We start from the raw sequence: 437,134 nt of genomic DNA on the forward strand, positions 1-437,134 counted from the left end.
ATATAACCTCTGCTCTTTTTTGCCAAAGCAGAACAAGGGACAGTGCTTAAACAATTCTCTCTTAAATGCAGCTCTGTTTTAGGATATGCAGGTGTTTCCATATTTTCCCCCAGGACAGTATCACCCCTGAGAGATAGGATAATGTTAATCAAAAGCTCTACAGAGCCTCCACCACCAGAAACGCTTATGAAAAATACTACTGAGAAGAAAATTTCAAGAGCACTTTAATATACAGAACGAGTGGCATAGATGTATGGGGCTTTCTTTAAAGAGACAGCCTTTATTTGAAGTACTTTGTTTTGTAGTTCTTATAAAGTAAACATTACAATACTTTTTTCCACAAATATATTAAAACTGTTTAAACTCAAAAGGCAATTCCACTGGCTGATGGATATTTTTAAAGCAAAAAAAAAATCTGACAGAAACAGGCAGCTCAATGAAAACTAGATTTTAAACATTCTGTTTTGTCATTCCATCTCCTTTACAAAACAAAAAATAAACAAACAAACAAGACATTTTTCACCCAGACTTCCTTTACAGCAATAAGGCAACTCCAGAAGAACTGAATGAGCTCCTTGGAGATTACAGATACTGTAACCAGCTGCTCCGCATGCTTTAGAACACTCAAAGGTACAACTATCCATTAATCACAATCACATTTGTGCATTAAAATATAAAACTTAAATTACAGATTTCAAAAATATTACTAATAGACTTCCCTATCATAAAATGTTTTACATTTACAGTACTTGAACTATTTCAGTTCTGGGTTGATGAGGTTTAAGCAATTTACGACTGCGAGAGTTAGACTCTGGAGTGCCCAAACAGCACAACCCAACCAGGGGCAGCAAGAGTCGGTAGAGTCATAGTGCAAATCAAAATAAGGAGTGCAGAGTTGCACTAGTTCTTTATGTTTCTAAAATATAAATGAACAAGACAAGCTCTTATATTGTACATGCAATAAATTATAGTTAGCGTATGACAATGGGGCTGGGGAGTTCTACCATTTTAGCAGGTGTACCAGAGCTGAAGCCTGTGAAAGATAGGACTTGGTAAACAAAACATTTCAAAGCTCTGTTGTCATAGCACTTGAACTGTGCTTTCATGCTTTGTACTTCTGCTTCCCCGTCTCACTGATCACGCAGATATGCTGAAACAAAATAAAATAAAAAGCTCCTGTTAGAAAAGTAATGCAAGAGACTGAAGTTTTACATCCACATTCAATAATGGGCTTCTGATAAAAATAAAAGCATGCACGTTTCAGTACGAAAGAATCTTGTGGTACTGTTCATGCAGAACAACTTATGTCTTTTTTTGTCTAAAATTTAATCTCAACATTTCCTTTTTTGTCTAAAATTTTATCTCAACATTTCCTTCTTTCTCCTCCCCCTAACTGCCCCCAGTGTGTGTTGGATCTGGTGAGACCCAGAGGAAGAATTAATGACTTAGGATAAAAAGTGAAGAGAGGGTCTCTCTTCTCTAAATCTCACTTAACTAAGCAAATGCACTTCTTTGTTGTAGACTTCTGGTAAGATAAGAAAACTTCACATTATGTCAAAGTTGACATGAGATTTGTAGCCTCCATTTGGCATGCAGCAAAGTAATTTCTAGTTTCAGAAGAGCTCCAGGGTCTGCTCTCATCACTGCTTCATCAATGGAACAGATCTGCACATGAGATATGATTTACAGAGGAGGGAGAGTGATGCAAGGAGCCTTCCCTTCCTTCCTCCTCCCTGGTTTTAAAATGGGCAAAAACATATGGGAAAAATTACTTACGTTCAAATCTCGAAAGTATTCATTGTAATCTAGGGCGTATCCCACAACAAATTTGTCTGGCACTTCAAAGCCAACAACTGAAAAAGACCATAAGTCACCAGTATGTTAGAAAAGAACTTCCTAGAGTTCACTAGACCTTTTCAAAGAGGCAATCTGGAATCGTATAGACATGTAAGCATCCTAACTCATTTTATTTCTTCCACTCAAGTACCCTCAGATTAATATTGGAACTATTTTAAAATTTTAACTTAGTTAATTTATCAACTAAAACAAAATTAAATAGATGTATTTACTGGTTCCCATGCAGCAGCATGGTGCTAGCACGCAGTCTGCTAGAAATGAATTGAAGCATTCCAGTCCTCAGACAGGACATTATTATCAGAACATAAAACTCCTTGAAAATTTCCTGCAACTTTGTCAATACCTACACAAAAAAAGCCAATAATTCTCAGCACTTCCTAGATGCTTGACATGGCAGTGCAGCAGCGGCGGAACTGGTGTGCAGAGCACAAGTCACCCTCACAGTATCATTCAAAAGGCACCACCTCTGGGAGTTGGACCTGCGCCTCCAGTAGGGCTGCAGGGAAGGTACCCAAAGGCAGAAGGAGTTGAGTCACCAGCTCCTTCAAAACTATAGATGTGCAAGGGCTGCGAGAGTAAGCACAGAACAAAGGGAATATCAGAACCACAGTTACTGCAAGGAAACCAATCCCTCGCTTTTGAGTAACTGCCTTGAGGGACTCTATTCTTGCAGCTTGCAGGCAATGACCTGATAGGTAGGAATATACCAGGACTGCCAAAGCACAACTTAGACACTGATTCCATGGTACAGAGAACAGTGAGGAATAAAGAGCACTCTGTTCTTTACGGAATCACTTGCAGGTTTCAGAAAGAGGTGGGGGTTTTGTGTTTGTTTTTTTCCCTCTCAGAGAAGTTGCCTAAGGAGAGGACATCAGCTATTTCACAGATTGCCTCAACAGCTCTAGCAGGACGGTTTGCACACGCTCCAGAAGTATCAGTGCAATTTGTCCACATACACTAGAAAGTGACCAAAATATATTAAATTATAAATAAAAATATAAATATAAATTAAAATACAAAATTTCCAAATGGCTTTCTCCCCTCATGCTAAAATGAAAGGCTCCTGAGCACAGGATAGCTGTGTGGTTTTTCACTCCCTGGCTACAATGAGGGTCTGTAAGGAAACAGGGACAGAAGTTGTACAATTCAAAGAACAGGCTGTGTACACTTCTGGAAAAATTAACGCAATGTTGGGCATCTACTTGGGCATCTACTTGGCTTCGCAATAAATCACAGGCCAGGCCATTAGTACTCTATCTCTTCTTTCAGAGCTCATGTGTCCTGCACTGAACAGGCTGTCTCCGAGGACAGATGGCAAAACAAGTCCTCTGCTGCAAGATGCTCAAAAGGCAGACCATTAACCCAGCTAAGCCTCTAATAAGATCTCAGGAATGAGGGACATCCTTGACAGAGGAAACACCTCAATTAAGCTTTAAGGCATTGAAAAAACTTCAGTTCCAGAATATTGTACAGTGCTGGGAAGGAGGAGTAGGAAGATGCGATTCTGCTGCAAAATTGCCTCCACTTCCACAGTGAAAGCACATGGTCCAAATTAACAGGAACGTGGCCTCTGGAACAGGATTAAAACACACAGCTCTTCCCAAGGCAGAAGGAGCTGGCACTCTGGTATCACTGTCTGCTGAGGAGGCTATTCCTTTCTTTTGGTCTTGGGACAGACAGGAGAAAACAGGAAGGGAGTAATTCAGAAGCCTAGACATAACTGGTTTTGTGCTGGTTCAGGCATCTTAGCATTGTAAACTTTTATCAGACCCCCTATCCTGGGGACATGCAAATGTCATAGGGTGGGTAGGCTTAGGCACCCCAACCACTCCCCGAAGCATCAAAGGTGAACCCAGCAGATTCTGCTGACTAAAGCATTTGACTACATGCAAGCTGAGACAATTTGCACAGGTGTAACCTGGACCAAAATATAGTAAAATGTTACAAAAAGTCAAGATCAAAAAGGATCACACCAAATCTAGATTAACTCTGTCAAAATACATTCCAAATATTTAAAGTCCCTAAATAAAAGCAAAATTTATCAAGAATCATCAGTCAAAACTTATTTGGAACATCCTTGGACTTTGACCAAAGGGTACACAATACATTGACATACTTTTAAAAATTAATAACAGTTGTCAAAAAGTCACTTACAGTCTGGCCGATATCCCACGCTTCGAGGAGTTCTCTTCACCAACAAACTGTCAAATAAAACCAACATAAAACTGAAACATGGAAGAGCACTGGGTACAAATGTCCAAGACTGTTTTGATGACAGACAAGCCGAATTTGGCCTGAACGCGCATAACTGAAAGCATAACTGCATGTATTTTAAACTATTATTTTATTTGCAGGTGATCATAATGACAAAAATCAAACCTTGCTCGAATCATGGATGGTTCATAGACTAAAGGATAACCAAGAGATCTGCAAGAAAGAAGCTGGGAGATACTGATCTGGACAGATTTTCAACGTGAAAAGCAACTTAGTGGGGTTTCACGTTCATATGTGTCAGGAATTTCAGGTGCATTTTAGCTTTTAGGTAAAGAGGTGACAGTTTGGGATACGTCTAGCCAGACCAACTGAGCTCTTTCCAAGAGCACTAGTATTATGAACCAAAAGTTCAGTTGCTTAATTGAAACCTCAAATACACTTGCATAACATGTCCTCAACTGTTTTTCACTGGCAGTACTAGTTACGCCCTTAAAGAAAACGTAACTGGTTCTGATGATCAGGCAATATAAACCAGCTCCAGTTTTCCAGAATTAATAGTCAGAGGCGTAAAAATCATTGAAGTACAGAGCTGGGGGTACTGTGGTAGAGAAATGTCTTGCTAGTTTGATTCATTCATTATCCAGTTGAGCGCTTCTACCTTTAGCCTGACATGTGTCTGTCTTGGCCTTAGAGAGACTTCGGAAGGAAAAGAAAAGGTGGTCAATGACAGAATGTAAAGAGAGGTCAGCGTAACTCTGTGCATTAAGGACAAACCTCCTTTCGCCCTGGGTCAGCCCTGAAGGCAGGGCTTTGTTTGTCAGTCACAGTTTCAATTTTAGACAGTAACTGAACCTTCCAGTTGTGAGACTTCACTGTTGAGAAATGGTGCATGATTTGATCAAAGAAATCAAAAAATCATACTAGCATGGACTCACATCTCCCTGCTACAACTGCCTGATTGTCAAAGAGAAAGAGAAGAAAGAGAAGACAGGCAAGTGAAGCGAGAAAAAAAGTTACGCTTAAGACTATGCACAATGGTAGTCACGTTTATCCGCTCAGGTCTTTGGCAGACCCAAATTAGTGCAACACGTTTAAATGACAGGAAACTGGCCTTTGCTCACACTAGATTATATTCACAGTGCACACTGCTAGGACACTGTTCAGTGACAAATACTCAAAATGTGGCACACTTAATCCAGCCAGAGAGAAATCCTCAACAACTTCACCTTCAGCCTTCATTCACCTCCAGATTATCAGCAAGAAGCGCTGTTCTCTCACGTCTAACAACAGCTTTGACATTGTTATGGCAACACAACTGATTAGATATTACACACAGCTCAGCTTTATCTCTAATCCCCAGCAGTCATTACGCTTTTATTGTAAAACACACAACCACAGCAGAGCAGCGCAAAAGATGCAATTTAAACAGAAATCAGAAGAATGTTGATATTAGTTAATAATACAATATTATCCTCAACATTTCTTGTTAGTTCTAAGTTATCTAATTATAAAATGTTTTGAAACTAATTGATTAAAGATGTAACTAAGTTGAAAAGCCTGGAAGAGCATATGGCTGGGTGACTCTCGCAGAATGACCTCTAAGGCTCAGCTCCAATACATGCACTACACAAACAATAATGTTGGTGTGCAAACTAATTTAATTTTACAATTAAAGGCAGTAAACTAAAAGAAAGGTCTCCATTGCACAGGTAGACCACCACTGCAGGATACTGAAGTTGCAGATACCACAAGCAGGAACATGTTTGGATTATAACAAACATATATTATACCCAAGTCACACTTTTTTCCCCCCCATCTCTAGTGAAAGCCTACATTTATGAACTAAATTTGTGTTGAAAATACCTCCACCAACTGAACTTTTTTAGGCCTAAAAGATTTAAATTCTTCCATATACTCCTAAACCCAAGTTGGACTTCAGTGCTAAAACCTCATGAACATTACCATAACACGATAAGGCAAGACAGGTATCAGGCATGCACAAGCTATCCTGTTCTGAAGCACTGAAATTCTTCCAGCAATAAGACTGGGAAGAACAGTGTCTCACCAGTCTTAATGAATGTATGGTCTCATAATGAGCAAAAAGTGCTTTTGGAGTTTAAACAAATGCCAAATCCCAACAATTCCAAAAGATTGCTTCACGTAAGACTCCTATGACTCCTGCAGAGATGTTCACTCCCATTTATTTTCCATGGAAATATATTCTCTATTTTCTTCCTCTCATCGTGTACCATTTTTAAGACGAAATACAGCACAAATAATCATCATTAAAAATTTACCTGGCTACTTTCACCATCTTTGGGTTATACTGCTTAAGTAGAGACAGCAACGTTTTCATTGTTTTACCAGTATCAATTATATCCTGAAAATAAAAGTCTCATGTAAGAATATCAAACAAGTCAGAGCAGCATTTTCAAGTTTCTACCACAGAAATTGCTCATGAGTAATAGCATGAAAATATGCCAAAAATACTGTTCGTAATCAAATATAGGTGACATGTAAAACCATGTACTTAAGCAACTCTGATACACATTAACAATAGTTATTAATTGTAGTGGATAACTATGACTGTTACTGAACTACGACCTTCTTGGCTCCTTCTGGAGATTTTATGGCTTGTGCTCCTCGCAGCTATAAGACAATGTTTAATTTGAATATGATGAGAGTAACACTAGTCTTGCTGTTGAGCTGTTACAGAGACAGAAGTTAACAGCAGAAAGAAAAGTAGGAAGGGAAAATAGAGCAACTCATTATTGCAATTAGAGGGGTGTAATTTGCATTACAGATCCAAGAAACAGGCAAAGAAATCGCACTGGGGATATCTGTGCAGTTCTAAAGTGCACACTCAAACACCCTACAACGAATTTTCACACACCACTTTAATCCTATCCACTGCACATACAAGCAGAAAAAAAAAATCTGGCTTAAAACTGAAGCATCAAAAATGGACTCCTCATTTGAACTGAAATAATCACACGATCTTAGAGGGACAGGCCTTACCCTGGCCTGAAATCAAGTCTATTTGAAGTAAAGGAGGTAGATAACACAGAAGCATCAATGTCGTGGTTTCAGCTTATTTTCCCACAATTCCCAATCAAAATAAAAATTCAATCAAAAACCTCAGAGCACCTGTCAGCAATACCTTCTTCAACACTTAATGCTTCTAATCATGATTATAAACTCCAGTTAAAGACATACAAATATATAGATAGAAATAAAAGCTGGTAAATAAAGAGAAGCAGCTACTTCTATACTCTAAAATAAAACCAGAACTGATGACTAGTATTGTGTGATTATCTGTTTCTTGGATGTCAATCTCCATTTCATTCAGAAGGTTTTGCACGTTAAAGGCATGCTGTATAGAAAATCCGGTGCTCTGGTACACCAGATATTAAACCTACAACAAATGTGCATTTTATATCTTGACAGTTAAAACTGTGATCGGTAAAAGGGTTTGTATTTGACAGGGTTTAACAGAACTCATTGGACAGATGATTCACTGAACAAATGAGAGAGTAACCCAGTTAGCTGCATGGGACTTTAAAAACACACAATCATCTGAAATGGAGCAGATAGATAATTAAACGCACCTGTCTACCTGAAGCAAAATATACTTCAAAAGACACCACTGGTGCCACAGATGACCGCTGCATACACACTGTTTTGGTAGGAGTTTCGAAACTGAATGTGCTTCCTGTGGGATAATGTAACCTCCTCATATTAAAAAAACACCATACATAAAACCAACTTCTGTTAAAACTCTTTCACCAGTGACATATTAGAACGAAACAATACTTACCTCCACAATCAAAACATTCTGGTGGGAAGAAAAAGAAAAAAGAAAAATCCATTAATACCTAGAGAATATGACATTTCTTATAGGTATTAATGTCTAATTAATATTCATTGCAGTTAAATATTTGCTCCACAACGTTTACACATGTAACAGTCAATTCTATGCAGTTAACGTTTCTGATGCTCTACTAACAATTAGCTGGCAATGAGATTCTCCTTAACATCTCATGCTGAGTACAAAGTGGTCTTTAAATTATTCAGACCTGGAGAATTCTAGATCCATGCAAAAGAGATCAAACCAGAGTCTACACAATTCACATTCTTCTAAAGCACACTACAGAGACACATACAATTCTGTCCTACCTACATCCTTTATACTGAACAGTGACATACATGCCTTAAAGATCACATGTGTGTGGAGAAGGGCGAAGTAATGCTTTCTGACAGAGCAGGAGGCACCGATACTTTCACCCCAGACATCTGGATCAATGATCTCCACATAGTGACTGGAGAAAAGCAAACTCCCAGTTCACATTCTCTCATTTCCTTCTCTTGTCACTGCCTCTAGCAGAAAGCTCCATTCCTAACGTGGGTGCATGTTACATGTCTTGACAGTACAAATTCCCATCACTACTTCAGTGAAACATCAACACGGTGAATAAATAATGCCGCTGTCAAAAAAAATAATTTGAAAAACAAATCTCATAAACTTTGCTGATACTGAAGGCAGTGAACAGGGCTTTTTTTGTTAAGCTCAGACTAAACTGATGGCTTTGGTGTGGTTTATCCACTCTCCTAGTATACAGTAAAATGAAACTCTTCTGTTTTCATTTCTTTTAACTTTACAACCTAAACACTAAAAAAGCAGCCTTAAAACCATGCAGGTATGCATGTTCTTTAGGGGTTTTGTTTGTTTGATATATAGAGTCATACCTTTCCAGTCAAGGTTGAAAGGTCGTCTCCACCAATGACTTTTATATCTCCAGTTGATTGATCATTCTAAAAAAAAAAGAGGAGGGTGAGCATTAGTGCTACCAGGACTCAAATCATGTTTTCTCCCAGTATCACAACTGCCAAGTACCTCACCAGTAAATGCTAATGCTTTCAGAGCACCAACAGCGTCTCTCTATTAACTAAGAAAATAAAAGCAAACAAATTCACAGATGGTATTTCAGATTAAAGATGGTTTGATAAGAGATCCGCATAATCGCAGGCGCCGTCTCTCATCTGTGACCATTATATATACATATGTATCTAGAGAGATATGATTTGCTATGCATTCCAGACAGATATGGAAAGAAGACAAAAAGCACTTGGGTTTCCAAGCCGCATGCTGCTATATAGCTGGTAATTGACATTTTAAACTTTAATTCTTTAGAAAGCCTTAATCCTCAAATAAGAATAAGCAACTGTAACAACTGTAATAGCAAATAAGGCGCAGATTCATCATTAGAAAAAAAAGCTACAAAAACAGCCAGAAAAGCTTATGTTTGCCTAATTTACAACAAATACTGGCAACAAATCAAATTACTTCATATAGCAATTGAACAGCCACATTGGTACACCAGGACTACAACACAGCATTTTGCATCAGTAAAACTAAACTTTGATACAAACGTAAATGAGATGCTTTATAAGCAAGTTCAAAACAGCTGCCTGGAGTGGCCTAGAGATCTTTGCAGTTTATTTACAGTCATTCAACTCACTGTTCATATTAGATACAATATGCTTATTACTGTACTACTTACAGATGACAACACTGCCCTAAAATTTAATCATTTCAGTCGAAGGTTAATACTGCCTATTAAACTTTATTCTTGCAGCTTCTTATCACGTATCCTCCTTTTAGAAAAAAAAAAAGATATTATTTTGCTGCACCTTGAAGCCCAAGTGTGTTGCGTGGTTGTGCAGCACAACAGCAGTTCCTTCCCCAAACCCAGGAATGGCAGATGCCAAAAAGGAGAGCAAAATGGAACAGAGATGCAGCCATGCACAGCAGCCAGTGCCTACAGCCACAGGAAGACCAATATTTGTGCTATGTGAATTGTAGGCAAAAATCAAAGCTGTTAACACAAAAACGGGGAAACAAATTATTTAGGAGAGGTACAAACAAAGTACACAATGAATAACACCAGGACGATAGTAAAGAGAAAACATTAAAATTCTTTGGACAGAGGCATCAGTGGTCTAGTATAAAGAAGTGCTGAAAGCCCTAGGCATGTAAAAGCAGATAAGACTAACAGATATTTTCCCTTTAAGATTCCTATGACACGACATTAAAAAAAAAAAATTATTAGAATTGGTATCTTTTTAATTTTTACCCCATGTGCTTTAAAGAAAACATTAGCTTGAGTTACACAACTCTGAAATTACACTGAAGTGCCATGTTTCATTACTACTGGAACATTCATTTTTGATAAAGAGTCAACTGCTTCAGTGCTTCCATAACAGTGCAAACAATAACTAAACCAAACGGCATCAATGTCACTGTGCTGAAAAAGTAAAGATGTCCAAAACGATGGCTGCTTGATCCACTGGATACACATACTGCTACTGAATGCCTGAGATACCAGCTAGTTCAACCACAAAAATGTGATTCAGTTAAACACTGCACTCATAAAGCTAAAGGACATTTCCTTTGTTCATCCTGCCTTCAAATTATCTTAAAATGATGGCTTCTTTAAACTTTTCCTTGTTTATGTTACAGGATTCTCTCTTATCTATTCCTACACTAATAGGGATTTCATCCTCCTTCCATGGAAGAATGTAAAAAAAAAATCATCATTCCTTACAAAACAATGATGGAGGAAGAGGTTACTGGTATTTGTTCCCTTAAAATTACATGCACAAACAACAGACTGGTACTCCTTGGTATATGTGTAACATCAGGCTCCTGATGATCTGTCTGCCTACAAAGCAACACACCACACTCAATCAAGAGCACCACAAACTGCAGGTTACTGTAAACCCTTGGATTGTGTATATTAAGCCTGACGAGCAGCAGAAAACAATGTAACCTAGAGAAACCCTCCTGCTCCTTCCCACCAAAACCCATATATATTGCTACACTTTTTAACACAAAACATAAATCTCCATTGGCATAAAACCCCACATTCCTATGCGGGTATTGAGTCCCTGAGCAATTAAAGGATAAAAAACAGCTAATGAGTTTCCAACACTGGTTGTAACCAGATTTCCATTGGAAAGAACTTTGTTTAATAATTAAGCAACACTTTAATTATCTTCAGGAGCATTATTTCTGATTTCAGTACTGGTAAGACTTTAATGCTCTGTGGTTTAACACATAAAGAGTTTTACTGTTGAGTTCTGTTCTCACTGCCTTCCAGCTCTCACTGCTGGAAAACAATAATGCTTTACAATACTGTAACGCCTGACCTAAGTAACTCCAAGATCACCTTTTAAAAAGGCATTTTAAGGTCCTTTTATTATCTGCTATAAGGCTTAGTTATCACACATTTTGCACAACACTGCTGTGACCAGCCTAACCAGAGTTCACTGTGTGCTCCATTGAAAATCCCTCTTTTCCTGAGTGACACTGCAACACTCGTCTTCTGGCGGCCCTTCATGACTGCATGAGCAACGTTTGCTCATTTACAAGTTTAAATGCAGGAGATTGGTGAAGAGCCATGCTTCTTTTAGCACAAACAAAACAAAATATTCGTCAAGAATACCAAGATCTGGGTCTGTTCATAAACACTATCTTTCCATTTCTTAACAGCTTGCCAGATCATTAAAATTCATCTGAAAGGACTCAGAAAGCTGGAGTTACGAGCAAAGTTTAATCAAGGCTTGATCATGTCAGTATTCTTGGAGAATTATTTTTGGGTGCAGAACAGTATGAACTCTGCATTGCAACACAAAAAAACCCCATAAATTGTAAATATTAAATGATCAGTTTGAAATAAGAATAGAACCTCAATTACATCAATTTCAGAACCATTACACAAGTTCAGCGGCTTTGTTTATGCAACCAGGGTATTTTTAACATCTTTTATCCAGTCAGTAAAGGCTGGCAGCACGATCTACTCATCGCATCCAAAGACAGAGACAAGAGAGCGAGCTCCACTTCCAACTGTCCGTTACAGTTGGTAGTGGTTTTCACACCACTAACAATGCAGATCTTTCCATCTAGTAAAGCACAGATAAAAACTACAAAGCAGATTTAGCATCTTGACGTCATTAATGATGGAAGATCTAGTCAATTTGAGACAGACTTGTTCAGGCTAGGACAATCTTATCCAGCCTATCGAGTTAGGCGATCTAAATGACAGAAGCCTGGATATTAATAACCACCTAAGCAATTCCACAGAAATGAACTGCTCGTAAATACTGTAGTGGAGGCATCAAGTCACAGGAACTCCTCACTCATCTAGAGCAAGAAAACATTCTTTTATAGACTTGGCTGACAAAAGTAAAAACTCTGAAGCCGACACCTCAAGGAAAACATTCTGCTTAGACAGCTTTCTGTCTAAATTTCTCTGCTTTACTCTTCATCTACTTGTTTTTACCACAAAAACAGGCTTTTAATTCTCATAAAACTTATTTTGCTGCTCACTCCCCTATTAATATCAAGGCACTGTAGTTTTTCAGGGTAATAAACAAAAGCAGCTGTAGCACAGAAATGAACCAAAGTATTTGCAAAGAACCAAAGTATAAGCAAAGAAAACGTTTATAATAAGGCAGTCTTGCTTTTTAGCAGAGGGCTTTTTTCCAGGTGTTTCAAACCATTTCTCCAATAGTTTTTTCCAAGTTAGTCAGAAAGCAGAGAGAGTAAGAGGGTGTAGTCTTTATACTGGTTTCTGAACAAGTCAAGTAAGTTAATGGAATTGTTCCCTGAAGAAAGCAGAACACATACAATTTCCTCACCCCCAAAAAAGTGCGAGTCATTGTTTCCTATCCTTTAACATGTTCTCCTGTAATAGAGACACTCAGCTTTTCCTTGTGGCTTTTTCTAGCAGAATAAATGGGTGCACGGTGGCTTAGTTATGCAGACCAGCTACAGGAGGCTGAATTTTCTGGAGGGTGAGCAGAATGAACGGGTGTCCAGCAGCTCTGGCCTGACGATTTATACATGGTGTGCAAGCACATGTAGTGCCTTGTGAGACACAACCACAGGCTGGCAAGAACTCTCCTGCCCAGCCTTGCTTTCTCGATAAAGAGTATAGCTAAATTACTGCCTCGCGTTCAGCAAAGATGATCATGGTTTCCAGGTAACCCCTGGATGGCCAGCTGGCCACACGCCTCGGGCAGCCAGGGCTGCTCATTCTACAAGCAGACTTGACCAAAGTTCCACACAGTTCTGGATGAAAATCAGCAACAATCATCAATCTATGAAGTTCTTTGACAGTCCAAACTAAGTCTACAGTAACTCCATATCTGGTTTCACAGTTTAATGAAATGAAGAATGAAGTAGAGTTTCCAATTTTGTGATCTTTTTTTCTACTGGAATAGGCACTCGTCTACAACTGCAACTTGAATGCAAACTTGCTGAGACAGAACTAACAGCATAACATTATGAAACAATTTATTCAAACACCCTAAGCTGAAACAAAAAAAAATTAATTTATTTCCATGCTACAGATAGTCTCAGGGAACAAATCATAAATATCTAAAACACTAGGCTGTCAGTTAAGGCAGGAAGCACACAGTACTAATCTACACCGGCTTCTTCCTTTGACCTGCATAACATGACCTTGTTTTCTTCTATAAAACTTAACAAGTTACAGAATGTTCAGTTTCCCTGCGAAGTTAAACCCTGTGTTCAAAATGAAAATAAATTATTTTGCAAAAATACTAATTGTGTTCATTGCTTGATCAAGCCAAACAAAAGATGAGGCAGGGAACTTGGGCGTAACTGTTTTTACAGCTTTGAAGCGTTCCTGTCCAATGAATGATGTCCAAGCCACAGAACCTCCCAGAATTATTTTTTTGTAACTATAGTTGCAGGAGAATCCTCTGTATTATTCTAGAGCCACAGCTTTAGAGATGGGGTAGCAGGGAAAAAGGAAACTGTTAAACAAGTAAAGGACATGGAAAGGGTCTCTCTGCTCTGCATGAGGACTCTACTGGGCTGCAGAAATAAAGGTCTAAAAGAAAACATTATATAGTAAGGTAGAGAAAAGTAAATCAGCTTGTGACTCTTAATTCCCTTAATTATTTGCTAAACATTAACACATTCTGGCAGCAACAATATCGAACTACCTCTGTTAATAATTTGAAGTTAGTCAAATTTATGTAAAAATTGCAGTGTTGCAGAGATACTTACACAATAACTCTTCAACCTAATGAAGTCCACAGTCATGGGGATCGATTTGTCACTGTTTCTGTTCAGCGCTTTGATGTAGTCTAATAAATCAGCAAAAAATTTATAGCCACCCTTGAGTACACAGAGTGCTACGATGTGGTGTCCTCCCATGCCCTTCATGATTTCTCGTGCCAGCCTCTCCGTCCTATATGAAACCAAGGAAGAGTTATCAGTGACAACACACTTCATTTGCTCACTACAGCCACAGCATTTCACATCGCTAACACGTACTTCAAACCTGGAAACATGTTTTGCTCAGAAATATTTGCCTACCACTTCTGTCACTTTTACAGGTTATTGGTCAACAAAGTTCTGCTTTTCAAGGTTAATCTAACAACAGCACTGCCAAACACCTCTGTTTTCAAACATCACACTCAGCCAAAGCAATTCTTACCACCCTAAAGCTGTTTCACTGTCAGATATGCGATATGAATGTGTATTTTCTCCTTCCAGAGAGAGGGTCAGCCTCCATGCAAGCAGTAATGTAAGACAACACAACCAAAAAGGCAGTAGCCCTCACTGAGGCGCAAGAACATTCTCAAACTGGAATCTACAGAGCTTACATTTCTTTGCCAAGCTAGAATGCCAGAAATTTGTCCTAACTGCAAAATACAATACCAACAATGAACAGCAAGAGAACACTGCACCATTTTTCTGCAATCATTGCTCCTAAATTTATCTTGTAATTTGTTTTAGAAAGCATGGCATCTATTTATTGTGTGCCAGCTGACAGCAGGTTTCTCAGAGAGAGCCTACCATTATAAACTTGACGTCAATTACTTAATGACATGTACTTTGTCCAATTTTTCCTCTATATGGACTTTCAGTGAAAAGTTTCCACAATACTTTAAAAAAAAATTATAGGAATGTTTAGATTTCAAACAGCACCATGCAAAATCTAGATGCAGTCCCATTCATAAGATCTCCATGAAAATTCACCCAGCAACACTCTTAAATGGTTGAGTGTCTCCAGCAACTTCTTCACCAAGCTGCTGATCCAAGGGCCGGAGCACCTCTGCTATGAGGCCAGGCTGCGAGAGTCAGGGTTGTTCAGTTGTTGAAGGTTCTGGGGAGACCTTAGAGCAGCTTCCAGTACCTGAAGAGTCTACAGCAAAGCTAACGAGGGACTTTTTCCAAAAAACAAAAAGTGATAGGATGAGGGGGAATGGCTTTAAATTGGAAGGGGGAAGATTTAGATTAGACATTAGGAAGAATTTCTTCCCGATGAGGGTGGTGAGGCGCTGGCACAGATTGCCCAGGGAAGCTGTGGCTGCCCCCTCTCTGGAAGTGTTCAAGCCAGGTTGGGAATTAGCAGCTATCAAATACAGTCTAAAGCAAAAATGCCTTACAGGCTTGTGCACCCATTTCTGATCACCCAGGAGAAAACTTGAACAACACATCACAGATTTCAGCAACCACAGAAGTGACAGATTGGTATTTACAGACTAATGTCTTCCCCAGAAGGTAAGAGAAAGTTGGATACTATTCATCTGTCACACAACCATGAGAAAGTCTAAGATGATGTGATTAATAATTTACTTTTATTAATATCCCAAGAAAATTCAAGAGGCTATAATTGTTTTCAGACTGAACTGGCAGAACAAATAATGTCGCCTAATTAGTCTTTAAGAAGGTAAAACATCAAAGAAACTCCGGAAAGAAAGCTGTGGATTGTTCGGTATCACAAAATTTTGCTTAAGAATTACAACAGATTTCCCAAGAACAGCATATCAGCAAATGCACAACTCTTAGAAGCCAAACAAGAAAGAGTTAATTAGCACTTGTACTTCTTAGTCTCCAATTAAATGTAATCTATTTAGACAGCCACCAGACAGCAAAACTATCACTGGAAGATTGTTTATTCCAGCATCATGGAATCAGCTGGAGCAGTGTACTGACTGAAGTCAAACCAACCTGTCCATGATGAGCCCATGAGGAATATAGACTTTTTCCAAATCATCTGCATAATGTTTAGGTATGCAAAACAAGTCCAGGTCATAACCTTGTTCATCGTCGCCAATCTGAAAAGGAAAAGGTGAGATTTCTACAAAGGCTTATAGAAAGTCTGTGGTGAGAAACTGCAAGTCCTTCTCTTTATTCAGTAAACTGTCAACCCCAGGACACTCATCAGGATCACTTTACCTTCCCTGTTTGCAAAAACATCAGTCCCACTGAACACAGCATGAAGTGTAATCTAGCAGAACCTACAGTTCACAGGAATTGCTTGAAACACCATATGAGCTGTTGTGCAGTACAATGTGGGGAACAAACTGAGTCCTAAAACAACGTTCTCCTACATTGGAGAGTGGAAAAACAGAACTACTACACCTCAATTTATCTTTCTATTTCATTAAAAAAAAAAATAATCAAGGAGCTTTTGAATACCTTTGATTTTCCTAGTGTAATGCAAAACCTGCACTTGCAAATAAGCAAGCAGAGGTTGGATATGGACATTTTCCAAATCTCCACAACACCAAATCACAACAAAACACATGAGACAGCTTTCAGGACAAGACAAGACAGCTATATGTGCATGACACGCTATGTTGCTGTGAAACAAGCCTTTTCAGACCACTGCCTGCAAACCATGGGGGTTTGGGACCTTTCAGAAAGCCCTACTTCAGCAACCTGTTCCGCACAGGCAAATTCCCTGTACGAAACAGGCTGCAATATTAGCAAGTGTATATTAATTAGCACAAGAGATTAGCACATGCATATGATTGTACCAAACACTGCTGAGGTTCAGGGCATATCGTGGCACCAGCATCAAAAATGGCTTTCCCTGAGTCTTAACCCAGCTGCAACGCGAACACGACACTGTTTTTTTCATTTCATCACTTTCTGGTTATGCAGCTGAATACTACGTGTAAAATGAAGTTAAGAATTTCCGAGAGTAAACCAAAGCTCATTACTGACAGTTCACCAGGGCAGGCGTTTTAAGTATCCATTTTGGCTACCGCTGTCCTCACAGAACACAATCCTATTGCGGTGCTCACGGAACCACTTACCTGGCCTCTCAACAGCCACCTGTTTACATCGCTTTTTTTGTTGTGTAACCCCTAACGAGTACCTTGCATGGAGAATTCCAAGAGTATTTCACCCTCCCATCCAAAACAGACCCTGCATGCGCTACCCACGCATACGGGTGGGATGGTATTTGAAGAGCAGGATGGTATTTGAGGCAGTAAGGCAGATCCCTCACAAACCACACGGGATTTCCCTGTGGTTCAGGCCCATCATTATCCCCAGCGCTGCCTCCTAAACCTTTCTTCCTGCATCTGGTAGGAAACAGGCCCTTCCTACAGATTTTGCCAGAATGTTTTTTGGACCGTGGGTACTTTCAGCGCCAACCTGGGCCGGTGCAGCTCTCGGCCACGAGGCACCACGTGTTCCGTGAAAAATAACAGAATGCAAGAAGCCAAGCAGATGCAGCAATGATGCCAAAGTGCATCCCCCCCCTCACCCCCCCAATGCACCCAGGGCACCCCACTGCCTCCCAGCGTGCCCCCAAAAGCCACAGGAATGGGAAGGTGTGTGGGAGCAGGGCTCACTGGGGCTGGGAGCCGCTTCCCCATTAATCCCAAGGTGGCACCCCTGGGGGTCACCCCCTCGAGCCTCCTGGGGCCACCACTTGCCGGGGGTCACCTCCTCAAGCACTTCCGAGATTCACTCCCCCAGGATTCCCCCTTCCCAGGGTTCACTTCACTAAGCACCCCCTGGGATTCATCCCTTGGGGTGCAACCCCCCCGAGTTCATTTGCTTCAGCCCCCAAGTTGCCCTGAGGTTCACCCCTCCCTGCCAGGGTCCCTTATCTCCCCACGTTCACCTCCCTGAGCACCCCCGAGATTCACCCCTCCTCGAACCCTCTGGGGTTCCAACCCCCCAAACCCCTGGGATTCACCCCCGACCCGCCTCCCCCGGGGTTCTCCCCTCCCTGAGCCCCCACGCTGCCCCGAGGTTCACTCCCCCGCCCCCAGGGACCCCGCCTTCCCCTCAGGGTCCCCCTCTGCGAACCCCCCCGGGTCCACCTCTCCGAGCCTCCCCCTCTCTGACCCTCCTCGGGATTCACCCCGGCCTCCCCCGGGGCTCCCCCCTCCCCGAGTCCCCACGCTGTTCACCACCCTCGCGGTCCCCCCTCTCCGACGCTCCCCTCCAGGCTTCACCCCTCATTACCCCCCCAAGCTCTCCCCCACCCCGTGCGGACCCCGTCCCCGATCTACCCCCTGGGGCTCCCCCCTCCGAGCTCCCGGGATTCACCCCCCGTACCCCCTCCCTTGGCCGGGCAGCGCGGGGCGCCCCTCAAGGTGACTCCCTGGGCGGCGGCGGCTCCTCCCGCGCTGCCCCATCGCGTGGTCCCCGCGGCGGCCGCACTCACCACGATGCAGGGGCTGGGGGTCGCCATGGAGCGCGGCGGGCGGCGAGGAGGAACGCGGCGGCGGCGGCGGGCGGGCGGGCGGCGGGCAGGCACCGCGCCCCGCACGGCCCCGGCGCCGCCTTCCCTGTGCTGCCCGCCCCCAACATGGCCGCCGCAGCACCGCATCCGCGCTGCCCGCCCCCGACATGGCCGCAGCGGCACCGCCCCTATGTTGCCCGCCCCCGACATGGCCGCCGCGGCGCCTTCCCTGTGCTGCCCGCCCCCAAGATGGCCGCCGCGACACCGCCCCCTTCCCCCCCCAACATGTCCACCGCTCTTCTCCACGTGCTGCTCGCCCCCAACATGGCCGCCGTGCGCGCTCCCAACATAGTTGCTGCGCCTGCAGCGGCTCCTTCTCTCCTCCTTCGCCCACAGAAACCTTGGGCTGGGTTGCCTAGGGAAGCTGTAGCTGCCCCAGCCCTGGAGGTGTTCAAGGGCAGGATGGATGGGCCTTGGGCAGCCTGATCCAGTGGGATATCCCTGCCCATGGCAGGGGGGTTGGAACTGGATGGGCTTTAAGGTCCCTTTCAACCCAAACCATTCTGTGATTCCATGATCCAGCATTATTAGTGTTGGCTCAGAGAGCGTGATGGAGTCAGTTTAAGCATTCCTTTGTACGAAACTACCAATTTAAGCGAATTTTCACTGAGCAGCTAGCGAATGTGGCATTATTGCAGCTGGGTGTTCAGCTACAGTTTGGGCGGGTGAACTCTGGAGTGGGAGGAAAGAGCCGTTATCAAACTGCCTAGAGTAGCAGAACAAAATACGCCCGGCAGCTAATATCAGGAGCATGTCATAGCTGGCCTGTTTCCAGAAAGCTGGGAAAAACAGCAGCTGCCCTGTCAAGTTCTGGGAGAGCCTGACTTTATTGGGCAGTGGGCAGTGCCGGTCGAGAGACCACGCAAGCACAGCAGTGTTTCAGGCTCTGCTTTTAGTTTATTTACTGAAGACATTTCTCATTAATGAGGGATATCCATGTCTGCCATTAAAAGCAGCATCCAACGGCACCTTTCTGAATGCCTGTAGAAGTTGTTGGCTTGACTTCCCAGTGGACAAAAGCATTAGTCCTGTTTTGCCCTTCTGGGTGAGCAGTTTCTTTGTTCTTCCTGCCAACCAGCACATTTCTAGATTCAGAGCATTCCTGGTCACACTGGCACCCCGTTACAGAGGGGAGAACAGATTTACAAAAGCAGAAATATTTGCTTGTATTGCAGGAAGTCGGTTAGATGAAATCAGCAGCAGATTTAGTAGATGACCAGTTTTGTTCTTGCTGGTGTGAGGGCCGCTGAGCTTTGCGGGACAGGACAGGGTGAAAGGAGGGGGTTCAGAGGTATCTGAGAGCTGCACATTTTCTGGCTGGATGGTGCATAAGGTGGTAGAGCCAATGTTCTGAATTCCCTGGTATGCACAGCTTTTTAGAAGGCAAAATAATTTAATATTTTGTCTCTGAGTAGAATCTGGATTCCTTAATTATTTTATCCTCTGTGGCAGTCAGGCATATCTAAGTGCTCAGGCCCAGTGAAGCATGGCTCGTGCGTGTAAGTTTATTAACAGACTTATAAAAACCTTGCTTGGTAACCACATGCCCCCGATGGCCGGATACCTGGAGATAATAATTGAGTAGTCGTCATTTGGAAACACTTGAAACAGTGTGCTCTGAGTCAGATCTTCAGGTCACCGCCCATGCTCCGGTTCCCCTCATCCCCCCATTTGTTCCTCCCAGCTTTGCCATTGCTGTTGGGTGACTCACAGCGAACCAGCAAACTTTATCTGCTGGTTTGGTTTTCTTTTTTCACAAGACAAGCCTCCTAAAAAAAGCAAAGAGCATGATGATTTTTCTGCAGATTAACAACTGAGACAGCAGGACTCTTGTGTGACCAGAAATTAGTCTTTTTCCCATTAGTTTAGGATGGGAAAAAATAGCGAGGTCAAGGAGTATTAAGCTGGTCCTGATATGAGCACCAACATCTTTAATCAAGAGGAAAATCAAGAAGGAATACCTCATTAGATGGTATCTAGAGCATACACTTAAATATGAATTTAGCATCCAAGCATCCCAGCTTCATCATAGCTACAGAGAAATCCCTTCACTCTGACTAGAAGCTTAAATAGCCTAAAATTATTTTTCCAGCCTAACATTTCAAATGGGAGAGAAAGCCAGAAGTACCAAAACATTTTAGAAGAGACACAGCCACCCTTCCTAAGAAATAGAGAAAAGAAGTTGTTTATTGCAAAATACCTTTTTAAATAGTGTTATTCCTGTTCTCTCTCTTGTTGACTTTTGCAGATATTAGTCATCCAGGTGATTCCCAGTGGTGGCAGTCTCCATGGATCTTGGAAAGTGGTGTCTATCTACCTACTTGTTTCAAAGACTTCCTGGATGATGACAGTTTACCAGGATTTCTATCCCTACCTAGCTAAGAAATGACAATTTACATATCAAAATGAAAATAACCAAAACCTCTGACCCTATGCGCTCCTCGCGCTCTCAGTAGCTTCCTTTTTCATGTACATCTTGGCCTCTGCTGACCTTCATTGGAAAATCACTTTCACATTCAGGGCAGGGGGTTGGAGAAATTACAAACGTTTTGCACTCTATTCAGTAGTTCAAGGAATGGTCACAGTCACAGGAACGACACAATTACTACAAAACACTCGGGCTGGCTTATCTCAAAATGTCATCCATCCTCAGAAACACCAACCTGGCTGGGTGCAGACAACGCTGCACTTTGAGCTGGTATTTATGGGATTTACCAACTTTCATTTGCAAACATCTATTAAGAATCATCCCAGCGGCTTTGGTTCAGCAGGACCAGACACACAACAGTGGCTGTCACAACAGAGCGCTCGGCTGGTGCTTGGCACGACGCTAAAGACACAGCAAAGTCCTGCCTGTCAGGCTTTACTGAGTACCCGTGTGCTGCCGAGGTTCAGCTTGCCTAAGGGCCTGCAGAAATTTAAACAAAGCTTATTTTAGAATGCGAGAAAACAAGCAAAGGCAGATGTCACCAAAGCAGAGCAGCTTGGCGTAGGCTCTGCTGCCAGACCCAAAGCACAACCCTATGCCTTGGGGTGCTCTGCCCTTGGAGACACCCTAGATTTTGAGTAGCCTGAGCCTCGCTGTCTACACCAAGCCCACAGGTTGCCCACGTTCCTCCAACAGCTTTGAGGTCTGGGTGGCTCCTCCTCTTTCCAGTCTCCAGGGAACTTGCTCCCTGGGCACGGGAGAGCTGTGAGAAGCGGTTTTGGATGGGAAGGAAGGCACACCTGCAATCTAGAGACCCACCCAAAGGGCTCTGGTTTTGTTTGAACCTGTCCTGAGACAAAGGTTGAACCCTGAGCAAAGTAACTGCAAGGAAAGCGTGTCTTTTTCATTCAAAATAGCTGTTTTTCAAGCCCCACTTGACTCACTGAGCAACACGGCCTGATGGAGTTGGTGACTTTTCGTGCAGCAAAACTAGGAGTTTGTTTACACATGACGATAGCTCCGCAGCATTTACTGCAAGTCATTGCTGCTGCGGCACGAGGGGAACCACCAGTGCTTTTTTACATTGTTAAGTAGCACTGAAAACCGCAGGCGCGAGGACACTGTGAAGCCCAGACTGAGCTCGTTCTACTCCTGCCACCCACCTCCTTTGACTGCACACAACGCTCTACTTACGCTGAAGCAGTCACCTGAGGTCCCCAGCAATCCTTGCAAAAGCAAGCAGAATGAAAATCAGAGCCAAGATCAGTTATGAAAACCAGATTCTTTGCTTCACTGTGCAGCAAGCATTAGTGACAGGTACAATTTCTCCATGCCAGGAACAAGGAAAACTCTTACGCTCCTCTCATTCAGCAGCGCTTGCATCAACGAGATACCTGGGTGACCTAGAAGCTTCTATGGGACTCATTTCAGTGCAAACCCCACCAGAATCAACATGACTGATGGCAGCTGCCTTACTCTGCTGGCTTACTCAAAATTAAATGGTCTCCAGGAGCACAGGGGTGGACACATTGCGACGTGCACACGCAGCAAATTCCTAGGACTACACAGGTGTCCAAGTATGGGAAGTGCTCTTGTAAAGCTGAGCAGCTTCTTTTAGAAAACAGCTCAGTGAACACATCCTCCCGTTTTTCAGTCAATGTTCAGATGGAAGTGTGCTAGCAAGAAACCAGGGGAATCCTGCAGCAGGACTTCAGCCCAGGCGATCTGCGCTGGAAGCTCGTTTGTTGCGTACCTTCACCTTAAGTCAGAGGTAAGGCTGGACAACTCCAAGTATAGGTGGTTCGTGCTGGCAGGAGGTCTTCCCACTAGGGAACGGGGAGTGAAGGGGAGATGTGGGGTTCCCCCCTTGCTCGGGTGCTTTGTGAGGAATCACGTGGTCTGGATATCAGAAAAAAATTCCTCACAGAAAGAGTCATTAGGCACTGGAACAGACTGCCCAGGGAGGTGGTCGAGTCACCTTCTCTGGTGGAAGGAACGGGTTGATGAAGTGCTTGGGGACATGGTTTAGGGAGTGTTAGGAATGGTTGGACTCGATGATCTAGTGGGTCCTTTCCAACCTGGTGATTCTATGATTCTATGAACGAGTGCTTTAATCTGCGTTCAGCAGGCAGCCAAGTGCAGGACCTGCCTGCAAGCCCCAGGAAGCATTTCTAAAGAGCTGTAGAAGACACCTAGCTGTGTTGCGTGTCTCAGAGGTGTCTGCACAGCTACACACAGGATTGTTTAAAAAATAAACAAATCTGGAACCTGTTGATACCAGCATAGACAAAAGAACCAACAGGCTGTTGCAGGACAGAAACTCGAGAGAAGGCACGAGGAGATGGCAAGGCTGTGTCAGCAACAGGGGAGAAAAATGAGAAAGACCAGGAGACAACAAGCTGATCCGATAGCTCGCTGGTAGAAGGCTGTATTTGCCGAGGGTCGCAGATCCAGCTGGAACCGTCCCAATGCAGGCCAGGCATCAGGTGGCAGAGCTCACATGCCGAGGGCCTTGCCTCCCATGCAGAGCGTGGCAGCCGTTCAAGGATCTCAGAAATCTTCTCTGGGCAGATTACAAGGGAAGCAGAGACAAAGCACACGCGAGGCTGGGAGGGAACTGCTCTTCGGGACTCCCTCTGCCTTTGCAAGACCTTTTGAATTGTATGGTATGAGCTGGCAAAATCATCATTCGGATCCTCAAATATTAAACGCTGTTCCAGGAGTAACACTAGATCCTGAATCTGGATTTGGGCTAAGGGTGCAAGACAGAATGGGATGCCTGGTGAGGACAGAGTCAGATAGTTCAGTGGAAGAGTGCTTTTAGAACTCAGTTTACATTTAAAAGGGGAAATAAATGAATTCGTAAGATATTTATAGGGAAATAAAAGAATTTATAGGTAAACAACCAGGCAGCAGGGAGCTGGAATTCCTGCGTACTATCTATTACCCACCCAGAATCCTGCTTGACCCAGTGGAACGCTCCTACAGAAATCTCTCATCTGAAAACCTCATTAAACACAGATGTAAAGGGGAAAACTGTTCTCAAATGGACTGCCAGGTCCCACAGCAAGGAGAGAAAACCAGGACCTCCTCTGAACCCTATCTCCAGACAGCTAGAAAGCCGAAGGTCCCAGAAAAAGAAATAAGCTTGATGCTTTTTGAATCTCCCTGGCTCCAGACACTAACCCTATTTAGCAAACTGTTTGCTGGGTTAATCGTAGAACAGAGCACCTGGACCTATAATTGCAGAAACGTAGATAGCATAAAGTGCTCAACAGAGGTGACAATAGAAGAATTTAACTTCAAATAATATTTTCTGTGCCAAACCTCTGCTCTCAATTTTATCTATTAACTGCAATCCACTTCTCAAATTGTAAATCTGCTGTATCTGATGGGCTAATACGAGTTTTGCACAGCGATAGCATCAAGAGTTTTTAAATTCAGCAAGGCTTATCTCAGTCTCAGGTTGCTTGGTTTCCTCAGAGTCTGGAAAAGTTTTCCAAAACTCAGTTCCCTTCTGGTGTAAATATTGTTCAGCAGCATCAGAAAGGCTTTCCACGTGGAAGTGAGACCAACTAGGGCTCTGTCTCTCGGAACCCCTGCCAAGCGCATCTTAGATTACTAATTTACAGACTGGTGTGGTCCTGCTCTTGAAGAGAGTTGAAAAAGAATACAAAGTACAATGGCACTGATCTTCTGTTTACCTGCCACACAAATCAGATAATTGGATAAAGAGGAGTCAAATAAAAGCTGAGTATTTGACAATGGAAAATCAACAGGGGAAAAAACAGCTATGCAAAATTACTATGTTTTCACTGATTCCTATGTAACGGCTGAAAATGATCCAGAGATTTCATTAGTATCTTGGAAAATATTCTTGCTACAAATGAGAAATCACAATAAAGGAAAATGGGAATCCTGTTATGGATTGTTATCCTAAACAATCAACAACCATTGAAACAAAGAAGTTTGATGCTTAAATTACAACATCAGTCTTCACAGTCAATACGTATTCAGAATGTGACATGTCTTATTTTAGGGCAAGATGTTGGCACTAATAAGTAGGTAAAACTCACTAGAAAATATGGCAAAACCAAATTAACTCTCAGGCTTCAAGGCCTGAATGAATCAGTTCTGTCATTCAGCCCCACTGCCTGTAGTCTTGTTTCTTTTTTATTCTTTTTGAACTAGTCTCATTTAAGGAACCGACTTTCCAGTTTCATACAATCACATTAAGATTTGAGGATGTTCAGTTAACAGGAATTTGAAGAGTTTAAAAACCTTTCGCAGCCCAGCTACTGCTGTTCTTACCTTGCAGGAAAGCACTTTTTGGACATGTCACCGAAGTATTTCAGTTTTAGATTAAAGGCCACCTCTCTGCTTTGAACTTCACAGACTTCAGGGATTGCCTGTGCCAGTCCTAACCACAGTTTACATTAAAAAAAATTGAACTTAGATCCCCCAAGTAAGCTACGTGCACTCTGGGAGAAGCTAAAGTTGATACAGCAGGGAGCAGTAAGATTGTAAGTGTTGCTGACTGCGTTCAAGCAACTTCTTGTTTTGGAGAGGTATCTAGGCTTAAAACTCTAAGGCAGCTGCATGGCTGCATGCCAGAAGGAAGTTCACAGTGAAGCTGTTTGCGCAGCATCAGCCTATTTTTAGTACATGGTTAGGGCGTGAGTTTCTTCCGCTGCCTGCCCCAGACCCTGTAACACCCTCCACTGGCAGGCAGAACTTCACGGCAGTCTTTGCACAGGAATATGGAATGTTTTTGGCCAGCAGTGTGAAATGGGGTATTGCACGTGTGCCAACCAACCTGCACGTCTATCCAGGGAACAAAGACCAGGGTGGCAGAAGTCCTGGTTGTTCGCTTCTCAGCTGGATTGTTGGTTTAAGAAAAATAAAAGCAGAGAAGTTGGTCTAAACAAAGTAAGTGACCATCTCTGACAAAAAAAATACAGATGAAGGTTTAGGATTTCTGCCACCATAACTCCATAAAGATTAGGCAAGGGATAAGTCACTCCAAACTCTGCACACGCAACTAGGAAGCATTGAGGAGTTGGGTGCAGTGAGCCCACGTGTATGCTCTCATAAAGTACTGCTGTCACTTCGCTTGTCCTTATACAACAGAAATGGACATCGAATGCGTGGGACACAGTCACTTAAAAATTTTGAGTGCTGAAGTACTCCCACAAATTTGCAATGGAAGAGCAGAGTGCCTTACGCTCGGTGGTGTCGGAAAGCGTGCACTATGCAGACGGGGGCTGCTCCGCCAGAGCATCCCAGTCCCCCCACAGATGGCGTTACTACCATGAGTGCTATTTTAAAAGAAAAGACGAGAAAAGAAGTGCATGGCTGTGAGCCTTGAGGTTGAGCTCAGCTCTGCCAGGGCAGTGTTCTGCTCCACGACCATTCCAACTCCCTTGCAGAAGGCAATGTAAGGACTCAAAGCTGGGCGGCACTCCAGTTAGCTTTATCCTCAGCCTACATTAGTACCAGTCCTGTAAAATACCCACTAACTTTTCCTTTAAAGTCTCAAATTCCAGCCGTTCTACCATCTTTCTATGAACAGTATTCCAGAGCTTAATGCTTCCTGGTCTCACGGCCAACTTCCTATCCTGATGTCTGAGCTAAAGACCTTCTGCCGCAATGTAATCAGTTTTTCTTGTCCTACGTGCAGCAGTGAGGGAGTGTTTATTTCATTTTTATTTGCAGCTACCTCTAACTGATTTGAAAACATGCTTTTCCCATTGAAACAAGCCCGGTCTTCCCCCCTGTCATCCCTCTCATAGCTTTTCTCTGGTTATCTCCAGCTGCTGCAAGTTTTCCATGAAGTGCGGTGCCCACAGCTGGACACCATGTTCCATGAAAGGCATTCTACTACCACATAAGGAAGAAGGGCCATGTCATGGCTTTCACAGACTACAGTCTTGTTCATACATTCCACAACATTTCTTTCTTTTTCAGGAACAGGATGCTGTTGAATCATGTTCAGCTGGTGACCAGCTCTAACCCCAAGAGAACTCTTCTGTACAACTGCTACCCTAGCAGCTTGTCCTGTCCCATCCTGTATTCGTTCAGCTGATCGTTGCTTCTGCTGATGGGTAGAAATATGCATTTGTCAAATCCATTGCTGGATTCACTGAATCACATTCTAACTCTTTTGAATCTATCAAGTTCATTTTGAATTGCAGTTGTCTTCTGCTCGTCCAGTAGTGAGCTCAAGCCTGGTGCTCCCTACAATTTAAGCAGCATATGCTATCCAAATTGTTATTCAAAATACCAAATAACATAAAATCAGAGCAGAACTGTAGAGAATCGCACTCGATATATCCTTGCAGTCTGATTGGGAATGATTAATAATTATTGAGTAGGGTTTTCCAAGCAGGTTTTTATAAACTCACTTCTAAATTGGTGTCAGACCACATTCCCCTACTAAAAGTCATTTCAAGTAAAGGTGTGCCCACTGCCTGTCCTCTGTTCAAGCAGCTTGTTACGCTGGTGTTGAAAGAACATTACTCTGACACAATTTGGTTTTTTTCATCCTTTCAGAATTCACTGGTAACTTCCCTTTTTCATTAATTTCCCAGTTTAAACTATTGACCCCAAGTGTTGAACGGAAGGGAGCAGAGAGCCAAGCTGAGCCTTCACAGAGTTCACAGCACCCACCTTTGTCTTTAATGCTTGGAATTAATTTACCATATGGGGTATCTGATCTAGGCACGAGAAAGAGTTGTTTTGCCTGTGCTGCAAATCTCTTACATACAGCAGAATAAGTAGAGCTTGTCTGAGTGCGGACATGAGAGACCTGGAAGTATTGACTGCTCTGCCCTAATGTCACACAACACAAGGAAAATGAGTGTCCTTTGCTCCTGTGTCTAAGGGTCCCTCCTCCATTGTTCCAAGATTTCAGTGACAGCTATTCCAGTAAAAAGTCACACCCACGGAACAGAGAAGACTCTTTAACAATATCCCATCCTTCCTTCAAAGATCCCAGCTGACTGAATTAAAACACAAAAACCATACAGCAAATAAACATGCATCCACTAATTACATCCATGGCATCAAAAGCCACGTGGTGAAACTGCTCCAAATATTGGCTTTGATAAAAAAATCTTTACTCTCTCCAGGGATCCTTTGCAGGGATGGATGTGGAATGACAGTATCAATAATTGCACTTCATTAACAATACCCGATCATGTGGCAACTCCTATTTACTGATGATGCACAGCTTTTTCCTGACATCTAAGTCCGTGCTGACTAGGGAGAGGATTGCACAGGCCATAGTAAATACCTACTGTGCTCACTAAACCGACTCCTATTTAAGGTGATGACATAAGAGCACACTGTTGTTCTTCTGAAAACAAAAATCTTCACACGCCTCCTCCTATAGAACCTTCCCATCAGTTTTTTTGATACTTTAAAAAGCACTGAAGGGCAGTGCTGTCTTGCTCCAGGCAGTTACGTACTTAGACAAACCCAGCATTTTCCAAGCAATCTTTTGTTAACCTCTTACAGTACAAACATAGGGTTCTGAAGCACATCCTGGATGTAGCTGCTCTTCTGCAGCATTACGCTCTGCATTCCCTTAGTATCTTTACTCAAAATTAATTCGCTCTTGAAAAAGAAAAAAAAACCAAACCAACAAAAGTACTTGAAAGGTGAGAACAAGAGCCTTCTGTCAGTCCGTCATGTCACGTCATGTTACTAACCGGTGGTGAATGCCAAGCAGCTTGCCCACTGCACAGAGTGAAGGATACACAAATATGCGGAGTTACCACTGAGTGCACTCTCGCTTCTCTCCTGGTGAAGTGTTCACATGCCTGTAACCTCAACAGAAAATACTGCATTTATGGATTAAACAACGGCTTTAAGGTTACACTTTCAGAAAAAGGACAGATATGCAAATATGAAATTCATAACTCATTTATTGAATATATATATGCAAGGATACCAATAAAAAGAAACTAATACTGCAAACTACAACTTTGGAAGTAAAGCCAATATAACAGGAACAAAATATATATAACATTGTAGATAGGAATGCATTTACCCTCTTTCATACATTCCTTGCCTTTACACCTAATGTAAATGTATGCTAGAGCAAAAGCTGCAAACGTTAGCCTATCCTGAGTGCTTTTTGACAAGCAACAGTTCTCCAGGATCCTTTCAGGGTTGAGATGTCACTGCTGACTAATGGATGTGCATACATATGCATCTACAGAAACAGCTTCAATGAGTATATAAATCAAGAGCTGGCTGCGATCTGCTTTTAATCTCCATCACTGATACAGTGGAATCTGTTTCTGGTGACAGGGAAGAAGAGTTACTATTTGCTATAATGTACTTTCAGTTCTCTTAAGATTAATTTTATCTAATGAGGATTAATTTTCTTGTCAACCTGATTGAGCATATTAATATTTTTGGAATGCACCGACTATCACCTGTGAGATAAGTCTGGTATTTCAAACAGATTATCACCACTTCATCTTTCACTCTGGTTTAGCATGAAGTTATTTTTCATATAGGCAGCATTAAGAAGCAAACTCGCTTCCTTTATATCACATTTTAGGGCCACATTCAGTGTAATCATATCCTTCTAGATCAGCACAGCTCTTTGTGCCTGAAGATCAGACTTCGTGGAGTGTAAGTGATAGACTTATTGCTACCTTCCAGGAGTTAAGCTGGTGTAACTCCTACTAGAGCCTTATCACAGAACCTCCTGTGGATCAACACCTGCTGAAGGAGTAGGTCTTTTGATCACCTAATCTGTTTCATCCTAGCTAGCTGCACTGATGCTGGTATTGAACGGGCCTTTCACCCTTCCTTGAAATGGAGTGATAGCACAGCTTACTGCTATAGTGTTTGATCACACCTTGAGACTCTGGCATGATACCAGCTGTATCCTCAAGTTATTTGAACAATATCCTCCTGATGCCTGTCCTTCCTTGGTACAGTCCTTTCTTGGTATAGCACAATCGCAGATCTGTTAATACAGAGATACAGTGAGTTGGGGAGATCTGTTAATATAGAGATACAGTAAGCTGGGGAGAAAGCTCCCTTCTCAGGAGGGTTCCAGGCATCTTAAACAGCACACACACTGCTCTTGGGAGCAAAAGAAATGCCCAAAGGCCAAAAAAAGTAATAACTCCCCCCCAACAATGTCGTAAGACAAGATTTGTTAAATTCATGAGTTTTCCCGACTGTGAGATGAAAGCAGAAGATGCCTATTTAAAAAAAAACCAAACAAACCCTCAGTAACAAAAAGACTGCATTAATTTAACTAGCTAATTTAAACATACCTATTTCAACTATAGAGCAATTCCATTACTTCTAACATTTCTGGGAAGGCAGTAGATGCTCCAGAATAATCTTCAATATATGCTTGCAAAGATTACATTGCTTTACCCCCCCAAAAAATTCAGACAGACTGTCTGAAATTCCGAGCTAAAATACACATAAAAAGACAGTAATGGCAGTATTTTGTTTTTAAAAAATGATGTAAATGTTGTATACTATCATACATTGTCATGCTTTTAAAAACTACAATTAAGGACATAAGAGATGTACAGTAAATACACTGCTGAGGTACATTTCTTCTAAATATTAACACCACGACAGAATTACTCCCCAGCAGGTGATGCTACTTGGGAACATATAAATACAATTTTTACATTGTAAGGCACTTGTACCCAGCATACATGAGTTGGAGTCAGTTATGACAAATTTGAGGCTTGTAAGAAAAAAGATTTTTGCTTTTGACTTTGTTTCCATGAATTCTGAATTAAGGTCAGTTTAGTCAGGCCATCTCAGCACAAAATGGTAACAGGTAAACCAGCCACTTGCTTTTCTGCTACCAGAAGGTAAAGTGCTGTTTTGGTTCTTTGAGGCATGGAACGGGGTAATTATTGGACAAGTGAATTATTGGACTGAACATTACACTAAGCAGCTGACACACAGTGAATTAGAGCTTAGTCTCGAATACAATCAGTATGCTGGCAGGTCTACCCCATGCAACCTTAGTAAAAATACAGTAGCTGCAAACAAAGTGCCTTTTTTCCATGGGAGGGCCATGTTTGAGGCACAAATCGAGAAGTTTAACATTGAAAGATATTATTTTGCATCCTAAAACTGTTCCGAGTGGCTGAAAAATGTTCATATTCTAGGAGAAACAAAATCTTGATAGACAATTTCAATAATCGATCTGTCATTGCAATTCAAGTCACGCTTTTAATTTTGAAAGTTACAAATACAAAATAAAAATGATCAATGGCATCATGTTTAGAGCAGTAACTGAATATTTTCTGTACACAGCAGTATTTTTTTCCGAAACTGCGTTATTCTCCAGGAAAGCAAACAGAATCGATTGAATTCTAACAGGTAAAATGTTAGAAACTCCAATACACAGTAATTGAGTCCCTTGAGACATTAAGGGAATGCATAAGAAGACAAATGACACATGTTAAATCTTTTAAAAATACAAGTAAAAAATGCTACAGAAACTCATGTTACAAATGAACTGTTTTTGCAATACCAATCACAGAACTGTAGCAGTTTATATTCAAATCAGTGTATTTTGCTTGTTTACTTCCTTCAAATCCAAAAGTATTGTTGGGAGTTCAGAGTGAAACAAGTCAAAACCCTAAACAAACAATAAGGTGATGCGATAGCAAATGACCAACATGTGGACTAGATTCAGCTTTTTGGTTTTATTTAAGTAAGTCTGAGAATGTGCTTTAACAGACCAATTGAAGAAGCCAGTAGCCATTAGAAATGACAAGGTGTTTTGAAAGCAGTCAGAGGACTGATCTGTTAGGTTTGGTATAGCGTAGATCTGATTATTCCCTATAAGAACATCAACTCTAGCAAGTAGAATTCCATGACGTGATTGTTGACTTGACAGAAAGAGAAAAAATAATCACTAAAACAATAAGGATGATAAGCAATGTTTCTCATATAGTGGTCATAAAATTAAAAAATAAATACCAATCTAGAAGAAAAAAAGCTGTTTCCTCATTCTTACAGAATACGGGACCTTTACGCATATTCTGGACAAAACATGAAGTGTTCCACACAACATGGAACACTTGAGGTATGGACGTCAGATATGGTGGCTAAATTCCATAGCGAGTTAAGAGTTGTAACTCTCTGAAGTAAAAGAGACTGGGCTGCAGAGTCCAAACGTTTGTATAGCAAGGTTTTAATCACACTTAGTGAAGTGTTCTTTGTAATTCAGGGACACAGGGAGAGGTGAGTAGTTGGGGAAAGAATGAACTACAGCCCTTTGGCATGAGTTCTAAAGCTCACAGCTCAGAACCAACAGCTGCTCAAGTAAATCTCCCGCTAACAATGCTGGGCGGAATGAGCAATCACAACAGGAACAACCTGAAATGTTCAAGCGTGCTTCGGTGTACACTGAGTCCTTTTTTACTGTGTGCTTTGCAAGCAAAAACAGAGAGCGGCTTTCCCACGTATAGCTCTTTAACTTGTGTATGAAGAAAATGCAAAATTCACAAAGTACCAGCTTGTTGCCACCAAGAACTTGTCCATGTTGTTAATTCAACTAGCTAAGACCTTCCCTCGTTGCGTGAATCCACTAAACAACTTACACATTCCAAATCTTAAGGTTTTTATTCAGTCCAGAAATATAGATCTTACTTCATTTCAATGTCTGCCTTAACTTTTGACACTGTACATATTACATATCATTTATATAGTGTTTCATTTTTTCCAGACACTGCAGACTACAAACTACATAATATTGACATGTAAAACTCTGCCACTTACTGAAGGCTCACACACATGAACGTTTCAGGCAGTTCAATGAAATTTCTAACAGAATCGGGTAGTAAAAAGTTACTGACCCTTTTCTGATCTTAGAAAACAATTTAAAAGAATTAGTAGTTATGATGTCTTAGCCATTCCCAGTTCTATAACTCTGTCCCTTGAACCTGTTTAAAAAATGATGAAAACAATAGTAAATTTAAAATCATACAGAAAAGCATTTAACAGCTCTGACATTACATCTATATTTAGTGATAGAAACAAGGGTCTCCCTTCTTACACTGTTACAAAGTCAGCTGGATTTAAAAAAACAACAAATCCTCCCCATTTTTCTACAGTATGCCAATAAAAAGTACTTATCTGCATACACTAGATTTAAATACTTCACTGCAATAAACTACATTAAATGTATATTGCGTTTCAGTCTCAGTAACAGATCTGTCAGGAGTAACTTCCATACCTAGTTTCCATTGAGCTGCTGCTGAGGAATGTCATTATGGTCAGTGCCTGATTTGCCACGGCTTTTGCTTTCTCTTTCTTCGTCCTCTTCATCTCTTTCATCATTTCCACTATGGTTTTTACAATAGAGTCTAGCACAACAAAAGGAACAGTGAGGACTTTTGCTGAAAATATCTGTCAAAACCACACTTCCCTCTCAATTAGTTTTGAGATGCACCACAAGTCAATCGTTAAATTTCTTAGCTCAACGATGGTTTTCAGTCAAGCATCAGTTAAACCGATAAAGAACACAAGGTTGAAGGCTAGCCCACACAACTCTGATCAAGTCTAGTTTCCAAGAACTAACACTGCGCTGCTCAGAGAATGCCCTCTGGTGGCACAACACCCCTGGCAACTCAACTGCAGCCCAGTCCCTAATGCCAGCAGTTCAGAAAGCGAGCAAGGAAAAGTTACAGCACCCAAAAAACCAAAACCAGCCCCAGAACATATCAATATTAATAAATCGCGACAAGTTATCCATGATGTCCTCAATATAAATTACGAATTAATTGAGGAGGAAAAAAGTCAATTTTCTCATTTCTCATATTACAACACTACAGAAATTTTAAGTTAGCAGCGTAACTGAAATATTTTGCAAAGTCAACAATTACTTAAAAATACCATTTTAAATTAATTAATATCCTCTTTGTTAATAAGATACTTGACTAGCCAAGTTAGGCAGGAAAAGTGCCATGAAGTATCTTCACTTTCATTACAGATTCAAGAATTACATAGGTTCTTACTTATAAATTCCTCGTGACATATTCTCAATGTATTTAGCTTTGTCTTCTACTCCACAGTGGTAATGGTATGTTTTTATGCAGGCTTTAATTTCACACCCGATAGTAGCACCAGGCTGGCTGCAGAGTGTGCATTTCTGTGCAAGGGAAAGAAGAGAATGGCACTGTTCAGCTTTTCAGTCTCTCACCTCTTAGTATTCAGTTTAGTGTTTCTCATATTTAAGGATACCATTTTGGAACACGGTAATTTCTCTGGCAGATCATTCTTCCATTGAAAAGTTAATCAGATTTTGTAAAATAGAAACTATATAATACTAACCTATTAAAATATGAACACTAGGAATTAACTGTTCATCTCATTGAAAACTGCTACGCGATTGAGTGTATTATTGCATTTCCAAGATTGCTTTATTGCTGCTGAAGATAGTATGTTTGGATATGAAGAATCTTAATGATTTTTTCAAGCAACAACACTTAGTTTTTTTGCTTTCTTCCACCTTCAATTTCTTACCAATTTAACAATATCCTGAATTTTAACAAAATATAACATGGCATTTTACTAACATCTCCATCTCTGAGGCCTTAATATGTTTTCACATTAAAACAATTGGAAACACATAAGTGCAAGAACTTCACTTCTACAAAGTGTATTTGTAGTTTTACACAGTGTGCTTTTAGCAACACAGGATCCAAAGCTGTCACTCTCTTACAGTTACAGGGAGGCTAATAATAATTTACTATGTCAGATCCCTAAATGCCACTAATTTTGAGGGTGATTCCTATCTGGCTCCCTGTCCCAAAAGTAATAAAACATTTAAATGTTGTGTTTGTAAACAGATGGAAAGGACTGTTTCACAAAAGAAAGGATGCAGAGCTGTATACACATGATTTGAATCACTAACATGCTCATTACATCCTACAGACACGTACCATTCTTTTTCCTCTCTTGATTTCTTGAAGTACAGTTTTGATATCAAAATCACCAAACTCTGCCCTTGAAGTTGTTGTTAGCTGGACAGTGCCAGAAGAGAACAACTGTAAAACAAGTAAGTCAAAATAAATTCAGGTCACCAATGCAATTAGAAATCTTTTTATGTGCAGGAATAACAGAGTACTGCACATCCCCTTCTATGATCTCAGACAGCATGCGCTTTACCAACAAACTAGGAAAAAAACATGCTGAGTAATTAGAATGACGAGAATTCCTTCTCATACCCACCTGACTGCTTTAATTACATTTGTTGCCTTGGAGAAATGGATTTCAAGAGACAAAGGAGCAGACAAGAAATAATGACATGATGAAAACACAAAGTAATAGGTGAGCAATATTATCAATTACAGCACTGAACCCTTCAGGAATATTCCATTTCCTCCCCTGTGACACATATATAGCTCAGCTTCATGGCACAGCTGATGTCAACGTACCTGACAAGGCCCGAGGGATGACACTGGAGCACAGTAAGTACCACCCTTGCTATCATCATCCTGGCATATTCAGTTTAAACTGACTTAAACCTGAAGCTCGGGTACACAAAGTAGCAAAGAATACTCCAAGACTCAAGGCTGCTGGCACACATCAGCTCTTAGTGAGGCGAGGTACAGGAAGACAATTAATACTGCAGAGATTGTCTGGGCTATTCATTCATTCCAAGGTGCAACAGTAACTCCGGCAGTCTGTTACTCAGAGCCCTACCTCATTGGTAGAATGAGTCATATGAAAGAGCACAATCTGCTCATGTGCATTGAAATCAGCAGATGCTTTTCAGGCTGACAGTTGTATAAGTGTGTTTATCTAAAGGAGAAGGTTTTCTACAGCTCCCGTATCTGCTCTACTCAACACACAGCCTGAACCCACTGCTCAGAAAATTAACGAAGTCCATGGACCCTTCCCGGAATGCCTGTAGAGTAAAGGTATTTTATTTTTGGAGCAGATTCTTATAGTTAAAACTGTTTTCTGTTTTTCTTTTTAAATATTGTGTATGTATTTAGAACCTAAGGGAGCATTTTTAATAAGCTAATGAGTCTCCCTGAGCTAATTCCATCTCTTCGCACGTAGCCAACTTTCATCCATATTGCCCGCAGTGAAAATAAATGAATTGCTCACTTCGCAACACTTCAGTGCTTAAAGAGATCATCAGCACACAGACAATACTCACACACAACTACATGTGATGGTACTGTACTAACATTTAAAATAGCAATTCAGGCAAAATTCACATCATGGACTGGTTAACAACAATACTGTTACTCACCATGCACTTATAGTGTGCTGCAGCCTTTTTGGCATTAAATATATGAAGCTTTCCTCTAGCTTCATTTTCTTCTTCACCTGCATGACAGAATCCACATTTAGGTTTTGTATCACTGGGGCTGCTTCTGTGGGGAGACCTGTCTCTCTGAAAGAAAAACATTTTACTAAAATATACTGCTGGGTTACAAATAAGGTTGTAATTTTTCAAAGCCTGTGGCCACCAGCTGGAGGCTCAGACAAATGCAAATTTTAATAAAAATTATATTTGCAGAGAAGAAATATGCAATTCTGTCTTCTAAGAAGGTTAGCATATTTACTGCTTACATAGGAACTGCTTTCTATTTCATCTGTGCCATGTGAGGATGTAGATCTAGTGTCTTCTGATTGCCCTTTTAAATTTGTTTTTCTTGGCTTTCCCTTACGACCCCTCCTTTTTCCTTTGGGAGGTGAAGGATCCAACTCGTGTTCATTGATACTTTCTTCTAAATCTGCTTTAGAAGTCAGAAAACATCATCAAATAACATTCTCAAAAAAATTTCCGCAAAACAAACCGAACAACAACAAAATAACAGACAAGAAAAAACATAACCTGTATTTTCTGCATTTTGGTCAGAAATCAAATAGCACCTTTTTCCATTTACTACAAACACGCATCTGCAGATGCTGAAAGCATTATTTATTTCTTTATACATATCACACTGCTTTGCATCTTTATAACATCATATATGAAGAAAATTAGCATTTCTTACAACTTCTGCGTTCAGACACAAAACATGTCCTCAGATACACACATTCACCTCCACTGGAAATAACTAATTTAAACTATGCTGAAACCAGAAAATGTTTTCAACCATGAAATAAGCTTTTAATTTATTTTTTAAGATACAGAACTCCAGTGTAAATTGCCCTTGATATTATGCTAGCGTTTCTATATAACTTATTAATTTATGCCTTTTGACCTAAGGAAAAAAAAAATCGCCCAATTTGGCTGCAAAATCACCCAATTTGGCTTTAACACTAAAATGTGTTTTGCCTCCATGAAACAAACCTAAATATATTTTACATCTACAGGTAAAAGAAGCCACCAGTTTACAGAAAATCATCCACACTGACAATATCCCAGATAAAGTATTTATAGACCATTAAGAATATAAGAACATACATTTTCAATACAGACATACTGAAGAGGTCTGACAAGCTCCTCTGAAGATGGCAGCTCAACTGCTGAAGGCTACAGAGAACTGTAGTCCAGTATTCTAGCAGACCGTCCTTTTGATTACTCAAAGATCTACAGTTAATAAAGATCAATTCTGTAAACTTAAGATTGCTTCCAATATGATCTAGTCAGGTTGTATCCGACAGAGAACAGCCAGCTCTCTTCAGTCTCTGCCACCTTTCCTGATCATCAGGTGCTCACAGGAGCATCTTTTGGTTTTTTATCTTTTAGTACAGAACACCCACCCCTGCTCCATAACACCCAAGGATGTTTCAGCAGACTTCTTTAGAGAAACAAGCACACACACACACACACCACTGAAGAACATGCTTCTCAAAATCCAAACCACAATCACCAACATCAGCCTCCAAAAAGAAAAAAATTCCAAAGAGAAGAACTGGAACATCTACTTCACACATTAATGGGCCACTGAATTGTTGTGGTATTATTATTGTATTATTATTATTGCATTACTAGGGCACTTATCACCATTACATCCTGGACTCATCACCTAGAAGACGGGATATCTTATTTTGAGACTAAATGCTGCTCCGCCAGAACTCGTCTCTATTTTCAGGTGAAAATCAAATCACATTTCTATCTAATGATTAGCAGTGACTCAACTGCACACAAGTCTGAAGTCAAAGACTTCAATATATTCCACAGCCAATAACTTGGAGTAGGAGATAACCCAGATTATTAGATAACTGACCTCCCAGCCTGAGGCCGTGCACACTGACTGACTATGAAGCTCAGCTCAGTCTACTGCCTCTGTTACCAATCCCTGAGAGCACTAAAACTTCTTGCACATTTATTAATGACGGAAAGAAAACCAATTCAAATGCACCACAATGAGTTATACTGAAATTGAGTTTCCTAGAAGCTTTACTCTGTTGTATGGTCAGAAAGAGGAAAAATATTGAGAGTAAATTAATACAAAACTGCAAGTTATTTTGGCTTAAATTGACAGATTACATAACTAGATACAGATATTCCCAAGCTGCTATTAAAATGCATCAGTCTATCTACCACAACACTTCCATGTTTTAATATATAACTATTATTTTCTAACTAGATAAAAGCACCACTTTAATCTGAAAAAATGAAATAAAATACCTAAGACAATACTTTTTATATTTGCTTCCCTGAATTTCCCATCTAACCTTATTTTTCATTTATCATTACTTGCTGAATTATGCAATAATCCCCAACCAAGACTATGCAATTTAGATATCATATCCCTCAGACTGCATATAGCTAATTTTACTACAACCTGAAAACCTCTTTAACAGAAAAGATTTATTTTATCTTGTCTCTCAACATATACATGAACTATCCCCAAGTATCACACAAATACACGAATCTTTGTCTCTACTTTTACATCTACAGAAATCTAGGGGGAAAAAAAAGTTTTAAACCAATGTGACTATTAAATTGTTGACCCTTTAAATAACATCACTAAGAAATTATAAGCACTACTTCCAAAATCATTCCATGGATTTCCCTACTTGATGAAGCTAAATGCAATCCACCCACCAAGATTCCTTATTTTTCCACGGCTCCTTATAAATTCTCTCAACTGTAATGCTTTCCATCTCTAACTCCAGCCTTATTTTCTAAATGCCGTTAAAGCATATCCTGAACTCTCCACACTTTTAAAACTGGAAGCAAATCAGAATTGCTAAAAAACAAGCACACGTTATGAAAATCAGCAAGAAATGTCACAGCCTCCTTAAAGAGTAAGTTCTTAAGTGCTATTTTTCAGTCTAAAATTATTAGAATATTTAAGATCTGAAAAGTAAAAATACTGTATTTTTAAAAGGTTGTTTCAGCATAAGAAAAAAAGTACCAAGGCTGCACAGCTTTCTTCAAAGGAAAATACATTTTCTGTGCTCAAAACTAGTACTTCCCCAGAAGTTCAGTGTTCAGATGAAATCCAGATGCTATATGGCCCCTTCACTAAAATAAAATTCCTTGCAGATTTACGTCTCCTGCTACAAGTGATGTAGACCTACAGATTAACATCAGCGACATGTAAGGATCTGCTCTACCACATCAATCTGCAAAACTGACACCTCATAGTTTCCTAATAGTTCCTCATTTTTACAGCACTATGAACTAACGTAACAGTACAGGAAAAAAGAGATTGTAACCAGCTTTAAAAATACACCTGCCTTGGACGGTCTTCACTGTTTAATACACAGTTTGGTTGGTGCCCTATCCCTCCCCTCAAGCCCACTGCCAGCTTACCCTGTTTCCCTGGCATCTGATGGTTGGTTGTTTCCAACTTCTCATGTCAGCTTGAACTAAGGAAAACACAAAAAGTTGTTCAACTCCTCCCTGGCCAGATGACGTTTTATCATGGATATCACCCATACTCCGAATCCCCTGAGATTCCCTAGTCTTCAACTGCCCCCCATCCCAGATCCCATTACTGCATTGATTTTTAAAATCATCACAATATTCTCAATGTAGCTTTATCTAAAGTCTTCCAAGGAGGTATCTTACGAGCTTTCGTCAAAGTCCTTAGATGCTATATCTGAAAAAAACAAGCTCAATACGCAACACAGTCTGAGAAGGAGGGGTAGGGGTTAGAAATCAAGAGGAAACATTCCACGTTTTCAAAAGCACCTAAGAACACGATACTGTAAATTCAGATGAGTGGAGAGACGAGCGGCAGCAAGCCCAAAATTTGCATTTTAGAAATCCATGAGCAGTACAAAGTACCACAAAAAGAAGACTAACAAAATGCTGTGTTACATAAACTGTTAACAGGGAGACTCGGCTTCACAGAGAAAGCTAAAAATTCTCCTTTGATCATGACTAGGAAGAAAAAGGATCAAGATGTTTTGCTGTTTAAAATAAGGCTTGGCAGAGAAGAGGCTGAGATATCACAGATCTATTCTGTATTGCATCTGCTTGAAATATACAGGGAATCACCCTTTTTCGAAAGCTAGGTTAAAGTGAAGTAAGAAAAGAATTAAGTGACTTAAAGGCTGTGAAAGAACAAATAAAAAGGGGATGCATACAACAAAGGCTAACACTGCTCTCTACATTACCTCAAACAATAGACTAAGTGAGCCAGAAGCAAAGGGGCCAAGTCTGTGTGAACCAGATAAACAAAACTGACTGGCAAAATGTAATTGCAAGTAGGACTCAATGTAAAAAGAAGCCAAAATGTAGGATGTAGAAGTGGCTCAGGCATGGTGTTATGAAAATCTGAAATCACACATATGTACTTGAAGTTTTACCGTGCCTTTGGGGTAAAAGAGAACCTAAAAATTACAAAGACCAAAATCAACCTTTCCAGATTTTTAGAAGAAAAACAGAATATAAAGGAGAAATAAAATTGTTAGCATCTTAAAGGAAGTTGTCCTTAAAATACAGCTTAAAACCTGGAAAATCTTATTGTCCCAGTAGTCAATAATAAAAATGTGAAGTATCTATAAGCATTAACAGGAACCAGAGATTTGCATAAAAACCCTTGCTAGCAAAAAGTTGGGTAAACTGATCATGAAATAGCAGTATCAGCAAGTGATGTGAAATCAACAATCAAAATGCTGAGCACAAGCAACAAAAAATAAAACTTTTCTTTTTTTTTTTTAATGGGAAAAGACTAAGTTCCACAAAACAGATCTAAACTGGATAAAGTAAGAGAGGAAAAAAAAAAATCAAATTGCTTCTTAGGTCTCATCACTAGTATGTCCTCCGAAAGTACCAGATAGCTCAAGGAACTGACTCCTCTTGTCCAAAAGCCATCTCTCATGGAACAGTATCTATGTTATGAAGCACTTAAGACTATTTAATCAAGTACACTTAACATGGAAAATTAGTAGAATAGTCTCCTATAACCATACAATCTAAATGCTTTTTCAAGCAAACAATCATGGGCAAAGACTGAAGACAGATAATACACTCCTCTTCTCTTATCTGCATAATCAGAAAGCTTACAAAGGTGTTAAGCTCGTGCTAGCTGACCAAGCACAATTTGTAACTGTCTTGCCTAGAAAGGAAGAATTTTAGTGTAAACAGCACAGCACTGGTCCTTGGGTAGGACAAACCACTCACCACACTACTTTTACAGGTTTTCCTTTTCCATTAGCTGTTTGGTTTTCCATAAGACAACACCACTGTGATGCTTCCCCCAAACACCTCATTAGTCTAGAATGGACTGCAGAGGAGATTGCAAACCTACTGCCACGACCTGCTGGCTTTGTCCTAACACTAGGTAGACACTTAATGCCACTTTCAGCACAGCATTCTCCGTAAGACAGACAGCAAGAAGGCTGAGCTAGTGGAGCTGAGGAAGTATTCGTTACCGTACACCAGCAGAACTGAAGTAACACTGAACCACGATGTTACAGAAACTTTCATACCTGACTGCATTAGAGCAAGCTCATGCCCCGAGCAGCGTTACAGAAAATGCAACTATGAACAAACACCAATTAAAGAATCCATAGGTGAATCAGGATGTTACCTAACTATAATGCCAAAATGTTTTGGATGTTTTTCCTGCCAGGCTCTGGCTTAAATAGTGCTTTGAAAAAGTACTCGGTTTGAAATAGATTGCAGCATCTCTAAATAGGTCTCAAAGAGAAATATTATCCCGACTCAACATACTGAGCAGTACAACAAGCAGAGATTTCACATCTGATCTGCAGAATAAGATGAAAGGAATGCTGAGACAGAGAATGTCTTTATTTCCATTGTGGAAACAATTCCCTGAGGCTTTGAGTGCAGCTACGATAGGAATTATGGACACTTTATTTTCTAACCCCAGTTTCTAAGCATCTGTTTTAAACATTAACAAAATACTAACATGGTTGTCTTCATTATTCTTTGGTTTACTACTATGTAACAGAAAAATGAAATCACATTTTTATCTTTGTTTATATTAAACTATTCCTGATCCTCTGAATTGTTTTAAACTCAACACAGGGGCCAGGGCAGCTCCACCCGAAGGGAACTGAAAGGTACCAGATTTTAAATGTTTCAACACATATTTCCAATACATTGGGACAAAATTCCAACAACCAGTTGAAAAATCTTTAGCTCATCAATGCTCCACTCTTCAAAAAGAATAAATGCAAAATAAATAAATCACACTGAACAGCAATAGTTAGCTATGACAGCCTGACAGCACTGGTACCAGCTCATACAACCCATCAGACACTGAAATCTTACGACAGTTTGCGTAAACTATGAATTAAATTATTACTTGAAGTTCAGGTCAGATTATTTTGTTAGATTTGTAACCAGCAATACAAAAATCTCGACATAAAACTTTCAGTAACTTGGTCTGCTCCTCGGAGCAGGTGTCTTCAAATCTGTTGACCCCACAGGCACGAGCTACTGCAAAGTGTCCAAGTGTCTCATTTTCACTGTCCTTCTTCCAACTAGTGGGAACACAGCCCAAATGAATCACTCTGAAGTATATGTACCCACAGGAAATACATAAGAAATTCTCCTGTGTCACCTGAAGGCTAGGTCATATGGATAAATTAGACAAGCGCAACAATCTGCTGAAATAGATAATAAATTTAAGAGCACAATACTTTTGCCGCCATTCTTCATATTTTTATATTCAAAGAAAGCAGAAGATAGTTCAGCAACTTCTGTCAATTAAAGGGAAATGAACTCCCATTGCTCATTAATTATGTCTTGATGAGTAGGGAGATAGTCTGATGAATTCTCACTCCACTTGAACTTCACGACATCAATAAATAACATCTAAGAGGAATGTTTTATTAGGCTTTAACTGGGTAACTAATTCCAACATAGGTCCACTTTTCCCTGCAGCCTCCAGAAATGTTCTTTGGCTGTTATTAAATGGTTAACAGATACTTTTTTAAAATTAGAATTTCTAGCAAAAGGTACGTTAACCAGATAGACTGGCACAAATACATCTCCTATGGCATCTATTTTCTAAGGAAAATAAGGAAAACTCTATTACATAGAAGTATTGCCTACAGAAAACAAACTGTTCTGGACTTCAAATGCTCCTAAACACTTCCAACAAACACTAAAAAAAGTGGCATAATAAAAATATTTGGACTGCAACAATTACATCTGGATACAGAGAACAAAGGATAAAACCCCAGATGTTCTACACTGACCAAGAAGAAAAAAAACAGCATCCCAGGGCAGGAGCAATAAGTTTCCACTGAAAAGGACTGATAATCACAGTGCCTCTGTGCACCTATGTTGAGTGACATAACCGCAGATGAGCTTTAACTATTCTGTTATGAAAACACTGCTGAGAGCAAGGATTCATAAAAATGAAACAAAAACAAGAGAAAAAAAAGCAGCTATGTTAGTATTATATTCTTTGCTAGTCTATTTATTCTTCTCTGCAAGTCTTTTCTGGTTTCACACACCACCACTCTTTCATATTTAAATTCCACTTTGATATTCACATTTCCCTCAAGAAATAAATCAACAAAATACATACACAAAGCTTCAGCTCACCATCCAGCATTTTCCAGTTGCCATTTCTCTGAACAAACTTCAGCATTTAAATATTTAGAAACAATCCCTCCAAAGTCCCTTCTTAAACTCCGAAAGCCACCCTGCATCTTTTAAAGCTAATTAAGTTTTCAATGTACCAAAATACCAGTGCTCCACAAGGCTATAAGTCATTTCCATGAGACAGATGCACTACGTATTTTTACTTTCTTTGATGTAAATGTCTGTCACAAAAGAACCCCAGCTTCTGGCATTATCAAATCCAGAACGATAAGTGATAATATTCTATGGGCATAGCTCCCTAACCGTGTGGGCTAATAAGAGAATGTATTCTCTTGGAAAGAGCACCGGGAAAAATTTCAGTTGAATATTAAACAAAAATTGCGACCTATAACTACAAATATTTCTAGAAGTGTAAAGCATAACAGAATTAAATATTTTAAACAAAAACTGAGTGCAAGGTTAAATGCTGAATGAGATACTATTGGGTTCTTTGGCCTCAGTGTTTCTGAGTCACATTGTTTATTCCTCCTTCTCATACCCTCAACTTGAGAGTCTCTTCAGATGAATTTAATGCGTTAATAAATTGCCATCATCAGCATTTACGAAAAAAGCCACCACACCTCCGCAGTGATGTTCCCATGTCTTCTCAGGCAAATATATATGCGTATGAAATTTAGAAGCCTTTGCTGTTAGAGAATGGCATTGTATGATTTGAGATAATGGTTTCTGAAATCAAAGAAGAGCACAAGCTCAGATCCTGCAAGGAATTCCAAGCAGAAGTCGTACGTTGGCATGGGGCTCCAGACAGAACTGGAGGCATTTTTCAGTAGATGTCAAACATGGACACATTTGTGAGTATATGTATAAAAGATGATATTTAAATATCATCAATAGTTTAATCTCTCTCCGGACTCAAATGTCTTCAATATTCTGTTTCTGCCAACAAGCAAATCAAACCCCAAAATGAAGAAACAGTGCCAAACTATAGGATAACATGGCCCTGTCTCTTTGGAGAAATAATAGAGCATGTATACTGCTCTTCTTGTTTAAATCTAGTAACAGCAAAATCGAAGAGCATTTTATACAAAGCACAACAATAATTATTTAAACGGACTGAAAAAAAATCTGTTTTCATTTGGGATTGTCTATTGTCGTTAATATCTTTCTAAGCACTGAACCAACAACCAAAATTTACCATCAGTATATCTAGTACCCACAGCATAAAAGTAGTATATTGCCTTAGAAATACATTTGGCAGAAAGAGACTGAATTACCTTATGAAACATGACCTCCACTAAGTAGAGTCACATATTCCTCATTAGTTAAATCTCATGGCATTTCAGTTGAATGTAATGCACAACATAAACTAATAACTGTTCTCTTACCAAACTCAGACACAGCAGGAAAAGGGAAAAAAACTGCATAAATATACACCAGCACAACTAGTCTGGAGTTTTAACAGACCACTCAATTTATTTATGTTTGTGGCGTATCACCCCTCACACATTTCACTACTCTCCTCTGCAAAGATGCCCAGCATTTACAAATATATCCATACAGCTTTTTTTTGTTTATCCAAATTATTGAGAAATATATCTAGAAGTGACCTGATCACAAACCTTTTTATTTACTATTGCGTCCTTCTATTTAATAGTTAAAAAAAAAAAGAATACTTAGGAACATTAGCAATAGCAAAAATCAGCTATTACCTGACAAAGTATTGCAGATGTTAATAGTGTGAATATTTACTAACAACAAATATAAGCCAACTCCTTCCCAGAAGGGAACACATTACTTCAAACCAAACTTTATGTTGACAGAACATAAAATCTTTCCAACATCCTAAAATTTGTCTTAGGTTTTATTCCACCTCAACCAATAACTTTTCTCTAAAAGACAGAGATCAGGTGGGCTTCCAAAGTAATTGTTTCTTGAAAAACTGTAGTTCTAATTTTCACTGAAAACATTTATAATCTCCAAAAATATTAAATTTAACCAAAGTATCTTTCTACAATGGGAAAAATTTATATTGAATAATTTTACCTTCAGAGTTATGCGTAGTTTTCTTGTGTTTTCGACATAAAATCCTATAAACAAAGTAGTTGAAAACTGTCAAGTCAGTCATGATTCACAGATTATTTACTCAACTTTTAAACTTAAACGCCAGTACATTTTTCTCCCACTTGTAAGACTCACTGATAAACAAATCTTGCAGTGAAAATATGCTTTTCTAGCACATCACTATTTGGAATTCCACAAGCATCATTAGAATTTTTTTGCAACAGTTTTGTTTAGATTGTTTTGCTTTATTGTTTTCTTTTTAAAAAGCAAAGAATGTGAAATATAAATAAAAAATAAACATAGCAAATAAGTAATAGTTACATGTAAATGCCTTGTGAGGGTTTCTCTCTTATCTGAGCTTTATCATGCAAAGCACAGTAGTAGTGATATGTCTTATGACACGTTTTCACATCGCAGCCAATGGTTGCTCCAGGACAATGGCACAAAGAGCACATCTATAAAGAAAAAGAAAGCACAATTTGTGTTACTGGTGGCTTAGTATTTTTGAGTTTAAAAACGATAGTTAATTTTCCTGGTGACAAAATGAATGGAGTTATGCACTTGTCATTACTCCTCCTGCTCTCAGGAATTTACCATTATTTATTTTAAAATAAAGGAGATATTTGTTGCAAATGCGCAACAATACAATAACCATCATATGTCGATTATCAATTCAATAAAGAAAATATGTAATTTACTTTTGCAGAATATCACATTTGATGGAAGCGACACAGCCGTTCACCTAAATTCTGCGCTGCAAAGGACAATTCATTTATACCAACCATTTCAGACAAGTTAAAATCATAAGTTGTACCTGTTTAATTCTGAATTATATTAAGAGGGTATGAGGGAAAAAAAAGAAGACACCTATTTGTCAATGCTTCTGGCAGTTAGATATACTGATGAGCTGCAAATATACCTTAGACTCAGCAGCTAACCTTACCTTTTTTCTACACAGTTATTTCCTTAAGCTGTTTCCTAAGCACTGAATTTAGTGAAATATTTAATAATAAAGAATAAATTTAATAAAATTAATCTATTTCAATTAGACTAAACTTCTTTATACTTATAGTGTAGAATATGTTAAATGGGAACCTGTTGCTTTACTCTTCTTCCCCCAAAATTAAGTCTTCTCATAATTAGATTCGTCATTGCTTAGTACACACCAGCTATCAGGCTTCTAAATTGTTCACTGCCTTTCTCACCCTGTGTTAAGAAAGGAAGTAATTGACATTACAACAATATTTTTCTCTATGTTATTTTCTGCTGACTTAATATTGCCCCCAAATATCATAACTTTCCACTAACCTCTCCTCACAAGGCAACCAGAGCTTTTTATTTGTATCTTGCATGTTGCCCACACTCCTGAAAGACTAATTCCAAACCATAAGTGTGCAATGTAGGGCACTCCTTAGGTACATCTTTGTGGAATACACTTTCTGCCCATCACACTATCTCAGCTGAATTCTTGTTCATCTCAAATATGCCAAACTAACACTATAACTACAAGTTATGTATCACCATCCTGTTTTTCAATTTTAACACAGTTAACTGAACAGTAAAAATGTCAAAGCCTTGGATCATCTCCATTTACTCCTCTGCAGGCTCTGAAATGGTATGGTTACATACTGTTCCCTAGTTATCTAATTTGTATGGGTATTTCATCTCATAAATTTGTTATACGTTATGGTCTGATATACGATAATGGCTGATCAAAGCTCTTTATAAAAGCCTAGGCTGAAATGCTCTCTATCCAATCCATTTTAGTCAGAAGTTTAGCATTTTTAGAGCCAAAAATGACTAAAAGAAAATTCTTTATGAACACACTGATGTAGCTGTATGAACAAAACAGGCCACAGGAATTTTTGACTTATAGGTCTGTTTCCTGACACTAATAAAACATGTAGTCCAATGGCACAAGTCCAACTGTCAACAGATTAATTAATTCCCAAGTTATATCGGTACACGTGTAGCGTGCCAAGCTGCAAAATAGGTAAGCTCTTTAAAGAAAAAAAAAAATCCTTCCATGCACAGCTAACAGAGAGTAATAATGACATTGGGGCCTTTTAGTCCCAAAGGTTTAGACTTCACAAGTTTTTATGTCTGGCCTATTATTATTTGAACCTACAAACTTTTCTCACACTTTTATTTCAAATATATTCCCACCAGAAAGGCTCCGCATGCCAGTCGATATCTCTTCAAGTAATGCACAGGCCTCCGTTTTCAGTGTGTACCTGGTCAGAAGCAGCACCTCCTGAAGGAAAGCATCTGCGTAAAATCTGTCCGCAGACAAATTTAGCTCAAGCTATCAATATAATTACTTAACCCAGTGCACCATGCCGAGATATTTTTGCTCAATACGTGCCCACATAAAAGAACAGGCGAGAGCAGAGAGCTGGCCTCAGAGGAGGCATTTGGGCCAACTATAACCACAGAGCTTTAAGCTTCCTATACGAGTCAACAGAGAAAGGCAGATGCCTCCAGAGCTGTAGTTTTCTGACTGCTACAAACAGAAATAAAGCACCTAAGTTAAGATCTAAAATTATCTTGTAAATTCTCACCAAACAGGAAACATCTCAGGACTGTGAATCTAACAGGTTAACCAGAGCCAGGTTTTCCATAAAAAGCTGAACCAGGTGCCTGATGCGCACAGCTTGTGAGCTCCAAGAACACATCCAGCTGTTGTGTCAGTGAAGGAACGCAGACATTCCACCACTTAAAGAGACCCAGGAATCAAAAAGTCTCCCAATGATCTGTAGTTCCATCCACTACTGTGTTCTTCGGAAATCCCTAATCAGGACATGAACGACTTGTGAATAGATATTTCTTTGTGCTTCAGCTAATTAGAGCAAATAAAGTTCCCTGCATTGGAAAAAGGTTCAAATGCAACTGGTTGAGAGACTACTCTCAGTAGCCCAAGAACTGGTAAATACATAAGAGTGCTTTAAATAACTAAGCTGGAAATTTTTCATGTGAGGAGTGAATTGATCATTTGTTAAAAGTATTCTGAGAAACCTTCAGTCATTTCCCAAGTGGAAAGCTATTAGTTGTACAAAAAAAAAGCCAGAAATCAAGAATTAGCTTCTTGGGAATTAAAAAAAAAAAAGTCATTGCCGCTCAATTCTGATTAACTTGGTAGAACTGTAACCACCATGGTACCCACGTACCTCAAGATGCCTATATTCACAGAATTGTCTATTAAATAAACATAAAAGCAAGGAACAAAAGTACCTTTGGTAGTTAAAAACAGATTTCGGCAGCAAAACCAAATCCTGGCAAAAAAAATACTAACACACCTTTGCCAGGTCCCTAGAATGTGGGTTTCATTTGAAATCTAAGAGAAAATATTAACTAGAAATTACTGGATTAGAATAATAAATTCTGGAAATGCTACTGTTAATAGACAGCCCATCAAGAGGAAAACCAGGCACATTCTGTAAATGAGTTTTCAAATTTGCTTGCAAAAAACTGCATAACTGCTACAACCGTCCACATTTGCCAATGAGAAAAGAGTCTAAAAGTAATAATTCTCGTTTGTTATTTTTTTTAATAATTCCATGATTAAGTTATAAGTCTTAAAGCAATACGTTTACATAACAGAAGAACTTGGCTGAAATAGACTATTTTTTATCCGCTCCTAAAGGCTATCCAAGGGTTGGTTAACTGACATTTAAATTTCACTTCAATATAAGCATAATCATATATACTGAGGGTTTTTTCCTTCCAAGTTTGAGACCAGTTTTACTTCAAACACTTCTTCTCTAAGTTGTCTGATACCTTAGAGCTCACACAAAAGGAGCACTTTAACACAAATAATACAAAGAAATAATCTAGCAAACAGCTTCACCATAAACTTCATATAAGGTAAGAAAATATTGTCCTCTATTTTCAACAGCCAGAATTAGAGACTTACCAATTTAGTGCCCCTCTTTATTTCTTTCTGAATATCTTCAATAGAGAATCCACCAAGACTCTCATTATCAGTGTGTGAAGACACCAGTGCAGAGGAGAACAGCTAAAATTATAAAAACAAAACTTATTTTTTATGTTTTAAGGGTGTAAGGGATATAAAGCATTTACATATATGAAACCCACAAAAAATTCAAATTAGAGCAATTAAACATTTGCGCCAATACCACAGCTGGTTGCATTTTTCATTTGTTTGTAGTCTTTTACTATTTCACTGCATTCCATTCCCTTTTCCTATGGGTTACTTACCATACATTTGTGATGTGCTGCCACCTTCTGGTTTTCTGACATCAATAATTGTCCACATTCATTATCTTTATTAGATCTACAAAACCCACACTTCCTTTGTCTTGAAGAGACTTTTTTCTGTCCAACTGAGCTTGTCATGATTTTAAATGACCTTAGAATGCCACTTCAATCCTCTCAATGCTACAGGAAAAAAAAAAGGTGCAAGCAGCATGTTAACATCAGTTTTAACCGACAGTTTTATTAATAAAATATTGGTTGCTTGAAAATCCTCTGTCCCTTTTTACCCTCTCCTTTATGCATCCAAATAAACATGCACCCAACAGGGTCCGTATTTTGCCAACTTTGTATGAAATTGTACTGGCAAGCAGAATTAGTTCTTTAGGCAACAGTGTTTGAACATTAACACAAAACTTTGGATAGTGATATAAAACTTACAGGGCAAAAAAAGAAATAAGTGGGAAATAGAACCAGTACAGCAATCATTAGGGGGATAAGTTCCTGGAATTCTTTCATCCTATTCTTATATTATTTGTGACAGCAAAGGAATTTGTAGGAAACGCACTACTTGTGCATGCAATAAAATACACAGCACTGAACTTCTTTAAAAACAGAAGTAAAGGCGCCCCGCAAGAGTCCAGCAGAGCATCCAGAACAGGTTTTGAGTGTAAAAGCTCACAAAGCAGCAGGGCAGATGAGCAGCCACCCTTAGATGAGGGCAGAGAAGATAAAACATTACCATTTTCAGTACTGCACAGATACAGAGCGGTTGTCAAACAGCACCAGGAACTAAATTTTAGAAGGATCCATGATTAATGTGCTGCCACAGAAACCTCTGAGACACAGTTAATCTAGCAGTACAGTACTAGTTTTTCAGTTAAGCGCACGAGAGCTGCTATTCTCATCTAAGTAGAGTAACTCAAACTCAACCCAAATCACAAACTTTTCGTGTGTTACAAGCAACGTATTTTAAAACGTAACACTGAGGTCCCAATGCCCTCATCAGGCAGACACTGCAAGTTCAGAAGTGAAAACACCTACCAAGTGTACATGCTTCCTGGCCCACTGTTGAGCAGCCTGTGTTCATTTGCTTCTACATCTCTCAAGAAATAAAATACTGTCCCCCTTCATACCAAAATGCTCGCATCTTTTCACGTTGGAGACTGAAGCTTTACTGTCAGAACTGACCACAACTACAATAAAAGCATCCTCCTCAACCTCCCTCTACGTCACACTCATCTGAACAAGAAAAGCCACCACACAGTTTGTTACTTCTGTTGGAATTAATATAAACTAGCCATAAAACCAACAGAGCTGCAATGCACCTGGACTGCGCTTACAGCAGCGATCTGCACAAAAAGGCATGACTGTGACATTTGCATGGGCAAACCTGCCTGCATTCGCGCCCTGTCAGCCTCCCATAATACTAGCATCACTCACTATATTTCTGATCGACAGCAGAGGAAAGTCATTAAGTTTCAGTTAACGTGTCCTACTGCTGAAAGGCAACCCTTTTGGATTCTTGATCTCCTGTTCCAACAGATTTTCTCAGACTGAGTTTTCACTGTTTGTCTTGCAATGCTTCCTACAAAACTCCTGCATGAACAGTGTCTGCCCTATACCGATTGCTTTTGCTTTATCAACAGCTTCATTCGCTTTCTTTTGTAACTGGAGGGCAGTTCACTGGCTGGTGACGCATATTCATAAGAAGAATGCATAGATTTCAGATCTTGCTGATTTGCACAAAAAAATGTGCTAATCTGGATAAACCAGTCACACCCTTTTGTAGTGGCAATCGAGAGTCCTTAAATGTTAAACACAAAAGAATTACTATACTGTATTCTTCTAAAGAAAAATCAAAACAAGAGCATTCTGTAATCCCTTCTGAGTAGAAAGAAGGAATCAATTTTGAAGGAAAGATATCAAGGCTTTAAATTTTAAAAAAATAATTATTTGAACTTTAAAAGAAATTTGGGAGTAGGAAAAAGACCGACAAAAAACAAGTAGAAAATCATATCACAAAAACTTCTTGTTTTCAGGTCGCATTCAGTAGCTCGATATAAATCACACAGTGATGGCTTACAAGTATATTAACAAAATATTTTTAAATGCAAGAAGTTTGGCTTTAATATAAATAATTTGATATATATACATTCATTTGGGTCTACTCATTTCATTCTACATCCAGACTATATTATTGCTACATTGACAGCAACAAAAATAGTTCTTCAAAGGAAGGCATGGATTTCCTTCAACACACACGTACAGGTTCTACTGTCTTAGGGGAATAAGAACTACTACTATAAAAACTAGCTATCCTTCAATTTAACAAGCAAATTCATATTCTAGAAAATGCAAATAATTTACAGAACACATAAAAATTGATTAAGTGGCTCTCATCATCTTTAATTTATTAGAATAGTAACTTTCAAAAAACACGATCATAAAAAATCTTCTCACAGCTGGGTGCAGTCAACTGCTCTCAGCTCTGTGCCTCCAGCGCACCAACAGGCACGAGAAGACACATCATTACAGCAATATCAGAGCCTGACATAACCTTGCTTTTGCCTAATTACATTTTTAAGACTTACACAGAAGTTAAAAATAACACCAATATTTACCTGATGATGGATGGATGTTGATGTTTTAACATAAAAAAAAAATTAAATTAGCAACGATTATGTTTCGGAATACTTCCGTAATTATAAATAATTTAACACTTGAAAAACTACTCAAAACAGACCAAAAAAGCATCTGTGTACGCCAAAAAGGAAACCCACATTCTTTTCACCATCAGATTACATTACTCTGAAAACATTTAACAAGAATATCTGTGAGTTTTCTCTGCAGTCCTGCGTACTTTGCACTCGTGTTTCCTGTATCACTAGGCATTAACACTCTTTATAAAGACAGCAAAAAAACCCAACATCTCAGCTTGAGAAATATTTCAGAAGCGTTTCAGCTGGAGACCTCTCCCTAAATTCTGCTTGCTTTCTCATAAATGTGAGAAAACACGGCCTTGGGATCACTTTCCTTTGTGCCAAAATGCAATTCTTGTCCTGTCCATTTAAATATATCTATTTTCTGAAAAAGATGAGCCAAGTTAGTTAGCTTATACCACAGACTGAGAAATCGGAATGAAACACTCAAAATTCTGTTTTCACTTCTCGAGCTAAATCACCAAAACCAACTAATCCAGCCTGCCAAGTTATCAAGCTACATTTCATTAGAAGAAAAAGAACGCAACTTAAGAACAGCTCAGTATTTCCATTTTGTCTATTTAAAAAGCTAACAAATGGACAAGACTTACAAAACAGTATTTAAATAGACTGCTGACAGAAACCTCGCTTGTCAGCTTGGTCAGAGAAAATCTTAGAGAGTGGCTGACAGGAAGCTGTGGGATCACTGCCCAGGAGGGCTCACACCACCCCTACCAAAAAGGAACACAACTACTACAAAACTCAGACTATTACACACAGGTACGTTTTCCAAAGCCTTGGTCTTAAAAAAAAAAAAAAAAAAAAGAAGAGTCGCATCTACGCCTAAAAATCACAAAAGATGAAACTCATTTGGTGATTTTTCACTCAAAAACTGTTGCTGATTTTCATTCATGTTTCTCAATATCCACCAAGGTGTTCAATGCAGCGCTTCCCCTAAACACCACCTTTATCATATCATTAAAGCAGCCAGTTCTACAGACTCACACGGCTCGCATATTGCTTTACCGAGTTGCTCTACACAACAGGCTTTCAAATGTAAAAGAACAGTGTGAGTTCCACAACTTCCAGGCAAAGAAGAGCGCTCTCGCTGTGCGAGACATCGTTCAGCACTGAAGACAGAGTGTAACCTGGATTCTAATTCCTATTTATTGCTGGAATATGTTTCAAGAGCTACTGACTGTTTATAGGAGCAAAGGCCCTACTTGCACTCCCAACAAAAGGCCATGACTTATACTGTACCCTCTCAGGCAACATTTGTTTTGCTGCATACCCTTTATGATTACAAAGTTATAGAGAAGATCGTTTAGGATTTAAATTTATATGCCCAGAGCACTTCAGATACCTCAGCAAAACCTACAAGAGCAGTACACAACCTCTGTGACATTTTGTTAAATGTTCTGCAGTGGTGTGGACTCTCAGGAAAAGCTACAAAAATATTTGTGTTGCATTTTTCAAGATGCTCACTAGAGATGCCAGATTCCCTGCTCAGGAAACCTGCAGGTGCTTTCTAGTTCCCAGGGTCAACCACCCATTCCAGTGTGCATCATTCTGAAAAAGCGGGCAAGACTGGGGAGAAGGGAGGGATTCTTTCTGTGTCTGTAGCTGAGAACCGAAAGTCAACAGTCCTATGGAAATCTTTATCCAAGAGTGATGCTCCCGCAGCCACCAGAAGAAGAGGGAGAGGAACTTATCCATGGAACTTCCTTCAAAAAAAAGAAACCAAAGTGGGGCAAGGCTGGGGAAAGGCCCGGCCCTGGCAACTCTGAACAATAACAGCGGAGCAGTTCACAGAAAACCGCACAAAAGGAGTCCGCGGCACGGCAGCCCCGGGGGGCGGCACGGACACCGGCAGGGAAGCGGGAGGCGAGCCGGTACGGACCCCGCGGCCGCGCCGGGCTTGGGGGAGGCGGCCCCTCCCCACAAGGCTCCTAGGGGAGGCGCGACCCCCCCACCCCGCCAATCCTCACCGAATTTGGGGGGGATCGGCATTCGGAAACAAGGGGGGCGGATCCCCCCGGGCGGGACAGAGCGAGGGAGGTGGTAACGGCACCGGGGGCGCCCCAAAGGGGCAGCGCCGGGGGCGGGGACCCCCCGGGGGGTTCGCTGGCCGAGGCCCGGGGGAGGCGGCGGGAGGGCTGGGCGCGCCGCGCCTGCACCGGTGAGCGCGGCAAAGAGGCGGCTAGGCTGGGCGGGTCGGTCGGTCGGTCTGTCGGTCACTCACCCGTGCGGCGGGCGCAGCGCCGGGGAGAGGAGCGGCTCGGGCGTACCCGCACCCCCCGTCAGCGCGGGTCGCTCAGCGCCGCTCGCTCGCCGGGACCGTCCCTTTCATTCGGGGCAGGGGACGCTGCGCCGCCGCCGAGCGCACGCACGCACCAGCGGACGTACGTACGTACGTACGCACGCACGCACGCACGGCGCGTTCGGGCCGCTGCGGGGCGGCGCCCGATTGGCGCGCGAGGCGGCGCGGCGGGAGCACGCTGGGCCCTCGCGCCCTCCTGCGCACGCGCGCTCCCCACCTCTCCTCCCTCCCCTCCGCACTTCTCCAGGAGGCGGCCAGGAAACGGGGCAGGGGGAGGCAGCGGGCTCCACGCATGCGCACTGCTCAGGCGCAGCCGATGGCGGGTCTGGACGCGCAAGCGCAGCGTCGCCCCCTCGGCAAGCGCGCGGCAAGGCGTGCGCGCCTGCGCAGAGCGGCTGAAGGGGGGAAAGGCGTGTGGAATTGGGGCGCGCATGCGCAGAGCGGCTGGCGGGGTCCGTGGGAGGAGGCGCGCGTGCGCAGATAGTAGGAGGGCCGTGTGAGCGGTGCGCATGCGCAGAGCGGCTGGCGGGGAGGGCCTCGCGCGTGAGCAGTGTGGAAGTGGGGGCGCGCTATGGCGGGCGTTGGCGGGAGCGCCCTGTGCAGCCCCGGGTGCGAGGGGCAACCCTGCGGCCCTTTAGCCGTGCGATAGCACGCACGGAGCAGATGTCACTGTGCCCAGGTGGACAAGGGCATCCTAGAACCGTACCTGGAACAGTGAGGGCGGCAGGAGAGGGGCAGGGCTCGTGCCCCTGCGCTCGGCACGGCTGAGTCTGCACCGCTGTTACCCGAAATTAATAAAAAGAAGCTCCCGAAACAAAGTGTTTTGGCTAGAGAGGAGGCAGTGCTATTATTCAGGGCGGCCTAATTAGTGGGATATCCCTGCCCGTGGCAGAGGGGTTGGAGCTAGATGATTTTTAAGGCCCCTTTCAACCCTAACTATTCCGTGGTTCCGTGCAAGGTGCTGTGTGGAAGTGGTACTGAAAACGCTGGCAAGTAAAACTCGTTCTGGAGCTTTAGAAGGCTTTAAAGCATCATTTATCAGTCTGGGTAACACGAGGGAGCAATCCCCATTGATAGTGTGCAGCAAGACGGGAGCTGGGACAGAATGGATTTCCCACTTACATGAGTATGTATAATATTTTCTAGATGTCTTATGCGTATTCTATTGCTTTCCAAGGTCTAATTTTAATGTTAAGAAACTGCAGCAGTCAGAACTGGTAATTTGGAGCTGGCTTCAGCTCTCTGCTTGACCTTGCTTTTCAGATAGATGAAAACTCCCAACAGAGGTGATTACAGAAGAAGAGACATCTGTTCAGCACAGAGCACACAGAACACAAGATGTTATCATCTTCAAGGAATAAACAATGTTTGGAAAACAGTGTTTTAAAGAAAGCATGCTCTCAGAGGGACATGCTGTGTAACTTTCAAAAAACCACAACTGCTTAGACAAAACATATCTACTTTAGCATAAATCAAAATATTCCACATTGAAATATTCCACATACTGTGTCAAATCCCTCCTTTTCTCGTCAGAAGGTCTTCCACAAAACCAGCCCACCAAAACGGATACTCAAGGTCCCACCTAAACATCTATCTAATACATCTATTCCTTAGGTTATGCAATTTTACTTAAACACAAAATTGCTTATTTCTTTTCCTCATCCTTAGTTAGGATAAAGATGTCCTTCAGATAATCCTTAACCATGAATTCTCCTATCTCATATCCCTTTCCTTTTTTCATCGTACGTTTTCAACCTTGAGTTGATTAACTACTGAGTCCATCATTTTCTTACGACTAAGTGTCTACATCCTTGGGCAGAGGGAAAGATGTTTGTAGAAGATATTAACTGTCTGCATCTCTGGGCAGATATTAGGATGTTTGTAGAAGAAACCAAGTGTCTGTCTGTACTAAAGTGTTTGTAGTAAATAAACAAGGTAAATGAGGTGCAGACTACATTATCCTTATCCCCTTGGATAATGCCTCGATCCTGTGTTCACTTTTGGGCCCCTCACTACAAGAAGGACGTTGAGGTGCTGGAGCGCATCCAGAGAAGGGCAATGAAGGTGGTGAAGGGGCTGTAGCACAAGCCGAGAGGCAGCTGAGGGAACTGAGGTTGTTTAGCCTGGAGAAAAAGAGTCTGAGGGAAGACCTTATTGCTCTCTACAACTACCTGAAAGGAGGTTGTAGTGAGGTGGGTGCTCATCTCTTCTCCCAGGTAACAAGTGATAGGACGAGAGGAAACCGCCTCAGATTGCGCCAGCGGAGGTTCTGATTAGAAATCAGGAAAAATTTCCTCATGGAAACTGTTCTCAGGCACTGGAAGGGGCTGTCCAGGGAAGTGGAGGAGTCACCGTCCCTGGAGGTATTTAAAATATGGGTAGATGAGGTGCTCAGGGATATAGTTTAGTAGTGGGCAGGTACAGTTAGATTGATGATCTCAGTTGGATTTTCAGTTGGATTTTCAGTTGGATTCATGTCTAGGAAGGTCTTGCTCCAGAGGATCCTTGGGAAGGACGGATTGAGAGAGTTCTGTTAATATGTCCATCCATTCATGGTCAAACGAACTCTCAAGGATTTGTAGCTGCTGCTACAAAATAAGTCAGAATTTTGCAGAAAACGGGTCGTCACTTTGAACTGAGACGAGGTGCAAAAAATGTCAACAATAATTAAAATTCATCTGAGCTGTAAGCATGTATCGCAGCTTAAAATACATGGAGTGTACACAACAGCATGACTCAGCACGGGGGAGCATGAATCATGACAAGAGTAACTGTTCTATGTTGAGAAAAACGATATCGTAGATGTCTGTGTCAGCAAAACTGCTTTCTCTGACGTGATTTATTGTATTTCCAGCGTAGTGATGATTTTGAAACACTGATGATGTGCTCAGTGTTAAGAGAAATGTTGCACCTGAGTATCCCACTGCTGCAAGAACAAGTCAAACTGACAGAGCACTTCTCCTGTGGCTAAAACATTTTGAGACATTAGTTTTGTTTTGGAAAAAGCTATTAGGTGTAATTGCCATAATAACTGAATAGAAAACTATGAGGTAAGATCAAAATTCCAGGAGATCACCCATTTCCCTGAAACGCAGTAACAAAAATTGTACTTTTATTTCCAACAAAGTTGCATCATGTTGAATGTGTTGACTGCATCCACATTACACACTAGTGAGTTCAAATGCTGATACCCATTGAGATAATCAATGTGCTGCTCTTTTCATCATAATACATAGAAGATCTTGCTACTTTGTTCTTTTAATTTTGCCCTTTATTAATGTAAAGGTGTCGATTTAAGTCTAGAAAACACTGCATGTCTCGAGGAAAACCTTGCCTTTCTCTTTGGTGTTCTTTGACTTTTACTTTTTAGTGAATGTTTATCAAATATCATCTATTGGGAAAAGAAAAAAATATGCCACAAAGACGATTGCTTTGGATTTTGTCTGAAAAAAGTTTTCCAGTGGTGGCGTTTCCTTCACCAGACAGTATTTTTTGTTTCCCTCCAGCAATATTTTTGTCCTCCTTTAGCGCAAGTAGCTTCAGAGGGTTATATTTTGTAAATAGAAATATAAATATATTTTGTAAATATATTGTAAACATATTGTAAATATGTTTCTGCACAACAGTAAAGTGGATAGTGATCCTGATGAAGTACACGCTATGCAGTGCTGCTGTAGAGCCCTGGCACCTGCAGAGCCAGCCAGAAAAACCTTCCTGCAGAGGACCCTACTGACTTCATGCTCTGGTAGAAGACTGAGAAACAAAGGTGTGGAGCATGTGATGAAGGCAGAGGCAGCGTTTTGTATGCATTATCAGATAGTGATGTTTATTGCTGATTTTCCAAGCATGAATGTGTTTTCCTTTCTAAAGGAATTTAAAATTAACATAGTCAGTTGCTTCATTCGCTTATAGCAGAGCACTTAAGAGCACTCGAGGGATGCTGTACCTCACATGAACACCAAATCCTTATATACTCGGTTTCACTGAGAGGCTCAGCAAGGCAAAAGAATGAGTTTTAGAGGCAGCTGACTTCATGTTTTATCATCGTAATGTTTTACAGCCAGAGTTCCCATGCATAGTGGTCACACGCAACAGCATCACAGATTTGGTTTTAATTCTGAATGCCGTGTTATGACCAGCCAATTGATCGCAGTGGGCAAAAGTCAACACGAGGAGATTCTAACTTTGTGCTAAAATGCTTTGACCGCGTTGGCAAGGAGCTCAGCAGGCATTAACCACTACAGGAGCTTACAGAACTTCCCAGTGCCTTTCGTTTGGCAAACTCATCACCCACAAACTCAATTATATACTTTCTTCCATTTCAAGAGAACAAGAAATGCCATAATCAACAAGCTAAGAAGACTGAAATTGCGAAATAGAGCTTGTCATTTGTTCACAGATACAGCATTAATCCAGTTGCTTTATAGACCTCAGACTTGTATAGAAACCATTCATCTTTAATCAAAGGCATGATCAGGTTTTTCTATGTTCTGTAGCCCAGCTGTAGTGGAGTACATTTTACAGTGATTTCAGTGTGTGAAGCTAATTTTTTTAGTTAAAATAATGGTAAATAAAACCTCATTTATTTCCCATGAAGTAGTGCCTGATTAAAACAAAACCCAAACATTATGTAAGTTCCAAAAGAATATACCGAGGAAGAAGCTATTTAAGAGAGGTCATTTTAGAAACAAGCTGAATCCTCTAAAAGAATTCTCTTTAGCTGCTGTATTTCTGCTAAAAGATTTAAGTTCAGTCCAAACAATTGCGGTCATTCAGATCTTACCCTTTCTGCAGTCTGATCTTGGGTACAAAATGTCACTGAAATAAAACAAGGTGAGACTCATACCACCTCTTCGGTGCCGGTAGCTCCCAAGAGCGCAGCCAAACAGCTCAACCGAAACCTCATTTACTTGCCCAAAGAACCCTCGTGTTCTTTATTTGGACAGTGCTTTAAACCTTACGAACAAAGACAATGTGTTTACAGGATAAGATTTCAAGACAAGCACTGCTAACTTTGCTTTAAGGAGATCTACAAAGAAATGATTGCAGGAGTTCAGGAGAGAAATCAAAATAGAACAAGAAAACTAGAAGACCGTCACCTCATCTCACTGCTTTTTGTTCCTCTGTCTTGTCCGTAGAGATGGCAGAGGCTCATGAGCACCATCCATTTCTTTCTCTGGGCTTATAGAGCAGCCAGCGTAATAGCATTCTGGCATTTTCCAGGGCCCCTAGCTGCTATGTTATACAGGTATTTTAAGATATAACATTTTCAGATATATGGATGGGAATGTGCATCTCAATTTCTACATTTCTTACCTGCATTGTGATGCCTTGTGGAATTAAGGATTATGTGTACAACTAAGTTGGTCCTGCTCCTGTAGAATTCATAAACAGATTGTTAAAAGGAGATGAGCTTTACGAATCAGTTATGTTACAGTTACAGAGATAAAATTATTAAAACAAGTAAAATTTTTACACCATTTATGAGCTGTGAAATAATGAATCGTTGTTCAGGTTCTTCTTTTCAAAGAGGAGAGAACTGCATTAAACATGAATGATCTACACATGGCTTAACCAGGTGGACTTACTTCACTACTGACATCAAGAACACTGGATTTTATATGATTTTATTTCCAAAAGTTACAGAACAAATCTGAAGAGGATTAACAGAAATCATATTTGCTTTGATTTATGATGTACTTAATTCAGACTGCGCTTTCATTTTAAATATACAGCAGATGTTTGTGGTTGCAATCAGTAACTGGAACATGCAAGCCGCTGAGGCTCGAGGTAAGATAAATTTAAAGATCAGTGAAGGACATTAGAATCATTTGAGTTTTGATATTTTAATAAGATTTTTTTCCTGCCAAAACCATAATACCATAGAAATAGCTAATGCTACTGTCATTTAAATAACCGTCTTTAAGTGTCTGAATTAAACTGGTCGAAAGCCCTGATGGTTCTCGGAGCTATTGTTGCAGCTATTGTTTCAGGCCATCTGTGGCTTACAGAAAACACCTCCTCATTTGTATTCAATATCTTGTTAAAACCATCAGCACTTCCTTAAAAACAAACAAGTCTCAGATTGTAGATGTAGCTTTTCCATCTCAAAAAGCATTGCACAGCTATGGATTTAATACACTTGTGTTTTTTAAAGTGCTAGAACTACCCAGAGTATGTTCTTTACAGCCAGGCAATAAAGACGGCTTAGACCAGCAGTTCCTTAACTTTTTGGATGAAAATATGCTGTTCACCTCTTAGTATTTTAGGAATCACTGCCAATGTGACTGGAGACACTGCCTTGTGAATACTGGCAGTGGCTTTGAAGACTGTGCTCTGGGAATACCTATGCTTGGCAAGTAGCACTGCAAAATTTCTGTAAAACCGGGGCATTGGATTGATGCTTAGAGTTACGACATTCAGGGAATGAATTTTGTCCAAGATGGCCCAAAAGAGGTAGATATTCTGTGGGACATGACTCTTGTGCCTGTGTAGTTTATGTCCTTTACCAGACCTAATTTAGATCCTTCTGACTCCCAGAGGAAGCGCAGTTCCTCTATCTTTATTAATCGGGATGTCAGTGGTGAGGGGGCAATTTCTGGTGTTCCACCATATCAGCAACCTGGTCTGGCTGATTTCAGGCCAGCCACTGCCTGAGCCGAGAAAGGACAAATATGTGGTTGGGGAGGGAACTCTTGGCCTCTTGTTCTTGTGGCCACAGTCCGAGATGGGATTGATATGACTGTGGGAAGGCATTTTTTCAAGCTATTTTTTTATAGTGCAATAGGACTGTTCTGGTTTACAACCTGGATAATCTGTTGCTCAGAAACCCACCTGGCCACACGCGGTGGCTTTCCGAGAGCTCCAGGGTCTCCTGGTGAGACAGGTGAGGGGCCTGATTATTCAGCAAACATCAGGCATCAGCACATGATTCTCACACAACGGGACACGACTGACTCGTTGCCAGAGCTTGTCCCAGACCCCACTGGCTTCAAGCTTAGCTGATAAAAATCCCCCTACATAGTTCTTGGTTACTTTGCACTCCAGCAACATTGTCTGTTTGAATAGTGCGTAACAGGTAGGCAGCAAAGCTGTGACGAAAGCGCATGCTCTGCTCTTGTGTTGCATTGCAGCATCTATGTTTTCTGAACCAAAATTTTGGACTCACCAGCAAATTACATTAGCATTACTGCGTAGTCTTTGTGGATCGCTGTTACGTACCTGGCCAACAGCGCAGAAGCACGTGAGTGTTGTCTGAAGTGCTTTCCCATTTTCAGTACTTACGCAGTTGTCAAACTGCCCTGTGTGTTGCCTTCATACACCTGTATCACCTCGGAGAGGATAGAATTTAGTTATCACATGAACTACTGCCTGGCAGGAAACCAGTCCTCTGACAGAGGTGTAGCAAAGGCTTAGAACGATGAGAGTATCTGTGTGTGATCTAAAACTCACCAGGATTTTACAGCTGGCATCAACAGTGCGTGCCAGTTTTCAGCTCGTTACATCATAGGAACGCTACACTGTAGTTATCAGCAATCTATTAAATTCAGGTTTAAAAAATGAAAAGCAATTCTCAGTGCAAATAAACTGTGAAGTGTATTTGATAAGCAATGTAACAATTGCAAATTATATTTTACAAGCTTTCTTCTAGCAGTAACTATCGCGCTAACAATATGACATTTGGGACACTGGGAATATTTGAGCTTAATAGTCTAGCCTAAGGACTGCAGTAAGCTTTAATAAGACTATAAAGTCATTATCTTGAGTACCATTTAACATGGTTTTACTTAATACAAGTCAGAGATGGACAGTATTTTAATGACCCATGGACCGGGTTCTCTATCAGTGTACACTGCCATGCTCCCAGGGACTGAACCTGAGCAGGGATTCTCGTGAATACCCTGGGAGCGTGAAAAAAGAAATGCACTAATCAGATGAAGTGCAGTGTTGAACATTTCATTTTAAAATAGTAAGCTTTGCTTTACCGAAAGGAAAAATCTAGCAACTCTGGTAGTGTCAAATTTGTGTTTCTCCTTCTTTCTGTACGCTAATTTGGTGGCGTCCTCTACACAACAAAACAGCTGAGAATAAACCCACAAAAGGATTTAAACAACCCAGAAAAGTTCCAAACCAATCACTCCAAAGAGGTTTTAAATGAAATTAGTTTATGAACTTTCAGGTTTCTCCTTCCAGAACAGGCATGATGGAAGAAGGTATAATGCTGGGAAACATTCTGTATGTGGTAGCGAGGGCTCCAAGGACTGAAATCAGCAAACGGCAAGTGAGAGAGTTCTGCTGCGGGGGAGAGAGAATTAAGTGGTGTTCACCACAGAAGCCGGGCAGAGATTAGTCTTCATTTGTTTTAGCTTCAAGTCAAACGTGCTTCTGGACCATCGACAGAGAGCCACGAATGCAGTTGTGACTGTGGGTTTGGGAGGTAGAGGGAAGAGGGAGAAGACTTGCAGGAAGGACACCCTTGGCTATAAGCACAGTTTTCTTTACAAAAGAAGAGATGAATACCGAGCTGTGCAGAGCTCAGCTCTGTGCAGAGCAGCCTGGAGAAGAGAAGGCTCAAACACAGAACAGGACAAAGGCCAAAGAAAGCTGTTTCAGCCTCTGAACTGGATGCTTCTGCTTAAAACATCCCAAATGATTCACCAGTCTCTCCTCTTGCCTCCACGTACCCAGATCCAGACTCAACTGTAGTACAGCTACAAAAAAATCCAAACCAACCTGTTTGAATCTGCACTTCATTTTACTTTTGTACACCCATTTTTGGTTCTCTCAATGGACTCTTCGCAGCTGCTTTGCCAGTTTCAGCATCCCATCCCCCTGTTCCCCTCTCCTAAAATACAGCCTCTGCTTAAAGGGTAGTTTGGTCCTACAGCTTTTTATAACTTGATTTTTTTAAAGCTAGCTATTGTTTAATTACTACTTTGAAGTCAATTTAGCAGAAAAAAAATCCCTAGTTTAAGGTGGCTTTTTGCATCCCCACCAAGCTATTCAGCAGGGCATTCATCCAGGATACAAAACTGGGCTGGAGCTTTAGGAGCTGAATGGATTACTCCAGTAGAGATTTAATTTCCATGAAATTCCTCCATGAAAATCCACTCACTCCTCTCAGATCTGACGGACAGGCAAAGACCAGCCACTACCTTTGAACTGAGTCGTATTTAAATGCATCCCACCCCTCTTTGCCCCCCATGTAAATACGAATCACTGAGGCTCGCAGCACCCTGACAAACATTAAACCACTCATCTCTTTGCAGAGTGCAAGGGCAGGGGAAGCAAATTCGAGCACCTGACTCGTGGATGACTGAACTTGGGGTAGTTAGATGAGTTAGCCCCAAAGCGATCTGTTTTGCTGTGCGTAGCTCCACAGGAACAGTGGCTTTGGCAGCAGAGGCACCTGTCTGTGGGGAACCAGGTCCCAGAAACCTGCAGAAAGCCACTGCCTCCCTCGGAGAAGGCCCCCAGCAGCTCTGGACACCTTGCCTTGTCCCTTTGTAATGGGTCTGGTCACCTCACCTTTCCATTTGTAACAGGTATGGACACTTTGCCTTGTCCCTCTGTAACGGGACCAGACGCCTCTCCTTGCCCATCTGTGACAGGTCTAGATGCTTCTCCTTGTCCATTGGTGATGGGGCCAGATGCCTCTCCTTGTCCCTTCATTGCAGCCCCAGGAGGTGCACCAGCCATCACCAGATGCAGCATTTTCATTTCCCTGGATGTTTGTAGTCAGAAACTAAACCTCTGCCCAGGCGCGGACAGGACAACCACCACAGCCTAGGCTGGTTTTGTTACCCTTTTGCTAGAGGAAAAGCCTGTGCTGGAGCGAGCTCGGCACTACTCAACCCCGCTTGACCCCTCAGACCAGCCTTTGTTGAAGCGTGGCTGCACTCCCTGTACAGAGAGGGCAGAGAATCCCTGCTGAGCCCCCCAGCCCGGGCTGCGCGGCGCAGGATGCACGGTGCGGGCTGTGGGATGCGGGCTGCGGGATGTGTGGTTCAGGATGTGGGGTGCAGGGTGCGGGGCTGGAACTTGCAGGATGCGGGGTGTGGGCTGGGGTACCCGCAATGCCCGGTGTGGGGCCAAACGCCCCCTGACCCAAACAGTTTCTGGACGTGCCCAACGCTTGGGCTGCGGGCAGGATTCCTGCTCCCTGCCTATTCTCCTGGCAGCTGTAGGATTCTTTCCACTTGTGTGCACTGGAAAATATTTACCCCAAAGCCATCGAGTGCATCACTTCATGGTTCAGCCAAAATGTGGGTTTTTTTCAGGTTTTTCTGGAGCTGCAATATTCCAGGCTTGTGAGCCCTTTTCAGCATTTGAGTCATTTTTAACAGCTTCCAGTTCACTCCTTGTTTTCCAGAGGATTGGTGCATTTCCACCTCCTCTGTGCAAGCCCCCCAGCCCAGCCCAGGTTGCTATTTCTGCTGTTTCAGCTTTGCTTAGGCCCTCCCTGTAAATCTCTGCTGTTTAAATTTCAGCACAGAGCTGCTTCTCTTGCCTGGAGCCCCTCTTCATTTCATCTCCTGAAGGCTGCAGATTCCTCACCTCACCCTTGTTTTAAACCATCGCATTCGCGATCTTTCCCAGACCTCACCCTCTGACTCTGCTCTACCTGGGGAGCTGCCCAGTGAACCTCTTTTTTCCTTTTTCCCACAGTTTGCTGTCCCTGCTGGACACCAGCACAGTCCCTTCCCGGTTTTCCGTGTGTGGCTTGGAGCTCCATTCCAAGGCACAGTGACCCTCTGCTGCCTGAAAGCCTTCTTCAGCTCCGACATCCCCATCACCCACCTGTCCGCAGGCAGAATCCTCTTCTGTTTCCTCCTGGAAGCTGTTTTATCTTTGCACCTATTTATGTAGGTTCCTATTCTTAAGCAACGAGTTTGGGAACACCTTCTTTCCTTTTGAGCCATTTTTCCTTTAGAATTTTTCTAATTGCTGTATTTTGGAGGTTTTTTTCACTCTTTACTCTCTCTAAAACCAGTTTTTCAAACGTCAGTGATTTGTATTTATTTGCTTCACTAAAAATGTCCTGTGCCCTGAAATTAGAAGCAAATCACTCCTCCCACTGTTTTATCTCCATTCCTAAGGTTTGTTTCCTACTAAATGGGAAAAAAAAAAAGTGAGAACATGTAGTGATGGGACTAGAGGCAGTGGGTATAAACTGGAGAGGGGCAAATTTAGATGAGACATAAGGAAGAATTTCTTCACCATGAGGGTAGTGAGGCACTGGCACAGGTTGCCCGGGGAAGCTGTAGCTGCCCCATCCCTGGAGGTGTCCAAGGCCAGGTTGGATGGGGCTTGGAGCAGCCTGATCCAGTGGGATGTCCCTGCCCATCGCAGGAGGTTGGAACTGGATGGGCTTTAAGGTCCTTTCCAACCTAAACTATTCTATGAGTCTATTAAATAAATACGTATAGTTTGTGCATTAAGCAAAACTTATTTTTCAGATGAAGTAAATTTTATAGGACCTATGTTTGAAATGTTTAAATTGTAGACTGAGGACTTGTTGCAATCTCCCTTCAGCATTTGATTGCGGCATCACTCAGACTCTTCAGAGGTACTTGCTTTGTTCTAACATTTGCATTGAGATCAGAATATAGGAAACACTGCTGCGATTTAGGTGCTGTTATTCAAGAACCGTTGAGGTGTCAGACCTTATTATGCTGAATTACTAGAGAGCCATACACAGTACAGACAGGCTGTGTATGCTGCCTCCGGTAACCCTGACAATTGCCCTTTAGTCCTGACCTACAAGATTCCTAATATTCCAGTCATAGTCCGCTCTCTGCCTACAGACTGAGCAGAGACACAATTATACAGAATAATTATACAGATAAGTTTTGCTAGGGAAACAAACTTCTGTAGGAACTTCAAGGGTATCTCCAAATCCCTTAAAACTGAATCAGGACATGAATCAAAACCTCCAGGAGTGAAAAATTTGGACTACATTATTATCCTATTTACTCAGAGTTATTTGTTCAGGTATGTTTCATTGCACCGTGATTGCCGAACGGGGGAGATTAAACCCACTTTACTTGCTGTTAAAAATAGAAAAGCAACAAATTTTATCTGGATTTACATTAAAATCCCATAACCACAACTGCATGAGGTGAAATGTATTGACAAAGGATTGTGGTAAATGTTTGTCTGTTCTCAGAATTGGATAATCTAAGTATAATTTAAATTTTTATAAGCATTGTAAGTAGTATAGAGTAGCTGTGAACAAGATTTTTGACACAGACTTTTTATTTGTGGATGAGGAAAGGTAATAACTAGATAACAGCAGTAATATTTCACTTAACCAAAATCAAGCAATTGGACAGTAATGAGCTCAGAGATGCTTTATTATGTTGAAGTAGTCCTCTGTGGTATGTGCATGAATAAATTGAAGCACAAACACTGCAGAAAGGATGTCTTCTACTTTGGTTTCCACATACATTTCTCACTGATGTTAGAGGAGGATCAGTGTAAACTAAAGGCAGTTTGAAGTCCTGAATTTCTGTTTTGTGTGACTGAGGATTAATAATCATGGAATGTGTCTTCCTCCTCAGATCCATTCAGGGCTATTGGAAAGCAATTTGCAAGATATCAAGTTGGAAACAAAAATGCAGTTGCAGAACGAAAAAAAAGGAAAAGGAAGAAAGGAAGCAAGACAGGAAGAGAGAGAGGAAGGAAGGAAGGAAGGAAGGAAGGAAGGAAGGAAGGAAGGAAGGAAGGAAGGAAGGAAGGAAGGAAGGAAGGAAGGAAGGAAGGAAGGAAGGAGAAGGAAAAGGAAAAGGAAAATATAAATACTACTATTTATCCATTATAATGCTAAGCTTTGAATCATTCCAGCTACGTATCCCAAAAGTCATCTCCAAACTCTGGAAATGTAGGATGTCTGACCACGTTAGCAGTGAATAAAATTAACCCACAACATACTTGTTTCAGAATAAAAGTGTGCTGACTCCCAGCGCAGCAAATACATGACCAAACAACAAATTTAATTAAATACTGAAGAGTTGAGTTTTCAAACACACTGAGGATGCATTGTTGGAAATGATAGGAGATCTTCTGATTTCCTCCCACCATCCTCAGCTGAACTTTTCTGTATCCTCCCTTGTTCAGACTCCAGCCGTTGCTTTATGATAAATTCTACCAGTTCAGCTCACTGATCCACTGAAGGGTTGTTTTTTAACACGTCTTCGCAATGAACCAGCCCCCTCCGTACCAGTGCCAGCACTAAGGGCAGGAATAAGCAGCTACAAGGGAGACTGAAGGAGAGCACCTTTGCACCCCTTCTACTGCCATCCTGCTCTCACAGTGACCGAGGAAGGAGGGGAATCGCCCCAAGCACCTGCCTAACTGTGCCACAGGAACCCCAACAGGGCAGTGACTGTGGAGCTCGAAGCTTTGGATACCGGTCACACACATCCCTCTTGTGCGTGTGTCTGAGACAGAGCGAATGGCATGGTCTACAAGATTTTTGCGCCAATGTAATTGCCTGATAAATCCATTCAAAATGAAACAGTAATGGTAGGAGTGATTGAAACACTGTTCCTGGAAGGATGCAGGTACTCCGTGCGGCTTAGTCCTCTTCTGTTATAGAGGGGTAGATTGTATGCTTTCAAAGCAACCAGCGTGAGCTACAACTACTGTTAGAACTGCCTGCATTCAGAGCAACCGTTCTCCAGCGATGTACGGATGCCCTTAGCTTTGTGACTGCAACAATTTTGGTCACAGTCTCACCCTCTGGGACTAGCAACCTGTCCTCTCGGGCTTGCCCTAAAAAAGGGCTTTCTTACATGGTATGTGTTCTACCTCTGAACTGAATTGGTCGCTAAGGGGCACAGGAGAGGAGGGAAGGAGAAATGCATCAGGTTTCCTGCTGCAGCGTGATCTCAGAGGAAGCCGTTGTTTCCTGCAGTTTGGGTAGAGGACCCCTACAAGCCAGCTGGATATTTGCTTCGTGAAAGAGATCTATTTAGATAAGTGAAAAGCTGGGTAGGAGTGAGCAAAGAGCAGTGCCAGACAAGGCTGGAAAGAACACCACCAGTCCTACCAAAGAAATCAGAAGCCACCAAATCTGCCGCTGTGGTGTTTACATGTACGCTATTGCGGCAGACGATCCCATCATCACGTTGCAAGAACACGATGCATCCGCAGTCAAGCCCCATATTTGTGGAGTCTACTCATCAAGCCTCATGGCGAGCATTTTGCAGAAGGGAATGGAGAGGGTGTAACCTCTCTGACAACCAGTAGCTCTTTGTGACATAGGTAAATTTGGCCTAGACACCCTCTAAGAAAGAACCTAGAATCATTGAGTGGTTTGGGTTGGGAGGGGCCTTAAAAGCCCATCCAGTTCCAGTCTCCCCAGTCCACCTTCCACTGGATCAGGTTGCTCAAAGCCCCATCCAACCCAGTCTTGAACACCTCCAGGGATGGGGCATCCACAGCCTCTCTGGGCAACCTGGGGCAGTGCCTCAGCACCTTCAGAGTGAAATATTTCTTTACATTACTTAAAGATTTCTCTTAATGAGGACTAGAGAGTGTGCGATACGAGTTACTCTGCCCTTAGATCTACAGTGGTCTTTGGCAGGGGACTGAGAGAACAAGCTGGAGGCACCAATATCTTCAAATACCGTTGCTGGATCTGGGAGAGAGTATTTAGAAATGGCACAAGATTTCTAAACACACAGTACAAATGCATATCCAGTGTTCCAGTTTAAAGAGGGTAACAGCCCTGTTTCCAAGTGACCGAGTACAAGATGGCAATGCGGTCAGCAGGAAAAGTGACCTCGGGAGTCAAGGCAGCAGGTCCCACCGTTGGAGCTGGGCTGTCATTCCTCTGGTCAGAAAGAATCAGTCAGTACCCAGGCTGATGGTTGTGTGGGCTGAAAATGCGGAGCAGATCAGCAGCTTGTTCTTCGGGAGAGAAATGTACACATTAACCAAACTACTCCTCAGAATACCGAGCGCAAACTCTGTAATCAACCTTCCCACCTCCTGTTCACCACAGTTGGCGCTGCCGCGGGACAGTACTGCATTCTGAAGACAAGGAAACTTGCCAGGGAGATAATATTGACCAGAAATTGGCAGCTTACTTTTAAAGCATTAGAAGAAAGATGCTTGTAATTTCAGTTTCTGGAAGTGTGAGACTGTTTTATGCATTTACACCTGCAAAAGAAAAAAAAAAACAACAAAAGCACAAAATATGAAATCATATCACAGGAGGAGGAGGAACAGGACAGCCCTGCCTGGAGACAGAGAGAAAATGTCCAATTGTTTTCATTTTCCTTTTATTAACTCTTCCCTAATGCATGGTTCCTCTCTGCACCATGAACCACGTTTGATATACGCTAGTCATTTTTCTTAATGTACTCCTGGAAGGTGCTCAAACATTAAAAATGATGTACCTGGCCTGAATACCAGTACGGAACAGAAGCTGCCTGCTGCTAAATTTCCTGAGAAAATGTCCTGGAGAGACATTAGACCCACTCATTAATTCTACTGAGGCACTTGGTAGCTTCTCCTCTGAACATTCAGCAAGAGTCTTCTCAGGGCTGTGGCTTGAAAAATGATGCATTGAGAGTTATTGCTGTGAAAAGAAGGGAAAATTAAAGCTTTCACTATATCTAATAAAATTGCTTGAATCACAACCAATTTCTCCTGCAGCTTTAAGCAGCACGTGGCATGAGTTCGTCCCAGATAAAATGCAAGAGGTTCTGAATTATCAAATCACAGTCTCTTGAGACATACTTGGAAGATTTTTTAAACATTATATCGTAACTATTTCTGCTGAAATTTCATTTGAGACCAAATACATTTGAATATTAAAGAACTGGAATTATGATGAATTTCACTGTAGATGTTAGACACCAGCAGACACTCCAGCACTGATGTGTTCTGGATAATTCTGCAAAAGGATTAAATGCAATTCAAAAATCTCACAAACACATTTTATTCTAATTTATATGTTTATGTTATGTTACCATGACCACTTTTGAGCATCACAGCTGCACTTACCTGAGTGAGAGTATCTTAATTATATATATATATATAAAGTATTTAGGAGAACAGAGTGGTGGATAGAAAGAGAAGATATAAAAAATAAAGACATTATTTTACTGGACAGTGTCCAACATCAGATTCAGTGCTGTATATTACCAAGAATTTTCTTTGATTTAGCCTCCTGTGGGTAGTTCTGTATTCCTTGAGAGCAACGGAGATGTCACTTTTGCTTTGCTACGCGCCAGCTATGATTTCTGTGGGCTCTACTTGTTACCAGACACGGGTGTCCAAGGGAGTGTCGGAGGTGGCTGTACTCATCCTGTGGTCCATCCTCCTGGAGAACAGCCCGGTGTGGGGCTCTGACAAAGTTAATGAAGGAGGGGGCTCTACTCTTGCCCTTTCTCAGCTGAGAGGGCATAGGGGAGCAATCATAGCTCTTCATAGTAGCTTAAATGTATTTTGCTTTTCGTCAGAGCAACCAATGTAAAAAACATTTCTGAGATGTGTAATAAAGGATGGTGGGTTTTGTAATAGGAAACTTTAAATAAGAAATGATAGAAATAATATTTAACACTTAATTATATGGTATGAAATGTATTTCGTGTGCTTTTCTTGTTTATAGTGCTGATTTATCCTGTCATGGAAATGTGTAACACCTATTATTATGTGTTTCAGCCACAATATTTACTTAGGCAAGGGTATAATTAACCCCTGGATATAATGAAGCACCTCTAATTTGCATCAAGCAGCAAGAGATTGGTCTGTGCTGACCAAGGGGCAAGATTGCAAGCATTTATTGGCAAAAGCCTTCCCTTTTGATTTTTCCAGCTTCTTTGCTTGTATTAAATTGAAGCACCAAGTGAAACATAACCATTCTTAGCCCCGAAGTCCACTTTTTGTTTCAATATTAGCTTCTTTTTATTTTATACAATCCTATTTTCAGTTATCTTTCTGGCTGCTGGAGATTCGGGTCTGAAATGGACACATGAACATCACAAGTGAAGTTCAGGAAAACCATGTGGTCAGACCATTTGGTAGCAGCCGTTAACTGATGCTCCATTAACAGTTAAATCTCTGCTCACTAAATATCATAATTGTGAGCTGCAAAGAAAATTATCTTGTCATTGCATAAAAGAGTGTAGTCCGTACATTGAACCAGAGAAAATACATCTAGTAGTAAATATCAACTAATCTGGTCTACCGGTCTCATAGTGACTCACTGTTCTGACAGAAGCCAGAGCCAATATTTGAGTATATCAGAGGCTGATGGATAAATTGGTTTAATACAATTCTGGTAAATTAGAAATACCTTCCAAGGGAACAAGAAATCTGAACAATAAGAATGAAAATATCTGCTGGGCATGGAATACTTCACAGGGGGTGTTCTTTCTATTTCCATGTTCCCTCTTTTGCTCTTAGACAAAGTCACTATTGCAGCTCGAGAACGCAAGGCTGGGTTCTTTCACAGGGGAGCAACTATAGGGAATCCATAAAATATCTTTAAGAATACTCTACTACCTTGTTTTTCAGGTCAGATTTAGAAGGCTTTGATATACATTGCAGTCCAAAACCTATTAATTTACAAAGTGCGGTGTTGGGGAATGCATCCTGCTCTTTCTGTAAGCAAAATGATTTGATCTTGATGGACTCTTTTCCAAAGGGAAAAAAAAAAGAACAGAGAATGGATCACAGAAGCCTTTGCCTGCTGTGGGAATTTGGCTAAAAAAGGGAGCATGAAGCACTCCACTGACAAGCGCCACGAAGCTTTCCCAAATCAGACACTATTTCGGATTTTGTACATATAATTTTTTTCTTTTTGTTAGGAAACTAAACAGAACAGCACTGGCTTAGATATAATACACTTTTCACGGAACATTTTATCTTGGGAAATAACTAATTTTCTATCTTTAAAGGATGTGCTCAGCCTTACTGAGCACAGAGCCATCAGACACCGCACCGCAGGCTCCGGCGCTTTGCATCAATCAATAAATCAGGTGTCTTATCTCAGCCTCCTGTGTTCCAGGATGACTCTTCCCTTCCACCTAGTCACCGTCCAGGATTTGATCTTGTGTTTGATTGCTTTCCCACCCCTTCCAGGACTCCTCTAGCTCCTACTGTTCTCCATCCGGTTGCTGCTCTTGCTCTCGCTCTCACCAGCACCTTTAAAACTACTTCCGATGTGCATGCAGGGGGGAGGCTGACTGCTGGCTTTCTTTCATAGTATTGACTTTATCCAGAGCATGATATCGTCAGGGCACAAATTCCAACAATTAGGGGTTGGGCTGCATCTCCCCTTGAAGATCCATCTATATAAAACTATCTAAAAAACCGCAGCGCTGATGGGAGCTGTGGGAATGTTAAAAGAGTCCACTGTTAAAAGTAACAATTTTTATTTAGTATAAGCAAATTCATTTTAAGAATGAGGTACAGCTATTTAAGAAATGTGCTTATTTCTTTCTTGAAAATTTTCGAAAGTATTGATTTCCTATTCATTTTTTATTAATCTGCTTGAAAAAAGTAAAGGGTTCTTAAGAACCATGTTTTAACTGAAAGAGTAGATGATTATTTGTTAGTGTTTGTCAACAAAACTACGGGTACGTAGTAAAACCCTTTTAAAAAGCCACTAGAAAATAAACCAATTTGAATTATAGCTTGATATTAAAAGAAAGCTGAATTTTTGTTGTTTGGTGATCATTGTTTGAATGCTAATAGATATTCCAGGATTAATTCTGTGACTTTATAAATAGATATTTATTAATGTTTGGATATTCTAACAAGGTGTTTAATAGTATCTTCTCTCTTGAATGGCAATCCTAACTCTATTTTAAGAATGCATGCAACTTAAGTTCTGCTACACAAAATGCCCTCCATGCCTTAACCAACTTTAGGGTCCTTTAACTGCCTTTTTATAGAGAATTTTAGGCTCGGAGGAACAAAAGGATGCACTTTTCGCGACCTTGGAACCCTGTGACCACTGGGAAATCAAAAGGGTGGTGACACGAAGGAAAACTATTGTCCACAAAAATAAGCTCTTCAAGGGGCACCAGGAATGCACAATAAAATCCCAGTTTCCTTTGTATGTCTGTTTGTGCCGATGCCTTACATTATCCACAGCTCAAGAAAAGATCTAAACTAAAAAGGAATCCTGGTTTCTAAGAAAATTCCATATTCTTTTAGTAAAAATCCTATGTGAAATAGAATCTTTTAAGAATTCATCATCTCTTTACAAATGAAATATGCGGCTGAGGCAGTGAAAATCCTTCTGTGGGAAATCAGAGAGGTACGTTTAAAAAGTGATTCCAGCAAATTGGAGCAGATGGAAAATAACCCTGATTTGTCAGGACTGGAGGATTTAGTGAATTTGTTGTTTTCTAACTCTGTCATTAGTAGAATGTAGCAGTGTGTAAGAGCTTAATTAGAGAATCAGCTCTACTTTGACCTGAAAACATTTCAAGTAAAAAGACAAGGGGAAAAAAAAAAAGAGGACTGATAGTAAATTCTTAATTAAGCAAAGCTGCCATTGAAGCTAGTAGTCTGTTTTTCCGCTGAAGACTGCAAAACGTGGAAAAATAGCAAATAAAAAATATACATAAATAAAATGATGTGTTAACCTCTTGTTTTAGTCTCTGAAAATAACCTATTGTGTCATAGGCTGTTACATGAGATTTTGAAAAGTTTTTGTTGTTAAAGTCTTTTTCAAAGACTTTTTCTAATTCAACTTGAAATCAGTGAAGAGAAAAAATTCCATTGACTTTAATAAGCTTTGTATCAGGGCATTGCCTGGTAATTTATGCAAAACATTGTAATTAAATTTTCTTCTAAAAAATCGGTTAATAAAAATGTGTATAGGTAAAATAAGCAGTTAAAACAGTTGTATCTGGGTATATAAATATTACCCAGATTTGTAGAGCAACGTTAAAGTACTGTTAGTGGAGCAAGTTCAGACAATGAAAGCAGTCAGATGCTACTTGTAAGCAAAACTGAAGTCAACTGATTTTTCCTATTATTATTATATTATATAATTATTTCCTATTTCTTCTTAGAGGCTTTCAAAAAAAGTAAGCAAAAGCATATTTGGAGAAAAAAAATATAGTTTAAGAGGCTGTAGCTTTAACAGTCTTTATATCGGGAAAGCATTTTTTTTTAAAAGATTATTTTAGTCATATAATTTAACAATTAAAATAAAAATGAGAATTTATTTGTGGGGAACAATGCTAAGAGCACTGGTACATTTTATGTTGCGACTGTTGGTCATCTCTGCAGAAGCATGTAAAATAATGACTCCCTTAAAAAGACAATTAAACTGTCCTGAAAGCAAAAATTTAAGTTGCTAATGCCTGTGATCTTTTTAATGATTATTTTTTCGGTTGTATATTTTATGGTGGGGATAGAGGATAGGATACTTCTAAAGGTGATTATGCAGCAGCTGGAAGAAGCAGCACAACAAAAGCCGGCAGCATAAGAGGCAGGCGAAAAACTGGGCAAAAAGCTCAAACCTACAAGTGACCTCCTGAGCCCTGGAGCCACCTCGGGCAGCCCCAGCGTTTGGAAAACAAACTGGACTTGTTCCTCCACAGGTTTGCAAATAGTTTGTGAAGTTATTTAATGTATTTCCTGGAAAGCAGAGAATAAATTTACACGGAATTCTGTGTAATCCTGTAACAAAGAAGAAGAATCTAAGCACTCTTAAACGTCGTTGTATTTTTTCACATTTAATCAAGCCTTGATGTTACAGAGGTGGAAAAGAGTTTGCAAACATACACGTACATCCAGGGAAAATTTCCTGTTAGCTTTCATATAATTCTCACTAATCTTCAGTCTTCGTTAAGTTTTGTGCTTTCTCGTTAGGACAGAGAGGAACTATTTACCCTCCAGGCAAGCGAAGCCCCACCACAAAATGCAGTGATGCCATAAGCCATAGCAGTCATCGACATTTTTTAACGCAGTGCTCATCAGGAGGAATGTAAGAGAATTGGGTTCGTCTAAATGAGTACCTTAGAATAAAAAGGGAAAGGCAAGCTAAATCAAAATAAACAAACCAGAAAGACACGGTGTTTTAAGGCTTTACATTACAATATCTGTAAGGTACAATGTCTCCGATACATCACATTTTTAAATTATACAAAGGTTCATGTGGAAAAATCCTACTTCAGAATCTGCATTTCAGTTTTACATTGAAATGTGTGGTAAATGAAAAAAAAATATATAGCGAGTGTGGTCTTGTAATTTGCCTTTAAGTATTTTATCTTCCAAATTACACAGGTTTTTTAAAGCAGAACAGAGTAAATCTAACGCAGAGGTACATGGCAGAAAATATACTTTAAATCACTGAACAACATCTTTTTTCTGCCTTTTTATACAAAACTCTAGGTCCATTATAACAAAAGGATGCACTTTGCAAGACCTTGAGAGCCTGCGACTATTGGGAAATCAAAAGGGTAGTGACACTAAGGAAAACCATTGTCCAGAAAAATAAGCCTCTCCAAGGGGCACCAAGAATCCACAATAAAATCCCTGTTTCCAAGAAAATTCAGGCATTTCCATCAAAAAAGACTGGTAAGATAAATAGAATGTCCTCATAAGCCACAGATTCTTAATAATACAAAATGTCTAAGTCCATGGTAAACAAAGCCCCAACGAAAACTAACATCTACTAACTCAGGCTTCTCAAGCCCCAGGTCGTGACCCAGCGCCTTGTCGCAAGGTACCTCAAAAGCATTTCTGAGCTGCAGTTGCACGGAGTTTGCTTTGCATAATATATATTGCAGTTAGAGTTTCAGTCCTGTGCAGAGCTCAGCAAACTCCTACAACTATCTTCTTGGTGACAGAGATGATTTCAGCATCGGTAGTTATTCGCTGCCATTGGCTTTTAAGCACTTCAATTCACACGAGAACACACGCTGACCTGAAAGACACCCCAGCATGCCAGTTGCATTCTTGCTGCTTGCCTTTCAGTTTTGTGAATTTTGGGGTTTTTTTTTCAATTAATCCATTTTGAAACCTAAAAAAACCCCGATAGCAAGTGTTTTTCTACACATTTTGCACTTTGCTTTCTAATTTTGTACTGGGACCCTGAATTTTTCAATTACATTTTTTCATCTTGATTCTCTCCACCTTCCTCTAAGGATTGCATGGAGAGAAAAAAAACATCTCTGACATATTCATATATCAGAATGTAGTATTTTGTGAAAAAATAAGTGTGATTACGATGACAAAGCCATTTGCAAACGTCTGTTTTTAGGTTGAGTTCTGCTTGTATTAAACTCACCTTTTTCTGTCTCAGTCCTGTAGGAGGCAGAACTCAATAAATCTTCCCCCATTTTACGTGGTGTGAAGGCATTTTTGTTATCGGATGTCACGTTTTCGCTAGTCAGTAGTGGCAAGAATTAATTGAGCGGGGAAAGTTATACATATCAATATTTTTAGTTGATGTATACTTTTAAAGTCTCACCCTGCAAATATTTACACGCACAAAACACTTCCCGCACATAAACCAAGCCATTTGCCAGTTCAGGTGTTTGCAGAACTGGCCTATTTCCACAAAAAACCTAAAGAAAATAGTGTATGATTTTTTTTTTTCAAAGAGTTAACCAAAGGGCATAAGGAACAGGAGAACTTGGAACCAGGTGACTTATTTATTAATGCTTAACTGTTCCTGCCTCCAAGAATTTCTACACATCGGCTGAAATTTTAATTTTTATCCTTGCGAAAAATAGCGGGGAATGTTATTAAAGTTCCAAACCCATGAGTTTGTTTCAAGGGCAGAATCGCAGTAAGCGGAATGTTGTCACTCGTTTTGTCAAAGCTGACAGCCCTGCCGTGTAAACTGCAAACTTCCCTCAGCTGGTGGCATATGCCTTGTGTTAAACCAGAAAATAATCTAGTGTAAAGAGCTGCGCAGTAAACCATTCTTACACTTTAACAAAACTTGGTGTCCTGAGGCACGTGACTGACATGATTTACTACCTTTCATCCACATCAATTTCCACGTTCTGCTTGGATTAATGAAATCACACTGCAGAAACAGTGCTTTTAAAATAGAATTAATAGGTGCGTTTATACAGCCAGAGTAAATTTATGCAAGCGTGGGGAAGAAGGGGGGGGGGTGGCGTTCCAGAACGAACAACATTGAGTTCTAGAAAAGGACTATGCCAGGAGGGATGGTTTTCTGCAGATCTGGTGAGGCAGGAGCTGGTCTCCTACCCCTCGTTGCTCGAAGGCGGTGGGGAGGTAGCGCTGGCAGCGCAGAGGGCTCTGCATCTGTGCGTATCGCCGCGGCTGGAAGCCAGCCTTATTAGCTATGCAGAGCAGCTTTTGCTGCGGTGCCGGATCCTGGACAGCCATCGGATGCTGGACTGCCATCGCCGCCGCAGAGATGCCGCACATCCAGTGGCCCACAGCCCCAGCTCCTTTGGCCCCCAGGCTTGGGGGGTCTTTTCAGTCTCTGGCTTCACCCCAAGCACCCCCCTCTCCCGCTGTTATTAAAGCCGACGGATATTATTCATATTAATGGATGCTTTCTTTGCTTTCTCAGTGCTGTACTTCGACCTGTTTGCAGCTTGGGGGCAGAGCCACACTGGCTGGTGCTGGTGCTGGGGAAAAGTCGCTTTCTAGAGGGTTTTTTTGCAGCTGGAAGAGTTTCTGGAGAGGGAATTCCACCCCCTTTCCTCAGTTACACATTTAGTTACTGCACTCTGATTTAGAAAGGAGCTTCCCTTCCAGAAAGCAAAATATTTTTGCCACCCTCCCCCCCCCATCTTTTTCATCTTCATATGTGAACTCCCGTCTGTATCCATCCTCAGCCTTATTTTCAGGCTGGGATGGTTTTCTGGACTTTATTACTCAAAGACAGCACATTTTCCTGCTATACTGCACTAAATTACACATCATTCCTCTTGCTGGGGTTTGTTTGTTCCTCTCATGTTTCTGGGTTTTTTTTTTCCCTAGCAGAAAATTTCGGGCTTAAGATAACAGGATCATCCATTAAGTATGCACATCCAAAAATGTGTTAAACTTCTGTTAATATAGTTCATCTTCTTAGTAGGGACCTGGGCCGTGCACGACACGTGCAATGGAAGAAAGCATTGCCTCGGGAATGAGAGTTGAGAGTGTGTGTGATGCCTCTAGCCACATCTCTGGGAACATATAGCAGGTTGAAACTGTTTTTATGCCCTTTTAATCCTGAGCTGCTCTGCAGACGGGAGTGGATAGCCCAGTGTTTGGGCAGCCTGAGGTCCCAATGTAGTTTAACTACCCCGTGAACTCACCTCTTCCCTGGATTTCTGAAATCAGCTCTCCGAGTGCTGCCCAGCACCTGCTCAAATGTTTGGGAGAGAAATCACTGAAGGGAAACTGATATGCGACAGAATGAAATGCCTCCCCTAAACGGGTGTAAAGACTGCCTCACACTGCCCTGCTCTGGGGACCTCATCCTCACTGGCAGCATTTTGAATTGAATGGCTACGTTCACTGATCTCTGTCTATATCTGCTTTCATGCAGTTGATGCTCTTGAAGATGTGCCAATCATCAGTGCTCTTGAAGAACAATTTGATGTTGCACAGAAGAAGAGGGCTTCAGGGATGCTCCAGGGTGCTGGTTGGACCTCAGGAAGTGAGTGCATCCTACTAATTTCAAGAGATTAATAAAGACTGCCTCTCATCTACGCAAGTTTCGTACATTTAACAGGCAACCTGAGACCTTCTGACTGCAACATGCTCATGTTTCTTCTTCAAAAAAAGAAGAATCCAAGCATTAACTGTAGGAATTCAGTATCGGAAAAAAGTACCAGCTGTTTTTTTGGCTGTGCGTGATGATGCGGTGTGTGTGCCCACTGCTGGTTTCCTACTAAGAGCCATACCTCTGCCTCTTTTTAGAGGCTCCCTGTCAGAAACAATTCTCAGAATCTGCTTATGCACACGAGCTGGTCAACAGGGGAAAGGTAAATGTGTGCCTCTACCCAAGAAAGAACTTTTGGGCAGAGAGCAAAACACAGACCACATGGCACAGTGGAACCACGAGGACAAGCTCTGGGTGTTCTCATCGGGTCCTTACGCCAAACATTGAGAATATCTGATAGCAGAGAAAAACATAGACAATGCTGTACTGCATCCTACAGTAAAAGAGCTCAACAAAATGAATTTATGCGTAACGTAGTCTAACGGTATTTAATTGACTCATTTCTAAAATGACACATGGTGTATGGGAAATATATTTTGGAAGGAGATGTCTCATCTAGAAATGACTTGAGCATATTCAAGTGTGAAGAAGTTTAAGCAAGTCCTGCTTTGCTCTGCTGAGGGAGAAGTTAAGCATGTGCACAAAGGTGTGTGCGGAGTTGGGACCAAAGGCTTCCCTGCCTTTGCACACACGGACGGGGATGAACAATCCACAGGACTGCTCATGTCCCAATTACCCAGCACATGTATAAAATGTTTGTAGAATCAGACTCGTGGTATAGCCTGCCTTTGTCACTTGTTTTGATGGAAAGATTACTGCTCCTCAAGACAGAGCTTTCATAGTTTGCAAACTTACACACCCCTCATTTAAGCTATTTACACAGTTTTAAAGGCCTGAGCACATATTTAGGTATGCGGCTCATCCAAAAATGAAGATTTACACAAAATCTAGGCAGCTCACAACATGTTCTGATTGCCAGCTGTGGAGAAAACAAAATCTATTAAGCAATTTTACGGAAGGGGAAGTTGCGTACTGTTGCAAAATAGAAAGCTGTGCTTCACATTTATTATGGAGGGATGTATACATGAATTGAAATGGCGTGTTATAAATACAAATCAGAAAACTCATTGCAATACCAGTAATATTTGACAAAGCTGGAAACCTGTCTGTGGGGAGGATACGTGCATTTGGACTGAAATGAAGCAGAGAAAACTGTAACACAACAAAAACCTCCTAATGGGAAAGGCAAATCTCAAACCACAGAGTATCGTGTCTGAAGATGTGTTTAACAAGACTAAACCCACCTCAAGATCTGGAAAGAGAAAACACACAGCCAGGTTGGCTATGCAATCAAAACTCTCTCATCAAAGAATTGATTTGGACATGAGAAAAATGCAAACCCTGTTACTGAGCAAGTTATTGGGGGAAAGGTTTCTAACATAGCGGTTCAGAATTACATGTGAACACAACATGGGTCATTGAATCATGCAAGTAACTGCCTTTTCAATTAGATAGCTTAGATACAGATTTCAGGATTTAACCCGCATGAAACTGAAAAGGAACTGTGAAGGGATGAGTTCATTTAACTTCCCATGATGTCAATGAAAGTGGAAGCAAATCACAGAATCAAAACCTATAGAAACCGCATAAAACAATCTACACAGAGGTTGAATTTCAGCCTGCTAGAATATAAGTACAAAATAAATGAAAAGGATTAGAAAGCTAAAGGCAGATTTAAGCATATTTGTATATACACCAAACTATGAAAATAAATAGGAGACCAAGCTTTAGTTCTTTACATTTACATTTTGTTTTATAAATATGTTTATGTTAAATTGACGAAGAGCTCTTAAACAGACAGCTTGGAGACATAAGCATACGGCAGTCCTTCACAGCAAATTTGGGACATAGCAAATGTTACATTATTTATCACATCAATCAATGTTATATTAAAACAAAATAAAATTTAGACATGAAGCCCACACCACTAGCATGTATTTGTTTCTCATTTCACACGTAGATTGTTCTTAATTAGAAGATCTACTGGTTTTATAAGCATATTTTACATAAGAAAATTGCAGAGTACATAGCTTATCTGTATCTTATTTTCTATATTAAATAATTTTACAAATAAAGTAAATAGAAATTAAACGGTGAATGCCAGTTTCAAGTGTTTTGCTGATGCAGTGGGAGAAGTATGAAATCTTTGTAATGAAAACTCTATTACCAGTCATTTTTCATACAGTAGTACAAATCCATAGAGACTATTCAGAAAACTAACTGAGTTAAACTTTTCATTGACAATGAGGGAAAAATTGAACAGTAGTCTTGAAGTATTTCTTTCTATTCTGTCCTCACAAGAGGAAAATAATTTTCATTAAACATATTTTTCAGCTGAATGCCTTAAAACAAAGACATTTTAGCAGGAAATGACAGGTAATCCACGGTGACATGAAAAACCTGAAGTGTGCAGCAGACACATGAACACGGATCTTTAGGGCTTGAACTCCACTCCTGCAGATATTTACCAAAACTGGGACTGTGTGAGCATCGACAGGAAAAGTTAGCAGCCTCTGTTGGGTCAGGAGAATAACTGTAGCTAATGATTAAAGTATTTTCTCTTAAAAATTCCTTTGGATTTGTTTCTTGTTAAGACAACCTGATCTCTCTGCACATTTTCTTCCACAAGTATAAAAAATGATGTCTCAAAGACTCGAGCCTTGACTGGAAAACAGGTTTTTTGACACTGATTTCATGCTGCTGTTCTGCAAGTGCAGTAGAAGTCTTTCTTCAGACTTTCAACTATTCCCAGCGTTTTGAGAAATAAATTAGATTTTATTAATCTGGCAGAAGTCCCTCTGTACAACAACCAAAGGGCATCTCTGGGGAGCTTGTTTTGAAAAATAATTTTCTTTTACACAAAGATACATCACTCTTCTTTGTTTCTGGTTTTCATTTCTTTTCTTTCATGCATCTGGATAGTTCAGCACAACTCACTGTACCTTCCTCAACATGAAAAAGGTCAGAAAACAGTTGCGATTCTTGAAGGAAACAGAAGTGGAGGAGACAGTCCAAGGCAATCCTTGAAGTAGAGTATGAGTGAATCAGTAACAAAGATGAGATAGAAGAGAATTATCTGCATCCCTGAAAAGAAAAGTGTAATGTAGGAAACAGAAATATCTTCTCAGCATGTTTGCGTGCAGGTTTTTCCATTATAAAAAATAATACCCAGATTTCTGCACGCTTGGTATAAGAGTGCGTTGGGTAATTTCACAATAAATTCCAAATATGATTTTCAGGAAAGTATTTTGTCTTTTTATCTCCATACAGGGATTGCACCTCACTTCATCATCTTAATGGTCCTGGAATAAAACCTTACCCCAGGAAGTAATGTGTGTTACTAGCACCACCTTACAATCTCTAAATCACCTGCGTTTGAAAAGGCCGTTGGCAGCGGGGAAAGCTCTCTGCCCAGCTACCACGGCAGGCGCATGCTTTACCTGGACAATACCCTTTAAAACATTAAGAAATGTCCCAGCACTTTTTTTCTTTGACAGTCACTATTTTTTTTTTTTTAAGCAACTGATATATTTGCAGACCCCAAGACTCTCTTCCAAGATACACAAAAACACAAGTCAAAGGTCAGCAGGAGGATGTAAAAATACCCTTTAATCTTATCGGTGCAACACTTCATGTCGGCTTATTTCACCATCTTCAGGCTCTCTTTGTTGAAAGACTTATTTATGAACTGACAGAAAAGAGAATCAATTTGCAGCATGTGTGGAGTAGAAGCTGCTACACTTACACATAACTTTATTCATATGTAAGATTTGGGTAACACTCAGGATACAACTTTTCAAGTTAAATAAAAACATCAACACAAAGCACAATATTCTCATATAAACAAGGAAGTTTCCTAGTGCAGCATCTCATTTAGTGCTTATTTGCTGGAAGTTTTAAGCAGCTTTGTTTTACGGAGTTGGACACGAACTTATCTTTTATTTGGGAATGTTTTCTATCCTGTTGTGGACACAGGAGTTACCGAGACGCTTTTGTATTTTTCATTACTGTGTCAATCCCCTGTTCTCTTTCCGCCGGGGCATTCATAACAAGTTTACACACCCATGCTAAATTATTGATTTGAACGTTGCGCATTTTGCTCTCTTTCAGCATTCAAAAGCTTGGGATTTCTGTGCCTAATTGGGAGAAAATTTACATTTCATGTTGTACTGCGTCCTCCATTACAGGAAAAAATCACCGCATTGGTGAATTTGGTATCCCAGGCGTAAACATGAAGTTTGCAAAGAAACACCCAGCTGAGTGTTTCCACAGATAAGGAAGAAGCAAATTGTGAAGCAGAGGACGGAGCAGCCTGCGGAGAGCCTTCCGTCCTGCTCTGGGAGCGCGTGGACACGCCGGCTTTGTTTTAGGCCTCACGCGGGCTCGCACGCGGGGAGGAAAGCAGGGGCGGCACGCAGAACGTGCCCTTCGGACCCAGCAGAACTCGGCTGCCGAGTGTTAAAGACAAAATTAAACAGTAGTAAATACGGGCTGGACAAAAGCCCTTCTCTCGTTGACTAACGAACGCGATACTGATAGATTGCTCCCCGGTTTCCATGGGGACCTTTTTTGTTCAAACCTCAGATACCGACGATTCTGATGATTCGGTTTAAATGAGGCACCTCGTGTTTCTGAACCGAGCAGCTGGAGGGGAAATGGGGCGAAACTGGGGGGAAGGGGGCAAGGCTAGAGGGGAAGGGGAGCAAAACTGGGGGGGACGTGGGGCAAAACTGGAGGGGAAGCAGAGCAAAACTGGAGGGGAAGTGGGGTGAAACTGGAGGGGAAGTGGGGTGAAACTGGCAGGGAAGTGGGTCAAAACTGGAGGGGAAGCAGGGTAAAACTGTTCAGTATCAATCGGTTCTATCTATTTATTTTCTTTTTTAAAAAAAAAGATGATTACTTCTAACCCTTGAGGAGCGGCGGCTGCTGGTGGGGCACAACCAGCACATTTTTAGCATTCCTGTGAGGAGCTGGGGGTCCCCACAGGCCCCTCAGGGAGCACCTCGGGGGCCTTGGCTGTTGGGGCGCTCGGCTGTTGTGGGGCTCAGCTGTTGTGGGGCTGAGCTGTTGGGGTGCTCAGCTGTTGTGGGGCTCAGCTGTTGTGGGGCTGAGCTGTTGGGGGGGCTGAGCTGTCAAGGGGTTGAGCTGTTGCGGGGCTCGGCTGTTGGGGAGCTGAGCCGTTGGGGGGTTGAACTGTCGCAGGGCTCTGCTCTTGGGGTCTGAGCCGTCAGGGGGTTGGGCTGTCGGGGGGCTCCGCTGTTGGGGTCTGAGCTGTTGGGGGGTTGGGCTGTCGGGGTTCTCAGCTGTAGGGGGACTTGGCTGTTTGGGGGCCGAGTTGTCATGGGCTCAGCTGTAGTGGGCCCGGCTGTTGTGGGGCTTGGCTATTGAGGGGCTTGGCTGTTGGGGGGCTCAGCTGTTGGGGGGCTTGGCTCTTGGGGGGCTCAGCTGTTGGGGGGCCCAGCTATTGAGGAGCTCAGCTATTGTGGAGCTCAGCTATTGTGGGGCTCATCTGTTGGGGGACCTGGCTGTAGTGGGGCTTGGCTATTGAGGGGCTCGGCTGTTGGGGGGCTCAGCTATTAAGGGGCTCAGCTGTTGGGGGGCTCGGCTATTGAGTGGCTCAGCTGTTGGGGGCCTTGGCTGTTGGGGCTCGGCTGTCGGAGGGCTGAACCGTCGAGGGGCCGGGCTGTCGGGGCTGTCGGTGTTCTCAGCTGTTGGGGGACTGGGGCAGAGGGTGGCGGGGGGCACCGTAGCTCGTAGGCGATGCGAAATCACCGCACCCCAAACCAGCCCCCGCAGGAGTCCGAGGGGCTGCAGCCACGCGTGGCCGCGGGGGCTGCGGGAAGCTCACCCCCCGGTTCCCCGGAGCCCCCGGGCGGGCAGCGGGGCGGCCGGCGGCTGCCATTGGCCGGGGCGCGGCGGCCGCAGCTGCAGGACACAATTAATTATGCTAATGGCGTGGGGAGCGGATGTACTTTTTCCCCCCCTTTTATTCCTCTCCCTTTTTTTGGCTGGTCGGTGCGGGAAGGAGACGCCCTGGGCTGGGATCACATGATATTGTCTTCGCGCCACTTTCGTAAAACCCTTTTTATTCCAGGGCTCAGCTCGGGCTCCAAGGTACCGTGTTTATCTTCCATCTCCCTCCCTTCCCTCGCGCTCCTTCCACGCTCCTCTCCCGAACCCGCCGCCCCCCACCCCGCGACGCCCCCCGCTTTTTATTATTTTTACCCTCTTTATTTCTTTTTTTTTTTATTTCTTTTTTTTTTTCTCTTTTTCCCCACCCCCCCATTTTTTCCCGCTTTCCCCCTTCTCGCCGCGGGCCCCGCTCTGCACGAGTCTCGGGGGGCAGTGGAGGAGAGCCCCCCCCAACCCATCCAGCGTGGGGGGTGCGTGTGTGTGCAGGGGGGGCCGCTCCCAACCTGTAGGAGCGCGGGGCGCCCGCCCTGCCCCCCACTCCCACGATTCGGTCCCGCGTGCGTTCTCTCCCCCCATCACCCCGTGTGTCCCCGTCCCCCCCCCCATGGCCAGCGGCTCCAACAAAGGACGGGGCTACGGCGGGAGACTCAAACGGGATAGGGGAGGAGGGATGGGGGGGCACCACGTGTGTTTCCCCCCCACACACCCACGCTGCGCCTGGAATAGAGGGGGGATCGGGGCGGGGGGGGGGGGGTGGTCGGTCGCGCGTGGCCGGGGGGGGGGGAGTGGGAGGAAAGGGGGGGGGGGGGGCGGAGGACCCGCGCGCGGGGCGAGCACATGGCGGCGTGGGCGCAGTACGCATGCGCGGCAGCGCGCGGGGCGCGCTGGGGGTTGTAGTTGCGGGGGCGGGCCGGGAGGCGGCGCGCGCGCGGAGGGAGGGGAAGGGGGGGGGGCGGGAACGCGGGCGCGCGCGGGAGCCCGGACCACGCGCTCGGCTGAGCCGCCCGTCGGGGGCAGCGCCGCGAGGAGCTCCCCCCGCAGGCAAGGGCCGGGGAGGGGGGGGCGAGGAGGAGGAGGAGGAGGGGAGGGCGAGGAGGAGGGGGGCAGCCGGGCCGCCACGTCCAACCGGGACAAAGGGGCCGCGCGGAGCCCACCTCGGCGAGGCTTTGCGCCGTGCTCGCCGCTGCCCCGGGGAGGGGCGGGTGATGGCGTTGGAGGGGGGGAAACGAGGGGTTTCGGGCCCCTCTCGGTGGCGGCTGGGGGCGGGCGGGCGGCTTGGCGCGTTTTTGGGGCTTTGAATGGAGGACTGCATTTCCCACCGTGCTTTGTTCCTGCGCTTTAATCGCGGCGGCGGCGGCGCGCCCCCCCGGACGGGGCGGGCAGCACGTGGCGGGGCGACCCCACACCCCGGCTCCGCGTGTGTGCGTGTGTGAGCCCTCCGATGGCACCCCCGGGGTGCCCTCCCCCGGGTGCTCCGCTCGCTCCGTCGGCGGGGCAGGCAGCACGTGGCGGGGCAGCCCCGAGGTGCCCCGCTTGCTCTTTCCCCCCTTTCTTTCTCCACCCGGGGGTGCCCCGCTTGCTCTTTACTTCCCCCCCCCAACCCCCATCCCGGGGTGTCCCGCTTGCTCCCCTTTCCGCCGGGGTATCCTGCTTGCTTACCCCCTCCGGATGCTCCGCTTGTTCTTTCCCCCCCCGCTGCGGGGTTCTCTTGTTTCCCCCCTTGATGCGCCGCTTGCTTCCCCCCCCCAACCCCCCTGGGGCTCTTTCCTTCTTATTCCCCCCCCCCCCCCCCCCCCCCCCCCCCGATACTCCGCTTGCTCTTCCTCCCACCCCGTTCCTGGGGTTCTTCTCTTGTCCCCCACGGGGTTCCCCTCTTGTCCCCCTGGGATGTTCCTCTTGCTCTTCCCCGGGGTTCCCCTCTTGTCCCCCACCCCGATGCTCCCCCGACGGGGCGAGCAGCACGTGGCAGGGTGACCCCGCACCCCCTACACGCCGCTGCCCCCCCCGGGATGCACGTGGCGAGGACCCCTCTTTCCCCTCGCAGATGATCCTCTCGGGGCGATAACGCCCCCCTCGGGGAAGGGAAATGCCCGCTGGAGGGGTGGTGATAGGTAAACAACTCATTTCGGGATATAGGGTTTGATGCCGCAAAACAGTGGGGGCTCTCCCCGAGCAGCCCCCCCGCCACCACCAGCTCCCCTTGAGCAGGACCCCTTCGAGGGGGGCAGCTCTGCTCCCCCAGCATCTGCTTTGCTCTCCCCGTTCATGCCTCCGCAGGTTTGTAACGGTGGGTCTTTGACAGCGTGGCTCTGGAGGGAAGTTCAAATCTGGTTTTATATCAATATCTCTCTTTCCCTCCCCTCCTACGAGGAGGTCCGTCGCTTTTGTGCCGCGCTGCGCCGAACGGCATCATCTGGAGGACAGATACTCCATTATCTGCCGCGGAGAGTGCGGGATCATGTGTCAGAACTTTTCTTACGCTGCTGGGGGGGGATGTTGGGTGATGCAAGATAACTTGTTAAAGCTCCGGGAAAAAGGTCAAGTAAAACGTCTCACGTGCCGCGGTAAAGCACAGAATGCAGGAGAGCAGGAAACAGGGATGTTTTGATACCTATTGTGGTGCTTTTTAGTTAGATGCCATTAACAACCGTGGAGGGAAGCCATTTTCACCTTAATTTAAGTGAAAATTAGCTGTAAGCTCTTCCGTGTTTGGTGTGCTTTGCCTTCTCAAAATTAAACCTTTTTCTTCCTCTGTACTTCAATAAAATCTCTGCTAGATGGAGTAGCAAATCCATGTCTGTGTTGTGCAACATTAATATTGGTTTTCTCCCTCTCTCTCATCAGGTACTGCTGGCTCCTGTGCTTCAGTCAAGATGCTTTAGCTGCGCTGAAACATGAAGACCTCTTAAGGGGAAGAGTTTGTCTGGTGATGGGCCTTGAGTTGTGCAAAAGTGCTTACAGTGCAGGTAGAGTTTAGGATCTACTGCAGTATAAGCACTTCTGGCATTACTGTGGCGATTCGGCGATAGTAGCTGGGCATGGTTGTAACCAGGATTATTTCACTGTGTTGGAGCCACATTACAAGTGGTTCTTGTGTTAAGGTGCATCTAGTGCAGTTAGTGAAGTAGCGTAGAATCTACTGCCCTAAATGCTCCTTCTGGCACAAGCTGCTGCCTGCACATCCAAAAATCCATCTGGCTTTAGCTCAGCAATTACAATTGTAGTTGAAGTGTTTTTTTATCATTGAAGGGAAGTAGTTTTGTCGTAGTAGTATCAAAGTGCTCATAGTGCAGGTAGCTTTGAATTGAACCTACTGTAATGTGGGCACTTACAGTACTGCTAGATAAAGTGCATCCCAGCTAGTGGCAGTTTCTGGAGAAGATGGTACTGATTACAGTCAGTTTTGCAGGTTTGCATCCCAGCTTACTAAAATTGCTGTGCAAATCCATGCAAAACTGACTGTGATGGTGGTGAATCTGTGGTGAAAAATGGGGTTTGAAGCTTTTTTTTCCCCGCCCTTTTTTTTCCCATGGAAGAAGTGAAGATCCCTCTCACTGGTTTCTCCATGGGTGGGGATTTGTTGCATTACTTGTAGCTGTATGCAGAGTATTGCACTTGTCCCGGCCTGTGGAGGAAAGGAGGACTTGTCTTCAGGCTGCACTGCCCCAAATTTGCCAGTATGGTAAGCTTTGTTTTGCTGTTGTCGGGTGGATCACGATGCAATTTTGATTAGTTTAGTAGGAGAAAAATTGCACGGTATCCATCTGTAAACCGCAAGACCTTCATCGCTGACAACATAGGTTTTGTCAGTAATCAGTTCTCACAGCAGAGTCTGGAATACTGTGTAGAATGGCTTGCTGGTCACTCTGCACTGTGAAGGGATGGGAAGAAAGAAAACTACTTTAGTAGACAAACCTTAGTACCTGGATATTTAAAAAGAAAAAAAGAAAACGACCAAGACCCAAACCCTGGAACAGTCACACCGGTCCAGAGAAAGACATTTTGGGAGTTTTTATGTAACAACATGTAAGTGACTCTGGTGGACTTGCCAATAAAAAGATTTAAAAATAAAGCTTGTTTTTAATAATGTTTCTCAGTAAAGTGTGGTTGCAGTAGAGAAGTAAGAAAAATAGAGGAGACCCCTTTTTTCTGGTTTGTGAGTTGCAGCCTTGTCCTGCCTCCTCTGGCAACCTCCTCTCCTCAGTACTGAAGAAGATGGATCTACAAACTTCTCCTTGTTGCTGCTACTTCAAAGAGGTTCTTTGCTGGGGAAGGGGATGTTTCTCCCCAGGCCAGGAGAAGGATGTCCTGTCCTCAAGCAATAGTGCTTGATGCTCACTCTTAAGCAATTGTCGTGCTGCCCATTTTTTGGTCGTGACTCGCACTGAGCTTTGAAGTTGGGAGCTGCAGCATGTCTTCAACTGCTGTCCCTGGGAGTGGGGAGACCTTGGTTTGTCCTGGCTCCAGAGGCTGGCGAAGTGGTGTGACCCGCCCTGCTGTGGGAGCAGAGGCCGGAGCTCAGGCTCTGCTGCACAAGGTGAGTGCAGCAGCCTGACACTTAGCTCCGCTGTTGGGTGTTGCTGCTGGGAGATGGACTGCATCAGTTTCTGCACTGATGGAGGAAGTGGTGGGGTCTGGATGCTGTTGGGCAAAGGAGGGAGCTGAACATGAGCTGCGTGTTGTGGGTGTGCAAAGTGTACCTGTGGAGAGCTGTGTTGCTGAGACTCCTCTTGTGCTGCTGTAGTACGGCATGTTGCATGGCAGAACTGTTTTGAGACTTGCTCCAGAACTGCAATTTGTGGTTGCTGCAATTGGCTCCGTACAAATAGATATGGTCTAGTTAAGCGGGCAGCACCAGTGACTTTACAACACCCTCCTTCCCCCAACTAAAATATTTTGAGATCTAAAAGGGTCATTTTGCTTTTGGTGGCCAATGCAGCTGGTTGATACTATGGTGGGTTGTTGATGCAATCCTGTCCCCAGCTTTCTATGCCCAGACCCAGCCCAAGGGGTGTTGTGCACAGCAGGGCAGAAAATACACCAGAGCAGTTGTTGCTTAGTTCAAGTGCAATGGCAGAGCTCCCACGAGGGTTTCCCTGCAGTGGGTGGCTCTGACTTTCTACCCCATAATCTAATCTCAGGCTGAGTTCTAATCTTTCTTGTGCTTTAGAGAGCTGTAATCTAGACTTCAAATCCCTGTGCAAGTAAAAGGTAAAGATGTTTGCTGAGTATAGAGCCCTTCTGGTTGCAGTACTTATTGACGCTGAGGAAAAATGAGTTGGAATATGTGCTAATTGAAATTTAGTGCATCATACCCCAGCCTAGTGAAAGGCATCAGGTTGTGTTCATGCCAGGAATGAAACCTATTTGCTACTGTGTTAATGTGCTCTTGGGAGATGCTCCAAGCCTGGCTCGGTATTGCTAGTACTGGAGCTGTACCCAGCTCTTGTGCGGGGTCTTACTGGTGGTTTTTGGGTGAATCAGGCTTGTGTTGATGGGGTGGGTGCTGGAGGTGATTTGATGCCACCATGGCCACCAGTGTGTGCACTCAATGTGGACGTTTGGTGCACAGTACTGGTGTGGTCATCCCAGGACGTCTTGCTAGGTGAGGGCTTCTGAGCATTATGGTAGGGCCAGAGCTTGAGACAGGCACCCCAAACCCATCCTGCCCAGACTGAGCTGGTGAAATGGTGGGGAGAGGCTAACTCACAGGGTATTGGCATTGCAGAATGTGGAAAGTCAAATGTGCTCCTGTTACCACCTTAGCATGTCTCTGAGGCTGAGGAGGAGGAGGGTGCAATTAGAGGCTGCAGAGGCTTTATGCGATGGCAGAGTGTTGGTTCTGAACTCTCATTGACTGTGCATCTCCCACCGAGGCGTCTGTCTACTCTGTGAGCTGTGCTGTTGTTTCCTTTCTTATACCTGAGGACGAGCTACTGGCTTGCACAGATTGCAGAAACCTCTTTCTGATCAGGTCGCTCCTGGACCACCCAGCCTTGTTTGCAGCAGTGTCAAACCTGCAGCCTGTTTCACGCTGCCCAGATCCCTGTTTCATGACTAATGTTTTCAAAGGCTTAAAAATGGCAAATCTGACTTGTGAAGTAACAAATGACCTTGTCTTCATAGGAGCAGCACGGAATATCGCTTGGGGAGATTTTTTTCAGGAGATCCCCCTTATATCCAGGTGGAGTCCCAGGAGGACATAAAAAACTCAGAAAAAAAACCACGAACAAACTCAACTCCAAGGCAAACCAGATCGAGAATGATGGGCTTGGGTATTTTGGATGTCTGAACTTTCTGTAGATGGATTCAGAGATGGGGCGTGCAGCGTTCCATGGTGGGATCTCTAACTGTGGAGTGTGGCTGTGTTTCCAGAGCTGCAGAGTTTGTCTCCAGCTCCCTCTAAGGAGGATAATCCACAGGATCTTGGGCTTTTCCAATGTACTTTTGGCTCACACTGACCCTGAAGCAAGAGAGTTTCCCTGTCTGTCTTGGGATCCTCTCTGCATCCCTTTCTCCCATGAGAAGCACCAGAGGGGGCAGAGATGGGCATCAGGCACTTCATTAATGCTTTGCTACGGCAAAGGAGGGAAGGGGTGAAAACTCCCTGCCCACACGTGCAGCGGTGCTGGGGTTGCTGTGCTGCTTTATAAAGAAGAATAGTGGATTTTTTTTATCCACGAGAAGTGTTGCAGCCCTGTGGCCATTGGACATCAGTGCCGAGGGTCTGAGGCTGTTCCAGGAGCTGCTGCAGCAGCTATTTCTGGGAGTGGGACGTCAGAAAGGAGTCAGCACCGCTAATTTTTTACTGGAAGTGTATAAATAGGTACGAGCACAGAGACATGAGGGCTTCTTGTGGAGAGAGACAACTCTTGTTCTGGAAACTTCAGAGGGCTTTTAACATCGGAGTGCCTAGGCTATTTTTATATAGAGAGAATATTTCATATTATTTCAGCCTCCTTCCTGCTGCACAACACTTTGTTCTTTAACATGCTCGTGGTTATTCCCAGCTGCATTCAGTGTCTATCTCGCGGAGCATCCAGTGGGTGCTTTCCTTTTCTCTTAAAGGAAACTTGTTAAAATCATTCTTAACTTCTGAACTATCATTTCTTTTGAAATTATCTGGTGTTGATGGTCTTCAGGGCGTAGGTTTGTTTTTTTTTAAAAGCACATCCATGTCTAAATCAGTGCACTAAGCTCAGGTAAGAATTTTAACTGGCGTGTCTCACAGGACACAGTCTGTGTGTTCGCTGCCCTTCATCTCTGGTTGCTCCCAAGTTATGTTGTCCACAGTATTTTATGAACACAGTGTGCGTTCATAAAAATCTGGGTTTTGTTCCCTTATATTATTAGGTTTAAATCATAGCTGACAGAAAGATGTAAGTATTTCTAATTTGCTTATAACACACTAAACCAAGTTTCGTCCAGATCCAAACCAGCTCTCGCCCTGGACCCGCTGGCTGAGAAAGCAATTATGTTTGCATCCATCCTCAGCCTCCTCCCCGTCTGCACTTCTCTCTTGTATCAAATCCCCTGCGATGATAAACCAGAATAAGACACCTCATCCTCTTTGACTTTTTACATCTACCTATTGATTTAAGCTACTGTACTTGTGCAGTCAGTGTGCCGGCTGCTGCAGCTGGATCAGAGGTCGCTAGTTATTTGGCTAATTACCTTTCCCATTGGAATTGTTGCTTGTCAAGTTTACGTTTCATTTGCCAAAGGATTTTATAAAATGTAGAGAATTACAGCACTGAATCAAAAGGGAAATGACCAGTGCTGTTTTTACTTATGTGTATATATGTATAAAAATAATATAGATGATGTATAACAAAAATTACCATTTAATTATGGACCTGGAGTAAAGTAATTTTTTATTTTATTTTTTTTTTTTAATGGAAATGGGGTCTTTGGTGCCAAGTGCTGTTCTTGTGCTCACCTCTGCTGGGGAGGCACCAAATGTGGTTTGCTAGTAGGCACCCTGCAGCAATAGCAAATGCCTGGCAGGATAGATTGAAAGCTTGAGAGAAGTAACTAATCTCTTGGGACCTCAAAGGCCACACGTTGTCAGCCAGGCTGCATGCTCAGAGCTTCATTGCAGCAATGAAAAGAAAATTAAGATATTTCTGTCCTAAAGACACAGCCCCCTTCCCTCCTCCAAAGCTGGACCACTCCTCCATGTTCGTTAGCAGCAAAGCCTAAAGCGGTTGTTCCTTCCTATATCCAGCAGTGGTGCGGATGCTCATTAATGCTCTAACAAACATGTATTTTTTGGTTTTTTTTAAGTAACGCTGGATCCCAGAAGCTTCACTCATGAATTTTTACTGGTCTGACATGGTGCTTAAATCCCTGAAAGTGGCTTGAGAATCCCTGGCTGCGTCCCTGTGCTGGGCTGAGCTGGTCGTGGTGGTGCAGGCTTTCAGCTGCAAACTGATGCTGCTTGGAGCTGAGTTTTCAGCTTTCCAGCTGGGATGTGGGAGGAATCGGAGGCTGATGAGGAAGCAAGGGGAGGTTTGTCCTACTGGTGCTCTGTGGACATTGCTGTTCCCTTGGGAAGGCTGCAGGAATGGCCAATGTGACTTCGCTTTATTTTTTTCTTTCCCTCTTCTTTTTTTTCTCATCAAGAAGGGTCTTTTCTATTGACAGAAGTTTGCTGGTTTGACTGATGAAAAATCTGGATTTACATTTATATGGAGTAAAAAGAACACAGGAAGATGGGAGAAGAATTTAGTCTTTGTTCTCTCTTTTGGCTTGTGCAAAGCCCAAATCCTTATTTTACTCAAAGAAGGAACAATTTCTACTAAAACAAAATATTTATGATGATGAAGAAAACCTGATAAATCGTCTCTGTAGCTGAAGAATACTGTTTCTGAGCCTTTCCCTTCAATCCAACAGCAGCGCATGGGACAGCTTAATTGATTGATTAGAAATATCTTAGTTCTCTTTATCATGACACAGTACAGAAAGGAATGTGAGATGGTTACTTACCCTATGGTTTGGGGCAGACTGCCTGGTAAGTGCTTTATCTGCAGTAAAAGCCACAGTTAATTTTGAAGAAAATACATTTAAAACGAACAGAGTTAGGGCTCTACCAGCAGAGCGTGGTTCTTCCACCGACAAGGCTGTGTGTGGGCAGTGGGGATGGGAAGGAGAGGTGCTTGCCATTGCCACCTGCCTGGGCAGTTTTATCAGTACAGTAAATGTAGTGAAATACCGTTTCATTAACCCTGATGGTTGCGCTGCCGCCGCTCTGCCGATGGGCCACTCCCGAGGCAGCAGTGTGGCAAACAGACCTGCTGAGAATTATTTTTATATACCAAAAAATCTCTTTTACCCAGTCACGCCTCACTCTGCGACTAAAACATGGGCCTGGCTTGTTTCAGGAGGTGATGACAAGCAGATAAAATGGAATTAGATCCTTTGCTCAAGTGCAGGCGGGGCTGCAGTGCTGCCTTTACTAGTTTCTCACTCGGACAGTTTGTGTTGCGATGCTGACGCTCCAGCTGTGGGACGGTTGTTGGCAGGAGACGGGGATTAGCAGGTGTCTGAGCTCCTGGGTGTGGATTTAGGTCTGTCATCCTGATCTGTGGGTTTCAAACTGCTGGTGCAGCCCCTCTGCCCAAGGTGCCCATTGAAAACATTGCCCGTTGGACTCGCTGCTGGGAGAAACCAGGGTAGAAAGCGGGTGTTAGGGTGAAACTCTGCTGCTGGTGCTTTTTCAGGCTGTAAAAAATACATGAGCGCCATCTAGACTCATGCCATTTATTGCGTGTCCCCTCTCACTTTCTAATGGACTGCCACAAGTCCAGGTGAATGCCCTGAAGCTGTGAGAATGAGATGGGGTTGACTTTTTGGTGCTTGGTTGTGCCGGCTGCAATTTCAGGAGCTTTGTGAACGTGAGTGTTAACTGAAGGGGTTTGGAAAAAGTGGGAAGACTCCTCCACTGCGGCTCCGTGTTGGGCTGCCGTGCTCTGCTGGGCACCAGCCTGTCCCCTAGCATGACTTAAAGTGTTGGCACAAGACCTCAGGAACCCTCCTGTCTTTGCTAGAGCTGGTCCTGGGGTTAAGAACTTTGCATCTGTGTTGGGCAGGATTTGTCTTGCTTCATCTTCCTGCTGCGGGGTCCTGTTCTGCTTTTTCCATGCTGTTAAGAAGCTGTTGGCAACCGGAACCAGATCCACTTTGTGTCCCATCGGAAGCCAGGGGTGCTGAAGCACAGGCTGTTGGTGTGACGTGCAGGTACGTTACCTCTCCATGCTTTAGGTTCCTGCAAGCCCCAGGCAGGGGGCTTTGTGTCCTTTGTGCGTGCCAGGGGATCATGTTTGAGCTGTGAGCTGCTGCCACATCCTGGTGCTCATGTTGGGGCTGGCTAGGGGCTGTCTTGCTCCCAGCCCCACAGCATCACCCACTGCTTGCTGAGTTACTGTCCTGCCTGTCGAAATGTGGTTGGTGTGCTCTGCTCCTCAGTGCAGCAGGGTCTTGCGTCACAGCTGGTCTTTCAGCACTGAGTTGGAAGATTCGCGCACGCCACTGGTTTAAAAAGAAAGTTGGTTGAGTGGGGAAGGTACGGCTTCCTTGGATCTGTTACTCAGCCCGGTTTTACTTATTTTGCATCATGTTGATTCTAGGTAAAGCTTTTATCCCCTGTTGTGATGAGCTGAGGTGGCCCAGAACGCCCCGTACACAATGCGCGATTGCTTTTCTGAGCCACGCACGTGCTCCTGTAGAAAGCGTTATCGGAGCTGTATAAGAAAAGTTGCTTATTGTTCTGCCCAAATCCTGAATGCAAACGGGATTCTTCCTCATTTCAGATGCCGGAGCCGCGATGCTCTGTCTTCGCTGAGGGCTTGTCTGACTTTGTGTATCCTTCTCCCGTGCCGGTGCTGCGGGGGCTGAGCTGGGGTTCGGGGGACTCAGCTCAGCGGTGGGAGTGGGTGCCGCAGCCCCCGTGCTGCCCTGGGCACCCATGGGCTCTTTTTGGGGTGCTGTCCTGTGACTACCTGGGAATTACCCGGCCAGCAAGAGAAGCGAGTGCTGTGCAGGTGGGAAGGGAAATGGGCTCTAAAGTGAGCAAGGAAAAGCTGTGAGGGACTGAGCCATGAGAGATTTTTCTCTGAAGGGCTCCCCAGCATATTCGCTGGACGGTTTTAGTCCAAAATCTTCAGATTCATGGTTTTCATTCGCCACTTGAGGGCAGGCTGTTTCTAAATAAAATACAGCGAGAAATCTCCAGCTCAAGCAGTTGATAATTGCCAGCTCAAGGTTCCCTTTTGCTCCGGGCAGGCTGGCACTGCCAAGGGGGCTGTGGTGGATGAGGATGAACACACTGCAGCCTGCGTGCAAGGTCTGCCCCAACACTATAATCACCCTCACCCAAGGGAACCGCTCCAGCCTTTGCTGTAACTACCTGACTGCGTTGTTATTCCTTTGGGCATACTCCATTTACTCTAATGGCATTAGCAATGCATAATAAATGCCTTTTCTCATCGCGCTGTTGCTGTGCCAGCCGCAGGGTAGAGGTGTTTGCTCACCCTGGCACCCACAGGCGCCCTGGTGCGGGGATGCTCTTGTCGCGGTGCTGTCACTCAGCCCCACAGGGACTTATCACCATGGTCCCACCTGACTTCATGGCTTTGGCTTGCTGTCCCCTGTGTGAGTTAGCACAGATTCTAGTGTGTTTGAAGAGGACAGAGTTAACCGAAATTTGTCTGATTGGAGTTAATGCTTCCTTCGACTTGAGTTTATTCCTCTCCTTAACTCTTTTTTTTGGGATGGAAACGTATCAGCAAATGCCCAGCAGGAATAGAAGGTTTTTAAAAAAAAAAAAAATAGGATTTGTCAGTGTAGCAAATAAAACTCATGGTTTTATGCCTCAAGGACTTAAAACCAAAGCAAAGGGGCCAAAGGAGAATGCTGAAGGCTTTGTGGTGGTTGCACTGTGCAGGAGGACAAGGAATGAGACTGGGGCAGGGGCAATCCTGTAAGTGGCTCTGAGGGAAATCCTGCAAGATGTTCTTCCCCAAAATCCTCTTCAGTTGCACTGACAAAATGCTTTTCTCTTGTAGACAGTGTGAATGAGTAGGCTGCAATTTATGGATCTGAAGAAATTCTTCTGCTTGCAATCCAGTGTTAGAGCAGCAAACGCTGGATAACATGTTATTAGAAGTGACAGAACAAAAAGAAATGAGGATAAAGCCCAAGCCTCACAGTGGAGTGCTGTGATTGCTGGTGGGGAAAAGCTTACCAGATATTATTAATCTTAAAATGTCAGCAATGTCATAGTGATTGCAATAAAACACAGGTCTCTATCAGTTATCTTGAGAAAAATTCAGTTGGGAGATGTGATGGGGAAACCCCCTCAGCGTGGCTATGTCCTGCTCGCCAAGGGCTCCAATAAACCTGTTGCCTTTTGCAGATTTTTCAAAGCTTCACTTGGAAAAAAAAAACCCAAACACCTCACCCTCCAGCCCCTCTTTGCTCTCACTGTTGTGTGTGATGAGCTGAAGTGCAGACCAGCAGCCGGGAGCAGGGGAAGAAGACCAGGCAGGCACTTCCATGCCTCCTGCCAGGCCTGGATGCAGACAATCAGCCCTGGTGGGACAGAAGAGTTATTTATCAATGAAAGTGATTGCTCTCCTATGCTATCACTCCCCTGTGGATTTACAGGAATAAACAGCTGATGAGTCACGATAGAGTCGAAGTTGAATTTGGAAAACCTGACTGTCTCACAAGTGTCGTTATCCTGCTAATAATGAGGGAGAAATAAAAGATGATGTTCTACAGGGTGTTATCGGCTGCTGATGTAACACCTTGAATACATTTCAGGTCACCTCCCAGTGTGTCCCTGAGTGATCCCAGTGCCCGGAGAGGGACCTGTCAAGCAGTGCATTATCCTGCAGCAGGTCTGTCACCAGTGACTGCCAGCAGGACTGGAGCTGCCCAAGGAAATTCTCCACTCTTTGGTTGCTCATGATAGCACTGCGTTAAAACACGTCTTCAAAAGAAAGTTCCTTCTGACCCCAACCCTGGCCACCGCATCACCTAAAAATCATGGAGCACTATTATTACAGTGAATAAACTCCTCTGCTAAATAGGTAATCATCTCCTGGCAGGAACAGAAATAAGCTAGTTGGATAAAAAAACCCCAGAATTGGTGAGTATTAGCACCTGGTTTGCAGTCAGTGTTGTACCAGTCCCAGAGTTCATGGTTTAACAACAACAATCCTGTTGTTTCTTGGTACAGGTCCTGTGGGCTGCTTTCCTGTGCTGTTTTGATGCCACTGTGTCAGGGTCTCTGAGGCGAATCCAAGCTCAAATCCGAGGAAATCTGGAGGAAATCTCTTTGCAGTGTTGTGTGTGGTTGGTGGAAGCAGGGGAGAGCTTTCCAGCAGTTCTGTGGGGAAATCTCCCCCTCTGGCAAAATGTAGGGGCTTAATGTCAAACAGAAAATTCCCACTTCAGCTGGGCCAGGATTTGGCTTGGGAGAGCAGGGTTAAAGACTTAAAGCACTGCTGCCAAGCCCAGTTCCACTGCCCCATTTTGAGTGCTGGAGGTCTGAGGACCAGCCTCTGTTTTAGTAGGGTTTAGCCATATAGAATCAAACTATTTTTTGTATATCAGGTCTGTTGCTGCAGGAGCTAAAGTGTCATCAGGTGCTGTGTAGGGCATTTGAACTGCTCTCTGATACAGGTTTTCCTCACAGCTGCTTCCCCCTTTTTTCTTTTTGCTAGTTTGGGAATGTTGGTGACCTCTCGGGGTCCCCCTCCATAGCTCCTCATGCCTGACACCAGCCTGATCGTGGGCTGAGCTTAAGATGCTCAGCCTGATGCCAAGCACTGGGCTCTGCTGTGTGCTGCATGTGATGCTCCACTGCGATTCAGTTCACCTTTAAAATACCCACAATTAAATTGAAAGACTCAGCACTTTTCTGGATCCAACCCTGTAAACACAAAAGGTCTCTCCAGAACGGCGTAAAATGTCCAAGGAGACAGACCAGCTGACCTAATCTCTTTTTTTTTTTTTTCTTAAATCTGTAGATGCATGACTATGGGCAGGAGAAGAACAGGGCAGTTTGTGTACTTACTGCTTCCTAAACAGGCCAGTATTGCTAACGTGCTGTCCCTTTGCCCGGATTTAGCGACCATTTTTTGACATCGCCCTGTCGTGGTTAAATACGCTTTGACTTGTTTTAGCCAAGATGGATAGAAATGGTTTCACAAATGATTGCAGCATCGCGTTGCCGGGGTCAGGTGCTGCCTGGGTTAGTGCCTCTCAGGGCTGCAGGGAGAGCCCTGTGCACCTCTTGGACGCAGTCCTGCAAACAGGGTGAACTGCCCAGCCCTGCCTGTGGCTGGGACTAAGGGGTGCAGAGGGGTTTAGGTGTCTTGCCCAAAATGCACCATTATTTGCTTTTTTTTTCCAGGCTGGTTTAGGCGGCCGTGTTTGCGGTCTGCCTCAGGCTGTTGGGTGCTTGTTGGTGGCATAGAGAAGCTGTAAATGGTAAAGCTCGTGTTGCCTGCCAGGATCCCCTTTTGCATGCTGCTCTGCCCCTCTGATCATCTTCATGTCCTCCTCTGGACTCTTTCTAACAGACCCATGTCTTTTCTGTGCTGAGGACTCCAGAACTGAACTCAGGACCCAGGTGAGGTCTCACGAGAGCAGAGTAGAGGGGGAGAATCACCTCTTTTGACCCAGGACATGGTTGGCTTTGTGGGCTGCGAGTGCACGTTGTAAGCTCGTGCTGAGCTTCTCATTCACCAGCAGCCCCAGGTCTTTCTCTTCAGGGGTGCTCTCAATCTATTTACTTATCCTTGAATATACCTTTGACTTCAGACCTATAATTGAATGCCAAGCTAGTCTTGGTTTGTTTGGCTATATTGTAGTGAAGCTCTTGCAAGTCATAAGGGATGATCTGAGGTCTCCATGCTCATTACAGGCTCTTCCTCTGTAAAGGCTGTGAGCTCTGCATTTATAGACTATGGCAATCCAGTTGATACAGATACAGCAATTGCTGAGCTGGCAAGCTGCAGCTCTGGGCTCTCCATCCTTAAAGTGTAGCTGCCCAGAGCAGGGCCTGATCCTGCTACGCTCCAGCCCAGACAGTTGCTCCCTTTAACTCAAACTATGAAGCTCAGTATAGTTTTGTCCAAGCGCATCCTGGTGTGGTGTTAAGTTACTGCATGCTTAAAAGCTGCAAGCAGGGTTAATGTAGTCATTATTCTATGTTTCTACGACAGATGTTGACATTTCACTATTGTCCCAGAATGAAATGTCAAGTTATTCTCGTTCAAAACTACCATTGAATTGTTCAGATATTTCATCTGCAGCTGTATTTATAGCCGCCTGCCTGCCTGCTAAGCCAGCATTTCTAAGCAGGGTTGTAAATGGGCTGCGGTGAGTTCATATGTGTACTAGGGAGCTGCCTAGGTTAATTAATTCCCTTTCCAGAGATCATAACCTATACAAGCAGGACAGCTTGGAGGGGTGGGTTTTCTCTAAAATCAGTAATTATGCACATTGTGGGACCAACCTTTGGATTTCTGCTGCTGTTGCAACCTGGAAAACAGCAGAAGCACTCAAGAAGGAGCTGATGGGGGATGTGAATAATCCAAAGAGGACAGACGCGTGATTAATCTGCAGCAAAACATAATAAAAAATCGAGTGCAGAAACACTGGCACAGCTTTTAATTTTGCACTTATCACTGCTCGCATTGTTTCAATCTCTAGCTATGTCCCTGAAACCACTTTCCATGCTCTCAGCAGCTACTGAAATGCTTTGCTTCCAGTTGAGGGGTCAGGTGAGTATGTCCATGCATCACCGAGCCAATACGCGTGCTGCGTGCTCAGCATTTGCCCTCTGATACCGAGCGTTGCAAACGGTCCTGCTGGATGCCAGCTCTTCATTGCTCAGCTGTGGAATAGAATAAATGCGAGTGTGCGATTTGGGGGAGAGACAATGGGGAGGTGGGACGGGGAGAGGATTTCTTCTCATATACAGCCCCCAGCCTGCTCTGACCGCTCAGCCCTGGTATCACCATGCTGGTGACAGAGAGGCAATGCTGGGTGGTTTCAAGTGGCCTCAGCGATGGCAAAGCCGCTGTGCCTCAGGATTTAGGAGGAATGAAGATCCAGGTGATGTTAATACTCTGTTTGATGGCTTTAGCTACTACGGGACATTGTTTGGCAGCCTAAAAGGCAATGTTTTCTGTCAGGGTGATTTCTTTGCATTCTGTACATTTCTGGAGAGAATCCGTAGGTGCAGAGGGGCAGGAGAAGTGCGGTGGAGCCACTCGTTTGCAGGACATGTGCAGTGCAGGAAGGACGGCTGCATATTAGAGCGCAGGATACTGCGGGAAGGAAGTGGGCAGGCAAACCTTGGATTCTCCATCTCATATCATCTTCAGATTGAATCCAGGTGCCTCCAGACCAATATGGATGGGCGAGGGGCAAGATGTAAAGGGAGGCAATTTTCAGCTGTGTGGTACAGTAGAGCAGACAATCCACGCAATGCTTCTGATCTCGGAGATTCTGAATTAGTTCCTCCCCACAAAAAGGCTTCAGATGATCACAAATGCTTCCAGAAAAGAAACAAACCTTCTCAGCTGGTCTCAGCCCAACAGTATCATGAAATCCCTTGCAACCTGGCCAGTTCACACCTGCTGGGGCTGGGCCCTGTGGCTGCCTTTTAAATGATAAAGCAGAAAATGTCCGTTTTTTGGAGGGTGGCAGCTTGCAGTGAGTGTGCCGCTTTCAGCTGCGTGAGGGGCTGTTGTGATTATCAGTCAGAAGCATATCTCTATTTCTGGAGAGTCTGAAAATGAATAAAGATGGGTAATAAGAAATAATTTGAGGTTTTATTATTATTACATTTAATGGTAGAGTTGTCTCTTTAATGCTTGATATGTTTTTTTCCCCCCACTAGACTGGTATGCTTATATTACACAGTAAAAAGCTATTAGTTTTCTCAAAAGATTGTCAATTTTCTTTCCAAACTGCTAAATTACATTTTCAGTTTTATGGGAATGCTCTTTCATTTGTGCAAAATCCTGCGCTTAAATAGTTAGGCCAATCTCATCACACAAGACTATTAGGTGAACTAATTGGTTCTGTCTTACTCCTACATTTCTATTAGGAATACCTAATAAATGTGAAAATCCACTTGGAAATGAAGACGGCATCTTCATGTTCTCAGGACCTCGGAGATTTCTGGTGTTGCAGCTGCAGCCTGAGCACAGCCCGGGGAATTAGCTGCTTTTCTGTTGGCAGCTTCGTCAAAGCCTTTTTCCAAGGTTTGAACCTGACTATCTTCATTCACAATTGTCAGAAGTTGCAAAATGATGCGGTTTCTCTGTGGTATTTAATTGATGCTAATCCTGGGAAGATGCAGGGGCATCTCTCGCAGGATCCATTTATCATTGAGGTAGGTGTGAGGGTGACCTCGGTGTGTAATTGCTGATCCTCTTCAGCGTATGCGTGAATTTTTTTCCTCAATATCCCAGCAAAGCAGAGAAAAAACGTTATCCCCATGTTGCAAATGGAGAATTGTAGAAGCAAGGCAATGAAGGAGCACCCAAAGTTGTCTGAAGGCATGTGAGGTGGAGTGACCACACTTTAAATCCCAACACTTACATGTTCGCCTCTGCTTGCACATCTTGTCTCCCATAACATTGCAGAGCTGATGCTTAACACACATTCTATACTGCAGTTTTTCACTTCTAAGACTCCTGCCTGGATTCAGCCAGGAGTTTGCACACTGGCCTGCTTTTAATGGGATCACTTTGTAGTTTATGGAGTTAAATCATTTTGCTGAATGGGTATTAAAGGTCAGATGCCATTGGCCAATTTGCAGGGCATTAGTGCTGTGCTCGCAATGGGGCCCGGGACCTCTCTCTGGCAAGATTTCTGTTTAGCACTGTGTCCTGTGTGTGAGAATCGGTCTGTGTTCCCTCAGCACTTGGTAATGTCTTGTCTGGCAGAAAGTCTGCAGAACAAAGAGATCCTTTTATGCATTTGCAAGATGTTGGCACTGGCACAATCAGTTTGTATTAGTTCGATGCTTTGTATCATGCAATGATGAGTTATTTTGCTCTTAAAGAGAATGCATGTTCCTGTTGAATCAGGGTCTTGCTTTCCAGGGGAAGCTAAATCAAAGCCACCCACACTCACCTTGTGAGTAATGAATACTGGTCACTGACAGCATTGGGATAGTCCAAGATAATGCTTAGCAATTCTCATTTGTAGGAGCAGTTTTGAGAAGAGTCAAACCTCTTTCCCCCTTAGTTCTTCCTTCTTACTCTTGCCCAGGTCACAAATGGGGACAAACCCCCGAAAGGCCACAGGTAAGACCTGAATACTGCTCACTCCACTCTGCTGAAAGCAGCAGGATGTTTCTTGCTGGCCTCAGAGAAGTTGCAATGGGAGAAAGAGGATAACAGGGAGGAAAAAGTCACTTGGCTTTAAGCACATATTGTTTAAATTATTCAGTTTCTCCTAAAACAGCCCATTGAATAATACATCGCGGTCAATTTTATTTCTAAATGCTTGCACTTAGACTGAGGTTAAAATGAAGTCCTAAAATGCCACTTGCACTTGGATTCCTCTGGAGATGCCAACTAAGCAGTGCCTGAGTCCCAGCAGCTCTTCTCCCCCACCATTCAAGCCTTTGGGTCCTGTGTTTGGGCAGTGCCAGCTCCAAGCGCTGCCTGGTTGGTCCAGCACGCCTTTGGCACCACGAGACTGATTTTAACAACCACAAAGCACTAAAATTAACAAGCTCAGGCTTGGTTTTATTTGTTTTTCCATTGCTGGTCAAACCCTTTGGAGTAACTTGTCAACAGCCTTATTCCTTTTCCTTAAAGTGGAGTTTTGACCTGATTGCACTAATCCCTGTGTTTATGAGAAACCTTTGAAGTGACCTACACCAGAGCCACAAAATGGAGCAGTGACAGAGCACAGCAGCCTGCACTCCCTTTCTTTCCCATCTTGCCCTCAAACATATGTGCACAGATGGATTTCTGCATTTGAGGAGTATTTCTACATTTGAGGAGTATTTCTGCTTGAGACATCCATAGCTCAGGTGTGGGCTTCAGTTTTATTTAAAGGACTGGGGGAGTCAGGAGAAACTAGCTGTGCTTCACGCTTATCTGCTTCTCAATTTCTGCATAATGTTTAGTAGTAATAATATAAACAAACCCCCAACCCCTGAAGAGCTCTTTGGGAGGCCTGACATTTATGCATTGTGTGTTGGAATGATTTAGCATTTAAAGACAAAATAAATCTCTTTGTGTAAGGTGGTTCATTATTCTAACTGATTGGAAATGAGATAAACGTGGATGTCTAGTGAGGCTCCTTCTAAAACAAAACCTCCCTTCTGTCGATATGCTGTGCTCCTTCACAGAGGGTGAAATTTCCTCTGAAACCCAGCTGACTGTCCAGCAGGATAATTAGCTGTTGTTTGGGAAATGCCTTGATATGCGCAAGTGTTAAATCTTACTGGTTTTTTCTTCTAATTTTTATTATTGTCTTATTAGGCTTGTGCAAGAAGGATGCAATCTTAATAGCAAAGCCCTCTGAGATCTATTAATGTCCTCACAGATGCAAGTGAGGATGCTAATAATGAGAAGTCCAATGTGTGCTGAGCTCTGAGACTGGCCAGCCAGGAAGAGTGCTAAGACAGCTTCTTGGATAGCTGTGGCTTCCAGGATTAGACCATGAAGGCAGCTGGAAAAAAACTGATTAGTGCAAGGTTGTGGTCTCCCAATGTGATGGTCTGGAGTAGGGACAAAGGCTGAGGGAGCTGCTGATGGAAAGGGACAACTTTACACAGCTTGTAGGATCCTCACCTCCGAGGCAGAGAATGTTTCTGGGACACAGCTGCCCATTTTTGGCACAGATGTGATGTCTGCACTGGGAAACCTGAAGCAGTGAAACCCCAGAGAAGCCAAGCGAGCCTCCAGGGAATCTGTAGCAATGGGGCAGACTGACGCTGTGCCCCAATGCGAGCTGAACATGCAGCCTGTGAGTGTCACACCGCTTCCCTGGCTGCAGGATGGAGCTCACAATAACACCATGGCTCTGGTGGGAACTTGGAGAAAGCAGCTGTAAAAACAGAAGCTCCTTTGGTTTGCAGTTTTTCCTCCACGCCATCGTGAGCAGTGACCTTTCCTTAATGAGAAAGAAGAAAGCGGAAAGCCCGAAAAGAAGGGAAGGGAGAGGAAGAAGGTGCTGGGCATGACACATCAAGTAACAGAGACGTTGTCCATCCTGCTACACAGTGGCTGAAGACTGTGGTATCCCATCGCTGGCCCCAGAGCCACTCTGTCATTGATAGAGGTTGTTCATGCTGTTTCACATTGCTTTGTTCCAAGGTCTCCTCCCTTGCTGGGGATTAGTGCTCACTGAGGCAGTGTCAGAGAGGGAGAAGAGTGCTGTGTCCCTAAAATGTCTTGAATTATTGAGTATAAAAGTTGCCACTAAGTCACCCATCCACTCTTCTACCTGCAAAGTGGTGTTTAAGGAGCAGTGCAAAGCTTCTGATGCCCCTGGAAAAGCCTCATTACCATTCGATTTGAGACAGCTTCTGCATAAGCCTAGCAGAAATACTCAGCTAATATATTTCTTCATAGAGTTTTTGCATGTAATATTAAACATTAAAATAATTTAATAAGGCATAAATCAGGTTTTACTGTGGTGCCACTGCATAGGAAAAAAGTACTCTTGGAAAGGCACTCGCATACATCCTGGCCTCCTTTGGAGTGGGAGCAATTTATATATTCAATATAACTTCTATTGGTTCTGCTGTAAATCCCATCTCAAAGCTTGTGTGCTCTCCGCATCATACAATGCGACTTAAACAGTGTGTGCAGCCACATAACTTTCCCTCAGGCTGCCTGGTTTGCACAGCTCCAGTCAAGACTTGGATGTGCACTGTGCATTGCCTGTTGCTTCAGCTGCTTGCAGAGCTTGCTCTGTGCTGTTGAGCTTGTGCTGGTATGGGGAAACAGGAGGGAGCTGAACCCAGAGTAGCTCCGATGTCTGCACTGAAGCTGTCAGTCTGCTCACTTTGTGCAGGGCCAGTTCACAGCAGCGCTAAGTAATTTTACATCCCAGCTACCCCTGTGAGCTGGAGGTCCGTGGTGTGACAGCCCTGGGCTGGTAATTGTTGGTTATGCTTTATTTTTGTAGGTGAATGCTCTGGGCTTGTCCCTTCTGGGCTGTTTTCTGGCAGCATCTCTTCAGCTGATTAATCACCGGGAGGTGATAAATGAAAATATCAGTTTGAGAAATGTCTGCCCTGTGCTCTCAGGGGAGGCAGCAGTGCACGGTGAATAGTTTTCTCCTATCTCTTCCGCTTTGATTCCCCAAGTTGAGCTGCGTCTCAAGTGAATCTTTTGTGCTCAGAAGCCCCATGGATGGCTCTGCCAGTGCTCAGCCCTACTCGCCATGTGCTGGAGAAGAGATGGGAATTGCAGCTTGGGCACAGGCGAGGTGTGTTACAAGCATCCTTTCTCCCCGATGGCTGTATCCCACGAGCAGCATGTCTCGAACTCCAGCATGCTGCATATTTTATCCTTTCACACTGTCCTTTGGGTCCTCCAGAGATGTACAGTGTGTGGAAGAGCTTTTGAGCCACATCTGCTGTCTCTGTGCATTTTATTTTTACAAAGGATGCAAAACTCTTCAGATAACTGGGTGGTTAGCCCTAAATCGGGTTGAACTTGCAAAACCTGTGTCTTATCCACAGTTAAGAGCTGGTTTGGAAACATTTTAGGTCTATCTGGGATTTTGTTCTATGCAACATTCTGCAATTTCAGAAAAGTTTCTGCTCAACAGTGGGAAAAAAACACTTTTCAAACCCTTTGTGAAAAAGGGAGGACGCCCCCGAGGACTGAAACGTTGCGAATTTCCAGGGCTCTGGGAGGCATTTCTGATACGAATGTGACTGAAACTGGTATATACTTGCCAAAAAAAAAAAATATCCAGTCTTGAAGAACATAATTTCTGGATAGGTAAAGTGATTTGTCCAGGTATTCTTGATATACAGCTCTATTGGCATCTCTAGTGTCTTTAAGTGACTCAAGGCTTCGCTGCTTCTGCTGTGTGATCTGTTCCCAACAAACTCCGTAGAGCTAGTGATTTATCAGCCACTGCTTTTTGGGGTGAGGAAAAGGTTAATGCTTTATGGATCTATCAACATTCCTGTATGGCATACGGAGTACAATATCCTGCCAAAGATGGGAGGGATGTCTGCTACCTGGCAATCCATCATTTCTCCCAGTGCCCCATGGCAAATGCGCTTTTCTTTTTTCCATCAGACAATGTGCAAGTACTGTTATATACTGAAGAGCTTCTCCCTTCTCCTCCACAAATGATTATGAAAGCCTGAAAATGCAACTTCTGTAGGATGCAGAATAAGAGTGAAAAGGTCATTTTGACAGGGAGAAGCCATCGTTGCCTGCTGTTCTTGGTTTCAGCAGAACACGTGAGATCTGAAGCAATGCAACTGGGCCATAGTTAGCACAACAGGATCACAGCAGGGATGGGAAGACCAGGCCAAACTTACCCCTGTAGCGTGTCAGGTGTGTGTCGAAAACATGAAGATGTGTCAACAGATGCTTCAGGTTTTTTCCTTTCTCCCCTGCTCCACAGTGATTTTTCTCTGCTATAGGCAAGGCTCAGCTGACCTTGTCCCCATGGAACTCATCCATCTCATCTACAGTGGAAGAGTAAGTGAAATGTGTTGATAACCTGATGTCTACTGGGGAGTACGAATCCCTCTCCTACGTCTCTCCTTGTCGTTTTAATTGATTCAGGGTTTTCCCAGTGGAGAACTTCATAAGAGCATTTGATAAAATCAGCTACACACGATCCTGCCTCTCATTACTTACAGGCTTGAGGCAGGTAGATGATTAAGTGAAATTTTTATGGTGCGAGCAGTTGTAACAAGGGAAATTATCATCCTAGATATGAGACAATGACTTGGCTCTTACTACATCTGCTGGCAGACAACTAACACAGTGACTTTGCCTCTGATCTTGGAGCAAGTCGCCTGCTTCCTCCTCCAGGACAAATGTGCACTTGCTACCCTGACACATTAAAAGGACAAGTCACATGCACATGCAATGCTCAGGATTCAGAATTTCTCTGGACTGTTGCAGTCCTGATGGATGTTAGAGAGTCTGCAACTGTCGTCTTGTGAATGCTTCTTCGGGCACAGGGGTGGAGAACATACTTTGGGCTCGAGGACCCGGCTGGGGGTGCTACAAAACATGACAATATTATTGGGCCATAGATGGGACCGGGTTCACTGCCCTATCTCTACCCAGTTGCATCATTGAGCTTATCTCCCTGAGGACAGTCAGTAATGCCGGAGTGAAAACAAGGAGAAATGAGTGAAAGTCTTCAATTAAAATGTGAATTCTTTTTTTCCCTGCCAGCGGACTTTGGATATAACCTAAAACAGTGACCAAAAGGAAGGTCTGCCTCTTGGTTTTGTTGTACATTTCCACAAGCTTTAACTGGCTTCTGACAAAGCTCCTTGTTGATAAATAAACTTTATTTTTGCAGGGAGTCATTGTCAAGATAATGACAGATCCTACTGTGAAGCCAGATCCGGTAAAGAGCAGTAATGTTGTTTTCTAATTTGGTTTGAAATCTTAACGCACTCCCTCATCTTTGCAGGGATACCTAAATGCCACCTATTTGGCGCTGTATGTAATTCTTTGCTATAACAGCACGCTTGACAACATCTGTGTACTTACCCAGAACAGTAAAAGCTGCCTGTACTTTAATGAAATACACACAGCAGATTTAAAGATGAACACAGGAGATGCTTGAATGGCTTTTAGACAACTATAAGTCACACCATAAACATAATATAGATTGCAAGAGTATATATAAAGGAGTGCTTCAAATACCAGTTTTCGTATTTTGCAATTGGGTCCAATTGATTCCTAACCTAAAGCAATACTGTACCCAAAGCCCAAACTGTAGCGTAAACATAACAAATCCGTCACGGAATCAACGAAGGAGATGCAGAAAAGATACGTTAACTATCGAGCACGATGCGGCCCTCATGGACCGAAGCATGTGTGATGGTATTTCAGGTAAGGAACCGGGAGAAATGAGAATGCATAAAGGATGAATCCTCATCCGTATCACTGAGCACACGTTTGCTCTTCGCTCTGCTGAAATCAGCCACAATTTGCACCGTGGAGCACCTGCTCCTCTGGTCAAAATGAAATTTCTGGATTCCTCCAGATTCCTGCAAAGCAGGACTTTTTGCTGCCAGGTTAATGGGAGTTTTGTCAGTCGTGCTTACTAGACACAATAAATGGATAATAAATAGCGTGGTCTGCAGACAGCAACAGGCTCCGACAATCCATTAACCAACGAGACATGTCACACATTCCACCTTATTAGTCTCATATCCATAATACATTTTATCAATCTCTCCCTGGCAGGCATTTCCTTAGAACACAGACACAGGCTGGACTTTTCATTTTTCATCCGTCTTCAAAATTTCAGAGTGAAAAAGAGCTGGTAGTGAGCCAGTAGTGAATAATTTGATCCTGTAATTGCGCTGGAAATCTTTAGTATTATTTTTTTTTCTGTTCTTCTGCTTCTGCTTTCTGCCTCGTCGTTTTTCTATGAAGAAGCAGCATTGTGCAAGCTGGGGGTGAGCAGTGAGGAGACAGCCTGGGCAAACACAGTTTTTGTAATTTTTTGTTCACGGACCTTGCTTTTTAAAATAAAGCCTTCCCTCATCCTACCCTGCCTGCTTCCCACTTTGTACAGCTGCTTGCCGAGCAATAATAAATGCAGGCACCTTCCAGCTGAGCACACATTGCTGGTATTTAGGTTTTTTTTTCCTGGTAGGATGGAGCTGGGATGTTCTGACCCCAGCTGGTACCACAGTGAAGGTCCCTGTGTCCCCACAGCCAGGGGATGCAGGGTCTGTCCTGGCCTGGGTGTCCCTGTGGGGATTCAGCTTGGTGACCAAGGAGTTCCCAGCAGCTCCAACTGGAAATTGGTGGGGAAATTGCACAGAATGGTTCGGGTTAGAAGGAACCTCTGGAGATCATCCAATCCATCCCTTGGCTAAAGTAGGTTCCCCTACAGGAGGGTGCATTGGAACGTGTCCAGGCTGGTCTTGATTATCTCCAGAGAAGGAGACTCCACACTCTCTCCAGGCAGCCTGTCCCAGTGCTCCGTCACTCCCCCAGGAAAGAAGTTTTTTCTCATTTTCAGGTGGAACTTCCTGTGCTCCAGTTTGTGCCTGCTGCCTGTTGTCCTGCCGCTGGACACTGCTGAGAAGAGTCTGGCCCCCTCCTCCTGACACCCACCCCTTAGATATTTATAAGCATTGATGAGACCCCCTCTCAGTCTTCTCTTCTCCAGGCTAAACAGACCCGGGTGTCTCATCCTTTCCATTGGAGGGATCCTCCAGTCCTCACATTATCTTTGTGGCCTTCCACTGGACTCGCTCCAGTTGTTCCTTGTCTTTCTTGAGCTGAGGAGCCCAGAACTGGACACAGGACTCCAGGGTTGGCCTCACTAGGGCAGAGTAGAGGAGGAAGAACCTCCCCTGTCTTGCGGGCCACACTCTTCTTGATGCAACCCAGGATACTTTCTTGGCCATGAGGGCACATTGCTGGCCCATGGTTAGCTTCTTGTCCAATGGCCTTGGCAGGGCAACTCAGCCCATCCACACATGGCTGCCCGTTTCCAGTCCCTCTGGTGAATTGCCCAGTGCTCACCCAGTGGCACCCCAGACCTTTGGGCACCCCTAGGTCCCTCAGAGACAAGGACATGCATGGCTCTGCTGCTGCCCCAGCACAGCACCTTGTGTGCAGCGCCACTCTGTTCTCATCACAGAATTCCCAAGCGAGGTCCCACTCTGTCCGTGGGGCTGGCTGCAGGGCCAGCTCCCCCTTGCAGCTCACGCTGGCGATGGGAGACGCACTCTACATATTCATGGCACAGCACAATGGTCTCATAGAATGATTTGGGTTGGAAGGGACCTTAAAGCCCATCTAGTTCCAAGCCCCCTGCCATGGGCAGGGACACCTCCCACTGGATGAAACTGCTCAAAGCTCCATCCAACCTGGCCTTGGACACTTCCAGGGATAGGGCAGCCACAACTTCTCTGGGCAACCTGTGTCATTGTGAAGAACTTTTTCCTAACGTCTAATCTAAATCTTCCTCCCCTCAATATAAAGCCATGCCTCCCTGTCCTGTCACTCCATGCCCTTGCAAACAGCCCCTTCCCAGCTTTCCTACAGCCCCTTCTGGCACTGGAAGCTGCTCCGCTAAGGTCTGCTCAGAGCCTTCTCCAGGCGGAACAACCCCAACGCTCTCAGCCTGTCCTCATAGCAGAGCTGCTCCAGCCCTCGCATCATTTCCGTAGCCTCCTCTGGACCTGTTCCAACATTCCCATATCCTTGTTGTGTTGGGGACCCCAGAGCTGGGTGGGGGGCTCATGAGGGTGGAGCAGAGGGGCGGGGACCAATGGGCGGTTCCAATGGGCGGGAACCAATGGGCGGGACCAATGAGCAGGGTGGGGCGGGGTCCAGCGGGCGGTACCAATGGGCGGGGTCCAACGGGTGGGGTCCAATGGACGGGTCCAATGGGCGGGGCGGGGTCCTGTGCGCGGTGTCCAATGGGCGCGCGGCGGGGCGGTGCACGCGGCGCTGGTCCTCGCGCTCCGGTAGCGCCGCTCGAGGCGCGGGGCTGCGCTCCGCCGTGCTGCACCGCCGGGTGGTCCCGGTGGGGGATGCGGTCCCTCGGGGTGTAGAGAGAGAGAGAGCGCGCAGCGCCCCGGCAGGATGTCTGCGAGCGGCGCGGCGCTGCTGTGGGCGCTGCTGTGGGCGCTGCTCGGCGCCCCGGCGGGCGCGCAGCTGTCGGGGGAAGCCGCCTGCCGCCCGGTGCGAGCCTCCTTCCAGGCGCTGCAGCCCGCAGCCAAGTGGGTGCCCGAGAGCCCCGTGCCAGGTGAGACCCCGCGGGGCGCGCCCGGGTCCATCCGGGCCTGCGGGTGCTTTCCTCAGAGGGGGCTCCGGGGCGAACTTGTGCCGCGGGGCAGAGCCGGCGAGCTGCCGGGCTCCGGGGCGGGGTGCTGGTGCGATTTCTAGTGGGGTGTGTGGAACGAGACCGTCTTTAAGATGCTTTCCAACCCAAACTATTCTGTGATTTTATGATTCTTCGCTCGGCGGAGCCCGCACCCGCTGTGCCTGCGGCTCCCGGGGCTGCCGGAGCGCCTTTGCCCCGCGCTCCGAGCGCGCTGCGCTCAGCGAATCCCTCACCCGAGGGCGATCCCGCTCGGGGACGATGCTCTTGAGAGCAGCCAGACCCTGAGCCCGGGGGCTCCAGCGAGCCGGGCTGGCCTCTGGCGGCACAGCGTCCCCTCGGCCCCGTGTGTGCCCCGGGAGATGCGGTACCCCGGGATGCTGCTGGGGAGCCGGGCGAGGTGTTGCTCTGCCGTGCCGTTAGCATTACAGGTGGCTGCCTGCATGGTGCCTCCCCCCATCACCCTAGGAGCCTGCTGCCGGTAGATAGACTTCATTCCTATTTCAATATGTAAGTGAAATAATTGAACTCTGAGCCTTTTGCGGCTTTTTGGTGAGTAGGGTTTGTTGGCCCCTCCGGAGGGGTGGCTGCGTGGAGTGTGTGTGCAGAAACGGGTGGGTTTTGATCGCTGCCTTACGGGAGGTCTTGGGGGCTGCTGTGTTGGGGTAAATATGCAGCGGAGAATGCATCCCCGAAAAGCTCACAGTCGAAGTATGAAAAGGAAGAGGGAACCAGCAAACACGACAGGCAGGGGAGGTGCGATGAGATCATCATCAGTAGTGATTTTAATAACGAAGCGTTGAGTTCCATTTCTTGCACTCGGTGTTCTCCAGGCCAGAAATACGGGAGTTGCTTCAGCAATGGTCTGTGGCAGCACAGGAGAGGAAGGGGTGAAGGGGTAAGCCTAAGGCTGGGACTGCAAGGCTTTTGTTTCTGCTGGTGTAAATCCCAAATCCCTTGGTCTGTAGGACTGTCACCTTACAAACAGCTGTTGGATCTAGGGTGAGGGTTTGTATTTACCTCCTGGTGAGAGAGTACCTCCCCTGTCCCTTCCTATCTTTACACCCCCTTCCTGTATAAATTTTTACTTTTTTTTCCTTAATGCTCCTTTCAGAGGAGCTGCAGGAGGGGCATCTCTTCTCTCTCTATCCCGCAGGACTTTGGTCCTCGGATCAGTACAGAGGTAGCACTGGGAGTATTTTGCGATTAAATGCTTGCATGGAAAGTTACAGGGAGGGGGAAGAGCTGTTTTTATCACTGCTAAGACTACAAATTCTGTTGTCTGTAATTAAATAAATGTCTTCGTAACTTTCTTGGAGTGCGTTTCACAGGGAGAGGTGCTGGAGGGGCAGGCAGCTGGGCAACTCCTGGTGGGTCCCTGCAGGCTGGGCTGCAGGTGTCCAGAGGCTACTGGGGCTTCCACATCACAGTGTGTTCAGTCCTTTCTCTGGTATCATCCTCCATCCTAACCTGGGTCGTGATTGTAATGGGTGCTTTTCACTGGGCATCTTCCTTTCCCAGCAGGATTCAGGTTACCGGAGTTGCTCAGTTGTGCTCTTGCTCCTCTGGGAGCCCCAGCTGATTTTCATCCCTGATTTTCAGGAGAAAAGGAGCCCTTTGCCTCTCTGCAGAGCCTGTGGGTAGCTGGATCAATATCTCTTAACAGGGCTGGTGCTTCAAGGGAATGCTTCCAGCTTGTTATGATGATAAAGTTCCCACATATCAAATCGAAAGTGGATTTTACATTTGCCTAAGTACATAAACTTGATCATAATTAAAGCAATGACTGCTTGCTTATACCTTGGATCTGGCCCATCTTGCATGACTCTGTGTAGTAATTACACTTCAGAGCACTTGCTTCTCCTAGTAGCAGCTGCATAAATCTCTGTAATAGGGGAACATCACTCAAGGACTATTCTCCAGGCTTCTGTTTATTGCTTTTCTTCCTTTTGTACATCTGTCAATTAAAAAAAGTTTTAGAGTTCCCAGCCACAAATCACCACGGAATCAATTCTGAGAATTTTTGCCTATAGATCATATCACCCTGGAGAAACTGCGGGTTTAAACAACTTATTTAAAACGTGGGGTTGTTTTTGACACGAACAGAAAATTACTTCTGCAAGCCACATTTTGCGTTATGAGCAGTTGTGGCTGAAGGCATAAGTAGAGGAAATGCTGCCGAGTTGCAACACAAGCAGGAGAAATGTCCCATGGCTCCATTTTACTGGATCAGCGGTGCGTGGGCTGCGGGGACATCAGCACAGTGCTCCTTGTAGCGGAGCCCAGCTGCACCTGGCTGATACTTTTAATTAGAAAAAGAAAAAAGGAAAGAAAAAGGCAATTCTGATAAATGTGAGGGAAGCGTCGTGCTGTTTTGTGAGCAGTATTAATGTTCTGGGATTAATTCTAGCTGAAGGCATGCATCAGGCAATGTGCAGAAGCTTGGTCTCCTCCAGTCCTGCAGCCTGAGGACCAGGTTTTGCAGGTGTAGAGCATGCTTTGGCAGGCTCGGAAGTGGGGAGCAGCACGACCGCTGTCAGCTGTGGCTGACTGTTTGGTGGGGTGGGAGGACATAATTGATGCCAGCAGGTCTGCTCAAGCTAGATGAGAAGCCTTGTGCTGGAGAGGAGTGAAGGCAGAGAGATTGGAGAGTGCTTTTCATAGGCTGTTCTGAAGTTGAGGCTTCATGTCAGCTCGTGAGCCAGCCTGTGCTTCTGCGCTGGGCAAACTTTCTCAGCTGCTCACATTCATTAATAACCAAATTCTCTTTTTCTTACACAACCTGTCGTGGTTTTCTTTTTTCTTTTGTCTTTTCCCTGCATAATTTCTCATGTATAAACAGTAACTTGAATTTCCATTTTTCCTGGTCTGTTTTTCTCTCCTCTTTGCCATTTCTTTGTGTTTCTGGTGACACTCCAGATAATTAGGCTGGTGCGTGTGGGTAGAGGGGAAGGGGCAAGCCTTGCTGAGGTGGGGAGAGGGGATGGATGTCTCTGCCCTGGGCCGTACGAAGGCTGAGGAATATTTATCTGGGCAGATATATCTGCTGGCAAGTCTGTTTTCCTCCTCCCACAGCAGAATGCAGTTTCCAGCTTTTTGTTCATTCTCTTTGATGGAAGCAAATATAGATTCACCCTAAGAAAATAGAGATTAACCTTTTGCTTTTGGAGGTGAGATGTAAGGCTTTAAAACTGGCTGACTGAGCGTGTCAAGCTTTCTTCTCTCTTTTTTTTGACAGCTGGTATGTGTCAGCATACAATTTAAAGACCAAAAATCCCAATTCTTCCTGCTGGACTCGATGCACCTTTGCTCGCTAGCTGGTTCTCTTTGTACTCCTGCTTTTTTATTCTGTTTTCCTGAGTGGGATTAATGATACTCTCCTTGTGCAGCCTTTCCCTAGCTTAGCATGGTGGTTTAAGATCTTAGTTTACTAGATAATTGAGTTTTCTGTTCCTAATTATTTTAGGCCTGCAAGTAGCTCTCTTGATAGTTAAGAGAGCAGGAGCAGAACCCTAAAATTTAGTAACGTCCCCAGGCAGTGGTTTTATAGTGAGATCATTAATTTTATTTTTTTTTTCCTCAGGAGTTAATTTTAACAACATCCTGAACAATGTTCTTCCCAGTCTTTGAAATGACTGTAGAGTGGGTGTGTGACTGTAATAAATGCGTATGGTCAGTGGATGCCCACAAACTAACTCCATATATTTTATAACAGTATTGTTAATAGATTTGTACATTCGTTAGGAGGAAACTCTTACTCTGTAACATCTATTTTCTCTGTAACTTCCTCTTATAAAAGATGTGATGTTACAGAGCATTATATTTGTTTGGCAATCATTACAAGATTTGGGGAGGAATCCAGAGTCAAATGGCCTTGTGAAACAAAATGGAACAAAAAAGAAAGGATAATTAAGAAGTAATAAATATACCATGTATACCCCTACTGTTCCAACTTTAATCATCTAATGAACAAGGTTAGTTTATAATTTATGTCTCTTTAATTAGATTTTTAAAAGACGGGCACTTTAACCTGGGTTTTGAATGGTTGCATTTCCTTTTCCTACCAAATACTGAGCATTAAAAGCCAGTAACAGATGCAGGACCCCCTCGTCTCATAATTTAAAAGATGGTTTTAATAAAAAAGAGTAGTAGTAGTGAAATAGCTGAAGGAAAGTCTACTACATTTGAAGCTTGAATCACTGCTTTTATCTCTTTAAAGAGTAATGCTGACTGCAAAACAATTAGGGAAAGAAAATTACCCATAAAAATGCTGCTGCTTTGTGTTAATGTTAACAAATTGGTGGGACAGAGCCCACTGACATTTCCAGACCACAGAAGGTGAAGGGTGCTGCTACGTGGGGCAGCAGAGCAGGGAGGAGGCTGCAGGAATGTTGCATTAAGCAGGGATGGGTTCTTATTTTACCCCCCTGGGGTAAATTTAGGGGGAATGTTAATCTGATTTAAGCTGCCATTGGATCTGTGTGGGCAGGCTTGCACACCCCAGTGGAAAGTGTGACTTGTCTGACTGTGTCTGATGACAGAGTTGGAGCTATCCTGGGATGCTTAAAATCAAAATACAGTCCTTCAGCTTCACAAAGGAGTTCAGAACTCTCTGCAGATGATCTCAAGGGGTTTTTTTTGACATTTAATCCACTGAAATTATTTTCACTTCGGCTGTACTAACCACCTATCTATGGGAATAATTGTACATCAAAGTCAAATTTAATGCTTTAAATTCACTGCTATCCCGTCTTCAGTAAAAATTCCCCGTGTCAGAATGAGGAAGAAGCAGTGCTGTTAAAATTACTGCAGCTGTAGAGATTAGTTCTGTCAGTTAGGAGCATATGCAAATTTACTGGAGCATTTACACCACTGTTCCCCAAGATGGCATAGATGGCACAGCGCTCCGAGGGTGCCTGTGGAAGGGGCTGCATGCAGCTCCTTCTTCCCCATGGGAATTGGGTATTGGAAGCTCAGGCTTCCCTGCTTGGCATTGCAATAGTGTCAGTAATCTTGCAGAGACTGGTATGCAGGCATCCGAATACAATTTAATAAAACTGTTGGAGTAATTTGGAGGATGCTTTCTTCTTGAAAATGAATTTGTAATGATTTATAGCAAAAGGAGGAGGTTGTTTGCAAGGGCTGAGACTGGCATTTTGAGGTGTAATGGCTTGAAACTGTAAGAAAAAGTGGGAGGTGTAGGTTGGGAGGTAAAAAGTCTTAACAGTAAGGGCCATTAGGCAGCAGAACAGGCTTTGCTATCTCGCAAGTGAGAGCTATCACTGGGGGGGTTGTGTTGGATAAAATGCTTAGGGAGGGTAGATGTCGAGGCAGGGGCAGGATTTGATGACTCACAGGACCTTTTCCACTGCATTTATGAAGGCACAAACATGCAGCAGTTGAATTAGTGCTAACGTCTCATCTGTAGGCTTGTGGCATGTCCCCAGGTGTTCATGTCCCTGCATTGACCAAGCTTCTGGGACGTGCGCTGTTTGCACCCCTAGCACTTGGGGTGCGAGATCTGGGGCTCTTGGTGGTGCTGCAGCGTGAGCACAAAAGAGTGTCCTCCAAGCAATGGCATGAATAAACCTCAGACATTTACAGGTCCCTGTTTTATTGGTGTGTGCTGGTGGCCAGAGGGGTGGGTTGGCGGCTCCTGGGGGGCTGAAGTCCTGGGCATCAAAACCTCCTTTCCTTACTATTGGGCTGTATGTGGGGGACTGTTTGAGTCTGCTCGCCATCTGGGAAAGCCATCTACAGAAAATAGCTGGCGGATGGGAGTCAGGCCCTCGTTCCCTGCCCTTCTATAGCAACGCTCTGTCCCAAGAAGGACCTTGTCCCCACTGGCTGATAAAAGCCTCTCCTGCTTATGTTGACCTGTTGCATTTAACATGACATTTCTGGTCATTTGTGTTGGTTGACTATCCCTGTAAAACATTTTAAGCTGTCAGAGTTAATTCCCAGGCTCTTTCTTCCTCCTCCTCCACGATTGCTCTGCTACAGCATGTGTCTGTCTTTTTACTTACTTCACAAAAATAAAAGTCCATTTAAGGGGACAAATTGGCTTAATTGCTGAAAAGAAGGATGGGAGGTGAGTAGATGACCTTGCTGCATCCTACCGCTGCCTTTAACTTGCAAAGATCTCTTAATTGCCAACTCTTAGGTTTTCTATATTGGTATTTCCATTAATTGTGGAAGACTTTTTTTTTTTTAAATTTGAAATGTGTCCTAATATAATAAATGTAGGAGGAAATTAGCTTTGTATTAACAAGAAATTTATGGCTGTAGTGTAGTGTTAAAGGGACCATGCTAAGCCTTTTTGCGGTGTAAATTGACTTGGATTTGACTTTAAAAAACCTCTTTAACTCGCTGTTATATAACTGCTTCTCTCATTAAGGCAGTGTCTCGCTGTTATGTGGTTTTATGGTCCCTGTTACATTTTTCATGAGTGAAATACTTGGCGCTGTGCTCCTGTGGAGTGGGTCAAGTCACGAACTGCTGAGACTTGATCTTTAGATGTCAGTGGTGCTGGCTCGTTGTCGGAGAGCCTGATGAAAGGATTTGTGCTGTGCATCCCACTTTGTAGAAGGTGAAGCTGAGGCATCAGGTGGCGTTGGAGCTGAGATGGTCTTGTGGGTCCAGCCTTGGGCTGTGCCTCTTTCTCCTCTTTTGCCATGCATTGTTTTGCAGCAATGGCAGAGCTTGTGTTAGTTCAGGTTCCTCTCTGCACATGAAATGAACGTTGCAGATGAAGTGTTGCAGATGAAGTGTTTCATGATTTTCCCAGGCTGTGCCAGGGGAAGGAATGGAGCTGGAGAGGGAGGGTTTCTGCTGTCACTGCTCCCTAGCCCTGGCAGCTGGTTTTCCCTCACCAGTGCACATGACTCTTCTACAGGAGGTGCAGGATTGAACTAACATTAATATTAACACTGTTCTTCTAGAATACCCTTACAATAGTGACTTTTGACGCTTTCTAGTAATTAGTGAGAAAGTGGATGTGTTAAAAGACTCTTAAGAAGGAGAGGGGAACCTGGAGGGATGCGTAATCGTTACAGAGCAAAGATCCAAACTACCAAACTTGTTTTTACTGAAAATAAAAAAAAAAATAACCTCTGTAGCAAATGGGAACACAGAGCAAGGGCTGAGGGGTATGTGGAGCCTTCATCCCCGGCTGGGCTTTAGTCATTGGCTTGAGGACTGCTTCCTAATCCTGGTTCTGGGCAGTGCTGAGCCTAACCAAGAGCTACTCCTGCTCTGGCGTGCGAGTGGCATGCTGCAGTTTGGGTGGCAGACAGTAAAATGGAAGCTTCTCTCCGCTGTCTGGCGCTGGATAGCTGTTTTTAATAGAGTTGTTGCTTACTGTTTGAGTTTCTAACAGCAGCATTATATTAGATGCGTTTTGCATGATGATGGCTATTTGCTTTGATATGAGCTTGTTGCTCTGCTTGTGTTTGCAGGGCCACAGTTTGCTATTGAAGGTGGATTGAGAACAAGACTTTTTTGTTGCTGCCACTTCCAGCTTTTCTGTTCTGTATTCTCCTGTTGTCAGTACCCAAAAGATTAATATATTTTTCTAGATTTCATTTATCACCTTTTAGCTAACAAAATTCTTCCTAAAATGAAAGCTGTGTCTCCTTCCTCCAGGAGTGGGAGCTTTGGGAATGTAAAAACTTGAAGTTTGGCATCACTGATCAGTGCTTTGAGTTCCAGCTTGTGATGCCAGAGGAAGTGATGCTCCTCTTGCCTTTATACCCTGTCTTTTGTACCATTGTGGTGAATGGGTGGGAGGTGTTGCCCATGCAGGGGCATGTTTGCTGCTGAAAGACCACTTGCCTCTTGCAGTGCAGTAGGACTTGCACAAGTGAAGAGATGGACCTTGGGCTTTACCTGTTGTGACAGAGGAAGGATGGGATGATGAAATTGGTGGCAGATGCTTAGGAGATGTATATAATTTAGAAGTCTGCCCTAAAAAAAAACAAAGGTAGTATCGTTATTGTTGCGCATTCCTATTGTTACTGTTATTGCTGTGGGTACAAAACAATGGAGATGGCTGGCAAATAACACAGTATTTACTTGTTTAAAGTTAGTTGTTAGTCTTCTGCCAATTTCAAGCATATCCTGTGTGCTGAACTAATTGCATTGCTCTATTCACCGTAGATCCACAAGTTCAAATTCAGGCTCTTTTCTCCATCTCCTGCCCCCTCTCAGCTTCTTACTGATGTGCTGGTAGGAGACAGCAGGGCAACGCTCTGTATCGTTCTGCTTGGTACCAGCACATCAGTGAATGGAGTGTGTGGGAGGCAAAGCAAGCAGCATGCTGACAGGCGTACATAGGCTCTCGGGGGCTTCGCTGACCAATTCTGGCTCTGTCTCATCGGTCTTCTCCTTTGGCTGAGCCGCTTGCTAAGGACAAATTCTAGAAATGTCATCAATTTGCCCAAACATTAATTGTGGTTGTGATACCAACGTATGGAATTGGTTTCTTCTCCTCTTCCAGCAATTCCACCTCCTAATGCAAGTTTCCTGCCCTTCTTGTGTCTCTCGCCAGGGTCCGATCTGCAAGTATGTATCCCGAAGGGCTCAACGTGCTGCTCGAGGAAGATGGAAGAGAAATACCAGGCAACAGCGCGCCTGAACATGGAGCAGCTCCTGCAGTCTGCCAGCATGGAGCTGAAGTTTCTCGTCATCCAGAATGCTGCTGTCTTCCAAGGTGAGTGCTGGGGCATGGTCCAGGCAAGCGGTGGGAGGAGGAGATGATTCTCCTCTTGCTGAGCACCTGGCAATCGGAAGCGTAGGTGACTGGAAGCTTTCTGTTTGCTTGTTTTCATATGTGTATGTACTATATATACTTATTTATGATAAGTAATACACATGATTTGGTAAATGGCTGTGCTGCAGGGCTTGTGCTAAATACTCCTGTAGCAGAAGCAGCAAATGTAAATTTAAAAACTGCACCTCTTCCTGTGCACATTCTAAAAGTGAATGAAAACTCAATTCTCCAAGAATTAAGCTATCTGTGCACGTGGCATCTTGTCTGATTCTGTCAGTCCCAAGAACCAGGTTGCCATAATATGACCTGGTTGTCATCCCAGTGTGATGCTTGGCAAGTGTCTGACTAAATTGCGTGTATTGATTATTGTTACCCACTGCAAAACAAAGTTGGTTCCCCCACGTGGAGGTTGGTAGAGGTTAGCTCATCCACAAGTGCAGTCCCTTGTGCTTGCCATGGAATATCCGAGTTCTTGGTAACCTGATGCTGCAGTGTATGGTGGTAGATCTCTTTTTTCTAATGATAATGTGATGTATTGTCTTTTTAGCCAAACTGATCTTTGACAAATACTTTCTACTGTGGATACACACTACTTTGTCACCTAAATCTGCAGTCATTTTTTGGGGGGCTTTTACACAAGCAAAACTTACTCCATCCGTGGTTAATGTGCGGCAAAATGATTGCCTGTTTGTTGAGTGCTTTCCTATTGAGGTTCTATCGTTCTGTATTAATGGCTTTTTTGCCTTTATTTAAAAAAGAAGGCATGAGCAATCAAGCTTTTTTTTCCCCTTCATGCTAATATTTTTGCAGAATAATTGATTTATTTTTGTTCATGCCTCACTAACAGCAGGGACTGAAGCCTGCTGAAGCCCGTGGGATCGTGGCAAAGCTCTGTTCTGGTCCACAACTGACTGATGAGGTCTAATGTGTTGCTTTTTCAGTGTAAGATCAAATAAATTGCTGAGGAGATAACTGCGTATTTTTTTCCCCAATGCTTCTTAATGCAGTGACCATTAAGTTTCAATTCTGCTAAACAGAATGGAGTAAAACTAATGGGAGATTGGATTCCTAGGCATTGGAAACAAGGACTAGCTTCAGAAGTGGTGAATAACCTGGCTGGAATACGAAGTGTCTACCTCCTCTCCTACCTTTTGGTTGAGACATTAGAGTTTTTGTTGTGTGTAGAAATGACACCCAGTGTTCCTACAAATTGTGCATAGCATAGCGGAGTTGGGTGCTCTAGCTCTGAACTTTCTACCTCTATTGGAGACAGCTGAATCGCTTTCTCTGATTTTTGTATTGCCTTTTTTGGTTTTTTTTTTTTTGTTATTTCCATCCTGGCCATGAGAGCCCTTTGCCTGTGCAGGGGTTTTGGAGCTGATGTTGCTCCGAAAAGTCTTGGTGTGCAGAATGGCCATTCTTGGTGGTGGGGAAAAGCAAACATTTAATTGAAGAACTGCTTTCCCTCTGCTTATAAAAGAAGATAATTATTAACATTAAAGGTCTCTTGCAATACCATTTTAGAAGAGGAATTCCTAGCTGGAACCATTGAGGAGATCACTTTAATTACCTCGTATAAAGTGTTTTGGACTTTGAAGGACAGTTCATTAGACTTTGAAAATTGTGTACTTTTATCTTTAAATTTAGTCTCAAAGTCTGTAGAACGCTTTTTTTATTAATGGATGGATCTTTTGATTGCTACTCATTCATGAGTGTTTTGATGGCGGCAGTGCCAGGGGCTGTCCCAGCTGCAGAAATTGTGCCTTCACCCAACACAGAGCCATGTGGTTTCTTGGTTTTTGGCACTGCTCATGGGTGGGAGACGGGTTTCTGTCTTTGGACACGGCTAAGGGAGCTGATGTTGGGGTATAATATCTCAAATCAAACCCTACCAGTGTCCTGTTTGCTTCCTCTGCATTACTAAGGTATATGCTGTGACAGCGGGTTGCAGAAAGCCTGCTGCTGTCCTGGCACAGCTGGGAATGTGGGATGCCCATGGCAAGGGTGTGCCTGATGCTGTGCAGGTTGTGCTCAGCTACCAGGGCGATGCTGGAGCCGTCAGGAAAGAGGAGACTCGCAACTGCTGTTGGAGCCCCTGTGGTCCCTGAGCATCTCCCACAGGTCCTGCTCCTGCGTGGTGGCTCTGTTCAAAGCTGGGGACAGACTCTCTGTGGCTTCAGGAGTTGGAACCGTAGGAGTAGAATAGCTCAAAGCAATGCCAGCTTTCACAGGTGTGCGGTGGCAGGGGAAAAAGGGGTCCGTGTGTGTCCTGCAGTGGGTTGGACCCTAACATCTGCTGGGGATCCTGCTCAGAGGATGGGTAATTGCACTGTGCTGCAGAGCCAGGTGATATGTTGATATGGAAACATATCCGAACCTCTCATATTAAAAACACAAATGTGAAATCCTTCAAAGTTGATTTTAATAATTTTAGCCTGGCATCTAAAGGTACTGCTAATCTGACAAACAAAATCTCACCCAGATGTTATTATTTTGCACTAAATTTAATTTCTTCCTGCTGAAGCTAGAGCAGCATCTCTGCTGATAAAGATCAAGGGAAATTGCCTGGCATTTACAGAAAATCTCATCCAAGCCTATCTGTTACAATGTTCACTTAGCAAAGTTTATTAGATTATTAGTTTTAGGCCCTTGGGCTTTTCTTTATTGCAGTTAGGAAAGAAAAATCCTAAACAAAAAAATCCCTCCTTCACTGAATTTAAATGGTACAATTAGCTCCTGGTCTTATCTCACAGGCATTTTTTAGAATTATGAAGATGATTTAAGTAGTGATTTAATCCTTCGGAAACTTGCTGCGTTTGACAAAGTTCAAATGGATTGTAGCTGCCTTGACTGCTGTTAAATCTTACTTCAGGATTTCTTTGAGGGCAGGCTTTTTCGCTTTCCCGTGGTGTATCTGTGCTGGTATCTGCCTGTGTGTGCACCTCCTGATTCAGGTTCTCAGCCGATGGCAGCTCTGTTGCATATCATGAAGCTACGCTGAACCGCTTTGCTTCAAAACTTGCTTGTGTGTCTTTTGACAAGTGACATTTTAGTCTTTCTCCAGGGTTCTTATCCGAACTAACAGGTCAGTTAATGCAACTAACCTGCTGTGGCAAGTGCCAAGAGCCCTGCCGGTAGTTTGCTTTCTTCCCTCTCCTTCTCCTGACCTTAGATCCTCACATTTTGGGGGGAGGGTGGGGTGGTGATTTCTAGCCCTGCCACCACCTAATCTTTTTCTGTTAAAACCAACAATAAGAAGCCCACAAATCCTACTGATTTCCTAAATACTAAATCTGAATCCAAATAGCTCACGTTTGTGAAAGGTAAACTTGAACAGGAAAATACCAGGGTTGTTCTTGTTTTTTTTTCCCCTTCTTCTCACCATTAAAGAACTCTGTTCCTTGTGGTTAGGTTGTGTGTGTGTGTTCATCAGTCTGATGCCTTCTGCTTCCCAAGTTTGGGATTTTACTTCTGAGTGATCACTTAATTTCTCGTCCTGCATATTGACAGTGTTGCACTATGGATAATAAAATTAAAGCTTGAACAGCTGCTCAGATGCAGTGTTCATGGCAAACTCCTCCTAGTTCTTTGTCTAAGGGAAAATGTACTTTCTAAGGAGTGGAAAGAATGCATCACAATTAAGTACAGAAAGATCCTCCAAGGGAAGAGGAGCATCTGCACCCACTGCTTTGTTTAGGACTTGCTGGTGATCTTCCCCCTCCAGCAAGTGTGAAGCATTGGGAAAGGAGAGCTGACTACTAGACGCTGCTTCTGCGAGAGTAATGCGGTGTGCTCCTGGAGAAAGTTGCTTTCATCAACTGTTTGCTCAAATAAGCTATCGTCAGGATCTTGCGCTGCCCTTCCGCATCCATTCCTGGAGTGGCTTCTCTTTGCACGGTGCAAGCACCAGGCTGTTGGAGCGTGTTGGTGGCTGCTCTGTGTTCTCCTGGCGGTGACAGTGAGGTGGCTGGAACCAGCAGCGTAGCAGTGACGTAAGCCTTGAGATACACCATAGGCTTGTTTCTGACTCCGAATCCAGCTGCTTGCGTGGGTGCAGGGCTTGCTTCCACTCGTTTCCCAAATAGCTCCTGTGGGGTTGCAGAACCGTTGGGATTCTCTTGGGGAATGTGGGGGATGCCGGGAAGGCAGGAGTGCAGTTACCTGAACTGGAAAATTGTCTGGGATGCTGCAGTTGAATCCCTCTTGGTGAAAGCCTGTAGTCTTAAATTAAGACCTGGTCTGTTCCCTCTCAAAGGCAGTGGCATTTAACCTTTTGCAAATGGCAGCTGGAAGACAAAAGGAGCTCTGGTGGGAACCTGAGAGGAGCTTGCAGGGGCTACGGAGACTTCAGGAGCTTTCGAGATGTGTGTTTCAGAGTAGTTTCTAGGAAGACTGTGAGAAATCAATACAGATAAACCTGTCTGTACATGTGTGGTATTTTTGTATTTGTGGGAGAATCCTTTTTTTTTTTCTCACCTCTCTGGACCTGAGCCCTCGGTTCTTCTGGCAGAACGGGCAGCGTGGGGAGGATGTCAGTTCATCTCCCCTTGCATGCTGTGGTAGGATAAAGGCAGAGTTGTAACTCTTAGTCCTACCAGGCAGCTCAGAAGGCTGTAAATCCTCCATTAGGCATAAATGCAGCCATTTTGGTTGTTTATAGTTATTTATACTATCCATTCATATCTGTCAGGAATGAAGGCGGTTGTGACATTGCAAGCTTTTATCAATCAGGTTATCTTTAATCAGTTTAGAGGCATCTAAGCCACAAATATATCAAATAGCCAATCCTAATGTTGGAGTCCTCTAAAGTATGACTGAATTATTTATTTTGTTATGATGAAAATGTCTGGGCTTTATTGGGTTTTCTTTGAAGAACTTGATTCTGCTTGAAGTCTGGAAGATAAAAGATCAGCGATTGTCTCTCCAAGTTCCCTATGCCGAATCCTTCAAGGCTTTTCATTTTTCACGAGCTGCTGTTACTACTTTAGAGTCAAGGTGAGGGAGCTGAGATTTCTTTTATTCTATTAAAGAGGCTTAAGTGTATAAATACTTTTATCTTTACTAATTATGCCTTGCACGGGTAAATCCAAGATGCATCAATTAGGTGAGAAGAGATGGGCTGCGTGGTGGGAGCTGTTGCACATTAATCACTGAGAAGGGTCCACTGATACTAGTGCTGCCCAGTGGAGCTAGTGCCTTATTGTTTGGAATAGTTTAATACTGCAGCGTCTTTAAGCTTATTAAGTCTGATAATGCAGGAGAGTCTGTCAGGTGTCGGCAGTTGGAAGAGCTTTGGTTGTCCTGTTTTAGCACGGTGCTTCCCGAGGGCCGTTGGCTTTGGCTGTGCTGTAGACCCCTGTTGCCTGTAGGGAAAGAAGAGGCGGTATGGAGCAAGTGGAAGAAGTCTCTAGCTTGGAAAGTTAATAATTGTTGCTTAATGTAGAAAGCAGTGGAGGTAAGAGGTGTTGGGAGGTCTCAGAGTTTGACTGTCCCTGCAGAGGGGAGACAAGCCCTGTGGACCAGCAGAGCCGCAGTCACAGTACGTGCACGGTTTTGGATGTCTACCAGTGTGCAGGCTTGGACCATAGGCCAGGCTTCTTGCAGAGCTGTTCTGTGTGTGGGGAAAAGTGATTATGGTTAACTGAATAAATGTTAAAAATAAAATACTTATGAGTGGGGCAGTCAGCTTAATAGCTGCAGGTGTGTTGTGGAAAGTGCATGTGAAAATGTGAACTCTTGCTTGTGGGCCTGTAAAATATTACATTGACTTTTTAGAGTGGACTCAAAGAATGAATTCATTTTTGGAAGGGGACTTTAAAACTCTAACTAGACTTTGCAAAGTAAATAAGCACGACAAATATACCTCTATCATCTTGTAGTTTCTGTGCCTAATTAGTTCTCTGCTAACCAAGGTCTTGCTGCATGCTTCGATGCACCTGTCTCCACAGTGGCAGTTCTCTTTCAAAGCTTCTTGTTTTGTTGTTGTTGTTTATTTTTATTCTTATGTGTATTTAAAATAGGAACTGTCTTGCTGGGTCAATTCAGGCCAACATTCTGCCTTTGGCAGTGATTCCTGCCAGATGCTTTGGATGCACAAAGTTTGTAGTGGAAAACTATGGTGATATGTTTCCCAGCTTGAGAACGATGTTCTAAACTGATGATTACAGGTAGGTGGAAAGAGCTGTCTGCATAATGAGAAATCTCCAGTTGTCAGAATTGGTCTAGGGAGGTGATGTTTCCTTTCAAATACCCAGAACTTATTGTTCATAAATCACAGTTAATCTGTTTATTACACTAGCACGTGAAGCTGGAAGTCTGGAGTGTGCTATAATGTTTAACATTAGGAGCAGAGCTGTAATAGCAGCAGCAGTTTCAAATGATTTGAAATTGGGGGATCAGCAAAATGCAGGAGTTTGTGGAGGCTTTGGGCATTAAAAGTGACTGCTGAGGATTGATGAGTTTCTTTAACAAATTGTAAAATCCATCATGCAGGAGTTAGGGCATGAAACTGCCCTCCTGAGCCGCATAAACCATGGGTTTGGAAGTATTGCATGACAGAGTACGCTATCGGGAAGGGAGATTTTGAAAGATGTTTGGTTTTGCTTTTCTCTTCCTCTTACTGCCTGGAGTTTAAATGCCGGCATGGCATTGGCAAGCAGCTCACTGGGCTCTGGGTATGCTGAATGGGCTCCCAGGAGGGACATTTTTGGTACTCTTCGTGGTGCTGAGCCTGAGATGTGGGGCTCTCCTCTGCTTCAGTCTATACCAGAATGGTTGGGTTTTCCATTTTCTTCCAAAATCCCAGTGCATCTCAGACAGCTTTGCATAGCTTTGCTCGCAGCTGATGGAGGGATTCGCATGCCTCCTTCGAGTTCCTCCGTGCAGGAGGGAGCTTGTTGGTTTTTGCTGTTTCCCTGCATCCCCATTCGAGCTCTGCAGTATACATCCACACCAGTGGCCTCTCCATTTCCCATCTGTGTTTCCTTATGGAGAGGGTCTTACTGGGATCCCTGTGTTGGGCATCCATAGACTGCTTGCTACAGGAAGGCTCTGGGGGTCTGGGAGGCAGCAGTGACTCCTTGGCATGTCTGTGGAGGAGTGGAGTGTGTGAGGCAGGAGATGTTGCCTGCTCAATGGTCTCTCCTTTGGGGGCCTTTGTGGCTTGAAGGGTGCAGCTGTGGGGAGTTGCTTGTGATTGAGATCCTTTCTCTGTGTCCTTCTTTCCTTCTTCTCTTCTTTCCTTCCTTTTTTTTTTTTCTTTTCTCCCCTGCAATTAAATACTGCTGATGCCCTTCCCCCCTCGGGTGAAATGAGCCTTGGAGGTTAATAGGGGGCTTTTTGTAACTGCCTACATGCTGCTTCAGCAGTTTTTAAATATTATGTTTGGTGCTTGGGCTTAATGGTCCCCGATTCTATGTGAAGCGATTCCAGGATACCAGTGGGCCTGCCTTTGGCTGCTGGGGTACTGTCCTCTGCCAGCTCTGCTGCCGCTTTTCTGCGGTGGAAGGGGATGGTGCTCCCCTGCTTCAGGGAGGCGTTGCTCACCAGCTTCCTGGGGCTGCTCCCTGGGCGGGACGGTGGCAGATGCTGCAGTCGCATCCTCTTGTGTCCATGGTGCTCTGCCTCCATGAAAGATGTGGAGCTTTTGGGTGGGGGGTGTCTGGACTGTCTCTCTGCAGGAGCATTGGTGCCTTGCTTAGATGCCTGTGGTGTCTCCTGTGGCTCATCCACATCCGAGTCTCTGCATTGTGCAGCTCCCTCTCATCTACTCTGAACCCATAATGGCAAAACATGATCGTCTGCCCACCTTCTCCATCAGAGCGTGAGTTGTAAGATAACCAGGGAGTGAGGGCTGCTGTGCTCCTTTGAGTCTTCTGCTTCTACAAGTGGGCTGTTTTCTGTAATTACCTTTTGAACTACAAGTTAGTCTTTTGATAGTTCAAGTACTGATATTCTTACAATGCCTCATAATGCTATAAAGCATTCAAATTACCTCTTTTTAGCTGGGAATAGGATGATATAAATGTCATATTAGCCTTGAATGTGGTATTTCTAGAACTGCTTGGTGCCGTTGTACTTTTTCTTTTGTAATTCCAATAGAGACGTGGGCGCAGTGGCATCTTCCATCTCTTGACCTGAAAGAATCATCATACAAAGTGTTTAAAATGCAAACAAGAACTGGTTTGCATTTGCTAGGGAGGAGAGGGGAGGAAAGAAGCCAACACCCAGCAGTAAAGGCAAGGACTGTCTCTGTAAAGAAAACATTTTGCTAGATTGTCATCTACTTTACTTTTAAAGCAGCAATAAGATATAGCGATAAAATGGCCAATGGTGCATTTCATCCGAGGAAAATGAACTCTTGCTGAGCCAATTAAACTGTCAATATGCTGTGGTTTCACGTTCCCTCGAGCAGACTGGGTCACCTCAGGTGTGTTACTCACTCTGACTTCACCACTGATGTGAAATCAATTTTAGCAGTTTATAATCTTTCATTTTACTGTGAAAGTATATTAATCTGTGAAAACCACCACTCAAGTAGCGAGGGCAGATGAGATTTTTCTACGTGTGTGTGTACAGATGGTAGTGCTCCTTGGATTATCTGTTACGTGGAAGCCTATGTAGCTTTTGGGCATGATGGAGGCATTGACAATCCAGTTCTCAAGCTTTGGGCGTGATTTCTTAAAATGTTCTAAAATCACAGGAGGACGTTGCTCTGGGTGACATCATTGCTTCCTGAGTTGATGTTGTTTCTCTGAGGTAGGTTTTGTTTTGGTGCTCTATGGATCTTCTGTAGTTTTATGTAGTTTTGGTGGATGCTTGGTGCACCTTGGAGAGGTGGTGTCCCTGTGGTTGCCCTTTCTGTGCTCTACGAAGCAGAGTGTGCCAAGAGGTCTGTTTTTCTTTGAAGGGCATCGGTAGACTTATAGTTTCAGGTGTCAAGGGTGAGTTCCTACATAGTGTTTATTTACAAGAGTAGTGAGCTGTATTTAAAACATCTCTCATCTTTCTATTAAAATGAAATCTCATCTTCAGGAGCTTTGTGGATGTTGGAGGGTGGTCATGTTGTTGCATAGTGGCGGTCTCTCCGCACAGCAGGAGAGGACCCATGTCCTATCCTCTGCAAATATGTAGAGTTTTGGAATTGCTGGAGGAGTTTCCAGCCCTGTTTTTGCCACATAGCTGGTTTGATGGGCCTGTGATGCAGTTTCTCCACCCAGGTCAGCTGTGACCATGAGGGGTGAAAGGAAGCCTCCTTGCATCAATGACACTCGACTGACATCAACAGTGCTGGAAAAGCTCTTAGAAAGACCTGAAGGCATGTGTGTAAGGGAGAAGACTTGCTTGATGGGAAAGGAATGCCTCATTTTTAGGTTGCTAAAGGCATACTGCAGATCCTCTTTCCATAAACTTGTTTATACAAACTGCTGAGGACGTGGGCGGTTTTGTCATGGCTGAATTTCTGGGGTTTATGGGGATTTGGCTGCAGTCTCTGGGTGTCTTGATGGTTTCCAAAGTTTGACTGAAGCGCTTGCTGTGGCTTTCAGGACACCCTTAAATCTCCTGCTTTTTCCCCACAGCAGGGCTGGGTCGCACAGCAAAGTGAAGGACCGAGCATGGCTTTGCAAGGTGGCAGGAACAGACTGGTGACCCGCAGCTGGGGCACGTTGAAACTGGGTGCTGGTTAAGGTCTTGCAACAGAGCTGAAGCAATAGGAGAGTGTCTGCTTTTTGCCTTGCATATAGCTGGCTTGGGCTACGTGGAGCTTGAAAGCTACAATTTACTGCATGGCAGACTTGGCTAAAATAACCGTCCAGCTGTCCCTCTGTGGTATTGCCAACTACAGCACTTTTTGGGCTGAAACGCCAGTTATGGGCTGTGAGGTCCTAGATATGGGAGTTATATGGGAGTTATATGAGAAGCTTTGCTTTGGAAATTAAAGCTCTTTCAAGTTGGCTGCAGAAGAACGTGACCGGTGTGCATCTCTGAGACAGATCTCACTGAGAGACTGGAAAGAACCCCAACTCTTAATGTTTGGGAGGGGATGACATTTGTGTCACTAGTGCTTGAGGCTGACAGTGCTCTCCCCAGCTGAAAATAGTGGTGCAATCGTTACTGTCTGGTTCTGTTGCCTTCTTTGTGGTGGGCTTTTTTTTTTTTAAGCCAATAAGAAAATTAAACCCTTCTGGCTTTCTGAAGAACATAGGGCTAACAGGTTTTGTTTCTCAGAAAGGAAAAATACTTTTGCTCTTAATCTTGATCCCAAAGTCTCGGTGACACTGCAGCTGATTGTCCCTCTCATGCATCCTGTCTGCTGTCTGGTGATGCTTGAGTGGAGGACTGGACTCAAACTCAATTCCCGTCATCACACAATGAATTCAGGAATTGGTTGCAGCACGCCTGGGAATGTTTTTGGCTCTACTTTGCATTGTCGATGAGTTCAAAACTGCTACAAAATAGAAATTGGTGCCTGATGTGATGAAAAGACTTCTTTTCTCCCTTCCCTTTGCTCAGTGCCCGGAAGTAACATTGGTGGGTGGGATGGTGGCATGTTCAGATCTTACAGTAAAAATGCACAAGGCAATACTTCAGTGTGTATTTTTGCAGTGAGCTAGATAACTTTTGATGCTGGATTTAGCAGTGCTCAGACTGTAGCTGTGCACACCAGCTGGCTTTCTTTGCATCGTTTTGGTTTGATGCTGGATTGGATTAATTTGTGCTGCGTAACTGGTGGGTCAGAGTTGGACAACTAGTCTTGCCTGTGGCAATCGATGCCGCACAACAGATGAGTTAAAACTCTTCATGTGAGAAGGTAAATGCATTTCCATGAAGAAATGCATCCATGAATCAATGCATCTTCTATGACAGATGAAATGTAGGAAGCGCTGCGTAGTTAATCTGCTAATATTTTTTTAAAAAAATCTGAATGTGTGCTTGGGGAAAAAGAAAATCATATAAACCTGTTGGGTAGAATGTGAAGATTAAAAAACCACAACCCTCAGAGACAAAGCAAAACAAACAGCAGTGTAGATCAATTGTAAGCAAATTCTGTTGCTTATTAGCTCTTCCCAGATTTGTCATCTTCAAGTCAGAAAATCTATGATTGAATGTCATAAAGGAGGAATTTTAAAAGAAGTGGAGAACAGTAAGGCTGCCTCTAGGATTACAGCTCACAGCTCTGGAATTCACTCTTTTGAAGGAAATTGGTGAGTAACAGATTGTAGTAATGCAGGGTATTTGTATTGGTCAAATTCCTGTTATGATTGCAGTGAAAAATGATGTTCCTTTTTTAGAGAAAGGAAATTAAATAGGCCTAATAATCCATGTAAGGAGATTGGCTTACACTAAAAGAGGAGAAAGAATGAGAAGTCTAATCAGATCAATACATTGTCTTGAATCTATCTCATTAGAAAAATAAAATCAAGTTGCTACTGAACTTCTGAGGAATTATATTGAAGTGACACACGTTTTTACTGCCTTTTCATTACAAAATTACTTCAATCTGCTTGAGTGTCCTACGTAAGTGGGCTATCAACTGTTCTTAAATATTGGCTTATAAATTCAAAATAGTTCTTTAAATGCGTATGAATAGTATTGCTGGCCTTTCAGCTGAGTATGCGAGGCCACATCAAGGCAGGATGAGAACTATCATTTGTACTAGTGAAATCTTCACTGGCTAATTTAAGTACTTGGCTTCCTTCTGGATGAGGCTTTTAAGATCGTTATTTATGCTACTGTTTGTCAGGGGAGTACTCGGTATCTGATGCCCAGCCACACAGCTGTGATTGACCGTCTTATGATACCCTTGGGAATTACTACATATTTATTGAGAGCTAGATGGACATCTTTGGGATGGCCCGAGAAGGGTTTTTCAGATGTGATGTAATGCATTGCCCCCCTTGGCTGGGTAGAAGAGGAGCTAGGGTGCACAGCCGGTGAGCGGTTCTGCAGTTAAGCTGCTTCTGTAGAAAAGACATGCTTTTTAAAAAAATTAAAGTCTTGTCTAAAGAGAAAAATGACCAGGAGAATGCTGAATCTCTTGCACAGCATTTCTTATGACTGAAATGTTTGCTGTAAGGAGAAAGGTGGCTTCTGCTGTTGGTGCATCAGTAAGAAATGTTGAAAACGCACAATACTCTATTATTTTATTTTATTTTAGCTGAGGGAACAGCAAGAGCCCCGCACTGGATGGTGGTCATCCCTCTCTTGGGATAAAAGCTATATGTACTGTTTGGAGGAGGACCACGTTTGACTGTCAGGCTGTGTGCAGTGCGGTTCTTGCGCCAGCTCTGCCAAAGAACCACCACAGGTACACAGGGGCAGGACGTGAGACTGACCTGAGGTTGTCCCAGGATTAGGCAGCAAGATGGCTTTGGGTGAGAGTAGGGGCAAGGGTGGTTTCTCTTGGTCCTGCGCAGGAGTGGTGTGGCTGATCAGTGAGCCGTGTGTTGGGCTTTAGCCTCTGTAGAAACCAGGGGACAACAAGAGGAGGAGGTGGAGTGGTACTGTAAGATGTGCTCAGGGCTGAACCCTGTGAGGCTTTGCAAGTGTTTGCATATATAAACAACCAGCACTACTCCTGGTTTGCTGTAGGTTCCTGTCCTCCCGTTTGTGCTGAGTCCCTATGTCAGCATCCCCCTGGGGCTGGGATCTAAGATGGGGCTGAGATGTCTGTCATCCATCAGCTGGCATGGAGGGAAAATGCTAGTTTCGGTGAACAGGAGGTCGCAGGCTTATTGCAAGTTGTGTGAAGAAGCATCATAAAAAATAAAATGGATGCATTTACATCGTTAGTCTTGAAAAACGGGTTAAGATCTGCATTGAAGGGCACTTGTTCTGATGTAGCCTTTGTTGTCCTTGGGAATGAACTTTGTGATTTTTGAAGCAAGATTAAAGGTATGTTTCCATAGAGTTGCCCTTCTTGTCTGTGTATGCTGAGAGATGGCAGTTGTGTGTTGGAATTTGTGGCAGCTTTAAAGGTGGAGGTGATAAGCTGCTTTCCCCCCTGTCTTGCTTTGTTCATAGGGTGTTTGTTTAGGTAACAGTCTGGAAATGAAGTTAGTAACCCTGTGCGTCACATTTCACTGCCAGTGAAGAATAAGCAGAGCATTTGACATTTGGGAAGTGGTTCATATTCTAAGGGACGTGGTTCAGAATCTACTACTTCAGCTAATGGATGGTATAAGGCAACTTTTTTTTTACTAGGTTGCTTAGATTTTTTTACCTTGAAGATGCTCTGTGAAGTGCACTGCATTACTAGTGTTAAATAAAAGCGAATGTTTCACATCAAATGAGAAGGCAGTCTTTGAACTGGTGAGAGGTTGAAAGCCATTTATTTCTGTTGCTTGTAATGCTCCACTGTGACATAAGCATGAAAAATAATTAGACTCACTGGTAAGTAAATATTTGATCCTGAAATGCATCTTGAAGATACAGAGCTGGGAGAAAGGAACCTCTTCAGATGCACATCAGTTCTCCTGGATTTGCCTCACACCAATAGCTAGATTGCAAAATTGCGTTTGGAACACTACATCAGAAGAACATTATTCAGGGTGGAAAGTTTATGAAGGTTATGAACAACCCAGGCAATCTCGGTTTGGTTTCTTGTGTCCTGTGTGTTAGAACACAGCCTTTAATTACACCATTGTGTGTTTTTTCACAGGCTTCTTCCCTTGTGTATGGGCACTGAATTAATGTCTTTTAATGAGTCATTTTCTTTCCTGTTGTTTGATGCCTGGTTCTTAATACTTTCAAATGACACTTAAGGACAGAATTCTTAGGATGTGCTGCCTGTCAGGGTCTTGTATTGGGTACCGCCAAGGGGCTGCCAAGCCTAGGACAGCCCACAGACTACTGTCCGCTGCTGTTGTTTCATGTGGGCATCAGTGATATAGTTGGGGGTAGTCTGAGGGGCATCGAGAGGGATCACAGAGCCCTGAGAGTAGCTGTAAGAGACTCTGGAGCTCAGGTTATCTTCTCATCAATCCTCCCAGTCGAAGGGATGGGATTTGAAAAGGCCAGCTGGGTCTGGCAAATCAACAAATGCCTGCAGGATGGTGCCACAGCGAGGGATTTGGCTACTTAGACTATGGGACTCACTTGCATAAACCTGGTCTACAGGAGGCTGATGGCGTCTGCCTCTCAGAGAAGGGGAAGAATATCTTTGGTCATAAGCCTGCCAGCCTGGTCAAAAGGGCTTTAAACTAAAGTTGCTGGATGAATGCATTTACATTGTTAGTCTTGAAAAGCGGGTAAAGATCTGCATCTGTTCTAGTTTGATGCCAGTGTCAGCGATATATGCCCAGAGGTTGGAGAAGCAACATAAATCAGCAGGAGACCATTGGAAGAGATACGCAAAGGATCTCCTGCCAGTCAGATGGCTTCATTGGGGGCCCAACTTAAATGCCTCTATGCAATTGCACATAACATGGGAAATAAACAAGAGGAGTTGGAGACGTGCACACCTGCAGGGCTATGATCTCGTTGGCATGATGGAGATGTGGTGGGATGGATCCTGTGACTGGAGTGTTGGGATGGAGTGATACAGGCTCTTCAGGAAGGACAGACGGGGGAGATGAAGAGGGGGTGTTGCCCTCTATGTTAATGCCCACCTGGGGGTGAATGAGGGGCTGACTGAGAGCCTGTGGGTCAAGAGTTAAAGGGAGGGCAGGGACAGGTGATGTTACAGTGGGGTTCTGGTACCGGCCAGGGAAGTTGTGGATGCCCCATCCTTGGAGGTGTTCAAAAGCCGGGTTGGATGGGGCTTGGAGCAGTGTGATATCCAAGCCCATGGTAAGGGAGTTAGAACTGAATGATCTTTAAGGTTCCTTTGAACTAAAACCATTCTATGATTCTTCAAAATTTTCAGTTGCATGCCAATACTTTATTTTCCTGGTGTTCTATGATGTTCAACTCTGAGTAGCAGCATGCTTCTTCCACTGACAGAAAAACAAATTCAGAAGGGGCATAATTAAGACTTTTTCTGATTGTGTTCACTGCAGTGTAGCAATGTATATTCAAGATGTTGGTCATGGGTTTGGGTACAGCCTCTTTAGTTAATGCTGTCTTTGTTCTCTCCATACCTTTTGACTTTTGGAAGTGGCAAGGCAGGGAGCAGGAGAACTAGTGTCCACCTTCCAGGTACTTCAACTTTGTCTTTAAGTTAATAAGAGGGAGCAATAATGCACCAAAAAATAATGCACCTGCGCTCTCTTTTAAAAAGCAGGAGGTTTCAAAGTTGAACCCCCCCCCCCAAAATTTCAACTGTTATTCTTTCTCCTTCCCCTCAAAGCACAAGTGAATTTGGTCTGGGTAGGCTCATGCAGATACAGCAAGAAAACCCAAACTCAACCACACCTCCAAACTGTGACAAGAGAAGTTTGTGTTTATACAGACTTTCACAAAATCCTGTCAGAAGTAGAATTCTGTTTCAAAGTCTGAGAAATACTTCAGCTAATTAAAGAAAAGGTCAGCAAGATTTTTTTTTTACTGTGGGCAAAAAAAAAATAATAAATCTTCTTCTCTGCCTTGTTCTCAGAAGCAGTCGAACCGTTTTGACTGAAATTAAAATTTGCCTCAGGCAGACAAGGCATGTGAAGTTGCAGTCCAGGTGGTTAGAACTTGTTGGAATTATAGGTAAACAGGAACAGGATCTAAAGATCAGAAACATTAGGCAACTTTAATAGGCAGGGCTACCAGCTCTGCCTATAATCAGTTATAATATATAGCCTAAATGTCTGTTGCAGAAAGCTATTGTGTGGTTCTGAAGTGTGATCATTCATTCAGAAATTTGGAAAGGGCTCAAAAGCTGTAGTTAAAGTGAGTTTGCTTGCAGAATGTGAGAGAGCTTTTTATCATCTAAATAGATGATGTTAGGAATGTGCCACCTCCTAACAGCTAGCTCTGTGAGTAATACTTGCTGTGGTCATGCAGACCTTCTTGGGTATCTGTGTTGCCATTTTACTCTTTCTGTAATCAGTCGGTGTAATAGATGAACTAATAAATCTTGCTCACAAATCTTTCATAAGTCTGAGTTTATTACTGAATCGCTGATGCATTCATAATGAGAACTTCTGTTCTATGTGTATTTTATTTGTGTTTGCAATGCTGCAGGAGTCGGTGTAAGCAAATTGAAGCACGTGTGAATCTTCTTGCATTTCAGTATCGGTTTTCAAACTCTTTGGGGCTTAATCCTGCAAGAGAACTTAGTTTATAGATTGAGAAATAATCACTCCACAAGGACTTGACTCTAAACAATGTGAATGTGCCAGAAAATATCCAGAGTTCTTTAATGTGCCCAGAGGAGAGAAGGAAAAATGGAACAAGAGAAGGAAAAGATGCAATATTGTCTGTAACAAGATCTGAGCCTGTTTTAGGTGGCAAGAGCTGCAGAGAAGATGTTGTAGTAGCCCAAGCTGAGCCTGATGCCACCCTTTTGTGGACTATGTACCACTCAATTTTGTGAGTAACTTTGCTAGTCATGTTTCATGGGGCCATAAAAATTGGAAAGGCCAGTGGCAGGCTGGAGTGAACTTCACTTTTAAGTTGTACCAAAGCTATGCTTTTGAGTTACTCGGGACTGGAGCTCATCTGCCCTGTTAATACCAGGGTACTAAAACCAGCTGTTAGCCACACAAAGTGATTAACTTGGATGGTGACCTGAGCCCTTTACCCTTTAAGGCCATAAAACTGCTGTGAAAGTGAGGTGGGTATCTTCCATGGCCTGTGCCCGTTGTGTCCAAGCCTTTCTGCAAGGCTTTCCTGGGGAAACAGAGATGCATCTCCACTTCGGTTTTTGTAAAGGTCTTGAAAGTGCGTGTGACTCACCGTTATATACCTGAACGCTCCAGGACAAGTGTTTGTGCATGTATTGGAGCTGAGGTTGCAATAAAACAGTGGCGGTTAAGCTCAAGGGTTGAAAGGGACAGAAAACAGGATGCCTACGTGATATCTCCACAGATGACTCCCTGCTTTCTCTTGGGTAATGCACTGAAGGGAGTCTTAAGCGATCCCTCTGAGAGACAAGTAGAGTCAACATCGCACTTTTCTTCCATCCTATCTACAGGCAATTATGATTTTAGGTTGACGCTTCTGCATGCAGAGGTATTGGAGGAGGAATTTAAGACTGACTGTGCACTGATGAGCAAGCTTTGCCTCCCTGCTCTCCTCCGTCCTTTGTGTGCCCATCCTCCAGAATTGCATCCATCTTTTCAGCCTGCTCCCAGGGCAGAAACACTTGATTCCATGCTTCCAATATTCTAAACGTGTTTGCCATTCTAACCCGCCAGTGGCTAATACTTTGTTTGTCTCCCTGGCCCCCCCTCCCCTCCTTGGCTATGGTTGATGGCTCCTCTGCTCTCTGTAGAGTGGCTTGTCTCCCTCTCCCGGAGTGAGATGGTTGAGGAGGTCATGCAGCATTAATAGGGAAGCAGATCTCTGATTTTGTTTCTGCTTATGTACTCTGACATTTCTGAGGTTTTCTGAAGTGTAAAATGTTTCAGAGAAAACAACAACTTGGCTTTTACTGAAAAATTAATTATGTTGGCACTTTCCCCTTTGCGATGGGCTCTTGTCAGAGGACAAAGCCACTAACGTTGAGGGGCAAGGATGAGATGCTGAAAGGACAGCAGTAACATTAAAGAGAGAAAATCTGCAGTAAGGTAAAAAGAGCTAATTAAGCATTGATTATCAGGGAACAGTGTAAACTCTTCAGAAGGCATTACCTTCTGTGCACTTACTGTATAGATCTAATTTATATACCCAAGTTTATCTGCTTCATAAATTAGTCTTTCCTCTAATTACAGTTAACGGACTATGACTTTCTCTGCTCTCCAGTGGCATTCTCTGTTTCTGCTTTTCTCGATGCACAGATATACCTTGTACAACAACACATATACTGCTCCTTGCATGCTGCTCTGGGAGTGTGTGGAGGTACAAGGGTAGAAAACTGGCTGGGTTTTGTGTGTGTGGCATGTCTTAAAATTTTTTGGGGGTCTAGCTTAGTAAAAAGTACAAGAGGAGGCAAAATATGAAAGGACTGTCCTGCTGGTCCTTTCTGACCTTTCCAGAAATGTTTAGGAAGAAGGAAGTGATGATGTAGTTCTTGCTGAAGTCTAGGATAGGGGCAACGTGTCCACCTGAATGACAGTGATGTAGCATTGCCTTATAAATACACAGCTGTTTGTACCCAGCCCCTTAATGGCCAGCGGTAATGTTGTGTCTTATCTTGCTTTTCTCTTGGGTTTACAATCCAAATGCACAACAGGTAACAGCAGTTGTGTGGACAAAAAGGGGATGCAAAGAAATGGATGTAATGACAAGCATGTGAAGAGCTGTAGTCTCACTATCAGGACAAGAAAAAAATAGGTGGGAAAGAAGAACCTGAAGGCATAGAAATAAGTAGCTCTACCCATATTTCTGGTAGCCCTTTAGATATAGTGGAGCATGGGAGAAAATTAAATAGTCATCCAATAAATTCAAATTTCTATTTTATTTCTTCAAACAGTCTTCAAGAAGAAATGAAGCTGGAATATGGGCTGATAACGTAAATGGAAAAGAGGAATAGTTATTGTACTCGGAGTTTGCTTGGTCATTAGTATTCTATTAATTTTCCCTCTGCTTCTAATGATATGAAGAGCACTGGATATACTTAAAAGGATGCATATCATTAAAATGATATCTGACAACAGTTCCTTCACTGCTTATGATGCTTTTGATTGTTAATATAGATAAAATGTAAATGATCAGAATATAAAAACTGCCTTTTGTCTTTCTAATGTTTTCAGCTGTCTATTGAACAAATTACACGGGAAAGTAAGTAGTCTTTTACTTAGGACAGTCGTGTCACGCAGATACTTTGAAATGCTTAATGGCATAAAATGAAGCGTCCTTGGTTTGTTTGTTTTCCTACTAGTAATGACACTTTAGGCTAAATCGTAGTTGCTCCTTCAAAATGTAGTTGCCCTGTCCCTACTACTTAATCATATTTTTTTTATACGTTACGGTTACGTCTTGTGAAGTATTATGTCAGGTTTTCAATAAGCTTTGAAATCCCTGTAGTGTAGAGGTGCCTGTTTTATTGGGCTGAATTCTCCTTTAATGCAACATTGCATAGGAGTGTCCATCTCTCTCTGTTTCGTTGTGTGTTGTTCTGTAGTCTAAAAGCATGCAGAGGATGCCATGCGGGAGTGGTTTCCTGTGCAAGACCTTGTAGCATGCATGCTTGTCGGGTCCCTGTGGCGCAGCTGTAAGAGGTAAAGGCGAGTAGTTGTGAACTGCATCTGTTTTCCGCCATCTGACTTTTTTTTTCAGTGCTTGCTGCTACATAAGCCAGTCTGTAGGTTTTGCTTTCTGTGCCTCCCATAATTTTATGATGTGCTCTCATAACTTGCCCAGAGGAGGAGGTGACAGCTGTTGGTTGACTGTAGTAGGGCACAGTAATAGGGATTGTAATAGTTGCTGGCCAACACCATGCATTTTAATGGCACCTATAGGTGCAACTGAACACTCCTAGCGGCTTTATTGAAGGCAGCAGTTCTGCTGAAAGGTCATCTGAATGAAGAAACTTGAACTAGCTTGGTTGAGATGTAGTTACATCACTACAGCTGCAAAACAGGGAAGCGTAGGCTTATTTGTGCACCACTGCTCTTGCTTCTAACCAGGTTGCTTTTGTAGGCAGCTCTCATCCTGTTACGAGGAATGTGCTTTGTTCCTCCTTGAATGTTTTCATAGCAAAGAATCTGTTCCTCCAGCCACAGAGGTGAAGTGTTTGCTGTCTGGCAGATGTGGGTGTACACTGCTGTTGTCACTGGCTTTGTAGGATGTGCCTTGACTTCTCCTGCTGAGGATGCAGCCCAAAGCTTTATGTGGCACACAGAGCCCTGTGAGCAGTGAGGAGACACGTCCTCGCTTCTGACCTCTGCTAGAGGTACTCTGATTGCTTTCTCATACCGGCCTGGAAGTGTCTTTCTGCAGTCTCATTGACTACTCTCCTGCCAGCTGGGTAGTCTTTAGGCATAACTTCGATAGCGAGGCATCTTGTACCAACCTGTCCCTTCTTCTCTCATTGTATGCAGCTATGGGGCAGCACTGTGTTGTCCTTTGTGCCATTCAACAAACTCATACGCATAACGCTATTACTGTTGCATAGACCTGCTTATTGTTTAAAACCAAAGGTTAATGAATGATTATGATATGGGTTATGTAATATGATTGCAATAGCTAAATAATTAAAATTTTAAAAAGCAGTTTACTGCATCTTTGATGTGGTGCCTGGGGAGTAGGCAAGATTCTTGTTTTAATCACTTAATAGCAATTTAACAAGCAAGGCGGTGTGGCAGATCGAGGGGTGTTAGAACGTGCAGTGTTGATGGAGAATTCAATTGGATTAAGGGACCAGCTCAGTTAGCAGGACTTGGTTAGCAGTAGCTGGGGGCTGGAAACCCAGAGAGGTGAGTGCACCTAAACTTCTCAGTGTTGCTTGTATTCGGGGCTGCAAAACTGGCTGTGTGTAATGGAGAGGAGCTGACAAAGGACATGAAAATCATCAATTTTCCAGCTGCTTCGTGCAGCCCAGTAATAGGGAGCATCCAGTTGCATGAGGACTGGCCCAAGACTCTTGAAAGAGCATTTCATTTGAGAGCAGAAAGTGGTCAACTGCATTTTTAGGGGGAGAAGAACAAGTCAGGGACGCCAAAATCCTCTGGCAACAGTTGAGAAAGAAAGTATAAAGTGCTGCAGCAGGGATCAGGGTCTTGAAAATGAGCCCCTGGACACTCAGCACAAGGCGGGAGCTGCTGTGGGCTGGTGCATCTCCCTGTGGGCCAGCGAGGTGGGGAGCACCCTCAGCAGGTGCCTCTGGCAGACTGGGAATGAGCTGTAGCTGTAACTGGGAGCTGCTTTTTTTTTTTTTTTCCAGAGCAGCGTGGTAGAGCTCTGTAATCCATTTGCTGCTGCTGGTGGTGTTTCATTGCATTGGGGCACTTTATGTACCTGTGGCTTCCCTAGGGCACTGCCCAGACTTGCGATGAGATGATTGTGCTGCAGGCCACCAGGATAAGTGGTGAATGGCATGGTGTAGTGAGTAGTAAGGAGACAAATTTGAGGTTTCATTTTACAAAAAAAAGGCCAGTTTCTTCCAACTTAAAAGGCAGTTCCTTGTCTCTTGCAACACTAGACTTACCCTTTTTGATATAGTATTTTAACATGTGGTTCCCTAAAGCATGGACATTTTGTTTAAGGAAAGACAAATATCATCTGTTGCTGCATCATGAGTAGAGTCTTGAGCAAATGTAATTGGTAGCTGTAAGGTCAGACAGTGGCACTTTCTTCTGTTTTCATTTTGGTTCCTTCTTTTACAAAAACTGCAGAGGTGTCCCTGGGTGCATGGGACAGCTTTTTGGCATTCTCTTTCCATCCAAATGGAGTGAAACATTTGTCATCTAAGCTCCACAGGCATTAAGATTTCACACGTTCAAGCCAGACTCTTCCTTTGAGAGTTGTAGCTGTGTGCTGGCATGAAGAAACATTAACTGCAAGGAGTAGCTTTCCTTTAACGCTTAGGGTGCACAGAGCCCGTAGGATCCTGCTTTGTGTTGACACAAGTGAATGCGCAGTTGCAGATGCTCAAAGGAAAGGCCGGTCATCAGCTGTAGGTTCATGCCGGTTGCTGCTTTGCAGTGGTGGAAACCTTGGGGTGGTCTTTGGGTATTTGCTTAGCAGCCCCCAGTTCTTGGGTGGTCATTGGAAAGTTAGCAGGCATCTTTCCCTGGCAGGTCAGTGATGAATGTGCACTTCTGATTGCCATGCTGAAAAAAAGCAATTTTGCATAGTATTTTGCACTGCAAGTATCTTCTTTCTTTTTTTTTTGAAGTGTTTTTTTGTTTTCCTGTAAAATGAGGTAAGCAGTTGTTCTGTATTGACAGCTGGCTTGTAAATCAGCCACTCACTTGCCAGATGAGGAGAACGTGGAAATGCCTTATAAGCACTTTCATGTTTTGTGATCGTTTTAACTCCAGAATATTTAGAACCTCTTTATATTGATGCAAAGTGAAATAAAACATGGTCTCTGACAGGTGCCATGATAAGTGCAGAAGAAATCGCTTCTCTGAGGGTCTGAGAAATGGATTTGCAGAGAAACTGCTGCAGCCCCCAGGGAAGGGCGAGCACTGGCTTTTGGCTGTTAATTCTATTGTTTAAAGTCAGATTATGTTGATCTAAATCGTGCAACTAATTCCATCAACAAGCAAGATTATTTACATAGCAGATGGAATTTAATTTGGGTAGTGGCTGTCCTGCCTCTCTGCCTGGTTTTGCATTTAGATTGCACCTGAAAAAATAAACCAATGTCCATGTTAGGAGTGAGTTTATTATGCTTACCTTGCTGGAGAGGTGTTGAGCTGGGTATTCCCCTTTTGGCAACTTTTTATTAGTGTTTTTACAGCCCTTGCTGTAGTTGCCATTCATCTTATTTGACTTTAGAGCTGGCCCTCCAGTTGCTCTGTTTCCTTGATTGCGGTGAAAGCATAGAGCCTCTTCTCCCCGTGTCGCACTGCTTTCCTTCAGCCACCCTCCCTCCTCTCCTCAGCAAAGTCCTACCCAGAGCCAATTTTGATGCCTTTGTAAATATTTTCAGTGTATAACACAGCAACAGTGGCAGTGTGTAGAGAATCTAGGAAAATCAATTTGAGCACTGGACAGAAAAATGCCTGTTAGCTAAAAACATCTGTTTCAGCAAAAAACAAATGTCACAGCCTCCATTGTTCATAAACCCAAGCTGTTGTCTTGCGGCTAGTGTCACCAAGGAGGTCTGCAGAGCTGCCTTTGCTTCGGTACCTGGTTCATGAACACAGCTGAGGTCTTCCTCAGGGCATCAGAAGGAGGATTTCCTTGGGAAGGGCTGAGCTTTTTTTTGCTTTGCATGACACCCTCTGGAAGCAGGCATGAATGATACGATACCTCTGCAGTCAGGGGGCTGCACAGAAATGTCATCCCGCTGACTCGTTTCCTATGAGAGACAAAGCAGGTTCTGAGGCGTCGGAGTGAGTTTTAAGGGGAACACCTGGCATTGTACAAGAACAGTAGCATGATAGAGGTTTGCATGTGTCAAAATCTGGCTGTCAAGGATGCGTCCTGAAGAGGCACAGGACAGGGCTGTATTTGGAGAGGGGGTGTGCACTGTAGTAAGGGGTCTGCTGGCACGCACAGGGGTCAGCAAAGCTGCTGTTTTCCCAGTGTGAGAAAACTGGTAGGTTTGCTCTGAAGTCCTAAGCATTATGAGCAAATTGTGTTTTGGTTTTATTTTTTCCTTCCCTCTGTGAATATCTCCATCCAGAGCTCAGCTCTGATCCCATGGGGAGGAGCTTTACACTGCTTTAAGTTGCTCTAAAATTCAGGCTTACTGGGTAGCTTGTACCCTTGTGCTATTGCTCTGACTGTACACAGCACAAGCATCCCTTTCTGCTGCAGCTGGTGTGTCTTGTGACAAGACTGGATCACTTTTACAACCCAGTGAAGTATTAAGTGAAGAATGTTACATGTTTTAGTCAGTCAAAAACTCTGTGCTGTTGTAGAACTAGGAGCTGTGACCAGTTCTTCCATAGTCCTCAGGTAAGCTTTTGTTAGAAGATGAATGGAGATAGTCAGTGTTTTGATAGAATCCAATCTCTCAATGAAGTGATGATTACAGTGAAGTAGACTTCTTTTTTTCTATTAATAGAAATCTCCATCTTCTTTTCTGTCTTCTAGTTAGAACAGCTTGTTTTCTCGGTGCCTGCTCCCCTCTTCCATCTCCTTACCCCAAAAGAGAGGGGAAAAAACCAACAAAATCTTGATGAAGGAGTTAAGATTGGCTTCTTGGGTCAAGGCATTCTCATCCCTTTGGGTCTGCATTTCAAGACTGCCAAAGGAAAACATCACCATTGGACAAGGGACACAGGGCAGAAGAACTGGCCCCAGGAAATTGGTTTTCTGTGCCCAAGCCTGCGTTGCTGGAGCTGGGTGGGATTAGAGAATCACTGCTCTGTTCCTTGGAGAGCCAGCATGACATTTTCTTGTCTGTTTAGATTTCCGGGTAGATAAGATGCTAAATGGAACTAAAAGAGCATTCTGCTCCTGAGAGCAGGACTGAGATTTTTATCTCGCTTGAGACTGTTGTCTCTGGTTTTGTCTTTCTGCTGGAGCCCTGCTAAGTGTTTAATAGGTGCACTGGCTTCTGAGATTACAAGCACTTCACAGGAAACCCTATTTTGTATATGGATATCCCCCGAGGGAAAGCTATGCTCAAGTGTTGAGAGACTGGGTTCTGTTTCACCCACCTCATATTATTATTACAAATCATATTATCTTAATGAAACAGGGATTCATGTAATAGAGAATCCGTTGTGTTGGCAAGAATTAAAGATGCATAGGAATTGTGATCATGTTACAATAATTGCCTCAGTGGTAACATTAATGCTTTTTCACTTCAGTTGCTTCTTGTTGATTGAACAACCCTTTTCTGTAGGCTGTAAATCTCAATGGCTCTACTAATAAAGAACTAAATAGTCTAATAATGTTTCCAAATGTAGCATTGCTTCACTGTTTCGGGAGATGGCAAACTTTTGTCTAAACCCTAGTCTAATCTAGGAAGCGTGACTGTATCTTAGCTATACAGTGACTTAAAGCAGTGTCGATTTTGCTTAACTAATTCTATGGAAGACAGGTTCAAAATTTAAAAAATGATGCATTCCCTGTAATAGAGAACTTGTAGTCATTTAAAGTGAGAGATCAAGAACCCCAGTGAGAGTATGTGGCGATGGTGCCCTTCTTGCCCAGCATCCAGAGCAAATAATAAAAAGCTGCAATATACACACGGCAGCTGTTTGAAACCTGTATTTTACATTACTACTGAAGTCCTCTTTTGTGTCCTCGTTACATCAGTGCTCATCACTCTGTCCGCATGGATGATGCTGCAGGTTTGGATGCTGGAAAAACAGGTAGCATTTGGGACAGAAGAGCTCTGGACAGGCATAGAACAGAGCTTTTCTCAGTCCTGTGCCTTTCTTCCAGGTACAGAAAGCAAAAGCTGTCTCTTGAGCAGGCATGCCACCTGCCTGAGCACTTGCTAGAGAGGCCAAGATGATTTTCTCCTAAAAATGATGGTTATTCAAACTGGTGAGAAGAGATATGCAAGAAGTTCTTTGCTTCATAGCTGCAATTAAAGATCTTAGGAGTGTTTTTTCTTGCAGCTGTATCCAGAGGAAATCCCTGAAGTGTTAAATTTTGCTTTTTAGCTGTCTCTTGGAGGGATCATAAAGCATTGCATCATTTGGAATCACCAGATATGTCAGATTGCTGAAGGACAGCTTCTTGGGGAACTGGAGAAATGACACTTGTACACATAGCTGCTAATACCATTAATTCTCAAATCCAATGGACATTGTAGCCTAGCAGCACTAAGTGTAATGATAGCGATGTTTGTTTTTTTTAGGTGATGGTGTTTAGGTCTTGAGCTTATATAATTACTAATCAGCCACTTCTGAGGAATGCAACAGGCGTCCAACCTCTCAGGAAATCAGTAGCAGCTTCCAGCCTTGCTGTTAGAGCTTGGCATTTGTATGGTGACGGGTGTGTTGATCCTACAGTGCTCTGCTGCAGATTCAGCAAGATGTTTCTGTTGATGAACTCACCTTGCTGTCTGCGAATTTAGACTACCATAAATTATTGTTGCTGAATCGAGAATGCGGTGACCCTAAAAGCACAAACCTCCCATAGAAAACATCCTGATCTTTTAGCCTGGCAAAAAGCATCTCTTCTGAAGCGATTTCATTCTGCAGCCTTTCTTGCTGAAGTGCATTCCCTGGTTCCTGGGCTGGGGACTCCAGTCTGTGCAAATGCCCTCCTACTAGAATTGGTGCTATACCTGCCGTGGAGTGGAAATCCTGGGTGTGCAGAAACCTGTCTTACGCAGCAGGGACTGCGATAAACTGAATTATCTTCATACTTTTTTTTTGTGTGTGTGGGTAGAGTCAGTTGGGAGCCTGGGAAAGGGGAAGGTTCTTGGGACCTGCTGAAATGTGGACTAAAAGATGCAGGAGAGCAGTGTGGTAATTATAATACCTGACAGCGTGGTATGCTTTCCTCATGGCAAACAATACTGCAGCTAGTTAATACTCGCCCCTTTCTCTGTGGAGAAGGACCCCAGCTGTGCTTCCTTGAACTCTGGTTAATCTGTTGGGTCCAGAGCTCGTTAATGGACTGTGAAGCCCAGCTCCTCAAATTCTTCAGAAGTCTGGTTATGACCTTTTGTGGCTTTTTTCTTTGTACCGAGTGGCTTTCCATGTTGTGGCAAACTAGAAGAGAGAGCCATCATTCTTCCAGGAAGCTTATCTGCAGGTTTGTAGGCTGCAGAACGCAGGCGGTGGTGAGATTCACAAGTGAACCCGACATCTTTGGTGGGCTTAGTGGGATTATGTGCGTTCTGAAACATGTTTATATTTGGAAGACAAAACCCTAGCAGTGGACTTAACCCCACAAGCACGGAGAAACAGGACAGACTGACTGCTGTAAAAGCCTCCCTTTGGAGTATTTTGTTTGCATCCCAGTAACTCTTCTGGCAATAGATGATAAACGAACAGGGCTTAACTTTTAAGAGATAATGCTAAGCCTCCGTAACAGGGCATTGTGTTGTGAGCAGCTAAGCATAAGGATGTGTTGTGCCTGCATAATAAGGTTTTGGCTCTGACAAGTTTTACCGTAACTTCAGCCCAGGCTGGCAGGAACAGAGGGATCCAGGGGGAAACAGGGTTTGATGACGACGGTGCTGGGGTGGTGCAAGGAGGTTGGCTGAAAGCAGCAGAAGTCCCCCAGGGAATTCACAAAATGCTCTTTTTTTTCATTGCTAAGTAAGCTTCTGTTGCGGTATCCTTGAAGGCATCTATATGCTTTTACCTGCTTACAGGTAAATCATACTTAAATATGTTAGAGACATCAAATGCATCCCCTTGCACACCTTCTCTTCAGACTGCCTGCAGAAAGTAAGCTAAAGCTTGGCAGATGTATGCGTTGTATCCATTCCCTATCAGGAATACCACTCTGAGCTCTGGAAGCTGAAAATCAGTACTTGGATAAAACTTAGCAGAAAGGCTGGCAAGAAGCTTGGCTGCTTTAGCAAAGACTCTTTACAAAGTGTTGTGACCAACTCTTGTCATTTTGTGAGCAGTGCAAAGAGTTGAGCCAGCTTTGATGGCTAAAATGCTTTAGGCTGCTTTAGTGTTTTCATTGCTTACAAGAGGCAGAGGATATGCTTTTTGATGTGTGTTTTTTTGCGGGGGAGGTGGTGGCAGTTAATAAAATGCACAGGGAAATAAATTTCTTGTATGTGCTTGAAAATCCTTATTTTGTCTACATTCCACTTAGATCTTAGATTTCCTGTCAATTTATATACATTCTGATAAATGTTGGCTTTTGCTGTAAAACAACCTGAATACTTAAAACATGGCATTTTGATTAGCTAAACTATAGATTTGCTTTGACGTGTCATTTCTTTTTGTTCTAAAATGCCCTGGCAATTCATATCTGAAGCAGCCAAACAAGCAAATTTATGTATGAAGCTATTGTTCATTCCAAAAGTGTCACTGCTAAATGAGGCAGAGTTTAAGCATTTGATTCCCCCCCTCCCGCCTCTGCGTGATGGGAGGTCCATTTCTCAATAATGAAAACAGTTTTCTTGCAAAATTCAATTAAATGAAATATCAAACATAAATCAGAGCTGACTCTCCTTGAGTTTCCATATGTGCCTGTTGCTGCAGTGATAGCCCTGGAAAAAGCATTCATTCTTCAAACTGTTTTTTGTCTCTTTCCGCAATAAAAGAAAATCGCGCACACCAGCAATGGAAAACAGTTATAGAAGGTTAATAGGCTGCAAAGCCAGTCTTGATGATGCTGTTTCCCTGGCTAGCAGATGTGAGGGGTCTGGAGGTGCTTTCTGGTCCCCATCTACCTAAGGGCAAGAATGAGCTTGCTTCTGTTGTTTCTGCTGGTAACTTGTCTGTGTTGGCTCTCCAGCGTGGAGGTGTGGCAATCTCTCCCAGAGCACAGCAGGGCTTCTATAAACAGAAATGATAGTTGGAAAATGCTGTTTCAGCCCTCCGGGCTGACTTGCACCTCAGTTGTTCTTCATGTGCTGAGGGCTCTCATTACAATGTCATGTTAGTACTTTTCTAGTATCTCTAAAAACTGCATGTTTTGTCTTAAGACATAATTTCAAGGAATTGTTAATCTCTTAGATGAGAGTCTGATCTATTTGGATGAAATGGGAAAAAGTTGGGGCTGTAAAGCCACCCCTCAGGTCCCGATGTCTGAAAATTTTTGCTGCCAGAAGCAAAGCTTTTTTTTAGAAAGCTATTATATCTTTAAGTTTAAAAAGCTGCCGGTAAAGCTCTTAGTGTGAAAATACTTTTTTCTTGTGTTAGAATAAGATGATATTAATGGCTAACAAGGAAAAGTAGGTTAAAATAATCTAGCTGTACCTTGGAAAATCTATTTCAATTATGTTCTGTGTGCTTTTAGTAGAGACTATAAATTCTAAAGAATTAAGAGAGCCATAAAGATAAGTGTTATAGGAGAGTACTGTCTCACATTTCACCTTCAGAAATTAAAATATTTGCTGTGAAATCAGACGTTATAAGGGTCACTGCATTGCTTGTGGTCATTAATAGCAGGAGGTGACTGTTGGAAGAACTAAGAGAAACCACTTCCCATAACATGGAAATTAAATGTGCAATTTACTGAAAATTCCCTTCCTATGAAATGGCTTGCTAATGCCAGACTGTGTGCTACAGGGAACTTTGCTTTATATTTCAAATTTGCATTGGAGACCATCTCAACTTCTATCTGCCTTGCATGAAATATTGGTTAAATTAGCGTAACATGAGGTCATCTTTTTTGTCCAGTGTAGCTGGGCAGTAAGGGGCACAAATGAGTTGTAACCAAGATGTTAATGTTGGTAAGTGAGAGCACACGGTAGCTCAGATAACAGGTACCACCTTACCATACTGTGTAGTAGCGTGTTTGTGTATCTCCAGGGGTGTCCTAAGTGCTAGTCTGCTGCTGTTTAGATAAAATTTGTATGACGTGTAACGCTTACTTTAGACAACTACTTGCATTGTTCTCAAAACCACCCCAAGACTTTCATGTAACAACGTTTTCCACCAGAAACACAGTAAAACCAATGAGGCAGAGCGTGTCTGGCCACCTCCTTGTGACTAGGGGAGCATGGGAGATTGTTGCGATGTAATAAATTGCATAATATTTCTAAATGTGAGAGTTAACACTGTAGCTGACTTATCCAGTATTTTGGATGCTCCCTTTGGTGTTCATCTTACTTGCTTGCTAATTGATTTCTGTGAAATGAAGCCATGGAGGCTCCTGTCCTGTTTCAAACAGGGGAGAGATTAGGGGAAAAAAAAAAAAAAGTATTGCTTTTGGATGAGACTGGTGGTACACCAATTCACACCACATCTTGCTTTGTTCCCAGTCCCTGGATTGAAGTGGATCAGATGGTTTCTGGAAGCAGGGAGCTGAAGGGACGCTGGGTCTGGGGTCTACGTGCAAGCCAGCCTGCACCAGTTAGCACAAGGACCAGGACTGGTTCCTTGGCTGAGATCACTCATCAGTGTGGATGAGCCATTTGTGTTTGGAGAGGTTCTAGAGGGCTCCTGGCTCACATGACAGCTTTCTAATAACAAGCTTTTATTTCTGAGACTCCAAGGTGTCAGCTGTATCAAGGCAGAGTTTTACATCTTGACATTTCTGCGTTTGTTTGCCAGAGGAGTGAAACCCAGGAACACAGCCAGAATGCTCCAGTGACTTCCTTGCACTGAATGACCTGATCCCTGGGGGCTGCCTGGCAACAGTTGGGCTGCTAGATGAGCATCTTGGCCCCAGGAGTCACAGGCGACTGCAGAGCAGTTATCAAATACAACTGTTAAGCATTGTGCTGGCAGTTCCCAGGAGATGGAAGTACGTGTGCTTCAGCCTGCTTCTCATTGTGCTTTTCCAGGGAGGTAAAGAAGGAGCAGATGCACAGGAATCAACCTTTCCAGTTTTGTTCCATGTTCAGCTGGGATAAAGTTAATTTTCTTCAGCTTCTTATACTGGTCTGCCAATGAGAGGGCAGGGAGTGCAAGAGCAGCAACCCATGAGTTTTAACACATTCATTCTGATTGTCCTCTCTACCCCACCTGGGGGAAGGAGTAAGTGGCCATATGGTACTTAGGTGCTGGCTGGGGCTAAATCATGACATACTTAAACTCTCTCTTTGCATCATGTCTTATGTTAATACCAGGATAATTTCTTCTAAGTCTTTACTCATAGGTGACTTGATCACAGTCCTGTATGTGAATACATAGTGAATTTTTTTTAGGTGGTGGGGTAGTCTGATCTCAGAGGTGATACTTCGGCATTGCTAGAGACTCCCCATTGCTTACACTGTGAGACACCCATCCTGTAGCTTTTGGCTCATGGAGTGAGACTTAAGAAGTGTTAAAGTCCCACGTTGCCCCTGCTTCCCCCCACAATGCCTACTAAAACCGAAGTTAGTAGGGAATGAGATTTTTAAAAAAGGAGAAAGAATGTGTTGATCTGGGGCAGTTTAAAACTATGTCTTGATGGAGAGCTTTACAAAGGATGGAGTGAACACAATCAGCAAACTTCGAGCTTTACTTTAGCCAAACTGGAGTCTAGTAGGAACCTTACAATTTGTTTCCTAAATGGCCTCTTTTCCAGTAGGTTTCTTCTGGATTTCTTGTACTTCTATTGCATCTTCCTTAACATCCAGCACAGCAGAGTGGATTTGGTATTCAGTGAATATTTCTGTCTTTGGTGATGCAGGGCAGAACAGTCATCTTTCATCTTATGTATGACACTCGGCATCGCCACTTGTGCCTGCGTAGTTTTGGCCCATGACCAGCCTCGAATGCCTTGTCTGCTAAGCTTCTGCCCATCCTGGTGTGTGTCAGTCTGTGTGGCTACTGGTTTTCTGGTGGAAGACTTCCCTGGGCTCTCAGCTGAGCTAATCAAATCATTTCTCCAGTTTGTTCAGATGATATTGAATTCAAGTCTTGCCTACCAGAAACTGGAGAATTTTTTTCTAACCTTTCCCCTTCCCAGCGAGGCAGTACTTAGTCCTGGGAGAACTCACCTCTCCAGCAGAGGAGAGAATGTTAAATAGGACTGCTCCAGACCAGCCTGGGCTGCTGTGCTGCAGCCTGGCTCTTTGGTGCGGGTGGTAGATTGATACCATCCTGTAAGTGGCAATATCTCTTACAACCTCCTTCTTTGGCAGTTTTGGTGTCTGCTATACATTAAGCAATAAGACCAGGGAGAAGATGATTTGTGAAAAATCAGCTAACCTTATTTTATGATGAGACCGCCTTCTTTCCTCCTTTAAATGCTGTTAACCAACGATGGCAGTCTTACAGTGGAGAATAATGGCCTGCAGGTTTTGTGCTGTCCTTGGCCCCAGTCCTTCTTGCCTGCCAGGACGGGACTCCGGGGTGCTACATGTGCCGTGCTGCCCGCGAGCTGTGTGCCCTTTGCCAGCAGCATCCTCGGCATGCTCGTGCCCTGCTTCAGGGTCATCTCCCACAGGAACATACGAACCTTGCTGCCTTTTTCTGAGACTTCCTGTGTTCCTCAGCTCACATGGAAATAGCGGTTGGTCTGCAGAAATGTCCCTGGGATTGTTCTGTCTAGAGCCACGGGTTTTAATCTGTGCACCCCTTGTTGGGTCCTGGGTCTGCTTCTGAAGGAGCTGTGAAACTATGACCACTTGATTATCTCTTGGCATAAATTTGCCGTTCAGGCACCTGTGTGTCATCTTTTGAGAATTTTTTAAAGTGCAGAAAACCGATCAGCATTGGAAAGCAGTAGGATGCTGGAAAGGGTTGTGCCAATGCAGAGGGAGGAGGAAGAGGGCTGTTCTTGTTGCTGTGCTTGGTCTCGGGAGTGGCTGTGCCTTGGCAGATCTCTCTTGGGTATTTGCACATACAAATAAAAGCTGGGATTCAAATTGGCCCAACCTGGATGGGGCTTTGTGATTCAGTGGCAGGAGAGGCTGTGAAATGTTCGTATGGTAAATGTACAATGTGAAATGTGGGAGAGAGTGCAATAAGCTCAGTGCGGTGAATTGCTGGAGGAATGCAGAGTTGCGGAGTCCTCTGATCCTCATTGGGTGTTAAAGGCATAAGAGAGGAAAGAAATCTGCTCCTTAGGAGCCTCCTGTCTAGATATGGTCTCTCCAGTCTAGTCCCTGAATAATTTAAGCTGGAAAGGATGTCGGGAGTGTATCTGGTCCAGCTGCCTTCTTGGGGCAGAGGTTGCAGTTTTCAAGTTACCTGTGCTGCTTGGTGTAATGCCCCAGCCCACCTCCGTGAGCCCTGGGGCTGCCTTCTCCTGTTAGAGTGAGCTTTGCTTCATGCAGTGTGTGCACCTCTATCATAAAGTCTTTCTCTTCTTTTTGAGGTTTTGGTTTTGTTTGGTTTGTTTTGTTTTATAGCGTTGCTGTTTCTCTGCCTTGGTGTATTGTCTTTTTCAAAGGCATCTGCTCCCTAAGTTCTGATCCATGCACAGAGTCACAGGGTTTATATGAAAAGGTGATTTGCTATTGATTTAACTGATGCTGTTCATGTGCATGAATTTTTCTGTTCAACTTATTGAATTAATTTGGGTCAGTAAGTTTACAGGGGGCACCAGTTAAACCAATAGAACCAGCTTGAAATGATTACCAGGTGCCATGTGCAAAATGCATGAGTTAACAAAGGTGATTTAGAGCACAGAGGGCTCGTGGGGTGTAGGAATGTCCAACTGCACATAACTGTGAAATATTAAGCTCCATCTTGACATCATTAAATGTGATTTATCTCTGCCTCTGACAGCATCCTCCAGTGAACAGTGCCTTGAACATGCATGACTGTAATGCAAAGGTGTTTGATGTTCGGTGTGACGTATGAACATTTCAGAATTTGTCTCTGTTGTGGAGTGCGTTTCCGACTTTGGGGCTGCCCAGAGCTTCCTCAAATGCAGCTTCTTTGTGCTGCTTCTCAGCATTGGGATGTTTGTGTGTTCAATTACTCATTCTTCATTAATGATGTACACAAGTGTCAGTGCAGCCTTGCTCTCGTGTTTATTTCTTGCAGTCATTGACACAGAGGTGTGTGTGATAAAGACTCATCAAAGTCATCATTACTCTACGCTTATCTGCACTGAACCATCTAGTTTGTCTGTACATTTGTTTTTGATCTAAGCCTGTTCCTGGCTACATAACTCATTATTCACTTTCCTGTAGCATTCCTTTCTGAAGAGCACCCTTCTCTTGTGTTTAATTCATGATCAAAATATATTAGTGTTCATATTTGTCTCGCTTTTCAGTGCAGTATGCATAACAGTCATTTAAAATCTACCCAACTTCCCAATACTGCTTCTTGTCTTGATTTCAGACTCAAACTCATTTCTGCTTAAAGCTCCTGGGTTGGCTGTTGTGAAATGATTGTGGGTCTGTTCTGGCTTGTCACCAGAGACGCTTTGATCACAGCCAGGAAAGAAACCTGGATTTGTGGTTTCCTCCTGGCATAGCACAGAATCCATGCAATGAATTTTATTTTATGTGTAGTTGTGTTTTACTGGGGAAAACTGACAAAGAAGCCAATAGTGGCTGGATTTGTCTCATTCTCTTGTATTGTGAGGAATATGGTAAAGATGTATTTTATGGGGAAATGTTAGTAATATGGTGGAACTAAAGTATGTCCGATCCATCTCCTTGTTCAGGCAGATATCCCATATTTATCTTTGGTGGGACTCTGGGTGGCCCATAGCAAGGACTAGCGAGCTGGCACACAGCACTGCATGTGGTCCTAGAGCAGCTCTCCCACCAGCCTCCAGTGGGCTTGAGGAGTTGACTCCCAAAATGTCCAACAATAAATATCATAGAATCATATAATCATAGAATAGTTAAGGTTGGAAGGGACCTTAAAGATCATCCAGTTCCAATACCCCTGCTATGGGCAGGGACATCCCACTGGCTCAGGCTGCCCGAGGCCCATCCAACCTGGCCTGGAACACCTCCAGGGATGAGGCAGCCACTGCCTCCCTGGGCAACCTGTGCCAGTGCCTCACCACTCTCATGGTGAAGAAATTCTTCCTAATGTCCAGTCTAAATCTGCCCCTCTCCATTTCCCCTTGTCCTGTCCCCACAAGTCTTTATGCCCCTCTCAAGCTTTACTGCAGCCCCTTCAGGTACTGGAAGGTCGCTATAAGGTCTCCTCTGAGCCTTCTCTTCTCCAGGCTGAACAACCCCAACTCTCTCAGCCTGTCCTTGCAGGGAAGGTGCTCCAGCCCTCCGATCATCTTTGTAGCCTCCTCTGGACCCGTTCCAACAGCTCTATCTCCTTCTTACATTGAGAATTCCAGTTGGCCTTCTGGGCTGCATGCGCACGTTGCCGGCTCATGTCGAGCTTTTCATCGACCAGCACCCCAAGTCCTTCTCTGCAGGGCTGCTCTCAAGCACATCATCCCCTATCGTGTACTGAAAGCGGGGATTGCCCCGACCCAGGTGCAGGACCTTCCACTTGGCCTTGTTGAACCTCATGAGGTTCTCACAGGCCCACTTCTCCAGGCTGTCCGGGTCTTAATACCACTTAAGCCTAATTATCATTTGCTTGGTGCTGGATGGTGGGAGGGGTGGCCACCTGAAGGCGTGGTTCTGAGCTCCCAGAAATCTGTCGTGCTTGCTGTTGTTCAGTGCGTATCCTCATCCTGCTATTGCGGCTGCAATCGGCACTTTAGGGTTTCTGTGTGTTATTGTATGGGGGAAGGAGGCAGTCGGAGAACTGTGGGGAGGCACAAGAAGAGAACGTTGATCATCATTTCAATGAGACTCAGGCACTATGTTTTCAGTGACAATTTGGCACACCAGAGCGAGTTGTCTACACAAGATTGTGAGTTTTCATTATACTTCCCTGCAATGAAAATAAGGCTTTTAAGTTAAGGGATGTAGACAAGTGTATGAAAGAAATTCTATTAATAACGTAACTCCTCTTTATGGTGGTCTGAGGCTTTGGTTGCTGATATTCCCAGCCTCTCCTCTTTTATCCTCATTTGCAGTTAGGTCCAAGTGTGGTTGTTCTTTATCCACTTTGAAGGATTAAAACAATAAAATAAAATTCAAGTTCTCTAAGTACTGTAGGCTGCAAATAAACATGGCAACTAGTTGGATGCTGTTAAATGCTGTGATAATTACAGAGTATTAAATGACATTGAGATAAAATCCCTTATGAATGCACAACGGCTGTCAAGGTCAGGGTTTAGCAAAGCTCGTTGTTCCCATGGCTTGAAATGCAGATTGCATACCAAGTCCCAACTGGCCGCCTAACAGCGCTGAAGCTTTTTCCAGCCTGCAGTGACACAGAAGTTGGAGCATTTCTCCTGAAATCAGTGAACTGTTCATGAAGTCAGGTGCTGTTGCGAGTTTAGCTGTTAAAAAGATAATTAATTTCATTTGGACACTTGAGAGCTTATTGGTTAACAGAAGCAGTAGCTTTCTTACAACACTTGGTATGGTGTTACAAGAAAGTCTTTGCTTCCAATTTTATGCAGTTGATGAAAGCAGAGGTGTTTGGGTTTTTTCCCCAAATACAGGCTTAACCTGGGTAACTGCAAGGGGAGACTTGAAAACCCAACCTAGTCTTGAATACGTATAGAAATGTCAAGAGACTAAATAAGTCTGCCTTATTTTTATTAAATGGTCTTGATTTTTAGCTTAATGACTCTTCTTTTTTTACTGCTTTGGGTGGACATACAGTGAGCATAGGCTTTGGTGGTCATAAAACTTCTGCTGCAGAACAGTATGTCTGTGTGTCCCAAACCCAACTCTCCTCTGAGCTGCTTTGTCCCCCTTCTCCATTTGCATTGGTCTTGTCACCGCTGAGAGAGGCGTCAACCTGCCTTGTTTGTACTTTGCTGCCTTGGGTAGCATCTGCGGTGTGTGCTGCCGGTGAAGGGATGAGGGGCGTGCTGGTGGGGACCTCTGCTCCGAGGAGGATCCCAGAGCTCTCCATCATAGTTTACTTAGCCTGTTGCAAAATTCCCTTGTGCTGTGGGGTGTGATGGCATTGGAGAGTGGGGGGATGGCCAGATGTGTACCACCATGTGCCCCTTTAAGTGCTTTCATAAGCTTCTGGGAGTGTGGTGGCATTGCTGGCCCCAGCTTCACTCTGCAGAAAGCTCTGGCTCAGCGCTTGTTTGTTGGAGCCAGCGGTGGCCTGGAGGCACATGCTTTGTAACTTGGTTTATCCAGACCAAAGGGGATTACGCTGTTTCTGCTGTCACTTTGACAGATGCTTGCACTTCACGTGCTGAAGGGACTTGCTGTGGTTACTTTTTAACTGAGGTATCATGTAAAAAGAATTAAAATCATAAGAAAATCCCAGTAGCACAGCCCGGCAGGGTGGAGGAGGTGGGGGAAAAAAGTCAGCAGTCCTGGGGAGCATCTTCTCTTCGGGTAGCTGTTACTCATTTCAAGAGGGACTGCAGGCACTCGCTTTGCTGCTTGTGCTAGCAAAGTCATGCTTCCTGAGAAGGCTGCTTAATTACAGCAGTCTTGCTCAAGTCTGTTTGAAAATTTTTTTGACTAGCGGGTATGAAATGGAATTGGATCTCTCTGAAGCATTGAGGTTGGTCAGGGTAGAAAGACTGGAAGGGGGAAGCTATTTTAAAATGGAATAATCAAACTTTGCCTGGATTTAAACTCCAAGTACCACTTACGCTGACATTCATGTGGCTGGTGCAAGAGAGCTGAATGTAGCCTGTAATTTGGGCTGCAGCTACTCACAGAACAAGGCAGCTGTTGCGCACTGGACCACTAGCCAGATGTCAGCTAAATCAGACAGCATCCTCCTCTTCCTCCCCTTATCTTTTTTTATCACAGAATTGTCTGTGTTAGAATAATAATTTATTGAGGTCTAGCCCCAAGTTGGAGCTCTTTCTCCAACAAAACCAGGGAATTAACCCTTTTCTGTCCAGAACGAGGATGTTATTCACCCCTTATTCTATACCATCTACATCATGCCTAGACCTTACACTTTCCAATTGATCACTGTCACTTTCCCTGTCTTTTGATATGTATACACACAGGTATCACTCCTTTAGTCCATAAGCCATCTGTTCAAAATGTCCATTGAGTTAATTTAGTCCCTTACTTTGGACTCCATCTGTCATTATAGTCATTCAGGGTAGGAGAGATGGTGTATGGTGTCAGATCATTGTACGGTGCGTCCGGAGCTTGCAGCTGGTGTATCTGGCCATTGCCTTCCTTACCACAGAGGCTTTACCACTTGGCTTGCTTGATTGCAGCACACGTTTCAGATTCACAGATAACCTGTGCAGTAGTGTCCATAGTCAAGTCCACCCCTTGATCACAAATCCACCTGTGTGTTACATATTTTTCTTGATGGCCTGAGATGTCTTGGGCCCAGTGAGCTAAAAATAGTTCACCTTTATGTTGCCGATCTGGAAGAATCTGAACAAGATAACCTATCTTTTTGGCACAAATTAAGAAAGACAGTAACTCCTGGGAGATGCTCTTCTACTGGAAGATTCTTCTACTGGAGCCACTTCAATCTTAGCAGCCTGATCTATGTGCCTGTTGTCTTGATGTTCCGCAGTGGCCTAACTCTTAGGTATGTGGGTATCTATGTGAGGTACTTTTACAATGAGGTTCTCTAGCCAGGCAGCAGTATCTTTGCTGCTAGTTGCATTGCTTCTACTGCTGTAACCACCCGCACAGGGCATTGGCCACTGTCCATGTGTCAGTATAGAGACAGAGTACTAGCTGCTTTTCTTGATCAGCAATATCTGAAGCCAGCTGGGTGGCCTTCAGCTCTACAAATTGACTCAATTCACTTTCTCCTTCAGCAGTTTTCCACCTCTGACGTTTTCCTACAATACGACAGGACCCATCAGTGAATAAGGCATGTGGTTTCTCATTTTCTGGTAGTTTATTATATGGTGACACCTCCATCTCTGGCAGTATTGCAAAATGTTTGCCTTCTGGCCTGTCTGTGATGAGTTCCAAGCTGCGTGGGGCTTCCTGCCTGAGCCTGCTTTGTGGTCAGCGTGACCTACTTACTCTGCGTAGCATCAGTTCCACGATGTGTAGAGGGCACCCTCCCTTTGGACATCCAGCGCTGGTAGCTGGGGTGACAAGAGGAGCTGTGCTTCAGTACCAACCACTTCTGAAGCAGCTCAAACTCTTTTATATATTGTCAATAGCTCCTCTTCAGCTGGTGGATAGGAGGCTTAAGATCCTCTGTATCCCAGGTTACAGAATCTGAGGGTCTGTCTCGAGTCTCCTCTGGTACTTTCTGTTTGAGATTCCAGGTTCTCCCCAGCTGCAGTGTAGAGCATATTTTTAGTGTAGCAGCACGGTTTGGTTCTCTGGTTCAGTTGCAATGCCTGTAGTCACGGTTGGAGTAGCCACAGTGCCTGTTGGTCTGTTTTTGCTCTCTTCCCACTGAGGATGCTGCATAGTATTGAACACTGTTTGGGATTTGGCCAGGGCTCAGCATAACACAAAGTTGTGTCTCTTTGAAGTAGACACAGCATGTTCCTTTCAAATATTCTATTGCTCCATCTTGTAGTTGTTTGGGAGTGAAGTTCCAAACCACGGGGAGTGAGAAGTTCTCTAGATACTTGCGTCATGCACATACTCCCACGTGCCATGCCACTCACGCCTATCCAGCCTCGGGGCAGATCTCTGGGTGGTATTCTTGTGAAACTTTTTAGTAAGCTAAAACAGGACCTGAAACATATTCAGGAAATATAGCAATAAAAGCATGCTCGCTTGAACATCCCAAGGATATTCAAAATGCTCAAGAGTTGTAGCTGGCCTGAAGGAAGAAGGGAAGGTGAAAGAACAGGGGAAGGTATCCAAGTATCCCCGTCTGTCTTCCCGATAGTTTGGGTGTGATTAAGAACGAATTCCGAGAGATAGTGGCTAAAGTACGAACATGACAGGAATGCTGCACGCAATTACCAGCCAAACCTCATTGCCAGTGATGTTATCATATCATAAGCTGGTGCTTAGTGCAACAAAACAATAATCCTGATCCCTCTCCCACAGTAGGAAATATATGGAGCAGGTAAGGATTTTTATAACATGAACAATAGCATAACAATATTGTGACCAGCAACTGTTAAACTAGTGTAATGAATGCTTGTAACAAATCTGTTTTAACAGTCTCTGGTCAGATCTGTCATCATCCCAACTCTTCCAGCCCCACGTTGGGTACCAAGAATGGCTTAGACACTACCTGGTAACAAAGAACCCCATGGCTGCTTAGCTTTAGCATTGAGTTGGCAACAAAAGAACCACAGCGGCTGCTTGCTTACCCCTCTTCCCCGTCTTTTGAGGGAAAGGTACAGCTTGTGGGTTGGGATAAAAATAATTTAACAGGGCAGCAAAGGAAGAAAAAACACAACAGCATTAATAATAGTAAAGGAATATACAAAATGGGTGACCCACAATGCAAAGTTGCTCACTGACTGGAGAGTGACACCTGGCTGTTCCCAATCTGGAATTCTCAGTTGTGCATCCACATCACAAGACCAGGCTGTGGAAAAACAAAAATCTTGCCCCCACGCTGAACTTAGCCCACCTTGAGCTGCCTCGCTCTGCTGACCACCTCCCCAAAATATACTGGACATGACATTGATGGTGTGCAATATCTTATTGGCCAGTTTGATCAGCTGCCCTGACTTTGTGTTTTCTCAGCTTCATGTGAAAATTAACATTTTCCCCACCAAAACCAGGAAATTAACCCTTTCCCAGCTGAAACCAGGTCACTACTGAGAAGGGAAAATCTGTCCCACAAATCATGAGCTTAAAATAGAACATTTGTCCAAAAGTTGTTGCTTATACTTTGTTTCACAGTTCGCAGCTTCTGCCCCATGCCCTGTGCTGCTTGGTGGGTATGGGTCTCTGCTGGTCCCAAATTACAGCTCCCCTTTTAAAAAAGCTTTATTTCAGTAACATAAGAGGAGGAAAGCTTTTAAAACTAGAGCATGTGTTGTCTGTGTTGGAACTGTTTGTAAAAATCAATGCAAGTGACCAAAATTAGAGAGGAGAAATGATAAAATGGGCTTTTTCTTTTTTTTTTTCCCCCTTTTTCTGAGTGAAATTAAACTACTCCTTTCCTGCAGATGGCTGGCTGCGCTGGAGTGCCCCATATGTGGTATCGTGTGTGTGCAATTACACATTTCATCTTGATAAGTTCAAAGCATTTATGTAGCCGGCTGTTTGTCAGTCATCAACTTCACCCCCTCCTCCAAAGAGCCGAGGTTGTTCGTTCTTAGTAGCATTTTAGATCCACTTTCTTCTTGGCTGAATGACAGATATTAGCATATTCCTTTGGAGGGTGGCTTTGGGTGTTAGTACACAGCAAAGAGCAAAGTTGATGGGGTATCGGCAATCACAGCTAATCTGTTCATCATTAAACTCAGTGAGAACGAATGTGTCTGAATCTGATAATGGAGAACACAGAGCAGTGCTGGCAGCCAAACTTCTACTTTAGCCCTAGATCCTTTGTTTCCTAGTAGGAAAACAAATCTGAAGTGTGGAAATACCTTGGAGATCATCCATCAGTGGGAACTTGCAGTTAGTGATGTAACTCGGTGCATGAGGTTTATTGGACAGGAGGAGTGGTGCTCCTGTTCTGTGCATTTTTTTTTAAGCAAAGATAACGTGCCTTCTTTATGAATAACTCTTCCCTGTGGATGTCTGGGACAGCTATTCTGTCTTTTATCGCTTGCCTGTTGGTATCAGAGGTGGATTCTGGGGGTTTGTTGGAAGAAGCCTTATAAAGGACAGAGTAGATTTTGAGCCTGGACTATGGTTCCTGTTGCTTCTAATATGGCAGATTTAGGTGATGAACTGTCCAACAAATCCATCTGTTTGGGTTTTAGAGGAAATACAGGAAAGGCAGGAAAATGCCTGCCTTGTTAGTAGTATAGCATTAGAATACACAGTGGGAGCAGTTCTAGTCCATCAGCTGCAAAAGTGATCTCCTTAAGTAAATACCACTTTTCTGAGCGTAGTATCTATTTCACTCTTCATACATGTGCCTGAATTAAGAGTTATGCTATTAAACTATCTGCAAGCAGTGGTATATGCAGGCAGGAGTAAAGGCTGTTTAAGCCTTACTCTGCAAAGGTTGCAAAGGGAAGAAAGTCACCTTTCCCCAGGTATGGCTGGGTAGACTCAGCAAAGCGTGTGCTTGTTGCTTTGATGGGTTTTTTGGGTTCAGTTGTCAGTTGGGAATATAATCCAGAAATTAATCACCCTTGTATAAGCAAGTTCCTGGTACCCTTCCTGCTCAAAGCAGAGGAAAAAATTATCAGTTGCAATTACAGGCAACAGTTAACAGTGCTGTAAGTAGCATAGTGCAGCAGGACAGATGAAGGTGGGGTTATGTCTAGCTTCTTTGAGGAGGCAGAGGATGAGCAAAAGCATGGAACTCCTGCTGATGGTCCTTTTCTGGTCTTTCTTCTGCTGTGTATCCAGTCACGTGCATTGTTCTCTCCTTTTGTCCTCACCTCTTTGTTGAAGGCATCTCAGCCCACCTTGGTTGTCCTTGTTCCTGGTCCTTTGCTAACCTGAAGGTGTCTCAGGGCTGGGGTCAGAGTGTGGGTACCGCAGGGGGACAGATGTGGTCCAGAGTACATGTCTATTCATGACTGCACAGGAAGAACTGCAGGAGCTTTGATTCCAGACTATTAATACAATTTGTTCAGTATCTCCTTGGGCGTTTTCCAAGCAATAGAGCTCAGAAATTGTTTTTTTAAAAAAATAAAAAATATACTGCTCCATTGAGAACAATAACTGGCTAATGATTGCTGGCTTGCTGCTTTTATCCCACTCTGCTCAGGCCTTTGTGTGCTCTCAAGCAGCCTGTGGGCTGCTCTGATGTTTTGCCTCATTTCTGTTGTCCTCCTACAAGCTGCAGGATGGAGGGCTTCAAGGACAGCCACTGCCCCTGGAGCTGGGATGGCTGCTGCACCCCTATGGCAGTTCAGTGCTGGATACTGAGGTTTTAGCTTATCTGCTTGGAAGCCCATTTTGCAGACAGAAGGGTATTAGACCTCTGTGTACAGCGCTGCTGGGCTGCCATTTGATCCATGAGCTCTTTGCGGAGAGATGAGGATGTGATTCCTGCTGAGGCAAGTTTCTAGCATTTCTCTTAGCAGCTTATTAGCCCTCGGCATTCTTTGGTGTGTAGGCAATAAAAATCACCCTGGCATTCCTGCAAGGCTGCGGAACATTTATTTTTGAATGTAATAGATCTGCAGTTGCCATCCTGTAGTGTTTGGTTTACCATCCTGTGCAGAAAGTCCTGACAATGATGCAGACCAGCATCAGAGCAAACCAGGTGAACGATGCCTCAGACCTGTGGCAACATGGGAATCAGATTTTTATCTCCTTTTTTTTTTTGCCAAAGCATAAAAGACATGCCCCTTTCTATTCCCTATGGCAAACTCTTCTGTGTTGCTTTTGGACTGAGCCCTGGGGAGAGAGGTGCAGAAGCAGCAAGGGGCAGGGAAGGACTGAAAGGAATGTGAGCTTGGGCATGGGTCAAATGGCCATTTCTCCTACCAGTAAGGGAGAAGCAAGATGTGGAGGGGAGAAAAAGACAACTGACAAACATCAAGCAAATCTTCCTGCGATGATTTCTGGCCTCTGTTGTGCTAAATTTGGCAGCCGCAGATGCCCTACAATTGATGCAGTGACTGCATAGGTTAGGAAATGGGCTCTGAGTTTAATGGGCTGATGTCCTTCTGGAAAAGAGATCGAGGATGTATTTGAGACCTAGCCCTGCCCCAGGTGACTATCCCAACTTGCACTTTGTGGCATTGTTTTGCAACCCTCTACATCTGAGGATTTGTTTTTATTATTATTATCAGGCAGCTAAGATTCTTATAAAATGCTGTTAGTCATTTTAATGCTGTTTATTAGTTAATACATTGATTTAGCTGTAATTTCTTTCTGTAATACTTTGGCATGGAGGGGGAAGGAAGAATCTAGAAATCATGTGAAAGCTTTTAATAAGCCATCAACCCTTCCTGCAGTGCACCCCTGTGGGAATGAGCTGCTTTATACACAAGCGTGTGCTCCCTCCGCCTTCTCTGCGTGGCCCTCAGCAGGCACAGTGGATGCTTGACCACTGTCTTGCACGTAGCGTGGCTTAACTCCTTCTCCCTGTGTTTTGGTTCCAGAAACTTACAAGGACCAGGAGAAATCCTGATCAAATTCTGTAAAAAGAATGGGTTCAAGCATGTCACTAACTCCTTGCATGGCCCTGGGCTGGGGTAGGCTCCTTCCTTGTCCAGGTGGATGATGGCTGGAGCTCCTGAGCACACTGGGCTGAGATGCCTTGTGTTGCGTGCTGGTGCAAGCACGCTTAGTTCTTGTGCCTCTCAGCAGAGCCTTAACAACTGCTGCGATTTTGCAAGCAAAGGGAGCCCAAGCCAGCGTGCTCTGCATGTGAGGTGTACCCCAAAACCTGGGAAATAGGCATCTTCCCCAACACACGCTTCACACTGCATCATTTGATGAATGGAGAGTCAGCTCAGCCACGGCACTCCCTGCATCTCTCTGCTACTGTGTTCATGGAATATGTTTTGCAATTTTCCAGGGTAAGCTTTTGTTTGAGGCTGACTTTTAATTTTTTTTTGTGAGGGGAGAGAAATTAATTACCACCCTTGTTTTTTTGTTGCTGCCCTGCAGATCAGACATAGCCAGGAACTTTCAAAAACAATATTTCTGAATGTCAAGTTCATGTGCTCTGGGAACAATGAGAATCAAGGACCTGGTATGAACATCAAATTGCATCTGCTGCCACAAGGACTTGTGGGATTCTCTGAGGCAAACACAGTAGGGAGACTTTGAGTTTATTTCAATTTTTTCAAAGTTTTATTTTTCTCATGCCTGTCCTCACCACAAATGCAGACCAAACCTGTCTGAGATGGCAGATTAAAAATGAAACCCTCATGAATGAGAAATGTAGCCTGCATATTTTATGACGGAGGGAAAAGTAAACCCATTTTAAAATGTGCATATTTTTTGAAAAGTAAATGACTAAGTAGGTGGAATATAGGTATCAATAAATATTTATTCCAAAGAAGTAATCTCTCAGCAGAACTGGAAATTGTCTTGTCCTTTTAGGCAATTAAAAATCGGTGTTTGTTTTTCAGGCTGGAAGTAACATTTTCCAGTCTCTTTTGGAACATGGTCACCATCAAATGAAAAGTTTCACTGCTGCGTGGCTCTTTTTTTTTTTTTTTCAGAGTAATTGCAGTAAAAGGACACTCTGATTTGTAGGATGGATTATAATGATCCTGAAATGAAGGGGAAGAAAAAACTGTTAGCCCAAATGCTACACGTGCTAGAGTGCAATCATTCTCTGAAAAACGGGTTGGAGATGGGGGTCTTTAATCTCCAGGCTGATGGTAAGTGCTGAGGCTGGACTACAGCTGCCTGGGTTAGTGAACTTAGAGACATGGCTGATGCCTGTTTCTGGGGTATTGAGGTAAGGCTGTTGGTGCTGCTGAAGCCAGTCCTTGTTTCCCATTTGGTGTTGGAAATCTTAGGTGCCATGGCATCCAGCACCGAAATGGAAAGAGGAGCAGAATGGTGATGGCTGCACTGAGTTGTAAAATGTTGAGGTTGCCCTGTCTTGGGTGGGGACATCACACAGTGGGACCACCAGGTCCTTTGTGCCCCAGAGAACGGTACTGCATTAGCTTTTGGTGCAGTCAGTGGTCTCCTGTCCCTTCTGTCCATGTCGCCAAGGTGCCCCAGGGTCGGCTACCTCCATCTGTGCTCCGTGGCCAGAAGCTGCTCCTCTCTTCCTGCAGTGGTCAGCGCTCACAACACCCAAAAGACTTTACCAGTTAAGAGAGGGGTCACTTAATTTTACAGGAATAATCAGCAAGAGCAGTTTGATTTCCTTCCCATTGACCTCTTAAAAAGTGTATTTTCTTGTTAACTGTGTGTGTGTGCGCACACCTCGGTTAAATGGTGCTTTTACACCAGCTGCTCTAAATGCATTTTAAAGAGATGAGGAATACATACGCATCAAGGTCATATAAATTAATAATTATCTAAGTGCTTTTGCCCTCTCTGCCTCCAGAAAAGAAGCAAGGAGTGAGAAGACTTTAAACTGCTTTTTTTTTTTAATCTTCCGAACTAGATTTCAGGGATGATCTCAGGCACTGTTGTTTTGACTGCCGCTTTGGGCCGATTTGTACTTGGTCACCCGTTTCACTGTCATGGTACCCGTGCTTGAGCTAGTTGTGATTTTTCATTACCAAATATGTTTGGGTTTGTAATTCCATAGGTGCAAATAGATTAATCACGAGCCATGCAGATCTTGTAATTATCAAAACTCGCAGTACAGAAGACATATAAATCATGACAGCCCTGCTTTGCAGCCGCCAATTAAAAGTGGCTGCCTAAGTGTGGATGGTTTAGGCTGGGAAGTTTCTGTTCCTGTATCTTGCAGAAGAGTTAATGAAGAAAGGGCTTGCTCATAACTTCTCATTAAACAACGACTGAATTTATGAAATGCTAGCACTGCTGGAATAATTAGGAGTTTTCTGTTATTGATGGGTTGCATCTTGAAAGACACACACATTATCTAGAAGAGCCTAAATCCTGTAGCCCATGCCGGTGCTTCGTGCAGCAGCTGGAAGCGTGCCCGAGCTGTGTGGTGCTTGTCCAGGCTGTGCAATGTGCAGGGAGGAGCTGCACATCAGCAGAAGGGTTTCTCTTCCTGCCTGGTTAAACATACGATCCCATAGGTGATGTGGGGTCAGGCTGGTTGGTACAGATGGGGGCAGTATCTGAACAAGTGCATGCCTGCATTCCCTCTTCCTTGGTCACCTTGTGATCTTGCCTGTGGGAGGGTGCATCGTTTGCCAAGGCGTGGGGAGGTGGCACTGTGCACCATCATCACTGCCCCTGGGCCGTCAGAGGAGAAGGGTTAAAAATGAAGAGAAAAGGTAGGAGGAATACTTAAATGCTATTTACTGCTTTTTTGTCCCATCCTTTTACTTGTATCGATGGTGCTTTGCTACCCAGTGCACCAGTATCAAAGATGCAGCCACAGAGGAAATATCACTAATAACAACAGCTGGAGTCCCTTGGCTCGTGGCCGTGGAGTTGGTCTTGCGTGAGCTCCAGGGAGCATTGGCCGACAGACATCAAGGGCTGGAAAGGCAGTGCGGTGGCTGACGGAGCCAGGCAGCTTTGGGCTCTCCATCACGATTACCAGGGCCGATGGGGACGTTAGGCAACCTTGTAAGCCTGTTGTAATTTTAAAGTGTTTTGATAATGTTCCCCTCAGCTTTAATGTTACATATCCCTGCGTATGTACCTCAGTAATTGAAAGGGATATCGGGCAAATTTGATCTGTCTGGCTTTGACTTATGCTGTCCTTATCTTGGCCTTCGTGTCATTAAGAAAAAAATTGGTATTGATCTGAGACTATACCACTACATTGTGCTGCAATTTTTCTTCCTTGCTAGTAGAATATAAATCGATAAAAGGCAGCCGCTTTTGATGCGGGCCAGATATGGTGCTGTCATTTATATATTGTAAATCCAATGATAGCTGATCAAATCAGTGTGTCTACTGTTCCAAACCTGACATGATTGAATTGTCAATAAAAAAGATTTTACAGTAAGGGAAGGACTGCTGGTGGTCTAAATACCTGGAAGCCTCACTAAGTTTGATACAAAACAAAGCAATAAGCTAGGTTATTATTATATAATTCCAACAACCAAAATGTTTGGGTACTTGTGTTCTCATGTGGAACTGGAGCTGTATGGAGGGAAGCGTTTCATTGTAACTTGTTGGAAAAACAATTTTTCTGAGGCTGTGGACTATGGATGGCTTCTTCTGAAATGAAGATAGCTTACATAGTGGTAAGAACTAATAGAAGTAGTATAGGACTTGTTTGAACTCAAGATGTGCAGTTTCAGTGCATTAGAAGGAAGGCTATTAGCGTTTCTGTTTGCTCGGAAACAAATGGTGCAGGAAGGAGCGTGATTGATAGGTTGCTAAGATGAGGCTGGCTCTGCTCCTCTGTAGAGCCTCTGTGAACATGAAACCAGAATGTGGTTCTTTTTTTTTCCTGGACTGCAAAAAAGGCTGTTTTATGACAAACCTTTTCATGAGCCTTTTCTTGGAAATTAATCTGGAAGGTGCTGCTGCTGGCACAAGGTGGTGCTGAGCTGTTGAACTGCTAATGAAGTTTGCTGCTGCTGCACGTTCCCCAACTTGAATCACTTTCTATTACGCAAAGACCTCACTTGGCCATGTCTCTGCCCAGCTGGAGATCTGCTGACAGACAGGGAGACTGGTGTGTAATCTGCTCCCCTGCATCTCCCAGTAAAGTGTGCTGAAGCAGAATTAGAGGGGAAGAACACTCGAAGTGCATGGAAATATGCAGTGAAAGACAGAAAAAATGTACCTTGCTAAGCTCCAGAAAGACCCTGTACATGCAGAGCATGTGAAACACTTGGACTTGGCCCCATATAGTGTTTTTTTGTGCCACCGTTTGGGGAAATGTCATGAGGTGAGGTGAGGTCAGGCTTTGAGATGAAACTATGAGGTCTTGGCTGGATCCTGGAAGTATTGATGTAGATGGTCACCTCTGGGAATGGGTCTGCATCCGGCAGTGTGCTATTTTAAATTCATTTATTCTCTTTGAATATATTTTCCAAAATTAAATTATCAAGAGTAAAAGAATGTAGTCAGTTTTCTTTCATATACAGATGAGCTTGGACCAAATGCTCCATGGTGCCAGAGGTTTCCTATGTTTAACAATTGAGAGAACACTCTCTACCTGTTGCAGAGAGATGATGGCTGTGTAGGTGGGAAACATGATGTCTCCGCAGCATTCACAAGCGATGCATCTGGGTGGGCAGGGGTGTCGGGCGAGCGGGTGGGCGCTGGCAGGAGGGTGAGGGCAGCTCTGCTCCCTGCAATGCCAGCTGCCCCCTATAGCTCCTTAGAGACTTCTCCCAGGACCTGCTGGAGGAAACTCCACTCTGCCTTCAATTTCTGCTCCCCCTTTTCCCTGCCTGGTTGTTACTCTTGAGCCTTGCTGATGGCTGGTAGCTCTTTAAGGATGTGTTAACTCAATCACTGGTGATTGACCATGCTTTTAATCTCTTTATTGTGTTGCACCAATTTAGCTAAATCCTAAATCCATTAGGTGCTTTCAGATTGCTTTACAAGTGTCCAGAGGAGGTGTTTGTGGTAAATCCAGCCTAATTCTCTCTGCAGACAGGGTTTTAAAATTTCCGGCCTGGGCTGGAGGAAGAGCGAAGTGTTGCAGGATTGGGTTTGCACAGGAATATGGGAGGTGAGGAGCAGTTTGCTCTCTGCTTGTTTGCTTTTTTCCTACCATATAGTTGATGTAACTGTTCAGTGCACTTTCTTCGTGGAGAGAAAACCTTTGAGAGCAGATGCATGTGCCAAGAAATCGGCTGTGGAAACTCCCAAGTCCGCTTTGAAATGAACCAGCAAGAAATGGAAGTAATGCTGTGTTTCTTTATGTGGTTGTAAAAAAAGTACCAAAAATTAAATAAACTTGCAAATACTTTCAGCCTTTGCCATCCACCCTCTTTTATCCTGCTTAAGCACAAAGAAAATCCTTAAATTAAGTCCTTCGGTGAAACAAGCCTTTCCTTGGCTGTCGGTGGCCATCAGAGGTCTTTGGCAGAGGACCCATCCAGGCTAAGGCTGCTTTGCACGTGGCTTGGGGTGTCTGCTGCAAATCACCTCCACATCCAGACAGGGCATTCGCGTGGCTGGCTATTTAAGCCAGGTCTTTTTTTTGGCTTGTATCAGTGTTGGAGAAGGAGTGCATGCAGCCAAATTTGTGTCAAGGTATCTTCAGAAATGCCCACCCTCTACGGTGAATGTCACTGACCCCTTTCTTTATGAAATCAAGTATTTTGATTTTTGATATACGAAAACAAATTGCTGTCATTCATATTCCATGTGAGGCCTGGGCTTGTTCTGCTTATGGCTGCAGCTATGCCTCCCTGCGTGGGGTGTTTGCATGGGAATGAAGAAGTAGCCTAACAGTTTGTTGGTGTTGGAATAACTGTATGCACACATGAGAGATTCTCAGCTTTAACTTCAGATTTGACAGAAGAAAATGTGAAGTGGCAAAGCTCAGAGAGGAGCCCTTAATGTTTCTTGTAATTCTATTTTTCCCCTTGTTTTCTGCTGTGTTCAGGTGAGCATAATGGCATTGCTAAACATGAATGTGCCACTTGGCTTACTCTCCTTGTTTTCCTGTCCAGTTTGCATTGCTTTTATGCTGCTTAGGCCAACAGAAACACTTCGTTTAGGACAAGAACTGCAGCTAATAATTCATTCAGGAGCAAAGGAAATTAGCCTTTTCTACTTAATTTGCCTTTCCTTGCTGTAGAGGCAAACAATGTAATTCGGCTGTTTCAGGGAGTGTCATCCACCTCCCAGTTTTGGGGAGTTTGGGCAGCCCAAGCTTTCTCGGGGGGTGTCGGGGCTATGCCCTCCTGGCTCCGGCGCTGCTCAGCCTGTAGGGAAAACACATCCAGATTTCCAGTGCTGCATCTGGGCAGAATAATTTGTGGTCTGGGGCCATTTGAAACTGCATCTTGTTCTTAAAATGCTGCTTGTTAGGGCTGGCGATAAATTATTTTTCAGCCTGGAAAATGGGGAAGAGTAACACCGCTGTGTTTTAAAGCTGGTTGGTTTTGTTAATTTTTTTGTTAATTCTCTCCCCCAGATTAGAGTCCCTGCTCTGATTACCCCACTAGCCTGGAAAAAAACCCCAAAGCTGAGTGTTTTGGGGCCCTCCGTCCGTAGCTACAGCTGGTAAATCTTTGGGAGACTCTGGCAAATTTTTCATTAGTAGAGAGGTAAAAAATTAGGATGAAACATAAGTGTCTTCATAGGAAAGATGAATTTGCAAAACATTTTGCTGTCTCATTTGAGTGGAAGCATGTGGTTTTCAGTTCCCATAACCTTGGGGCATTACAAAATCGTGATTAAAGCCCTAAGAACAATGTGATCGGCATTAAAATTGGTAAGTATGAAAAGCAATACATTGTGAGGTTTTGCTTAATTTGCTTTTCTTGTCTTCCAGCACTACAGGTCACATTTTCAAGCGTTTTCCCACAGCAGTGAAGGATGGATTGTTTTGGTTTTTAATTGTAAATTAAGGTCTTTATGTAATCCACTCTGTCCAAAGCTGGGGCTTCAGGAAAACAACAGATTGTGCAAGATGTGAGAGCAATTTCAGTGGTTGGGAATAGATTCAGCCTTTGTCAAAGGTGATACTTTGCTAAAAATATCACTTATTACAGTAGGGAATACACCAGTCTTAATCCTTACTGTATTTATATGCCTAAGATGAGAAGGTACGAAAATGTTCGGCATGCAAAGAGCAAGCTTTTCCATTTCGTGTGTGTTTAATAGGTATCTCCGTTTGAGCTTTCACTAGAGAAAAATAGTCTACAGGTTGTCTGTGCAAACTGGGAAATGATTTAGATGGTACTTGATGATGGGAAGTTGCTCAGGGCAGCAGAGATGTAGACGACAGTTCTGGCTTTTTATGTTGTTACTCATTATTTAAAGTTGTAATCTGTTTACTTGGATGGCTAATTCATTCATGTGCAATTAAAAAAAACTCAATGCAGACTTCATGGAGACTGCACGTAAAACACAGAGGCTTAGTAGGGTATTAGAGATTCATCTGGGTGCCTGAAATACAGAGGAACTTTGATTTGGTTTGTGTCTAAGTGGTCTTTGTTTAACTGATAGCTGCTAACTTTGTTTAACCGATAACACATGTTGTGCTGTTACTGGTCTTGACCTTTTCCCAGTTAAACTGGCTTAAAATGAAAGTGTTTATGGGGAGATTCTGCAGCCCTGGCGTCCATGGTCTCTTTGTCTGGGCTGAGGGGTGGTTTGTTGTCTGGGGGGAGTTAGCAGAGAGCTGCATGTTTGCAAACTTTAATGGCTCTTGCTCCAGACAGCTTTTAACATGCTCCCAGCACAGCCACGCTGGGCAGGAACTGCTTTTTCCATTGCCAACTTTGGTTTTGACACTGTGGTTTTATTGCAGTTTAGATTTCTTGGGCATGTAAAATGCTATCAAATTGGTTACAGAAAGAGGAGGAAAGTTTTCAGTGCAATCTTGGGCTTAGCAATTGTGCTTTGTGCCCAACACGGTGTGCTTTAGAGAAAGGCTGCGTCCATATCTGCATGGACATACTTTGAGCCACTGCTTCTTCAAGTCAGAATGAGCAAAGTCTGTCACAGTGATTGAACGGCATTTGGGGAGAAGTGTCAGCAGCAGAGCAAGTCCGTCCTGTCTGCTCGCTGGCAGCATTTTCACTCTGCCTTTGACTCCATGAGTGTGCCGAGGAGCCCCTCTCTATGCCAGTGATGCTGTTAGTTTTGCTTGTTCGCTTTCCCCATCTGCCCTGAAGATGGAGAGAATCTATAAAGTGTTTTGTAGTGGAAAAATGTGCGAGGAGGGCACGCTTGGTGTTGCACTGTCCTGTGGTCAAGTGTATTTTTCAGGAAGGCTCTTGTGGATGCAGGGATGTCGTAGAGCATCTTTGCTCCTTTGCGGGTCTCAGCTCTTTCCCTGCCTGCAACAGTCCCTCCGTTAGCCGATGGACTGAGGGTGTGAGTTTAACTAATTCCGTAGATGGAGTGCAGACTGCCCATCAGTTAGGGCAAAACTGCCCTGGTGCTTTGCTCTTTGTGTCCCAGCTCAGGGGGAGGCTGTTCTGGGACACCTTCGGGAAGATCCTTGGGAGAAGGACCTTCCAAGGTCCTTGAGTCTTGTCTGAGCAGCTGGAAACTTGGAAGGAAAGCCAAAGATGTGTAGGACAATGCTTTTTACTTCAAACAGGCAAATGTATTTTGATACAACAATGGGATAATGTCTAGAAAGAGACTGCTCGCTCCTCCTCATCCACGTTGAAAGCCAAATTTTTTCCTAGTGCCAGAGACAGGCATACAGCCCCCCCCTTTTCTCTTTCCAAGGTTGTTCTTCATGCCGTGGTGCTTCATGTTGCTCAAGCTCAGCTACAACTCATGCGAGGGTGGTCTGAAAACTGCACCTGAGCTTTCTGCTGCCCTGTAGGTCAGATCAAAACAGCAAGATTGTGTGGACTTGCAGAGACACGGTGGGGCTGTGGGCATAACTCTGCGCTGCTAGTGTTTAATTCCTTTCTTTTCCTCTCCATCCCTTTCACGTTGCTCGTGTGTACAGCAGCTGAGCCGTGGTGGATGCTGACAGTCTGTGAGCTCTCCTTCACCAATGCATTCAGAGGACAAAGAGCAAATGATAATTTCAGATAGCGGAAAATGGGCTGGCTCTTCTTTCTGTCTCTAGAGGCTGTAAAAACTCCCATTACTCCGTTATCAAGAAGGATCCATCTCTGATGTGCCTGAGCCAGTCGGTTAAGTGCAGACCTCGCAGGAAATGAATTTTTTGATTCTTGACAAGGAGTCAACTAAAGAACAGCTTTTCAAGGGAAAATATTCTTCCTGGCAGGAGCCGTGGTGGGTTTAGAGAAGGGAAGGCAGTTGCTTTTGGACGAGAAATCTTGGGATTTCAAGCAGAGCTTCCCCCCCCCAATTTTTATCAATGGATATGAGAAATCCGAGTGTCGATTCCCAAAGCAACTGAATAATTGTACTAAAGTTTTTATAACCTCTCAAATACATCAGTGTGTCCAGTGCAAGAGGAGACTGTGGAAGGGAGGACAAGCAATGTGGAGGTTTAGAAAAAGGCGATGCCTTTCCTTATTCAGCAGAGTATCTCTGTAGATGAAGGCATACAAACACTTACTCAAAGGTTCACTAACACATTAAATACCTAGATCAGGGCCTTTTTAGACAGGCCGTGGTGCAGTATGTCTTTGAAATTACCCTCATGGGCTCTACCCTCTCTGTCCGGTAATAAACTAATTCTCAGGACTAATGGTAAAATTCTGCAAGGCATGAATTCCCACCTTAAATAGATTTACAGTAAATTAATAGATTTTCCACCATATCTCTTGCAAACTATTTGTGGTAGCATTGTTTTAACATGCTCAGTAATTGAAAAAATTGTGAGGTGATAGGATTCCTAATCCTCTCTGACCCGTATTTTTCATGCCTAGGAATAGCTCTATAATAAACATAACATTTGCACTAAGGAAATACCTTGTGTGGAAATGCTCAGAAGGGAGGTATCTGGGTGGTAACTTTTCTTTGGAAAAAAAGGATTCTGGAGCTGTGAAAAACTAACTTAGCAAATGCCACCAAGAGTGTCACATACTTAGGCTCCAGGAGATGCAGGATAGACAAGTTGGAACATTGTAATGATGAAGATTAATCCTCAGATTTGTTAGCACATATGTTCTCTGTTGGTTTTCACACACAGTATTTGAAATATGCAGTCTTTATTTTGAGAGGATTATGCTGAAAGTATCCTTCAGAGAAAGTGGGTTTTTTTTCCCAAACATATTTGTCTTTGCTCCTTTTGTTATCATTATTTATAAATCAGAAGTTATATTGATCTGGAGATTATGCGTTAAACCATGTCTGGGCAGTGGTTGCTCTATTACTGGGAAAACCAGCTGCAATAAAACTTTTGGTAAATTTATCGATTGATACTCTTCGTGTTTCTCCTTATAAAAAGAACAAGCCGAGTTTTAATTTACTGGGAATGCGGCTGAACACGTGGCTGCCCTGTTCAGAAAGGGATTTAAGCCTGTAAGGAACTTCTGAGAGATGAATAGTGCCATTACTTTGCAGAAGATTATTCGTGTTTTTGAAGGAAAGCCTGTTTGGAGTGGGTGTTGGAGCCTCGGGTCGATTTCTGGCAGCAGTGGTTGTGAGCCTCTCTCTTGAAAGCCAAATTATCATCTTGGCCTCCTGTTACAACAGCTGCCTTGCTCTTACAGGGGGAGTAAGGAGATGATAAAACATCTTTCTTTTGAAATGAGCGTTAATCAAAACGAGGCATTGATCCAGGGCAAGGGGGGATGCAGGAAACACATGGGATGCTGGGGATGGCCCAGACAGGGGCCAAATTGGTGCCACCAGGAAGTGATAGCTCATCTTCTGCTGCTTCCCTGTGTGGGGACCAGCCCATGCATCAGCTTGAAAAACAAAACCCAACCAACCAAACAAAAAGTCCAGCAAATAAAATAAAACCGATCCAAAACAAAAAAAACCAACAACCGCCCCCCCAACCAACCAAACCCCACAAACAAAAATCTCAATACCTGCCCCCGTTGAAACAGCCATTTCTGGGGGGGAGCTGTGCTCAAGGTACCAACAGAGGATGGAAGGAAGGAAGGAAAGAAAGAGCCCAGATTTTGGAAGTTGCTAAGTCTGAAAGCTGGGGCCATAGGTAGGTCCTCCTTTTTTTTTTTTGTGGGAGGAGATGGTGCTTGAGGTTTGTGTTTGGGATGTTCTGAACCTTGTTGTAGTGATACTGGTGTGGGTGTGGTGTCCTGTGTCCCCCCACTGTGTTTCAGACAGGAAGGGAGTTTGGGTACTCTGCTCTGTGTTGAGCAAGACACTGCTAAAATATTTTGTGTGTGCCCGGTGAGTTGGATGCTGCCAGGGACCATCGGAAAGGCTGGTTGTGCTTCGGCTACTGAGATGATCCATGGTCATATTTACACGTTGGAAACCCTTGTCTTTCACTAAGGTGTCTTCAGACAAAATCAGCTTCAAAAATCACTAAACTGCTTTTGAGAGCCCAGGCACTGTTCTGTGTCTCGGAATCAGCCGCTTCTTAGGGGAAGAGAGTTATACTGATGTTGTTTGCTCTGTGTTACTAAGCAAATGTTTTTCTCAAGTTCTGCCAGTGCAGGTAGGAGGAAGCTGAAATCAGAAATGAAGGGGTGGGAGTAGCTTAAAAACAGTCGACAGGTGCCCTGAAAAATGTGCAAGTCCTTCGTGTTACCATAAGGATCAAGAACTGATCTTCTCCCATTTGCTTTTCATCAGACAGTTGAGATAGCTTTAAAGAGAATTTGGCCAGGGAAGATTATGAAGGAAGGAATTTGCTCCTTAAATAAATAGTCTGCTCTTCATTGTTGGAGACTTAACAGGCTGATAAAAGCCCACTGGAATGAATGGGAGCCCGGCTCAGATCTGCCTTGCTCTAAAGTTACTGACACCAATGCACTTCCAAAGACTTCTTTTTGAATTTTTGAATACAAGCTCAACTCGACCTAGTGGCTTGCTTTATCTTCATTTATTCTCATGAATAAAGGAATTTGCTAGGCATGCGGGTTTGGGTTTTTTTATTTCAAATATTGCTTATAACTTTTAGTTTAAAATAAGTGGACGAACTAGTCAAACTGATGTTCTGCTCTTTAGAAATGCTTGGCTTGTAAATTTGGGAGGGACTGTATGGAATCATTTGCCCTCTGCTTTAAACATAGCTTGTTGTTCATCTTTTAAGAGGCATGGTTTTATTTGTGCTATCTTTATAACCCCATTAGGTGGATGTTTGAGGTTCCAATGGGTAAAATATGGCTGAGGAGGTGGAGTGGGACCAAGTGCTGTTTTCCTTATCTCTCCTCTACATTTTGGAAATACACTTGGCATTTAAAAACAAAACCAGAAACACCCCAGATGTGGCTTTACGGTAGTAAAATGCTTGGATCTGTGATATCTCTGCCTGCTGGGTTACCTAGGGTAGAGACACCCCTTTTCCAGGGTTTTTGAAGCTATTCCTGCTGGACTGGGTTGTGCTCTCTGCCTGGGCTGCTGCCTGGACATAAGAGTTGTAGATGGAGACCGGCATCTCTGCAGCAAACTGGAGAGATGAGAGAGAATAGATACAGAGAATGTAAATGTTTAGGGTAGAAAAAAATAATGAAGGTGAAAGTTCTCCAGTGATGTGACATTAGTTCTGGGCATATTATTGATATAATTCTAACATAACAAAAGGCTGGTGGTGCCGTTTTCAGTGATTTATTTTCTGTTCTGTGGGGTTGGTTTAATTAACTTTTCCCCTTTAGAAGGAAAGAGGAAAGTATGAACTGTTTGGAGTGTACATATTTCTGTATGTGGCTGAAAGCAAAGTCCTGGTTGGCTGACCCCGAGCCCTGCCAGCTCAGCGCTCCCGGCTGCCTTCCCTTGAGGCTGGGTTGGGGTGAGACCGCTGTGACCCCAGCAGTCCCTGCCCTGTGGAGTAGCAGTTTGTTTCCTGCTCTCTACTGCAAACTCTCAGGCATCTTGGAGAGGGCTGGACAAGGATAAAAACACCCTAAATCACTTCTATGGGAGCAGTGTTCACCCCACGCAAATAGTGGGTGCAGTTTGGTGCTCTGTAAGCCAAAGGCTTCCCTTTGTCCCCTGGCACTCCTGCGTCACGCGTCTGGGCTCTGCCTTGCCTCTTCCCAGCAGCTCTACTGCATGGTGCATCCCTAAATTGGTGCCCAGTGATGGACAGGAGCCTGGACACTTGAACTCCAACCATTGTGTAGCCTTCAGCACCAGGATGGAGAGATGGGGTGCATGGGGAGGGGTGGGTTTTTTTCTGTCTGATGGGTTACCAGCACGACAGGGCCCCCTCTTTATTGCAGAAGCTGCTTACATACTTCTGTATCTGCTTCTCTGACTTGTGCTCCCAGGGCTTGGTTTGTGCCTGTTTCTCCAGGCCCTTATTCCTCCTGCTTCCCTTGGTTTTTGATAGAGAATCATGTTCATCCACCCCTCGTGCCAGCCCTGACTGTTTGCATTTTTAACTTTTGTCTTTATTAAATTTTCAGGAACCTCCTAAGCATTCACACATCTGTCGTGGCACAAAGCAGAATATTTCTTGATGCTCAGGAAAACAAATTACACGATAGATGTGCAACCCATATTTAATCAAACGTGTCACAGCCACTTGTTCAAGCGTGAAGTCCCAGAAAAGATTTAACTATGGAGACATTCTCAAAAGACGTTTGCTGTGAGATTTTTTCAGGTTTTTTTTTCCCTTGAAGTATCAGCTTCCTGCGTCAAATTGGGATCTCCAGGGATCTCTCAAGGCATCTTGGTGCCCCTCAAAAGAAAAGCTATTTTCCTGTGGTCCCCTCCAGCATCCCTAACCCTCGCGTTGTGAGGTGCGGATGCTGCGTGGGGTAAGGAGCACTGCCCTGAACTCCCTCCAGGCAGGGTGTTCACCATCAGAGGCTGCTTGAAGGTGGAGAGCTGCACGCACCAATATTTCTTGTCTGCGTGCTTCTGGACTTGTAGCAACTTGCGTTGGTGGGCTCTACTGTCTGCATTAAAGTTTTTGTGCATGGGATATAAATAATAAATGGGTGAAGCACAGTGTGACTAATTGCATAACAATCAGCCTATTACCTAGAATATAATAGGAGCACATTTTCAGGGTGTTTTGAGTGGGTATGGTGGGATGCTAGCATACAGTATTTTGAATAGAAATTTCAAGGGGTGTATTTCAAAATGCCAGGGCAGTAGGTAAGCTGAACGATTAAAAATAAATGGCTTTGTAACTTGGTGTTTTGATAGGTGCAGATAATTAGGAGAAGATGCTTTTCTGACAAGAGCATAATGATTTGGCTTTGATTGGTGAGCAGCACTGGCTTTGGAAACTTTTGGTTTGGCTCCCACAGGAGCAGGGGTAGTGTGCTTGGGAAGGACCCCCTCTCATTTAAAGGCCGGACAAAGACCTTTCCTCTCTTGGCCTGGTGGTGATGGAGCAAAGGAAGGAAGTGCTAACCCTGATGGCTTAAAATTTGGAAGACAGAATAACTCAATTGTTCTAATTTTTTTTATTAATGCTTTAAAGCTCTAAGTTCAGGAGCTTGAATCTGTACTTTTTATAGTGATATTATTATAAAAGTAATCCAAAAGTCTGTATTGTAGTTGAAATAAAAGCATTTCCTAAGCTCTAAACCCAAATGTGCTCAGAGAAACAAACCCTGTAAAGCAGCAGTGGCTACATCTGATGGGTTTTGTAATGCTACAGACAAAAGTAATTATGCTGCTTAGAAGAGCTTTTGTCTCCAGATAATGTTGTTAAAAACTTGCAGTGTAATATAAATCATAACGGAACAAATCTGGAGTCTGCTATTATTGCTGCCAGGGGAAAATCTTTTGGATTTTGTTTCCTTTCTGCTCAATATATTGCAAACCTTTTCCAAGTCTGTAAATAAATATTACCTGCTGTTTGAAAAATGACTCACGGTTCATCTCACCAGTAGTGCCTGTGGCAGCCAGGCGGTTATTGCAAACAGTTGTTTCTCTCTTGGTGAGCTCTTTTGTGTGTCTTTCAGGAACATGGGTTGTTGCAATGAGTCTGAAGTTGTCTGATTCATTTGAGATATTAAAGAAAGTATTTCCTTTAGAGCTCAATCACACGTAAATGCCTTCGGCTCCTTTCTCTGCTTCCTAGCAGTACCCTAGAATTTGCCATGTCAGAAAAGATATTGGCAAGCTTACAGAAAGCAAAACTTGGCATTTACTTCATGAACACTTCAAGATCCATCCACGATCATGGGTGGGGGTTTCTTTGTGGCTGAACGTTTTTGTTCTTTAGGTGTATGGAGCTTTTAAAAGTTTGGAAACCCTGAGCCTGAAGGGGATGCAGCGATTGTGTTAGGGCCAGGTTAATTAACTGATGAAGTTCCCACCATGCTGCCTGGAGAAATGATTCCTGGGGGCTGAGGGATCCCAGTGCCTGATTTCCCCTAACATGAAGGGAGAGGGATTTGCATCAATAGGTCATTTCACGGTCAGTAAATGAGGTTTTACTGTCATCAGGGAAGTGACAGAGAGCAGGAATGGCTGGGGCAGCTCAGTAGGTGAAGTCTGGCCGGGCTGGGGGGCTCTCCAGCCCCTGCCGTTATTGCTGCACTTTGCACAGAGAATTTGGTGCCAAGTCCTGTGAATAGGGACCCACGCAGCAATGTGTCTGGGGACCAAACTCGGGCACACAGGGAGACCCAGCAGAGCCTGAAAGAGGGACTTCAGCAAATCCACTGAGCTTCTGGAGCTGGTTCGCTTGCTGCCCTTGAGCAGTCGCATCCATAGATGAGATTGAGGGAGAAGGGTTACATTCACATCCATAGATGAGATTGAGGGAGAAGGGTTACATTCACACCCAAAAGGTGTTTAAAGTGCATTTTTCTATGTAGAGCTGGTGAGCAGGAAAAGGAAGTGCTGGGTGTGGTGTTGCAGCCTGTAGCCCACAGCAATTCCAAGCCACAGCATCCCCAGAAGGGTGTAGTGAATCACAAAGTGCATCATCATCTTCAGAGGAGGAAATTCTGTTGGATGCTTGTGATCCATGTTGATCTCTGGGGAGGTTTCTGCTGCACGGAAACAAGTTTCTTGTTCATTTTACAGTTTGGGATAGTTTGTGAGGGTTCGCCACTCTGCCATGAAGTCCTGGAGGATGTAGGGAGGTACCAGTGTGATGATGATACTGTGACCTTGCCTAGGGTTACTTGCCTGCTGTCTCCCAAAAAATAAAACTGGGCTTTTTTTTTTAATTAGCTCTTGGCAGTGCAAGAACAAACATGTTGGAGTTCTTCCACTGCAAAGGCATATCTCTACGTGATCGAAATAAGGCTTTAAATGTGGGGACACCATTGCCCAGTCATTAAGGAAAAAAAATCTCCTGCAGAGGCACAAATGGGAGCCGGGAACTCAGCTCCTGATGGGCAGTGGGAGCAGCCATGGTAGGAGCTTCCCTGCTTGGAAAGAGCTTTATGGTTACACGGTTTGTGTGCCTAGAAGTCAAGAAATGGTAAAATCAAGGTTGTAGGTGCTGTTTTAACTTCTTGGTGTCCGTGTGCTGGAAGTAACTGAATGTCATACAATCCAGCACTTCCACCCCGCTTTGTTCCCTTACAAGATGCACCATGGAAGATTTGCTGCTAATGCAGCAAGTTGTGCTGTGCAGCTCCCTTGTCTTTGGTGTGCCTTTGCCAAAGAGGACTCGTGCGGTGCACTGTGTGATGCATGGAGAACGGCAGCTTTCTGCGTGGGCAGCTTGTATTTGCGGTGGCACAGTAACAGAGGGGCAGGCACCCAGCCCAGGGCGTGTTGTGGTGGATCGTGCTTTCCTCTCGGCGCTGCTGTGTGCCCGCTCGCATCTCCCCATGGCCGAGGGGGCACAGGGAGGCTGGACGTCCCGCGTTTCTGCTCTGTGTGGCTGCACCTACAGCTGCCGTGTTGCTGGGTTTTGGTGAGCTGGTGTTGGGGGCAGAGGGAGGACAGATCTCCCTGTTCCTGGCAGCAGCACCTTTCCAAACACCTTCAGTTGCTTGTGAAGCCACATGTGCTGAGCTAAGACCTGGGAATGCTGAATTGGGGCTGGGTGCTGCCTCCGTAGCTGCCCTGGCTCTGCAGCTGCTGTTGGGTTTCGGCTCTTGCCTCTCCGAAGGGATGCCTTCTGGGAATGGCTACTTGCGGTCCAGGCGACTGCATCGCATAATCTCTTGTATAAACCCATCAAGTCCCAGACTCTGGTGGAGCCTCCCACAGCCTGGGGGAGCCAGCAGGTTAATCCAGAGTTCCTCTGGCCTGGCATAGATCACTTTGAAGTAGCTGCAGCTCAGGGGTGAGCGAGACTTCTCAGGAAAGCTGACATGTTTGCTAAGCAGCAGACACTTATTATCTGAGCCAAGAAAGCAATGATTTCCTTCTCCTGCCAGTAATCTCCACTCGGGGCACTGTTATGCTCTTTTACATTTTATTTTCTTTTCTCTAATTGCCCGTTTGCAGTGGCCGTGCAGCTCTCCCCAGGCTGCATTCTGGGGCCCTTTTGCACTTTGAAAGCAGCTTAGTGCTCCCCTCCTGGCCGCTGGAACTGGGCAGCAATTCCTCTCCAGGTGCTTCAGGGAAAATCCTGCTGGAAAAATAAGTAATAGCCCATGCTTTTCAACTGGTGCCTTGTAACTGTGGTCTAGAGTAGAGTTTCAACTTTCACACACCCTTTGGAAGCCCTGATAAACTGCCCTTGACAAACATAGTCAACAGCTGTGCGATACCAGTGCAGCTGATACGATGCTTTACTGACGGTGTTCTGGTTCGTATCCCGCATAGAGTCCCTTTGTTTCACCCCATGTGGTGTGGTTGTTACCGTTCATCCTGGGACAGAGCATTATGGTGCTGTGCGTGGGGAAGTTGTTCACAGGTTTTTGTCCCTGTGCTGACTGAAATGACTTTGGAGTACAATTTATGCATGTGTTCAGCACCCTTAGGTACCTGCAGATGTAACTTGCTTAAGAGCTCTCTGGGCAGGACTGACTTTCTGGTGCGGTGATACCTGGCAGCTGGGGCTGTCATCTCCCCAAGCCAGACTCATGGATTAGGACTTCTTAAATTTTAGTACATGGAAAAGTGTGGGGGTTTTTTGTTCCCCCCCCTCAGCTCCTCAGTCACATAAGAAAATATTTTAGAAGCAGATAAATAACCGTTTAGCATGATTGAGTGCTGCTGTGTGTGCATAGCTACGGTGATGGAGATGGCAAGATGTGAACTTTGCTCTACCATAGAGTACCTTTTGCCTGGTGGAAGTTGGGTGCAAGTCAGATGCTATGCTTTATCAGTGCTGCTGAGTTATTTTGCTCTGTTCAGCTAGACCTGCAAACCAGCTGCCTTAAATTGTGGATTTTTTAAAATACCCTTGAAATAAATAGAAGAAACAAAAGATTTGGTTGTCCTCCAGCAATAAGAGCTTCAATAATGCCATGTTATAAGCAGGGCAGATTTTACCAGCAGCAAATCTGGACTGTGGGATTTTATAGGGAGCAGAAGCCTGTGCTGCGTTTGCAATGCAGCATCCCTTCCGTTTCCCTTAAAGGCTCGCTCGTGGGAGCACAGGGGACTGACCTGCAAAGTTTCCTTCTCTTTGAAGTACTCCAGGTCTGGCCGTGAGTCACTTCTGCTGCTGGCAGCTGTGACTTCAATATTCTTGCAGCCAGCCCTTTGTGAGGAATATTTTAGAATAAGCTATTACTAGGGCAGTTGAGTATGAGAGATTTTGGATGCCTAAGACTTTTTTCTTTTATTTTACAAAGTTTTATTATTTCTTGCATCTATTAATAGGGCAGCAGGAGGCTCCACGTGCTTTTGTAGTCCCTGTTGCGCTCTCTAATGGATATATGCAAAGGCTCCAAGGCGCATAAAATAGACACTCTTAGCCAGTTATTATGATAAAAATTATGTGCATGTCATGACCTTTAAAGCAGTGGGACTGTGTGTGCATGCTCTTCTGATATGCCACTGTTCTCAATTCCTTTCTGAAGCATTTCTCGCCGTAGGAGGTTTGCATAGGAGCACGGAATATTTTTCTAATCAGCGAAGAGTCTCTTGGCTCTGATGGTAACTTGCAAAGCACAGAGGAGTGAGAAAAGGGAAGAGGGATGACTTTTTCTAAGGCAACTAGCAGAGAAGAGGTTAAAGGCGAATGGTGAAGCACAGCATGAAAATCCTGGCATCATCTGCAGTGCTGTCAGAAAAACACCGGCCCAAAAAGTGCTTTGTGCTCTTTGAGGAAGAAGCTATTCTGGTGCTCTTGAGGATAAAGAAGGAAAAAAAGTTTTATAATCCATGTGCCCTATTTAAAGAGTTTTTGTTTTAAAACTTTTAGTGACAATGCAGCCAGAGTTTGCTCTGCTTGCATAGCCCACACATTTACCCTACTCTGTGTTGGATGTGCCGTTGTGTCTGGAGAGCTTCGCAGTGTTGTGTATGGGTATGAAGAGCGAGATGCCTACTGTTGTGATGAAGGAGATGTGGAGAGAGGAGCTCTGTGTCCTTGCACCACTGCATCCCTCGGTCTGTGGTGTTTGGACGGATTGCTGTTGTCTGGGAATACAGATGGTTGCTGTGGGCTTGCTGGGGCAGTCCTAGTGCGGGACAAAATGCCTCAGTGGCACACCTAGGAGGTGTGCAGGCACCAGGGGTGCAGACACTGTTTGCAAAAGTATATCGGTAATTTCGGCTTTGATTATTGCTTACATCATAGCTTTCTGCATGGCGGTGTTGGTGGCAGCCCATGGCATTGGGTCCCTGTCCTGCCAGATGGACCAGCAGAGGGTGCACCCAGGGAGGAAGAGCTGGAAGTCCTGGAGATGTGATGGTCTCAAAAGCTATTGAATAACAGGGGAGGTTATGCAGGGTGAGCAACAAGGCCTGACGTTGCTTGTGATAGCGTTGATATTGAGCCCCCGTGGAGAGGCATCAGGCCGTGCTCAGCTGCATCCCAGCCTTAACAAATGGAAAAAAAAAAACACTTATGGTTTTAAAAATTAAACATTCCCTTTAATTATTGAGCATGAATAATTTTCATGCAAATTGAGCCTGGATTTGTGTTTCCAGAGTGACACAGTTGAGAGCAGTTACATCGTGGGGTGTCAGTGACCTGTGAACTGGGAGGCTGTTCATTATTTTTAGTATTTTCTGAATAGTGCCCTGGAGGATGGGACACAGGCTGGTCGAGAGTGTTAGCTGAAGAAAACTACCTTAGTTTGCACTGTTAGCCACTGCTTCTAATGCTTTAATTTGCAAACTGGGGCGTGTAGGTATGTTGTCTTTATGTACTTGGGTATGGATATTTTGGAAGGCTGGTGAGGAGGGTTGTGGTTAGGGGATAACCACATAGTGACTGTGCTGCTGGAGGCTCTCCTGCTTGCTGCGGGAAGGAGATGTGGGCAGAAAGTCCTGGAGTCTTTGAAGAAGGAGAGGGGAAAATACACCCTGGCAAATTGATGGTCTCTGTGTAAAACTCAAGCTTCATGAGATAGTTTGGCACAACCTGATGTGTGTGAGTGTGGTCCTGGCTGTGCACCCACAGATGGACACTGCGATGCTGGCTCCCAGCGTTGCTTTGGACTATGGAGCAGCTAATGTCCAGGGCAGATGAAACGTGGGATCTGCAGCTGGTGCTTTTGGGAGAGCTACAGCACTGCAGAGGCTTTTCAAATGGCTTTGAAGACATTTAGTGCATGGCGGTGCTGGGGGTCAAGTCCAAATATCCTCTGTGATTAAGCTCCTATAAATATTTCCCTTTTCATAATGGAATGTCAGCATTTACTGTTTCCTGATTTTAAATGCAGTACAGTTTGTCAGATATTTATCTTTCTCTTAAAGTAAGTCTTGAGATAAAATTCCTGTTAATTTCAAATCAATATAAAAGAAGGAGAGAAAGAAATTGCAGTAGTTCTTTTCCTGAATCAATATTTTCTTTAAAAGCTGAAATGTTAACTAGATCGTATTTTTTGCCATTTTGAAAAGCAGCTTGTGTTTAAAGAATATGTGCATTTCCCCTGAAAATGACTGATGCTGTGAGTTTTGCAGCAGGCGTGGCTGCCAGCAGAAATGTGACCCAAAGCAGGCAGGATGGGACCAGCCTTTGCAGCAGTAATGCGGTACAATGTTATCCTCCCTGTTCCTGAGCTCCTTCTCTCTAATAACTTCTTTTTTTTTTTGTTCTGTTTTGCAGAAGCTTTTGAAATTGTAGTACGACACGCAAGAAACTTCACCAACAGCATGTTTAGGACCTACCAGAGCATGGGGCCCAGAGCTCTTAAGTTTGTTGGAGAACTTTTTACTGATGTCTCGTTGTACATATTGGGCTCTGACATCCATGTTAATGACATGATAAATGAATTTTTTGACAGTTTATTCCCTTTGGTTTATTCTCACTTGATTAATCCCGGCTTCCCTGATCCCTCTGTGGAAATGACTGAATGCCTGCGGGCAGCCAGGAAAGACCTCAAAGTCTTTGGTAACTACCCGAAGATGATGATGACACAGGTGTCCAAGTCACTGCAGGCTACACGAGTCTTTCTGCAGGCGCTCAACCTGGGGATCGAGGTGATAAACACTACTGACCACTTAAAATTCAGCAAGGAGTGTGGACGAGCACTGCTAAAGATGTGGTACTGCTCTCACTGCCAGGGGCTCCTCCAGACCAAGCCCTGTGCCAGCTACTGTGGCTTGGCGATGCAAGGATGCTTGGCGGGTGTTGTGGAGATCGATAACCACTGGCGAGAGTACATCAAGTCGCTGGAGGGGCTGACCAAAGGCATGCGTGGCATCTATGACATGGAGCATGTCCTCCTGAACCTCTTCTCAATGGTGCGGGATGCGATCATCTATGTGCAGAAGAACAAAGGAAAGCTCTCAACAACCGTGAGTAGTTTTCTGCAGTTGGCCTGGCTCACTGCAAGGACAAGGCTCCGTTGCGTACTGTGAGCTCTACGTGTTGAAACCAACCTACTCCTGTCTCCCAGCCCCAGCTAACAAACCTCAAATGCTCACATTGCTGGGTCCTCTCTCCTTTTCTCCCCCCAAAAAATCCCTGATTTTTTAAAAACTTTTGGTAGCATTTGAAACCAGTGTTTGTGGGGCCTGGGCTTTGGTTAAGGGCTTTCCCACTTTTCATGTTGATCAGAGTAGAAAGGTCTGGAGTCATCCCGTCATCAGCCTTGTACCTGAGGTGTGAGATTGGGAGCTGAGATGTCTCAGCATCTTCAGTGCTCCGTGGGTGCTGTACTTGCTTTGAGCAGTTCTGAAAGGCTGGTCCTGCTCTCTAGGTGTCCCTTGTCTCCTTTAACATCACTAAAATGTACCTCTGAAGGTACATTTTAGTACCTCTACTTCCTGATTTACTAAAGGAAGTCTGCTTTTCCCTCTTTTGGTAACTCATGCCAGTTTGGGGCTGCATTTAATCCAAGGAATAAGGTTATTTCTTACTTAATAGGAGTGACCTGACTCTTTGTAACACATTGTATGAATTTCAGAGCCTCCTGAGAAACTGAGGCTTTCTTGTCCTGAAAAATCTTGCTGCTCTATTTGAGTGCCAAGGATGAATGGACTGTGGTAATATGACTCTTGTTTTGCAGAGGATATTGTTGTCGAGATGCAATTGAGCTGCTCCATGCAGGTAGGAGTGCGGATGGAGGCAGAGGTGCAGGGATGTCGTTATAGTTTGTTTAAAGCCAATGATGATTAAAATCTGCCACTGTTTCCTTGTTAGCTGCTTGTTCCTGACATTCTTCACCCCTGTTTACAAAACAACTGTGTTTATGTAGGTCACTGTAGTACTTGCACCGTAAGTAACTCTTAACTTTTCTAGGGACTGTGGAAATGTATCGGCTTATGGATTTTGAGCTATGTGGCATTCAGCCAGCAGCACTCTTCCGTGCCGTTTTATGTGCCATCTTTACTCAGTGATTGCCTGAGACATGTCACCGCACAAATACAGGCTGTGAAATAGCGTGGTGACACTTGGGTGGTTTCACATCCCTGGGTAGTTTGGCATATGCGGTGCAAGATCTCTTCATTGCTTAGGAGGGATTTAGGGACCAAGTCCCTGGAAAGCTGGATGACTTGTGCTGCAGGAACCAGGAGGAGGCTGTGGATGAGGGATAGGTTTTGATGTTGGTCATCTAGGCAGATGGATGCAGGCAAGACGTTAAGCTCCAGGGTACAGTGCAGAACACTGGCTTTTAACTTGCATGCCTTAGACTTTTTCTGCAGAAAATCCCTGTTTTACAGCAGCCTGCCAAGCATTTCTGGTGCCCCAGGACCACAGGGAAGTTCCAGCTGGTAGGATATGGTGGCAACAGCTCTGCTGAGCTTTACTTCTGCTGCCATGGAGCCCAGAGCAGGTTCTTCTCCCATCAGTCAGAATCTGTCAACTCTTTCTGGAACAGCAAAGGAGCAGAGATGTAACTCTAGGTTTAATTTGAGGTCAGGTGAGATAGAGAATTCAAATTACAGGTGATAATGATGTATAAAAGAGAGAAAATCCAGCTCAACTCTAAGCCCAGCTGGCATTTCCAAGGCAGTGAGAAACAAGACTTACATGTAGTGTGAGCTTATGTGATCTCTGAAGATCTGCTGACATATACGGCTGTGAGCAAAAGCATCCAATATGTTTTGCACCAGCAAACCTGCCATGCTTATAGGTGCTAAGGCAGAACAGAAACATTGCCCTTACAGACTGTATGCCACGTTTTGCAAGCACACACAATGTGCATTGCTGTACAACCTGAAAGAATAAGTATTTGTCCTCCTGCATCCTTCTTCTATTGGCACAACAATAAAAATGCACTTCTTCTTGAAGATGTCTATGTATACAGTGAAGGAACATGACTGTCAATTATATTATCGAATATTGAGACCTTGATCTGTCTGCAGAGAATGTATTTGTGAGAGGGCAAATAGATGGAGTGCCATTAAAGACAACACAAGCCATGGCAATAGAGCTGTAATCTGCCCATCGTCTGCTAAAACAGAACATTATTTGACTTCCTTTAAAATAAAAAGATTACTGAGCATTGCAAAATCAGTCAGTGCTTTCATATTTGATAGATCTGTTTGAATTCATTAGAGCCATATATTGTTAGGTACTCATTTAAACATAACTCCTCCTGATTATTTAATACTTAAGTGATTTTTTTTCTTTGCTCTGGAGATATTTTTGAGTTATAGGAATGCAGACAAAAAAGTCCAAGCCAATCAAGCCAATTGTCTGGCAGTTGTCAATAAAAGAGAATGGTCACTGGGTTTTTAAAGTTTGTTTTTAAAACACCAGTGTTGCTCAGCTGAGGCTCTCATGTCAAACCTGGGCCTAGAGCAACGAATTTTTTACCGATGAAGGCTGTTCGGTAGAGGAACAGGACAGTAATGGAAGTGCTGACAGTCTTAACTACAGCGTTGCAGACGGCCTGACTCTGATAGCCAGTCTGCATCTGGGATCTTGGGTAAGAATCTCTGCCCATAAGTAATAGAATACAATTTTTTTTAGCTGTTCTGGAATGAAAGTTTCTCTGTTAAACTTATCAGTACGCATTGAGTTTCAAAGAAAGTACTCAGAAGGAAATAGGTTTGTTTATTTACTGTTATCCTGTAAATATGATTGGTTTTAGACACCATTGTTATGTGAAACTGTAAAATGCTGTGGGAATTGTCTTTGAAAATGTGGGGCTTTGCTGGCTTCTCTTATCAACTTCTTTAATTACTGACCTTGGCCCCCGCCACTTCCGTAGGCAAAGTTCTGTTCACCTGTATAGTATTAAGGATAATGACAAGTTATTTAATTGCCATTAAAACCTCCTGGAATTACGGAAAACTTATCTTCCGTGCCCATTGTGATTATAGACTGAATAACAACACTACTGCCCTTGCCTATCCTTTGAGCTTCTTTCATTTTTTTTACGGCATTGGTGGCACTTCCACAGCAGTAGTTTTCCCCCCTGGTATTTCATGTCCTTAGATGTATTACCTGATGGATCGTCCTTCCTCCATGCAGCCGCTCCTCTGTGCCCCCTCAGCAGCTACACCTAGGCTGGGTGTGGGCATTTACTGGAGGATCTGGATCCCTTCTATAGTTCGCAGCAGACCTGGCTACAAAGAAAATATGAACCTGAGCTCCAGAGGTGTTGTTGAGCCTCCAGGTAGCTTTCAGAGGAGCTCTGCAGTCCTCAAGACACAGAGTTCTACTGTTGTTAATCTGCTTTTGGAAACTATGCCTCCAGGCATGCATTTAAATGTAAGCTTATGCACCAGTGTTGTTCCTGGTATGTAAACAGCAATGCAGAAGAGTGACTACAATAATATTGTGGCAGTAGGCAGTTTCCATCCCAAGCTTTGCTTCAATATTTAATTTGTCAGCAATGGTGTGTGTTAGAGCTTTATTATTTCCACTATTTGTCTGTTCAAAAACTTCACCCCTAGAACATGCTATTAAAATGCTTTTTTCAAGGAGGCTGAGGCTCAGGGCAGATTGGGGAAAAAAAGTTTCTGTCGAGGGCTATATCTATATACTATTACTTTTCCTGTCTGTTACTTTTTCCCTGCTTGAAAATCTGCATAGTACATCCACCTCTTGTAGATATTTTAATCATGAATGTAGAGAAGATTGATTTAAGTCAGTCTGTTCATGCTTTCTACCACAAACAAAAACAATTAGGGAGATGCAGAACAAATAAATATAATAAAATTTTCAACCCCAACACCTCTTAAGGTTAATACTTTCTCTGCTGTTGAAAGTACAAAAGAGACAGTAGGTCTGAGCGTCTTACATGGATCTCCTTGGGGTTCCCTACCTTAAGCCAGCACTGTAAATTTATTTTGAAAGGTTGCAGAGTTGAGGTGAAGGCTGTTGATTTGAAGCAGGTATTAATTTGTCTACATAAATAATCTTTTCTTAATGCTATTCCTCCCCCCTTGTAACTTATCAGTGTTTTAAACCCATTCCAACAGACCGGGAAGCAGGCAACTCATACAGTAGTGAGGCACAAACCAGAGAGGTGGGTGGCTTAGGGTGAAGTTGTAGCTGTGTATTGCGTTTGAGGAGGAGGATGCATTGCAGCCGTGAGCCGTCAGAGAAAGGGATTTAGGTTTTGACTCCGTTAGCTGCTTTGTGCTGAACGCCCAGCATGGCGCATGTGTCCCCTCCAGCCCTTTGGATGGGGGTGGCAGGACTTCTCCTGCCCTTTAGCTGTCATGTCGTGCCTCTCTGTCTCGACGTGGAGCTGCAGTTGCCGATCCTCGCCTCGCACAGCAGGACTCTCTGCTTGGCAGGACCCGTACGTGTTAGCATGATTAGGGTCAGGCACAGAAGATACTGTAGAGCTGACGTATTCATAACACGACTGAATCTGTGAATAAGAACAGGTTGCAAAGGAATACAAGATGAGTCTTCAACGTCTCACAGAAAAAGTGCATTATGAAAAACACGAGCAACCCACTACCAAAAAAAAAACATAGCAAGAAACTTGATTTTAGTCCAGGCTTGTCAGGCAGGTGTGCCCTGGCCTGGGCATCTGCATCTCTAAGAGGAAATGCAAAGGCGTGGGCTGATAGAGTGCCCATCCCATGCTGCTCCTCTTCCAGTTGGTGGAGGTGTGCAGCTCTGTCTGTAGAACATTACCTAGAAAGGAAAGAGCAAGGAGCTCAGTGACGTGTTTATGGGAAAAAACATTAATATGGATTTGGTAGAGCCATATGAGAACAGGGCACGGTTCTCTGCACCGCGAGCAGATCCCTGCTGGTTTGCTTCCCTGCAAACACCTTTAGAAGACTGCTGAAGTCTGGGTTAACTAGGTTATAGAGTCATACTGCAGAGCTGCTGAGGAGGTGAAGCTGCAGTGCAAGGTGTGTTTGGTTTTATCCACAAACCTGAGCAGTCACCCCTGCCAGCGCCCGCAGTGCTGGGTGTGAACCTAGGGGAGTCCCACGGAGGAACAGAGCAGGGCAAACTGGACCCTCATTTCCCCTTGAGTTTCTTTGGAATCCTGGTAGGGAGACTGTAAGCATGCTGGAAAGATAACCAGCTACTTAGATTGCCTGTAGCACCACAGAGAGAAGCATTGCTCTGTTGCAAATTGGTGTAGAAATTTGCAGGAGCAGCAGATGCACAGGGATGAAAATCAATAATATGTAAATAAAGGGACTTCTAGCACCCAGGGATGAAAATATCGCCTGTTGCCATACACAGTAATTCAGTGCGTTTGTCAGCACGGCGATGCTGGTGTGGTTTTCCCTGAATGCTGTGCCCGGGAGGTGCTTTTGAAGCCAGCTCACCTGGTGACTTGCTGGAAGCTGCTTTGCTCAGTGGGTTGCAATGCCAGGGAGCTCCGGTGAGTTTTCCTGTCTGCTAATGGATTTCTCTCTGTGCTAGAGCTGGCAAGAGACTTCTGAGGAAAGCTTTGAAATTACAGTGCTGTTCGAGAAGTCATTCCCTTTAAGATGCCGAGATCGCTTTCTTTGTACTTTTAATGCGGGTTGCTTTCTGTTGGCATTGCTCATGGGATAGTCGGCTGGATGTATTTTCAGTTTCTTTATCAGCAAAGTTTAATCCTCAGGCTGCTCTCTAATGCTTGCTGTTAGCTAGCTCCATTTTTCACTTAAAGCTAGAAATACGAGTGAGGTTTTGGATTTCGGTAAGCTCAGACCCACTCGTAGCTACCCCAACGCATGTTTATCGCGTACTTTTGTTAACCATTTTGTGATAGGCAGTGTTACGTGCCTGATAAGCCATGTTAAAGCAAGCATCTGTTCCCACTGCAGGACGAAAATAAACCTCATCACCAAGGATAGCATCAGCAACGTTCCCATTCCTGTGAAAATAACTTGGGAACATTACAATCAGTTATCTAAAGAGGTTTCAGATATTAAAGATTTTCTGATAGTTGGGGAAGCATATGACAAGGTGCTGAACTGTAAGGTGTTGATGTAGATTTAGAAATCCCTCCATTGTTGGCGACTTAGCTGGTGCTGAAAGAATAAAGGCAACAATTATTCATGCCTGCAGTTTTGCAACCCAGCATCAACAATTTTGATCCAGTGATTTTGGCACACTGCTGCTGGTCTTAAAGCTTTGGTTTAATGTTCAAATACACAGCAGCAAATTAAAGGTCTGTGTCTTATTTTTGGAAGGGACTTTGGCATGAATGCTCTTGACCGTCACTTGCCTCTTTAAGGCAATGAGGATGAGAGGTTATTCTCAACCTAGTTTTACCACTTGTCTGGCCTGGGGAGGAAGGTTATTGGCATCACACACTTAATTCACTGTTAATGAGAGCTTTGCCTCTGGAGGATGCAGGTAGCCCACTACCATGGTCTTTGGTCTGCCTTTTTCTGCTGGAGTCCAGCATGGGTGAGGTGGCATACTGGTCTGCCTTCCTGCTTGCTGGGGTGGCATGGTGAGGCTTTGGGTCAATTTGTCATGGAATTGGGCCTCGCTAAAGCAGGGCGAGCATGCAGAGCTGTTCTTGGGAGCACGTGGGGCTATGCAGCACTCTTAGGTGGAAGCAGTGGAAGTGGCCAGGGGTTTAATTTAAAATAGTACTTGATTTTGCTTCTGTTTCTAAACCTACGTATTATCCTCACCTTTTTTTTTTGCTCTCCCTCTGTTCTTTAACTGGACACATTCCAGCCTCTGGCATGTTGTGCCATTTCAGTGGAATTTACAGTGGTGATTTTTTTTTTTAATTAAAAGTAGAAGGTAGCTGATAACGGTGCCCCCTCCCCACGCACATGGCAGCACAGGGAGCATCCTTTGACAGTGCTTTTGATGCCCAACCCAACTTTGCACTGAAGCTCACATGAATCTTTTCATTGACATCAGTTAGAGGCAGATCACTCAGCTGGTGGCAGCTTCGTCCCTGTTACTCTGCACCATAAAAAGAGCTTTTTAAGGCTGCTGCATTTTATGGGCGGGAATATCATGCAGCGCCCACTGAGCTTGGCTTGATCTCACTTCAAATCGCATGTTGACTACAGCGTGAGCAAGATTCGCACAGGTTGCATGCAGTGTAATGTCTTGCATCTTTTCTGAGCTGAAGTCAGAACAGAGCTAGAGGTCTTGTGCAGATTAATTAGGGGTTCTGTGTACCTGTTTGTGTGTCCTATGGCTTAGCCTGTTCTTGGTTTAGTGTAGGAGCCGATTTGTTGTTGTGCAACTGGCTCCCAGGCCTTTAAAAAGATATTTGGTTCAGTTAGTACAAAGTTAGTACAAAGAGCTAGCAGAGGTAGTAGTGCAGAATACTGTTGTAACAGTTGGAAGTGATGGTAAACAGCTTTGCAGTATTATTCAGCTTTCTTCACTGCAAGAGCATCTTCTTTTGTTCTGATTTCTTCTTTTTTTTTTTTCCTGGCTCTCACTACAGCTGTATTTAGCAGCCGGACATGGGATGCCTTGGAATGTAGGAGAGGAGAGAGCCAGTGATCATCTTATTCAAAGCAGACTGTGTGCATTGTAGGAGGGGATGTATGGGTGTCTCTCTTCCTTGAGCACTGGGCTTTAGGCTTTGAAATTTCAAACATCTCATTTTGTAATAAATCGTAATGGTCAAGGACATAATGGGAGGTCTTGAAGTAGACTGGATTTGAGCAGAAAAAAAAATGAGTTTGAAGCTGAACCAAAGATCACAGTGTAAGAAAGTTCCCTCTGGGTGTCTTGAGGTTTCTGCTGCTTCAGAAGCCACCGGGGAGGTGCTGGCTGGGGAGAAGCTGTCCTTCTGAATGGCAAGGGCTGGGGCACAGCCCTGTCTCTGGCGGGGGTGTTTGCAGCTGAGCCTCCTGCGGAGTTAAACCAGCATTATGATGAGGATCCTTATTGAGATCCAGATCTAGTTTACCTGAAGGAGGCTATAAGCTGGTGGATGGCAGAAACAGGAGACTTATAGATTGAGGTTTGTCTGCCTGGCTTCTGAGAGGCCCGCAGAAGAGTTACACCCATACAATGAACTGCCTTTCTTCTTACTTAGCTCAGTCTGGGCTGTCCCTCTAGACAAGCCATCGCCCTCTACGCTTTCTGGGGAACCAGAGAGCTGCCTCTGGGATTCCTTCTCAAAGTTGGCCACGCTTTGTTTTATCAGAGAGATAAAATTCCCCAAGTATCAGCCCTGCAGAGACGGCTCCTTCACTTACTGTCCAGATTGCTGCAGCCTCCCGCAGCCTTTATTAACATAGATGCCTTATTAGCAAAATGTATTCTGACCCATTTCCTTTCTGGAAGATTTTTACTCTTGCTAAGACCTGCAACTTTGCAACGCCACACTCCTGCTCACCAATATCCATCTCTTTATGCTTTTACGCTAAACCCTCTTTTGGCCTCATTATCCGTGACTGCAGTTTCCACTAAGACCTCCGTCTGGGGTCATTTGCCGGGCATCCTTCATCTTAACCACGCTGAGTTTACTTCCAGCGACAGTAACCCCCGTGAGTGTTGCTGCTGTAGAACTAGAACGAACTCTCCCATTAGCAATGCTGATGAATGAGCCAAGAACAAACCAGAAACTTAAAAGAGACCCTCTGCAAAGCAGAAATAACGCCCAGAGCTGCTTGGATGGAGCAGCGGCATTTTGTTTCGTGCTGGAGAGGATGAGGGGCTGGGTTGCAAAGAGAGTTTTGCCTCATTTTGAATTCTTTGCCCGTATGTGGTGCTAAGAATTATATAATTTTTACATCTTAATCTAATGTGGCTTTCAGGTACAAAGCGTGAAAGTTGCTGTCTACAAAGAAATTAGTCTGAAAAAAAAATTACAGCAAACAATTGAGGTAGATTTTTCATCCATCTGCTGTAGCAAAGGCACCCTCATGGCTGGCAGAGCTCTCGAGCAGTCATCTTGGTCTGGTCAGGTTAGTGCAAAATGAACCGGTGGCCTTTCCCATCCCTACGTGTTGTGTTCTTCCACTAATAAACCCCTGAGGGCACGGAGCCTGTTCTCAGAGGGTGAAGTTTGCTGCTAACCGCATTATTCTTTCAAAGCCTCATTTGAGAGAGAGCACGCTGGCTGCAGAAAGCTGTGCTGATAGCCTACAGCTACTTTGGCAGAGTTATTTCCGTTTAAAAAAGAAAAAGCAAGCCAGCAGTTGAGGAATTTAGCAATTCTTTATGCAGGTGTATCTTTCTAACCTAATCCATTTTCCCCACCTAATTCTCTTCTGCGTTATCAGCGGTGGTAGATGATGCTCTTAGCCACTGACCTGGAGAGGGTGAGTGGATCTGGTGGTTAGTGAGGATAATTTGGCAGTGACTGATGTGCTCTGAGTTATGTCTTTCTAAAGCTTATTAAGTCTTGGATTGCACTTATTGATCTGTATCACTGTACAAATAAACTTCGTGCTGCCACTCTCCAGAGAGCAGGTATTTCCATAGATACCTCGGCTGCCTGTGCTGGTATTTAAGTCATAAATCCTCTGTCTCCTCCCTGAGGAACAGCCCCAAAAAGCAGGGAATGGAGGATGCCCAAGGACAGTGGGAACTGCACAAGGTGATACTGGAGTGCCTCAGACCAGCAAAGTGGCATCAGTAGCTCAGAACAGATGGGCCCAAGAGGGTTTGCCCAGAGGATGCTGAACAATGCCCAGGACATCTCTGAGCCTTGCTACATTGAATTCCAGTTTTGGTTAGGAGCCAGAAAGCACTTGAGTAGCACTTTCTACCTGAAGATTTTAGTGCAAAATTTATCTTTTCAGTGAGTTGTGGAAATGCCCAGCTTATGCCTTGCAAGGTGAGAAAGTAAAGAAGATGCACAGAAATGCATTAAAAGTATGTAGTCTATTTTTTTTTGTCAGTCTGATGCTTCCCTGCCTTGTTTTGGAATTGTTGCTTGTCAGTTTATTGAAATCTGCTTCTTAATCAAATTCTAGTTGTCAGTTTGACGATGTTAATGAAAGTGTTGTGATGAAGTCAAATTCATTTCATTTCTGTCTGCAAACTACCTATTGTTGAATGAGCTGCTTTAATATATTAATCAGATGTATGATATAGCATTGTAACGAGGTTAAAAGTGCACACTGATTTCCATTATAAAGATATTCTTGATCAAGCAGAAGCTAATCTAACACTGTAAGTCATTCCGTAATTCAATTGTACTAACCGCAGTACATGTATAACCAAGATGTGTTACAACAAAGTCTCAAAAAAGCCCCACGGATATTTATATCTTTATAGAAAATAATGATTTACATTTTCAATAAACCTGATTTGTCTTTGGGGAAAAATGTGATTTCCTTTATCTTAAGCAAAAATCTAATGGGAGTCTTTTTACCTTGTCTGCTATGTTTTGGGTAAATTATCTTGGTGCTGACCTTAAATTGGATTAGGCTAGGACTGGGGAAAAAAATTAATATGGATCTGGTGGCTTCAAAACTAAGAGAAATCAACAGATGAAGGAGGAAAAAATGATTAAAAAAGAACACAGGGTCTTCCTGAGCCCCTTTTTTGGCCTTCAGTGGATTAATTTTACCAGCAGCTAATCTCTGCTGTGCTGAGATAATTTTACCGTTTTCGATTTGTAATAATTGTTACACTTCTATTTTAGGCTCTGCTTGAGGAGGTCCATGGCATCGCCGTGGGGAGAGCCTTGTGCACCCCTCGCCAGAGCCTGAGTAATGTGCCGTGGGGTTCCTTTGAGCTTAGCTGGGAAACAAATGGTTGTAATTACTCTGCTGAAGTTATTCAGAAGCTTAGAAAGCATTGCAATGATTTGGTGAGCTCTGGCGACGCCAGCCTTGTCATTTTAGTGAAAAACGGTCTTTGGAAAGAGAAAGGTGGATGGAGGGAGAAAAAAGTGCTGGGGGGGTGTATTTGTATGGGGAGGTTGAGATAAGTAGGGTTATGGTCCTTTGTAAGGGGCAAGTGAATGGGGTGGGGAATGATGGGTACCAAACCCTTTGGAGTCAGAAGGGTATTCCGTTCTGTGCAGGAAGGGAGGAGGGCGTTTTATAGTGAAAAATACTATTAGTGGCGTAAAAACCTTTGGGATGGTTTTGTTATAGGTGTTTATTGAAATATAAATCTGAAAATCTGCGTATACCTGCAAGCTCAGTCTGTGCAGGTTGCAAAACAGGTATTGCTTTTTACCTGCTTGTTTTTATATCACCAGTTAAAGCAGTAAGCCTTGCGTGCTCTATTTTATATAAATATTACATTTGCTATTGGATTGCTGAGAGAGAGAGAGAGAGAACTAATTAAGGAGATGGGATATTATCAGTAGATTTTTCTTCCCTGAGATTTTATGAGCAGTAATTTGAAAAGAGCCATATTAAAGTCATTGAGGAACAAGTTAATGCTGCGTTTCTAAGAATATTACCCTTCTACTCAAAGATTATATTGAAGAATAAACAGTGTACAGTAGCTAATTGCTAGCTGACACATTATAATGGCTTTATACTTCCAAAATTGAATCGGTCTGGTTTAAAAAAAAAAAAAAAAAAAAGTCATGCAGCAACTTTTTAATTATTTAACAATGTATTTCTCAAAGAATAATTGAATCTCTGCTCAGGGCTGCAGGAGGGGAAGTTGAACCAGTACGTATTGACCACATTTGCAACCCAGCTGACACGACTGCTGTTAAATAACCCATTATGGGCCCCGTCTCTGGCTTGCTGGCTTACGTTCCAGACTGATGGCAGGTATCTGTTTTTCCTCCCTAAATTAACCTGCTAGGAATTTATTTCTTTCGGATTGTTCCTTTCTGTAGTGCCGTAGGCACAAACACAGCACGATATTAAAACCCACAGAAATCTGTGAAGGAAACCAATTAACTCAGGGAAGGAAAAGAACAAGCACTGGCTTTGCCCGGCGTTGTTTCTCATCGCCCCAGCCCACGGGGCTGGGGGGAACCTCTCCGAGCACTGCTACTACCTTGGACTCCACTTCCCCCAGCAGAGACAGGACAGTCCCAGCTACTCCTCTCCTCCAAGAGAGCCAGAGCTCACCGCCTGTGTGGAGCTCCGTGCTCTCAAAGGGGCTGTTGTTCACTTACTGGTGCTCTGCAACAGGTAGAGGTGCAGAAAGGAATTTTTTGTTTTGTTTTCAGGTTCTTGTAATCCTTGCTTTTCTTCTCCTCAGTCTTTTGAGATGGTGTAGATTTAATTGCCTGCAACAGGAGGGTCTTCTAGGCCCCTACAGTAGCAATTGCACAAGTATTATAGTATGCACGGTTCTATAATTGCAATATATTTAGCATTAAATGGGCTTCACTACTTTGAGTCCAAATTTTCTAGCAATTTGGATGATTCGGTGTTAATTTTGGAATCGGCTGATTGGCTTTGGAACATCTTCAGCCTTCTCAGGGAATCAGAGTCCTGAAGACACAGCAGCAGCGTGGGATCAGGAGCTGCCGTGCCCCCACGTTAGCCCTGCTTGTTGTTGGGGGTTCAGGGCTTCACCAGAGGCCAGGCTTCAGGTACTGGCACTGTTGCATTTTTGCTCCTGAACCTGGCTTTGGTGAGTCTAGCATTCTCTGGACTTTGCTCCTGTGCTTTCCCTTTTGGTCTCTTGTTACCTTTCAGGCAAGACTGCCTTCTCTTTCCAAGTTAAAAAAGCCTTAGTTTGGTTGTCTAAGAAATGTCATATTGCATAGATCTAACTTAAAATCCTAATGGGTGCATTAGTATGCTACGGGGCCTTGTTCCAGGAAATGTCTTCACTTGGGAAAACTGCATAAGCGTGTGCTGAAAATTAAGGCAATGCTTTTTCCTTGACTCTCCCAGTCGGTTGGCTGTGTGGGTCCAAGCCCAGGCTGGAGCACCAGCTGCCTGCCCTGTGGTTTGCTGCCTAGGTCTGACCATAAAAGCTAAAATACCAGATTTTATTCAATATGGAATTGACAAAACACTGGAGGGAAATACTGACTTGAAAAGTTGTGCTTTAATTATATGTCAGGGATTACAAAGGCAGAAGGAACAACTGTGATCATTTAGTCTGACTTCCTCTCCACCTATAAATAACAATAAACAGCCTTTTGCTTAAACACAAAGCAGCTTTCTCCAGTGGATTAAACGCTGCATTCTGGGGATGCCAGAAAGGAGAAACATCTTGTTTGCATTATTTTATGTAGGTTTGAAAGGGCTCAACTCAAGCTGAGGTCATGGTTCCTTTGAGGGGAAGGGCATCCTGCACCGTGGAGGAGCTGAGTCAGCACAGAGGTCAGGGATGTGGTGGGATACAGCATGGAGGTGCCTTAGATGCTGCACCATGCACACAGGACCTCAGGCATCTGATCTCCTCGGCCAGGGTGGCATTCCCCTACAAGAGCAGTGATGGAAATACAGTGGTGGTCTCAGTCTGATTTAAGCTGTTTGAACCCTGACACAGCGGGGGAAGTGCAGATGGGGATCATCCAGCTTCAGCACGCTTAGCACCAAGGGTAGAAACCCTTAAAAAGTCTCTTGTGCTCCCCATTATTCTTCTGAGCTGCTGCACCCACGCCGTTACGCAGGCTCTGTGGTTAAGCATCCATGTCACCATGCAGTACACCAGACCTGCCAGCTCTTGTGTCACCTCTGTCACATCAGTACATGTGGCCATGTGGGGAACACATCCTTCTCCTTGCCCGGTGGAGCCCAGCACCTTCACGATTAGTCCTTAGATTTTACCAGGGCACAGCAAGCGCCTTGGGCAGCAGCTGGAGTCTGCAAGGGTGGCTCTGTGTTCCTGCTGTGATGCTGGGCCTCTGCAAAATGTCTTGTGATCCTCCACGTGAAGGATGTTATATAAAAATGATGTTATATTTCATTCTAATAATGCCTTCTTAGTCCCTTCTTAGTCTTCAGGAGTTTGAAGACCTGGTCTTCAAACTATGTGGTGATGGTTCTCAGTATAAGCTGGTCTGGTAGCTGCAGGAGTCCCTGAGCATTTGTAGCGCATGTTTGCAGCAGGTGTCGGATGTCACAACGGGCGCTGGTGTGACAGGCGCTCTGTTATTCTAAGCATTAGTGTTTGTGTGCATTTTACACATTATAGCATTGCATTATTTAAAGGTAATGCATTATTAAACGCTGTTCTCCTCGGTACAGAGAGTAGGTCACTTCCTGCGATTCCGCACGAATGAATTAGGACGTTGTCTCTTATGTAATCTTCGCAAGGTGCTGTCTGAATAATGGAAATTCTAATGCTATAGAGCTGATTAATAATATTTAGTACTCCATTAATGAGGAATTCTAGTGAAATGTGCGTATAAGACATCTGTGTTATCATACTCAGTTTGTTCCTTCTGCTGGAGTGCCTGAAACCAAAAGAACAATCATTACTTAGTTAATAATGACGTGCTTCCTAAAATAAAGGCTTGTAAATTCATTTTTGTGCCCATAATCGTGTTTTCCGCTGTGAGAAGAGAAAGGGAGCAGGAAATTGTCTCTTTCCCGTCTTTCTGCCAAAATGTATATAATGATTACAAGCATATAATAAGAGTGTTTGTCCTAGCTGAACGTTTCTTCACTTCTGTTAATCAGCATTTGTTTGAGAGTGTTCTGTGCAGTTTGTGGAGGGCGATGCAATCACTGGGGCAGTGTGGCAGATTTAAATCAGTAATGAAAGCCCGGGGGAAATTAACAAGACAAAACATTAACCACAGTCTAAACATTAACATATATTAGCATTTTTATTACACCTGTAGAAATGGTAGATGAGCTTGGTTACTACTATTAAAAAGTTTATGTTCTGCCCCACATCATCGCAATGTATATTTTTAGTTTAAGCCCTTTAGAATTTAATTAAGAGGGTTTCTATAGCAGTGTTTGAGTAATAGACTTCAGGTTCATTTTAATGGTGACTTTGAAGATAAAGAACGCGTTTGTGCCCTGCTTATAATGCTAATAATGCACGTCATGGGTAGCAGAGTAGGTTGTGAAAAAGAACTGGGGAAGAAGCACCAATGCAGGCAGCTGCATTACTGAGGCTTTCAGCCTTACTGGTCAAACTGGGTTCCATTGCTGAATGATGTGGAGGGTTTAGTGGACATCGGTTGGTTCCTCCAAAGGCAGCAAGTTCTGCTGAGATCTGTGGTCGTCTCTTCTGTGCGTACCGTAGCAAATAACCCTTTCAGAGGCTGTGTTCAAATCAATTATAATAGTTAATCAATTTCAGTTTAATGTGGAGCTTCTCCCAAAGGAAACTTGGCAGTAGGGGTAAAATGACATACATGAACTCCAGAGAGCAGCGAAGATTGCGGAAGGAAATCTTCAAAAATGAGGCCATCCCCTTGAGGAAAAAAAAATACTATGTCTTCCTGGACAATGAATCTATAAGGAGAAGATATTGCAGAGAAAATGAATGGAAACTCCATGTAAAGTTTAAGTAAAGGTCAAATATAGCAAACTCTCCTTTGGAGCATAGTGGAGCTCATGGGCTGCATGAGGAGCAGCAGCAGCGGGTATTTGGCAGTGTCTAATGCGCTCTCTTCTCTTCCAAGGGGAAGCTGATTAGCTTTTAAAAAACATCTTCTAGAAAATTACCTTTAAGAAACTCTTATTCTTAAAAGCAATGCTCAGATTGGCTCTGAGGATCGCACGTGTGCTGCTTTCCAATCTTCTTCCCAGCTGGATTTGCTTGCTGATATGCAAGGCGAGAGGCTTTTGCCCCGTGCCTTTGCCCTGCCTCGTGCCTGGGCAGCGGAGCAGGTTCGGTCGGTGGCCCCAGCACTGAGCGATGCCATCCTGCCGTGGCCGGGCTGGGCGTGCCTGTAGGAGCTTTACCCTCCATCAGCTGCATCGAGGCCGTGATGCTTCATACACAATCTTGTACTGTTTCCCCGGCTGCTCACGGTGCATCAGCATGCAGCTGCCAACAAATTCCCTGAAGTCCTCCGGCACCTCTTACCCTAAATTAATGGGGAAGTGTTAAAATGGGCTGATAGTGCTACTCCATTAGCTTTGTCCCTGTGCTCCTCTCAAATCAATGTTCCCTCTAAAGCAAAGCCATTACATGGCATGTAACTCCCAAGGGCACCAGAAGCAGCTGCTTCCCATCCGGCGTGGGGATGGTCAGCAGCGGGTGAGCCCAGGGAGCTGCAGGATCCCCAAGGAGCGCTGCCTGACCGGTGGGCATGGGCTCACCCTGAGGCTGGAATAAAGAAATAGAATGGTGTGTAGTGGTTGGCAGGAGGCAAAGTATTCCCCTTGTGGCCTGGGTCACGCTGACATGGAGAAGGCTAATGAAATCAGGTAATTAGTGAGTTTGTTAATGAGCTGCGGTAGGGAAATTGAGCTTTGGCTATAACAATATTGGTTGCTTTGGGGAATTGTAAAAGTTCAGGGCTTTGAGAAGGCTTTGTTTGCCTTGTGTCCCTTCATAGCAGTTTTTCAGTGGACTGGCAGATTCTCTTAAAACAAACAAAACCCCAGCCTCCACTGCCTAAAAACACACTGCCTTTTGATTTACTTATTCATTTTTTTGTGGCATGGTGTTGCAAGCTGCCACCTGTTCTGGACTGTGTGTGACATGAAATAAGAGATTGGCAGTCATGGTTCTCGCATTGAATATACTTTAGATAAGGACTTGTGTATATTTACGATCCTATTGATAGCATGTAGAGCCCGAGGAGAAGAGCCAGCAGTTCCATTCTGTCAATTCGCTTTGAATTTCACATTTATAGTTCTGTGGCAGGAGGGAATCATGTATTACCGCTGTTGCTCAATACTATTTTAGCACCTGCAATTAGATATGCTGCCTTCCTTTTGCTCTTACTCTTGCAGGCATCCCACTTTGCCAGAAATGTGGCTGCCCTTGCTCTGCTGCTCCTGCCAAACCAAGTGGCGCTTGGAGAGATGAAGCATCTCACTTTTTCTCCCCAAAGTCTGAGGCTTTTGTTGTCCCTTCTCTAACTGCCCTACAATGGCATTTTTCTGGACTTCTTAAAACTTGGAGCTCACCTTAAAATAGTAGTGATTAGGAAGAGACTGGGAAACTGGGTTCATGCGTTCCTGAGCCTTCATCAGGGGCCAGAAAGGGAGAAAGATTGAAACAGGATTTCTGAGCTGTTGTCCTAGGACCGCTTGTGGCCCAGCAGAGTTTGGCAGATGGTTTGTGAAATCCTTCCCTCCCCCAAAAAGCGCACGCAATGCCACCCCTGCAAATGAGCAGGCAATCTGTTACTTCTATATTCTCTCACTTTATTTAAAGTTCAAATCTCAGCCGGATTTGTTTTTGACTAAAATGTGACAATCATTTCACCGTGACTTTGCAACATGGGCTGCAGGGTGGTTTTTTTCTGAAAAGGTTAATTGGTCCTTGAATATATAAGTAGGGTGCACTGCTCAGACTTTCCAGCTCCTCTCCGTGAATATTTCATCTGCTGTCCCATGTCAGAGTTGGCACAGTCCTGTTTGTGGTGCCATCCCTCACAGGACCCCGAGGTACCCAGATGCCTAGTGGGGCTGCAAGGATGTGGCTGAGCCGTAGCTCCCATGCTGGGAGGAGAGGGGCTGTGATACCTTCAGTGCTGGGTGGGAGACAATGCAGCCCAGTCCACCTGACCACTTTGCTGTTTGAAGCATGCTCTCGGGTGGTGCTATTGTTCATGCTGTTGCTCCGGCCCTCCTCTCCTATCCAGCATCTATCAGCATCCTTGGGGAAAAAAGCTTTGATCGTGAACTTGCTCTTCTCTCAGGGTTCAATAGGCTTTGCCAGCCGAAAGGTGGGCTTTGGAAAAGGAAGGGGGCACTTTTTACAGAGCTAGGGAGAATCAAAGGGAGTCATCACTAACAGCAGCTTAAAATATCTGACCTTTTCTCACATGTCTTCTCTGCTTATGTGCCTGTGCAGAGCTTTGGTGAAGCGATGCTGCTTTAGTGGTGGTGTTTATTCTGTGCTCACACTCTGTAGCTCTTGCATACTTTGTGTTTCCCAAGGGTGGTTTCGTAGCAAGTCTCATCTCTGACCTCTGTGTGGGCTTGGAGCGCATCTTTGCAGGGAGGTTCACAGACCCACGTACATCTTCACCCTCTCCTGCTGATCTGCTCACTGCAGGGATGGTGGCACCAGCCAGCACGGAGAGAACGTGGGACAGGCAGACCCATTCTGCAGTGGTGAGATCTCAGGTGTCCCAAATGCCCTTGTCCAGGTCTCCTGCTGCCCCATGTTGTCCTCCTAGTCCTGGCTGCTTACCTCAGGGGACTACCTGCAAATGTAATGAGAGGGATGAGTGCTAAAGGAAAACCCAAAAGGCAAAGAAAACAGCCCAAAATGTAGTGTTTGGTTTTCTTACTCCTTTACTCCCTCTGTTTTTTAAACCTCTCACATGATTTAGGGAGGGCAGTAGAGCTGATGTATTCTTTTGCAGAACTTGGGTTTGGCAAAGTGGAGAGGAAACACAGCCAAGGGAGGGCAGCAGAGAAAAAAAACAGGTAAGATGCTGAGAAAATGCCTCTGTGGCAGGTGCAGGAGGAGCTGCAGGTGCAGAGGGGACTGGTGGCAGCATCACTTCCCACCGCGCTGTGAACCAGAAATGGCAGTGCCTGGCTCCCACGAGGTTTCTCTTTTACTCTTCATTGTACAGCAGCCTGAACAAACAAACTGTGCTGCTCTTGATAATGAAAGAGGTGACATTACTAATTTATTTGCCCACCCAAACACAAGATGTAATAGAACAGAATTAATCTCTTCTCTTTGCACATCAGATGCTTGTAGCTTTGAGTGGTGGGTGTGCTTTTAGCCTCTGGTGTGTGACTAACTGGGAGTTTAGCTGGCTGCCTGGGTTTGTGTGGTGTGAAGATAAATGAGGTGCTGGAAGGAACTGGCATTTTGTGGGTACAGAGTCCCAAGCCTGAATGAGAGGGTGAAGGGCTCAAGGGAAGAGGGGTTGGTGTTAGCTGTGGTGCCTTCGTTGTCCTGGCAATTGGTGAAGTCCCCTTCACAATCCAGTATAGATGAGTCCAGCAGAATAGCGTAAGGGGGTTCAAAAGGCAGGTTTCCCAGCTGCAGCGGTGCCTCGGGGGGACAGTTGTCCCTTAGTGGTCTCCCAGAAAAGAAAGTGGCTGCAAGACTATCTGCAGCAGGGACGGCAGTGGCAGCCGCAGCACTGCTGGCTGAGCCTTGGGACAGTGGCCACACGGGAGAGCTTTAACGAGGCATTTTGGATTCCTTCCCTCACTACTGCAGCCAGTTACCGAATCATCTGTATGCTAATGAGCTAATTTGTGTCATTAACAGAGTCCTGTTAATCAAGATGTCCCATGGTATGACTGGGCTGAGCCACAATGCTTGCTGTGTTTTAGACCTTGATATTTTCAATTAGTAACGAAGTCTATGATGCTCATCCCTGGGCACCTGCAGCGCAGCCTGTGTGGATACTGAGCTGTCTGGAGATGCAGAAATCAGGTCTTAGGATTTACCTTCAGAAAGGAGGTGTTTCCTAAAAGTTTGGCTAGAGAGGTGGAATGTGGAGTCTTGAAATGCCATGGCTTTCAGCAAGGAAGGAGCAGGGAATGTTTTGAGCCCCCTCCTGCCAGCATGAGTTTAACCTGGAACAGAGAGATTTGCCAATCATGCCTGCAGCTCAGGGATTTTGATAGCCATTGGGGTGCCTCAGTGTCCAGAAATCTTGCCTAAAGTGTCCTGCCTTCTTCCCACAGGGCAGGTATTTGTACAAGAGCAAGGTTGCATCCTTAGGGCTGTAGTTTGCTTTCAGGTGCCTGTGTGAGCTATGAGAGAGGTGAGGATGACGGGACAATAGACCAGCTCATGTTTAGGAGCCAGTGTGCATCTTGAGTATTTTTCTGCAGAACTTCTGGTCCCAACACTTCCTTATGCTGCTGTGTTTGTGTTTTCCAGATTGGCCGGTTGTGCGGCCACGCTCAGCAGAGGCAGTATCGATCAGCTAATTACCCCGAAGACCTCTTCATTGACAAGAAAGTCCTGAAGGTGACTCACATCGAGCAAGAAGAAACTTTGTCAAGCCGGAGGAGGTGAGAATACTTGGGCTGAGCATGGTGCATGCAGGATGCCCTGCAGGAGCAGTCGCGATAAGGGACAGCCCCATGGAAGCAGGTGGAAGAGCTTCTTATTTCCTTTACTCATAAACCTGCAGCCGATTTTGACTCTGAACATCAGAGCTGCTCTGTGGCTGGCTCTGAAGTGTGGTGAGGTGTCTACATGTGTTTTCTCACCTGGTGCATCTTTTTTTTTTAAGCTGTAAAACTGTCTCCTGCTTTTCATATTTGTTTTGCTTTTTTGTAATGCCCCGGGCACCCAGGTTCCTACACCAGATGCCTCATCTGGGTTTCTTGGGCACTGCTGTAGTGACAGAAATACTCACAGGTGTAGCTGTAGGTAGAAATGGTCGCTGTAGCCTAAAATGTTGCATGTAATACTGTGTGTGTAAGTAAGGGAGGGTCTTCACTTTTTTGTGTGTGTGTGCAGTCTTTATGGTAGTTCAGGAATGTTAACAGCCTTTTATTGAATATTTTCAAAGTGAAGCAGGTGCCTCTGCTGCTGGCACTGCACCCTGTCCTTCCTTCCCTCTGTAAACAGAAGCTGTAATTCAGTGGGGTCACACTGGCGTGTCAGGGAGAACCATGTCCCCTCTGGATCTGAAAGTATACTCAGAGATGTGTGGTGCCTTTACTGCTGTCTTGAATATAAGAAAAATTCCTGCAGGAGAGAAACAGGCAAGCTTGGCAGTTTTTGGAACTGGGCATAGATTAAGCTGAATAGATTTCTCTTTAAAGAGTAACAGGGCCACATTCTTGATGCTGTTCCCATGAGATATAGCGCCACGGCTTGCATTCCTCTGTTGTCTCAACACGTCAAAGGGTTATACAGCTCAGGCTCTGCTGAGGTGTCTTTTGAGGACTGTAAAGTCTAATGAAATCTGCTGCAACTAATTACATGAGATCATACTTGCACATATGGAGGAGTTTCTCCCTTCCCTTCTCCTCCCTGCCCAGTGGGGAGCTCAGCTCCTTGGGAAGGTGTTCTTCCACTTGTTTTCCCCAGAGCTGCCAAAGTCTGTGGGAGAGGGAGCAAGGCAGTGCCTAGAATGGAAGGAGATGGCTGCGATGGGCAGCGTAAGGCTCATCCTGCTCAGGGTTTGGTGTAACTGAGGACCCAGGTCTTGTCTCATTTTGGCTTTCAAAACATTGTTGGCTGGACCTCCTGTCCCACTGTAAGTGCAGTACAGGAGACGACCGTAAGAGGTGATTCCTGTAGGAGGTGTATGAAGCATCATTTCAATTTGTGCAGGAGCATTGTGGGCTCAACTCCACCCTTTGGGGGAGGCTTTGATTCTTCAGGCAAACCCTTGTTTATTGGCATGGACAGCAGTGGATGGTTTGGTGCTTGTGATACCGACCAAGGGAGGACCTGTGTGGCTCTCTGCTTTCATCAGCTGCCGGCTCTGCCTGCACAGGCTGTGGTAGTCCGGCCTGGGCAGAAACAGGCTCCTGCTTAGCAAAAAGGCAGAACAGAGCAGCGCAGGCTGTCTTTCTTTGCTCTGGGGTGAATTCTCCTTGTGTCGCCTGCCCCCAGCTGGCAGTAGGGACCTTCATCTGGAGAGGGAATCCCACGAAATCCCAGAGTGAAGAGAAGAAGGATGGAGGGAGCTGTGCACCCCAGCCTTGCCTGAGCTTGCTCTGTCTGACAGCCTGGCAGGGCGTGGAGGTCCCACCACTGCGGGCACCGGGAGGATGCCCCGAGAGGGCTCCCAGCTTGAGGTGCTGATCTTTGTCATCCTTCCCAGGGAGGAAAGAAGCTGAGAAATAACCCCTTGCAAAAGGGAAAACACGCTGAACCCAAGCCAGGAGACTGGATGGCTAAATCTTACTTCCTCCAGTTCCTGTTATTTGTATTATCATACTTTTTGTGACTTTTACCTGCATTTGTGACAGCTGCTGATTGCCCCCAAGGGACAGACCTGGGCTGGAGGGATGGCACATTCCACCCCCAGCTTTCTGGCAGCTGTCGAAGTCCCTGGGATAAGCCTGTGTCCTGGCACCTCTGTACCGATGCTGAAGAGGACCTGCCAGGGACAAAGGTCCTTGGTGCTGGTGAGGGAGAGTGCAGGGTGGAGGTGCAGCCTTGTTCACATTCTCTCTGTCTGGCTCAAGCACTGCTTCTGTGGTACCTCCTGTCTTCCTGCAGCAGAGCCGTTTTGCTGAGTGTAACCTACCCCTTTGAATGCCAACTGACCCCGTGGCCAGCCCAGCACACCCCTCAAAATCATGCATTTTCAACAGTGCAGTATGAAACCCAGTGTTACTCATCTGTAGGGGTCTGTGCTGAGAGTGTCTGTTTAGGTCTACCACCAAAAATGCCACCTGTGCTTGCAGGGATGATGGATGGCCCAATGTCGGACAAAGTGACAAGGCTGTCCTTTCTCAAAGGGTTTCCATTGCCTTCTGCAGAGCAGAGGGGACCGCTGGTAGCCTGAGCACTTTCTGCTCAGATGCGCCCCATGTATGCATGACCTGAGCCAGCAACATGTTTCCCTGAGTGCTGTGAGAGTGCAGAGAGTGTGTCTGGCTTTGGTGTGCTGCATGGCTGGCTGAGGTTCTGCTGCCCCATCATCTCTTTCATCACTGGTGGGTTTGCCCTAAGAAGTACAAATTCAGCTCTTCACTGAAAAATGTCAGGAAACAATGCAAAATGCTACTTCAGGTCAGAAATAAGACTGATGCTTCATGGTTTGTTTTCATCCATCTGCTCTCTTGTTGTGATTGTATAACTACCTTCACTGATTAAAATGCACCAACCCCATCTTCTTTTCTTCTTCTTTTAACTGAGCACCATTATTTCCCCCCCACCTTATTTCTTCCAGGGAACTCATTACGAAGCTGAAGTCCTACAGCAGTTTTTACAGCAGCTTGCCAGAGTACATCTGCAACCACAGCTCTGCAGTTCAGAATGACACTCTTTGCTGGAATGGACAAGAAGTCGTGGAGAGGTGAATCACATCTCCCTTCCCTCTCCCAAGCATTCCTTATCTTCTGTTAACCAAGTGGCTGGGACACTGCTTGTTCCCTTAAGAAACATTTCCAGAGCCGGTATCCACTTGAGCTGCAGCTAAGCTGGATGTGCAGTCTGTGCGGAGAGAAGTGGTTGTATACTGCCCTCCACTGAGTTTTCTGCACTCTGCTGTGAAAACCTGACAACCATGACTGGTTTTGGTTGAGGTGGGTTGGGAGTCGTGAGCCAAGAGGAGAGAGCAGCAGCAGCTCAGCACAGCTGTGCTCCTGTGGGAAGGTCCATCACGGTGCCAGGGGTAGCTGCTCTGGAGTAGCAAAGGGGGCATTGCCACCATGCACTGCGTTGGAGTGCGGATGTCTCTAATTGACTCCGTGCAGTGGTAGTGGGACAGCATGGCTGGTGTCCCCTGCCCCATCTGGAAAGTGACAAGGAACACCTGCTGTTGGGTTTCTCGTTGGCTGTGGCTCTGTGCTGGAAGATATTGGGACCATTGAGCTCTGGTGGTGGCACCGCTGCCATCTGTCCGTCTTCCTGCAACTGAGCCCTGGCTGTTCTCTCTGGAAGGAGGCATTCACACCAGAGTCCAGCTCTGTCGAAGTGTTGCTCGTGCCTTGGCTGCTTTTCCCTGTTCCACTCACCAGTTCTTAGGATGTCCTGGCTGTAACTGTGTGGTTTATGAAGATGGGCAAGTACAGGATTAATAGCATAAAGGGGAACAAAGTGTTAATAGAAATGAAGATTTTTTCCCTTTTCTTGAAAGAAATGCCCCTCAGGAATGTTAAAGAACATGAAAATAGAACTTGCAAATGTTTTTTATAATTATACACGAATCTCCTCTAATCACCCTACTTTGCAAAGCATCCTTTGCTATTAAGTAGCTCATATAAGGGAATAAATAGAAATAAAATCAGGAAGTGGTGAAAGGTTGAGATATTAATTATGACTTCTTGATCAGTAACCTCAGGTGGTAATTAGCCTGTACTTGCGATACTGACCTGAAATGCTAAAGGGACCAAAATAGCAGCAAACTATATTTTGAAAAAAATTACTCGAGCATCTGAGATCACACACTTAATAAAATGTACTTACCTTGCCTAAAGAAAAATGTGTCCTCTGTGTGTACGTATTTCTGGAAAATCTTGAGTTTCCATGGCTTACTGAGAAGTACACTTAAAAAAAAGAAAAAGATATTGGAGTTTTTTTGCTGTGAGCTGAGAGGGGCACTGAGAGTGGAATCCCCCATCCCCTGTCAGGGAGGTCAGGAGTGTCCTGGAGGGGAAAGCTCTTGCTTTCTAGGCAGGAAGGCTGTGTAGATGGTGGCTTGCATGGAGAAGGAGATGAAGATCACCTCCATGAAGGCATTGAGTTTAGGAGGGAGGGCAATGGGTGCGTAACACAGAAGTAGCTTTTGCCTCATGAACTGCTTTCTCACCTTGTTTTTTTAGCATCTGTGGCTGTAACACTTCCCAGGATGACCCTTTCCTCTCCATAGCCTGGAAAATTGTGTTGTGTGCGGTTGGATTTCTGCCAGTGAAATACAGGAGAGAATGCAGCTAAATAAAGCTGAACTAAGATAATAGTCTGTGAATGTTTCGAATAGAAGCAAACTTAGTTAAGATGGTCTCTAAGGCCACTTGCACTGCTTTACATGAAGCAAAAACTGCCTGCTTCATGTGCTTGGACTTCCTAGCATGGCACCTCTTTCAGAGAACTGAGGAGGATTCCTGAAAATCAGGAGCTTTTAAGGTAATGGTGCTCAAGCACACAGAACCACCAGTTTCTTTATTTCAGTGTTTTCCCCAAGAGGGAGCCAAGCAGCTGTTCAATGCATAGGAGCTCTTTCGCAAGCTGCTCTGAGAATGTGTATTATGTATTGGAGTGTTTCTGGCATGGCTACAGCAATTCTTCTGCTCGGTCGATGTGCACTTGTTGGTTGTCGAACTCCAGCTTACCACTTTTTTGCAAGAAGCTTAGCTTTTTTGAATAGCTGCTGTTAGTTTCACGATGCTGACCCGGTGGTACTTGTCCCACACATTTTACAGCTTCCAGATAGAAGCACCTGATTTTCTAGGGTTTGTACATGTAAAATATACTTGAAGTTTTAATGTTTTCTTCCTGTTTTGTTGGCTATTAACTTTTGCAAATCAGACCTTCCTGACTGAAAAGTTCAGCGGGCTGGACAGGAGGAGATGCTCATGCCTTTCACTTAACCTGCTGTCTGTGGTTGCTGTAGCTAGATATGTTTCACCTCGAGGCAAGATTAAGTTGCCTGAACGTGGGCACTGCTTGCAACCTTTAGGCTTTTGGGACATTCATAGGAAGATCTAAGACCACCCATGTCCCCATGGTGTAGCAGCTGGGGCTCAAGGGAGACATCTTGTGATTCCTATAGCATTATGAGGTGCCCACCCTAGGGATAAATTAAAAAGCACCAACAAAAGCTGCTGAAAGCTTTGCAGCATCAGTTGAAGACTAGGGGAGAGGGACAGTTGGGTGGATGCTGTGTTTCCACGTGTTTCCATGTCTGGTGCCTCACAGATGATCAATAAAGCTTCTTGGGCATTGCTGTGTATCAGTGAGCTCAGTGTGAACATCCATATGGGAATGTCTGGGCTTTGCTGGTGTTTCTGTGAGGCTTGTGGCTATTTACCTCTTACATCTTTTAGGCAGTACCTGAACATTAATTATGTTAGAGAGGAGCCTTACTGGTTTATCTGTTTTCTGACTTCTCTGTCACGACAAAGTTTGCAGGTTATTCTGAGTCCTTTTCCTACAACACATTAAATAAAGCCTAGAACAGCGACTTCCCCGCCCCTTGCCAATTCATTCAAGTACTAGATAATACTGACGTGTATCCTACTATTTGACACAAACAGTCCCTTCTGTGCCTTGTGCTCCTCTTCTTGTGTTTTTTCTGAATCAGTATTTACTCTGTCCTGTTTATCTCAGTGTTTTGGTTTTTTTTTATCAACAGAGTGTGAGTGTGTCCCTCCTCCCTGCAGACTGGATGTGCTCAATGCCTTTCCACAGGGTTTCATTTCCCAGTTTAAGCCTTGAACTTTGAGTTTAAGCCATCTTCTGTTTCCTCCTTTTAACTCCCTCTGCCCTGATTTGATGTGATGCATTCATCTCTGAGGTGGCGCAGCTTGGCTGGACTGTTTTACTGTGCTTTCCTTATGATGCAACGGACTGTTTCAGTGCAGCCCTCTGAAGACTCTACTTTGCTTGTTGTGTTAATTGAGGTCTGATTCTCCTTGAGCTGTGTTTTTGATTCATCCTTCTCTCTGAGATTTCCCACCAATGGCATAGTATTGTGTATGCAGCACGTACACTTATGGCATGGTGCAGCCCCTTGCGACCCCTTTTAAATTAAGAGCTCTGAGAACCTGCTTGACCGAGGGCTTTTCTACACCTTAGCTTGAGATGGGGATAACATGCAATGTGTTCTGCTGATGGGTCAGCATCCCTCATCCTGCTTTGCATACACTGGCATCTTTAAGATAATTCATCCCTCATTTTCTTTTACTTTGAGTCTTACTTTGTCATCCTTTGTCCATCTAATTTCTCTGTGTTCAACCATCTAATGGCAAGAATTCATCCTCCTCCCTGAGGTTTGGTCTCTGGATTGGTAGCTTGATCGCTATTCCTTATGAGGATTTAGCACATGGTGCCTTTATCTTTCAGAAATAATGGCCTGCAAACGGTGGCAACCATAAAAGGAAGGTTGGATTTTCTGGTCATGCACTGAGTGGTGCCTGTGTCTTTTGCTGTGCTGTTGCTGCTTGGTTGGCGAAATAAACCGAAATGGCAAGAAAAAAAGAAAAGGCAAGAAATTACTGCTTTTCACACTTTTCAGAGTGTGCAAAGAGATATTGTGCTTTTACATGACACCAGAAAGGTTCACAACAAAAGCCACATGAGGCACACTCCAGCACTTGCAAAGAGCTTGTGAGGGGTCACAGTGCTTGAGCGTTTGAGGTAGCTGGCGACCAAACCTGCTGGATCTCCTTTTGTCTCTGTGCATCCCTATGCACCTTTTTGCAGCTTTCTTGGGCTCGTTAATGGCCGATAGCAGAGAGCTGGGCATGTAGAAACCATGTGCAAAAGCTTACATCTGCCTAAGTGAGGGTTGCCATCATACCATTCCTTGCCCCTGTTTATCTTCATATCCCATTCTCCCACTTGCGCTCACACTGGTGGTGGTGGGTGGAGAGGAGATGTTGTCCAGCCTCTCTTATCCTTATCTCCATCCCATGCAGAGAAAAAACAGAGGGTGATTCTTGTCACTGAAGTCCTGGCTGAATAATTAGCTCATTTAAAGACTTCAGCTTAAGTCAAGTGGGTGTTGAGATATTGAACTCATCTCGGTTTCTATGGGAGTTAGGCATCTGAATCTCAAAAGTGATTTCAGCCTTATATATGGTATCAGGGCTTTGCAGCATTTAATACTAAAAGCCTATTAAAATCTAGATTCTCAGAGTTTAATAATCTGCTTACATGAGTATATGCCTTTCAAGCTGTTCTGAATAGAATGACAGCAACATTTGCCCACTGCAAAACTTGTAAGCGCATTATTACTGTTAGATACTGCCATTTCCAAATTTCTGGAGACAAACTTGTACGCTAATCTAAATCACCCGCATAACTCTTGTTCTCTTTATAGCAGTTCCAAATTAATATATTTTTAGCACCTTGCCAGATTCTCTTCTTCATGCTAGAAGTCTCAGATTTCCATGCTGTTGCCAATGTACTGTGGTTTAGTTTAATCATACAAATCATAAACAATGAAAGCACAATTGGAAGCAAGAGAGAAAAATTAGATTCTGTAATTTGAACAAAGGAAATTCCATGCCAGCAATAACCCTTTAGTTCATGAAGGGGTTGGTTATTTCTGGCAGTGCTGCAAAATATCTGATACAATGGAGTCCCCAAAGAGAAGCTGTATAACTTTCAAGCACATAAAACACAGCCTTGTAGCAAATATAAGCCATAATGAAAGGATAGTAGGCAAATTCAGTGGGTTATTGAGTGGCCATAATTGTTTCCAGAGTATTTCAGAAATTAAGATCATGAATCTTCCTATCCTAAGCCTACTGCTTGGTCTCAAGTTTAGCCAATTTTTCCGTAATCTATTTGTCTTGAACTTTATTGATCTGAAGTAAGAATGGAGGGAGACTTCAGCCTGTCCCTTTACGCTTCAAACTCGCATTGTTTTGCTATGAATAGTACAATTTTTACTGTTCTTAAAGTCCCATCTTCCAGAACTAGGTGATTGTCTGAGACTTCACATATAATAAAAGAAATTAGCATCTGCAGCACGCGTACCAGCCATAGTGTATTGTGCAAGGTGGTTGGGAAGTGGAAACATTTCCCTTTGCCAGGGAACTAATACAGCAGGATCTCACAGGGCACTCATGGTAGTGGGACTGGGCTGCAAGGTGGTTGATATTAGGAAACCAGCAGAAGCTATCTCCTTTTTATTTAAGTGATAATGTTCCTCATTGAGAGTGTTGGATCTTCCAGGTTGCTTTTGAAGAAGTTCGCTCAGAACTGTTGGTGGTGTAAATTGACTATGGCATTGCATGCTCTGCAATGACTGCAAGAACTCGCTGCAAGCCAGCAGTCAAGTGCACATTGCAAGCAAGGAAGACACTCGGGAGCTGTACACTCCAATTCTCTCATGCCACATGCACCTCCATATAGCAGGTGTCTGCATATGGTCAAGGGATGGTGAGACCATGCACTCCATTTGGAAGAGGACAGCTAGGGTGGACCTGCACTTGGCTGGCCTGCAGCCCACATGGCCCCACGTGGGCTGGGGCAATTGATGTGGTTGACCAGGTGTCCTGGACCGTCTCAGAGAGGAAACAGTCAGGGAAAGAATTTATCGCCTCTTATGGACTCACCCAGGAGTTAGTCTGTGGCTGAAGAGTGGGATGAGTGGGTTGGAACACTTCTTCCAACCTTTTGACTCCTGCCTTTTGCACTGCTGATGTGACATTAAGGTTATCAAACTAAACCAAAAGGTACCTGGGCCAGAGAGAGTAAAATGTGGGCATCACCACTGCACTCGCCTTTACTGGCCCCTGAAAAACAGCTGGAGAGAAGACTTGAGTTCCTGCCAGGAGTGTGTGGGAGAAACTTTTCTTCCCTGTCTTCCCTTTTTCATACCATTTTGCTTCCTGTGTGGTGAGGACTCAGTGTCACCAGCCCGCATAGCCTCTAGTAAGTAGGATCTTGAAATGCAGAGCAGCTTCAGGGCTTGCAGGTGATGGCAATCCTGCTCTTTTGAGCTCAGTTATTGAGTCCTGTGCAATTAAACCTCTTTTCTTATATTGTAGTCCTGTCTTGTAGCTGACTGTGTTGTAGTTGTCCGCTATCCACTCCTTCAAACAACTATGATTCAGAGAACAGAGATACAGGAAGAGCCTGCAGGGGATATCATGCTGTTTAAGTTGTGGAGCTGCATTTGAGTAAATACTTTGCAACTGGAAGGCAGGTATAAATTGATTGTTATTTGAATGAAAAACTTACTTTTCTTTTTCTAAAAGGTGTGATTCTTTATGTTTGACTTTCAGGATTACTTTCTTTAAATCATGTCAGGCATTGCAGTAACTCATCTCTAAGCCTAGCGTGGCCAAGTAGGATGAACATGTATTTTACATTCATTGCCATAGATTTCAACTGCGTTTGTCATCTTGTCTTCCTTGCTCTGAAATGAAAGCCTGGAAGGAGCTGTATTTGGGCTGGAATGACCAAGTGTTCACAGGAGACATTTGTGGATGATGGAGAGGAAAGAAGGGGAAAAATCTCCTAATTTGACTGCATGTTTTGGCATTTATTGCTGGTGACTGAGAAGGAGCAGGAGGGGTCTGTAGTTGTGCTGTCCTCACAGAAGATCTCAGATAATAATTATTTTGATCAGGTGATTGTCTTTAAAGTCATTTTTAGAGAGGGATGCTTATCAGCACATTTTACAGTGTGACATTTGTCTTTGGAAAATACCATGTTCCTAGCAAGAGCTCATACTCGGGGAGCCCAGGCGAGGAGATGCTGCTGACTGACGTCAACACACGTCAAAGAGGGAAAGTATTTTGGGCTTTGCTTGTGAAGTGGAAGCCAGACCATGCTCATGTTGCAACACTGATATCCCTTTGGTGCAGGGACCCCCTGGGACCATGGGGTGGGCTTGAACCACTGTGCATATTTGCTGTTCAGTGCCAGTATCACCATGGCAAAGGTATGTGATGGGTTTCGTTGAGTGGCACAAGTGTCCTGCAGAATGGGCTCTTTTGTTGGCACACGTTGAAAGCAACTCAAGAGGGCTCTGAGATTTCTCCTTTGCTGATCTGTGCCTGGGGAACGTTTGAGGAAGGTAATGTTTCAACTTTCCTTTGCAATGGGACCTGCAAGTCCATCAGCCCAGCAGCAGCTTGGTGGGACGTAGGGGACCCCGCATGCCCTGAGAGCCCCCCATCTTCCAGCTTGATGGGGTCTGCACAGGCATCTGTCATATTAAGGCCTGGCTGCTTGGCCCAGGCTGCAGGGACAGAGGCCAGCTGCCATTTACAACTCCTCTGGCATTTAAGGAATGTCCATCCCTCACTGAAGCTATATTTCAAAGTCTTTAACCCTTTGTTTGCCTGCATCCTGCGTGTCTGAATGCTTGCCAGCCCAGTCCTGGTGCATGGGCACAGAGAGGCACAGCTGAGAGGGAGCCGGTGTCCTGCTCATTCCTGAGCGCACCAGGAGGTCTCAGCTCAGCAGTGCAGAGGCAGCATGTCCTGAAGCACCCAAGCCATGCGGGGCTTTGGCTCTTCAGATGTAGCATGCACCATGCTCCTGCTTCTTTGTGATTCATGCTCAAAGATGTACAGCTTGTAGAGCCCACTGTCTTGCTGCTTCAAATGCCTGGTGTAATTGTGTTTCAAACTGGTTCAGTTTGGGCTTGTTATGTACCCTTGTACCTGGCCAGGTGGGAAGCACCAAGTGGTCCCACTCTGCTTCACCAGCATCACTGCTTTAGGGAGAGATCCTCTACAGACACTTCCGGGCTTGCGCCCTTCTCTGGTAGACTTTCAGAAGGGGTTTTGCCCACTCAAACCAGATCTATTGAGTTTCTTTGTATCGAACTGTTTAGAGAGAGGGATTGTATTAATTTAAGTAGGCACCAAACAGGCTTGGTTCTGCTGTTGCTAAAACCTGTGGGGGATTTATCCTGCTATTAATAGTTAAATCTCTTAAACCACAGGAGACTTTTCAGCAATATACTTTAAAGTTCCATCGTGTTTTAAATTAAATGTACAGTGACACCAAAAATGGTAATTTCTTTGACATCTGAAACATCATGCGTCTTGTAGATGTTTGTGTTCAGTTGCCAGATGTGTTGTTAGGCTTCACACAGTGGCATTAAGTGACTGTGTGACAACTAAGCAGCAGGTTTAATAGTTCACCGCTCTCTATGCTTTATTCCCCTGCAAAAAGTTAAGCCCGAGTATTTGCAGAGGCGGGCAGGTCTGTCTTGCGGCAGCAGCCTCTTCCCACGAGATGGTGCTCAGAGCTTGTGGTCCCGCCAGCTCTCTGTGCTGGGAAGCCAGATCTTCTCCTAGGCATGGGCTGCTGCAGGCTGGGATCCAGCCTGGCACTCTCTGCCCCCATTTCTACCAGTCAGTTAGCTTTCAGCCTATATTGAGCCTGTAAGTGCACGTAAGTGCTTTTCCAGGCTGGGAGCTATTACATCTCAGGTATAGCTGTGTTTTGTACTTCCCAGGATAACACAACTGTTAGTCCCTCCTTCTCCCTCCAACTGTGTGTTTTGCAAAATGTTGAGTCCTAACTAGAAACATCATCATGGGGAAAGATGTCTCGGTGGAGAACAGAGCTGTTGGAGTTGGTCCTCTACACTTGGGCAGCACTGTGCTGCAGGTGAAGCACCTGCCCAGTACTGAGGAGCTGGTGGGGCTTGGACACCCAAGCTGATGTTTCTACTTTGCAGTGACTCTTCTCTTGTACCTGGATAACATGTTTCTGTCTGGAATCAGGAATATATATACAGGTGCATGTTCCTCTGTTAGAGGCACAAAACCCTCCTTTCTCCCATCTTTCGTCTGAAATCTCTTTCAGTGAAGCATCTCGTGGACTGGTTAGCCTTCAACTAAGCTGTGTGTGGGGAGTACCCAGTGATGGGGACCTAACCGGGAACGCAGAGTGCTCCTATAAATGTAAATCCTGCTGTGAAAAAGCCGTGCAGAGGAAATCAGCCTCAGTGCTGTATTTTAAATGATGTGACTATTTCAGGGGGGCAGATTCCTGCTGCACCAGAAGAAATCTGGGGTTGCCTTTGCATCTGCAGTTTTCTGAGTCAGTCTCATTTCTAATTTAGAGTTTAAGTAGGGCCAACCCCCTATGTATCCCCCAAACCCTCAGTGTGCCTAAGGAGCTGTTGTAGCTGAATGTCCCATGCCTCTTGCTTTCTCCTCTGCAGAGCATCCTCCCTGAGCTGGCCCCACCATCCCTCCTGTGTCCCTCTGCTCCTTTAAATCCCTGCTGAAATCCTGCTTCCTCTGCAAAGCTGCTGTGAAATGGGCTGACTGTCATTGCCTGAGCTCACCAGGCAATGTGGGGATGAAGGATTAGTGGGCAGGAAAGCGGGGAGCTGGCAGACGGGGAGGCAGTCACCAGGGCTGGTGCTGGGAGTCGGGTAAGGACATGATGTGTAAGACATGAAGCGCAGAAAGGAATATTCATCGTGTTTACCCGCAGCACCATGAAAATAAACATAGACTAGAGCAGACTGATGCTTGGTGTTATCTTGGTGATCTCGCTTTTGTAGGCTGTGCTGGAGTTTGGCAGCATGTGCTCAGGCTGTCAGCTCTTGGAGACAAGGACTTGTTTTGTGTACCGGGGCTGGGCTGGCAAGCATTCAGACATGCGGGATGCAGCCAAATGAAGGGTTAAAGACTTTGAAATATAGCTTCTACTGTGTAGAGTACCGTGGCCCGTCATCGAGCTGTGATGAATACCAAGAACCCACAGCAGGAGAAGGCACCAGTGTGCTCTGCTGCTGTGGTGGCTTCCAGCAGTCAGTGGTGCCATCCGTTCACTGCGGGCCTGAAGCCAAGTTTGAGGTTGGTGTGGATGCTCTCTTCTCATGTCCTGAGCCATGTCACAAGCCATTATCCAGGTGTAAAAATGCATTCCTCCAAAGGCAAGCATGCAGTGATCCCTCTGTCCCTCTTCTCATGTTTATTACTCTGATAAACTTCACTATTCCATCAATTTTGCAGCAGTGACTGTATATTTCTTTCCTAATCGCTGATGAGAAAGTTGAATGCAGGCTTGGCCGCCCTCCTCTGCGGAGCTGCTCTGGCAGCTGTCTGCTCAGGGAGGGTCCCTGTGCAGAGTTGTGTCTGGAGACCCCTCCACCAGCTCTTTATCTGCTTTACGGGTGCTTCACTGAGTTGCACGGTACCCATGTAAGTTGGGATATCTTGTGGTGCAGAGCCCAGCACCGCACCAAAATCAAGGTACATTCTATCTGAGCAGTTACTTTGATCCCCAAGGCTGAATCTCATCAAAGACTGAAATCAGGATTGTTTGACAACACCTATTTTCCATTAGCAATGTTGACAGCATTAATTATATTCTGATGCTTTAATTCTTTATTATTGAAATCACACATCAGTGATAGTCATTATTTTGTGAGAGGGTTGATGTTATGCTAATCAGCTTTCAGTTAACTGGGTCATCCCACTCTTTTTTTTTGGCTATGGGCACAACACTACTGCTCTTGTACTGGAGTCTCTGTGGTCTGCCAAGATTTATTTTAAACAAACATGAGCAAGCCAGAATTTCTGAGCCAGCTTTTTTTCAGGACTCTTGGGTGCAGGTTATGTGAAAATATTTATCTCTGTTGTATACTGTTTAACATCTTCCTTGGTTACTAATGGACTGGAAAGGACTTAATTGTCCTCAAGTGATACAAGTACGTCATCTTGCTGCTTTGCAAAGGCAGAGCAGAAATATTTATGGGAATCTTTTGCCTTTTCTTTATTATTATTAACTGTTTTGCACTCTCTGTTTTGGAAGGGGCTGGTGCTTATATTGGTATTTCTTTTGTTTGTGCTGAACTTTAAAGATCTCCTCTATATTAGTTCATCACATCGTGGTCTTCTCTGTTCTCACTTCCACAGGTACAGTCCCCTAATCACAAGAAACGGAGCAAAAGCTCAGCCTGGCAACCATGAGATGAAGATGAAAGGTGATCAGCCAGTGATCAGCCAGATTATTGACAAGCTGAAACACATCAACCAGGTTTGTTGCAGGGATGGCTCCAGAGTGGGCGGTTTCCAAATCAGTCTGGCCTCCCCCACACTATCTTCAGGCTCAGCCAGACAACCTGGGGCATCTCCATCTTCTGCACCTCTGTGTGGAGCCAGTGCCACCTCAGCGCTGTGCAGTACCAGGTCCTGATTCATGCACAGCAGTGTGGTGCTCCACGGGTGCAGCAGGGGATGCAGGGCAACTGCGTTGCAACTCTCCAGGGCTAAACCTACACCCAGCAGGATGTATGGATGCATCTCTGTGGTGTGATTCTGCTGGGCATCCATCCCTCACGTGGTCGAGGACCAAGAAAAATGAAGCTGCTGTGGTTCTCCTGAGCATGGGGTGCTGACAGGAGTCTATATGGCATGTGCCCAATGTACCCTCTGGTTGGAGGAGTTCCCTCTGGCATTGCTTTCAGCTGGCAGAGAGAATCACTTAGATTTTTCTGTATCTCCCTCGGCATCCACTCCCATTCACTAGGGAGAGGCAAGTTACCACTGAATGGGGAAATGGCAGAGCTGGATGAGACCCTTTCCACTGGGGAGGGAGCTTCCTTCCCACGGTCTCAGACCTAGCGTCCTTGCCAGGACAAGCAGTATCTTGTCTCTACCCATCATGCCAGGCCAGGTTAGGTCTGTGAACAAGCCCTGTTGCTGCCAAGGGATTAGGTGGCACCTCTGCACAGCGTTCAGCTTGTGATTTTTAACCTCCCAGAGCTCTTCTGCAGTGTTCTTCTCTTCTCAGGTCTTCTGTGTTCTGCAGCTCTTCTCAGGTCAGCCAGGCTGGGATTGGCTCTGGACTCTGCTCTCCTCTCTGTTACTGAATAACTTGTGAAGGGAATGTTTTTCGGTAGGCTGATAGCTTGGACCTCTGTACTTTCCAGGAACACACAGCGCTGGGACCTTACAGGCCAAATACTCAGGTGGTAATGCTCTCAGTTAATAACAGCTGAACTGTTCAGTCACTCAAGAGAGAGCTCTTACCAGTGGGGACGTTGTTCACGGTTTCTCTGCTGCGAGGCTTTGAGCAGCAGCGGGTTCCTGGGGTTAAGTCGAGCTTCGCTTCCTGGCTGGGTGGGCTTCGAGGGCTGGTCTGTCTGGAGTTGCTGGCTTAGCGACTTTTCTGCTAACCTATGCTGTCCTGCTCCTATGACTGCCAGGGACAGTTTTCATAGGAGTTCTAGGTTTACCCCTGCGCCTTCTAATGCCAACACACCTCATTAGCTGCTGTCTGGGAGCGGGGTGCCCCGGGGGATTAGGGGTCCCCAGGAGCACCTCGGCACACGGGAATCGACGTGGGCAGCAGCAGCACAGCCCGTTCTGCCTTCTCAGATGCCTCCCTGCATCGAGCGGTGCCATCTGCCAGCAGCACATAATTATTAAAAGAGGGGGGTGGAGGATGGAAAATAGCATAATCAGCTCCCTATTAAATGGGGTAGAGGGCAGGCTTCAACCTGCAGGTGTAAATGATATTTTGCCATTCACAGTGAGAAAGTTGCACTGAACAAAACACGGTTATTAGTGTGCTTGAAACTGCTGACATAAAGTGGTTGTGAAATGCTGGCTGCCAGATTGGGTCAAGTTAGGTCTTTGCTGAACAGTTCAGGCTGCTGAGGAGCAGAGATTCGTGGAATGAGAGACCCTGGGTAAACATTGCCGGGCTGAACTCAGCTGTTTGCAGCAGCGGAGTGTCTTTGTCAGCTGCTGCTGTGGGAAAAATAGCGGTAAGGGGGTGAATGTGGTCAGCTTGGTCATGATCTCTTACAACGCATCCCCTGCTTGGCTTGCAATATCAGATTGGAATGTGTCATGGGGGGTTGTTTTGGTTTAATCAGTGTAAATGTAAGAGTCTGAAAAATACCAAACCCTCTTGCAAACTTATGTTTGAGAAAGAGAGGGGTTGAGAATAAAATCAGGAGAAAATGAGAATTGATTTGTAAAAATTAGTTATGAACCTAGCTATTCCTGCGGCAAGTCTTTAGTCTATGGTAAGTAGCTTATATACCGGTTAAGTAACTGAGGAAGTCACTTAAACTGGGGGTGTCATAGCTCACCATCACGCTTATTTTCTTGGCCTACCATTCTTGCACTCTCCTTCACATCTGGAATGCATCTTGAGTGCATCTTGAATGCCAAAGAGTAGGAAATGTGGAAGGAGCAGAGCTGGATGAATTACAGTTGTGTTTTTCAGGTGTTGGCTTCAGATCTGGGAAGTGGTGGGGACTCCCAGGCTGAGGAGGGGTGAAAATCTCCTGATCCACCGAACTCAAGCCAACAGTGGCTTTTAAGGGTTTTCAAACATCTAGAATCTTTTGGAGAGAAGTGCATCTTTTTGAGTGGTTGTAGTGCTCAGAGCTGTAAACTGTATCGCCCACGTGACTACCAATAAATTGTGAATCTTGTACCGTGTAATGAATTCCTCCCCATGTGTTGTGTTGGAGATGCAGCTTGGATTTTGTGGACGTGTGTAGACTCAGGAGCCGTGCTAGTTGGTGCAATTTTTGTTAAGAGTTCCACAGCTTTTTCTTTTACTTGTAGATTTTTTTCTAATGTCTGTAATTTGCTGATGACTTGGCTTCGATTTATTCCAGGCTGCTCATGCTACTGAAAAATGTGTGTTGTTTCAGCAGTGTGCCACATTTTTGAGCTTGCTTGAGTTTGGCGAATGTGTTGTGTGCAGAAATCATGCTCACTCGTTAGTGTGTCTTCTCAAACTGAATCTGGGTAAGTGCGCACTAATAGATGAGAAAGCCTCATCAAACTTTTGCAGTTTGAAATGAGAATAGTGTTTATGCCTTAGAATAAAATCCACAGGGGCTGAAAGGAGTATAGAAAATTTAACCTGGAGAGAAGGGGAAGTAAAAGTTTGCTAGATTGTATTAGTTTGCTTCAAGCACCTTTTATCAAGCTAAAATAAATAAATATATGAAGCTCACCGCCTGAGCAGTGTGCTGTTTCAAGTCATTCCTTTCTGGATGAGTTCCCCTTGGTGGTGTCTACTCATCACATGAAGACTCCAGATCATTTTTGTTTCACCGAAAGGTGTGATTGTGGGTGGTGCTATTTCTCGTGCGTTGATGGTCGAAATGGTTTATTATTGCCATATTGGAAGAAAGGATTTTTTTTTTTTCAGTTCTGTTAGATGTCTACCGAGTTTTGATTTGAGTTATTTTTGCTGTGTGCCCAGAGGCATTGAACAGCCCATCCATAAATATTAGCATTGTTATCTCAGCTGGGAGGCCAAGGGTCGCCTTAAGGAAAGCGAGTTGGAATTGGTTACTAACTTTTATTCCCTGGAGTGGATGGGGTCTGTTTTAGCTAGAAGGGTTTTCAGTCATCCCACATGTGAAACTATATTGAAATTGAACAGCTATTATGTGTTAGCATGATTCTTGCTCAGGTTTTTTGTGACTTAGTAGCATCCCTTGGCAAAAAAGCAGTGTGCAAGGTGAGCTGTTTCCTCTGGTCACTCAATTTTCCTCCCACCATGGGGATGTTTGGATGGCTGACAGATGGGGACAAGCTTCAAGTTTTAACAGATACACATGGAGGTGGGAACCATAGTGTCCCGTGTCCTGCGTCCTAGGCATTCTGCCACATTGGTGACCTCCTATTGAACCTCCTCCCAAGAAAAGCTCTAGAGAGTGGACCTGAGGGATGCTGGTGTGAGCATGCAGCTGGCATGGAGACTCTGGGTACCAGATAGGTCAGCGTGACACTCCTAGTCCTCTCTCCAGTCCCTCTCTGTTATCAGCTGATTTGTGTGCTCTCTGCAGTGTTTACAGGGTCTGACACCATTGCAATCAGATGCTTTATCCCATCCTTGCTGCACTTACTGTTTAAGATTGTGCCCAGTTCTGATTCCTTTTTATACGTAGATAAATTCTGGTGTTTATCGTAGGACCATCTCTAGAAGGAAGAGTGTAATATTGGAAGAAAAAGTAGGGAAAAAGCCACCAAAAAAGAAAAATAAAATCCATAAATGGAAACTTAACTGGAGGAGATATGTCTTTACAAGACTGAAAGGCCTGGAAACATATTGTACATTTCCAGACACTGGAGTTAAGGGCTCATTTAGAATATTTCAGATATACTGGAGTTTGACAGTTCTTTGGTTTCCACATCAAACAATCTGTAATTTATTGCCCTGTATAGAAACTGTGTTTTTATCATATTGCATGTTCTCTAGCCAGAAATCTAACTACCATATAAGCTCTTGAAAAAAAAAAAACCCTTTGGGGATCGGAATCCAGGCAATATGCTTTCACAGACCCTGAGAAACCCACTTTGATTTATTTCCTTGGAAATAAGGGGAACACACAATTTCTTGGAGTATTACAGCTGTTTCCCCCAAGCAGGATCTTGCTGCCTTTCTTCATGTGCTCAGTGTAAAGACTCGGGTCCTGTGGTGAGCCTCTTGTGAAAAAGCTTCTCATTGCTCTTCGTGGGGTTTACAAGAGGATGAGAACAAAATTTAGAAGTTTTACGAGGCAGTAAAACACGGAGCTCTAGTTGGAAGGGAAAAAAAAAAAGGAGGCCCAGAGGTGCGAATGACCGAAGACAAAATAGACTTGAAGTTTGCAAAAAATCATACCCTGGCCTTTAAATAGCTGCGTTTGAAGATGAGTTGATCAACCAATATGTCCTATATTTGTTTGTAGGTTTAATGGGCTGTTTCCCTGCGGCTGGGCTGCTGGGAGAGGGCACGGCAGAGGTCACTCAGAAGTTAATTTGGAAAGAGGCCAAAAGGCCACAACTTGATTGAATCAAGTGTCAACAAAATAGGCCTGGGAACAGCACGATGCACTTGTGCCCGAGTCTCTCTCAACCCCTTTGCTCAAAATACGGAGTATGACGGAGCATCAAGGACTGGCATGGGGGCGTTTAACCCTGCTACAGGAGGACGATGCTCAGGGTAGAAAAGGGTTGGACCCAGTCCTCTCTTGGGGCACATGGGAACCCTGCGAATGGACTGTCCAGATGGTGTGGTGATAGCTCTCCGTGCTCGGGGTGCCCGTGGGTGCCCCTGAGGGAGATGTGGGGTCCCAGGGGATGCTTTGCCAGACTCTGTCCCGGGTGGCTCCAAGCAGGGAAAACTATTCAGTTCATTATGGGAGACCCAGGGGAGCTGAGGATTTTTTAGGAATATGTTTTCCCTTCAGAAAAATCCATGACTTTGGCAGATTTTGTGGAATCGCATCTCGCTGTGGCCCACCAGGCTTTCTGAGCGATATTATTCCCACTGTATTTTAATCCTCTAGCCAGATGAAGCAGCATAATAATTAGAAAAATGCATGAACTGCCAGATTGTTAAATAATGTGATGCACAGTGCTTATCACTTGAAAATACAATATTTAAATTGCACCAAAACAAGTCGCTTTTGGCTAATTTTTCACTTTTAAATGTAATAAGTTAACACTACAATGTCTGAAGTGCTGTATGTGTTTAATATAATGTATCGTTCCTCAAAAGAAATGTTAATAAACACAATAATTACTTGGACACGCCTTTTGTTCAAGATTATTAAACAGTTTGTAGCAATTAAAATATTAAAACCACATGTTGTTGAAAGCAACCAGACATTGCAATTATTTCTTTCTAAGGCTATTAAATAAAATGACAGAAGATTTTTATTTTAATGATAAATGCATTTTGGAATGGATTGGTTAATTCTTCTTTTACTACACCAAATAATCTATAGCTCCGCCAAGTCTAGGCCTGGTATTTACAGACTAACTCCATCATCCCTTTGAGCTGTGCCTCAGCTCTTGTTAACATGCCAGGTAAATGTTCTCCAACTCCATATGCAAGCGGCAATTACAGGATTTTGCCAGTTAAATCAGGGGAAGTGTGACCCTCTGTAATGAGAACATAATGAAATTTGAACATATCTGACTGTTGGGTTGTTTTTTAAACCCAACCCCCTCCTTCCCATCTTCAGTGTGAGACAGCGTTTGCCTACACCAGCTTTGTCGGTCAGGACGTTATCTGTAAACGTCCCAGCGTTATCGGGTTTGTTGTGGGAACACTGTATCCACAGGTCACCCAAAATGAGATTTCTTTAACAGTCCGAGATTAATTGGACCTGCTGTGTTTGCATGTGTGTTTTTAAACAGAGGCGTAATCTGGGCTGCGTTTGCTGAAGTTTCTCGCCTGTTCTACTTGTGGTCTTCCGTGAGACAGAGGAGTGTAAGGGCTGCACTGTTAAGCCTCATGCTGTTACTGTTTGTGCAGCTAAATTTGCTGTGGAATGTGAAATACTTCCCATTTTCAATAAGGAAAGGGCAGTAAATAGGTGCACTTCTGGTACTGCTCTGTGACAGTGAAACTTGGAGTTGTGCTGAGGGCCTGAGCATCTCCCGTGTGCTGCATAAACCCCTCGGTGGCTGCTACTTCTGACTAGTTGGTTGTTTTTATTGATGGTAGTGCCAAAACACCCATCAATATCAGAAGTCCTTATCAGCCGATTTTTGGAGAAAATAATGAACTGTGGGGTTTTCCTCGGATCACCCAAATCCCTTGGTCCACAACCACATGTCCATGTTTTTTGGTAAATAGACTGCAGAGCTGTCACTTTTTTAAGGAGGGTTCACTGTTTCTTTCTCCTTCCTACTTTCATTATCCTTTCCTTGGCAATGAATTTCAGGAACACGTGGGGAGGACTGGAAAAGGTGCATTCCTGCGTGAAACCACATCTCTCCTTTATCAGTACGAAGAAGGAACATTTCCCCTGTGCTTCTTTTTTTGCTGATCTCACTTGCCTTTCCGAGGGTCGCTTTGTAAGTCTGTGATGTTTCACCACTTATTTGGTATTGGAATAGATGTTTAGCTCAGTGGACACTGTAAGGACAGCAAAACTTTCCCAGATGGTGAATTCAGCTCTTTGCTTTTTTCAGCCACACCAGGAAGCTGCTGGGGCTGAGCTTGAATGGGTGGCAGTTTTGGCTGATTTCCACAGCAGTTTGTTGTTTGGTGTTCTTAACCTTTGGGTAACATAAATAGTATCACTCTCCTTCCTTGTAATTCCCTGGATGCTGCACGAGCAGGGATTCAACTTTGCCTCTGTGGCTTGAGCTCCAGTGAGGAGGCAGGTGCCTCAGGTGTGTCCTGCAGAGACCAGCCTCCAAACAATGCTGTGGAAATCAGCTGGAAAAAAAAAAAGTACTTTTAAAGGGGATTCATTTGTTTTGTGTCCAAAACGTGCAGCTGATGCTCAGTGGTACTTTTAAAACAAACACCAGATATCCTGTACCAGCACTGGAGTTTATCCTGTTGTGGAGGAAACAAACCTGAAGGAATCAAAACACTGTAAGTGAAGCCTTTGATACCAAATTAACAGTTAATTACAGTTATTCTGGGCCGCATTAATTGTATCAAGTGTCACTCTGTGCTGTGACTCAGGCTGGTAATTTAATCAGTAGATGTCTGAGGTGTCCTCTCCTATGATCACAGTAAGAAAGCACGCAGCTTTTTCTGGTGTTAGTGGGATGATTGCTAGGTTTCTTACTTATGTCTTTTTCTCCAAAATTTAACTTAATGTCAAGGTTTTTATAGTGTCATCCAGACCAAGAAGGGACTGGGATTCAGGGAGCTACTCTTCATCATCCAGAGCAGGTCTGGGGGGTAACCAGTGGTCTTCTTGGCTGCAAAACAAATATGTTTGCTTCTGTTCCTGAGAAAAAGCCTCATTAACAATAACGTTACTTTTTATTCCAGCCTGATGTAGTGTAACCGCTTAGCAGGGACGTTCCCAGGGGAAGAAAGGAGAAAGCAGTGCAGTCAGACCTGCTGTGGGCAAGGAGGGCCAGTTCTGCTCTGCATCCACAGGCTTTGCTTTGGGAGCGTTGTGCCCAGCTGTGGCACAGTATGCAAGGTGGAGTTCTGCGAGCCACGGTGCCGGTGAGATTCCCGTTCTATTCCCTAGCTGCTCCATGTGCTGGAGAGGTCAGAGCCGGGGATGTTTATGGTGCAATTCTACCACTTCACCAAACCATTCTGCAGCAGGAACAAGATACGTTTATGGCTTTTGTTCTCCCAGAGATGTTAATGTACATCTGGTCCATGATACCAACTGGGGATGGGTAGCCAAGGATTCCTTCTGGATCCTGCCTGCTGCTCAGCCTGCTGTAGGTAGAGTGTATCACTGGTTTGGCACCTCACTGATGGAAAAGACAGCGTAAGGAGTCATTACTGTGCACTGAAAGATGTTAGCTGGCTGAAGCAGTTCATCTTCTGGTCTCAATAGCTTTGTTCTTGCAAGAAATGTCACAGAGCTTTCCTGGTCTGAAGGAGAAGAGGCATCAGACCAACACCCCACCCAGCAATCCTGTTTTGGGAAAGTTTGGTTCCTTTTTTAAAGCACTGAGACCTCTTCTGATGCTCTATCCCACCTCCGTGGAGGTAGTGGTGGGCACAGACTACTGCAGCTTTCATCCAAGCTGTGCTGCTGCTGTCAGAAAGTGCAAGAGGTTTTGTACATTTTAGGTAATGAATAATTTGTAATCTCACTCCTTTCATTACACCTGCTGATGTAGCAGATGTTTGTAATTAGGCAGGTCTGTGCGCTGGCAAACCCTGTCCCCAGTCAGTGAGACCGTTTTACCTGTCTGCGTTGGGGCAGGTGTAAATAACCCTCACTGCTCAGGAGGGCTCTCTCAGTTAATGCTGTAGCTCATTAAACTTCTTAGCTCTGTTTTGACACATAACTGCAAAGGCCAGGTTGTATTTTAGTGCTCTTGCTGTTGGAGCACATGTGGTGAGAGAGGGCCCTTACAGCATGTAAAACTCAAAACAAACAGGGAAGTTTAGATCGCAGCAATATTTATTGCCTATGGCCTTGTTCGACTGTATTACAAGGTAACGATATTTAAAAGAAGAAAAAATGTGCTTGGCTGGCCTTTCTGAGGACACATGTAAGAAGATGCTGTCTTGTGAAGCACAGGGAGCTGGGGGGCAGCTGGCTGGGGATGGGTGTCTAAACCATCAAGACGTATCCTGATGGGCAGGAAATTACTTTTTGTTTTTGGCAGAACCCCTTGAATGCCTCCTGCCTACCAGTGTGGATGGAGTGTACTGACCTTTTCATGCAGCACACGCTGCTGAGGGTGAAATTGGTGTAGGTGCATTTCAGGGCTTCCTCCACAAGTGTCGAGTCTCGCTGAGGGAGGGTATAAAGTCACTGGCTTTGAACCTAATATAAACACTGAGTTGCTTCAGCTGCTCGGCTGGTTGCTGTGCATCTGTGTGGGAGAAACCCCTGGGCAGGGATCCTTTTGCCTGCAGCTCTGGAGGCCTGAACCTTGCAGGGTCTGGTTTTTTAGAGGCATACGGTATCAGTAATGGGTTACATCTCAGTGTATCAGCAGCGCCTGTGCTGGACCATGGATGTTTCCTCATCCTGTTTGTAGACCCATCCTAGGAGGCAAGTGCCAATATTGACACAGAAAAAGCTGCGTCTGTGAAATTAAATTTTCTCCTCTTTGGGTTTAGCAAGCTGCAGGCGTGCTCTAAATGCGGAGGAGAGCTGTGACCTGGCCCAGGAGCCAGCCCAGCTCTCAGCTGTTAATTAGGGACCACAAAGGCTGGAGAGACCCCATTCCTGGGATTACTTTTGGTCTGGTTTGTCTCAGCCAAATGCCTGTTTAATGTGACATGCATAAATACTTGTGGTAGCAGGACCTGGGGCTCCAGGCTCCCTGCTGCAGCTGGGAACCTTCTCCCCCAGCACCAGCCCTGTCCTGCCCGCGGACCTGCTGCTCTGCTCTCCATGCCGGACAGGGTGGTGGCTCTCAGGTGGCGCATGTGGCCATGGGACACTGGAAGCCACTGACTCCCTGACTCCCAAAGAGTAAGTCCAGGGCTCAGCTAGGCACAACCTACTCTGGTGTGGTGGCCAGTGGGTCCACAGAAAGGACAGACTGACTGTTTGCTCCTCCCTAGCTAACAGGTTTGGGGGTGTTTGCCATGGCATTGTCCTCCTAAGTCTCTGCTGAAATCCACTGCTCAATAATTAGCCCTACAGAGAGATTGAGATTGTCTTGTCTGATAGGAGGTAAGTGGCTGATGAGGCAGTTGTTCAGTCTGTTGTGACAGCTCTGTGGAGCTGGGGACGTTAAGTAGAGCTGCTTGAAGTTGCTTGCCGGGCTTCCAGTGCCTTGGGATGAAGCAAATGAAAAAGTAAAGCTAGAAGGTGCCGTAACTCGGAGGGCAGGGGCGGCCAGGGGCACAGGGGCTGGTGTTCTGGCAGAAGCCTCTGTACAAGACAACACTGTGCACAATAATACCTGATTTGAGAAGTTCTTCTCCACTGGGAGCTTTATGAGAAAAGGGAAGTGGCTGGGACAGAGATTTGCCTCTCATTTGCGTAGCAGAAGGAGAAGAGGGGAAAAAAAAAATCCTTCCGGCACAGCTCTCAGCTTGCTGTTTCCTACCTGGTGCCAAGGACGAGATGTTTGTCTCACAGGCAGCCCTGGCAGACGTTGCTGACAGCCGGAGAGCAGCCACGTGTGCTGGAGCCTGAGCCAAGAGGAACTCTCCCAGCCCGGCTGAGCAGCGAGGAGACTGTGGGCACCCACTCACTGCTACATGCCGTGCCTTGGGCACGCTGCCCCCCTCTACAGAAACGTGGGGCTTTTTTTTAACACGTGGCTCAAGGTGGTATGATACCTACCTGTCCTCCTAGATGCTTTTGCATCTAAGGCACCTTCCTTCCAGGTCATCCCTGCTTCAATGCCTCGAAGATGTGATGGCGAGGAGGTGGTTGATTGCTCCACCTCTATCCATGTTGTCTTCTTGTTCCTTGTGATCCTGCTTTCCTTGTTGTCTCACATTTTATCTTCTGGTGACGTGCACTTTGAGCCTTCCTGAGCGATGTTTGGATGGCAGAGCAGCGTTCTGCTCCAACGTAACTAAACAAAATGTGGAAAATACGGATAATAGCGGTGATGGGTCTTGGCCCATGTAGGCTCCCACACCTCTTCTTCACTCACTTGCCAACCCCCTGAGGGGTGACTGCTTGGCAGGTGTAGAAATTGGTCCAGGTTCTCCTGTCTAGTGACACAAAGCGAGTAGAAACAAGAAAGGAAGGCTGCTGGGGCTGCTGCTAGGAGACTGAGAAGCTTTGTGGGGAGAAGGAACAGGGATATGGTGCCAGTGAAGAAACGGTGTGGGAAGGGGTCAAGGCAGACAGCCCTGCAGGTAGCAGGGAAGGGAACATCTTTACAATGCCTTTTCCACCCTTGACAGGCATGGCTGGTTAATATGCTTGGTAGGGACAGTTCTCTTGGTGACTTTCTTTCCTTGTTTCATTCTTGCAGGCAGTCTGAAAGCCCGAGTGGTCTTGAAATACCAGGTCTTTCCCTGATGCAGGTTTAAAAGTCCACCCATGAGATTAGTGTGGTGATCTGCTCCCCTTTATCAAGGTACAGGTGTAAGCACGAATGGATTCCCAGGTTGTGCACCAAATGAAATGTCCTCAGGAGGTGACGTGAGTAGCGCCAATTCCAGAGTGGTTATAGGCTCTGTGGCAGAGACTGAGACTGGGGAAGTGATGCAGATCTTCGCAGGCAAAGCAGAGAAGAGCTGGAAGGAGGTGTTTGCAGTAAGTAGCTGCATTTTTACATCACTTCTAGGGAAGTGGTAGCTCAGAGGAGTCTGTCCAATCCCAGCAAGAAAAGGTCCAGGCAGACTCCAGTAAGATGCTGAAGACATCCAACCACGTGTGATGATTGGTTTAGTAGTTGCATTTTGGAGTCTTAGGGATGTCTGTCTTTGGAGGTGGACAGAGGGGTATAGGAAAGGATGCTGAAGTGCTGGTGATAGTTTGGTTTCAGAATTGCAAAGGGGAAAGAAGGAGCTGTAACAGCTCACAACAAGAAAAGCAGTGTTTGTCCAGTGTTAGTATTGATGTGGGGCTCGGGGGATAAGCCAGAAGCAGATGGGGACTGCTCAGATCCCCAGCAGGCTGGGCTGGAGTCTGCAGCCCTGCTCAGCACCCACTGCATCCTGTTCCTTCCTACTGCTGCGCAAAAGTAAGCCATAAATAGCTGCAGGGTGGAAGGGGAAGGAACTGGATATAAGGTGAATGAGCTGATCGTAAAGCTGGAATAATCTCTTTTTCGCATGTGCCCTGTGATGAATGAGCATTTGTTTGAGTCTGGGGAAGTGACACCTCCCCTGCCCGGGGGAGAGCAGGCAGGAGCCCATCCTCTGCCTGCCATGGTGCCAGTAAGGGCTTAACCTCCGCATCTGTGGGAGCATCCTGTCCTGGGCATCAGCCTGCTGTCACCAAACCAGAGAAATTCATAATGGCTTGGCAGCCCCTTCTGCTGCTGAAAGAGATTTACAGTCCAGTGTGGACTCATTTTAATTACTGCCAGCACTTAGGGGTCTTTATCTGTCTTTCTTTACCCATAGGGATGTTATCAGTTTTGATAGCTAATCTGGAATTAAGCTGATGATCCATAAAGTAGGGCCACCCTTTGGTCAATAATTCACTGCTGTCACCAGCTTCTTTGTGCTATCAGGAGAGTGACCAGGAAAACTGATTTACTGGCAGCTGAGAGCATCTCCTCCGGAGCCTGCGAAGACAGTAAAGGGGGTCTTGCTCCACCAGTAGACCCTGAGTGATGCACGGCAGGGATTTTTACCATTTCGGGAGACTATATTTTGTGTGCTAGAAGTAAAAAACAAAACATTTTTATGGCTGAAGAGCCACAATATAAACTCAGAGCTATGGTTCACCCCTTTTGGCACCCGTTGTCATGCACTAGTGTGGACCCCAAAGCAGGAGTGACCCAAGAGCTGTGGATAGAGAAGGCATCGCAGAGGCATCCTTTGCCCACCCTGCCCAGAGCAGGCACGAGGCGCTGCCTTGGAGCTTGGTCTGCTGAGTGCAGCTTTAGCAGCACAAAACCTGAGATGACTTGAAGCAGGCAGTGTGGGGAAGCGCAGAACTTGCTTTTAGAGCAGCTGATAAAACAACTGACATGCCCACCTCCTTTTTTTTTTTTTTTCCCAAGAACTGAAAATGACTTTTCCAGCTCCAAAGCCTGCTTCTACTTTACTAACAGTTGATTAGTGATCACTCCTTGTTGTGCTGAGCTTGAAACAGGAACACAATTAGGAACAGGTTTCTCTTCTGCCACGTCTGCGCTGCCAAGGTACATCCAACCTGAAGGGCCATAACAAAACCACAGTTCAGATGTCCTTCTACCAAAATGCACTCTTCTGTCTGTGGGCTGATGTTGTGGTCAGAGAGGCAGTGATGCCTGCCTGTGCACACACGCACACGCCCTCACTCCTGCAAGGCAGAAGTACAGATCCTGGTATTTACGGACGTTTTTAAAGTTTTAAATATCCTTATTTTCAAATGGCATTTGGTGTCTGGTGCCAGGGAACACTGAGTTTTTCTGCAATATGCGTTACATTTTGGTGCTGCCCAAGAAGGAGAAGGCTCTCTAGAGCTTGGAAAGAGGCGAGTGACAAAGATGCTGTTGGCGCTGCATTGAGTTTCTGCTTGTGTATGCTCCTGTGCCACCGAGGCCCCCGTCCACAGAAAGGGTAAACTGAGTGGAGCTGGGAAATAGGAAAGTGGAGTGGAGGGCACCAGCAGATCTCATGATGAAGGTTGGTTAAATAATAAAGAAAGTATTTGCTAATAAAAGATAATTTTTTCCATGCTATTTCCAGGGCTAATAAGCAGAGGAAGTGGAGAGAATTGATTCTCCCATTGCATATTTGTGTATGATCAGGCCACAAAATTCAAAACACATGAGTTTTTGAGAAGTCCACAACTTCAGTCTTTTAGAATGGGTTCGTTTTCCCTTTTCTTGCTTGTGATCAGATAATGACCTTTGTAAGCAGAACAACCCCAGCTGTATTTCATAATGGGAATATACTTCTGTACATTGTAATGAGCTGTTAACAAGGAACAGTATCGTGTGAAAATCTGCACATTTCCCATGATGCTGCCCTGATTTAAAAGCCACCCGTAAATTATTCACTATTGCGGGTTTCAAGGTCAGGATTGGCTGTAAGATCTAGTTTTTCTTCCCCCCCAATCAATGTTTTCAGCAGGCTGGAATTTAAAATAGAAAAACCTGACCTGTTGGGAATCTCAGGAGTTGTGTGGGAAGTACAGCAGCATCTGTGTTGGGTACCCAGAAGCGTGTAGCCGGAGCAGACGGCTTGCATGATGCAAGAGGAAATAACACCTTTGCTCCTCCAAAACTCTTTCTTACCAAGGCTCCTGTAGGAAGGCCTCTGAAGTTTTTTAGACAGTCCTAAGTTGGTGGGTCTGGTTGAGTTTTGAGACATTTCTAGCTGAGTCAGGGGCTGTTTTTCACTGCTGGGTTGAGTTCCCAGGGTCCCCTTCATGATGCCAGGCAGCACCTGGTCACACAGCTGGGGATACAATGGAGTTTCTGCACTAAGGCATTTTTTCTGCTGGATGTGAATACTTGATTATTAAGCGTCTCTTACGATTCTGAATATTATTTTAGCTGCAAGTTCAGTCTCCATCCTCTCCAGCTTTTTAGGTTTGATCGTATTCCAGAGGCTTACTAAAAACATGCGAAGAATTTCAGCAAAACTCTATGGAACACTTTTATTAAATTCTTTCAGTCATGCAAACTAAATTAAATGACAGCTCTGTTCACCAAAAGATTACAAATATCAATCAGACTTCTCCCCTAGACTCATGAAGGAATTAAATGTTTTTCTAAAAGTCTTCTATCCACCTTAATAATCTGTTTGGCAGTTCTCTTTACTTCATGTATTTCTTTTAAGTGTGTTGAAAGGGATGATTTTTGCCCTAAAGGAGCACAGTGCTTGTACCTCACTGCTGATATTTTCTCTGTATTTGTGGGCACAATTTTAAGTATTGCTCCAACTGATATTTACAATACTGTGGGCGTATTTTCCTAAAGGAGAAAACAGGTATTAAACTACAGTCCAAGGAACACAGTGCTGATTTCTTTCCGGAGACGGGAGATTAATAATAAAAGGTATGTTGCAGCTCTCACTGTTTATGTTAAAATTGGAAAAACAAGACCAGGTGGCTCAGTGGGCTGGTGGGATAGCGAGCTCTGAGTAAAGTGGTTTTAAAGAATGAGGAGTTATAAAGATTTCAACATACAGTGGCCTGTCCAAACCCAGCTGAGTCATTACCCTGCGTTGCTGCATCTGTTTTTGTCTGGTCACTATACAGTTATGAATAATTGTATAAATCATGCTGAGAGGCCTTGGGGACCTTTCCTTGCAGAAAGGCTCAGTGCACCGTTCCCATCTGGCTTGTTTTTTAAGCTGTAGGGAGACCACAGGACAAGCCAAGAAACAGCAATGTATATGGAGACCAGCTGGGGCTGCCCTGCATCCCTCATGCCGATGATCCGGCAGCTGACACGGCAGTGAAGGTACTGCACCACGTCCCGCCCTACCCATCCAGGGGGTCACAATTTAAAAGGGATGAGATTGGAAATAAAACTGATGCACGTCTGAGCTGATGGAGCTCATAGTGAGGAGCAAAGACTGCGACCCGTGTGTTTCCACCGTGGCAGGAAATTTTCCAACCAAATGATGCTATGAAACTGTGGAGGTTGTGCAGATTGGATGTGAATGTGCTGCTGACACTTCGGAGATGTGTGTTTGTGCATGGACTCCTACAACTGGTGCTCTATTTTCCATTGGGTACATTATAGTGTATTTTTGCCATTATGGTTTAGCAAAGAAGAGTAGCTACAACTGTAAACTCTTGCAGCTGAATGAATTGTGATTAAGTTAAAGCTATCTCACTGTAATGTACTACTTTAGTGATTGCAGGACTATGTGTTTTCCTGCCTCCTGCCATAGGCCTTAAACCACAGGACATGAATAAACTATAATGTTAGGGTACAGTCAGCTCCACTTGCTATTTAAAGATGGGGAATCTATGTTCAGTCCACCAAATGTAATTTCATGAAGTGTGCAGACCATAGGGGTGGTTGTGTAATGATCGATGGATGGGACTGTGGCCACCGGTCTGGCTAAAACCGAGGCATCCAACAGTGCTCCCAGATCTGGATGCACCAGTGGAGCAGGGTGGGAATTTCACCCCGTGCCAGGTCTTTCGCTAACGATGCTGTTAGGTTTTGTGTCACAGGCTTCTCCCAGAGCCAGCTGCAATATTAACTTATTGAACCTCTCCATGGTTCTCAGCAGCCGAGGAGCATGTGGCCAAGGATGGAGCTTTTGTCGTGGAAAATGAAGGAAGGAGCAGTGTGGCGCACAGATGTCATGTTTCTTCCATCCAAAGTTGGGGCCTACATGTTTTTTCTCAGAAAGTCCTGTTTATTGGAACTACAAAGGTGGCAAAATTAAGCTGTTAATTTATGGCATGCCAAGCAGAAGTGGCAATGCAAGAAATGCTCAGTAACTCCAATGTTTGAAAACACACCAGTGAAAAATCCTCATCTCCTCCCACCCCCCACTGGGCTGATTAAATCTGAAAATATCCCAAAACGTAATTCTCTCCTCCAGAAGGTTCTTTACTTACCTGAAAAGCAGAGGGAAGTTGTGCAGCTGAGCAGCATGGTTGGGTCCCCGGCTGGCTTGCTCCATGCCTTGGATGCTGAAGAGCAACCATCCTGCTGAGCAGTCACAGTCCCCTGACACCACAATGGTCTTGTTTTCTTAGCAGTGGTGCACTGGAGCAATGGGTCTGAACCTATGCGTGTTGTAATTAGCTGCTCTGCATGGAAGACCCTCATTATATCTTGAGCTGGTATGTTCTGTCCTGAGTGCTGCTGTTCTTTGTGGGCTTTGTTTCAGGGAGAGAAATACAAGCGATGGTGTAAAGGCCTGAGCAGTCATCATGTCCGGTTCCTCTGCGAGGTCTTCCCCATGCTACCCCTAACACTGTATTTGCCTTTTGTTTGTTTGTTTGTTTGTTGTTCTTTTGTGGTTATGCCGTATTCTGGGAAAGGCCTGTAAATGTTTAAATAAAGTTCCTGAAAAGTGAACTTAAACAGCCTGAGCCAAAGGCTGTTGAAGGTCACAGAAAAGCATTGTCTGAGTTCTGGGGAGATGAGCTGCATTTTACTTTCTACCATGGATGTGGGAGCTGACAGCGGCTGTCAGGCTGGGTGGACTTTTGCATGTGCCAAGGAGAGATTTGCCGCATTGCTTCTCCCTGCAAGACACAGCCAGGGAACCTGAAGGGGTCTCATGTTGAGCCATTTGTTTTTCATTATGTTATACTCCTCTAGTATAAACACTAAGGTATGTGGACATTGCCGTGGACAGAGCAAGCCAGATGCCGAAAGCATTCCTCCAAGGCTGTATAAACTTCAGCAGCTAAATATTTTAGAAACTGTTTTCTAAGGCGAGCTTAATAGTTGAAAAATATAACCTAGATTCCAGATATTAAAAAATGCCTTGAAAGGCACGCATATTGCTGCAATAGATGGAACTAACTAAACCCCTGAAGTATGCGGAAAGCTCCCATTTTGCAATATCTTCTCTGTTATTTATCCTTTCCATTATTTTTTTAGAGTTGAGATTAAATTCAAGAAGGCTTTTAACAGTAGAGTGGTAATGATAGAAATTTTCAGCGTATATTTACTGGCTGACTCACAGTTTTTCAAAGTGGATCTGGGTTTATGATGAAATAGCTGAGTGCTTTCAGCAATAGCAGAATCAGAAAAGTCAGTGGGAAGAGGAATCCGATAGATTAGAGTGTGTCTAATCTGCCTGTGTGCTGTGATGGGACAACGTGGGGAGCTCCCAGTCGTGTTTGGAAAGCAGTCCTGACCCCGTCTTGGTGGAGGTATTCGAGTCACCATCTTGGGAGTGTGCAACCTGTCACTGTTAGTTAGGATTCTGCTTTAAAACATCCTTTAAAACATTCGTTGTGTTGCTTGGCTATCCCAAGCTCTTTGACTAGCATCCTCTGCACTTCAAGACAGAGGAATGAGATCTTTATGTTATTTTTATGGCTGTCATACAGACTTGAGAGATCTGCCATTTCCTTTCACATGTGTTACTTCTCAGATGGGAGATAGTCCCCGAAAGCATTGAGAATCCTTGAGCAGAGTTTCCTCTTGCTACTGTTTTTTGCTCCATCTAGCCTAGCTTTTGCTATGTGTTTTGTAGGTGGCTGCAGAGTTTTGGTGGCACTGGAGTCTTACCGGGCTGGTAGATGTGCTCCAGCTCATGCGATGCTTGCCAGGAAGAAGCCAAAGGGCACAGTTACTCAATATGGTTTTTCTCCTCTTGTTTCTTCCCTTGAGGTTTGTGTGCAGCTGTATCCATGAGTGAACCTCAGCTCATCAGTGCTCTGTCATGAGAAGCACAATGGGGTTCTGTCCCACTGTCCTGACTCTACTGAACCCTGTACCCCTCTTGTCAACTGATCCCACTATGTTCATGGGGTGAAGCAGCAGGGAGGGTGGAGGAAAGCTGTTGAATGACTGTGGCACCTCATGTTTTTCAGCTGCTCAAAGGGATGGCTTTGCCTCGCCGAAAAGCTCCAGGCAAAACCCCACAGGAGGAAGAGGAGAGTGGAGACTGCGATGATGAAGATGACTGCGGCAGAGGTTCTGGGGATGGAGAGCTGCGAGTGAGGAACCAGCTCCGATTCTTAGCAGGTGACAGGGATCATGATCCCACAGTGCCTGCCCCTCTGGGGGCTGTAGGTCTTGGTGATGGTGTAGGGAGCTGCCCTCTGGGGTCTGCTCAGGTCTGCTCACTCCAGGCACTACTGATGCCCAGAGGCTGTTCATGCTCAGCATTATGCTGGCTGGCCTCAGTGTCCACAGGAGCAGCAGCTGGAGAAGTAATAACGTTGCTTTTCCAGGTCTGTTTTGCAGGAGTGTGTTGAGGGCATCCCGTAGGAGGGGGTTCGAGATAGGATGCAAACCTGCTATAGGTCCCAGAGTCACCCTCTTCTCTCCTCTCCACTGCTGCCAACACTCGTGAGTTTAGAGATTAGCTTTTCTGCTCTCTAGAGGATATCAGAAAGTTGATAAGGATTGTTTGACTGCAGTGAAAGGTAGTTATTTCTGATCCGGGGTATAGGGACCCGTGGTAATTTTTTAATAAGTGATTTAGGTACTCAGGACCCTAAAATTGTATTCTTTGCCAGTACAAGTCTTTGGTTGCTTTGAAAATGGCCATGAAGCGCTCCTAGTGCTTTGAGGCTCCGTTATCGATAAGGCAATCCCTGGTCACCCAGCGGAAGGAGAAAGTGAAGAACTGCTGATGATTTGGGCAGTTGCAGATGCTCTTCTCTTGTACCATCTCCCCAGCCCACTAATCACTGTCATCCTGCTCCTGGCTCTGTGGAGCTCAGCAGCTTCATCTTTTTTGCTTGTGTGAGCAGGAATGGGCTGTTAAAGGCTGTGTCCATCGTGGACACAAGACATGGGTAGGCTGGAGGCTTGGCCCAATTAGTGCTGGTTCCAGTGCTACGTGTTGCTCTTTGAGAGACCAGACAACTGAACCTGGATAAAATCAGCTTTACAGCTTTGAAGTTTAAGAGGCAAATTTGGGCTCTTAAACGAAGCACAGATGTTTATAAATTCCCTTCCATTGGTCTGGGATAATTAAAATATCCTTAATGAAGTGAGAGCTGAAATATTAAATGCCAGTTTCATATCAAAGATTATTGACATATTATGTAAAATGTATAAAATGCATATATTCAAATATGGGGTAAAGGAAAGAAAAGCCTTTTTTTTTTAAGGCTTTTTTCAGATCCAGGTCTGAAAGAGAAATATAGTATTTGGAGAAGGATAAAATGTACTTTACTTCATCCAAGAATTAAATATCAAAGTGTATGTTAAGGAAATACAGGTGATCCTCATCGTCCTGAGTCGAGAGCAAAGATACGTGTTTCATTTTCCGTGATCTTTGTGTCACACCTTTATGCTATTTTTAATGTGTTTCTAATTTCCTCTTATAGCCTTCCCTGTAATATCATCAGTGATCTCTGAAGCTGGGTATATACTCCTTTCTGCCTTTTTCTGTCTCTCTGGGCTAGGTTAATCACTGTATTGATCTCCCCAACAACCTGCCTGTCTAGTTCAGATCTCTCTTGTCATTGTGGTATGTGAACATGTAATAGGAAAAGAGGACTTGTCCTCCTTGTGCTGCTCTGCTGGAGGCTGTTTGCTGCTGCCTTTGCTACAGGATTGGTAAATATTAACTTTAAAGCAGCAATGGCTTTAAGGCATTGTGTTCCTGGCAGGTTATGTCTTTCAGGTTGCTGAGAGCGTCAGGTTTGTTCAACACAGTTTTTGGGCACTGTCTAGCATCGGAGGACCTTGGGGGTGTCATTGCAGTGGATGGGGAGACTTTCTGGTGCTTCTTTGCTTGCTGTAATGCTTTTTTTTGTTTGTGTTTTGCTTTCGAGCAGAAAGGCAAAGTTGATCTGACAGTGACAGAATCCTATTTGGTTGGTTTTGGATAGAAACTGTGACTCTGTTCAAGTTTTACTTTGGAAACAAGCCCAGGAAAAGTTGCTGATGGTGTGGAAATACTCACTTTCAACATTTTTGAGAATGATATTTCGTTTTACTTTGAAAGGGTATTTTTCAATTAATTTTTTTTCCCATCATATCATATCACATGTACATAACACGAAATAAAAGGGACCAGAAACCGTTCTACATTCCACCCCCCTTTTCCACAAATTCTAAATTCTAGGTTAGCATGCCGATTTGAAATGATTCCAGGCTTTGAAATCTGGAAATAGTTTACAAAATGAACTTCTACATTTAGTGTGGCTTTATCTCTCTCCTTCCCAAGGTGATTACCCCATAATAAAGGAAGAAAGGACTGGGAGTGGCTGGGATTGAGTTACTGACTCTGGTTTTGTCTCCTGCTGGATGCTCTGCAGTGTTAAAACAGGAATACAGATGCCTGTGTGTGTCGTAGTGCAGTGGTCAAACCCCTAAAACCCCTTTGAATGCCTCTGCGGACCTTCAGAGGTTTGCAGTTGAGGAACACAGTTCGGGTGCTTTGCTTTCCTTTTCTTAGAGGCTTTGTTCAGCTTAGGAGGAAATTTCCTTCGCACTGTGATGTCAGTGGAGAACTCCTCCCTTGCAGAGGGTTGCCAGTGCTTTGCAAACAGACTTGATGATGCCATGGGGAGGAGGAGGAGTGGGTGCCTTGCTCTGGTGTTGGGTTTTGCCAGCAGCTGAGTGAAAAAGTTGGCAAGAGTTGGGCCACTTCTGAGGTCTTTGCATCCCTTGGATGCAGTGGAAATTTCTTCTTCTCCCTGTTGTGGATGCCACTAGTCCTGCAGCCTAACTGCAACCAGCTGCTTGGTACTGGCCTCACCAGAATGTCCCCTCAGAAGGTCTTGAAAATGTGCACGTGAAAAAAAGAGCAAAAGAAAAAAGTCAGTCTCAAATACAGACTAGTTTTGATTTATCACCTGTTGTAGCAAATGTAACCTTTGTTTCCTATTTATAATGAGCCTGTAATAACTGGACAGTCAACTTAAAACTTTAATGATTTAAACATACTTGTAAACTGTCAAGTCAAAAGTTTGTGAGTGACTATAAACATATGTTGGTGAGCGCTATATGCTAATAAATTCATTATTATGTTGCCCCAGTGGGAAACACAGAGATGGCAGGCTTTTTTTTTTTTTAATGATAGGTCTTTTATTGTCTGTCACATCTGCAACACATTACGGATTTTGAAGGCAGATAATGTTTACAATAAGGAGGAGGACTGAAAACCTCTGAGCTCAGAGAAGAGTTCATCCTGTTTGTCAATGGAATAACCGTGGAGCCAGCACCCTGGCCATGCAGCCCTAAAAATAGAGCTGTGTACATAGACATACATATATTTATGTCACACCAATGGCAAATCATGCCTGCAAATAAATTACAGTATTTTACCCCAAATTAGGAGTCAGTGCAAACGTCTTCCAGGCTGTATGACGCAAATATGTGTTTGCACCCCACTGGGATTGGTCATCCTGCATCACACACCCAAAGCTCGCAGAGCCCGGGGTGGCTGGTGCTTTGCTGTTGCTCCAGACAGCCACGTGCTAATTAACTCACCTCTAGCTTTCTCACTCAAAATGTCACTTGTAACCAACAAGTTCATTGCCAGGTAGCATGAAAATAAAACATTGGTGCTGAAGAGGCTCCTGCACTGAGCGAGTGGCTTTAGCGGGCACTGAGGGAGAGGAGGTGCAGGCTTTTTGGGACGTTTGCAAAGGTGATGTGGTCCAGCTCACCTGTGCAGGGATGCTGTGTCCCTGAGCATCTCACAGGTTTCGCCAGGAGCAAAAAAAATCCCTTTTAGTGGCCAGAGCATCACTCAGGGAACGTTCTGAGTGGTCCAGTTACCAGGGGAAGAGGGGATGAGGTGGGGAGGATGAGAGGAAGATTTACCCTTCCAGAATATCTGTGTTAGGCAGTAACAAAAGTTGTCTTGGGAACAGATGGATTTGGCAGAACGAAGTAGGAATAGTTTGTCCTGGGAAGGGAAGTTGGCCTCATCCCATGAGATATGTGAGGATAGATGTGTGCAATAAAGATACATAAAGATGGCTCAGCAAGTTTGTGTGTGTAAAACAGCTCCCCTGCCTGGCTGTTCCTGCTTCAGAACCTGCAATTAGTTTTGTCTTTCTGCTCTCCCTTGGTCATTTCTGAAGAGGAGTTTGTAGTTTGAGCCCCTGGGGAAGCTCTGCGTTTTCCTGCACCCTGTTTATCGGCTGCTCCAGCTGCCACTGCGTGCTGCCAGGCCAGCCGGGCAGGCTGGATCTCTGCATGGATTTCCAGCAATCCACCGTACCCAGGCTCCAGATGAAAGTCAAGATCAACACAGCGTGTCCCTTGGTTTACCCAGATCTGTAGCTGTTTGATAGCTTCTGGTTTGCTTTGCCACTGGTCTGTCCTCTTGGCAAAGTAGTTTCAAGAACTCTGGTCAAATTGCAGACTTGAACATCGCTGCCTGGGCTGACTGAGTGTGGTCTCTTCCCCGGTAGGAAAGCTGTTTATTGGTAACCCCTTTGTACATACTGTAAGGGAAATAGAGGCACATTGTGGAATGGGTGATGTCTTCCCAGAGAGAGGGGGCTGCCGTGTTTGTGTGGCTGTGCTGTGCATGGGCACAGAGTGGGACCCCACAGTTTTTTGCCTCTTGCTGTGTTTCTGGAAGCTGCTCTAAACCCTGTGAATTACAGTTTTCATCCTATTCTGCTTTTAAACATCTTCAAATGTCCCGGTAAACATTCCATGTTGTAGAGGTTTACAAGATGTCTTTCCTACAGCTCAGCATTCAGTAACCTTCCTCTCATCACCCCATGATCTCCCAAGTTTATTTCTGAAGGTGCTGTGAATCTGAGCTCCTTGCATTCCTCCTGCTGTGGCAGGAAGCAGGAGATGCTGCTGCTATGATGACATTTGAATTGCGTTTTCTTGGGGTGCAAGAGGCTGTTCGTTTTGATATTGGCGTATTTCCCTGCCAAGGCAGTGGCTGTGTAAGGCAGCGCTGGAGGCACACAGGGTGGCTTTGGGTGCAGCCCTCCTGGTTTCTTCAGTCCATTCCTGTGAGAAAGTTTCCTTAAAAGTAGGTACGCATGCTGGAAAAAGAGATTCTCCCAACGTGGGAGTGCTCAGATGTCTGCCAGGGCTCACTCTGCTTGTGCTGGGAGACAGACCAAAGTAGTTAAAATATTTACAAGATCATGTCTTCCCATCCTTTATCATGGTGATTGCTTCTCTGCAAATGCCTTCAGGGTGCCCGTATCTGAGGGCTAGTATCTGTGATACCGCTCTGCTCCATTTAGTTCTGGGTCTTCCGATGTTCATCTACCTGCTGAGAAAGATGTTTTCAAATCCCTGATTGACTTTTAAAATACTCCTTCGCTATCTGTGTGGATTTTGCTGACAGCGCGGGGGCCACGTGGCTGCTGTGCCTTCCTGCGGTACAGCCTCCAGGCTTGGATTGTCCTACTGAAAAATATCATGCGAACAATATCAATATTTATTGTACGTGGCTCTGCTCAGCCTTCAGCAGAGGTGCCCTGCCCTTGGCTCACGCAGCGGGGTGAGCTGTGGTGGTTTGCCACAGCGTCCTTTCGCTATTTTTTTTCTATTCTGCTAAAAGCTTTAGGACTTTAAACTATAATTTTTCTAGCAGCAACTTTTTTTTACTTTTTATATTTCCAAAGAGGGTGCTGTTGAATGCTTGACTGAAGCAAGGCTAGCAGAAACATACTGTTTTACAAGACATTCATCCTGTCCCAGGGCGAAAAAATGACAAGGCCAAATGTCAGCTAGATTATCCTGATGGAAGAGCTGGAATCATACCAACTAAAACAGCGCAATAGCTTGATTATTGCTTTTCTATTTCAAGTGTTTGTGTTTGTTGAAATTTCTCCTTTTAATGAAGGTTTGGTTGGAAGTCAAGAATTGTTTGTCACTGTCCAAACACAAGCTAGAAGATGAAGAGGGAGTCACATGTAGCAGTTGGCTGAATCTCTAATTGAGTGGCAAGTTCATTAATTCACTTTTGACGTCAGCAAAAATGATTTTCTTTATTCACAGACTGGGAAAATTATTGGTAGCTTTCAGAGATGAGCTTGTTTATAGCATCCTTCAGCTGGCTGTTTGTACTGTTGTGACTCTTCCAGGCCTCACACTGTACCTAATGTACCCATTTGGTTCTTGTAACTCTTGTGCTGTGATTTCCTCCAAAGAAACACTAAGTCTACGACCGAAGAATTTAGAAATTCATCTATCAGAATCAGTTTGCACTTTGAGGAAAGCTGCATATATGCAAAAACATTTCTGAAATCATCGAGTAAATCTGCTGGATATATTAATCCCATGCTCCTATTTCTCTGGTTTCAATTTTTCTTCAGTTTTTAATTTTTTTTAAACTTTTTCGGTGTTGTGTTTACGGGCTGCAGATCCAAATCCATCTGAGCAATTTGTATCTGGTAATTTTAGCAGCCAGTGCCTCAGTCTATTCTGACCCAAAGCAAAGAATGATGTACCAGGTTATTTAAAGCAGGATCAGTGCAGGACTTGTAAATCCCTGATATCCTCGTATCCATAAATTGCATGCATCACATTCCCAATGTGAGGAGATGTTGGCCTGAATCTTCCTTTCGGATGCCCAGATCAGTGCAGATGAGGCTCAAATGATGGTTTTGGGCCCAGTGTGTGGTGACTGGGTAAGGCTGAAGGTCAGATGAGACGATGCTTCTGCTCTTACACGTACAAATGTACAAAAGCCTTTGAAAATCTATGACTGCTTATCAGTCCCAGATATTTGTAATGCCAGTCTACTGGAAAAAGCTTTACCCCCTAGTCAGATTGCAAGTTTGAATAACAGTTTGTATTATGCCAGAGTGTCTAAGGACATACTTTTCAACAGTGTAATTGGGAGTTAATGTATCTTCAAATAGTTACAGAGTGCAACGATTTACATGACTGAACGCATCAAAACAATTTCAAGTATGCAAAAATCTGCCCAGTTGCAATAGTGATAGTCATATTTATCTTTACAGGAAGATGAATCTCTTTTTCTGTGGCTGAAAACATGTGAATTATTCTGAAGCTGGGAAACACGCTTCCCGGCTCAGATAAAAACTTGCTTTTCTTTTTGTTCCGTTTTTCTTTGGGGTGAGACAAAATAGTTTAACTGGATTTCTTTTTAAGGGACGACAATAAAGGAATGTTTCAGACAGGAGCAGACCAGGTGCTGCTTGCTAATGGACCAACAAGATAACCTTACACTGATAGTCAGGGCATCCTATCTGCGCAGTTTGTCGTACAAAGAGAGGTTTGTCTGTGAGCTTGATAACAATATAATGTGTTGATTGACTTTTCACATAGGAAAGGGTGCCCCTTTCACGAGTTGCTTGGCTTTTACTAATGCCTTACTTGCAGGTAAGCTGATAAGAGTGATTATGGGGGTGTTAATAAATGAGTCCGTAGGGCACAGCCCTGCTCCGTGTTGTGGGACAGGACTCTGGCCCTGGAGGGTATCCCAGCCGTTCTGACCCATGTGTGTGCCCAGCGCTACTGTCAGTGTGCTGGCACTCAGCTGTAAGCACCCTCGGGGCCTCCTATGTGTTTGGGGCTAAGCCATTTGTCTCTCTTGCCCTGTGGCTACCATGGCTCCTATTCTCAGGAAATGAATTTTGAGTTCTTTGCAGTCCAGGACAGGCTGGTCCAGCTGACATCCCTTCCTTGTGGACTGCTCCATCAGTGTACTTCACTGTGTTGTCTTGAGCCCTGATGCCCGCATGAGCTCACAGTCCTTAGGATTGTGTTGCCATTTGTCCTATCTGCTTATTCTTCAGGTGTCTTTGACCACCTGGGCATCACCAAAGGGGAGCAGACACAGGGCAGCACTACATCTGACCTACCGCTACGATCCTGCAGAACAGTGGCACTCAGAAGCCACAGCCACCATCTGAACACAAGACTGAGGACAGCAAGACTGGGATCCCTTGGCACACACCACCCTGTTGCAGGAGATTTGGCTGTGGGCAGCGGCAGGCACTGAATAGCAGCAATGTCACACAGTGGGGACACCCAAAGCTTACATAGAATCAAAGACACAAGAAGACAAATTCACGGAACTAAGGTCCGTCCAGGACTGTTAAACACGGATGAGCTTGGCCTGTGGCTGCCCAGAAAGTGCCCTGGGGAAATATAACTGTGTGAAAAACCACAAACACAATTAACAGTGAGCCAGGTGTCCCTGTCTCATTGAAAGGGTCTAGGACAGGATCTTGGCATCTCGGCTGTGGCTGCTGCATTGCTGTCAATCGTTTTGCCCTGGTGTCCAAGAAGACAGGTGATGTTTTGGGTGGGCCATGGAAGCCACCATTTACTGGAAGACTTTCAGAGCAGATTGAGCTCTAAAGAGAAGATGACGGGAAATGCTGAAATACTCCAGACTGCCTTAAAAATCCCGACCTCTCAGTTCGCCTCTTCAAATTTGAACAAATGTGTTTGGTTTTATGTAGGATACTGTGGCAATGACCTAGCAGTGTGAGTTGCAGCATCTCATTATGGCAGCAAGTGAAGGCTCTGAGGAGCTGATGTTTACTCACAAGTGGTTGAGTGAGAGTCTACATGCCAGCGGTTTCTTCACCTGGGATCTAACTGGTTCCTACTTGCTGCAGACAGGAGCATCGTATTCATGAAAATTAGTTTTTGCATCTTTTTATAAATAAATGTATGTATCTATGAACTAGTTCAGCCTGATTAAATGAAGCTGAGAATGAAGCAACTAGAAGATGTCTAGATCTTTCCAAACAACAATGCTCTCTGGAAAGACGTGGGTTGTGTAGCCTGGTTGAGGCACTCAAGATTAAATCAATGTAGAGACCATGCTGGAGTGGTGCACGAGCATGATCCTGGAGCCTGGTGCTGGTGCTTGATAGTCTTCAGCAGAAGGAAATACAGACCTGCCCAGAAAGCAGCTTATCTTTTTAGTCCTTGCCAAAGAGATATCGGAAGGAGGGAAAGGGATGCTCCTCCAGAGAAATCTCTCAGGATTCATTGTTTCTAACCCACATTTCTTTCCCTCTTCTCCCCACCCCTTACTTTGCAAGTGAAAATAATGTGCTTTTGGGTCTGGGCTGCAAATCACTTGTCAGTCGGTGTATTACTAGGATAGGTTTGGTTACTGAGTCAACACTGCTCTGAGCGCTCCAGAAACAGGGGATTCATCATCTGTCAGGCAGAAGCTCTCTTCAACTGTTGTGCATTAGCCATGACCTGTGGGTGCACATCTGCTGGGGCTGACACCGGGAGAAACATGAACTGATCCAGGTGTGTCTGTCCAAGCACTGGCTCGCCTGATTCCCGGGTGGACCTCCACCAGATCCTCGACCCCTTGCGCAGCTGGGATGGATGAGCTGTGAACTGGAGGAGAGATGTCCACCTTCCCACGTGGCAGCTGCCGACAGGCTGTGCTCTGCTTTCCCCATCCATCCCTAGCCTCAGGGGTTTCCAGGGCTTTCATGGCTCTAAGGAGAGCCCAGATGGCTTTCTTCCATATCAACAAATTTCAGGCAGCCTAGTGCTTCCAAAGTTTGCCAGCCTTCCAGCATTTCTGAGTCTATGCTGTGTCTCACTTGGGGCAAAAGCAGCTTGACCCCCAAATTTAACCTTCCCTCATGTTGTTTTTAGGGCAGTTCAGAAACTTTCTGATGAGAAGACTTTGTGTTGGAAAATGCTTCTCTGCTGGAACTGTGATGCAATGAAGCATGCTGGGGTTTTGGATAGGTTTTATTTTTGTTTTAGAAATAAATTGAAACATCTTTCTCCGCTCCTTGCAGTGGGGCAATGCAGCAGCAGTCTGCTTGCCCATACTGCAAGATAATGCTGTCAGCTTTTAGTCCAGGGTGGCTTCTTGTCTAAAAGTCTACTTGGGATTGCCTTTTTAATTATACCACTGAAAACAGTGAAATCCAAATGAATTCACTGGATTTTGTTGGAGTCGTATGTTTTGGCCTCCCCAAGTCAACTTGCCTTTTTTTTTTTTTCCCAAACACAGAAAACTTGGATGTGTTTTGCCTTTGTTCTGCTTTAGAGCAGTAGCACATTCCCTATTTTCTGTGGGAATGGAAACCTGGCATTTTGACCAGCTTCTGTTGTTTCAGAAAATGTTTTCAATGGTATTTGGGGCTCTTGACAACATCTTGCAGTCTGCTCCTGCTTTCCGTTTGCTCTTTGGTTCCCGCGGGACCTGGGATGATGCTTGCCCTTCCCTCCTATAGGAGGCTGAGTCTGCACTTAGCGCGAATCTTGAATGCAAACTCAGCATTGCCTTTCCTTTCCCACACCTTCCTTCTTCCAAGGGTCCTTTCTGTGTATCCCATCTCTGAACAGCTGGGAGCTGGTTCCCAAAGCGCTGCCTTGGGGCTGGCCCATTGCTGGATGCTGAAGGACCTTGTGCACTGCTGTGCACTGCTGCATGCCCAGAATGCTGCTGGATCCCTTGGCTGGCTGCTCCTTTGCATGGTTATATGCCATGATGTGCGAGGACATATGTATTTTGGTGGCAGGTGCTGCTCACTGCTGTGGGACCCTGCTTGGTATGAGCTGCGTCGGGTTTGGCAGCTGGACAGACTACCGGGACATCTGTCACCTTCTCGCTCCAGTGCAGGAGTCCCTGCAGGATTTCTAAAATGTAAATTACAACTGCAATGTGATACACATCCTTTTTCTTCCTTTTTTTTTTTTTCTTTACACGTGCCTTCCTGTTCTAATTCCGTATCTTGAGTCCTTGTAAAATTGTTGGACTCAAAGCTATTTTGGAGTTGCTTGTGTCCCTTGGATACAGAGACATTTCCTGCATGGGGAGGCAGACATCTGCTGCAGCCTGGTTTTGGAGTTTTTTGTGTTAAGCAGACTGCAGTTGGCAGGTGGGAGCTGCTGGTTATTATCAGAGTCCGAGTAATATCCTCTGCCTCCCTGATAACTCTCCACCGGCTGCTCTGCAGCTTTGGTGCTTCGCTCTTCCTGTTTGGGATTCTATTTAGATCATTCCAGTAAGAAGTAAATTAAAAAAAAAAGTTTTGTGCTCCCCTAAGTCATCACAGAACACAGCCTGCAATATCTCTTGTTCTTCCTTTGTCCACATAAATCAGCAGCTAAGGCAAGTGCTGAGAATGTGAAAGAATGCATTTACACTCAGAAAGCTCTGCTCTCCCCTTCCCTCTAAGGGAAGATTTCCTCACTTGTGCTCTGATCTCTGTTGGCATGGAGCATCTGATGTGCTGTTGCCTTCTCTTTCCTTTCCTGGCACTTGTAGCTTTATTTCTGCCTTTGCAAAGACTAAGAGGGGCTCAAGGTGTGCCCAGCACTGGGCAGCCAACATGCGGCTGTGCACAGCCACCTCCCCGTGGTTGCTGCATCGTCTGTCTGTGGGTGCTTTTGCTAATGGACTGATTTTTCCAAATGTGGGACCATTGGCAGATATCAGGTGTGGGGAGGTCACAGTGGTAGCCTTCCCCTGGTGAGGTGGTGTGTGTGTATTTGGGCAGCTTTGGGTCTTGCAACTCTTGTAGGGATGGAGGTCCTGAATCTGCCTTCTCCAGGTATCTCCTTGCCCTTTTTGATGCCTTCTTCCCACCCCCTATTTTCTTTATTTGCTCCAGAAGCATTGGGGAATGCTCTCTAGCCACTCCAGAAAATAAAGTTGAATGGCCTCAGACCACTGCCCAAGATCTGTTGACCCTTGTATTTCCACTGAATTAATACCTGCCGGTGGGTCATGTTTTGATCTTGAAGGTTCAGCTTATGTCTTTCCATCAAGACTGCTTCTCTAAGTGGCAGCAGCGAGTGGCTGGAGGCAGCAGAGGCCGTACGGCACTGGGCAGAGGTAGGTCCGGTGCAGCCTGGAGTACCCAGCTACAAGTGTCCCCCATGCACAAGTAATTTCACTGAACTTGGTCCTGGAGCACCCATGGAGTGGGGCACTGGCTTAAATATCTTGCCGATGCTTAGTGCTATTAGCAGATGCTAAATAGGTCTTATTTAATGGCCTTAATTTATTAAATCATTATTAAATTATATTAAATCTTGGAAAAGGGAGCAGGCTTTAAGTTTCCAGTTTCTGCTGGATCAGGCCCCTGGAGATCCGTGTGATTTGGCGCATTGGAGGCGGCGCTGTTGCAGTGACTCATAAACAGATGTGCCCAATTTACATTGCAGCTTAATACCTTTGTTTAAAAAAAAATATGGTTTTTTTTTCAAGACAAATGTGTTAAAGCAGATGTTTCCAGTAAAACAAATACTTGTGTGATTTACAAACAACTTCCCGCTGCCAGAACTCATTAGAAAATGTGGAAAAAAGAAAAACGGTTCGGTGTACCAACAAAAAGATAAAATCCAGAAATAAGGACATAACAAGGAGGTATTTCTACACATTGAATCAAAGAACTGCTGTGCTTGAGTTGTGAAGCAAAAGGTTTGAGAGGGATTTCAATTGTTAATAGCAGTATGACTAACCATGACCAGTTGCGTACATTAAGAAGCAGAAATCTGTCTAAAAATACTTAACCATCTCCTGTTATGTAGAATACAGGGTAACTGGGACCACTGTGAGGGAGTGTCTGGAGGTTCCTAAATCACTTCTATCCCATTGAAGCCTGCACTGGGGGACTGGGTGGCTCTGGAACTGCACTGACCTTAAAGCAAAGCACAGGTGCAGCCCCCATAGCACCTCCTGCTCTGAGGGTTCTCTCTGTGGACATCTCCTCCCTGCATCCCGTAGCTGCAGCTGGGAGATACTTCCTCTATGTCTACCTTGATCACCAGGTCAGGCTCTCCAGGGCCTTGCAAACTTACCGTGTCTGTGCATTTCCTTGGGGGACTGTGCAGGGTTGTGCCCGTTCACCTGCTCCTCTTAGTTTTTGGAAGGCAAAGGCAGGCACGTGCTGAGAAACCCTCATTGTCTCTGGTCTCTTTGGACCCACTTTCCACCTGGCTCTACTGCGGGGCTGCCGTCACACAGTGCCTGCAAGCCTGGCACTCATGTTACACACAATTTGACACCCCATGTGGTCTTAATGGGTTTCCCAGGCTGCAGCTGCAGCACAGCCAGAACTTTTTGTTAGCTGCAAGGGCTGGCAATCCCCTCTTGCCTTCCAGGTATCATGTTTTTTTAAATGCACTTGTCACCTGTTTCATCCAGACCTTTGTAGCTAAAGAAACAGTGACAGCGGATGTTTGTGGGTCAGCAGGCTGCTCGTCTCAATCCATCATTGCTTGGTGCCTGTGCCCTGGGCAAATGGCTTGACCAGCTTCTTTGAAGACACAACGTCATCCATTCAGGTGACCACAGCATCATGGTTTCAGTTCCTGCCTCTCCCTGTAGCTCTTCTAAAGCATCACAAGAAGTTTCTAGAGTGACTGAGACTGCAGGAGTCCCGTGTGATGTGTGTGGGTTTGACCCAGCAAAGGATGCCAGCTCTGCAAATGCTGCAGTGACGGTGGTTTCTGGAGCATCTCAAAGCACCTGTGCATGTCAAGGTGCCTTCCTGCTGGCAGAGCTACTGGAGACATCTCTCACAGCTGGCTTGCTTGGTAGAATGGGCAGAAAAAGGTAGCTTGGTGGTCTTCTACAGCCTGTCCCAACTCGGGAGGGGTGACATGGCAGGCTGGCAGCCAGCAGCTTGTGAGGAAGCAACAAGAATGATTTGAGGAGTTTCTGTTGTTTCTTAGTGGACAGGCACAGGATGTCTCACCAGGGCTTGAAGTTCATCATTATGGAAAACGGCCTCCTAACATCAGAGGACTTCTGGAGTGTCCTCAGGAATAGGGGCTGAGTGGGTGCACTGCAGGATGGCTACAGGACGGGACTGCTCCTTGCCTCCCTACTCCCTAGTGCCTCTCTGGTTTCCATGCCTTGCCATAAAGAGTGTTTTTCAGAGCAAAGCCTTTACGGGAGGACTTGCTGGGACGTGTCTAGAGGAATGAAAAGCATCCCAGGAGGAGGAGGCCTCAGCTGCAGAGTGACTTGAGGTGCTCAGAGGTACTTTTCCCAGATGGTCCACCAGTTCTTGTGAAGCCTCATCACAACCTTAGCTCAGTTTTAGCCATTGGTGAATGGAGGCTTGTGCTTGGCACTCAGGAATGGTGAGGCTTCAGTGCTTAATTAACCTCTGCTAAGCAGAGGGCTTAATTAATGCCTGCAACGTGCTTTGAGACCCTTGGGTGGGTGAAAGGCATTGTGCAGTTGCTGTGCTTTGCCTTTCCAGGGCAGAACCTCATGGCTGGGTCTGTGAAAATCACCACCGCCTGGTACTGTGTGCGTGGTACAGATGTAGCCCAACACGTCTTGTTCCCTCTGTGCTATGATGCTCCCAGACCAGTGCAAATTGTCACAGGGATATGGAGCCAAGTGGAGGAAAATATCTCCCCTTGCTCCTTAAAAAGTGGGCATCTCCATCTGCTTTCTTGGTGTTTCTACACAGGCCTTTGTAATTTGTTTCTGAAATACCTTAGTTTTCAGACATTTCTTCAAGCACAGAGGGTAAATCACCACTAGTTGTGTAGTGTTGGTTTCAGATTAAACCATCCTGCAAAGACTAAGCAAAATAGGTAAAAAAAAGAGTATATTTTGGTACCTTAAGGACAACCAGGCAGATTTCCTTTGATATCTATAAAGGCTGCTTTTCTCACTGCCAGCACTGGTTTTGTGAGTGTTAAACATAAAGGAGGGGAGAACAGATTGCAGGTATGTTAGTTCCAGCACAATCAGCTGTCATTACATAAAGAAAATGCTTTTAACCAAGTCTTTAAAATTACCTCCTCGTTCATCAATTGTCAGGTGTAAAACTGCGTGTTGTACAGAATTGTTCGCTGTCACACGCCGTCCTGATGCCGTTGCACCCGCTCACGCTTTGGGTGATCTGCAGACATTTTACACCACTTGCCAGCGAGCATTAACAGAAATAAATTAACGCTTTAAAAGCGTAAGTGTTGTATTTCATAGGAGTCAGGCAAGACATTTGGAAGGGAAAGAAATGTAAATAGAATGAAATTCTTAAGGAAGATTATTGATATGACAGGACTAAAGGGCTTGGGATTCTGTGAAAAGTGCCTCTTTTCATCCCTCTAATAAGTCCATTACTTGCACTCGGGAATATTTTAAGGTCCTTTTCATGCTGAATCTGGAGTTGAGCATGCTTTGCATTTCAAGCTTTGTCTATGAATCAGTAGAAGCCAAAGTTATTTCTGCTTTAAAATAACAGGAGCAGGGAACAGCTAATCTCTTTTCATTCTGAGTCCCTACATTATTTTACTGGACAGAGTTTGTGTTGGCTACAAAACAGGGCATTCACAAAATCTATGAGAAGGAATTTAGACTAAGAATGAAGCCTAGATTGCAGTATGCATAAAGACTCCTTCTCCTAAGGCCATTAAGAAATTCCAAATCTGAGCTATTTTGAACAGTGACATTAAATTAGCCTTGCTAATTCCAGTAATTCAAGCCGATGGCTGAGTTTACAAATCTACTAGATGAGGCCTTCCCATAATTACAATCTCAATGTGCTTTTCAGCTAAGGTGAGTTGGCACAAAAAAAAAAACCGATAAATAAATAAAAAGGGGGAAAATGCTCTGTCTGTTCTGGCTTTTGAGATGAATATCTCTGAAGAACAGTTAACCAGCTGTATTGCACCAGTAAGACGTCCCCTGTCCTGGACTGGTAAGTTCATTTTGCCTTTAATATGCAAGTGAAATGCAGAAAGAGACTGGATTTTCCCCTGCTTTGTTTTTTTTCTGTTGTCTCTTTTCAAAGGAACATCAATGCTGCTGGTGGTTGTAGTTTGATTTTTAACTGCTTCTTAATTAATTTAATTGTTTTACAGGTAGTAATTCCTACTGGGAAGAGAACAAATCTGACTGTGTTAGCCTCTATTGTTGGGGGGAAAATTAAAGTTAGAGCAGGTGGAGCAAGGATACAAAACACCAACCCCCCCCCCTTATTCCTCAGGAGAAGTTGGTTTAAGGATCCTAATACAGCTAGATGTTCCCAGAGTGATGGAAAGGTTTTGAGGATATGTTTTCAAAGCCATAAGGCACAAACCCGTGAAATAAATAAAACCTGAGTGCATTATTTAGAAGGGTGTTAATTTTATTAGAGCTGAGCTAATATAAGGGTGAACATAAGTATCAACATCAGTACTTAACTTGGGCTGCAATGTTCATAAAATGTCCTTTTGATCAAGCTATGTTTTCTTATGAGCATCATCAAAGTGACCTAACTGTAGCTCAGACAGGCTTTTGTAGCTGCAGAAGTCCTTGAGCAATAACAGGTCAGGAACTTGAATGCGTACTCTGCCGGGAATGCTAATATTGCAGTCTTTTTTTTGTTGTTCCAAGTAAGAATGAAATCACAAAACCTCACACGAAATAAAAATTCCCAACAGAAAATTGTCCTGCTACCATTGACTGTGGGTACCTGAGTCAAAATATTACACAAAATGCTGATTTTAGTCTCTCAGAATAATAATGGCATGGTTACTAAATATTGTAATATCTTTGGCACGTGACTGTTAGACCTTTTTCCTATGGATGATGTCACTGTTGGCACAGCCAGGTGGAACATCTTGATTTTTAGAGGAGCACCTTGATTTAAGAGGACGTTTTTCTGATCAGCACCAAGAGGGCTGGGTGCAGCTCCTGCAGCTCGCAGCAGTCCATTGCATGGTCCCATGGAGCCTGTTCAGAAAAGAGGTGGACAAAAAGCATGTGGGAGGCTGGCAGGCATATCCTCTCCCTGATGCAGGCAGATTTCCCACCACTGAGGCATGTTGCCCATAGGCTCAGGCATATGCAGCAGGTAATACCCCAAAATAGTGCTTAGGGTAAAATCAGGTAGAAATAGTTGTACTGGTTTTGGGGGCTGGGGGGAGCTGCTGTTGCTCCCTGAGGCCGGGGTGATGGCCAAAGTGTTGTAGGGCATGAGCCCATCTGTCTTTTCTGGGAGAGTATGGGAGGAGGGAGGCTGAAATGCAATTCTGGATTTCCAGGAAACTTTTATCTCTAATCTCTGTAATCCATTTTAGAGAGCATTTTGTATTTTTCAGGGGATTTACAAACTGAATTACGCAGCCTTTTTATTTTGATTTTCCACTTTGATTGTGACATTCCTGAGACTGAGCTGTGAGTGCTATGGATAGGATGAAGGGGAAGGCATTTTTGGACTTGGACTTCTTGGTTTGTCATCTCCTTGTTTCACTGCTTGACTGATACCCACTTGCTGTGCTGACTAATGTGTCCCCAGAACAGTCTGGATGCTCCCACGTGAGCTGCATGGCCCTGTCCCCAGTACCCTCCGTGGCTGCATGTCCAAGGTGACCCAGAGAGGTGCCAGGCAGGAGCCCAGGGCTGATCCCCTCCCTCTACTACTCCCTCCTCCTGGAGTAGGGACAGCCAAGGTGTTCTCCTTGGGCTTTGCCATGCTCCTGGCTGCAAGCACTGGTTTGATGAGGTCCCAAACACAGGTTCCCAAGCACGCTGAAGAGCTCTTTAGTCCACAGGAAGGAGCAAGTATGATGCGATGGATCTGGCACAGCCCGAGCACCACGGCCATGGTGTCCTGGGGCTCAGCTGGGATCATGCTGGGTTTTCCTTTGGAGCTGCCACTGCTGTCCATCTCTAGCTTTCACCACTGTCGTTCCGCTGGTGCTTTGGAACCAGGGTTTGCTCTCAGTCTGTGAGGGAGACAGGGGGCAGGAATCAACCCCATTTTTGTGGGTATGCAGCAAAGTTTAATTTGTGTCTTTCCCTGCAGCCGTGCAGAAGGCCATGCAAAGCCAAGTCTTGGTTTCAGACTTCAGCAGCTGTTCCTGGGGCTCCTTCCAGCACATGGAACACGACCCAAAGCTGTTAATAAATTCTAACCTATGAACCCAACCCTTCTTTTTCTATATGAAGTGGAAAAGTTGGGTATGGTGATGTTTCCCAGGACTTCCTGCATTACTCCATTTTTATAGGCTGAAGTCACTTTAGTGTTGTTCTAATGCAAAGTGAGGGGTTTAATTATTTATTTATTTAATTATTTTAGTGTCTAAATGCAATTTAAAAAGCCAGGTGGTACTGTAGCCTCTCGGATCCCTTTCCTTGGCAGCACTCTCACCACAACTGCTTTGCTGGCTGAATTCCATGGCATGGACAGAGGGAGCTTGCCCTCCATCCATGCTGGTCATCTCGGACAATGTACAAGTGGAAAATCTTGGGGAGTTTCTCAAGGAGTGGAGGCAGTCTGAACAGATGCCCGTGCACTGCCATGTCTGAGCCTACCTGCAGGTTCTATTTGTGGGCTGAGCTGGTATGTCTGTACCCAACCCGAATTCTTGGGTTATGACCCAAAATCTCACTCCAGATATTTTCCTTGGTGTCGTGAGTTATAGCCTGGTGGATCCTCTGTCAGTTTGATCCACGGGCTGGAGGCGCTGCTCAGGTGCTTTCTCTACATGTGTGCTCAAGGAACAATACATCAGCTGCCTTTGATTTTTCCTGTCAGTGCAAACATAAGGCAATGATGGATGTCCAGGTATTTTTTTTGATTGTGTGTAAACATTGTGGAAGTCCTAGTCGCCTCTGATTGAAGAGTTGCTTTTCTGGTTGCCTACTTGGAGCACGAATGCCATGGCCTGAGACCTGTTCAAGTCTGTTTTCTGCATGTGGTGAGTCACAAAGATGTCAGATGTTTTTGGGTGCTGTAACACCACCATGGGTTTTCTGATCAAGCATTGAGAAACAACCTTCTGCCCTGAGGGCTGCTTTTAGCAGCTGGCATCTGGAAAGCAGCGACAATTGCTGTTCCACTTAAGACCTTGTCTTGATGTGTCTTGCTAGTACATGAATATTACTAAGTGTCCTGAGACTGGAGAGTTGAAGGCCAGCAGGTAGCAAGCAACAGCTGCCTCTCCTAGTCGTATCCAAAGAGCTTTTGGTGGGGAGCAAAGATGAAGGAGGAAATTCCAGTTTGATGTGATTGTGTTGCTTTTGGTCATTAGAGGAAATGCAAAGCATTTGATTTTGCTCTGCTGTCACTGGGTATGTTAGCTGCCAAAATCAAGACTATCCTGAGATGCCTGTCCTGAGGCAATAGTAGAATGATCAGAAGAGATTACTTTGTGACCTTGCTTAGACCTTGAAGGTCTCCAAAGAGGGAGAGGATAACTCCATGTCTGGCTGGGCTTAGGTATATGAGGGATCTGCAGGGTCATTCCTTGACTCAGTCCGATATTGCTGCCTCATAAATCACTTTGCTTCTATTTCTATTTCTATTTCTATTTCTATTTCTATTTCTATTTCTATTTCTATTTCTATTTCTATTTCTATTTCTATTTCTATTTCTATTTCTATTTTCTTCTGTTTCTAGCTTTTCCTCTTTTTCTTTCTTGACTTCTGCCTTAGAAGATGCTTTTGGCTGTCTATGTTCAACTCCTTGTTTTGCATTTCTTCTACATTTCTTTATGTAGCACCTCTTTTTCTGGGTAGCACAGCTGGATATCAGACCAGGGTGTGCTGCTTCATCATCAAAGTACAAAGATTCTGGCACTTCCAATTAATAATGCTAATGAGATTTGTTAATTTTTAATAGATTACATGAGCGCATTTTGCTAAACACGTTTTTGTGGCTCTGCTCTGTAAGTGCAGCTCAGAAACTCTTTCATTTGCTGCCAAAGGGAAAATGATTAATGCAATTGCAGACGCCAGATTCTCTTTGGGGTAAATCTAGAGCACACCAAGGAGCAAAGAGGAATTTAATGAGTACATTTTCAAAGTAAACATAGGCCATAAATGATAGACCTTTCTTGCCACCAGCCTCTGGCCAAGGTGGGGTGGAGGAGCAGTTGCTTGAACTGGGGTCATGGTGCAGCCCCTCTGCTCGTATCTTGTGATGTGTTGTGCTTTTGGAGTTGTTTTGTCCCTTTGCCTCATTGAAAGCTTGAGGACATCCATGGACGAGACTTCTGCAATAGCACTGGAGGTTGGGGAGTTGGGGCACAATTGCCTCGTGTACCCCAAGATCACCTGGTTGCACCACTGGCATGCGGCTGAGATGGAGCTTCCTCGCCTCTCCATGCTGGATGAATTGATTCCGCTAAATCAACTTGGTTTCAGTCCTCCAGATTGTTTCAGTCCTAGGGGAACATCCCCTGAATCAGTTCTGGTTTTGTGGTGGTGCCTGCGGTGTTTGGGTTGCTCGTGAACACAGGCTGCAGGCCATCAACAGCACGCCGGCAGCAGGATGTGTCGAAGAGGTAAATGGGGGAAAAGTCTTGGTTTGCAAATCAGCAATCCCAAATCCCTTGGGTTTCTGCCCAGGAAGTCGGTTTTACCGCTCTCTCCTGAGCTGTGCCAGACTCCCTTGCCGCATTGCCGACAGCAGCAGGATGGTGTTGAGCTGGATTTTTTCTTCTTTTTTTTTCTTTTCCCCAAATCCACATTGCCAAGAGCCGCACCTCCTAAATTGCTGCGGAGGAGGTGGAAAAGTAGAGGCACAAGACCATGCATATGCTGCACATCCATCTTGGTGATCTCACAACCATGCCAACACAAGCATCGCGGCCAGCCCTGGCTCAGTGCTTTAATTAAGCGCCAGCACAGCCGCACCTTCGGCTGGGCTGTTGCAGCTCGTTACGCAAGAAGACAACTGGCAAACCTGTTGGTGCTCCAGGATTTTAGTGGTAATAAGCCAGAGGGCAAAACCTCCCTGGTGAGACGAAACCATGCTTGGCTAGGTGTTTGGAAGATGTTAAAGTGTTTTGGAGAAGCAAAGGGTTGGGGAACCTGGCACTCGCTGCACAGCTGTGGCTCCATGGATGAATTCAGATGTTGTCTTTGTGGACGCAGAGACTGGTTGTAGTATGAGCAAACAGCTCATACTGTGTGAAAGCCAGGTGACTGGAGGCTGAGGTGAACAGAGCTTTTGGTGTTCCAGTAGGAAGAGTTTGGGATGAAATTGGACTTCAGATGCAAACGCCTGTGAGAGTGGAGTGGTTGGTGCTGTAGAGATGGAGAGAGCTGGCAGACAGGGTTAGGCAGTCTGGTCTATGGGATAAGAGGCTCTTACACGTCACCTTGTAAGGAGTCAACAGCTTGAACTTGACTCGGGTATCTCTCCCTTTAAGAAATCTAGTCTTGCTTTAGAATCTTTCGCATCTATTGGCAATTTGTTCCCCATGCTGCTGAGTCTTGCTGCTTAAAAAAAATTAAATAAAGCAGCACGCCCCAGAGACTGTCGTTCTTGTTGGTGATGGTAGCATGTGCTTTCCTAAACCAGTCCCGAAGTACACACACAGGCAGATGTTCACAGCTGACCGCAAGAGCTGCAGGAGCTTGCCAAGGTGCCCTACTTGTCTCTGACGTTTCTGCTTGGTGTTTTGCTCTTACTGGAAAACATTGTCACAATCCATTCAGTAGTCCCTTCACACCACAGAGTTTCTATCATTTGCAAACAAGGGCCATCACCGTGTCCCCACAAGTGCTTTGGCACACTTGGCAGCCTCGTTTGGTGAACCTGCTGCATTAGGCACAATGGTTTTGCCAGGAGTGGGATCCTTTTTGCACCCATTGCTGCTGTACGAGGCACCAGCAAGACCTATCAAGTGACACCACACAGTGGTTTTCATGCCTGGCCATCCCTTACGCCTCTGTTACTATATTAGGTCCATCACTGGAGCCATCTGCTGGGGCAGGCTTGGCAGGCGGGCAGCACAGATGCCTACTGCGAGATGACATTCCCTGGCTCTGGGCTCTGAGGAGCAGCCGAGCCAGCCTGCAGGAGTCAAGCACCGACCTCTTGGAGGTCATTTGCTGGAGTGGCATTTGCTGGCGGTTCTTCACTTAAGACTGTGTTGCCCTTTTAGAGGGAATAGAGATGTTTCAGTGCGCAACAGTGGATTTGGCACAAGAATGCCTGCGTGCCAGTACTCATCCTCCTGGCTTCTTTTGCACCAGCTGCCATGGGTCTTATTATACCACCTCAAAAACCAACCTCCTCCCACTTTAGCTGTCTTTTGTAGCGATCCTCAGAGCTGGTGTGGTTCAGCAAGAAGAGCTTTTTAATGATTCCTGCCCGATAAGGTTGTGCAGAGTCGGTACGCCTAATTCTAGTCTTAATCCACGGAAAAATGCTGTCGCTTTATTTTGCGGATGCGGAAAGTGCATGTTGTAGAGCTGGCAGTAGGTTTTGTCATCCACGCTGTGAGACCATTGAAGCTTTTGCCGTCCTGGGAGCATAGCGCAGCAGCTTTGTGTTAGAGGGGCTTTTGTTACAAAAGATGCTTCCGGAGGGACCGGCTTGTGTTCGGCTGGAGACCTTTCACCAGCTGCGTAAGGACTCCGGGAAACGGCACAGCACGCTCGGCTTGCATGCGGGAAAAAAAAAAACCCAACAGAGCTAATGATTGACTATTATTTTAAGGGGATTATCTAATCCGCAGCCCAGAGGACAAGAGGGGCCAAAATGAGTGAAGATTGAATACATAATTAGTGCAGATTGTTGGTAATACCCTCTGGACTCCAACTGATTATAAACAGAAACAGATTTTTCTGATTCCCCCCACCGCCCAATAAAGCTTTAGCAGGCCAAAGGGCCACTGTGAAGCAGGAACTGTTGCAAATTAAGTGGGTGTTCACAGCTGGGGTAGTGGAGACGTTCATGCAGTGGACGACTGAGGAGCAGGGAGGCAGGGAAGCAGCTTCTCTTGGGTTATTTAGCAGCGTAAAGGCAGAGTTTTGGGTGGAAGTGGCCAAAATGGTGTATGCGGGAGGTTAGTTTCTATTACTCCACCAGCTCTCCTGTAGCTCTTTTCATGATGCTGAGGCTTCTTCTCTCCTGGTGCCTGTGGGAGCAGGAGGGGCAGGGATGCAGTGGAGAAGCGGACAAACTGCATGTCCTGATGAAGGATGGAATTGTAATGAACCCCTCTCAAGAAAAACCTGCTTAGGAACATTTGCTAATTTGGATATCTCAGTTTGAAGAATTATTATTATTGTTGTTGTTGTTATAGTTGTTAGTATGTATATATGTATTTATTTATTTATTTATGACATTGTTATTGCCTGGTTATCAGCTGCCTCAGGTCTGTTAGAGGCAAATATTTTTTTTCCCTTTCTTCCTATGTACCAAAGGTCATTAGAAGTTAAGCAAAAGAGATTTGCAAAAGTTACAGAGCCATTGCTAATATAGAATAAAGGACATATGGCTAAATCCATCAAGTCTAAAAATACAATTGGACACAAATAAGCCCAGAGAAGGAAACAGTGAAAGGAATAGTGAAAACAAACGGCACACCCAAGACCTAAACTTCTAAAGCAGTTCAACTGGGCTAGGAAAACATAATAGCTCTCAAATCTCTGATGCCTGGAGGGTTTCTGTTCACTTCTCTATAATTTGAACAAAAAGGACGACTGAGAGAATTGCCATTCCCATTTGGGTGAAATTCCACAATTTCAAAAGTTGCCCTTACTCAGGCTCAGGTGAAGTCTCAGAATTTGAAAGTTTTCCATGTAAAAGAATGTGTCTGAAATGATAATTTTGGTGTGCTTTGGCTGAACGTATGCAACACGATTCAGCTGCTGCATTGTGAACCGCACAGGACCTCGCATCTCATAAATTACGGCATTACAGAATGAGACTTTAAATGGGAGCGTCAAAATGCTTTGTGCTCTTAAGGACCTTGCTGAGGCACTCTTTTGTTTCAAATTTATTTCCTAAACTGAAGGCAAGAGTCGTTACTCAGTTCCTGTGGATTTTTTTTAGTTCTGCTAGGATGTCCAATAAAACTATTCTTCCCCAATAGCTCTGCCCACCAGCTGCAGATCGCTGGCCTGGAAGCACACAGATACCTGATGGTACTGTGACCCCATGGGGCATCTTTTAGGCTTTAGGAATCTTTGGAGTGTGTGGAAACACATTCGAAACCATGCCATGGCAGGCCATCTTTGACCTGAGGGGATGTTGTACCAATTGAGGAGTCTTGTGTAAAATGATCAGCTGCGAAATAATCTGCTGTGATTTTGTTAACTCGAGGTGTCTTCACTTACTCTGCAGAAATGAGCTTGGGAAAATAAGATGGTGCAACGAGGCTGCTCCCAAACTACCCAGAGCCTGAGCCATTCCTTGTATCAGAGGGACTCTTCCTTTCTGTGCTTGGAATGAAGCACAGGATGGGCAGAGGTGGCCTCCAGGCGCATCCCTTTCAGGGTGACACCTTTTCCTGCTCTGCGGGTGGGTGTGCAGCTCTGGAGGACAGCAGTGTATCTGTACTATTAAGAAGAAAAGCAGAAAAGCTGTGGAGAAGAGGAATCTCAGTATGTGTGAGGATCTTCTGGAGAAGTTAGAGTTTACCAGGAGGGTTTTGCCTGCACCTGGCCCTTTGTGCGGGTGGGTATCTGTTCCCTTTCAGCTACTTGGGTTCCTCTTTGATTGATCTGGGCTGACTCACTTGTCACGATGTGGTTGTTATGCTTTTGTTTTGTGGTGTTTGGGTATTTTTGATTAAGAAATACTGCTTGTTTGCCTTGGCAGTGGTGCTCATTGGATTGATGTGGTGTTTTTTAGCTAGAGTGTTTATTCAGCCTCTTGGATTCTTTCTCAGGGGTGGGGTGGGATGATCCAAACCCGTCAGTATAATTGTGATCCATGAGGGCTTGTGAAAGGCTTGTGCCAGGGTCTCTTCTGATGGAAACCAGCGGTTTCCTTCACTTCTAAAGGCCATGCTCTAGGGATGAGATGAACAGGCTTAACTGATTCCCATCTAGGTCAGAAACCTGGACACTAGAAGGAGACAGCAATATCATGTGAAAGGGAACAAGAGACCTGTTGCCTTGAGTCAAGCATGGGGACACCCTCTCAATCCAGGTGCTTGGCAGGTACAAATGCCCCAGGTCAATTTGGTTAATGGCATCTTAAAATGCCTTTTAGTTTTTGTTCTTGGCCCTGAGAATTGCTGGTTTCTTGGTTTTCCACATTGTCTGTTTGGACTTTTTTTATTCTTCCCTATCCTGGGGAGACAAGGACAAATGTGACACTGCTCAGCAGATCCCTTGCAGCCAATGATGGGTTGTCACGAGTTTTTCCCCATTAATGTTATGATCCTCTGCCAGGATTATCAAAGCTTTTATACTGGACATTTTCTTGAGTTGGAGCTCCTGTGTGCTTCATCTTAAAGTCACAGTGTTGCAACACCAGCATGCCCAGGGTGTGTGGTCTCTTCGAATTCCTCGCTCTCCAGAGCTTTGATGAGGTGGACAGGGGATGGGATGGATGTGTTGTAAAGTGCTGTAAGGAACATATTTCGCTCACACTTACGAAAGACGGCAGAAAAGCAGAGCTCCTCAGATCCTTCAACCAAGATGTATTTGGTGAGCAAAGCCTTGTGCTGGCTCTGGGTTCGGGGAATCTATTTGTGTTTGCCTGGATTTCCTCACTCCTTGCGGTGTTTGGGGAGCAGACACGATTTGCTTTTGTAAGCACCTGCACTGAAGCCCAGCTCATTTTTGTTGAAAGTAGCTCTCCAGTAAGTTAGATCCCCTTATCTCTTTTGATTTCTTAATGGGGCAGCTTATCGTTGTAATTTTTTGGTCTTTTCAAGCATAAGGTTTGGTGTAGGATACTGGGAGGTGCTCTGGGACCAGGGCTGGGCACAAGACTGACAAGACGTTCTTCTGGCTTGTCTACCCCTGCTGCAATGCCTTTGACCGCCCTTAGACCCAGCTGTCCCCAGATACCAGCACGGGGTGCCCCAGGGACCCCAGTGCTGGTGGGGGCTGGATGTGCCATCCATCAGGGTGCCAGCACTCACTGCCTGTTGCTAAACACCTCTCTCCTCCTGCTTTCAGAGCTGGCCTATGACCTGGATATGGACGACACCTCTGCAAACAAGCAGCTTCTGAACCAGCAAAGCAAAGACAGTGCCGCGGTCCCCAGCAGCGACCCCGGGAGTACAGTCCCCCGCCCTGGCCCTGCCGCTGCCATCACCATGGCCCTGCCACTGCTGCTGAGCCACTGGCTGTGAGCCATGCTGGCGGCATCACTCTGTCTCTCCATGCCTTTTTTTTAACGAGGAAGACATTAGGAATGTCTCCTGAAGTATATGCACATTTCCAAAGACAGGGCGAATTACTTGAGTCTGTTTTATAAAAGAACATGCTATCTTCAAACAAAAAAAAAAACACCCCCAAAAAGTGTTTGTTTATGGTAAACTATTAAATGCATAACAGTGCTTTTTAAAGATAATCTTGTTTAATATAAGAAGGTTGATACTGAATTGTGTTCCTCATAGCTTTTGAAGACTGAGGTCTCCCTTGCTGTTAAGCTGAAGACCATATTTCATTTTGAGTTGTTCAAACGTGCATGGGGTACGATTTATGAAATACTCTCAGCAAATATCAGCCCCCCTGATCCTAGTTGACTTAATACATATTTTGTCTGCACTTCAAGTAATTTTTATACTTCAAATTTGAGGCTCACCCCTAGGAATCTGGCCAGGCAGATAATGCAGATGACATGTGAAGATGGGAGAGAGAAGGTCAGACTTAACGCAGGAGTAAAGATGATGCAGAAGAGGAGTTGTCACACACTGGGATTGTCATGAAGACGTGCTCCTGTGGGCATGAAGCACACTTGCGTTGTGGCAAGTTGCGGGTGATTTTTCTGCTTGCCTCCCAGCCAGGTCCTGTTAAGCCCTTCCGTGCAAGTGACCGGTCTCCTCCGGCATCCCTGTGGCCCATGCAATGCCCTGGTTTTATCCTTCAGAAGCAAAGCAGTTCCTTTCCCACGGGAAATCTGCAAACACAACTCCAGCCAAAGGACAGACGGTGTGGCTGTACACGCTGTGCATTATGGGGATGAATAATGGGCATCCAACTCGTTGTGCTGTGAGGGAGGAGAAGAGAAGGATTTTTCAGGAGCCTGAGGCAGATGAGGCCCTCACTCACGTGTTTCTTTGCATGTTACTTTACTTAAGCTATCTTTACAATAAAGGTCAGTTGCTCTATAAATGGTGTGCTGGAAGCAGCCTCCCATGTGTATGAGGTGATGCACTGCCTTCTTCCTGGGGTGGGCAGCCTGGAAAGGCCATCAGTGCCTGACTCGTGGGTACCATGGAAAGGCTTGGCTTAGTCAGGTGAAACAGACGGCTGGGGCCAGGGAGTGTTTGGTTTGGTTCCTGGCCAAAATGGTTACATATTTCTGTTTAAGATGCTGCCTTTACTGGAGTGATTATATCCACAGTATCTTAAGCCGCAGTGTGTGCGTGTATGCACACTCACATGCACGTGCATGCTTTAAATATTTATGTGCCTCAGACCTTTTTAAAAGTATGTTGGGGGAAAATAGATAAATCCGAACCATCAGATGGTTTGGAGAGTGGAAACTTTGACTGTTTTTACTTCGAAGTGGTGGGGCTGATCTGGCTGAGGATGATTTGAAGCCCTGTGACAAGCTGTGGCACAGGGAGGGCTGACTGCTCCCCTCACTTCTCTTGCTGGGGATGTTAACTCCAGATTCACTGCTCCTGGAGAGAAGTGGATCCGGGCTAAGCACTGGCGGGACCTGCCGGTTAATGGCTCTCCGAGTTTCAAACCCCTTGTGTTCCATCCACACTGGGTGGACACCAGGGATGTTTGGGCAGCAGTGGCGCCTTACGGTATTCCTATAAGTGCTGAATTCTTATATCCATGCCTGTGTGATGCATATTTGTGTATGCATATGTCTTTTACATCTTCACAAAGCAAATTGCAGTCCTTTCCGTCTCTTGGGATTGCCGCTCACCAGGGAACCCTCAGGTTGAAGGGCTGCCAGTGCATGGGGATGGTGCAGAGGAGAGCCATTGGTGTTGCTGGCAGAGACATTTCTTGACCCTCCTGCTACTTCGCTCATGCATTGACCCAGTTCCCCCTATCATCCCTGCTCTCTGCGCTGCAGCTGGCTGTGCCCATGACCCTCTGCTCCACCAAAGGGAATTTTTGATTAGTGCCACTTGAATTTCCATCACTTCTTCCCTTCTGATCATTTCCTTTCATCCTCCAGGAGCGTTGGGGGTGGGAATGTACTGCTGGTTTTGTTCAGAGATGATGCACTGCTTCTGCCTCGCCAGGTATTACTGGTACCAGCACAGGGACCTTCGTTCCTCTAATGTTGTGTCGGAAATGTTCTGTGTGCTTCTTCCTTAGATAAGCAGCAGGATGGGATGGTGACGCCGGCTCTTGTACAGTGAGAGCCCAGCCTGCTTGCTTTCTCTCACAGGGAGGTGGAGCGGGTTATGCCTTGCTGTGCATCTCACAAAGCCTGATGGTTTTCCCACTCTGCATCACCACAGTGCAATGCTGGTGCTTGTCCGCAGAAGACCCCTCTGGAGCACGTGGAGCCTGCTTTCCCATTGTGCAGACGTGCTGTTTAGCAAAGCTGTGCTTGTTGGAGGCTTTGTTATGACAAGAGATCACAAAAAAAGCAACCTTTGAGCCCATTACCTGACATGTATAATTTAGTGCTTTATAACTTGGAAAAAAAAGCTGTTGCATTTTATCCTGCAGTGGATTTGTGTGCATGCTTTAACAAAGGTTTTTGCACGGGTTGTCCTGGCCACCAAGGTGAAGTAAAGCTGGTGTTCAATTCTGGGCGGTGTTTCGGTCCCATGTCATGAGAAGTAAGGAATAATTGTTCCCTGTTTGTTTCTCCACACCACTTCTACTTACCAACGCCTGTCTTGCACTGAGATGAGACATCTCCATTGGGAGATGAGCACTGTGACACTGGTGTGTGTACTTGGTGTTCCACACCTTGTCCCAGGTTTAACTGCTAACATGCAGTTTCATTTTTAATTTATTATTAGCAGTGTGTATATATATTAGTGTATATATCAGCAATGTGCATATGTATCTTATATACATAATATACGTATGTGAGCCATGGAAGAGTGGAGATTGAGCTGACAGTTGAGGCTGTGGCGGTATCTTGGCCATGCTCACAGCACCATGATAACGTGGCCATGTGGCTCAAGCACTGGTGGTGGCCCCGTCTGGCCAGTGAGATGTGTGGCCAGAGTAAATATCGGCCTGGTTTTCTGCCTGTGGGAAAAGCAGCCGAACAGAGGGGTTTATGTTGTAGAGATGCTTCTGGAGAAAAAAAGAATTTTAAAAAAAACCCTTTCTAGACAATTTCCAGAGCTAGTCTTGGGCTCTCTCTGGCTTTGACCCCTGAGTCTCCCCGTGCAGAACCACGGGCACAACGTGGCTGCCCTCCATCTGCCAGCACCGTGTTCCACTGGTGCCTCGCATGCTCAGCGCTTTGTGTCGGTGCCATCCAAAGGTCCAGCGACCTTAGGGAAGGATCCCCGTCTCAGCTGGTTGAGCCCTTGCCCCCTGCCAGTTAACTTTAACGCTTTCTAGCCAGTTTTGCAACTCTTGCTGAACTCTGGTGGCAGCAGCAGGGTGGCCAGGAGCCACCTGCCGCCCGGCACATCCCACGCGCAGGCAGCGGTGAGCAGCATCACGCCACACACAGAACCAGCACGTCTCTCAGTAAGTTTGCAAGTGGCCTTGAAAAGGTGGCGAAGCCGGCACCTTTCCCCATGTCTGAGGGCGGTGGTGAGATGCAAACATGTGCTTAGCATGTGTAATGTATTTCTCTACTAACCGTGCATCAAATTATAATTTAAAACAAAAATATTTTTGTTGGATGGGAAGTCCCAGTTCATTAATCAATTGACTAATAGTCTAGCGCTGGAATGCTACAACCTAACGCACTGAACAGCTGCTAGAAACAGCTGGTGCTTACGGCTCATGCTGGTTTAGGAAGTGAAACCTCGAATGTCTCAGTTTTGTTTTCAGGGACTTTTTCAGGATCGCTCATTCATCTTCACGAGCAAAGCCTCAAGCGCTCTGGAGTGGGGACCCAGTGGGCGTATGGGACTGGATTCACTGGGGCTCCCAATTGAAACAAAATCCCCTTTGCACGGAGGACGCAGAGCACCAGCCACGTCTGCAAACGTGGCAGCTGGACACAGGAGTGTTCCCGCAGGTTTGTGTGAGGGAGACACAGGTAATGCTGTGCTGTCAGGTGTTTGGGTTTGCTTTTGAGTCAGAACTGGTGTGTGCCAAGCTATGAGTACAACAAGGGAGATGCCTCCATCCATGTGGGCAATTCCTGGTGGCTTCCCAGCTTTGGAGGGTGTACAGTTGGGGCACAGGCCAGTGTCGTGGTGAGATGGCACACTGGGGATGCTGTGCTGGGAAGGGAGGAGGTGACTGCCTTGCACTGCTTTCTGCCCTGCTTTCTTGGCAGCCCCTGGTCTGCGTTGAGACCTCCACAGTCGCATGGGAGGTAGGGATGGTGGGAGCAGAAGAGGCATTGGGAAGAGGGAGATGAGCAAGCTGCTGGTGGGACCAGACATGGGTTGTTGCATGTCTCTAAAGTAAAATACAGGAAACCACACAAAGACCTCAAAATACTTGAAATAGTGCCACATGTGCTGCTGAGATGCCTCCTTCCAGTCTTGGAGCACGTAGCTCAGTGGTGGGACCAGCCGTGGCCAATCCTGCCATGCAGGCTCTCTAGCTCACCTAAGCTACAACATCTCAGAAATATTATTTGGTTCCCAAACACTTGAGTGCCCAGGTGGGAATTTCCCTGATCTTTCATCAGCACTACAGTTTTATCATTGACAAACACTGCTAAAGCCTTACCAGACCATGAGCCACATGGCCCAGAAGCAGGTGTCTGTTCCCAGAAATCCAGAGATATTTTCAGTGTGAGCTTTGCAGCTGTGGGTCACTCAGCTAGATGTCAGCAAATTCACAAATCCTCCTTTTACATTATTTGTTGCTTTAGCAGAGAGCCAGGTATGGAGGGAGTGAGGGGATGAACTCCCCAGCCAGAGGGGAATGAGGTGAAATCATCATGTTGGAGCATGCTCACTGGTCCTTAGCGTGGAAATTTGAGGTTTCTATTAGGGGCATAGTGAAACTATCCATGTGAAGACAAGTGGTAGGTTTTGTTTGGCTCCAGCCTGTGGCTTGCTCATGGGAGACCTCACTAAGAGGTAAATGTGGGGGGAAGTGAACCAAAAACAACCCCCTAAATAAGCTTGTCAAAATGTTACTGAAGGACATTCCCAGGAGATGAAGTAACTGAAATTTTGATATAGGCAGATGAAGCACCCCTGGCATGTTTATACAGTCAGCGAATTTACTGCCTTCAAAAACCCCACAGAAAAATAGGCAATATTAATCAAATATAATTTGTTTAGTCAAACATTGTTTCCTTTTGAAAATAAACATCTTGGTGTTGTTTTGCTTTGCCGTGCTAGGATCTGAAGCACACATCCATGCCTCTGGGCTGTATCCCACAGTCCTTCCCAAAGGCTACTGCCATTCCCGCAAAAGCTATCAAGGCTCCCTGTGAAGCGGGTGCCAGCCCTTGTGGCTCAAAGAATGTTTGGAGAGTCAAAAAACACATGCTTGCTGCTGTGGGTTTTTCCTCCTGCGCACCGCGCAGTGGGGTGGGAGCTGGTGCTGGTATCCAAGAGCACTCCACGGGAAAGGAAAGTCCCCATTACAGACTATCCGAGGTTATTTCAGATGCCCTTTGGTGGCCACAGGGATACAGAAAACTTATCCTGATTGCTCCAGCACGTTCCTAACGCTGAAGCCCAGACTTTGTGTAATGGAAGGACATATCTAGCCTCGAGCCCCAGTTTAGTGGCTGGGGGCCTCCCTCGTAGGTGCCCAGCAGAGACCTCAGCAACAGCTTGCAACAAGCCAACACATTTGAGGATCTCTGCCAGCAGTTTTTGTTTGCTTTTGCTCTCCTCTTTGCTGTTATTATTTCAGTGCGTAAAGATGCTGCATGTCCAGAAAGGAAATCGCTGCTAGATCCGAGCGGCGCGACCACCCTTCGCATCTAGCTCTCTGCAGGCAAATCACTAAGAAGAAATTGAAAACCCTCCTGTAGCAGCCTGTATCCTTTCAGCGTCATATTATATTACCATCCACCGTGTTCGCAAATGGGAAAATAAACATGGGGTGGATAGCAAAGCAAGAGGCTGTTTAATTACAGATGTTAAGAAGAATGATGTTTGTGTACATTCCACGCAGAAGTGGATTAAAGTGGTGACCTTTCCCGTGGTGTGAAGCGGGTTTGTTGTGGAGTGCAGGCATCTCTTGTCACTTCAAGATCTGCCAGATATTTTGTTGCCCCCATTGTTTATGGTTAACATTAGATGATGTCTCTTGAAGCTGAATCTTTGCAGCTGACAGTGTTTTCTGAGAACTTGTCATCTGGACTCTATCGAGCAAAATTCCTGGTATTGGGTGTATTTGTTTCCATTTGAGGGAAAAACAATGTTTTCTGGAAAAAAAAAGAAAAAGTGAAGGGAGGACAGTGAGCTGAAACCCGCAGAAGGATCCAGGATTTGGCCCAGGGTGCCAGACCCATGGTGTAAGTCAGTGGTGTTGCCTGTCAATGGGTGTGTGATAAATACCTCCCGAGCGTGGTAGATGCTTTGCCGTGGCAGAGACAGAGAGGAGCTGGGGCCCAGTTTGCCATGTACGTCCTCCTGCAAGCAAGTCAGAGGAGAAGGATGCTGTTTTCAGCCCACCAAGAAGCAATGCTTATTGCTTCTTTGCACTCCTTCTAGCAGGTCTTTTGCTCCAGGTCAGTATTTACTGTGCCAAGCCTGCAACCAGCCACTATCTCCGCTGGTGGAGATAATAAAGCAGGAGGGCAAGGGAAGAGGAGCTTTCACACTGGCATTGCCAACCTCAGTGGTGTGAAATCCCCAGCAAAGAACTTGCTCATCACCTTGCTGCACATCAGAGCAAGCCCAGGCTGAGCACTACAACCAAAGTGGCCCATGGAAACTCTTACTAGCACTTCCAGCAGGTGTTGGTGGCTCGGAGGGCCAGGCTGGGCAGCACAGAGCAGAAAGATGCTATCTGGCCGAGGACCAAAGGCACTAATTGGCTTGGGTAATTGTAGACTTATGTCAGACTGTCTGCACGTGGACACTGATTTGGTAGCGAATGACTGATGGCAGCGAGGGGGGCACTCGGTGCCTGTGGCCAGCAGCTCATTCCTTAATTGCTGGCTCTTAGCAATTTACAGCAACAGGATTATGGGTGGTGCTGCCCGGCGCTCGCTGTTAGCCAGCCTTGCCTTGTTTTGGAGAACCAGCCACTGGAGCCGTCTCTTTCTGAACCTGGTGCATCTATGTGTGAAGGGCTGGAGTATATAGCAATCCCTGTGTTGTTTCCCCACGGCACCAGGGTGAGGCATGGGGTGCAAAGCCCTGGTCCCTGATGATATTACTAGAGGCACAATTTAACTCTGGTATCACTTAGCAGAGAGGGAAGGTGTGGGCAGTGTGCCGCAGCTGCCTGCTTACATCTGTGGGTGCAAGGAGCCTGGCATCTGAGTGCTTTATAGAGGGTGCATGGGGGCTGCTTTGCAGTTATGCAAACTGGAGCCTGGAAAAATGGAAGTCTTCCCTAAACCAGGAAATACTGAAACCTTTCCTTTTTATTCTCTCATTTTGTTGATTTTTCCTATTGTGAAACGCAGAGCCGCGTCTCTTCCCGATATGTCACAAGTGCATTTGGTGGCATCTCCATCCAAGTCAGGGAATGTTGGTGCCATCCCAGAGGCTCTGCTGCCCTGCCTGCGGCTGCCGCAGTTCCCCGCGGCTCACAGCACTGCCCTAGCCCTGTGCGACGGGACTTCTCTGCCACAGGCTGGTTCACACCTTGCAGCTTGTGTTAAGAGCCCCACTGGAGCTTTTCTGGGGCTGCTGTGGTTAAAGACATGAGAAAAAACACTTGCAGAGGATGGGGGGGGGATGAGCGTGTTCATCACAGTCCTGCTTTCCTGCCTGCAATATCACCAGTTTGGTAGAAGCAGCTGGGATGGCTGCACCTTCCTTTTGCCTCCAGGAGCTCAAGTCCAGCAGCTGCATTTCAGTAGCTGGCAGCTCCGTAAATTGTCCCCCACTAACGGCTGCTGCTGCTTTCTGGCCCAGCTGTAGTCGTGTGGGAATATATGGAGGGTTGGTGACTTGGGGAGGAACCACTGAGTCCCACGCACGCTGAGGTCACTGGTGGGGGGACAGCAGGACTGTCCTTGCCCTCTCACTGCCTTGAGATGCTCCTGCAGTGAGTGAGGGAGACCGAGGCCTCGACTAGGAAATGGTGACCCCCCTTTTTAGGCCACGGTAGAGGTTACACCTCTTGAAAAGGTGCAGGGGAGAGGGAATTCATGTCTGCAGCCTCTGCTTCAGCCCACGACGATGCTGCTGAGGGGCTGGACCAGCCCAGGGGTCCATAGTGAAAGGGTGCTTTGGGAAGGAAAATTATCAGCATAACAGGAGTTGTATTCAGACAGTGGTGCTCTGTTGGGAAATGGTTAAGTGAAAAAGGACATGAGAATGTTGAAAAATGGATTGAGGAATGGTTAAGTGAACAAGGACATGATTCAATAGAAAGGCTTTGTGAGACACGTATTGTGTAAAGTGGAAACCTTGTTAAACTCTGAGTGTAGATATGGACTGAAAGAACAAGAAGGCATACAAGAAGGAATTTCTAAGAAGAAACTTTTGAAGGACAAGTGAATCTTTCCCAAGGAAACAGGATGGAGCACTGAGCTCAGCTGTAACTGTAACATACCTGCAAGAAGATACATGAAACTCAAAGTAACAATATAGTAATAATGAATTAACAAAGGACAATGAATCAATAATGAATTAACAAAAGACAATGAATCAATAAAGAGCAAATAGTTTTAAGTAACTAATCATGTATAAGTTGTAACAAAGCATTAAGGCATAAAGCATAAAGCACAAAGCACAAAGCATCTTTTGAATGTTAGGGTATATAATCCGGGCTGATTTTGAATAAAGTTGAAGCTTGCTTTATCACTCATATTGAGTCGTCCGCTTGCTTCCCTCGCCCGTCGCAGTGCTCAGGCAGAAAGACCAGAGGGGGAAACGAGCTGGACTGTGCGGAGTAGCTGTGTCCCACAGCTTGGAGACAGATGTTGAGCAGCCGCATATCTGCTGGTGAAAGAATAAATAGAGACATGGGTCTTGCACCTTTTAAACACTACATGTCTGCGTACTGTGAATGTGGGGATGGGATTTGCATGCTGCTTTATTTCGTATCGTATAAGCTGTGCCACATTTACAGACACTGCCCTGCAGACGCCAAATATGCAACTGCAAAAAAAATATAAATAAATAAACGAAACAAGTAAAAAGGCAAACCTAAAAATAAAAAAAATAAAGAGAAGTGGGGGCAACCCCTCCTCACCAGCACCCCAGCTCCAGCTCTGCCACAGTGCTCAAGGGGAAACTACTGCTGGACCTCCCTCTTCCTCTCATGCTGCTCCCGAGCCACGAGGCTGAAGGATTTAATGACTAATAAATTATGTCTTTCCCAGGGACAAAGAGAGAAGCCCATTGAAGTCAGGGACTAACTCATCCCCTGGTGGGGTCACCGCTCAGGTACAAGGGCCACATGCAGGAGGGAGATGGCAGTGACTGCCACCGGCGGCACAAGCTGATGTCCCAGGTTTTGAGGGGTGGAACAGGATGTGAGGGAGAAGCAGGTGAGCATTGAGAGGTCTCAGCACAGGGTGCAGGAAGGGTTTTGAGCACTGAGGGAGGAGGGGACCCTGGGCTGCCCTCCGTGTGGCTTTTGGATGGCATCGCTGTCACATCCCTCTGTGGAGGCCACCACAATTGTCACTCGCTTCTCGGAGGAAGAGCATATATTGGCATAACAATGATAACTGTAATAATAGTAGTAGTAACAGTAATAATAACAACGACATCAACAAGTGTAACAGCAAGTGCTCTCTACCTTATCCTGCACACCTCTCAAACCTCTTTGCAGTTGCTGTGCTGCTTCCCTGAAACTTCTTTCACAGCATTTAAAGAACGATCATTTTAGGCAGGGTATGCATAATTTAATTACTTTTAAGGAGACTCATTGATCCTGCTGTCTGATGGGCTGCCAGACTCCACCTCTGGCCGCTGCCTGGCAAAAGCCCCTGGTCATTGTGACCTTGACCTGCTAATGCAATCTCTAAGGGAATAATTGAAGGTGCTTGTTCTCCTCTGTCCATTGACTGCGGGATAAGTGGATTCCCCAGCCACTGTTTTGCCACTTTTACCACCTCTTTACACAGCCTCACATGGCATTCTGGTTAACGCTCTGCTGTTTGCTCTTGATCTTATTTCTGACAGCGTGGGACGGGCGTGTGTATGGTTTGCAGGGCTGCTGCGAGCGCATGGCCAGCAGACCAGGCTCTGAGATGCCGGTGAGGGACTCACTCCTGAGTCACCCCTTAGTTCCCATTATCACTGTGAAACCCAAGGGAGAACCAGCTGCATAAGGAGGGGCATCAGCAGCTCAGGCAATAAAATCACTGCTACTCGGGGTGCAAAGAAGTGTCAGACAGAGGCTGTGTTTTTCAGACAGCATGTGCAGGAGGGATGAGAAGGTGCTTCCTCTGTGCATCAGTGCAGCCAAACCCGCTCTGCCCCTTTCAGGGGGCTATGGGGTCTCCACCACAATTGCTGCTCATCCCTGGGGAGCATTTGGCTGAGGGGTTTGTGGTTCATGGTGCTTCATCCCAAAGTGGTCATGGTTAGCCAAAGTGGTAGATAAAAATTAATTTGCTCAGTTTTCCCAAGTGTGATGAGCACCAAGGTGCTCACCTGGTGTGGACAGTGCTAACGCATCATTTTTCAGTGCTAATTTTCCCATCAGCCTTCTCCTTTCCACAGGGCCCTGGGCAGGAATGCACTAGCCTTGATTTCCAGGCTAAGTAAAACTATTTTATTTTTTTTCACTTGAAAGCACGACCCTCAGTGGGCCAGATGCTCTTCCTTTTCAAGCACGCTTCTGTTGGGGGATGAGTACATCCCCTAAGCCCAATGTTGCTATCACAGAGGGTATCTTTTGTAGTGAAATTGTTCATTTTGCAGGGAATGAGCTCATTGCTCCAAACAACGGACTGGTGCTAAGGCAGGAGAGACAGCCAGCGAAGCAGTGCTCCTTCACCTCACCTTCAGTGAGCTTGTTTTAGGAGCAGGCTGTTTCTGGGCATCTTTTGCCCACCCAGCTGCAAGCTGGGGATGCTGCAGAGACAAGGAGAGCTTTCACAGGCTGGGAATGGAGAGCAGAGGACATGGCTGGAGGGAGAAGTGGGACACAGCAGGGACTTGCAGATCAACTGCAGGGTCAAAGCTGAACCTCCTATCTACACAATCCATCTCAAGCAAGATATGGGCAGCGGCTGCACCGTGTCGCAGTGGTGAAGGAGCCCATTCTGTGCCGAGTCCTGCGTCGAGATGTGGCGTAAGTGATTCAGGAGTGTGTCTGTGTCTCTGGGACATGTGTGCTGTCTTACATGCTCTGGAAAAAAAAAAACCATAGGAGTTGGTGTCTTTGTAAATGTCACGGTTATCGTCATCCCACAGCGTACAAGCTGGTGAATGAGGCTCCAAGGCAGCCTCAGAGAGGCTGGTGTGAGGCTTCAAGGCAGCCAAAACCAAATTAAATTTAAAAGAATTTTTAAATTATGAAATAATTAATTTGGAATTCCATTCCTGCCATCTGGTTTTACATGTTTTGGGTGTGAGTTTTAAGTATTCCCACTACAGCTGTGAGACTTGGGGAAAAAAAAACACAAACCAACCAATCCTCTTTAAAGAGCTGAGACAACATTTTCAAGTGCTGGGCACTTACATTAGGTATTGTGAAACCTAAATTGCAGGAGCTCGGCGCCGCTGACGGTTACTTTCAGACCTGTGTCGCAGAAGAGGAGCAAGCATACAGCTACCTCATGTTTTGCTTTCTCAACTGGAACAAAGGTGGTGTGAGTCAGAATGATATTTTCCACGGGGAATTTGAGTTTGGCCATTAATGCCTAAAAATACTGATTTTTTTTCTCCTTGTCTAAGAGCCTGTGGAGAGTATCTGTACCACAGGCTCTGCAGGGACTGGTTGTATTTGCAGGGACAGGATGGTGAGCATGCTGCAAGGAGGTGAGACGATGGTTTTGTATGCGGGTGCTTTCAGAAGCAAGGCACAAGTACAGCAGAGAGGTGACATCCTTGGACCTGCTGTCCATTTTCAGACCAAGGAGGTGCAAATTGTGGCTGCACTACCCAGGGGGGTACCAAGTGTCCCTGTGAAGGGCTGTTTCGCTGCTGTTTTGTGTCACTCCTCAAAGTTATTCCCCAGGGAAAGGGGATGTGGGGCTGTGCCCAGCCCTGTGCTGGTCATCCCGGGGGTGGTTCCCAGCCTCTGCACTGGCGTTGCTGGGTGCTGCTCCTGTGTGGGCTCTGACAAGTGGAAAGAGGTGAGAAAAGACCTTTCTTCTCCTCCTTCCTCTTTTTTTCCCTTTCCACCTCCTTCTCCCCCCGTTCTGTTCTGTATGGGGCTGGAGGCTGTGGGCTCTCTGAACCCATAGGCTGGATTTCTCAGGACAGGAGCCTGTGGGATGGCCAGCCTTGCCGTGCAGCCTTGTCCGCTCCGTGGCAGAGACAGCCGGGACAGCACACCAAAGGGGAAATGTTGGCTCCTGCCATCCCCATCTCATGCGGGGCACACTCCCAGCCCTGTGGGACCACTCATGCCACCCCAGGGCTGATGTGGGGTCTCCTTCCAGCTGTGACACCACTGTTTCCCAGCTGATTTACAGCAGGAAACATCGACCTGCAAGGTAACAAATGGCTGGTTTTTTCCTCCCCCCTTTTATTTCCCCTCCCTCTTGATCAGCTATTGGAATAAAATTACTTTTTCCCCCTTCCTTTCTCCCCAGTCTATGCCCAAACCACAATATCGGTTAAAAATATCATCTGTGAAAAGAAAAGACAAATAAATGAGCACATCAAAGCCAGCTGCCTGAGGCCGTTCGGTTGGGAGCAGAAATAGGGCTAGGCTCTGCGTCCATTATCTTGCTGATATCTAATGCCACCACTTCAGAGTGTGAGAATAGAGCCTTTTTTTTCCGCAGCCGAGCATACTGGCCTCGCTGGTGTTTGGGAGCACAAAGGCCGCCATCCACCGCGGCTCTCGAGACAGACTGTTGACATGTTGCTCTCAGATTTCATTCCTGAAAATCTGGAACTTTACGCCGAACAAATAACATGATCTTTTTCCTTCATCTGGAAAGGATAAAAACAATTGCTGGCACTTGGAGCAGATCACTCTTTCTTTTCCTCCCTCCTGCCTCCCGGCTTTCTTCGCAAGCCCCGACTCGCTACCCACAAGTCACAACTCGCATATTTTCATTTGAAAACTTTAAACCATGGGGGGTGAGGGGTGAGAGCGGAGGGGAATGAAAAAGAAGATTAAAAGAAAGGATTGCAAGCAGCACCGATATAACCATGAACGTCTGGCTGCCTGCATGCCGCCCTGGCCCCATTGGACAGGCGGGATGGAGCGAAATGCAGAGTTTGCTGTTTGGGGGGACACAAGCAAAAGCTGTCTACATTCCTCATGGAGAAATGGAGCTTGGCCCGCAGTGCATCCCTGCTGTGGGATGGATGGTCCTGTGGCATCTGGGCAGGGTTGGGATAGCAGAGAGAATTGCACCCTCTGATGAGCATTGACCTGGAATGGGGGTGTGAGCTGTGGCCATTTCAGTCCAAGGTGAAATCTCCAAGGTGAAATCTGATGAGTCAGCCTCAATCACCAGGACTGCAGCCAGCACTCATCCTGCACCCCATTCATCCAGGATGCTCCTTCATGGGTTTTGGGTTTGGCACGGCACTGTCAGGGAGAGGAACTGCATCAGCCTGTCCAGCGCCAGTGCTGACCCGGTCAGCCAGAGGGTGAGCCATGTGTGCAGTACCGACATCTCCTGCCTGCAGCAGTGGTCATTTTAAGCTGGTTTTGTTTCCTGAAACTCGTGTAAGCACAACAATTTTTCACTCTCTGTTTAGCAATTCTTTTGAAATAGCCTTTAAACAGAATGAAGAGAGTGTCTAGGGGAAAAAAATAATCGTTGTTTTCTTTGCTCTGAGGACTGTCAATACTGAAGCCGTGTAAAGAACAGGACTGGGACAAGTCCTGCTTGGAGCCCATGCTCCCTCTGCCCTCTTGCTGACCCATTTTGCCACCCATGTCCCAAGTGATATTTAAGGACTTAGCTGCTTCTACTGTCATCTGCTAATGAAATTCTCAAAGGTGCTGATGTGCATCCCCGCTGTATCGACGCAGATGTATACAAACGAAGCAATTGCTGGACCGATGCCCAGGTAGAAGTGCTTTGAGGGGAATGAAAGGCCCTAGATGAAGTGCTGGATCTCCAGAGTTCCTCTTGGCAAGCTCACACTGATCTTTCCAAGTTCTAAGAAACCAACTTTGACCTCTCTACTGGCCATCACAGTGCAGCTCCATCCTTGGACAAGCACAGCTTAGCCTGCAGCGCAGCACCAGTGCTGCCAATGGAAACCAACCGCCCACCCAGAGGGAGTAAGTGCCGTCGACAGTGATGCCTGGTGTCAGAGGGGACCAGGATGGTCTTGCTGACAACTGCAGAACAAGAGACTCCTCCTTTCCCTGGCCCAGCTCTGCAGGTTTTAATCTGGCATGAGGGAGCTCAGGTAATACATAGATATTACTCATTTTTAAACAGTGCCATCTGGTTGGGTTATCTGTTGCTCTGAACATTCTTTCCCCTTCTATCTCCTTCCCATGGCAGGACGTTATTTCTTGCTGCTCCAGACAGCACTTGGAGTTGGTTCCCTCTGCCCCAGGTCGCCATGTGGCTGACAGCGCCACTGACAGCAACCAGGGCCACCTCCAGCCCTGCCACGCTGGCCACACCTGCTGAGAGCAGGGCATGCTTTCTCCATGGATAGGAGATGGGAGAAAATAAATAGAGCTTGAATCATGGCCAGGGAAGTTTAGGTTGGCCATTAAGAAATGCTTTTGTCCGATAAGATCCAGAGTCAGTAGCTGGGACAGGCTCTGCCGTCTTGTCTAGGAGGGATTTTGAGAATGGAGAGGGAGGGGACAGCTCGAGGTTAGTCCTGCTGGGCCAGAGAGGGGAGCATCAGGTATCTGAAGCTTTTTCTTGTCCTAATCTCTGCAGCTCCAGGGTTTTGTGAACCCAGCAGCTGGGTGATGTGCTTATCTGTGAACTGGGAGACTGCACGTTTAATGGGTAAGACTACCTGAGCAGGTGGGCTGGAGCACGTGGGCTGGCCATGCCACTGCTCACAGCACCCACAAACCTGGCTCTGCCTCTGTCCTGTCAATACCTACCCCGTGCCAGGCTGGCACCAGCACCGAATCAACTCTTTAAAAGTGAAAAATAGACCAAAAAAAAAGCAGCCTAGGCAGTGATACCTGCTGTAAATACAGACCAGAGAGCCCAGGGGAGGGCTACACAAGGGATTGCCGCTTGGAAGGGATGGATATGCAAAATTGACACGTGGTCTTGTTTCCTCTGTCATCCCTGAATTATACTATTCATCTTCTCCCCTGCCCTCCAACTGCTGCTCCCCCTCCACCCACCCCACTCTATGCACTCCCACCCCTTTTCACTTCTACAAGAAGATTATGTGAGTGTGGAGAGAGAATTAAATGTCATGGCTGTAATTCACACCACTGTGAGGCAGACGCAGGGTCCCCGCAGGGACCCACCCTGCCACCCAGCCTCCTCGACAGCAGCCAGATGTTTTGGGAAGCTGATGCAGGCGCAAGATGTATGGCCACCCATGATGGGAAGGATGGAGATGTGTCCCCAGTGATGCTGGGCTGTAGGAAGGGGTACAGGTGAGCTGGTGTGGATCCAGGATGCCAGCCGAGCTGCCAGCATAGCTCTGGTGAGCCATGTGGTGGCCACTGGGGAGACGTAGCACAGGGACCCTCTTTGTGCCCTCATGGCGAGGGAGCAGAGAGGAGAGGAAGCTGTGGCCAGCTCTGGAGCGACAGTGACTGACGTTTACTTGTCGGGAATCTGTTGGGGAATATTTTTATCTGCTGGGTGTGAGTGTGTTACACGTCAGAGCCATCTGCTACACAGTCATTTTTGGGAGAGCTGGGAAGTGCAGGCATGAAAATTCTGTGAAAATGAGTGCATTCCTGTGCCCTTCAAAGCTGTGTCCCCCCCAAAGGCTCCTCCCTGTGCTGTCTGGGGACAGAGCTGGGATGACTTCTTGTCCTGCTGGGGAAGAGACAAGCTCTTGCATTCCCTAAAATGGAGATGGTCTTAAGTTCTGCACAGCAAGCCCATTCAGACATGGGAAGCTGAGTGAAACCCTTGCAGCGGCTTCATTGCAAACCCACCTTCTTCCCCCAACCCTTAGCCTGTTCCCCTCTGCTCTCTTAGCATCCTTCCATCGGTCTGTATTGCTGCTGGACGTGTGCCCAGCAACGTGCACCCTGCTGTGGCAGAGCCTGGCCGGCCTCACCCCCTTTGGAAGGCAACGAGGAGCTAACCCACCCCTTACCCCAGAGCCAAGCTGCTATGGCCAGAGGTTTCTTTTCCCTGGGTAGGGTGAAGGAGCCCTAGGGTGAAAATAAGTGATAAAAATAAGTGGGGACATCAGCCCATGCTGAAACACTGGATCTGCTTGCTCAAAAATATCAGGTTGTTGACATTTGAACCCCAAATTCGGAGCATCATTTTGCAACTAGAAGAATCTCCCCATCCTCGTGACAGTTATCCTGGATTAAACATCCCCTGAATTTGTGGGTTTTATCAAAGGAAACTGTTTCTACTCAAGCCTTCCTTGTTCTGGCCCGACTCCTCCGCCACAGGAGAGCAAACACAGCCTGGTTTGGGTTTACAATGAGCCGTCTCCTGCTGATGAGCTGGAGCTGGGAAGACATGCCTGTCCAGTTCCCTTTCAACACTTTCTAACCTCCTTGTGGCCCAGGCTTTCCTCCCGGAGTGCAGGATTTAATAGCCCTTAATGACAGCCAACCCAAGGATAGCATTCAGCCAGGTTTTCCTAAAAGGCTATATCTGAAATCTTTATCCGAATAGAGCCCCCCCAGTAAATTCCCTGACACATGACTGGAAACACAGCAGGGTCGTGGCAGACCTCTGGCCAGGACCAAAAATAAATTGAACCGAAAGCTTAAGGCTTCGTAGGACCTCAGCAAGATTTCTGGATGTAATCAGTGCTGCTGCTGGGCTTGGGGTTCCTTTTTACTGCCAAGATTTGTCGGTGCTAGAAGACTGCCCCGCTCCCACCAACCTGAAGTTAAAATCGATCCAGTGAATCCCGCGTAGGTGGGAATTACTGGTATTGATTTTTAGTGTAAGCCAGTACATTGCCGGCGTAGACTTGGTCGATACCAGTAAGATTTACACTGATTTAACCGCACTCCCGTGAAGGGTTTGTGCCAATTCCTCGCGAGCAGACTCAAAGTGGTTTTAATTAAACCAACACAACTTTGTTGTGTGGGTGAAGGCTCAGGCAGGAGCAGCAGGACTGAAGGTCTGCGCTAGAGAGGAGAGGTGGCACTCCAGAGGAAGGTGAAGAGAAACTGCGGAGGAGCTGGGGCCTCCTCTGTTTTCTCCTTTCCTGCCCTTCCTTCTCTCCAGAAAGCTGGCAGGGCTGCAACTTTTCCACTGAATGAGATGACGGAAATTTGAAATGCCAAGTACTGCAAGGACCGTGGCATGTGCTGGAAGAGGTTCGGTGCAGATGCAATGCGGGTGATGTCACCTTGTCTCCATCTCCTGCACCCGGGCCAGTGATGGCTGTGCCAGCAGTTCCACACCACAGCCAGCTCTGCCCAGGCCAGGGGTGCCTTTCCTGCTGGCGGGGACACATTGAGGGGTCCCCCTTAGACAGCAGAGGAGGTTTGCAGCCAACTTTGTCAGTGGGCAAAGCCAAAGCAGCTTGGAAAGCCCCAGAGGCTGCACGAGTTTGGTACTCTGTGCAGACAGGGGAGATGGAGGCACCACACCTGGCACTGGGGAGCGTCCTGTGCCACCATGGCAGACCTGGCGGTATCTTCTAAGGCTGGAAAAGAAATACTGAGTCTAGGGGCAGAAATAAGTAATGGAGAGAGAGGAGAGTTTTACAGGAGGTGGGGAGTCAGATTTTTTTTGCCCTGCAAAGCAACTTCAGCCTCTTGTTAAAACTAAACCACAAGTTTTCCCTTCTGCTTTTCTCCATCTTTTTCTCCTGGGAAAAGGAGAGAAGTGGGGAAGTAGAATCGCTCAAGAGATTTGGGGTGAGGGCACTGGGGAGGTTCTGCCAGATGTGAGAAAATGCTGGAGAAGGGGAAAAAAAAAATCCTTTTTACTTTTCCATTCCTTAAAAAAAAAAAAGAAAGAGTTTTTAATGAAAAAATTCAGGCAGTCTCATTGTTTTGCTGCAGCCTTTGATTTAACTACTTGATCAAGTATTCGACAAAACCTTCCATGTTTTTCAGGAGGTTTCTTAAATCCTGCCGAGGTATGGGATTATGAGAAACAACAAATGGCAAGCTGTCTCTAACCCCACAGACTTTCTCACTCTCGTTTTCTCTCTCACTTTGGAATAAAAAATGCAGTGCTCCCTGCTGAGTTCTCTTTAAAATTCACATTGTCTCTTCAAATAAAGGCTGGGAGGGTGAGGTAGTGCTTTGAAAACCAGAACTCAGTCATACATTGCAGGGCCAGATCCTAGAGGATTATTGTCTCTCAGGACACTTTATAACTTCATGAGAACTTCTGGCCTGGCTTGTCTCACCAGCTCAGTGTGAGTGGCCCTGGTGGATGTCAGGGTGGCCAAGACCCCTACACCCCTTTCCAGAAGGATGTCTGGATTTGCCCCCGGGGACTTTTTAAACCACGATAAAGCAAACCCCAGCATTGTTCCTACGGATGGCTTTGCCCATTTCCATGCAAGCGTGGGACGCTCCCTGCATCCCTGCTGGAGGGACAGCGAAGCTGCTCCAGGCTGGGATGCGATAACAGGGCGTTCCATTGCTTTTGGTGTAATTCCTCAACTGCAGCAGCCTGTGTTACCCCACAGCGGCAGTGAGCTGCCTGCATGGCGGCTGCAAAGCTCAGAGCTGAACGAGTGTCTTGTTCCCACGAGAAGTGCCTGGCGGGGCAGCGTGGCCATGCTTGGCTGTCGGCGGGCTCTCGCCGGGGAAATGAATAGAGGGTCTTTTCCTCCCGACTCGCCTGGCGTTTCACTGACAAAAGCTTGAGAGCAAGGGGGTGAAGCTGGCAACTTCCTTTGCCGTTGTTTCAGTCTGTCCTTCCCCAATGTGGCAAGGAGAGAATAATATAATAAAGGGGCATATTGAAATGTAAACCGCTGCACATTTTTTTGTTTTAAACGATGCTATCGCCAGGCCATTACACTGTCATGGGAGAAATTACACTGTGCTGAGACACGGCTGCAGGCACAGCACCGGGAGCAACACACATGGACACTGCAGCGGGACAGAGCTCTATCTGCACCCAGGGCACACGGACACCAAGACCTCACTGTGCCAGCAGAGAACAAGATCTCCTTAAGCAGACTCTTGAAGTGACTTTACAGCCATGTGAAATGAAGACAACGCCTGCCATTCTTGCAGTACTATTTCTGTAATTTTCAGTAAACTGAAGAGAGCAGCAATTGTTGTGCTTAAACCCCTGGTCTGTGGGTTTAGTGGGGTTTGTTTGTATCCATGCGTGTGTCTGTGCGCAGAGCTGGAGAACGAAGGAGGAAGAGTGGCCGGAGCATTTTGGTGTCTGTGTTCCTGAGGCCTCTGTCCTGCCAAACTCTTGGAAATCATAGCATCATAGAATGGTTTGGGTTGGAAGGGACATCAAAGCCCATCCGGTTCCCACCCCCCTGCCATGGGCAGGGACAACTTCCACAGACCAGACTGCTCAAAGCTCCATCCAACCTGCCCTTGGACACCTCCAGGGATGGGGCAGCCACAGCTTCCCTGGGCAGCCTGTACCAGGGTCTCACCACCCTCATCGTGAAGAATTTCTTCCTAATGTGTAGTCTAAATCTTTCTCCCTCCAATTTATAGCCATTCCCCCTTGTCCTATCACTCCATGCCCTTGTAGAAATAGAAGATCCGTGAAAAAAGCAGTTGGTTTGGACACGTCTTTCATGCACATAGTTCAAAACTGTCACGATGATGTCCAAATTCATCCACTTAGTGAACCTATGAAACCTGGAGCAGAGCTGAACCATCCACACCTCCAGCCGACGGAGAACTGCCAACCCAGCCCTCGTCAGCCTTGTTGGCCCCAACCAAGGCATTCCCCTTCGTGTGGGGGCAGGGAAGCTCCCCAAGGCCAGGGAATGCTCGGAGGGTGCTCGGGGACAGTCAGGGGATGCTTGGGGGTACTCGGGGGATGCTCAGGGTGTGCTCAAGGGGTGCTCGGGGTGTGCTCAGGTGGTGCTAGGTGATGCTCAGGGGGTCCTCAGGGGAATGCTCAGGCGGTGCTCGTGGGATGCTCGGGGGGTGCTTGGGGGATGTTTGGGGGGTGCTCAGTAGGATGCTCAAGGGAGTGCTCGGGGGATGCTCAGAGGGTGCTCGGGAGTGCTCGGGGAGGTGTTCAGGGGGATGCTCGGGGGATACCCGAAGGGTAGTCGGAGATGCCCAGGGAATGCTCGGGGGGTGCCCGGGGGGTGCCCGGGAGATGCTCGGGGAATGCTCGGGGGATGCTCGGGGAGTGCTCGGCGGGGGAGGGTGTGCTCCGGGGGTGCTCGGGGGATGCTCGGAGGGTGCCCGCGGAGCTCGCGGAGAGGGCGGGCAGCCCCCGGCTCCGCTCCGCCTCGCTGGGCGGGCGCTTCCCAGCTCCTGATTTTCCCGGGGGCTGCCGAGGCTTGTCCCGGCCCTGCGCGATCCTGCTTGGCTGCCGCCCTCCCCGCCTCCCTCCTCCTCCTCCTCCTCCAGCAGCCCATGTGCTTCCTGCCGGGCCAAGTTTGCCGAGCGGGGCCGGGGCGCTGTGCAGCGGGGGCAGGCTCGGCGCGGCCCCTGCCCGCCCGCACCATGCCCGGCTGCCTGCCGCCCCTGCTCTGCGCCCTGGCCGCGCTCAGCCTGCCGCTGCTGCTGGCCGCGGAGCCCCGCGCCAGAAGTTGCTCCGAAGTGCGGAGGCTCTACGCCGCCAAAGGCTTCAGCCAGAGCGACGCGCCCAGCCACGAGATCAGCGGTGAGTCGCGATCGCCGCCCGCGCGGGCACCGCGCTCCGCGGGACCCGGCACCCCCGGTACCCCCGGCAGCCGGCGGGGCTCTGCCCGGCTCTGCCTCGCTCGGGTCAGCCTTGGGGCTGGTCCCGGCTTTGCGAGACTCGGCTCGGCTCGGCACCCGCGCGGCGTGGGGCTGGGCTCGGCTCTGCCGGGCTGGGCTCGGCTCGGCACCCGTGCATCGTCGGGCTCTGCCCGGCTCGGCTCGGCACGCGTGCGGCTGGGCTCGGCTCTGCCTGGCTGGGCTCGGCTCGGCACTCGTGCAGCCTGTGGGGTTCGGCTCGGCTCTGTCTGGCTCAGGTCAGCCTTGCCCGACTCGGCTTGGCTCAGCACCCGTGCAGTGTGGGGCTGGGCTGGACTCGGCTCTGCCTTGCCCGACTCGGCTCTGCCCTGTCCCGCTTGGCACCCGCGCAGCGTGGAGCAAGGCTCGGCTCTGCCCGGCTCGGCTCGGCTCGGTTCGGCACCCATGCAGCGTGGAGCTCGGCTCGGCTCGGTTCGGCACCCATGCAGCGTGGGGCTCAGCCCGGGGCGGGACCCGCCTGTTGCTGCCCTTGAGCCGCATCTTTCCCGTCCCGCTCACCCCGCAGCCCCCATGGGGACATGGTTTGGGTTTGTTCCTCCCCCACCACCCCCTTCTCCTTTTTCTTTCTTCCCTCCACCTTCGTCCCGCGGTACTTGCGCATCCCGGGGACAGGAGTGCTCGCAGCCGGCAGCGGTAGGAAATGGTAGCTAATGTGCTCACACCCAAAACATTTTATTCTTTTTGTTTCATCCTTCATCTCCCTCCCAGGGCCGCTGCTTTTATTTCCCCTTCTGAATGACCTACTGGACCGCATTCTCCGCGGAACAAAGGAAGTGCCTTTTTAGCTGGAATCCTCAGAGACCACCAAGGACTCCAGCTCATGCGCTGCAATTTCGCACTACTTTCAACAATAACAAAAATGCATGACTGAATGGCTCAGAAATGTGGAGTGTTAGAGGCATTCATTTCGGTCTAGGACACTGTCACAACACAGACAGACCCCGAGTAAATACCTTTAGACGGCTAAGATAGAAGCTGTGGGTAATCTTTACCGTTGGTGTGCCCTCCAGATATGCATACATTATCCTTTTCACTGACAAAACTAAAATGATTTCAGTCAGTTGCGCTTTTATATTGTCAGACTAATGATATGCGTTTAGCCTACATCTGTTTGAATGAAATTGCGGTCCGTTTACTTCTCCGAGAAATATTTTAATGAGAAACGTCTGACTGGTTGCAGTTAAAATACTCTCTCCCCTTCACCCCTCCTGCTTAGTAAAATAGTCTCCAATAAATAGGCCTGGATTTGATTTGAGCCCGGCCCTCATCGGTGTAGGATCAGGACGGGAGCAGGCTTCCTTGTACGCCCAGTATCGGGAAGGTTTGACCTAGTCCTTCTTTTAGATGTTGCTGTTTAAATTGACTTGATGAGCTTTGGAGGATGTTTGGAGTAGGTCGTGCTGACAGGGCTTCCATTTGAGGCTCCAAAGCTGCTGTCGGTTTGACCCTATGGTTTTGAAATAAGGGGTTGGAGAAATGTGATGAGTAAGGTAAGATTATTTGACAAAAGAAGGGCTCTCCGCAATGACATGCTGAAAATATCAGCTGGGTTATGTTGGTGGCCCAGGGCTGTGGGGGCTCTGTCTGGTGTTGCTTGGGGAAAGCAACAGGTCTTGCAGAGTTAGGTTTTCAATGCCATCTTGCTCTGCAGGGTGTTCTGGACAGGATGGTGGAAGTCCTTCAAGGAGGTGTGCTGTGTATGGCTTTGAAGTGTGGTGTACCTCAGGTGTGACTGCGCTTCAAATTAAACCTTGAGTGGGGTGCTACCCCTGCTGCAGTTCCACGTTCCCCCGCCAATGCTTGTGATTTCAGTGTGTGTCGTGTTTGGAAGCTCTGGATCCCCTCGCCTGCTGTTCAGCTGGTATATGCAGACGAGCAGATGGCAACCACTCATCCCACTGATGGTTTTAACTTCCCGACCGTGCGGTGCTTTACCTGCCATTGCCTTTGCAGGCTCAGCACGGGGAACTGGTGTGCTAGGAGCCGAGTGGGAAATGTGGCCAGTGATGGTACTGGAGGCTGAGGTCTGACACCAGGGCAGGTCTGCGATGTGTATTGTATCTCAAAAAAATGAGTCGCTTGCCAAACCTTTGATTTCAGTTGGTGTTTCAGGTGATAGCGGTGTGTTTTCCTACAGGTGGGTCAGAGAATTGGAAAGGCAGTTGCCTGGAAGCCTGGCTAATCAGTGAGAATGAGATAAATGTGCATGGGAAAGAGCTGTATGTTTGGATGAATAGCGTCTTGGGTCTATAGGGGAAACCAGTGATTTCTGCTTGGGGCACTTTTTTTGCTTGCTGAGCCATGGTGGAGAACACATTGGAGTTTCTTAACGGGCTGAGATGGTGATGGGATAATGCCTGGAAACACAATTGTTACTGGAATGAACTCAAGTCTGAAGTCTGTCAAGTTCTTAGTTAGATTTTTGTAGCTTTTTGCTGAATTGTGCTTTATTCTCCCATTTTCTTCCAGGATTGCTTTAGATCAGAGTGCACAGACACAAACTTCCTAGCAGCTTTCCAAATAAATGTCCTAAAAGGCAAGTTAGTTTCTCTAAGTGTAGTGGCTTTAACTGTCAAGGCAGGGGTTACTGGTCCTACAGAATGTTGGCCTTGAATTGTTGAAGTGAAGCAACCGAGCAGTATGGTCAATGTGCCTCTGCACACTGTGTGACAGCGAGTGAAACTCAGCCTCCTGAACAGGCACAGGAGGCATTTGGAGTTTAGCTGTATCTAACATGGAATTTTTTTTTGCCATGTTTATCTTCTCCTGGAGCAATGGGTGTGTGCAACTTCTTTTTTCTTTCGTGAAGGGACTCATTCCAGCAATCTTTATCTGTATTATTGCTATTTCAGTCACATTAAATGACTGTTGCTCGTTCAGAGTTACCTCAGAGTTCAATTTAATATTTGTTTAGACCAGATTTAGGATGTAATTGGAATATGCATAAATGGTGGGTTATATCTTGCCGAAGTACATAAACATATCTGGAAGAAGCATGCAGCTGGTCAACTCATTGCTTGATAGGTGTATAATGTGTTACTTGTAGTGTGGAGCATAAAGAAATGGTTTCCTTTTATGTTAACCTGGTGTTAGAGGTGTAAAGACAGGCTGTTGCTATAAAACTGCATGGAAGCGTTGAGTAAGTTCTGGCCCTTTTTGGCACCACCTCGTAGCTGGGTGATCTTTAGTAGCTTCTGCACCTATAGCCTTGTGGTGTGTATGTTGCAAAGCAAACGGCAGTTGTGAGATGCAATCTTGCTGCTGTTGCTGGAGAGAACAGTGCTTGCGTAGAGCTGGTGTAGACGGTTTGTGAAACTTGACCCTTGATAATGTCTAGATAGTAGGTGGTGTGAGGAGAGCGCCAGCCTGTAACTGGGTTTAAGAGTACTTTACAAGTTTCCCGAGGAAAGGGCACGTCCTAAGAAGGTCTTGGTCCTACAGCCTGTAGCTGCTCACTTTGTTCAAATGCTACCTGGAAAATATCATTCTTTATTGAACCCACGTGTCTCTGGGTGATGGAGCAAAACTCCCTGGGAGTGACCATGTGCAGAGACTGCTTCCCAGGGTTGGTCTGGTGTGGCCGCAGAACGAAATGCAAAGTGACTGGTGTTGTGGCATCCGGAGACCCACAGTAGGTGGCTGTGATTTAAAAACAAAAAACCCCAATGTTTCTTTCAAGAGGCTCCTTCTTGCCCTCAGGTGTTAAACAGATGGAAATTCCTTCCTTTTTCCTGCTAATTGGAAGAAGTGGATGTTTCTTTTCCTGGATTGAACTGGAAAAAAAACACCCCCAAACTTGCCTGTTGGTGGAAAGTGTTATCAGTTAAACTGTGGATTTCCTGCAGAAGTGTAATGCCTTCCCTTGCTGCCACTGCTGTCCTGATGCGGAGGTGGCTTGGAGGCAGCTTGAGTGGAAGATGTCCTATCTGGGAGCACAGAGTGAGCCTGAAGCTTGCTTTTGCAGGAGGCTGGGCACAAGCAGTACTCTGTTCAGTCTTGGTAAAGATTCTTGGTGTAATCTTTGTCTCTATTTAAACCAAATGAGCGGAGGAGCTGCGTTCATTTGTCTAAAGTGATGGAGAGCAGCTCTTTCACTGTGACAGAGGAAATCGCTTAGCCCTTGATTTTGGACTCATAAGATTTTGCCCAAAGTGGCTTTGGTGGATATGCCCCAATGCCCTGTCCTGCTGCTTGTTTGTCCCTAGTGTTTTTATGGTTGTCACTCAGGTGCTGTCACCAACGCATCACCCAGGTGTGCTGCCTAAGTCCATTGGGAAGGCTGCTTTGTTGGCGTTGCTGGTTTACATATAAAGTTCAACAAATGCATTTTAGTTCTTCACATGCTTCTCTTCCAACTGAGAAAGGGTTTCTGGATCTTGTCCAGGAACTGGTATTACTTCTGCTCTTTGGCGTTTCTGAGCCTGTTGCAGTCGGTTTGTGCAAGACAACTCCTGGCCTTGTTGGGTATGAGAAGTACCAGATAATACCTGATCCTCCTCACCACCTGTTTGAAAGTGCGGAGCTACCTGGCCACCAGCTGCTGTTTTGCAGTGACTCTTGGCCAGTGAAGGCAGGGGTCCTTGGTGGGCAGGGTGTGCATTAATGGAGCAATTGCTTGCCCGCACGTGAGTGGGGAAGTGACTGTCGGGAGAACATCCTTGTGGCAAACACAAATGCTGGCATGGAAAAGTAAATGAGAGAATTGCTTGAAGTATTTTTAGCTGCTTCTAATGTTGTTTAGCAACTGGAAACAGCAGGAGGGGGGAGCTGGCAGCATGCAAGTCACCCACAGGCCACCAGCGACCACCTCGGTGTCCGGCACTGGCGGCTGAGTAGCTCGGCGAGTGCTGGCAAGAGTCCGTGGTGGCTCCCGGCTAACTCATGCCTCTGGTCGCCAGTTGCCTGGGACTCTGCTTTCTCTGTAAATCTGCAGCGCGGGGTTTTGTTCGACTGCAGCAGCGTGCTGTGTCCTAGCAGCCGGCAGCGTGAAGCATGTGGTTAGCAGCAACTGCTTGCAGTGGTCCGGGCTGAGTGGGAGTATCGTTTTCCTTGGCAGACACTTCATAGAAAGTTCTGTTTTTTCTGCCAGAATAAGCAGTCATTACATTCCATACAATTCATAGTCAAATTATTATCTATTGTTAAAATTGCCTTAATTATCAGATGTTTCCTTAGACATGTAGCTGTTTTTTAAGAGGCTGAATAGAAGTGTGTACATTGTGCAGGAGGCCTGAGCTGCACAATGTTTCCAGTACTGTTTTGTAGTTTCAGGGAGATTTTCTGTGGCTTTCGTATGTCAACAGACTTTTTATTCTCTCTAAAACAGCAACAGAGCGAGGCCGGTGTGGCAGCGAGGGGCTGAGCTTGCCTCAGGTCTCTGCCTCTGCCCTCTGCTACAATTTTTGCCCTTGATACCTGTGGAGCCAAGGAAGTTTAGGGTGAAGCATCACTGCTGTGTGTGAGATGGCTGTGATGGGGAAGAGGTCCCAGACAAGCATCTCCTGACTTGGAGGTGCAGGTAGTGTCTGCCTAGCAGGGTGAGGGCGCCTGTTGGGAGGCTGGCATGGTCCTGGGTTATTTGGCGTGGCGATATCCATGGTCTTGCCTTGCTCTGAGATGTGGGCTGGTGGCTTATGCAGACCCCACTGTCGTGAGTGTGTGCCCCAGAGCCTTTGTGGATGGAGAAGGGCTGCCAACGCTTCTTGAGAGGTGTTGGATGTGTGGCCATTGCCTCCCATCCCCTCCACCTACAGCCATTCTCTCAAAAAGCAGAGAGGTGCTCACCATAGGGCTTCTATGGATATGTGTGTGTGTTTTGAGTTGCAAGGGTTCAATCCTTCACATCTCCTTCCTGGCCTCCTCTCCAAACCACGGGATGGAGCATCAGGATTATCCTGTCTGCTCCAAATCTTTTGCCTCCTCCCAGGAGAGGAGTGACCCTCTGAGACTGATTCCTTGCTTTTGTTCTCCCTTTTTCTTTGGGAGTGGGGGGCAAGGAAATTCTTGTTAGCCAAAAAGGTCAGGGTGTGCGTCTCCTCCCTGACGGCCCCGGCTGAGATCGGGCTTCCAGCTCTGGTCTCCAGGGCAATAACCTCCTCGCATTCCTTACATTCCTTCTGCTTTCTCTTTCTTTTGAGATTATGAAGATAACTTCCTTCTCCCATTGCTAAGCAATGCGAGGGCCCGGGAAAACTCTTATATTACCCCCTTGTTCCTTAAATTCCCTTGTGTGCTCCAAGATGCCCCATAGCAAACCCCTCCCGGCGCCCTAGAAGGGGCAGTTTGCGCTGTTCGCTGGGGTTTGTGCGTCTAGGGAAGAAAACCACTGCTTGTATTTTTTTAATTGCCAAGTATTTTAATTAAAAGAGAATGGATTTGCGGCCCATCTTACCTGCTTCGTGGTTTGTTACAGACTTCCCTTAGTGTTTCATGCAACTTTTGCTCTTCTAGCAGAGATTTTGGGCCGTTTGTGCTTTTCTTTGCCCACGTAGCCTCGCGGAGGCTGCAGCTGAAGCATTGTGTTTGTTCCAGGGGATTTTCTTGTTTACATCTTTCTGGTCCAGGAGAGACGCTTGGATAAAAGCAGAGTGTTGGAAAGAGGGGAGCTGATGAGGAGACATCGGAGGCTTTACGCGTGTGGGGTTGGTGGCAGCCACATGGGCTGTTGTCAGGCTTTGCCCCTGGGATGACGCAGCTGTGCTGGTGTCCTTAGGACAGTGTTTTCTGTTTGCAAACAGCTCTGGTTGGTGCAGGCATCTCTGCTCTGCTTTCCTGCCGGTTCCTGCCTTGCAGTCTGGCAGGTCTTGTGTGCCTGTGGAGCCTGGGAGACGGGCAAGATGGGATGGGGAAGGGGTGCTGGTCTCCAAGGGCAGTGGTGCATCACATCACTGGCAGAGTATGGTGCAGACGGTGCTTAAAGAACGTGTATGTGGGTCTACCTACCAGGTGGTGTTGGCTTTCCTTAAGGGTTGGCCAACATTGATTTTGGTGTGAGATTAGGCTTGTAGTGCCTTTTTCCCCATGTACAGCGTTGTCTAGTTTGTCCTCCCCCTGCCCCTCTCCAAAGAAAAGCACTCTTAGAAATACTTTGGGTTTTTTTGTTTATTGTTTAAGGAGAAAACCGACAATCTGTTCATTTCTAGTCTTTCTACTCAGATTTTCTGTGGTTTATGCAATCAGTGGCTGACGGACGTGGATGTACGTGGATTCCCTCTGAAGGGCTCCTCACTCAGCAGGTTTTTGGTGTGGGAAAGGTACGTGGTCAGCAGAGTGGGGCTGCCCTGAGTGAAGGATATCAAAGGAGTATTTCTCTTAATGCTTCCAATTTAGAAGTTGAGAATTGTCTGGATTTTAAGCAAATTCAGATGGGAGCAAACAATGATGAAATGTTTAAAATATGTTTCAACATTTTTGTGGGAATAGGAACTGCTGTTATAGAGGCTAGGCTGCAGCTTTTGGGAGGTGAAAATATGTGGCCTTTACACATTGTCAGCATTGTTTCTGGGTTTTTTTCCTCTTCTTTTTTTTTTTTTTAAAAAAAAAAAATGCTTATAGGAAATTGGCTTTGGTAATTGAGTTTCTACAGAACCACAACATCCAATAGCTGTTCCTTTGCCGGGGTCATACTTAGGTTAGTTCCAGTTATGTGCAGTCAGTTTAACCTCTTGTGGTTTGTAGTGCTATTCTAGAAATTACTGGTGATTTGGGGTGTGTTAGAGTAACAACTTCACAGGAAAACCCCAAATGTAAGGGTGTCTGGTTTTCGGAGAGCTCTGACCGCTCGCCCGTGAAAACTGGGCACCTTGTAGTACCTCCCTTGAAGGGACCTGCTCCCACTGGAAAAAGTGGTTAAAGCCTTTATGGCCCATTGACTTTCCTTTTGAAAGAAGCTGAAATAACCCTTGGCGAATTGTTTACGTATGTTGATTTAACAACATCCTCCTGTATTTAAGTGTCCTGCAGAGCCAGTGCTGGATGCTTGGTGTTGGGTCACATCACCCAGTGTGGCTGGTCCCCCAGCAGGAGCTCTGATGGAGGAGCAGCAATGCCATGGTCCCCCAAATCCCTGGGTTTTTAGGAGATTTGCTGGCAGCAGAGGGGCAGCTTTAAGAAATTATGAGTTGGGGCTTTAGCTTGGTAGCATTGACGATTTGGTGTAAAAAGCTCTGTGTTTTAGACTGCGTTGACAAGGGGTGATAAATTACTCTTGGCTGGTGCTACAGGTTCTAATAATGGTGTTTTAAAAAGATTACATGGGTTTTAATACAAACTTTTTTGTTTCTTTGTACTCTCCTCTTTTTATAGAGTGGAGCCTGTTTTGATTCAGCATTCTTGAAACATAAAGATGGAGCCAGAATTTTTACTGGGCTGAAATGCAATTTTTTTGCTTCTACAAACATGAGGATCTTGTTTGAGAGTCTTTATAGCCAACTGGCTGGTAGTGTCCTCTTTGCTAGGGAGCTTACTTGTTTGTTGGTTTTAAAAGTAACTTAGCCCCATGCAAGATTAAAGAGCAAAAAGCTTTGCCCAGCTCCAGTGGGTGCTATTAGAAAGAAATTTGTGATAGGGAGAGACTTTGTATGATAGCAGTGAGAGGGGAAAAATAACCTCCTGCACCCTCCCTGGATTTCCCTGGCCCTTTCCCATGGGGAGGACAGGGTATTTACATGATCAAAGAAACCAGCATAATTATAAGCCTGATGGAAAATAATTCCCTTGCCAGGTATGCTTGGGCACCTGGGTGGCTTTTACCTTTGCTCTGAATAGTACGAAGTGGACTTTGTTGCCTGCCTGCCAACCTTTGGGTTTCCGGACCGTGGTGGCTGACAGGTTGGGGGAGCACAGAGTGCCTGGTGGGATGAGGTGTCGAGGCACTAGGGACGATGCCCCACTGCCAGGACAGAGGCACTGAGAGTGGGCAGCTGGCAGAAACACAGCGTGCAGACCAGAGGTCGGAGCGTTGCTCCTGGTTTGGTTTGGACTGGTGGAAAACAGATTTTCTCCTGAGTTTTGGCTTGGTTCAGAGGTGGAGATGAGGGTGACATAGGACTGTATGCTTTTCTTCTGATTGGGGGAAAAAATGGCTTTGATAGTCTGCTAATGATTCAGCGCTGTTTACACAATAATTGTGGTTTGCTTTCATGAGCTCTCATAATGAGATTGCTTTCTTTCCAGTGCAATCGCGGGATGGTTTGGTTTTACGCCGTCCTGCCTGCTGGTTCCTGCCTGCTCCGAGCATGGTAGTGGGCTCATGCCAGAGAATGTGGCGCAAGGGCTCTGAGCCTGGCCTGTCCTCCCTTTCTGAGCTCCAGGCATGGAAGGAAGCTCACAGATTGGCATTGCAAAGGAGAGGAAGAAAAGTGTCACCAGGATGACTTCTGAAAGACCCAGGTAGCGATTTGCAGCATCATGGTAGTTTGGATTGTCATAGCATCTCGATGAGCTGGGTTTAAGTCTGTTTTGGGTGATTTCTCATTACTGTGCTTATCTTTGTACTAAAACCTCTTGGTTTTAGCTGTTGGCAAGAAAGGGAATCCACTGACCTGCTTCTTCTGGGGAGCCTCTGAGATCTGCTGCATCAGAAGCACTGATCTGTGACAGTCGGCGTACATCCTGGATATTCCTTTTGTATACGAAGCTACTGGATTAACTGCTGCAGCTTAACCTTGATACAGTACTGATTTGCTTCCCATGCCTGTGCAATTGTGGATGGTGGCATTGTACGACAGGCTGCCAGCGCCTGCCTCCAGCTGCATCCCTCTGTTTGAGCAGCGGTGCCAAGAAACTGCTGGGTAGCGCCAGGGGATAACACCCGCCACTGAGCTCTTAATTAATAAATAATGTTACTAGGAGGAGAAAACAATAGGCTGAGCGCTACCTTTTGAAAAGGTAAGGTTGAGTATTGTTTTGTTTTGGTTTTTGCCCCCTTTTTAGCTTACTAGCAGGCACGTTAATGTTTCTGTCTGATATCAGAGCTGGCTGCAGGCTGGCAGGGCACAGCTGGTACCGCTGGCCCTGCGGGTGCAGTGCTGCTCTGGAGCAGGATGTGTCCCCGTGGGGCAGTGGGTGCTCGCTAGGAGGGTAAGTCTGCATCTGTGGTGTTGCAGATGCTACTTGCCTGTCCCACAGGATGGTCACTTGCAGCCAAAGGGGAGAGGGTGTGCATTTCTTTAGTAATACAGCCTGAACAATTTGCTGCCAGTGGTCCTTTGAGGACTTGGCTGCTGGAGGAAGGGCTTGAGCAGAGGAGAAGTTGACTTTCTTCTCCTTTGTAGAACAAAACTCCTTTGGGGGGAGGTTGGGAAAGGTGGAAGTGCTTTCGTCCACATGGCTTCCACTAATTAAAGTGAATTAATTGAGGCTGGTTGGAGGGCTGTGGCTTGGTGCGTAGAGCAAGGCTGGAAGGGCCGGTGCTCAGGGCTGTTCCTGTCTCGTTGGATCCAGCCTGCCAAAGGGACGCAGCAATCTCGGTGGCGGGTGCCTAGCTAGCAAAACTCTGCATAACTCAGCCCTCTGCTTTATTAAAGGCTCCTTTATGCCACTTTTTTGCTGTAACCCCTGTGAGAACAGCCAGCCTTTTCAGCAGCCTGAAACCTGCCTTACCGGGAAGGCTCCTGTGCATGGAACAGCCTGGCTGGCACATTGCTGCTCCAAACCAGCCCCGAAGCTGCTTTGAAAACACCGTCTGCGAGTGGGCAAGGATGCCAGGCAAGCCTGTTTCTCCTGGCCAGCCTTGCCGAAAACAGGGATGGGTCTGCTTGCCAGCCAGCCAGCTCAATAGGATACTGAAAAATAGTTGTGGCTAGTAGGGGTTAATTTCTAGGTATCAAAATATGCACAAAAGGTTAAATGAAACTTCCTTCTTGTCAATGAATTACGGCTTTAAAATATTTGCGTTCTTTCCTGAAAGATTTAGGAATAATTATATAGCACTCAGGGGCAAGGCATTGCCAGATAAACTTAACAACTCTGTAATTTGTACTCGAGGCAGGGTTTCCTGTAAATGATAGCTTTGTTTAATTTTACAATACTGCTTCCAAATGTTTGCCGAGTATGAATTGCCAGCTGAAGTGGACTTGTGAATCTGGAAGAGTATTTATTTGTTTGTTATTGCAGACAATAAAAGCTGCTGTATTAGACGAAAACTTGGCATCTCCTTTAAAACTTCTAGGCATCCTTCCCCAGGCAGGGTTTGATGGGATGGGCAGCTGATGTAGGGTGCGAGCAGCTTTCCAACTTATCCGTACAAAATCCCTGGGCTGCTCTAGGATCTCCTCCCTCTCTGCCTTTCTTTTTGTGGGGTTGGGAAAGGAACGCTGCAGTCGCAGAGCACATACTTTATTTCCATTACTCAAAGCTGGAGTCATGCATAGTTGCAGCCAAAGACACTTCAGCAGCTCTGGGGATAACAAGATAGCTGACAGACTGGAATGCGGATTTATCAGGGGTAAAAACTGGCAAAATTCCTTATTTCAGATTCTTCTTTTTAAATAGTTCTTTCGTGCTCCTGCTGCGTGAGCCCACTGTGAGTTTTAACCCCTTGTGTTGTCCGGGGATGTGCTGTGGGACTGCCTGTGTGTCTTCTGGGACTATGTTGCTAAGTCCCACTTAGTTTCTGTGTGTTGTTTTTAAACTACAAAGCTCTTCTAGAAATGCTTTTAATGGGTTTTTATTTTAGAGCGTGGGCCTTTGCACCAGATGTGTGTCTGAGTGACCACAGAATGTAAATTTTACTCTTGTTGCCTTTGGACTGGCAGTTTGGGAGACTACTGGCCAGTTAACATAGGAGGATTGTGCCATGAAATATGCTTCCTTGGGATTTGAGTCGTATTAATTTCTTTCAGAGGAAATCTCTTTATTGGCCTCAGTTACATTTTGATGTAGAGCTACTTTTCCTGTGCCTTTGTTAGGACCTGGAAGTATTTATATTGCTATGAGAAATGGGTCATCTTTGGCTCTGTGGCTTTTCAGTAATATATATATATGTTAAAAAATTTTCTGAGACATTAAGCGATTTCTTTTTTGAGGAAACAAGCTATATCAGAAGCAGCACACTTGGAAGTTAAATAGATTAAGTGAAATCCCTCAATTAAAGGAGCGAGGTTCAGCAGAAAAGCCAAGCTGTTTAGGGAAAGAGTTTCAAGTTAGAATTTAACTTCTCCTCATTTTTTTTGTGAGCGGCTCGTGGTGCAGCAAGCCCTGCCTGTGGCTGCCCAGTGCGGGAGCCTGGGGAGAGGGCTGTGACGTGGCCATCTGTGGGGTGGGTGGATTTGGAGCTGGTGGTTGTGCCTGTGGTTGCGTGCCTTGACCGGCAGAGAATGAAGAGAATTTCACTTTTTATTGGAAAAGGAAAGGATTGCTCAAGTATTGCGAAACACTTTGTTTTGGAAAAATGTCATTGTTTGAAAATAGCATGGGAGAAGAAGAGGGGCTGTTCCTAAGCCTGTGGCCATCTTGAACGCGTTCCTCTTACCTGAGGGCTTGAGTGAAGCTTCAAGTCTTCAGTATTAGCTTGGACTTTTGTCCTAGGGTATCCAGGCTGGAAGGCTACACTTCTCTTATCCCTGCCTCTCACTTTGGTAGTGAAGCATCGGAGATTTTATATTTTTTCCTCTTTTTTTTTTTTTTTTTTTAAAGAAAAGAGCAGTGGAGAAGGGGAATAGAGTTTAAAATAAGGAAAGATTTGGCTGGTGGATGGAAATGCTGGTGCTCGTCTGCACTGAAAGCACGTGAAAACTGGTTGTGGTCAGCGCTTGGACTCTCATGGGGGAGTTGCTGGCTCCTGGTTCTTTCCCCTCTGTGTGATTTTTGCTCTGTCCCTGTGTTAATCCCTTTGGTTGCGTCTCAACCACATGGGTTTGAACAAGCATGGCCCCTCACTGCTTTGCTACCGGTGTTTCTCTGGATGCTTCTTAGCCTATTTTATCTTGGTGCATCTGCGGGACGGGTTTGTCCCATTAGTGGGAAGCTCCTCTGGTCTGCAGTCCAGTCATCCACTGGAGACACCCAGCCCACGTGGGAATGCCACCAAAGCCTTGCCTCGGCCCTGCTAGCATTGCTTCGTGTCGCCTGTGGGTTGCTAAATGCCTCCCTGCTGCAGGGACTGCCCATCTCTCTTCCAAGCTTTTTTTAGTGCAGACTTTTTATAGAATGTCTTTACTGACGGAAGGTGCCGGGATGGGACAGCAGCGGTGGTGGGGAAGCGGGGAACCCCTCTCCCTGCTTGGCAAAGAGTAAGGCAACTGGTAAATGCATCCTATCCTTTAATCAGCCATCCCTTCCCTGGGGTTCACAAAGTGCCGGAGCTGTTTACCTTCCTGCTGGTAGGTTTTGGATGGTGCCGCCTGGGAGGTGGATGGCAAAGGTCCTGTTTGCACTCGCTTCCCCCCCACCCCCCTCCTCAGATTGCTCAGGGCTGTGCTTAAAGACAAAATAAACCCCTTAGATGCCTGTCAGTAAAAGCAATTGTCACTTGGTATGATAAGACGCTTTCAGCTGTCCGTGGTTTTTCCACCCTACCGAAGTTGTTTGCAACGGCACAAGAGGAGATCAAAATTCAGGTCTGCAGCTGGGAAGTCTCTGTGATACCTGGGGCTGAGGTCTCCCAAATTTGCTCTTTCCAGAATACCTAAGAAAATGTGACCCTGTCTTAGCTGGAGGAGAGGAAACCACCCTGAGTGGGTGTAGGATCTCTTGCTTGCTGCAAGGCAGATATGGGCTTTGGGCCCCTTTTCATGCTAAGGAAGGGTTTTTGCAAAAGGCAAGATTTGGGTGGCTCAGCCTCATGGGCAGCGTAAGCCATCCAACGTGTGGGATGGGCAAAGCCACATCAGATGTGGGGAAGGAGAGGTGCCATGCTCCTGTGCAGAGCAGCACCAAGCCCGCATGTGGCCGCATGGTGAGGTGTGTTTGGTGGGAGGGAAACCAAAAACTGGTCTTGTCTTAGAAGGCTGAAGTGGCCTCCTGTGCTCTCCTGTCCTCCCTGTGCACAGTTGTCCTCTACAGCCACATTCTTCATCTGGGGTGCTGCTGTCCCTCCTGGGAGGATTTTACTCAAACAAACTTGGCGGCGCAGAAGCTGGCTCGCAAGTTGAAAAGATGTTGAGATTTATCTATGGTAATGTGAGGAGGAGGTGTGCCGGTGTGAACCTGCTGGGAGATAAGGCTGATGTTCACAGCTGTGCCAAGGAAAGCAGGGGAGATAGTGTCTTGGAAGGGGGGAGAAGGAGGAATATTTAATTTTGTGGTACCCTTATCTTAATCCTTTCTCCCCTCTCTCCCATCCTGCTTCTCACCTCTACCAGGGTAGATTTAACTACTCAGCATGGCCTTTTTCACAAATACTGGCAGGCTGCTGGTTCCAGACCGGGGGAATACATTGGGAGTCTGTTCTAGAAGCAGGATGGCTTTTCAGACATGGGTAGCGTTTTGCTGGCTGAGCACAGTACACTGCTTGTGTGAGCTGGGTGGCTTCTGCAACAGATGCCCGGGCTGTTAAAGTAACACTTGGTGGGAGCAGGCTTAAAAGCACATTTTTCAGGTAAAAATGTTATTTACAAACCCAGATGTGGTCTTAGCTCTGAGGTGGTTTGTTTAAGGGGAGATAAAGTTGAGATGTGGGAGGTGTAAGGGATGGTTCAGTCGGTCACTGGCGCTGGGGGACACTGTGCTCCTCTCCCGGCACTGCTGCTCCCAATAAATGTCCCCTGGAGAGGAGGCAGCGACTGCAGCACAGGCTCTGCTATGGTGGCATCTTCCAGCTGATGTCCTGCCTGCAGTGCTTGGATAAGGCAGAGCTGCAGTTTATACCACCTGCTTCTCTGTGGCTGGAAAGGGGTCTGCATCCCTTTTATTCAGGCTGGGGTTTGGGGCTAAACCTGGGGCTGTGCCTCTTGCTGGGGGGAGGATTTCCACCCACAGTTTCTCTTCCTTCCCCGGGCTCTTAATTGTTCATGTTGGCCCAATTTCAGGGGTGTTTCAAAGGTCTTGGGAAAGCTGCACCTTAGATTTTTTTGGCGCTGGACTTCCCTGTCTCCTGTTGTGCCACTTATTTGCCTTTCTCTGTGGTGCTTCAGGCTCAGCTGTGTGCGTTTTTGGAGGTTTGTCTTATTTACACTAACGGTTCTCAGAAAGTTCAACTGAAAAGCAGCTTTTCTTGCCAGGAACCACCTGTGTATGATCTTTGTGTATAAAGTTGCCTTCCTCTGCTTATAAACAGTGGCTCTAGGATGGATGTGCAGCGGACCTGTTTAGATTTAAATCTGACCCACCTCCTTGGTTTGGGTGCTGGCATTGAGCAACATGTTCTTTTCTGCCTTTTGCAATAACACATAGTGTGAGTTTTTTAACCTTTGGAATTGGAAAGTCATGTGAAATCATGGTGTTCTGGGTTTTAATTAATTTTTTCCCTTGCACAATGTCATCTACACTGATTGCTCATAAATTTCTTGTGCAGCCTTTCTTCTGATGGCCTGGCAAGCCAGGACCTGATAGCCACAGAGAGCCCATCATCTGTCCGATAGTCCCCGGTAGCTTTGACCATGGGAGGGAGTGAGCTGGGAAGCACATGTGGATGCCTTGGTTCTCCAGCTGCAGTGGAAGAGTTGCTGCGAGTTCAAGCTCTGCCAGCCGTCCCTCCCAGAGCCCTTCATCTGGGCTTGTTTCCCCAACCCTGGTTTGCATCACATTGATGTGAGCTAATTATTTCTGAAACCCCCTTAACTGGTGCCTCTTTCTGGTCCAGCTGAAACTGGGAAATTGTTTCTACAGTCATGAGCAGAGGGAAGAAGTGGGGCAAAGCAGCATCACCTGTGGCCTTGCTTCCCAGGAAGGTAGGATGGAGTGTGGGGTTGACAGCATCGCTGGGGTCACTGATGAAGCAAGTAAAAGCCTTCTCATGCTTTGTGGGCAGGGCTTTAAAAGGCAGTGTACATCAAACTTGCTGCTTTGCTGGGTGTTTGTAGTCTGCGGCTGTGTAGCGAGATGTAGTGTGGGTTCCTGCAGATAAACTCAAAGCTGAGTTGTGGCTGTGGTCCTCTGTGGAAGCATCATTGGGTTGATGGTGGTGGTTCCTCCAGATTCCTATTCTGGAGAGACACCCTGCTATGGGAGGTTCCTGGCTGAAACATTGGGCACCAAACTGGAACAGTCTGTAGGTCTGGCTTGCTGTGGAAAGGGTTTTGCCCATGTCCAGGCTGAGATGGATGTCCCAGCTGAGCTATACTGGGGGAACAACCAGGAAACTGCATGTGTCGACCAGTTTCCTTTGGTGCCAGAATGAAAATGGTTTCATGTGTTGCTACGAAAATGTCTTGTGGAAAACTCTCTGCTTAAAATTCAAGTCTCATTTATTTCTGCCCAGGACCTGCTCTTGGACTGAATGTTACTTTCGAAGCCAATGAGAGTTTTTGGTTCTTGAGAGGGGCAAATAACTGCTGCACCAACTTGCAGCCAGGCAGCCCTCTGGAAGCTGGGAGCCAGCAGAGATTTCTGGTAGAGGAGATGGCTTGTTTAGCAGGAGTGGCGTAGGGCTGAGTGGGGCAGCGGATAGTGTAGCTCTTCCAAACTGTTTCAGCTTGTGAGACCTCTAAAGATTAATTCCTGGGGAGGCCGCAGCCCCCTGCATTGCAAGCTTCAGACCACTGCCTGTGCGTGTGCTTCCATGGACCCCTCCAGTCGCCCCTGGAGCACAGACCACAAATTGAATATTAAATGCTTCATAAGAGCCAAACTGTCTTGGAAAAAAAAAAAAGAAGAGGCATGGATGCAAAATGCATTTGGAAATCTGGCCTTCTGTGTATCTTTTTCCAGAGTCTATTAACCGGCAACAAATTCTTAAGTTATCTGCGCTGTTACTGTGCTTGGTAAGCTCTGTGTGGGTTTTAACATAGATAAATGTGTTTGTGGAGTACTATTGACACATGGAAACTTTGGTGGATGCTTAGAGAAGAATCAGCTGCTTTGTGATAGCTCTGTGCCAGTTGCTTTGTTTAAATATCTTTACAAAACCTTGTGGTAGCAAAGCATGTTGTAAAAATAGGATGTATATTTCTGTGGCTTAAAAAAGAGAGGGGGGAAAAAAAAGCAACCTCAAAAACCTTACCCCCCCCCTTAGTATAAGTTTTGCGCACATCGGAAACAAAGGCATCAGCATTTGCTTGTCAGAGCTAATAAAGTTTGCTTGGATCTTAATTTTTCTGCTTGATTTCACAAAGTAATTGAAACTTCCCTTTTGCTGCAAGCTCTTTTTTCCTCTCTTTCTTTTTTTTTCAGTATTCTTAAAAGAACATCTTTTGGTCAGTGAGTTGATGGAATTTTGCTCAGAAGGCAGGCGTGGTTCGAGTGCACCAAACAAGCGGTCACTCAGAGCTTATAGAACAAATTACTTGTGTCTGTAAGTCATTCTTGCAAGTTGAAAACCACCTAGACCAAATAAACCTTGAACTAGAGGTTTTATAGGAGCTTTTGAGCGTGTAAGTGAAGTTCTTGTAATCACAGTGATCTGATAAAACCTTAAAAACCAGGATTCCCATAAAGAAAATAGTAGTTCCACTTGAGGTGATAAAACCCACATCTGGTAAGCTTTGCTTGCTACCTTCTGATGACCTGTGAAACAGCAAACAGTCCTCTGACTAGAGGAGAGGACGCCAAACTGTCGGTGCCGTACCCTTGCTGTGAAGGAGACACACCAAAATAAAATTCATTTGAGAGCAAAACCAGCAGCTTTTGAAGAAGGAGCATCCTCCAGCTTGCATTTGCAATCGCATGCCTATGGTGTCTTGCTGCCTGCCTCCCGGCCGGCACGACACAGGGAGTTTTAGAGGTTGGGATAAGAAGGGGCCTGGGTAATTGAAAGCAAACAAACAGCAAAGACAAAAAAAGAAACATAAAACAGCAAACCCAAAGCCACAAATAAAAAACAGACTTTCCAGATTGATCAGTTCAAATTTGTTTATTTGAAGTCCCAAAAGTTCGCATCGTTGCTCTTTTGGGGTGTCTCTCTGATTTAGCAATATGTTAACCACGTGTTTTCAGATCAGCTTTTCACAAGAAAGACCCTGGGTTTGGGTGTGTTGATGTTGCTTTAAACTTTAAATTGAAAGGAGGGTGGCAGCTCTAAAGACTGATTTCTAGTCTTGACATGCAGGTGCTGCTCTCTCGAGAATTATGCTCTGCAAAACCTTTGTTTTGTGGAGGGTTTTCCTTGGGCGTGTTAAAGACTACAGAGCATTTTATGGAACTGCAAAGAAGTCTGCCATTTGATTTTATTTATTTATTTTTTTTTTCCATGTGCCTTATGGAAACAGGCTTAGGAGTAATGATGCACTCACAGCTGAAACACCTCCAAGCTCCCAGACAGAAGAATTGCAGCTCCAGCCTATTAACTGTTGGCCATTAATGAGTCCGGTCTAAATGCCTTGATTATGCCTGGGATTTCTAGGCTGAATCCTTTGCATAGTATTAGTATGGCAAGAATGCCTCCCAAGGGCAAGCAATAACTTTTCAGGGGGTTTGCTGTGCTTCTTCAGGAAGCAGTAAGTACATTTTGGGTTGTGCTGATACCATCTCGTGCCTTGGTGCTATCAAAGCGGGTTAAAGCTCCCCACTGCTCTGGCAGCCCGGCTCTGATGTTCTCTCACATCCAGACGCGTTGTTTATCTTTAACTAAAGGCTTGGATAAACTTCCAAAATAAATGACTGTAGTAGTCCAACCTGGTCTGCTTTGGCGGAGGTTTACTGGAGTGACTCAAACGTTATAAATATGAAAGTAGCTAGACTTCAAACGCTGCTTTTGGACAAAGTTTTCTGAGTTGTCTCCTATTGCAGCAAAGAGAAACCTTTCCTTGAAGAAAACCTTAATTTTTTTTTTTTTTTTTAATTCAACCCCCGTCGCCTCTCTCTTTTCACCCGCACCCTTCGTTCACATCTGCCTTCCTGATTAAGAGGTAATCAGTGAAGATAGATGAGTCCAGGAGCATTGCAGCCCTTGGGACTGGTGCAGCTCTGGCAGGTCAGGAGCTGGGAGGCACCGCGGGGTCACCGTCACCGCCACAGAGGCTGGCTGAGCTGCGCTCGAGTGCACGGAGGAATGTGGTAACAGGATTTAAAGGAAACGTACAGAACTAACGAGGATTAAAGCTAATTGTCTGCCCCGCTCCTGTGAGGGGTGGCAGGATGTGGCCACGCGGGGAGTGACCCTGTTCTGCAAGGGGAAAGTCTGGTGGTTGGAATGTGTTCTTGGAGGACTTGGGTGGGTTTGGTTGGTTTAGTTGCTGTATAGAGAAATGGAAAATAGTGGACTGGAAAAAGGTGTGGTGGAAAGTCTCAAGTTCTTCCCTGAAGACTTCAACACTGTTGGAGCAAATAAGTCTGTAGTAGTTGGTGGGAAACTTCCTACAAATAACTGATTCTCCCTGTGCCTGGGCTCTGTTATTGCTGGCATTGCACAACTGCGGCTTTGTGCGGGGAGCTGATGTCTCCCAACTGCTGAACGCTCGTCCTGGGCTGAGCTCAGGCTGGCAGGAGGACTCTTACTGAAGGACTTTGTGTGCTGGTGAGTTTGTTTTGAGAAACAGTGTGATGCTGTTGAAGGTGTTTTGCAGAACTTGTCTCCCCTTGCAGGTCAGGCTGGTTACTGGAGTCTTGCAGAAAGGCCACAGTATCCCTTAGCTTGAATAAAGGAGGATTTTGGGAGTGAGGGCCATCAGGGTCAGACCTCAGCAGGCCAAAGTGGCATGGAACACTGGCTGGAGCCAACCATATGTCAAGCAGGACCTGAAGGAGCTGGGTGGACAGACCAAACCCTGTGTGCTCTGAGGAAGATTTGTCCCTGCCTGGAAGAAAGTGAGAGTTTTGCGTGCGGCCCAGTCAGAGGGTGGAGGGATGCTGCCCTTCAATGCTGTGGGCACCAGCGGGACCCTCCAGGCTGGCGGCGCTCTGCCAAGGGCAGATGGGGCACGGGTATAGCTCCAAGTGGTTGCGTTGTACTGCTGGGTAAAAACAGTTCTCTTCCAATGCAGACCTGCAAAGAGCGTTGCACCCACTGCTCTGATCTGGAGACTGGCATCGGATGCTTGCCAGCCTGCTTGTTGTGTGGCTGTGGGGTCTGCTGGGCAGGGCTGTGGGGTGGCTCTCGCCTATGGCTCTTGGCAGATGAGGATGGACAACCTGCCCGACTGAACTCGGGCTTCCTTGGGTCATAGTGATTTCTAATAGCAGCCCAAAGCTGGCAGTTTGCTGTCCTGTGAAGTGCTTCGGAGACAGTGGGGATGTGCAGAGGCAGGGGAGGGTGCCTGATTTCCTGGCATGACTTGACTGTTCGGTTATAGCTGGACTTTGCTACACCTGAACCCTTAGCTTTCCCTCTTTTTATGTATACTTTCAATTACCAGAAGTCACAACTCCTGTCCCCCCAAAACGCCAAGCAAGCGATCCTTTTGCAAATGCAGAAGACAGTGTTTCTCCTCGCTGCAGTGCTTTGGCTCAGTTTCGCTCCTACCCCAAGTGAGGTCCCTGAGGATTGGTGGCACGGTGCTGTGGCACGGGTGGCCGGTGGCACGCAGGGTGGCAGGAGGAAGAAGGTCAAGACTTGGTGCTCTGATCCAAAGTCCAGGCTGCCTTTGCAGGGTGAGAAGTAAGCTCTGCCCTTGGCAGCCGTGTGGAGCAAGGGACTTGCGTGGGTTTTGCTGTCAAAGCAAGGGAAGCAAAAATAGACTCCTGTCCTTGTCACGTAGGACTTTTGGGTGGCCGTGGCTAGTCCTGGCTCTCCACCAAGCCCCTGCACGCTGCTTGCTGACCTCCCTGTCCAAAACCACCTGAGGCAGGGTGAAGGAGTGCATCTTTATGGGTGAAAAACATCACCCTGCTGTTCCAGATATTTACTTATTTGTACGCTGCACTTCGATGTAGTTGGTTGCAGCTTGATGCTGTGTTTTGCTTTTTTTTTCCTTTTCCTTCCCTTCTAGGTAAAGTTGGTCTCAGAACTGCAGCAGGTTCCACAGTGCCTATTTTGAATCCCACAATAAGAATTAATCTCTCTGGAAGTTAATTAACATCTCTCTAGCATTCCAATTTATAGATTAGATTATTGTTTATATAAAGCCTGGAATATTTTTTTTTTTGAGTTTTATTTTAAGCCAAAACCAGGAAATTGTGGCTGAATTTAATGAGCTTTGTTTCTTATTCAAGGAATTAAAAACATCTTTAGGTCTTGGAGTTTTTTAAAGGTTTTGCTTGGGTCGTAGCTGCCAGTTCATGTGCTCTTAGAACATTTATTCCTGTTGGTGCGCTTTAACACATGGAAATGGTAGCTCCGCTTTGTGCAATGGCGTGTACTTGGTTTTGCTTTTGCAAGCAGAAAGACTTCATATCTGTCAAGCCCCTGTGTAGCTGGTGATATCGGAAAGGTGGGATGTTTGGAGGGGCTTGACAGCACAACCACAGCACCAGTGCCTTGGGTCAGTGGTCCTTGCCTTGAAATGTGGCCAGTGTCACCGTTTGGGATTGCTGCAGCTTTCTGTGGTTGTGCCGCTCTCAGTTGGGGAGATCTCTATCAGACAGAGCGCCTCTACAAAACCATGAACTACTTCTTTTGAGTATTTTTGGTCATTTGTTTGGTTTTTTTTTCCAAGTAAAGCATGATCCCTAGAACCACTAGGAGTGTCTGACCTCAAAACATTGCTGAAGCTTTCGAAGGTCATCTGCCAAATCTGGGATTCGCTAGCAGATGACCAGTCTGCTGGCACAAATAGGTGAGCTTGAGTACATCTCACAAGAAGCTACTGTGCAGTTCTGAAACGTGGTTTTGTGCATTGATGCTGAAATCGGCTACGTTTGAAAAGGAAAAGAGAAAAAAAAATGACTGGAAAAGTGGTTGCCAGCGACGTACTCTGGTTTCCCTGCCTGCCTGTGTGTGGTGCCTTTTGCACCAGTGAACATCCTGGGAGGTGCCTGATGGAGGGGCTGAGAGCAGTGGAGGGGCTGAAAGTGGAAGGGGAAAATGTTGTTAAGAACGCAAAATATTCCAGTTCGAATGACGGTGTTTGTGGTAGAATCTGTTTTGGTTAAAAGCTGCTTTTTCGGCAAATAGCCCAAAGCTTTATGGAAAAAAACAAACGGGCAGTTTTTTTGGCTTTGTATTGCCTTCTTAATGGGGAATTTGAAGAAAAAATGAGAAGTCTCACAAAGAAAGTAACTGTCTCCCAGCCAGATCTCTTCTATTTACTGTTCCTTGTGCCTGAGGCTGCAATAGTTCTGTGTATTTGCTGTTCCCAACGGATTCTTTTTTATTATTATTATTTTTCTTTAATTGCATGAAATTATACTTGATTTTTTTTGAGTTATCCGTGTAGAATCTGCTAGACAATTTCTCTTGAATTCTGTAGTCTCACCACTGGCTGGTTTTTTTATGGATTTTGTCACAACTGGATAGATTTTTCTGTTTACCTTTTATGTATACGCAGAATTACTGACTGAGAGTGTTGGGCTTTCTGACTTTTCTTTGGTGGCTGATGGAGAGACGGGGGTACCACCTGTCTTGGCCATCCCAGAGATAGGTCTTTCGTGTGCCTTGTATGTCTGTGCTGTTTCTCCTCACTGGAGAATTGGAAAAAAACCCAAAGATAACTTTCAGCATAACTTGTCTGTTGCGTAACACCTCTGACTTAGTGCACATAGACAGAGACACGTTATGAAAACTATTTCATGCCTGAAGAATTCAGTGATGATGAAGACAATTTGCATTTCCTAGGTTCTCACTCAGATGTTGAGTAGGGTTTTTTGGTTTTGTTTTTTAATTAAGAAACAAGTCTTGGTTTTCATTGAAGGTTTCTGTCTTAGGTAGAGCCAAGGAGAATCCTCTAGTTAACCAAAGCTATTTTACTCTCCAGGCTTGTTTAAATAATGAGTTTATGCAGTATTTTTTTTTCTTGCTTTATTTATATATTCAGGTCTTTGTGTGGTTTCTCTGTCTTTTGATGTTTACAGAAATGCATTATCTTCATCTGTCTGGTTTGTGTTTGGTGTGCCACTAATTGACTCAATATCCTGTTTGTTGGAATGAAAGCGTGCTCTATCATGGCATATTTTTCCAGGGTGTAAAACCTCACAGTGTTCGGGCCACCCTGTTGGGAAGGAAATTGTCAGTTGTGCTATGGAAATGAAGCAGTGATGGTATTTTTCCTCAGGTGAACAGTGTTTTAACTTTAAATGAACTCTAAAAACCCTACTGAAGGTGAGATCTGGCATCCTCCTCAGCTGGATGTCACCTGCAAAGGATGCAGTTCAAGGCTCAGATGTGTTTGGCCCTTGGGCACCTCCACCTGAACCTCTCCATTGCCCCAACCTCAGTGGGAGAGCCAGGGAGGGAGGGACATCATATGGCTGTTGCTGTTTCTCTGGGGTGATGTGGCAAGCTGAGACAGGTCTTTGTCTTTTGTTTGAGCTTTAAGAGCTGCATTAAGAGCATGAGAAGGGGTCTTCTCCTCTGCCCCTGCCCTGGAGCCATGTCCCAGATTTACTCTGGCTGACCTCAACGTGCAGCATTTGCACAGACTTGGTCTTTCAGGGATCTGGCTCTGTCGTGAGCTCAGACGAGCTTTGCAGTAGTAATTTGGACTTAGATGGGTGGAAGGCAAGAGCCCTCTTTGTGTCCTAAGTTGCTCTTTCCAGTAGAAAATTAAGGTTCCTAATGTGCATTTGACTTAATGTACACACGTGGATATAAATCTCTCTTGTTCACTTCAGTCCCTGACCCTCTTGGCAGTAAATTTGGGAACTTGAAGCTGTCAACAAAGCAAAATGGAAAAATAGAAGCCAGACAGACCTCGGCTGTGTGCGATATTTTAAGTAACTGTAGGTACGCACTATGGAAATAATTAGGATTATTTGTTGTGTTGAAGGGAGGTATGTCACTGAGGTATTGTGTGCACCGGCGTTCCCTGCGCCTGCAAGATGGATTAGCAGCTGAGTTAACAGATGCAGTAAAGCTCGCCTGAAAATAGTTCACTGTTGTTAAGTGTAGGTGAAAAGGCTTTGGTTTGGGTATCAAAGAGTGTATTTTGACTGCTTGACAAATTTGAAAAAAAAAGAAATTCAATATTTAAGCTTTCTTTGTCAGTCTGGGGAATATTTCTGTGCCATTAGAGTAATCAGCAAAAAACTGAAATGCACATTGATTAATAACCTAAGTGGAAGCGCAGGGGGAACAAGTGGCTTTAAAGTTAATAAGGCAAATAAACCGTTTATATAAAATGACTGCTAATTGAGTGGGATGTTAAATATGCTGCATGCTGGCATGCGCTGCCAAACTGCGGTATTTCCATAACCCTACTAACGGTTAGCTTTGGGACCGGACTGCATGACAGGACGTCTTCTGGCTGAAAACACCCAGGTGGCTGGGAAAAAAGGGATGCAGGTGGGAAGGAGCATCCATGGTGATCAAATCCTGGGCCAGAACTCCTGTGGCTGTGGAAGGGCTGGAGCCTGCATGCCAATCTGGAGGGCAATGCTAGCTGCTGACCTCCAAAGTGAAGACCTGGGTGTGGGTGCATGAGGTACTCTCTCTCTTTTGGTACTTTTTGGGGTTGAGGTCCCACTGAAAATTGCAAATGTTTTGAGGGAAGAAAGGAAAGCTGACTGTCGTTACATGATGGGGGCCTTTAGGATGGGAAATGACTTGTGTTGGAAATGGGATACGTAATTTTGTGTCTGGTGTAGGGAGGAGGCTGCACATAGCACTTCTCCTGGAAATGTGCAGTTAAAGTAGTGGTTCAGGCTGGAAACAGTACTGTACACTCAGAAGCATCACAAAAGGTACATCTCCAAATGGTTAATGCGTTCCAGATGCAGGATACCAGCAGCTCTGTATTGTTTTTCAGGATGTGAGCTTAGAAACTTGTAATTCTGTGTTGTGCCTTTCGCAGATGCATCGCCTCTGTTAGCAGGACCTCAATGCTGTTTTACATCTCTTCCTTCCTGGCACGCGACTGTCTTCGCAGGGATATTCTCCCCAGTAAAATAAACACGAATCCCTCAGCAGCACTACTTCAAGGCAAGCAGGAAAAAACTGACCACCTGGTGAAAAATGAATACTCTGATAAGAGCCATCAACTATCCAGATTTGCTGGCTGTGCTAGGCAAAAAGCGTGCCTTCAAGCAGCATGTGTGTAACAGCCAGCGAGGAGGCAGCTGGGTTATTTTTTTCCTCCCTTTGGTGTTTGCAGCTCAGTGTCATTTCACCTGGAAATATTTGTGTGCCAAGATGCTACCTGCATTTCTGTGGTGCTCTTCATTAGCAGGTACCTAAACGCAACAGGAACTGTGATAAGGGTGACCCAGCCTTGCTTGGGGCCGGGACCACTGTGGGGTGTGTGCGGACAGACCATCAGGTTATGGTGGCAGATAAGTAAGAGCTCACATGCTGCTCTTGGAGGGGCTGAGCATCCCTGACTTATTTTGTAGTCAGGAAAACAGGGCAGTTTTTGGTATTTTGGGTACAATTAAAGGTGATCGGATTGGGTGGACATTTTGGTAGCCCTGTCTGTCTCAATGACTCCACTGGAGTCGATCACAAGCTCATGCTTTTCTTTCTTCTTCTCGCCCCTTGTTAACGTGGGGCCAGAGCAGCGGAGCTGTGCTCGGGGGTGATGCTAGTGTTTCTTGTCATCTTTGTTGGGGGTTTTGTAAAGCCTTGGTAGCATGTCAATTATATATGATGGGTGGAAGCCTAATATTCTGTGATAATTAGAAGGCAAGTCTAGTGTGAAATCGGATTAGAGCCTGGCATTACAGACTAGGATTCCTTTAGTAGTTGGTTCAGAGGAAGTCATAAAACTCTTTTAAAGATGATACAAGCCGGTGTGTGCTAAAGGGAAGAGGCAGAGCGTGGGGCCAAAATGATGGTCCCCGGGCAGGGTTTGCCTCTTGCTCTTCCACCAGGCAGTAACATCTCGGGTCATAAACTGCTTTTGGCTTGTTTACCGAACTGCAGTGAAAGCCTAGGCTTTGTACAGGAGTGTTTTAAAGAATACACTCCTGCAAGTTTACCTAATTTTGCAGCTAGATGTAGTTCAAGTATGAACTTGGTTATGGTGAGGAGAAGCAGGCTGAGAAGGCGTGTTAGACATCCAGAAACAAGATTTTGAAAAGGTTAGTGCTAGGAACTACTTTTCATGATCATGAAGCCTCTGCATTTCTACTGCACACTTTTTCATTTACTGAAAACTTGTTTTCCAACATGTTGCAAAATAGTTACTTGATTTGGAAGAAACTCCATGTGCCTGGAGTATGCTAAATGTAGTGTTGCTGTAATGGCTTAAATCATACGTTTGCAAGATTACCTTTCTGAGCCCATTTTCTTGGATGCACGGAGGGCGGCATTGTGTACCATTGCATTTCTATCTTTAAACCATCGCCTCCATTCCTCAGAGGTGTGCTGTTAACTAGCCAAGGAGCAAGGGTCTTCTGTAATTTTGGTCCCTAATTTCTCTCTGCATTAATATGCACTATAAAATGGGGAGGAGGTCTTGCTGCAGCAGGCCAAGGGAAGGATCTGCTGCAAATCCACAACAAGTTGGATGGTGTGCATATGCAATAGCTATTTGGAGTTGCTCTCTGCTACTTAAGCTCTTTTTGCCATGCAGCCCCCGATGTGATGATTGCACACCCTGCCAAACAATTCAATAAAAAGCATAACTTGAAAGGAAGCTGTAGCAGAGTTATATTTTTGCTGTGCTCACATGGTGATAAATTACAAAAGCTGCCAGAGTCTTTAGCACTCAACAGTAGATGATGAAGAAAGAGTTGCCTTGTATGGGCATTGTTTGATGGGTTTTAACTTGGTAAATAATTATTGCTGAATGTGTCCTTGACAGTGAGTGCACACCATGAATGTTCTTTACATCATCTACATAAACATTAGTTCTCTGTTTAAGTGGGTGTATGTACTAGTTTTTTTTTTTTTCACTCGTTCTCATTAGAGTTCGCTGCCAATTGGAAAAACGAGGAGCGTTGTCTTTGGTCTTGGCTCTAGGTTGGTATTTTCTGTGTGCGTAACTGCTCCGTGCTTATGTGGACCACTGGCAGCGACTGCTTTCCAGGCTTCATTTGCATTCCCCTGCACGTGGTGGTTGTAACACTGTTGTGTTTTAAAGCTGTTATCTGATGATGCTGTGCTTTGGGGGCTCTGTCTGTGGAGGCTTAAGGAGTTCCCAACACTGCATCCACTTGCCGAAGGGCCATGCGATGGATCTGTCACCCAGGCAGGCAGTGGGATGCTGAGATGTTGCGTAGCTCTCTCTGCAAACTTGGGCATTGAAAGAGTTCTGTGGATGGATGCTGAACGGATCTGTTCTGCCAGCTAATTTAAAACAAAAAACAAAGGCTAGGCATGAGATTTCTCGCAAATCATGTCAATGCCTGTTGCTTTGTGCAAGTGAAGGTGTATTCTAAGGGATGTGGAGGTGCTAAGGACAACCCTCCCTGTGAGAAAACGGGGCCCCTAATATCTTTCCGTGACTTTTCTGTTGGTCTCTCCCGCTGTGGCTTAAGAAAACTGCAAGAAAAGCAGCTCACAGCCCTAAACTTTCTGGTTTTTAGCACTGGGTAACAGTGCATCCTCCTATGATTAGCACTGAGTAGCCAGCGCTCCTCAGCTCCAGACAGAGCTAATTCTTGATCGCAAGCCAAGACCACATAGTGCTGACATGACTGAGAAATATCTTCCACAATTAGATTGCTTGGTCATTCATTTTTGAATGCGAGTTGCATTTTGGAGCATAATTTCTTAATGATCAACCAAATGGGATCTGTGGAAACTTGATTTACTGTCAGTGGTGTTTCTCCTTGCTTGGCTTTGCATGTGTGTCCCAGGGAGGCACTGTGCAAATTTGGGATGAGGCGGATCAAAGAAAGGTGATTTTGCTTTGTAACATTAGCTCCTGGTCTGACACTCGGAGCTATAAACCACTGTAAGATAGCTGGAAAAGGCATTGTAAAATCTGTGGGATGGTAACTTTAGTTTAGTAGCATAAATAGATATAAAACTGTTAACTTCTATTTGTGAAATATATTGAGCTTTTAATTTTTTATCAGTAAATACATTGGGGTAGTTGTTAGAAGTTGTCTTAGGCATCCCAGGGCATCTGTGGATAATGTCAAAGTGTCTGCAAAGAGTATCTGGGAAAAGAAATGCTGCTATCAGTAGGTTTGAATTTGCCAGGTAGTGTAGAGGTTTATCCCTCTGGCACAAAAGAATGGGAAGTATGTAAGTTGTAACCACCAAAGGCAGGCGTGCATTGTGGAAGTGGTACAGAAAAGATCATGAAGTTCATTTTGGGTAAAATATTTCCAACATACTCCCACTCCATAAGAAATGCTGGGAAAAAAACCCAAACCTTTTTCAAATCTTGAAATTAGATTATTTTGACAATGAAAAACTAGCTGTCATTTTAGCTGTAATTATCGCTTCGCTGCTGTTTGTTTCCTGTTGTGTCAAAGTGTCTTAGTCCTGTATTGGAACTGAGCAAAGAAATTAAAAGTGAAATATAGCAGTAGCATTTGGGCACCTTATTTTTCTTTTTAATTAACAGGCTTATAGAGGAGTGCCCAGGCATGCTCTGGGATGGATTTGGTGGGCAGGATCCAAAAATCCTGGATGCACCTCTTCGTGTCTTTTAAATGACTTCTCAAGCTAAAAGGAGCTGCGTCTATTGGTGCCGCACCCTGTAATGATGTGTATTTGCCATGGGATGCACTCCTCTGACACAGAAGGTAGAGTCTGTGAAAAAATATATCTGTACGGAGATAGCAAGGTGGTTCTGTGTTTTCTGAAGGTTGTGTCCTAGCGGTGCTGCTTTCTGTAACAGACTTTGAGCTTTCTGTAATTCCAGAGCACCAGTCAGTCTTGTGCAATAAATTAGCTGTGGTAGAGTTATCTGTCGGTCAAGGTCTCTCTGTAATGCCAGGGAAAACAAACAGTGCCTGTAGTGCAACAGGAAAATAGATTTAGGAGAGAAGGTTCTTAGGAATTTCATCTATTTACATGTAGACATAAAAGATATTTATATCTTATTTTAAAATAGTCCTTAAGTGTCTGAAAGGAGAGATACTGACTAAGCTTAGAAAGTCATGCAAGGTGATGCAAAGGTTCAATAGCTGGGCAGATGACATTGTGACATCTTGTGCAAGGCAAGAAGGGAAGCGACTGCTGATGTTAGTCACAGGCAGGCTCTGTTTTACCGTGCAAAAACTTCTTTTGTTTGTCTAAACCCACTTTTGATGCTCTAGCAAGTAGGATTGCTCTTCGGTAACTGTATAGTTCACAGCCTTTCATGAGGAGGTTATTTTATGTGCAGAGCGCTAACGAGCCCTTTGCAGCTCTTGCCATGAGTCTCTGAACCTTGGTAGTGGTTGGAGGTTGGTGGTGGCCTCCAGGGTGTGAGCAGGTGGGGAAGACTCTTTTCCTCTCTGGGAAGAGCTTCCTAGGGGCTGGGAAATGTAAAGCTTTTCCACGAGCCATTTTATAAAACAAGTATATTTTAATATCAGTGATAATTGTGCTTCTGAGAGAGATTGCTTTTCCTGTGATAAACGAAGGGTAGAGAGTCATTGAAGAAAAAAAGATTTAACTGTACAGAAAGGACCATTGTCATTGATACTGTGTTATGTATTAAGTGAATGAATTGGAAGTAATTAAAGTACTGAGCAAAAATTCATGGAAGATCTAGCATATACAGGTCAATTTACTGATTCTTCAAATCATACTGGGCAAGATGAGCACCTGTTTATTCTGTTTATTAAATAAGAGGACACCTGTTAATGTTTTTGCAGAAAGACGAGGTGCAGTGTTTGCATGTGTGGCTATAAAGTTCCTCCATGAAAGCAAGTTTTAATATGCCTGGACCAACGCTCACAGTGAGGGAGTCTCCCTGGAAGGAGATGGTGCTGCGGGTCCTTGCATCCGCTGCCTCACAATCCACGCTCTTTGCACTTGTTTAGAGAATCCTTTTAACTTGGGGATGTTTTCTTTTCTGCTTTTCAGGTGACCACTTGAAAGTCTGCTCACAAGGCTACACGTGCTGTTCTCAAGAAATGGAGGAGAAGTACAGTCAACAGAGTAAACACGACTTCAGAAACGCCGTCGTAGAGCTTAGCAATCACCTACAAACCATGTTTAGTTCCCGATACAAGAAGTTTGATGGTAAGTGCAGGGACCTTGAAATTTCTCTCATTGTGATAAAATGTAAAAAAAACCCTCATCCTGTTGTTCTCTGCAGTTGTTCTGCTCTGCCTCCCCCTTTGCTGGGGAAGTTCATGACTCATGGCACAGAGGGCAGAGCATGCCTTGTTTTGCAATCCCATGAGAGAAATATTTGCTGATTACGGCTGCTTGTTTCCCAAAGAGACAAGATCTTTCTGTCTGATTAGTCTTTTGAAAACCATTTTGCTCTGAATGTAAGATTGCAGTTGGTTTTGTTGGTGCATCCCTGCAGCATGTGTAACTGTAACGTGCACATCTCGCAGCCCTGATCCACAAAAATGCTGATCTTTCCTGGTGTGTTGTGAACAAACAGGATTTGTATCCATCTCACTTAGCCTTTGGGGCTAAGTAGAGCAGCAGATAAAATACAGAGCTGGTTTTGTGTGGAGGCCAAGGGTTCAAGTGTGATGCAGGGTCAGAAGCAAAATGAACAAAGCCTCGGCTGAGTTCCCATCACTTGAGTGAGGCTAACTGCTGACTGATAAACAAATGACTGGTCTCAGCATTGCCCTTGGTTCTGCAGCAATGTGCTGTCAGACTGGGCCTCCATAGGACATTCCTGGCCCACGTGAGCTGCAGGAAGAAACTCCCTCTGGAGGTAGCCGACACACATCCTTCCCGTGTTACCTACCTTGCAGCCAGGTGCCTTTCTTTTGAAATACCTTGGTACACCCCTCTTGCAAACAGCTGAAGTTGATGCCCAGGTGTTGGGTGCAGCACCTACCTGAGGCCTGAGCACGTTCTCTTGGTTTTGCTGCTGAACTTTTGGTCATGGCAGTTCCCATGGGGCTCTGCAGGTGCCTTCATGCTCCCAGTCACCGTGATCCCTGTGCCTGGGCATCCCCAGGTGGAAGAAGCAGGGCAGCAGGCTCTTGCATGGGTTGTCCTTGTGGGCTGGGGGAATGAGGTGACATCCAGTTGCACATGGAAATATCTGAAGAGTTAGGTGGACTGAGTTGCTGAGACTTTTGCTCTGCTTTTATGTCTTCATTGCCCTCTGTAGGAGAAGGCAATTCCACTGCACTGCTCCTCTGGACCTGTTTTTCCTTTGTTTGGTCATTGGTGCAATGTTGATTTTTCTACTAATATCCCAAAGGCTGTACTTTGAAACTCCCAGTGATCTCCTCTACTACAGCAGGTAGCAGCCTCTTTCTTTAAAAAGATATTGGCGCTTGGGTGAGTGAAAAAGTCCCTGGGTATGAAATTGCCGTGAGTCAAAGTGGAATTACGCAATTGTCTTGATAGCATCTAAATCTGCTAGCTAAATATTTCCCTCTTAACCTCTGTTGTTTCTACCTGCTAGTACACCAAAGGAGTGATCGAGAGAGAACCAAAGTGTCTAGACTTGCAAGCTTATTAAATGCAGAACAAGAGACTTAATGAAATCCAGCCCATAGATAAGCCTTTTCAAAGAGGCCAGAGGAACAGCATCTGCTTCACCTTAAATGAACAATGAAGCTTTTTGAAATGCGGCATTGAAAACAAAAGATCATGCACAGTTTACTGTATCAGCATCCTCACGTGGTGCAGACCTATTGCTAGGTGTGACTACCTGTTTGTAGGCTGAAAGATGGCTGCAGGGCTGCATGACGGCAGGGGAATATGAAACTAAGGCAAGCTGCATACCTGTCAAAGTACAAGGCTTCAAAATGGGTGAGCTTTGATAGGGAACCCTGTATGAGCTGTTTTGTTTGTGCTGCGTGGTTCTTCTCTCAGCCCATTGAAGCGTGTCTTGTGCTGGTCTCGTCCTGATCTTAGCCCTGGGAGACCTTGACAGGAGAATCTGGAAGGTGGATGGTGTGATCGGGTTGCTGGAAGATGGATTAACTGTGTCCAGCCTGTCCCTAAAGGATGTCGCTTTGCCCTATATGAAGCTAATGAAGGAGAATTAGCAACCTTCTCAGCTTCTGACAAAGCCTAATGGCCCCGTCTTTGAACATTTGTTAATATCAGATCTTAATCTTCATTTGCTGCAGACAAAGCTGATTTCGGGATTTTTTTTAATCTTACCTGGGGTGGAAGCAGGAATTAACTGATTACAATTCTCCATCTTTACCTCTTGGAAGACTTTTAATCATGACTGTCTCTTTTCCTCCAGCCCAGTCTCCTGGAGGCTGAAGGCACCTCCTTTTTCTGCAGTATTCCTGCTTGGTATCTGGGGCAGGTTGGGGAGTCTCTTGTCTGAGGTTCTCAGGCTCTTCTGAAACATTTTGAGTGCTATGCCCAAGGCTGCTGTAGTAGTGTTGTTTTGTTTTGTGTTTTTTAACAGCTCCTACTGAGTGATTGGCTGCTTGTGGTGTGGTGTTGCCCTCCTTTGGTCCTGGTGCTTGGTTATCAGGTCAGCTGCGGTCAGTTCTGCCTTACGCATTTGTCCGGTGGGGTTCTTCCCACATTTTTTTTATGTAATGTGCCCGAACTACAGAAAGAAGAGACAATCAAGACCTATGTATTTGTCCCAACCTTTAGGGATGAAATTGGAAAAGCAGATGATCTCTTCCTTTGCATGGGTCCATGCTCTGATTTTAGTATTTGCAGCTCTTTAGGGCTGTCTCATTACTAGTAGCTAAATCGATTCAAATGAAAAGAAAGCTGACACAGAAAAGCTGTGCAGTGTCTTCTGTTTAACAAGAAATCCTCCGCACTACAGCTGTGCAGATGAGTTATTGCAAAGACTGAATTCACTTCACTTAACGGGTGTCCCAGGAAGTGGGACCAATGCTTCTCTTGCATGGTGCTGCATCCCTGTGCTGGGAAGGGCCGCTCTAGGATGCAGCTCAAGCAGGAAACCACGTCCTTCAGCTCTTTGGAAATGTTTGTTGCGGCTTCTCAGGCTACTAATCTCTCAGCCTTGACATTCAGGTCTGAGAGGAGAGGTAAACCCGTGCTGCCTCTGTTATGTGCTTGACCTTTGCAGCAGTTGCTGCTGCAGAAGCACAGTCAAAGTGGCGGCATGTTCTTTGGATGGAGACTGTGATGCCCTGTGGCTTTTGGAGTGTTTGCATCAGCTGTTGCTGGAGCTCTGTGTGCCGTTGGAACTGTTGCCAGAATTGCTCTGATCTGACACCAAAGCCGTACAGAAATGGATTATCTCCTCTTAATCGGGAGCATGGAACAAGCTGCTGATTATCCATCCCCAAAGGGCTGACCAGAAGTCACTGCGGCTTCTAATGTGTAATGTGCCAGCGTCAGATGCTCCTGTACGTTTGGTTTGCACACACTAGGAGAGGACTGGAGCCTTGGAGTCCCTTATCTTATATATCCTGTCTAAATATCTGCTTATGGTACAGCTACGTATGCTTCTGGGGGTCTCTCCTGTTGTTATTTAAACCACTGTAGCAGTACGGTCTATATTTTCAGCGGTAAGGGAAATGCTTTTTTGGTAAAATAAAAAATTCAGGAGTTTTTGGATTCCCCGTTGCTAAATGCTTTTAGACTTGAAGTTTTGCTGATTTTTCTTTTTTTCTGGCATGCATGACCTCAGACATGTTTGAGCTGCATTGGATTAGTGGGTGAGATTCCTTGGCCATGTAAGAGTCTCCATCCATGACCATGACAGCCCTGGGTAAGCGACACAGCTGTGTGACTGTGACATCTCATGCCACAGAAACAGCTATAGCAGTCAAGGCTCTAAACACTCCCACTCCCCCAGCCCCTTTTTTTGAAGAAAAAAGTTCCTTTGGCTTGTCTCGTCTTCACCAGTCAGTGCCCTCCCGTTCCCTTTCCCAGGGATTAATAACATTAATAGGATTAATGGTGACATTAAGACTGCATAAACGCTCAGTCTCATTTATTAAACTTGAACTGTCACCTCTTTTGCCCTTTTGGGCTGAAGTTTTCCATGCTGAGGCTGTGTTAGCCAAGCAGTGCCTTGGGGAAATTGCTCAGCTGTTTTGAGGAATTGGAGCAGGGACAGGACACAGCGCATAACTCTCCTTCAGCGTTTCCGCTATTCTGTTGCTTCCTAGATAAGATATTCTGAGTTTTTTCTTACTAAAGACACATCCTGAAGCTCTTGGAAGGCGTAACTCTTGTGCCAGGCCTTTTCTGGGGGGAAAAATGTTTGTTTTTTTTTTTTGTAGGCTGGTTGCAGAGTGATTGGGGAGGGCAGGGCCCCAAACCCCTGTGAGATAGAGGGGCTGCTGACCCTCTGTCCTGCAGGACCAAGTCTGACAAGTGGCTGCTCATTCTCCTGCCTCTGCAGTTCACAAGTACTTTTGCTGTTGCACTTAAACCAGGTCTTGTCCCTGTCTTCTGTGTGCTCTGGATTTAGGGAAGGCAAACAAACTTCTGCAACTCTTGTTGTATGGGAATGGTATGTACAGGAGATGAATGTAGGATGGTCTGTCCCCTGGCTGGGCTGGCAGGATGGTTTGGTGTTCCCATTGCCCAAGTGACAAAGGGGTTTAAACAAAACGGTACAGCCCAAGCCAGCATCTGGGAAGCTATTAAATGCAAACAGTCCCATTTCTGACCCACTCCTCCTGACTTTTCCATTAGCATTTAAGATAAAACAAATAATGACTTGTAAAACGAAACCCCTTTGGGACTGTGAGCGGAAAGAAACCAAATCTAAGCAGCAGAAGCCGGGCAGGGGTCCCTGAGACTGGTGCACCCACCCCTCTGCTGTGTGGGGACTGGGCAGAGGGGCTGGAGAGGGACTCCTCTTTGTGGGGCTTATGTTTACGTTGGGCAGGGTATCTACAGGTATAAAGTGTGATCATCCTGTGCATTTCCGAAGCATCCCCTTGATCTTCTAGAGCAAGCGCTGTGTTATTCGTGGGTACATGAATTGCTCCCAGTTACTGGCTTATGGCAGAGCCTAAGTGGCTCGACAGGGAAGGGCATGGCCAAATACCTTCCAAACTCTACTGAAGCTGGGGAAAAAAACCTCTGGAATCTAATTTCTGAATTTAGTTTTTTTTGTTCAGATAACCCTTGGCTTTCCAGCCACTGTCTCCAGGTAGGAGTTAGCAGGAAGGTGCGCTGGTACATTGGGAAGTGTGGCTGGAAAGTGTTAATAACCAGGAATGAGGCAGAAGGGATGAAGGAAGGCTTTCAGTGGTCTCCTCTCCAATGCTTTAGGCAATGCGGAGGCAAACAGTGAAAGACGAGCCCTGCAGGTGCTTGGCAGGGCTCAGCCTACTGTTCCTATAGTTAGAATTTGGCAGACCATCGGGGCGCTCTGACTTACCAAAATAACCGCCCTTAGGGGACCTTCATCTTACCTTTATTCTTTTATTGGAAACTGCCCACAAGAGCAGAGACCCGAGGCCTCATCCTGCTCGTGTACCAGGTGTCCCCCATGTCTGCAGCACCCAGGACTTTGGGGTTAGCCCTGGCTGCCAGCACGTTTATTGCTGCAGGTGGCAGCTCTGGGTGTTGTGGTGCAGTAGGAGTGCTGGGAGTGGAGACCTGGTGGACCTTTAATGCTTGCTGTGCCAGATCTGCATGACGTTTGTGCTGCTGAATAAGTATCTGTGTGGTGGAGAGAGCTCTAGTATTACAACCCATCCTCTGGTGAGAGCGCTGATGATGACTTCATCGTTAACGTAAAAATAATAGGTTTTGTCTGTCTGGTGCCAGTCACGTCTAGATGAAGGCACAGCCTTGTTCTTATGGGATGACATTAAACTTTGTAGCAACCAGGACAGCAAATGGTGAGAAGATCCCTAAGATTTTGCAGAAGCAGTTGCTGAAATTCAGTCCTCCAGACTTGATGTTGGACCTGTGCTTGCCTGGGGTAGGGATGGAGTGTTTTATGGGGAGTATGAGGGAGTAACCACCAACACACTTCCTTTAGAAAATCCCACTTGTGGGCTTTTGTTTGTGCTTTCCCACTCACTGCAACAATAATGAAACAAAGTGCCTGCTGTTTGTGGAAGTTTGTGTGTTCTTTGTTCTTTTTAACTTTCTCATCTCCATCTGGAGGTTTTTAAGGAGGTACATAAACCACTGTGATTTTTAGCCTTCTTTCTTGAGAAGGGTGATGCTTCTCTGACAGTGGTGGGAACCAGACCGTAGTTTTGTGATGCTCAAAGATCCTGAGGTCAAGTTATCTCAGAAGGAAAAGATCTCGAGGCAGGGAACCTCCAGCCGCTTAGGCTGGGGGAGATGGGGGTTGGGAAGAGAGCCTAAGCCTTCAGCAATAGGCAAAGCCTTCAGCAATAGGCAAAACTGTGTTATGTATAGGCTTGGAGAAGGGATCAAACAGCCTTCTGCCATCTCTGGTCCAAGCACTTCTGCTGTTAAGATGACAGGTAAACTGCTCTTACCCTTTTGGGGTTTTTTTGTTGTTTTTTTTTTTTCCAAAGCAATCATGCAGGCAGCACACTTTATCCGTGGCTACAGGAAACGGTGCCTGGTGCTCTCTGGTTACTAATTTGCTGTCAACCAGTCAATGAGCTATTGTTTGTCTGTTTAAAATTAACTCTCTCTTCCTCCTTCCTGCACAAAGGAGCCATCTAGCTTATGTGCGCACTCTGGTTGTTTGCATAGTCTGGGAGCTGCTCCCCTGGGTTTCCATTGAGTTGGTGGTGGTTTGGGGTCTTATGGTGGGCATGGATGCGTGATATTCCACGAGTGCAGAGCTGGAGCTATTTCATTAGTATTAAATGCAATTTAATGTCTTGACGTCCAGCTGATGGCATGCTGGATGCAAGAGAGGTGGAAAAGCTCTCCGTGCAAATATAATGAGATGTGGGGAACTGAGGTAATGGGAACAAGAATGCCATCCCCGCCACTCAGCAGTGTTCGTCTGCCTCAAGCTCTGCGACAGCTGTTGAAGGAAGGGAGGCTTGGAAAAATGCATGTGTGAAATACCTTAGTGAGTGTCCCAGAAAACTCCTCTGAATGGGGGGTGTGCGGGAGGTAGACCGAAGGAACTCACTTTCAGGTTTTGCAGTGATGTTTAAGGTGGAAAGTTGATGGGTTGGTACCGAATGGACCTGGGTCAGCAGGCTAAAGGAGATGAGAAATAGTAGATGTATTCGAAAAGTCAGTTGAGATTGAGGAATGGGTGCAGTGGAAGTTAGACAGGGGTGGGGAGTGAAGGGAAGAGCAAGTAAATGGAAGGAAAAGAAGGTGGATGGAAGTGCTGGGAATGAAAGACCTACTGCTTGGGGAGGAGGCAGCATGAGAGAAACAGGGAGGAAACCCCCTATAGCTGACCCAGAAGGGGATGCATGAGCAGTGACGGTCCCTAGAAATGTGAAGAAGGGAGTCTGTGAAGGCTGGGCTTGTTCTGTTTTGTGGGATGCAGCAAGATGACGCCAAGGCCAAGGGCATTTCTGCTGTCACTGTTTTCCTATGCAGTATGCTGCTGTTTGCTTCTTGAATCACAGAAGGCAATCTATGTTGTTGTGTCCTCCCTCCCCCCTTTTGTTGTTTCTTATTCTCTTTAACAAGCTCGATATCAATCTTGATGTGATGGCAGTGATATTGTGCTGTGTTTTAGCTTCTTCCCTGCTCTTTTGGGCTTCTGCCAGCCCTGGGGTGCAGAGGACAATTATATTCTTGGGTCCTTAAGAAAGAAGTTCTGGAAATCTTGGGGGTTGGCGGTTGTTTTTTTTTTTCTGTCTCCTGTGTGGCTGCAGTTGTTTTTATGGTCTTAAAACATTTCAATAACCAAGCAAAGTTTGAGGAGATGTTGTTGTGCCTCCTAGCTTTCCAAGGTTCATGTGTCAAGGCTATTGCTGTGACACTGGCATGATTTAAGCCTGTATGTCTTCAAACTCTGCAGAAGAGTTCTTCCCATGTCAGTAAGTGCTAACACATGTTTGAAAACAGGGCAGAGGAACAGCTTGTGGATTTGCCCTGCCCTTCCTGAGTTCATATTCAATAAATGTGTTAACACTATGTATTCATCAGTTTCTCAACACTTCTGGAAAAAGGTTGTTAAGCTATAGTTTGTTTTTCCCTGGTGGAAATTACAAACGTGGTATATGCAATGAAGGAAGTAAAGGCGTATTAAAAGTAATGAGGCACATTTAGGAAGAAAAAAATTTTCGTTCGGAGTAGATGGCATGGCTATGGGTGGCTTCACCTTCGAGGTGAAAAGAACCGTGAGATATTAATCTCTTTTCCTCCAAATTCCTTTTGTCTGTCTGTATTGAGTTTTGCTCTCTTGAGGACCAGCTGTAGGGTGGAGTTTGCATCTACAGATGTGCCTCTGAGAAGGTGCTGGGATAGTGCAGGTGCTGTCCCCTTCACAGTGAAGCCTTCGGGGCCGTGGCTCAGGCAAGAACCTCCATCTGGGAATCCATCTTGCTGTTGTGGACTTTTTATGAATAAACCATTTTATAAGAAAATAGAATTAATCTTTTTGTGGCAGTGTTCTCCTGTACATACTAGAAATTCACATAATTGTCTGTACAGAGATGCAAATTAAAGGTTTCGGTAAGACAGAAGATCCTTAATTAGTCATAACCTGGACAATATATTAAGAATATACCCAAAAAGCTGGGTGGCAAATTATCTGAAACTAATTCATCACACCCATAAAAATTTAGCATGTTCCTTTCTGCGTGCTTGAGCCTGGTTTTATTTGTTTTTAAGGTGTGTTGAGTAATTGCATGTCTGTCTGGTATCTGCATAGTTAATTTGGAAACCTCAAACAGTGTAAGGCCAGTTGAAAACACAGTTCTAAACTAAACAAACCTGGTGCACGAGAAATTTGACATGTCTGGGAGCCTTTGGGAGCAGAAGGGTGCGTGGTAGCCCTGGCTGCCTTTTGGAAGGACACCAACACACCCAAATGTGGCCAACAGATGGGCATCTGTAGGCAGCATGTTGGCTTAGTGGCATCACTGAGCCCTTGGATAAAACTCAGCCTTTTTTGCCCTGCAGTTAAGGTTTTCTCTGCTCTAAAAAATCTTAGTGTTTTGGTGCTGAGCCCTAGGCTGCTGATATTTTGACTCTGCAGTTGCTGGAAGAGGAGCAAGCAGGGTGCCATGGAGCATAGTACTTCTCTCAAGGAAATGATTCTCTGGAATAAATGCGTTTCATTCCTGAAGATCAGAAGATTCAAGGCCAAAATTTGCACTCCTTAGTGGTTGGCTGTAGGTTCAGCCCTGAGGACTCCTTGCCTCAGGCACGGCTGTAGGGGCAGAGGACACCAGTGCTTTGGTCCTGCTGAGGGGCAGATGGTGCCAGTGGTTGCAGGAGGCAGCTCAAGCCAGGAAGTTTTACTGCTTGCTCCTTTGCCACTAACGTTCATAGGGAAATGCCAAACCTGCCTGTGGGTGAAGGGGAACGTGCTTCTTCGATATGTTCATCTGATTTCCAGGAGCTGCCTTTGATTTAGGTAGGACTGTGCCCTACAGCACCGTGTTCTCCTCATCAAAAGCCTTCTTGTATGAAAATCCCAGTGTTAAGTGTGTCTTGAAAATGTTGGCATGAGGAATAGAAAATGTTGCATCCCTTCTTACTTTTAAAAAAAGGATATTTTCACATGAATCTGAACCTATGAATCCAATATAATAAACAATATTAGGTACAAAAATCCAAGCAAGTGGGTGTACTGTCTGGAGGTGGGGGTTGCCCTGTGCCTCGCAATCGATGGAGTGATTGGATTTCTGTAAGCATCTTGTGTATCAGCAATTTGGGAGAAAGATTGTTTTGAGTTATTCTGGCAGTGGGAACTGTTATCTTTGGGGCGATGTGGTGCTCTCCTGTGCTGTGTTACTGGCAGGGCTGGTCTGCTGCAAACAGGTAATACGTCTTATTACCTGAAAAAAGGAAATTGCCGAGTGGCTATGGCTGTTTTCCCACTGTGCTCTTTTATGGAGTGGTTTATTCAAAAGCAGAGGTTTCTTTTTTCTAGAACTCCTATTGCAGAGAAATAGCAGATATGTTTCCTCCAGTCTTTCTTACTGTTTCATGACATCTCTAGGTTTTTCCTGAGTGCCGGGCATTGAAATTTTACCCTAAAATCCAAACGCGTTAAAAGAATAAACAGAATCTAGAGCTGTAGATAGCCTGACTGCAGATTACTGCCTCTTCTATCTCTAGAAGTTAATTGCATTGGAAAGGTCATCGTCCTTTAAGCATCAAAATCCATAGCATTTGCAGGATTTATTTTGCAATATGGATAAGTTTTAAACTTCTTGGCCTTAGGAAAGGGTTTGTGGCTCTGGTCCCACCAGGCAAGCCGGCTGTGCTCTGCAGACGGCAGTGCTGGTACCCTCACCCCTGCACATCACCCCGAGCGCCAAGATGACTTTGCATCAGTGGGACTTCGCTGAGGTGAGTTGAAGCAGTAAAATATGAACTTGGCTGTATCAGGTTGGACTGCTATATCAGTATAAGGCATATAAGATGTATCAGGCTGGCTGAGCCTTCTTAGCCCACTGCTGTATCTGTGGTCAGTCCTCCAGCAGCCCCAGCCCCCCTCAGGCAGGGTCCTGTGTCTGCAGAGCTCAAAAAACATAGCAAAGTGGTCGTTTTTCTCCATGTAACCCAAGCACCTCTCAGTGCTCTGCTCTTGGCTAGGAGAACCAGGGAGACCTTTAAGCCACTTGGTGCTCCTGTGGGTCAGTTGTGAAGCTGTTCCTGGTGTTACGTGTGCTTTTGCCTGGTTGTCGACAGCGGGGCCCGCTCTTGTTCTGGGAGTTTAAACAAGACAACAGGTAGGGAAAAGAGAGCCTGGCATCCCTCTGGATAGCAGCATCTCGGAGAGCACCAGCAAAGTATGATTCGTTGTCTGTGAAAAATGTTTGCGTTTGACAGCTTTTCACAGGAAGCCTGTCAGAGTGATAATTTAATGAGTACAGATTGCTTGCAACACAGCTGTAAAACGTGCTTTTACAGTGCTGTAAAATAAGCAACTGAGGCCTTTGTGTGTTTGCTTTGTTTGAGAACAAGTCAACTTCTAATACAAATGAAAGATGGTCATTTATTTTACCCAGCAAACCGTCAAGATGTAAGAGAGGAACCTGCCATTTTTCTTCTTGCAGTGGCAAGGTTAATGCTAGGTTACGTTGGTGTTTGCTAATCAGCTTGTTTCTGTGAAGGAGAGAATTAATATCTAATTAGGTGTAGGGAGTTACTAGTCAGATTAGCATTTAAGTTTTTTAAAAAAGAAAAGGACTTTGGAGCTTTCTTCTCTTTGCTGCAGACATCTGCCCATGGGTTGCACAGAGAAAAGCTTAATGTTCTTTGCTGTGCCCAACTTGATTTCTTGAAGGGGAAACAAACTGAGGATGCAGACTTGCAGTATGCTAACAGCTAGGGTAAAACGTGTGTGTGTATATATGTATTTATAATTCAATCTGTGCTGCTGGCCAAATTAGGTATGCTCTGCATTGCTTGGAGGAAGACGTTGCTGTGAAGATCCTGCTGTGTTGGGTCCCATCTCTACTCGCTGGTGGGAAGTGGGCCTCTCACCGTTGGTGCCATGCTCAGCATCCTTCTTCCCCACCTCCCCAACCTCATCCCTACCCCAGGAGCCTTGAGGTGCCAACAGGGCCACCCATGGGCCGAGCCACTGGCTCCAGTCATCAGGGCGTCCTATCCAGTGTGGTTCAGGGATGTAGGCATGTGCGTGCTGGTGGGGAGGCTTCACGGGGCAGGAGGGTGGGTGCTGGCTCTGAGCTGCAGACACATAACCTCCTCTGTACCCCTCTCCTTCTTATTTGGCAAGCAGCGCTTGAGAACAAGTGTTTTCTGCCTGAGAAGACGCTGGCTGGTGCTTGAGCCCGAGTTGATGGCTTTGCGCGTGCGTGGTCCTTCAGCAGTGTCGCGTTGTTTTTATTAATGGCAGGTTTTGGTGGGAAGTTTTCATTTCCTTTATTTACCTTCCTTTTGGGCAAGGAAAAGCTGCTGGCTGGAAGACTGCAGGTGCATGGGTATTTGCTACTAATTAGTTTGCAAATTTTTTTCAGGATAATTAATGAACATACCTAGTTCTAGCCCACATGAGAAATTGCTAAGGGTTGAAGTGCTCCAAAGTCTGGATACGTTTATTTGACTTCCACTTTGGAGTGTAACCAGTAAAATGAGTTGGGGCAGGAGAATAAATTGGTTATGGTAATATGGATGTATGAATTGAGATAACTTTCCTGGCTTTAAACATTGTTTTGGGTTCCTTTAGACTGGTGGTTGGAAATATTTAATAGATTTCCCATCAATATGATTTCAAAATCCAATTCCTTTTGATGAGTTTGCTGATGCATCTGCCAGCTCTTGTGCCTGGCATGAAAATACTTAAATAAACGACTTATTTGGTGATACTAAAAGGTCTGAGCAAAGGAAGGAAGTGAGCCTTCAAAATGATTAAGTGAATTAGAAATTAATATACACCAAGCTAATCTCTATAGTATAAACTCAACAGAAAAAAATCTTCCTGGAGAGGAAATGCCAGTCATGGGAATGAAAGTGGAGGTTCCTGCTGATATTGGACAGAGGACGTGTCGGGTGTTTGAAATCAATCTCTTCTTCCCTGGATCATTTCTCTTGTGCTCCTAAGAGGGTGCATTATATACGGCCATGTCAGGCACTGAGCCACATGACTTTGTTCGTCAGGAACTCGAAGAATGTTTCAGTTTTTCCAGAAAATGTTTTCTGTGTTAAGCTTTGTTTGTACTGGAGCACTTTGAAGACTAAAATCTGAACTTCAGCATACATTTTAATACGTTTTAACAAGGTTTAAATTCACACTGGGCCAAAGTATTTCCCCCCTTCCTTCTAACAACTTCTGGCTCTAAACATTACTCCTTTGAGGATTAAAAAAAACAGAGGCATGTTTTATTAAAAAATATTTGTTGAATATGAGTCACAGAAAAGGAGAGGTCAGAATCCTTAGTTGCTGGTGGCATGCATGAAATAATATGCTTCCTTGCCTGTGCCCTGCATGGTGATGGAGAAGGCTGCGCCCACGCCCTGAGGTGCCAATGTTCCCTGCGGGGCTGGAGCAAATGGGCAGCAGCCTGGCGTGAACACCACCGGCACGTGATGGTTTGTCCTGGTGGCACCTACTCTTGCTTTCCTTAGCTTCTTCCCAAGGCCACGTAGTGTGGAGTTTTGTTCCAAAATAGTCCAAAATCACTTGGCCTAGTGGATCCATCCCGTGTTTTTTTATTTAAATTTAACTCGTCACACCAAATCTGCAAGGCAAAGGCTTTGCAGTAGAATGGCCTTTGCTTAGACCCATGTGCTGAGGCTTTGGTGGCACTGGTTTGGCAGGGGATGTTCTTCAGATTGACCCGGCAGATGAATCAGATGGGCCAGACGTTGTTGGCTCAGCTCATTATTGGTGTTGGAGACATATGTGGCACCGCCAAGAGGTGTGACGGCGCTTCGGCAGTGGCCACTCTCTGGCACCAGGCTGTCTGGTGCTCTCAGGAGGTGAACCAAAGTGGCTTTATGAAAGGGGTGAAATCCAAGGACCCCCATCAGTGCTTTGTCATCTGAAAAAACCTTTTTTTCATTCTTGTGCCAAGTGTTTGGCCCTTTGATTTTGAGCAAATTCTGGCTTTATTGTGGGGTGGGTATTTTTTTTTTTGATACTGCCAGAAATGTCTCTGCAATCAGGACCAATTGGGTAATTAGAGACAGGCCCTGCCCCAAGAGCTGACAAACTTTCAAGATGAGAGGAAGAAGCTACAGGTAGATCTGTGCATTTACTTTTAAAATGCATTAAAGTTTGTTAATATTTGAGACCAATTTGTGATCATTTCAGAAAATAAATTGATGACAACTGAAAAGAAAGACAAATTGGTGCAAAAAGGCTGTTTAAGAAAAAAGATACCTTTTTTTTTTCTGTCTTTGGTTTTCCAATAGTGCTTTGAAATGACTTCTTTTAAGATGGCTCAATGGTAACACAAGAAATTAGCTTTTTATTTTTTTCCCTTCACTTTGGTTACTTTTGTAAGAGTATGCAGATTTGCATCAAAAGATATTTTACTTAAGCAAGACTTCCAGTCTAGAGAGAGATGGGTGGGGGGATGGGGGGGAGAGAGTTGTCTATGAAGAGTAATAAAAAAATTTGAGATATAGAAATTGTTTAAAAAATTTTGGGGAGTCTTTTAACCTTACATTTCATTTGAGCTATGGTCTCATTGTGCTGAGTTTTTCCAGTTAAGCAAAGGCAGCGGTATTAGAAATGTCTGAACACGCAACCTGATGCTTGTATTTATCATATCTTCTCTACTTCTTTTCTAGAGTTCTTCAAAGAACTTCTTGAAAATGCTGAGAAGTCACTGAATGACATGTTTGTGCGGACTTATGGCCGTTTGTACATGCAGAACTCTGAGCTATTCAAGGACCTCTTCGTGGAGCTGAAGCGGTACTACGTGGGTGGCAATGTCAACCTGGAGGAGATGCTTAACGAGTTCTGGGCGCGCTTGCTGGAGCGCATGTTCCGGCTGGTCAACCCCCAGTACCACTTCACAGACGAGTACCTTGAGTGTGTCAGCAAGTACACCGAGCAGCTGAAGCCCTTCGGGGATGTACCACGGAAGCTCAAGCTACAAGTGACGCGTGCGTTTGTGGCTGCCCGCACCTTCGCGCAGGGCCTTGCTGTCGCGAGGGATGTCGTGAGCAAAGTGTCCGCGGTGAGCCAAGTCTTATGATTTTTCCTGTGGACCTGTGATGGGTAGTGTCTTTCATTGTCCTGAATAGGTACCTAGAAGAATTGCTGGTAGTTGAGTGTAGGTGGGATCAAATTCTGCTGCATGGCATAGTCACATTCTGGGCGCACCACTGTCCCGTGCATCCCCAGGGATGTTGTCCAGGTTGATGCTGCCCTCCTGTCTGGGGAAGAGCAACAAGCAGGAAATTAGATACCTTCTGCAGTGGAAATAACCATGTTTGCTTGTGTAATGGCTATATCTTCTTAATATTGCCTTCAAATTAAAGCGAGTCATGGAAGCTATAGACATCTATTATGGAGCAGCTGATAATTTGCCCCTTGCTCCGAGGCACCGGAGAGAGACTGTTAGAATTAGCAAACAGTACTTCTATGATGATGGTAAGGGAGATCCATATGCATAGGGCAGAAGCCGGTTGTACGTGGTGCCACACATGCAGCATGAGTAAGACCTCAGACTTCTATGGTCAAGTCAGTTTTTGGGTGGTCAAACAGATGTGATGTGTTGATCACTTAAATGTTTATCTCCCTCTTCTTATAAACCACTTAGGAGTGGTTAAAGTGGGATGACTGGTTTTTTGACATGAGATTTGTCTGTAACTTAGCCTGAGTTGTAGGTATAGGAAACAGGTGTGGTCAGTAATGCCCCTAAACTGATTGTGTGAGATAACCAATACTAGTGATTTCCTTTTTACAAGCTTAGTTTATTTCCTGCGGGCTGTAGAAGATTTAGTATGATCATTTAAATGGGCAGAGGAAGGTTTACTTTCTCTCTGCCTGGTTGCAGAGTAATAAAACACCAAGCTGAAAGGGCAGGCAGCAGTTTGAATCAACTGAAGTGCAAGGAAGGAAAAAATAGTAGTAAAACAAAAGTATAGCTGTTCAGGTACTCAGAAGCAGAATGCAATTTTGGAGGCAGCACAAGCAGCACCACTAAGTGAGATGACTTCAGTTGCTTTGACTTTCAGGGATAACATTAAAATACTGTCTCTCTGAGGAAAATAAAAAAAATCTGCTTCCATGTTGATTTTTCTTGAAGAGAAATGAGAAAAAAGGTCTGTGATAAGCCTGTATGTATGTGATAGTGCAGAGAATATTAGCAAGGGAAGAGTTGCTGTACTAATACATCCAGGCTCCAGGAGCAAGCTGTGAGGTAGTGGTGACTATTTTAGGTCCTTGGACAGCTTCAGTCCCCATTTGGTAGTGATGACTCTTGCTGTAGATGTGTCCACATGCTGCTGGTTGAGGATGGGTGTTGTGGAGCTCCATGGTTGACATGCAGGGTCCCTCTTATAAGACCACAAAATTCTCCATCCTCGGGGACACGGTTCTGTGGTGGGAAGCAGATGTGGGAGCGCGGTTGGTACTGGATGACGCCAAGTGTGGCTGTGTGTCAGGTCACTGGCTGAGCTTGCCGACCTCTTGGGTGGGGTTTCAAATTCGGTGACTCTGGTTTCTGGCTGCATAATGTTGTGTGGTCAGAAAGAAGTGGAAAAAGGATTTTTACTGCTGGAGAATGCAGCTGAAGTACTTGGGTGGGAGGTCCATCTGCTAAGCCCCAGTACAGTTTTGGGGAATGTGCAATCACTTGATAGGCCTCAAATGTACATGGATGAGGGATCGTGTTTATGCTCCATCTGCTCAGAATTCATCAAAACGTCTCCAGACTTGACATGGGACCATAAGGGCTACGGTCCCCGCATCTGTTACGAATCAAAGTCGTGAACCTGAGGTGGCGTTGTGATTTCTCTTTTGCTTTTGAAGATCCTGGAGTGTAGAGTTGCCTTCAGCTCTAGAATTAATTGCTTAAGTGTGGAAGGTTACCCAGAGACCCACTCGGCTGCAAAAATAGCTCACACACCATGGACACTCACAGTTACTGCACTTTCCACTCCACTTTCACAAGTTGCAGTGGAAATCCTCCAGCAGATTGACTTTCCGAAGTGGTAGCAAAAGTCCTTGCTGCTGAATGCCTAAGCTTTAGTTACAGCTAAATAATATAATATTTTCTATAGAGTTTTAATCTCATTCAGTGGAAATCTAACATCGTATTTCTGCAAGACACAATGGGAAATTCTATACACAAGTTTAAAAGCTGATGTTTTTATGTCTGCTGCTTTGTGGTTGTGTTTTGGGGCTTTGAATGTTACATATAGAGCTCAACAAAGCCATGCTAATCTATATAATGACTCTGACTTTGCTTCCTTATTACTTTTAGTTGTAGTGGGATGACTGCTTATACCAGGGATTAACTTGAGGGATAAATCTTCTATTCTTCTTTATTAAAAAAAATGTCCAAAGAAATGCAAATTAGCTTTAATTTGTAATGTATTTTGTAACAAGCAAGTTAAAAATGTTTAATTGAAAATCCTCAGGAGGAGAAATAAAAACTACTGCAAGACCCAGCTGCTTTTTGCTTTCCCGGGGTGCTATCAGGAGAGCAAAAGAGTGCTTTACAGTAGAACAACCTTTATGGCTTTTTAATGATTCTATGTATTTTGACATCTTCGCTAGGGATGTGCATTTAGAAAGGCATTATTCTTGCCTGAGTTTGGGAATAGAGAGGGAAAAGAAGAGAGAATATTGAAAAGTTGCAAGTAGATGTGATTTCTGAGCCATAATGTTGGAAATTAACTTTTAATTTGGCGTTGGATGGATCAGAAGCCTTGTGCTACTGCCCAAACAAACAGTGGAGAGAAAGCACAGACTTGCTTCTAAACTGTGTCAAAACCCCACAATTTTGATGCTAAAGTCTTCACCCCTCAAATTCCTTCTACTGAATCAAGAAAGCACAAAGTTCTGTAGATCCGTCTGGAAAGGCAGATCCAAGAAAACTCTGGTAGAGATTGTCCTGCATCTGTGGTGGGCTGTGAGGGGCTGGGGGCCTCCAATGCTTCACTCTATCAACTGCTGATGCATGGTGCTCTCTCTGACCTTCCTGCCCTTGCCTTCAGGAGTCGGAAATCTACCCATCCCCTAATTGCTCGCTTGCTACTTAGCCCTCAACAAGCGCTGAAGTCAGCCCCCTTAAATTGCTGCCAGCAATGACATTTCCTGCCCCAGCCAGGGGTGGAAAAAAGGAGCAAATACAAGCCAGAGCCCAGAGTGGCTGAAAAAGGGTGAGAACCTACAACTGGGTAGTTCTCAAGCTGTAGAGATGTTCACTTAATTAGTTACATGCGATTAAACCCACAGCCTGGTCCAGGGTCATGACACCTTTGAGGGCAAAGTGCCCAGGGGCTTGGGGGCGCAGGTCAACTGTGGGTATGGGATGGAGGTCTGTGTTGCAGGGACAGGAGAAGGAGTTAAGGACTTAGACCACTGACTGTTTTGTAGGGTCGGGAAGAGCCTGCTCGACTCAAGGCTGGGAGGGGAGGTCTGGCTGGAGGTCAGCAGCTTGAAGGACAAAGCATGCAGCAATGCAACATCGAATCCCTGTGTTTGCGTCACTGTGTCTCTGCAGAGCTGCAGGCAGGGATGTGTGGATGGGACGTCACTGCAGTTACAGCGGTAGTGAGTTTTCTGCAGACCTCCTGGAGGTTTGTGCTGATGAATTGTTGTTTTGGAGTGGTTCTACTTTTCCTTCTTGCTCTTGTGTCTGATAGCTTGAGGAACTGCTGGGCGCTCTGGAGGCTTTTAAATCACCTCTCTGACAGGCATTTGTATGCCGAAAGCCACGCAACGTACAGTTGGCCCCAGAGCAGCTGGGCTGCTGGAAACAGGCTTCCAGCCCATCCTTGGGAGCACTGTCTGTTTTGTCCAGGACAGGCAGCAGCTTCAGTCCTATGCAAGGAATGGTGTTTATTTTGGAAGCACAGATAGGAGTCGTATGGAGTAACGCACAGCTTCATATGAGGAAAATATCGACCTCCTCATCTGCTGTCCTCAAGAGACATTAACAGCCAAGAGGAAGCTGCTGGAGATGTTTGCGGTGGGTGGAGGAGGCTCAACTTCCTTGGTATCTATGTTTCTTCCCTAGTGAAGTGTGATGATAGCAGCCAAGGAGAGAATTTTCTTCAAACTGTTTATGAAAGAGAATTGCAGGGAGGAGCAGCTGATTGCCCTCTCACAGCCACACCTAAGCTGGAGCAAGAGCTCGGTGGGTTTTTAACTCTCTCTGCTCTGAGCTTCCTCATCTTTAATGAGGCATCATCCATGAGAGCACATGGTGAAGTGGTGAACTTGTTTAAACCAACCAACCACTGGCCATCGTGAGCTCCCTGACTTCCAGCTGCATCTCCTGAACCGTGGCTCCTGCCCTTTCAGCATCGATGCAGAATGTGGACCAGACATTAGCTTGAAAGAGGCAGCGATGAAAATAGTGAAAACACTGAGTGAATAAGAATTAAGGCCGGTATAGACGTGACCCATGTAATGACCATTTGAGGATCTAAAAATTTAGTTAGCCAAGGTTCGATCTTCCTTTGTGCTGTCTTTGCCTTTGGCTTGACTTAAGGGAAATGTGCCCTTAATCAGCCTTTGGGAAGAAGATCATGTTCCTGTATCCTGCGAAGCTGGGCACCTTTTGGGCAGGAGCAAACTCTCCCAGGGAAGTGACAGAAATGAAATGCGTTCCTTGCATGCATTGAGAGGAGATGGGGGGCAGATGCTGCTGCTTCATGGGCAACCCAGAATCAGCCAGAAGAGCAAATGAACCCTTTTAGTGTTGCAGAGGGGCCTCTGAAGAAGTGCTGCATGTGTCCAGACAGCAAGATGCAAGGCGTGGGGCCAGACTGAGGGGCCGCCGTGTGCAAGGACGTTGCCTTCCACGTGCCAAGGGCAAACATCAATGCCGAAAACAATACCAAGCACTTCTCCACATCAAAGATGACCCTGAGAAGACCTGCCAAGAATGTGGTTGCATCTGCCTCAGCTCCAGCCATCTGAGGGTCTGCGCTAGGCATAGCCTTCAAAGCATGCTCAAGCAGCAATCATCAGGGATTTAACGTGCTGGGAGGCGCACATGGATGTGGCTGTGATTTTGGAGCTAATGGCATCATGCAAGAGTGTTTCAGTCCACTGGGGTTTTTTTTCTTTCTTTGCCCTCCCCTCCTCCCTGTAGTGCTGCTGCTGCTGATTTTGAAAACAAAGTGGGGTATAACTAAAAGTTTTTGGGTGTAGCCGACAAGATAAATGTTCTCTCTGTTCGCTCATTAAAGCAAACTGAGCACTTCTAGTTATCTGTTGTGTCTCTGGGTCAGGGAGACTCGGGTTCTTTGGAGAACAAGCTTTGTTTGAAAGGTGCATTGCTTCTGTGGGCACCAAGAGTGGGAGATGCTGAACCTGGCATAGCTCTGTCAGTGTTTGGTGGAAGAGTTGTCTGCTTGGCACCGAGGTCCCCTCTGCCCCACGTGAGCTGGTGATGCTGGCAGGGAAGACAAGCACACAGTGCTCCCCTTTTGACACATGAACGTTAGGACTGAGCAGGCTGAGTGACCGGTGGTGCAATTCTCAGCAGCTTTGATATATGTCTGGCACTGTTACTTCTGGGGCAGGGATTGAAAAGCACACTATGAACAGGGAATTGAGCATAAATGTACTCCTGAGCTTTTCCTCACACAAGATGAAGCTGCAGCAGACATTGCCACAGGTAACAAATACTGACAAGGCATGGAGCAGTTTGGTTCCCAAGTATTGGTCCTAAATGTGCTCTGTTGTGCAAGACCCTTGGAGACCCAAATCTGTGGCTAATCCAGATGCTTTCTCAAGTATTCATGTGCTAGCAGTGATCCAGCAAAATTGGTTGAATGCGTAGTTAATTCCAAAACACTTTCATTGGAATATTTGGGGTGGGGAAGGAAACCAAGAACCGCCCGAGTGATCTTGTGCTTCTCAGCGTGCTGAACATCTGGACCGGCATGTGCCAAGATGATGCTCTTGCACAACACTGAGAGAAGGAAAAAATGATGCAAGTAGTATTGTGTTGGTCCCAAACGGTGATGACGCTTCACTTGTCTGTATTGGCTGCTCACCTGGAGCATCCCACAGTCCTTCAGTCTGCCTTGGAGTTAGTTTTTGAAGTCATGAAGTCATTTTTCTGTGTCACTGAGAAGTTATTCCTTCAGTTGTCTTTATCCAGGATTGCCCTAATTCAGTTTTTGGTTGTTTTTTTTTTTTTTTTTGCAAAGAAAACACAGTATAAATCAAAAGTAATTTCATTGTATTTATTTTCCAATTGTTGGATTTTAAATTTTTTTGGTGGCTGTGCTGCTGGCATGGCAACGCTGTTGTTGTGCAAGCGTGGAAAATAAGAAAGCCTGAGTTATTATAAATAGTTGTTATATCTGTCAGGATTCTAAATGTTGTTATTAACATCCTTAATGCTAACTTAAGGGTAGAGTGAGAGAATAAAATGTGGCCCTGGCTGTCTGGCAGCTGGAGGGAGCTCCCTGCAGGACTGTCTGTTGTTGGAGCTCTGTCATCCTTCCTCAGGTTGTCCTTGCCTTGGGAAGAGGGGCAAAAAAATCAGCTGCTTCTCTGAACTTTATCTGCTTGCACAGATGGCTTTCTTTGTGAGTTTTGGTGGCTTTGTGCTAAACTCTGACAAGGCATTTCGCTGGATAGGTGTGTACTTTAGTGGTGAAGTTTCTACCAGAAGTATCCAGGTGCAATTGCCAACGAGTTGGAAAAGGCCAAGGACAAAGGGCAAACACTTTTATGTGAGACTCTGAAATGGGAATGCTATGACAAGGTACCAACAAAAGGTAGATTTTATTTTACCAAGGGCATATTATTGTTACAAGAATGTGATTGTATCTTCACCAGTAAATGTAAGTTGGGGGTTACCTCAACAAATATAACATGAAACGTTTGATTTAAGCCCAGAACTATTTTCTTTTCCCTTAATTTTTGTGGATTGGATGCAAATCTGTATTTTTGCATAGCAGGTCCAATATGAATGTAAAGATTGGTGCCAAAACACTTCTGTTAGCAGCTTTTAATCTTCACATTCAACAAAGCATATAGACATGGACAAATTGTAATTTGCATGATGAAACCGCAGGGTGATGGATTGCTGCAGTGGTGTGGAACGCCACGGAAAGGAAATAAATTTCACAAGATAAAAGGAAGGGGTTGTAGTGCATTTACTTCTATTATAAGCTTTTACAGGGTATGTGCACTACAGCATACTACTACCTGGACTCAAATCTACTAGAGTAAATCCTCTTCAGCAAATAAAGCTTTCTTTAGGACTTTTCTTTATTATAAAGGAGATTATTTGATTTTGAGGGTCATTCTAGAATAGCGTTTGAATGAACTTGAGTTGCTTTCCAAGATAAACATGACCCCAGAACAAAGCATATCTGGGTTTACTGTTACATACAATAGTGTTTTAAGAGCTTGCACCTGGTGTGGCAGAGCGAACATTAAAAGCTTGTGAAGAATTGCCAGTACAACATATGGCACAGCCCACTGACTGATCCAGAATTGGTCTGGACTGGGTACGGGCTCCTTGCCAGGGGTTAGGGTTCCCGTTGCAGCAATACGGAGCATTTAAGCATTTATCACTGTTGTAACGAGGGTAATTGCTCATAATCTTCCTCAAAACTCCCTGTTAGGGGCGATCTCTGCTTGTGGCTTTGTGTTGCTTTCTGACACTATAAGGTGTCAGATCTGGACTGATTAATTTCCCCTCTGTCTTCCACTTTGCCTATAAACTAAATTACAAACTAACAGCTTCCTTGTGGGTTATGTCCATCACTATTTAAGACTCAATTCAGCAGTAACTGCAGGCTGGGGTTTGTCTTCTCATTGCCCCCATTGCCATCACCCTCTGCTCAGCTCTGTGTAGGGCTCAGAACTGCAAATGTATGGAGAGAAAGAAGTAAAACTCCATTTGGTTTTAAAATCATCCTATCTCTTTATTCAAAGTGCCTAATACAAAAGACTGTCCCATGTCATCTGCTGTGGAATGCAGGGAAAGTGGCTTTAGTTTCCCGTGCATCTGCTGGGATTCATAAAGATTAGTCCCTATGAAATATCAAAGCAGGATGGATGCTGCAGGATTGCACACGTGGGGTGAACTGGGAGCCTAAGATGGGAAGGTGCCTCTTTGGTCACTGCTCTGCGGGTGATTATTTTTTTTCCCCTGCAATGCACTGCAGTGCAATCCCTTTCATAAAGCTGCAGCTTTCCATGATAGGGTTAGGGAAGTTTCCTGCTCTTCACTCTGCTTCAAAGTGCTGTAGCACCTGGCTAGTGCTACCTTTTCCTAATTTCCTAATTAGCACTTTTTCCTAATTTCCCCTAGAAGAGGATACAGAGCACTCCTTTGAAGGCCAGCAGCACTAGGATGGCCAGGATCTGCTGATAAGCCTCAGGACTAGGTGTGTAGGTCCTGGCACCTACCACTGAGTGACATGGAAAGGCATTTTTATCAGACTAAACTGGGGCATACTTCAGAGCTCTGTCTTTGGGTGTGAGATGCTGTTTAGTTCGCTCTTCCCCCCCAGTCCCCCAAGTTCTTTGTTATGCAAGGACTGCACCATCTGGATGGCAGATGATACCTTTGCATTTGTCTGTTTTCAGTTTTCCTACTATAAATCATCTGATTGAGCTGGTTTCTGTCGCCTTCCCAGTGTTTGAACTAACTCTGCTTTAAAGCCATGCTGCCCCAATAGGGAGCTTTTTGCTGGGACTCCCACTCCTGCTGTGCCTTCCAAATATATATATATATATATATATATATATATATATATATGTCTGTATGTATATATATGTATGTAAGTTATTGAAGCATCTGAATTAGATTCCCCCACCACTGCCAACAGCTTTCTACATCAAGTCTCCTTTTGCTCAGCCAAACAGGCTCCTCGTAGACAAAAGATGGGTAAAGATGACAAAAGAGGGATTCTGAATGAACACTGCTTACCAGCCAAAATCCAGCACTGATCACCATCAGCTGCAGAAAATTTAACTTTTGTCTTTATGACCAGTTTCCTTGCCTACTGAAGAGAAATGGTAGTCTTTCTGGAGTTGTCAGGAACACAACAGATTTTTATGTGTCATCTGTTTGCATAAGGAAAAAGGAGTTTTAAAATCTGCTGATGTTGTTAGCAAAGCCAACCTGATAATGTAGTAGGCTTTTTTGTCTTCTTGTGTGTTTTTCTTAAAATCTGTTGCCTCCTGGTTTCACGTGCTGCCGACTCATTTCAGCACCAGAAGATCATGTTCGGTTTCTGCATAGCCCTTCTGCTGAGATGGGCTTCACAATAGTAATGTCCTTAGCAGTATGTGGTACCAGATTTTCCTCACGTACATTCATCTCTGTTCAGTCCCGTGATCCTCTCTGCCATAAAATCGGTTTCCAGACCTCCAGCAGATGACATGTGGAGGCCATCCACGTCTCTAGCCATTTATACTGAATGAATGACTTCTCCCTTTCTTGGGGCGGTGTGTTTATATGTCTCCTCCTTCAGTAAGGGCTTATATCATAAGGTATTTAGAGCGCTCGCCATAAACGCCTTACAAGAAGTCTCAAGCGCGTTGCTTAAAACCACTTCTACTTTGTCAGCAAATCTCTGATCACATCTTAATTTTTCATTTTCGTGTGTGGCTGATTAACATCTAAACTTGCTCTTGAGGGAGCTGCTCTGTTCGGTGTTTTAGGCAGACCTACCATGTGTTCGGCACTAGTACGTGGTGCTGGAGCTAACGCTCCTTAGACCAGCTGGGTGGAAATGGTTTCAATGACTGTTTTGAAGCCAGGCCAGAGAGTGAATCAAACATGAATGACCGTGAGTCACTTTGGAAAATAGCCCCGTTGAGGGCTCAGGGGGTGACGTGCCTGCTGCAGATAGCTCTGCTTGCACACCCAGCAGTTGCGTGCTGGCTTTGAGGGTCCTCCCAGCTTGTTCTCAGCTGCAGGGCTGTAGCTGCCACCTCCTTCAGGTGTGGAGAATGGCATTATTTAGTGTGATGGGTGCTGAGTATAAATGAACCTGAGTATCTGTTATGTAAATGCTGTGTCACATGAGTTGAATGTAAGATGAAGGAGCCAATCTCTCTGCCGGAGAGCCCTGCTGGGTGATTGTCCGGGAAGAGCCAAGCCACAGTGACATGGAAGAGGAGAGCATGCTTCTGATATGTTTGGTGTGAGGGTAGTGGCAAGTATCCTATCTTGACCACATTCTACCAAGTTCTCTCAGCATTTTTGTCTTCCGTGTGTATTTGCAGCAGTGCTTGGATAATGCAGCTTTGCTTTGTCACTTTCTGCTACCCTCCCTGAGCTCAGATGCTGTGTGTCCCCCTGGGGTGCCTGTCTTTGCAGCCTACAGCACAGTATATAAGGTGTATTGCAGCACAGATAACGTTTTTCAGAGATGGGAATTGTCTATGCCCCCTGGAGTGGCAGGCACACCCAGGAGCCAAACCCTGTCATCTGCACCCCGGATCCCTGGGCCACGTAAGCGCAGAACTCTGGCTGGATGGCAGTGGCCGACCCCAGTGCATCTCCTCTGCACAGCTCTGTTCCCACCCACCTGGGGACAAATGTGTGAGCTTTTTGCTTTTAGTGACTGAGGGCTGATTTTCTTCTCTTTTCCTTTTTTTCTCTTTTAAAGGTGAACCCTACGCCACAAGGTACGCGAGCGCTGCTAAAAATGATGTACTGCCCACACTGCCGAGGTCTGGTATCGGTGAAGCCCTGTTACAACTATTGCTTTAACGTCATGAGGGGCTGCTTGGCCAACCAAGGGGACTTGGATGCTGAGTGGAACATCTTTATCGGTAAGCCAATATGGGTTAAAATTGCACGTGAGTATATGCTGATACCATGTCCCCCATGTGAAGGGCTTTTGGGAGTGGCTGTACTGAGGTGTAGCAGGCCTTTTAGGTGTCTGTGATGTATATCTTTTCCTTCAGCATCTTTGTTTACAGACGGCCTTTTGGAGTTCATGTTAATTTCTAAATAAATGAGACTTTTTGTTGTGCCGGTGACCTATGTTGCACCAGGCTCTAGGAGGATGGAGCTGCCATCTGCTTGTAGGCTTCGAGCACCTCTTCTTGCTGGAGCGTGTATGTAAGCTAGTTTTTCCATACTACTACTTATACATTGTTGTCACCATATAGCTGCCCTTCCCAAAGCCAGTTTTCTTGCTCAGCAGTCTGGGAATCTCCCTGCCAGCAGGGGTGAGCTTTGAGAAAAGCTGTAGGCCTCTATTTTACATTAAAAAAATTGAATGGGACGTGTGTCTGAATCTGTTTTTAAACAGCTCATTTGGCATTTGGCCACCATCCTTTTGAAATGTTGATCGGCCTTTACGTGATACTGTGTGAGTGCTTCTGCCATCCTCTTCCTCCTGTTTACTATTTCTCTTCTATGCTTATAAATGGCATTATTTGATACATAAAATCTAGACCAAAATGTTGAATGCTACCTTGAGTCAAGGCTTAGCAGAACTGGTGATGTATCACATTATGGGGGCACAGGCAATAGATAATGTTAAATGTTTTCATTTGTGTTCCTTTTCTAGGGGGGGTGATTTATCTGTGAATGGGCATCCTTTGAGAGCAGTGGCTTCACTCCAGTTAATGTGTGATGAAATGCACATGCAAAGCATCTGCCTCTGCTGACAAGGCTGTGGTACTCTTACCATCCCACTCATCGGAAAAAAAAAAAAAGGCTGTTAGAAAGAAAAGATTTCCTTTTCGTTAAACTATGAGGTCTAAAAAGGGAAATTGCTGATAATTGGCCTTTCAGGCTAGATTTAAATCTTAAACTTGTTTTCCCATGTTTTGTGCACTCTTCACTGCCCATGCCAACTGGATGTGTGCAGCGTATTATTTTCAGAAGGCTTTTTTTTTTGCCTGCGTATTCCATATAGGGAGTTAAATGTGACACTAAATTGGGTTTCCAAGTCATTCTCTGGGAGGCTGACTCCCCCCCATTTCTCTCAGCCGTCTTTCTCATGAGAATATTAAGTATTTCAGCTACAATTGTTGCTGAAATAGCTCAAAGCTAGGAGACTTGCAAACATCTAGTCCAAGTAGAAAAGAGGAATCCCATGAAAGGGAAGGGCATAATGCCAGAAAACAGACAAAAGCACAAGCAGCTAATTGCTGTAGGTGGTATGCAGCTAAAAACGAACTTCAGGGGAAGCCAGGGAGCCCTGTCACACGAGACTGATCAGGGACTGCATACGATAATTAAGATTATTAAACAGGAGAAAATAAATAAATGTGGTTCTGGATTGGAAGCAAAGCTTTCTTCTTGCAGTGCTTCCTCCCTAAGGAGTTTCTTGCCTACTTAGTACTTAAATATGTTATTAAGCTTTGTTAAATTTATTGACAGGTTTGTTTCTTAGACTCTGGGTTGGTTTTTGCAGTGGAATACGGATAGTGACATCTTAAGTTGTGCTTCCTTTACATGGTTTAATAGCCGAACAGGTGCTGGTTATGTCGTTGATTTTGTTTTCCGTATCCCTTTGCCGCTTGAGGCAAATTAAATTAAATAGATCTGGTGTTTAGGGCAGGGCATGTGTCACAAATGTCCTCTGTGTGTGTATGTAAAGGTTTAAATAAATTAAAATAACCCCAAACCAAGCCTTCCCCCCCACTCCCCCTCCCCCATCCAAACACTCCATAGCAACAATAAACCCATCTGCACGAATTCAATGCTATTTTGGATCATGGGTTTAAAAATAAAGTTATAATGATTTATTATGTGTCAAAACCAGATTTTGAACCTAGTGAAATAATTTAAAGACAGTTAAGTGAGAGAACCTCCAATAAATTCTGCAAGTGTATATGAATTTGGGTGCATGTGCATATAGAATATGCACAGTGCGTGTCTACATGCAATCACTTGCATAAAGCTTTTCCGAGCTGAGATGTAAAGCCTGTAGGTTTTTCAAGACAAAAAAACTTCCTTACTTCTGCAAAATATAATTTAAAGTTGCGGCATATGAAATAGTGACTGAATTGTACTCTTTTCTCCCATTTAAGTATCTTTAAATTATTTTGTCTGCTATTCCTGACACAATTGTACACCAATTAGACAGGGATATACTTTGTTTCAAACAAGCTATTGGAAGGGTTGGAGCTTTCCTGAATGAACGGTGTTAATCTCCGGTGCCTTTTCATGATTTTTTTTTTTTTTTTTTTCCTCACAAAGGTTCACTCTGCTCAAAGATGTTGAATTCAGGCTCCATATACATATCTGAAGTACTACTTTGTGTGCAAAGAATTTTTTTTCCTCCTTTTAAAAAAAAAAAAAAAGATTGTTTTTAATGAATGGTCAAGGTCTTCCCCCTCCTTCCCTCCCCTTTTAAATCAGATCTTGGGGTTAAGACTGCAAACTGCCTTTTGTTCTTCAAGTCAGACAGTGAGGCTGAAGATGTGGGTTTCTGATTATTGGTGGCACAATGTGAAAGAATTGCTTTCCTTCATGAGAGTGAGGTGCTTTGTCGCCAAGGATTGTCTCAATGCCAGTAGCAAGGACAAATGTATGCAGGAGGAAAAGGGTCTTTAAGGGATGGTGCTATATGGAGTGGGTTGGGTCTATCTCCCCATCACAGGGAGGAGAGACAGTCTTTGTCATGCTGTGTGTTTGTAATAAATGGCCAGGGTACATTTTTCACTCTGCCAGACTCTTTTTTTTCTTTTTTTTTTAATTGTGTGAAGCAGATCTGAGCTTCCTCACCATGACTTGCAAACATCAATTATTTTACCGCAGCTCTAGTGCAAAATGATGTTTATGATCAACTCCTCTCTACCAATAATGGAAAATCTTTTGGGGAGACGAGTTGCCCCGAAGCTTCGTTTCTGTTTTTAGTGCAGCGTGGCTCCCCTCTTGACATGCTAACGTTATCTTGAACCCCAGCCAACCCTATTAATGTCAGACGTGGCTGCCAGAGGGAATCGCTGCTCGCCATGACTGCTGGTGGGGACACCAGCCAGCTCCTGGTGGGAGGTAAAAGTTTGCGGGATGCCCCCAAAATCAAAACTGTGGATGAGGTAGAGCCTCACACTACCCTTTTCTCTCTCTCTTTTTTTTTTTTTGCCTTTTTAATGAAAGTTTATTTCATTTAGTGCTCCTTGCCAGTATCAATCCCAGCTCCTGAAGAGCTCCAATTGAATATATTCTCCAAGGGCAATTATTACTTTCCTTATCTTTTCTCGCCAGCTTTGGCAGCTCTGCTGGAGGCTGAATGCATTTTCTCTATCGGCAGTCAAAGCGCAGGCTGCATTCCTGGGCTGTGATACATGTAACGCCATGGCACCCCTGCTAACAAAGGACCCAATTCGCTCTACATTCCCATGGTCTTGTGGATGGCCTGCCTGGCTCAAAGTTTACAAAGACGCCAAACAGCCAGAAGAATTGGGGTTTATGTTTCCTTTCAGTCTTTCACAAACACTTTATTGATCTGCGGCCTTTCCTGGCCACTCAGAGAATTAAGTAGTTACAAAATGGAATGATTTTTTTTTTTTTTTTAAAAAAAAAAAAGTATGCATTTTGTGTGTGTTATTATCTATCCATTCATAATATTTTTATTTGAAATGAGCGACTTCCTGCAAACTGCACCGGGATGTTCTTTATGTGTTTGAAAAACCCCAAAAGCTTTGACAATGACGAACACATTTAAGTTGTGCTCCACTTGTTTACAAAAGTCTCCATTTGGTAGCACATCAAAAGCATTTTTCTCCCCTCCAGCACAATGGTATATTCATGCTAGCAGTCATTACTCAGAGATTTGAAGCATCACTTTATTGGAGCCCACCACAATACAGTCTAAGACTCTTTGTTTCATTTGTTATTACCTTCTTTTTTTTCTTTTTTAAAAAAAAAAAACAAACCAAAACAAAAAAAAACCCAAAAAAATGCATTTGGTTCAGACCTGTTTGTACTCTCTGACAGCTACATTCCAGCCTTGCCCTGCGACAGCTCCATCATTGATGCTGTTGGGGTGTGCCTGCGGGGCAAGGGGCTTCCCTGGGGGCTCCAGTTCCTCCTGGGCTTCCGTCCCGAAGCACCTTCACTCTCTAAACACCAGCACCTCGGCAGAGCTGCGCGACTCCCAGCTGACAGGATTTTTAGGATAGGCTGATTTACTGTTCAGGCCTTAACTAACACCTAGGAAATGCTGGAATATTGAGTTGCCTTCAAAAAGTGGATTTACAGGCTGGGAACACATCTACAATTCATGTGGGTGATTTGCTGTTGTATTTATTGTTACTACTACGATTTTTAATATCGTTATTTAAGTGCATAAATAGCTTAACTGTATGTTTATCACCAGTTTGTGGGGTTTTTTTAGTGTAGTTTAACATGATTTGGACTCTAAGGCAGAGCTAGCGCCAAATTATTCAGTATTTGGAGTATCTTTGTAGGACTTCAACAGGTAGCTGGAGTCAGCAGAAGTTTTTCACTTGTTGAAATTATCTGCTGTGCTTAGGAGGAGGATGAATGTCACAAGAAACACTTTTCAAGAGAAATTGATAGCTTGACTGTGAAACACTCATTTCTCCTTAATGGAAGGGAACATGCGTATCCATGGGAGCAGGGAGGTGCTCCTCAGGAAAGGGTTTCCTGAGGCCCGAAGTGGGGCTGTTTGTGCCCTGGCCTCCCACGTCATGTAGGCGAGGAAGAACTGAAGAGTTAAATGCAATGGGAAAGTGATGCGTTTGTGGCAGAGCATCACGAAGTGACACGGTAGAAGAGACAAGCAAACAAAGTGTTCCAGGGCTGAGAGACTACAGTGAAAACCAACATTGTCCCTCCCCATGGCAGGGGGGTTGGAACTAGATGATCTTTAAGGTCCCTTCCAACCCTAACTATTCTATGATTCTAAATAAAGGTTATGATGGGTGAGAATCGATGACTGCTTAGCCTGAAGTGTGTGGTGTGGAGGCACCTTCTATGGGGGAGTCAGAGAGAAGGCTGAAATGCAATGCAGGGTGAAAACCTTAATGCCAATAATAATTTCCCAGAGGAAGTAATGGATGTTCAGTAGCTGCTATGTTTAATGACGTATTTGACATGTACGTTGGCACAGGAGGAGTGATGCAGTGTTGACTGAGGGACTTGGTTCCATCTCCACTTTCATAGAGATGTGCCAAATATGTCATTATTTACTCTGGTTTCACGCAATATCCCTCCTGCAAATTATCCATGCAATGCCAGAAAGGGCAGTCCCTTGGCTTCCCTGGGCTTGGCAATGCCTGTAGCTTTCCATAAGGAAGAGATGGTAGCAGTGTTCATTTTGAACCCTTTCGTGCTGGGGTCTTGTGTTCAGGACCAGCATGAGAAAGTCGATGGCTTTGAAAGCAGTCTTGAAAAACAGATGACACAAGGCAGGCTTTAATAAATGAGCATGGAGAAGAGAGTGTTAGTAATGCTTGTTCTAGTGGGAGGAGCTGATTACAGACTGCCTGTTGGCAGGGTGTGATGGCTCTCACTCGTTTAAATGTGGCTTTTCATGTATATGAGCCCATGGCTTGATGTTGGAACCCTGAAAGTACCTGGTGAAGTTGTAGGCTCTGGGAACAGAGCGTAATATTTCCTGGAGACATGTAATGGTCAGAAGCGATGTTGTGGTAGTTAATGTCTGTGTGCTCAATCTGTTATCCTTGTTATCAGTTATTCTTGAGTGTCCTCCATTGAAAGCCTTTGTTTCTCTCTGTGTTAGATTCGATGCTTCTGGTAGCAGAGAGATTGGAGGGTCCCTTCAACATTGAGTCAGTCATGGACCCCATTGATGTGAAAATTTCAGATGCCATCATGAACATGCAGGAGAACAGCATGCAAGTGTCTCAGAAGGTAAAAGGGCCAAAAGAGCACTTGGGTTTTATTTATCCGACATGTTTTATTTCCTTATTCTCATCAATGTGCTTTTTCTTCAGTGCCCTTTCAAGTACATTTAAAGCTGATCTATTATTTTGGGCAGGATCTGCATTGGAGACTGAAGAAGGGAGGCTTTTGTGATCTCTCATTTCATAAAACCCTTTCTCTCTGTCTTTCGTGTAGGTTTTCCAAGGATGTGGCCAGCCAAAAACACTTGCCCAGGGTCGGACTGCTCGCTCTGTCTCTGAAAATGGTTTCACTGCTCGTTTCAGACCCTACCACCCAGAGGAGCGGCCAACGACAGCCGCTGGCACGAGCTTGGACCGACTGGTGAGTGGCTGGTCCTGCCAGTGCTGTGCAGGCACTTCACCCTCATGTGCCCCAACTTATAATTTATCATTTGTAATTTATAAGGCTTCTTAATATTCATTTGCTCTCTTGAACTCTCTGAGGGGTGTAATCTGCGTATGGCTCTAGATGTGAATTACCTCAATGCTTGTATGTCAGAAATGTGGCTGTTCTAAAGGCTTGGCTTATGATTAATATGCGCTCAAGGAGCAGTGTTTAATTTTGTATTTAAAAAGTAAATCAACCATCAAAACATGCAGCCTGAAGATCTGGCTTATACATGTCTGTTGTGATAAAAAATACCTTTCTAGCTGCACTTTTAATGAGCGTTTGGTATTCTGGTTTATGTTCTGTTTCTTTTTTTCTTAATAGGTTACTGATGTGAAAGAGAAGCTAAAGCAAGCCAAAAAATTTTGGTCATCCCTTCCTGGCAACATTTGCAATGATGAAAAGATGTCTGTAGGCACTGTCAATGAGAACGAATGCTGGAATGGGAGCGCCAAGAGCAGGTTTGATGATGCTGCCGCTCCCGGTTAACTCTCTCCCTCTTGCCCCAGCCCTTCCTGACGTGCTGGCTCCTCTCCCTGAGTCCTGTGCTCATATGGGACTGACCCCAGCTGCCCTGAGACAGGCTGCTCTATTACTCCTGGTTTTCGTAGGTGGGAGAGCTTGAATGCAAAGCTGAAGGGTTGTCCAAGCTCTGCACGCTGGTTTGTTTTAAAGGAGAGGAGTGAATCTATGTATCTGTATAACAGCATCTCTCCTTGGACCTTACTGGCTCTCATGGTTTTGAGGAGGTGGTTTTTGCAAAATCCTGTACCACAGCCACAGAGCAGGGATGCTGTTGTTGTCTGACAGTGCTGCTGCCCCAGCTGATGTTTCTTTTTGAGCAAGGGCAAAGGAGATGGAGATTGGTGACAGGTCCGCTTGTCCACTGCAGAGCTCAGTGACATCAGAGGTGTGGTTTTCGCACATGACATTTTAGAGACACAGGACTGAGCCATACTACATAAATTTTTGCACTGTTTCATGTATGCCTTGCTTGGCCAGGGTGATGGTTTGGGTCTCTGTGACAAGAAATGACTCTACCGTCATGAGGTCTTGTTTACGAGCTGTTGAGCTTGTACACAGCTTTATGCACCAGATTTTCCCCAGTTTATGGGGTCTAGACCCAGCAAGGAAGGCAGAAGGAAGCTTGGCAGCCCTGGGCAAGGAGGCGGAGGGGACAGCTGTTACTCTTATCTCTGTGGCTCCAGTAAGCCAAAAGTCCAGTAGTCTTCTAAACTTTGGTCCTGCTCTGACCTCTTTGTATCATATAATATCGATCACAAATAACAACAATGATAATAAATCCTCCCAAGCGTAGGACAGGGTTTGAGCATGCCCTTCAAATATATGCTTGTATTGTACTGCCTGGTCTCTAGGATAAGTAAAATTGTCCTGAAGGCTTTTTTCTCTCTTGTGACGGTGGCATCATAACTAAGAAAAGTAATATTTTCATCTATTAAATGGTGATTTTTCTTGCAAGTCAGGTAATTGGTGGAGGAAAAAGTGACATATCTCTGCTCTATAAGGTGATACTCCAGAGATCTGTTTCAGGAGACATATTCTGTTGGGTTTTGCTGCCTAGCCTATTTTTTACACCAAGAGGCTGTACATGTGTTCATACTTGAGCATGCATATGTCCTCCGACTGAGCAGCTTGACTGTTCTCTTTTCGATGCATGGTGTTACGTTATCTCATCTTCAACATCACAGATGATGCTTCTGCTGGGGTTATTAGGGAAATTTCATCTCATGTCTGCATGGTTAGAAATGCACATTTTATACCCCAGCCTGATGGTTAAGGTGCATTATGCAAAGCCATAATGACACTCGTGCCTTCGACGGTTACGATAGGTTCCTGTGGGATAACTATGGCCCCAAAGACCGTTTTCCTGAAAGTGTCATCCTACTGGACATCAAGGCATCTCAGCAGCATGTTTTGCTGTGTTGTCTGTAGCGAGCTGATTTATGCTGTTGTAAGTCACTATTATTATAAACCCCAGATCTTCCTTCTCTTTTCAAGTTGGGGAGAAAATTCTTTCCCCTGTCTTTGGCACAGGGTATATGAAAACAGCACTTAATTCCATATGCTGCTCAGGTTGCAGGAATGGGAGATGAAGTAAGAGCTGGAGAAGGGCTCTGTGAGGGTTGGTGTGCAGGAAAATAGAGTTGGAGTCAGGATATCATCCAGACTGGAAACGGGGGTGGCATTGCTGGGTTCCCAAGCTCTCACCCTTCTGTGTGGGGCCCCACCAAGCTGTGGCTCTGGTACCAGCAGGAACAGTTTCTTTTCAGGTACGACTTTGCGGTGACTGGAAACGGCTTAGCAAATCAAGTGAATAACCCGGAGGTAGAAGTTGACATTACCAAGCCAGACATGATGATTCGCCGACAAATCATGGCTCTGCGAGTGATGACCAACAAGCTGAAGAATGCGTACAGTGGGAACGATGTCGACTTCATTGACATAAGTATGTTTGCTGTTGTTTGACTTTTGCTTTTTCTGTTTCCTTTTCTAATTGGATTTCATGCTAACATGGGGTAGCTGGTTAAGCTTCAGCTGTGGGTAAGTGTGTTAGTGGAGAGTGGGAACCAGCATCTCCAACAGGCTGTGCGAGGAGGGTTGTTCCCATAGAATGGTTTGTGTTGGAAGGGACTTTTAAAGGCCATCTGGTCCAACCCCCCTGCAATGACCTGAGGCATCTTCAACTTGATCAGGTTGCTCAGAGCCACATCTAACCTGACCCTGGCTGTTTCCAGGGATGGGGCTTTTGCCACCTCTCTGGGCAACCTGTACCAGTGTTTCACCACTGTTATTGTAAAAAATTTCTTCCAAATATCTAGTCTGAATCTACCCTCTTGTAGTTTAAAGCCATTACTTCTTGTCCTGTGGCAATAGGCAGTACTAAAAAGTCGGTCCCCGTCTTTCTTATAGACACCCTTTAAATACTAAAAGGACATAATAAGGTCTTCCCAGAGCCCTTCTCTTCTCCAGGCTGAACAACCCCAGCTCTCTCAGCCTGTCTTCACAGGAGGTGTTCTATCCCTCTAATTGTTTTTGTGGACCTACTCCAACAGCTCCAGGTCTCTGCTGTGCTGAGGGCTCCAGAGCTGGAGACTGGGCTCTATGTGAGATCTCTCCAGAGCAGGATAGAGGGGCCAAATCACCTCCCTTGACCTGCTGGTCACATTTCTTTTGATGTAGCCTAGAGTATGGTTGGCTGGCTGGGCTGTAAGTGCACATTGCAGACTCATTTCCAGCACAGATGGGCATGATGAATGGCACATGCAGGTAGCGTTAAACAGAGGAGCCATGCTTACATCTCAGATTTCGAAACATCCGTGCACTTGCCTTTTTCTTCCCCCCCTGCCACCTTCTCCAAGCAAAGCCTTGTGCTGCAGACGGCAAAGGAGGACTATGTGTGTTTATCTCTTGCAGGTGAGGAGAGCAGTGGGGAGGAGAGCGGCAGCGGCTGCGAGCTCCAGCAGTGCTCCCCAGAGTTCGAGTTCAACGCCACCGAAGTCACTGGGAACTCCAACAAGAGTGATAAGAACGTGAACACTTCTGCCGCTGCCAGGAGCGGTTTATCACAAGCAGCCTTGCTCCTTAGCATTTTGTTCTTGGCCATGCAAAGACAATGGAGATAATTGTGCAGCATAGGGGGAAAAAAAAAAAGACTTTTATAATCAAAGTTAGAAGGCACCTGCTTTCACTTTTATACCATCTAGGGACTTTGCTTTTTAAGTTAATGGACAACAGTGTACAGTTTTTACTATGTTGCCACTGGTTTTAAGATACTGATTATTTTTTTTTTCCCTTGCTATTCTGGGAATAACACAAATGGGAACTACCAGTCTGTCCCGTTCACCAGGAGCCCATGTTAGAGGTGGATAACAAAAATGTATATACAAGCCTGTAGTTAGCTCTGCATTTGTGTCTTTATCACTTTTTTTTTAATTTTATTTTACCATATTTCTTACGAAAACAAAAAAACCCCAGGGTCTAATCTTGGCCTGTAATAAGTATGTGTTTCTGAAATGAAAAATATCTGTACAGAAGCAGGTTTTATTTATCATGTTATCTTATGGGGGAAAAAAATAATTGCCCAACGAGCAGCAAACATGTTTCATATAGTTAACTTCCCGTTTATCCACATTATGTTAGTTGCCTTATCTGGGAAGAAGTGGAAGTAATTTGTCTTTATTATGTGGTAAAACAGAAGAAGGCAGAGCTGGTCAGTGTGCCAAGTGCCCTGTTTGCATAGGGTGTTAATACCAGAAGCAGATTGTACTTTTTTCTTTACAGGAGGTTTGGTTAAATTGGAAGAGACTACAGAGAGTTCCAGTTCCGCAAACACTAAGAGGAGTTGTCATTTGTTCCCCGGGATCCTTGCAATTAGCTGTAACTCGTGTAGGTCAGTTCCCGACGTGCATCCCCTGTGGGAATAAGGCATTAAACTTGTTCGGCTGGAAGCAACTTGTGTCGCAGATCCAAATGCCAACATGTGTCTTGTCTGCAAGTTTGTTAGATGACTGCTGGATTAATTTTTTTCTTTTTTTTTTTTCTTGTTTTTTTTTTTTTTTAAGGAATACTTTGTGGGAGGGGAACTGGGGGGCGGGGTTTGTTTTTTGCGAAGAATTTTGTTTCCTCTCCAGTGGGGGCAAAAGGAAAGGAGCAGGCGGGCAGCACCCTGCAGCAGTGTTGCAGGCAGAAGGGAGTAGGAGCAAGCAGGAGCTGGCAGGGCTGGAGACGCCCCCTTTTCGGTGTATTTGGTCTCTTGGGAGCTGATGCCCAGTGGCTGTAGCTTTTTGGCACTACCTGAGACACCCTCCTCTCTCTACCTTTGCTTTTGCAGTTGGAACAGTGTTGTGGTGAACAGCAACTCATTAATAAAAGAAATGTATATTTTTAAGAAAAGAGATTAAATACTTTTTAAAAGAATTTAGGGAAAACAAAGTCTTTGGAAAGACTCAAAATTATTCTGCTTGTCTCCTCCTGCTTTAAGTAGCCTTTAGGTCTGGCTGAATGCTGGGATCCAGCCAGGAGAGCAGTCCAGAGAGAGAGGGTTTGCTCTGTTCCACCCTTGTGTTGTAAGCATAATTTTCTATTTTTATATTGAAGCATTAATTACTTGTTAGCTCAGGGTCAACATTATATTCAACTTTATTTTCACACCAAATTTCTGCAAAGCTATCGAGACTGAGTATTCTTGGCTGGTATAAACAATCCTGGAGGCTTAATTTTACTAGAAGTGGCCAGTTATTTATTAAAACATGATGTTAGTAGAGTAGGGATATTCTGGCTAGATCATTTTTCTTTAGAAAATAAATCATGGAAGCATAAAATTGAAAAAGTTATAAATTTATGTGTGGGAAAAAATGGATTGTAAATAGCTAAGTTGCCTTGTGAAGAATTGGAAAATGTGCTGATACTTAGAAACTACCTCAGTTCTGAGGAATTTCCTTTCTAGCTTTGAGTGCTATTACATTTACTTGGTAGAAGTGAATCTGGCCTCCAATATGTAGCCGAAAAAGTTATCCCTGTAGACCTTGTTAGATTGTTTTTAATTTAGAGGGTTGAACTAAATCCAGCTGTTTTCTTTCAGCTAAGTTCCCTAACAAAGAGAATTTCTGAATTAAATATCGCTGATGGTTTCCACGACTTTTTCTGATTTGTTTGGTTTCATGGCATTTTCTGATTGCCCTTTAATTATTTAAATTGTTCTAGCCATTTGAATTTTAATCCTGAAATAAGCAAACCTTAGATGCACTACCCTTGTAAATATATCACAGTAAGGTCTGACTGGATAACCCTTCTGGCTTATACCCAGCTGGCAGGCCAGCAAAGTTAAATGAAAGAAAAAAAAAAATTAAACTTCTTCAGAGCTTAGAGAATGGTGGAACAAAAGCCCTTGTGTTCAGAGGGGCTGAATTCTCCAACACCTCCCTTTTTGGCCTAAGTGTTCATATGTAAAAGTTGCTTGTAAATTCTCTTGCTTTCAAGCATTTCTACTAGGAAGAAAAAGTTTCTGAATTTATATTTATCGTTTTACAACTAATTGCTTACTAACTATTATTCCTTAGTTTGGTACAAGCCAACAATGCAAAGACCTGCCGTGAGTTTTAAGCATGTCCAGTTGACTTTGTTAATAACACAACAACCCTCTGCTATATAAAGGACAGATTTGTCACCTGGGGCTACAGGAAACAAGAGTAAACATCAATGTAGGATGATCAAAAGTTGTGTTCCTGCTTTTATTTTGTGTTTGTGTGTGAAATCAGCTCTCTGATATGAGCTTGTAAACTAAACCATACGGGTAGGAACAAGGCATGCTGCTGGCTTTGAGGAAGGCATGTGCTCCCTTCCTTCAAGTATTTCTTTTTTATTTTTTTTTTTTCAAATAACCATTGCCATTATGCCTGTGTTTTAAAGGAAAATTCCCATATGTAGAATTAATAATTAAAATTAATGGAATTGGTAACGAGCTTCAAATGCAGAATGAACAAGAAAGGTGGTGTTCTTGGCAGCATGTGAGGTGCTGTCTCCCAAAGAGTTGGAATAAAAAAATACAGCCCCTGAAAGGATGTGCTCGAACAGCTCTGTGCCTCTCTTGAAATGTCTACTGCTCTTTGCTCTGACAAACTCGCAGGCGATGCGTGCGTGTGTAGGCTGCTCTGGGTTCCTCCCTCAGACCAGCCTCCGTATTTACACTTCTGATAGCAGTGAAGGAGGGAAAGGGGAGTGAAAAATGAAACTCTTGTAATCAGAGTCTCAGTTTTGTGCTGTGATGGGTGATGTGGTCCTAAGTTGGGGCAAATGACGTGGGCAGCAAGAGGAGTTCTCCTGCACTCCTGAGGCAGAGTCCTGCTCCTGCCCCCTTGCTGAGCCAACCTGGGATTTGTCCTCACAGACAAGTTGGAATATTAACTTTAGAAAGTGCAACCTCTCAGTACTTCGATTATTTCCTAGAGCTGATGATGCTGAAGTTTCCATCACCATCCTTTTGATTACTTTCGCTCGATGTAAGGCTTGCCAGACCAGGCAAGACCTCTGGCATCGTCCTGGCTCCTTTCTCGTGACAGGACATTTCAGAGCAAGGCACGTAATTATCCCTTCCATCTGTTTGGATGCTTTTAATTATCATGTGTCCCACAGTAACTGCTGGCCTTGTTTGTCACCATCCCCTCAAAGCCACCTTCTTCCCTCCTGCCTTGGCACAGCCCCTGGTGTGAATGTGGCTGTGTGCCCCCAGGAGCTGCTGCCTCTCTCCCATCTTTTGTTTGGCAGCACAAAACTGCTGCATTTATTCTTGTCTGGGAATTTATTTCTTCACTGGGAAAGCCCATGTCACCAGCACACCTCCACAGCCAGGAGCAGCAGACACCTATGTTCTGCCAGTGCAGGCAATCCTGGAGCATCTTGGGGACCCTGAGGATCAAGAATTGTGTGTATGTGGAAACTGGTGGACACAGGTGCTGCAGAAGAACTGAACCTGGAGAAATCCATCTCCCACTGTTGGAAGAAAACAACACACAATGCTTTTGGTTTTGTTTTTCTGTGTGGGTCAAGCTGAGTATCTAAGGTAACTGCAGAGTGTCTCTGCATGGTGTGATGACCAGTGGCCACCTGCCTGCAGTGGTCCTTAAGTCCATACTGTGATACCAGCAGGGCTGGGAGGAGGGTGGCCTGTCCTCTCCTGCTTCTCTTCCTTGGGATACCATCCAGGGCTGGTAATAATTTAATTTTAAAATGCATGGAAGAAAAGTTGGTGCAGGAATATTACAGTTCACCTCCTGGCTGGTGGGATCTGTGTTGACTTGAGCTGTTACGGGGGAGCGACTTGCAGCTGGGAGCCGCCCCGCGAGGGCAAGCAGCCACTGGGTCAGCACTGTCCTTCCTGCCTGCATCCTCTGGGCTCCCAGTTGTAGTCCTCATCCCAAATGGTCACAGAGCTGTGCTGCATGGCATCTTCTTTCAAGTGGCTTTGATATAATGGTTTAAGGTAGCTGCAAGACACGCTTTGGTTAGAGATTGTGCAATACTAGTGGTTTTAGGACTACCTGAATAAGAACCAGCCCCAGAAATGGTTTTAATTTCTTGATAATGCTGTTTCAAGCGTTATGTTTTCTGGGCTTGCTTTGTTGGGTTTTTTTAATCCTCTGCTGTGGTTTGTTTTGAGGGCTTGTAACAGTGTAAATTGCCTGGGAAGACACAGCTCTTTATGGGCTTGCTGTAATTCTGGGTCAAGTGTACTTAAATTGCTGTAATTTGTATCTAATGGATTACATGGATTCAGAGCCCTTTTATAACTACTGGAGTAAGGAGGGGCTGCCTGCCCAGGGAGGAGGGGAAGGCGTCCTGGGCATGGTCCCTTTGTCCCTTTCCTGAAAGGGAGGAGCATCCTTTTTGGGCTGCCTTGCCATGGGTTATGCAGCCTGGCAGGAGCCCAGGAGCCAGCGGCATTGGGGGGATGTGGGGAGGCTTTTGCTAAACCTGGCAGGTTTTGCAAAGTTACTGGATGACAAAGGACGTATAAGTTTGTAGGCGTAATCCTGTTTGAAGGATGCTGATGGCACGTCCTAAACGTTGCCTTCCTCTGTTTACTATCCATGTGTTTTGTGCTGGTGGGGAGCTGGTAAAAATGCTTTTCTTCCTGAACCTGCTCTGCCTCTGCAGCTTTGCCCCATGTCTCCTTGCTGCCCTGGCTGCTTTTTTCCTAAGTCCCTGCTCTTTGTGGTGGATCCACTTGTGCACGCAGAGCAGGAACGTGTCTCGCCCATGGACTTTGGTGGTCTCCCCTGGAAGCCTCCTCCATTTAACCTTCAACCAGAGATTGCTACAACTGTTAGAGGAGGGGGTTTCATTAGAAATAAAAAAACCCTCAGATCCTAAAGTCTACATTGGGTAATCTGCCTGAACTCAGTGGTTTCAACAGCCAGGTAATGTCTCTGTCTTCCCAATGCCCACATAGGAGCATCGCCATCACAGAATCTGGGGTGCCCGTGCCCCTCTCGTGTACTGTGGCGATTCCCTTGCGTAGCTGTTCATCTTCTCAGCATGTCCTGCCACATCGTCTCCTGCTACGTGTGTCATTAATTCGTGTAATCTGATGCAAATCAATGTGCTAAACCCCTCATTAATTGGGTTACTGATTTATACTAATGAGACTTAAAATCTTGGAGAAGGTTGAGGGTATTTGTTTCTCCTGGTAAGGGCTGGATGAGCTATTGTCAGCCCCACAATGGCTGGTTCTTGGCTGGGATGGTAATTGCCTCGTGACTATATTTGCATCAACATAATGGTAAGGATGTTAGCAGGAGTTAAGACATTTCATCTTTTCCTCTTCACAGGAGAATTCAGGATTAGCAAGGTGGAATGTGTTTGCCGGGGGTTGCTGGCACTCCTATTGTGTAGGGTGGCTGCTCTTCACCTATAACTCTGTCGGTGTTCCCATTATAAACTTTCTTTTCTTCAGAGCTGTGTAAGCTCAGCCATGAAAATCAGGCCCGCTTGAAAGCTTGGCACGTTAGGAATTGGCCAGGCGTTTTTTTTTTCTGGTGGGAAGAACTGATGATTATTTTTAGAAGAAATTGTTTTGTCTATGAAGTTTAATGGGTCGAAATGCTGGTTTGGCATTCACAATCCTCCAAACCAGCTTTGTTGAAAACCCCATTTAGCATCATCAATAATACAGTAATGCTGAGGATCCCTAGGGACAGGCAACTAAAACAATAGCTGAAATCTTGTATCTGTAAAGCTAATTGTTGTACACATTCATCCATTGCCCCTATACCAGTACCACACACGCGCTTGCTGTTTTGTGCAAGAAGCAAATCTGAGGACTGTTAAGTCTGCAAGAAGGCTTTTCACTGACATTAACAGGAGGTGCGTCTGCATTTCCAGGAACTCCTTAATGGAGGCAAGGTCACAGATACACGCGAACTGGGTTGTTGTGCTAGGAAAGCTACCCAGATTTAACCAATAGGCTTTATTTTCTCTCTTATTTTTTTTTATGGCTTCTTTTGTTCACATCCCCATAACAGAGTGTTTGTATCAGAGCTGATATGTGCAGTCTTAAATAAATCTACACCTGTACTGCAGGACTGGAGGCAGCTTTAATTGTATACGTCTTCACATCACCCTTCTGATTTTGGGGTGAGTGGCTGCCCTGCCCTATCTGCAGGTGACACTGTTCTTTGATTGTTTGTTCTTTCAAAAACACTTCAGTATTGGGTAAGAACTTGTTGCTAAAAAAATAATGGTGGGATTTTTAGGTTTGGACAGGAATAGTTCGGGCAACACTGTTTATGTGAGGCTTGGCTAGCCGGAGGCCAAGAGAGTCACTATTACAAAGAAGCTGTTGTCTTTGATAGAGGTCTTCTGGAGCCTCGTTGTCTGAAAATAATTAGCCAAATAAATTAGGTGTGTTATATTCCCTGTGTGTTTCACGCTAAACAATGCTGATATTTGGCTTCCTAGCAAAAGGGGCGATGTATATATAGCAGGTAGCTCAGCTAGTCTTTTTTCAGCCACCCCCACAACTTCCCTGCTCACTACCGCCCGACTGGAGGGAGCAGCTATGGAGAAAATGGGGAGGGCTGTGCTTTGCATAGGTAATAATGGGCAGGTGAAGCTGTTGGGGAGGCTCGTGCTGACCAGAGGGATGGGGATGAGATCCTTGGGGAGCTCCTGTCTGGTGGGATGGTGGTAGGGTAGAGGTGAGGGCATGTTTACCTGCAAACTGGTGTAAAAGAGGTGTGAAAATTCTATTCCTTGAATGTGTGTTCCATCACACTGGTGCAGGCACAGCACTGGGTGAGTCTGTGGTGCATCCTGGAGCTCCCGTCATTGTGGGGCCGACAGGCGATGGCTAGAAACGAGAGGGAGACACCAGATGAATGCCATGGGCGGCGCTTGAGCTGCATCTCTGCCACCTGTCCTTTTCTTAACTTTGTCGCTATTTAAAGTGGAGGTCAGCCTTGCGGTGTTGTATTAGCAGCTTCTTTCCTGAGAGGACTGGCAGTAGCTCCTTTTGACCCACGCTTGCATGGTGTTTTTCTCTGCGACACAGCATGCTCTCCATCGAAAGGCAGTGGGGTTGCACTGTTTCCCGTGTTCCCTCTGTGGTCGGCCACCTCTCAAAAGTTGCAGAGGCTCTCACTAACCGCCCTACTGACAGCTGCGCTGATCTGATCCGTGCTTTTTACAGTGGTGGAACCCTGCTACAAGGTTAGAGCACTTCATTTACAGCTCGAATGGGAGAGATGCAGCTCGCAGTAGGGCACAGGAGCCAGGTTTGTACATGGGTTTTGTGCTACACCCTCCAGGCAAATGCAGGAACCAGAAATTAATTTGAGGCTTCTGAAAGGGAAAAACTCCTCTGGCAAGATTTGTCTCTATTGCATTGATGGTTTGCTCCCCTCCTCAGTTTCATGCCCTGGATGCTAACACCTGGAGCACTCTAAGAAGCAGGAACCTTGGCTGTGGGGAGCTGCTAAACTTACACAATTGAGAGGTGCGTGGAAAATTTGAGTAAAACCATGAGGAGACGTGTATTTTTGTCTTGTCTTGATGGATAGAGAAAGCAATGGATTCCATGCTTTGGTTTTAAAAAGCATTAAAGGGAGGAAAAAACCCATAAACCTCAAAGACCCCTCCAGCCCCAGTGCCACACGCACACTTACTGGGTAGGAGGCTTCCTAAGAGTTTGCAGTGATGGAGGTTGTGCTGAGGCTGCATGTCCCCAGGGGACAGACAGGACCATGGTACAGAGCCAAGCACAGAAATAGTTCTGGCCATAACAAAGCCAAACTCCTTCTGTGACAGTAAGCAACAAAATGATGCATCTGCCATTGGAGTGAAAGTCAGGGCTCTGTGCAAGCAGCCTTTCCTCCAGGAAGACTGGGATTTGGGGGACCCATGTAAGCAGCCCTGAGGCTTAACCTCGGCCAAACTGGTGCAGCTGCCTCCAGCTGCAGCCGTGGCTCAGATATTCTGTGGGCGGTGGGTTCGTGGCTTTCCTCTTCTGGGTCCGGCACTGAGACCGAGTGGTTTTAATGAGAGCACATAAGTTAAAATTGGTTTTCTCCTTTCAAAATTAGTGGCAGGCTATGGCTGTTCAGGTTGCTATTTTAACTGCTCCAGATGTCAAGCATGGCTCAGCTGAGATCAATGCGTAATCCAAAGGAAATACTATTAATTTCAAAGGAATGTGGTCAATATTTAAATGTTTTGGATCTTTTTAATATGTAGATGGTGGCAGTGGTCTAGCTGGGCTTATTAACTCTACTTTTGGAGCAGTGATTCTATTAGCATGAATTAATGTCTGTTAACATTATTGATTTTCATTTATTTTAACATGTGGGCTTGTAATGATATTGGTTATTTTAGACATTCTCTGAGGCTGTACTCAGTCAGGAGCTGTTGGTTTAAGGCCTGATCCCACAAGCTTTTATCCTCCCAGTTGCTACTCAAGCCCAGACTTAGCTCCAAGCCTGCAGAGCAGCTCCCGCTGGCTCCAGCCACAGTCAGCTTGAACCTCCTCTGGGTCTTGCTTCAGCCAGCACCTTCTGCTTCGTCTACAGAGAGGCTTTGCTGGTCCTTGTGTGGCCAAGGTGCATTTAACCCTTGGAGCACACCAGTAGCTACCATTAAATATCCCCTCTGTTCTAACTCCACATCATTCTGCTCTGTCAGTATATAGCAGGCAGCCAGCCTGGCTCCCACACTCGTAACCTTCAGCAGCAACAAGTGAGGTGGACTGGGTCTAATATTAAACTCTATTTCTAAATCAAGCCCAGGTAGACCAATTTACCCCCTCGCCTGACTTTTTGTGCCCAATAAACATATAAAATGCTCGTAAGGCAAAAAGTTTGTAATGAGGAACAGAGTAATCTTGAATGATTTGTTGAAAGCATGGAAAAAATTGAAGGCTTGGAAAAAAATAATGTTTTCTTTTAAATCAGGTTGAAGAACAACTTAGGAAAACAGTTGGAGATAAAGCAGCATCTTACAGAGCTAGAAATGGACCCGTTTTCAATGAAACAAAGTTCATAACTCGTTATTTTCTTAAAAAAATAATCTGTTTTCAATAGCTGTTGAAATATTTTGCTTGTAGAGGTCACACATTCTTAGTGAAAGACGTATCTTTTTTTTTCGGTAAAAATATTTTTAAAAGCCAAATGATTTCCATTTAAAAATGTTTTAAATCACTGGTGAAAATACAGAAAGGTTACACAAGAAGAAAATTATGATCAGCTTACATGTATGTTTGGCAAAAGTAGGCACTCAGGAAAAAAAATCCCAGCGCAAAACACAAAAGATTTCGGTCTGCGTCAGAGAATGCTCTCAATAAAAGAAAACTTTGCTTCCTTTGTCTGAAGAAACCTCATCCTTTGTTCATGTCTAAGAAAAATGTTTCTTGTTACTGAAAGTCTGTTTGCCTTGCATGAAAAATGTTTCTGTGGGAGATGTTTTACATTCGAGTGACGCCAGAGAGCCAAAACGTTGAGCTATATTGGCTGTGAAGACCACAGCCTGAGGAAGCTGGAAGAGTTCGGTTGGAAGCTTTTGGGGAAAGGGGAGGATTTTCCCTACCGCTCAAGACAAGTGGGGATTTCTGGATAAGACTAGGCTCTTTTTTGGGTGGGAGGGGAAAAAAATCCAGGGCAGGTGCCGCCTCAGGCTGTGTGAGTGTGTGTGGTGAGGCCGCGGGCGCTGCCAGGGCCTGGTGCCGTCACCGTCTCTGCCGCTGTGGCTCGGAGCAGATCTGGCCTGCATGGCTGGCTCTGTGCACGCCTGCCCGCCGGTGGACACTGCTATTTCTGCCTCTATGCACTAGATGGCATTGCCAACTTAGCTACGGGGAGTGGGCTCTGCTCCCCTCTGGCACCCCGAGACTGCCGCCCTCCCCAAGAGCATCCTTCTGGGTAGTGCTTGGGGAGCAGCCGGGAAAAGGCATAGCGCGCACAGATCCAAGCTTTTTGTGGACTCCGCGCATCAGTGATGCTGTTGAGGTGTATTTGTGATTTTTATTTTCTGGTTTTAAACTTCTCTGAGTGAAATAGGGCTGCTGCGGTGTCCCACACAAGCTGGCTCCAAGGTGCCGTTGTCTGGGCACCCCAGAGCTGCTGGCGCAGTCACTGTGACTGGGGTGTGGGTTGTGCTGAACCAGCACAGCTCTGGTCCAAAGCGGGGTCCCACGGGGGCTGAGCACACTGCAAGGGATGGTCTTTGGTGCTGTCAGTAACCCTCACAGGTAAGTTGGACAAATATGAGAGGAAGGGTCACAGGCATCTTAAGGAGCAAGCCAAGTACCAGAGATGTCAGGAGTTCAGCAGCACCCCGTGGTTCCCTGTTCGGGCTATTCCCTTTTGTCGTCTAAGACAGCCTTGCACCCATCCTCTCTGTCTCAGTGTCTCACCAACTGTGATGCTGTGCTGAGATTTGTAACGCTGAAGCGTAACAGAAAGCTCTGGGAAGAGGGTGCACCTGAGCAGTTGTTACCTGGTTCCTTCGGTATGGCAACTGGTACTCAATGCCTAAAACGCGTCCTAAAGATGGTGGAATTGTAAACCTGTGAGTCTTCCTAAACTGTCACTTGCTCCCTTGGGCTTTGAGCTTCTTTTTAAAGGCCAAAGGTACTCTGCTACCATTTCTATGCTCTTTGATCCCTAGATCCATTGGCAGAGAGCCTGCAAGGATGCCTGGTATGGACCTGCAGCACAGCTGCACCCCTGAGAGCACAAAGCCTATCCCAGGGTGGCTTCTCCAGACCCATCCTCCCCACTGCACAGCCCTGGGATGTTGGAGCTACTTGGTGCCCTCTTGGGTATTCGTGCTCCAAGCCTGTGAGTACCTCCTGCCCTGCCAAGTGCCCACCATGAGGCTTCGCTGGGACAAATGCCTTATTGTATCCTGCCTTGCAGTTGCTCTTGAAAACAACATCCTGAGTAGAGTTCATGCTTTCCCAGATGGTGGTCAGCAAGGGATATGCTCCCCTAAAAACATCTGCTGTCTCTGGCTCATGTCCTACTGGAGCACTCAGGCAAGTTGACCACAGCTTGTTTTTCATTTCCAGTTCCCTTTGGTTGTCTGGAGTGTCCATACAGGGCACTGGTGTGTGGATGTCAGTAGATCTAATGATGAACAAAAGTATTATTTGTGTTGTGTTGGCATGTCAAAGCATCCATGCCCTCAGACGTTACAAGCTGCTGGGCTAACGTGGTCAGTGCTAGTGTTGCAGAAATGCTCAGGAAAAGCGTTTAGGGTAAGTTTCCTCCCGTCCACGAGGTCTGTCCTCCTACTGGAACCCCCTAAAAACTAATGATATAGGAGACTTTGTGACTCAGTGCTGCTTTGCAGACATGCAAAAAAAACCCCTTTTCTCTGTATCTAAGTAAGTGTTTGGTTCTGGGGAGAGCTGCTCGCACCACTTCCAGTATTCAAGTGGAGAGGGAGATGGCTGCCTTTCCTGCCTGGGAGATGAAAGACTTGGAGCAGAGGTGCTCTTGGAAAATGAAGTATTTGTGCTCAGCCAAGCTTCCCGGAAGGAGGATTTGGCCTGAGTGCATTTGGGCCATTGATGCGCTGTCAATCAGCGATTCTTGGTTTCATGCCGACGTGAGACATATTTTGTTTCATCTTTAGCGAGTCACTTCTGTCTCTGTTGCTCCCTCAGAGGAACAGACATAAAACATCATCTGTAGCAAAGAACTAAGATAGCTGCAAGCAAAAAGTGGCGTTTCAGGACTCTCCACTCCTGTTTTAACCCCCTACTTTACTGCCCTGCATCAACAGCCCCACCAGTGGGATGTCTTGGCGTTTCTGATGGATTGTGGCAATTCTGTTAGTGTGAGCCAGCCGTGTGTGCCAGGTCTCAAACTCAGGTTGCTAAGCAAACCTCCAAAAACTTGGTGGTTTATATTTTAATGCTGAGATGTATTTTAATTTTATTTCCTCTTTTCATTTAAGCAAACATACTATTTGTCTTCGGCAGAAAAATATCTGGCATCCTAAAGCAGATAGATTTGCTGACCCCACCTCATTTCACTAACCTGAAATACAATTCCTTGGTATTCCTGCAGACCTGTGTAATGTGACTTGTTGGGAGAACCAGAACATCTGTATTGGGTAGTGTGAGGTGGACAGGAAATGTGAATTTTTACAGCTTGCACAGGAAAGAATCTCATTGGCTTCACGTGATCTCAACCCAATTATATTCCCCATGCATAAACCAGGCCTCAGGCAGTGCAGCCTGTATGTTTAAGGCAATGAAAATAAAGCATCATCATCTGTCGTGTCCTCCTCAATGGGATGAATCGTGAAGCATATGTATGGATGTAATCCTAGAATATTATAAGCATAAGAGATTGTGGAAGGAGGGTAAAAGACTGTGTCAAAGTCTTCAGCTTTATTAAAGGAGTCAGTTATGCATATGCATGAACTTGGAGGGCCAGGTCCAAGTATTGTGATTGCACCAATCACTCCAAGTGGCGTTCATCTGCTAGGTAAATAACAATACAATACTCATATTTACAGCTTAAATTGCCCGAGTATTCGACTGGCTCTCACTCTGCCAGGCTCGACTACTTTCGTTACACGTTGCTCACCAAGGCAATTGGCGTCTTGAGAAAGTCTCTCGATGAGACTTGTCTTGGAGGCTGCAGGACTGTGTGGTGACTTCAGTTGGAAGAGCAGGTTAGAAACTCCCCAAAGGTCCAATCAAAAGCTTAACTCAATTCTCAGTGTCTTTCCTGGCTGTGCAGATACATCCTCCCACCTGCATCACTGCCAATGGCTCTTGCTCCACCCCAGCATCCCATGCTGAGGAGATCAGAGCAGCCTTGGTAGCCTGCAGCAGTGGAGCTCAGTGCTGAAGGACTTTACTGAACCCCAGACTCACCACAGCCTTCTCAACCCAGACATCAGTTGGAGACTGACTACCAAATCGGCAACATATTGTGTTGGTAACTTCTGCACCGCTGTGTCAGTGGCTGAGCAGTTTGTAAGCACGGTAGATGCTGTCCCAACTGCTTTGTAACTCTGATGTGTGTCCGAGCAATTCATTATGTGATACTTCTGGGCTGTGTGCTTTTGAGTTTGTTTTGGGTTTTTTTTTTCTGGAAGCAACTCCTTTGGTGGCATGGGGTGTGCCCTTAGTGAAATCTAAAGTAGTGCCTGTGCTACGTGTGATGACAAACAAGGGATGACTCCAGCTGCTCAAGTTGAGCCCTTTTACTCCTGGTTATAAACTATCTTAGGCTGGTGCTCCGTTCACATATGAATAACACAGGGTATGCTTGCAGGCACGGGCCATCATTAGTAGTTAAAAGAAATTCAAGTAAAGACTTGAATACTGATGGGTTCCTAAATTATGCCTCTTTGCACCACCATTCAGTACTTAGTAGCATAGTGGGTAAGGCTTATTTATACTGATTTTGTGCGATGTGTTATTTTTCTGCTATTCTGAAGGGATGTAAAACGGGCCCATTCTCACATTATACTAAAGCTTCATTGCATTTCTTACAGAGATGACTTTGTGTGCAAGGGATGGTGTTCATTTGCTGCTAAACAACATGCAACCCGCTATCCCCTCCACCCTTTCTCCTAGAGCAGCTTATACATTGGGACTCTGAGTGAAGGAGATGGAGAAGATCTGTGCTCTTTTGGCACTAAAATAAACCTATAGCCTGATGGCAAACTATCCATTTCTGAAGGCGATCTCAAAAATAAGGTAATAACTCCTAAATTATCCCAGTGACCAACAAGCTTGAGAGTCCAACTTGCAAACTAGTAGTCAGAGGTTGTATGGCTGCAGAAGGCATGTTGTGGCTTTCATGTATATCCACATCATCAACTGTGTTGTAAGTGCAAAGCCAGCTCCGTCTAAAGTTGGGGGCTGGTGTTAGTGCTTTCATAACAGAATTAATACCTAGAAGTATGTTTTAGAATATACTTGGGACATGATCTGTCTTTCAATGTGTGAGCTCTATCTTAAAATTACAGCTAAACGTCTCTAGTTTTAGTATCTAGGTGAAAGTTTGATTATCTAGGAAGAAAGAAAGAAAAAACCTTAAGCATACAGTACTGAACAGCGGGTTTTATCTCGATGGATTTTGTTCGTAACCTCCTTGTGGAACTTAACAGAAAATTAGATCTCTGCCACCGAATTCTTAAAGGCATTAGAAAACACTGTGGAGAAGATCTTACCTTCCATCAAATTCCACTCCAGTGACTTTTAAAGAATGCAGCTGCTTCACTCTTTTTTTAGTTCTTTCAGACTTTTCCATAGGGGATATTTCTAGGTTTTGCAAACAGTTTCCCATCAACTCAGCGAGGAGAAGGGGGGTGGAAATAAAGGCATTTTGTCTTGAGGAAAATCTCATGCGCTCAGCTGGAGCCCTTTTCCTGCCATGCTGTTCTCCCAAGGCCCAGGGAGCTGCTTGAATTTCCCATGGCCACTCCTTTGCTCTGTGTGCTGGGGACTTGGGGCGCTCTCCCTGAGCATGAATAATGTGGTTATGTTGTGCTGTATTCGTAGGAATACTGCTGGTGGGTTCCCAGGGCTGAAGTCCCCAAGGATATCAGCCAACAACCCCCGCCATGCTCCCAAATCACCATATTTTAAAAAGAAAAACAAAAAAATTGAAGAAATATTGTGAAGAACGTGTTGTTTTGACTGGTGGTGTCTTTCAAGCCAAGGAAGACCTCTCTGACTACATTTCAATGGCCCTGCTGTGGGCAATGAATAAATGCCCTTCTTCCCTTTGTGACCGCCTGCACCTATCCTGACAAACAGGCTTTCCTTGGAAAAACTGGCCTTTTGGGCTGAAGTTTTGCCATGTGTGGTCCTAGCCCAAAAGATTATTGCTTAAAGATCTAGTCTGAATCCAGCCAAGTGACTTGAGTGAGGAAGAAAGGCTAATGCATGGAACGCTTTGCAGCTGGGGCCGTGACGGAGCCCACTGAGCTCAGGCACCAGCGCAGTGCCCTGCTTAAAGGCCCAACCAGACTGGGAGCAGTACTGGGATGTTTTGTCTTTCCTCTGCCTCTATCCAGGTGACTTGGGTTTGGCTCCACCAAAGGATCATGGCACATTTTGTGACTCTGGCAGCTCTTGATGTTCAGCTGGGAAGGGATGGAAATGGGCTCCAGTGGCAAAGGTATGAGGAGTAGGTTATTTTGTTGTGTTTTTCCAAAGTAATTGTGCATGATGCTGACTATGAAGTTAAAATGAAAGATGTCTCATGGCATGCCTTGGGTCTTTTAACTTCTTTCAATAGATCTGTATATGTGGAGAGAGGAGGAATGAGAGAGAAGGGGGAGCTTTTGGCTGGTGGCTTTGGGCAAACAGAAGAATGACCCAGCAGCATTGCTGGCAAGTCAAGGAAGTTAAATGGAAGTAAAACAAAATTATTAAAACAAAAACTGATGTGAAGGAGGATCATGTTTCCTGGAGGGTTTTGCTCCTCTTGGGTGTGGTGATCTCTATTGGCTGGGTGTCGGGCTGAGCTCACCGCCAGGCGGTCACGGCACAGCCCACGGTGACCGCGTACCCCGCTTTGTTCTCAGCATGCAGGGTGGGGTGTTTTATTTATCTAGATAACTTAGAGGTCTGGAGGACTCCAGGCTGTCATTTATCCTTCTGCAGCATCAGCACTAGTACAGTATTCCTTTCTTTTATCTGGCATTTTTTTATTTAATAAGTGCTAACCAGAAATATATGCTTTCCAGCTTTCCTTTCGCAAATATTGCAGAGACTTGGACTTGCAGGGAAGATAACAGGCAAGCAAAAGCTCAGGGGAATGGTGAGCCCTTGCCTGCAACGCCCTGGTGCAGGCACAGTCAGGCTTTTAACCCTCTGTCCCCATCTTGAAAATGAAATGCATTGCAGGCAAGACCCTCGCCTCACAAAATAGGTGACGTGAGACTAAGAAAATGACAGCAGGAAAATACAGGGATAGCAGAAATAAAAAACCTTAGGTCGAGCCAATATATGAGCGTAGATGTGTTGTATGTCCCAGACAGGGAGCAGAAGTTCCGTTGAGGCATTTTTGTGACTCAGTTGTCTCTGAGCTATTTAGTAACTTGTGAGACAGGCACAGAAAGATGGTTAACAATGAATCTGCTGCCATTCACGGCAGTCTTTAGTCATTGTGGTTTAAAAAATAAATTATCATATAAATAGCTGCTTAGGAATCTCAGCCCAAAGACCACAAAATCTCACCAGTGCAGTTTTTTTTGGCTTACGTAGCAGCATGTCTACTTGCGGAATATTTTGGCCACATGTCATAAAACCACTTCCTATTTTAAAAAAAGAAAAAGAAATAATAGGAAAAGAATAGAGTCTATTGTCAATGATGATGGCTGGTGGTTTCCTAGTGCCTCTCATTCCAGGAGGCTGAGCGTTTCCTAACTGGATTTTGTATGCTGTTTCCATAGAACCTGCCCTGAGATGCTGCCGCCTTGGGGGACCTCTACCCCTTCACCCCAGTTACCCAGAGGCACATGGTGATCAGCAGCATCCAGAGATTTGGTTTAACAAACTTTCTGGGTAGTTTTTATGAAGGACTGGCAGGTTTTGAGGAGGCAGAGTGAGGTGGTGAACAAGTGAGGGCTTGCACTCCTGCAGTTGGAAATTATGATGGGATTTTCTTTGCCAGCTTCCTCCTCATGAATGACAGCCCATTCTGCCATCCTGGAGCAAAGCTGAAGATGACCCGTTTGAATCTGCTGACTTTACAACAAGGGCCTTAGCACTTTTTCATATTATAGGCATCCTTCCCTCTCCCAGTGCTATGGATGGTTAATAACAAAATTTTTATTGACTTTAATGGGAGCAGGATCAGATACTAAGGGCAAAAATGCTCCAAAGAAAATTGTTCTGAGTGAACTCCAGCCAGTCAGCTTGAGCATAATCCTTGGGTTTTCCCACCAAAAGCTGGGAGGTACAGCAGTGCCAGGGGACGCTGTGGGATGGTGCCCATGGTAATGACCCTTTCAACAGGTTTTTTTCTCAGATGTTTGGCGAAAGTTTGCAGTCCCAGCACAAAATGTGAGAATGATGTCTGTATCACAAAGGCATTTTCCCAGCGCGGCTGAGCTGTGATATGAAACAAGCTGATTTTCTCATGAGAGAGAAGTAAATCCTTGAAAGTGTTATTTTTCTAATGTTTTATTTGAAAAGTCCTAGCATGACCTTTTCCTGATGTTGCTTTTTCTTTCTCTTTTTTCTTTGTAAAAATCCTGCAGGACTATGATTAGCCAGATAATGAACACCATCTGCTTTTAATCAATTCCTTCCTTTTCTCCCAAACCTTCCTAATTTCTAATATTAATGGAAACAGATTTGAATACTGGAAGGGCTCGCTCTGGAGAGTGCTTGGGTATTTACTAGGTGAAAAGTGAAATTGCACAGGTTTATTTCATGGGGTAGGGCATTTGACAGGTGCAATTTTTCTTCTATATGTGTTGCACGCCTGTTTTATAAACCAAAATGGATAATGACACTTGAGATTATAATTCTGCTTTGGAGGGAAATTTTAAGAAAGGGACTTGACCTCTCACATGAACTGGAGCTGTTACCCAAAGTCTTTCAAAGGCACAGCCCTTGTTTACTGCTGCAGCAACACACTTGGGTGTAAATGTGGTTTACGGTAAAGCAGGGAAGCGAAGGGTGCTTCCTGGGAGGAAGGCAAAGCTCACAATATTTTGAGTGTAACCTTTCAGTTGGTTTTCCAAAATGGGACTTACTAACAAAACTCCTCAGTGCCCATAGATCCAGATTTATGTTGTATTAGTTTATCTTGGAAACTGAAAAAATTTTAATTCATCTGCTTTCAAGCCTTGCTTCAGATCAAACCATGTTGGGTTTTTTTCCTTGGCTAGGAATTGGTTTGATTTGTGCTTTTCTCTTAGGTCAGAATCAATCATCCTCCTCCGATTTGAATGACCATTTTACCCCTCTAAAGGTTTGCATGAACAGGCATTCCTGGGATGGTTTCTTGATTGGGTTCAAGGCATTGTGTGTTCTCATCTGTCCTGGCTGATTATGAACCAGCTCTGTGGCTGGGAAAATTTTCTTTCATGCATTGGTCCAAACTGGACCTTGAGAGGAGAAATCACTCAAACATTTGCAAACCTGTCGTGATTGTGACAAAGAGGTCCCAGCTAGGATTGGTGTTCTTCTGTGCCTGCTCATGGGATGGATGCACAGTGCAACTGTGCAGCAAATTCAGGTGGTGGGGATGCCATGGGTACCCTGTCCCAGAGAGCTTAAACTCCTCCAAGAGGAGATGATAAAGAGCTGATTGAGGATCCCCAAGGGCTTGGGATCTGTAGTGGAACTAGAAGAGATGCTGAGTGGAGATTGGGTTACCTCTAAAGACCTGCACAGGCCAACGAAGGCCCTGGGCTGCTTGGGTTGTCTGCTTGGACCAAACCCACAGTTATTTGCCTGTGTAGTTCCTACAGGGAACTTGTATCACCATGATTTTAATAACCTCTATTGACATTTTCTTCCACTTTTTAAAAATGTTATTCCCCTTTTCACTGAAGTCCTGGATGTTCATTCTGCTTCATGCAATAGCTTAGATTTTAAGCTGCAGATTTTAAGCCTAGTCAGGGATATCCCTTCCAATACCCCTAATCAGTGACTGTGAGTATTTCAAAGGCAATGGGCTTGTTTCCATTGCACGAAGCTTTCGGGGGGGGGGGGGGGGGGGGTATTGGTCCTGCATGCCTGTGTCACTGCCTGAATTAAACCAGGACTTTCACCATGAGAAGAGAACAAGACGCTTTATCCTCTACCTGGCGCAGGTTCAGCTTGGGGTACTGTGTTCTTGCTGGTTGCCTTTATCTTTGCAGGGTTGTTTGGTGAGAGTGGGGCAGTAGCGTTTGCCATTTGTCAGCATCCCCTGCACACACATGATCCTTAGGCTCGTGAGGTAAAGCACAGACAAAGCAATCTCTTTTCTGAACAGGAGCTGGCTGTAAACATCTTGAAACAAGTTTCCAGTGGAGAGTTTTTAACTTCACCAGCCTCTTCTTTAATCCCTTGTTACAGGAGCTTTTGGGGTGAGATGGCTGAAGTCGTACAAGAGACATGCATGTAATACAGCTGATTAGCTTACACAATTGCAGGAGCTAAAGCCTGATGCCACCAAACAATGCACTCTTGTTCCCTCTCTTACTTTACAGAGCAATGCTGGCATAACATCTTACACTTCCCCAGGACATGGAGCCTGAAGTGAGCAGGCGTGGGCTGGGATGGAGCCAGGATGCTGTCCAGGGCAGGGATGCAGATATTGCTGAAGCATTAATACAGGTGCCCAATTGTGCTTCTCTAAAGAAGGGGGGGATGCCTTGCCACGTGTTTTGCCCTGCCTTGGAGAGCTTTTGCTTTGCACAACCCTGAATAGGGTTACTGCAGGAGCCAAACCTTATTCCTGGAGCTGTCGCTGAAATTCGGTGGTGGATGGAATGGAGGGGAGAAAATAACAGTTGACCCTGTTTGCCTCCAAGAGCATATGTGTGCTCTTCTGCTCCTAGGGACATCTGAAAGGCTCCAGTTATAGTTTGGTGAGGGCACTTTGGATAGCTGAGGAAGATGCCACCTTCTTGGCTTGGCACTGAAGCCGTGCGTATGAAAGCCCTGCGTGTTGAAGGCCACAGCTGGCACGTGGCAGGAGCTCCACATCTGATCTCCGCGTGGTGGATGGTCCTTGTGCTTCCTGTTGGCACCCACCCTCTGCCAGGCAGCCTGCAGAGTCATGTGGAGGTCAGTCAAAAATAATGGTTCTTTTGCAAGGCTGATTAAATGAAAGCAAGGGTTAGGGAGGAGAAGGGAAGAAAAACAGTTGTGGTTTGCCAAAAAGCCTATATCTGACACCTACAGATTGCTAACAGGGGCAGGCAGAGGCAGCGATGGGTAATGAAAATGCTCTCAGCAGCCATTTCATATGTTGTAGACTGAAAAAGCATCCCTTGCTGCCTCACTCGTCTGCAGCTCCAGTCAAAGTGGGTGTGGAGCTTGGACATTTTTCAAATTCTGTGTTTCTGGCCCCACCAAGGCTGCCCTGGCTCACCGCGATGTCACCACACGGGAATGCGCTTGCCCTGTGCTGGGACATCTCTGGCCAACACCAGATACCCTTCCTTCCTGCCTGCTCCCATGGTGGGGATTATTGCTTTTGGCTTCTCCTGGCTTTGAAAGGCATCCAAACAGCTCAGCTCTTGCAAGCTGAGAGCAGAAACAGAGAGCCTCTCCCCACCTCACCTGTTTGTGGTTACTCAGCTCTCTCCCTTCACGCTTCGGCACAATAATGGCCTGAGAGTAAAACAAGAGGCAAGTTCTCCCCTGGCTCAAAGCACTGAATGAAACCCAGCCAGCGGCGCCCATGGAGACAGCATCGAGACAAATGTCAACTTTAACACAAAGAGGCTTAAATGACTGACACAGAAAGGAATAATCTCGGATCTGTTTTCTAGGCTGCTCCCCAGCATAGTTGGTCTGCAGATGGAGACAATTTTCAGTTCCCCAGGGAGATTGTGTAGCCAAAAAAAGATACTTGGTGGTGATATGCTATAAGACTAGGTCATGAGAATGGATGTTTGGAATAATGACAGAATTCATTATAGACAAACTAAATTAAGAGAGTGTCTTGAGAAACATATGGGGAGGAAATTGCCACTGAAGCTCTGCAAAGTGGAGCTTTATTTCTCATTGTGCTGGACTCTCCCAAAGGCCTCCATGAAACAGGACAGGGGGTTATGAGAGTCATTTTGTGTCAGCTCACACAACTGGTTGAACTGGTTGCCTTTTTGTTTGCAGAAAGGGGAGACTGTTACGGCTATTTTTCCCTGAATCTTTTGGAAAAGTAAAAGTAATTAAGGCTCTTAAATTATTGAAATAGAAAATATATCCAATTTTTCCCAGAAATGAGAAGAAAATAATGTCCTAACGGGTGTCTTCTCAAGGCATACCTTGCTCAGACCTTAGCAGTGAAGTGGGCTGAAGCATGGGTGCTACATTCATCCATGGCGGGCACTGAGAACATCCCTGCCTCTCTCTGTGCTGCATTTCTCCACACCAGGCATCCTTGCTGCCCCTGCGGCACCTCCCAAAGTAGCCACTGGTCCAGCTGTGCCTGGCTGCAAAGAGCTTTGATCCCGTAGCAACCCTCTGATGTGCCTGGGGCCTTACAGGAGGGTCCATGCAGGGTGGGCTTCTCCCTGGGCTGCCAGAAAGAGCTGGGGAGCTCCCCAAGAGGGCCCAAGGAACCTCAACCCATTAATAACAACCCATTGGTTCAAGGGGTGTCCTCTTCAGGACTTATATTGCCTGCGAGACTCATCAAAAAGTGTATGTACCTTTTTCAATTATCTTTTAATTCAAAACTGTCTGGTAACAGCCCAAGGAAAGGTCCCTGTACCTGTAGAGCTGGTGATCCCGTGGGGCTTTTGGGTGTCAGATTGGTGAGCAGATACTTCGGGTCCCAGATATGGGCTTCCAGCAGGAACAAGGGTCCTAGTGCGAGGCCTGACACCCTCGCTGCATGGAAAGTTTGGATGCTTCTTGTGCATTTCTGACTCGTATTCCCCTAGAGAAGATACTCCAGGACTGTAGCAAGGAGCTTTTAAACTCATGAAACAGTGAACAGCTGGAGTATAACAGGGTAACATTTAGTACAAAATAATCAGTCTGGAGAAAATCCAGATGAATAAATGAATAAGAGGGAAAATTAGGTGGTTATTTTGTCATGCTTTATTTATATTAATATTTATTCATACACATATATAGGTAACACATGCTTGAGAAGAAATGGAAGCATGTCACAAATCCAGAGCAACGTTTCCCTAGATCATGGTGCAGGAAAAGCAGGCGGATGCTCTGGTTAGCCTGGCATCTGCCCTTGGCTAAGTAATGGCAAATGTGGTCCCAGATTCAATTAGTAGAGAATTAAAGGATTGAGATTCAATTAATGTGGAGCATTATGGAAGTAGTCTTTTTTTTTCGAAAGAAACCTGCTTTCATTCTTTGCTTCCCCAGGATCTGTAAGTCAATGTGATAGGGAAGCACAATGCATTTTGAAAGAAGTTTAGCTTAATATTTCAGGAAGTCCCAGCGGTGAGACATGGCAGAGTGTTTAAGAACAAGCTAAATGAGCAGCCTCAGAGAGGAGTTTAATGGCAGTCTACTGCAATAGCCTCCCTGGGTCTGGAAGAGAAAAGCTGTAGTTGAGAAAAGTAGTATTATTTTGGGGGAGGGTTACTATTGGTTTTGTTTGTTTGGGGTTTTTTTTTCAAGTTTTTCCTTGAAAGCCCTCTCAGAGTTGTAAAGGTCTGGGGCTTGGTTCACCGAGAATGAGAACATATAAAAAAGTGTGTATATCTATCTATCTATCTATCTATCTATCTATCTATCTATCTCCTTTTGTAAAGTGTTGGCGCTTTAACTGCCACTGAGCTAGAGGCCTTTGGGGAAGGCTTTGCCTTCTCCTCGGTGGTTTGGGGAGCGGGGCTGGGGGGATGAGATAATGTGCTAACCCCAGTTTTTTTGGCTGTGCTTAAAAGGATTTGCCCTTGCCGCTAGCTCTGATGCGGTGTGGAAAAGGAAAGGGACGGGGAAGCTCAGAAGAGCTGACAGAGGCAGAAAAAGAGTGTGAAATTCATACTATCTGGTGTGTCTCCTTTGATGTGTCACGCAGAGATTGTGCAGGCGCTCAGACGGGAAGGGGTTAACGCGTTTCTCAGTAACCATTGAAATAGGGGCTGTTATGGTCTATTTAGGCAATGATCTGTTACAATATCAATGGCATTTTCGATGGCAGCGTCTCCTATTCTTCTATTGAAATCACAATAGCTTTGGAAGTTCATGGCCATGGCAGTCTCAGGGACAGATTTCTGTTCATTTTTCTTTGTTGTGAAGATTTTGTCTTTTTTTTTTTTTTTTTTTTTTAAAGTAAATTAACTCACACAAATGCGAAAGAAGCACCAAGTGTGTGACCTTTACACAAAAGCTTCAGATTTGTCATTCTCTCTCCTTAACTTATGCCATTGCTCTCAGCAATACCGTGATACAATATATAGCCCAGCTTGGGCTACCTGGCCACAAATAGCTGGGCAAGCCTGGAGTGACAACGTGAAATCTCCATTTCTATGCTGTTGTCAGCTTTTAACACTTAGGGGGGAAAAAAGTCAGAGTTGGGGAGAGGTTTTAGCTGTCTGCTTCCCATGCATTCAGATAGGAGAGCCTCCCAGATCAGCCTCTCTCTGCTTCTTTAGAAACCAGGGGCTAATGCCGTCCCCAGGACTGTCTGGAGAGGTTACTCGCCCAGCCTTCACTTTTATGATTGATGACAGTGGAGAAACTAATGATATTTTATTCACCTGTCAAAAAAATTACTTGCCCTGGGCAAGGCAAGGCTAGCACAGCAGAATTTTAACGCTGCCCTTTCTACAAAAATGCGGTTATCCCATTTCCCCTAAAATATTACCTCAAAGGGAAAAATGCTGTCCTGCTGAGGCCATCGCTCCGGGATGCTGGTGAGGGGAATCTCTCCCACCTACAAAGTGCCTTGAACTTTGAATTGGGAGCATGAAACAGGCATTGCAAGTGCATTCCCAGGGGATCCCATTGCCTCTGCCCCTTGCTGCGTATGGGCAAGAGAAAAATCACCAGGGCCTGTGGATGTCTTAAAGTATCTTCCCAAAGAAGACAAAGTGTCTTTAGATCAAGAGAGCCCCCAATAACCAGTTGTGCCTTAAGTGTTGTGAGTTTGAATCTCTACCACAGACAACTTCCTTGTGTTTTATTCCACTTGGGCAATTTATTTTTATGGTGTGCATTTCATGTTATTGCTATCATCTCTTTCTTGTCAAGGACTGAAGTAAATGTTACCTGCAGCTGCCTGTTACAGATGGCTCTTCCTATAGATCTGATATATTACATGTAATTGTTAGCAAAACTGTTAGTTACCCTGCTTTCTCTTAGGTATAGCTGACTGTGAAGCCATCGTCCACCTGCACCAGTCAAGATGCCCCATCCGAGTCTTTCCTACAGTTCAAAGAGAGTTGGAAATCAGTTCAACAAAGTCAAAGTCATGGAAGATGTGAGTACGCTTTTTTTGTGCATCCTTTATCAGCAGATTGATCTGCTGGATGTTACTCTGCACTCTATCGTGTGTTAGAGAGGAAATGTCCACAAAAGCCCGGCTCTTCCTGCAGCTTCACCCACAAGAGGCTGGGTAGGGTGGGATGGTTACGAGCTGACCACCACCAAGCACCAGATGAAAAGGATTTTTTTTGAGGCACACTGGGCAAAACATCATCTCCTGGAGAGGGACAGTGGGAGCTGCCTGTGCTGGCAGCAGAAGAGCAGATCCTGCCTCCCCTGCTGCTGCAGTTTGACTATGAGGATCTCCTTGCATCTGCAGCAGTTTCCCCTTAGACAGAAATGGCAACAGCACAAAGTCACCTCACTTAGGGTCCTGTTGTGTTTGCCAGGGGATGTCCCTGTGGCAGAGCACTCCTGACTGTCTCTTGGCACATGCTCCTGAGCCTTTAATCATCCTCAGTGTTGGCAAAATGTTTCTGCAAAGAGAAAATTGATAAAACGGATGAAAATGGATCTAAATTCCTAGGCAGGCTCAAGCTTTGAGAAGCTGGATTCCCACAGCACAGCTTAAAGTACAGATGTATGAAAAGCAAACATTTCATCTTAATGCCAGTGCAGGTAGAGCTCTTCAAATAGGATGCAAACCACCCTCTGCTGCTGAACTGATCTGAAGTACCATTAAAATTCATAGCAAAGAAATCCATAGCACAAAACCTGGTTTCTTTTGACCTATTTCTGAGCTTGCTGTGTTGGGGTGCTGCTGTGGTCCCCACGGGCAAGACAAGGAACCCCCTTGTTGAATGCTGAGGGTAGGTCCTAGAGGTCCAAAGCAGCTCTGCACGTGGGCTGGAAGGGCTTCTCATCCACTCTCCAGGATAACATTTTAACATGGTTGGTGCGTGGGGGATGTCAGCGAGCAGCGATGCTTGCCTGGTGCCAGAGAGCCCTTCAGGTGACTTTGCAAGGCTGTACTTCTGCAGAAGCTGTGATTAGAGTGAGAGGTGAAATTGAGGGCTTGGGTTAGGTTTGAGTATTACCATTGTTTTATTTAGCTTGGCTGACTTTTCTTTTAAATCAGCTAACTTGACTGCCACTTTGAGTTCAGGGTCTGGTTACAAGGACTTACCTCTATTTTGCATCAAGAAATTTGTCTCACATTAGTCAATGTGGGTTGTAAAAGAAAAGAAAAAAACCCCAAACTTGAAGAGTTTGCAGCATGAAGGCTCCAGTGTGCTGAAATTTCAGTCTCTTCTGCCTCCATAGAGAATATATAAAAAAAAAATCTTCTCTTTTTGACATCACCAGTGTAATTATGCGGATAGAAACAAAACTTATGGAGATGAAAGTTGCTGAGTCTCAGGGAACCAGAATTCGAGCACAGAGCCTCCACGGAGAGCGTGCAAGCTGCCTCTCTTGAAAATCTCACTTGACTTTTTAAAATTCTGCCCTGTTGTGATAATTTCTGTTATTGCCCCCTGTAAATTTACAATGTCATGACTTATTTTCACAGTTTCCATAGAAAATGTTGACATTTCAGCAGAAGCTTGAGAGCCTGACTGCTTTGCTTCAAAAGAGCAGTCACCCAGCAAGCGAGCAGGAACTTGGACGTGTCTTACTCTTGCACTGCGAATTCCCATGAGATATGATGCTGGGTTGTCTGAAATGGTTCACTTTGCTTTCCAGCAAGAAACACGTATATTTTTTTCCCCTCACAAAAGACAGATCTGTCTCATGGGGTGCAACAGACCCATCTGCGATGCTGTATTTGCTTACCTGGGGGGCTGCTGGACATTTGAACACTTCCATCCGTGACCTCTGAAGGCTGGTGGGTGCCAGTGGAAACCACGAGCCTTCTTATGAATGAAAAGCACTGTGGAGGTGGACATTGCCTTCATAATGGCCGTGATGCTTTTAATGTTTTTTCGAAGGAGATACATAGGATTTTGGAATCTTCTTCATAACCTGTGGAAAATGCATTGAGTGAAAACAGAAATATTGAGCAAGTAACCTGCCCCACACCTCTGGGAAGAGTTACTGAAGTATCACATTGATTTGCAGGGCTGTGGTTTTGCTGGTACACCTCCCCGAGCTATTACTTTACATTGCCACTAAGTGGCAGTCAAGTAAAAAATATAATAAAATGAAACTTTCCTGAATAAATATTTCATGTCAATGCAAGGCACAGAAGCAGAAAGAAAAAATTTAAGCCCCAGTTCCTGTGCTTGGCAATTCCCCACTGCTGGAAAATTAAACCTTGGGAGGAGTCGACAACAGCAGAGACCGCGGGAATCCATGAAGGGCTTTCTTAGAAGAAGCCGAGTGTGCAGATGGATGCACTGGGGACCAAATAAACAGTTCAACCAACTTCTGCCTCCTAATTTGGCCAGCATACTATTTAACATCTACAAAAGTCAGCCAAGATAAGTTTGGGGCATCATTAAGTGGCATAAAGGTGTGCACAGTTGGAGTAAAGGCAAGGAATCAGGCTGGCAGTTTTCCCTACTCACAGTAACTACAAATGATGCCATTCTCAAGCAAAACTAAGATCTCCCACGTAGCAAGCCCCTGGGCAACATTTGGCTCTGATGCATTATTAACCATTTTAATTTTTAAGTGGTTTGAAAGATACTCAGGTAAAGCCTCCTGAAAGCAAGGCAGAACTAGGTCAGTCACAAAGTGCGTTGGCTTTAATTAGCAACCACGCAAATTTTTTAACCTTTTGTGAAATTCAAGGACCTCCGGTACATCCCCTGCTCTACTCTGGAGCTGAAGCAGAGATGACCTCTTCGGTGGGAAATGGTAATTGGAAGTGTCAGTTATCTGAAACTTTTATCCAAAAAGACAGGATCCTGGGCACTGTGCCAAGGTCCTTATGTTTCGAATATTTTAAAATATTTGAAGAAAGTAGCATGCATGGCATAAATTTTAATGTTCAAAGGACTCCTGAGATAACATTTTTTTTCAAGCGTAAAGCAAATAGTAGAAAGGGAAGATAACTATCACAAAGTCATCTAAAAATGCCCCGGAGGGTCTGTCTCAGCTACCAGAAAAATCTGATGGTGCGGACCTGCTGAATTTCAACCAAGGCCAGCCCAAATTCAGCGTTGCAATTGCTGGTTCTGCATATAGTTTTTTCTGACCCACTCTTTAATCGTGCTTACAGATACGAAATCAGTTTTGAAGCCGAGGAAGCAGCTCTCAGTCATCCCCAGTGAGTGGATCCTGGAGACTTCCAGGAGATGATGCAGCAGAGCTGACAGCAGTGCAGGTGGAAGATATTCAGGATACACTGGGCGCTGCCTGCGCTAGGCGTGGTAAGTGAGCTCTAATAGGTGTGGGGTGGATTACCCTCTCCCCTCCAGCAGAATTTCTCAGGATGATCTTGAGCATTACCCCATCTGATGTTATTTCCTGCCTTCCCAGAGCACCCTTGTGTGGAAAGTCCCCATGGGAAGCGGCAGCATTAGCTATATGCCGCTTTGCCCTGGGATCCTTGCTGATCCAGAGCCTTTCTGAAGCTTTTTTTCCCCTCTTCTTTTCCCCACAGAGGGCTGAGCTCGCTCCCTTAGGCATCTTACCACCTCTGGATACCAGCACACATGTGGGACGTTTGTGGTGTGAGGTAACCCTCTGCTCTGTACTCACTAGTGGAGGTTAAACAACCTTTGTGAGATCAATATCCATTCATCAGGCTCCCTCGCACCTTCCTCCCCTTCTTGGCACTGCACCTTGTTTCACCGGTGTAAGTTACACATAGTGCTGGGGCTCTGCAAGGGCACTGCCCCTGTATGAGCTAATTACTGTAAGCAGCCAAGAACAGGGACTTCAAACTCTACCCAGGCTATTTTGTACTCTTTATTCACAGGGCCCCGACAAGTGACTGCGTTTTCAGCTTTGAGCCCCTCCATTTCCAGTGCCACCATAATTTAACCTTCGGAGGGGCAAGGGAAAAAAATTAACCTTGCTTCAATATGTTATATTTTTGGTAAGACTAAACAATGTGATGCAGAATCTTGGATAAATGTGCAAGATGTGCCCAGACATGTGAACCAGGTCTGCCTCGAGAGGATCAGAAAGCCATGAGATTTCAAAGGTTGTTTCCTTGACAAGATTGATGTTTCCAGCCCAAACTTGTGCTGCTTCCAGCCCATCTGGATGCAGGGGTAGTGCCTGCAGGATGGCCTTGGCACAGGTTTAGTTTAGGGCTGGGGCAGGTTGCAGCTTGTCTGCGTGCTGTTGGTGGCACCCGCTCCTCAGGGTGATGATGCTGGCACCCTGGGGAATGGCGCGGAGGATGGTCCCTGCGTGTGAGGTGGTTTGTGCTGCAACGGCCTCAAGTTCAAAGCACCAGGCAGACAGGTGGCCACGAGAGCATTATCTGTGCTTTGCAGATGGGATGCTGCAGCATGGCCTGAGCCGAGCACAGGACACAGGTAGCTCTGTGCTGGCAGGGGGCTTCTCTCGGGATGCTGCTGGGGAGTTCATCTTGCTGAGATATCTTCTGGAGCTGCTTTTCATCAAAATTGGTGTGTGTTTTCTTTATGGAGCACCATTCTGGGTGCTCCTGAGCCCCTCTCCTTTCTTAAGGGCTTTTCCCTCACCTTGCATCTAAGTTTGCAGCCCCCTTTCTTATTTTTTTAGCAGAAACACCATAACGCAGACTGATCTGTTTATTTCTGGTTGCTTCTTTTCATGGACTGATTTAGACATTGGGTTTCCTTTGTAGTTTATCTCAGTCTCCCATCTAGATTCAATCAGACGCTGGGTATGCTGGGTACTGTTCCCATCAGTGTCACACCGTGAAATAGCACTGAGCTGCAGACAGTGTTAGGTCTGTGGAGGGGACGTGCCAGCACGCAGGTAAACGTAGAACTAGAGTTGTCTAGGATGTGCTTTGCGAGTTGATGGCATTCCATTTCTGACCAGCTGTGCGCCCAGAATTTACAGAGGAGAGTGGAGCTGTCTCAGGGTACTTTTTCTCTAGCTTGTGACATCCACCTGGTCCTGTTTCCTGAGCACACCATGAGAGTGAGGTGCTGTTCCCATAACTCTGCTCCTGCACAGTCAGGTTTGCTTTGTTTTGTGGAATGTGTTTGTTTCATTGCAAATCAAATGCTTGACAAACAGCAAATTAGCCCGTGTTTGAATTTCTTCTGCTTCCCACCTGGTGACTCTGGAACCGGTTGCAAACTCACATTATCAAATGCTTTTTCCTTAACCAACATCTCAGGTCTACACATGAGAGAGAAAAATCTGATCCGAGTGTGGTACAATATATTTCTGACTGTTTTAACCTTGTCTGTGAAGTACCAAAATGGATCGGCTGTTGGAAAGCCTATGGCACTATTCTTTGTTGCTGAGCGCAGAAGGGGAAATTACCTTCCACTCTTAAATCTGCAACTTCTGCCCTTTCCATGATGATGAATAGAAATATTGCAAGATCATCCTTTAAACTTGGAGGCATTAAGGACTCCTTTTACCAACAGAGGGAGAGACATCTAACTTTAAACGTGTGATTACCCCATTATCTCCGAAGGGAGAGAGGTGTAGCTGTAAGTTAGGCACGTCCTGAGGTGCCTCGCTGAAACAGAGCCTGACAGCAGAAGAAATATGAGGAGTTCAAATTTGCCATTACTAGTGCTGAGATTTTGCTTTAAGCAGCAAGAGAAGTGGGTGCACACGGGCTGGTGCGGGGATTCCTTTCCATGTAGCAGCTCAGGGGCGCTTGCTATGAACAGAGGGTAAGTATACAGGGTTTGATCCTCCCCCGAAATATTTGAGGTGTTACTCTGGCCCTCTTGGGTCTACATGAGTGTATATTCAAAAAGATCTGACCTTCAAGTCTTCTAGAGGCCTTTCATAAAAATACTACCTACTGATTTTTTTTTTTATCTTTGAACTTGCAAAGCATCAACTTGCCTTCGCATGTTCATATCTATTTTCAGTGCATGCCTTGCAGTTAAATGGCACTAAATGTTGTTTTGTTAATTTATGCAATTGGATTGATTTATGTGCAGTTGCAGTGGTCTGAATAGGAGCGAGACTTGTTGCTTCTGTTAATATCCAGGGTTAACTGTTGTGTGTGGAAGATAACACTGGGAAAATGTTGATAGGGAAGAATGATGTCTATAAACAAACATATTGGAGAGCTCTGGGATATCTCCCCAGACAGCAGCAATAGCTGATGAATCATATTGGGCAGAGCATTCCCTTCCTATGGATGGTCCACATTGCCCCCAGTGACACAATCCCTTATGCCATATACACAATTGGAGAAGGTTTACCGGTGCGCTAAGACATGACACGGTTGAGGAATGATGACTATTCATCTGCACCTAATTATGCTGACAGCAGCTGATGCCCAGCAAATGAGAGCTAAGCAAATATACCGTAATGCATGCATGATTCACAGCTGATTTCTTCCTCCTGTAAGAGTATATAGATATGAGGGGCTGGGTACCACTGGAGTCTCAAGGCCAGCTCTAACCCATCTTACCACTCACCTTGCTCATGTACACCCGTGTTGCAGAATAGGCAATAGGGAATGTATGGTGGTGTGATGGCATCTGTTTTGGGGAGCTAAGGCTACATTTAGTGCCGAGAGTTACTTTGCAATTCACAGCTTTAGAATCACTTTGGTCAACAGCAGTTTACTTCCAGATGCTTTTAATGTGAGGAACGCTGTTGGCCTGCTTTTCTGCTCACATACAGCCTTTGGTTTTGCTTTTGCAAGTTTGATTTACAGATTTCCTTTCTCATTAAAAGCAGTGGTGATATTAAGCTTAGAAATCCTTGATGGATTTCAGATTGAATACTGTGAGCCTTGTATTAATGCAGGCTAGCTGCAAATAAAAGAGGAAATCCATTAAGCATGTGGTGTTCATCATAAATATTCCATAACACAAGAGTATTAGTGTAATGATAAGAAAGGAAAAATAAGTGTGTAGGAGTCAGGAAATGCCGAGTGCTGAAAGCCCACTCTGAACACCCCTAACTTCTGCTTTAACAGCTCTTCAGATGATAAGGGCCATGCTGGAATCCACAGGTTTTTGTTTTTTTCTGAAGAGATTTTGAAATCTCGTGCAAGTTTTGCATAACCAGCCAAGTTTGAGTGAAATAGCTAATCAAATGTAACACTGCAAACCAAGTGACTGCCGTGTAACCAGTAATGACTTGAGTGATGCTGTGCCCACTTACTGATGGTGCATTTGTCCTTTGATGTACAGTTGGATAATCAAAGGCCCTGTTTATTGATCAACCCAGAATGAGGCACCGTGCTCTGGAACCACATAAAGTATGTGGAAGGCCTGGTGTAACACAGGAAAGTCTGTGCCTCCAAGTCTGCGTAATATGTTTGTATTGAGGCCATCACAAATTATGAGAGTTACATTAGAAATCAATCCAGTGCATCTGGCTTGGAGTCTAAAAACATTGAACCAAGCACGTGGAGCATTCAAGGCAAATACAAAGAAACGCAGTGAATTGCTGAGGTGTGGAAGTCTCTCTGCAAGCTAAGGGACAAACGTTCTGGCTGGATTTTAATAGGCGCATTCATTACTTGTGCAGCTATGCACACTGAGGCAAGGATGAAGCAAACCCAGCCCAACAAATGCACACACACAGAGAACCCTGTGGTACCCAGGTGTGCTCGTAAGGCACAGCCTGCAAAGCTCCCCCACCACCAGTGGTTATCGCTCTCCACATTGCTGGGCAGAAGCAATGCTACATTCTCCACCGCTTGCACAGTCTTTTCTGGATTTTTTTTCCCTGGATTATGTATAGTGCCCTGTTTTCCTGCTGTGAATTACTCTTTGTGAAGAGGCTGGCTCCTGTAGGTCACCCTCTCCCTTCTGCACAGTCTTGACACCTACACCATCGCCTCACTTCAGACAGCTGTTGTGGCACTCACTCACTGTTAGCAAAGCCAGGAGGCATTTGTAGTTATTTCCAAAATCTGTAACGATGGAGTGGAGGGTGGAGGTATGACCAAGCCTTTGTTGAGCAGTTCCTGCCTCTTGAGTTGTTTCTCAAGCTGGCAAGCACTATACCCAGGGGAATTTGGCCAGCCCGGGGGGCTGATGGCACAGATCGAGTGGCTGCCTATGAGACTCACATTTTTTATAAGTTTGTTTTCAACTACCAGGTCTGAGTACCACAAGAGTTGGGCTCTAGGTTGAGGTGTTCAGGTGTCACTCAAAACTTCTCCAGGTTTCCCAGCAACCACGCTGCTTGGTGCCAGGTAGAGATGTTGCAAGTTAATATCTAGTATCTGCTGCATGCATGGTGTGAGCAGCAGCACTTTGATTGAGAAATGGATGCTCTGACCTGGCAGATGTCAGGATGCAAGGATGCTCTGACCTGCCTGCTGTCTCAGCTAGCCCAGCACTGCCACAGCACAGCACTGCTCACCTCTGGGACTTGGCTGTTTGTCCATCCCACCTGTGACTGTCTAGGTGCAAGTGCAGCACTGCCTAAGCCCCACATCAGGGAGGCATGTTGGATACTGCTCAGGTGAAAGCTCAGCTGGGCAAACAGCATTAGTCTCACAGGGTTAGCATGCAGCTTACAGCACTGCGACACAGAGACAATACCTCTGATGTCATCGAAATATCAGGGTAACAAAAGCAGTGAAGCCAAAAGAGTGTGGGTCTTAATATAAGTCACGTCAGAGCTGTGCTGACATGCTCTGGCGACACAGTTATTCTCTTGGGAGGCAGGACTCTGCCGCTGCAGCCAGAGAGCTTGAGTTGGAGAGCGCCTCTTTCAGTTGGGGACATAACCGTTCTGTAATTTGCTCTTCGGTTGGTTTCTGAAGAGCCCCTGCAGCACCTCAGGGCTGTTGTGCCTGGTGGGATGAGATGGCTGCTGTGTGGGAATGCCAGCAAGGCAGATCTGCCTCCTCGGCCCTGCAAGGCAGGGGGTCCCTACAGACAGCTGACAGCAGCAGCAGGGACACTGCGGACGAGGGAACTGGGGGTCTCGCCTTGTCTCAGGGCTCTGAACTATTAACAAGATATGCCCAGGCTATCCCAGCTGTCTTTGGACCCTTTGCCAGATCATATCTCAAGACTGACTACCCGAAATGATCTAAGGTATTTATGGTCTAAAAGCCAGTGCTGCCACTGTTGCGGTTTTCCTCCTGAAGCAGCACTTAGCCTGACTGAAGCCTTTTGAAGCCCAAGCGTTTTTGAGACCAAAGCTGTGTTGATTGTTATTGAACCAGGCAGCAGGGAATGCAGCTGCGGCGGGAGGAGTAGGGAGCATCCTTCCATGTGCCAATGTCTGTTCTGGGCCTCTCCAGTCACCCAGGCTGGGTGATGTGTGGTTTTGTGTGATGGTGATCTGAGCGTTGGACAGGAGAAGGGCTCTCCGCAGTGTGCACCGCGGAATGTTTTCAGCTTGATTTCAGACGCAAGGTGGTGGCTGGGTGCCTTTTTAAAGCCACATGTTTGAACTGCAATTTGAATTGCTGAATGAACTCCTCACACCAGGCTGGTTTGGAGGATACCGCGAAGGATCATGTCATGCTATGCCATGGGCAACCTGAGACCCAAAATCAGCGAGGAGGTGATAACTTAACACAAAGAATCAGCATGATTTTGGGTCTAATGCTGGGGTTTTCTGCTGAAGCGCTCAGTTTGGAGCTATTTATCAAATTCCAGGGGAATGAGATCCCCTTGTTTTGAGGTTCTCATCAGGAGCAGAGCTTTAAGTTGTTTTCACATGGGAAAGGCTCCTGGGACCAGGGGTAAAACCAGGAGTGGAGGGGGGAGATGAAATACTCCGGAGTTTGCAATCCTTATTATGTTTTGTAATATTTATCTGTCAGACAAGTACAATTCTGTCTCTGAGACAATGATGAAACTTTTTTACTGGATATTCAGCACTGTCCCCAGGCAGGCATTTTAGCCCTGCTCTCTATATACTAACGGTGCCCTACGCCTCTGTAGGCTGCTTGCTTGGTGGTGAGCTGGTTGACTTGGTCTGTGTTTCAGCATCCCTGAGCTCTTACGGAGTTGCAGGGAAGTTTGCTGAAGGTCTCCTGTGCTTGGCATTGGGATCTGTTAAAGCATAAATCTAATTAGAGGAAGAGTGAGGGGCTGTAAGCGGTATAGCTGGTTGTAGCCTGATTCTGCCTGGACAGACTGCCCCCATACATACAACGAATAGTGTGGGTTTTGGATGTTGTATCACACATACATAGCAGGCACGTGGAGTTTACCCTGACCTTGCAGGGAAAAGACCCTTCGCAGAGGAGGTCATTGAATTAGGCAGAAGCAGGTGGCCTTTCAGGCATTTACACAGCAGAGATGCCACCTTTCTTCTTTAGTTTTTTTTTTTCTCCAATAAATATTTTATTTCTGTCCACAAGACAAGAAAAAGCCCTCTTTTCTCCTGCTTTTCATTTTGTTGCTGTCAGTCTCTGGCTGTTGATGGTGTTCACACTTGCTGGATTTGGGACTTTCTTGTTCTCAAATATCTTGAGGCTATTGAGGACCAGGCAATTAAAGATGACCTTTCCCTCAGGGATGCCCAACCCAGAGCACCATGTCCTTTGCTGAGATATGTAAGGCTCGAAACACCGTCTCTTGCTTTTGTGCTTGCTATTGTGTGAGGGGCAGGAGGGCAGATGCTGAGGAACAGTGTGGGCTCTGGCTGCCGCAGGGGCAGAGCCGCAGTAGGAGCGAGCTGGTTTGTGAGATTATTTAAGCCCAGCCTGTGAAAGCAGCTAGTTTCTGCTTGTTTCTAGGATATCCTCATAGAGCATAAAGAAATTCTGTACAGTGAGCTAAAATGGTAAGATATCCTGCACCCACAAGAGAAATGTAGTTTCAGTACAGATGTAACAAGATGCTGTGCGATGTGATGGATAGATATGATACATGCGATGTGACACATTTCTTTGAAAATAATGTTAGAAATCTTTGGTTTATTCTCAGTTTATTGGTAAGAAACAAAAGAAAAGAAGATAAATCCCGTCTATTGCAGAAAGTTTTCCAACAAAAAAAATAACATGTTTTTCTGACATGTTATTTCTACGTAATTGACACTTTCCTTCCCAGAAGTTTTTGGTGTCTTCATCTTCATTCTGTGCTCAAATTATATGTAAGAGATCTCATCAGGTGTTGCCTTTAAGTAATTACATAGTAGAGGAAGAGCAAGGTTAAAACAGGGAAAAGGCAGAAGTACAAATGGTCTCTAAACTTTTCAGAGTGTAAGCTGCTGATTTCTACTAGACCACCACATGGATTAGCAAAGCAGCAGGAATGGGAAGGCTCCAGTCCAGCTTGCTAAAAGCAAGACAGTGACCAGGCTCTCATATTTGTGTCTTTCTCTGACCCTTTTACATTCCTTCCTATTAAAGGACGTTTCTCAAAATGACAGTGTTTAACGAATGCAGAATTCCTATGTCTGAAGGACAGTCTGTGATCCAGTCCATTGACTCCTGATTTCATTTAAACTGCAATTCATTATTTTCTTCCTGTACTCATTCAAGAACCCATTGTTCATTACTCTTTCATCACTCTATGATTGGAACAATTTGTATCTGTCGTTCATACATTGGCCGGATAATGAAATAATCATTTGTGCATCTACACAGTATTTTACATTTATTTTTCACAGTGTAATTCACTTTGTAGGGTCATTTTATCATTCTGGAACAAATTGTGATCTTGTTTAAGCATTTGCTAGTTGGTAACAGTCTGCAACTGCCAATGTCAGGACACATGTCTGAATATTGCTGTCCTCAGACAGAATGGCAGTAAAATTATTGCTGATCCTCCAGCTAACAAAACCCAGCCCGCCTTCTAGGAGAAAGGATTCTGCTGGCCGTGGTCTTCATCCAAAGTACACTGATGTTATTGAGCAAAGTCCTGCAGTCTTTCCCAGGGTTTGGGTCAGCCTTTCAGAGAGAGACATAATAAGAAGGGATAAGATTACCTTAATAAAAATGAAACTAGATGATAATGCACCCTGAGCAGAATTATGGTGCTATTCAAATGAGTTCCTATTCTCGAGGAGGTCAGCAAGGTTATGATTTCTAGAGGGGTCAAGAGATTAGGAGAATAAACTAATTATTCTGACATCAAAGAGATAGAAAGGTGGCCGCTGATTGGTTAATTCATTTTACTTCTGTGAATCTATTTCTGTTCAATTAATTAAAATGACACATATGTTATACTCTCCAAATATCACACACATTATTATGTAAAGGTTGAGTTAGTCATTATGTTGGAAAAGGTCAGGGCTTGAATTTAATGCTGGAGGGGAGATACTGTCTTCTATTCACTTGTCATAATTACCATCCAGTTCCTGCCCTACCCATGATGGCTTCTCAGCTGTGGTTTTCAATGGACTTACCACACAAAGTGGTTTGGGCCTCCATCCAAACCTTCTCCAGCAAAAGCAGGATTAAATCAAACAATACCATGTTTAAACCCATTGAAGAGAAGAAATGAATACGGGCAATGGTGGATTTGGTGTGAGTATGAACAAGGCATGGAGACTAGTGTTCCTACCTTGTCCTGGGAACGACTCCCAATTTCAAGTTCCTTACAAAGGTGATGCTCTTGGTGCTTCCACTGTATGGATATGTGCGGTTTGGTCTTCAGGGCTATCACTCCTGGAGCCTCCTCTACTCATGGGCTCTTCCCCCAGCAAATACCAAATATTCTAGAGATGGAGAAGGCCAGATGGCTTTTTACTGGCCTCATAAAACAGCCACAAAATATTTCAGGTTACTATCGTTTGAAGAGTTTAAACATTTACTTACGCTGGCTGGAACAGGACTGACTGAGGTGACACCTGTGGCCATGGGGTTTGCCAGAGTCTGTAATCATAAATCTGTGGTCATGTTTGTGATTTTAATGCCTTATGTGAGACATTTTACATTTATTTTAATGGCCTAGAAGTACCTTTTTTTGTAAATATATTAATTCTTCTTAGTTACGCTCCATTAACTGCTCTTTATTTAACGTGTGTGTAGACTGTATCAGCCATTTTAATAGAAAAAAGAGAAAGAGATGCTGTAAGACCCGAGCTGGGACAGATATATCTGGAGAGAGAAAATATCAGCAGAAACAAACTGTCGCAGGATGTTAAAAAATCACCTGCTTCTTAAGGAGATACAATTGGGTAACGATCCATGGAAATATGAACATTTCAGATTGCAGATCTTCTATTCAAATTTATGACCAGCTGTCAGAGCGCTTGTGCCCCTCACTCCACGAGAGGGATTGCTCTTCGCCAAACCGTAATGAGCAGATTATGAGTGGTGCTAGAAAAAGTATGGAACTCTTTGAGGAATTGCAGTGCATCGTATTAACTTCTCTCTGATGTTAGCAATTTCCCATCATATTGTATTACCAATCACTGTCACTAATATACCATGAAATTCAGATGTATAATGTAGTGTACAACTCAACCTCTCATTTCAAAGGTTTGTTACCCATAATCCTGCATGAGTCATTAGTAACGTCACTGAACAGAGTAAACCTCATTCACATCTTATAGTGTTTCCCCTGCTGGCAAATAACTGACATATCACACGTGGACACAATGCTTAATTCTCCAGAGAGCTTTGATTGTGGTGTTGTGAAATGTGGGCTTTTTAATGGGCAATCGGGTCTACACGCAGTCCTCAGATGCCCCACCGGATGGCTGAGCAGCTGGGTACTCTGGTAAAGTATCTATTTTCTTTTTTAATTATTTATCTACTGAATTGTTGTTTGTGGTGTAATAAAGGCAGTCTCGTGCTAAAGGGTAAAAACACACCCTCTAAAAATGGAAAAAATTAAGGGTTTTCACAATAAGAGGGACAATCTCTTCCTCCAAGAGGAAAAGAGGTGACTTTGGAGAGTCTCAACCTACTTGTTGGGTTGTGGTATTCCACAAATCCGAATTTCACCGTGGTGATGTTGGGTGATTTTTTCCATCTAGGGAGGTGACCTCAAACTGTGACTCTGTTGCCGATAGCAAGATGCTCTTTTGCAGCCATGCATTTACAGTTTTGTAGGCGAAACACCCATCCTGCCAGAAGAAAGACAGGCTGCAGGACAGAGCTGTGTTTGATGGTGAGCTGCAGATAGTAATATTGAGAGTGTAGGTTTGCAGTAAATTTTCATTTACCTTCCAGTTCCTCATTTTGTTTATGTGAAAGTTAAATAGGATGATGTCAAGAGCCTTCCTGAACCAAGATGTATCACATCTACTGCTCCCTTTTGCCTCCATGCTAATTATCCTGATAAATTGTTTTGCTGTGATTTGCCTGTCAAATCCATTGATCATTTCCCACCTTCTTATTGTCAGAATGCACACATAGTATTCAGTTGTTTTACCCAGTCTTTTTTGCAGGTGATGGTCTTTCTGACAGGTCTGAGTTTCCTCCTGCGTGGCCATGGGGCCTCATTCTCCGTGGAAACTCGGAGAGTTACAGCTTCTAGATGAACTTCAGAGCCCGCACCTCTAGCAGCAGCAAAGGTGGGTTTGGTAACAGCATAGCCATGCTGATGGGTTAGACCTGATGATGGTGGTCACTAGTGGAGGAGACTGTGCTCTGAGTCTGCTGCATGTGTCTGCTGAATGTCAAGGTCATGCTTTCTTCTGGTTCACCTTGGTACACGGCATCATATAACATACAAAAATTCCACTCTCTTCCTGACTCCTGGATGAGAAATACATCAATAAATCGCCTATTTGTTCAGTTTCTTGTTTAAATTAAGTAGTTCTTTTTATACGTTTTATTTTTAGTCCTTAATATCAGCTTTTCCTTTTTCTTCCACCACTCTTTCATCAAGTCCAAGATCAGGTCACGAGCTTTTCACCTGGCAGGTCATTCTTTTCACGAAAGCACTTTGACAACTTGACACTGCAGCATTTTTGAGGCGTTTAGAGAGGAAAAAAACCCCACATTTAAAGAAGCAGATGAAGTACATGACAGGTTGAGTAGCGGGGTGGAGTGGGTCCCTAAGAGCACTCACCAAGGCATGGCTGTAGCTTCTTAATTTTGCCTCACCTGGGCTGTGTGGAGGTGATGTTGCAGCTGTACTCCCAGCTCACACAGCCAACGAAGCTGCAGTGATTAATGCTGAAGACAGAGAGGTTCGTTGTCAATTCTCCCAGCACTAGTGTGACAGGCCCAGTGGTTCCTGCATCACCAATTCAAGCACTTAGCCTGCCATTCCCAATTTATTTTGTGAAGTGTCTGCAGTCTCCACGTTTGCTAATGTCATGATGGTGATGTATCTATTCTTGTCCCTGAAAGAATGCAAAAGAGGGGCATTAGAGCCAGCACAGCTCTGTTAAATACCCAGTTGGCAAGGCGTATCAGAAACGCAATCTGGTTTTTAAATGCAACTTGCTAAAAATTACATTTCATGGAGTACATGGTTATTAGGAGTGATGCTTGTGACCGTAACATGCATGGCATTTTAGCTGTTCGTCTAGATGACCTAGCTGAGTGATGGTTTATGACCTGATTGCCACACCAATATTTTTTGCCTATGCAAATAACCAGACAATTACACTCAAACTGCAATTAAGACCGAGATCCAAGCTGTTACCAGTTTAAATCACGCTAAATACGTACCAATCCAGGAATGATAAACCATCAGTGACACTATCAGTGAATTACAGTAAATTAACTTTTGCAGCCTGGCCCAGGCTGAGTGTCGTAGTGCAGAAATGTGTGATCAGGCAAAGGCTGTGATCCTGTGTCTGGTACTGTGTGATATACAGAGCTCATCAGAAACTTTCAGCAAAACAATTTTTCATCAGAAAATATTAGTTTATCCAGCCCAAAACTTTCAGCAGAGAGAACTCGCTCCAGCAAAGCACAAGGGTTATGGCACTCACCAGAGATGACTTTATTATCCAAACCTTATTTTCTGAAGCCCAGAGTGAGTGCTTGGTCTCCTGAGACCCAGGCTGCACTGACTCTCAATCCCTGGTTCATCAGGATTCGATTTTAACACTTCTGAAGTTTCAGATCTATGTCTACTGGTGTACCCCTGCGTGGTGTTGAAATGGCAGGAGGAACAGCAAGGAAGACTTCATTTCAAATCGCAGTTCAGCTCAGCGCTTCAGTAAATTTGAGAATTTGCATAAAAACACCAAGACTCTACTGCGATTGCTAAATTGGGTTGTAGGAGAAGATTATTTAAAAAAATGTCACGAGTGGAACAGGGGGATGTCTAGATGCCTACACACATCTCACATCTACATGCTTATTTTTTTGGCAGAATTTTCTGACCTAAAGCCCAGAGTGGCTCAAAGGTGTTCAGGAAAGCCAGATGTTTAAAGGCTTGACCAAATGCAGCTGCTGAACTATGAGAAAGTAGAATTTCAACCATGCCTAATTTTTAGTCATTCATATTTGTTATGAGTCACCTTGGCGAACAGGTCTCATTCTGCCCTCTAATGATTATTTCAGCCCATTGGAAAGTGGCACTGGTGAGACCAGTGAGGTGATATATGGGTGAAATGTGTGAGACCCCGAGGCTGGGCTTTCTTTGCAGCTTGGAGGCTAGCAAGGCAAGCGGTGCCTTGGCTGAGTGCACGGGGTTTTTATAGAAGAGAGTGGACTTAGCTGCAGCTCGAGGCCTTGTTGGCACAAATGAGGGAGCTGTTTGCTCTCTCGACATGTTGTTCCGCTATGGCACTCACTGCCATGACAGGCTGTGGTGGCCAAAATCTTCCATGGTATAAAAACCAATTAGATGAGTTCATGGCCAAGTGATGCAGCGATGGCTATTATGCACCAGGAGACTGTCTTTACCTCAGAAAGTATCTAAGTCCACTGGGGACCATCAAAGCACCCCAGGCAATTATCTTTGTGTGTTTGTCTTGTCCTTAATCTTTTTGGTAGACATTTACAGCTACTTGGTATTAGAGACAAGGTTCTGGGCTCAGAGGGACTTCTCAGTTGAGCCAGCCTGGCCATTCTCATAAAGAAGAAGGAAATGACTTGGCTTTGCCTCTGTTTTAGATGGCACTTGAAGATGTTAAGTCTGTATTATCTCTTTGGTAAGTGATGCGAGGTCTCACTGTCCCTGAGAGCTGTTTCTGTAATAAAGAACCCCAGCTCTCTGTAAGGAGACAATCCTGAGGACGCTGGCAATCACTCCTGTGTGCTGCTGGAAAGCATCGTGTCTGTGCTGGGGTCTGCGTTGGCTCAAGCTTGTAAGGAGGAGGAAGAAGAAAAGCAAAAATATACGGGAAAAGGTGAGGGTGATTTGGCAATTCAAGTGTCAGGAGGAGCTGATCCAAGCAGTTCAACATAATCGCTGAAAGCGGAGAAAATCCAGGAGATTTCACTGGAACTGAGCAAGAGCTCGACAGCTGGCAAATGCTAATGTAAGCAGGCAACTGGGACTGAGGGGTAGAAGGGAGGGTGGTGTCATTCAGCACCGCTTATACAAGTGTTGTTTATGTCTGAAAAGAGCCTGCAGAAAATGTGCCCCTTTTTGCTCAGCCTCCCTTCCCTGCCACACAGCCCTGCCTGCCCAGCCCTGCCATGCCAGTGGGCGGCTTTGCGCTGGAACAGTCTCATCTCAGGCAAAGCATCTCCAGAGCAGCCTTGGTTTATCCAGCCTGAGGAAAACTGCCTCCTCCGCTGCTGTCTGGAGCGTCAGGACAGAGATGCTCACGGTGCAGTGGAAGCATCCTCTTGTTTTGCTGAACTGCTCGTTTCTGCTCCGGGGATGGGGAGGTGACTGATGCAGGGCTGGCACAGCACAGAGCTGGGTGTCCAGCCTCAACACACCAGTGTGTTTTTTCTCATGCAAGTCTCCCCTCGAAGGGGCTGTTCCTTTCAGTGGAGTAAAGGCTGGTAACATCAGTGCATGGCTGCTGCGCTTCTTCAGGTGGCAAAGTTTCACTGTTTCTCACCAGTCACTGGGTTCTCTGGATGCTCAGCATCAAATTTGATTTTCTGTCTTATTGCTTCTCTGGATTTCTGGCAGGACTTTGTCATCAAACGAGGCCAAATCCTTTTTTGGATAGGAGCAAATGCGGCCATTTTTGTTGTAGTAGAGGTAAATTTCTTGCTTGAGCATCAAACTCAAAGCAATATTCTTGCAGTGATGAGTTAGTGCCGAGCACCCATGCTGTGCTGCAGACGAGATCTGCTCAGTCCAAGATTGCATCAGAGTAGCACACACCGTATTTAGGCTGTCAGTACACCAGCAATAACGTCCTCTGCAAACGGCACCATTCCCTGCCTCTTCTCCCTCACTGTACAATTAACTATTTAACATTTAACAGCTCAGAAAAGCTCGGTTGTGCTTCAGCGATAGTCTCTGAGCCCATTCCACAACTTAATGCTCTGAAGTTGTTCTCTGGCCTTTGTTTCCTGCAGCCTTGTCCAGTGCATGAAATACGGAGATGAAGTGATTGGAGTATGTTCATATTCTATCATCAAAATTTGTATTTTTCTGCATCTGAATAATAATTTTGTAGTCTCAAGATAAGCATTTTGGCCTTAGAGCTTTTGCTTTGATGTTTTCTCTCACAGACACCTATCACATTAAATATCTGTGCTGGACACTGATTTTCTAAGAGAAAAAGAAAATCAGCAAATGACATGAAGTTTGTAACTGCAAACCACAATCCTGTCTCATTTCCTGAATGGTATCATGCTGTTCAGAGCTATCGTTTCCTATTGTAGACCACGTAGCATGAGATTCACTCTAGTAATTCTCCATGGAATAGGCTTACAGTTAAATGTAATGTTAAATGGAATGTTAAAGAATCAGATTTATAGGAAAGTGTTTTGCTTTGTTGACCATGTTAATGATAAAGTTCTGCAAGAAGATAATATTTGGGTTACTGTAATTCTGCCTGCTTTTGTGCAGGATATTTCTGGTTTCCAGTGAAACACCTAGGCTTAAGGTTCTCTATAAAGACTTTTATTTGGATGTTCTGCAGGCATTCCTGAGGCAATACCTTACTGATGATAGGCTTCAGGAGCTTGTTGGTGTGTTAATTTGAATTAATTATAGCATATCTGACTTGCCTTTGCTATGAAATTGACTTGCCTAATTTATCTAGTAGAAGTTGTCGCTATAAAATCCAGAAGCTTTATGAGGATAAAGATCTTGGGATTACAGTTACTCTCCTAAATACTTAATCAGACCAGAGCTGAAATCAGTCAAACACAAGGTCCTGTGCCTGTATTTAGAGCCAAGGGAATCCATGAATCCAGGTGCATGCAAACCCCAAACATTTCATTTTAATCATTAATATTATTCTAATTCAGAAGGTGTGGGGAAGTCCACAGTGTCCTGGGGAACTGCATTAACTATGGATTTTCACTTTGTGTTTCCTAAACCAGCAATAGGTGATCCTGGCACAGGAGAATAGTGATGTATGCAATTCCTGTGACTTAACTGAAAGCCAGACAGGGACAACTTCATTAACCAGAAGGATGGCTCCCTGGGGCTGGGGCTCCAGCTGGAGACCCTGCTTCTGGCAGAACCTTTGGAAAGCCTGCTATCACACGGTGAATGACCAGTTCCAGCTGCTTTGGTAAGTTATAGGTTCCTATAAGACTTCTCAGCCAGATACCAGTTTCTTTAGGATGGGGGTCCAGACACACTGCACCATGTGGGTGCCCTGGATTGGGAATACTGATATGCAGCTGCAGGGCTGGCAGTGGCCCTACCCGTGGTCCATCAAGGAAATGCTTAATCAACATGAATTCATTTCTAAGGATTATTTCTTACCCACTGTGTTGATGTTTCCTTAAGGAAAATGTCACTGTATTGAATTAACAGTGCTGAGCCAGCAGCCCCTCTGTTTGTGCCTCTTAAATCTGAAAACTAGGGGATATGGTATTCAGTCTTAATGTAAGAAACAGTCAAATGGATAAAAAAAACTACCATAAGGAAATATATTTTTAAAAGGAGACAGAGAAATCCAAAAGCCCTGGAGGCTGAGGAATTACCTAGGGGGTAGAGGGAGGGCAGCCCTGGGGTCCTGTGCGTCTCGCCCAGGCTCCACTGGCAGGATTGCTCCCCTGCAGAACTGGCACCCTTTGTGCTGGAACAGTCACCCAGATCTCATACATTGCTGTGAAAAGTCTCCACTTCAACACACACCCGCCTTTTTTTTTTTTCTTTCTCCTATTGAGGAATAAGAGGAGTGGGAAAGAGAGATGAAGTTTTGTCAGCAATTTCTGAATGAGCTCTAATGTGAGGCTTTTTACCTTTCAGTGAGAGCAGGAGAATTATATACTGCTCTGCCGAGCCAGACTCCAATATCCTGTCCAACACACATGTGTGGCTAATTTGTCTTTTTATATTGTTAACATTAAGACACTTTACACCAAGATTAACTCTGCTGGTAATTTGACTTCATTGGTGCCTGGAACACTGCACTAGGTAAGCTGCATTTATATAGCTAATACGTGGAAGAAAATTTTTGTTCTTTTGCATGTGCTTCTCTTGGGCTCTGTCTTCATTAGGCTCTGAGCATGTCTAAGATGGTAAAAAGCCCTGCTCCTGCTCATGAGCAAAGCCAGAAGGGTTTCAAATAGGCCATGCTACAATTTTGAAAGGAGGCTGATTTCTTATTCAGACTCAAATGCTCTTTGATTAATAAAACACGTTAATTTACATCCAGTTGGAAATTAAATAACAGCTGACGGGAGGCACAAAATGTGGCAATTCTTTTCAGAATATGTAAGAGCAGGTTTAGAGATTCTATACTGTATAGAAGACACAGGGATTTGCAAAATGCAACTCATAGCTTGACAAGCCCTCACAGGTCACTGAAGTAACCATTTCATCCTCAAATGATTAAACAATATATGGCAGAGACTGTGTGTAGGAAAGGTGGTGCAACCTGAACTGCAATGCGAAACTGGGAACAGATGAATAAATTCCAGTTTCTTTTGGATGTAATAAGTAAGAACAAGTAATGTAAAGTAAGAACAAGATTACCTGTAGGAGGGTTAGTTAGAATAACTTAAACACAGTTTGAACTATCTTTTCCATAATAATCTGTGTGGTTCAGTCAATATTGAAAAGTTTGGCTGCCTCATTTTTTTAAAACAATTATTATGGGTCAGCATGGAATATAAGGATAAATTGTCTATGGGGAAAGGGAATCGAGATAAGCTTTCAAAAATAAGTTCACAAAATTGAAATGACTGAATACAGCATGGAATGATAAAACTAAGCACTGATGAGGTGTGAGGAATGGGAAGAGCAGTCCAAATGACCTCACTGAGAAGATTGCATATCTGATTGCACACTTGCTGGGGCAGTGCTAAGCTCTTCCGTGCAGGCAAGGTTCATACCTGAAAGGCTGTCCAGGAGTAAATTGGTAGGCAGCCCCTCAAAGTATTATTTCTTCCCTGAATCTTGCCAGGCTGGGAATTATCAGTTAATAATGATTTTGTGGTAAGAACAATTCCATATTTCATTTGTTGTGTTTGTTTTGTAGGGCATTAGCACACCAAATAATGAACCTGGAGCAAGTGACTGATTCGGCTGAGCGTTAGCTCCGATGATGAAGGTGGTTGATGATAAATTATAGTTTTGTTGTTCAGGAAAATGCAAGTTTCTAGAAGCATTAAATTCAGAGTGTGTAGTTACAGCGGAAAGCAATATGCTCTGAGATTATTTTATTCTAACTAGTTCTAGAAGCCTCATTATTGGAAAAATGAGAATCAAAAATTATGCTTCCTATGATATTTTGAATTAATTTTAATTATATTATTCTTCCTTTTATGAAACATCTCTCTGGTGCTCATAAACCGGAGAAATTGATATAATCTACTCTGACTACAAGTTTACATGATAAATTGTTAGATGCAGAATTTGCCTGTTTCTTTATGAGATGTAATACCTGACCTCGTTTGGGCATTAAGAACATTTTGCACAACTTTGCACATAGGCACAATCCATTCCCTGCTCTGGCTGTCCTTCACACCTGTCAAAAATGCACATAAACATCAGACATCAGTTATCTCAAGATCAAATCAAATAACCCCACAACCACACAAATGTAATTAAGATAAACACACTCACAAATTCCCAATGGATTCCACTCAGCCCTGCCAACCTCTCAGCATAGAATTAGAGCAAGAAGTGGATTTTTGGCTATAGTATGTGCTTTTTCTGTAAAATAACTGTCTCTCTTTTTTTCTTACAGATTTCTTTAAGGTTTTTGGTGTATATTGATTGGGTTTTTTCTCAGCTTGGGAGCTTTCAGAGTTTGCATGTGCTTTTAGCTGTCTCCTAATGGCTATCCATCCTCGAATTCCAAAGCAGGCATGCATTTATTCCTGATGAAGATCTTGTTTTCTTTAGGCTCCCCTTTGACTCGCGGAGTACATGTTAATTAACCACCTCATTGGCTGTTAGAGAAATATGCCTGCAAATCCAGGCTGACAATCCGCATGAGGAAAAATAGTGCAAAGGAAAGCGTACTGTTAGAATAAAGAAAGCTCTGCAACTAAAATTTTCTTCACAAGAATGAAACAGTGGTATACAATGATGAATTGCCAGAGGAGCTACACGTGTGCATGGACGCACACACATGAAAAATCAATATAGTTGATGAATTCCCTTCTATTGCAGTTAAGGATAATTAATTTCTCATGACCCTCAGTATTTATGTGTGTGAGCATCAAATAGATGGAAGAACACTAACATTCCCAAAAATTTGGCTTATGTGTTTCTTATTTTGAGGTCTTTTTGTTTGAACTCTAGGAAATTTAGCAGAATTTAATACACGAATCAACTAGACTACAAAGTCAAATAGCCAAAAAAGATAATATTTTATATATTAAAAGGTGCTTCTAACAACATTTATTTTTACAATAGTGTTTTGTTGAATGAACAGCTTGGACAAAGCCGCTGGTAAATCGCTCAAAATGAGACTGCCTGACACTCAAATAGCTGCTAATGGTAGGTAGCTCCTTGACTTCTTGTTATATTTCTCTCTTATATTTAATCCTATTCTTCTCAGTCCATTATGCAGAAGGACATTGCTTTGCTTAAAGGGTTATCAATGTCACCAGGCATTGGAAAAGATCTGGGTACATTTTAAACACCTTTTTGCAGAGGGGACTCAGGTGTCCTATTGAGATTCAGAGCTTCGCTGAGGTTGGAAACCTTTGGAGAAGACCCCTGGGAAGGCTTTTCTGCTGCTTCCTGGTTGGTGAATCTCCCCAGGGCAGCAGAGCTATTAGCAGCTGCTCCATCACTAACCACACAGGACGTTTTCCATTTCAACTCCTATTTTTGCTCCTTTACCAAGGGAATGATACTTAGGAGTGGGAGCTAAATCTTAATGTATCTTCAGGCCCTGCTGCCCTAATCTCGCCTTGTGTTCATTGGGTGTTTCTATGGCAACTCCCCAGGTAGTTTTTCTGTTATCTGGGTGAAGTTAACTGGAAAGAAGTAAATATGCTTGAGATGAAGTGGTGTTGGAGAAGACTAATATGGCCTTCAAAGCCTGGTCTGAAAAGAAGCTGAATTATTTGTAGGAACTCCCTGTTGGAAGAGGCTTGAAGGTCCTGTGGTCCAAGATTTTTCCTAAAGTGCATTTGTCCCCCTTGGTGCCAGCACAGTCCCAGGTAGCGGCAAATTTTGGTGCATTATTAATAAAGCATACAGATTCCAAACTGGCCATTCCTTGCCGGGAATGGTATTTTCTCACACAGTTTGAGAAGATCAATAGTTTCCGTTCCAACCAAATTATGATGAACCTAGTGTCATGTTCTGTACTACCCATCCGATGGTCCTTTACACTTTTACTACCCATCCAATGGTCCTTTTCACCTTTACCCATGCGATGGTCCTTTACACCTTTACCACCCATCCAATGGCAGCACAGAGAGGCCAGATCCTGCATCACTGCTCCCAAAAGTGTGGGTGAGGGACAGGCCTGGCTAAAGGGATGCTCTGAGGGGAAGAGATCTTCTTTGTGGCTTTATGCAAGGCGCCTGGGGGCTGTTGTGGCAGCTTTTCTCCAAAAGAATAACTCAGATTATCCCAAGCCAGAAAAATCTATGTCCTAATTCAAAGCACGCTCCCTTCACTACCCCTTTCATTTCAATGCTGTGGATCAGACCTTTCCAGGTTGATGTTGTAACTGATCTTAATATACCTTTCTTTTTTGTTTTCAACCACCACAGACTGAGCTGTTGGTGAGCCAGTGGCTGTTTCAAAGCTGCCAGACCTCTGCTAGCCAGTGAGCCTTTCTCTTGGAGCCTGAGAAACATCTCCACTGGGGAGCTGTGACCTCCTGCTGGTGTCACCCCAGGGGATGGAAAACCTGCCTCCTTTGCAGCACGAGTTGCAGATACCAGCCAGCTGCTTTCCCTGCTTTGATTTTTTGGATACCAGCCATGGATTGCTTATCATCGGTTCTGATCCCTAAAGCCGAGGTGCTGATTCTAATCTGCGGCTGCAGCCGGGTTTAAATCTTTATCTGCAATTGGTGAGTCTGAGCGCTGAGTGAGAGACGTTATTAGATTATTAAATCAATGACACTCAGGTTATTAGTCACACTCATCCGCATTACCTGACACTGTAATGATGTTCTATTTTTACTTCCAGCCTGCTAATGTCCCAGAGGTACTGAAATTATGACCAGAAAATTAATTTCTATACATTTGAACAAGAAATAGAAATATAGGGAATAATCCCACATTGACAGTACAAATCCTAATGGAGTTGTTTAGAAAAGCAATGGGGAAAGGGAGAGGGTTGAGATCTGTCTCTCACATGCAGCCTTCCCTCTGCACTGCTATGCCAAGCTCTTACGGGTATAGTGGTTGCTAATAATTGGGCTAGACCGTTTCAGCTTGTAATTAATTTGGGGCAAGCAGGGCTTCTGAGCTGGCATTAATGATTTTACTTGCTCAGCCAATACTTTCTTGCAGAATCTCTCCACCAGGATGTCGCAACAGGCTTTTTTCAGGCATGAAATCAAGCCCAGTAAACAGAAAAAGGCCAGCACATGGCAAGATGTTGTTTATGTTTTCAAAAATTACTCCATAAGTGCAGGCAAATTACCATCCCAGCCCTCAGGTTGAGTTAAGAAGGGAGGCCCAACCTGACAACTCCTAAAGACTGAATCTGATGTTATTTCTGCTCTGTGTCACTAACCATCTGCAAGTTGGGAGGAATCTGCTGCAGTGGAAAAATAGCTCAGGAGGTGCTTAAAGTCCATCCCCACCCTTTGCCTATCAGAGCAGTACTTGCATCTTGCCCCTGCAGCCAGGGAGACATAGAAATTTGCCCCTAAAAGCTCTGCTCCCTGCTTTGAAGCCCTAGGTGGGAGCTGCGGTGGGATGCAGGAATGGGATGATGCTGGAGCGGGCCAGGGAGAGCGCTGGCACGGAGACAGAAGCCTGACCGCGGGGAGGGTGGCTGGAAGAGGCGAGCTCTGGCGGGGTACCCACAGCACCCAACCAGCTTTCAGCTGGAGCAGCTCTCTGGTGGGCGCAGAGATTTTGTGAGGAAAACCAGGGAGAAGCATATGGTGAAACGCTCCATGAGGGTGAGCCGTTCACACGCTTTCCCCACGCCACCCACAGCCCCAGCTTCTTGCAAGTTCCCTGAGCTTATTGATTACTGGCTGAAAATCTCCATATTGCTTAATTATAACTTGCTTTTAATGCATATCTTCACAGTGTATTTGTTTCATATCTTGCAATTAATTCTAAAGTTCTTACTGTGCCAGAAGCAGAGCAGGGTGATTTTCTGAGGTCTTCAGCTGAGGAATTTCCGCTTAAAAAGGGAGAGACCTGTGAGTAGGAGTGTGGAGGCAGGTGTTGTTGGTACCTGCTAAATGCACATTGTAGGATGTTCTTGTGAGCAAAGTTTGTAGTAGAATTATAATGAGCTGAGTTGTTTAGGTGTAATTAAAAGATAGGGTGAGAACTTGCATGGAAATACTTTTCTCCAAGCTTTGTGAAGTCTGCTAATAAGATATAAACATTTAGCAGCTCAGCTGGAGTACAGTGTACTCCTTGGTTAAACATTAAACGGACATTGTCAAGTGGTTTTAATTAATTAGCTATGTTTTAAATCAAATCAAATCAATTTGGAGCAGTTAAGCTCAAAATTAAAGTTGTTTTCACCTGGTGGGAAATGTCCTTCAAATTCCAAACATCTTAAAGACAATGAAAATTAAAAATGTCTTTAAGAAATTGCATTCACACAGTTCCCTTTCCTTTTCTCATTTACACAGAGAATGGCTAGTATTCTGATCATCTGTGATTACTGTAATTGCTGTAACAATATGTCTAAATTGGAGACTTTTAGTCCATATCCATTACAGCCAGCATTTACACAACTTCTTCTAGACATGCAGTACACAGACCTCTCGTCAAACCTGGCTATACAGTCTTGAATATACTTTTCTCTTTTTATTGCAACTTTGCATGGTGCAAAATAGCTCTTACATTAGCTGGTAAATAAGGAAGGTGAGCAAATCAGTTAATTTGCATGTTATTAATGTGATTGCTGAACATGGGTGGGATATTGGTACTTTACGCTCAGCCTCCAGTATCTCTGAGCTTTCTGCCCACTTTTGGCTGCACTGAATGTTGGGACAGAAGTTTCAAGACTTGCAAAACTCTTCCAAGTATTGTGAAAATCCACAGCCGGGAAGGGGTGGGACCCCCAACAAGTGTCTGCATTGAAGGGAGATGGAGCAAGGTGAGAGGAGGGAGGGAGGCTGTGGATGCAATCCAGTTCTGGGCAGGGAGGGGTTTCTATTTTCTTTCTTGCTGTTTTTGGAAAATAAATGCTATTCTTGATATTGACTTCTTCAAACAAACAAACAAAAAATGAAACAACAAAAAAGTGAGAGTTTAAGCACTTGTTATTAGACCAGCACTATACTGTATATTCTATTAGAATCTTTGTGTTAGATTTAGGGGAGGGAAAAATCAACACAAACTTCCTGTGACACAATAGGCCATAAATACTGGAAGCGTTTATGGTCCACTATGTGAAACTGTTGTAGTCTATTGAGTAAATAATCTACAGATTAAAGCTTTCTAAGTACACAGCAACTTGATAGGTAACCAAAGAAGCCATTACAATATGTCATGTCAATATGAGGAGGATTAAGGTCCTCTACACTTGGTGCAGTGACAGAGTCTGTGCAGCAAAATGCTGTTAAACAAAAGTGATCTCCTTTTAAAACAACTTGCAGCACAGTTGTGCTCCAAGGCTGGGGGCCGGGGATTTGGAGAGAAGCAGCTGTTCCTGCTTTAATTTATTGCAACACAAGGATGATTGTGCAAATTAAGTGATTGCGCTCAGTCTTCAGCCTCATGGCCTCGCCTGCTCCTGGACCACTGGTGGCCAGGGCCAGGACCATCTGCCACAGAGAAAGGAGCAGGTTGATGTGTTTGAGGGTAGCTTCTAATCCTTTTCTTGGAAATAAGGCAGAGTGCTTTCTCTCTGAAACCTGGGAGAAATCTGTGTGTGGAGAGCTTCACTGTGAGGCCATAGGACAGGAGGAGGTAAAGCCCCAGAAGCCCTTGCACATCCTGGGCAGAAAGCAGCATGCTCGGTGGGAAGCCAACGGGTTTTCCTCAAGCAAAAGATATTTCTGCCTTTCTCCCTTAGCCATCCATCCAGGCGCCACCCTGACAAGCCACGGCAAGGAGCCTGGGATGCTGCTCCTCTCCCCTTCGTGGGAGCCCAGCTCAGTGCTGCCTCAGTCCCCAGGGCACCCTTGATTCCATCCAGGGAGCCCTCCTGGACTTCCTTTTGCAGGAGCCTCCGGGCTAAGGGCATGCAGGGTCCTGTCTCCTCCCAGCATTTAATTACTCCAGGTTTCCAGTCACTCTGGTGAGTTTAATATGAGCTATGTAAATTCCTCCCAAGAATGATAGGATTTTGACAGCCTGATTTGCCTTGCAGGCATCCTCAAACCAGCTCATTTTCTCTTCCCTGGAATTTTTGAGTGGTTGGGTGGCATTTGATTATCATTGGCTGGCATATCTGAGCTCTGGGGCTGAGCATAAAGATATTTTAAATTTAATAGGTTTAAGATGTCATTATTTCCGTGCTGATGAATTTATACTTGTAACCAGAGAAACTTAGAGCATTTAATGAACTTATTTAGTTATCATGGTGCAAGCTTTAAACCCAATCCCAAGTATAAAATTAAATCATGTTGGATAAAAACTAACACCCAGAAGCAAAAACTGAACTAAGTAAATGAATGAATTTCAAAAGACAGAATAAATACAGACGTAGGGCACCTAGGGGACAGATTTGCTAAGAATTTTTGCACTGTTTTCAATGGAGCTTGTAGCAGCATCAAAGTATTAAATCTGATTTACTAGAAAGGATTTGTATAGTATTTCATTGCCTGCTTCCCAGTACTGGCAATCCCTTCCCCTTCGCTCCCAGACCACTAGCAAGAACTCTGGACGCTGCTGAACACTCTGTGGAGAAAGCTCCAGCTTTTCTGTGGAGCATGCAAACAGCCAGAGAAGAAAGTAACACAACCATTCAGTGATCTGAAGGATTAACAATGTGATCCTATGAAAACCAATTCTAATTCCAAATGAGTTAACACAGAGCAGCCCTGCTGCTCTGGCTGGGAGATGGATGCTCTGCGCTCACCCATGGGACAGTCCTTTCTGCCCTTCCCAGTGCATTGGGAGTTTGGCTTTGCTGAGATTGTACAAGAGCTTTGAAATCTCCTTCCTGGCTTCCTCGTGCCAAGGCTTTTCTGAATAGCTTTTAAATTCTATAAACTGTCAGAGTTGATGCAAGGAATATGTGTCCCTGGTAACAAGGGAGATTTCTGTTTTCCCCATAAAGAGTTGGTCATGTCCTGTGGAGTGATGACACAAAGTCCAGGTTTGGAAACATCAAAACGGTTTGGGGTTTTTTAAACCATCAGAGAGCCTAGATGAGGAGAAACTGCTCTTAATTTACTCTTGAGAACTTCATATAAGATGTAAGTACTGATAAGCTGCTCTAGTAGTGATTGTTGTTATCAAATTCAGCATCCCTATGGAGAAAATGGCCTACCACAGCCGTATTTCATTGTAAATAAAGAAGCCGGAGGAGAATGATGAAACAGAAGGCATTAAACTAAAAATAAGAAAAATAAATGTTGTCTTCATGTTACCTACAAGCAGAGATTCCTCATTTGATGCTTATGAAAAGCATGCAAATGCACCAGGAAGCAAAGTAGCAGGGTTGAATGACAGAGGAGAATCACCAAAAGGACTTAGTGGAACTAGGCTTTCACGAGATTAATCTCCTGTGGACTAGTAACAAGTAGGAAGCCAGGATTAAGAATAAAGTCCTATGTCAGTTTTTACAGTGAGTGGAAATCAGAGTAGAAATCCCTCAGGTACCTGTGCTGGACACAGCATATTCAGAAATTATCTGGAAAAAAGAGGTAAGTGGTGAGGTGTGAAAGTCTGCAGGTGGCACAGATTTATCCAGGCTGGCCAGACCTAAAGCAGAGGTTTGCAGAAGGATCTTGGAGAAACAAAGAAATAACAGGTTGATACAAACTGGCTGGTGAGATTCAGTGCCGATGCACTTGTTAAAACAGGTCTGCCTACGTATTCATTCTAATGGACTTTGAATTAACACTGAAGCAGGAAAACATTCTGGAACTTTTGTGGCTGTTCCTCTCCAAACACTGGCACCATCCTCATGGCCAAAGGGAGGAAGGCTCTGACCACGAGGAGCATTGCTACACCAAGGTGAAATCCCTGCACACCCACACCTCTGATCCTGCGTGCGGGTCTGGTTGCCCATGGCAGAAAGGCTGCAGGAGAACAAGAGGAGATGCACGGAAAGCAACAAATCTCATTAGACTTAGGCACCAGCCCCTGTGATAGGAAAAGCTCAATACACTTAGTGCTCTTGCCTGGAAAGGACGTGATTGAAGGGGAAATGGTAGAGGTCTGTGCCATCATAAGAGATGTGAAGGTGGATAGGGATGGGTGTTGCTTGTAATGCAAGAGTGCCAAACTCCTGGTTTGGGGAGAAGAGGGCTTGTTTCTTTCTTTATTTATTTCTTTTGAAGTGCAACACTCAGCTGTATTGCTGAATGATCAGCTACCAGTGGAGCGGGTCAACAATTTTCCAGCAGAATAGTTTTCTGAGCCACTTTCTGTTGGAAAATGCTGATTCGATGGTATCAAGATGCTCTGTGGGAACATGTCAATGCCATCAAAGCCGTCAGCAGAAGCCAGACATCTGCCCGGCCTCCTTGCCTGCTGCCCAGCTGGCTGGCTCCCGGGGACAGCTGGGCCCCCGTGCCACAGCCTGCAGCCCAGTTCATTTTTCTTTACTTTGTCATTGTTCTATTTATACTGCATTTTTCCTCCATTTTCCTCTTTACATTTTATATCCAATATACTTACAGTGTTAGAAAATCCTCTCTTGCCTATCAGAACATCAGATATCAAATCAGAGTGCAAGTCACACAATGAGAATCATTTATATTATAATTTAAATGAGTTTTAAACATGTATTTTAAGATAAAAAATACACAAATCTAAAGAATACATACAGTAAAATGTTGCTTTTCTTTTCATTTATGTATCACATCATATATTAATATAAAGTGATATTTTATCTTGCATAGCGGTTGGGTCTGTGAAGCCAACTTTATATTTGGATCCCTTTCTAACTCACTGTGCTAAATGGAAATAGCATTTTTGTAGGACGCAATTTCAGAATTTCACTCCCTGGGCAATTGAAACATTTGCTGTGTTTGGTTGCTTCTTTTCACAGATGTGTAGGAAAGAGGTACTGAGTGTTCTCTCCGTTTAAATGAAAATACCTGTTCTTAACCTGAATCAGGGCTAATGGATCACACAAAATGGATGAGTCAAATTTTAAAGGTAGGTGGAAAATCAGCCATATCTGGGGTAAAATGAACAAACAAAACCCCTTTCTTAGTCAACAAACACACCGCTGGAAACAGGAGCAGGATAAACTACGTAAAATACCCATCTTTGTAATCCAAGATGTGAAGAAATCAGAAGAAACAGGTAACTTTATGTCCAGCATTTTTGTTTTGCCTGCAACAACTACCACCTACAACAGGGCAAAAACCTGCACCTACACGAATAGTGTCCATGCCATGGATGAGGTTGTCACCGGCTGCAGGTGGTACCAGCTCTCACCAAATAACCAGCCCTTGCTCTTCACTAGATAAGCAACTCCTCTGCAGTTCATGCATATTTTGATTTGCAAGGCTTAAGCTTGGTCCATACAATCAAGTGAATTATTTGAAAGGTTGATTTGGAAGCTGTTTTCCTGGTGAGCTGATGGTGCTGGATCCAAGTTAGTTCACCTCCTGTGTGCAGTGAGCTGCAAGGGGGTTTGTGCCCAGCATCCAACCCACATGGCAGCACTTTGTCACTGTGGCCACCCCTGACTGCAGCCCAGGTGAAAGCAAAAATGCTGTTTGTTCAAGCAGCGTCTGCAACCCCAATCTCCCAATGCTTGGTGTGATGATGAGTCTAGCTCGTCATACTTATGCGACTCCTCTGCCTTCGGAGGAGGGTCATGGTGATGGAGATGATGTTTCAAGTCATATATGGTAAACCACCCCTCCATCATCCCCAAATACTGTGGTCACCGCTATCACTTCTCTTTCTGGGGTGATTATTTTCAGTAAACGAACATTTGGCTGAAATAACGTCAGTGCAGGGAGCCGCTGCGCCACGGGCCACCATTAGCAATTAAAATTAGATAAACAATTAGCCTGTGAACTTGGCACTCTGACCACTGTTGCCTCGACAGCCACTGCAGGAGCCTCCCGCAGCGCCTGTATGACCTGGTGTTCTGGGGTCAGAGCAGTGCTGGCAGGTTGGGATGTGGTGGGATGCCTAGAGGAGATGCCAGCATCAGCAAGGGGATTCTGGGGTATATAGTGTTATTTATTATGCCTTCAGTTTCTTTTTCTTCTCCCCTTCTTTATCAGGGCACTGGAGGGAATAGGAACATGCTATCTAATTTCCTAATTTTCTGTCAGCTTTCTGGCTTTCAAAATGATTGCAGCAGAAATCTATAAAACAAGGGTGAGGGAAGCAACCTTAATACCATTGTAAATCTCAAAAATGGATGCAGAAACACAGTACTCAGATAGGAGTAAATAAAAGCAAGGAGAGATTCATTCTGTTTTTCTCCTCTGGAAACCTACTGGCAGCTTGGAATTATTCAGAAAACAACATTTAACTGAGAAAAAGGGAACCCTGTAAAATAGTAAAGATTATACCGTAAAGCTAAGCACTGTCCATAAATCATAGCTGAGAACATCGCTAAGTTATAGGAACCTGCAGATGGCTGTCATTAAAGGGAAAGAGCCTCTCCCAGCCTGGCGGAGCGTGCTGTGCCAAGGTGTAGAGCTACCAAACCGAGCTGCTTTCATGGGGGAGCCACAAAACTGGTTTTAAAATAGGAATTTCAACCAGAAGCCACATGAGCTGTTCGGGAGGATTTAGGCTTATTGAGAAACCACAGTGGTAATTTCAGGCCTAATTTACAGGAGACTCTAATAAGCCTTCCCTGTTGAAAATAATAGGGCAGTATTTCTCGCCAGTGCCGTGTCTGGGGCTGGGAGGGCAGGCGTGGGGCAAGGCGCTCGGGGGCTGACCCTGGTGTTATCCCCATAACAAATGGGGGCAACCTCTGCCCATCCAAAGGGATGGGGGCTACTGGAACAGGTAAGAGGCTGGGGGTTCTCCCTCCCAGCTGTTTTTGGGGAAGGGGGCAGGACAGACCAGTGGGCTCCTTCCCTGCTCTGGATGTATCCTTTGTGCTCATCGAAGCATTGCTGTTTTTCTCTTTGAGATGAACTTGTCTGAGGCTTTGACTGAAGAAACAGAGAGGAAACATGCTGGAAAAAAACCTGCAAATCTGAAAATAGCACACAGGCAGCTGCTGCTTTCAAGATCAAGATGTCACCAGGTGAGCTCCCCTAGGATTACATACTAAGCCACGCCATGACTTAGTATCAGGACCCCATGGGGTGGTGCCGGCTAGCGAAGCCCTGCATCACAGATGTGCAGGGATGTCCGTGCCAGCGCTGAGCTGGGGGTGGAGAGGAGGAGCTGGGAGGCAGCCCAGGCTGCACTTGCTTACCAGGAAGGGCTGTGCCAGGCACCACTTCCCAAAGGCAGATCACACTTCCCAAAGGTAGGTCACACTGTTGTTTTGCAAGAGCCTCTACGGAGACTTAATCCTGAATACTGTCCTGAGGCACAAGTGTTCCACATGAGCCCTAGTCCTGTGCCAGAAGGTTCAGGTGTAGGTCTGGCAATCAAAACCCTCAATGTGTAACCCAGACCTCTGCAAACCTACCCTTGTTTTGAGGTTGGAAATGCTTTGTCCCATTCAACCACACTCACCAGTGTTCATGATTTATCAAGGTCACCATCTCTAGCAAGGTCAGCAGCTTTTCCTGATAAAAAATGCACAGCAGCTGATGGCACTGATTTTAGTTCCTTCCCTCCCCCTTATTTTTAGTGCACCATTCTCATTTTCCTTTGTTGGCATTTCTGCAAGAGCATCAGCTACCTGCAGATACTTGCAAATACTTGCCAGGCTCAGTATTCACGAGGTCAGGGGCTTTCCCTGGTGCTAACCAGGCTCTCTGCAAAAGCTATAGTCACAATGTTTTCCGAAAACATAGCCGGGAGGAACAGATCCCATAGTATTTTTCTTCTTCTGTCTCTGGGTGGAATCGAGAACTGCTCACTGCATCTCAAACAACTGTGTTTAAGTCCTTGACACAACTCCCTTTTGTGCTTTGGTAGAAAAGTCATCACTAGCAGATGCAATTTCTTTCAGTGCTGGAATTGTGTTTATTTTATTGGAATGGTTCTCCATTTATCTGGTCGCAAAGGGATGAGGCAATTTATGTTGGCAGCACTGAATGTACTGAGATTGGCAGTAGTTGGGCTCTCATGGCTTGTTACCCAAGGAAAGTTCAGAGCATACTAATTTATCCCACTGTGGAGCAGCAATAGAAGAACCGTATGGTTGGAATCAATCAGTCTTACATTAGTAACACTGTAAACATTTTTTAAGACAGAAAAAGATCAAATAAATCTACTTTATTCTATTTCATTGTAACGTCCAGTTCTTCCTTTCCATCATACAAACAACTTCCAGGTAATGGAAAGGATATTGCATTCACTATTCACAAATCACAATTTGACCTATTATTTGTAATTTTCAGTGCCTGCCTTCTTATGTGGTGTTCATAAAATGAGATTAGAGTGATTTACAATAGTGAGAAATGGAACAAGACTAAGAGGAGATGGGACTCATTAGACATTATCCTGTGGCTGTTGGAAGAAACCTGCATTGTTCAGGAATATGTACTGTGATTTTCAAAAGTCGTCTAGGGGAGTTAGAGATACATTTGAGGGGTTTCAGTACCAAATGTCTGTGTTCCATCTGAAAACATGACCCACCAGCCATGCTTTTATCTTGTATAAAACCAGCCAAGAAATTCTCATTGAGAGCTCCCAAAACTCTTTTCTGACCCCCTAGTCTTCATTATGATTTTGTTCTAAAACGGTATCCTTCAAATGTTGTGCCACTGAGCTTTTCAAAAGTGAAAAAGATGCTTTTATTTGCATTCAACATGGGGGAATTATACCTGGATTGCAATTTATGGTGCTTCGAAATGTTCATTGTTTGTTATTTTTCAACTACTTAGCTGCTGTATCTGGACTTACAAAAGAAATTTCTTCCCTGGTGCACCAGCCAAAAATAATCTTATGTATTCTATTAACAGGTATGGATTGGGCTTCATTGAGCAAATGTAAAAGAAATAGGAAGGACACTCAAGGCTTTATTTTAATGAGAAAGGAAATGAACTTCAGCACAAGCCACTCCACCTCCTGGAGTCACGGATGGTGTTGGGAACGGGTGAGTGGGTTCCTGTCTGGCTGTTTGGAGGGTGGTAATAGCCCTCCCTGGTTTAATATCTCCTGCTGCTTGGTTTTCTCTTCTTGAGCACCCACATATTTCTGCCAAACTGTTTAGTGCATCTCCCTAAAAAAAATTGCTTGTCAAGTAGCAGTGCTCGCCTCTGTTCTCTCTGAGCAGACAGGATCTGTTACAAATGACTCACATGCAGTAATTACACTCTATTTCTTCCTATCTTGCATTGATTATTCAGATGTAGAAAGAATAGCTCTCCCTCAAATAAAAGAATAGATGTGAAGCCCCAAGTATTGTTTTGTTGTTATGTTTTTTTCTTTTTTTTCCTCCTCCTTTGTTTTTCAGGTACTGTTTACAGCCATGGTATAGCGAGATGAAACATTTATAAACAAAACCTCCTGTCAGAGGGCTTGTAGTTTATGTTTGTTTAAAGGACAATTTTGTGTCACCTCTTTGTATTTTAATAGTCAAAATAAATTCTGCATAATAATTCAACTCCTCTCTGCTGCCTGTAATGACTATCTGCATTTTTCTGATGGATGTTTGTATTTGTTTCCTATGATTTACATGACCTGACATCTCATATAATGAGCTTACCAACACAAATGCCATTTGTGATACTCTGTGCAGCACTAATCTATCATTTGATGACCTTACAAGTGCTGGGGTCACGGATTCAATCAGTAAAATGTTTCAGGGTGTAATTAATTAATTCCCTCCTCCCCATTCTACAACTATTCACTTAAAATTTGATGAAAGTGATGCTTTTTCGTAACACTTCTTCAATACATACAGTTTGTTTGTGTAATCAATCATGCTAAGTTGGGAAGTTCTTAGTATTCATGGCTTTATCTTGCTTGAAACTTCCAAATGTTATTTTCCAGCATAATTTCATACTTTAATTAGCCAAACAACTAGCTGCTGTACTTTTGAATGTACACTCAAGTTCCTATTTAATAATGTGGTTTTGCCTTTACTAAGGCTGATCTGGATTGCACTGTGTGGGCAGCGGAGCCAGTCCAGCTCTGAGCATCACTGCCGAGCTGGCTGTATTCTGTGTTAACTTGATGACGCTGAGCCATGTCGTGATGTGTTGCAAACCGTGAGAGATCTATAGGCTGTCGGCTTTAGGCTTCTCATCAAACTAAAAAGGGAGCTTGTGGTCTTGGTCTTCAGCATCCTTTGCTTGTGCCCGTATTGCTTAGAGATCATGCGAATGTCAGACGTGAGGGCTGCAGGTGATGGCTGTCTTGCACGGGATTTTCACGCTGTGGTTCAGGCCATTCTCTAGAGGTGTATGGATCACTTTCAGGAGTCCGTGTGAAAACAGCTAGCAAAAGCTAGGCTTAAATTCCCCGTCCTGGAATTTGCGTCTTCACCAGAAAGACATTGGGACCTGCACGTTGGGAAGCACTGCCACCCACTGCAGCAGCACTGCACGGCGTGCTGGCATCTCTTAATGCCTGTCTGTCCCAGAAGCCTGGATTTTTGGTGAGCTTCTCCAAAACAAGGGCATGAGATTCCTGGTACCTGATGAACATCGCAAAGATTCCCACAAAGATCTGTTTGACTCCTGATCTTTTAAAACAAAACACTTCTCTTTTTGACGGCTCTCATGATGAGAAATGCAAAATTCCAAATTTTTGCTGCTTCTCTGGAGCACTAATTAAAGATACACCAAGGCGAGGTGTTTCCTAAAAGCCTGCACAGCGTGACACGCGCATGTCCCCAGCCATGGTGTATGCTATGAAGGATCTGGCATTTTATGTCTGTCTTTGTGCTGTGTTTTGCAGATTTTTGTTAACAACAGAAGCAGGTGGTTTTTATTTGTATGAAGTCATCTTTTCACCTAGTGGTCTATTGACCAGTAAGGCAGAGCGAGACAAAACACGTTAACATTGAGAACAGAATTCTTATGGGTAGGGATCCTACCTTACAATTCAATATCTCTTCAAATAAAGATGATTGTTTCTGCAATCCTGCTGCTTCGCTCACTGAAGCCCAGGAAAAGACTCGGAGGAGGGAAGACAGAAATTTGGGGGAGGGAATAAGAATTGGGAGAATATTCCAAAATGGCCTCATAAATTTGGCTTGGAAGAGGCACTGGCACGTCTTTAAAGGACAGCAGCCCTTTAGCACAGGGCAGGAGTGTTTGCAAACAATGCATTGGTGGTATCTCCCCGAGGTTGGTGGCATCACACAACAGCAAAAGTTCTTTAGACTGAGGGGTTAACCCCGTGCTGGGAAAGTGTCAGATGAGACCAGGCTGCTAACCTCATCCTTTTTACTGCTCATTTGTGGGATTAGGGTTATCCCACCTGGAGCTGGCCCCATACCAGTATGGCCTGTGTAGGGAGGGGGCTTTCAGAAGAAGATGAGCTGAGGACAGAGGGTAGGAGGTGATTCCCCAACATGGCTTCAGTTGCTGCTCCATGACTTGCTAGAAAGATCTCTTTCTCACAAATGATGTTTTCTTTCCACTGTTTTGAACACACTGTAAGTAGTAAATCACAGTGACGCTCAGCTGAAATAATGGACTGTTGTGAAGTGGTGTAGCAACATGTTTTGCTCATAGTCTATAGCCATTACTTTGATGAAAAACAGGCAGAGAATGCAGCAGTCCAAAGTGTTTAGGGGTAGCATTTTAGACCCACCCAACTTCACGGGGTAGCTCATATCTATTATAAACACACACTTAGGCATTTGCAGAATTAAGGCTTAATATGTTAGTTCGCTGGGGACTGGCTGTATCCAGCATGAGACGTGGTCGATATTGAGAATAATACATATAGGTCTGCTATATAGATTATAGTCGTTGCAGTAGGAGAATCGCTATCGCTGCACAGACTTCTTGCAGTGGTGTTTGGGCTGTGTAGGATCTGTGTTTTCTCTGAAATCTTAGAGGTCAAGAACGAATAGTCCCACCTAAGAACTAATCACCAGGAGCAAATTTGTCTATAGTGAGAGAGTATGAAAGTAGCATCTGAGACTACCAAAAAGTCACTGTGCTTTTTGCTCTATCAGCAGACTTTAATGAAATTTTGAAGGGGGAAAAAATTGCTTCTTGGCTTAAACCATGAGCTATGTTATTAATCTCTGCAAAGGAGTTTTATAATTGAAACACCGATGGAATGGCAGCTCCACTAACTCAAATGATGACCTAACAGTATCTAACAGGAGCATATATGAGGCTGCATAATGCTATGTCATGACCATAAGAGCTCCCAATAATGCAAACCGGCTGAAAACTATGGCTTATGCTCTTAGCTAAATTCGGTTCCTTTAACGTTCTTTTTTTGTCTCCTTTATGTCACCTGGTTTCTGTGTGGTACCATAAGGACCTGGACTGTCCCATGAGGTCACGTGTATTTCAGGGGTTGTCTCTGTTAGGTTACTGGCATGGAATATGGAACCTATTGCTAAAACAGTGTTAGCCTGTGCTATCACTTTTATCAGTAGTTTTAAGAAGAAAAGTGGGGGTTTTTTTTGCTTATACTGACAGTGTCTGTGGTCTCAGGTCAGTAGCTCATCATTAGGAAAGGCAAGAGTATTCTCCATACTACTCTATACCCACCAAACCATGTATTTGAAATACAGCTTCCTGGCCAGGTTAGCTTGAGGGCCTCTCGGCCAAGCCAGAAGTTCAGCTTTTCCCAGCTTATCCTGCTCTGCATATCTTATTTTGGGGTTTTGTTCCAGTTTGCTGGTTCTGTTTCAGTTTGCACAGCCCTAAGGAAACCATGACCTCACGGGGCTGGTGCGCTCAGGGAGACCTGCTCAGATCTGCTCTCCGAAATGCAGATATCTGATGGTAATTTTTATTCTGATTTCTCTGGTTTTCTCTTCTTGAGGTTTCAGAAACACTATAAAGAAAGAGACATACAAATTACTAGTCTCAGCCTGTGCCTTTCTGTGTGTGTTTCTGATTAACACATGCCAACATGCTTTTATTATCATCATTTTTGTACCTATCCATCAGATATGTAAAGCAACGCCAAGATCAGAAAATCTCATCATCTTCTTCCCTTTGTTTGAAAGTAGGTGAATTTGCAAATGAGGTAGGATATATGAAAAAAAAAAAATACTGTGAGAAATATCTTTGGCTTTTTAAAATAACAATTTCTTTCCCTGAATGGGAACACTGACGATTAAGTGGACAAGAAATGCAGCATGTGCTCTGCCTTCCTCATCCTTTACATCCAGACATTGAGGAATCTTTTGGAAGATGAGAGGTAAGAGGAGATAGAGACAGAAACTCACCTTGGAAGAGGCACTGGGGAGGTCTTCGCTGGTGGGAAAGGCAGCAGAAGGCACTGCATGTGCAGGCAGGAGCTGCCACACTCCTGCCTGCAAGCTTTGAAATAATAGCAGTTATTTTTGGCGTTATCAGATTTCCTCCTTGGCTATTTAGATCTACCATTTCTTCTTAAACAAAGCATGTGTTTCATTTGCCAGGCAGATGTGTCTCTGTGAGAAGGGCAGGGCAGGACAACCAGACCTTCTCTGGTGCCACAGCCCAGCCCAGCTCTGCAGCACCGTGATGATTTCCCTGTGGAGATGAGTTCCAATTCAAGCCCCTTATGGGTACTCAAGAAGTTCTTCACTGAAGATATTGAAGAGCCATCAATGCCACAGAGACACACATATTGCTGCTATCTCCTTATCCTGAGAGATGATGAAAAATGATGCCCCGGTTGTATCGACTGGTTTAATATCTTCACTTTATATTTATGGTACTTGCAGTTCTTTATGCACCTTTTAAATGTTACATTAAATACGGAGTGGCACCAGCTTTAAAGAGTTGAAGCACAAAAGCTCTTTTCCTTCTCTTGTCTCCTACTGTGAAGAATTTGCAAAACGCTCAGGGAGACTCTTGAATTACAGCTCTTCCTCTTCCTCATGATGCATGGAGAAAATAGATGTATTATTAATCTGCCCACTGTCAGAGATCTCTGCTCGCTCTCTCTGTCTGTACACATGGAGACAGATTGACAAGAACAGCAGATGTATGCAGAATGGTGCTCAGGCTGGTGAATCACCAAATGCTTGGGATGATGAGATGCTTGGTTTGAACGGAGGCTGCAGAGCCCCGAAGGCATTTGGTGTAGAAAGGTAGATGTGAGGAGCGTCTTGGTCCTGGACAACAGCATCTTTCAGATATTTGCAGAAAGCTATTTATTTATTTAAATTAAAAGCCTGTTGGTTTGGGGGCAGCCAGCTCTGGTCAAAGTGAACTGCGTTTTTAGAGGACTTTGGAGGACAGGCTGTTCAAAGGGAGTAGGCACAGTGCCTGTAGGGAGGGGAGCGGGAGCGGACTGCGTGCAAACGCCAGCGTGCGGCAGGGATGCCAGGAGCAATGTGGCCTGAAGAACCTGAGGCAAAGGGAACATCTCGTCCTTCCCTGAGAATGTTGGTGCGTGCAGAGCAGCCTGGTACCCCTGTGCACCCCCCAGCTGCAGGCCACTGCCCGGGTGTATCCCTGCTTGAAGCCTCCCCTCTGTCTGATCCAGACCAAACAGCACGGCTCTGCCCTGCTGCCTACATCTGCGACGTGGGGATTGAGCGGGACGAGGATCTCAGCAAGGGCTTCATTTAGCTTGGGAGCCAAGGTTGGCAGACATCAACGTGCCTCTGTTGTGACTCAGCCCCTGTGGGATGTGTCTCTTCCCCGGGGGAAGCCCAGCAGCACAGAACACGCCAGCGTATGTCTGCATCTTGCTGAGACTCCTGCCAAGCACTGCCTTGGCTCCCAAATAAAGAATGATTTAATGTTGATGGTAAGCATGGGCTTTCCCACGGGGGCTGTGAGGTGCCTTACCTAAGGAGAAGGATTGTGCTGATGAAGGGAAGAGCCTTGGGGAAGCAGGGAGAGACTTGCTGAGGTGAAAATCCTAGACTTTAGGTGACACCTGAATTGCTGTGGGTGCTGAGTACTTTCAAAGCCCACTGGGTCCACCCAGTGAGATGGTGGCCCTTGGCCACACTCTATTTGACTGTCCATCCTCCTTCCAGCTCAGGGTGCAGGAGATGTGGTGATGACACATCCCAGTGGTGTCTGTGGGTATTGTGGTACAGGGATGTTGTTTGCTTGCTCTGCTGTGTCTTGCTCCCATATGGACCACTTTCTTCACTTATGCATGGCTCCAGCGGGAATGCGCTAACTCTTAGGTGGTATTCAAAAGGAGCCGGTTTCGTAGCATATCACGCAGATCCTTGGTGGTTTGCTTTTTGCAGCTCCCTGAGCTTAATTGCTGAGCTTTACAGCTTGTAGAAAGTCAAGATTTATCTGGAAAAAGGCAACCAGTATATCTCACCCTCCTACACCCCCAGATTAGAATATCTTCTATCAAAAAGCCTGTTGGAGTGTCTGGACACCAAGCACTGCCGTGCTATGGCAGCAGAGACAACTACACGTGTCATACGTACCAGGTGTGACATGATGATAAGGGGCTTCCAAGGAGTTTTAACATCTCCAGTGCCTATATAATGGAGATTCTACCACCTTCTCAGCCCTCCCTTTGGCCATACAAGACTTTTGGCTTATAGTTCTGGGTTCCTGGGAACAGGAAATTCTTCCTTTCACAGATCAGAGCATGAGGCCCAGCCTGGGACAGCGATTATGGGATGTCTGGTTGCAGTGGTCTTAGAAGAGCCAGGCAGGGCACTGCCTTTTGCCCACTCTATGCATCCCTGACCGAGCAAAAGAAGGGTGGGAGGAAAAAGCCGTGCTTACCACATGAATTGCTAATTCCTCTTCTGTGGCTTATTTTTAGTGCTTTTTCTCTGTTGTTGTTCTGCTGGCGCCTTGTTAGTTCTGTTTAGTGCTCAGCAAGGCCATCACACTGCTTATTGCATACAAAGAAATTGGTGTTTTCTTCCAGAAGTTCCCATTTTGCACCCCATGTTTTCCAAATCCCTTCGGAGCATGCTTAGGCTCCTGAGCATCACGGGGTTTCGGGAGGGAAGGTCAGCTGTATTTATATGAGCAAGCGAAGAATCTTGAGACATGTATCGATGTTAATTAATTTCCTGTCTCGTTTTCCATGCCCAAATGGTCTACTATATCGCTGCTATAAATATCAATAACCTTTGGTCTGAAGAATGTGGCACCAAGTCATAGCCTCGGTGCTGCATGTGCAAAGGGCAAGAGAAACACCACCTGCTGATCATCTCTTCTGACCTCAGGGCCTCTCCCCCTGATGGCTGGATTTTTCTCATGTGTTTTCCTCTCCATGAGGGGCTTGTGGAAACTCTCTGCCCGTTTCTTCCCCTGCAAAAGTGGATGAGGGTTGGTGTGACAGTGCCTGCCGTGTACCAGTGGTGTTGCTGGAAAGGCTGCATATGGCAGATGCTCCTGCTGCTTTGGTGGATACATGGAACCCGGAGGAAAGGAAGTCGTCTCAGACAGCTGTGTCCTTCTAAAGCGTCCTGAAGACTGTGTCATAAAGAGGCAAACAAAATCACTGACCCTGTGAAAGCAGAAATTTAAAAAAAATGCAATGTATGACGAATGTGAGAATGATGTGACTTCATGTCAACTGCCTGAAAGCCCTGTTCAATAGATGGATAAGATTGCGAGATGTCTGGGCTTTGGATTTTATGGGACCGCTCTGATGGTTCAGTCTGCCCTAGAAATCCTAGGAAGAGGAGGATCCTTCCACCGAGTCTTGCATTAAACCAAATTTCATCTGCTTTGACTAAGGACATATCTCTCACTTGGCACCTCTTGAAGTAGAAGCTCCAAGTTTTAGAGAATTCACCACAGCCTTTGAGCAGGCGGGTAATTACCTCCTATATTAAAAATGAGGGTTACTTTCATTGCAAGGGAAGGCTTGGGAAGGTCTGATAAAAATCTGTGCTGCTTGGCTTCGGTAACTTCTCAGGGATGAACCAGAAATACAACTTTGTCATAAATTCACCATCAATTACAATAATTTTGACAACCCTAACAATAATCCTATATGTCATACTCATTGAACTGATTTCCTGGCAAATAATCATCGCTGATGGAACAGTAAGGGAATTCTCTGCTAAGAAGAGGGTAAATTCTGTTCCATGAGAAACAGGTGAGTAATAAGATGGCACAGAGCCTCTACCAAGGTAAGTTTCATGAAAACATTGTATGACTGGCTGTTTAATTTCGCAGTGTAGAAAGGGCTGCCAGAGGTGGTGTCACTCAAAAAAGTGTCCTCATTTATTAGGCTGAACAGAAATGGTTGATCTTGGACATCGTGGACTATTTGAAGAGCCTGGAGTAAAGCCCTCACCTGCCCATTGCTGGGGGAAGGTGAGTGACATAGACTGGGTCATGATGATGGGTCAAGTAATGGAAGGGCAGATTTTGGTAAATAAAGTGCTGAAGGAAGGTGAAATAATTCATGTCGGTCAATGCAGTGCTGTGAGAGGATTAGCATGTTGTTGTTTTCTCACTAGATTACACCTGAGGTCAGTACAAGCAATAGTATTGACCAAGTACACGTAGATGTGTCTAAGCATTTATGATTTTGCAAATTTTTACTATAGATCAAGAATGATATTTAGTCATTAGGGCACACATTAAATGTTTTAAAGAGTGGTAAATTGCTGTCCAAATGACAGCTGTTTATCTCATTTCTTGTTCCTAAAAATCAGCTCTTCTTCCTTTGCTTTTTCTAATATCTTTATCTACAGCATGGAAAAAAAAATCTGAAGGTACAGATGTGGTTTCCAAGTGATTGGAAGACTGGAAATGTGGTAAACAAGGAAAGACTTACTGATATACAGCCTAGCCAGCTAGCATGGTCAAGAGCAAGCAGACAAATATGCATTTCAACACATGCAAATATAAGGCCAAATATTTAGAAATAAAGAATGTAGGTCAGGCGTATGGAGGAGGAATCTGTCTTAGGAAGAAGAAACTCAGGAAAGGGATGGTGAAAAACTAAATGCATATGACTTCCCACTGATGGTTGCAGCTGAAAGACCGGTAAGATTCCCGGGTTTATGGCTAAGTATAGGAGGCAGTAGGAGTAGAGAGGCTGTATTACCTCTGGTTTCAGTGCTGGCTCACAGCTGCTGGGTGCTGTGCTCATTTCTGGTGTCCACATTCCAGAAAGTATGGAGAAAAATTGCAAAATGTTGGAGGAGAGACACAAGAATGATCAACGTGTTGAGAAACTGTCCTATGGAGTTTGCAAGAATTGCTTTGTTTCATTTATCAAACTGAAGGCTAAGGAGTGCTTTGAATCACAGCCAGCGAACACGCATTGGAGGAAGGCAGCTGTATGGTGCAGCAGAGTTCTTCCATCTCTAAGACAGATAAATTCAAGTGGAAAATAAGTTGTAAATTTTTGACAGCCAGGGCGAAGACCTGTTGCAATGGCTGCAGTTTCTCCATCTCTTGAGATCTTAATAACCAGATAGTTTGGGTTTTTTTTTTTTTTTTCAAAGATACAGATGTTGCCCTCCCAGGGCTCCTCCTAAAGTCTGTGGCCAAGGTGGGGTGTAGAGTACCTGGTGTCCAGGCTGCTCACCAACCCAACGGACGTACCTGCTACAGAAGATATTCGCTGTGCAGGAGAGGCAGGCAGAGGGACACAGGCAGGTTATCTGGGAAGCGGGGTGGTGCCGCCGGGATTGGTCCTTGGTGTGTGCTGCTGTCAGGGTGCGTTAGCCTGCCCTGCTCTCTGTCTCGCAGTATGTTTGATACCTCTTAGGTCGCTTCGTTGGCTGATTTGACTGCTAGGTGGTTTTGTCTGTTAAAATGTCTATTTGCATGCAATTTATTTTCTTTTATCAACTCATCCCAGCCCCCCCTTACGCTTTTGCAGGAGTTATTTATAAAAAACAATTTCTTTTCCCATAGGTCTCTCTGCCTAAAGTGATACTGCAACCTAATTCCCTCCGGTAAGCAGTTTTATCCAGACTTTCCACATTCATCTAAAAATCCGGCAGTACAGTTTTTTAGAGATCTGAGGCCCCAAGATATCATGCTGGAGCAGCTGAAATCAGTACAGGAGATCAAATATTAAAGCAGACGGGTCAGGGTGAGGTACAGTGCTCCATGAGGGCTTCTGAAGCTCTCAGCAGTGCTGCTGACTTCTGCAGAGACTACATTATTGGATCCCATTTCGTTGCATGATTGTAATTATTGCTGCATATTGTCATTATTGTGTCTTGGGTTTTTAGTTTGCCATTTCCTTGAAGTGCTTCTGCACTAAAGGCAAGTAAAGAGCATTGCCAATAATAAATAACCTCTAATTTTAACATACTGTTATTTCAAAGGTTAGGTTATCTCTGTGACAGCTTGACATTCAAGGATCACAAAGATTCCCCATAACAACAATGCATGGAACGGTCTAATTATGCTTTGACAGGTCATGCCAAAAAGCAGTTAGGTGGGACCGGAGGGATTTTATCAGGTTGCTGTGTGTGCTACATGTCAAAGGCATCAACACAGGAAACCTTTAAAATAAACAATGCTTTCAGGGCCAGTAGTTTCTGCTGGGATAACCCGTCTGATTCCTTTCCTCCTCCCGCTCCGGAGATGGAGGCTGACCTGCGCCAGTTGAGGTTGTGTCTCTTAAAAATTTATCTGCCTTCTTTTAGCTACAGCAAATTGTTTAGGAAAATCCTTTTAGTGACAGAAGAATTTGGATCAAGTAGACCTGGGGACTGCAAAACGAAGCAAATAATTTGCCTGAAATATTTGGTTGAATTTGCCTTGGTGTTTTCCTTTGGTACGTGGCTGCACCCAATCCTTACCGCGGTGGGGCTGGGTGCCTCTCTTGGTGACGTACCCTGTGTTCATTTGCTGAAGTAAAATGTTGTATTTCTACCTTTATAACAATATTTTGTTCTCATGTTGGTTTTTTTATTTCAGGTCAAGGCAAGTGGAGCAGGTCAAGCGAGACAAGGAGCTTCACCACACATGGTAGTTACAGTGCCCAGGCAAGGTAAATCTCTGGAGCGATGGCAGGAGAACCATTCCCCATCACCTGGAGCTCCCAGGGCTGGGACATTCTCTTCTGGACCAGAGCCAGCTCAGGCAATGGCAGGTAAAAGCTAGACTCTCCCCTGCTCCCGCTGTCTGTGATTTAGACTGGGGCGAAAGTACAAGTTGTGTCACCTCTGGGAAGAGCTTCACCGCGTTGGCACAAGTTGCAGCGCTGTGTACACGCTGGGGTGGTGCAGTCCAGAGCAGCTCTGCCTGAGGCCAACTTTGGATTACTCAATAGTGCTTTCCAGAGCATTCTTCTGGCAGTGCAACGTGGATGTGCAAGTGCAGAGGGTTTTTCATCTCAGGGCCTTCGGTACCCTGCTGCAAACTGAGTAAGTGCCCACAGGTAGGGCAGCCTTGCCCTGTCTCACTTATATCAGGTTTCCTTCTGACCCGAGCTTATTTCAGCTAGTAAGAATAAAGAAAAAGGGTCCCAGCTAAGGCTCTTTCCAACGAACAGGTCAAGGGGGAGCTTCTCTGGAGCAGCTTAATTGCTACGTGTATAGTGTTGATCCCACAGGCTCCCACCTCTGTGCCCTTGCAGGGAAGCCTTCTTTTATTTTAGAGCTAGTCGTACTGGTATGCTAAATCCTAACTAAATGCTTTATAACTAAGCTGATATTTTTTCCATGAACTGTACCTTTCAGCTTGTTGCTTCCTCCTCCATTGTAATTTGCAATGAGATATTGTCATGTTCTAGGCAGTAATTGCACACGTATTATTATAAAGGTTTTGTTAATTAAAAAGCTAGAATGCATTATTTAAAATAGTCCAAAATTTGTTTCCATTAAGATAAACTGATTATTTAGTATAACAGAATGCCGCTGAGCACCTACATGGCATTCTTCGTCTTCCAAGCATTTTAGCAAAGTTAATCTAGGGAAAAAGTCTTCTATAAAAACTGGAAGAGAGCACTGGCGCCAAGGAGGCAGCTCTCAGAATTTAACATTTCATCATCTTCTGTTGAAAGGCTGAAACTCTTCAAAAAGTCTTAGCAAATAAATTTATTTAGAAAAGAAGGACTTGATCCCTTTCACTTGCCTGCTAGGCAGAAAAATGGTCCAACCCTCCAATCAAAACTCCGGGAGAAATAGTTTCCAATTTTGGAGAGCCTGTGCCAAGTTTTGGCCCCAAAGAGAGGCCGTGAGCATTAGGAAATGTGCTATGAAAGGAGAAACACTGAGTCATCCCAACCAAGAGCAGCTGTAGCCTTTGCAGCACCTTAAGAAAGCACTGGGAAGTTTTAAAAAAAGATACCTTTAATTGCTTTTCACATTATTATCCCATTGTCCTTGGTAATGCCAGGCTAGAAGACACTTCATACAGCAAGTTACCTTCCTATTTAAAATAAAGGTTAGTTTAAGCTCACCAAGAAAATTAATTGCCATTGCAATGTACCATGAAAAAAAATGCTTTCACTCTATCCTGAAAACAGCTGTGAGGCCATAACTCTCCTTCTGGATACAAGAATAAGTTCTTTGCCAGGGTAGTAATTATCTCAGCATCTGTCTCTTCCTTTCTCTACTCTGAGAGAACTGAAAGCCTCTGACAAGGTTTGCAGATCAGCAAACACAGGGGAAATCTCAGCCTCTCTCCCCAGGGACCAGCATTGTACATCTTTACCTTCCCATATCCTCTCTCTCCCTTTCCTTTGCTCCAGAAATAGGAGTGGAACTAATGTTCCCTGCTCATGACTGAGGTGTCCCCCCCCATTCCACCACCCCAGCAATGGAGGGGCGTTTGTGACGGCCTCTGCCATACAGCTTGGCCGGCACATTGTGGCTGCAGCACATCGCTGCTACAGCCCTGCGTGACTCGTGGACAAGTGCAGGCAGGAGAGATGTGCGTACAGCTCCTCCAGAGCCAGGGGAAGCCGCATTTCCCTCTTGGGGAGGAGGAGGGTAGGAACAACAACAACAACAAAAAAGATAACAGTTTGTTTTATGAAAGTTTTACCCTACGTCTTCAATCTAATCAGCACCAGCCCTTCTCTGAAGGGCTTTCCTGTGATGTAGTCATAGATAGCCCTGCTGCTGGTACTTTCCATTCACATGGTGTCCCTGCTCACCCAGTGGCTTGAGCGCAGGATGCTCTTGGACACAAAAAAGAGCCACAAAGCCCAGTTCTTCCTCCACCCTTGCAATGTGCCTCTCATGCTCTCTGTCGTCAAGTGCTGTGCTTGAGAGCTGAATTTTACTCATTATTAGTCACATTTTGTTGTGTGAGATCACTGAGATGGATCCTGCCTTTAGTGGCTGTCCCTACTGTCATTTCACGTGCTCTTTGCATGCACGTCGCTTCTCCTGGTCCAAGCCAGAAAGCATCGTCCCACGTGTTGACAGTTCCTTTGTGATTGTTTCGTACCGTGACCAAATTGCATTGCTGGTCTGTGCTTTCATCCTTCCAGGTTATTGATCATACAAATTAATTAAACTGATTCCAGTATTGATCTCAATGACAGTCTATATTTTGCAACTCAAACTGCTTTCATTTAACTACTCGTTCCCATCAATATCACAGCCAGCTCTTTCTCCACTCTAGCAGCTCCATCTATACAACAGCCAATACCCACATAATGACCTTCCAGAACAGCCCTTGCCAATTCTTCCTCTTGTCCAAACCCTTCTCTAGGTTTTCTAGGGTGTGATCACTTCTTCTTAAACTCCTAGCAGAAGGAAAAAAAAAAGGGGGGTGGGATGGGGTGACGAAGGCTGTACAAAGCGTTTAAATGAGGAAATAATCATGGTTGGAAAGAGGGAAATCATTCTCCATGTGTACAGCATCTTCCAATCTAAAAGGCAGCCCTTGCCCTTGATGACTACAGAGCAGCTTCCCAGGGCAGAACTCCCTATTCCAGTCAAGCAACAGGCAGGGTCTCTGGAGAGCCCAAACTTGCTTCTCCTCAGAAGAGAAGGCAATGTCTGTCCTCTCCAATTGCTCTGACCTGCTACTGGCAATCACCACTATTGTGTTCGGCAGAGGTGCCAGTTTGAATTTGTGTAACTCCCAGGGGTCTGATATGTCTCTCTTCCCTATGCTCCTTATATTAAAGAGAGCCTCTCTGCCTGTTTCCAGTTTATCATGATCTTCTGCCTTGGGACTGACACTGCAAGATCTATTAATTTCTCATTGCTTTGAGTTTAAAGTGAAGACCCTCTTGTAACCCACTCGTAACCTTCATGGGAGAGTGGAGTATCCTTGCCAATTATCTCAGAGATAGCTTTATAAACTCATTCCCTCCAAATATATTTTACAGCAGGAATAACTCATATGAAAAAAGATTCACCTTCCTTTCAGCAATGTCACTGGAGTCACAGCAGATTCAGAAAAAGTTGAAGCGCTTACAGGAGTTGTATGAAATCACACGTGCTTCCCGCTTGCTTCTTGTTTTTCCTCTGCCATCCCTCCTGGCTGTCAAAGCTCCCAGTCACATCTACAGCAAAAGGATCTATATTTCTAAGTCCTTGTGCCCTTTGACATAGTCAATTTGTCCTTACCTCCCTTCGGACCAAAAATAAATGGGAGACTTCTTCATTATCTTCCAAATGAGATGTGAAACTAAGGTCTTGACCACTTGTGATCATTAGAAAAATCCCATGGCATTTCTTGCAAGAGCAAGACCATTAGCCCTGATGTCCTGGCAGAACTCCAATTTACGTGATTATAATTACATTTCGCCTGCTTTTTTTAGCTTCAAAGGGATAGTATAACTTCCTTCCCTTGCTGTCCCAGCTTACCATACAGGGCAGCAGCGCCAGCTGTCCTGCTCCCCTATCCATGTGGTGGGGGTTCCTCTGGAAGGGGAAGTTGAACGTGGATTTGTTTGGCCCAGGCAGGCTCTGGGAGAGACAGGTCATGGGCTGCTTCATTTCCAACTCTGTTTGCTTTTCTGGGTCCCTAGAAAGAGTCTCCTGTCGCTGTGCCAGAAGCCCCCAGTCTGAGCACTGGCTGCAGCTCCAGGAACTCTGCTACTTGTTGCAAAAGGAACCCCTGGGCAATTTTCTGATATCTCACTGCGGTTTCTTGCTCCTGGTCATGGCTCTGCTATAAAAACCTTCATAATATACATAATCTTGGTTTTCCATTCAGCCCATGACCATTTTTATTATATTAGGTTGAATAACTGCTGCCTTCCTGTTATTGCACTTTTATTTTTGTTATGTTTTTACAGCCATGCAATCAACCCAAATAACATGCTCATCTGCTCCAGGTGGTGGAGAATGAATCTTTACTAGCCTTTTGCATATTTTCCTCTTGCACCTGTGCTAGGAGGTGTCTATCTGCTCTCCATAACCTTTTGGAGAGCCAGTTGCATCAGGACCTAGGAGGACACTTCTAAATGCAAGTTACAGGTCAGGATCCAACATCCAATGGAAGTCTTCCAGTGAGTGCCACTACTGTTGAGTGAAACCCTAAGCCTATAAACAGCTTAGCCAGAGTTTGAACCATGTTGAGTGAGAGGAAACAAACTGTGATGAGTTATTCTTCAGAGCTGCTTCAACGGGAATTAGGTGTCTCTGTCCCTTTGAGGATACATTTCAAAAGCATTCATGGGGCACCGTGAGCAAAGCATCGTGCAACTGGGTAATGCAGCTAACACCCTCTTTCTTAGCTGCATCACAGTCTTGGAGGAGCTTTAGAAAACCCAGGACGCCTCACGTAGGTATTTTCAGATGCACATGCTAAGAACTGCCTCTGAACATTTGCATTTAATGCGAGCTGAGGGACACTGGACTCTCCAAATCGATGTTGATCAATATTGGGGAGGAGGGTTATTTTTTCAGAATAGCTATCAAAAATTGTTAAAGATTCTCCTACAGAAAACATCAACTTCTCTGCAAAGTGATATGTTAAACTCCAGAGGGGTAGTGGAAGCTGGGACCCCAGCGTCTCTGCAGGCTGTCCTCCCTGGGAAGGGTGGGATAGACAGTCCCACTGCCCCGGAGCTGCTGTGCACCCACACTGGTGCAGCGGCTGCAGAGTAAAGCTTGGAGCTGCAGAGCTGCTGCACTCTGGACATGCTGGGAAGCCACCCAGCTCTTTAAGGCCCTTCCAATTTTTATTTTAAATCCCGAGTTTTGATCTGAGTTCATTTGGTTGGAGACTGGCTTTTTTTGCCTGTGTTTATTTGCCCGCTCGGCTGGCTCAGTATGTGTTTCATTTCCCTGGCTCCTTTGGCGTTTCTTTGAAGTCTGATTAGAGTAAATATACAAACTGCCTTTCCTAGTGGGAAATTCCTTCTGCAAACATGTGGGTGCCAGCCTGCCTCTGAAGCAGCCATCCCAGCTTGTCTGGGGGAGCAGCTTGTGGGGGTTGTCACCGCTCCTCTGCATAGCCTTGCACCAGCCAGGATGCGCGATGCCAGTTCCCACTGGCATAATGTATGGACTCCTGTGATGAGCTGAGCTGCTGCCTGCGCCACATGGGTCTTTGCAATAGCGTCATCTTTACTGTTAAGCAGTACAGGGACTATCAGTGAATGTGCCGCTGCCCAGGAGGGCGCAGGGTTGGCACACGGGATCCAGGACAGAGGGGCGCTCCTGGGCTCGGGGCTGGCACAGGTTGTGCCAGTCTGTGTAGGCTGGTAAAGAGCGACTTGTGGTGGCTGCATCCCTGCGGAAGGTGAGCAAACATTTTAGGTCAAGGTTGCCACTCCTCTCTGCCAGGTGAGGAGGCTCCACATACCCAGAGGCTGCACCCATGGAGGTGGTGAATGTGTAAAGTCATGAGGTATCCTTCATTGGGCTTGGAAAGTCACTGCTCATGTTGTGCGTAGACGCATTTTGGCATTATCACTCCCTGCTGCATCTTGGAATGGCCAAATACTGCGACAGAGAAGGACTTGCAGAAACAAAAGATGTTTCTCCCCAAGCCAAGTGTCACTGGAAAGGGTTCAGGCTGCAGTAAGCTTTCACTCCTCTATCTCTATTCATAATTAAGCTTTGCATTAATATCAGATGAAATTAATGCTCAAAGCTCGTTCTCTATTAATTGAGAGGGTGGTTGCTGTTGTGCATGTGTGTTTAAAGCAGATTTGTACCTGCTGATCTTGATGAATGGGTCATTTGTGCTCTGCATTTTCTCTGGAAAGAGTACACAGCCCGGTGCTGATAAGGGATGCTGTTATTTTGTGTTCTCTAGCCATTTCTCCAGGAAGTCGTTGCTTCATTTGCATTGCTTTTTTAACCTTATATGCTTAGTGGGCCCAGGCAAGGCTTCTTTCTTCTTGAATTAAATGTAATCAGCCTGAGCAGCGAGGAAGAAATGATGAATGAGGAATCATTTTGGAAAACACATATCTCCTGACTGCTTATCTCAATGACATAAGAGGACTTGAATACAGTATGGAAAATAAATGCAGATGGAGCTCAGCATATCGTGCTGGAGAATAATAGCTCAGAGGGCTAGACCTGGCCAGAAACTATTTATTATTTAGAGTATTGCTGTTGTAATTTATAAAGGTTAATCATTAAAACTTTAATTCTCCTAGAGGAAAATGGCTGTAGAGCTCTGGCATTTGTCATGCTTCCAGCAAGAAGGGACCATGGCACTGAAAAAAGCAACTTTGCAGGGAGAGCTTGAGTCTATGCTGACCCATCCATGAGGGCATCATTGACCTTCCTACCTGCTACCTGATTCAGCGCTGACCTGAGCCACTGTGGGAGGGCTTTGGGGGCAAGGATGAGTGACAGGAGGGTGCATGGAAGGAGGTGAGGTGTCAGTGATGCACAAGAAGGCATGCAGAACTGTAGTTGCAGCACGGAGCCGTTGTACTTCAGGGAGGGCATCAAACGAAGTCCCCCACTCCTGCAAGGAGCTCACCTCCTGGCCACCCTCCTGGGCTGGCAGCAGCAACTGGGAAAACGTTGCAGCATACGAAGTCTCTAGAGGGAAAGAGAAGAAACGGACCCAAAACAAAACTTCATGACATGGAAGAGTGGTAAGGTTGTCTTATCATTTCTAAGGCTATATTTTCAGTCCAGGCTGCATTTGTTAATGGCCCTGTAAACAAGCTGAATAAGGAGGAGAAGAAAGGGGGAATACTTGCCAAGTAATTTGCTTTTTAAACATTCCAGTGTACCGCTGAAGTTATTTATTTGTGATGTGACTTCCTCTAGATAGAATAAATCTGATAAAGTCTAGACACGCAGAGCTAAAATAGCATTTGAGCTGGCTTGTTCAAGACAGGTCAGCGTGTAATTATGGAAACATTCACATTTTCATCTGATGCAGAACAGACCACTTTGTCATTAAAAAAAAAGACCTTTTTTAACACTGATAATATGAGTTCCATAAGAAACAAAGCACCTTTGCAAATTCAAGTCATGGTTGTGCTCTGGTGGGAGATGCTGCTCTGCACAGGAATGAGTAGTACGGAACATCCCAGAACAAGTCCAGGGAGAGTCCAAGTTAAAGGCATACTAATTATGGGAAATAAAGATGGCAGAAAAATCAGTGTTCAGAAAATAAATGGAGGCCCAGCTCAACCCATGCTTCACCTCAAACAACCCTCAGAGTATTTGAACTTTGCAACTGCAGACAGTCTTTGGTGCTAATTGAAAAATGCTTATGAATGCAACACACTGCAGTTTATCTGACCTCCACGTCAAGCGTGTTTCATTGCAGAAAAGGCCTTGAACGTCATGGGAATCCTGGCCCACCCACCAGCAGGGCCGTGCAGTAAATCAGCTTACATTACAGCTCATTGCCCAGGGAGCAGCCAGATTCTTTGTGGAGCCGAGGGAAATATCCAGCCCCGCTTGAAGGTTTGCAATAGCTGGGTAGGGGAAGAAGAGCTTCGTTTAGCAGTTTGAGTCCCAAATGAATCGAATTGAAACAGGTATTAATTAGTGTCTCTGTTCATGGGTATTGCTGTAAGATTTTCCATTAATTCACAGAGCGGCTGCTTTGCCTTGCCCATGAAATCCAGGTATCAGGGCCCTCCACATCCTGGGATGCAGCCCTTCCCTGAGAGCATTCTCCACACCACTGGTGTGCAAAACGCTTAAATGTGACTGCTGGGAACAAGGTGAATGCAACAAAGAAAGCATTATATTTATGTAATCATTCTTCTTGTTGACCTCCCTCATTCCTGGGAGGCATTAGCTAGAGCAACCCCAGCCTGGTGATATCTTGCACTTGCCTGTGATACTGTGGGGCCACTGCCAAGTATTGAGAGCACCTGGGTGTAAAGCACTGACTTGGCTCTTTGTAGCCTTCAAGCAACACGCTATTTTGGTTCTTCCAGGGAAAAGGGAGTGGGATGGGGTTAAGCTGGGGAAGGACTCCAGAGCACTTCTGTCCAAGGCAAGAACAGCAGCCCTCTGGAGCAGGCACATGGCATCCCTCCTGACTGCAGCCTGTGATGGAGGGCTGAGGATTTAATTCAGAAAGCTTAGGGTCCCTCAGGATTGGCTGCTTAGGCTCATTGCAAAATGATGGATAATGCTTTAGCAAGGCAAACTGAGAATTGGGACTGGCTGATTTTGGAAACCCTTCAGTGGCCTCCTTACTGAAAATGACAACTATCCTTCTGGTATTTCTTTCTCCTCCTTATTTTTATTTAAAAAAAAAAAACCAACAAAATCACTTTTAAGGAGTATGATATCCAGTTTTTATTAGGTATGCCCTTATTTCTGACTTACTTCAGCAATTATCTCTAAGTAGGACTGCAGTGCCATGAAACCAAGGTGTTCTTCTGCCTGCCAAAAAGCCACTGGATCTTGGGAACTAACGATGAAATCTGAAAACAGAAGAGAGACAGTGGCTGGAGCAATGCATCCTTGGAAAAGGGATGGTAGAAACCTCTAACATAATGAGCTCTTTGAGCCTAAGACACTGTGTGATGAAGTAGAAGGTACCACATGGAGTGCTCCTGTCCTCCTGTCCTGGGCTCAGCGGTGGTCTGTCGGCTGTTGGCATTGAGTCAGCCTGTGCATGGAGCTGTCCCGAAAAATATGCCACCTTCTCCCTCATTCTCCTTCCATCTGTAAACTGGGACTAGAGAGAACACTTGCAAAACGAAGTCACGCAGGGGCTGCTTTCTTAATATTTTGAAGACCGCCGTGCAATCATCTCAAGGATCACGCAATAAGTGGCAAAGCCTTATATATGACAAAGAGAACCTCTGGCTTGCAAAATAACTCTTTTTCAAGTGCCATGGGAACCTTTCAAGTGCTCATCCTTCAAAGGCTGCTGCAGTGTAGGCCAAGGTCTCCTCACTTGCGTGCAGAACAAAAACAATGCCTGTGAGGTAAGAAAGTGTGAAGGGGAAATAGTCTTCCCCTCCATATTTGCACACTGGGTTTTAGATTGCATTATATAAATCAGCCCCACCAACTAAATGTGGAGTGTTCTGAAATATTGTGTTTGCTTTGGATCAGTTCACAACCAGATTGCTTTTATTTTGTCTCATAAGAAGTTGAGATTGGAGATGTATGGCCATGTTACACTTTATGTTTGCATCTGCCACCCTGGCAGGAGAAAAATGGTTGCTTGGGTTTTGCAAACATTCTCCAATTATTTTCCTAAAATGGTTTGGATGAAATACTGTTGGTTCATATAATTAACTGAAATAATAAACTGGCAAGAGTTTGTTTTTGTTTCCTTTTGGAAGGAGAAAATACTACAATGAGCTCAATACCCTATAGTGCAGCTTGGCATGAAGTGTAACGCTGTGATGTGAACAATCTGGGAAGGCTACACTTGGCCCCAGTGGTGATTCTGGGTGGAGGGACCTGAATTCCTTGTGCTCTGTCTCCCCTACAGCCTTAGGATTTTCTTTCAGCTCTCAAAAAGGCAGTGGGATGGGATGCAATATGGCCTGGAAAAGGGATGTTTCCAAGGAGGCAAAGGGAGATGCAGAAGAGCACAACGCTGTGGAGCATTGGGTGTGTATGTTCCCAACATGCGAGACAAGCCAGCTCAGGTTTGATTTCTTTTCTTACTAGTGTCATTATCCAGACTGACTGAAAACTTACTCCAGTGCGTGCCATAGAACAAACCTCTGATGCACACAATCAGAAAGGAGAGACGCTGCCAATGCGCAGCTACTCATGGGCAAGTGAGCACTGCACTGCCGCAGCCCCAGTACGCTGGGCCAGAAATTCCTGGTATTATAGCGGGCAACTCAGTTCTCTCTTTAATCCTCCTTTCAGCTCTTGAAGCAATTTGGTGATTTTACCACTCCCCTGGAGGAGGCAGAGGTGCAGTGGGCATGGTTATATGGGTCTGCTGCCTCTGCACTGCAGCGTCTGCAGCTCCTGGGGAGCGAACACACAAATTGCCCGGTTACATGCACAAACCTCTTCTGCTTCCATTGCCCACATGTACTATAAGAAAAGCAAGCAACAGCCTAAGTAGCAAATGGTGCAGACTACTAAAATTATCTAATTTTGAGTCAGCTTTAGAAAGGGTGTGGGGGGGTTTAAGCACTTTTGAACCTGACAGTACCAATTTTTATCCCTGACCTCTACGACAACCCTACCTTCTTTCCCATCTCTCAGCATACCTTTCCTGTGCAATAACCTCTGCTCCTTCATCCTGCATGAGTTGTGTATGTTTGGATAGTGGATCAATCACCATAATAGCTGTTGTCTTCAAGGTTTATTAATGCTTTCCAACTGAATTCCTATTTTCCTCCTAATAACCTTACCAGTGGAACACTTCTGCGGGCACGCTATTATTCACATGGCAAACTTGCCACCCGAATGCTGGTGGGTAATTAGTAAGCCTTGCATCCAACTAGAAGCAGGCAATTTTTAATTTCTGCTGTAGGCTTGAAGCTGTGATTATTTTGCTGCAGGACTGTCTTAACTCCAAGAAATGCTTCGTAAGAAAGAGCAGCTGGTGCATGCGGATGGAGTGAGAAGGTCATAGGTGCCGCTCACAGGGATTTGTTTGGCCCCACATTTCATATTAGCAGGTTTGTTCCTGCACTTGGATTTGTAGACTTGCAACTGAAAGAGGAGAGGTCTGAAATGAAGGGCATGAGCAGAAGTTGCTGCTGATAGGGGTGAGGAAAAACTATGTAGAAAGAGATGTATTGTAGTGCTGGAGCAATGAAGTTCTGATGGGGTTTATGTGGGTCAGGCTTGTTCCTGCTTTGAGCAATAACGGATTGGTCAAAACCATGACAGAAATGCTTCTGCAGGAGAAACAGGGAGCTTGGCTATGGAAAAAGCCAGGCTGGGTTTATTTATGGTCCTTTTGTTTAAGCAAAGCAGCAGGCATCACTTTCCTAGCTCAGCTAATAGCTGCTATTTGTGCCCAGCAGTTCTAGCGTTTTGTAGATAGGCAAGGGTCAGGGCTGGATCCAGCTGCTGGGTACAGTTCCAGTTCCCTGTGGTAGAGGCAGATAGAGGTCTGTATATGGAATGAAGATTGTACGTGGCCTTTTGCATTGTTATACTTTGTCATTCACTATGTATTATGTTTGGCAGTCAGAATAGTTGGCCAAGCTGGGACTCATCTCTGCTTCAAAATACTGTAACTTGGCAGCTCCGTTTATCCCTTCTGATTCATTTTGGTGGAAGTTAGAATCTGAGAAGTTAAAAAATTAAAAAGATTGCTGTGCAGTGTGGGTTTAACTTGTGGCTTACTTTTTTGTTTTTCCTTTCTTTTTTGGCCCCGAGCGTGACACCAGCGCTATCCATACAGGCAGCATGAGCGTTTTTATGCTGACTGTAAAAATACCCTGAACTATTTACTCTGAAGAAGCCAGCACCTCTCTCAAACGCGGCATTGCTGGGGCCAACGTATTCCTCTTCGAGACTACTGAATATGGAAAAGAATGCAAAGCACACCGAAAGAGCAGAAGCTGTCAGTCATCCCTCAGCAGCTGTCAACATTGGAAAGGATGGATGCAGAAGTCAAACACAGCCACCTTCAGCTGGTTGCTTGCGTGCCTAGCTTGGAGGTAACTCTTGGGGTGGTGGTATGGGAAACTCTTCTCTGGGATGTTCCTTAAACACTTGTGGCTTTGCAGCTGAATGGAAAGTACTACTCTGCTACAGGGCAGAGAGAGGCTGTCACCAGCATGTGTTTGACAAGAGGCCAGAGCAAGGGGCAGAGAGGACAAGGGTCTCGTAAGCCATCCCAGGGCCTCTCACCAGCAGTGGGACACCTTCCCCTGATGCAGGAGCTGGGTGTAGGGTTATCCTTGGCAAACCACCTGTTTACAGTGCACCTCTGACTGCAACTTCTGCCAGAGCTGTGTGTACTGGACCTGACCCCACCACAGATGAGGATTTAGCATTTGGTGGCTTTGGCTCTTTATGAGCAGGGCTGACACTAAGCCAGGTTTGCTCTGGCAACAAGGGGCTGCTGGCAACGGTTTCCACCTTTCTGCCTTGAGCATACATCATATCAGAAAGCTCTTGCATGGCTGCAATAATCCTACCAGTAGCCTCTTCTCCATCCATCTCCTCCAACACGAGCAATGCGTGATTGATGAATCACCCTGCATGCATGGGTACAATCTTGACCATTCCGCAGATGGGCAAGCGCCCACCAGTCCACTGGAGTCACTTTAGACTGCTTTTATTCTATTTGTTTCATTATGCTGTTACAGCTCTCCTCAGACGCTGTGCTAATTAACTCAGTCCCGTCCTAGCAAGTCTTGGCTCCCACATTATCTCCAGGGTTTCCAGTGTGGGGAATTGTAACAGATCATTTGTCCCAGTGGGTTTAAATGGATGCTTTTCCATGATGAAGCTATAGGCAGAGGGACTCACGACTGCAGAGGTGAATTCAAGTCTCTAATTCACTATGTAGCGTCAAAATTTGTATAAATTTTAAATATTACATCACTGAGCTTCAATGTATTTAGTCAATCAAATAAGGAATGTAGAACTCTGTTCTGCAGAGAGCTAGTGTGTGTCGTTGTCAAAGGTTAGCTCTGCTGCTTGTGTCCACGCAGAGGAGTTCAGACAAATTAAGTTGGAGGAAGTGACTGATACAGGAAAATCAGTGACACATAACAATGCCGTGAGAGCCCGCAGGCAGCGGTGGGCTGGGTGATGCTTGTATGTGGTCCAGCAGAACCCACACTACCCAAGTGTTGGGAGACTACACCAGCAAGGAGCATTGCCTGGGATTGCAGGGTTAGAGCCATTTGCTCGGTCTAGATAAGTTCTCCAGGCCTCAACCCATGAGCTGCCAGTGCTTGAGGACTGTCTCTGTCTGTTGCCCCCTGTTCTGTATGCGTCTTGCAAATCGCCAGAGGCAGTGAGATGCCTTTGCTCCTTACTGTGTTCTGCTTGCGACTATAACACAGGTGACGCAGACGCTTACATCCATTAGTGAACACGATAACAGTGGTGTACTCTCAGTCATAGCTGGTAGAGACCTGAGGTTTGGCAGATTCCCAAACCCACTGCAGCTGCGCCGAGTCCTGCTGCAAAGCTGTAGTTTAAAAATATAGACCCATAGCTTCATTTTATCGCTTCACGTTTTCTGGTCTGGATCTGCCTTGCCACTTTTCTCAACCCAAAGGAACTCTGTGAGAAGGTACTCCAGTAGTGATGAATTGGTAGGTGGTCTGCGTACAGCAACTCCCAGACCATGAGCTGTGCTCCATGTGTCAAAAGTTAACCAAGCTGGAGCCTTTTGTCCAAATAATAGTCTATTTACGGGAAACATTGCTGTTCTGGGTGAAGGGGGTGTTGTTCTGCAAGATCTCAACATCTATTCACCTCGACAGGAGCAGGAAGAACTCTACACCTCTCCCAGGATCTCAGCACGTTGCATGGAGTTGAAACCTTTTGTCTCCTTCTTTTTTTTTTTTCTTATGCGTTACAGTCGCATTATAAAGAAGTCCTGCAGAACATTCAATTACTTACTGCACAATTATAATCATATTTGTATACCGATAAGTAGGTCACCAGTCTCTTAGGTTAATCAATTATAATGG

At 44.9% G+C, this 437,134-nt stretch overlaps 4 protein-coding genes and 1 long non-coding RNA gene across 10 annotated transcripts; 3 read left to right on the forward strand and 2 right to left on the reverse strand.

Moving 5' to 3' along the window:
- Positions 1–206: 206 nt before the first annotated feature.
- HPRT1 (hypoxanthine phosphoribosyltransferase 1) lies at positions 207–18,712 on the reverse strand. Its single transcript, XM_054075475.1, has 9 exons — positions 18,585–18,712; positions 16,124–16,230; positions 14,171–14,354; positions 8,818–8,883; positions 7,889–7,906; positions 6,369–6,451; positions 4,012–4,058; positions 1,777–1,853; positions 207–1,150 (listed from the first exon to the last, which is right to left on the reverse strand). The coding sequence occupies exons 1-9, from the start codon at positions 18,609–18,611 to the stop codon at positions 1,103–1,105; spliced, it is 657 nt and encodes a 218-aa protein (XP_053931450.1). The 5' UTR covers positions 18,612–18,712; the 3' UTR covers positions 207–1,102.
- Positions 18,713–29,000: 10,288 nt separating this feature from the next.
- PHF6 (PHD finger protein 6) lies at positions 29,001–55,560 on the reverse strand. 3 transcript variants are annotated; one of them, XM_054075410.1, is made up of 11 exons: positions 55,265–55,560; positions 50,327–50,506; positions 50,022–50,123; positions 46,430–46,563; positions 46,091–46,134; positions 36,688–36,854; positions 36,365–36,508; positions 35,043–35,147; positions 34,116–34,249; positions 33,335–33,464; positions 29,001–30,076 (listed from the first exon to the last, which is right to left on the reverse strand). In XM_054075410.1, exons 2-10 carry the CDS (start codon positions 50,462–50,464, stop codon positions 33,335–33,337), a joined length of 1,098 nt encoding a protein of 365 aa, XP_053931385.1. In that variant the 5' UTR covers positions 50,465–50,506; positions 55,265–55,560; the 3' UTR covers positions 29,001–30,076. The 3 variants fall into 3 exon arrangements, with proteins under 3 accessions (XP_053931385.1, XP_053931384.1, XP_053931386.1); XM_054075409.1 differs by having other exon boundaries at positions 29,001–33,041; positions 55,265–55,557; XM_054075411.1 differs by having other exon boundaries at positions 29,001–33,041; positions 36,688–36,851; positions 55,265–55,555.
- Positions 55,561–112,668: 57,108 nt separating this feature from the next.
- On the forward strand, positions 112,669–274,773 carry GPC3 (glypican 3). 4 transcript variants are annotated; one of them, XR_008451523.1, is made up of 10 exons: positions 112,669–112,982; positions 121,606–121,767; positions 186,408–187,099; positions 206,985–207,118; positions 209,968–210,093; positions 221,309–221,429; positions 239,911–240,064; positions 265,788–269,967; positions 271,779–271,905; positions 273,508–274,765. XR_008451523.1 is itself a non-coding variant. In XM_009562508.2 (8 exons), the coding sequence occupies exons 1-8, from the start codon at positions 112,820–112,822 to the stop codon at positions 265,961–265,963; spliced, it is 1,728 nt and encodes a 575-aa protein (XP_009560803.2). In that variant the 5' UTR covers positions 112,669–112,819; the 3' UTR covers positions 265,964–274,773. The 4 variants fall into 4 exon arrangements, 2 of the variants coding, with proteins under 2 accessions (XP_009560803.2, XP_053931897.1); XR_008451522.1 differs by having other exon boundaries at positions 265,788–271,905; positions 273,508–274,770; XM_009562508.2 differs by having other exon boundaries at positions 265,788–274,773.
- An 11,954-nt stretch (positions 274,774–286,727) lies between these two features.
- GPC4 (glypican 4) lies at positions 286,728–353,769 on the forward strand. Its single transcript, XM_054075739.1, has 9 exons — positions 286,728–287,073; positions 317,227–317,385; positions 331,603–331,994; positions 342,592–342,757; positions 348,658–348,788; positions 348,996–349,142; positions 349,533–349,669; positions 351,500–351,675; positions 352,644–353,769. The coding sequence occupies exons 1-9, from the start codon at positions 286,824–286,826 to the stop codon at positions 352,850–352,852; spliced, it is 1,767 nt and encodes a 588-aa protein (XP_053931714.1). The 5' UTR covers positions 286,728–286,823; the 3' UTR covers positions 352,853–353,769.
- A 47,732-nt stretch (positions 353,770–401,501) lies between these two features.
- On the forward strand, positions 401,502–412,610 carry LOC128853204 (uncharacterized). The gene is made up of 4 exons (XR_008451520.1): positions 401,502–401,775; positions 408,075–408,184; positions 410,142–410,258; positions 412,096–412,610. It is a non-coding gene; the product is annotated as an uncharacterized LOC128853204 (long non-coding RNA).
- The last annotated feature ends 24,524 nt before the right edge of the window (positions 412,611–437,134 follow it).

This window comes from Cuculus canorus, chromosome 10, assembly GCF_017976375.1.
Source record: "Cuculus canorus isolate bCucCan1 chromosome 10, bCucCan1.pri, whole genome shotgun sequence".
Classification (NCBI taxonomy): Eukaryota; Metazoa; Chordata; class Aves; order Cuculiformes; family Cuculidae; genus Cuculus; species Cuculus canorus.

Excerpts from the sequence above, each read along its gene's own strand:
- PHF6 (XM_054075410.1), bottom strand. The coding sequence starts at position 50,464 with ATGACAAGCTCAGTTGGACAGAAAAAAGTCTCTTCAAGACAAAGGAAG. Across the intron at positions 50,124-50,326 it reads CAGCACATCACAAATGTATG|CTGTTCTCCTCTGCACTGGT; the intron begins GTAAGTAACCCA and ends TTATAATTTTAG. Across the intron at positions 33,465-34,115 it reads ATGTCACGAGGAATTTATAA|ACTCTATTGTAAAAACCATA; the intron begins GTAAGAACCTAT and ends TTGTTGTGCTAG.
- GPC4 (XM_054075739.1), top strand. The coding sequence starts at position 286,824 with ATGTGCTTCCTGCCGGGCCAAGTTTGCCGAGCGGGGCCGGGGCGCTGT. Across the intron at positions 342,758-348,657 it reads TGAGTGGAACATCTTTATCG|ATTCGATGCTTCTGGTAGCA; the intron begins GTAAGCCAATAT and ends TCTCTGTGTTAG. Across the intron at positions 348,789-348,995 it reads GCATGCAAGTGTCTCAGAAG|GTTTTCCAAGGATGTGGCCA; the intron begins GTAAAAGGGCCA and ends TCTTTCGTGTAG.
- HPRT1 (XM_054075475.1), bottom strand. The coding sequence starts at position 18,611 with ATGGCGACCCCCAGCCCCTGCATCGTG. Across the intron at positions 14,355-16,123 it reads CATGGGCTCATCATGGACAG|GACGGAGAGGCTGGCACGAG; the intron begins GTTGGTTTGACT and ends GGTTTCATATAG. Across the intron at positions 1,854-4,011 it reads CGTGGGATATCGGCCAGACT|TTGTTGGCTTTGAAGTGCCA; the intron begins GTAAGTGACTTT and ends GGTCTTTTTCAG.
- GPC3 (XM_009562508.2), top strand. The coding sequence starts at position 112,820 with ATGTCTGCGAGCGGCGCGGCGCTGCTGTGGGCGCTGCTGTGGGCGCTG. Across the intron at positions 112,983-121,605 it reads GCCCGAGAGCCCCGTGCCAG|GGTCCGATCTGCAAGTATGT; the intron begins GTGAGACCCCGC and ends GTCTCTCGCCAG. Across the intron at positions 210,094-221,308 it reads GGACAAGAAGTCGTGGAGAG|GTACAGTCCCCTAATCACAA; the intron begins GTGAATCACATC and ends TCACTTCCACAG.